This window comes from Platalea leucorodia (genome assembly GCF_965183815.1).
Source record: "Platalea leucorodia genome assembly, chromosome: 4".
NCBI classification, from domain to species: Eukaryota; Metazoa; Chordata; class Aves; order Pelecaniformes; family Threskiornithidae; genus Platalea; species Platalea leucorodia.
This window is the reverse complement of record NC_138826.1, coordinates 127,002,051-127,458,265: the sequence shown is the minus strand read 5'-3', so window position 1 is coordinate 127,458,265 and position 456,215 is coordinate 127,002,051. Positions and strand designations below refer to the sequence as shown.

At 59.3% G+C, this 456,215-nt stretch overlaps 9 protein-coding genes across 28 annotated transcripts; 5 read left to right on the top strand and 4 right to left on the bottom strand.

The window, feature by feature from the left end:
- The first annotated feature begins 987 nt into the window (after positions 1–987).
- Positions 988–107,367, top strand: SBF1 (SET binding factor 1). Of its 11 annotated transcripts, none has more exons than XR_014227826.1 (43): positions 988–1,087; positions 48,568–48,653; positions 56,480–56,617; positions 56,821–56,955; positions 60,234–60,344; positions 63,503–63,608; positions 64,167–64,299; positions 65,589–65,697; positions 66,549–66,662; positions 67,403–67,480; positions 68,038–68,151; positions 71,417–71,545; positions 71,759–71,857; positions 72,491–72,695; positions 73,070–73,182; positions 73,682–73,831; positions 73,969–74,037; positions 74,583–74,741; positions 74,927–75,186; positions 75,465–75,637; positions 75,859–75,932; positions 76,045–76,240; positions 76,687–76,814; positions 78,046–78,221; positions 80,400–80,539; positions 82,541–82,748; positions 82,880–83,076; positions 83,188–83,325; positions 84,342–84,434; positions 84,743–84,820; positions 85,438–85,622; positions 85,734–85,910; positions 86,568–86,669; positions 86,752–86,937; positions 87,090–87,216; positions 87,303–87,433; positions 88,159–88,392; positions 88,606–88,716; positions 88,921–89,132; positions 89,335–89,422; positions 89,553–89,684; positions 89,855–97,281; positions 97,804–107,367. XR_014227826.1 is itself a non-coding variant. In XM_082308172.1 (42 exons), exons 1-42 carry the CDS (start codon positions 1,033–1,035, stop codon positions 89,951–89,953), a joined length of 5,748 nt encoding a protein of 1,915 aa, XP_082164298.1. In that variant the 5' UTR covers positions 988–1,032; the 3' UTR covers positions 89,954–107,367. The 11 variants fall into 11 exon arrangements, 6 of the variants coding, with proteins under 6 accessions (XP_082164298.1, XP_082164303.1, XP_082164302.1 ...); XR_014227827.1 differs by having other exon boundaries at positions 89,855–101,241; positions 101,710–107,367; XR_014227828.1 differs by having other exon boundaries at positions 89,855–101,936; positions 106,136–107,367.
- A 136-nt stretch (positions 107,368–107,503) lies between these two features.
- Positions 107,504–219,166, bottom strand: PPP6R2 (protein phosphatase 6 regulatory subunit 2). 7 transcript variants are annotated; one of them, XM_082308178.1, is made up of 24 exons: positions 219,014–219,165; positions 188,791–188,923; positions 169,167–169,412; positions 160,611–160,797; positions 159,741–159,878; positions 149,365–149,430; positions 147,139–147,251; positions 142,570–142,683; positions 141,227–141,353; positions 140,504–140,656; positions 139,561–139,764; positions 138,844–138,908; positions 135,138–135,253; positions 133,411–133,496; positions 132,993–133,073; positions 130,989–131,086; positions 127,705–127,762; positions 126,093–126,220; positions 124,992–125,167; positions 123,368–123,530; positions 122,836–122,924; positions 121,476–121,683; positions 110,695–110,850; positions 107,504–109,186 (listed from the first exon to the last, which is right to left on the bottom strand). In XM_082308178.1, the coding sequence occupies exons 3-24, from the start codon at positions 169,391–169,393 to the stop codon at positions 109,135–109,137; spliced, it is 2,805 nt and encodes a 934-aa protein (XP_082164304.1). In that variant the 5' UTR covers positions 169,394–169,412; positions 188,791–188,923; positions 219,014–219,165; the 3' UTR covers positions 107,504–109,134. The 7 variants fall into 7 exon arrangements, with proteins under 7 accessions (XP_082164304.1, XP_082164308.1, XP_082164305.1 ...); XM_082308182.1 differs by having other exon boundaries at positions 135,153–135,253; XM_082308179.1 differs by lacking the exon at positions 219,014–219,165 and adding an exon at positions 217,407–217,426.
- Positions 219,167–226,180: 7,014 nt separating this feature from the next.
- DENND6B (DENN domain containing 6B) lies at positions 226,181–251,549 on the top strand (the record flags this gene model as incomplete). 3 transcript variants are annotated; one of them, XM_082308069.1, is made up of 20 exons in its annotated part: positions 226,181–226,318; positions 232,898–232,936; positions 233,032–233,074; positions 234,432–234,544; positions 236,553–236,633; positions 239,442–239,547; positions 240,098–240,177; positions 240,438–240,500; positions 241,306–241,361; positions 241,984–242,106; positions 242,517–242,612; positions 242,710–242,804; positions 243,357–243,422; positions 244,116–244,180; positions 244,604–244,693; positions 245,654–245,707; positions 246,081–246,190; positions 248,269–248,371; positions 249,234–249,308; positions 249,660–251,549. In XM_082308069.1, 20 exons carry the CDS (start codon positions 226,181–226,183, stop codon positions 249,780–249,782), a joined length of 1,719 nt encoding a protein of 572 aa, XP_082164195.1. In that variant the 3' UTR covers positions 249,783–251,549. The 3 variants fall into 3 exon arrangements, with proteins under 3 accessions (XP_082164195.1, XP_082164194.1, XP_082164196.1); XM_082308068.1 differs by lacking the exon at positions 226,181–226,318 and adding an exon at positions 229,719–230,108; XM_082308070.1 differs by lacking the exons at positions 226,181–226,318; positions 249,660–251,549 and adding exons at positions 229,719–230,108; positions 248,662–248,738 and having other exon boundaries at positions 249,234–249,270.
- A 2,399-nt stretch (positions 251,550–253,948) lies between these two features.
- On the bottom strand, positions 253,949–259,905 carry LOC309589759 (uncharacterized protein). The gene is made up of 13 exons (XM_082310239.1): positions 259,839–259,905; positions 258,993–259,036; positions 258,600–258,663; positions 258,200–258,340; positions 257,229–257,327; positions 256,963–257,018; positions 256,700–256,840; positions 256,450–256,492; positions 256,114–256,194; positions 255,781–256,030; positions 255,505–255,560; positions 255,233–255,430; positions 253,949–254,670 (listed from the first exon to the last, which is right to left on the bottom strand). Exons 1-13 carry the CDS (start codon positions 259,881–259,883, stop codon positions 254,515–254,517), a joined length of 1,374 nt encoding a protein of 457 aa, XP_082166365.1. The 5' UTR covers positions 259,884–259,905; the 3' UTR covers positions 253,949–254,514.
- Positions 259,325–270,607, bottom strand: GCC1 (GRIP and coiled-coil domain containing 1). Of its 2 annotated transcripts, none has more exons than XM_082310832.1 (3): positions 270,550–270,607; positions 268,234–269,292; positions 259,325–266,936 (listed from the first exon to the last, which is right to left on the bottom strand). In XM_082310832.1, exons 2-3 carry the CDS (start codon positions 269,278–269,280, stop codon positions 265,632–265,634), a joined length of 2,352 nt encoding a protein of 783 aa, XP_082166958.1. In that variant the 5' UTR covers positions 269,281–269,292; positions 270,550–270,607; the 3' UTR covers positions 259,325–265,631. The 2 variants fall into 2 exon arrangements, with proteins under 2 accessions (XP_082166958.1, XP_082166959.1); XM_082310833.1 differs by lacking the exon at positions 270,550–270,607 and adding an exon at positions 269,674–269,687.
- Positions 270,608–270,898: 291 nt separating this feature from the next.
- ARF5 (ARF GTPase 5) lies at positions 270,899–274,630 on the top strand. Its single transcript, XM_082310611.1, has 6 exons — positions 270,899–270,971; positions 271,077–271,157; positions 272,608–272,717; positions 273,045–273,116; positions 273,925–274,050; positions 274,188–274,630. The coding sequence occupies exons 1-6, from the start codon at positions 270,905–270,907 to the stop codon at positions 274,272–274,274; spliced, it is 543 nt and encodes a 180-aa protein (XP_082166737.1). The 5' UTR covers positions 270,899–270,904; the 3' UTR covers positions 274,275–274,630.
- Positions 274,631–300,295: 25,665 nt separating this feature from the next.
- SND1 (staphylococcal nuclease and tudor domain containing 1) lies at positions 300,296–434,660 on the top strand. The gene is made up of 24 exons (XM_082310600.1): positions 300,296–300,420; positions 304,487–304,636; positions 305,960–306,080; positions 308,896–308,974; positions 311,774–311,934; positions 312,166–312,257; positions 313,202–313,360; positions 313,792–313,898; positions 314,168–314,258; positions 320,185–320,298; positions 347,302–347,391; positions 364,234–364,334; positions 375,813–375,923; positions 380,411–380,483; positions 387,700–387,841; positions 403,361–403,470; positions 429,227–429,415; positions 430,952–431,093; positions 431,451–431,574; positions 431,667–431,736; positions 432,990–433,103; positions 433,184–433,387; positions 433,691–433,735; positions 434,314–434,660. Exons 1-24 carry the CDS (start codon positions 300,346–300,348, stop codon positions 434,377–434,379), a joined length of 2,730 nt encoding a protein of 909 aa, XP_082166726.1. The 5' UTR covers positions 300,296–300,345; the 3' UTR covers positions 434,380–434,660.
- On the bottom strand, positions 420,574–422,538 carry LRRC4 (leucine rich repeat containing 4; the record flags this gene model as incomplete). The annotated part of the gene is made up of 1 exon (XM_082311085.1): positions 420,574–422,538. The coding sequence occupies one exon, from the start codon at positions 422,536–422,538 to the stop codon at positions 420,574–420,576; it is 1,965 nt and encodes a 654-aa protein (XP_082167211.1).
- A 19,299-nt stretch (positions 434,661–453,959) lies between the features above and the next one.
- Positions 453,960–455,258, top strand: LEP (leptin; the record flags this gene model as incomplete). Its single annotated transcript, XM_082308430.1, is given in 6 exon segments — positions 453,960–454,016; positions 454,018–454,092; positions 454,094–454,110; positions 454,895–455,025; positions 455,028–455,056; positions 455,058–455,258. Coding segments are annotated over 6 exon segments (510 nt in total).
- Positions 455,259–456,215: the final 957 nt, after the last annotated feature.

Sequence of the window (456,215 nt, the reverse complement as noted above, 5' to 3'; positions counted from 1 at the left end):
CGGGGGTCCGTGAACAGCCGGGGGGCCCCTGCACACGTGTGTCCGTGCACACCTGGGAGCTGTGCACACCAGGGGTCCCCGCACACGTGTTTGCGTGTACTGGGGGTCCCTGTACACGCCTGGCTGTGCAGACACGGGGGGTCCGTCAACAGCCACGGGGTCCCCGCACACCCGTGCCCATGCACACCAGGGCTCCCTGCACAGCTGGGGGGTCCCCGCACACGCGTGTCCATGCACATGCGGGAGGGTCCGTGCACACCAGGGGTCCTTGCACACGCGTGGCTGTGCACACCCAAGACCTCTGTGCACACCGGGGGTCCCCACACACCCGTGTCCGTGCACACGTGGGGGGTCCCCACACACCGGGGGTCCCCGCACCCCCGGGGGAGGCCCACACACTCGTGTCCGTGCACACCCGAAGCCTCTGTGCATACCAGGGGTCCCTGCACACCCGTGTCTGCGCACACGCGGGGGATCCCCGCACCCCCGGGGGGGTCCCCGCACACGCGTGTCCGTGCACACCCGGGTGGGTCTGTGCACACCGCGGGTCCCCGCACACTCGGGTGTGTGCAGACGCAGGGGGTCCCCGCACACGCGTGTCCGTGCACACCCGGGTGGGTCCGTGCACACCGCGGGTCCCCGCACACTCGGGTGTGTGCAGACACAGGGGGTCCCCGCACCCCCGGGGGGGTCCCCGCACCCCCGTGTCCGTGCACACCCGCGGGCTCTCTGCGCACCGGGGGTCCCCGCCCCCCGGGTCCCCCCTCCGCCCGGGGAAGCCCCGTGCCGCGGCCCCGCCCCCCCGCGCCCCGCCCCGCCCCTCCGGTGGCGCCCAATGGGGAGCGGCGCCCCGCCCCTGGCGGCGGCGGCGGCGGCGGCGCAGGCGCGGTGGGGGCGGGCCGGGGCCGGCCGCGCGCGCGGGGGCCAAGATGGCGGCGGTCGGCGGGGAGCGCGGGCGGGCGGGGAGCGCGGCGGCGGCGGCGGCGGCGGCGGGGGGGCTCTGAGCGCGGCGCAGCGGCCGCCGCCCCCGCCATGGCCCGCCTGGCCGACTACTTCGTCCTCGTGGGCTACGACCCCGGCAAGCGCGGTGAGCGGCAGCGGCGGCGGGGGGGCGCGACCGCTGTCACCCGCGGCGGGGGAGGGCCGCGGCGGGGCGGGGGGGGGGCACACGCGGGCCGCGGGCCGGCGGCGGCCCGGGGTGCGGGGCCGGGCCGGGGGTGCGGGCCGCGCCCCGCGACGTGGCGGGCGCCCGGCCGGGCCCGCGGGCGGGACCGCGGCCGGTACCGGGGGCGGCACCGGGGGCGGCCGCTGCGGCCCGGCGGGGCGGGGGGGAGCCGGGGCCGGGGCCCGGGCAGCACCGGGAGGGCGCAGGCCGCTTCCCCCGGGCTGGTTCCCCGCCGCCGTGCAGCCCCTCGCAGCAAGGCCGGGGGAGAAGCAGCGGCGCCGGGCCTGTGCGGCTCCTCCTGCCCCGTCGCCGGGGCTCGCCTCCGTTTGCCCGTTCCCCTCCGTCCCCGCTTTGCTTAATTACCGTTTCTGTAAGCGTCGGGGCTGCCGAGTGTCCCCGCTCCGGGCGCTGGGGGTTCTGCCCTCCGCTCCCCGGGGTGCTCCCAGCCCGGCCCCCCAGCAGCCCGAACCCCCCGGGACCGGGCCGCCCTGCCCGGGTGGGTGCCGGGCTGGCCGGTGTCCGGCAGCGCTGCCTCGGGGGCTCCCGACCCCCAGCTCTGCCGAAAGGCCTCGTCCCTCCGCCCTCGTCCCTCTGTCCTCATCTCCCGGTGCTGGGGTTGGTTGTCGTGGTCGTGGGGTTTTGCATGTGGGGGGGCTCTTTCCGTGATGCTTTCGTCTGCCCTCTTCCACTCAACTGGTTGTGGTAAAAATGAGCTTTGTCGGCGTATAAAGGAGGTTAAATTTACCTAAAACAAGGACTTTCTTGCAGAACGCCCATCAAGAGCGTCTGTTCCCCACATTGCACATCCGCAGAAGAAGACGCTGCTGGTTGGGATTGTTTTAAGCGTGTGCTCAGAGCTGATGAGGGGGAATCCTCTTCCACGCAGCGCCCGTTAAACCGTGGGTTTGGTTATTGCGGGAAGCTGTCGAGGCTGAGAGCTTAGTTCACAGAGCGGCTGCACGGTCGTATGGGTACGAGTGTTTGCAGTGCTCGGTGTGGATCCCGACGCCCATCACCGATCCTCTGTCTCCGTTGTTCCCAGAGCTCTGGGCAGCGTGGTGTCCAGCTCCGCTAAGGTCCAGTTTCGGGAAGGCGTTCGGGATGGAGAGCAGGCAGCCTGGATAAGCGTTTTGGTATTTTCTGAGTAGTGTCTGATCACCCGGCGGAGTGTTTCATTCTTATTATTACTGCAGGCGTCTCCCCCTGGTGCCCCAGTGTCCCGTAGCATCGGAAGGGGTTGCTCGCTCCTCTCGCTGCCCTCAGGCCGGGCTCTGCCTGGGAGCGCTGTGGGAGCCGGGCTGCCCAGGGCCGCGCCATCTGTGAGCAGATGCCGCAGCCTCTCCAGGAGCGAACGGAGGGCTGGGGCGATGCTTTGCAGTTGTACCGTCGTCACCTCATGCCCGAGCGCCGTCTCTGCGGCCTCTGAGCGTTTCCTTCTGCACCTTCTTGCTTGTCTCGGCCTCCCTCGTGCAGCCGCGACTGGGATTTGCAGCGCAACGCTGGCGGGGGTTTGTAGCGGTTAGTGACTGGTCAGGTGCGGCGGGGCTCGGGCAGCAGGCGAGCGCTTCAGTCTTGCGTTCCTTGTCTTGAGACCTGGAAACCTGGGTTTCAGAAGGGAGCAGGACATGCCACGCGTCTTCCCGGTGTCATCCGAGACTTGTTCGGGGAAGATGGACAGCGCTCCGAGGTGAAGTGGTTAACTGCAGTGGGACATTAGAAAGGAAAGAGCTCACAATTAATGAACTGTGTTCCTCTGACTTAAATGTTCACTTTTTCATTTTAAATCTCATCTGTAGCATACAGGCCACAGAACTGAGCTGAACTCGCTGGTGTTTGGGCCAGTACAGACCTTGGCAAAGCATCCAGCCTTGACCTAGAGACCACTAGCAGCTTTTGGCAGTATAAAAAGCCGCCACCAGCTGTGGCACTTGTCCGGCGGTGGCTGTGTCTGCCCTGAACCTCCCTGACCTCAGCCGCTGGCCTCGGGTTTGAGAGGCCCTCGAACCAGGAGGCGTAGGTATGGTGTTATTAGCTCTGCTCCCAGCAAAGCACTTTCAGACCAGACTCCTCTTTTAATTAGGAACGTGGCTGAAAGTTGCAGCCTTTCCGAGGTTGTGTTTTGGCTGAGCAGAGCTGCTTGAGGTCTGCGAGGCCGTCGCACCCCCGTGATCGTGGATGGAGACCCTGGGGCCTGTGGGGGTCACTCCGCAGCCGCGGGGGTTTGTCCATGGTAGGAAGCGACTGTGATCCGCTCCGCTTTGTACAACTCGGGTGGACTTCTTGCCCCCGGCTGCTGGCACGGCAGAGGATCGGGCACCTCTGTCAGGGGCGGCGGACAGAAGACATGCAGCTGTCTTCCCCGAGCACGGGGAAGCGATGGGCTGGTGAGGAGAAGCGTCCAGGACCCCGCGGGAGCTTCCGCTGCAGAGCCCCAGCCTCCTCGCTGCTGAGACAGTGCAGTCACGGGTGGCCTTGCCGGGGTGAGGTGCCCGGGAGTCGGGGCATCCTTGGCCGGAGAGCGATGCTGGCCGACACCCTGTCAGCATCTGCTCTGGCTGGAGCAAAACCCTTTCCCGTCCCGCTTTGCAGGTGCCCGAGTGCCCTCCCGAGCTGTGTGACGGGTGGTTTGAACCGAGTGGTGTGCCAAGCGCTCGTGAGCACCCGAGGATCCGTCCGCTAAGGATGCGAAGATTGACTGATGCCAGTTATTTGATTTTTGGGATCAATATGGCAACACTTATTCCCTGCGTGCTTTCCTGTTTTCACGTTCCCCCTCCCTACAGGGCGCTTAGATAACGTTTGGAGGAAGGGCACGCCGCTCTCATCTGCGGGTGACTAATTGCTTTACAGGTTGGGTTAGTCTGGGCAGAGCCGTAGCCTGGGTGGCAGGCTGCTCTGCCGCGGCTGTGCCGTGCCGGCACCTCCCTGCCAGCTGCAAACAACCCGGGGCTCGGCTGCGCGAGGGCTGGACGGGACCCTTCGCGTGGGCAGGGAGGGGGCTCTGCTCTGCTCGCGGCCGGACGCGTGCACGCAGCAGAGACGCGTTTGCAGCTGGGGACGGTGAAGGGGGAAGGTCTGCTGGGGTGGTGGGACCCGAGGTGGCTCTGCATCGTCTCCAGAGGTAGGATCACAGAATAATTTGGGTTGGAAGGGACCTTTCAAGGCCACCCAGTCCAACCCCCCTGCAGCGAGCAGGGACATTTTCACCCAGACCAGGTTGCTTAGAGCCCCGTCCAGCCTGGCCTTGACTGTTTCCAGGGGTGGGGCATCCACAGCTTCTCTGGGCAACCCCTTCCAGTGTCTCACCGCCCTCACAGTAAAGAATTTTTTCCTTATATCTAGTCTAAATCTACGCTCGTTTAGTTTAAAACCATTACCCCTTGTCATATCACTACAGGCCCTATTAAAAAGTTTGTCCCCATCTTATAAGCCGCCTTTAAGCACTGCAAGGCCGCAGTAAGGTCTCCCCGGAGCCTCCTCTTCTCCAGCCTGAACAGCCCCAGCTCTCAGCCTGTCCTCATAAGGTGTCAACGTAGCTCAGCGCAGCTTTGTGGGAACAAAACCGAAAGTGAGAGAGACGGCTCGAGGGCTGGAGCAGGGCAGCAAGCGGGGTTTGGCAGAGCCGGCGTGGGGCTGGCTGGGTGCTGCGGCGGTGGAGTCCGGTGCGCCCGCAGCATTTGCTGGGGTTTACAGTCGGTGTCCGCTCCTGGTGCAGAGCGTTGTCTTCCTGAAGGGGCCCGGTCCTCCCCGTCAGACGCGGGCTTGTGTTGCAGAGTTGCGGTGACCGCTGGAAGCAGCATCTCTGCTGGTGTTCTGCTTATTGGGAAGGATGGGAAAAAGGACCCTTAACTCTTTCAAGAAACACGTTGTCTGGCTGTGAAACTGGTGCCTTTGCGGGACAGCTGGACGGTGTGACCCTGGGCTGGGCCGGCAGGCGGGCAGGCATCCAGCCGCTTTTCCTGCAGTTTTGCAAGCCACGCTCTGGCGTGCCGGGCTGCTGGGTTGCAGCGGTGGCTTCCAGGGAAGCAGAGCACCGACACACCACGGCGAGCCGAGCTGTCTCACCAGGAGCTGCAGCTGCCTGACGCTGATGTCCCTGTGCCCCAGTCGGTTGCGACTGCAGCCACGGCCGCTGTGCACCAAGCCAGCTCCCGCGTCCCTGCGCTTGTGTCGGGAGAGGGGCTGCACCCTTCCGGGGCTCCGGTGGACGTACGGAGCTAAACGTGCCCTGACGGCAGGCAATGGGCCTCGTCATATGTGAGCATTTGTCATATTGTGTCACGGTTGCTCACGTTATTCTCTGTAAATGGATGTTTTTAAATCTCTTGGCTCTTATCGTTGGTGCAGATAAATGACTGCATTGCAAAGCCAGGACTTCTGGCTGCTTTTTGCCTCAGGATCCAAGAGGTTTTTCTCTGTGTATCCCCCGCGGCCTGAGAGTCCAGAACAGCTCAGTTTCAAGACACGTTTAGCATGGATGAAGGGCTTATCTTAGTTTTCTGTACGGGGCACTGAATGAGGCATGGCCCCTTCCCTGTGGGGATTTAGAAAACAAACAAAAAAAATAGGGGGACTTAGACTACATGCATTTCTGAATAAGCCATTGACAATCTGCTGCTGTTTCTAGCTGTTTCTGAATTTGCAGCTGTCCAGCCCTCCCCAACCCTGGCATTTTTGACCCAAAAATCAGATTGCTGCTGCTTCCCAAGGCCCGGGCAGCCCGGGAGGGGTGCAGCTTTTCCCTGGGGGGCTGGTGTTGGGGCTAGCGAGGCTGCGCGGGGGTCGGAGGCCCCGGCTGAGCTGGGGAGGTTGCAGCGTTTTCCATGTTTCTTTGCAGTTGTGCAGTCGTGTTTAGCTCCTTCAGACTGCCTCGCTGCTTCCGCGGTCGGGGCCGGGGTTTGGGCACATTGGTTCTGGTTTTGAGCTTCTGTGGGAGGTAAGGGTGGATGTTGAGAGGAAACTGCCTCCGTGCTTGGTGCTGTCTCTTCCCGTGAAGCCTTTGACGCAGCTTCTGGCGGCGCAGGCCCTGTGCCGACGGTCGGAGGAACGAGGACGCAGGTGTGATGGTCCTGCGCTCCTCCGAGGTGCTTGCAGCTCCTCTGCCTCTCAGGATTTCACTGTGCAGCTGGAGCCGACGCCTGGAGAGAGGGGCTAGCGCCGAGAGCCAGAGAAGCTGCAGCAAACCCGCTGGGCAGAGGAGAGCTCTCGCGGCTCGTCCCGCTACTGTCCCACCTGTGTTTTGAGTCGATTTTCAGCCTGAGAGTGCCAGGCTCTCTGCTGCTGCAAGGTGTCCGTGCAGCTCTCGCTGGTGGGAGGCATTTCTGACTGGCAGTGAAAATACGCTTCGCTCTGTCGTGCGTGGACCTGGCCAAGTGACTCATCGCTTTGACTCAGACTGGGTTCTTGTAATGCGTGCATCTAGCAAAAAAAACCCATGCGTTGAAATGCCTCCAGTGGTTGCTAACAGCGAGCTCTTTGCTATATAAATATTTGCAGAGGGGACCTCCAAAAGAGAGGATGTAATCCCTGCACGCGCCATGTGCAAAGCCGCCTGTCTTCTGTCCGGTTACCTGGCTGCCGGAGACGGGAGGGTATTGCAGCCATCGGTGTGGATGCCTGTCGAAGGGGGTCACCCTACTCCTGGCAGCCGCCAGCCCCCACGCCACAGCATCCCAGCCGCACTGGTTGGTCTGGGAACTGCAGCTCCTCTCATCCCAGATGCTCTATTAATACTTGTCTCGTTCTCTTTGAACTTTTGCCCAGGAAGGGAAGCTCTGTGTGCTGCGGATCAAAAACCAGGGAGTCAGATGCCTGACACTGACACGGGATCAGACCTTCCCTCAGCCGGCGCCAGCTCTGATGGATAGGGTGGTGGGTTCGGTCCTGCAGTGCACTGTCGTCCGTAGGTCTCAGCATTTACAGTTTCTTTGAGGTACTTTTGTAGATCAGAAGAGATTAATCCTGCGGTCGCTGTAAGATTCATGAGACAGCAGGCCCTGAAAGCCATCATTTGTGTCATGTGGACTCTGCTGCCGTTTGTTCACGGCTGCGTAAGTCCATCCTGCTTGTCGGGCCAGCAGCGTGGTGCTGGTAGTGCATAGGTATGAACACTCCAGCCGTCCTAGCAGCAGAGCTGCAGCCTGTCTTCTGCTGCTATCACGGGCACATTGGTGCCTGCGTGGGCACTGTCAGGCGATCGTCTCGTGGCTTCTGAAACCTTCTTGCGCTGGCGGGGTCTGGTGAGCCCGTCACCGGCCTGTGCACGAGCTGCAGCTGCGCCCGTGGCATGCTGGCTGGCATCGGGCCGTGCTCGGGTGCCTGTTTGCTGCCGCTGCGGTCTGCACAGGAACGGCGAGGTCTCTCTTCTCCCCCCGCCACCACTTCTCCCTACCCTGTACCTGTTTCTGCGGCTGTTTCCTGTGGCTGCTGGAGCTTGGTTTGCTCGCCGCGCGCCGGCAGCCTCTCCTGGGGGTGCCGGGGCACCTGGAGCCCCTGCGGCTGCCTCCTGCGGTCGGCAGCTCTGTTTCCCAAAGGTCATCGAGTGGGATGATGCTTTGAAATGGTCTAAATACGGCACATGAAGCATCTCGGTGTAAAGCTTTCCACGGGCTCACCTCCGCACGTTGTAAACCTGTGATGTCACTTAAGATGGAAAATTCACTCTGCCCCATCTTGGGTGCTCTTCCTTTTTCATGGGGGAATAAATGTGCTTTATATCAGCGTGGGATGAGTCGTTTTGGCCCCGGAGCGATACCTGTGCAGGATGAATCAGCACGAAGGCTTTAATGCTCTGGTCTAGTTGTTTCTCCCCCTTCGTGAGGAGACTCTCCCATGGCCGCTGGATTTCATTGCCAGAAACTCCTGTTGTTGTGACCGTCGCCGAGAGCGGAGCTGGTGTTCGCAGGGCTGCGTAACACCTGTGTCACGGTTTTGGGAAGGTGGGTGAATGTGAGGAGGAAGCATCAGTCTCAAACATATGTTGTAACCAGATTCTTTAACTGTTAGTAATATTTTGTTTACTGCCGGTGAGAATTTTGCAAATTGCTTTTTCGTTTCTTTCACTTGAGCTCAGATTTGTCTCAGTTGGAGCAGGAATCTGAAGACTTTGCAGCACATTTCATTTTCCCATTTCTAGTGCTGGGATGCTAGGCTTGAAAAGCAGCTGCGGTTTTATGGATGCTAAAAACACAAACAAAAACGGCTCGGCCTGGGGCAGAAACATGCCCTGGAGTTCCCCGGGCTGCCCAGCTGTGCGTCCCGTGGCAGCTCCCGCTGCGGCACCAGGGCAGTTCCCTGCGAAAGCTCCTTCGATTCAGTTACCCCGAGACGCCCGGGGGGATCAGGGGAGCGGCGGGGCGGTACAGCTGAGCCGGAGGAGCTTTCTCTTCCCCTCTTGCTGTGATTGTGGCATGAAGCCTCCCGGGGCCGGGCTGCTTCTCTTTTCCTCTATGTGGCTATAATGCCTTTGACCACTAAATACTCTCGTTGGGTCAAACCAGACATTTGAGAGCCCGCGAGCACCTTGGGGCAGGGATCATCCTGCTTCATCCAGCTTCTAGGAATGTCTCTCTCCGATATCCAAAGCCTGTTCGTCCCTTCCAGTTTGGCAACTGGTAAAAGGGGAGGCAGAGGGGGTTTGGTAAAGGTGGCAGCAGGTACTGGTGAGAAGGTGGAGGTCAGGGTGCGTGGGAGAGCGGCGGTGAGGGCCCTTCGTCTCTCTGGAGCAAAGGCCTTTCTCTCACACTGATTCAAATCAGTTTTTGTTTATGGTGTGGCTCAAAAGTGCCACGTGTCAGTTTGCAGGGAACAGCCTGCATATTTGGCAGCTGCTGCTGCCTTGTAACTGAGACTTGGATAGTCTTGCATGTTATTTTTATGTTTCTGAATGCTTTTTGATCAAGATGATGCAGCAGGAAGTTTTTTGGGGAGGAAAAACTGCGTCTCTCTCTCTCTCTCTCTCTTCATTAGACGTGTTTTTGTGTTGTGGGTAGCTGTAGGAAGTGGAGCAGAACGCTAGTCAGGCTGCTTACCTCTTCTCTGCATGGCATCTTCCTCCCTGAACCAGAGGTCTCCAAAATGTGCCGATGGCCCAGATAACCGCGCATTTCACTCTGGCGGGGTCGCACCCTTTCCAAAGATAAACCGCTCTGGCATTGAAGCCGAGAGAGGACCAGTGTCCCGGAGGTGCCGTTCACCCTGCCCTGGACTTGGGCAGCTTCTGGTCTGGGGGATCACGACTGTGGTGCACTGCTGGGTCTCAGCCCTCCGGCCGGAGGGGAGCACCTCCTGCAGACCCCAGGGCGAGTCGGGGTCCCTCTGCCTGCGCACGCTGCCGCTGCGGGCAGCGCTGGCCGGCCTCGTGCACACCGGTCCTCTCGGCAGCCTCCAAGTCAACTCCGCTCCAAACCTGCGGTAACGTCGCTCTTTTAGAGTGGGAAGAAGCTTCTGACCTCGTTTTAGGGACCCTACCCTAATATTTCTTGCTTCCCTTTTGGTTTAGATACCTGCAGTCATGGATCTCATGTTTTGAGAACCGAGATGTGCGTCTGTTAATTGTGACCTGGCAAAGCCTTCGGTGAATTACGCGCGAGACTGCCCGGTCAGGCTGTTGGGGTGTGCCGGGTGTGCGGAGAACCGGCAGCGTTTTCAGGACACGGTGCTAGGACCAGGTACCCCTTTGGCTGTAACACCCCGGCAGTTGTTGCAGCATAAACACGTCAACACCCGCGGCCTGTACTGCTCCAGGACGGTTGTGTGTCCCAGTGTGGTGCGCGAGCACGATTGCAGTAGTTGGTGCTGGTTTTCTCCGTCACCTGTCAAGTTTTCAGCTGTATCATTCTAATGGTGATCTTGGAAATGCACCTCCCCAAGGCGAGCGAGAGGAGCTTGAACCCCGGGCAGATAACACGGCGCAGAGTGTTAGCTCCTCCTGCCTGCCCGTGCCGGCTGCCCCTGTGGTGCCGGCTGCCCCTCCGGCGCGGCTGGGGCTCACCCCGGCGGGCTGTGGGAGCACAGGGGTGGGAGAGTCGGTCAGCGCAGCTGCTGCCGCGTCCGCTGCCCGGCGGAGAGTGGGGATACTGTCCCGCGCTCGCCTTCGAACACAACATCTCTGTTCAGCGCTGGACGGGGCGAAGCCGGAGGACAATTGTTTGCTTCAGCTTCTTCTGGAGGAGCGGCTACGGTGGCAGCAGGGGTACCAGCGAGGGGATGCGTCATGAGTTGTATTTAGAAATGAGTGAAACCGCGGTTCTCGTGGACTCGCACATCATCTGAGAGGCGCGGGGTGAACGTTGTCAGTGAGAAAGCCGTACGTTGGCTGGCACTTTGGACTTGGTCAGCAGCTGGGCTGGCACAGCAGGGGTTCCCTTGGAAAGGCAGGTGATTAGAAAGAGGGAGAGATAAGCTGCTGGATGAGATAAATGTGAACTAAGCAGACCTAGTTAGGAAGGAGGTCAGACAATACGTGTGGTGAAGCGTGGTGTACCAAAGATAGACTGCTCCAGTTTACCTTCCTAATGAGAAGAATGAGACCCGTGCTGATTTATGCAGTAATTATCTGCAGGAGCGACTCCTGTGGGTTATCAACGAGGCAAGGAGCTTAAACGCTACGTCTAGTGATGTGTTAGACATTAACGTGGGTGAGAATACCTGCGGTGACGTTAGGAAAGCTTGGGAAAGGAGGCGCTGCCTCGCTGCACAGGCCAGCTCTCATCGACCGACGCGCCGGAGGAGGCTTCTGTGCAGGCTGTGGCAGTTACGTCCGCGCTGCGTGTGCGTCTGCTTGGCCCCTGTTGGAGATCAAACTTGGGCACCTGGTCTTGGTGTGATGGTTCCTGTTCGTTAGATCTGGTACTGAGGGTACTGAGGGAGCTGGCGGAGGTGCTCACCAAGCCACTCTCCATCATCTGTCAGCACTCCTGGCTCACCGGGGAGGTCCCAGGCGACTGGAGGTTGGCAAATGCGATGTCCATCTACAAGAAGGGTTGGAAGGAGGATCCGGGGAACTCCAGGCCTCTCAGCCTGACCTTGGTGCTGGAGAAGGTCATCATCCTGAATGCCATCACGCGGCACGTACGGGACTACCAGGGGATCGGGCCCAGTCAGCCTGGGTTTATGAAAGGCAGGTCCTGCTTGACTGACCTGATCTGCTTCTGTGACGATGTGACCTGCGTGGTGGATGAGGGAAAGGCTGGGGGTGTTGTCTGCCTGGACTTCAGTAAAGCCTTTGACAGGGTTTCCCACAGCATTCCCCTGGAGAAACTGGCTGCTGAGGGCTTGGACGGGCGAACTCTTCGCTGGGTGAAAAACCGGCTGGATGTCTGGGCCCAAAGAGTGGTGGTGAATGGAGTTAAATCCAGTTGGTGGCCAGTCACCACTGGTGCTCCCCAGGGCTCAGTACTGGGGCCAGTTCTGTTTAACATCTTTATCAACGGTCTGGATGGGGGGATGGAGGGCACCCTCAGCCAGTTTGCAGGGGACACCCAGTCGGGTGGGAGCGTTGGTCTGCTGGGGGGCAGGAGGCTCTGCAGAGGGCCCTGGCCAGGCCGGGGCGATGGGCCCAGGCCCCGGGGTGAGGGTCAGCAAGGCTCAGGGCCGGGTCCTGCCCTGGGGGCACAGCAACCCCAGGCACCGCTGCAGGCGTGGGGAGGAGCGGCTGGGAGCTGCCTGGCGGGAAAGGGCCTGGGGGTGCTGGTCGACAGCCGCTGAACACGAGCCAGCAGGGTGCCCAGGTGGCCAAGAGGGCCAGTGGCATCCTGGCTTGTGTCAGGACTGGTGTGGCCAGCAGGAGCAGGGAGGTGATGGTGCCCCTGCGCTGGGCACTGGTGAGGCCGCCCCTCGAATGCTGTGCTCAGCGCTGGGCCCCGCACCCCAAGGCGGCCATGGAGGGGCTGGAGCGTGGCCAGAGCAGGGCAGCGAGGCTGGGGCAGGGGCTGGAGCACAAGGCTGGGGAGGGGCGGCTGGGGGAGCTGGGGGGGCTCAGCCTGGAGAAGAGGAGGCTGAGGGGAGCCCTCATCGCTCTCTGCAACGGCCTGAAAGGAGGCTGGAGCCGGGGGGGTCGGTCTCTGCTCCCCAGGAACAAGCGCTGGGACGAGAGGGAACGGCCTCAAGCTGCGCCAGGGCAGGGTTGGGTTGGGTATTAGGGAAAACTTCTTCCCCCAAAGGGCTGTCAGGGCCTGGCCCAGGCTGCCCAGGGCAGGGGCTGAGTCCCCATCCCTGGGGGGATTTAAAGGACGGATAGACGTGGTGCTCGAGGACATGGTTTAGTGATGGACTTGGCAGTGATAGGTTAACGGTTGGACTCGGTGATCTTAAGGGTCTTTTCCAACCTAAACGATTCTATGATTCTATTTGAGATGTTAAATTGGATAAGGAAAATGCAGCCTCTTTCCTTGGGACAACTGCAGCGTGGATGACGATGTGGTTAAATCAAGATTAGTGGGCTGTACGGGCTGTGATAACGGGGAGTCCGTGGAGTTTGCTGCTGACTGTGGGCACAGGCAGCGCTTTTTTCCCCTAAAAGGCGAGGAGTGAGCTTGCCCTCCTCCGTTTGAGGGGTGCTTGAATTCTGAAGTGGAACCGCCGCCGTCGCCCCGGCAGACGGGTGCTGAGCACGGGCAGTGTGCTCGAGCAGCGGGTGCTTGCAGACCGAGGAGGGCTCGAGGACCGCGCCTCCCCAGGCGCACGCCGTCGCTTCGGCGAGGGATGCTGCTGTCGCTGCGCGGGAGAAGGCGGCGGCAATGGGAGCGCTGCCGCTTTCGTGAGCTGGAAGTTGAAGGATGTAAACAACCAGTTATGCAAAACTGCGCAGGGGAGAGTTGGGTAGCACGGCACTGCTGTAGCAGGTTTTGGGAGAGATGTTAATTATAGCCTCCCGTAATGAGCCAGGAGGAACCATATGTTGTTAACATTTGCAGCTGATGTGAAATTGAGAGAAAGTAGTTGCCGGTATCTTAAAGCACAAAAATAATTTGGAGAGCTGCTCGGCTCTTGCTGTGGTTTGCTCTAGAATGAAATTAAGTTTTCTGCGATAATAATCGGAGACTTTTCTGGGGGAGCAGGGCAGAGCCCCGCTCTCCGGCAGGTGAGAGCTGCCTGGAGCGCCCGTGTTCGGAGAGGGGGAGCAGGCGCAGCACACGGCTGAGGTTCGGGCTTCCCGAATCCCTGGAGCCGGCACTGCCGCACTCCCTGTGCCGGGACTGCGCCTCCGCCGGTGTGCTCAGCTCGGGGCCCTCGCTTCCAGAAGGGTGCTCGGTTCAGGTGGGCTCGTATGCCTGGCACGATGAGGAGATTAAAATCTGTTTAAGCTGGCTGAGCAGTGACTAAGACGACATACACCTGCAAGCACCTCAGCGTGCGCGTGCCGCGCGGCCTGATGTAGCCCGGTGTGTTTAACAAGGTGTTGGGCTGAAATTCCAAGGTTCTGTGTCTGTTCTGTGTCATGCCTGGAGGAAGGTCTCCATGCTTGTGCCGCTGGCATCTGAGTCCTCCTTCCCAGCCATGGAGCTGCCTCTTCGACCGGAGGAGCTTAGCTAGAGGAGGACTGCTTCAGCAGGCTTCTTCCATCTCCAACACCTGGAATGCTGTTATATCAACTCTGCATTTGTTTTATTACCAAGCAAAACGTCAGTGTATTTGGAGCTGTGAGCCTGGGGGCGAAGGGGAAATGCTGAGCCCGGCTGCAGAGCTGTGCAGCTTGCATCTGGACACGAGGGGTGTTGGCGGGACGTGGCCTTCGGCTTTCGGGGCTATAGCAGTCCGGCCTGCGTGCCGAGCCATTGGCGTTGCGTCTGCTGTGCCCGTTTCTGGTCAGGGTCAGCAGACATCAAGTGATGGGTCTAGTCCTGTCCCAGAGCTTGTGCTGCTCCCAGCACCCATCTCGGGAGCTTCCCAGGCGCGCTCCCAGCCTGGCTGCTTTACCTGTGTCCTCTCTCCCTGGCCGCCTCCTCCAGGCCCGTGTCTGCGCCGTTCCTGCCTGCCGCCCGCCGGGGCAGGGGATCGATTCAGAGAGCCTCTCCCGCGGTGCTGGTGTTGGGGTGGGTCAGGCGATGCTGGACCGGCTGCGGCAGCTCTGGGTCGCTGCTCTTCCCATGAGTGCAGAGCTGGAGGCAGAGGGGTTCAGCGCCGTGGGACTGGCTGGACCGGGAGAGTTAAGGTGGCCAGGCGTTGTCTCAGCTGAGAGCCCCGGCGGGGCTGCAAGCCCATGTTGTGCACTGTGGGTGTCTTAAAGTTGACTTGAGTACAGGCAAGCCAAGAAGATTTATTTTCCTGAAGTTTCTTGGGAGCGTATCAGAGAATTGACGTGCGTATTCTGCAGCCAGGGCTTGTCTGTCGGTGACTTCTGGATTGTCCTGTGGTTTTGAGGCAGAGGAACACCTGTATTTGCAATATTACTTATTTAAAAATGAGCTGGGAACAAAAAGCGATTCTGAGGCATCGGGCAGATCTTTCATGGCTTTTTTTACTTCAGTTCTAGGATAAACCCTGGCTGGTTTTGGTCACTGCATGCGTTTTTAATTTTCCAGTTCATTTTAGTGCCACTTTCCGTGACAGCTCAGCACGGCGAGCGTCTCTCTCTGGATGGGAAAGCGTAAAGGCCCGACCAAGGATTTCCTTGAAAATGTTCCGTAAAGCAGAGGCCGTGCTGGACTGGCCTGGCCGTCCGCGCTGCGAAGCGCGGCCGGCAAACGAAAGCACTGCCCTGGTGTCCTGCCGGAGGTGCCGTGCCGCCGGAGGTGCCGTGCCGCCGCGGCTCTGGGCGGCCGGAGGAGAGGGGACAGCGGCACTGCAGACAGACCTCGCGTGTCCTGACGCCGTGACCTGTCTCTCCCAACCCGCCGCCTCTCTCTCTGGTGGCCCAACAGCGTGTGACTCTGTGCGGGGATTTCTGCTGCTGGTTCAGTAAATTAAACTCCTTGTTCTTCTCTCTGGCTTCAGGCTCTCCGAGCTCCTCTCAGCTGTCTTGACTCTGGTCCATGTTTTCACTTCACTTTTTATTTTCCTCTCTGTTTGGACTGGTTTTTGGCTGTGTTTGAAGGCTGCTTTGCTCGTTTCACATCATGATCCACATCTTTACTGTTTTAACCTTACCATCTTTCTTTTACATCCTTGTTATGTTTTTTCCTCTAAGTCCTGGCAGTGGAGGTCACTTTAACGTCGTATTCATGGAGAGAATGGCAGTGTTGATTCTCTTCTTTTGACCTTAAGTTTTCTTGACAGCTCCCGTTTTATGGAAGTACCTTTTAAAAATGTTGCATCTCTTGGAAATCCCTCTCGATCAAGGATGTCAGGATTTTGTGTGTTTTTTTTAAAACGCTGATGCACGAACTTGAGGTTTGCCATATGTTTTGGACCTGTCTCATCAGAACGCAGTGTTGAAGGAGCAGCTCCAGCTGCTTGAGCTGCTTTGTTTGGAGGACTTCACCCGGGACCGACCCCGACGCCGCGCTGTTCAAATGTGCGGGAACTTGGTCTCCACCTGCAGTCTCCCAGTTTGCCGTGATGTTTGAGGGATAGCAGAGGGCACGACGAGTAGGTACGATGTGGACGCTGAGAGCCCCTCAGTTCAGGAGCGCAGCCATGGGGGGTTTATGGCGCTGCCATCCCCAGGGCAGCTCGGCGGCGGCGGCGGGTGCTTCCAAGGCACCGTGGTTTGACGGTGGGGTCCTTCGGCAGCAGCTGTGCCAGTTTGCAGTGGCAGGACTGTCTGCAATCTGCAGGTAGGGAACTCTTGTTTTCATCAGGGGAACTTTCTTCCTTCCGTCACCTCTGCGCGTTGCATGGCAGCGGCCATCTCCAGCCTCTGCCGCACGGGGTCTTTGCTCCGGCGTGGCGGTAGCTGAAACGGCAAGCCTGCGGGTGCTGGTGGCAGGGAAGATTCCTTACTACTTCTGGCCAGCTGTCCCCACGACAGGGCGTTATTTACGGGACTTTCTCAACTAATACCTCTGAGGGAGGAACGTGAGGCCAGAATTCAAGGCCATGGAGCAGCTAGGCATTTGGAATAGCAGGATTATGGAGATGGATGCTCAAAAGGGCATTTAATGTAGTTCTTATTAATGACATTAATGCTGCTTTCTCCCATTCTCAGCAGAGCACAGAATAACACTGCTGGGTTTTGGGTATTTTCGCTTGGCTGCTCGGAGTGCAGCCCTGGAAGTGGCTGCAGAAGAGGGCTGGCTGGCGCTGGCTCCTCCAGGGCTTGAAGGAGAGGAAGGCTGCACCAGGCCTGTTAGAAAACAAATAAAAATAAGCCCTAGAGAACTGATTTTTTAGCAAGAACGGACTGAGTGTTGTAAAACACCACTTCAGAGGTGTGCAGCTATCATCTGGCTCGCTCAGAGGTGCAGTAAAGGGTCTAACAGTAAGGTTATCCCGATTGTCTATAATCATTACAGAAGTTAGGCAGACCTCGTCGAGATAAGTGTCCTAACCCCTACTTCATTATGGTCTCGACCTTTTCAGAGAAGGTTTTGCCCGTGGAAAAAGTGGCTGCTTTCTCATAAAGGCCCTTCGTAAGCATCCGTGTATCTGTGGGCATATCTTGGCACTTTCTTCTGGACATGAAAAATCCCAGGTGGCATCAGGCCAAGGAGAATAAATATGGTCTGTCATCTGACACGCGAGAGTGAATAGAGGGCCCTGCAAGTACCGTTTCTCTAGAAATTCAGAGGCTGCAGGCTTGTTGTTGGGTAAAGTCATGAGACAAGTGTTTCGTGAAAGTACAGGGGCTTTGCTCCTCTGAATCATTTGCTTGGAGCAATCTGTTCCCAGCAAAGGATGCCGTAGGAAGTGCCGGGGAAAGCTGAGGCTGTTCAGTCATGGAGCAGCTGAGAGCGGTGAAACCCTGCCAAGCAGCCAGAGGAGTCACGAGGGAACGTCAGGCTGCCGCGGGGCGAGGGATGGCTGCGGGGCGGCGAGGCTCGCGGGTATCGGTGCTGCCGCGGGGCGAGGGATGGCTGCGGGGCGGCGAGGCTCGCAGGTATCGGCGCTGCCGCGGGGCGAGGGATGGCTGCAGGGTGGCGAGGCTCGCGGGTATTGGCGCTGCCCGGGCTCCTTCGGCCAGCGTCTTCTGGCTTTCACCGTAAAAAGTGCCATTCTCCCTCACAGCTCGTGGGTGTAGAAAGTGTTTGTGAGTCCACATGAAGTGGAAGGTGAGAAATAAACATCCTGGGAACGAAGGTCTAGGAGGTGCATGTGACTAAAAGTAAACGCGCCGCTGTTCTCTCGGTGGTGCGGCTGCCCGGAGCGATGCGGGGCTGCGAGTTTTGACCATGGAGGTAATTTCAGTCTGGGAGATGAGGGGCTGTCTGTGACCCTGATGCAATGAGAGCACGGGGGGTAGCTCAAGGTGGATACATGCCCTTGTGGAGTTCTTAAAACAAAAAAAAACCCAAACCCCCAAAAATCCAAAACCCCCAAACAACCACACCTCCCCTAAAAACAGTCACAGCTTTCCTCCTAGTTTTGCCAGCCCATGGAAAGCAGACGCGTCCTTGGCGTTAAAGGGTAATTACAGAATTCAATACCATCTGACTTCCAGTTTCGGAGTGCTGCGGGCCTGAAGCACTCCCAGTTCAAATGGAGGATTTTCCTGAAAGCATTTCCATTGTTTTCCTCCTTGGACAACTTGTACGGGTTGGAGGGGGATAACAGTACTCTCAGTATTATCTCCCTTCAGTGCCCCGCTCACCATTTGGTCGATCCCTGAATCCCGCTTCCCTTTCCCAGGCTCTTTGGATGTCCCTGCAGTGCTGAGGCAGCGGCCCGGAGTAACTGGGGTTTAGGAAACGCACTCCGGGGACTAGGAAAATTTGCTGTGGTCTGAAGGCCAACGCTGCCTGCTCAGAGCTCTGCTGCAGAAGACGAGCATGGTTATAACGAGCAATGAGTAATGCTGTGGCCGTGCGTGTCGTGCCTGGGGAGCTGAGCTGCTGCACCGGCGCAAGCGGTGAGCTGCTGCGTCTGTGCAGCGTGCGTGAATTCGTCTTGGGTGTTCTGTCCGCAACCATTATTTTCAGCTGTTGGCCCTGTTCTAGGTCCAATTTTATATATTTCTACTTGTACAACTGGAGAAGATGGGTAATCAGGCTCCTCCGAGGAACTAGTCCTGATAGTTTAGGGAATATATACTAGAGGGAGGGTGGTATCTGCCGGCTGTATCCTAATAAACTTTCGCTTTGGTCAACTTGATGAAGTCGAGCGCAGCTGCTCCTGCGGGTGATGGATTTGTTCTGGTGGTGCTCTCCAGGCCACCCCGTGGAGATCATCTGCGCGTGGGCACAGCAGAGCACTCGCTGCCCGCCAAGGGCGAATGGAGACCCCAGGAAGGCGGCACGTAAAATTAGGAATTACTCCTAGAATCTCGTCAGCTTTCCTCTTCAGCCAGGACTACGGCCATCACCCTTCATCTTGCAAGGGGGACCAGCGCCCTTCTCCCTCCTCTCCCCTCGCTGTTCCCCGTAACAGTGCGAAAGATAAAAGCATCGGTGGGGCTCTCGAGTAGCTCTTTGCCCATCAGAAACGCAAACGTGTCAATGAACATCGTATTTGTTCTTCAGTCTGCTTTTTCCTGGGCACAGTTTCTTTGCGCGACAGCAGCTTTCCATCTGAAACCATCACGTTGAAACGAAGCGCTTGGGCAAATGCCGCTTCTTGCGTGGACCCCAAAATATTCTCAAGAGATCACAGTTCAATAATCATCTCAAAGTTAGTGACACCAATCCTGCAGGGCTTGAGGAAGGCTTCATTTATATACATATATATCTGTGCGTGTGTGTGTATAGTGGTTGAATACCACTGTTCATAGGTAGCTGGGCAGAAATCCTGAATAAAAAAGCCTTTGAATATACATTAGAAAATGGTAAATGGCACATCCAGCGTTTTGTTATATGTGATAAGCTGCAGAATTGCTTTAGTACGTGTAGGTGTAATTCACCCCCCCGGACAGAGACGTTAGCTGCCAGGGCGGCTCGCTCGTGTTGCCGAGAGCACCGTGCTCTGCACCACGCTCGGCACAGCCTTTTCCCTGCAGGAGAGTAATGAGGGACAAACGTAAAATAACTTCAACGCTTTTAGTCTTCTTTACAGGTTTAAATTGATGTTAAAATAGGGTATTTAAATGATTTTCATTTAATTCAGTGTACCCTAGTGCAGCAGCTCATCTCCAGCACTGCAGACCCTTGCCGGGCTGGGAGGTGGGGAGCCCGCTGCAGAGCCCGGGCGAGGAGCTGAAGGCCGGTGGGTGCGAGCAGTGCCTGAGGCCGCGGGTAGGAAATACTCCAGGTCTCCTCCCAGAGTGCTCATTGCTGGCGTTTCCCCCAGCTGTGTGCAAGGGTGGGAGCAGCCCAGGGCTGCGACTGCGGGAAGTTCTCCTCCAGCGTTCACATTTACACAGTCCCAGGGTGCTCCGAGGGCGAGCGGTTTCTCCTCCTGCTTTGCAGTGCTCAGCAGCGCTGGGCTTTCGCTTTGGGTGGACGTTGACTGTTGGGCTTCCTTTATCGTCGCTCCGTGAAGCGTGACCTGAGGGATGTGGGCAGCGCCGATGACGACCTCGTGCACCAAGATGGGGGTTGGGGAGCGTGGGCAGCAGGTACCGGCAGGACGGGCAGCGCCTTGGCGCGTGGCTGCCACCGTTGCCCTGTCTTCTCTGCAGGAGCCTTGCTGTTGTATGAGTTGTATGAGAAACACAGCACCGTGGTGAGAATGAGGACAGGGAACCCAAAAACGGTGGGGAAGGACCGAGAAAAGGATAAAGCTGAGGGGGGGGAAGGGAAGAAAGCGTGTCCTGCCCCGCAGGACAGCACCGAGCCAAAGGGGCGGAGGAGGGATGTGCGGCAGCAGCATCGGGTGACCTTGCTCGTCCCCAGCTGCAGTGGCAGGCCAGGGGACCTGTCCCGTGCGGCCCCGCCGGCAGCGCAGCGTGCACTCGTAGGCTTAGATGGGGCAGCCAAGGCTGCTGTGGGATTTGCAAATCCGCCAGATGGAGAGACTACCAGGCGTTAAAGTAAATCCTGGGATTTACCAGTGTTTTCCAGCAGCGAAGCGTGGCACGGTGCTCGGCGCTTCCACCGGCTGAGACAAATGCGCGGCGTGACGGTGCTGGCGTGGAGGACGCGTGGGAGGGAGCGTTGGCGTCCTCCACGCCGCAGCCACTCTGCGCTGCATGTGGTCAGCCCAGCAACGTCCCTGGTCAGGAACCTGACCCCGGAGAGGGGGAGCGGGGCTCTGGTTAGCCCCAGCCACGGTCGCAGCCCCCTTCAGCCCCAGCAGAGCACCGTCATTGAGAACCTCAGAAACCGGTCCTTCAGGAACCCAGCTCCTGCTGCTGAGCAGCTGTGAGCTGACGGAGCCCGTGGCAGGGCTGGGGCAGTTAAAGTGCAGTTATCAGTGTGGGTTCCTGCGTGGAAACGCAGACCCGGTTTGGGGTGAAAGGAGAGGGAGAGTGGACAGAAACTGAACGTCCTGGCTCCCAGGGTTCCCCGTCTGGGAATAGCACGCCCAGGTCAGAACGGTTTCTAGGGAGAATGGACTCTCAATCTTCCCCTAATCTCCAAAGGGCTTTTGAGTTGGTGCTGTGGAAATAGCAGCCTAGGCAAATCGGTAACAGAAAAGGATGTCGGTGCCCGTGTCAGCAAGGCTTGGAGCCCAGCAGGAGCAGATCCGTGGGTGAACCCGCTGGTGCCGAGGATCCCCTTCCACACCCTGCCAGCTCCAGCCACGGACCTTTCGGCTGAGCACCACGTAACGGCTGGGCCGCGCTTTCCAGGTTAGGGGGATCCAGCGCGGGCGCAGGTCGTGCTCCCTTGAGCCAGCCTGCAGGCGGTGGTGACAGGAGCTCGGCTTCAGGAGCCTCTCCTCATCCAAGCCGGTGTAGACCTCCCCAGGACAGGGCACTGCATCAGGTTGGAGATCACATTTCCAGAAGGGTTCTGTGATGAAGCTGTCATGAGTTTGGTTGCTCTTTGCTTCTGTGGGTAGAAAGCAGTTGGGACCTCTCATTCCTGGAGCTCCCCCATCCATAGCTTCGCCCTTTCCTCGGGAGCCTGGCAGGCTTCCATCTCGTCTCGGGATTTCAGCCTGCTGTGGTTTCCTCTTGGTTGTGCCGGTGTGTCCTACACGGCCTCTGCTCCAGCATGGAGCTTTCTTGAGCAAAAAAGATACTTCCAAACAGGGTAAAGTTAGCATCTCTCCTGACAAGAGAGAACCAGTGAGCTGCATTGTTGCTCTTCAAAAAAATTAAAATAAAGGGGGGGGGGGTGATGAGACTTTATTCCTCCTTTATTTCCTACTTTACAGGATGATGAACATCCATCATAGCAGCTCGTTCCCTCGTGCTAACACCTGGCAGCTTTTGAGCAGCAATGCCACCGTGCAGCGGTAGCCTATAAATCAGCTGCCAGGACTTTTGGGTTAGGGATTTATCGCCCTCGCCTATCCTGGGACTCAAGCTGAAGCATGAAGGAGCGGGGAGGTATCTGGGGGGACTGCAGGAGCGTGGTCCCTGCGCGCGGGTCTCGGGCTGCTGGTGGGGAGGAGCCCGTACCCTCCTGCCGTGCCGCCCGAGCCCCGGGGCGCGCTGAGCTTGCACGCTGCTCCCGCCTCGCCCTGGTCTGTCTTGTTGCGCTGCTGACTAAAGTCGTGTTCCTGGTATTGTTTGCTGTTATCACTCTCAAAAAAAAAAATGCTTTTGTGGGTTGAAGGGGACTGAACGGGAAGCTGGGGTTTTCTGAGTAGCATGTAGTCCTTCAGCTGTCTTCCCTTATATAGACACAGCCTCTGTGCTCACCTGATGGGCGTGAAGATCGCTGCGGCTGGTGTGAGAAGGGGATATGAAAGAGCAGAGGCTGGAGGCACCAAGAGGAACCACCCTGTCTGCCCGCTCTTCGCGTACCCCCACCCCTGTGGCCCTCCAGGAGCCGCTCGTAGGCACACGGCGGTCCTGGCTCTCCCCAGCTGCCTCCTGCGCTCGGACACACGCGCGTGCAAATGGGCCTCACGCGACCCCACGCCTTACGGTCTCAGCAGCTGGCCTGGACCCGGCGTACCTGCTTCCCCAACCGCTCACCCCTTGGTCCGGCCTGATCTTTGCTCGTGACCATGCCGACGTGGCGTGCAGGCTGGCCCTCGCGGCCAAGGCTCGGCCCCTCACCCACAGCCTGACCCCAGCTGCCCGCACTTCAACCTCCACGTGCCCACAACAGAGCCCCCCACGCGGGAAGGGGGTAGAAATGGGGTGTAGCAGAGGGCAGAAGGGCCGTGCTGGTCGGGCGCGGGGCGTCCGGCACTCGCTCACCCACAGCCGGCCCCTTTCATCTCCTCATCCCCATTTCCCCATGCTCCCTGCTCCCCAGACCTCCCAGCCGCTCCCTTTCCCTTCCTTTGGTCCCTCCCCAAGCTGCCCCCCTGTGTCTTGTCCAGCCCCAAATGCTCTGCCCCTGCACCCCACAGCCCCGTGCGTCCCTGGCTGCGTTACGGGGCTGCCGCCTGCCCTCGTGGCCCTGTGCGGTGAGCCGGCCCTGTGCGGTGAGCCGGCCCTGTGCCAGCCCTGGAGCAGCCACGTGCTGGTGTTTGAATGGTGAGCTCTTTGAATCCACAGGAGCGGTGATTTGGGGATTTAGTCCCTTGTGTTTCTCAAGACCTTTTATTCGTGGATCTCAAAATGTCATTGCAAATGCCAAGCCTCCCCCGCAGCGTCCAGGGGGATCTGCCGCCTCTTCCGTGTTGCCCCGGGTTCAGGAAGGGTCCAGGGCCTTGAAGGTGCCAAATGCGACGCAGGGAAAAGCTTCTGCAGAGCCCAGTGCGAAGGCTGGGAGCAGAGCCATGACGTTGTTGTACGGGGCATTCCCGTGATAACCCGAAATAAGTTCTCCTGAACCATTTAAAGCTTGGCTGAAAAATGGCTGCAGTAAAGGGCGTCTGTGTCGCCTCTGTCTAAAGCCGCAGGAGAATACAGCCATCTGATTTCTCTGTTGTTTTTCCCTTCAGTTGCACGGGCAGAGGGAACTGCGCACTGGTTTCCTTTACTGGAATGAGCGGAGGATCCCAGCATCCCTGTGTACAAGTCTCCCGTCCCCTGACTTCTGGCAGCGTCTCAGAAGCGAGGGTTCAGCAGCGTAGGAGTCAGCGCTGCTTCTGCAGCGTCAGCCAGCGACGGCTTTGCCTGGGTGGCTGTGGGTAACTCCGAATCCTCAGCCTAAGGCTGAGCGGTGGCAGAGGGACGAGCGGAGCGCCGGGGGGACGAGCAGGCCTGCACCGCCGTGTGCGGCGCAGGGGGCCCGGCCGGTCCCCGCCGTGCAGAAGACTGTCCTGTTGCGTGGCGGGATGGACGCTCCCAGCAGAAAGCGCCCAGAGCGGCTGGATGGAAAGCTGTTGTGCTTGAGTGAACGTATTGTGGAGAAGGGGCTCCGACGGAGCGTGCCGTGCCCCCGCCGGGGCTGCTCCTCGCTCTGGCAGGCGGCACTTTCCTTTCTCTTTGGAGAGGAGAGCTGTCTTTGCGGTGGCTTCGCGCGGCAGGGTTTTCATTTCACTCACCAACACCGATGTGTGCGCCGTGACGCTGCTCGCTCTTAATGCCCTGCTTTTAGCCCGCTTCCCTCTTCGGCTGTGGGCGCTTCCCCGGCGGTGCTGTAAGCGCCGGGCTCGCCTGGCCGGCATCGGCCTCCCGCGGCAGCGGTGGCTTGTGCCTCCCGGGCAGCCCCGGCCAGGGCTCCCCGCCTGCTCACAGCTGCTGCCCCCCTCCTCGCCTTCAGCCCCGCTCTGCTGCGGATTTCGTCAGGGCAAAGCAGTCCAACCCCTACATCCAATTAAAATCAATTCCCTCAGCAGGAGAGGTTGGGGAACGTACATTTTTCAGCAACCTGCAGCTTTTAAAGGGTGATGTGACTTGAGCTCCGGCTTCTCCGACTCTGGGAGGAGCCGTCCCGCGCAGGAGTTGCGGATGCTGTGGGCAGGAGCCGGGTGCGGGAAGCAGGAGGGCAGCGGGGCTGGGGCTGGCCTCGGCCGCGGCGCCCGTGCTGCCTCGGGCTCCCTGCCTCCAGCGTCGTCCTCGGCGCCGGTGCCTGCCCAGGAGCAGTGGGCTGGCAGTTGCCGTCCGGGGCAAGCGGAGGTGGTTTTCAGTCTCTCGGAACGGCTGTTGCCTTGTGGCGCTTGGCCTGTGCGGTGCGCGTCGGTGTGCGGCTCTTCCATCGGTTAAGCGGTGCTGTCTGGATGAAGGGTTAATGTGGGACTACAGAGTGGTTGGTTTGTTGTTTTATTTTTGTCTGTTGTTTTCTGTTTGGTTGGTTGTTTTGTTTTCTTGCGGCATAAATGTTTCTCTCTTGTTTTCTTTATCCCTTGTTGTATTAAGGACAAAAGTTATTTTTCCACCCACTGTTCTTCTTGCTTCGTCCCCCGGAGCCAGCCTAGCTGCGTTTGCCTCGGTTTCCTCTGCACCCCCATCAGTGCTGCTGATGGTGAGATGCTCCGGGCTGTGACCGTTCGGCTGCAGCCGAAGCGGGGCGGAAGGCTGGCTGCTCCGGGACGGCGTCTAGCAGGGGTCTGTGCTGTGCACGCCGTCTTCGTTTTCTGTGCAGCCTTGAGGAAGGCACGTCATGCACTCATCCAGCTCAGCACGAGCTTGGGGCTACTAGCTGAGGGTGAGGGAAGGCCAAAACGTGCGTGAGTGCCTGTAGGCAGCCCTCGCTCGAGGACAGGACTGCACCGGTCCGGTCAGAGCTGCTCGGTCAGACCCAAACTGTGACGGAGCAATTCAGATGCCGAAAAGGGAGTTCCCAGGGTCCGGGAGAGATCTGCTTGTTATGTTACGGGGGTTACTGCACGCTGCTGCATCTCACATCGCTGTGCAAACGTGGATGCTGTCGATTCCCTGGTCTGGCAGCCTTGCCTGTCGCCTTAGGTTTGGGGAGCGCCAGGAGCCGTGCCGGCACGCCGACACTGACGCAGCTGCTGGTGGCCTCATCCCCGGGGGAGCACGCTGTCCTTCCCGTTGGCTGGCCTGAGAGCGTTTCCTATTGCAGCTTTCCCTTTCTCTTTCACTGAAATCATTTGCAACGTGATTATTTTGCTTGGCTCCACGGCTTTGTCTCAGCCCATGAGGGCTTTGGGGTTCGTGGAATTTTCCAAGCACTGGGGTGGCTGGAAGGAAGCCCCCCCGGCCCCGCGGCATCCGCGAAACAGGGGCAAGCCCCCCCCCCCGAGCTTCGCATTGGGAGCGTCATCGCACGCCACCCCGAAAGCAAAAACTGGTCTCCTTGCCCTGGCGTTGTGCCTGGCCTCGGGCAAGAGGAGGATGAGGAAGGGGCTCTGGAGGAGGGGGGAGAGTAGGAAGATTGCTCGCTGGTCTTGGATCGCTTCCCAGAAACGCTTACTGGAAAATGTGGACTCCCCTCCCTGGGTCTGGAGGGAGGGATGGGGAGCCAGTGGAGCTGGTGGCCTCGTCCCAGCTCCCGCTCCAGCCTGGGCTGACCGCGGCCGTGGTTCGGCGCGCAGGGTCCGAGTAGCCTCAGCGCGCAGGCAGCAGGTTCTGAAGGCTCTTGGGTGGACAAGGCGAGCAGCCTCCAGCTCACGGCGCTCGCTTTACTGGTGGTACTAAAAGCTGATGGATTAACACCGGTTCCCAGACTGACTGAGCTTTTCTCTTAAATCTCCCATCTCCTTATCTAGCCCGCGCTGTTCCTCAGGGTTGGGTGCTGGGGAGGAGGCGTGGAGAGCGTCCTCGCCGGCGGAGCCAGGGCCCGGGGCAGGCAGCATGCGGGGCAAAGCGGGGCGCTAGGGCGGCCCTGGCACCCCGGCACGGTGCTCTGGGCAGTGGGGAGCCCCGAGGACAGTGCCGGAGGGACGGGACAGTGCTGACGGAGCTCGGGGCGAGAGCCCGGGGCAGGGAGCGCTCTCAGGAGGAGGAGGAGGAGGCTGGGTGCGCTCCTCCTGAAGCAACCGCGTAACCTGGGGACGGCCAGCGAGATCTCCGCCTTGCGGAGGCAGTTTCCCCGCAGCACCGCTCCTGCTGCGGCCGCTGCTTCTAAACCCGGCTGTGTGGAAATTCCTTTTTGCACAGAAACCTGTCAGAGGAAAAGGCTGAAACCTGCCTGCAAATGCGGTCTGTTCCTACGTGACGGGAGGTGTTTCTGTGCTGATGGCGACAAAATAAAGCCCAAAGCTGAGCTGGGCAGAGGAAACGAGGCGGTGATGGGGCAGAGGATCTGTTTCAAGGAGTTGCTGTAGGAGGTTTTCCTCCCCAGGCAGTTACTCTACTGCATCTCTTATTTTAGACAGATTCAGTTTTGATTTTGGGTATTTTCCCCACTGGTGACTTTCCAGTTGATGAAAATATTCCCTGTAATGGGACTCTGGGCCCCTCCAGGGTAAACAGCCAAAATGCTTGAATGTGGGGATTTTGATTCTGTCGTGAGCTAAATCCCTCTGCGGCCTGTCTTTACTGGAATCGTCTTAGGTACAATTTCTTTTCCTCGAATCTCTTGAGATGCCTTGTGAAATCTGATTTCGGGGAGCGAATGTGGTAAGAGAGTTTGTCAGTGGTGGGGCGGGGTGCAGCCGCTCTCCAAGTCAGCCGAGCGCATTTCCATTCCCTGTGGTTTTTGCCCCGAGTTTCCTCCTTGTTTCGAGCAACGCTGAGCGTTACAAAGCCCAGCCCTGTGCAGGCGTGCCAGCTCCCTGCTCCGGCCCTGCCGCGGGTGCCCGGAGCAGTGCTGCCTGCCTCCGTGCCTGACGGGTCTGCCGCGGTCCAGGCGGGCGGGCGGGCTGCCTGCACATCGGACAGGCTGCCTGTGCGGCGGGCGGGCTGCCTGCACATTGGACAGGCTGCCTGCACATCGGACAGGCTGCCTGTGCGGCGGGCGGGCTGCCTGCACATTGGACAGGCTGCCTGCACATCGGGCAGGCTGCCTGTGCGGCGGGCAGGCTGCCTGCACGTTGGACAGGCTGCCTGCACATCGGACAGGCTGCCTGCGGGATTGGTCCCCCAGCCCCATGTGCCCGCTCACGTCTCGGATATGTGGGTCCGATTCAAGCTTCTGTCTGTCACTGTAAGCTTACCTTGGTGCTGAAAGTTTGTTTTCTGCGCTGTGATGAAGCTTAGGAAAGCGTTCGAGGGCCTTTCTCCCTTTCCGGGAGAAAAGGGTCTTAGCGGCCTCTCCCTGCGGTCGAAGCGCAGGCTGTTCGGAGGGCAGATGTGCAACCGTGACTTGAGCTCTCTGCTGGGAGAAAAGGACACTAACCTGCCGCAGGAGCACGGTGCTTCCTTTCCGGCGTTGTGTATTTGCTGTGCAGGCTCACGGCTGCCCAAAGACTTTAAATGAAGGGCTGGGGAGGCTGAGCGGTGCTGCCGTGCCCAAGGCCGGGGTTAGGACGGCACTGTGCGCCGATGGCTTTCCACGGCCTCTCAGGCAGGGAGCTGGAGCAGCCCTGTGCTGAGCGGGGTTCGTAGCTCTGCCTCGGGGCTTGGGTCAGGGGCCAGGGGTTGGCACGGGCTGCAGGCAACGCGTCCTGGCTGCCGCTCCTGCGCACCGAGGTGCTCCGTGCAAACAGGGTACCGGTGCGGGCTCGGGCGTCCGGGCACCGAGGGGCCCTTGGCTCAGCCCCCGTGCCGCAGCAGCTGCAGCAGCTGGGCCGGCGTGGACCGATGGTGTCGGCGTTTGTGGGCTGCAGAGGAGGCAGGGCTTCCTTTGGACTCCTTGGAAGCTGCCAGCATGGATCTTGAGCACAGTTGGGCAGCCCGGATCGTGGACTAAGTGTAGTCATTTTTCATTGACAGGACATTACTAAAAATGGGTCGAAACAGTACCGCACTCGGTGCCCATAGCTCCCCTCACCCATCTCCACTGCAAGAGTTATAACAGTGACCTAAAGCCACCGATGGCTCAGATAACCGGCATTACAGCGCGTGTAGGAGGGACGCTGCCAAGCAGTTCGGGCTTGCACGTAAATTAATGGCAAAACCGCCTAAATGTTAAAATTTAGGATTAACTATTTCTGTGAACTTAGGCATTGCACTGTTGAGTTAAGAGGCTGTGATGACTTTTTTCCTTTTTAAAAGTAATTTCAATTTGGGTAGACTAGAACCTAGATAGCCCTTTACAAAACAAAAAGTCCGTAACTAACAGCTGATAACGTGCCTGATGCTACTGGAGACAGGTGAGTAACTCCGTGTCCTCAAGTGGTCACAGTGCTTTATAAAGCCTGGGTGAAAGGGGAGTTCAGAAGATATTACTTGCTTTGTTTTGCATTTAGTTAGCCTCGTGGAAATCTTTGTCTTGAGGGGTGAAACGGGCTTAGCGAAGGGAAATGGATGAAAAACTTGGGAGGTGGGAAAGCCCAGGGGGATGCACGGGAGCAGAGCGACAGAGGTGACAAGTCCTGGAGCTGCGAGGGAGGTCTGTGGCCTTGAATGAGGTGGGAGATCTGCACGCAGGGACCGAGGTCTTGCCTGGCCTGCGTGGTCCCGGCGTCTTCGGGTGCTGAGGGCACCCTGAGAGTCTTCAAGACTTTCCAATGCTGGCATTAGCCCTACTTTTTTATCATTAAGAAATGGGTTGCCAGGCATGCCATGGCTTAGTCTCAGCTGTAGGACCAAAGAGAGTTCAGTTAGGTCTGGATGAAGCACACTGCAGACTTCCATCCATTGCAGTGCACGCGTGCGCGGTCTGGGGAGCAGCCCCTGCTCACCGCAGGCATTGCCGTGCACCGTGGGATGCTGTGGGAAAGAGGACAGGGATAGCGATGAGTTGGATCTTGGAGATGTTCAGTCTCCTGGCTGTGTAACAGTTTCTCGCTTAATTTTTCTAGCAAAACGGCAGCAAAGATGGACGACTGCTGTTTGGGTCTGAGCAGTTCTCGCAAGGCTGGCAACTCCACCTTTGTGGCTGTGGAGAGCAGGCTGTAGGGCAGGCATCTTAGTGAAGTGCTGCTTCGGCTGAATTTCTCCTCTGCTCTTTACAGGATGGGGAGCTCACCTCTGCCAGAACTGTCACCGCCCGGAGCAGTGTTTTATTTCCCTGTTCTTCAGGGTTAAGCTCCGTCATAGGTAGAAAATGCAGCCCTTGGCTTGGAGTCCAGGGGTTCGTGCCCATCCTCACGCACTGTGCTGAGGCTGGGCCAGGTCCTCCTGCCTAAAGAAATGAAAAAGCGACATTACTGCTGTTCCCTGAGCTTTGGGATTTTGTGTCTGGCAGCACAGTACGGGCCGTCAGCTCATGCCGTCGCAGAGGTACGACCGGGTCAGACACCAGCCCTGCCCGCCGTCGCGCCTGGGTGCAGGGCTGCGTGGCAGGAGCTCTCGATGCTGAGCTGGCCGCGGGGATTTCTTGGGAGGAAGCCCAGCTTTCCTCCTGGGCTCAGCACGGCGGTTCAGTGAAAGACCCAGGAGATGCCCCCACCCCGAGGGCAGCTGGGACTGGTCTGTAGAGCCCGGCATCGTCCCCGAGCATCCGCTAGAGCCGCGTTCGCACTGAGCCGCTTCGCTCTCCCCTCTCTTGACGATGTATTGGCTTAGTGGTCGTTCCTCCAAACTTCCAGGTGTGATTTCAGCCGCTCAGTGGGCAGGTCTTCATCTGTTAAGACCTTTCTTACTCCTGTTAGGCTTTCCTGTCTTCCCTTGCCCTCAAAATCCATTCTGAATTATCTTATGATTTCATTGAAGTTCTTTCAGGAGATGGGGAATTTTAGGCTCTTGGAGATGGGGGAGCTCCTCAAGCCACGTGGAAACTCTTCTAGCCTTGTCCTCTGGTCTCCAGGATCCACTTTTAGGGAGGCACCCCGTTCTGCAGGTGTGGGCAGAGACAGGCAGCCGGACCGGGAATGAATGACGGGCTCCGCTGCCTGCCCTGTGCCTCAGGTCTGTTGATTTTGGGTGGAGGAGGAGAATTTTGCTTCCTGCTTGTAAGAATTAGATTGAACAGTGTTTCCTTGCCTTACCTGTCAAATAGTGCGTCTCCTGCACTGACAGAGGCGATGGATGTGCTTCGGGTTGCCTAGAAGCTTCTCCCTTGGGGCTGAAATCAGTCATTCTGCTAGTCTGGAGTCTGCGAAGGGAGGAGGCTGTTCCTGCTGGGGTTACTGGGATCCAGCGTGCCGGTCGAGCACGGGGCATGCCTTTTGATTTCCCCAAGCAGAGAGCAGTCAGCATCCGCAGGATTGCTGGCCTGCGCCTGGGATAAAGCTGAGAAGAGCTGCATGCCCTGCTGATCTCAAGGAGCTGGCCCAGAAATGCTGGTCCCTGCTTCTGGCACAGCCGGAGCCGAGGGGCATCGGCGGCTCTGACCTGGCAGCGGGATCAGGCTGGGACCAGCTCCGGGGAAAGGCGCCCGCGGGAGGCACTCGGTGTGGTGCCGCTGTCCTTCCCGCTCAGCGCGGGTGACCTCGGGAGGCACCCCTGCCTCTTAAAGGCTTTCTAGATAATCTCTTGTGTGCGGAGGGTGAGGTCGTTTGTGTAACACTGGGTGGGTTTGGGAGGACCCAGGACGAGCCCCACCTGCGTGTTGGTGGTGTCTGTAGGTAGCCAGTAGCCAAAGCTGCCAGGGACACGTTAATCCCGGTAATCTCCCTCGCGGGGCTCAGTGCCGGCTGGCACAGCACGGCGCTCGGATCCGCTCGCTGCAGTGACCGTCTCCCTGCTTGTCTGCTAATTACAAAGCAATTAAAGGTGGCGAGCTGCCTGCTGCCCCCGAGCTGCGAGGGGCAGAGACCCGAGACCACCGCTCAGGGTGCGTGCCTCTCGCTGCTGCGTCCCGTCCCTGCACGGCGGGGTGTCTGTGGGGTGGATGGGAACAGCCATCCTGACCCCGGGCGAGAGCAGGGCTCCTCTCCCGGAGAGGCACTGCGCCCAGGCCGCAAAGTCAGCCTGGCTCGGCCAGCTCTGGGGGCAGGGGCGGCCCGTCGCTCTGTGGGACGGGAGCCGCTGCCCTGGGAGGGCTCTCCCTGCTTCAGAAAGCGTGCCCGGTTCACTGAGGAACTGTCGATGCAGAAGCTGAAGGCCGGAGGGGGAATGTTAGTTCTCCATCCTAGAGCAGTCTGTAGTTGATGGTGTTTTCAGTTCTCCTTAGCATCAGCCCCTTCCTCCTCGGGGCTGGGCTGCCGGGCTCATGCTGAGAGGTTCCTGCAGGAACCGTGCTGCTTCGCTTCTCTTTAACCCTCCGCTCTGCCCAGCTCCCTCCTTCCCGCTGCCCGGCCGGCTCCGGGCGGCCTCTGGGCACTTCAGCCCCCCGAGGCGGGTGCTCCTCCACGGAGGTGCTCCTTCTGCCCGCAGGCAGAGCTGGAAGCCCGGAGATAAGGCTGACTGCCCGGGCACCTCGGGCAAGCTGCCGAGCTGCCGCCTGCTTTCCTGCCCGTGTTGGTGAGCTGTCGTTCTGCGCCTTGCACCCTGCCCCAGCACGGGGCCTCTCGGGAGGGGTTTGCATCGCACAGAAAGTCTGGTTTGGAGACTGAGAAGAGGAGCTGTGAAGCAGGGGGCCGTGTTGCTGCTTCAGCGCAGCCCCTAGTGATTCCGTAGCTTTCCTCCCCCGCGGACAGTAAGAGTCGTGTCCGCTTTCGTCGTGCCTCTCTGGTGATGGTCAGCTTGCGCAGCATCCCGGCGTTTCCCAGCCGGTGCAGTTCTTGGCGTGGGGAGCGGAGGGAAGGGATGGGGAGGAATGGAGCATGATCATCATTACCAGGCTGCGGGGACAGGGGAAGAACTGGATCAATCAAACAAATTCCAGTTTAGGGAAGACCGCAGTCCTCGGTTGCTCTCCTCTGGGCTGGCTGGTGGCAGGCGGGTTGCACCTCCTGCAGCGGATGCCAGGGGATAGCGCTTCCCCTCCCTCCGTCAGCACGGCAGGCGGGTGCCTGTGGCATCCCAGCCTCCTGTTAGCACTGGGCCCGAGCACTGGCTTTGCAGAGTTCCCGGCCTTTGCTGATTGTAAGTCCTGTAACTTGAGACACCAGTCCTGCGAGCAATCCTGGCTGATCCGCTGGTCTGCCCGCGTTGCAGCCGGAGGCCGTGCCGGCTGACGGCAGGATGGTTTGCCACCGCTGCCGCCGCTTTCCTACCCGCAGCAGCCTCGGCCAGCACAGCCCTGCACGGTCCATGGGCACCCGTGGCCTTAGCCACGCACCGGACCTCCTCACCCCGAAATAAGGTGCCGCTCCCCACCAGGCACATGTGGAGGAGTCTGGTGGGAGGCTGCATCTGACTTGTGCGGATTATGGCTGCCTGGGAGCTCATCTTACAGCACCTGACTGAGTTATTTTCTCACTTGGGTCCTTCTGGAGTTGGAGAGCCGACGGAGTGATCTCTGCGAGGCCGCTGTGCACGATCGCTTCAGGGCAGCCGAAATGGCGCTGGGTGGACTGGGCGCGGAGGTCTCTGGAAGAGCCTTTCCGACTGCCCCGCGGAGCTCTGGCTTTCCGATGGCCATTTGTGCGGTGGACGGCGGCCGTTCAGTAGGGTCGATGCACTCGCCCGTGCGCTGTACCAGAACAGCCGGTGTGCTAACGGCAGTGCTTTCTAGCAGGGTTAGTAGTGTACTTATAACATTTCCTCACATTTCAGCACTTTATGCGAGTCGCTTCATAATACCAGCACCGCCGACGCTGGCTGAGGCACCTCTGGAGGCTGACCTTGATTCTGGTTTCTATATATCATATTCTGGCAGTTCTGGGTGTTGTCACTCGCAGCACAGTGGTTTTCCCTCTGACGGTGCCGTGCTCCCCGGTCTGACGGCAGCTCCAGCCCCGTCGTTCCTCCCTGCAGCCGCCTCCTGCGCGGGGCACCAGGAACAAAAGCTCCTTCTGCAGCTGTGGGAGATGTTGATCCTGGCACTCTGTGGATGTAAATGATCTCTGTGGGGTCGAGACAAACTCAGCTAGTGCTTAGATCAGTCTTTTTTTCCTGGCATGCTTGAAAAGGGAGGGACTTGGGGTATTCACATGTGAGCTCGTGAAAAACAGTCCAGTCTGTGCGGGTTTTGGTTTTTCCCCTCTGTCCTTGTCTGCTCTACAGCGTACTGCCCAGCGAGATGGACAGTGTGCCCTTAGGATGGGAGAGGTGCTGCCATTCAGTCATTTTGTCCTGAAACTTGAAGCTGGTTTCGCTCTGCGGTGCACCCACCGCTGTATCTTGCTCCCACTATCCCTTTGCATCCATTTGCCAGTTGGGATTTCCATGTGTTTGTCACTGCAGTTTCCCAACAAACTGGCTTTCGGGAGCGGGGAATACCGAAGCAGTGCCTGGAGCACAGAGAAGGGGGATTTGCGGTTTACTGTGTTTGCGAGGGGTAACCGAGCCCAGCTGCTGTGCAGGAGCTGAAGGTGGCTGGTGGCGGGCACCTCCTGGGAGAGGGGAGCCGAGCGGGCGCAGGCTGGCGTCTCCTTGCACGGCCCTGGCCCCGATGGGTGCCCCGGCCCCGATGGGTGCGCCGGCCCCACGTCCTCGCCTCGCTTCTCCATCGCCTGGTCAGCTGCGGCTTCCCCGGCCTCGCTGCTCCCATCAGAGTGGCTTTCAAATACGCCGTGCTCTCTCCCAGCTTGGTCGGTCTTCCTCTTGGCCTTCTGTGTGCCTTTTCACTCTGCTCTGCTCTTGTGCCCGGGGAAATGTGTTGGAAATGAGATTAAAAGGAGGTTACACCTAACGAAAAAATGCTCTGAACTGATTAGAGAAGGGACTGAAAGGCGCTGATTGAAGAAGAGGCGGTAATGAGCAGCTTTGGTGGACGGCGATGCTTGCCTGGAGGTGACCATGAGCTGTAGAGGTGCAGCAGAAGGACACCTGCAATCCAGAGGCTGCTGGTGAGGGGCCGGTCCTGCTGGTCCGTAGGTACGGGGCCAGTTTGGCTCCTTTCTCAGTCCTCAGTGTCAAACAGAAACCCTCACCTTTGGGTTTGACGATAGAAAGATGTAGAAGTGTCTTGATCAGTGCTGCAAGTCTGATCTGCATGGCCATGCTTCGCCACTGTGTGCTTCTGGAGGGCGTCAGGGAGCGGGATGAAGCAGATTGGTCTCAAAATACAAATAATGTCAGGAATTATCTAATGCAATGGGAGAAGCCTGTGCTTAGGTCAGAGGTCAGAACAGTGAAAATTCGTCACCGTACTAGGCGCTGAGCGAAGCCAACCTGCCTTTGGAAAGTGCGGTGCCGACGGGCGTTTTGGTGGGGAAAGCCCAGCTGTGCCGTAAACCCCGCTCCGCAGCCGTGGGCTTCCCGTAAGCTCCCGCTCTGGGCGAGGAGAGCGAGCAGTGCCTGCTGGGCCGGGGAGGCGAGGAGCTGCTGCTCCCCTCCGCTCACGGGCTTCGTGTGCGGGAGCTCGCAGCCTCCGTTGGGAAGGGCTGGGGACAGCGTGGGCAGCGCCGCGGGCGGGCGAGACGTCGAGGGGCGTGTGTCCGTCCCCTCTTGCTCTCAGCAGCATGCATGGCAGGCTGCCCCTCGCCAGGCAGGGGTAGCTGACGGGGTCAGGGCAGCTCCTGCCCTGCCTGCCCTCGCCCCACCGATGGTTGCCTGCAGCGTGCCTCGAAAGGGGTCCATTGCAATGCGAGGGCTGTTAGCACTCGCTGGTTCTGTTGCCGTTCCTGCTTGCCCATTGCCTGTAAGGGGAGTTTTCCTTCCAGCGGCTTCCCAGCAGCGTTATTTGTCCGGCCCACAGCACTCAGCTGCCCTGTTCCCTCCTGACGCTGGATGCCGTGAGCCGAGCACCGCCGGCAGTGGCTGCAGCAGCAGGATGGCTTCGGTGGTCGTTTCCACCGTGGTGCTGGGAGGAGGTGCGGGGCCCCGGGGCAGGTCACTGGCTGCGTGTGCCGGTGCTGTGCCCGAGGTTCCCGGGCAGGACGCGGGGATTCGTGGAGGATTTTGGGAGGCGAGGGCTGTTCCAGGTGTAGGATGGCACTAAAGCAGTGTGGATGGGCTCACGCCAGAGCCATCCCGCAGGTGCTCGGGCACCGCTGCCCGTCAGGTTCTGGCTCCAGGGTGGTGTGGGTTTGCCAAGGCGCAGGGTGCAGCTCCGTGCCCTCCCTCCTCTCTTGACAGCCACCCACCGGAGGTTGGTGTCCCCTCCCTGCTGACCATTTGGGAAGCTCAGAGGCCGCTTTCAGCTCTTGCTCTGCAGGCCGAGAGCGATGCTGGAAGCGCGACCCTGCAGGAAACCAGTGCTGGTGTCCTGGGAGAGGGAGGACTGGGAGGTGACGGTGCGGAGCCTCTCCCGGAGCCTGTGCCATGCGGCCAGCCTCGGGTGTGACGGGGGACATGCAGCCCGCACAGACGGGACCCGCTGGCAGTCAGAGCATTACGGCACTGCGCCGTCCGGTGCTGAGCTGAACGGGACGTGCTCCTCCTGCCCAGAGCTGCGTTGTGGGGCCAAAGCCCTGTGCTGGGGTGACTGTTGTACCGGTGGTGGCTTTTGTGCCCCAACAACGCGTGCTGCCTGCCCTGGCGCAGGCACGGGGAGCTGCGGCAGGATCCTCAGGGCCCAGCTGGCCGGGGCAGCGTCGTGGCAGAGGCGGCGGTGGAGCTGTGCTCGCTCCTGCTGGGGAGGGCACGGCCGGGGATGCAGCCCTGTGCGAGGGACCTCGGCAGCGAGGGTGGGAAGCGAACGGAGCTCAGCCCAACGCACGAGCTGGGATCCTCGTGATGAGTGGGAAGGCTGTAATGTCCATGCTGTAGTGTTCATCACGAACATGTGAGTAGGGGGTGTTTAACACTGAGTTTTGAATCACGCTGAAGCACTTGGACGCTCCTTCGTTAAAACTTCAGATTTGCTGTCGGCGCTGCCGGAGATGTGCTTCGATGCCCTGGAGCTGTGATCCCAGGCCGAGGACCTGGCAAGTCGGCACGTCCGTCCATGCCCCGCACGGCTCGGCTGGAAGGGATCGGCGTGCTGCATTTTGGGATGTGCACAGTTCCCGTGTGGTTTCTGAGCTGAATACGCTGCTTTCTGTCATTCTCCCCCAGGCCTCTGTGCACAGTGGGCTGGAGCGCTCAGAAAGCCCGTGCGCCGGCGGGGCTGTAAGGTCCCAAAGCTTAAGACCGAAAATAACGGTGGGTCGCAGAGGAGCGGCGTATCCCTATGGCTGCTCTGTGAGCTGGGGTGTGCCCAGCCGCCGTGTCCTGTCTGCGCGGCCAGAGCGGGTTTCTGGAGGGACCGGCGGGTCCCCGCCAGCGCTGCCGGGCTGTGGCGGGGCAGGAGGAGCCATCGGCACAGCACGTGCTGTTTTTAGGCCTTGGGTAAATGTTGGTGGCGTGGCCCTGTAATTATCGGGACAGGGTGCCAGTGGAGCTGGCTAATAGCTCCCCTGGGAGGTAACTGGAATTTGGCATCAGGTAAAAATAGAACAGGTTCCTCCCCAAAACACTTTTAGCAGCTCTCCCCGTGCCCCGCCACGGGCCTGCGGAGCCGTGCGTGGGCTGCGCTGTTTGCTCTGCGCCCGCGTGTGATGGCTGGGGATTACCACGGTGCTGCTCGGCGGGACGGCTCCGCTGGCTGCGGTCGGGCTGGCCGGGCGGGAGCGAGGAAGGGATGCTAAAATTGGGGCAGGGAAAACCAGCTCTATCCCTGCATCCAGACGCAGTCGCTCCTGATGGGTGCTAGGTCCCCTCCTCCCAGGAGGATTTGAGCAGCAGCGTCCACCCTGGGTACTGCACCAGCCACGGCTCTTGGTGCTGCCCCATCCAGCTCAGCAAGGCGTTATTTTTTTTGCAGGAAGAAATCCTGGGCTGTGGGGCTGATGACGGGCACGTCCCATGCCGTGAGCCTGCTCTCTGGCTGAGCCGGGGAGGTGGTCGCAGCCGGCGGTGCTGCCTGGCGGCTGGGATCAGCCTGAGCCCTGGGCTGCATCCAAACACCGCATCGGTTCCTCAGAAAAACCTTTGGTTAATTGTGGGATCCGATACCGTTTCAGAGACGGGGCTTTATAACGTGTGTGCTGCCGTAAACGTGGAAGGACTGAGTTAGGTTATACACAGCGAGACCTCCTCTCGCGTTACGACCTTAAACACCAGTGTGCTCAGGAGCCGTGCGTGCTGGCACCACGTCAGTCTAAAAATCTTTTTGTCGCTTAGTACTGGAAAGGAGACACTCGCATTTTGGGCCTATTTTGTATAAGTAACCCTGCATCTACCGGGCTGCACAGCCCCTTCACCTCCAGACAGCAGCAATCTGCCAAACACAGCCATTTATGGCCTGTTTTGCCTCTCGTGCTGCTCCTGCATTGCGACTTAATGCCACGGCTTCCACGACGAGGCGCCTGGGCAGGAGTCCTGACGTGCCCCGCGCAGCCCCTGCTCCAGCATCGATGGGCGGGCGCCGGGGAGGGCAGCGAAGGGGATGGATGGAGCATCCCAGCATCCCGCGCCGCTGGGCAGCCTGGCAGCTCCGCTGAGCTCGGCTGGCTGCTGCGCCCGCTCTTCAGCACCGAGCACCGCAGCCTCTCCGAGCATCGCACCGCAGCCTCTGGGGGCGAGGAGGAAGTGGGGTATAAAAAGATAATTAAGGCAACGCTGGCACGTACGGTCGCTTCCTCTTTCGGAGTTAGTGCTGCTCTGCGCTGGGGAAGGGCGAGGGTCAAACTTAATGCTGCGCTAGCAAGGCTTCTTAGTGGATTTCTTGGTGATTGCCGCTTGGAGCGGGTGTAGTTTTTGGGCAGGCGGGGTCCCCCCGCTGCCCCAGCTCCGGCGCGGGGGTGCTGCCCGGGCAGTTCTCCTTCCAGTTTGGGCATGCCCGGAGGGGCAACAGGGAGGGCAGCTCTGCTCTGAGGTGGATTGTGGAGTGCTTGATCAGGGGCATGGGGAAATCATGAGATTTGTATCCCCCAAATATCAGCTGTTCTGCACTGAAAATACCTACTGTGGTAAATAATTGGAGAAGAGAAATTTCTCCCTTCCAGAGCCCCCACGTCCCTGTACCCCCCGGCTGAAGCTGTAACTGACTCCCAGCAGCCGTGCTTTGCTCTCCTCTCCGTGCTGCTCTGAAACCTTTCTCCACCTTTAACGTCAGCGAGGCAGCGCTGGGGGGGCACCCGAAGCAGTGAGGCTCACCCAGCGCAAGGAATTTGTTGGAGGCCCACAAACGTGCTCATTGCCAAGGAAATGGGGCTTTCCGAAGCCGTCCCTGCTGTCCTGCGTTGTCCCTCCAGCTGCTCAGTGGTGCCCAGTATCTCACAGCCACAAAGGTGGAGGAGCACTGGCGTGCTCAGCGTTCGGTCTGCGTACAGCAAACAGCTCGAGCCTGCTCCAGCAGCGGTCTAGGTCGGGCAGAGCTGCTTCCCGCAACTGCAGACGGTTGAGCCGTGCTTGACCTGGCACAGCACGTGTTCAGCCCAGCCGGGCGAGCAGCAGCAGTGCATGAAGGAGATGGAAGTCTTCCTGGTGTATCTCGGTCCGGGGAGCGTGTCACCATGAGAGCTGCCTGCAGTGCCCCTGCCCGTGCTTGCTGCCCAGCTGCCAAGGCGTGCCTGCTGCGGTCTGCCGCTCTGCAGAGCTGTCCTCCTCCTCCTGGGATGCTCCGCTGAGGAAGCGGTCCTTGAGACAATCTTCAAATGCCCGATGACAGTTGTGGGACACTGAGAACCGTGATCTTTTTTTTTTCTGTTTTTTTTGGACGAGTGAATCTGAATTTGTAAGATGCCCTATGTCGGGCGGTCTCATCATGTGGAGTGCTTTGCTTGCACTAGGGACCGCTATTTCTACCTCAGCAAGGCCATGGTGAATGGAGAGCGCCGGAGTGGGGCAGTCAGGGTCGGGGAGCGTTTCCCCTGGTTGAGGACCGTGAGTCCTCTGCGGGCCCCTGGGTAAGGTCTGACGCTTCGCTGCTGCTCTCGGCCCTTCCAGAGAGGCATTTGCAGACACTCGGGGTTGGAGAGTTGATGCTGGGTGGGGGATTCCCTCTGCGGCACAAGTGCAGGGCTGGGATACGACTTTGTCTTGCTTTTCGGCAAACTGGATTCTCCAGTAACTTTCACTAAAACGGTGGCTTTCAAGTTGTGGTTTGTAGAGATCTGGGAGTTCAGTTGCAAATCTAACCCGCCTGCAAAGTACAAGCTGGGCAAAGCTATTTTCAGCGAGGTTAGATGGAGGGAGAGCCTCGCAGCGTTTCCAGGAGCGGGATGGGGAGTCTGTGTCCGGTCACCCCGCGCCTCCCCTGCCTCAGGGGGTGAGGCCGTCACCTCCGTGCTTCAGGTGGAGCATCCAGCTGGAGCAGCGAGGACCTGCTGTTCGGAGCCAGTTCCTCCCTCAAGAGAGAATAACAGCCAAAGTTCACGCGAGCGTTTTGAGTTGGTGGCACTGGGTGGAGGATGCTGCTCCCAGCAGCTTCCATAGCTCCGCATCACTCCTGGTCCCTCCCGGTTTGGAGGAACCCCCCTGACACCCATCTCACCTTCTCCACCCAAGCGGCTGGCACTGTCACATCGCAGCTCTTCATTTTGCGGCGTGTTTACGCCTTAAAGCAGTTCCTGGGCTGTGGTGGCTTGGGACCGTTTTCGTGGAGGGCTCCTCCGAAGGGACCTCTGGGTCCGGACGCGGGCTGGGAGGAGCGGGCGCTCTCTCCAGCAGCCGGTGGTGACCGAGCCACGGCGTGCGTGGTGGTTTGGGTGGGCTGGGGGCCCTGTGTTTGCATGGAGGCTCTGCAGGTCATGTCAAGCCCGAGGTATTTACGAAGGGCTTCCTGTTACGCACTGGCAGGGAGCATTTCCAGAAATGGCTATGGGTGAACAAGTGGTAGGCAGCTGTAAAATGCTTATCTCTGTCTCCCTGCCAGTAACCCTCCGGGCCCCGAACAGCACTTTCCTGGGACGAGCTCTCGGAAACAGACGGATTTTTTTTTTTTTTTAATTGCTTCCTCTTATGCCTTAATGTTTCTAAAGATAAATACAGCTCCCCTCTTGGCATCTGCTCAAGGAACAGTAAAGCTTTACAGAGGAGTGACGCTGCATATCAGCATATACCGTGCCTAGTCTCCAAATCTGTGGTCTGTTTCATAGATGGTAGTAAATCTTTCCCTCCAGCTCCCTGCCCAGGACGATTTATTTCGTGCTGAATGGAAAGTCCTGCCGAGCTGGTCCCTCCTTCACCGGACCGGTCCCGGATCCCAGGATCTTTCCTGACCCATTCAGCTGTTTACTCTGGGGCGTTATGTTGAGGCAGCTGAGCGTCATCCTGAAAGCATCGTGCTTGGGCAAGAGCGGCTTCCACCTTGTTGGGGGATCCGAGCGGACCTTTCTACAGGGAGCTGGGGTGGTGAGAGAGTGCCCGGCTCCACGTCCCCGCAGGCCCACGGGGGCTCCCGGGGTTTCCCAGCCGTGACTCCTTGCCCCGCAGGGGTTTGCCAGCGTGCTCAACCCCGTCGAGTTTGCACCTCGCAGGTCCAGGTGCTGCCCCGGGAGGGGTCTGGTCCCCAGCTGCCCCCAGGCTGCCCGCTCTGCCTGCTCGCCAGGCTGCCCGCTCTGCCTGCTCGCCGGGCTGCCCGCTCTGCCTGCTCACGGGGCTGCCCGCTCTGCCTGCTCGCCGGGCTGCCCGCTCGCCGGGCTGCCCGCTCTGCCTGCTCGCCGGGCTGCCCGCTCTGCCTGCTCACGGGGCTGCCCGCTCTGCCTGCTCGCCGGGCTGCCCGCTCGCCGGGCTGCCCACTCTGCCTGCTCGCCGGGCTGCCTGCTCTGCCTGCTCACGGGGCTGCCCGCTCTGCCTGCTCGCCAGGCTGCCCGCTCTGCCTGCTCGCCGGGCTGCCCGCTCTGCCTGCTCGCCGAGCTGCCCGCTCTGCCTGCTCGCCGGGCTGCCCGCTCTGCCTGCTCACGGGGCTGCCCGCTCTGCCTGCTCGCCAGGCTGCCTGCTCTGCCTGCTCACGGGGCTGCCCGCTCTGCCTGCTCGCCAGGCTGCCCGCTCTGCCTGCTCGCCGGGCTGCCCGCTCTGCCTGCTCACGGGGCTGCCCGCTCTGCCTGCTCGCGGGGCTGCCCGCTCTGCCTGCTCGCGGGGCTGCCCGCTCTGCCTGCTCGCCGGGCTGCCCGCTCTGCCTGCTCGCCGGGCTGCCCGCTCTGCCTGCTTGCCAGGCCAGTGCCTCACACCCGCCGGCCGGGGGGAGATGGGGTGTCTCGCCGACACTTCTCAGCCTTAATTTGAGAGTGAGTAAGAACAGGTTTGAGGAAGGTAATGACAGCCTGGGGACGGGAGCAGGGGCCCGGGGAAGGAATGGTGTGAAAATAGAATGGTGAAGAGCTCTGTAAGGGAGAACAATGCCGTCCAGTTCTTCAGAGGCTTTAATTTTAGCTCTTCTATAAACATCTCATTACTAAGCAGCTCATCCAGAAGAACCTCCGAGAGCTGTGACTTTCGGTGGAAGTGCTGTGCTGGGAAAACGGGAGCGGGTCCTCACCACCCCGCACCGGCCGGGCAGTGTCGTTCCCACTGACTCTTCTCGAGGATGTTTTATCTGGGAGGGAGTGACCCCGGAATGGAGTGACCCAAGAATGGAGCGCGTTGCCTGCCTTTGGGAGGTTTTCCGTTGTTGTAAGGAACTTTCACAACAACAAGCAGAGCGTGTTTTGGTCAGAGTTGCATGTAGACAGTTTGCTTCGCCACCCAGTTCTGCATTTGGCCCCATCCCGAACTGTTTGTCCTTCTTATCATTATCATCTTGTGTTTACAGAGAGTCAAACATGTCCTCAGACATCACCAAGGCGATCATTAAACACAATGAGTTCATTTTTTCCCCTAATTTTTTTTTTTTTTTAAATATAGTCAGGACAGCAATTGGTGTTCTGGGTGCAACTTTGTCTCTGTAGAGACTTTTGCCTTAAATACCATCAAAACTACCCGAAAGGAGGCTGTAGTGAGGTGGGGGTAGGTCTCTTCTCCCCAGTAACAAGTGAGAGGATGAGAGAAAACAGCCTCAAGCTGCGCCAGGGCAGGTTTAGGTTGGGTATTAGGAAAAATTCCTTCCCCGAAAGGGCTGTCAGGCCCTGGCCCAGGCTGCCCAGGGAAGTGATGGAGTCCCCGTCCCTGGAGGTATTTAAAAGCCGGGTAGATGTGGTGCTCGGGGACATGGTTTAGTGGTGGGCTTGGCAGTGCTGGGTTAACGGTTGGACCCGATGATCTTAAAGGTCTTTGCCGACCTAAACGATTCCATGATTCTATGAAAATCTGCCTCCAGTCCGTGGCCATGTGCAAGGTGCCTGTGACTTGGCGGCTGCGCAGGCATCTGGTGTTCCTGCAGCCTGCGAAAGGGTCGAGCTTTGTCTCTTCCCAAGTTTCTTCTCCTGTGAAGTTGCCCTAAAACATGAAGCGAAGGAGAACGTGTGGATTATTTATTTGTCTGGCTTATTTACTGCTGGCTTGCTGGCCCCCTTGGGCAGACAGAAAAGGCGGCCGTGCCTGCAGCAGGGTCTCGGTCTTTGGGGGAGAGCTGGAGGGGACAGTGGGAGTCCAGCAAGTGCCCCTTTGTACGTACGTGGCAGCAAACGCCTCCTCTCCTCCGCCGGCTGCGGAGGCGAGCTGTGCCCCTGGGGTGTCCGCACGGGTGGACGGCAGCCCGCGGTGCTGCCGGCCGCGGTCGCGCTGCCGGGGCGGCACGGCACGGCATGGTGGGGACGGGGTGTCTCCTCCCGTGCCAGGGGGACGTTGCCCATGGCCGGTGTGCGGGGACGAGGGCAGTCTGCTTGGTCGGTTTGGGGCGGGTGGGCTTTCCCCAGGGGAGGGCTCGGGGTCCCGGGACGGTGGCAGACGTAGGGCTGCGGTGGCCGACGTAGGGCTGCCGCGGTGGCCGGGAGGAGCGGGCCAGCCCCGGCCCCGCCAGCCCCGCACACAGCCCTTTTGTTTTCCTCCATAGAAAAGCCATTCTTCCTGCTCCTTTCATAAATATGTAATGAGGGAACAGTGCAGTCATTGTCCTCCCAGCAGACACTCGTCCTGTTGTTCGGGGCTGCCGTGCCCGCTGGTGCGGTGGGCTTGGTGGGACGGGGGGAGGACTTCGGTCTCTAGGATGGGGAAGGCTCGCTGGGCTCGGTTCTGACTCCCTATTGCTGCCTTGTTCTCTCTGTTGTTTTATAAATCCCCCAGAGCTTCTCCCTGCTCTCCTGGAAAGAGGAGCTGATGTCCGTGTGTCCAGGGACTGGAATATCCCAGCTTCTCCACTCCTGCAGGTGTTAACTCCCGGTTGGCAGGAGCGCTAAGCGGTGGGCATGCCTTGCTCATCAGGTCAGCACGATAAGTCTTCTCGTAGGGAACTTTGAGGCCGGTGGGATGAACGCAGAAGCCTGGACGTGAAGATCACACAACCAGGGAAGATCTCAAAGGTGCTTTTCTCGTACTGAGAATGAAAGAAATGAGAAGGAGAAGGGGTTTTGGCTGGAGCCTGCCTCTGGAACTGCTCTTGTGGGGTGAGGCGTGACAGAGCAGGGGAAATAAGAGCCAGCGATGCCTTGGCCGGTAATGGTTGTAACTGAAAGTGAAACAGCAGGTGTGGATGTTAGAGTGAAAAATAAAATTGCGTTTCCTGGTTGGCATGCTTGAGAGGGGAACCGTGCAGCTCTGAGAGCTCGGCGGGAGCCGCTGGGCTGTCGGCACGTGTCCGTCCCCGTGAGGATGGGTCTCCTCTGGCCAGCGCGGGATCCTGCTGAGATGGCCTCCAGCGGCCGTTGTGGCTGCGCTCGTCTCCTGTTCGTCTCCGCTTGGGAGAGCTGGAAGCTATTGACTGAAATCGTCTGGGCTTTTTCCCTTTTTCTTTTTAAGCTGTTGAATTATTTTTCCCTAAAAAGTGAATTTCATCATAGAGAGGAAGAGAAGCGGAGGCACGGGGAAGGGGGACGTAGCTCTTGGCGATGACCGAAGAGCTACAGTAGCTTGTCACCTGCGGTTTGACAGTTCTGTGGGTTGGGGTGTGGGAGATGAGGGTTGCCTGCAGAGCAGCCTGCAGCTCCCCTGCGAGCAGCGCGCGCTGCTGTGCGTTTGCAGCTCAGCCCGCAGCGTTTGCAGTGCTCCGGCCCGCAGCAAGCTGCCTGCCTGCCAGTCTGATGCGCAGCCCGCAGCGGAGCAGCCAGGCACGTCCCGGGGAGCCGTCGATGCCTGTCGAAGCTGCGTGGAGGTTGCAGCCTTGGACGGCTCGCGCTCTCGCCCCTGGCAGACCTTTCCTGTTTGCTGGGCAGACGTGAACCGGGGGAGCTTCCTGCCTTTGCTTTCTTGTCGCAGGCGTCACGCAGCCAGGTGCTGCAGCGCGATCTGGCTCGGATTCAGCTGTGATGGATGGCAGCGAGGGTGTGCTGCTCCCCGTCCCCCCGGGAAGCTGCAGAGGGGGAGTGTGGAGCCTGCCAGAGCCTCCCGGACCGTGCTCTGCACACCACGTCGTTCCCGACCCGGTCTCATCACAGTTTGTCACAGCACCTGAATGTAGTGGTTTTGCTTTTTAATTCCACCAGCGTAGTCAGGTGCTGGTTTGTAATAAATACAGCCTGCACATTTTGGGTGAGAACCTCTTGTGTGGGACTTCTCTAGAGAGAGTGCTTGTTTTCTTGCAGGCTCGGTGCGATGCCCCATTTCTCGCTGGCCAGCGCTCGGCAGCTGCGCTCCTGCACGATCGTGCCAGGAGCCACCGCCTCGCTTCGCAGGTAGAACGGAGCGTTGCTGAGGGCTGTGCTGGCAGGTTAGTCAGACCGTAACGTTGGTTGATGCAATAGCTCGTGCTTCTTGCGGGGTGGTTTGCCCAGCCACGGTTTGATACCGCTCACAGCCCTGCGAGGGTTACGTGGGTCGTCGCTCGTTCCAAGAGCACCATTAGCGACCTGCTCCGTAGTCCAGGGCTGGTGCCTGATTTGCATCTGATGGAGCGGGCTTGCAGGCATGGTTTGGGGACGTTGCACCGCTTACTGCAGATCTTAGCAGTAAGTGCTCTTGGCAGAAGCTTCAGGTCCCCTTGCAGGTTGTGTTTCATGGCTTCGTGCCTTGTGGGTTAATACTGTTTCACAGGAAACCTCCTCAGTAACTACGGTCAGTGCTTTGTAGCATAAAGTACTTGATGATACTTGAAAACAACTAAACTTTTAAAATAATTTCCGCTTTGAGATACTGAGCAGCTCTCGGAAGCCTCAGCTAGTGACGTTTCAAAGCAATGCTGAAGTTGAGGTCCATCTCCCTGCGCTTGGTGAGCTGCCAAAACATTTCCATGCTTGAAATGATCCCCCCGCTCTCTCCCGGCAGAGCTGGGATTGCTGACAACCCGCCAGCCTCCGTGCTGGAAGCCAGGGCTGAAGGAAAGCTGAAGCGCCTCTTGCTCCTGTGCTGAGGACTTGCGAGCTTCGTGTTCCCCTGTATTACTGTATCGTACCGAATTTTTGAGGTTTGGGGGTGTGGGAGTCGTGTCTGAGCCTGCAGGAGGACTGATTTCTTGAGACTGACTGTTCAGGTTGTGCCGTGTGGCTTGGTGAAACACCCTCCCGTGCTTTCGGTAACCTTCACTGTTGAGAGCAGAGGCCTTCAACTGTGAGTGCTGGAAAAGGACTTGTTCCAAACAAGATCCTTTGCCTAAAAAACACATGAAAATTCATTTCTCCGGTGACTCCTCACTCCATCATCGCAGCAGGCTCCACAGAGAAGGCCCAGCTCCTGAAGTGGCTGGAGAAGCTGCTGCACGGTTGGGTTCCCCGTTGGCTGGACCCTGCGGCTCCCCTGGCGTGGGAGCAGCGGCTGCCGTCAACAGCCTGCGCAGGGCAGTGGGGCAATCACCGTCCCTGGAGGCGCTCAAAAACGCGTGGACGTGGCGCTCGGGGACATGGGTTGGAGGTGGACCTGGCGGTTCGGTTAATGGTTGGACTCGATGGTCTCAGAGGTCCTTTCCAACCTTAACGATGCTGTGATTCTGTGCCCCTCGCCGAACGGCAGCGCCAGCCCGCAGCTGGTTTCCCGCAAGCTGGTAGGCAGTAGCTGGGTGAATTTTCCAGGGAAGGTGGACACCTCTCTGCGGGGGACTGGCAACACTCTGGAAACGTGGCTTGGGGTCCTGGGAAATGGAGTCCTGGCTTCGTCTTTCTCCAGGACGTTCGCTCCAAGCTCCTCGTGTCATGTCACTTCAGAGGCACTGAGCGCGGAGCGATGGGGAGCCTCTCGCTTGGCCATGACCCCGCCGGACTGAGAACCAGCCGTTCCCGGAGAGCGGCCCTGGCGTGCCAGCGCTCACCGCCGCTGGCCTGCCCCGGAGTTAAGGTCATCTGGTTGTGTTGTGTCAGCTGAGTGTTTAACTTTTTGCTTATTTAGAATTTCCTGTATTATGATAACATCTCATAAACTTCCAAATATAGCTTAACGCTAATTCGGACCGTAACAGGCTGCCCCAGGAGCAGTGACCAGGTGTCACCTTAAGTCGTGCCGGCCTTTTGGCAGCGCAGCGGCAGGAGGAGGCAGGAAGGAAGACGCGAAGCGAAGCAGCTGTGCGAAGGCCGAGGTTCGCAGGCACACGTGCTTTCCCAGGCATCTCGGCCGGGGACAGCAGAAGAATCGGCGGGGCTGGTCCGGCTCCCCTCCGCAGGAAGGGGCACGCTGATGGGACAGCCTGATACGGCCGGTGAGCAGCTTGGACGCTGCGTGGGTTGAATGATGGGAAGTAAGAAGGCAGGGAGCAGGCTGCCTAAAGAGTAGCTGAGAAAAGCGCCTGGCTGGCCAGAATTTGTAAGTCAGGCTGCTTATTAATGACAGTCGCTAAAATCGGGATGTACCTTGCCCACAGATTGCTAAATAGTGTGGCAGCACTCATGTTTGAGAAAACCCAGGGGGTCAAGTTTCCCCTTGCTCTAAACAACTCCTGGAGTGATTTTTACGTTTGTGTTGAGGATGAACTTGTGTCTGTTTCCCTTGCGACCAGGAGAGTGTGAGCGAAGAGACTCGCGCTCGCGGCAGGGCTCCTGGAGCAAGCCGTCGTGGAGGGCACGGGCCCGAGAGAGCTCACCGGGGCCAGGCTGTCGGAGAGCTGTAATGCTGCCACGTCTGTCTAAAAGGGTTTTTCCTGTCTGTGAAGCTTGAGTCGGGTCGTTTGTGCTCGGAGGAGGCAGGCCTTACTCAAGGCGTTGGGCCGTGAGCACCTCGCAGCGAGTGGTGCTGTCAGCGGCGCGTGGGACCTGTCCCGGGGGAGGTGGTGTCTGGCCAGCGGCGGGGAGATTTGATTGACTCGACGCTATTTTCTTCACAGCTTGGCACCGACCTTTCCATTTTGGTCCTTGCACTATAAGTGGCATCTTTTCTGATGCCTTGTTCTGCTAAATTCAGCTGTGGCTGGCTGGTGTGGTAAATGGAGTGGTGGAAACAGGGCTAGGTGCCAAAAATAGTCCTTTGGTGGTGCACGCCTTCTGGTGAGGCTCCTCCTGTTACCTGGCCCCACCAGCAGCCCCGTGGCCAAAATCCGGCTGTGCCGGAGGGAGGCCAGAGGCGCTCGCGCTCCCAAAGGCAGCGGGCGCTGCTGTAAGGACAAGAGAGGCGGTCGTCCCCCGGGACGATGCAGTGGGTGCGGTAATCCCTTGGCAGCTCTGCAAGGGGCTGAGATGGTCCCGCTTTGCAGGGGCTGCTTGCCTTCATGGCTGTGCCGAGCCTGTGGTGGAAGGAAAGTCCCTCTCAGGATTTCCAATTCCCAGACTCCGGCTTGATCCGCTGGAGCAGGGTTTTACTGTGAGCAGCTTTGTCGCTGAAAGGACGTGGCCAGCGTAGAAGCGCTTCTCCAGCCTTGCAAGCTCTGTGAACGTAGCAGGGGCCACGTTCAGGAGCCGCCTGAGTTTCAGGGGTGGTTTGGCTGCTGCTTCAGGCTGTCCCAAGAGCTGGCAGCTCCCAGAAGAGCTGGCCCGCTCCCCGGTGTGCCAGTTTCCATGCTTGCATGGCCAGCCAGATCAGGGCACGATCTGGGTGAAGAGCAGGTTTTTTTATTTGGGTTGGTGTGGGCTGGCGGGCAGGCGTGGGTGGGAGCGCTCCCCCCAGCCGTGCTGCGGGCTCCGGGTGCCGTAAAGCCACGGGGAAGGGGCAGCTCCGGGGGAACGCGAAAGTAAAACTGAGCAGCACGATGCCATTGTTCGGGGAAAATGTCAAGTGCCAAGCTGTAGATAACGAGCGGTGAATTACAGTTCAAAATCTGCGTCTGTGATCTTGTGTTAGCAAGACAAGGAAGGAAACTTAAACTTGACCAGAGATCTGCCGCACTTCTGCTTTGCCCATTACGCACCTTGAGATAACGAGTTTGGGAGCTGTTTGCTCATGACTCTGTTACAATTGCTGCTTTTCCCTCTGGTAGGGGCGGCGCTGCCGTACAGCTGTGTTTGTGGAAGGGGCCGGGGTCTCTCCTGTGCTGCCTGTGTCCGTGGAGGGCTGACGCAGTGCCAGAGCGTCCCGGTCTTGCTTCCAGCCTGGCATCACTGGAGGCTGAAATGCCGGCTGGGTGCCTGCTGCCTGCCCTCTAATCCCTCTCTTGTGTCCGCAGGGAGCGGGGATGGACAGGGACAGATACTCCAGCGTTTCCCGGAGAAGGACTGGGAGGACAACCCTTTTCCCCAAGGCATCGAGCTGGTGAGTGTGCCATCCCTCGGGACAGAGGCATCGAGCTGGTGAGCGTGCTGTCCCTTGGGACCGGGACCCCGGGGAAGCGTGACCGGCGTGCGGGGCGGGTGACACCATGGCACTGCGTGCACACGTCTGGCTGGGCGCTGCAGGGTCTGACGGGGGGAGCCCACCAGAGAGGGGTTCCCACCTGCCCCCCAACGCAGCTCCAGCTCTGGAAAAACGCAGGATCCAGCACGCTGCCTCCCAGCCAGGCCACGGCGGAGCCGTCCAGAGCCAGTCGCTGCTGCCTGCCCTGCCTGGGGCTGGCTCCTCTCCTGGCTGCTTTGCTCCCGCTCCTTGTCTGGGATCAGCTGCTCGGGATGCTGGAACGCTTCCTAGAGGAGCCGCATGGATGCAGCGTCAGTATAAATAGCCCCGTCACGAATAGCATGGCTCTGCCATTGTCAGGCCTCCCGCAAGTGCTCCACCGAGCAAACCGCTCCCCTCCTCGGGCCGGTATCGGCGGCGGTGGCTCGCCTTCCGGCAGGCCTGGGTGTGCTCTGTTTGCATCCGCCCAGCGAGGAGGGTTGCTGGGCCCTGGATCCCTTCCCCAGCCCTCCGGACACATTCGCCTGCTGTTGTGAGTCCTTTGAGGTTGCGATCATTGCTGGGTCATAGCCATAAAGGGACACACCCAGTCTAATTTGGCACTGCGTGGGTTCTTCACAAACCAGCTTTTAACTAATCAAGGATAATAGGATTGTTCTCCTCGGTTGCTAAATTTGAGTAGAAGTTCTCCTCAAACCCTTCCCTGCTGCATTGGTGCTGCTGCTGAGGAGCTTTGAAGGAGAGGAGCTGGTGCTCTGCCGGCAGCGAAAGGAGAGGGTTGGGCTACCGGCTGTCCAGACCCCTTTCCACCGCTAAACCGAGCCCCTGCTAAGCTGCTCTCCCCCCCACGCCGTTCTTCCCAGTGCCAGCTGAAGTACAGTGGAGTACAAAACCTGAAGACAGGCGAGGCTTTAGAAGTCCTTTCGCTGCCTTACAAGCCCCGCGGTGCTGGGACTATCCTCGCCCCGCTCCTCGAGGCCTTGCAAGTACCTTTGCTGTGCTGGGAGGTGCCGGTGACTATGAGGCTGGTGCGTGGTGGTTGGTGCGGGGATCCCGGCCAGCCGAGAGCACCCGTCCTCTCCTGGAGCAGAGGAGCTGGGAGCAGCCGACCCTTTCTGCCTCCGTTGGTGTGCGCAGAGGGTTTGCAGCTCCCTGTTGGGACGGGGCTGGCCCGAGTCTCCTGCCAGCAGGACTCGCCGAAGGGCCTTCGTGTGTCTCTGACGAGGGATGTTTTGCCCGAGGGAGTCCTGGGTACCTGGTGTAGTTCCAGGTCCCCGTGCTTCCCCAGGGCTTCGATGAATCGTTGAATAGAATCACAGAATATCTCCAGTTGGAAGGGACCCATAAGGATCATCGAGTCCAGCTGAGACGATGGCCTTGGGAGCTCGTTTCCTTAGAGCAGATGTGTCACAGGCATTCAGGGCACCTCACGTTGGCATCTCTGCCTTGCGCTGTCCACGTGCAGGGCTCTGGGTAGCCGAGAGGGGTGGTGGCCCAGCCGGCGTCTCGTTTCATGGCCTGCGCAAGTTCCCTGTGCTATTTAATGCTCATTTCCTCAGCGGTGGATCTGCAGCCACCCCTGCTCACCCGTCCGGACCCAGTTCTGCTCTCGGCTACCTCCCACGTTTCGTGGCCTCGTTCAGAGCCAGCGGTCATCTCCGTCTTTCTGTGTGCTGGTGCTGGAGAACTTCCATGTGAGCCGTGGCTGTTGGAGGCTGATCAGGACACCCCGTGCCGTGTGCCCTCCAAAGCTCCCGTGCCATGCTTAACCGAAAACTGTGGGGCTGTGCTGGCATTGCAAAGGAGAGCTGCCGGCGTGCTCCTCTTACCCGGCCAGGAGCAACCAGCTCGTGGAGTGGAGGGCGTCAGAGCTGGACACGTCTCTCATCCCCGTCCTCGTCCCTCTGCCCCGTCCCGGGGCCTTGGCTTTGGCAGTTACCGCTGCAGCCGCCAAGTCGTGCCGCGGGCCCGCCAGCGAGTGTGGCCAGTCACCGGCATCAGCGGCGGTGGCCGGCTCGTCTTCCTATTGTGTGCTCGCCCTAACTGCAGCGCAATTTTGGACTTTTATGTACTATTTTGTCTCAGGCAGAAATATATATTATTTTTCTGGTTAGTGTTTCCTGGTTGTCTGCAGGGGACTTGGCAACTGTCCCAAGAAAGAGGAAAGCTGCTTTTTTCCCAGGGGTCGAACTGTCCAGCCAAAAAATCCCTGGAATTTAAACAATTGGAGCCCCGTCCTGTTGGGAGCCGGGAGCGGCTCCGAGGCTTCCCACAAGCTGTCAGGAGGCATCCTGGGTGACCAGCACGTAGGGCTGAAACTAAGGTGGCTTCCGAAAATCAGACAGAGCCCAGCCGGGGGGTTTTGGGTTGTACATGACATTGCGGCCACTGCTGTGTTTCTTTTGAACAGCTTTTTTGGGGAGAAGGTTTTCTGGGGTGTGTAGGGAGCAGGAACTTGTAGCTTCTGCCCTTGCGCACTGCCTGACAGCATTTCCAAACAAAAATATCTCGTTTTAATGGATGGAAGTTCCTCTGGAGAGAGACACAGGATGTGAACATGCCTCCTCTGTTGCAGCATCCCTCCCCGAGGCCAGGGCCGTCTCCTCGGGCAGCCCTCGAGCCCGCGGTGGGTTGCGCTGGCTGCCCTTGCCAGCCTGGTGCGGGCAGACTGGGGGAGCGGGATCTCCAGGCCCTGGGGCAACCGGGAGAGCCGGGGTATTACTGCAGGTGAAACCGTGGCAGGGAGCCCTGCTTCGGGCTGTGACTAACAGCTCTCCCTTCCAAGGGTTCCTGGTTGCAGTGCCTGCGGTGGTACCCAGCAAGGCATGCGTTACGGGAACGGAGATTCCTGCTCAAACCGGTGGCTGTAAGTGCGTGCTGTGGTGTGCTGCACCCGCTGGTTCATCTGCTCTGGCGAGGGTTAGTGCCATTCCTCCTCTCCCCTTCCGATCCCACCCGCAGCACTGGTCCTTACGTCCTGTACCACAACCCCGCAGCTCTGCTTAACGCGGCGCGGTGTTTCCCCGGTCTTAAGACCGCTCGTGGACGGTTGTTGCGTACTGCAGGCCGTGTCGTCGTGCCTGCTGAGTACATCCAAGCCTCCGGACACATTTCACCTCTGCCAGCATGCACTGGCACCCGAGCCAGCCCATGCCAGCGTTCCCTCCTGGCGCCTGGGCACCGGAGAGTGTCAGGGTTTCTGCTGCTTTCAGATAAAACAGTGCGATTCTTTTGTTTTCCAACCAGCGGGTAATTGCCTGTGTGTACACGCCTTCACTCTCCCTGTTTGCTGGAGGTGGGCACAGGTTTGTAAGAGGTTTGCTCCCTGGCTGCTGGGAGCGCTTGGGCAGAGGTGCCCGTAGGAGAATGCTGCGTCCTGGCCCTGGCTGGGGGGGCTTGGTGGGGCAGGGTCCGCAGGCCTGGGCCGGGGGTCTCTGCTTCCAGGGGACGGTAAGGCCCTCTGCCAGCAGTGTGCCCAGGTGGCCAAGAGGGCCAGTGGCACCCTGGCTTGTATCAGGACTGGTGTGGCCAGCAGGAGCAGGGAGGTGATGGTGCCCCTGCGCTGGGCACTGGTGAGGCCGCCCCTCGAATGCTGTGCTCAGCGCTGGGCCCCGCACCCCAAGGCGGCCATGGAGGGGCTGGAGCGTGGCCAGAGCAGGGCAGCGAGGCTGGGGCAGGGGCTGGAGCACAAGGCTGGGGAGGAGCGGCTGGGGGAGCTGGGGGGGGCTCAGCCTGGGGAAGAGGAGGCTGAGGGGAGCCCTCATCGCTCTCTGCAACGGCCTGAAAGGAGGCTGGAGCCGGGGGGGTCGGTCTCTGCTCCCCAGGAACAAGCGATGGGACGAGAGGGAACGGCCTCAAGCTGCGCCAGGGCAGGTTTGGGTTGGGTATTAGGCAAAATTCCTTCATGGAAAGGGCTGTCAGGCCCTGGCCCAGGCTGCCCAGGGCAGGGACTGAGTCCCCATCCCTGGAGGGATTTAAAGGACGGATAGACGTGGTGCTCGAGGACATGGTTTAGTGATGGACTTGGCAGTGCTGGGTTAACGGTTGGACTCGGTGATCTTAAGGGTCTTTTCCAACCTTAACGATTCCATGATTCTATGATTCTGCTGCTTGCAGAAAAGCTTCCTTTATTGCTTTGCTTCTGTGAGGTGATGGTAGCTGAGCAGACCCTCCTCTGCTGCGTCCATCTTGTCCCACAGATCTTTCCTTCACCTCTGACGCGGAGGAACCGGAGGCTGGCAGCCGACAGCTGAGCCCATGCAGCCAGCGGCTGTTTCGGCAACGCTCAGGAGAGAGGAGAGCTGCCGCCACGCTTCGGCGTGGGTTTGATCGGGAGCGGAGCAGGCAGCTCCTTAATCCAGTGGGACGCTGGTGACCGGTGGCTGCTCGTGTCGTCCCTCCTGCCTGGCAGCCAGCTCTGCCGCAGGGTTGGGTTGCCTTCCCGTGGCTTTCCAGGGTGGTAATAAATGATCACGGGGACGTCTTGGGACATCGTAGGCTAGATCCTTGCAAAACCGATCCTTGCAAACTTGGGCAAGGCCTGTGATGTAACTGGTGGAAGAAGAAAAGGTGGTAAAGCAGCGCTGATCCATGCAATGCTGTGGAAAACAAGGCTTGCCAGACACACACACGTGTTGTCATGAGAGGTTGGTTTTGTTGCTAAAACTGCTCTAGGCAGTGTCTGCAGAGCCCGGCACGCAGCTCTGCCTTCCTGTGGGATTTTTCTAAACAAACGAAGGCTGTTGCTCCAGAGAGGCTTATGTGCAGCCCGGCTGGGGCATCCACCAGCGCCGGTCTGCAGGGGAGCTGCAGCTCATCCTTCAGCTCAGTCGCTTCCATCAACACCCCCCGCAAGTAAGAATCGAGACTTTCTTCTCTTCTGGCCGTCTGCAGCTCGCTCTTGTTCTCCGTGGGCACCCAGCGGCACTGAGATGTGCTGTAAGGAGGGACCGACGCCGCTGCGGTGCTCGCTGTGCGGAGCGGCTCCTGCACGGGTCGGGCGCACGGGCGGCGGGTCGTACCGCACCCGAGGGCAGGCCGCCGGGAGCGCTGGGGGAACGAGGGGAGGGTCAGCATCCTCCCAGCGCGGAGCTGGGTCCGGGCAAGGCACGGGTGAAGAGCTCGCCTCTTGCACAGGCAGATCCACGGAGATCTTTAGTTCCGCGTGGGGGCCCGTAGTTTTGCCCTCCTGTAACTGTGGCACCTTCAGTGTTGCGGTGCACCACGGTACCACCATCGGTCACGGTCAGGGTGCTCCTGGAGGACATTTGTTCTAATCACCAGCCAACCTACGCCTGTCTTTCATGGAGGGTGTGCGTCCTTTCTAGAGGATCTAGCTTGACATGAGGCAATGGTTGTGGAGGTCAGATGTCTGCGTGCCTGGTGCTTTACGAACACGTGGCTGCTTTATGTTGACTTCTGCAGGATAAATCGGCTGAGGAACTTGAGTGCAATCCATCTGGGCACGCTGAGCGCAATCAAACTGGGCTGCAAGCGGCTCTGGGGCATAGCCAGGGCATAGCCACATACCCCAGTGACATGGCCCGATCCACAGCATCACCTGCTGCGGTTTGAAGGGACGCATGCTCTCAGCAGGTGCTGTTTTTTAAGAAGCTGACTTCTCATCCCGTGGCTCGGGAAGAGTCCCAGAACAGCTTGGTGCTTGGAGGCCAGGTGGGCGTCAGGAGCCTCCTGCACCTCCCACGGGGGGACCGAGGGCTCTGGTGGTCCGCGCTGAGCTCGCGCGTCGGGGGCAGAAGACGGCGGAGCCGTGCCTTGGCCTGAGCAGGTCTAACCCCAAGTGAGGAGGCTCAGGTGTGTTCACATTTGTGTCGTGCCATCGTTTCCCTGCGCCCATTTCTCAGCAGTGTAATTGCCTCTGGAATGGGCTGCGGCTCCTTGGCACAGAAGACGGTGTGACCGGGGAGTGGAGCAGAGCCTGCGCCCGCCGGTGGTGGTGATGTCGATGTCTCCCTGGGGTTCCCTTCTAGAGAGCAGTCCGGGGGACCTGGACTTCCATTTCTCAGGCCTCTGGATGAACACACTTGACCCCCGACATCGGGCTTGTATGTACCCGTCTCCGCAGGGAAGGTTTGATACCATGGTTGTGGAGTGCATCCCTTTGCACCGGCATGTGGCAGCTGGGAAGTACTGGGTGGGACCCAGCAGCAAACTCCTCGAGGGCAGCGGCTCTGTGTGCTTTGCTCTCGTCATTTCTGCGATGTCTGGGAAATGTTTGCACAGAGCGGTGAGCTACGGGTTGACAGCAGAGCGGAACCCTCTTGTTGGGAGAGTGACGCTGTATGCTTGCCCTGACGGCTGCTGAGCCATACCTTCCTCCTGCCTGCTGACGGGGGAGCCGGGCAGGAGGCAGCCCGGCTTGAAAGTGGCACCAGAAAGGAGAGGCCCTGGGACGCAGGCTTGCAGGGACGCACGCGGCAGAGTCTGGGAAGCAGCTGCCCGTACCTGGGCTGATGCCCAGCCCTTACAGCTGCACCGGGCTGCCCAGGGGAGGAGAGGAGGGTCTGTGCAGCGGAGCGTGTGCCTGCACGTGGAGCGTGAGGGTGGGCACGGAGAGCGGTGCGCAGCTGGAGGACTTCACCGGGTTGAAACCAGCTTCGATTCGCAAGGGTTTGGGCTGGAGCAATGATTTCTGCAGCTTTGTGGCCTGCCAGCCCTTTCTGCCAGCCTGGCCCTTTTGCCGCTTTATTCTCATCCTCAGTTTTGCTCATCACCTTCTCTTCAGAGCGCATCAGGCCCCGGCCCCGGCAGGAGCCGAGCGCTCCCGCTCTGGGGAGCTGTCTCAGGGAGGGCCCCAAAGTGTCGGGAATTTTCCACAGCTCCTCACCAGCCAAATGCAGATGCTGAGGAAATAAAGAAAAATCCCTTGAGACTTTGAAACCCCGGGGCAGTCCTGGGGCCGCTGGCTGGAATTACCCAAATACCCTGGGAGGGTGTTTGGAAAGTCCCCAGAAATGGGTAAAACTGTGTTTGGCGTTGCCTGACGGGCGGTGTTGGTGCAGCCTGGGCCGGTGTTTTCCAGCTGCCTGTCCCGAGGGAGGAGTGCCACCTCCCGGAGCCGACGCCGGTGCCTGGCGGCAGCCCTGCCCTGCGGGGACGCATCGCCTTTCCTTCCCGGAGTTTGTGCGGTGCCTGCCTGCGGCCGCCCGCCCCCTTGGTGGGCTGCAGGGACTTGGCAAGCCTGGCAGGCTCGATGCTGGCTGCAGGTAGCCTCCTCGCACGGCACAGCCCAGCTCCTCGCAGCCCCTGTGCTGGGCGAGCGCCTGCGGCTCCAAAATGGGTGCAGGGTGGTGGAGGGTGCCCAGCTTGGCCAGGGTGTCCCGTCACCCTTCTTCCCAGCTTGGGTTTCTCCAAACGGCTCTTGCTGTCCCTGCGGAGAGGAGAGGAAGGCTCCTGCCCAGTTCTCCCCCACAGAGGGGACGGGAGGCTCTGGCCAGTGCTCCCCACTCCCTGGACCGTGGTGGCTATGGGTGCTGCAGCATGTGCAGCCAGGGAAGGTGGCCCAGCCCTCTTTCCCTATATACTCTATAGGCGGTGTGCTGCCACACCAAGCTCCCTGTCCCTGGGAGCCGGTACCCGGCAGCGTCGGTACCCGGTGGTTTGCTTTTGCATCGTCCAGCCCACCAACGCTCCCAGCTCCCACCGCCGAAGCGATGCGGGGGAGCGAGGGCAGCGGTGCGGGCAGGTCAGGCCCTCTGACCGCTGTCTCTTGCCCTCTCTTGCAGTTCTGCCAGCCCAGCGGCTGGCAGCTCTTCACGGAGAGGAACCCCCCCACCTTCTTCGTGGCTGTGCTGACCGACATCAACTCAGAGCGACATTACTGCGCCTGCTTCACCTTCTGGGAGGCCGTCGAGAGCGCGCAGGTACTGCGGGCTGCCGGGGTCCTGCCTGCGGAGGCAGGTTGGGAAGGGTGGTGGGCAGCACTGGCTGGGAGGCATCCGGCTGCCTTCGCCTTTGGCCAGTGGTTCCCCATGTTGGAGGAATCTGAGCCCTGGCGTCAGAGGTTTGGAAGAGGGAAGAGCATCTTTTTCTAACCCTGGGACTTGGCTGATGTGTGTCTCCCTAGCCTCAGAGCCACCCCAGGAATGGGGAGGGGGAGGAGGAGGAAGAGGAGCCATCGTCTCCCGTTCAACCCGCGCAGCTCTTTGCTCCCAAAAGCTTGGTGCTGGTGTCGCGACTGGACCACGCAGAGGTGTTCAGGGTAAGTCCAAACGCACCGCGGCTCGGGCGGGGGGAGCAGGTCCCCTATGCAGGAGGGGGAGGAGAGCAGCGTTAGTAAAGCTCTTCAGGCTCCGGGAGCAGCCAGGAGCCACGCAGTTGCTGCCAGGAACAGGAGCTGTAGGAGCACCCTGGCACAGCACCCGTGGGAGAGCGGCCTGTCCCCAGCCCGTTCGTTGCATCCTGGTCCAGCTCCGCAAGCCGGGTCAGCAGCTGCACGCTGAACCTGAACGGCTGGCTGCAGAACAGCGAACCAGGGGCTCGGCCGCGCCGGGCAGCTGGCGGCCTTGACCCAGCTTTGTTAACAGAAAAACTGTGAAGAACAGCCCGTTCCTGTGGGAGCCCTTATCTTTGCCATCTTTATTTTCTTTAAACGTGCTGCATTATGTGGCTGTATAAGGTTTGGGAGGGCACGGGCTGCAAGCTGGCATGTTTACAAACTGCCTCCATGCGTATCGTGTCCACAGCTCTGCGGCGGGGGCCGGCGGGGCGCGGGCAGCCCCCTCCGGGCCGAGCAGGCTGCCTGCCTGGCTGCTCCTCTCGGTCCAAGGTCGGAATCCACCTGGCATTTACGGTGGGCTCTCCGCTAGCTTGCTCAGGTGCTGAGCTTGCAGGAGGGCAGTGCTCTCCATCAGGCCAGGCTGTGCCCTTCCTTCCCCCCCCGCCGCTGCGAGGAGATCACTTCTGGGTAGCTGCCCTGTTCTGGAACCTCTTGTTCACAGGCTCTGTGAATGGGAGCACTTGGTGTTCCCGCGGGGCGTTCAGCCACAGTGTGCTCAAGGCATTAATAACTGACGGGGGGGGAGAAAATCATTCCGTTCTCTGGCCTGGAGCCGCTGGAGCAGCGGAAACTTGGGGCTTCGCAGTGTCACAGCCCCAAACCACGTAACTGAGGTTGGAGGCACCTCTGGAGGTCTCTGGTCCAACCCCTGCTCAAGCAGGGTCAGCTGGAGCAGGTCGTCCAGGGTATCCTCCAGTTGGGTTTTGAATTATCTCCAAGGATGGAGACTGTACAACTTCCCTGGGAAACCTGTGCCAGTGTTCAACCGCCCTCACAGGAGAAAAGCTGTGTACTTGCGTGTTTTATTGGGAAAGTTGTCTGATCCCAAGCCAAGCCTGCCGTGGCTGATAGCTGGTGTTAAAGCAGCGACTCCTTCCCAGCGAGCGGGAGCAGTAAGCCCGAGACAGAAGGGAGCATATGAACAGGGATGAGCCTGGATCGTCAGTCCATTTCCCTTGTTGCACGTGGTTGCGTTGTATGGTCGTCCTCGCATCCAGGTTGGGGTTTGCCACGCCTTGCCTTCAGTGGAGCTGGAATTCTCTAAAACGCAGGAGCTGTTCATTTTCTCCCAGCCTGGGAGAGCAGAGCGAGGTCGGCCGGGCTGCGGCGTCTGCTGCTCTCCTGCTGGGCCGAGCCGGTCCTGCTCGGGGCCGACTGGAGGAAAGCGGGTCAGCCAGCCGGCTCCAGCGGACGGACGTTTGCTGCCAGCGCTTCTCCCCTGGGGCCCGCGCTGAAATGGTGCCCGGCTCATTTCGGTCTTCGCGTACCTGACTGCGCGTCTTCCCTGGCTGGTTTTGTTAGGAGGCCCAGTAACGTTTGCATTGCGTCTTTGGCTGCCTCATTTCATTGCTCGGTTGCTTGAATTGTCCCCCTTGGTGATTTCGGAGGAACAGAGAGCGACAAGAGCACTACAGCCCTGTTGTCCCGGGCCTTGGGTCATTTCCCCCTTAGCCGTGACACAAACCCAGATGTCGCTGGGTGTCCCCAGAAGGGCTCTGAGCGTGGCAGCTCTGGGAGTGGGATCTCTGCTCCGCAGCAGCGAGTGCCACGCACCTCTGACCTGCCTGGGGGAAGCCAGAGCAGGCTCAGATCGTGGCAGAACAACTGTGCGTTCGCCTGTCGAGCCGTCTTTGCCTTTCCTGTCGCTGCTCCGGGTCCCTGCCAGGAGCCGGGCGATGGGTGGGCGCTCTGCCTTTGCCCTTCGGGCGGATGGCTGACTGGCTAAATATGAAGTGCAGCCTCTTACTTCCCCAGCACAAGACTCAGGTTGTTGTGGCTCCTTCTCTTCTCTGATTAGGTCTGCGTAGCCCAGGACCTGTTGGTCCTCTTGGTCAGCGTGATGCTGGCCTGAGGGTCTGCTTCTTGCTCAGGGCAAGGCCAAGCCGTAGACACATTACGCCGGGAGCCTTCACCGCTGGCCAGCAGCCGTGGGGCCGTAGCTGCCGTGGCCCCTGAAGCTGGGCGGGCTCCAGCCCTTGGGAAGAGGGGCAGGGTACCCAGGGCTCCCTTCTGGCTCCTGGGGAGGCTGCGCCTTCTCTCGGATCTCCTCTGCTCCCTCCGTGCAGCGTCCGGCAGAGCAGCGTGTTCGTGGACGTGCAGGAGCGTGCGCTTGCTCTCCGCTCGGTTATCCCAGCGTGCAGTAGCCTGCCTGGCCCCTGCTCTCCGAAGCCCCAGTATTTCTGTTTTCTCGCTGACATGGGGAGATGGTTTGAGTTAAAAAAAAAAAAAAAAAAACACACCACCCAGAGGGTGCCCTGAAAACAAATTCCTCAAATTCCTTATTCATCTTGTGTTGAACGCTGCCCTGCGCCTGTGGCCCTTAGTCCCTCTGTGCTGGAGTTGGTGTTGCTTCCCAGACAGAATAGAGTGTTTCAGTTGGTAGGGATGTCCAGTGGCCAGCTAGTCCAACTGCCTGACCGCTTCAGGGCTGACCATAAATTAAAATGTCTTGTTAAGGGCCTTGTCCAAATGCCAGGCAGATGGCGAGCAGAGCGGGGCCCGGCCAGGTGTCTCGGCCAGCCCTCGGTGGAGAAGGGGGTCTCCTTCCCGTCCCCGACTTGGGGTTTTTGTGAGACTTGATGCAAATCTGCAGGGACTGGGAGTGCTTGGGGGTGCTGGAGAAGTCCAGCTGTTTTCAGTCACCCCCTCTCTGAGGTTTTGAACCCCTTTTGCGCTGCTCCTGCTGAGCTCTAGCCCAGGGGCACGGGTGGGTGCTGGGATGGGGAGGTGCTGCTGGCTGGAAGCAAACTGAGCACGTGCTAAATACCCTGTCCTGCGATGAGGACTCGCTGTGAGAGGCCCGAGGGGGAAGACCTCGAGCACTGCACCCACAAGTTGACTGTCACAGGGTGCATCTGTCTGGTGACAAGCACTGGGAGCCCCTCTGTGCGACGGTGCTCCGAACTGGAGCCTCCCCAGCGGCACCTGTACGCGTCTGCTTCCCACCCTGATGCTCAGCTGTGCTGTGCTTTCCTCTCCAGAACAGCCTGGGTTTGATCTATACCATCTACGTGGATGGACTGAGTGTGTCCCTGGAGAACGTCATTGGGAACCTCCTGACGTGCACCATCCCCATCACCGGGGGAGCTCAGGTGGGTAATCTGCCCCTTCCCTCTTCCCTCGCCGTGCTTCTGCCTCCTGAGCAGCTCTGATAGAAGCAGGGGTGTTTCGCTCAGCTGTATTCTGGTTTTGCTGTGCTGGGGTGAGCTGAGCAAGGCTGATTTGACTCGGGGGCAGAGTCTGGCTCAGCGCGCTGGCTATTGAGGAGCCGCCGCAGTGCACTGCTGCTGGCAAGCGCTTGGCTAGTGCAGGCAGTGCCTTCCCAAGCGCTTAAGAGTAGAAACAAACGTCTGTGATTTGGAGTCTCTCACCTCCTCGATCAGAAGATCTTGCTGCTTTGCTTAGCTACAGCTTCCCATGACGAGGCAGCTTGGTCTTGGCTCCTTGCTCCCTCCAGGGTGGAGCACTGGATGACATGGCCACCAGCTGGCTTACGTAGTCACCGATCGATCCGTGCAAACAACTGCCATGGTCTCTGGTCATTCCTGCATCAGGGAGGTCTCGCTCCTCCACTCAGGCCTGTCTGATTGCCTGGAGAGCTGCTCCAGAGCCAAGTGGTCACGGGCCATCTGTGAGAGCGGGGACGAGTCAGCTCGAGGGAGACGGGCCAAGCAAGGCTAACGTTTGCCAGATGAGCAGCTTGGAGCTCTCTCCTCAAACCACTGGCTTGTGCCTGTGCGTGGCTGGCATTTCTGATGGACAGGGCTTGAGGAGCAACAGCCTTGCTTGTGCCCAGAACAGAGGCCGTCAAAGATAACCCTCCTGTTTTCCCCTCTGAGCCATGTGTTCCTCTAGCCCTCCTCCTCCTGCTCCAGGAAGGCCAGCTGGGCTCAGTCTTGCTCATGTGAGCAGCAGATGGGTAAGGAAGGGCTAATTGAAGCTGACTTGGAGATGACAGAAGTGGAGAGAGCCCAGCTGGACCCACTGGCAGGAGGCATTTGGAGGCAGCAGCGCAACCCCCCGGAGCTCTTCCGCCACGCTAACACCTGGAACATAACCGTGGATGTGCACTTGTCTCCTGCAGTGGCTTCACTTTCAGCTGAGCTCCGCTTCCCCCAGCAAAAAATACCGTCCAATTCTCTCGCACGCAGGCTGCACCCAAGTGGAGGAGCCTTTGCAAGGCTGGGGCAGCGCTCCAGGGCCCTGCTGCCTAGAGACGGAGGTTTCTTCCACTGCTGCGGCCCATGACCCCGAGGGGAGGCTGCCGTCTTGAGCCTGTGTGTCTGTGCAGGCTTCTTGGGCGGGTGCTGGGCAGAAGTGGCGCCCCTTGGGCTGCCGTCATGGCCCGCCGTAGGTTTGGTGCTTCCTCTGGCAATCCAGAGCGAGGCGGGTCCCGGGAGGGCCCAGCAGTGGTCCCGGTGTTTGCAGGAGAGCGCTGCATGGCACTCGTATCCGAGTCCTCCGGAGAAGAAAGCAAGGTGCTGCCGGCACCCGGGGGCTGTGCCTGTGTGCCGAGCGTCCCGGGTTTGCTCTGGCTGAGGGCGAGAGCCATAGCGTTCCTGCAGGATCTGCCCAGGACTGTCCGGCTCCATCTGGTTCCTCCCCGGTGGGACGTGTAAGCGGCAGTATGGAGAGGAGAGGCTGCTCCGACCAGGGCGGCTCCTCAAGCCGCTGTGGCTCGCTGAACAGCGCTTTTTGGCACAATTATTTGTCACCTCCCAGTTCTTGCAGGATTGCTCTGTGCTGTGGGAACAAGTAGCGTGCTACAGGGAGGACAGTTTGTTGGTGGCACTCCCCCCTGTGCTTTACCCGTTCTGCTGTGTCCAAGCGCTCTGTTCCAGCGTAGCAGCTATCGCTTTTGCTTTGTGTGTGTGTGTGCATCTCTCCTCTCCGAGAGCGCTGGTCCCTGCTTGTTGTTGGCCTCTGCCTGTGTTCGTCTTCCCTGTTGTCTTGCTGTCTCTGTGTGTTTCTAACTGACTGTGCTATCTCTGTCTGTCTCTATCTCAGCTTGACGCGGACGACGAAGCAGCGGTACGCACACCTTTTCTTTCATTGGGTCTGTCTCCTCGTTAGCAACCTCTCTCTTATCGTTTTTGTGGGTGCCGCGCGCAGCGGCGGATGCCCAGGCACCGTTCGTCTCGGTCAGAGCACCCTCGGGTGTGCGTGCGTCTGCGTGCGTTGCACCGGCGGGCAGCAGGGAACGTGTGCGTGGGCTCCGGGGAAGGGGGTTGCCTTCCTGCACCGCGGCAGACTGGCTGTGCGCCGCTTGCCTCTCCGTGAGCGCGCTCTCCTGGGGGTTGTGAAAACATGGTGGCCTGGTGTGGAAGACCAGGTCAGGGGTGCTTGTTCTGCTCTGCCAGGACGGCGGCCTTCAGAAGCAGATTTCTGGGCTGTTGCGGTGGCGTGAGCTCTTGCAGCTGCAGGGCCTGAGCGAGGAGGTGGGTCGCATGGCGAAACCTGCTATTGCAGAGGAGCGATTTCCCTAGAGAGCTGTAGAAAGAGGAGAAGAGGGGCAGGGATCTGGTCCTGCTTCAGCCCCTGCAGCCTGGAGAGAGGGTGGGGGCGTGTAGGCTTCCCCGTGCCACTGGGAATGAGCTTAGGTCTGGGGAAAAAATTGTATCGGAGGAGAAGCAATGAGAGTGTGCCCAGTCTGTCCGTCCCCAGCCCTTCTACCAGGAGCCATCAGGGCCTGGGTGCGCTGCCTGGACGAGGCACCCTGTCCGATGGACGAGGCACCCTGTCCGACGGGAGAGGCTGCGGTGCTGGTGCTGCTCCTTTGCCTGGCGGCGCTGGCTGGGCACGGCACAGGCGAGCTGTTCCCCTCTGGCTGCGAGGTCCTGGAGAGCCCTCGTGTGCTACGTCGCAGTGCGGGTCTCGGGGCTTGCTGCCTCCTTCTGCCAGCTGTCGAGGAGTTGCTTGTGCTGGCGAGGGCTGCCGGCTGTTTCGGCAGGTCTTGTTCCTCCCCTTAGCCCGTGGCCCCAGCCAAGCACGCGACGTGTGTTGTTGCAGGGTCCTCTTCCCTCTCCCTGCAGCAGCCGTGCTGCTGTGAGGCGGCGTGCCGTGGTAGGACACGCTGCCCCGTTGGGCACGAGTGTTGTGCCGAGGGCACGGTCGCCCTGGCCCTGTGCACTGGGGGGATTCGGGCTGCTGCTGGCTTGGAGAGGCAGCGGGCAGCTGGCTTGCCCTCGATGCCTGTGCTCGCCCCTTGCTTGGGTGGACGCCTGGTGACTGGGTCTGTTTTCTCTTGCAGAGGACGATCTCCCTGGGAGCGGGGGACAGGCAGGTGATCCAGACACCCATCAATGACTCGCTTCCCGTCAGCAGCTGCAGCGTGGCCCTGCTCTTCCGCCAGCTTGGTGAGACTTCTCCCCGCGCCTCCTTCTCATCGGGGCCGGTGCCAAAGCCAGCTGGCCGGGTCCTGGGCTGGAGTTCCCTGCATGTCGCTTCCCACCGTGCTCCTGAGCCCGGCTTGTCAGCTCAGGGCGCTCTTCCAGCTGCAGCCACCTCAGACTGAGCCATCCCCGGCCCCGCTTTGCCCTCCCTTTCCCAGGAGGGCAGGAGACTGGCAGCTGTCCCCAGCTCGGGCGCAGACGCATGGCCGGATCTCATGAGAAAGAGCCGGGGTGGCAGGAACGAGTGCCCGGATTTGTGCTGCCGTTGGCCTTGTGCCTCTGATTAAAGGGCACTGGCAGCTCAGCAGAGCTGCTGAGCGTCTCTCCGAAGAGCGGCTTCCTTGGGGGAGCAGGCACCTGGGTGACCCAGAAGTGGCTTTTTGGGAGGGTGTTGAACTCCTCTGTTGTGCAGAACGCGGAGATGGGGAGTGGGATCCAGCTGGGGTGGGGTTCGGTGGTCTCTGGTGGGGTGCCAGAGGAGAACCCTCGTTTCTGAGCACTCTTCTCTCCTCCTCTCCCCAGGCATCACCAATGTGCTGTATCTCTTCTGTGCAGCGCTTACTGAACACAAGATCCTGTTTCTCTCCAGCAGTTACCAGAGGCTGACCGATGCCTGCCGGGCTCTCCTTGCACTTATGTTCCCCCTCAAGTACAGGTGAGGGAACCCCGCGGCTCCTCGAGCCCCGCAGCCCTGAGCCAGCTGGGCGCAGCCGCCTGCCGAGCCCGTGCTGCTGCCCTGCCTCCCCCTTGCTGCACGCCCTCGCTGCCTCCCGGCCTCATAGCTGGTGTTACTGGTAACTGGCTGTGTTTTGGGTGCTGCCGGCGAAGGGGCAGGTGAATGCCCACAGGTCTGGGCTGTGCTGAAAGCCCCTTTCCTGAAGGCTTTGGCGTGCACAGCAACGTGATTCCAGAGTGTGTCCACAGCAGCGAAGGGGTGCTTCCACCCCTGCCTCCCTCCTCTCTAGGGCAAGACCGGGGCTCTAGCACTGGAAGCAGGGAGCGAGGCATTACCAGCAGTGTCTGTAGCTCCAGGAGCTGCTGGCATGCGCTATTCCTAGCCGTGGCAACTCTTGACAGAGGGAAGCAAGCCTGTCAGGCTGTGGGACATGGTCCGGCAGTGCGTGATCACGCCATGGTGTGTGCGGGAGAGGCCAGAGGTGCTTATCTCTCCAGAATCCATCCCCTTTCCCTTCTCTCATCTGGATTGCACAGAGCATCAGTGCACCGCTTCCGCTGGCAGCCCTCCGTCCCAGCCCCGGGCGCAAAGTCTCGCTGAACGGTGGGGCTGGACACTGGGAGGCTTCCAGAAAGCCGTGGTGCAAATTCTGCCCTCCCTAGAAAGGGGCACGCACATACAGAGCTTTTGTTAAGGTGCCGGTGGTGGTGGCCAAGCCGCCGCGGTGACTCCTGCGGGGCGGCTGGCACCCTGCTCGCCCCAGCCCCGGGGAGCTGGTGATGCTGTTGACCTGCGGGGCCCGGCCGGGGCCGCCGGCTCGCAGACTGGCCGCCACTGGGGCTGTTTGCACATCTCCCAAGTAGGACAGTTGAGATAGACAGGCCATTGTTGCTGCCAGCTCCTGGTGCACTGTTTCCATGCTGGCCTGCCATACCCCCAGGCTGCAGAAAGGCTATTTGTATTCCAAAGAAAGCCTTCTTTTGGACTTAAATTGCTCTGCTGGAAACCTTTCCCTTGGTCAGACTTAGATTGTAACTCCAGGGCCAGAGAATGATCATGGTCAGTGTCCATGAGCCTTCAGAAACCTTGCGCAGCTGCCGGGCACGTACTGTCCGAAGGGCTGAGAGTGCCAGGAGAAAGCCTGTTTTTCTGGGGACGTAGTCACCCCGCAGCCTCCGGAGGTGGGGGTTGTCGGCTGGTGTCGAGGACGGTGCTTGGGTAGAGAGCAGGGCTCGACTGGCTGCAGTGATGCTCTTTTTTGGTTGCAGTTTCACGTATGTGCCCATCTTGCCTGCACAGCTCCTTGAGGTACTGAGCACGCCAACACCCTTCATTATCGGAGTCCATTCCATCTTCCAGTCGGAGACGCAGGAGCTGGTGAGAGGCCGTGTACCCCGTCCCTTGTGCCGGGAGCAGAAGTGGTCCAAGGAAGAAGCGGGGGTCATGTGTCAGCAGTCTCAGATAGCGGCAAACGTTGTCCTGAGGGTGCCTGGGCAGCAGGCTGACCACGCCGGCTCGCACAGGCTCTGCTTGTTCAGGCTGGCCAGCCCGGGCTGCGATCCAGACGTGCCGCACAAGCCAAGCGGGGCTGGCTGGGCCACGCGTCGTCGGGGCTCTGGGCTGCAGAGCCTGCACACGAACGGCTGGGGTTAGCCGAGGATTTGATCTGAGACTTGGCTGGCAGCGCTGGTCCAAGAGGCTGTGTTGGCACTTCAGGCTTCAGTTCAGAAGCTGAATTAAATCAAAGCGTAACGAGTCTGACCTAAACTGAAACAAGCTTTCGCGCAGCCTTCTGAACAAACTGCAGCGTGCCCCTGTGGTTAAGCGGGATGGGCTCTGTGTCGGGTCGGTGTTGGACGCCTCACCCGGGCTGATAAGGTGCCGAGGAGTTTGATGCCACAAAGTCACGGCAGGTGCCTGCCGGGCAGAGCTGCGTCCCTCTCCTGCCAGGTCGTCCTCCCCCTGCCACCCTCGCTGCAGGGAGCGATGGGATCCCTTTGTAGCTTGTGTATTGGCAAATGCTTGGGTCCGGTGACGGTGGATAAGAGAAAATAACTAGTGAGGGCTAGAGTGCTCGCAGAAGATGGAGAGGAGTCAGACACCGGTCCCAAGCCCTCCTCTCCTGAGCTGGGCTTGCCCCCTCGCTCGCTCTCCGTCGCCCAGCGGGAGGTGGTGGGGAGGGTGTCGGAAAGCCTGGCCTTGTCTCATGCCTCTCCTGCCACTTCCAGCTGGATGTTGTTATCGCAGACCTGGACGGCGGGACAGTGAACGTCCCCGAGTGTGTCCACATCTCCCTGCTCCCTGAACCTCTGCTCCAGCAGACCCGGGAAGCCCTCTCCATGGTGAGTGCTGCAGCCGTTCCCCATCTGCAGGCTGCAAACACCTCAGGAATGGTGCACGTTTCCAAGGGGGGCTGGGGACGGAGCAGCAGGGACTCCTCTGAGAGCAGAGGTCCTTCTCTCGGGGTCCTGCTGACCATGGCACAGGGGACCTCTCCTGATCCTGATGGCCTCTGGCACATGGCAGTGCTGGAGGGGGGTGGTTCTGCCAAAGGTTTCTGGGAATCAGGCGGCTGGCTCCCAGCCTGTGGGCAGGAAGCAGCTGCGGCCCTGAAGCTTTTCTGGCTGCTCGCGTGTTCCCGGAGAGCGCCGGCCATGCGAGAGCCTACCCAGGACAGCCGCGCCAAACAAATGCTGCACGCCTCAGCTTCTGCTCCTCGCCCGTGGCTGGGGGCAGCGGGGGGGCTGGTTCTGTCGCAGCCCCGCTGTGCTGAGCCCCTGGCCCTCCCGCGGCATGCATCTCCCCCTTCCCCTTGCCCTCAGCCCGCCGAGCTGTCCCCGGGGTCCGCACTCCGGGCAGCGGGGCTTCACGAGGAAGGGTCAGGCCTAGAGGCTTCCCTTGCACGGCAGAGTGTTCTCTGATACCTGGTGGTTCCAGCCCTGTAGGTTTGTTTCCAAGCCCCTCGGACCTTTTCTGTGGGTGCTGTTGGGTTTCTGGGGAATGCCGCTCGCTTTTTCCAGCTGTGAAGGCAGAGATCCCCCCCGGGCCAGGGCTGAACGTGCTTTGTGCCTTGTCTGTGCAGGTCTTGGACCCAGAGCTGGAGGTGGCAGATCTCGCATTCCCCCCTTCAACGATTTCCGCCTCTTCTCTCAAAATGCAGGTGAGTGGAGCGGGGAGGAAGGGGGACCCCTCCTCGGAGGCTGCCGTCCCTGTTGGACACCCCGTTTCTTGGGCATGGAGTGGACAGGCACGATTTCAGGCCCGTCTCCGTCTTGGTGTTGCTGAGGTTAAGAGGCAAAGCTCAATACTGCCAGGACACCGAGGCCGCGGCTCCAAGCCACGGCCTGGGAGCCAGCAGTGCCGTTTCAGTAGCTGGCCCGTGGACAGGGGCTGCCGGGTTTGCTGCCGCGCTGGAGCAGGGGCTGGAGGCAGACACCGAACGTTTGGGTGCTTGAGCAAACCCCAGGGCTGTGGGAGCTCCCTTTTCCTCTGCGTGCAGCGTCGGGGATGCTGTGAAGGGGAGGCAGAGCGGTGAATCCAGCCTGCCGTGTCCCTTTTTCCCTGGAATCTCTGCCGAGTTTCCTGCCCTGCTCAGCAGATGCTGACCCTGACGTGTGGTTTGATCCCCTCGCCTCTGTGCTGGGTGTCAACTCCTGCCCCCGTGAGCTGGCTCATCCGCAGCCTCTGCCTGACCACGCTGTCCTTCCCTCTTCGCAGGATAAGGAGATCCGTGCCGTCTTCCTCCGCTTGTTTGCACAGCTGCTTCAGGGCTATCGCTGGTGTCTGCACATCATCCGCATCCATCCCGAGCCGGTCATCCGATTCCATAAGGTGAGGTGCTGGCCCGGGCACACGCGCTGGGGGTCTGCCAGCCTGGCTCTGCTCTGAGAGGGGAGGCAGCTCCGGAGGGGAAGGAGCCGCTGCTGGGAGCGGTGCAATGGGGAAGGAGGGAGCCTCCGGGGCCTGGCCAGCGAGGGAGGGCAGGGGACGTGTTTCTGCAGTGACTCGGCTCCTTCTGCTCGACGGCCGCCTGTCCACGCGGCAGAATTGTGCCCTATGGAATAGGTCTTTTCCAGGTGGGTTGGGCGGAGGTTGGGACAAGTTGATCTGTGAAGAGGTTTGCACAAATACAGCTGTATCTAGAAGACGGTTCTGTGTTTCCAGCAAGTGACCTCTCCTACATCGCTCCCGGGTCCACCTGCATCCCTTGTTTGTCCTTGACCATCCCAAGGTCTTGGGGGTCAGATAGCGCTTCCCTGTTTACGCCTGTGTGTGGTCAGATGCACTGCAGCTGGCGTCCCGTGTGCCTGGCGTCAAGCGGCCTTTGAGGCTCATGGAAGGCGTCCCTCCCCTCCTGGCCTGGAGCTGGGGATTTTCTTAAGATCTGGGGAGAGGAAGGAGGCAGGGCCTGCCTTCCCCAGCGCGTCTGGAGCACTAGCTGTACCAGAAAGGCTGGCAGGGCAGGGAGAGCAGGGAAAAGCTTGAAGAGTTTGGGCATCCATGGAGGAGACCAACAGACGGGGAGCGAGAGTAGAGGGACTCGAGCATTGCAGCTTGGCGCAGCCACGTCGCGCAGCCCTGCCGCAGCCGTGCCCTGCCCGCTGCGTGCTCCAGGTCGCTGAGGACAAGCAGGCAGGAGCCTTCCTGCTGCCTGCGCCTTCCCGCTCTGCCCAGCCTGCCGCAAGGTCGAGGGGGCAACACCTTGTGCCCACAAAAGGGTGCCAGGAGAGTGCATGTGGGCGTGCAGGGCCTGGGCTCGTGCATCACCAGTGCTGCTCTGCGCTGGAACATGTTGGTGGAAGTTGGGCGGGAGCGTTGGTCTGCTGGAGGGCAGGGATCTGCAGAGGGCCCTGGCCAGGCCGGGTCGATGGGCCAAGGCCACGGGGTGAGGGTCAGCAAGGCTCAGGGCCGGGTCCTGCCCTGGGGGCACAGCAACCCCAGGCACCGCTGCAGGCGTGGGGAGGAGCGGCTGGGAGCTGCCCGGCGGGAAAGGGCCTGGGGGTGCTGGTCGACAGCCGCTGAACATGAGCCAGCAGTGTGCCCAGGTGGCCAAGAGGGCCCAGGGCATCCTGGCTTGTGTCAGGACTGGTGTGGCCAGCAGGAGCAGGGCAGGGATCGTCCCCCTGTGCTGTGTCTGCTCTGCAAAGAGCTGCAGGATCCTGCTGTCCTGGACTCCTGACAGACGCAGGAGGCTCTTAGCCCAGAGAGCTCTGGCCATGCCACGTTGCTCCAACTCTGTGGCTGCTCCAGATCTGATTTATTGAGGATTCCCTTGCTGGTTCTGCTCAGACCAGGTTTTTAGCAACTATTGGGCTCCATGAAATATCTCCATGAATTGGCCAAGAGGGCCAGTGGCATCCTGGCTTGTATCAGGACTGGTGTGGCCAGCAGGAGCAGGGCAGGGATGGTCCCCTTGCGCTGGGCACCGGTGAGGCCGCCCCTCGAATGCTGTGCTCAGCGCTGGGCCCCGCACCCCAAGGCGGCCATGGAGGGGCTGGAGCATGGCCAGAGCAGGGCAGCGAGGCTGGGGCAGGGGCTGGAGCACAAGGCTGGGGAGGAGCGGCTGGGGGAGCTGGGGGGGCTCAGCCTGGAGAAGAGGAGGCTGAGGGGAGCCCTCATCGCTCTCTGCAACGGCCTGAAAGGAGGCTGGAGCCGGGGGGGTCGGTCTCTGCTCCCCAGGAACAAGCGATGGGACGAAAGGGAACGGCCTCAAGCTGCGCCAGGGCAGGGTTGGGTTGGATGTGAGGAAAAACTTCTTCACTGAGAGGGTGGTCAAGCATTGGAACAGGCTGCCCAGGGCAGGGGTGCAATCACAGTCCCTGGAAGTGCTCAAAAAACGCGTGGATGTGGTGCTCAGGGACAGGGTTTAGAGGTGGACCTGGCAGTTCGGTGAACGGTTGGGCTCGATGATCTCAGAGTCCTTTCCAACCTTAACGATTCTGATCCTGTGTGCTCTGGTCTCTGACATTTAAAGTCAGCAGCATGTTCATAAGGGTTTTGAGCTATATTTTTATGCTCAATAAAGATTCCTGACAGGTGCCTGACAAAGATTCAGTAGTTCCATAAAATCATAAACATGCAGTAAGCATGAGAAAATGGCCTTTCATAAAACTGCTACAAAATGAATAAAGTATAAGGAACTTTCATTTCGTAAAATCATTCTGTGCAGCACCAGCATGCAGTACAAAATAGCCTGAATTTCACTTATTTAGCTGCTTTGGTCACGGCAACATCTGCGCTTCTCTCGCAGCGGGTTTAGGGCCACGGGACTCAGCAATCCGTGTTCGGGTGCGGTGCCCGTGGCTCCGGCACCGAGCCCTGCGCCTCTCGGCTCCTTCCCCTGGGAAGGGGCTGGTCCGGCGGCTCCGCAGAGCGGTGAGGAGGGCGAGCATGGGTGGCACAGTGGTCCGGAGGTCCGTAGCATCGTCGGGGCTGTGGGTGAGCGGTCCCTGCCGTAGCACCCTCGTCCTGTCCCACCCAGCGAGTCAGTGTGCAGCGAGGGTGTTTGGAGGAGCAAAAGCTGTTCCCCAGCGGCTGCTCCTGGAGGCACGTGGTGTGCCGCAGCCGGCGGTTCATGGGTGGGACGAGCTCCCACGCTCATCTGCCGAGGGCAGGGTCCTAAGGGCTTTCTGCAGACGCAGGAAACCTGGTGCTTCGGGCTGCCTTTGTGGCGCTGGTGAGAGGCTCCTTCAAAGCCACGGCTGGGGAAGAGGTGGGGTGAACAAGCCTTGTTCAGGATGAGGTCCTCATCTCAGCTGCCAGATGGACAGCTGTGTACCACACAGTGCCACAGACAGTGCCACGCAGCTGTGGCCACTGCGTCCCCACCTCCCCCGGGGTGCACGCCGGGGCTGATGCCGGTGCTCTTCGCTTGCCACCGAGCGTGTCCTGCGCCTCTCGCTGCCACGGGCCAGAGGTTTCTGTGCAAACCCTGTCCCTGCGCCTGCGTGGGACGGGGAAGGAGATGGCGTGGTCCCACTGCTGCATGGGCGCCTGTCCTTTGCTGCGGTAACGGTGTCATCCGCGCTGCCATGTCAGCCAGGATGACTGATGCCTGGACGGCGCTGCTGACGGTGCGCACTCTCCCCTCTTCCAGGCAGCCTTCCTTGGGCAGAGGGGACTGATGGAGGATGACTTCCTCACCAAGGTACTGGAGGGCATGGCGTTCGCTGGCTTCGTGACCGAGCGGGGGGCCCCGTACCGCTCGATCGACCTGTTTGATGAGGTAAGCGGCGGTTTGGGAGCAGCACCCCCCTGCCCCGCCATCCTGTGCATCCTTGTTCCACTCAGCTCTCCCTGCCCCTCGCGGGACTCAGCCGGGGGTGCCGTGATGCACGGCTGCAGCGTTGCACTGGGGGACGGAGCCGGGGTATGGGAAGGGTGGCCGGGTCCTGCCTAGCAGGCAGCTGCTCTTCTCACCCGTCCCTTCTTCTCCCAGCTTGTGGCTTATGAAGTGAAGCGCATGCGCGCAGAAGAGGGGAACAAGCAGAAAATACTGCGGCACATCAAGGAGCTGGCGGAGAAACTTTACAAAAACGTGAGTCCTGGAGGCCCGAGCGCAGGAGGGGGAACCTGGCTGGAGGTGGGTACAGGGCAGGGAGGGCCTGGGTCGGAGCCCCGATCGGTCTGTCCTCCCTCCATAAGCTCTTGCTGGAGCTGATGCTTGCAGTGCACAATCCTGTCCCACCCTGCGCTGTCCCGTGCGGCAGGGCACCTGCTGGTGGGCCCAGAAGTGTCTGGCCTGGCGTGAGCTGCTCCCAGCAGTGGGATTCCTCGCTTTCAGGTGGCCTGGGCATCAGGCACTCCATGCCTTTGCTCTGGAGCAGCCGCTGCGCTTGTTGTCTGATCCAGGCCGGGCCAGCAAAGGTCTTCTGAAAGCAGAGCAGCGCCTGCGGGCTCTCGGCTGTCTCCGGACGGAGCTCCTGAATGGTGCTTTGCTCGCTGCTATGTTCAGGGCCAAAGTGAGCTGTCCCCGTGGCTCCTGGGAGCAGAGCATGCCGGCACTGCTGCCCCGACCGCCTGCCCTCAGGGCTGCAGGTTTCTGGGGGCTGTGGAGTGTTTGGCCTCAGAGCAGCAGCGGTTGCTGAACGATGCCTCGCAGGGGCTCCTGCCCTGGGAAAGGACGCGTGATGGCCGCACGCCTGAAAAGAAACTGTCTTTGCTGTGCCAGGAGAACCCGTACCCCGCGGTGACCATGCACAAGGTGCAGAAGCCCACGGAAGGCTGTCACCTGCGCCTCCACCAGAAGCCTTTTCCCCGTTTGGATGAGGGGACGGTGCAGTGGATCATCGACCAGGCCACTGCCAAGCTGCAGACGGCTCCTCCTGCCGTGAAGGCAGAGAAGAAATGCATGGTGCCATCAGGACCCCCCATTGGTACGTATGCGCGGAGGGCCTTTCCCTGCCATGAGAAACCCTGCTCAGGAGGAGCTTTACCGTGGTGTAGCTGGCTGCCTTTCACACTACGGCACGTCTGAGGGTCCCACGTGAGCAAAACATGGGTAGGGCTGCTGTCTTGGGGAAGCAGCAGCGCTGTCCCCGTTAGCTTCTGCCCCTCGGGCTGCTTAGAGCCCCCTGGAGTCTCTCAGCCAGCACGAGGGGACGGCTGAAGACCCCGTAGTGTTCTTCCATCGTGAGCTCTTGGAGCCTAGAGCCCTGTCCACGCGGAGCAGGGGAGGGGGCACCCATCTCTCCCCACCCAGGGGCGAAAGCCCTGCCCTGACTGAACTAACGGGTGATTCTCTCCCCAGCTGCCATCATGGAGCGCAACGGCAATGCCCTGGCCAACAGCGCCCGTCGCCTGGAGGTGGTCAGGAACTGCATCACCTACGTCTTTGAGAACAAGATGTTAGAAGCCAAAAAGGTGAGAGAGGCTCTTGAGGAGCCGGTGGTTGAGGGGAGGAGAGGGGAGGTTGCTCTGCCTCTCCTCCGTGGCAGGCTGGAGAGGACGTTCCTTGCCCGTGTCCAGATCTCTGCTGACCAGCTCTGTTCCCATATGTTCATGTGGTCTCTCAGCGCTGTTCCTCCTTGTTGCGTCCCTGGGCTTTTGGCTGATCACTCCACTGCGTCAGCTTAGCACTATTTCTGCATCTCCCCGTGCCCCCTGGGGTCTGTCCCGTGGAGATAACCAGGCTGGGGACCCCCCCGGGCTGTGCTCCAGCTGGCCAGACCTGGGATTTTGCTTTGCCTCCACGTCCGAGTGCGGATGAGCTGTCTGTAAACACCCTGGTGTCAGCCAAGACAGTCAGAACGTGAAGCCCCTCCTGCACCTCCTTGTTGCGGGCTGCCCTTGAACTCACCGTCTGACCAGAGCTCTGCTGGGCCCCGTCTTTGTACTCCGTGACTTCTTCTTTCCTCTGCAGTTATTCCCTGCTGTGCTGCGCGCCATGAAGGGCCGAGCAGCCAGGCACTGCCTGACCCAGGAGCTGAACCTGCACGTGCAGCAGAACCGGGCAGTGCTGGATCACCAGCAGTTTGATTTCATAATCCGCATGATGAACTGCTGTTTGCAGGTAGGAGAGGGCTGGGGAGAGCGTGTCTCTCGGGAAGGAGCTTGTCTCCCCTTGTGGGAGACAGCATGGTGCCAGGATCGGAGTAGGTCTGGGGGTCTTGCAGTGAATCTTCTTGTAACCTCCGCTCTCTTCCCCAGGACTGCACTGCCATGGACGAGCACGGGATTGCAGCCGCTCTCTTGCCGCTGGTCACCGCTTTCTGCCGAGTGAGTATCTGCAGTGGCCTGACCCCCTGTACAGCCCTCGCGGACTCAGAGCTCCTCGGGGGCCGCAGAGGCCAGCAGGCAGAAGGACCGGGAGCCAGTGAGGGCAGGTCGTCCCCTCGGTGCTTCTCAGGGTAGAGGGTCCTGTTCAGTACCTTCCAACCACTCGCAAGGTGGTCAGGCTGGCTGTGCCGGTCTCTGGGCCCAAGGCTCCCAAGATGGCTGGAACACCTGCAGGAAGGGTGCTCAGAAACTGGGGCTGCTCTGAAGTGCCAGCTTGATCTGTCGGTCAAGCTGGGCTGACATAAAATTCTGCCTCCCATAAAGCATCTGTAGCATGAGGCCCTGCGGGGCTCTGGGTGGGTGCTGGGCAAATCAGAAGAGTTTGCCAGGAATGCTTGGAGCAGCTCTGACGCAGGTGTCCCTCCCGCCAGCCCAAGGGTGCGTTGCCTTTCCCAGCAACAGGCTAGAGCAAGGATTACCTGGAGAGGAGAGCTTGGCACAAAGGCAATGTTGGTATGAAACTCTCTTCCACCTCTCTTCCTCAGAAACTGAGCCCGGGCATCACGCAGTTTGCCTACAGCTGCGTGCAGGAGCACGTGGTGTGGACCAACATCCAGTTCTGGGAGGCCATGTTCTACTGCGACGTGCAGAACCACATCCGAGCCTTGTACCTGGACAACAACGAGGAGAACCACACGGATGAGGTGAGGAGGTGACAACGGTGCCCTGGAGAACTGCTGCACGGAAGCAGCTCTCCCTGAAGGTCCACAGGCTGGTAAGGTTGCTGAACCAGCCTGAGGTTCTGGGAGATCCTGTGGGAACAGTGGGGTGAGGGCTGGCAGGTCTCCTGCCCATGCAGACGACTGATGTCTCCTTCCAACTCCGTCAGGAGAGCATGGAGGGGCCACAGGAAGCCAAGTCTGCCCTGGAGATAGCATCAGAGCAGCTGAGGCTCTGGCCCACCATGAGCCGAGAGAAACAGCAGGAGCTGATCCAGAAGGAGGAGAGCACTGTTTTCAGCCAGGCCATCCACTACGCCAACCGCATGAGCTACCTGCTGCTGCCTCTCGACACCAGCAAGAACCGCCTGCTACGCAGCTCTGGGCTGGGGGATGTGGAGAGCGTCAGCAACAGCTTCGTCACCAACAGGTAAGCGGGGCTGGAAAGCTTGGCATGGCCATGCTGCAGGGACGCCAGAGCAGCCTGAGATGGGGACAGGAGCTCCTTGGTGCCGTACCTGGGGCATCTGGGTCCTTCAGCTGCCGTCAGGATTGATGCAGGTTGCAGTGCCCAAGGGTGTTTGATATCAAGAGTGGAAGCTCTCCTGGGTTCATATCAAGAGTAGAAACTCCCTTGGGCTCTGCCTGGCGTGGGTTACAGCAGAGCAGAGAGATGTTCTGGGTTAACTCTTCCCTACTGTACGGCAGCATCGCTGGCAGCGTGGCTGAGAGCTATGACACAGAAAGTGGATTTGAGGATGCAGAGAGTTCTGACGTGGCCAACTACGTGGTGCGATTCATCAACCGCTTTGTGGACAAAGTCTGCACGGAGAGCGGGGTGACCAACGAGCACCTCAAGGGGCTGCATGTCATGATCCCTGGTAAGACGCGTTGCAGTGGTGCTGGGGAGGGGGTGGCCGTGTGATCTCCCTGGGGATCCTTCCGGATGAGCTCGGGGGTCTGCTCAAGAGGAAGTTCTGCGAGAAGCAGTGGGAAGGCCAAGCGAAGGCACACAGAGCGCTACAGGGCGGGTTGGCAGTGCGACGGGTGGTGTGTGGGGCAGGACTTTGCTTGCAGTCTCTAACTTCGTGTTTGTCCACAGATATTGTGCAGATGCACATAGAGACACTGGATGCCGTGCACAGGGAGAGCAAGAGGCTTCCTCCCATCCAGAAGGTAGGGACCTGGCCCGCTGCAGTGGGGGGGAAGGTTCTGGTGCTGTGTGGGGCTATCAAGTCCCCTTCCACGGTCTGCGTGGGCCTGAGCTTCCTGTTGTACATCCCCGTAGCCAAAGCTGCTGCGCCCCAACCTGTTGGTGGGTGAGGAGTGCGTGATGGAGGGGCTCCGTGTGTACCTCATGCCTGATGGACGGGAGGAAGCTGCTGGAGGGAATATTGGTGGTCCACCTCTCCTCCCTGCGGAAGGAGCCATCTTCCTCACCACTTACCGCATCATCTTCAAAGGCACTCCCACGGACCCTCTGGGTAAGGGTTTGTGCGCACCACAGCCTCTGCCTTCAGGGGTTTGTAATGCTGGGGAGGAGGTGGCTGGTAGCTCTCCCGGGGCAGTGGCTGCAGCTCATCTTGCTGCAGGGGCTGATGATAAGGGCCTCCGGTGGTTGCCTTGGGTGAGTGACCAGCCAGCACTGGGCCTCGCTGGGGGTTGCCGCAACCGCCACAAGCTTGGTGATTGCCCCCGGTACTACAAAAGGGGTGGTTGCTCTTGCTCTCCACCTTTGGTAGATGATAAATTACTCGTGCCCATCCTAGGCATCATCTACAAGTCGCCGTGGGCTGGCTGTAGGATGTCTAACCTGTTTCTGGCTGCCTTATCCTATGGGGGTGTCTGTGGTGATGGCCACCGAGAGTGGCCCAGCGTGGCCTGGCCTTGTGCTGGGCTGTGGCTAACCTCTTCCCATGCTTGTGCCCAGTGGGGGAGCAGGTGGTGATCCGATCCTTCCCCATCGCCTCACTGACCAAAGAGAAGAAGATCAATATCCAGGCCCAGGCGGATCAGTTCATCCAGGAGGGCTTGCAGCTGCGCTCGTGCACGTTCCAGGTGAGACCGCGCGGGGCTGCGGGCTGCTCCTTTGCGTTGCGCTGTCTCAGCTGGGGAGCACGTTGCTGGTGAGACCCAGCAGGTACGTGGCCACGGCGGGCACCGTCCCTTGGGACGAGGCACTCGCTGCCCGGACTGACGTGGTTTGGGGGTAGTTTTCCTGAAGGGACCAAAGACAACCCCTGTAGCAGATGACAGTGCACCCGAGGGGACGGAGGCGGAGGCCCCCTTGTAGAGGAAGGAGTAGGCTGTGGTCTGTAGAATCACAGAGGGGTTTGGGTTGGAAGGGACCTTAAAGATCATCCAGTCCAAACCCCCTGCCATGGGCAGGGACACCTTCCACCAGCCCAGGTTGCTCAAAGCCCTGTCCAACCTGGCCTTGAACACTGCCAGGGATGGGGCATCCCTGCGCAGCCTGTGCCAGTGCCTCACAGTAAAGAATTTCTTCCTAATATCTAACCGAGTCTACCCTTTTTCAGTTTAAAACCATTACACCTCATAGAATCACAGAATGCTTCGGGATGGAAGGGATCTTTAAGGGTCATCTGGTCCAACGCCCCTGCCATGGGCAGGGACATCTTCACCTAGATCAGGGTGCTCAGAGCCCCATCCAGCCTGGCCTTGAATGTTTCCAAGGATGGGGCATCTCCCACCTCTCTGGGCAACCCCTTCCAGGGCTTCACCACCCTCGTCGTGAAAAATTTTTTCCTTGTGTTTAGTCTAAATCTGCCCTCGTCCTATCACTCCGCTCCTTGATAAAGGGTGTCCCCACACGGCACCCTGGGAGCTGGTTCTGCAAAACCTTGTAGCAGGTTCTGGGGGGAGAAATACAGCAGGGAGAGATGTCACGATGCGAGTAGTTATTCAGCATTTTACATCTTTGAGAGACTTGTGGAGGTAGAGCAATGCTGGGAGGAGAGCACCTAAAACGCCGTCTGCTCCTTCCTGCCCGTCTTGCATGCTCGGAGCCGCGGTGAGCGGGCGCTGGGGACATCGCAGGAGCAGCAGTGCCGGGTACGGAGCGGTCTCCAGGAGGAAGGAGCATGGGACAGAGTAACTGGCACGGAGGGACAGACAGGGCAGCCTGGCCTGTGCCCATTGTGGTCCCTGCTCCCGACTGGGATCCGAGCTCTGCCCTGTGTGGTGGGAAGAGCCCTTCCCAGTCCCCTGCCCCGGCCGTGCTGAGCACGCCGTGACCGACCCTTCAGCCTGCTCTCTGCTGTTCCTGCAGTTGCTGAAGATTGCCTTCGATGAGGAGGTGGCTTCAGACAGCGCTGAGGTCTTCAGGAAGCACCTGCACAAGCTGCGCTACCCTCAGCACGTGCGCGGCACCTTCGCCTTCACCGTGGGCCAGTCACCCAAGCAAGCCATGCAGCCCAAGGCCAAGGAGAAGAACCCCTCGCTCAGGTACCCGTGCCGTGGGGAGAACAGCACGTGGGATGCGCTTGATCCTTCCAGGCACTGCAGGGCTTCTCCTCTCCCTCCTCCAGCCCGCCCAGCAGAGAGCCACGAGCAGGGGTCACTCGAGAAAAGCTGGACTCCTGAGCTGGAGGTCAGGGTCCCTGAGCCGACCTTGCTCGGACCTCTCCTTGCACAGGATCTCCGCTTGTCTCTGGGAGGGGCCGTGCTGCACGTCCGGCAGCAGCCTCCTAACCCCGCGCAGAGCACCGGTCAAACTTGGGAAGCAGGGCGTTTGCTTCAGTGGCATTCCCTGCCCCGTTGCCCAGGCCAAAACCACGCAAGCCCCGAGGAGGCGTCTTGCGGGAGAGGTTCCAGTGGGCACGAGAGAGCAGCCTCTGCTGTGCCGGAGGACGGGGAGCGCTGCGGGGCAGCGGCAAAGCTCTGCGCGTGGTGCTGACCTGCGGCCAGACCCTGCTCCTGCGCTCGGTGGCTAGGTTAAGCAACGCTGTAGCGCTGGGGTCTGGTTGCTGCTGTGTTCGCGCTTGGTGTGCCCTGGAGTCTAAGCGTCTCTCCCGTGTGTTTGTGACTCAGCTCCCAGCAGGTGACCGATATGTTCCAGGGCCTGACAGTGGGGGTCATGTCCCTTGGGCACCTTGGCCATTCAACCACGTAAGATGCCTTCACCCTGGGCGGGAGCTTGCGAGGTGGCATTGGCTCAGGCTGCAGCCTTCACTGCTCCCAGGGTTTCTTCTCACCTGCTCTGCATGCGACCGGGGCTGTGGGCTTGTCACTCGGGGAATGCCCTTTTCCAGGCTGCCGGCCAGGTTTGGGGTGCGCACTCTCACCATCACAGCATCGTGGCCTCCGGAGGCCGTCGGCCGGTCGGTCATCCCAGTGCTCCATGGCACTCTGGTGGATCCCAGGACGTGCTGAGGGAGCTGTGCCTGTACCACTAACCTCCAGAGACCTCTAGAGCTGCCGAGCCCAGCTCTGGGCCTGGGCACAGCCTCAGAAGTCTGTCTGAACTTGCAAGATGTGCTTTGTCACCCCTCTCCAAGTCTGCTTCCAGTGCCCCACACTATCTGCAAATCTTGTTCCTGCGATTAGAGAGCCCTCCCATTCCTACCCTCCGTACCTGAGCGTTTGTTCTCAGGACAGCCTTCTTCCTCCGTCCTAAGGCTTTCCCTCCCTTGGTAAATGTAGGGAGCAGTTAGATTCCCTCACCGTCTGCTTTGCAGAGCAAACCGAGGCTCCTCCTAGGCTCACTCTGGCCCCTGTCTTGATAAGGTGAATTTCTAGAAACCTTGGCATCAGCGTAGCTGTTACCCTGGGTTGGGCATGGCCCCTTCCCTGGCTGATGTATAGCCCACATCTCCTTTATTTGTTCCGCTTTGAGCCCAGGGGCTTATCGAGGCGGTGATGAGCGTGAGGTCCAGCATGTGGGCAGGCCATTCCTGCCTTCAGGAATTCCTGCCTTCTGGAGCTCCGTCGTGCGGAGCCTGTTCTGACCACGCAGCCCAGTCACCTGTGGGTTTTGGAAGGTCTCCCTTCCCTGCTTTCCCCGGGAGTGGCCGAGCCCAGCTGTGCTCTCCCTGTCCCTTATGTGGCACTGAGCAGGTCACCTCCGCAAGCTGCCTCCCTTCTGCCCAGGGAGGAGCAGCCCTGAGTCCCCGCTGGGCTGGCAGCGTCCCTGCGGTGGATCCCCTGGCTCCTGCCATGAGCTGGAGCCCAGCTCCTCTGGGGACGAGCCAGGTCTCTGCCTGTGGGAGCTCCAACGCAGAGGTGATGGTGGTAGAGCCTGGAACAAGGCTGGTGTCCCCTCGGGCGGGAGGCTGGGGCGCCTGCTCGGCCTGGCTGCCCCGTCCAGCCTCCCCGGGCACCCGGGTCCCCCCAGGGGAAGGCAAACGCTGCGGGCTCTGGCTCGGTGCCCTCTCGCAGCTGAGGAATCAGCTCCTCCCTGCCGGGGAGCTCGCAGGTGACGTCTTCCCTCCTGTGGTGACAGCGACTTTGACCCTGTGCCTGTAGCCGGTGGTGAGGGATGCTCCTGTCTCTGCTTTGCTCTCGGTGTGACTGAGTGTTGGTGTCTCTAACCCTTCAGGGGCTGCTCTTCTGGCCGCGCTGGGCTGTGGTCACGCACGTGCGGGAGGTGGTGTCAGCTGGCCTCAACCTCTTCTCTGGTTCCAGGACACTCTCCAAAAACCTGGTGAAAAATGCCAAGAAAACAATCGGCCGCCAGTACGTGACGCGAAAGAAATACACGCCGCCCGCGTGGGAGCAGCGGAGCAGCCAGCACTTCCCAGAGGACAACGAGGATGAGATCTCAGGTCGGGAGCACCCTGAGCAGGGAAGGGAGGCTGTGGGGAGCGGGGCGTTTGCTGGAGCAGGAGCATCTGCCAGCTGGGAGAGGTCTCGGCCATCACTCTGCAGGGGAGCAGGCGTGAGAGCTTCCTTGGTGCAGAGGATTGCCGCCACGGTCGCCTCTCCCAGTTCTCGATGGTCCACCAGCTCTTGTCTGCTGGTGGTGGCCAGTCGGCAACTCAATGTACTCCCAATACCTAGCGAGCCTGCGGAGAGGACGGAGTTCTTTGGTCTGTGGCCTCAGCTCCTCAGATGAAAAGTCACAGATTTAAGCTGCAGCAAGGCAGGTTAGGTTAGACATGAGAAGAGCTTGACTGGTTTGAGAGTAACAAAGGACTGGAAGGGACAGGAGTCCTCTCGTTGCAACGCTGCAGGCGTGGGGAGGAGCGGCTGGGAGCTGCCCGGCAGAAAAGGACCTGGGGGTGTTGGTCGACAGCCGCTGGACATGAGCCAGCAGTGTGCCCAGGTGGCCAAGAGGGCCAGTGGCTTCCTGGCTTGTGTCAGGACTGGTGTGGCCAGCAGGAGCAGGGAGGTGATGGTGCCCCTGTGCTGGGCACTGGTGAGGCCGCCCCTCGAATGCTGTGCTCAGCGCTGGGCCCCGCACCCCAAGGCGGCCATGGAGGGGCTGGAGCGTGGCCAGAGCAGGGCAGCGAGGCTGGGGCAGGGGCTGGAGCACAAGGCTGGGGAGGAGCGGCTGGGGGAGCTGGGGGGGCTCAGCCTGGAGAAGAGGAGGCTGAGGGGAGCCCTCATCGCTCTCTGCAACGGCCTGAAAGGAGGCTGGAGCCGGGGGGGTCGGTCTCTGCTCCCCAGGAACAAGCGATGGGACGAGAGGGAACGGCCTCAAGCTGCGCCAGGGCAGGGTTGGGTTGGGTATTAGGCAAAATTCCTTCATGGAAAGGGCTGTCAGGCCCTGGCCCAGGCTGCCCAGGGCAGGGGCTGAGTCCCCATCCCTGGAGGGATTTAAAAGCCGGGGAGATGTGGTGCTTGGGGACATGGTTTAGTGGTGGGCTTGGCAGTGCTGGGTTAACGGTTGGACTCGATGATCTTAAGGGTCTTTTCCAACCTTAACGATTCTATGATTCTAAGATCCCAGCCTTCCCAGGTGGGAGGGCCTGTCAGAGCTAAGACGTGGTGGATGGGATTTAGGGCTTCAGTGGGGAGCGGTGTCTGCAGGGACCAGTCCCTCCTGCCGCGTGTGGGGCTGCTCCGGCAGACTGGACATGGCTGTTTTTGGATCTTTCCTTCTGCTCACCGAGATACTTTGGATCCTGCTCCTTTTGTTCGCTCCCCAGTGCGTTTGCAGTGCTTTTCAGCTCGAGGTCTGCTGCAACGTTACAAGCCCCCGCTGTGCCCATCATTTAAGTTATTAGCAAAAACACCAGCTGCGTTCAGGCCCAGAAGAGATGCCTTTGAGATCCGTTGTTGTCCTCCTGGTATTAGGAAATGCTTTAGGAGCGTTAGGAGAGCCGCCTGTGGAGGGCAGCCACCAAGGTTGTGTCCAGCAGACAGTGATTTTGCCTGGATGGGAGTGTCCCGGGCTGAAGGCCTCACTGGGGCCGAGGTCTCGCTCGCGTTGCCCCCCTCTCCCAGGAGGTTGCTCTCCTCTGATGGAGGAGATGAGCGCAGTGCGAGGGAACAGCTCTGGACAGATCTGTGTTGGGCTGTTCCTCATTTCTCAGTGGTATCAAGCAATGCGAAAGCACCAAAAAAATCTGTTCTAACATGAGTACCCAGGCAGCTGACTTTTTTTTGTGCTTTTAACCTCACAAGTAAAGGCTCTCGCCCCAAAGCCCGGTGCCCAGCAGCTGAGCTCTCCCGTTACAGGTGAAGGTGGTGGGAGGGAGCTCCTGCCCTGCCGTGTCTCTGCCGGCTTGGGAGATGCCTCCGGCCCGGCCATCTCCCCCAGCTGCACCTGGGACACCACGTCTGTGCTGAGGGCAGACCCAGGCTCCCCTTTGTCTCCGCAGTGTCTGAAGAGATGGACAGAAGCACTTTGACCCCCACCACCACCATCAAACCTTCGGACAAGATGACCATCAACCACCTGGTGGAGCGAGCCTGCTGCCGTGACTACCAGCGGATGGGGCTGGGCACCCTCAGCAGCAGCCTCACCCGCTCCAAGAACGAGCCCTTCCGCATCTCCACCGTGAACCGCATGTACGCCATTTGCCGGAGGTGAGCCTCAGCTGAGGAGGGGGGTCTGCAGGGTCGGGAGAGGACAGCGGGGGTCTTCCCTACTTTGTGGGAGCTGGGGGGGCCGTGCTGCACCCCACTGGGCTCTGCAGAGTCTCTGCTCTCTCCTGCAGCTACCCCGGGCTGCTCATCGTGCCACAGAGCATCCAGGACAACACGATCCAGCGGATCTCCCGCTGCTACCGCCAGAACCGCTTCCCCGTGGTGTGCTGGCGAAACTCCCGCACCAAGGCCGTGCTGCTGCGCTCAGGGGGGCTGCACGGCAAGGGCGTCGTGGGCCTCTTCAAGTCCCAGAATGCCCCCACCGCAGGTGCCCGTCCCCTCCACCCCTGGGCAGCGCCCGTGCCAGGAGCGGGCTGCAGACCCCTCCTCGGGTCTCGTGCCGGTGGCAGAGCAGTGATGCTCGTGGCTCTCCTCCTAGGCCCCTCGCAGACGGACTCCACCAGTTTGGAGCAGGAGAAGTACCTGCAGGCCGTGATCAACTCCATGCCGCACTACGCCGATGCCAGCGGGCGCAACACGCTCAGTGGCTTCACCTCCGCGCACATGAGCAGCTCAGGTGAGGAGCTCGGTCACGGGCTGCAGCGCAGCGGGGACGCAGGAGGGCTCATGCTCGTGTGCGCGGGGCACTAGCCGTGGGTCGTGCTGTCCGTCCCAGAGCCCGGGCAGCCAGGTGAGCCGCTGTCCCCGGCCTCCCACATCGAAGGAGGCAGCAGAGCCTTCCCAGCGCGCTCTCCAGAGCTCCCAGCGCTGGCTGGGCCTCCGTGGCTGGTGGTGGGGATGGGTTTTGGGAAACCCAGTGGCCCTGGACCTGTGAGCACTGGGAGCCCCAGACTGCGCTCGGATCCAGGCGCTCACTGAGGACTGGTGGGGACAGACCCCGCTAGCTGAGATCTCGGCACCGACTGCACCCCAGCGCAGCGGGCAGTGGTGCTCGGGGTCTGTTGCGAGGAGCCTCGGTAAGTCTCTGCCTCCATTGCTCTCCGAGCAGCCTGCCCTTCGCTGCTGCGCCACGCTCGGTGTCGTTCATCCTCTGTCCCAGCCATTCCACCCCATCATTGCTGCAGAAGCGACCGGGGGCCAGAGGGGGAACCCAGCCAGGGGCTTCCTGCAGCCTGGGGAGCAGAGGACTTGCCGAAAGCCCCTCCGAGGCCTCTCCCCTGGCGTGGGGGGACATGCCCGGAGCCGCGGCCGAAGGAGGGAGGCTCAGACCAGCGGTGGGGGGCAGAGGAGTGACCTGGTGTGGTGGCGAGAGCGCCGCAGGGCAGGGGGCTGCCGGGCTGCGGCAGCGCCTGGGTGATCCCCCCACGGTGCGAAGCGCCCGGGGCAGAGCTGCGGGAGGGTCGAGCCCCCGCTCGCGCTGCTGCGCCAGCTGCCTCTCTGCTGCGGCTCCAGCTGGAAGGTGTTTCCCGCATGCTGGCCTCCAGGTCCCGGCCCTGGGTGCTCCCGCTTGCTGCCGCTTTCTCTCTCTGGCATCTTCCCCTCCCTCCCGAGCAGTTGTGGGGAGGCAAGGTGGGAGGGCCCCTCTGGAGCAGCACAGCAAGGCCGAGAGCTGACGTTTTGTTGGTGCTACAGATTTCTCCGACAAGAGACAGCCTAAGCTGGGATCGCTCATGAAGCAGGTGATGGGAGGGAAGGACGATGGGCCCGGTACTATTAGCCGCGGAGGTGAGGACGTGCGAGTGAACGCTGCCTCGTGGGGGCCTCGCGAAGGCCCCCGCCTCGGGGCAGCTGTTGTAGTGTAGATGCTTCCCCTTTGCTCCCCCCGAGCTCTCTGCCGTGGGGCAGCTGCAGGGAGGGAGGGAGGGAGCTGCTGCAGCACCCGGAGCCATCTCATTCATCCCACTCATTGCTCCAACCGCTCCGTCCGGGTCCCCGGGCGCCTCTCCCCACCCGGCCCGTGTTCACCCGGTGAAAGCGTGGGCCCGCCTCGCCCCGGTGCCCTCGCTGAGGTTGCTTTCGTCCTGTGCTCTCAGGGCTCGGCCACAGAGCTAGGGTCATCACTCTCTCCACCCCCAAGTCTGTGTCGGCGAAGGGCCGCGAGATGCCCCGAGGTACGGTACTGCCGGCCGGCTAACCACCACCCGGGTGCTAACCTGACCGACTGACCCCCCACAGACACACTCCCACCCTTCACACGACTAATGCCCCAGTAACACCCCACCTCAGCCCGCTAACGCCTCCACTGAGCATGTCGCTGGCTTGGTCCAGCTCGCGGTGCCAGCGGTAAGTACCGGGCCTGTCCCCAGCTGATCCCGCAGCGTCCTCTCAGGTTTGCTTTAGGCTCCTTGCACATCTGCTGGTGCTTGGGTGGTGGTGGCCAGGGACGGGGGCTGGCAGGGAAGGGGTCCTGGCGGCGCAGGTGCTGGGGCAGGAGCAGGGTGCGGCTGCGCAGGTGACGGGACGCGGAGCCACCGGGGTTGGTGTCCGTATCTGCTGGGCAGGAAATCCTACAGCACCGAGCAAGGAGAAGGAGCAAAAGCAAACCTGGTTCCCAGCATCTTCCCAGCATGTGCTCCCAGGGCGCTGGGCTGCGCAGTGGCGGCAGCTCAGCCGCCGCTTTCATGGCGAGCTGCTCGCCCCCGTGCCAGCCCGGCTGGGGGGACGCAGGCGCCAGCGCAGCCCACGAGCCAGCCGGGGACCCCCAGCCTGACTGCTGCCTGTCTTGCAGGCAAGTGGGGCAGCATCCGAGCCAGCGGGCGCATGAGCAGCTACGCCCTGAACATGGAGATCGGGTCGCGCCTGGCAGGGAAAGACCTGCTGGGTGCCCAGCACAACGGGGCGCCCTCGGAGGCCAGCTTCCTGCGCCAGCACCGCGCCTCGCTCTACATCATCGGGGACAAGTCGCAGCTGAAGGTAACCCCGACGCCTGGCAGCAGCCGCCTCGGCGGGGGGACGGGATGGACAGGGGTGGCGGTGGGTCTGCTCAGGGTATCTCTAGACAGCGCTGATGCTCTCCTCCCTCAGGGGGTGAAACCAGACCCGCTGCAGCACTGGGAGGTGGTTCCCATCGAGGTGTTCGACGTGCGGCAGGTGAAGGCCAGCTTCAAGAAGCTGATGAAGGCCTGCGTGCCCGGCTGCCCCTCCACTGACCCCAGCGTCACCTACCTGCGGTCCCTGGAGGAGTCCGAGTGGCTGTCCCAGGTCAGTTCTCGCCCAAAGCCTGGAGGGGCCCTGCTCCGTCCCCACGGCACGAGTCTTTGCTGTTGGCTGTTGCTCAAGGGCACATGCTCTTACCTCCTGGCAAAGTGAGGATGGGGGTCCAGGTGCCCTCTCCAGAGCATCACTCTGGCATGGAGTGGGGGACACTAAGGGAGCAAGGTTGGTATAAGAGGAACAAGGATAAAATAGCCCAGAGCATTGCTCGGCGGCTCTGGATGTGAGAGCTGCAAGTGTCCGGGGCAGCTGCCGGCTGGGGAGGCAGGGCAGGACCTGCAGGACGGCAGAACGCTATAAAGGGGTTGGTACAAGGCAGTGCCTGCAGTAGCCAGGGTGACCCCGGCGGCTGCGGCTCTGCAGGACCGGTCCCACTGGCTGCTGGAGGGAGCGAGGGACCCGTGGCTCTGCGAGGGACCCATGGCTCTGCTCGTGGCGTGGTGGTTCTGCCCCACTGGCTTTGCTGTTGCAGTCGAAGGGTGCTGCGCGGTGTCTGAACACGGGGTCGTGTGTTGTGGCCCTGCATAATCCCCCCCGTGCTCTGCTTCGTTTGGCTCTCCCGCTTCCAGGAGAAAGGGTCGCTTTGCACAATGTCCAGCAAATGAGTTTCCTGCACCCTAGTAACTCTTGGCCTTACGTTGCCAGATCCATAAGATCCTGCAGATTTCGGTGTTGGTGGTGGAGCTCCTGGACACGGGCTCCTCTGTGCTGGTCAGCCTGGAGGACGGCTGGGACATCACCACGCAGGTAGGAGCCCTGCAGCCGCCGAACGCGACGGCGGCCCGTGGCCGTCTCCCCACGAGCATCTCGAGCCCCCCTGTCCCTGCAGGTGGTCTCCTTGGTGCAGCTGCTGTCGGACCCCTACTACCGGACGCTGGAGGGCTTCCGCCTGCTCGTGGAGAAGGAGTGGCTGTCCTTCGGGCACCGCTTCAGCCACCGCGGGGCCCAGACCCTGGCTGGCCAGAGCAGCGGTTTTGCCCCCATCTTCCTGCAGTTCCTGGACTGCGTACATCAGGTGAGCCCTGAGCGCGCTGGCTGCCGGCTCTGCGCCGGCCGGCGCTCCCCCAGCAGCGGGGCTGGCAGGCTCCTTGTGCTGCGGGGAACAAGTCCAGAGCCAGCCTGAAGTTTGTGGGTCCCGGGAGGTCTCACCCATGCTGCTCCTTGCAGATCCACCTGCAGTTCCCCATGGAGTTCGAGTTCAGCCAATACTACCTGAAGTTCCTCAGCTACCACTACGTTTCCAACCGTTTCCGCACGTTCCTGCTGGACTCTGACTACGAGCGCATCGAGCTGGGTGAGGGCAGCGTGCGGGGCCCGCAGCGGATGGCAGCCCAGCGCCTTGCCCCAAATAATGCCCCTTCCCCGCTCTCTTCTCCACAGGCCTCCTTTACGAGGAGAAGGGCGAGCGGAAGAGCCAGCAGGTCTACAAGTCCATCTGGGATTACATCGACCGGCTGAACAAGAAAGCCCCCATCTTCTTCAACTACATGTATGCCCCCGAGGATGGGGAGGTGAGAGCTCTGCTCCTGCCCTGGGTCAGCCCAGCCCGAGCCCCCGCATGCCGCAGAGGGCTCAGACGGAGCTTTCCAGGGGCACCCCGGGGTCTCCTCGCCCACATGGAGCCGAGCGAGCAGCCCCGTGTCGGCTGGACAGTGGTGTTTTTTGCCCGGCTGCCGCACCGGGGCCCTGGGGAGGGTGCCTGCCGCCTCGGGGGTCACGAGCAGAGTCAGGCCCCTGAGAGCTGTGTCCCTGCGGAGGAGTCGGGGGGACGCAGGCGAGGCTGCCGAGGGCTGGGGCCGGGGGGATGTCCTGAGCTGGAGCTGTCGGGGTCTCGTTTTGGGCTCTTCACCACAAGCTGGGAACGTCCTTCCTCGGGGAGAGAAAGCGGCAGCTTCTGGCGCGTGGCCTCAGCAGGGCGGCAGCGCGGGGGGCTGCTCTCTGCCGTGCGGCCAGGCTGCAGCCGCGCTGCTCCGTGCTCTCGTTTGGTCTGGGCTCTGTCTTGGCCAAAGCTGGGAGCAGCTCTGCCTTTCTCCGGCCCAGCATTGCCTTTTCCTGGCCAGCCCGCAGCCTTCCTCAGCTGCCTCCTGTTACTGGGCAGAAAGCATCGCCCTTGGGGAAAGCGTGTTGTGAAGGGACTGATTTCCCCTCTGGACAGATTGTCCCTGCAGCACGGCCAGGGACGTGTCCCGCGTGGATGCTGCTGCCCTTCCTGAGCATAACCCCGCTGCTTCCGCAGGTGCTGAGGCCGTACAGCAACATTTCCAACCTGAAGGTGTGGGACTACTATACGGAGGAGACGCTTTCCGAGGGCCCCTCCTATGACTGGGAGCTGACGCAGGGGCAGCCGGAGCACGTGGAGGAGGCGGATCGGCAGGACACCAGTGCCCCCCAGACGAAGCGCAAGATCATCTGGCCGTGCTACGACAACCGCAGCCGCGTGGAGCCCGACGCCATCTCCAAACTGCTGGAGGTGAGCGCGGCTGGCAGCGGCATCATCTACGCGTTGCTTCTTGGTTTGGCCCTGGCCTGGACTTGCCATGGTGTCCCCATGGCTGGGACACTGCCCCATGCAGACAGCGGGACAGGGCTGTGGCAGCGTTGGAGTCGGTTGAGCGCCCGGGCCAGGGACAGCGGTCCCAGGGGTCTTGTCCCCTCCTGGGCTGATGCCTGAATCCCCCTGCAGGAGCTGCACAACCTGGAGATGGAGCTGGGGCAGGTCCCAGAACGCTGGAAGGAGACGTGGGACAAGGTCAAAGCTTCCCAGCGCACCGAGGCGCGGCAGGAGGGCAGCCGGGTAGGCTGGGGGCTGTGTGACGGGTGCCAGCGTCCGGGGGGCTGAAGGGGGTTGGCTTTGCCCAAGGGTGCCCCGAGCAAAGCGGGTGCTTGCTCCTGCAGCCGGGGGCCGAGGAGGGGTGCTGGTGCTCGGCCCCCAGGCTGGGTGTGCCCGAGGGGCGCGGGGCCGCCCTCGCCCTCACGCTGTGCCCTCTGCTCCCCGCAGACCCCCAGCTCCCTGCTGATGTCCTCCGGCCTCTCCCACCACCGGCGCTCGCTGGGCGTCTACCTGCAGGAGAGCGGGGTGGGCTCTACCCTCAACCTCAGCCTCGACAGCGACACCAGCAGCACCTCCACCCCCTCCAGCGGGAAGCAGGGCGGCCGCAAGAGCACCAGCACGCTCTACAGCCAGTTCCAGATGTCGGAGAGCGAGAACAGGCAAGCGGGGGGCTCGGGGCGCCGGGGGCTGCCGGCGGTGCTGGGAGGGGGATCCCTCTCTGGGGAGGGGTGAAGGCGTGTGGGTTCTGCAGAGCGCGGACCCCGATCGCGTCTCGTCCCGCTGACGCTGGGGTGCCACAGATGGAACTGCCCTTCAGCCCCTCTCTCCTTTCCGCCCTAACGCACTGCCTGGCTCCGGCAGGTCCTACGAGGGGTCGCTGTACAAGAAAGGAGCCTTCATGAAACCGTGGAAGCCTCGCTGGTTCGTGCTGGATAAAACCAAACATCAGGTACTGAGGGGCTGGGCACGGCGAGGGGCTGGGCACGGCGAGGGGCGGGTGGGCCCCGGCGTCTGTCCCTCCATCCCTTCCTCCCTCCCTCCCTCCGTGAGCCCTGACCGCGCGGGACCTCTCCCTGCAGCTGCGGTACTACGACAGCCGGATGGACACGGAGTGCAAAGGGGTCATCGACCTGGCCGAGGTGGAGTCCATCACCCCAGGAACCCCCACCATGGGGGCCCCCAAGACGGTGGACGAGAAAGCCTTCTTCGATGTGAGTGTGGCACAGACCTGCGCTTTAGGGAAAGGAGCTCGGCAGCCCGTGGCCCCGCCGCGGAGCCCAGCCGTTTGCTCCGGCAGCACCAGGCTGCAGGGGCTGCGGTGCTGCTGGCTCACCGGGTGCAGCCGCCCGGCCCCGCTCACCTCCTCTCTCCTCCCCTGCAGCTGAAGACGACAAAACGAGTTTACAATTTCTGTGCCCAGGATGTGCAGCTAGCCCAGCAGTGGATCGACCGCATCCAGAGCTGCTTGTCGGACGCGTGAGACTGGCTCAGAGGAGCCTCTATTCCAGGCACAGAGTCTCCCGGGCCCCAGCACGTGGAGCAGAGGCCGTGCCCAGGCTCACGTCCGAGCCGGGGCTGTGACTGACTGGAGCGGAGGAGATGGCCTTCCTTCCCATCTGCCACGGGTGTGCGGTGCTGGGGAGCCCGCGGCACGCACCCCCAGGCGGCAGTGGGGGCAGGATCAGTATTTACACTATGGTAGGACTGTGTAGTGGAGGAATTCTTCGCGTTGAAGCAGGCTGGGGGTGCGGGCGGGAGCCTGTCCTGCTCTGACCTCCCAGGCCTGTCTGAGCCCTGTAATTACTGTGTGTCCTCTGTGCACCTCCCGCGCCGGCGGCCCCGCTCCAGCTCTCTGCGGCAGCAGCGGTGTCGTCACCCGGCTGGAGAGGGTGCACCTCGCTCCCCCCCACCCTGTGCTGCTGGAGAAAGCGGGAGCTGCCTGCCTGCCTCGTCCTCCCCGCGGCTTGCATGTCTGCCAGAGCATCCACGGGGGAGAACCGGTCCTGCTCCCTAAGCACGTCCAGGGCTTCGCTCCCACCTTGCTGGATCCGGGGAGCTGCAGCTCAGGGTGCCGGTGCTCGCAGAAGTGACTCGCCTGAGCACGGGGACCATCCCGCCCAGCCGGCGTCCCCCTGGCAGCAGCGGGCAGGGCGTCCCAGCATTTGAGCCTTGGCCATCCCAGACTTGCACAGGAACAGATGAGCACGGCCGCCATCTGCCCGGGGACGGGGGCGGTTGTGGCTGCAGGCGCTGGGCTCCGTGCCTCAGGAGGGGACGTGGACGTGGCCACTGCTCCCAGCAGGCAGCTGCCTGCGTAGGCCGTGACAGGGGCTCCCTGTCCTGGCTGGGGCACAGGCTCTGCCTCCACCGTCAGGCTTGCTGTGATGGGGGGCACGGTCCCCGCGGGCGGTGCCAAATGCTGCAGCCTCCTCGGTGCCCTCTGTCCCCTTGCATGGGGGGAGGACCAGACCGGCCCCCGGGACAAGGGGTCCTGGTCAGCTGCAGCCGGGGGCCTCGTCCCTGGTGATGCCAGGGCTGGGACACGGCTGGGCACCGTGGCGCTGGCGGGGGCCACCCGGTCTCTTTGCACAGGTCCCTGCGGGAAGGAGGGGGCAGCACCTCGGAGGGCACCGCGCTGCCCTCTCCTCCCCACCGCCTCGGGGCTCGGCCGTTCCCCCCGCTTGCGCTCTGCCCGCGCTGTCAGGCCGAGCCTGCTGGCAGAGGGGTCTGGGCAGGAGCCCCCAGCCCTGCAGCAGCGCAGGTTTGCCCACCGCCTGCTGCCACCTCCCTGGTTGTTGCTGTCACAGTGTCAGTGCAAAGGGGGAATCTCGGTACAGAAACAGATCCTGCAGCACCTCATCCACCCCCACGCTGGTGTGACCGCGGCGGGTTCGGCCCCGCTCCACCTGCGGGTCGCTCGCCGGGAAGCCCCAGGAGGCATCGCGAGGGCGCTGGACGGGAACCGGCCTCCGCAGCCCTCCCTGCCCCGCAGAGCCACTGCACCGGCTGGGGCCGACCCACCGCCTCCCCACAAGCTCGGCCAGCTCTTCTGTCTTGTTTTTAAAGGAGTACAATGTTTTATTTCAGTGCAGAGATCTTTGTACAGTCTTAACCCCCCCCCCCCCAGTTCCCCTCTTTGTTTTATTGTATAATAATGGCTGTGGCAGGTAGCTGGTGTAACATGGAGGTTTTTGTAACTTACCTGAGCAGTTGTAGATTATTGAAGTTTCTGTACATTGTGTCAAACATACAGAGTCCTTGTATTGTATTGTGCCTAGAGGAAAAAGGTTATTATATAAAGAGAAAACTAACTGAATTTAATAAAAAAAATTAATATGACAGATGCCCTTTTGCCTCGCTGCCACCGCCATCAGCTGCCCCCGGTGCCCTGGGCCAGCGCTGCGGGACCGCAGGGTCTGAGCTCAGCTCCTGGCCTGAGGGGACGCGGCGTCCCCCGCTTCGTAGGGCCGCAGCCTCGGGGAGCGCTGCTGGCGCAACGGCGTCTGCCCCGGTCCCTGCGTTCCCCGTGGCAAACAGGGGCCTCTGTCCTGTGCCGCGGGTCTGCGCTCTCCTGCCTGCTCCTGCCTGCGCTCCCAAGCTTTACTCTTCCCCACGGGACTCGGGTTGGATGAGCCCAGCGGCACCGAGGCTCAGCCGTGCTGGTTTCTGTTGGTCAGCCCTGCGCGGCTCCGGGCTTGCAGCAGAGCCTCTTCCCGGGAAAGGGGGCTGCACCGTGGAGCGCGGCCCCTTGGCCCCGCACCACGCGTCCCTGCTGAGCAAAGCGCTGTTCCCAGCAGCAGCGACGCAGGGATGGGAGCTGCAGGGCAGCTGCATGGAGCTGCTGATGTGACACGCGCTGAAAACTGCCTTGCTCTGCAGCAGGGGATGGGAACGGTGTTAAAGGAAAGCTGGCAAGAAACCCAAACCCAACGGTGCCGGTTTGCAGCTCTCCCCCCTCACTGGCCGGTGCTGGGGAGCACTGGGCACCCTGAGGGACCGCGAGAGGAGGCGTCTCGTTCCCCTTGACCAGCCAACCTAACCGCTTCAGTCAACGCAGGAACAGGGACTTCATCCAGCGCTCTCAACCCTGCTCCTGGCTGCAGCCACCACGACAGGGCCCCTTGGAAAACACGAGGGGCACGAGAGGAGGCTCCATCCTTCAACCGCCTCACCACGTCCTGCAAGGCCACCACGGGCCAAGCCGAGAGGATGCCAACAGCGCGGTGCCTTCGGGCCTGCCCACAGCCGGCGAAGCGCTGGAGGCCAGCCCTGCTCCGCCTTGGTGGCTTCACCACCAGCAGCTTTCTTCAGGGTGAAGACTTGAGGATTTTGGCACAAGAAGCCACGGGACTGAGATTTTTCTTACACTGCAGCTAACACGATTCAGCAAAAGGGGACCAGCCCCGTACAGAGGCAAACATCTGGCAAAGCGGCCACTGGCCAAGGCCCTCTGGTCAAGACTGAACCGGGGGCAAGCGAAAGCACGGCCCGGGGCGGCAGGGAGAACCCCCGCCGTCACTTCACTGCCTCTCGCCGTCACAGCCCCAGGGGTTTCACCCAGACTCAGCCGCCCTGGCCCCGCTCCCCACGGGGATCACGGCCGCGTGCTCCGGCCGTGAGCGGTGCGCTCGCAAGAGCAAAGCCACGCTCGTCTCACAGCCGTGGTGCTGCGGCACCGGGCCTCCCACGAGACAGCGCAGGCCAGAAACCCGCCTTTACCTCCGACAGCAGCAGATGACTTAAAACCCAGCGGCCCCGGCCTCTGCTCTCCGCCCTCCCGCCGTGGGTCCGGCAGCCCTCCCGGCTGCGCGGGCAGAAGAAACCTGCAGGTTTCCGTAGGCACCGTGGCGAATGCTGCCTGCGCTCGCTGCCTGCGCTCTCCGCCTGCCTGCGCGGGGTGGTGGGGCCGAAGCTGGGGAGCGAAGCCGAGGGTGGGATGCGGCACGGCGGGGGCTGAGCGTGTCCTGCAGGAATCCACCACTGGCACGTGAATTTTGAGCTTTTATTGATAGTTGGAACTTACAGCCTAAAACTGACAACATAGAGAGATGCAGACTTTTTTTCTTTTTCTTTTTTCTTTTTTTCTTTTTTTTTTTCTTTTTTACAAAAACAAAAACCAAATAACCAAAAGCCACCAGCATCAGATTTACAATATAAAAGTTTTGACAGTAGAGAGACTAAAGTACATCTGGAATTACTCAGAAAAATAAACAGGGAAAAAAGGCAGTAATTTAAAATTTGTCCCTCATATATACACATAGATACACAGACATTGCTTACAAAGACCCGGTTTCAACATTTAAGGGCAGTAGGCATCATGAGAAAAAAGGCTCCCCTATGTCATTGCACTAAATTCCTTAACTCAGCTGGGCACCCCTTCGCCCCCCTTCCCGGGCCGGAGGAAAGGCCACGAGCCGCCAGAACCGGCCTTCCGCCGTCCCCGGCGTCGCGCCCCGGGCTCAGCGAGGACCCTCCCCACGCCAGCCCCGGTCTCGTCCATCAGCCGTCACCGGTGCGGCCGCTGCGACGGCCCCAGGCCACCGTCTACGCGGGCAAGTGTTTCTTATTGCTATACAGAGTGCGTCTTACCTATCAGCCACCGTTTCATGGGTTGGTTGGTTTTGTTAAAAGGCGTGGATTCAGCCCCTAGCGCTTGCTTTGCCGGCCAGGCCACCTTGGAGCCCGCACGTAAGACCTGCCCTCGAGGAGCAGCTGGACTTCCCGACCGGTCAGCGGCAGATTTTCAGGGAAACTCGGCTCTGGGGACACCGAAACAAAACGACTGGATTTTCAGAAGAGCGGGCAAAAAGCAGGTGCGGAGCTATGCTGAAAATCTGGGCTCACGGCTGTGCACCGAGCACTGCGAAATCCAGCTCTCAACTACGTTAATGCCCCGGCCCCGCTGCGCCCGCGGCCGCAGCGCCTTCCCCAGCGCGGAGCTGAAAGGCTCTCCTGCTCTCAGGGGCCCGGCCGTCGGCTCTGCCCCGGTCGTGACGCAGCGACTGCGGCGGTGGCCGTCTCCACGCTCTCCTCCTGAACCCGGCGGCTGCAGCAAAGAGCGAACCCAGGAGCGGGGCAGCGCCCGCGACGGCCACGCACCCGCCCCGGCCGGAGCTCTGCTCCCTCTGGGAGACGCCTGGATGAACCCGCCAGCTCCCCGGCCAAACCTGCACCGCTGCAGCCGCTACAGCCTCCCACTTCTCCTGGCGATAAGAAATTATTTAAAAAAAAACCCAAAAAAACCCCAAACTGTTTTGGTTTATTTTTAGTTTAAACAAGCATTGCGGGTACTTCAGCCTAAGGTGGCAACTGATGGATTTTCTAGGGGGGGACAGGCCTTAAACAAGTGGCTTGTGCTAACAGTCAAAAAGCCAAACGTTTCCAGTCGCCTCACCTCTGAACTGCAGCCTAATGCCAAACAGAAAAGAAACCGATGGAGGTTACGGAAAAGCCCCGGAGAAGCAACTCCAGAAGCTCCGATTCAACAGACCGTGGACCAAGATAAGGTGGCAAAGAATATTTAATATTGATTGCTTTAAATATGCTAAGTGCAAATGAACTCGTTAAACGATGGCGTCCTGTCGGGTTAGGAAAATCAGAGCCTAAAAAGAAGTTTCTGTTTGTCTGAGCAGATACACCCCATAGTAAAAAATGTCATTAGAGCCACGGCTATTTTAATGTGCAAGAGTACGTATTACCCACTCCATGTCTATACACGTGTGTATGCACGTATGCACGTACACACACCCACACATATGAGATGACTGTCTTAAGCACTGCCAAACTGATCTCGCGCCAGTACTTGGGTTGTGGTAAAGAAAAGGTTTACAAAATATTAGATCAAGAAAAAAGGTTTCTATAAAACTTTTTACATTTCAACTGAAGCTGGTCATCTAAATTTTAAACACTGTCAAAACCCGGTTTGGATACAAAAGGCAAAGACAGAAACGGACAAGGAACAAAAGTTAAAAATCAACGCCCTTCTTTTCCAGGAGCCTCACTGAGAAAACGCCGAAATGAAAACCGCCCTTGAGCACTTTCTTTTTTTCAGTCCGAAAACACAGCTTTACCTACCTCGAGAAAATGGCAACAAGTACAAACCAGCATTTTATCTGGAACTGAAAAACCCTAACAGCCTCAGCCCGGGGAAGCGGGTGCCCAGCGAACCCTGCCCTTCCACAAACCTTCCGCCCCGTGCCCAGTACCTTTGATTCGCTTTTTATTTGTACCAATGATTAAGCCGTTTCAGAAGGTGCACGCTTACTGATCAAGAAGTTATATGCAAACCCAAAAGCTCTGCGAAAAATAGGTTTAAGGTGAATTTAGAAATATATATATATATAAATATATATATATATATATAAATAGTCCCTATATACATTAACAACTGAAGATGAGGAGCGGAGGAAGGGAATAAAGAGCCACGGACATCCAGACCCCACGCTCCCCGGCTCCTTCCACCAAACCCGCAGCCTGCCCGGCGCCTGCTCCTGCCCTCGGCCCGGCAGCTTCCACCTCGCAAACAAAACCGCCTTGCCTTTCGCTGGGCACAACCTTCTGCAAGCCGAGAAGAGAGCCGACGCTTCGAATTTATAAAAAAATACATGAAAAATATTTCAGGCACAGCAAGCAAATGGAAGTATATTTCTCGCTTCTAAATCTGCGCTTTAAATTGCCAACAAGGCTGGTAGAAGAAATAGTTTTCTTCCTTGAAATCCCAATAATTCTTTTAATCACAAGGTCTCTTCTGTCCTCTTCTGTCTCACGGCCCAAGCCCACAAGTCTTGGGTTGCTTCTGTCCTCGGCCAAATAGGAAACCAAGAGGGGAAAGTCAGCGCTCCCGTGGGTGCTGTGAAATACCCACGCGGCGGGGTGGCCGGGCGTGATGTGCACACGGGCCGTACGCCTGTCCGCGCCGAGGTCTCCGGGCTGCTCCCACACCGCTGCAGCGCCCGCCCCGACGCCAACGCCGTGCCGCCTTCCCCGCGCGCCCTCCTGGACCCAGACCAGCCAGCGAGCGCAGCCCGGCCCAGGCAAAGCCTAACCCCAGCCGCCGCCTTTGCTGCAGGTCCGGTTTCGAGGGCGGGTGACAGACCGAGGCACCGCGGCTTCCGAAGCCTCGGCAGCCAAAACCCCGCAGGAGAGGCGGGTGCTGCCTTGCCCTGCAGCCAGGAGTTGATCCATCACCAGGGCTCCTCGACTGCTCCGACTCCACCAGCACACGGCCGGCTCCGGGAACGCCGGCCCGGCCAAGCACGCGGCGTTCCCGACCCGCGGAGCCCTCGGCTCCCTCCGGCTGCAGCCGCCAGCGGGGCGGCGGTGCGGGCACCTCATCTGCTACCGAGGGGAGAGGCAGGGCGAAGGCAGCAGGTTTTACTGCTCCGTGACTCCCACCCCAAGCCGCGCACAAGCCATCCATAACCACAGGCCAGCAACGTTTCTGCTGCTGGGCTTGGCGCGGGTCGGGCCAGCGAGCGCCCAAGGATGAGCCGGGTCACACCAGTGACACCAGTAACGGCACAGCTCCTGCCAGTGCCACCCGGTTAACAACCTGCAAACAAGCGACGCGACAGAACGGCTTAGATAAATGTATATTCTTGTCTCTCCTAGCACACCGCTAAGTTACCCTGTGAGTACACTTCAGAAATGCAGAAGAGGGCGAAGCCAGCCCAGGACGGGACCCGTGTCCCCTTTCGTGTGAAAGGCCGTGGGTTTGCAGGATCCCACCGAGGGACAAGGACCCAGAGACAGCCCCGCACCGCACAGCTGGCACAGCTGGCTCGCGACGGAGTCAGTGGCCAGAGCAAGGTGCAACCTCCGCGCGTATCGCACATTTAACACAGAATGCTTTAATGTTTCCGTTGTTCTCGGTTGTACGGATACCGTGTGCTACTGAAGGCAGGAATAATCATAAAAGGGAAAAGCTTGTCAGCAGCTTTTCAAGTATTTCTCAGTGACTGTTTTGCAGAAAAATTGCTTTTCATTCAAAAAACAGAATTCAGATGAGGAATATTTATATTTCGTAAGGGGAAAATATTTACATGCCCATATTGACAAATGAGGTTTTAATTTAAATTACACATTAAATAGTAAAATATTTAATATTAAATATTATATTGCAACACAAAATTATGTATAATCAATTTCTGAGGCGCTTTTAAGCACAGCGTCTCTAACACTTGGAGGACAAACTCAATGTACATTTTTTAGTTGGATATCAATAAAACATTCTGAATAGACAGTAGGATGTGCATCAAATTTACCTTTACTACTCCACGTTGAACGCTCTGCTGCACTAGCCGCCATCGCATAATTTCTATTATCCCTTAGAAAAAGGAGCCCGTTCTCCTCGCACAGCGCCGTCCTTAAAGGCGACCCACGGACCTTTCGCACGGAGACGATGATTCCCCAGTGACATCTTTCCTTCTCTTTTGTGAACTACGGACAGGCAAGCTGGCCAGGAGGCACGGCAACGCCGGCAGCGCCTCCGCGCCTCCCGGTTCCCCACGCGCACACGCTCCTTTAGTAACGGCCCTCAAATCACCTTCACACCCTGACTCCAAAGAAGCCCACGGAAGGAGGGAAGGGGTCCTCGTCGCAGCCCCCGGCGAAGACGACCTCACCCGGGAGCTCGCCGCGCAGGACGCGCAGCCGGGAAGCTCGGCGGTGCGTGCCGGGGACGGACAGAGTGGCCTAAGCAGCCATGAGGTTAGGGAGGCATAAGATGAAGAAGAGCACAAGGAACAGAAATACCTTCTGTCGGGATCTGGATGGATATAAGGCACTCAGAACAACAGCGGGGAATTTGAAAGTTATTATTATTATTACAGCGTGGGATCCTTCTGCTCGTCACGTTCTCTTTCCCTGTTTCCTGGCTATCTGGAGATGAAACACGACTCGGTTCCAAAGCTGGAATGAGAAGAAATGACTCCTTCCGAACTAAACCAAAGGCACTGGTGTTTTTATATCTGGAATTTTTATTGCTGATCATTGTTTTGCCCTAGTTCACTCCTTAAGGGCACTCGGTCATCAGCTGGAATGCAAAGAGGGCGAGCTCTCCGCTGGAGCGAGGACGGGGCCCAGGGTGGGACCGGGGCGGTGCCGTGAACCGGGGAGGTGAACCCGACCCAGCCACGGCGGAGCGGGCGATCCCGACCCCGAGCCCAACGGCAGGTTTCCGCGTCTCGGTGCAAGAAGGACGACACACGGACTCGCAAGATGCTGCGATTCTGCCCCTGATGCCCGTGACGGATGATTTCAGGGGAAGGCAGGCCAGGGAAGGATGGTCTCGTGGATTTGTACCATAAAAGGTAAAGTATGAAAGCATGAGAAAATATGACAAACTGAAGTTACAAAAAGGCTCTATCCCAGCTCGGAGCTGGCGAGTATCGAAGTGAGCACGAATGCCTTTTCTTGGTCAAGTTTCAGCAGAGACACTGGCAGAGGGAGCGGGATGCTCAGGGGTCTACAGGGACACAGCAGGAGCTCATTACGCACGGAGAGGATACAGATGGAGACAAGTTTCTGAAAGGAAACAAAGGAGTCCCAGTGCTTTGAACTCTCCCGCCCTGTGCTTTGGCCGATTTATTTTAAGAAAGAAAGAAAGAAAAAGTCTGTTCAAAGTCTCAGGCAAAAAGAAAATGGTGCTTTGAAAATGACTGCGAAGGTATTCTGTACAAAGATAACGTTTCTATTTCAAATCACGCATAGGAACTGAACACTGAGTTAACTATTACAACTTACCGCGTTATTTACTAAATGCTCTACTTCCTTTAACTTCTAATGTTTTCATGTAACATGCATATTTTCACGTGATCCATATGTTACAGTCAAAATTTACATAAATTTATAGCATGAGGTAATCAATGGTTTTCTTTACGTTATTTGATTCTGAAAGAGTAAGAATGCAGAACTTTAAGTTACATGTGATCAATGCGCTTTAAGGCAAGTTTAGTGCCCTGCGGTATCCTAACCGATGCCGGCATGTTTCAGAGAACCGACAAACCCCCTACAAAGGGCCTGTCCCTGCCCCATAAGGTGCCACGGAGAACAAAAGCCGTCTTGCCTGTTCGCCCTTTGAACGGTCCGAGCAGCCACACCTGGAGAGGCGGTGACACGCAGGGAGCCCGGGCAGAGAGCGCACTGCTGCGCAAGAGACGGGTCGTCTGCCCGCGGGTGGGAAGAGAAGAGGTGATTTTCTGCATCAAGCCATTTTTCCAGATTGTCCTGGCAAGTCGGTCGCGGTTTCGTGTTTAAGCCTTAGTCTGAAGGTGAGATGAGCGGGAAGAGTTAAAGTTTCAGTGCAAAGTCACCGCCACGCCGCGAGGACCACGGAACGTGAGGACCACTGACCATGAGGAGGACCACTGACCATGAGGAGGACCACTGACCATGAGGAGGACCATGGAACGTGAGGACCACTGACCATGAGGACCACTGACCACGCCACCACGGTGCCAGCTCAGGGCTCCCGGGCACGGAGAAGCACAACCCTCCTCTCCCACAGCCCCCAGAGCAAACGAGTACCACGGGTGAGTCTTCAATACCTCTTCTGTAGATCAAAGCCCCACGACGCAGCCTCCCGGAGACCCGGCCACAGGCGCTCTAGTACGCGCTCTAGACGAGGACAGAGCAAGACCAGGACCTCGCCGCCGGCGACTCGGCTCTGGCTGGCTCTGACCCAACGCTCGGCATTTTGGCAAAGGATTGCCATGGGCTTACCAATGAGTGAGAAACAGTTCCACGCCGCACACGACGAGAAGTGTTCAATTACCGTTTGCTGTGCCTGAAGTCCATTACGTTTCAAGTTTAGTTCCGTGAACGCTCTAGCCTGGGAGACCCTTTGGCAGCGTCTGCAGTGGCACGCCTTACTGCCGAAGACAAGCTTACTCAAAATTCACCAACAGTGGGAAATTCTCTACAGCATTTCTAGAATTCCTATAAAGTTCTGAAAAAACTAGCTATGAGCATCAAAATTACACGATAAAAGATTTTTAATAGTTTACATCTCTCCAAACAATTTGAGAAAATAAAAAATAGATGGGGAAGGATCTGTCCTTTATAAAAGCCCCCCCGACTTCAGGGAGAGACAAAGGATTCTTCTCTCCCGAACAGCATCAAATATAAAAATACATTTTACATACAGGCATATTTCACCAACATTTTTATACTTACGCCGTGAAAGGTGACAGATAACAGTCACGAGGAAATACAATTAATTTTTGTACAAAGATGGATAGGGAGGTCGGACTGGTCACCACAATGCCCTTCTAGTAATGAGGTAAGTGAGTTTTAGACGAGATAAGCTAACATATAGGAGCCAAATTGTTTATTTTCTGCATTCAAATCTGTCAGAAAGTTTGCATGCGGATGTACGCAGAAAATGCCTGCTCAGGTTTACGAGAAGCTTCCTATCAGCGGGCGTTTCGTCAGCAGCTACCACTGGGGGAAACCATGATCAAAAATCTCTTTCTCGCCCCAACGCAACGGCATTCCCTGCGAAGCTGGGAACTTGAGCCAGTATGAAATCAACAGGAATTGTATCAAACCCATTTTCCAAAGAATCTTAAACTTCCACTGAACTGAATTTTTAAAATGGTCTAACGCGCGAAGTACCTCCAAGGTGTCTGTTTCTGCTGCCTAAGACCTATAAAAATAATTAGCGACGCATAATTCTGGGAACAAGCTAAGGCACTCTCCGTAATGAAACTAAAACCACGCGGTTCCCCTGACCAGAAGGATTTCTTTTTTGCAAGCTGCCATGCAAAGGTAAAATTATTACTTCAAACTTTATCCCAAGTTATTTTAAAGTTTAGTAATAATGGAAATCATAGTAGCAATCCTTTAGTAATAATGGAAATCATAGCAATCCTTTAGTAATAATGGTAAATCATAGTAGTAATCCTTTAGTAATAATGGGAAATCATAGTAGTAATCCTTTAGTAATAATGGTAAATCATAGTAGTAATCCTTTAGTAATAGTGGTAAATCATAGTAGTAATCCTTTAGTAATAGTGGAAATCACGTGCTTATGAGCTTCCAATGCCCGAGCCTGAGACACGGCACTCTCTTCTGGCTCAGGGAACACACTGGTGCAACCTCACCAAGAAATATTTAATACTCGGTGTCTCTTTCTAAGATTCAATGAGCCACAAGCGGGTCTGGGTTGTTCTCGAGTTTGGGAGTCTTTTTTGCTTTGATGGAGAAACTTTCAATGTCGTTATCTTCTGTCCACAGAACTAGAACTGCCAGGACGACACGTTTATTAGGGGAAAAAACCACGTGCGTGAAGTCAGTGTTAGCCCACCTTAGGACGGCTGTACACCCACCGCCGGAACCCAGAGCGCTCCCCTCGCGTGCCACGTGCCAGCCGCAAGGCGCTCAGCTCCGCCGGAGCCGTGCTCGCCTCCAGCTCCCCTTGCTGAGCGCGCAGACCCTGAGCGGGTCGATCCGAAAAAGAGGAGGTACGTATCGCCATTGCAAAGCGCCACAAACCCCAATTTCATCTCAGCAAAGGAAAAAGTCCTGTTGCAACCTGACTAGTCAGCTATTGATCAAATAGAGAAGTTACAAATAAATACCTAGGCCTTAGATTCTTTAAAGATACATACTGCTGCACTCAGTGTCCTTACACTCGATAGCCTCCAAAGCCAAGGTTTGAGTTTAATTAGCTTCAGAGAGCCTTCAGCTCTTCCCTGCCCATGTTGCCCTTGAAAATAAACCTAAACCCTTCCAAGCCTAGCGTTAACCATATGATACACCACCACACTCTGGACTACATGGTGGTTTGAGTAACAAACCTGTTCCTGATTAGGGAAACCATGCCAGTTAGGACAAGATGAGAAAAGAAAGAAGCAGTAGCGCAATATGTGTTGAGGAGCCAGAAGCTAACAGCAATGTGAGACGTGCTCCGCACTGGAAGTAACGGCTTTTGTAAAACCCCTCTGAAGCGTGCAGTGGCTTCAACTTACAGTTACGAGGCTACTGTGAGTTTTCTGTCTACAGTACTGAACGCAATGTGGCCTAGTTTAAGCCAATTAATGGTAAGCCCCCAAACGACACGACGTCGTGAAGATGGACACACCCGAGTACAGCTCTCCATTTCCCTTCACCTCTTTCCTATGCATCAAGCTTTTCTTCTTTTTAAAGTAAAGCCCCCATCCCGTGCAATCTGAACAGAAAGCTGTAAGACCTTCTCATAACAAGGGGGTATCTTTCACCTGGGTGGTTGGTTGGTTTTTAATGGCCTGTGATGTCCAAACCAGAGAAAAACTCTACTGCACCGCGGGCCAACAGCCGTGCTCCTGCGTCGTGAACCCGCGTCGTGCTCCTGCACCGTACTGCACGAGGCCTTCAGTGGTCTCCCCTCCTGAGTGCTCTCCCCTAGCATCAAGGGACCGGGATGAGATTAAGAAATTGAGTTTCCCTTCAGGGAGAAGCATCTAAAAGTGTTGTACTTTAAAGGCGGGGCTGGCAAAAGAGCACGTAAGTGCATTACGCTTGCCTTGTGAGAGCTCGCAGCCGCAGGTAGAGATGCTTTCAGAACAAGTACGTGGCAGAACAGGATTTCAGAGAGAACTGATGCCGGGGGGAACAACAAACAAAACAAAGAAAATTAGCACACCATGGTAAACAGCAGGTTTCATTTTGTCTCTTTTTTTCTAATGACAACAAACCCTTTTGTAACAACAAAACCAATTGTTTATAATTTCTGAACACGACTCAGGGTAAGATCGCTGCTTTGGGAAGAGCAAGAGGAGAAGAGAACCTTTCTTTAAATGACTGAAAAATGCAAGATAAGCTGCTGTATAGCATCAAAAAAGTCAAGTATTATGCTGCAGAAACATCAAATGATCTTATTTAGCAAGTATAATTAACCTGGCAGCCAGGACGCAGGACCTTCCTCTCTCCTGAAGTCTCGGGGACATCACGGCGCGCGGGCAGTATCAGAGTACGCGCAAGAATTTGTTGCGCCTCTTTTGCCCCAGCTGGCAAACCACTCTGGTCTGTAGCACCTGCACAACTCGGGGGGCTCTGCCATACAGCAGCCGCTTCCCCGCCAGATAAACCCAACAACTGAAGAAAACGAGGCTCTTCCAGCTTTACTGCGATATTCATTGCACTAAGACAGGGCTTAGCACAACAGAAGGAGAAGGCTGGAAAAAACCAAACAACTTACTAGTAACCGCGGTGTAAACCTTTAGTGACTGGCAGTAAGACTTGCTCTACGCTATGCCACCGATAAATAAGGATTTCAATTACGGCTTGCTGGCTGGTTTTTGGAAAAATGATTTTGGGATGCCAGCGGACAACAATAAAGCCATTTAAAATTTTTGCCTTTAGGTATGTTATTTAGGAATGGCCCTTAACTTTCATCCACCTTGCGCGCTGCATCGTGTACCCAAACCCTTCCTGCTGGCAAACTGGGATGCCCGAGTCTTTGTGAATAGATGCTGAGGGGCACGCTGTGGTTTGTTACCATTATTTTTTTTAAGATCTGTGCACCCACTGGTTTTCCATTCTGCTTGCCAGCCGCAGCTCTCTAAACAGCAATAAGGGCAGCAGAGCCTCGGGACGCTCACAAAATTTATATCAGGCTTTGCTGAGGACATATTATCCAGATGAATAACCGGGATTTTGTCTGCCATAACTGTTACGACTCACGAGAAGAAGCAATAAATTGTATTTCTGTGTGGGAAAATTTCGGTAGAAGACTGGTGAAACTGTTGAATAAACTACAGTCATGTTCCCTGCTCCCCTCCCTTCACAGGACTGTCTCAGCTAAGCTTTAACTTGAAGCTGGTGGATACGACTTTAGAGAGGACCTCACCTCTTTGGGACAGCAAGGGAATTCAAACCCACGAACCCAGCTCCAGATCTCCCCGGGCTGAAGAGGGTACGTAACCCCCCGCCCGCTCACAGTGCTGTCGTTAAAAGCCCGTTCAAAGCCTGCAGTGAGCAACAGAAATAATGACTCCAAACCACGTGAGTTTTTATCTGCTATCGGATCACATCTCCATGGCCCCAAACCAGTTACGCCTGATCCACAGCGCAGGGTTTTTCTGACTGCGAGCCCTACAGCTGTGCTCCCCCTCCCAGTCTGACACCCGGGTACCGAACGCAGGAGCCTGGGCACCTGAAAACAGTCATCCGATGTGATGATGGCAGGGCTCCTGGACGGCCCTATCATCCCGAGGAGCGTATTTTTCCCACAATCCAGAGACAAATGTGCTATGGTTCAAGGATTACTTAGCGTCAGCTGAACCGATCACTTTTTAGCTGCTAATTGTGCAGACAAGGCCCCTCCTCTCCCCGTGCGAGAGCACGCGGGCGAGGCTCTGCGGCAGCAGGGACGCCAGGACAGCAGTGGGATCGCTGGACGAGCCGCTGCTCTCTTGCAATCCACCCTATCAAAGCCCAGCTGGGCAAAGCCGCTGAACCGTTCTAGCAGAACCAGTTCCCCCCAGTAAGGTACGCCTTGCTGGTTTTGGTCTTGTACAACGAACGTTTGTCGATGACTTGCTACTGATCACGGAGCTGTACACAGATATAAAAGTTAGGCTCTTTGTGCTCCGACTCTCTGCTTCACCAGGTTTCTCACAATATCCAGCTGTGTGTGTATAAATATACATGGAATAATACATATTGCAAATATATATCTATATACACACACTCATCAGTATACATATTCAAACCTAAAATTATATATACCATATCGATATGGACAGATTCAAAATACTGCACATAGAGGAGGAAGGACGGTGCTGAATATAACTTCTGTTTAGTCTTCACTGCTTTCTGACCAAGCATCTAAGCAAGCCGAGGGGTTTTGGAAAGGGAACAGCTGGGTTAAGTAAATCCATTTTCAGCAGGCAACACATCCCGCTCCACCCCAGGGTAAGGGTCCTTCCCTCGAGCACACGGCTTACTCGGCGAGGAGGGAACCCAGCTCTGCAGCAGTCGGCGTGCCCCGACCGCCACGGAGACACAGTGCTGGCACCACGCACGGCACGGCACGGCCCGACCCGCGGAAAGGGCTCCATCGAGTCACGGCACGCAATGCCTTACGGCCACCTGGAACCAGAAAGCAGTGGCAGAGCCCGGTGCCTGCAGATCGGCGGGCAGCGGTCTGGGACGGCGAGGAAGAAAGCTCAGACAGCAACGGGGACCGAGAGAGGCCACGGACTACTGGCAGCGGGACCCTCCAACCCCTACGTACCCGCTGCGACTCCGGAGAGATGGGATGCTCAAACTTACAACGAGAGAGAGATTTACGCACGGTTTGCCTATAAAATTATTTGAGCCAGGCAAGGAAACCATCATCTGACTCTGGATCTGTTCTGAACTGCGAACCCCAACATACCAGGGATGAGGAACTTCTTCTAGACCAGCTTCTTGGCTGGTGTGGGAGCGATGAGGTATAATTCAGAGCTTAAATCCCAAATGTGGAGGAATCATTCACTGTCACAAAAGCAAGAGAGCTTGTGCATTTCTACAAATCTATTTAACTACTGGTAAAATGTCTTATCACAGAAGTAACTGGACACAAGTAAACAAATTAATAAACTTAGATAACGAGCCCCTCAGTAACTAAACTGTGTTTTTAGATCTGTTTACTGGATATGTTTAAATATATTATTAAAGCTTTCATTTAAATTTATAGACTCAAAGCCAAAAGCCAACGAATGACAAGTTCAGAATCTGCAACGAAGGGCCCAGGCAGACACGTCCTCGCGTATCTCTCCGAAAGGCTGCAGGATGTTCTTGCTGCCAGCTGTCCCGTGCCACCGCTCGGGGGGAGGTCGCTGCTCCCCCAGCCAGGCGTCGTGAGCAGCGGATGCTTGCAGCATCGGCCAGCACGGCTCGAGGTTACGCAAGGCGACCCCTCTCTACGACATAACCTAACGCAAAGATCATTTACCTGTTTAACAAGGTGGCTGAAAACGTATCGAGCCAGAAGGATGATCAAATTGTGCCTGCGATGGACAACTCCCCTTAATCTCTCGATCCTACAGGGACTTGGTCATAATTGTAGCACGGTGGAACCTGCGAGCACCACGGTCAAGAACCGTGAAGGAACACAGACTGGAAGAGAACTATTGCCGTCACCTGGTACTCAACGGGCCTGAAGCCCAACCATGGTCTTCAACCAGCTGCTGGAATAAGCTGCACTGTTGTTGTATCAGACGAATGATTTTTCAGTTTTTATAGTATGGTTTTTAGGTGTTTGAAGAATGCCCGAAGAGAACCTGATTTTCAGAAAACCTCTAGCACCAATCCTCTGAAAGTTAAGACTTTAATGTGTCTCCAATTAGGAACTCAAAACCGCTCATCGTTTCTGATAATCCTGGCTAAGAGTGGGATTGATCTCCAAAGAGCAAGCAGGGTAACCAAAGCAGAAAGTGAGATTTTTTTTTTCCTCCCAGTGCAATGTAACTTTAAATTATTTATTTTAAATTACAAGGAGTGAGAAGACTTCCAGAACAACAGTACTGTGCCATGAAAGCACCTGCCTACCGAGTCATTGCAGCTGAGAGAAATCACAGCTATGTCAGCAGCATACAAGTGGCCCACAACCCTAGCACACGACGTCAAGGTGCACGCAGTAATCCCGTCCTGCCTTCTGCACCGCGACCTCCGCATCTGGTGCTCCGGCAAAGCAAATCCTCAATTTTCCCTAAGAGCATGAATGAAAATACGTCATCTTTGGGCACACGAGGATAGCCTCGTGCTGCGGGTACGTCACCGTCGGATACTGATCCAGCAGAACAGACTGACTCTAACAGCGAGAACATTTTGTTCATCTCACTCCCCCCCCCCCCACCTCTCAATACAGTTAAGAAAATTTCATATGCACTACATACATATCACAGTTAAAAATAAAGTACTTTTTAAAAAGACTGAAGTCTGGCTAGGATGCCTTTGCTCATAACAACAGATCTGTGTGAGGTACTTTTTCATACTCACAGGGTAAAGTCCCTCGTTACGCACAAGTGAGAATATATCTGAAAATAAGCTATTTGGCTACCTATGTGTCAAGCTTCATGCTTTTATTCCAAAGTGAATGATTTTCCAGCTTAGTCTTGGACTAATAAAATAAGCGGCATTTAACATTTGACAGGTGGGTTTCAGCATACAGCTCACACACAAAAGCAGGCCCAGCTCTGTGTCTAGACTACAGGGGGAGAGGATAAGCACGGGAGCGCTGGTCCTGGCGACCTGCTGTTACCAGCCCGAGCCTGCTTCTGCAAGTGGCCCAACATCTACACCCGTATGATCTATGTGCACAAGTCCGGTCTGGGAGCAAGCTCAAAGCAGAGGCCAGCACCGCTCAGTGCAGACCTGCGTCTGAAACCGGTACAGTCTTTACAGGAGTAGGTCCTTCAGCCTACGCAGAAGATCCTGGGTTCCAGAGTCAAGTACACACCTTCAACTGACCTTGCTCCCGGGCAGTTTGAAGCGCAGTCCATTCCTCCATACTGTTTTACTCTACTATCCCGAGGCAGCGGTACCTGTCCCCCCCCCGACTCCTCCGTGACCGACTACCTGGGGAGGAACAGCAGGAGTCCTGTGCTGGGGCCATTTCACTCTCCAATGTTGTCGCTAGGTACAAAGTGCAAAAGTGTTGCTGTTCCTGCATCCATTAAAAACTTTAAAAACAGAACAAAACAAAACAGAAAAGGATTTCTATAATAATTTCAAAATACATTAGTCTCCAAAAAGCCAGCAAACACCTGATAACCTGTTTGTGCCATATCTGCTCTCGTTCCTGCACGGCAGCAGTCCAGTGGATCATTATCCTCTTAGCTGGCAGACAACACGCTACCTTCTTTGCATACTCTCCAGCCAACGGAGGACGACAGCCGGGAAGTTGAGTTTTGATGGCTCGGCCAGAAGAGACCAATTGCTAACCGACCCAAGATCCTGCAGCGAACGGTCGCGTCGCCGGGGGAGAGAGCACTGAGCAACTCACGGGAATGCAGAGACTTCCCACTTCTCAAGACAGTTCAGCACGACAGCAAGTTAGCTGCTTGGCCTCTGGCCTGGGACGATGCCAATGACTTCCCTCCCACCCCTCAAAAATGTAAAATAAAATCCCTCCCTGCTTCATCCCATTTAAAGTGTTTGCATCTTTTCCTCCTATGAAATGTTTCTGATAAGGCTTTATTGCTATACAAAAGCGGTGCAAATGCTGCCCAAAGACAGCTCCATCGGGAACTTTGGTCACACGACTGCGGGACTCTTGTGCACTGTCCGAGTCCCAGCGTTAGACCTGCTACCTTTCTGAAGAGAAGCTGAATACTGTGTGCAATAACACTAAGAAAATAGGACTGAACCCCAAATACAAAACCAAAACGAGGGAGAGAGGGAAGGGGACAAGGAACTAAAATTAGGCAGAAGGCTTGCTTGGGAAGAACCCCATCATTCCTGTGATGACTAACTGATCAATGCTACATTTAGACAATGCAAGTGTCTTTCAGAACAGATTGTTGGTGTTGAAACTGCGTGTCTGGTCCTGAATGCCAGCTCTCTCATCAATGCAGCATTTATTAAAAAATAAAATTAAAATGAAAAAAAAAAAAAAAAAAAAAAAATTTGACAAATTGCATCACCAGGTAGCAGCCTGGCCTGGATCACACACGTCCCATTGCATCTGTTTCATCAAGCAGGGCCATTTAATGTGGCTTCAGCACAGGGCAAGACTTCTTCTTTCCTAAAGAGAAACCCAAAGAGTAATATTAGAGAAATACAGCTGCTGGAAGATACTCGCTCCTAAAGCTTACTTTCCTCCTGGTTGGACACTTTCCTCTTCAGTAGTATCTGAGTCATCCTTTCTCTATTTTTGTTTCTTCTGCCTGCTAAAACATTATTGGCTTCCTAACGAGAACCTCCTCCAAGTCCTTTACAAAACACTACATTTAAAAATCAGAATAGAAACCGAGAAGTCAGCTTTGACCGCCGATTACACAACGTTAATTAATTTATTGAACCAGACGTTTGGAACGTGACCGCCAGGGTCCCGAGCCCACCGGAAGGCTCTGGCCTGACCAGCCTCGCCCGGGGCCTCCCCGCCTGGCACCTTCCACCATTGGCCTGGGAGCTGGATTTGGGTCTTTGCCGGAGCTACGCCGTACGCCTGGCCTTGCACCTTCCTGCCGCAGACCGGCTGACTCGACTGCATGGCTTGTCCCTCGTCCCAGGACGAGGACGTGACTGGCGACGGCTGGATGGGGCACCTTGTCAGCAGGGTTTTTGCCCCCCACTTTGCTGTCACCCTCGGGTCCCGGCTGAGCTCCCGCTGGTGCACTCGGGGCCCTGACAGGACCTGGGGTGCGGTGGCGAGAACAACGATCCGATGGGATACTCGGCTTCCTCCCCAGTACGAGTTACGCTAGCGCTAGAATTTGTGTGAGACCGGTTGTAAATTGTGGGCTCAAATGCTAGGCAGTCGCTGTACCGGGGGGACAGCGCCGACAACCAGGACAGATTTTAACGGAGTGGAGTGGGTCGGTTGCATGAAGCTCAAAGCGCTGGGTGGAACTTCTTCGTCTCACCAAAAGTACCTAACAGACGAAATTCCTGTAGGATGGCCCAGATGTCTGGCTTCAGCTAAGCACCATCGTCTGAGATTCAGTCTAACAGCAAGCTCGCTCCAGGAGGACCGAGGCACCCAAGGAGGTTTCTTAGCTCAAGAAGAGCAGAAGCACCTCATCATTGATACGCATCTCTCTGGCCAAAACCAGGAGCTGTGGAGGTGAGAGCACTAGATATGCAGAAGGATTCGTTTCCATATTTAAAAAGACCTAAACTGTCACATTCACAAAAAATGAATATAATTTCTCCTTGAGGCTACTTCCAGTTTCAGTTATCAAAACACATCCCCACATTTCCTCATAATATTGTAACTGTAAACGTCTATACGTTCACCCGAACGTACAAACCCATACTATCTGAGTGCTTGTCATGCATGAGTAAGAAATGAGAAGTCCGTTACGTTAATAAAACAAACGATTCGACAGCACTTCTGGGAAACGGAAAGATATGTGCAGTATATCGCAGGAAGAGCTCCACGCTACCTGCAGTATAACGCACTCCAGGACCCTCCAGATGCAACCCTCGCGTAACTTGGAGCCTACGCTAACGGCAGAACAACCGCGTTCAGCGACACGGTAAAAACCGATTCTGTCGGAGGCTGGAAAAGGAGAGTTTTGAGCATCTCACCTGTCTTTTGTGGCTGTTTCCGTGACAGCTGTGACAACGGCGGCGGTGTTCTGGTGCTCCTCCGAGTGCTGGGCCACGTTGTTCAGGGGTTTGGATGCTTTTGTCGTTCCGATGTCAGTGATGGCCAGCTTATCAATAACCATGCAGTCTGCATCACTGTGTGGGGAGAATTCAAGTTCACGTTAAAATGCCGATTAATGGGGCTTAAATTCCAACGGAGAAAAAAAACATTCCTCCTCCTCTCCTAGCACAGGCCACAAAAATCCCACAAAGAACTGGAAATAAACTGGAATTAAAAAGCAGCGTACACATCCTGGAGGCTACGTTTCCTAAAAATCAACAAGACACCAAATAGGCACGAGAACGACAGCTCCTCAAGAAAGGCATTCCCGTTTCCCGCAGCAAAACCCGGCCTGAGAGCTCCCCAGGTATCCCCAGCAAACCAGGCACCGTACCGCCCTCGGCAGCCGCCCCCGCCGGCGCGCTCTCCTACGGACAAACACAGAAGACAGCGGTGGAAGGATGCAAACGGGAACGACATTCGGCCACGACTTTGCAAGCTTAGAAGGTCCAGAAAGCCAAGATTACCACTGGGAGCAACACACCAGAAGCAGACTGCTCGCCCTGGCAGTACCGGGGACTCAGCACCCGTACGCAGGACCGCAGAAGATCCTCCGGTCCAGCCTTTCGTGGGAAAGGCAGCCTAGAGGAGTTCACCTCTCCTGAACGGCCCTCCCTTACCCAGCACCGCCACGCAGGTTTCCAAGCCACCGCTCCTTAAACTGCCGGGTTTGGCAACGCCTGTTTCTGATCTCGGACAGGCACCTACGCCGCTCTGCTCTACGGGTTTTTCCCAGGTGGCACCTGATACTTCTGCGTCCACCTAGAAAGACTTAAATTAAGTACAGAACCTAAAATCCTGAGGAAGAAAAAAAAGTTGATCGGATGTTCACGAGTGGTATCTTCAGAAGCCAAACACGGTTAAGTTAACTTGCTTTCAGTAACACATCAGACAGATTCCCACGCCTGAGGGATAACATTTCCAATGACGTCTCCCTACAACAAAACAGAAGCTCAAATCCTGAAAAAGGAGAAAAACTGCTAGCATGAAACCTCCAAATCTTCTACGTTCGTATTAAAAAGACCCATATTTCTAACCGGAGGAGTTATTTCTGTGAACATCTTTATTCCTTGCCTTCTAAGGCAGAGGAGAAGCTTGCGTGTGAATGATCTTCCTCACAGTTTTAACCCAGTCCCAGTTTCAAGAGTGATTTCTTCTCCTCCTTTCCGAGAGCACGCCTACAAAAAGGGAAGGAAAGCTCAGCAGATGACTGCGCTGGAATCCTGTCACCAGCTGCCGGGGAAGTTTGTACTGCACACACGTAATCACAGTCTGGTAATTAAGACATGTGATAAGAGATTTTGAGATCAAGGTTCTATTTCTGTAGCTACTTTTCTGTGTGCTCTGGAAAAAAAAAAAAATACATAAAAAATGAGGAATAACGAGATCAAAACATTTATCTTCCTAAAGGGCTAACATGCTCTTAAAAAGAAATACCGCAAGTACAAAAATATACCTTAGAGAAACTGCAGGGGATAGATGAGACAGCAGAGAATTGAACTAAATTGCCAGAAACGTCATTAGAAAATGACTTCCCACACAAGAAACTGGAGCTCAGGAGATTTAAATTGCTCAAAGATAAACTGCTTAAATTCAATCACTAAAATTTCCATGACACAAGGATTCCGATGTTACGAAGTCCTGAGGCTACCTGACCACGAAGGGGGCATGGAAATTTCTCTCTCCGACAGGCTCAGGGAGAAGCAAAGCCGGGCACGCAAACCGCTGCGGGAGGACACGCGGAGGCCAAGCTAACGGGGTGGAACAAAACGAGGAGCCGGTGCGGAACACAGAATACCATCACCCACGCAGGAGGGTTAATAACAATATCTAATTCTGGCCCAGAATAAACTCTAGTACCTATAAATATTTTGCATTAGTATTCCTCTGGTCAGCTTATTTTTTGCAGCTAGCCGCGTCCCTTAAACGCCAGCCTGGTACGGCCCTGCTGCCCGCGCAGTCGATGCGCGGTGCAGCTCATGTCCCCAAACAGCCCGGCTACGTCCTCCGAACCCCGGCGGGGCCGCGGGCAGGGCAGAGCACATCACCGGCACGCAACACAGCCGCGCTCTCCTGGGCGGGTTAAGGCAGGCTAAGGAAGAAGAGTTATCGGCAACAGTGTCTGTCTCTGCTGTAGGCTCTTCTTAGTTAAGCTCTGCAAACAGACCTCTCATACTTCCCACTCCAGAAAGAACGGGGAATTTTAAAGCTTTAATTCAAAGCCACTTGTACAAATATTCCAACAGCAAGCGTGACTCTGTCCAGAATTGTGTCTTCTTTCACAATGGACAAGCACTGAGCACAAACAACTCGCGGATGCCACCTACGGCCATGCCCACGGGGCTTTCCAACACAAGAGCCGGGACAATTTTCCTTTATGTTCCCCAAGTTCAACATCCTCGCCAAATCCTGCAACTTAACCACCACGTTTGTAAATACTGCTCTGGAGGTCACTTGTAACAGAGACTCCTCTCTTTCGACAAGCACCGCAGTGCTTTCTGAGATACCCACCCACCCCCAGCGCGCAGGCTGAATGTCCCAGCTCTTCCGTCTAATCAGAAAATAAGACTAGGAAATATGACCTGCTTTACTAGGCCCAGTCATCTTGCTCTCTAGAAGGTTAGAGCAGAGTTTGCATACAATAAGTTGGAGACGTCTCCTCCTAACCACCGGCCGGTTGCTTCGGGACAGCCCTGGCAGCGCCTGGTGGTGTTCTCCTCACCTGTGCCCGGTGAACATGGGGCTTAGCGGAGCTGATCAAGTCTGCTTCACCGCAGGCACAACACAGCTGAGCTGAAAGCGTCCTGAACAGGGCAGTCTCTACTTGACCTTCATGCAACAGGGCTTCTGCAGAACTTTAAGAACATAATCTCGGGGTCTAGAGACAGCAGAAAGTTTGTGGCGGCAGTGGACCATTACTGCCTGGTGTCCGGCAGAGCGAAGAGAGCAGGCAATTAATCAGCTGGGAATGTCCAGGGCGGGTCAACACCTGGGTGCCATCACAGGCACTGGCACGGCATGCCTCCTGCCGGAGCCAACGTCAGAGCGCTCTGGCCACGGTCCCCCGAGGGTGACGAAGCGAGGGACACCCTCCAGCGACACGTCCCACAGACTGCTTCGAGGCACGGCAGGGGACGGCAAAGCGAGCGAAAGGGACACACGTCAGCCATTCTCCCTTACCCTGCCTGATGTGTTTGTTACCCGATGTAGTTCATACCCTAAACGTCACCTACGGTTTGTCTACTAAGGCAGCAAGTTCCTTGAGGCAGGTACCATCACGTCTCCTCTGGGTGATGTGCGCTGCCAAGCACTCGGATTTCACTTAGAATAATGACGTGATAAATTACAATAATAATTTTAAGCTAAGAAGTATTCAAACTACTACTTCTTCAAAAGCTCTTATTTCCTGTTAACTGATGCGTACGTTAAACAAGGGAGGCTACCGACACACTTCTGCTCAAAGCCGCCGGTGTCTGTGCAAGATGCACGCACACACGTACACACGTACTGCCTCCCACTGGCAAACGGGAACGGGTTTTCCCTTCGCACCAACAACGGGAAGAGAAGGTAGTCATGGAAAGCCGTGACGGTATTCCACCTGGTTTCAAGGCGGCTTCCCGTCACCTTTCCCAAACGCGTTGTTTTTAGACAAGGGACTTGAGAAAACGAACTCCGGCTCCCAGCTGCCGCTGGGGAAGGTCCCACCGCTGCTGGGAGCCCAGCGGGGACGAGCCCGCACAGGGTGTAGGCCTCGCTCCTCCTGCGCTCGCGGGAGTGCTTTGCAGAGATTTGCTTTTCACACGCTACCGAAAACTTGCAGCGCTTGCAAGGAATGAGTTTCAACTACGTCAGCTTCTTAGAGAAAAATCTGCCATGAAGATAGCATGGAGCTCTCAGCTATTACTACCTGTAATATAATACACGTAAATAAGAAATATTATATCTCCTCCTTCCCGACCGTAGGTGCTACAAACCGGTTGTTCATTCTTTTTTGCTCTAATGCTCAAAACCTGCAAATGCGAAGCTTCCTCAAACCGACAATGCAACTGCTTCCCTTGAAGTGCCATTTCTTCTTAGAAACACAGGATTCAGCAAAGTTCACACTTCGTAATCACCAAAGTTGTCATAAAACCATTCTATATCAAACCTGATACCCAGTTAAAATAAAGTGCTATGTTGTTCTATTTATGAAGATGAAAACGTCAGGAGCTCACTTAACTTTTGATAATAATTCAGTTCTTCCTGTAGATTTCCACCAGCTTTATAAAGAAAATACTTCAGCATTGCAATTTTTTTTTTAGCACCTCTCTCTTGCCCAGTTTCATTACGCAAACTTCTTTTTAACACCCATTTCAACAGCACTACTGCAAAACACATCATGCTCTCACCCTGCTTTTCCACCGGTCGGTTTACGGAGGGCCTTTCGGATTTAGCAAGACAAAGTAAGCTGTCGCAGCTTTGCTGGTGGTTCAAATAAGCCCAACTGACCCCGAATTGTAGCGCCAGATGGAAATCCACGTGCGGCAGCACCTAAGGTAGCTCTGCCCGACGCTAAGCGCAATGCTGATCTACATCTCATTGCCAAAGGGTCTGTAAGAATCCAGGCTGTAGTCCCAAACGAGCGAAGAGCTTGACGTATTTCAGGGAAGGAGGATTTGATACTTCAGCAGCCTTGGAGTTCAAGTCTACCCACCTCTGAAGCTCACTACTGTGGCTCCTGGGATACACTTTAGATATCCTCTAGTCTCTTTGGTAAACAACGAGTATCATAGACAACAAAACACCGTGAAGACAGACTAGGAAAAACAGTGGCACCATAAACAGAGAAGCAAGACACGTATAAAAAGCGTACCTAAACGGCAGGCTCGTGCTGAGCCCACAAGCGAGCCCTTAAACCCCAGGCTCTGCAATGAGCAGCCACAAGACACGGCGGGAGATGCGAGGGCAGCCATGCTACACATGTACTTCTCAACACGCTGGAAAATGATTTGTTGGCTGTTGATTAGACAAAGTCAGGCAAGACGGGAGGTCTGGCTTCCAAATTTACATGCAATCTTCCATTAACAAGGCCAACGCTTAGGTCAGCTTAGAAGATCCCATCGACGCCAATTATTGCACTAAGCGTTCATCTTCGACCGGAAAAGTTTTCCGGTGAAATGGGATCTCCGGTTAGTCACTTTTACGTTTCCTTCTGAATAAATGCGCACTGACATGCAGCCAAATTTTACAAAAATGGTGGTGTCATGCGCCGTGCCCCACGCCCGCAGCATGCTCGTTCCCCCTCATCGGCTGTCCAAAGCATGCCAGCGACTCTTCGCAGTCAGGCGGCAAAACGAGAGACAAGCGAGGCAACCGCTTCTCGTGCTGATGTTTCATGCTCGTCACGTGCGATGGCGAACCCGACCGCCGTGCAAGACCAACAGTCGGCAGGCACAGGAAAGAAAAACGTATCCCAAGATGGGAGAGCTCAAAACATCCACTGTGACAACGTCACTCCACTCAGCTTGGGAAACTGGAGGATTGTTTTCTCTACTGTGTGTAAGCGGACGCTGCACCGAAACTCCTTGCTCAGTAACAGCCAACGCCACCAGCCGCCCTGCGCAAGCGCCTGGCCCGGGCCCGGGGACCCCCGCGCCCCCACGCCCAGAGCGACCGCTGCCAGCTGCTATTTCTGAGCTGTTTCAGCAATTTAGGGGTGTCACTGCTGTCAGAACGCAAGTGAAGTACTTTCATCCCAGAACCATGTGTGATCAGAAACAAGAGGAGACTTTTACAGTGGTTTTACAGAAACTGCAATGCAGAAATCGCAGAAATGTCTGCGCAACGCAGAAATTGCTCGTGTTGCCTCATTTTCGCCTCAGTTCTAAGGAAACGGCTGCGGCACCTACAGCGTCTGCCTACAGAGCTGAGGAACGTACTAAATGAATGTACGACACAGAAGAAATATATCTGGTTTTAAGACAGCAACCACTATCGTTCAGATGGATTCCAGCCTCCCCTCTACACTTTCTGGTTCAGCTGCTTATCTGAGCTGGGCGGGTGAGGAGGCACTAGGGAGAAGGGACAGTAAATGTATTCAACCATTGGGGGAAAAAAAAGAAAAGAAAAGATTAAAGGGGAAAAAAGCATTTCAGGTAAAGTTAATAAACTGAAAGAGAAATTAAAAGTTACGAACATCCCAAGCCCACGATCACCATGCACAGTAAAAGCTGGATTTTTTTATTATTATTTTTTCAGTGCAGCTCATCTTTTAAGAAGCTGCTTAGGCGGCTTATTTGAACAATTCAGCAGCAAAATACTTCAGATAGCTTTTGAAGGTCATAAAGAAGAAATGCAAAAGCCCAGGTTAATATCAAACAATTAAAAATTAAGCGCACAGACACGGAAATGCAAGCCATTTCCCACAAAAAGCACTGCTCGCGGTGCACACACGTCTGCATCCGTCACGCCGCTTTCCCCGTTCGATGCAAGTCTCGTGGCTGTTTGCTCTGCTACGCGCAGGCGGGTGAACCCGAGCGGGGGGAGCTGCCCGGGCTAACGCCGCCGCGGAGCCCCCACGCTTCCCCCCTCTCGTTCATCCGTTGCTTCTGCAACTTCAGCAAAGCCTTGCAGAAATTTCCGAGGCCTTCGCAGCTTGCTCTGAACAGCTTCGGGAGCGCTCATCCAGCCAAACCCTGGCAGGGACGCCGCCTCTCGCATCGCTCGTTAACGGCTTGAAAATGAGTACATTTTTCTGGCAAAAAGTACAGCTCCTGCGAGATAAAGGCAATACGTCCTCGCCCACTTATGAAAGAGGCAGGAAACTTTCAGAAGTTTGTTAAAATGGCATCGTTGATTATGAAAACGGTAAGTTAAATAAGTACGTGTTGTAATTACGACTATTTTAAATTACCACACAGCTTACAAATCTGAAAGCCGTCAGTCTCTGGATGAGCTACCTTTCCTGAACCTCTGCTCAGAGAAGTCAGGCCGGCATTGCCGTTCGTCGGGGGGCTCTGCTTTCTGGCTATGACCGTTTACGTGCTTGCCCTAACAGACTCCCCTTCAAATGAAACAGTCATGAGACATGCTTAGGACAGCGAGTTTCTCTTTTTGTCTCTGATCTCATCCAGAAATTACAGCAAAGTCTTGCTAGCTTGCACAGTGACTGGGAGAAATCATTTAAATGGACAAATTCTAGAAAATAATTAGTAAAACCCCACAATTTAAAACAGAAAGAAAACTTGGGGGGGGGAAGTATTTTGTAAAAAAAGAAAAAAAAAAAAAGCCTTTGGAAAACACACCAACCATTATTTTATGGCGTATTACGGCATACAAGTAAAATATTTGTTAGTGCTGTTGTGAGAAAGCCTCAAGAGACTTGACCACCCCCCCATCTAGGGCAGGCAGCGATTCCAGAGCGCGTGCGTCAGCAAACTGCAGTCAGCGAGGCTCTCCTACAGCCATCCTGAACCAGAGCAGGAACCTCCCTTTTACAGACTAAAAAAAAAATAATCCTATTTGCAGAAAGAGCTCACAAACAGGTGGAACGGCAGAAGCTCAAGGCCATGATGCGTGAAACTACTAAACAGCGTATTTGCTTTTTAATGGTTCGTCAGCGGCTATGTTGACTCTGCACGTACTTTCACAAAGGACTATACGCAACCTCGAATTCAGGTTTTCGAAATAGAATTTAATTGATTGTGAAAAGATGAGCTTTCCCAGTCCAGCGGTCCAACAGCTCATTTCCCAGCCCAGTATGAAGGAACTAATGGGAGAAACTACTTGTCAGGTGGATGTTTGGAACCCTGAGAAGGTCACCGTCATACATACCCTCTGACTGCAGGTCTAAATACTCTGAGCAATACCCACAGCGAGAGAGAAGGGCAGCAAGAGAGGCAGGAATAGAAAGAAAGCAAAGAAAGGAAGAAAAAGAAAACAGTAAAGATTGCTGAAAAAACAGACAAAAGAGTTAACTTTGCAACCGTATCCTGAGGCGGTGCTCCTGCCAGGAGAATACGCAGGAACATTTTAAAAGCTATTTCAAAGAGATTGTACCGAACACGGCGTTTCCCACATACAATTCAGATCAATATACAAAAAAGCAGAAGATTCAATACTCCGTAAAAAGCGTCCTTCTCAAGCCTAACGCCCACGTTCTGAAGGTATCGAAGAGCGAGATTTGGCAATACTGGAAGCTCTTTAGTCAGAGAACTTCTGCAAAACTACTTATTTTTTCACAAGAAACTACCAGATAGAATTCGATATGGGAAAGGAAGTTAGCTAAATACATTTAAAGTAGAGAAGTTACCTAAATCCATCTGAAACACCTTTGTGTATGGTTTTTAAACTACTAACACGGCTACTTTAAGCAGAACGGCCATGAGGGATGTTCTACTAAGCCAGACGAGGACAAATAATTAACTTTCCAGAGTTCAAATTCTGGGGCGGCGCGGGCAGGCAGAGAAGCATCAGCAGTGCCGAAGACGACCACGGAGGCTATCGAAGGCGCGTACTGGAGCGCCTCGATCTGTCACGGCCCTAGTGATGGCAGATCCACAGAGCCCTTGTGTAGCTCCCAGGAGCATTAAAGATCTCCAGCGGAGATTTCGGTATTGCAGGGGGGGGCAAAAAGGAGAGGGAAGACCCATTTCTACAGAAACAGGGCTGCGGCGTGGTAGGAGTTTGGCACTGCTGGGGAGGCGCTTGTGGAAAGTCATCAAGAACCACATATTCAATCTGAAAAATTCTTAAACTTTTAGCATAGGTCATTTCCTTGGAATCATTAAGGAACGTGGTAAGAAATTAATACAGGCCATTTGAGTTTAACTGCATCTGTTCCAACAGAAGGGAGACTGGCCTGGGAGAGCCGAGGAGACCAGCAAGTTTCCATTATCGTCACTGGTCAACACGGCAACTCATACCCTGGGAGAAAGCTGGCTGCTAACAGATCTGGAGCAGCTGAAATCGCCATCTATGTAACAGGTTTCTGTCTTCCCACAGCTGCTATTTTGATTTTTGGCTACAGTTATAGCTGTGGAAAGCTACAGACACCTTTAAAGTGGAGACTGTGGTTATTCAAGTATTTACTTTCTTTGCCAAAATGGAATTAGTTTTGTAGAATTGCAGTCATGCAAAACCAAGCAGGTTCTGGAAGCCTTGTTCTTATTGAAAGTGCTCGGGATATATACACTTATTTAGGCAGAAAAACACATTCAAAATTACATCGCCTGAAACAGCAGCATAGCCCACAACATCTAACCAGCCAAATCAGGAAAAAAAAAAAAAAAAAACAAAACCCTTCCCTACCTGCTAGGAAATAAATGGAAGACGTGACAACATGCCAAATAAATTCACACTGCTGCTGTGAATCGAGACAGTCACATGTGTAATACTCACAAACACCATGCATTCAGAGAGGAAAAACATCTGGAGCACAGAGTTTGGTTTAGATACACATGCGACTGGATTTAATTAGATGTAATTCAACTGCAATGAAAACTGGAAAAGGAGATGCTGCTTTTAGCACAGCGGGCAGTATTCTTATTGTCCTCATCTTCCATTTTTCGTGAAGCCAGTCTGCTTGGCCACGCCATCCCTGCGCACACAAACTAACTCAATTTATCAGAACAGTTCTTCAGAAGCTGCAAGCCAAGGAATCTCAGGCATCTCACTCATTTCAGGTATGAAGAGTAAAGGCCATTTGAGGTGGACGTCCAAAATAAAACACAGTCATGTTATTAAAACTCAATGCAGAGTTGCCTAACCAAATGTACCTTTGGTTAACCTCCTCCCATAATTTTACCCAGCTCTGTAACCCCACTTGTTTTCTGAGCCACTGCTTTGAAACCCCTAGTAGCTATTTGCTGGAGCGCGTACACATGCCAAGCAGCTCACGTTGACTATCCAAAAAAGTCACATAAGCACAACATTATAAAAAGTAAATACCTGTTCCTGAGTCAGATGTGTAAAACACAAGGACTCCAACTAGTTAAATCATACCCTACATACTTGTAAGGAATATGAGGAAAAAACCCAAATATCTTAAAATTGGGTAATATTTCTGGATGCACCAAAGTGAACTAGATGCTTACTGTTTTGAAAAGCAACTTCCCCTCTTAAATGATTAGAGTAGGCTAGATTGGGGCACGTGCAATTCCAACCAAACTGCTGCCCAAAAGCTAACAATCACGGGACCTGCTGTATCTTTTTCTGGCATTTTTCATTTTATATCATTTATTGTCTATAATGCACCACTTTGATAACGAGGGGAAAATGATAGCTTGAGACATTTAAATCTTCCCCCTGCAAGACAGCAGGCTGATTCCGCGTCAGACCGTGCACTTGCCGTCACGCGAGGCTTTGCTCGACTCTCCTGCGTGACCAGACCCGGCATCCCTGCCCCGAGCCCAGGCCCGGGGCTCTCGCGCAGCCAGCCAGGCGATGCCTCTGCGACGCGGCTCAGCGGCTAAAACGAGCCACACGCGTTTCTTAAAATATACAGTTTATAAAGTTTTTCTTAAAACAAAACCCCTGCGGCAAGAAAGCCGTAAGACTTCCTTACACGGGACATTTGGAACCATGGTGTCTGAAAGGGAAAAGTAATACATTAGCCCCTAGCCACGAAGGGGCTAAGCCCGGGGCAGAGCCGGACCCCAGCCCAAGGAGATTCCTTTCGCACCTGGTGAAAACAGCCTTCTCGTTTTTAGCATCCATAGTCAGCTTGATGGTTTCCTGGCCCGAGCCCGTGCTGATGGTTTCTGTGACGATATCGGCTTTATCCTCCTCCTCGTCGCTGTCGGAGCCTCCGGAGGAGCTGCTGTCTGAGGCCACCAGCGGCGCTTTCCTCGTGACACAGACGTTCCAAACGCAGGGAGAGGCAGTGCTGACTGAGGAAAGCAAATAATTCGCGTTGCAAAATGAACAAAACCAGAGGAACAACTCCCCAGGTACAACCCCAAGTAGGGTGGTGTAAAACAGAGTAACTATTGCAAATTTTGAGATGATAGCTTCTGTGCACATCCCGCAGCGTGCAATATTATTTTTGCAAGTAAGGAAAAAAACCCAACCCCGCAAATCAGCGTTCCCCCCCCGCCACCTCACGTCTGTGTTTAATACAAAGAGCGGAGGAGGCTGTTTTCTTCTCCTCTTGCACAGTGGTAACTCTGAACGGAGGAGCAAGGCAGGCCCCGGGTCCCCGCTGACTGCGACCTGGCTCTGAGAACTCGTGCTGGCACCGCTGAAGCAGCTATGCTTCTGCAGCGTTCACTGGCTTTGATCCCACCTGCAAGGAAAGCCTCTCGCAGAAGTGGCAAAGAAGCGTTGCAGTCTCAAAGCGTTTTTTCTTCCCAAAGCCGGTACCTGCTCACACCACTTGGTGTAACGCGCAGCGCCCGACCGAAGGTCACCACCTGGGCAGACTTACACGCCGCGCATACATGAAGCAGCCGTCACGGGCGGGCTGAGCGCTACCCAAGTGAATCTCCAGCTCCGCTGGGGCAGGACACCAGAAAATGCACGGGGCAGCAAAAGGTACCGTCCTACCCCTTCCAGCATCACCCACCTTTCAGTGGTCACTACAGACAAAAGTTTAATTCAATTCCATCAAAGTCCTTTGTTAAATTTTATTTGTCCTTGCTCAGAAAGGAGGAGGGAAAGGAGTCAGACGGAAGCTAACCAGCTGGCCCGGCACAGTTACCAACAGCATAACTTACCCTAACCCGGTACTTTTTGGCAAATAATTTTATAATCAAGCATACAGCTAAAACAGGACTTTCGAACAGTTTATAAATGAATCGTCTCTGTGACATCAACTCTTACTAACTTAAATTTCATCCTTTTCTTGCTGAATAATATTATCCCAACAAAGATGCAGGATTTCTGATTTTAATAGATGGATCCCTCTACGAAAGAGAGCCTTCAAGTAAGACACGGCAGACGGCACTGGGGGGAAGCTTTCCCTACTAGACTTGGTACGCTATGCAGAATTTCAAACAGCTTAAATAAATACATCTGTTTTGTCTTGTCAGGTTCTCACTTACGGTTCTTGTCTTGACTCTGCTTCGGGTTTCCATCCGAATCGTTGCTTTCTGTGTCGACAGGAGAACTGCATCGCGGACCTGATTCTGAGCTAAAGTAGGGGAGGAAAGCCTTGAGAATGAAGTACAGATGTCTTGGTTGTGCTTCTAAATATCATTAGGGCTTACTCTTTCTTTACATAAATATTTGTAACTTCTAAAAAACTTACTTATTTACTTATTTATTTATTACTTATTTACTTATTTATTTATTTAAAAATTTACTTATTTTATACCCTCAGTGTAGCAGCAGTGGTGATACCTACAGTATTCCTGTATCCTAAGACATGAATGCTAACACCAGTTAGAAGCACTGGAAGGCAAAGGGAAGCATGAAGCCCCGATCCAGAATACTCAGACAATATCAAAAAATAAAAAGTGTGGCAAGGGGAAGGGAGGAAGAAAAGATGACAGTCAGTGTACTCCATCAAACCATATTTCAAATATTCTTTCATTCCAAAGTTATAAAGAAATTGAAAGAACGCGTGCCTCTTACCAACAGAAAGGCTGGAAGTCTGTAAACTTTGCCCATCCTTTCTCCTCCGGCGCGGTGTTCTCTGGGGCTGCCGAATCCCAAACGCTCGAGCCAACGTCCATGGCAACACAGGGTGCGGGGGGCTTCGAGTTGACGGGCTCGAACACGGCCGTCCATCCAGACCCTGGGGACACAGAACAGCGGACTGGAATCCCTGCGAGTTCTCGGAAGCTTTGGCCATCCCCAAAATATTCCAAAGCGATCCCAGAGACCGAAAGAGAAAGCCCATCCAATGGCACTCCTTCAAAATCTACAGGAAGCTGCCTGTCTCGCACGTTATAGACAATCAGCCTGAAAATCCCTGTTCGGATAAATATTAACGTTATCCACAGGAGAGGAGCATCAATTAAGAAAAGTGACACTACGAATGTCTTCAGTCTTTGAGCCAGTGCTTTTCAGCTGAACTCTAAGCACCCCAGTTCCCTGTCAGAAGCTACGTGGCACCGCTTTCAACCGTCTCAATCACCGTTTAATTCTGGCCATTACAGGTAAGGAATTGATACACGGATTAAAATGTTTAAGATCACAGAAGCGATCTTGAGCAAAACTAAGAACATAACTTGTTTTTTACAGTCCCAGCCTACTCCTTATTCATTAGAACGTACTTCTACTCCTACAGATCACAAGTTTTTAAAAAGCGTTTTCCATTGCCTTTTCTCAAGAAAGGGAAAGGATTGCAGAGGTCTGTTGTGCAAACTGGTCTGCACGCAACAAAACCGAGAGCAGGAGAGATCCACCAAGTCCACACGCGCTCAAAAACTGAACCAAAATGTGAACCGAAGGCTCCGGAAGGGTAACTAAGCCGACGCACACTATCCACAGGTTGCCACGTGCGTCGTTTGTACTGGTTCTTCTTCATAAGAACTGAAAACACCTGACCCTACCTAACGGGTGTAGAGCACTGATTACTGAATAAATATGCATTATGCTCGCAGTTACAGTACAAAGACATCACCTAGAAAAAGAAACATTTTTAAACTCAAAATGCTTGCAGCAAACAAGAACGAACGTTAACGTTTTTGGCCCTTTATTTCACTTGACTGAATTTGTTCTGCTGACCACACTGTGTGTCTCGTGAACTTAGAGAGCGTTATTTGCATTGTGATCCGGGAAATCCTTGTCCCTCTACAGTCTTTAGGCATTGTAAGAATGGGTTTGCAACATGCGAACTAAAACTAGAAAGGCAATTCGGCAGAAAAGGCAGATACATGGAGTGTGGAGATACTCGGCAAAGGTCTGCATAAAGCTCCTATAATATAATGTAAGGAGATAATGTCATAATCCTCCACTAATATTTTGTTCATGAGTATTTGTACTAAAAGAGCTAGTAGTATTATCGCACTTGTACCTGCGTGGTTGTCTTAGCATAACGGAAGCACCACGCTGCTATTCTGAAGAAGCTGGGCAGGGCTCAATCTCACCAATATTTCAGAGGCAAAAACCGAAGGCTGAAGCTCACGCCTCTCGTCTGCACGGGTGCAATTACAGAATAGCCACGGAAACCCGGCAGTTTGCAAACCGCTGTTCTGCAGAGATGATTACAGATCTCCTTTCAAATGGGATGATGCCGTTTTAAACTCTTTACCTTCAGAGGAGTCAGAGTCCTTCTGCTCAGAAATATTATTCTTGTTGTTGTTTGCTGAGGAAGGAGGCGGCTGCTGTTCTGTTTCCTCCTCCTCTTCGGAGTCCACGCTACCGTCATGATCTCCATTCTCAAGATCGCTTTTTGACGAACTCTCTGAGGTCTGAGACGCTCCAAATCTAAATCGCAGAACTCAGAATCAGAAAAGCCCTTTCAGCAGCCCTTTCAGCTCATCCCTCGCCCGCCTCCTCCTGCCCCAGGCAGAAAGCACAAACTGAACCCACCAAGTGATGCGAATGCTTCCCCAGGGCCTCTTGCCCCCAGAGACCCAAAGCTCAGACAGGCACCAGCAGGCACTCCTCTAGGTATTTCCACTGAAGTCCCCAAGTGCTTTACTTGTCAAAATGCATCTGCAGAGGTGTAATGGGAAATATGTCGCAGCGACATATTCGGGGCTGGAGGCTGATAGGAGCGGACAAAACAGGAGCAAACAAGGGGAACGCTACTGTGGCAGCAATTCTGCGGGTGAACGAGACAATCAGTTTATTGATGCCAGGCAAATGAACGCTAAGGTCGTGGCCGTTTTTCCCGTCTCATTTTATCATATTTTCAGACTTAGAATTACAGAAGTAACTTTATTTAATAACTGACTATATCAAAGGGATGAAAAATTGTGATTTGTGATGCCAGAGATGCACCATGGGAGGTCACTCATTCTCATGCAAAACATTCCTTTTCTTCTTTTAACATTCTGAAAAGGAATATTCTGTCTACTACCCTCAGTCTTACAATTCTTTCAACCTCCTCCTCTCCAAACAGGAGGAAAGGAGTAAGTTCTGAGTATTTCAAACTAAGGGTGGGGGGTTTTTAATATCTTCGATAACAGACTCATTACTGCATTCCCTCAAATTGGATCTTTGTTTCACGTTCACGACAAACCACCACCTCTTTTTGCAGAAGTGTGACATGTAAAGCACTGTTTTATGCCAGAAAAAGGCCTCACAGCACATAAATAACAAACAATTATGCATGCACTTAACTGAAATGTACAGTTTCACAGCATTTGGGGGGAAAAAGAAATTCGATCTTTTGTTTTCACCTTACCGTGTTCTTGATTTGACTTGGGTTGCATAGGTTATCTCCTTCTCTTCCCAGATATCTTCTTCCTCCTCATTATCATCGAATTGTTGGATCCGTTCATTGCAGCAGGCTTCAAAGAGGGAAGCATTGGGCTAAAACAATATTAAAAAGAAATCAAATTCCATTCATTCTTCGGAGACAGAAACAAGAACTTCAACGATGAGGAAGTTCATAGAACAGCATTTGTACACAACTAATACCACGAAGGTGTTTGCATTTATTTCTTTTTAAACCCCAAGTTGGGCAACAAGCAATGTTCAGCTGTGGAAGAGTAATAATAGCACCGTATGCTCAGGAGCACCAAGCCCGTGACAGATCAAGAAAGAAACACAACGGTATCTCAGCCTACGCCGCTTCCAAAATAGCAGGAGCTCCTGCACGCTGCTCCGCAGCTGTTCTGTTACACGGCGCGCTCCGCATCCCGCATCAGCGGCAGGGATATAAAGTCACCGTAGAAGAGGGCTGGAAACAAGTCCCTGAAGAAGACGTTTGCGAACTGACCAGCTTGGAACTTGGAGAATAAAGGGATGGATGCCACATACGCAAACTGCCCCGCTTGGACTAAAAATCCACAGCGGAATTTCTTCCAGCGGCGGCATTCTTCCTAACAGAACTGCAGGGAGCTTCTACGCAAGAATGAGAATACTTCTGTGCACACACCCCCCTTCAAAACATACAACCTCCCATTCTGGAAATGAGTTTTCTGGCACCGGTAGAGCGAGGTATCCCTGTAACTATACAAATGATCTGCCTATTGCAGCGTTTTGGGGTCTCTCAATTAAAAGACTGGCTCAGTGCTGTCTTCCAGACGGCGTGCGGTCCAAACCAACAGCGGCATCAGAATTCCATCACACCCAAAAACTGTCTACTCAGGAAAAAAACAAGTTAAGATAAGCATATAAACAGCTCTCGGTGGCTGCAGACTTAGCTGGCAGACTCAAAAAGAAAACAAATTTTCTGTATCTATAGAGCACTGTCTAGAGCAGCCAGAAGAGAGGGGAAAAAAAAAAAATACTCTTCATAGTACTGTTTATGTGAAAAAAAGTATTTTAAGACTAAGGAAACCTAAGTCTTAGTATTGACTAAAATAAGCTTTGGTCAGGAGATGAGCTTGGAATCACCTCTTGAGCCCCTGTTCAGCTTCCTCAATGGGTACTGATTTAGGTCAATGAAACAGAAAAGGCAAGACGCAGCATGGCAATATTTAGACCCATAAGAAACCCAGTCCTCTCTGTTTGCATTTTTTCCTTGACTGTGTATGGAAAGATTATCAAAGCGAAGATAAGGACCATAGATTCACACTGCAGAGAGGGAGAGAGAAAGATTCCTCCAGTGTCCAGAGTACTACCTCTGAAGATCCTCAGCAACACAATAAAATGTAGGGAGATTCTCCAAGGGCAGACGCAATGCCCCGAGTTCCTTCACCGGACTCAGCTACGAGTCCAGTTACCAGTTTTTATTTACCAAAATAACATACCAAACCTTTTTTCTTTCAAAATGACAACAGCTAATTCAAGCACGAACTCGCTTGCCGGGATCTGTCCTATTAAATAAATACCCCCAAATACCCACTTACACTGTCATCGTCAGCGTCTATGTTGAAGTTTATCTCTGCGATCCTGTCAAAGGGAGCACTGCAAAAAGAAGGGAAAGAAGCGTCAGTGGTGGCAGGGAGTGCCGAAGCGCTTCTGCAGCCCCAGCGCGGCACCAGGGGACAGCCGCCGACAGAGACGCTCCTGCGACCCCTCAACGCCGCCTGCGTTTGTCCCCTCAATATTCACTTCTGTATTAAGTGCAATGGCTTCCTCTCTTTGAGAGGAAAGACTATGTCGTATATTTTTGAATATTTGAAAAAATCCGTAGGATTTTCATTCTTAGGTCTGATTCAACACCCGAGTGCACAACCTTTATCGGTATCTTGTTGACCTGGTATTTTGAGGCTTCATGGCGACCGCGGCAATCTCTGGCTGTTATTCTGCAGCTCTCGTGGTACCTATGCAGCACAAAGGCTACCTTGATTTTTTTTCACCGGGTCTCTCCAGCTGAACCAAATCTTATTGAAAAAACACAAACTCATCATTAATTAAAAAGAGAATGCACCCAGCCGCTCTGGGATGCCAGTCCTACGTCCACCCAAGAATTCCACTGGGTCCCTCAGCCTGAGACGAGACCCTGGGACGGGACTGAATCCTGCACGGTGGCGTACAACCAGAAACACGCCGGCAGGCCCGCACCTGCCTGCTTTAACATAATTACAGTAGCTTCGGGGAACCTTAGCGTACCAGCGGCTCAACGACCCCCATGGATTACTGAGATACGTCCGCTGCAAAAATCATTAAATATCCCAGTTTCTGACTTGGACCTGAGAGTGTCTGTTGGAAGAACGGCAGAGGGTGCTGCAGGCCAAAAAACTCCAACCCACGAGCACAGTCCGGGTCAATGCCGTATTTTTTCACTGTATCTGTATAAGTTTCACTGTATCTGTATAAGTTTGGACAGTGTTATTTTCTTTTAAAGAACACTGTTCAGTTAGTAAAAAATACCGTGCAAACCACCAGGACATCGAAACATGATTAATACTCCCTAAAATATTCAAATTGGTATCTGCAACAGTTTTCAACAGCTGGAAAGCAGATGTCAGGGAGCACCGCTCTCGGAACACTCAATGCCAGAACGGATTTGCAGTATATTCCTCCTTTTGTAATCGCAAATGCACATCCCAGCTACAGATTTTGTTCAGTTTCACGGTCATTTTAAAATGGACTTCAGCTACCTTCAGCAGCTCCTCCTCTAAGTTAACTCTCCCCATCCACCTACACACGCACAAGTTCAATATTTGCTGCTATCTGATAAGAAGTTAAAAGTGTATTTTATTTTTAAGAAATGTGTAGAACTAAGCAATCCACGTTCAATTCAACTCTCATTCTAGCCTGGAACTTTTTGGCCTTATTAAAGTTCCGGACATCTACAACGCTCAGAAAAAGACGGCAGGAAAGCTGGACTCCACAATCTTTCTCCGTGTGAACATACAGCTCCCAGCCATTTGGCAAACACCTTAACAGAGTTCCTATGACCCTAGGGATCTCAGGACCCTACTTTGATTCATGCTTGAAAGCAGCTCTGAAGCAGCCAAACTATTTTCACATTGTCATTTCATTTAAGATAGAATCATAGAATCGTTAAGGTTGGAAAAGACCCTTAAGATCATCAAGTCCAACCGTTAACCCAGCGCTGCCAAGCCCACCACTAAACCACGTCCCCAAGCACCACGTCTATCCGTTCTTTAAATCCCCCCAGGGGTGGGGACTCAGCCCCTGCCCTGGGCAGCCTGGGCCAGGGCCTGACAGCCCTTTGGGGGAAGAAGTTTTTCCCAATACCCAACCCAACCCTGCCCTGGCGCAGCTTGAGGCCGTTCCCTCTCGTCCCAGCGCTTGTTCCTGGGGAGCAGAGACCGACCCCCCCGGCTCCAGCCTCCTTTCAGGCCCTTGCAGAGAGCGATGAGGGCTCCCCTCAGCCTCCTCTTCTCCAGGCTGAGCCCCCCCAGCTCCCCCAGCCGCTCCTCCCCAGCCTTGTGCTCCAGCCCCTGCCCCAGCCTCGCTGCCCTGCTCTGGCCACGCTCCAGCCCCTCCATGGCCGCCTTGGGGTGCGGGGCCCAGCGCTGAGCACAGCATTCGAGGGGCGGCCTCACCAGTGCCCAGCGCAAGGGGACCATCCCTGCCCTGCTCCTGCTGGCCACACCAGTCCTGATACAAGCCAGGATGCCACTGGCCCTCTTGGCCAATTCATGGAGATATTTCATGGAGCCCAATAGTTGCTAAAAACCTGGTCTGAGCAGAACCAGCAAGGGAATCCTCAATAAATCAGATCTGGAGCAGCCACAGAGTTGGAGCAACGTGGCATGGCCAGAGCTCTCTGGGCTAAGAGCCTCCTGCGTCTGTCAGGAGTCCAGGACAGCAGGATCCTGCAGCTCTTTGCAGAGCAGACCCAACCTCTCTGGACCCCGAGCACCCGCCCTGGGGTGGCAGGTACAGCGGGCACTGCCACGCACGCTCCCTGGCACCTCGGGCGACCAGTAATTCCTTTGATTGAGACGAACGCTGCCACAAGATGAAGGCGAACGGGCAAAATCGACGAGCAGCAAACACAACTGGCTGTCCTCCTGGAGCACTCTTCTCACAATAAATGTACACTAAATGGCTACAATTTCTGAAGCATTATGGATAAGCGGGATAATTACAGTCCCAGTCATTTCCTTAGCTACAATTTTTAAGGTGAGATGAGCTGCAGTTTTAATTAGATTACAGTAGGTCTTCCATAAAAGCAGCACCACTTCTGAACACTGACTTCAGAGAGTCGCGTAACATTAAATCCACCTATATCTGCCGCCTTTGAACTGTTATTTGCTCCTGCCTTATCTGCGTTTCCTTATTCCTAAGAGAGAAAATGGCTAAATTTTTGCGTGGACTTCATCAGAACGCTATTCTTTCTACTCCTAATTTCAATAAGGACTTAATGCCACTGGAGAATATCTGTGTAATTGCCTAGAGTTAGCTCTAATGCTTTGCTTTCTGTGCAATTAAATTTATTCTAGAATATGGCTGGACAATAGTTGCGTGTTTTATTTAAAATGTTTCTCTTCAAAATGGAGAAATACTTTTCCTTGGTTCTAGAACTGTCTTTGGAGATCAGGGGTGGACTCCTATCAAAAGGACAAAAGGTGAGCTGTTTTCCCGGCCACTGAGCAGTCTTCTGTTTCTTTCAAACCGACGGAGGTATACAGTGAGGTTCATTTTAAAACCCTCACCAGAAGAAGAAAGATTAGATGCTAAATATAAGCCTCTTGAAGTTTTATAAACTTACTTGATATTATCATCCTGGTCTGCAAACTCCTCATCGTTAAAGCCAAACTGATCCACAAAGTTAGCTGTCATCTGCTGGATCTGGTACTCGGAGAAGGCCTGAGCAACAGAACCCCAAAAGAGCGATCATTAAGGTGTCCAAAGATACTCAATTAGGCTGGCTGAACACATATATTCTAAAAAGCATTAAAATCATAGAAAACTGATGAACTCTGAGAAATCATCTACTCCAACCCCCTTTCTCAAAGCAGGATCTCAGACAGACTGCTCTCGAGCAGACTTCTGCACTGCTGCTCTGATCTGCTCTTAACTTCTTCCAAAGGGAGTTACGACTTTTCCTAGGAAACCCTTTGCTGGCTTCATTATTCCATTCGAATGCTGTAGGGGCTTCTTGCATTTGTCTGTTTCCCCCGATGCAATATGAAATTCACTTTGCTGCAACTTAACCCACCACGGACATCAAGAAGGTCCTTTTCCTCTAAATCCCTCTTCCTTGGAGGAGGAGGCATATGTCTCCACATAATCTTGTCTTCTCTTGACCAAGTAGACCAAATTCTTTCAACTTTTCTTCCTACATCATGCTCTACACCTCTTATCATTCTCATTACTATCCCCTAGCTTACCTCGTGCTAATACCGATCACTTTGGAAGTTCACTGCCTCCAGCTGGACATTCACCAAGGAGAATGGGAAAATTACTCCGTGTCTTTGAGACAACGCTCCCACCTATCGTACGTTTGGTTTCCCACAGCAGCTTGGGTCTTCTCTTTTTCAGCTTGCACCTCAGGATAATTGCCCAGATACGCTTTGGGTCACATTCTTGCCTACTCATCCATGCCTCATCCTCTATGAAAAGGATTGCTTCTGCCTCCAAACAGAATCTCACACTTGCTCTTACGCATCGCATTTTGTTTTTCCCCAGATCGTTTCTCCTGTTTGGAGGATAATTCAGAGTACTGCTAGGCAGCCCACTCCAGCCCCAGCTAAGTAATTCAAACATGCATCACTGCAGCTCCACTGCAGGCGACATGAAGGCCCCGTGTTCCTGTCTGAGGAGCTCTGCAGGCTCCTCTCACTATTTCTATGGATACTTGTCACAATAAAAGACAAAACTTTTTTTTTTTTTTAACAAAGGCAATACATTTTTTCTTTTCTTAAAGTGCTTTCTAAGTATCAGCTGAGGAAAGAAAGCTATTTCTAATGTCAGAGTAGCCAGTTAGAGTATCTGGACAAAAGAAGAACTATAAACTATTTTCAGCTCATTTCTACCCTTAACTAGATTTCAGGTTAAGATTGTCTTTTTACTCCCCATAGGTAGCTTTCTGATAAATATGTTGAAACTTGTATGTTCTGCTAATGCTCTTTATGTTCTCAGCATCAAAAAAGGTTGGAAGAACTTGTCTGAATATCTCATCCTGAAAAGCAGCTTCCATATATTTGATGGAGCCTTAGCAGAGCACCTCAGATTTTGAGGATCCTGAGATCTTCGCTAAATGCAATCGAACCCTTAACTATCTCTGTTTCTTGCTAAGTCAAGGCTTTTTACTGCTCTTACTGCTACTGTTTACTGCTAACGTTTAGTTTGGCGCTCCCCCTTTTTAACAGAAGTCTGCATAGCCCAAGAGGAAGCAGAACCCCTCCCTCAGCCCCGATTCCACCGCAGGCAGGTGATGCACTGGGAGGTACAGCAGCTCCCTGCAGCTGGTCTGCGCCATCAGGACCACCCGGCCCCCTCGCCGGGGAGGAGCAGGGAAAGAGCGAGAAACACGCAGCGCCTGCCAGAAATGCGAGACACATCGTGCATCTGGGGCTTGTGCACAGTCTGAGCCAAATTTATTCTCAACTGGAGTCTCGACCATGTAACTACCTACACTGGAAAAGCACAAAAGAGCTGAACACACTGCCTAAAAGTAAAATTTAGGAAGCTGGTCCATATTAGGATGGATTAAGGGTAAATCAGAGAAGCAAGCTTCCCAGGAACAGTGAAGAGCACGCTGTCAACTCACCTGTTGGAGAGAGAGTTCATTGGGAAAAGCACTCTCGATGTCTTCATCCTCACTGGAAGAGTGCAGATGGTGAGTGCTCACCTGAAAAAAAGTACAAAAAAAATAAGCACAACTGAAAGCTAAGAAAGTTCAAACACTTTTGTTCCACACGTGCGATCAAAAACCCAACTCCTCAGAAGGCAGAAACTGTCCCAATGAGTAACAGAGAAACACGGACTAGAGTTTACCCAACACATATCAGAGCTGCTGCTGCTTGAAGAACTATTCGGAATATGTTTTCTACACTCTGCCCTTGGAAGCCTATTTCATAACAACAGGCAAAAGAAGGACAAAACCCAGCAATATCACTTTTTTTAGTTAAAGAAAGTCCAGAAGATAGCAGGCCTATCTGAAATATGCACAGTATCACTGTTCTCACCAAATCCACTGTATTCCTCCTGTTGGTTTCCGTCAGCGTCTCTTCTACAAAACTCTCCCATCTCCCTCTACAATCTTCAGGTAGCTCTGTAACAGAGAGGTCGCCGTCAAGATTACCGCAACTCAATGAGAAGGGATCGCAGCCAGTTATTTAGCCCCCCTGGCTACCTGGCAGGTTTTGAGCAGACAGATACACCTGCCCATGAGCTACGTAATGCGTGCCTTATCTAAGTGCTCTGCACAGTCAATTACATTTTACTCCTGATTTTCTAAAAATGGTAAATTCTGCAGAGAAAGGAACATCTTTCATTAGGCCAACCAGTAAGATATTACTGGTCTTAACAATCTTAACTTGCTTGTGGAATTACAGTGGGCTAAAGATACAAAACATCTACCACAACTTTCTGAAAACCAGTATGCATGTGACTTAAGTTTTACTTTTTTCTTCCTCTTCTCTCCTGGTGATTGTGGTGGGTTGACCCCAGCCAGCAACTAAGCACCCACCCAGCTGCTCGCTCACTCCACCCCAGCAGGATGGGGGAGAGAACTGGAAGACCAAAAGCGAGAAAAACTCATGGGTTGAGATGAAGAAAGTCTAATAAGTGGAGAAAAGAGGGGAAAAAAAAAAAAACCAAACCAAGTGGTGCAAAGGCACTCACTCACCACCTCCCACCAGCAGCCTGATGCTCAGCCGGCCTCTGAGCAGCAGCCACCTTGGCAAGACTGTCCCCCCAGCTCCCACTGCCGAGTCCGCGGCACAGAGCAGCCGTCAGCCAGCCCAGGCCAGCTGTCCGGCCCTGTCCCCTCCCAGCCTCTTGTCCGCCCCCGTCCGCCCCCGGGTGGGGACGGAGTGGGTGAAAGAGAAAGGAGAAAGCCCTGGCGCTGTGCAAGCGCTGCTCAGCGCCAGCTAAAGCAGTGGTGCGTTATCAACACCGGTTTAGTCACAAATCCGAAGCACAGCACCGCACGGCTGCTATGAATAAAGCTCTCTTCATCCCAGCCAGACCCAGTACAGCACCACAACGGAGAGACATAACCGCGACTTGTGAAACTTTCAGTCTTTACTAAACCACCTATGACTTCTCAATTTTCATGTAGATATGAGAACACAGCAAGCTACTGCGTTACCATTTGATATGTTCGTTAGATGCCAAAAATGGAAACTCAAGTCATATTTGTGCTCATTGTTTCCCTTAATAGATGCAGATGGAAAATCTTATTTCCTCTCACACAAAAACATCAGACAGAACTAGTTCTTAAAATAAAAGTCCGATGAAGACATGATGGACAGAGCCTGGCAACATGAGTATCTCCCACAAAGCGTAGGGCCTCTGCCATCGCTTACCCTGGTGTCTCCCTTCCTCTCGGACACGTATAAGAATAAGGAAGCATAGAAACACCGTTCATAAACACCACCCTAGAGTATTGTAAATAAGCACTACAAACGTACACACGAATCTGGATTAAATGAAGCATTCTTTAGCACAAAAAAGATACCTTCAGCCTCCAGCTGCAAAAACAAAGTTCCAACAATTTCAATGTAATTGTATGAAAACAAAGAGCAACCAAATTTGGTCTAGACATTTTTTTAAGTTATGGGAAATTGTGATATTTAACTGGAAATTCTTCCATTATAAAAGGGATCCTCACAAAATACATGCAGTAAAGTCTTTCCAAGGGTTATTTAATCAAGGGCAGGGGGGGAGGAACGGAGAAAGGAGCGTGTACCTTTAATGAACTCACTGATTTGAGTCTGCATGGGGCCCTTCTCCATGTTCTGCACCACAGCGTTGGCTATCCGGGTGAGGTGGCCCATGTTGCCTCGCCTCATTCCACCTTCTGCCCTGAAAGGAGAAAAGAGCCAGTAGCACTCTAAGCAGGCACCAAGAACCAGGGGGTCACAGCCATGACCCCTTTCATAGCCTAGGCGCCCGCCGCCGCAGCAGCCTGACGTACGTACAGGTTACGCCAAGCAGGGCTAGCACAGGAGATGCGGCGAGAATCGGCAGGAACGCTCCCTGCTCGCGCACACAGGGCGAGTTTACCCACAGCAAATGAACCTTTCTGCATTTTCTCATGTATTGAGAGGGAAGAGATCACTCATCCGGTTTGAATGCACCAGATAAAATTTAAGCCAGTTACAAAGAGTAAGCTAATCGGGTGTGTTGCAGAACTAAATAATCTGGTTATAATTTCCACTAAAGAAAACTCAGAGCAGTAAGAATTTATATCACTGCTACTGAAAAAGCTTTAGCGCTTTACTTGCAATTGAAATATTTAGCAGATGAATTCAAGAGAACAAAAGACACTAATTGACAACCATTAGATTTCCCCCTTACAAAAAAATATAAGACGCCAACACTACGTCTCTAAGTCACTTTTGTTTGAGCCTTCAGTGGTTCTCCTTCACTGGATAGCAAAGAAGCCATCTAAAAATCAGGGGATGAAGAACCTGAAATAATTCTGCCTTCCACAGTATCCAAAGGAGGCCTGACGAGATTTGGGAAGGAAAACGTAAACCCGAGTGGCAGATCCCTGGTAAGAAATTTCACAGCACCCCGTTTAGAAACGGCATTTCTGCCTCTAAACTGGCAGGTGCCGAAAACGAGCCCGAAGAAAACTCTTACATACAATGCTATTATTCATTGTAACATTACACACGTTAAAGTATCCCAAATCCTGAAGTCAAATTCAGGAATCATTATTTCTTGATGCGGCACAAGGAGCATGCAGGGCTGACCCGAGCCACCACAAACAGAAGTGGGGGGCCAGAACCACTGTAAAAGAACATAAACCCCTTACAAACAGGATGACGAGAAGTTTCCACCTCGCTTTACTACGTCTCCAGCTGTAAAACAAAGGTTTCTTTCCGAGATGCTAACAGAGCCAACGCGTAACGAAGGCTTTCATTTTTCCTTGGGGGAGAGGAAGACACTGAGTACATCAGGGTTCATTCCCAGCTGGTGCGCAGCGCTCGCCCCGATTCCCCTCTGCCCCTGCCGGGGGACCCGCGAGCAGCGGGCCGAGCCGAGCCGACAGGCCGAACGCGGCAAAGCCAGCAGACGGGATCAGCTCCCCTGATCGCATCCAGTTACGGCTACGTTTTTAAGCTTTTTTTTTTTTTTTATGACCCCCACACCCCTTCAAAAGTGTAATCATCAGCTCCTGAATCTCTAAAAAGGATAAGTTTATACCGAAATTATCTCAGGCTTTTCCCTAACGTTGGAGCTGAACACATGCAGGTGAGGAGACTAGATGGTTTGGGTAAAAAAAATCCTTACCCCTCCACGTGTTCCCGTACCAAAAAACAGCGTACACAGCCAATACAAACTGTATCTGTACACATGTCCTACGCTAACAGCACTCTAACTCCAACCCCAAATTCAGGGTTTAGAACTATGGAACAGTTCTAAATAAATGAATAAAAGGGACGCCTGGAAACGAGCTCCCAGGGCTAAGCTCCAGCCTTTCGCACGCAGGCTCGTGGCGGCTTCTTTCGCAGCCCGAGCCAACACGAGGGCCAAGAGCCCCGGCCCGGGTGCACGGCACTGCTCAGCGCCTCGGCGGCACCAGTCCTGCTGCGAGCCCGGAGCCACCGCCGGCACCGCCGTCCGTGGCTCGGCGCCTGTCTGCACCGGGGCACCCGCGGGGCCGTGCCGGCACAGCCAGAGACGGGTTCCAGCGGCGCTTCCTCTGGGCCCTGCAGAAAAGCTGCACAAGAGCTCGAGGACAAATCCCACGGGTAGAGGAGGCGAAGGGACGCAGCCGACGCGGCCAGCAGCCCTGTCCTATGGCTCTCTCTCAAAATGCATGTTTTTCAGCAAACTTGCAAAGCTCAGCTTTCTCAAAAATTTTAAGTGTATGGTGGTCAAAGCAGTGTTCAGCAATGTTGCATCTGCCTTCTGTGGCTGTATACTCCGGGAGGAGCGATATAACATTTTTTCTGAGTTGAGCAGTCCTTAACACGCTGCTGGGATGCAGGCAGCAAACATGCAAAATCAACTTTTATGTCAATACTTCCAAATACTTTTTATCAACCATGCCACAAGTAGTGGCTGACATGGTGTGCATTCACGTGAACGGAAGGCAAATAAAGCTGCGCTACAGTAAACTGATGCTTCCTATAAACTCACATTGCTGACCAGACTGACTTTATTCTAAATTCTAATTACCGAGGCAGATCAAATGGACTGCAGTAAAATAATTATGCGGGTTACCTAGAAGTTAAATTCTAGCAGTCACAAAGTCCTTTATCAAGAACATATGGAATAACTAAAACTAAGAGGACCCAAGGAGAAATTCCATGTTCCAACAGGAAAATGCATTACCACCCTTCTTGCTGATGGTTTTTAAGACATAATTCCCAAGCTCTCATTTGGCATCTCTGGCCCTGGGGCTCCCAGTGCTTGACTCCATCTCCTCACCGAGTGCACGCAATAACCTTTGTATAAACCCAAGCTTTAAAGCACACCAGCTGAGATACCTCTCTGTTAACTCGGGATTTTTTTCTTGCCATTAAAATTCTTTCCAGTGTGGTGACTGGAACTGTTTGGCATGAAATACGTATGAGCTCTAGTTCCTATCTAATTTAATTAGGAAAACTCTTAAGCAGCAACCACAGATGTTTGTTACCTACAAAGCTGTACACAGTGATAGCTGTGCAATGAAACTACCGGCAAAATTTGTTACCAACAGCCCAAGGGGTTGCAAGAGGGAAAAAACAAAAACCCCAACAAAACCAAACCAAAACAAACAAACAAAAAAATCAAACCAAAACCCAACCACCAATTATGGCCTGCCAGTAAGCCCAAAATAATGACAGTGGGGCTACAAAGCACTTTGAAGCCATAAAGAGCTCAAAATAGCAAGGCAGGACCAAAACATTTAGAGGGACACAGAAACAGAAGCCTAGCTAATATTTTCACTTTAAGATGTTTTAGGGGTTTTTTAATTATTTACTTCTTATAATCATTGCAATCAGCATGAAATCCAAGTGTTTTATAAAGTTAGAATATTAAATGCGGGGCAAATCTGGGGCAAAAATGCTTCCCCACCTCAGTTTCCATACAGTGGCCCACTCTAGGGAGAATATAATTGTGCATTTAAAAAAAAAAAGAAAAAGAAAAAAGTTAATATTCTATGTAGTTAATATGCTATGCAATTTCCTGAGAAAGCAAGAACAAGCCATATTGTGTATTTGGGTTGAGATGTTACAAGCGTTTAAAAAAAAAAATCATGCTTTCAAATTATATGCCTATTTGGTGAATTTGCTTTTTAACATGCAAATAATGCTAATTCCAAATCACAATCGAAATCCAAATCATTTTGGACACCATCAAATTGTAAACTATCCCCAAAATTGAAAGATTATTTCAAGGCAATATTCTACATCCGCAGCCCTAGAACAGGGCCTGCTGACCCCGAAATCCCTTACTGTATTTTGTCATTGGCTTCCCAGGCGTCCAATATCCTTTGCACTAGGCAGCATTTCTGGAACAGCTAGAGGGGAAAGGAAAAAAAAAGAGTTAGGAAGAACATGTCAGAAGTTTGCCGAAGCAAGACTCATGCCTTAGGAAGTCTGCACTGAACCACAGTTACTTCTGTTCGTTCCTTCGCTCCTCCTGAACAAGGACTTGAAGTTCAGCACTTATCTTTCCCAAGAGCTCAAGTTCCTTCTGTCTTAATTTTTTTCTCAGAGGATCCAGGGAAAACAGCAATACCCGTGAACACCTTCAGCCTGCTCTGGGGCTTCCCACGAGCGGCAATGAAGAACGTTGTTGTCGTTTTACAAACGCAACGACAAATTTTCATCATTAGGGCCACAATGCAGAAGCTACAATGTAGTTAGCTACTTGTAGGTTGGGTTTTTTTGTCCAAAGTTTATATGCACCTTTACTAAAAAAATTAAATAAAAATGGATTCACAAGCCCCTTAAATGAGATGGGTGGTATGTTTATTTCGTAATTGGGTGCTAAAACCCAATGTACAAAAGCAAATACACTTCCATCCAGAACTGACAGAACCAAGTTATATCTAGACACTTTTAAATAAACTCCATGCTCTTGCACAGTCTGTCGTACCATTTCCTTGTTCACGCACATTCAGGCTGAATCAATCAGTCTAAAACTCCAGGTGACGCGACCGGACTTACGTGAGTAACCATGATATTCTCGGTGGTGTTTTCTGGAGGCTCTAAGCTCTCTGTGGCCACGTTTCCATTCAGCACCTCTTCTTTGCTTTCTAGGTCATTAGCAGTAGTTTTCCCCTCTTGCACAGAGTGCGAGAGAATAGCTGCTATGGACAATTCCACTTGGAAATGCAAAAAGTTATTCCATGTGTACTTAAAAAACAAGTCCTGGAAAAAATGAGAAACAGAAGAATTCACTCTAGATACATCTTCCCATTCTTAATCGAATGACATTAGAACACTGCCCAACTAGTTGTTTAATCAGCAGTTCCACTAAAACAACGGGTTTTAGTTCCACTAAAAGAACTTATATGCCTCAGCATCCACTTGTGGCTGACTCTCCACTTGCTCTGCTGTAATGCGTGCTCTCCCATAAACGGAGCGCGTTGGAAATACTCTGGTACACAGCTAGGGCTCACAGCATGGGCACGCTGAAAAAAAACGTTATCTAGTCCGTGGCTGAATTAATCGTAAGAAAAATATTAACCAAGTCATTTCTAAGTATAAAAATAATTTTCTGAAAGACTGTCCCGGTGATTTTGGCAGTTTTGAGAACATGCCCCTGTTCACAGCTAGACAAAGAGAGCAGCGCTCAGTATTATAAGAGCCGATATACGCAGCGCACCCAAGCTTTCCCAATAACCAGACTGTTCTGCATACACGCTACTAAACTGCTGTAACAATAAACTTGAAGCGTGAGGTTCAGTTCAAAACAGTAAGCATCCATATTTCTATTACAGATGCTATTCTGAGGATGGATGTTCCTACTTTCAGCAGATTAGAAAAACAATTACACACTGGCACGCTCAAAACAAACTACCTTGCACCGACAGGTGAAAGGGAAGGCAAAAATGTTCCCAGTTTAAAGCTGCTCCCCCTCGCCCCGGTGTCACACTATGTTACTCACAAGTAATAAGTTCATGGTACTGAGTCTGCATAGTTCCTGATTAATACTGGGAGTGTTTGTGTGAAGCAGAGCAGCTATTAGACGAGATCCATGAAGACGAGCATTCCCCAGTGGCTCCTCCAAGACACCAATTGTAGTTAGGATTGCTGTTTTCTATCAGAGAAACAGATAATGAGTACCCGCATCAAAGATCAGCATTTCCTTGGGTGTATAAGCACAATGATTTGACTAAACTAGTTCGTTTCCCTGCCGATTGCGGCGGGATGGACCAGATGACCTTTAAAGGTCACCTCCATCCCAAAGCATTCTGTGATTTCATAAATATTCTCTGCAGGTAAACCCAAATCATCTTCCCACACAGAGGACGGTGTTGTGTGACCACTGCGAGACCTGTACTTCCAAACCTGAAGATTAAAATCAGAATATCCACTAACTAAAAGTTCCTTTCTCTTCACCCCCTCACCATCTTTACACAAGCCACCAGTCCCAACATCCCTGTACTTCTTGGTTTTCCTCGAATACAGCGGCTTTCGAACTCCCTACTGCCTAGTCCCTAAGCACCCGAACTATAAACTTTAAGCATGAATTTTTGTTCAAAAGACTTTTGCCTGTTCCAGCACGTGGCGCTTTCAGAAAATATCCAGGAAGGCTGTGTATAAGGAAAGGGCAACCTGAAATGCAGGTCAGGAGCCATCTGCCCTGAGAAAGGCCGAGACGCTTTACCTTGGGAGGGCTGAGCAGCAGCTGGTGGAAATCCTTTAGCCTTGGTTCAATACCATGTAAGATGCTGCTATTGACAGTGTAAGACCTTTCAAATCCCTGAGTGTATGAGTCCATCAGTCCTTCCACTCTGCAAAGGACAACAGCGCAGCGGTTAAGATTTGACAAAATCTTACAATGGTCTCCAGTCACACTGTCCACGTTGGTCATTTTCTCTTGAAGAATAACGATGAATATGAAGAATAATAATTTCCTGCTACTGAATATATTTACATAACTACGCTATATTAATATCTCATTTACAAGACGACGTTCGCATAATCAAAGCTGTGAATGAGGTGAGTGGGAAGACAGACAATAACCCGTCTGCAGAGCTGACAAATTACTGAAGTGCTCCCTGTTTTTTAAAACTTCCCAAACATTTGAAAAGTAAATTACATCCGCAAGAGTTAACTATAAACAGTTGTTAAAAACCGTAAACCTTCCACAAGCGTTCAAAAAGCAGTACGCACATATACTAACGGATGAAAGCCTTGAGCAGGCGCGTAGCTGTGCTCACAACCCTACCTCCTTCTCAGCAAGCAGGCAATTCCGACTGTTTCTTACTGGCCCCTGCCAACAGCAGGCTCTCACGTAGGAATAAAAGAAACGCTTCCATTCCAGCAATGAAACGCAATCCCAGCACGGCAGGAATGGGCTAGATAGGAACCCCTACGCCCCCAAGCCCTAACTCTTCAGGGATCCTGGGCACCAGACACAGCAGCATTAGCATCTCCGCTTTTCAGGTTTAACTCTGCACATGACTCTGACTAGCAACTCCTTTGCCCAGTGCCATCTTCTGTCCTCGCCAGTGCCTCTTCCTAATCTTCCATTACCTCCTTCACTCTTCCTTATTTTCTCCTTTTTTAGAAACTGAGATTTGCAATGTCTCGCTTCCTCCCCAGAACTCTCGTTTGCCTTCTCTCTCCCCTAGCTCCATCAAAAGAAATAAAAGGGGGATATAGTTTTAAAAAACAAACTATAGAGCCGTGTACAGATATATACGTCATGGGTGATGTGCCTCCCCCCCGACTCTGCACGCGTTCTGCCGCAAGAGCTCTGCTCTCACAGGCGAGGCCTCGCTGCGCGCGCGCAAGGCAACTGGGAGAGCCCGCCGAAGGGCCCAGCTGCCAACTGGTCCAACCGCCGTGAGCCACAGCTGCCGCATCAAAAGAACCAAACGGCTTTTCTTGTACTCGTTTCTAGACAGCACCTCACACTAGGCCAAAAAAATTCCTTTTCTGCTTCATAAAACTAGACTGGAGTTCCTAAAATTGCTCTGGCTAGGGAGGAAGGTGCTAACTCACCCAGAGCGCCTTGTTTCCAGCAGCGTTAGAAGAACTTGTGTTCCATTCACTATGCAATTTTCAGTCTGCTCTCCATCAAACATATTCTTCAGGAGTTGCTCCACACATTCCTGCCTGTTGATCAACACACACACATTAGCCATATAAGAATTAAAAATATTTGGCAGTTGCTTTAATCACAAAAAAAGCCACTTCTGGGGTTTCTGGGGAAAAAAAAAGCTGCAATTTTTTCTTTTTTTATTTTTTTTTTTTAAAGAAAGAATAAAGACATTCCTTTCTAAAGCCTCATATGGCAAGAATGGTTCTACGCCAGGTTTCTGAACATGCTTGCCCACCGCTAAGGCAAGGCCTGGTTATAAACACCTAGACTCCAAACCAAATTGTCGTTCTCCTTTATCAGCAGGATATACCTCTTAGTTATAAACTGGAAGACAACCGAAGTATTAACTCAGTAAATTTAATTTATTAAAGACAATATGCAGCTGATAATCTAAAATTATCCATCAGCATCGCAGAAGACGGACAACAAAGAGTGGAAGTTGACCCTTTGCATTTGCCACTGGCAGAAGATGATCCAGGACCTGGAAACAGAGGCCAATGAATGCAAACTGTAAATAATACGCAGGCTTTTAGTAGTCTTGGCTGTCATCCCCTTGAAATATTTTAATCAATTCACCATCTCTTTGAGCCCTTAAACCAAGATGTCTCCCAAATACTGACAGATTTGGGGCCAGGTGGAGGGATCACCCAGCAAAGTGCTGAAGACTGCTGGAGTCAGATAAATAATGACACTGGTCCTTTCCAGCGTTAAGAATTATTCCGACACTCAAGCACGGCCTTAGAATTGAAGAACAATTAGCACAAAGGTAACAGCCCACTCCTCTCCCTAGTATTCGCCGTGCTAAAGGAGTAAGCGACAGGAGGAACACGAGGTTCGGGCTGGTACCGTTACTCATCCGCAGCCACCGGACTGCAGCAGGGCCCAAGCGCTTCCACCTCTGTGTTCAGACTCCTTCCCGTGCCAATCCTGCGGCTCTTCGTGACGTGCTCCAAAATCCAGCACTCAGCAAGTGCCTTTCTGGACTTGCAAAGTCACATGCCCAGCTAAAAACAGTATTACTCAAGTTCACAGTCTAATTTTTACTATTTTCTAACGTTTGAAAAAATCTCATTTACATTTGTATAAATAAAATATGAGATAAAAATGTAAAACACATGAATAATGCATGAGAGAGAATTATTAAAATAAGTAGCATCTAAATACACTCCATCAGCACAAGCACAAGAGGCAGAGTCAGGAGAAAGAAGTAACAGTTTACCGTGATTAACTGAATTCACTTTTATTGCATACAGCCAGCAGTTATTGAAAATCTAGATTTGATATTTATTCCGTAACCCTGATCACGGCTCCTTCTTGCTGCACTAGCTGATCATTAATTCATGATTCAGAGATTAAAAAAGAGATCAAAAAGGTTACCAGTAATGCTCGGAAAAATTGGCCAAGGAAAGTGATGAGAGATGTGACCTTCAGCAGGAAGGCAAGTCCTGCAAAAAATCACTTTTGTTCAAAATATTTTTTCTGCTAAACAGGGAAGTGGTATAGTGACTTTTAGAAATGCTTTTTGAAAGTGCAAAAACGTTTTTATTTTTCTCATGGAAGTTACAGGTAGTGCTTGAAAACATGCCAAGCGTATACACAGAGACCGCCAGGGAAGCGAGGGCGATGGAGAAGACGCTGAAGACCATTGGAGTAAAGCATGAGCCAAACTTCAAATTGCAGCTTTGTGTAATTCTTTGTAACCAAGGAAACTTGCTTAAATTCTACCACTGGTGTCACAGAGGCTCTCGCGAAAGACCACGGGCAGCCATCTTCTGCCCCCCACACAGGAGGGTTCCACATCCCTCCCTGAAACTGCTCAGAAAGTCTAAAACTGCTGAGAAAGTCTAAAACTGCTGAGAAAGTCTAAAACTGCTGAGAAAGTCTAAAACTGCTGAGAAAGTCTGAAAGCACCCCGTTCTCCATGGCCCACCACAGCTCCCACCACCGCGAACCACGGCCCTCCGTAGAGGGCCTGGACATCCCGGGTGAAACGCCCAAGCTGGAGGCTCATCTCCAAACCTGAAAGGGCTGAGAACCGATACAGGCTTGACGAGATGCTGAAGGCTCCACCATCAGGGATGCCATCGACACTGAAAATCCAACGTTTTGCTATTCAATAAGAAAATGTTACGGTAGGGCGTGGGACAAAAGGCGAGGTCTGACGTATTTCTGCGGGCGCAGGAAAGGCAACGAAGCATTTAGGAGCGAGCATTTCCTTGCCGGGGCAGTTACAGGTCGAGCCTGCGGAGATCCTGTCCGCATCTGCGGAGACCACGGCTTTTCGGTGCCCGTGAGCAGCACGGTTCCCGTCCCGTTGTCACCTACGCACATCAGCTCCTGTCCCAACAGATGCCCCCGACACTCATGTGTGAACCCCCGGTTCACAACCAGGAGAAAACAGCAGCAGTGCCACATAAATTAAGAAAGCTCTGGGTCAACAAAAACATGTAAAAGAGGAATTTTAAGCCCTAATTATAGATGCTATATTATTCACCTCAAGTCTCTTGTTTCATCCCTTTTCTGTCAAAATGGCGTCTTTAGGCCTAAAAGAGCCGGTTTTGGCTTTAATCTCATGTTGAATCTCCAGTAAATGTTTTTAGGTTTGAAGCAAATATAGGAAGCGGTAAACATGCTAACACAAGTAATTTAAAACTACATTATAAAGAGCAAAGAAACAATGCCAAGGGAATAGACTACACTTGAAAAATCAACGTTTTCTGGTACACAACTCATACTTAGCATTATTTGGTAAATAACTCCTAATAAAAATACTCTTTGAAAGTGCAAGTTTCTCATCAATATATTCCCTCAGTAATATTAGAGAAGTTAGCTCTGGATTTAAGACAAACAAAAAACCAAAAAACCCAAACTAACAAACTTCAAATGAAAAAAATTCTTCCAAGTGTCACCACAAGCTGTCCGGACATACAACCGCCGGCTCTGAAAGGAAGCGCTCAGCACCGCTAGCTGGGATCGCAAGCATCCTTACATCCTTTTTTCAGGAGAACACCTACCAAATGTAACTTAAAAAAGCCCGAAATACTACAAATGCTGCTTTTGCCAACCATACCCCAGTGCCATTTTATCACTAGATGACATCTTTAGAACAACCCACCACAGCCCAACAGCTTCCAAATGATGAAATTCACTGTTTTAGTGACAGGCTACCTTCAAGTAAGTTCTACAAGATCATCTGCAAACATGACAAAACGCTTAGGAACCAAACAGCTTTTCTTCTTTTCCAGCCAAAGTACCAGGGCTAAGAAAAGACACTGTCACCTCTATTTACAAATCTTGTCTGCAACATTTATCAACCAGAAGGTAGAAAATGATTAAGCCAATTCTGTCTCTGCGTTGTGACATGTCATCTCGAATTAGAGCATTGCACAATGTGTCTGAGACATGATGAGAGCTCATGATGGTCGCAGGGGACAGGACTTGGAGGAAAAAGAAGTAGCTGATGCTAACTAATGTATTAAGGGATCCACAGGGAATGTAGAGAGAGAGAGGAGATCCGAATTGTCACCATCTAGCCCCAACGCCACAAATAAATGGAAGGACTTTTTGAATGATGAGGGAGGGCGAGGAAGGCATTTAAAGTGTGCAGGCTTGCTTCTTTCAGGGCTCAACCAAATTTGGAGAATAAAAACAGGGAGATTAATGATTCAGTCTAAGTGACAGGCAGACAACTGTCGGTGAGATGTATCGGGCAGTACCTCAGCATCACCTTATCTCTATGGAAGAGCATGCAACCCAAGGCTCACGTTAAGTTAAGAAATCTACAACTGATATTTGACTCAGGAGCCAAAACCAGCATGCCAGAGGACACTCAGAGTGCAGAAGGAGACCTCAGCAAAGGCTGGAAGGCAAGCTAGTAACGCCCCATACAAAGTGCATGGGGACACGCGAGCTACTACGGTGACAGAACTCCTTCTCTTGTCACAGCATTTTCTTCCCAATTTTGAAGAACAGCAACCTGATGGTCTGAAATCCGTCTATACGGTGCGACACGTTTACCAGCGCGGAATAAGAGCCACTGATTGGCCAAGCATGACCAAAGCCTCGCACCTAAAGTCACACTTGGCACCAAGGAACACCGTCAACATGGGAATTTTAAGATTTGTCTTTGTGGGATCTCCCTCAACTTTTGCCACTCCAGTTCACCTTTCTCTGAACTCACTATGAGCGTTTTAACACACTCACGAGCATCGTCTTGTCTTGAATTAGATTGTGAGCTTTGGGGATCGTTAACCCCAATCTCCTGCCTTCAGACAGAGCTACAAAACCCAGAAATCTCAACAGCAGCAGCTAAGTGAGGCTACAATTTAAAAGCAGCATTAAACGGTTGGCACAAATGTCAAGAGTTAAGCAAAGGTTTGACACGCATACTTTGTGTCTCTAGGGAGCCATCAGTAAATGACAATATTAATAGCAATTAGTTTAGCAACAGTCCTCTGAGAAGTACTTACGATTCCAGTGCTGTGAGAAGTGGATCAGGCTCAGGTATATCCTGGAGTTGATTGCTCTGGTCTCTGCTCAATCTTATGATATCACACAGGGTCTGGGAAGCATTTGATTGCCTCTGTAAACAATGACATAGAGCACATTTCAGCGCTAATGTCTCAACGTGGCTCATTCTGGCTGTCGGAGAAAATTTAACACAGCTGGGAATGCAAGAAACTGGATAAATCAATTTTTCAGAACAAGTGCTACCATGCTCTAGAGTATTCATCTGTTAAATACAACACTGATGTGAATTACTAGAAGCATTAACAGACTTTAAAATCAAAGAGGAGGTCTTCCTGAACTTAACAATTAAATGCAGTTGAAGATTTCAGAAAGCGAGGATTCTTCCTGACCAAGTGGTGAGCAGAGTCAAATCCAGTTGGCGGCCAGTCACGAGTGGTGTTCCCCAGGGCTCAGTACTGGGCCAGGGCAGGTTTAGGTTGGATATTAGGAAAAACTTCTTCCCCCAAAGGGCTGTCAGGCCCTGGCCCAGGCTGCCCAGGGCAGGGGATGAGTCTCCATCCCTGGGGGGATTTAAAAGACGGGTAGACGAAGTACTTGAGGACATGGTTTAGTGGTGGGCTTGGTAGTGCTGGGTTAACGGTTGGACTCGATGATCTTAAGGGTCTTTTCCAACCTTAACGATTCTATGATTCTATGATTAACTGGCAAATTTCAAATATAAGTATTTCACTCTTACATCTCACTACTGAAGAGGTTTCCTGCATGAAGAAAAATAAATGGCTTGATAAAACCCTTTACAATTTAATTACTATGTATTAGAAGGCTTTAAAGTAGTATTTTGATAAATTAATCATCTCATTCTGACTATCAATCAATGACTCTCTGTAGCTACTGCATATATAAGATCTTACGCTGTAATTTAGCATTCACCCGTAAGAGAGCACTGCTGAAGGCACACATATCAGCACGTTACTTCCCATTTTTTCTCTCAGAAGGGGCAATTTTTGCTGCGATGAGATGAGGGAATCCTATCGTCAGCATTAATACTACACCAAAAGAATCCTGTGCCATCCCGTTCGCTTCGCTGCTGGCGCTCGTGGGAATCTGCTAACAAGTGCCCCCATCCCCACCTAAGCCAAAGCAGCCAGCGAGAGATCAGCACGCTGCTTGTGTTTCTCCTGCTCAGCGTCAGGGACGGCAGTCAGCACCCAAACGTGAAATGACAGAGTAGGAAACTGAGATCCAGACCTAGAGCTCCTGGCTCGGACGTTTTGTGAAAATTATTGAAAGGACAAAAAAAAGGGGGGGGAAACTCTGTGTGGCCAGAGCAGGGCAGCGAGGCTGGGGCAGGGGCTGGAGCACAAGGCTGGGGAGGAGCGGCTGGGGGAGCTGGGGGGGCTCAGCCTGGAGAAGAGGAGGCTGAGGGGAGCCCTCATCGCTCTCTGCAACGGCCTGAAAGGAGGCTGGAGCCGGGGGGGTCGGTCTCTGCTCCCCAGGAACAAGCGATGGGACGAGAGGGAACGGCCTCAAGCTGCGCCAGGGCAGGGTTGGGGTGGGCATTGGGAAAAACTCCTTCCCCCAAAGGGCTGTCAGGCCCTGGCCCAGGCTGCCCAGGGCAGGGGCTGAGTCCCCATCCCTGGGGGGATTGAAAAGCCGGGTGGATGTGGTGTTGGGGGACATGGTTTAGTGGTGGACTTGGCAGTGCTGGGTTAACGGTTGGACTTGATGATCTTAAAGCTCATTGCCATGATTCTAAAAAGAGAGCACTCATATAATTTAATACTCAGCATGTTCATGGGCTCACAGAATTGCATCTTCTAGGTTTTATATCTGAATACCTACTTACTTATGGCCTAAAAAGAATTGAAAATGACAGTGAACTCATTAATTTAAAAAGTTTTTCAACAGCTTGTTTCAAATCGCAGATTCCTACTTAAAATCAAGTTAAGTTACCGCTGACTGTAGATACTGAGACAAACTGACGCAGCAGCAGAATGAACTAAGAAATTGGTAGTAAAGTAAGTCAAAACCAGATTAAAAATACAACAAAACATTTTGTTATTGAGCTCGGCAACCAGAGGACAGGACGTCCACCCATACAGATCATCCCTCGTTATCTCCTCCCATACGTCACCCGGGCATTATCGAAGAGACAGAGCGAGATTCTTCTGGACCTTACAGGACCCACTACCCACGAAGAGAAAACTTAGTCTCGTCATACTCACGTCCTCATCCTGGCTTGAATGGATCAGTTCCACAAGTCTCTGAATAATTTTTGCTTCATTAAGCCACTGGAGGGAAAGGAAGGGGAAAAGAAAATCCTTGTTTGATATCACAGAATTCAAAAGAAGAGGATCTTCAAGAAGCTTTGCATAACACAGGCTTTTCAAGAAGGGAGAGCCCTTTCCTTCTACTTTGTAATCAAAGCCACAGGCAACACACAAACTCCCCTAGGCACAGATAGAGATGCATCTCAATTTGCATCCGTATGTGCGCCCTGCCCGTGGAACCAAAAACCCAAATACCTTTGGAAAGCATGGACTAGATCAGCCGTAAGCATCATCTCATCTGAAGCAGCATTAGCATAACTTTCAACACGCTCCTCTCCGACCATTTCCTGCTCTTACAGTCACACCGCTGTTTACGCTAAACAATTTCTCCGTCGTTGGGATGACAGAACAACGCTGCTGTTGTACCTCGCCTCCTTCCTCTATGCCAACTTCAGACTGCTTCCCTTCCCTAGCGCCAGCCGCCACCGTATCTCCCTTTCCTGACCGCATGCAAACCAAGTGCGGCATCTGCAAATGATACGTTCCAGCCTCTCCCTTCCCAGCTTCGCCTGCAAGCTCAACCTCTCATTTCCACCCATCCATTTTCGCTCAAGTTTCTGTGGTCTTCATCCCCGGCAAACTGCTGGATGTCTAACATTATCAAACCAATCAGTCAAATCAGTCAAACTACTGCATTCTCCGTTGCTTTTGAAATGACTGACCAAACATTAATTAAAAGGAAAAAGACTTTGGAGGTTTCTGCAATGATATAATCTCCCATCGCTCTTCAGATGAGTCATGGAGAAAATGAACAGTCTCCTGCCTTCCACTTCTTTATAAGAAGGCTCTACGCATGTCTTCTCCCCTTGAACGCTCGTTTTTGTGTTATCTATTCACAGGACTTCAACTGCAATCCTTAGGTTAACTCTTTACCAGCTTTGCTCTAATAACGCTCCCACAGATCTCATCCTCTCCTCTCCAATGCCATGTTGAGTACGACGTAGATCTGACTTAAAACAAAAATTCCAGATTACCATTTTTAGTGACTTTTCCCATGAATAATACTGCTGTTTTCCTACTAAGTCTGAAATATCCAACTTTGTCTCTTTTCTGGTATCCCTTATTATTGCAAAAATACTGAGCTTGTCCAAAAATCTTCCCGGCATACAGCTGGGAAACCAAGTATTTCATTCAAGACCGTATTTTCAGATCTTCTTTCTGTAATTTCTTCTTCCCAACATCCATTTTACCCAAAAGTTCAAAAACCTGGGTTCCCAAGACATTTTTCCTCACCAGCCTCTCTACCAACCTAACTCTTGAGATTCTTCCACTGGTTTCTAGTCTCCCAGCATCAAAATTATCAAGACCATCACAGTACAGTTGATCCCTGCTGCGTCTTAATACATCAGCCTTGCCACCTCCATTCCACTAACAAAGCAACTGCCCGTTCCTTCTGTGCGCGCTGGGTCTACGAGCACCTTTTCTCATCTCCCTGTGCTTGGATATGACTACTGAAATCCTTCTTTCAAATCCTAAGACTCAGTCTTCTGACGACGGCTCAGGTAGCTGTCAATTGGCAATCTACCAAACAGCTGCGTCAAGATTAATGAAATTCTCCTCGTTTATAGCTTCTAGAAAACAGCTACTCAAGCCTATCCATTATGCCCACTGGCAGTCTCTAACAGTAAAATTACCCGCCCCTCCTCTCCCTTTCTCTGTGCTGTATTTGCATGTTGCGTTTTGCATCATCAGTTACACACCCCGCCTTTGCACAGCACCCTGATTACGAGCCCACACTGCAATCTCCAGGTGTTCCCACAGTATTAACACATTGCACAACTTCAGTAAAAAAACCACTTCTATCAATTTTTACCTGCAAGTTTCCTTTCTTCAAATAATAAGCTCCACAGATAGGGTACAGTGGGTATTTCAGCCTGCTTGTTGCTTCGGGCAGAACCTACCTGCCAGTCTGTCAGCAGAGGAACTTTTACCTGTCGAAGCTCCATCCCCCCTTACGAGTTCCACAGCCCAGAAGAAAACTACTTATTAACACTCCCGCATTAAATGTCTTTTCTTTCCCTCGCAGAGCACAGCAAGTTAAATCCCGGCCCTCCGCTGTAGTTTCCACTTGATTCTGTATCCCCGTCCTCCCGCGAGCCCCGCATCGGCTGAGCCTGTCGGCCTTGTTAAGTGAAACTGGGAGTGACGCAATGAGCCCGGATAAGGAGGTTTGCTCCTTTTGCCTGCACTGCCACAATAACGGGCTCTGGGGGAGGTGGGTGGCCACAGAGAGCAGCGCTGAAGGGAGAGAAGCACGACCGTTCATCTGAACAAAGGAATGACTGTTCCTGGGAAGCGAGGGACACAGAAACGAAATTCAAAAGAAAAAAAAAAAACCACAACTGAAACGATCTGTTAAGATCAGAAGAGCAGTACCAAAATCTGGCGAATTAAGAAGCACCTAGTAAGCCTGGAAGAGATCAGTTCCTCCGTCCCGAGGCTGGTGGTGAAGAGATGGCCTCGGACGTTCACAAGAAAAGGAATACTCTCTGACCGACTCCTCAAACGAAAGCTGTGACACTTGCAGGGCGTGCGTACCTGGCCTGCGGTACAAGAGCATTACCCTCAGCATCTCCCTTGAAAGAGTCACACCTGAAACGCAAACTCTGCTGAGCACAGGCACCTCAGCAGCGTGTTTACTCTCCCTGCTAAATGACACGCTCGTGAGGAATTCACGGACAGAAAACTTGCACGTATGTGCAACTTGAATTATTCCACAGGAAAGACGCGAGACGCAGGGCCACGAGCAGGAGGCGGCTGATGTAGCAGTTGTTCGGAGCCTGGTTTGTTTGCAGGCAACGGTTTGCTGCCTCCCGAGGAGGGAGGCTGGGGCTCGGGCCCAGCGGCTGCTGCGGAGCACCCGTGCCACGTATGCTCAGGCACCACAGAACCAGCGGGACATGGCAAACTGGTCTGGGCAAACTGGGACTGGCAGTTAACGAGGCAGCGGGGCATGGAAGGGGGTGTGGAGGTGCTGCTCGAGGCTGCGTGGGACTGCAAGAACAGTGCAACCTCAGCGGTGACGTGCAAGAGGGCACGGTTCCCACCACCGGCTGGGGCAACTGAATCTGGCACACAGGAGGCCTCAACCCACGTGGAGCTCCTGAGAGAGGGCATGGGCAACCAGGTCCCGGGCTGCGGGGAGCGCTTGCTGCTTCTCCTCGGTGGACAGAACGGTCCTCACTCACCCCCAGCAGATGCACTCTCACAACGGCGCTGTGCTGCCAGGCGAGGGGCGTTACGGGCAGAGGTGAGAAGACAATGTAGTATTATATTCTGGATGAACAGAACTGCAACACTTTTTTTTTTTTTTTTTTTTTTTTATGCAGAGACCGTGGAAACGGTCAGGGTTTTCTGGACCCTAATTTTGCATGGAAGAAGGAACAGCCAGAGACTACACAGGAATTAGAGGATGGAGACTCCCAAGATGGGAGCGGCTGGAAGCTGGCAACAGGAGAAGCGCTCTTTCATCACCGGGAGATGTGCACCTACGGAACGGGCGCAGTGGCTTGGCGGTAACAGGCGAGGATGAACAGGTTTCCTCAAGGGAGTCATCAGAGCCGCCTGAGCCTGAGCCTCGCGCCAACCAAAGAGCGTGGCTGGAGCCTCCCTCCTGCAGGGAAGCAAGAACCCACTGCCCAGCCAGACCTGCTGTCGGGGCAAGCATGCTGCTTGCCAGCAGCTCCGACTCCCCCGATGTGTGGGGAGACTGCCCAGGCCCATCCTTCCTCCTGACGCCACGTGGGCACCGATGCCGCTGCAAGGGACATCTCAGGTGCATCACGAGTAACTACAGGGCCCTGGCAGGGTGAAGCCCTGGAGAAGTCCCTGTGCTGCCCATCACATCCTTTGCCAGGTTCAACTCTGGCTTTCCTGCCACCACCCCCGCCTGCCCGGGCAGCCTCTCGCTGCCGCTCCCGAGCGCTCCGTCCCCACTCCGCCATCTCGGCGCCGTCTGTGCGTGCGTGAGCTCAGGCAGGAGCGCCCTGCTCACCCACGCGGACCTTATCCCACGCCTGCTCGACTTTCTGCACATTGGGATGGACCGTTTTGCTTAAGCACTAACTCTTATCTTTCTCCGCGATGACTTCCCTCCCACATAACCTGCTACTAGGCTCAAGGACCAGGCTAGCCTAACAGCAGACATTACCAGTAATGAGTCAATACTGGTGACCAGTACTGCTAAGTGTTTTCATTAAAGACTTGGAAAATGGGAAAAAACACACTTGTAGCAAGTTCGTGAACTCCACCACACTGGGGGGCAGCAGCTGATATGCAGGAGGGGAGGAACCTAGACACGCCGGAGAAATGGCCTGGGAAGAACCTCAGAAGTTCAAAAAGAGGCAAAATGCAAAGTCCTGCACAGGGGATGGAAAAACCCCATGCAGCAGGACGGGGCGGGAGTCATCAGCCAGGAACGGCTTGTGGAAAGGGCCAAGAGGGCCCTTAGTGGTCCTGTTCCGTCGGGAGTCAGCGCTGTACCCCTGCAGCAAAGGCCCAACCGCATCCCAGGCCGTGATGGCCCGAGGGCAGCCAGCAGCACGAGAGCAGGGATCGCTCCCCTCCATTCAGCACCAGTGAGACCCATCGAGATACTGGGGCCAGGCTGGGGCTCACCAGCGCAGGACAGACATTGCAATAGCGCAGCAGGTCCCATGGGGGCCACGGAGACGGCTGGGGCTGGAGCGCGAGGTCGGAGGAGAGGCTGAGAGGGGTTTGCTCAGCCTGGAGAAGGCAAAGGGGAGACCCTATTGCGGTCTGCAAGTGCTTAGCGGGGGGGGGAGAGACAACGGAGCCAGGATGCTCTCGGAGGTGCCGTGATGGGATGAGAGGCATGAGACGCAACAAGGGAAATGCCAACCGGATATTAGGAAAGAAAATCTCCGCTTGAGGGTGATCGAGCACTGGAAGAGGGCCCAGGCAGATCTCCACTCCCGGAGACATTGAACACTCAGCTGGATAAGGCCTTGGACAAGCTACTTCAAGGCGACCTGCTCTGCGGAGGCAACTGGACCTTCTTGGGGGCCTTCCAACCTGCATTATGCTATGAATGAACCTTTGAGGTCTTGCAGGGTCAATGCTTAAGAAAGTCTGTTACATTAGGACTTGAACAAAATTTTGTTTTCTAAAACCTGCTGAAAATATACCTACTAACAGTGTGACTTTGGCTTGGATATGCCCTATCAGCCACAGTAAAAGAAAGTTCATGCCTTATTACTGAAGATGGTAGTCAAGGGACTCTGCAACAACCAGCAGACCAAGGTGTCTGGTCTTTCAAGGACCACAACATCAACAGTCACTTCACTGAAGTATTCACATCAAACTTTCCTCAGCTGAGGACGGATCTTGCAGCAGGACAATTTGTGTTACAAGGGACAGATAATCCGCGTTAGTCTAATCTAGCTCCGGGAGCTACCGTTTAGGGTGAAGACGTCAGGAAGAATACAGCCTTTACATTCTTGCAGTTTGTTACCCATGAAAGCAACAGGAAAAAGTGGGACAACATGCAGGCGTGTTCTTTTCTGTGCTGTGATCACTATCCACGTTAGACTGGCAAAACGAGTGCACGATACCCTGGCTACAAGCGGTGAAAACTGGAAGATCAGTTCAACCCCAGAGTTACTGAGCTTGCGAGGGGTTTCTGCAGAAGCCGTGGCCCACAGCTGGGTGCTCTTCACCAGCACCCAGGGAGAAGACACGGATCCAGCCAGGACAAGCAGATTTCTCTTGGGAATAGCAGGGATCACATTCTCCTCATTACCAAGGAGACCAGGTCAGGTATGTCGAGTGGTGCAGCCCACTCTCCAGCCCGAAGGTGGGGATTTGTGGTGATCGCTGTGCTCCAGCTGAGCCACAGTGGGTTTTCTCCTCCAGACCTGGATCAGGAGGACAGGCTAACTCTCCTCGGTGAAGATTATACAACAGAAGCTGTACTTTTTGTCACTAAGGCAAGCATGAGAAGATAAAGTGCAGAAGAGAGAGCCACAATCACTGGATCTGCTTCACATGAATTCCCAGTACTTGCCAGCAAAATCAGACGCAGAGTCTTCTCACAGCAATTACGCCTCTTCACATTTTTCTAGGTAAGATTTTATACTAATAACACGCAGACGGAGGACAGACTTCTTTGATGCCATTTATCATGCTTCAAGAAGCAACCCATATCTGAGCTTTCCTGCTGCACAAGAAGTAAATTATTTAAAGTCAATATTATTTCTTTCACAAATCCACGGAGACATTCTGGGATCAAGTGACACTGATCAAAGAGAACATGCTGTCATCCATCTGTCCGATGTCAGATTTGTCCAAGGATATCAGAATGTAGGTGCCTGAAAGACAAGCCTGCTGGAGGGACCTCCTCAGAGGTTTCTGATGAAGACTCTTCTAGTATTTTCAATTGTGAGAGTCCAGAAAGAGGGAGGAGGCAGGGCTGTAAAGATGCAACACAGAGAACAGATAATTTCCCTTACATTGCACCTACCCATGGGCTGCCGAATCTGGAGGCTTCCTCGTACAGCGGTGCTTCTGTCAAACTCAGGGCAGAAGTACGGAGGAACAGCACGTGCTCGCCAGGTTTCTTCCTGATGGCACAGCTCTCCAAAACAACAAAATCCGAGCTACGCAAACAAAGCTTTCCTCTGTCACACATGAACAGAAGGAAACTGATAAAGAACTATTATATTTTCGTGTTAACTGTAGGCCCTCAACGACCGATCAAGGAAGAGAAAGGGAAAAAACGCCACAGACCGTAGTTCTGCAAACAGTTTAAGAACATATAAAATGGTACTGCCACCTTCTCTCTGATCTCACTCATCCACTTATCTTCTGCTCCCTTCTCCTCCTTTATCACTGCACAAGTCCTTGCAAGAAAAAAAACCAAAACCACAACCCAAAGCAAGGAATTGAGCTGGCTGAAAACAATCCTGGCAAAAAACAGAAATAAAAGAGAGATGTTTTCAGTTGGATCAGTTCCCTCGTCCACGTCACCGTACAACCACGTGAACACTTCAGCTGGCAAAGATTCAAGAGGAACTGGATGGGCAGAACAAGCAGTAAAAAGGTGAAAGCAGGAGTGCCTCTTTCTCTGGCAACGCCAACTTACAGCGCTCGTGGAATTGCTGGCCCAGCTTCGCTCGGCACTGGAAGTCAAACGCTCGCACCGGGACGGTGAGAACCACCACCCTGGCTAACATCACCTGAGCGACGGGTAGACAAGGCAACTTCAAGCACACACTTTAGAAGGTCCATTCAGCAGAAAACAGAGCAGAGAATGGAGCCACCAGCACGGTCCGGCTGTCACAGGCTAAGGATCTCTAAAATAGAAGGCCAGAGAATTAGCCTCTTGTGCAATTATCAGGGAGTCTCTGACTTACCGAGTCAAAGCGACAACGGGGACATCAGATCCCTACGGAGAGGTGCTGTGGGACTTGTTATGCAGAATATAATTCTGTTTAACTTAAAACTTAAGATATCATCTTCATAAATGTGACACTGTCAAACACTACCTTTCCAGACAGCAAGAAACATACAATGAACCAACTGCAGTTCAGAGGAGGATTTTGCCGGCATAGCAATGTCAAGGGGAAACATGGTCTTCTCACACCCCTACGTGGTGTGCCCTCGACAGCAGCACCTTCTGGTGAAAAACGCTGCTTCTCCAACTTTACTTGGACGGCAAAGTTTTTGGCTTTTGCTAAGTCACACAAACATCACATAGAAGGCATTTTGTTGTTAAAATGATGTTAAAATGTTAAAGACGGCATTCATATTCTACTTGGGAAGCAGCTGGAGTGTAACCTGGAGCCCCTGATGGGCTGTTAGACCTCCTCAGACACCATCCAGCAGCAGAGCACATCGATACTAGGGAAACCTTAAAATATTACATTTAATTGCTGTTACTGTGCTACAAAAGCAATCGATAAACAGCTAGCCAAAAATCCGTGGCACAGGATGTCTATCCAAACCACTAGCTACTGCATGGGGGAAGATGTGCAGATAGGGGAAAAACCCTGAATGTGGCATTTAAAGACATACCATAAACATACAGTGCTGTTAGCGAATGAGGTTTGCGGGCAGGCTGGACATACGGATAGAGCAATCAACTGGAAACTGTTTAATGGAAGACAGGAGTTTCTAAGGCACAATATATAAGAAGTTAATTAAATGCACACAAATGAAAAAGTGCAGCTCAGATCCCGATCACAAGACAGATGGACTCCGCCGCGCTGTTTGACAACGGGTGCACGGCTCTGTGGTCACCATCAAATACGCTGCGCGACGGACCACGTTCTCCCGAATTTCAGCAGTTAGGAGGGGGAGAAGAGTGGCTCAGCAAGAGCGAGGACCTGGGAAGATCAGCCACCTGCAGCTGTATGAGTTCCTGGAAAATTAATAATACTACTTTCCCTCTCGCTAAAACTCACAAGAGCCCGATACCTCTCTGAGGTGTCCGGCATCCCAAAGAAGCACGAAGACCGCTTTGAGACAGCAAACCATTCGCATCCATTCTAGCTACTAGCTGACAAGCAGTATTTTTTTTCCTGATGTGATGAAAAGCTAAAGCAGTCCATGAAGTATAACTTTCATTTCCAATACCTACCAAAAACCAAGATTGCAATTTAACTTTTCTGGAGACTTAAGTTTCTGAGTATATTGCCAAAATTGCTGATAAGTGGCTTCTCTGAACATTCAATCCCAAAGTTCAACATTGCTACTACTTTCTGTTTTTCTGAGGAGTCCTTAAGCCATCAGATTTTTAAATGCTCGAGGATAACACTTACATCAAGACTATTTGGAAAAAAAGCCTTCAGGAGCACCTCCAGTGCCACCTGGTATCCTCACGTGGTTTTCATTTTTTTTGACCGTGTGAAATCTTTAGCAGGTAGCATTAACCTGACAGAATGGGGCTAAAATATATCCCATCCAGATCTGCCTCTTTATGTATGGTTAATATTTGGAAGCCTGGATATTTGGAATTTTCTTGGATGGAAGCCATTCATCCAGGAGAAACACTACTCAGTTAAAATGCCATTTTAACATTAGAAGAAAAAATCATTGCATTTATCCTGGTACTGATACTACGCCGCACTGCTGCAACGTCTGTCCCGCACTGGTGAGCCCCAGCCTGGCCCCAGTACCTTGACGGATCTCACCAGCGCTGAGCAGAGGGGAGCAATCCCTGCCCTTGGGCCATCATGGCCTGGGATGTGGCTGGGCCTTTTCTGCAAAGCCGCTTTCTCTTCCAGGGACTCCTCCATCTTTATTACCCTCCGTCAGTCCATCTCTTGAAGGCTTTTTCCTCCCATCTCCTTTCTTGGTATTGCTATTTGATGTCTAACCAATTGAGCTGCTCACTTTTCTCTCAAAAAACGAAGACGTGTTTCACAGGTGAGTCGGTAAGGACGGATTTGTGCCTGTATTCTTTTCCTTCTCTGTAACAGCAAGTGTACTGCACAATGCACCGGGAGGCCGAGAGGAGGAATCGAGCGGTGATAACCATCCATCGTGAGTCTCTGCAAAGACCATTTACCTGCTCAGCTACGGCGTGGTCAATGCTCTGGACACGGAAGACTTAGGCAGCAAAGCTTGCCAGGCTTACAAATCCTGGTGTGGGCTTCAGCGACTCGAGTACCGTCCTCCATACGGCACGCTGCTCTTCTGCTTTACCGAGAGGGAGCTAAAATAGTTTTTTTTCCTCCGATCCTGCACATCTGCCCACTAAAGGGTGGCTGATGCAGCCTCACCCAGACTGGGCTATGAAGGGAGAAAAACTTGTCCTACCTGTAAGGCAAACTAAGCATCTCAATAAGATATTTTATAAGGCTGCCTATCAAAGAGGAAGGGGAAAGAGGAGGTGCGCGATACCATCTCCAAAAATCACGTACACCCTTGAACACCGTAAGGAATTAAACAAATTACCGTCCCAAACGCTCAGTCTAGAATTCTGCACACTGGGAAAGATCACAAATTTCCTTTGTCAAAGCTCTACAGCAAAAACAGCTGGAGTAAACAGTGGTTGCTATATGGAAAAATGAGTTGAAAATCCCTTACTGCCAGTGACTGAAGCAGGCTTGCTCGGCAGAGCAAGCCACAAACAGGCTGAAGTACCCAAAGTAACCGACGTGCAGACTCCAGCACCAAGAAAAACAGTTTTCAGAAGAGTGGATCCGCTCTCATAATAAATGACAAAAAGAATTCTATTTCTTTAGGACACAAACAAACCAACCCCTTTGTTCCCAATCTTGTAAAGACAAAAAGCGGTAGGTTCTCACATTCAGTACGTCCTGCCGTAGAGTGGCGGGCTCCACGCAGCTGATCAGACGGAGCAGGAGGTCCATCATTGCTGATGTATCTATATGCTTTAGCACCAAGCTAATAAATTTGTCTTTTTTCCTTAGAAATGCAATCACCTAAAAATAAAAGCGTCATCATCAGTGGCTAGTACAGCATACAGACATGGCACACAGAACTTCCTATACTTCACCTTCTTGTCTCAACCAACCAACCTTGACACAAAATGGCTACGAGGTTGAGGAATTCTCCAGAGAACGAGAGAAGAGAATAACCTCGCTTCAAGGCAATACTAAATCAAATCTTTTTAGCTCTCTTTTCTTTCCTCTATGCCACAAAGAAACCCAAGCCCACAGAAATAAGAGCGTCAAGAAGCTGGTGAAGCTGGAGAATTTTTCATTCCGCTTCATTTAAAAAAATCGATTTTGAATTGGAACACACGTATTCCTAAAACTGTTCAGCGCATGTTTCCAGCACCCTTTTTACAGGCATGAGACTGAGGCATTGCTTAGGTAACGAGATGATTCTGGGCAACGATCAAAGGAGGCATCGATAGGCCTTTGTACAAAAAATAAAGCTTGAGCTGTGGCACAGGAACATCCCAGCTACTGCAGATCTGAACCCAAAACTATGCAAAGGTGTCTAGATGAGCCAGCAGCTCCCTCAACTGAGGAATCGGAAGAACTTTCCGAAGCCTACGTTTCAGCTCCAGTCTTAAAGAGTAGAGCGAGCTATTTTTCAGCTCTAAGAATACCATGAGATCGCGAGGGTAGCAACGATACTGCCGTACAACACCAACAACGTTAGAGAATTAATTTGTGCTTACGTATCAGGACAAATCTAATCACTACCTGTTCCGTTTTTCTTGCAATGAGATTCCCAATAGTCTTACTGAAGAAACTGGCAAGCAAAGGGTTCAAAGGAGGCTCGTGATCCAAGAAGTCATAGAGGATATTCAGCAGCGTTTCATCCCCTCCCAGCTTGTCATTGATCTGCGGCACATCCGAGGTCAGCAGTTCACAGGCTGTGTTTGGATACCTGCGAGAACAGAACCAGAGCAACTAAAGGTGAAATGAAAACTCTCAAGAAAATCGTCCCTTATTAAAATTATAAAGTAAAGAGTGGGAGGATCGTCCATCCTGGAGACAGGGGGGGAAAAACCAACCCAAAAGCACACAGGAGAAATGAGGGTCTCCTACGTTAGTGGCACATTTCATAGAATCATAAAATCGTTAAGGTTGGAAAAGACCCTTAAGATCATCGAGTCCAACCGTTAACCCAGCACTGCCAAGCCCACCACTAAACCACGTTCCCAAGCACCACGTCTATCCGTCCTTTAAATATCTCCAGGGATGGGGACTCAACCACTGCCCTGGGCAGCCTGTTCCAATGCTTGACCACCCTCTCAGTGAAGAAGTTTTTCCTCACATCCAACCCAACCCTGCCCTGGCGCAGCTTGAGGCCGTTCCCTCTCGTCCCATCGCTTGTTCCTGGGGAGCAGAGACCGACCCCCCCGGCTCCAGCCTCCTTTCAGGCCCTTGCAGAGAGCGATGAGGGCTCCCCTCAGCCTCCTCTTCTCCAGGCTGAGCCCCCCCAGCTCCCCCAGCCGCTCCTCCCCAGCCTTGTGCTCCAGCCCCTGCCCCAGCCTCGCTGCCCTGCTCTGGCCACGCTCCAGCCCCTCCATGGCCGCCTTGGGGTGCGGGGCCCAGCGCTGAGCACAGCATTCGAGGGGCGGCCTCACCAGTGCCCAGCGCAGGGGCACCATCACCTCCCTGCTCCTGCTGGCCACACCAGTCCTGATACAAGCCAGGATGCCACTGGCCCTCTTGGCCACCTGGGCACCCTGCTGGCTCATGTCCAGCGGCTGTCGACCAGCACCCCCAGGCCCTTTCCCGCCGGGCAGCTCCCAGCCGCTCCTCCCCACGCCTGCAGCGGTGCCTGGGGTTGTTGTGCCCCCAGGGCAGGACCCGGCCCTGAGCCTTGCTGACCCTCACCCCGGGGCCTGGGCCCATCGCCCCGGCCTGGCCAGGGCCCTCTGCAGAGCCTCCTGCCCTCCAGCAGATCAACGCTCCCGCCCGACTGGGTGTCCCCTGCAAACTGGCTGAGGGTGCCCTCCATCCCCTCGCCCAGATCATCAGTGAAGATGCTGAACAGGAAGCCCTATTTCCTGCAGCACATCACGAGGGGGTTTTAACCACTGAATTATGCATCTCAGCTGCCTTCAAACTGCACTTAGTTCTGATTTTTAAAAGTGATGCTTAATCACTTTCAATACACTTAAAATCTCTTAAAATCTTTTAACATGAATCCATTTGCGCAACTAAAATTAACCCAAAAATTGCAGGTTGACTTGAAGGATGCATATTTTAGCAGGTTTCTGCAACATTTCTGTAAATTATTCTTTCCACTACTGCAGCTGAATTGAACATGAACATTTTTTTAAAAATCGAGGATTAGAATTTAGAGGCAGAACATTAGATCTAACACAAAACTCCTAGCAAATGAGCCTACACTATGTACAAGCAAACAATTCACGGCCCACCTTTTGAGTTTCAATTTTTCAGCAATGTCTACAGCCTTCTGTAAAATTAACTTGTTTTTCAGAAAATACTGCTGTGCCTGGTTTAGATTATTTTGCTCACTTAAATCTGAATATGAAATTATATTTGACAGCTACTGAAATCCTTTCTTTTCCTGACCTTGTTTCTTGCTCCTCCAGGTGGTGCTTTTAGAAACAGGTCACGTTTAAGATCAGAAAAGGTAATAACATGTTTATAATTAATAGTATAATTAGACAAAGTCTCCCATATCAAAGCGCATACGTACAAAACATAATCTGAAGTCAACACAAAAAACCCGCTTTCTGGGGACTGTTAGTTTGGCTAAAAGACTAGGTTTCTTCGGGTTGAGGTTCCACCTGAGAAGCCAACTGTACCGTAGAGCAGCACGGCGCTGGTCCGCAAACGTTTCACTGATTCAGTCTCTCCGCCACTCACGCGATGAAGGAATTAATCCGGGGATGGGAGGATGGCTTGCAGGCACGCTACAACGCTGAAATTCATCTAGCTTTTTTTTTTTTTAAAAAAACCCTCATTTCAGCGTTTCATTGTTAGGTTAGTGTCGTGATTTCATATTCTATCTACTGTCCATCCATAAAAAGGGCTCCAGAGAACTCCTTCGAAAAAGACCTATTCACCATCACACTGAGGTTATTGTAGCCAGAAACAGCCGCTCATTACTGCTGCGAAATTCAACCTCGCTCTGAACTTTAACGTTATTTTCACAGTTTCAGTGATCATAGAATCATAGAATCGTCAAGGTTGGAAAAGACCCTTAAGATCATCGAGTCCAACCGTCAACGTATCACTGCCAAAATGTGTATGATGTATATGATGTATAGAGTCAAAAGGCAGCTGGACTTTATTTTTCAGCCATGATTTACTCTTACCCACTAACTGTTGAAGCCTCGGACAGGGCCTGCTGGGGTGGGTCAGCAGCTCTCAGCACAAAGCAGCGATTCTGACCACCGAACCTCCCGCTGAGTGCCAGTTCTCATCCACGCTTCCTAAAGCAGCTTTGCTTTGTTATCAAGTGATGCAGATTAAAAATAAAACCCGTCCCTGACAGTTTGAGCATTTTCCGTCTGTAAGCAGAGCTGGTTATCTTTTTTTTTTCCCCCAAAAAAAGCAAAAAGAAAATTTCCTATGTATTTTAATAATGGCCAACTAAATTAACAGGGTTAAAAACCCTACAGAATGTTCTTGCTGCAAATGCACGTTCATTCTCTAAGTCGCGCATTCACCTTTCAGCCAAAAATTGTGCCATTCCATACGAGCCAAACCCCACAGATTTCCCACTTCCAGTAATTATGCAAGGTCTATCGCTTTTTGTAACTTTAGACGCAAGCCAACTCAACGATCAATATAAAACACTCCTGCAAGAATGTGACTGTTCCTACAACACAAAGGGAATACCTTCCCTTTTGTAGAACAGTGAGGCTGCCTCCAATACACAGCACGGTATTTTTTTCCTAGCGTCATTCTCAAAGGAAAAAACCCACGCAGAACAGAGCTGCGGCAACGGCCGGTAACGCTCACGTCCCTACCACCTTTGCAGTAAGAGCTGTGAGCGTGTAACAGAATCTGGGTTGCAGCATTCATCTGCTGTGGTTTTCTCTCTGTTGGAATGAGTTAGATTTCTGCTCTAAACCTCATTAACAGAAAATCAAGAAGAAATCTTAACAGAACCTCCCGAACTTGCAACGGGACCCTCTGCTCTGAGCTTTGATCTCCCACCGTCCCAGACACAGCACGTGTCCCACACCTGGCAACGGTGCCTAAGCTGAAGGCCACCTACCAGGGAAGGAAGAGCGGAGTTACTGTAGGTCCTTGGAAATGTCAGCTCAGGTCTTGGACTGACAAGACTGACACGTGGATTGATGGAAGTCATACAAAAGGAAGAGAAAGGACAAATATTGTGTCGTTCTGTGAATTCACGGTATGCCCACATCCCAAGCACAGCACGTTTGAGCATGCCATCGTGTAAAGACACTGCTAGGACCACTGTCAGGGACGGACACCAGGAAAGGAAGACCTCCTCGTTTGATCCCACGTGGCTGTTCTTGGCATTCGCACCTTTCTGTGAAGAGACCTCAGCTCTGTCTCCGGCTGACTGTCCGCCTGTCTGTCCTTCCCAGGGTACCCAGAGCTACGTACAGCCGCCTTAACCGGCAGGACGCTCTGCCGGCCCTTGGCTCTGTTCAGCTCACAGCTCAAGCTGGAGCCTCCTCACAGTTATTATGCTTTCAGGCGCATCACTCTACGCCCACCTTTACCCTAATAATTGTTACTGGTTTGGTTTTGTTATATTCATTGAATAGAATTTTTATTTTGGAAGAAATTCCACAGCTCAACCTTCCCAATTTAAACCTTACTTTAACTCATGACAGTTCCATTTGGTTCTCAACAAGGAAACTACTTCTTGCCGTGGTAGTATATGAAGGGTGAAGACAAGTGTTACAGGACGGCAATAAATACCTTTTCCAGTACCTCCACTGAATTGCTTTGTGTAGAGCCTTGTGCTTTCCATCGCGAGCGCACGCTTGCATTCACATCGTGTATTTCCAGCACGCTGCCCACGAGGACTCCAAAGCCTGCCCCAAGACGTAAAAGCCCACTTGGAGCCCGTCAATGTGCCCACGTACCTTAGGCCACCAGTCATTACACAGTCGGCACTGACTGTACTTGCTTTGGCCACATACCATCATGAAATCCTTCCACCTTTTAACTAACCTAAGTGATTTTACTTTCTACGTTTATAATCCATCTCCCCTCTTATTTCACGTGTGAATACATCAAACAGCACAGGACTCAGTAGTGCAAAACCAGAAAGCTGGAACCGGCCATTTTTTCCTCACCTATATTTCTTCTCTTTAAACAGTTATTAACTGATGACAGAACCCTTCTCTGCTATCCCGTGACAGCTTGTTTTCAACAGTCTTTGATAAGGGACCTTATCTTTTCCGGACTGCACTTGTGCCACATTAGGCACATCCCCATTATCCAGGCGTTTTGCCGACTCCACCAAACTCGGCTCCTGACCTGAAGCCCGCCTCCCCTCTACAGAAGCAGCACTGGGCGATGGCCGAGCGCCTGCATGTCGAGAGGTGGCGATGAATCATAACGCTATACCATAAACGTTTCCATGTGCACAATGCAGAAGCCAGATTTACTGGCTCACAGACCCTTCTTAAGAACTGGTGTCCTATTTGCCGCTTCCATTCCACTGGTTTTAAGGTTGACCAGGTGAGCAATTTCATATCTGAATTCCTTTAAACCACTCGGGTGAATGCCAGCCAGTCCTAAAAATTATTCTCCTGATTTTGTCCCACAGATGCTCCAGTTTGAGACAGTTTCTCAGACTCCTCCCCCGTGAAGGAGGACACCTCTTGGGAGCCTCCCGAGAAGCCTCTGAAGTGAGCACCAACACAGACAGTTTCATCAGATTTTCTGCTATGGTCCTATCTTCCTTTTCACACTTGGAGCACCCACCCGCCCTCTCGGAGAGGCTGCCTTATTTTGATGCGTTTAGAGTATTAGTGGGTTTGCCTTTAGACCTTCATCCAGTCTCACAGACTAAGTAGCCACAATATCTTTTTTCCCTATCCGGACCCAACTTCCCTTCTGTGAGGATGTACCCGTACCTGTAACGGGTTATTTGTTTTTAACCAAGCCAGTTTTCTACATTAGGATTTTTTTTAAATCTTTGTAATACAAGCTCTGCATTTACCACGAGCCACTACAATGTTTCCAGGCCAGCTGTGAGCTTTTACCCTTTCGCAGCACCACTTACTTCCTAACTAGCCTCCTCACATTTATGGAGCTCCATTCCTAAAAGTTAGAAAAACAAAGCCCAAGCCCTTGATAATGCTGTTTATGTCTTTTTTGCTCCTACGAGGATGTTAAATCCGAGTACATTATGGTTACTATTACAAAGTGATTTTACAAGTTACATTTCCTAGAGCCCCCAAGGGTATACGAAGAGTTATTTCTCCTTTTTCTGGCTCATTGCTCCATGCAAAAGGCATTCGCGATTCCTAAAAACTCGCGCACCGTGCCTGCCTGTGATATATATCCTGTCAACGGGGGGACAAATGAAACCTCTCATTGTTATAGCACGTTCTGCTCTTGCAGCCTTTACAGGCTCCGCGTTTCAGGCAGTCCGATCTAATACTTCACCCTTTCTCTTCAGGCACGGCATCCCAGCCCCTAAGGTTTCCATGCTGCAGCCAACGTCTCTCACTCGACACTCAGCGCCCTATCCCCCGCGGCCCGCTCTTACCCTACCAGGGTCTACTCTGCCTTTCCTAGAAGCTGCGTGGTCTCAACAGGTTTATGAGACACCCCAGTATGTCAGCAAGTTCATTGTAAGTAGCCATTCCCGTTCAAATAGTTTATACGCTGCTTTGATTGCTACAGGTCTTCATCGGGTTGCTTCGTTTTGCATGCCATGCTTAGATGGGGATTTACGGTCGAGCCTTCCTCTGCAGTTTCCGTTCGGCACTTCCATCCCACCGACGTTTCAAGACTAAAGCATGCTGGTGATTCCACCTCCGCAGCGTGCATCATTCCGAGCTGCGTGTCCTTCCAAACCTATCGAGTTTCTCCCTTGTTCCAGTTTAAAAACTTTCATAACCTTTTCTTACGAGCCAAAAATTGGATTCCATTTGGATTCAGAGTCCGTTCTTCCTGCTTAGCCTTTATTTATTCCAAAAGCTTCCCCAGTTTCTCATAAGCTTAAACCCTTTCCCCTCTCCAGTGCCTCGCCATGCTTTGAAAATGCTTCTCTGCCTGGTCTACTTCTGGTACTGGAAGCATTTCCAAAAAAAGTACTCCATAAAGATCGGCTCTATTTGCCCTGGCAAGCAGGTCACCGCGCAGTCCGCGTTGCCATCAAAGACTCGCTTATCTCTCTACGGCACATAACCAGGCTTCCCATCGCTATAGCTGCTTGTGAGCAGGCACCTTACGGACCGCTCTTCGAAGAGGAAGGGGATATAATGCCATCACTGGATGAAGAGATCGGCGAAGGAGACTGCTAACTTAAGGCCTTCCCAACACAGGACTTTCTTCTGCCTCGCCAGGACCGGGGACCGCAGCCCTGAGGCTGACCTCCTCCCACCGCTGTCCGCCTTCGTGCCTCCTCATCAGCCAGCCTGGCCTTCAGCTGCCTAAACCACACACCACCTTCGAAAGCCGATGAAAAGGCGTGTAATCCCGCACGTGAAATTCAAGGACGCCTGGGAGTAAAGGCTCTCATACTGAGCTTCCCTCTTCATTTTGGTTTGCGTTAAGGATAGGTTAACGATTGGACTCAATGATCTTAAGGGTCTTTTCCAACCTTAACGATTCTATGATTTTGCTTCTTGAGAAATATTTGTTTGTCCCCACCTTTCCTTATTCCTAGTCTCTTCGGTTACAATACGAAAAGGTTTCCACTTCCACCCTTCAGCACACAGGATCAGACATAAACCATCTCACAGCAGCCACAAAAATCTCAAAAAGAACAGGACTTAAAAATACGGCCTGGTTAACTGAGGCAGTATTCTGCAGCGATAGGGACAACGTATGCGTTAGTACTGGCACGGTACTGGCACCCTCATCCTCTCCTCCAGCAAAATACACCCAGATGCCAGCAAAGGACCGCAAGTCTTGCACTGTTCAACGTTTCCTCTGATCGTTAACTTTTAGCACTAAGGAAAGTATTGCCCATCTTCTTCAACCCGACGTTTTGGGGTTGAGTTTGTCTCAGGTCGGCTGTGCAAACGGCACGGAGGAAGAGCTGCAGTAAGCACAGAGCCAGTCACCCACGAAAAGCCAGTTGTTCGGATAGGATACAGGAAACGCAAAAAGTCAAAAGACTGTTGCGTGCCACGTCCCTGGTTCAAAGCTGTCCAAAATTTGCATTTCTAGGACATCAGCATACAACTAATACTCCTGGTTCCTTCTGGGAGTTCACCTTTTAGAGCAGAAGCCTTGCAAAAGCAGCCATATAACGTTCGAAGTTACTACACAACGTACCTCCCGCCATTCGCTCACCGGGAAGCAGTCACCCAAACCCAGCCGATCAACTGTCTCGCCCAGTAACGAGCCTGGACAACGCTACCCTTTCCTCTGCGGATTTCACGCAACAGCAGCAATAACCAACGCTGATCCACTCCCACAGCGACAAACTTCCCGGGTTTATTTATTTATAAACAGAGCAGCCTTTTATTTTTACATAAACTTAACATAGAAAAACAAACTTCCCAAATCCAAAATGTAAATATTTTCAAGTATGCATTTAATTAAAAATGTATAAACACAACTTGATATGGGAACCAAAGACATCTAGAGTTTGCCGTCATAAGAAAGAGGCTCTTTACGGAGTTAGGCCCTCTCCCCACCTGCACGGACCCTGAAATCAGCAGGTTTTGCATACGCAGCACACTGAAAATATGACACCTTTTATTCACTGTACAGCCCACGTTCTTTTGTGGGCTTGACTACTGAAAACAAATTAAGTTCAGAAATTTATAACTCGGAGCAGAACGCTCTTTGTTTGCAATTTTGATAAAAACCTACTAAAGGCGCTTTTGAGATAGTGATTATTTTGCTTGCAAAGCTTTGAACAAAGAGTAAGAGATGATTTTTTTTTTTTTTTTAGACAAACTCAATGTTAAACCATTAAAAACAAAGAAATAAGCTTCTGAAAATTCACTACAAATAACAAAATGCCGTGAAATACTTCACAGTACTTGAAAGCCTTTTTCCCCAAGACTGACAAGGTTCCGTCCATCTGGCACCAGAGCATTTCCAGCATCAAGATCTCTCAGTTTTCTCCGTACAGGACAGAAAACAAATACCTACTTGAAGCGGACCTTCTCATCCATATCCACCGGGGGCTCATGGGTGATGAGGTTGACCAGCTCCTCCATGCAGTGCTGCTGGCAAAGGAAGTCCAGCAGCTTGCGGTTCTGAGCCTTGCACTCCTGTAAGATGTCATCTTCGTCCATCAGCTCGTGAAGTGTCACATCTTCTTTATCCAGCAGCTTGTCCACATGCGATGTTGTGTTCAAATCAAACTTCCAGAACATGTTGATGGGACACAACTAGCTGTAACGCAAAAGAAGATGAATTAATCACCCACCTTTGCTATTTATTCCTCCTTTACAGTTCTGAGCGGAATACCTTCATACAGCTGCCAGCCAGCTTGTAACGATCAGCTCAATTCTGTCAACAAAATCAACAAACTTTTCGCACAGGAAAACTAACGCGACTTAGATTATAGCTGTATAATATCAACAACGGACACGATATATGCATGAATTAACTTTAAGTGCAAGTAGCTTGAACTAAAGAAAATCAAAGATGATGTTCATACACAGAAGTGCTTTGCTGGATTAGAGCCACGGCTGGTCACAGACAGGGAAGCCACGCTACTGCACTATAACTGCATTAAAGGGTGTGGGGATTTTTGTATGATTTGTCTTTCAGAGTCATACTCATCAGCCAAAACTGCCACAATCTGTGATTTATGTGAGTGGAAGAAAGGCCTCCAACGTATACATAACAGCAAGAGAGAAAAAGAGTAGACCATAAGTGGAAAGTATTAAAAAAACAAAAACTACTGGACGCTGCGAGCAATAACAACATCAGCAAACCTAGAGCTGAACTGCTAATAAATATAACCTTGTGGAACACCAGAATATGCTATTAATCTCATAGGCATCAAGTGTAAAACTGTGAGTGGTCTTTTGTGGGGCAGAAGAGCGTACTTTGGTTTTATACACGTAAAAGCGTGCGTGTGCGCAGTCTGCACCGGCAAGGCCGCAGGTCCCTGCAGGGCCGGGGGCCGGCGGGACCGCTGACCTCCCCGGAGCCCACCGAGCAGGTCACTGCACTGCACCAGCTGCAGGCAGTTCCAAAACTCTGAACCCTGACCTTACTGGGGGAAAAAATACAGCTTCGAGACTAGTGGTTTATATTACCTAAAGGGCGTACAGATGGGCAGCTAAAATCTGGTCTGTAAAATAACGCCCAAATTCTATTCTTGGCCATTCTAAAACACTTAACAACCTCCGCACACTCACCTCTTAACCAGGGTCCGCGCGTTTTGCTACGGCCTGGGATTGGGACGTACGGGTGTTTACCAATAAGAGGAATGGCAGAAGGATACTGTAAGTCAAAGCTCGAAATAGAATCTGAAGGAATGGCCTCCTTTTCCCGCACGTTCTGGACCTCAAGCCCTCGTAAGTCCCTGCTGAAAGGAGACCCTCCTCACCATCACCTTCCTTCACAGGAAGTTTCACACGGACATTTTATATCATCCCAACTAAATAAAAAAAAAAAGAATTCATACAGTTCTCTGCCAAAGCAGTCAAGTGAGATAGTGCACGTAACAAAGAATGACAAACCATTAGAGACCGGCCTGAGCTGGAGCCTAGTCCCACAAAACCAGTGGGTTACCTTTCATTACAGCGACCAAACCCTGCCCCGGCCGCGGTTTTGGCCCCCTCCAAGTCTCCCCGGCAGCGCTGGGGGACCCCCTGCCCGGGCAGGGCCCCCTCGAACCGCTCGCCATGGCTCAGACCGTCCCCTCGCTGCATCTGCCGCGCTCCGCGGGAGGCGTCGGCGCGTGACCGGAGTCAGACGCTGCATTTCAGATGAGGTTTCGCTATTGCCATGTATATTAGTAAGAATATTCCCCTTCAAACAATTCTTGCTAAATATAGAGCACTGCACTTTGTATTACTCATTTTCATCCTACTCTCACCCCTAACGCTTTCTTTCCTTTTTTGTTATCCTGCTTTTTCTCTATGTGAGCTCTATTAATTATCTTTTTCCAGTTAGCCTCCCCAATACACTTCAACTTTTAGAATAGTCATTAATTACACCAAAATAAGACAGTGTTCAGACTACTCCTAAGAATCTCTTCCAGTGGTCTTCCTCTTGCTTAATATTTTCTCTTATAATTCTGCCCTTTACCATCTCACCTCAAGATCTGGCCAACTCACCACGATTCCTCAACGAGCCATAACCCTTCACAGTCCTGCTCTGGCTATCATACCAAATAGCTTAATGATCTCCACAAAGAAACAAGATTTACTGCATTTCTTTTATGTAGAGTATCAGCTGCAAAGAAAGAGCTCAGATTAGTTTGGCACGATTTAAATTACTGATTTGCATTTCATTTTTCATTGCCGTATCTTTTACTGTTCCCTACAGGGAGCACAGAAGGAGTAATCTCAATTCTTCCCCGGTAACACTGTCCGTATCTTCAGAGAGTACAAGATAACTCCAAATCCTCATCGGTAGACGTTTGTACTTCAAAAAGCAGCTAAGTCATTTAAGTGGGACTCTGAGCACGGCCTTTCGTTCCTGGCTGCCGTTCCGCGCTTCAGACTGTTCTTCCCCCGACACCGGCTCAGCCTCGCTCGAACCCCCCGGCTCTGCTGCGTCTACAGCAGCCCAAGGGAAGGGCAAAAGGAGCCGCGGAGGGCAGGAGCCCCGGGCAGGGAGAGCCCTCCCACTCCTGGGTCCGCGCGCTCCGCAGGAGGTCGGGCGCAACGAGAGACCGCGACGAGACGGCATCGCGTGGTAGGCTGCGGGGATCAAAGAGCCTTTCAAGAAATAATCGTTAACATGAAAGAAAATAAGAGAATAACTGTCATTCCCCATTGACCAAGGTGGTAAACACTGCTTAAACAAGATAAACGTTCCGGTAATGATATCATTAAGCTAAACACATTTTATAAAATGAAGTAAATTGGACGAGAGATGTCAGTGTGCTGCATTCCCAGATTATTTGTACATAAGCATGTGATTTCATACAACAGGAGCTCGAGGCTTTTTTTAACCTAACCCACATTACTATTTCCGCAGCAGCAGGAACACTTGCTCCAACCATTCATTTTGCTTTCCCCAGCATCCAAAAATGTTACCACGCCTGATCTTTTGCCAGTTCCACTGCTTGCATAAGTACATCTAAGACAGAATTCTGAAATTATCCTTTTTAAAAAACAAACAGAAAACAACACTTTTTCCCCCTCCAGGAAGGCTTCCTGAAGAAGGGGGCACTGCTTTCCAGGTACCACAGCTGGGCAATTTAAATGGCTACGTAAAGACCCACATCTTTTAATGACACGTTTAAATATCTGGGTCCCTTGCAGTATCTTTCACACTGAATCTCCAGCTGAAGGGCTTATACAAACTACTAAATGAAACACATTAAAAGAAACACTATTTTTTAATTTATTTTTACCAATTAAGTTATTGACGTGCATTTTCTGCCCTACCTCAGTTCAAGGATTCTTCACGTGTGCGTGTATGTGTCTAAGGACCTCTAAAAGAAAAAGGATTACCTTAGGAAATTAAGGCTATTTTTCCCTTGGAATAGCTCTGTTACCCAGGATATTTGATAACAAACTCTCTGCAGCTCCACTCAGTGCTTCAAAATGTGTCACAGCTAACTTTCCTATTTCAGAGAGCTTTTTTCCATGTCAACGTAATTCTTTCTTTTAATGTCTTTGTCTCAGAGACTTAGAAGAACTCAAGAAAATCTTTGCAGGTTTGTCTTTTGTGACACAGCATTGCCGGCACGTTGAAGCCCTATTTGAATGGACTGGTGTTGCAAGACTTGATTAGAAAGGGAACACTGAAGCTATGAGCTATCAAGCCAGAGTGCAGCCTCCTTTCAGCTTTGTCTTCCCGCAGTCCTCCTGTACGCCACATTTACTCGCTGGCTTTCGACTTTTTGAGGTTAAAAAAAAGCACTTTTTGAGCATGTTGAGGTAGAGCTCACATACACATCATGGGGAAGTATATGGCCTCGAGCCCAGCAGAAACAGAACTGAGATCCTGATGAAGCATCACATCTAGAAGACCACTTTATACTTACAAAGTTCCTTTTAAACATCAGATGTCAACCACTTCTAGCCAAACCTACAGCATCACGTTTCTTGCAAAGCCACCTTTACGAGAATATCAAGGCCACAGGCTTTACTCATGGTGGGCCCAAGCTCAGTTAGGGGAGGAACGTGGCGGGAAGCTGTCCAAAACAAAGGCTTACCCAGACCTCCATGGCCCGTCCACCGCCATTTCCTAACGATCTTCCAGACCGCCAGGTTTGTTAGCTTAGGTTGATCCTCGTCTTTTGGGAACCAGTCCCCTCCATAAATAGCACAAAATACGTCAGAGAGAGAAAGTTTCTAATTTGAGCTGTTTAAATCAACAGTATATTGAAATTTTAAAAAAGTTAACTTTTAGCATTGCAGCAGCAAGCAGGAGCTCCTGCATCTGTCCATTCAGCTACCGAAAACGCACTCAAGTAACTGAATTTCTGAGTTAGGAACAGACATCTGAATTTTCAACCTACGTGACATTTCTGTGACAGTAATGCTGTTTGGCTGTATAGCGTGTTCGTTACAAACTGTTCTTCAGACATTTTTAACTAACTGTGCTTAGTTATAAATTCACCGAGGGAAAAGCTGACATAAAAGGCCTTAAATTAAGAATGTTTGGGTGCACAGTTAACCCAAATGCATATATATTCCACACATATACGTGGAATACACACGTAAATCTCCCTTTTCAAATTCAAACCCATTACAAATCTGTCAATTCTACAGTTTTTCAAAGCTTTTTATATATATCTATAGGAAAAGCTGTCTAACCTATAGGAGACGCGCTGATAAGCTGTCCTTAGGAACGGAGCCAGCTCTTTCCTCAGCACGGAGCAGGCAGATCCCCCTTCCCCACCTCCTCCTTACAGCAAAGGTTGAGGAGAATTGCTGAGGAGTTTGGCCTCTCCCGGTCCTCGCCGGTGGAACTGGGCCTCTGGAAGACACCGACGCAATTCCCAGTGTCCTGGGACTGGGATGGGTGCAGCTGCAGCCAGCTGGGGAGGGAGGCCGCCCTGCAGCAGTTACTCTCCCACCACGTTGCCCCAAGCACATGCAACAACATGAGCCTTCTTCGCCCTCGCTCCAGCCAAAAAAAGCTCTTTCAGCTACAGTGACCTTACAGGCGACACAGCAAGTGAGATTTTTTAAATGACTGTTTGTGGCATATTGAAACCAACAGCTAGGCCAAAGCAGGTGTCCAGGCAATGCAGTGAGGTTTTGCAATCCCCATAACATCCCTGCCAGCTTGAAAGTGGAACGGTAGCACACACAAAAAACCCCAAAGAGACGTACGGGCCACTTAAGGACCAGCAGAATGAGCCACGACCTACAGGAGCCAGATGAACTGTCCCAGAAGGCCACAAGCCAGGCAGAAGAGGGACAGTACGCTGCGGTAACACTGTCCACGGGGTCTGGACTACGGTGCCTCTGGAAGCAGAGACGTACAGCAAAGGCTGAACAAGGAGCTCCGAGTGCCAGTGAATTCATAGAGTCACAGAAGGGTTTGGGTTGGAAGGGACCTTCAAAGATCGTCCAGTTCAAGCCCCTGCCACGGGCAGGGACACCTTCCACCAGCCCAGGGTGCTCAAAGCCCCGTCCAACCTGGCCTTGAACACTGCCAGGGATGGGGCATCCACAGCTTCTCTGCGCAGCCTGTGCCAGGGCCTCACTATCCTCATCATAAAAAAATCTCTTCCTTCTGTCCAATCTAAACCTGCCCTCTTTCAGTTTAAAACCATTGCCCCTTCTCCTGTCACTACAGCACTTGGTGAAAACTCTCTGTTCTTCTTACCAGCCCCCTTTATATATTGCAAGGCCGCAGTGAGGTCTCCCCGCAGCCTCCTCCTCCCCAGGCTGAACCCCCCCAGCTCTCAGCCTGCCCTCACAGCAGAGCTGGGCCACCCTCGGAGCATTTCGGTGGCCTCCCCTGGCCCCGCTCCCACAGCTCCATGTCCTTCCCGTGCTGAGGACCCCCGAGCTGGACGCAGGGCTCCAGGGGGGTCTCCCCAGAGCGGGGCAGAGGGGCAGAATCCCCTCCCTCGCCCCGCTGCCCACGCTGTGGGGGATGCAGCCCAGGAGACGCTTGGCTTGCTGGGCTGTGAGTGCACATTACCAGCTCTTGTCCAATTTTGCATCCACCAGTATCCCCCAGTCCTTCTCCACAGGGCTGCTCTCGACCCATTCATCCCCCAGTCTGTACTGATACTGGGGATTGCCCCGACCCAGGTGCAGGACCCCGCACTTGGCCTTGTTGAACCCCATGAGGTTGCCATACGGACTCCTCAAGCCCGTGAAGGTCCCTCTCAGTGGCTTCCCTTCCCTTTAGCGAATCAACTGCAACACTCAGTGCCCTCTGCCACGGTGGTGAGGGTGCACTCACCCCACTGTCGCTGATGAAGACATTAAGTAGTATTGGTCCCAGTATCGACCCTTGAGGGACACCACTCGTTACAGGTTTCCACTTGGACACTGAGCCATTCACTGTAACTCTTTGGATGCAACCATCCAGACAATCTCTTACTCATCTAATAGTCCATCCATCAAACCCGTATCTCTGCAATTTAGTGGCCAGAATCTTGTGTGGGACCATATCAAAGGCCTTACAAAAGTCTAGGTAATGACATTTGTAGCTCTTCCCTTGCCCACTGACGCAGTCACTCCACTGTGGAAGGCCACTAGATTAGTCAGGCACGACTTGCCCTTGGTGAAGCTATGTTGGCTGTCTCTAATCACTTCCCTGTCTTCCATATGTTTCTATGTCTTCCAGGAGGATCTGCTCCATGAGCTTACCAGGCATGGAGGTGAGGCTCACTGGTCTGTAGTTCCCAGAGTCCTCCTTTTTACCTTTTTTTAAAATGGGCATGTTTCCCTTTTTCCAGTCACTGGGGACTTCACCTGACTGCCGCAACTTTTCAAATATGAGAGAGAGTGGCTTGGCAACTACATCAGCCAATTCCCTCAGGATCCTGGGACGGAGCTTGTCAGGCCCCATGGAGTTATGCATGTTCCTCAGGTCGTCTCAGACCTGATCTTCCCTGACAATGGGAAGGACTGCCTTGAGATTCAGGGGCTTGAGAGATGTGGGAAGAGTGATTACCATTGAAAACTGAGGCAGAAAAATTGTTGAGAACCCCAGCCTTCTCCACGTCAGTTGTCACCAGTTCTCCTGTCTTATTTATTGCAGGAGGGGCACCTGTGGATTTTATTTAATCTTCCCTGTCTGGCTAATGTACCTGTAGAAGCTGCTCTTCTTATTCTTCACATCCCTTGCCAATTCATTGAAACTTTGCAGACTGGAATGGTCCAGCAGAACTTTCCACACAAACATCAACGTATCCAGCGGCAGGCTGCTTGCAGCCGACGGCGGTGGCACACCATCACCCACACCCAGGCAGCACCGACAGGACAGAAGAGGGGACTCTTGATGAACCCCCGCTATCCCGTTTGTGGAAGCAGCAGGATACGTACACATACGTACGTGCATGCGTACAACACGTGCTGATTTCAGTACGCGTATTTTTGCTTGAAGCACACGCAGTCTTCTACAATGCACAACGTAACTGCTGAAGCACGTGAAAATATATTGAAAAATATATTGAAAAATATATTGAAAAAACAGAGGCCAGAAAAAAGTTCTACATGATGAAAGCTACACCCCTATGAATGCTCCATTTTGAGTTGTATGAAGAAACAAACTGGTATGTCTATAACATAATAAAAAACATTCATGATTACTTTAAAAAAAACCACTTGATAATCTAGAAAAGTAGCTGCCCCACTCTGCAATGCTTAGCTAATTAATTTTCTTTAATCTGCTTCACTGTAGGTAAGCCCTCATAACTAACAAGGCACTTGTTCTCTACGAGCTACGGAGAGCCTGAAGAGAAGCACTCACAAGAAACGGGATCTCCCCATAACGAACCGGAGCTACCGGGAGAAACTTCAGCAGCGTTCACCACCCAACCGCAGGCCACCGAACGGGGCCTGCCACAGAAAGCGGGGTCACCCCCCTACCGAAATGCTGGCATCGCCTCGTAGAGCCAGGGGCACAGAACGAGCGAGCCCTTTCTTCTGGCATGAGGAGATAAAGCCACCTCCTTTCTCTAACTCAAAAAGTGCACTTTGCCTCCTTCCAAAATGCTGATGAGAAAAAACGCCCACTGAGTAACAGGAAACGGGCTAAGAGAAACTGAAAACAGCCAGAGAGCTGCTGAGTATTAAGAACCCAATAAATGGTAAATGCAATTTCTTCTCGTGATACGGGACTTACAAAGACTCAACACCGTTTCCTGTTTATGCTGTCTTTAGGACACCTACTTAAACTTGAGGAACTTCTAAATAATGAAATATTAAACACTAGAAATCACTAATAAAGTTAAGGAATACAAGGTAACTGTACAGCAGAAGAGGTAGATGAAAAAACAGGACTATGAAAGAGTATCCTACTTTCCCTAGCAATTTGTGGCATTGCACATCCCAATAAAGAAAAAAAAAACAAAAACGAAAAAACAGGAAATGAAATCAAATCAGGGGCATCTTAGGGCAAAAAATAAAAAAATAAAACCCCTGCAGATTTCCAGGACAAAAGACCACAAAGACATGGATGCTGTCAACTTTAAACACTTCCAATTATTAAGCATTAAACAGAGTTCTGATCTCTAGCGTTGGCAGGCGCGGTTAACGCAATTTCCCCGCGATCTAACAGAGCGGGGCTCTCTTGGGCCTCTGCACCCAGCGTGAACGGGAGGGCGCTCTGCAGAGGAAAGGCACGTTTTACTCCCTGCTACAAAAGCTGGTTTGGGAAACGGCAGCGCTCAACAGACCCGTGTAGGGAAGTCAGTAATAAGAGGTTAGGAAATGAAGTACGCTCCGTTCACCGCAAGCAACTCGGTCGCTATCAAAGCCGGCGGCGGGCAGCTGTAACTGAACGAGGACGAAAGCAGAAGAGGCCCCGTCCAGAGCCTGGGCCTCTTCCCCAGCGGCCAAGGCACTACTTGCTGGTCAGCACAGGAGAAGGGACATCCTATCCACGCTGAATCACGGCGTGGTCTGCATTGTCTCCTCTTGCAGAGTTGCTGAATCTTCTTAGAGAGCTCAGCTTGGTATTTATGTCCTTTAAGTGTGAACTGCTTTCTGCATTCATTCCTTCACTCTTGTCGAGGAGGTCCCAGTCCTCAAAATAACAGGGCCGCAATGGCCCCTTGCTATTCCCAAAAACCTACCAACAAGAACATCATGACCGTGTTCAACATCCAACAAGCTACCACATCCAGGCCGCCTCTGCCTGCACAGCAGCAAAGAGGAGGGCACCCTACAAAGGAGGTGAGCACGACCAGCTGTGCCTCCACCAGCAGGCATCGCAGCTCTTCCCCCACGCTTCTGCAGCACCTTTTAGTGCGTTGTGGTGCTCAGAGACTTGAAAGACCAATTCAGCCAGGCGCACTTCGTTTAATATGTACTTCTGCAGAAAAGCTGATGAATGTCTCTCTCCTCCAAAGAAAACACACTTTTCCCACAACTGTGACTCTTGGCCTCACGCCTTATTGATGCGGTCTCATCTCATGGATAGTTTCACTTATCCAGATACAAAACAACTAAGAAGCATTAAAGTCTGCTAAGAGGACTCAAAGTTTATTAACCTTCGATTAGGTCCCCACTCAAGGGAAGGCTTGCTGCACAGCTCGAGCAGACGCTAACACGGTCTGTTACTGACATTTCTGATCAGAAAAGCAAAATAGCGTATCCATACAGTCGCGTGACTTCTCCTGCCTTCTTACCCTGATAGTCACTAACCTCCCATACACCTTCCTGGCACAAATAATAGTTAACAAAACAGACAGAAACAGAATAACTGCTTTGTCAACGACAGATACTGAATCTCTGTCACCACCAGATCACCCTACTCCTCTCGCTCTTTGACTATAACTGCTGAACCATTTGACCTTCACCTCTAAGTGACGAAGACTTGGGCTTCAGGTCTCGAGCAATCTCCGAGCGATCCGTTCCACAAAAGCCAGAAAACTCAGGAGATACAGACGGAACACGAAGACACGGCAGAAAGCAGTACAGAGAAACATTTCTCTAAGGTTTATAAAAGTCTGCTATACAAACACATACCAACTCATTTATGGTCAGGTAACAGATACTACTGCCCCTCATTAACCCTTCTCAGTATTTAAAGTTATTTATTCTGTGTCCAGAAAAGCATTAGCGTACAAGACAAGGAGACTCCCACGTGCTGGGAGTTTCAGGGATACAGCAGTAAGTAACAAGGCCAAACGCAGGAGCGCCAGAAGCAGCTCCTAACCTAGAGTGCTACAGGGATGAGAACACACTCGGGAGTTGGTTTTTGTAAGTATCTTTAATAGGAACAAAATCCTTCCCATTGTTACATTTCAACAAACTGCTTTTCCTTAGGTCTGGGTGATGGAACAGCCTATTCTGACATGAATAGCAGTATGGTAGTTTTCATTTTGAAAGAGCTTTCCATTTGAAGCTGAGTAAGAGGGAGAAGTTTGCCAAATGAAGAATGCCCATCCCCGCCCCAAGTTGTCATTTACATAAAAGTTCAGGGTGGACTTTTGATTCAACCTTTGATACCGCTTCCAGAATGCGTCTTCAGTGCTGAAAGCATCTTCCAGAACCGTCCGAGTCCCCCAGCTATCCTTTTGCAAAGTGTTTGCTTACCCTACTTTGAAACTACTGCTACTTTGCATCAACTTACTCCAGAAATGGAGGTTTCCAGGCACACTGGACACATTTTGGGTTTTTCCTACCCTCGATATCATAGAATCATAGAATCGTCAAGGTTGGAAAAGACCCTTAAGAGCATCAAGTCCAACCGTCAACCTAGCACTGCCAAGTCCATCTATACGATGTCCTCGAGCACCGTATCTATCCATTCTTTAAACACCTCCAGGGATGGAGACTCAGCCCCTGCCCTGGGCAGCCTGGGCCAGGCCCTGACAGCCCTTTGGGGGAAGGAGTTTTTCCCAATACCCAACCCAACCCTGCCCTGGCGCAGCTTGAGGCCGTTCCCTCTCGTCCCAGCGCTTGTTCCTGGGGAGCAGAGACCGACCCCCCCGGCTCCAGCCTCCTTTCAGGCCGTTGCAGAGCGCGATGAGGGCTCCCCTCAGCCTCCTCTTCTCCAGGCTGAGCCCCCCCAGCTCCCCCAGCCGCTCCTCCCCAGCCTTGTGCTCCAGCCCCTGCCCCAGCCTCGCTGCCCTGCTCTGGCCACGCTCCAGCCCCTCCATGGCCGCCTTGGGGTGCGGGGCCCAGCGCTGAGCACAGCACTCGAGGGGCGGCCTCACCGGTGCCCAGCACAGAGGCACACAAATACAGGGCTGAGAAGGAGGCCTCAGCTTCCAACATCGCTCCTGGCTGACGACAATCTCCCCTTCTGTAAATGAAGAGGCTTTTATGATTTTCTTGAAATACGGTAACTTCTTTGGTCGGGATTTCTTTCTTTCTTGGACCTTCTCGGAAAAAGCAAAGCAGTGCCCCGAAGGCGGCCTGCACGAGCGCCGAGACGCCTCGCCACCGCGGGAAGCGGGACGCTGGCACGCGAGGTACCACCCATCGCCGGGGAAACTGCCGCAGCCCTCTGCTATAAATTTCTTCACAAATCATCTGGAGTCACACCTGACATCTCACGGCTGATCATTATCAGTGAATACATTCTATGGCTAGGCCTGATCTTTTTAAACCCATTTGGGCTGGCAATCCAAAGTGTTCTCTGACCTTAAACCATACCAAAGTTTCAAATTGCTTGGAAAAGCACTTTTTAAACCGGTTGCTTTGAATTCACTGCATATCATTCCTCCTCCCACCCATGCTGAGCTATAAAATACAGTTGCCTCGTGTTCCCTTTCCCCATACCATCTCCGCGGACGTGGAAGGGGATACAAACTGCTCGAGCAACACCAGCCAGTTCTGAAAAACCAATCGCCTATGAAAAGCAGAAGAAGGGAGTACAGCAGAAGCAGCAAGACAACGTTGATCACAAGGCTAGAGTGCAGTAAACAACGAGTTTTAGCTGTCTACAGTGACTACATCATATGCATTAAAATCATTGCTTTAAGTTAAACTGAAAGAGGGCAGATTTAGATTAGATCTAAGGAAGAAATTCTTCACCGGGAGGGCGGTGAGGCCCTGGCACAGGCTGCCCAGAGGAGCTGTGGATGCCCCGTCCCTGGCAGCGTCCAAGGCCAGGTTGGACGGGGCTCCGAGCACCCTGGGCTGGTGGAAGGCGTCCCTGCCCGTGGCAGGGGGCTGGAACCAGGAGAGCTTTAAGGTCCCTCCCAACCCAAACCATCCTGTAATTCTAACTTAAAATTGTTAAAGAAGTACATGAGGATCATGCAAGTTAAGGAGCAGGATAAGTTAAAAACTTGGTGTTGTATACAGCAGATGAATTAAGAGAAAGCTGCACTGTAAGGTGATTTTTAGAAAATATGGAATTGGAAAGCTATATTATGTTTTTTCTGTACATAAGAAGTTAGAGTTAAGTCTCCGTCTTTGTTTTAATCTGTTCTCTACACTACAATAGTCAGTATCTTTATAAAAACTATTTAGAAACAAAAGGGTGCAAACAAAAAGGAGCATCTGGTAAAAGCAGTAACTTCTTAAAGATAATGGATAAGTTCCTTGGATAAACTCAAGGAAGAGAATAGAGACGTGAGTGCTTTTTGGACCATAACTAAATAATTACCACTCAAAATTAATCTGAATTTTCTAATTTTACTAACAATATTCCTTCCTAACTATTCAGTTATCTTTCCTTTACCTAACCTCCTACTACCAAAAGCTCGTTCCTGCCATCTACCACGGTTCACTTATTCTCCCCATCTTTAAGTTTCCAGTTTTGTAAAACTGGGGAAGTCCTGAGCTGCGCAAGGATGTTACAGAGATTAACAGCTGTGAACAGCTTAAAATAAGCTTTCCATAACTGGGTATTTCTTCACCAAGCTGTTATCCCCCACCACCGGCCCGGCTTTATTTGTAGCTGTGGCAAAGTTTGTTTGAGATACCAAGGGGCTGCTTACAGCCGTGCCGATATCCACGCAATCCCTCCTACCCCGCTTCTCAGGTTTCACTTTCCTTCCTTAAACAACGAGTAAAAAAGAGCTAAATCAGAATATGAGAACATGAGGATAAACATGTTAGGGTCAAGGTTCACGTTCTTGCTGCTGAAGATAACCCCCGCTATTGTTCTTTTAAAGCCGTTTCTAGCTCTTATATTGGGGGAAAAAATTGAAATGTACTCATTACAACTGCCACAGCGACACTTGTCCAGGCCGTAAGTTTTCATCGGCCGTGGCAAGGGCAGCAGGGAACAAGAGGCAGTGCTTGCGCCCGGCACGGGCAGACGCCGAAGGCCTCCCGGCTGCGGCGGGAGCCCGGGCGGCTCGGCAGGCTGGGAAGCCCGGCTGCGTTTGCACGGGCTGCTCAAGCCGAGGCAATTAGGCAGCTTTATGGAAGGGCAGCTCGGAGTAATGAATTATTAATTATCCTGCTCCTTAACTTGCATGATCCTCATGTACTTCTTAAACAATTCTAAGTTAGAATCACAGAATGGGTTGGGTTGGAAGGGACTGGTACTGACCTTAACACTTCCCAACTGTGTCCAAATTACATCAAAGAATCACTGTTGTTCACGCTTAACTTTTGAGTCAGGCTTTTTATAGATGTAAAACAAAAGATCCAAGCTGCTTATTTTCCAGCAGTTACCTCAACCACAGCGGCACAGCTGATACCCAGTTGCAGGTAATTTCATCTGGGCAACCCGTTTACCCAACAGCTTCCTCAAGATCGTAATTTGATTTACACCCAAAATGATCTAGGTATATTTTCAAGCTTTATGCAAAAGTAGCACCTTCCCTGTCCTCTGCACCTTTAACACTGTAATACCACAAAGTACGAAAAAGCTTTTATTGAAAGACAGCTACGGAGCAAGAGAGAGGGTCTGACAGCCTGGGCTGGGCCGGAGCAAGCTACAGACCGCAAAACAAGCGGCACAGAGAAACGGTCTTACAACTTATCACGTGCTCTGCCGTCCTATGACAACCATCTTTGGTGTCGAAATAAAATAAAATCCACAGTTCAGTCCCCTGATTTGTTAGCTTGCTTCTGTTCTTGCTTGGAGCTGCAAGAACCAGCCTTTTTGAAGGCTAGGTGTGCTCTATCCCGTTGACGGAACAAGCCATTGCGCTGAAGGCTGACACCAGCAGGCAGCTCCGACAAATCATCCCATTAAATACGAAATAAATAAAAGGACAAATTTCATATTACAATTCACAGCAAGAAACATGGCAGGTTCAAAACGTTTTGTATAGAAGATAGATTTGATTCATTTATGATAACGAGCAGCTTTTGAGGAAGGCGGGTGCTTTCCGCACACGGGGAGGAGGGACCATCAGTAGCCTACTAAGCAGATGGAGAACAAGCGAAAAAAGTGAACAGAACAGAGGTGGCAAAAAGTGTTCCTTGTTTAATGTTTTTAAACGGTACGTGGGTTAATTGTTGCAACTTTTTGTAAACTCCTCTTTAAACCTGGGTGAGCCAGGGAGGCCGGTCTTCCCAGCAACGTTTGCTCTCTGCAGCGCCTTCCTATCAGTAACACATCCCTTCCTCCTCCTCGGATTTTGTGGGCAAGAAATAATATACACAACTCTGAGGAGGCATGGCTTGTTTGCTTTGTAATTCTGTATCGGAACAGGACAACAGTGTTTCCTACATTTTTCTAAACAAGTTAAATATCACCACCTTTCCATTTTATTGTTAAAATTAACTGCATGTATCCAAAACGTACTACTGCCTAAAGCACTGGCGCATTCAGGTTTTAACCCAGATGAGGCCCAAACACAGAGCTACAAAAAGGAGAAATCCTGATGTCTCAGGTCTTAGTACTTTAGTTCGGGTCATCCATGTCAACAGTAAACTAGGATATCTGTTGCTTTTTCAGGCGGACTTCTCAAAGCCCTTCAAAATTGCTCGTGTTATTCCTGGAGTACCCCAGTAAAGGAGAAAAAGAGAATGATTTAAAGAAACAAGTTTTCTATAACTATATGCTGCCATTTTTGAGGATTAACTGCTTTGTGGAGAACATTTCTAAATTTGATACGTGTAGAATTAAACTGTCATTCAAACACCTGCTATTTGCCAACAATACACTGCAGGAATTTTTTAATATTTAGAAGGTATGCAGAGGCTTCAGTCAAGAAGCAGAAGAACACACAAAGCAATCCTTGGCTGCACACAGATTCTGGGGGAGAGGTTTAAAAACATAAAATTAAAAAAAAAAAAAAGTCCTCTTAGTATGTGCGTTTCAAAGCAACCACTACTTTTTGTCTTATTCCTTACACGCGCAGAATGCCAAGAGTCTCCTTCCCCTCTGCGAGGCCTGTGAGGACTGCCTCACCCCTTCTGTCTCGCTTCATCTCAGCCTTCCACTTATCACGGATTTCCACTCTGGGGCCCGGATTTTATTTTAATTAACAATTGTGTGGGGACAGGGGGTGGTGGTGTCTTTTTAAAGCCTTCACCCAAGTGCCATTAAGTTTGGCAGAAAGGCCTCTACCTTTTCTAGAAAACGTCCGGAGGAGCCTGCAAAAAGAATAGGTGATTAAAATTCACCGACTGAAGGACTAGTAGTTCTGTATCACAAAACTTACAGCATCTTGCAACTCTTCTTTGGCTAACCATTAAATAGAAAAATAAGACACTGCATCTCCTACTTTCCCTAAAACTTTGGGTGGATTTTTGTCTTGCTCTCTATCACCTGAATTCTATTTTTGCGCTATTTTGCCCCAGATTATTACTGCGGTCGGTTCTGTAGCCACCAAAGGCCACCCCGAGCCTTACTGACGTGGGCACGCACACAAAAACCCTCCGCGTTTTCCAGCCTTTCCGAATGCTCTCAGCACTCCAAGCCCAGTAAAAGCGAGCGCGGAGGGCCAGCAACCACCACAGGCAACTCCTTCTGGAAACTGGGAGGAAATTACCAAGACCTACTGATTTTTTTTTTTTTTTATTTAAGGCTATTTAAACCCATTCCTGATAAAACAAAACATTTAAGATTTTCCACTTAGTTACTAAGTGGAAACACATGGAAATGCTGAGAGAAGTACATTATCCTGCTTGTTTCCAGAAAGAAAGGATTTCTGACTACTCCTGACTTTCCTCTAACATCCCTTCTGTTACAAAAGTACAAACGTAACTCCAGCAGCTATGTCACAGCTGAAGAGTCTTCCTAGGTCCTATTTAATTCAGTCTCTTTAGTCTCGACAGGCATGGATTCCTGATGTGAATTTTAAGGGTTTTGGGTTTGGTTTGGTTTTTTTGCTAAGTTTTAATACAAAAATCTCCTTTATTTCCTCTATAAGCATAAATATTTTTAAGCTTTGCTACACAGAGCAAAAGAAAAAAAAAAATCTAGCTAATTCCCTCAAATTGCAGTCTCCGAGAAAGCTTTAGAAGACCCCTGCAAGCCAGACGGTAACGGGTCAGCGGGACTAGGTGGCATTCACCCAAGAGCTCTGCACCTTTAAAACACAGCTACCGAACACCTAATTGCAGGGAATAAAGTATCACTTTATTTAACCTGCTGAACTCGAAGCCTAAAACTAGCCTTTTAAGCAAACAGTTACACAATTTAAAAAACCCACAACGAAAACACACAGAGGGACAAGGACAGCGCGATCGATAGTTCAGCTGAATTCCCACACGGGCTTCTCCAAACAGCTTCAAAGAAAAGCTCGCTTTCTTTTGCGAATCGGCAGCTGGTTAAAACATAAGAAGCGAATCAAAAGCAATTTAAAAACTAGAAAAAGGCAGCAAGTAGGGTCCCAAAAGAAACAGTGCTGCTCAATGTATTTATACGTGATCTCAGAAGAAAGACGAATAGCCAGGTAGCAACATTTACTAGTGATAAAACAACTATTTAGCTTAAACCTACCAAAGCTGTCACAAACAGCTGCAGGATGATTTCAGGTTAATAAGTAGCCAGACAATGAAACTGCAGATTTAACCCAGTGCTGACAAAAGCAAAGTACTAATCCCGGGAGAACCGCCCAGCGAACAACGACCGCTGAGTTAGTTACTGCTCTGACCGGGGACCTGCAGCCAGCCGGTACGCTCACGGAGCTGCCCGCATCCTTATTATGGGCACGCTAGGAAAATAAATACCTCCAGGGTTTATAAACGTCACCAGCAGGTATCTGAGCAGCGACTGCATCGCTTCATGTGAATCTGTCTTTTTGAGAAGAGGACAAGCAGGGGATAAGCAATTTGCCCCTGTCCGCTATGTCCTGGCTGGCAAATCCTCTCCTCTGGGCTTGCTTCAGTCCAACCCAGGAGCCTTCTGGGACCAGCCGATGTCTGCAGCGGCCTCTGGTCCTCAGGAAGTCTCCCATTCTCCACCAGTTCTGAAGCCAGGCTGTCCACCTGCCCCGTGCTCATCTGAGACGTATCTCCCGCTCTCCTGGCCGTGAGTTTCTTTCCTGCTGAACTTCAGCACGCTCACGCTCTTCTGCCCGCCCCATCCCACGTTCCGGGACTTCTTCCCCCAAGAACGCCCCGATGATCCCAGGAAGGAGCCATCTCCCCTCCTTCCAGAGGGCTTCGCCTGACCTCCGTGCCACCGCCAGGACAAAGCAAACAAGCAGCCCTCCTCTGCGACGCACGGCAATCCTTTTGAAGAAACGTGACATTTTAACGTACAACTAGAACAGATCCTGTTTGTTACAGCCATTCGGAAATGATCTTGGGGCCACTGTTGAAGGATCTCAGTACAGAGCAGCAGCCAAAGAGGTAAAAGTAATGTCAAAAGTTATTACAAGAAGGAATGAGCGAGTAAACAGAAGGCATGACATCATTGGACTATCGCGCGTTCGCATCTCGAGTGCTGGTCTGGTTAGCTTCTCTCAGAAGAGACAGTAGAGCTCAACAAGTACAGCTGGTCTGATCAGCTTCTCCTAAGAGAGATTCAGCGGAACGAGAAACAGCACAGCTTCTAATGGAAGATGCATTAAACTCGACTTGATACGCGACTACAGCTCAGAAAAACAGCAGATACAGAGAAAGGCACGAACGGTATGAAGGAGGTGAACAGACAGTTCTTTACAGCTCCCTGGAAACCCAAGAATGGGGACACCTCACAAAGTCATCAGGCAGCCAACGCAAAAACAGGCAGAATGAAACACTAGCTGTGTTCCGCACGGGAAGAAGAAACCCTGTGGAACTTAGTGCCATGGACCTAAGTTACGGAGTCCAGAAGCTCAGCTGAGCTCAAAACCTCCGCTGGTTAAGCAGTTCATAGAAAACAGATTTATAAAGGACCCGCCAATGTTTTACAGCCACCGCTGTTTCAGAAAAGTCGCTTTCCTAGGTGCCTGTCGGAAAGTGGGAGTGCCTGCCCCGCATTTCTACCATTTGAACTTCCCCCAAGTGCATCGTGAGCAGGAGCAGGTATCGGTGGGTCCTGAGCAGGTATCGGCGGGTCCTGAGCCAGCAGGACCTCAAGGATGACTGTCATTTGCCAGACTGGGCTACGCTGTTATTTCCAACTACTGGTTTTTATTTCTCTACATCTCACTGGCACAGATGACTACAAACGTCCGGGTACCATCCACGCGCTGTAGTTCCTAGACGGCGCCCAGCACAATTTTCACCAATTTCAAGCCCTCAGGTCTGACATGCAACGTAACTAGAATCAGCTCCATCAGCAGTAGCATCTCTACTCACAGCTCACCTAAAGCCTGCCGCAACAAAACTTGGGGTCTCCTCCTTCTTTTAGGAGCTTTAAAGCGCCTTTAATTCATAACCTATTCTCCTGGGAAACCTTGCTTTACGTAAAACGTCTTGCCTTGGTAGCATTAAGAAAGCTTTTCCTAACTGAATTACCAACAGGAAAACGACCGAGTCAGCCAGCTCCGCTGCCGGCACCGGGAAGGGTCGCAGTGCTCCCGCAGGCAGCCCGTCCATCTCCCAGTAATCCTACGGCAGTGAATCCCCAATGTAATGACAGGCTGCACGAGAGGGCAGTTCCTCGTGCTTGCTTTAAACTGCCTGCCTGCTAACTTTGTTGGATGCTTCCAGTTTCTCACCTTACGTAAACCAGTGAGTAACCGCGGCCTATTCACTTCACTACCCCAATGAGAAAACGTACTGCCTGTCATTTCCATAGTGCTACTTCTTGGAACGGCCACAAGCAGTTCCCAGAAGTACAGATAGCCACCAGAAAGAAAAAAAGAAGTTTCATCATCTTCCCACCAATTATGTACATTAAATTAGAGCTCCAGTTTTGAGAAGCACTAACCAGTTAAACCTGGTTTTAGGGAGTAACCTGACCAACGTACCACGACTAGGCTGCAGACTCGACAACGGCGGAGGAACCGAGCTTCTTGGCTGTACGGAACCAGCTCTGAATCTCATCAGCAGGACCATCCCAGTGACACTACCCTTCCCTCCCAAATGACTCCAGGTATTAACTATCAAGAACAATCTCGCTAGCAGCCACCAGAACACATAATACAGCATTATAAAGCACGTTGTCATTACTGAGCTTAAAAAGGAAAGGTAGATGCGCATACCTTCAGTAGAAGTTATTTCAAACGTGAAATCTTCTCCGCGGACAGAGAAACATTTGGGTTACAGTTCCTGGAATATACCCAGCTTCAGAAAATTCTTTTCATCCAGTGTGAATTCTTTCTCAAGCTTCCTATCCTGGAAAATATTTTAAAAAGTTACTATTAACCAAAGGTAACCGAGGGCCAAAGATTTTTCTCCCTAAACAAACTTCCACATAACCTCTCAGCCCGAAGAAAAATTTCAGCAGGACCGTAGGTGACGAACACTCTTTGCAAGGCCATCACCACGTCAGACACGCTCCTGTCGGTTACCACCCCTGCGGAGCACCACGAACCCTCACACCACGCCGTGACAACAGAGGGGTTAACAGCCCCTTCCCCTTCGTAGCCCTCGACTCAGCTGGGAGACTTGTACCTCCTTCAAGAACACATTTGTTTTCTTGACATCACTTCAAAAGAAAGTTGGAGGTTGCCAAGGAAACCTAACGGTCATTTTCGCTTGTTCCAGGACTAACTACAGCAACAATACACGTATTTCACATTCGGTCTGGGGCCCCCTCACCTTCAGGAGGCAGCGAGGCACTCGCCTCCAGAAGAGGGTTCACAGCGGTTTCAGAAGGTGAATCACAGACGGGAGGCGGGCAAGAGAACTAAGCTTGGCTTAGCCTGCCGAGCTCCCCCACAACTGACAGAGCTGGGCTTAACCAAGCCTCTCTCCGGATCCAGGTATTCCTTTTGTACGGGGGGGTTACGGCCAAAGAGAAGATAACAGCAATCGGCCCCTGCGTGGAATGGGGACGTTCCCACGCTACCCCAACCAAAAGCTTTCTTGGGGCAAACACTCCACCTATCTCAACAGCCTTACAAACCCCAGTGTCAGACCTGAGAAGGCACGACAGCCTAACAGAGAGCCCTCGCAGAAAACACTTTATCTCCTCATCCCCTTATCAGTAATTGCTTAACTGGAGGTGCAATATTCACCCAAAACCGAAGTCATCACTTCGAAGGGACAGCGTACACGATTTCATCGTGCATGCTGAAGGTCTGTACACGTGATGCCTTCTTTTTCCCCGGCATTTGTCCTACAAAGTCTTTTAAACATTATAAATGATAAACTGAACATAAAATGGTGCAGCACAGATTTAAAATCATAACCCGAGGCCCAACAATGAAAGTGCTGCTCTGAAAACAGACTGAACTGTTTTCCGGAGCAATCACCGTACACACCTCGGATGGGGCCAGAACGCAGCAAGAACGCTTCGAGACAGAGCCTGAGAAAGAGCTACACTTTTTGACTCTACATACCCCCTTACAAGCCAAGCTCTGTTTTGGAAATTAATTTGTAGTTGTGGATCTTTGCTGTATTTCCACTTAAAAGCAAAGGGTGAGAAGAAAACCTCTGAAAAATGACTAAGTTTGGCAGAGCGTAATTATTACTTAGAAGCTACTTTATTATGGAAATGCAAAACATCTGTGCCATTCTGACACTTTTGTTTGGTGTGCCTGTGGTCAACACAAACCGTGCTTGGCTCCACAAGACAGGCAGCGTCACTTCAGCCCCGATCCTGTTAAGCTCGTGCTTAAGCCACGGCACAACAAGCCGTCCTCTTGGACGTAGTGAGCCCGAAACCCAGGCACGTGCCTACAAGTTTACATGATCTCCATGAAGGCGGTCGGCAGAAGAGCAAGCCGACTCCAGGAGCGGGCTCTCCTCGACACCAAGCCACGCAGCGAGCCCCGGGAAGCAGCAGCAGCACCCGTCCTGTTCGCGCTGGACGTGCGTTCGCAGCAGCGTGTCCTCAGGACACCACCAAGTCGCACCTTGCTGAAACGGCCTTCCCGGATTACGGAAAGAAGGAAACAAGCCGACGTGACATTGTCTTGCACACTGGAAAAGGAGTAAGAATTTCATCTCTAACATTTCAAGTGACTGACGTCAGCCTCAGTTAGATCTGTCATCTTTAGTCTTTATGCTGTATTCATCTCAATTTCCTCAATAGTTTTTTAATTTAAACAGTCGCTGAATGAATTTCCAAGAGTGGTAGGACAACTGGATCTGCTGTACTTCCACACAGCTGAAACACAGATTTGGATGATGTGGTTCATTACTTTCTCCCATTCTCAATAGATACTGCTGAGGTTTCAGCCTTATTCTCTTCCGAGACATGTACTTTATTTTATCTGACAACCGACTTGAAACAAAGCGCAATAAAGTAGTTAAAGTAAATAAGAGTTTATATTTTCTACCCTCTCTCCTAGTAATTTTAATTTTTTTGCGAAACTCACTGCATGTTAACCAGCTACATACACAGACGTGTTCAAAAACTCAGCACAGTATACCCATAGAGAAGTTCAGTTTTGAAGTCAAACCATGCACGGGTTTCTACGTTGTCAAAAACAAAGTGTCTCATTTCTAACAGGAGAAACCATCCACCTCAAAGTAACAGCTACTGTCTCCAGTGATCTCCTGAAATAGGGCAGAGAGAATAAACCCCGCAGATCAAACACACTCCCCGTACTCGCAGATGTCAGAGGAAACGTAATCTGACTCAGGCTATGAATTTTACAACGTACTGCAGACAGAGCTCGCCACGGTTCCCTACAGTACAGGCACGGCAGTAGCAAGGTGAACGGACAGCTCGTAGCAAATTCTTTTTAAAAGCATCCGTACGGAGACGGAAGCACTCCTAGGTTCCACAATGAACTGATTAAGCACGTGCGGCTTCAGAAAAGCAGAACCACCCCAAGTCTTACTGGTGTCCCAGGAGCTCTCACCTTTGGGAAAACCACATCACTTCACAGAAACACCTAAATATGGGTCAGTGCCACTGGACTCCTACAGTAAGGTACAGCTTTTCGGCGTGGGGAGACACAAATTTGAATTAGGTTAAATTGGAGCTGACTGCCTTCCTTACTCCAACAGCGCATTTTTGATTCTTTGGAAATCAAATGTTTGTGGATGCTACCGTGCTAGACCTGCTCCTGTTCTTCAGGCCTCCAGCATGCACATCCCAGGTGAAGTTCGCAGTGAAAGTACTCGCTGGTAAGGCAATTTGCCTGAAAACAATCAATAGGAAACGGATTATCTTGAATGACAATCACCAGAATTCACTGCCATGCCATAAAAGCCAAGAGTTTTGTAAAATCCTACAGCTCTCTGGTTTAAATGGGTAACGAAGCCTTGGACAGCTCAAAGATGCAGATGGAAACACTTTGAAAGAACAAACATAAATCCTCACGACATAGGGAACAAGCCAGCTGCTCAGCGGCTGTCGCTAAGTAGCTGACGGGGGGGAGAGGGGCTCGTGGTGGGGTTTGGGGGTGGGAGAAGTGGCCTCGTTCGTTTAAGTCCGCTTTGCGTTCCACAAAGAAAAGCTTTTCACGTGTGCTCCACGTCAGTGCCCGAGACGGGACATGAACGGAGCCAGCCTGGTGAGCCCCAGCACCCCGTGCTCCTCGGCACCCCCGTCTGCAGGCACGGCACAGAGCCTGCTTTCACGATCCGGCACGGGGAAGCCCCGGCACCGCGCCGAAGGGCCTCCGAGGGCCGGGCACCACTGACCAACGCTACCTGCACGTTACCACCGCCCTGACCAACGCCTACCTGCACGTTACCACCGCCCTGACCAACGCACCGTTTCGTGCCACCGCGTGGTGCCGTTACTTTGTCATCATTACCTGTCTTGTAGTCACGTATCGCTGGAAAAAGGGAATGCTCTCAGTTATGCAAGCAACTGGTGACGTTGTTGCGCAAAGAATGAGAGGCCGACAAATCTGCTGTTCAGCATTACTTAATGATTTCCAGCTTCAAAGTAGTCACACGCCAGCCAAACCTTTCAGATAGTCCTAAGAACCAACAAGGCAGAAAAAAATTGAACCACTTTCGCTTCATGAAGGAACGTTGGCAAAACGCCCAAGCAACTTGCCCAAAGTTTAGCGTGAGCAAAATCTAAAGGAATTCAAGAGACTGCTGATTTACAGCTCCTTTCATTAGGCTGCATTTGTTTCCAAATATCCAAAGTAACTAAAAATAGCCGTGTGTCTTTCATATAGCAAGACATGCTTCCAAACATATTAACTCAAAGATGCAAATTAAAATATCAATCAAGAGTGAAAGTCCAGTTTGCGTATAGTTTGGTTCTAAGTCACTATGAAACTAAAGCGTTGCAGCTTTTCCATACGTTTCTCTTCAACCATCCTGCGGGTAGAGCCTGCTTCCCTACCACTGCTCCTCCTTGCAGTCCTTGAGACAGCAGGGTTTGGAGAGATATTCCGCAGCCTTTTTATGGAATCCACTCAGATTATTAAAGCTCATTAACAAACAGTCTAAAATCCACTGTATAAACCTCTATAAAGCCTTTGAAAGAGCATCTACACTTTAGCAAGTCAGGGGAAAAAACGTTACAAACATCCCAGCTTCTCAACTCCCTCCTGAGCCCTCTTCAGGAAATCTCCACCTGAAGAAAGACCTGCTGAAGGATCTGCGCAACCTATTATACGTACCCCTCTATTACTTTGGGTAGCATATGCCAAGACGACGTATATAATAATGGAAAAGCAGAGCGCAGGCACTATGCAGGAAGGACCAGCACTATACACCCACAGCTCAGCCCCTCTGCTAGGAGCCGACCTGGGTCCGGCAGAGCTGGGCAGCTCTAGCCCGGCGTCCCCCCGGCTGTGCCCGGCTCCCCAGGCTGCCGCGGGCCGCACGAGCGCACGGAAGGAGCTCAGGCCTGGGGCAGGAGGGTCCCCAATGTCTCTGCTGGAGAAGGGCGACTCGGACCCAACCTCGAGAGCCTGCAGAAGTCAGCCCGAGCCCAACCAAGACAGCAGCACGCCTGCAGCATGGGCACCAGGAGAGCCTGGATGCTTCCCGCAGCGCTCCTCTGCTTCGAAAAGGAAGACATTAAAGGAAGACATACAGGCATGGGGAGGAGCGGCTGGGAGCTGCCCGGCGGGAAAGGGCCTGGGGGTGGTGGTTGACAGCTGCCTGAACATGAGCCAGCAGGGTGCCCAGGTGGCCAAGAGGGCCAGTGGCATCCTGGCTTGTGTCAGGAATGGTGTGGCCAGCAGGAGCAGGGAGGTGATGGTGCCCCTGCGCTGGGCACTGGTGAGGCCGCCCCTCGAATGCTGTGCTCAGCGCTGGGCCCCGCACCCCAAGGCGGCCATGGAGGGGCTGGAGCGTGGCCAGAGCAGGGCAGCGAGGCTGGGGCAGGGGCTGGAGCACAAGGCTGGGGAGGAGCGGCTGGGGGAGCTGGGGGGGCTCAGCCTGGAGAAGAGGAGGCTGAGGGGAGCCCTCATCGCTCTCTGCAACGGCCTGAAAGGAGGCTGGAGCCGGGGGGGTCGGTCTCTGCTCCCCAGGAACAAGCGATGGGACGAGAGGGAACGGCCTCAAGCTGCGCCAGGGCAGGTTCGGGTTGGATATTAGGAAGAACTTCTTCCCAGAGAGAGTGGTCAGGCCCTGGCCCAGGCTGCCCAGGGCAGGGGTGCAATCACAGCCCCTGGAAGCGCTCAAAAACGCGTGTGGATGTGGTGCTCAGGGACAGGGTTTGGAGGTGGACCAGGCAGTTCGGTGAACGGTTGGACTCGATGATCTCAGGGGTCCTTTCCAACCTTAATGATTCTATGATTGAAAAGAGAGCACGTGTAAGGAAGTCGTTAGTAAGCAGAGAACTCTCCTTGGGCTCCTCCTGCTTTGGTATCTGCTACTACGGGGAAGGAGGGAGAAGCGATCAAACTGCACCCAGGCCCCCAGAGGCTGGAACGCTGCTCCCCTGCAGCGAATCCACAGGCACAATCCCCATTAACTGCCAGTACAGGAGGACTGTTTATCTGGAAAAGGCATCTGCAGAGGAAAATATTGAGGAGACTGAGAATTCCTAGACAGAAATAATCAAAAGGTACATTTAATGCTTGATAAAGAGCATCTCTGGCTAGCTATTCTAACGGCCTGGGCCAGCAAGAGGGAACCTCTGGCCTGCCGCAGGTGCGCCGGCGGCACCTCCCAGGAGTCAGGAGCAGGACACAGTGTATGAAAAAAAGGACGTGCGTGTTTTGAGAATACTGTATAAAAGCAGCTATTTTTAAAGAACTTAAAGTCTTCCCACTGCCTTAGTTACTTTCATATGGTTGATCAGAAATATCAAGCAAGATTATAGCTTATATAAAAGGTTGAATTTAGTTAATGCCCCACAAGAGTTTAAAGTTAGAATTTTAGCTATCCAAACTAAGGGAAAAAAGCATTTCTGCAGGGTGTCTGCATTGCAATTAAAGAGCTAAACAAAGGAACAGGTAGCTGCCATAAAAACAATAACAGCCAAACAATTCTCTAGGCAATTGTATCTCCACTTGCATGTATTTTGGAATTCATTCAGCCACTTCCCACCTACTTTAAGAGCGGTCACAAAAAAAAGTTATCATAATCCAAAGAAAAAAAAAAAAGCCCAGTATAAGGCAGTCATCCTTTCCATCTTTTCCTCTCCGGTGCAGCAAGTGAGAAGTGCAAGTCCTGTTTCAGACAGTCCGGAGACTTGCCCATTCCTGGGATTTTATACCAGCACCCCTTGCATCAAACTTCTGAAGTTGGGGTTTTTTGAGGTCATCCACTCTTTCCTAACCCTACTTCTCGCAAGATAACGCCACCAGGAATTCAGGGATAGAAGGGTGTAATAGCCGTAAAATTGTCAAGGAGAGTAACAAAAAACCCCTTATTTATTACTTCCAAAAGATGGGTGGGAAGTCAGGATACCTTTTATGTCTTCTAGAAACCTGCCAAGAGTTCAGCCTCCACAGAAGACAATGATTTGTCCCGCGGTCCTCAACACGCCGCTGTCAGCTCTAGTACCCGCGCTGGACTAATTTTAGTCCACGAAATCCTGCATCCTGCTACTAACCTACATGCAGCCCCGAGATCACTTAGTCGACGTTTGGTCTTTTCCGCTTCCTCATTTCCCAACAGAAATTAAAAATTAAAAAAAAAAAAAAAAATCATCCACCAACTCTTCAGAGACTCAGCTGTAATATGGGAACTTAAATATTCCCATAGTCACTGGTTATAACAGTAAATAAATACAACAGCTCACACAAACGAACCACTGCACAGCTAATGGATACTCCTGGCGGTTGTTAGTGTACGCTGAGCAGTATGCACGGTGCTGTTTTTTCAGAAACCAGGCTGCAAACAAAGCTATAGGGAATCCTCCTCCAACTTCCACTTCACGTCAGAAGAGAATTTGGCTCCCTGAACATTTCCAGAGCATTTGACATTTTACAGAAATTGCTGAAATTAAAAACAAACAAAAAAAAACCCAAAAACAAAAAACCCCCAACCAAACAAACAAAAAAACCAACAAAAAAACCCAAGAAACAAAATTTTATTTGCGGACAAAACCAAACCCATCTACCATCCTTTTCAATGATGTATGCTTTGAAATAAAGGTTCCTGTCTCACTACAGACTAAGCGTTGTCCTTGCTGAGTTTGAAGTCATTGATGGCATTTTGGAAAGAGCTGAAACCAGCTGCATCTCCCTGCGTTTTCCCAGGCCGCAGATGCACAGCGCCGGATCCGAGGGGCCTGTATCGCCACGCTTCTCCCCAACAACCACGGCGTCTCGTGCAAAGATCTGCTTTCGTTTTAATACTTCCCACAGAGAGCAAAATAGTAATCTTTGGGTTTATCAACCCCTTAGGAAAATTTTCAGTATCGACAGTGTTTCTGCAGCAACAGTACTGCCTGGAGTCCAATCTCGGCTGTTTTACCGTAGTCCTTCAGTCACATCCAGGGTATGAAACACCATTTACAGTCAGCAACTCGTTTAATCTTAGATCAACATTTTAATATTATTGTACTTTTCCGGTAACAGAAGGATTGCTTTAAATAATGAGTGTAGGTATAGACCCTCCCCTTTCAAGAGACTATAAAATATTTGCCTTTTCCCACTCTCCCTGGAGTTCATTTTCTATCCTAACCGTAACAGCGGACAGCCTGCTCCTCTCTACCCGAATGCCGATTGCTGTTCCCAGCCTCTGCAATTCATTTCTCAGACTTCACACGCACACACACGCTCTTAACAGAAAATATCAGTTTAAAACACATCCTTTATAAATTCAGGTTCAGAGCGACTGCAAATTTATTTTCCTCTCCATCTGGACATTTGCAAAATGATATGCAAATCATGAGATACATGAAATGATACCGGTAATTATAGAAGTAACCGAGACCAGTTACTATTTTAAACTTTTGGCCAAGCGCTGTGAATGTCTTTCACAGAAGCTGACCCATCCACAAAACCAGCATGTTACGGCGACAGAGCTCGCACGAAATCTTCTCCAAACTGGTCGGTACAACGCAGGACGAACGCGAAGCCCCGTGGGTTTTGAGTCAGACGAGACGAGCGGAGAAGGCCCCATCGGCAAGGTCAGGCGCAGCCAGGTAACGACGAGCAAGCCGCAGGTTATCCAGCGCGGTTATTTATGGCAACGAACTGCCAAACTGCCAAAAGGCACCCGAGCTGCAGCAGGGAAGGAAATCAAGGACGGTGTTTTACTGTCAAATGTGCCGGCCAATGGAGCGTACTGCTCTTTCACACTCCCAAGCCGATACTTTAAGTCAGCTATAATCCATTTTAAGAATCTGTCAAGCCACTCAGTAACTAAACAAGCCGAGGAAAGTTGCCAGTTTAATACATAACACCACGCTGTTACCTCACAAGAATTTACATTTTCAGTATTTTTATCACCAAGATCTTCTCAAGAAATTCGATAATTTGGGTTATCAAGATTTTTTGACTGCACAACTTAGGTTGCCTAAAAAGGGCCCAATTTTCCAGAAGAGTTAAGTAAACACCCTCCAAAATTCAGAGCACACTGTAATGTCTCAAGTCATCCGTGCCAAAGCCTGCAGACACATCTGGAAGTCTTTCTCCTGTGAGTCCTGGAGAAAGGAGACAGAAAGCCATCATCCTGGACCCAGCTCATATCAAAAAGAGCACAAGACACTCTTGAGAATCACCCTTGTTTATCCAAGCTCTTGTTCTAGAAAACTGTCTGTATACCACTCTATCCTGAACAAAAACCGATTTAAACTCAAGCAAGAAGTAAAAGAACGGATGAGCTATAGCTGCACTTCAGCCACATCATCCGAGACCAACGTCTGTTCAAACAGCGCAAAGCCCCGCGTCGCTGCTGCTCAGAGACCGAAGAAAGTTCAGGCAAAACTACCGCAGACCTCGATCCCCGGCTAAGTACAGTCCCTAGCGCCGCGCCGGGTAGGCACACCGCGTCACAGCTGGTGAGGATAAAAGCAAGCCGATTAAACTCATTCTACTTAAAAAGAATTTAAAGTTTTAGTTTTACTATGCAAAATCCACAATGAATTAATAACGCTTGTTCATATTCCGCAGTGCTAAAACCCGAGCCTGCTAAACTCCTCAGGCAGGCTGCGACGAGCACACCTAGGCGCAGGCCACGGGGACAGGACGAAATCTGTCAGCACACCAGACAAAATTCCTTGCTAGAAAAATAAAATAAAAATCACACAGAGCCCAAGGCTGACAACATCTACTTCTAGAAGACGCACAAACGTATAAAAATACTACCTAAAACTTACCATGCTCCTGACTGAAGGCACAAGAAGAATTTAGTTCAACGCAAACATGCAGTTATAAGAACGTGGCACGCTAGGCAGTCTAGAAGTAATTCCGATAAAACCTGGAAGTATCGAAGCTTCTCTACATTTCACCATAATCTCTCACGCATCCTCCGCGCTTCAGGCCTTGCTGCCGGGGTCTCTTCACCTCGATTTTCTCCTCTCCCGTCGTTTGCAAAAAACCCAGGGCTGTCAGTGGTTTCCATCTATTTGTTCAATAGCACAGGCAATGCCTTACATTTGTCACAGCGAGAAGAAAAAGGCACATGGGAAATAATTTAATCCTGCGTCAGTTATTTGCCCCAACTGAAACGGGTGCTTCTGAACTACGGCTCTCCAACGGCTCAAGCCAATCTCTGAATTCACTCTGCCACGTCTCCTCCCTTGGACGAGCACCACTGCTCGCCTAAGCCCTTCCCGTGCCAGCCTCGGGCGCCGAGCGGGCAGGAAAATCCCAGCGAGGCGGTAAACGGCTGTTTTGCCCAATTTAGTGCCCAGGACCTCACCAAGCGTTCACAAAAAAAACCTGTGCCCGAAAGGCACTAACTGCTATGAAACCACACTAAGTCTAAGCAAACGCATGGACACCAAACTCTGGTCACGCTGTTCTTCTATATTCACCCACAGACAGCGCAATCTGAACAGCATAATTCAGCATCGAATTGATAGACCGCAACCAAACAACTAGGAAGACTGCTCAGCTTAACTTCCCCAGTCTTGAAAGACTCGTGGCTGGACTTACAAAGACACACGGCCTCTGCCTCCTTAAGCCAGGTCGTACAACAGCTCAGCGCGCCCGGGCACTCGGCACGTGTTGTCAAGCTTCAGGACTCCCTGCTCTCCCCAGAAGTGCGTTCACAGGGTACAGCACATACGCACTTCGTGACCGAACCTGCAGCTGAAAGGGAAGAAGCCCCGCCGGACACAGAACCGCCGAGCGCTGCCGGGAAAGGTGCTTCCAGCTACCGCTGCAACCAACGGCTGCGAATGGCACTCCTGCAAAAGCCAGTCAGAAACGCCTCCGAGTAAAAAACCACGCCACACTGGGTACACCTCTAGAGTATCACCCCTGTTCTTGCTTGGTTTTGCTTCTAAGAATTGAACAGAAAGAGGCAAGAATGTCTTATTTACTTCTAGATAAGCATTTTAGGATGCCGTCTGAACTGATGATCCCAGGTGAGATACATGCATAGTACCAAAATTACAAAAAAACCATAAAGAATACACAGAGAAATTATGTTGCAAACAGGAAAAAGAAAAAAAAAAGAAACACGCTCTTTCCAGAAGCCTTACTTTTAAGGTCTGTCAGCTGTGCATATGGCAAGAGCAACGCTCTTTCTGAAATGAGTGAAACTGCAAGCAAGGCTCCTGATGTGCACTAGCACTTAACATCAACTTAATGATTTTTTTTAAAAAAGGAGCTTCCCTATTATACTGACAACTATTTGCATGCCATTTTCTCTGAAATTCAACTTGCATAACAAGAGCTCTGAGAACATTTCTTTTTGTACTACCAGAGAAACAACTTTGCAGAGTAAATGGAAAAAGTGTCTGGTTCCAAATCCTCCAAGGCGGCTTTGGCAGCACGCTGCTGACAAGTAGCGCACTCCTAGGCCTCGGGTCCCTGGGAAGCTAGGAGGAGGGCGAAAAAAGGGGGGGAAAAAAAAAAAAAAAAAAAAAAGGAGCACTGCTAAGTTGTTTGGTACCTATTAAGAGAGTTACTGGCTAAGCAGCCAGAAGAAATGTGTCTGGCGAGCTCTGACAGTAACATGTTTTGCACCAACAAAAAGGCTACAGATCTCCCGGGCAGCCTTCCACAGAAGCCTAACTTGCCAGAAGGCATCAGAAATAAATAAATTTACCAACTAAAAAGATGCTTGGTCTCATTTTTGCTTCATCCCATTCTTTTTACTATCACTTCTTTTTAAAAAGCCTTTCCCAATTTAAGAAGACCACTGTACAAACATCACCCACGGAACAGCTCTGAAGCGGAAAAAGTGGCCGGTGACCAGAAAGTCTCCCTTCCTAAAGAAAGTCCTGGTATGACTCCAAGGGGTATTTCGGGCTAAGGGGGAGAGGACGGGGGGACAGGGATAGTGGGAGAGTTTCCATTTTGCCTGCAGCTGAAACCGAGCCAGAACCAGGGCTGGCAGGCAGAAGGGAAAGGTTCCTTACGTTCCCCCGGGGTCTCCTGAACACACCGACTTCGAACAGAAATCTGACATTTTCCCCTGAGCACTGACAGCCTTCTTTAAGGCTCTTTTCCCCTTGCTTCCAGCAGCATTTTAAACCACGTTCTCCTGCTGGAAGCAAATCTATTTAGAAATTTTTGTAACATCTCAGAGAATACTTTCAAAGCATCTCGGCCAGCCTGCGGCAGCCCCGGCGCACACTTCCACACCAGCGGCCCCTGGAGAGCCAGAACCACCCCACCGCCGCGCCGGGCACAGCCGGGGGGAGACTGGGAAAGGCGCCGAGCCCAGGCCGAGCCCGGCGCCGCAGGACACCCCCCACCACCTCGCACCGGGCTGGCACAGAGAGGCCCACCACCACGGTGGCTATTTGCAGACGCAAAAGCGTCCACTGCCAACCCAGACAACCGGCACGCCGATTAGATGCTTCTGGGTGAAGGGACTGTCCTGCTTATTCCCATTTTCAACATTCTGGTTTTCTTCACTTTCCCTCTGATGGTCAGGGCAGGGCGCGTTCAGATAGAAAACTCAATTCCCCCATTTCTGGGAAGAGTATTTCCCACTTGAAGTAGATTAAAAGAAAACCAGCAAGCATGTGGACTGTCATAGAACCAGTCCATTAAATGTCGTTCAAAACTGAAACTGATACAAAGTTAATTGGCAAACAACAGTACAGCTAACGCTAACTCTGCAAAAGCCAGGAAATATAAAGCAAAAATACCACCAACCACACTCTGCTGTACTGACTACGATCTCTGCAACTGGCACGCACCCACCGGGGACGCACCGCAAGAATGATTCAGACCGTTTTGCACGAGCTGATAGAAGGAGAGAGCAACGCCGTCGTCGCGTGGGCTGCGGCGTGGCCCGCGGAACTGGATGCTTCACCCTGACGCCTGTGCAACCCTGGGCTCGGGACAGCCGCGCTGCCCCGTTCGCAGGCCACCCCCGGCGGGCGCCGGGGCTCGCGCTGCCGCAGGAGACACGACACGCTGCGCACTCCTGTGCCAAAATACAACAGCGCAAATAAAGTCAACGGGCTGTTCCTGTGGAGGACTACAGCCCGACGGCGGTCTGGGGGCACGCAACAGTCCTCAAGTGCTTGCTGCCCTGTACGGTACGGTTTGAGAGGCTCCTTAAGACACAGTAAAGACACGGCAGCTTCATGCAAATTAAGGACGGTTAATTAAGCACCATTTACAGTTTAGCAGCTTTCACCTTAACGAGGATATGAGCCAGCAGTTTCCTGCGACAGCAACAGCCACAGGACGGAGCAGACAGAAGGGTATCTCTGGAGAGCGCCCAGCCCAACCCGCTGCCTTTCAAAGCAGGGTCCTGGCTGCCCAGGACCGTGGCCAGGCAGGTTCTGAACGCCTCCACCACCTCTCTGGGCAGCCTCTGCCTGCGTTCAACCACCCTCACGGTAAAAACATGTTTTCTTTCATTCAGTTTACCGGATTCCAATTTGTGCCCACTGCCTTAGAATCATAGAATCGTTAAGGTTGGAAAAGACCCTTAAAATCGTTGAGTCCAACCGTTAACCTATCACTGCCAAGGCCACCACTAAACCATGTCCCCAAGCATCACGTCTATCCGTCCTTTAAACACCTCCAGGGATGGGGACTCAGCCCCTGCCCTGGGCAGCCTGGGCCAGGCCCTGACAGCCCTTTCGGGGAAGGAATTTTTCCCAATACCCAACCCAACCCTGCCCTGGCGCAGCTTGAGGCCGTTCCCTCTCGTCCCATCGCTTGTTCCTGGGGAGCAGAGACCGACCCCCCCGGCTCCAGCCTCCTTTCAGGCCGTTGCAGAGAGCGATGAGGGCTCCCCTCAGCCTCCTCTTCTCCAGGCTGAGCCCCCCCAGCTCCCCCAGCCGCTCCTCCCCAGCCTTGTGCTCCAGCCCCTGCCCCAGCCTCGCTGCCCTGCTCTGGCCACGCTCCAGCCCCTCCATGGCCGCCTTGGGGTGCGGGGCCCAGCGCTGAGCACAGCATTCGAGGGGCGGCCTCACCAGTGCCCAGCACAGGGGCACCATCACCTCCCTGCTCCTGCTGGCCACACTGTTCCTGATACAGGCCAGGATGCCATTGGCCCTCTTGGCCACCTGGGCACCCTGCTGGCTCATGTCCAGCGGCTGTCGACCAGCACCCCCAGGCCCTTTCCCGCCGGGCAGCTCCCAGCCGCTCCTCCCCACGCCTGCAGCGGTGCCTGGGGTTGCTGTGCCCCCAGGGCAGGACCCGGCCCTGAGCCTTGCTGCCCCTCACCCCGTGGCCTGGGCCCATCGCCCCAGCCTGGCCAGGGCCCTCTGCAGAGCCTCCTGCCCCCCAGCAGATCAACGCTCCCGCCCAACTTGGTGTCATCTGCAAACTGGCGGAGGGTGCCCTCCATCCCCTCGCCCAGCTCATCAGTGAAGATGTTGAACAGGACCGGACCTTGTCACTGGGCACAACCGAGGAGAGCCCAGCTTCATCTTCTTTACTCCCCCACGAGGGATTTATACACATTGACGCGGTCCCCCCCAGGCCATCTCCTCTCTAGGATGAACAGCCCCAGCTCTCCCAGCTCCCCTCGCGTGGCAAACGCTCCAATTACTTAATCAACTTTGTGGCTCTTTGCTGGACTCTCTCCGCTACGTCCATGTCCCTCCTGCCCTGCGGAGCCCAGCACTGGACTCTGCACTCCAGACGTGGCCCCACCAGTGCTGGGCAGATGGGACGGATCACCTCCCTGACCGGCTGGCAACGCTCCGCACATTTCACCCTTTCAGAAAATATACTGGTATTTGTCAAGGGACAGGTGAGTGTGCATCATTCAAACGGGGAAGAATCAAGCTTTTGAAGATGCAAGTACTTCACAGCTGAGCTCTGCACCGGAGGTGACCAGAACAGTATTATGTGTTTAGGAGCAGAAACAAGGAAAGAGTTGTTAATCAATCTGTTCAAAACAACTGAGAAATATACTCCAGGCACACTAACAATATCTTTGAAATAATTGTTTCTCCAGCCCCTACCAACCACCAGCTGCTGTGTTTGAAGGGATTTTACCCTGGTCAGACCTTGATGGTGTTTTAACCTACACTGCACAGAGCATGAATTAGATGTTACCATCTTCAGAGTGTATTTTAATGCCTCAGGTTCTCTCCTGCTGCTGCTAAGGCCTAACAGCATTCAACTATTTCTTTTCTTCTGCTGTTGCACACACCACTTTGGTTTCTTGAGGATTTAAGCGCTGTGTCCTGTCAAAGACAACGGCTTGCCATACACAGACTACCTGCGTTACAGTATTCTGCATTACACTACTTCCAACCTCTTGGTACTGAAGCATCAACGCAGCGCTGCGGTTTGCACCTCCGCACCCCAGGCTGCCATCCCTTCAAACCCCGCTGCGATCGCCTCTCCCCAGGACGAGGGTACCGGCTGTTGCTTGTTGCCTCTGCCTCCGCAGTTCACCGTGACCAGTACCCCCAGTCCCACCACCATCCTGCCCTCACCTTCCAGCTCCGCGACCCCACCGCTGCCAGCTGAACGCCTCCCACCCCTCAGGACAGCCCCAGGCCTGTTACAGGTGGAGGTGGCACAGCACAGTACGAGCCGCGTTCTGGCAGAGCCTGGATCCGGCACCGTGCCCTGCTGCTGAAGCACGCCCACAACACAGGTAATCGAGGACTTCCAGCAATCTGCTCCGCTTTGGGTTCAAACCGCTCAGAGCCCACGTTTCAGTCTGTCAGGGGAAGAGAAGCATGAGCTACTCAATTATTTCTAGAGCTGGCTCTCCATCTCTTTAGGATCCGACTTCAGACTCCTTAGGAATGCACTCAGTGCTTGTTTCCAAGATGAAACAACGCTGATAAAAAATTTCCTCATTCATCTTATAGCCAAGATTAAATCAAAGATCTGTATCGATTCCTCTTATACTCACACAAGGCATGAAGAACGGTGAAAAACCCCAACAGAGAAGAGAAAAGGCTTGCTACCTAAATAAATACTACAGCTCGAGAAGAGAGATTTTTTTCAGATTATTATGAAATTATACCCGAGAGGTGTGGGGTTCTCCTGACAAAGGAAAGCAGTACTGGGGATTGCCTCCCGTATCTAATAAGCGCTGTTGAAGGCCACCACTATACGGAGAACTGCCTTTCAGGCAGTCACCCACCTCCTTCCTACCAGCTACACTTGTCCTGGGAAGCAGCTGTCCAGGGAGCCACAAGAAGGCAAAATAAAAAGTTAAAAGGCAGAAAGTACAGAACGCCTCCTCACCAACCTTCTGCTTCTTTCTAGCCCACCTAATCTGTAATTTGGAAGGACTTAACTTCATTAATAGGCACTGCTCCAAATTCAAATTGGTATCATGTCCGCCCTTGGTAGTCATGCTACCTTTGACTGCTATCGAAAATTCAACCTTATTACAGAGGAGCCTCTCTTACCTGGAAGAACGTTTTCCTCTTTCGAAGCCTGCTTGCAGACACTTCTGAAAGCCAAGCCTTGGCAGGCTTTACATCAGTCCCTCCCCAAGCATAAGAGTGTCACATCAACCCAACAACAACAAAAATAGACGTTATGGAGTGTTATCTGACATGCCCCACATGCTTTCACAACTAATGCTAACATGGGTAGGCATTATTTTAAGTACAGTCTGTTGCGAGCAATAAAGCCCAAAGCATAGGAGTCAAATAGCAAGATACAAATCTGTCTTCTAGTGGTACACAGGCCTTAATCTCCCAAGATCAAACATTCAGGCAAATCTGCTCCAACTTTGGTGCCACACTGAAACTGCAGCTTAATACTACAGTGAAAGACTAAGCACAAAGCCACGAGAAAAACAGAAACCGAGGTTTGGGTTACAGCCTGTGAAATAAATAACAGTTCACATAGCAAACCAAAGCAGGCCCTAGATGTAAGAATGCAATTCTACAAGCAATAGCTGCAGTAAGTTAAGGAACTAAGCTGAAATGAGCAGCTGTCCTTAATACAGGAGCCTGAGCCCAAACCAGCCTTCTCTGTTCCCAAAGTAAGGTCCTGCAAGGAGCCCACCCTCACTCGGCACAGCTAGCTAGGCGCTTAGTGGCAATAAAGCCAAGGGACGCTGCCTATGACGGGTGCTCTACAAAGTTCTGCAGGAGGCACCGCTGCAGTTTCAGGACACCTTTAGAAGTCGCAGGACAGGAATAAAACAACTATTTTAACATATTTTACATATTCTCATCCGTCACTATTCTCTTTGTTCCCTTCCCTCACTCATTTGCCCGATTCTTTTGTATGAACTCTGAATAAGAGGCAAAGCAGGACAGACTGGAGCCCTCAGAGGCAATGGTGGCTCCAGCAACCGTCCACACCCCGCCCAGTTAGCACGTGCATCCCACTGGACATAAAACTCTTACAATCTCGGCGATTTCTGCCAGGCTCCGACTGCACATGTACACATCAAAGTCTCAAGAACATAAAACACAGAAATGAATTACAGCCTTTATTCCCTCCTACAACCCAGCATACAAAATTATAAATTGTCTCTATTGAACTCAGCTAGCTTTGTAGTTAGCTATTATCATAGCATTGGGATAACTTAAATACGTAAACCTGTGAAAATGAATATCTTACACCATGTTTCAGTCTTAGTAAAAAAAAAAATTGATTTAGTTTACCATTATTTTATTATTTCATCTTCCTTCCACCCCCTCAGTGTCTCATAACTTTCGGAGGCGAAGAGTCAAAAAGTCAGAAGCCTCTGTTTTGTACAGGCGAAGGACGCATCTCGGGGCGGGGGAAGAGTATTTGCCTGTAGGCCACTTGCAGAGCAGGCGGCCGGCAAAGCCCTGCCTCAACGGCAGAGGGGCTTGCCCAGGTCGCGCGGAGTGGAAGCAGCTTCCTCTAGCGCGTGCACCCCTCCGCTCCGGCGCAGGCGCCCGCTTCTGCCTTCCAGGCTTCGGCTGCTTGGGAGAGGGAAGGACAGGTTATCATCCCGCCAGACGCGGGCAAACACCTCCCGGATAACGAGGAGAAGAGTCAAATCTCCCAACTGAAATTTTTCACACTACATCAACCTGGCGTCCCAACCCCACGGTACCAGTTAAGCAGCGGTCACAATACACTTTAACAGCATTTTCAGCAAAGATTCAGTATCTGAATTTTAATATCTCAGTACTACCGAATCCTGCACCGTATACCCCGCCACGGTTACACTTCCCAACACGGAGAGACCTGTGCCCTACGCAGCAGTGCCGAAACCCACCCGGCAGCACCAGCCGGCTCTTAACTCGCGCTCCTCCTCCTGCCGTGGCACCCGCTCTGCAGCTCCTTCTCCCCAGCCTCTTCCTCGCAGCGTTCGGCACGGCGTCCTCCTGCCGCAGCGTTCAGGGTTCGCCTTTTGCCTCTCTCCACCCCCAGCATCAGAGAACAGGAGAGGGAAATGCCCGTCCCAAATCCCAACCTGCTCAGAAACCACGTGCGACCTCGGAGGGCGCCTGTACCGCGAGAGGCACTCGCGTCGCTCCGCGGCCACAGCAAGCGCGCGAGGAAGAAGATGGAAACTCTGAACCGAGGATTCTCTTCATCTTCAAACGTTACCATATAACGAAAGATGTGTTGCAGCTTCCTGACAGATTGCTTAGCCCGAGCTGTTGATTTGGAAACACTTAGATACACTTATAATTCTCAGATAAAATTTATTCTTAACCAAAATAGTGTTTCACCAGTTAACCAAGAGCCTCCTTTTGTTTTCCTCTTTGAGCTAGCGATACGAATTTCTTCATTTTTTTCTTCAGGCCTAACTGACAAACGAAGGAGCCGTCTATGCTTACATTGCTTGGACACAAACAGCAAATCCCGAGTCCTGCAGGAGAGAGTCTGCTATACCAGCACGGTAAGGCGCTGCGTTGGGGTTTTCTTCTTTTAATAAAAAACTGCTGCAGGCAAAAAATGATGAAGGCCTGCCTGTTGTACAAATACGCACACAAAATTAAGAGCTACTTCTAATTATTCTGTGCTTCTGAAGTTCCCTAATAGAGATGATATCAAGAAGTACTTTGTTTTGATGATCGACTTTATCCTCATCTAGTATCTAGTTAAACAGCCTTCTAATTGACGCCCTACCCCATGCTAAGGACAAAATTTGCACAGCTTCTTTATTTAAATGTTACCTTTTTAATTAAATTCAACACACCCAGACACTGAAGAAACTGCAGTGCTTCAAAAAAATGCAGGACAAAGCTAGCCAGAAAAATATACCAAACGCACCGTGAACATAATTGCACAAAAAAAAGTCTTTTTTTTGCCTAGGTCAGTCAAAAACATATGGAGCTAAACACACGCCAAAGAATTAACCTGAAGCTGGTAGGCTGCGAAGTTTATCTCTAAGGGCATAGTTATCTCAACATTTTTAACCTGTACTTCACTCCATGGCTAATAATTTAAGAAGATTAATAGCCAAACATTCCCAGCTCCTGCTCTCTGCGTGTGCAGCTCTGGAGCCCCCTCCCCGCGGGAGCAGGCACCAGCAGCAAGGTCTGCGAGGGACCCGGGGGCTTTCTGTGCTCCGCTTTAAAGAGTAACCTTTACGGGTAAGATTTGCATCTTGATTTGCATATTAAACAGCTAACACACAATCCTTGTTAAAACAGGCAAAACAAACTCAGGGGGTTTTTTTAAGTGGCGATTTACATCTCTCGCAGGACTCCTCGGCCGCCACTCCTCATTCACTCGCGCTGCTTACATTAATAAACAAGACTTTGATGCCACTTAGACTGTTTACTATGTGTTGTTTAAGCAACAAATTAAATTTTTTCCTGGATCACCACAGTTAAACCCTTCAGAAATAACTATTATTCATTAGACTATTATCTCAAAATTGAGATGCTGGTATTTACTGGGGCACACAAGCAGTGTCTTACAGAAAAGCCAGTTTGTCAAAGGCATTTACCACACTGATCCCGGGACCCCGGATATTTTATTTTTGCTGCGCACATGGAATAAGGCAATATTACAAAAGAGACATCACACCGCTCACACCGTTAGACAGCGAAGCAGCAGCGTTTGCAAACGGCGATCTCCTGTCGCGCTTTACAAGCGGATCGAGAGCTGCACGCTTCAGATACACCTATTTTATCAGGACCCCGATGTCCTCAAAACAGCGAAAAAAACAACTGCTCGCATTCCCTTAATGGTCCTTTACACAAGTTGAAAGCTTCAAAACTGCATTTGTGCCTCTCTCTACGGTTTTTGCATGCTGCAGTTTTTACCAGAATACCCTGATGTTGTGCCATTTTACCAACCAAACGACGTGGAAACAAGGCACAACGTTGCTTTGCCAAAACCGTAACAAACCAGCACCTTAAAAGAGGATATTAAACAACATACGCTTTTTAATTTCCTTAATCTTTCAGGACATCATACAGACACAGTCCACACAAAGTGTGCGTAGTTCTACAGTTAAAATAGATGTTAAGATGCTTCAGAAGAAAAATCTTACCTATGACAACGCACCACCAGCCTGTTTTCCCTGCATGGCACCACTTAAACTGTATTTATGGGCTAAGCTTCGTTCGTCACAAACCATCCTGAAAGGAAAACCACCATTTGGAAACCTCAGACCCACCCCTCGGAGTTCAAGGGGCTTCACCTGGACAAATCAACAGCAAAGCTCAGGTTGCTCTTGAAATCACAAAGCAGAATTACATGCTGCTGATGTTAGGCCATAGTTTGCCATGTATTTAAACCTGCACTGCTGAAAAGAAAAAAAAACTGTTTTCCTTTTCCATGCAGTATTAGCAGAAAAATATTCCAGGTGGGTGACTCCCCCGACGCGGCTGACAAGGCCGTGCACAAATGCCGGGGCCAACAAGGCGGGCGGCGGCGAAGCGACGGGGCAGGGGTACGAGCAGCAAGGAGGGGACAGCTTTTCGGCAGCAGTGCCCGCTTAAACGCGCGTCAAACGACGGCTTTAAGCACCGATTCTAAGAAGTCGTTCGCATTGTAACTAAATAGCCTTAATGATAACCAAAAACACTAATAAAAAGCACAGAATCTGTAACAGAAAAGGTGAAGATTTCAAATGACTGAAAAGGATGACGTTTATTTTTCCAAGTTTAATAAAGAATTCTAGGGATTGTATAAACTTTGGGAAAATAAATTAACATCACCCTTGCACAAAAGATGATCAGTAAGTACTCTTGGTCTCTATAAACACCTCAGAATGCAAATTATGATAGCTGCAGGAGCAGAGTATCATCTCAGCGATCGTCTCTGACTACCATAAAACCCTGTATTCAAGCTTGCATGCTCTTGCAACTAAATATTCAGTTACAAGGAGCCATCGTAAGATATTAATTTGCATATAATGCTCAAAGCCTATTTGAATAGCAATTCCCAAGCCAGAAACTCAGTTTCAAGCAGAGCGCGCCACGAGCAACAGGAACGTCTGCCCCATCGCTGCAGACCAGCGTCCGCCCCAGCGCCGGGAGCGCTCGCCGCCGTACCTTCCCGAAGAGCGCCCAGCGCCTCGACGGGCCTCGCCAGCAGCGCGGCTGGAGGGAGATCTCCTCCCGTTAATTTAAAACCCGACTTCTCAAACTATGAAGAATACAGGAGACTATCAATCCCTTCTGAAGATGGGAGAGTTCCTTTTGCTTTCTACAACTTCTGGAGGTAAGATGTGGGGGTTTTTCTCAGCTGGAAAATACTACAGTGACATTTAAAATAATGTTCTTGTTGCTTCTGTATCTGAATAGCACGATAAAGCACCACATTAAGAGATGCCCCTCCCAGCTGAGCGAGCTGGTACATTTACATGTGCAGGACAATGCTGTACGGCGACGCCGGCTCAAGTTTCGAAAACGGAGAGGGCACACCGGCCCCGCACCGAGCTGGCGCGAGGTAACGGGACTCCTTCCAGCCCCACGGCTCGTCCGCAGATCTCCGTGCATCGCATTCAGCCGCGCGGATCAGGCATAACCTCAGGAGCCCAAGCTAAATTTCCCCCCCCCGCTGCTGCATCTAACAGTCCAAGTAAGAACAAAGAAGTGGCAAAGGAAAGGGAAGCATCCTAGGTTTCAAGTAAGAAATATCGTTCTAGAGAAACAGCTTGTGGCATTCAGCCCCTGAAAGCAGGCAGCGTCGGCCGTCTCAGAATTAGGCACAGAAAAACCGGTATGGGGCCACAGGAGCATCATGTGCTGAAGGATGAGGGAAAATGCAGAAGGGTCTTCTCTCCATTCCACCACCGTACTTCCCAGCGGATCAAGGTGAGTTCAGCACTACACAAAGAAATGTTTTCCCTTCTTATTTAACAGGTAAAACACCCACACTAACTCTTGGCCTAATCAATAGCCCTTACATCAAGCTTGACAAGTTATACACACGCCAAAAATCGCGAACCAGAAATACATTTACAATTCCACGTGTCTCAGCGGACTTCCCCTTGCTTTTTTTAAATACAGCAGATGACCCAGTATGGTTTTCATCTTCTCTGCCCTGCTATTTTCTTTAATCACATGCCTCAAAATCGTCTCTAACACTAACACGCATAATATTTTGCCATTTTCAGGCATAACATCCATTCCAATAATTATCCTTTGGATGTTATTTTGGCTTACTACTTCACAGAGAGATGAATTTTCACAGGCCTTCCATCAACACTGCCTGGTCTTCCCCCACCTCTTCCCCATTAGGTGGCCAGAGCCTAAACCAGCCAATATACATAAATTGTAGGCATTTCCTTCCAGCAAGGATTGCCTGTCACGTATTAAACCTTAAACACGCAGGTCAGCAGAAGACTGCTGCTTTTTATCAAGGGCCTTTGAGATCCTCCCGCTTCTCCAGACACCAGGTCTGCCGCTTCCTTGTTAGTGATTTGGTGAAGTTTCTGCTTTTGCCAAAATAATGTATTTATGACGGGGGCCCAGTCCACCGCCTCTAACAACACGCCGTGATTACGCAACGGCATTTTCCTCACGTGGCCAATGTCTACTATGACTACCAGGAGATTCCGTTTCGCTTCACAGCTCCCTGTAAAAACTCAAGCATATATCCAAACCCCAAGTACACACTAAATACTTTTACTTGCTGTTCTCTTCTAAGACTGAAAACGATTAAATAGTTTTGTTCTTGGGAACTGCACCGCTTCATTCCAACATTTTCTTCCAGGTACTTAAAAAAAACAGCACTTATAAGCTCATTTCAATTGAGTAAAAAATTTCACTCATGAAAAATGAAGTCGAAGCGTTTTTTTTTCTGCAAAACAACATTCTTCAGCAGTGCTGCTATTTAAAAGGGAGGGGAAGAAGAGGACTGGGGAGGCCACGGACACGCTGGATGAAACCTTTCACACCGAAAGCACTACAGATATTAACACCAATTACTTGTAACAGTTATCTTACAGGCACTACTAGTTAGCTAAGAACAAAGATGACAAAAGTAACAGGAAAAACAGAAGTAATGAAATTAGCTGCCTATTTTGTAAGAGGAAACAGCGGGTACAGTGTAACATCAATGAAATCGAATATGCATTTATTCCTGGCACCGCATCCCTAAAACATTACGCGCCTTTCTGCAAAATTTGGCATCCTCAAGCCCCTTCGTATTTTTGTAAACTACTCTGCTACTTCATCCTTGAGTCTTCCCAAAACTCAGACACGTAGCATTCTCTAGGACTGGTCATCATTAAACAGCCTTTAGAAAAAGTACAAGGAAAAACTCAATATTTACATTTACTGAAACAGTGACAAACGCCTTTTCAGCTCAGGGTCCTCTTCACGCTAAGCACTGAAGAAACATGGAGAAATCTTGTCTTCTGCACCGTGGAGCTTACGGCTTATTTATGACCCAAACTAGGTAGACGATCACAACATATAGCTACTCCTCTGGCTAGCATCTGTCCGTCTCAAACAGAACCGGGGAAAACCAACTGTGCTGGTCATGTATATGACAAAAACTTAAGTTTGTTTGATTGTATTGGTCTTAAATAGGTAACTATATGACTCTGAATCATTTATAGACGCTGCTTTCAACCTCAAACTTACCAGTCAGCTATGAAAGAGGAAGAAGATTGACCAAGCCAAGCTAGGGGCATAGCACATTGCAAAACATATCCAGCGTCTCATTCACCTCATAATCCATCAAGGGCGAGAAGGCAACGAGGAGGTCCCCTCCGAATCCTTGCCTAGCAAGCTGAGCCTTCTGCAATAGGATCTGTCTCACCTAACGTGTAGATATTTATACTATGGATGACTAATCTGAATTAGTCACCCAGACTCCCTTTGCAGTAGGAGAGAAATGAGCACTTCTACAGCAAAACGCATCTCTATTTTAGACTTCTGCATCAAAAGAAAATAAGCATCTGTTTCTCTCCATTGACTAAAAAAGGAATCCTAAATTATTACCTCAGATGTAGGCATTTACATCATAGATATGTGAACTTTGGTGAGAGGTCTCCAGCCCCTTGAAAGTGAAGCCAGAGTCTGAAACACAACGTTAAGGGGAAAAAAAAAGGCTTAGAAAGTCACCGAATAAAAAAGAAAATTTAGGATACACCATGGACAACGTGATGTTAAAAAGTCATACTGTAAAGGACTGGGAGAATGCAGAAGTAGTAAAAACCAACTGAGCATGAAGAAAAACAATCTTCCATATTAAAAAAAAAAAAAAAAAAAAGGATAACATGCAATAGCACTAAGTTGAAATCCATCATTTAGTATTTTCCAATTTGTTAAATAGAGTGCCGATGGAGCATCTGCTGACCATTAATCGGGTACTCTGGCTCAGGAGCCGAGACCCTGGGCCTCTGAGGATGACCTGGATATTCTGTTCACTAGGCTTAGTTTGATTTAATCTAACACGGAATCACGGCTTTTGTTAACACTGCTGCAGCCCCACTATTCCCAGCCCCTTCCCATTTAAACTGTCCGGCAAACGTTCCAGCAGCAGTGCTCACCTGTTCCTACCATGCCTGTTAAATAAAATAAACCAGCAGAAAACGGACAGGGGAAGGGGGGGGGTTCGTCTTCTGACAGACCGGCTCCCTGTCAGCCTGGGGCCAGCACCAACGCAGAGGGACTAACCAGGAAGGTGTTGCTCGGCAAACTTGGATCAGTGAAACTGAGCCACACCCTATTTAAATCCAGACGGCGAGAGACCTGCTCTTTTTACGCTTCTCCTTCCTGGGTCAGACGTTCCTGCATCCTCCCTTCTGTCAGCGCCGTTTATGCAACTACAGATCCAGCTGGTTGAGGGAGCTGATCCAGCCGAAAACCGCTCCCTGCGAGCGGGGCGAGCGCTCAGCCCGCTCAGCTCTCCGAGGCAGCGTACCGCACGGTTGCACAAATCCCAATGCCAACACATGGCAACCTGGACTCGGGCCCAGGGATGTCGCTGTGGAACTGCGCCCTTAGTCCTCTGGCTCGGGGAGACGGGATACACTTTTCAACCTGTTAGCTTATAGTCTCAGTTATCCTTCTAAAAAAAGAAGAAATCCGTCCCAACAGAAAAGACTTATATTAAATGGCATACGAGAGAATCTTCTGAAGGAAGAAAATGAAAAGTAAACAGCTAAAGAAACACAACCGTTCTCATCCCACCCCCCTGCACGTGAAAGAAAGAGGCTGAAACAATCCGTAGGGTTTGCGAGACTATGAGAAACGAAAAGAAAGGAAGAAATTGCTACGCAGAAGAGAATCTAAGTCGCTTATCGCAAAATGTCAAGGCATACCCATCATGCCTTTTCTCAGCTAACATCATTAAGTCTACCATAGAAAAATCAAAGACAAAACTGAAACTGAAATATCTTGTGCTCTATTTCCTTCTTCCTTCCCGTAGGTTGCAGCAAGAAGGACCATCTCCACGCTGCAGCCTCCGCCTTTTTTTGTCTTTCTCCCAGTAAGCAGTGCCAGTCTCTGCTTTGCTGCTATTGCTCCTAATTCTGCCAAACAAAATCAGAATCAAAGTGACTTAATAGTTACCGGTGTCACTGCAGGCCACAATGCTCTGGATAGCAGCTAACTGCAGAACCGACATAAAGTAAAAAAAAAAAAAAAAGACAACTAGCATAGGCATACTGGAAAGAACAGCAGAGACATTTGCCAACTCAACACGAGCCTTGAATTCAAGTAATCAATACGTTTGGAAAGTTTTCTTTGCAAACCAGGTAGATTGCCTACCAAAACAAGAGCTGGCGAAAGTTTCTTATTTTGCCTAGGTAAGGAAATAGTTCCCAGCTCTGCCTGGTTGACTTAACTAACTTCTTGAACTTTGCCATTTAACCTTCACGTTATTTGCTCGCGCCTTCCGGTTTCCCCTTCTGTCCAGATAAGATTGGGTCCTTAAGCAGACGACATTGACACAACGGCAAGAAACTCCGTATTTGCGATGCCGTGACATCCAGGGGCACCACTTCAGGGCCAGGCTGCCCCTGCACCGGGCACCACGCACGCCGAAGGCACGGCCGCTGCCCCGGTCGTGCACAGTCCGTGCACGGAATGAGAAAGCAGGTAGACCCAAAGAAGGAGAAATTGAGAGGGAAAATTAGTAGCAGTCAGCAGCCACAGCTGCAGAGCTTCCATGCGCAGGCTAATGATGTTAACTTCCTTTTTTGACGTTACGCTCTCCTAAGCTAGCTCACCCTAATTTCGCTGACAAGCCCCTTTCCAAAGCTCAGTGCCACACAGTGTTTAGTCTGAAGCCACCCCTGCCAAAGACGACAATTTTAGTTAGGCTTTAGGCATTGCGATGTAGCCATTTATTACTGTAACTACTTGCACCGTCTCAGCTTTATCTAGGACTAAATGGCATTAATAAACAAAAAGAGAGAACGTCACTGTTAATTCAGCCAGTGATGTCAGACTTCCCACGTGCGGACCTGATCCGAGCGCCATGTACGCGATGTCTGTGGCATTCAAACTCCACGGAAAGCTGAGCATTTTTAGTCGGAGATTTTTAACCTTGGCTATGAAAGCTTCATTTCCCAAGATAACTGATATTTATTTGCCCGAGTTTCCCCCCGTACCAGAGTTAACAGGCAGGTAAAAATAGCCAAGGCATGTAATAATAATGTCAATATTGGTTATTGCCCTGCTGACTGTTCTAGCAGATCAAAACAAGGAGCAGAGCAGTCCATCGCAGGGGGAGGGGAGGGCGGTGGGAGGAATACAGACACGGAGAGGGCAAGAGAAAAGCGCAGTTAAAGAAACTAGTGCCCTAGAAACATAGCAGTGGACAGAAAAGACAACATACTTCTGCTTCTAATAATACTGAATCAAAGGAGACACTTAAGTTCCTTTGTTGCTACTATTGGTCACACAGAGCCCACATTCTTTCCCTGATCCTTATATAAACCCACTGACATCTGTAGGTTTTCCGTGAAAAGGAGGTAACAAACAGTCAAACCGATTCCCCAGCCCATAAAACATAATTAAGAACAGAACCGTGTTACCCTATAAATAGGGCTAAAAGACTGCTGCTCTGAACCGTGGCTCCATATTTGACCGCTGAGATGGAGAGCTGACATCATTCATTAATACAGTCTGCTAACTCTGCTCTCCTCCATTAGGTTTTCAATAATTTTACATCTAGCAAAACAAGACCTCCCACAACCATTCCTCCCTGTAAAGTTCTCAAAAGTTCTGTCAGCCACTCAGCTCCTGCTTTGCTCTCAACTCACTGACCTCATCCGTTTTTCCTATGTCATTTACGCCCGAGTTCCCCAGTTATTCTCGTCATTCTGCTATTGTTTCAGAAACATTTACTCTAACGAGATTCTCTTCTATTTCTTGGCATTCCAGTTCGCCCATTTTTATGGCTGAGCTGATTATTACACTGCTCTAGCTATCGCCCTTCAGGCACTAACACTTCAGACTCCAAGCCGCTGTGTTAGGAAAACACACTACTTGATTATGTATGTGAAGTCATTTTCCCTAACCTATAATCTACAGCTTTTGCACTTACACTTCGACACACCTTGTTATCAGAAACGCAGAGTAAGGCAGCTCATCCTGTTCCCCCCGCCCCGAGCTCTCCTCAAACATAACATCTTTCTTTGCTGAAATTCTTCCGTACCACTAATGCCCTACTGCATCTCGGGGAAGAAAAGTGTTTTGGTTTCCCTTTGACACCTCAGCTGGTAGGCAACAAAACTCAGGGGAGAACACGAATGAAGCGTTCCTTCCACAGAGCACGGAAAAACACGATCAGCTACGCCTGGGATATCTCCCTACCAAAGAGGAGGGGAAGCGTAACTAAACGATTCCTCCTTCTAGCTCAGGATCGCACTATCTGGGGACAGCGAGAATTTAATTCACTCCAGCTGGCTCCCAGTCCAACCAGCAAACCGTTACGGGCCGGCAGTGCTCCTGACTCGCAGCGCTCCACCGGCACCCCTCTGCAGAAGGGGGGCTGCCAGGGCTTCAGCCTTCCCCCGCGGGGAAGCGCTGCCAAACAGGCTGTGCCACTCGTGACAGCGGCCTGGAGCTTTCTAAAAATAATTTAAGCCCACAGACCGAGGACGCTTGCTTACTAGGAAAAAAAAACACAAACCCAAAACATAAGCTCTTAAAGATCGGTTTCTCTTTGTTACTCATTTTTGACAGTCTCCAATCTCTGAACTATGAACTTCAACCTGTCCCTCCTACAACACAACCAAGACTTCATCAAATGCCAGGTTCAGAAGGAGGACGCTTCCGTGCCCCCTGCCATCCCCCGAACAAACGCTCGACATCGGTCGCTCTCCCACGGTCTGAGGTTTGCAGGAACCTCCCAAACCCCCAGCGCCCTTTTCCACACCACCTGCCCCATACCAGTCCGCTACAGACCGAGCTCTTCCCAGAAAGCTGCCGCAGCGCCACAGGTTTTCCACGATTTCTAGACAGGACGTTGTCCTAGGTCCCTGGATTTGCAACGTAACACAAAGACAGCACAAAAGTCACCAGAAGCGTCTGCATATCGAATACACGAAAAACAAAGCAAGCCTTCAATTTCAAACCGTTCTGTTCTTATCCAGTCCTCAGTCATCTCCCAGGCAAACGCTCACTGGTATCACGCAAACCAGGGCAGATCATTATGTGTTCCTATCGCACGTTCCAAAATTTAACTTTGCTTACCATGATATCACCATTAGTTGCTATGGAAATTGCTATACTACCATCCACCAGATTTTTTTACCACTGAAGTATTTTGGCAGACTGTTTGCTTTTAAGCGTCAGAGTAATAAGAGAAATCATAAATGTTTACTCTCCCATCATTCTTAAAATGGTGCTTTGTAACAAAAATCTGCTAGGAAGTGATTACATGCTCAGCTTCAAACGTGTGTAGCTCTGGACAGCACTGGAATCACAACTTTCTCCTTTGTTTTTTTTTTGAGAGAGAAAATAAAAGTACAGTATGAAAACAAGCTTCAGTTTTTAAAATATCGATTTTTAAATGGGAGATCAAGATATGAAAAATACCTCAGGTCCCTCCAAGTTCTCTCAGTTTCTCTTTTTCACTTCCTAGTTTTTTTTTTTTTTTTTTAACTAGTGCAAAACAAGGCCTTCAAATTAGGAAGGCAGCCCTCGTTAGACTCGTCAAGAACTCATCTCCCTGCGAGATTCCGTGCTGTAGCGATTCCATCAGCGGCTACAACTCCCACCCCAGGTCCTGCGCGTCCACGACACCAGCACGGTGACACTTCTGGCCGCACACGGCCCAGGCGAAGGCGGCGGGGTCCCTCGCCCAGGCCGCCGGCCCCTGACCCCCGCCCCTGACCTTGCCACCACCGCCGCTCCCGACAGCTTCTGGGCTGGGCAGCAGTCGCGACAGCCCGGACCCCGGGGCTCCCATCGCCCAGCCCCACCAGGTCGACATCCACCCCCCCGAAAAAAAATATGAAAAAGCAAAGTCTGACAGGCGCATGAAGTCCGATTTAACCCAGATATCGCACGAAACGAGACGGTGGGACTCCAGCACGGCCGAAGCAAGGACTCAAAGATGGAGCTCTGCGAGCAGAGCTGCCGGAGGGGCGGCGCGGCCAGCGCCAGCGGGGCCACGGGCTATTAAAAAGCCAAAAAACCAGGGAAAAACAAGCCAGGGGCAGCCGGACGCGGCCCTGCCGCCCAGGCAGCGCCAGGGGACGGGGGACCGGCTCCTCCCGGGGGCCTGGGGCGCGGGCAGGGGGTGTCGCCGCGGAGGCCGAAGCGGAGGCGGGGGACGGGGGCGGCGGGGCCGGCGGGGCGGCAGGCCGCACACCGCCTCCGCGGCCCGGGCCCAGCGCCCCGGCCCCGGCGCAGGAAGGCGGAAGCGGCCCGCGGTGGGGCGCAGCCCGCGGCCCGGCCGGCCCCGGCCCCGGCCCCGGCCCCGGCGGCAGCGGGAGGGCGGGCGGGAGAGCGGGCGGCGGTGACAGCTCGGCGGCGACGGGGGCGGCGGGCCCGGCCGCGGGTCTCACCTGCTGGGGGTCCGGGCCTGCCCTCCGCCCCGCGGCGAGGCCGCTGGCGCGCTGCCTGGCTGCGAGGGCCGGCGGCCCGGCGGGCATGGGCCGCGTCCGAGGCGGGGCGCGGCGGCCGGGGCTGCGCTGACAGCGGGCGGCGAGCGGCGGGCGCTCCGGCTGCCTCCAAAATGGCGGCGGCCCCGCTGCTGCCCAGCGCTCCGCGCGGGGGGGGCGGGAGGGCGGGGCCGAGAGGGGCGGGGCGGGCGGGGCTGTGTGCGGGGTGGGCGGGGCCGGGCGGGGTGGGCGGGGCCGGGCGGGGCGGCCGCAGCCTCGGGGCGGAGGGCGAGGGGCCCGGCGGCGGCCCCGGGCCCCGGGGGGGGGCTGACGGCCTCCGGGGACGCGGGCCCAGGCCGGGAGGGGGGCGGGACCCCGGCGCCGGGAGGGGGGAAGGCCATTCCGTGGCCGCTGCCTTCAAGTAACGGGAGGCAGAAGCGGCGGGAGGGGGGAAGGCCCCTTGTTTCCCACCCAGCACCGGTGAGGTGGGGGGGACTGGGAGGAACTGGGAGACGCCGGCGGCGGGCACTGTGATGGGGTTGGGGGGGATTAACGTCGGGGTGACACGGTCCAGCGGAGGCAGGGATCGGCGAGAAGGGAGAGCGCTTCGGGAGAAGGGAGGGAGCGTGATGGGGAAAGAGGAGGAGGAGGGACGAGGGGCGACCCAAGGGGGAGAAGAAAAGAGTCCCGGGGAGAAGGCGACCCCCCAGTCCTGCCGGCTGGCCGGGGGAAGCCGATTTCACTGCTACCTTGCCCACATTCGTCTTGGTACGTGAACAAACCGCTCGCTCCGTGCCGACACGGTACAGGAACCCAACAGGAACCCATCCAACTCTTCCCTTAACTCCGAAGTGAATTCCTGCCGTTCGATTTGCCGCGACGTCTCCTCTTCTTCGCTCCTCTTGTTTAGGCCTTGACCCTGCAAATATGAATACACGTGGTTAAAATTTACCGCGTACGCGTCTGCTTCAGAGCCGCCGGACAGATCTGCCGTGGAAGCGCCGGCGGGAACGGCCGTGGTGGCAAACGTGCCCGGTGGACGGAGAGGATAACAAGGGAAAATGGGGGGGTTCCAGCAAGGCGTGTGAAAAAATCCACAGTTTTTTACTGCCCTGTTGAGGGTTCGGGGCGTTTTGCCACAGAAATGCCACCGGAACTTTCACCCATAACTAAAGGACAAAATTTCTAGTTGATGCTCGTTTTTTCACCGTAAGGGCGTGAAGGCAAGGGCTCCGAGCCTTACTGGCACATGGTATGGTAATTAACGCTTTGCTGGCCACGAACAAGGAACAGAAATAGTACAACCTCAGAAGTTTCATTTCTCTCTTTTCTCTGTTGGAGGGTAATGAGCCTATAAAGCATTTTTTGTGGCTTATTGTGGCTTCCGGGGCCACGACGACGGCTATCCAGGCAAATTCCCAAGCCTTCCAGCCATCCCCGGAGTGCATTCGCTTCTCCATGTGGCACGGGAGGGCCGGGGCTGTAGACCCTGTCTTCTCCAGCTGATTTCTAGAGTACCAGTCTTGGAACAGCTTCCTTCTTTTTCTCCTCCAGATCTACGAAATGCATTAAAATACAGCTGAACTCTCTGGGCTTGGCAGCGAGCACGGGCTCGGGCTGCCAGCTCACCTCTCCCGGCCAGCACGCAGGCAGGTACACGAACAGGGAGAGCGACTTAAGTACGGAAAATCACCCGCGGGGCCGAGACCCTGCTTGTTTTACAAGGGCAGCTACGTTCTGCTGCGAACAAACGGGCGGTCTCTCCCGCGGCTCCTCGTGCTGACACGCAGATGCTGAATACAGGTATGACCTCTTGCCTGTTCAAACAGATACAAAAATCAGTGTTTGCCTCCCTGTGCACATACGAAAATGCAGTAATTTTAGGTTTCACGTCCTTTGCTGCTGTTAAAATCCACACCGGGATGTAAGTAATGAAAAATATTATCATGTTATTGTCCTCTCACCAATGTTTCAGCTTTCCTAAACAGGAAGAAGCTGATCATTTCGTGTCCTTCCTCCAACCGTTTTAGCATTTCCAGGGCAATTGTTTATCGAAATTCACGCTGCCCATATTCGGTCCGATGTGTACTTAAAAACATGCATCTTGAATGACCTTGCGATTATTTACTTTCCAATACAGCAAAAATATATACAGAAAAGGACTGCCTCTTTCACAGTTTTATAGTAAAATGCCTAAGGATTTTTACCATTTTGTACCAAACTACTAGGGTGATCTCACAACAATGTGAATTTACTTTTAAATCCTAATGGCTGTGAATAAGAAACAGCTTTGCTGTTTACACGGCGTTTTCTACCAGCCTGGTTTCCCCACCGACCGTTTCAAAAGCCACACGGAACGAACAGAAAGAAGGAGCGAGGTACCACAGTGCCAGCTCTGCTTAAATTAACAGTCCCGCAGGCGCTGGGACGGAGCGGCTCTTCTGGGCGGTGACCCCCGTTCTCCCTGTCTTGGAGAGAGGCTGAGCAGCTGAGCCCGCCGGCCGCTGTGCTGGGGCGAAGGCTCCTGCGGAACAGCGGCTCGGCCGCAAGCTCTCTGAGATAGCCAAGTTGTCATCCTGCCAATTTGTATGTCATTTGGCATATTGTGGACGCTAACAATAATGGATACGGACAATTTAGAAACAATCCAAATTGTGTAAGCGCGTAACGCGTAAAACTCATTCTCGCAGGTGGCCAAACCGGCGCTCGAAGGGCGCAATAAGAATTCTCCCCGACGAGGACAGCCCGGCGCTGTGGTTTCATTACCGGCGCTGTTGCAGAGCTGTACCTAAAGCCACGGCTTCAGACCGACGCCACGTCCAGTCCCGGGGCGGTTAGCCCCGCTTTCATCGGCCTCGCGCCCCAGGCACTAGCGTGCGTAATTGCATCCTCGTCCTGCAGGCAAACCTTCAGTCTTTGGACTGCAAGGCTGGTGAACACCGTCTGACTTCTTTTCTACGCATTGAGCTTATATTTCACGACCGAAACTGTGTCGTTAACATGCGCCTCTCAACTTGAAAAGCTGCCACTCTTTAACTCAAAGAACTTGATTTGCACATCAAGCAGTCAGGACGTATTAAGCCGTGTTTTGTTGGGTGACCTGCTGTGCTACTCGCTAGCGAGGGTTCGTTTGTTCCTTTGAAGCGCCGAACCCTGTTCTAAGGAGGTTTTGATTCGGAATTTGAAGTTCAGTGACAAAGCACAAACCCCAGAATTTTTGTCAGAAATCCGAAGATCGCTGCAGTGAAGACTCGGGCGGAGGACGGGTCCTTGTGCCTTCAGACCCGCGGCGCAATGGGCGTTTCGGGTTTCAGACCCTGCGCGCAGCTCCCCAGTTCTGGGAGCGGAGGAATGAGCCCGAGCCTTGCTGGAGATTCACACCTAGAGCGGGATTAGGCACACGTTTCGCCAGGAGGCTGCGCGACCAGAAATAGGATGTCGATGATCAAGAATGCTGGGCTCTATTCTTGGCTTGGAAACGAAGTGTGATCTAGCGCCGAGAACAGACATTCTATCAGGATCGCCAAGCTACAGTTTTGACATTAATTCTGAGAAACACGGGAGGGAGGAGGGGAAGAGTCTTGGTTCGTTCCACTGGAGTCCTAGGCTCTTTTCCTAAATATAATTTGTGTGTTAGGTTTTCCAAACACCAAGAATTATATTTGGCTGCCTTTTGGGGCAAGTTATAAGGCCTCGTTCAAATAACAAAGCTCTGAAGTGCGCAGAATATAAACAGCAATCAGAAGCGAGGCTGGCGAGCTGACATTTCTTGGCTTACAGCGTATTGCACGTTCCTCTAGTCTGCAGGGTATTTATGTTTCTCCTCTTGTCTGGGGAATATTATCCTGACCGGCAATGCAAGAGAAAAGGCAGGCAAACTGAAGCTGAATGCAAAATATCCTGCAAAATCTGGTAGGCCGGTTGCTCTTGAGAGCTCTGATGCAAAAGATAATTATAGATGAAAGTGTAGCAACCGCTGCGGTTAAGGTTGCGAAATGTTCTATTTACTCAGGTTGCTTAGGAGCCGTGCAAAAACGACATGCTGGCCCTGTGCAGCGCAGTATCTCCGGCGAGGCCGGGGCTTTGGAGAGGATCAGATCTGCAGCGTTCTCGAGTTCTGCAGAACCTTTATTGCCCAAATATGGTCCAGGAGCATATAGGCGCTTAAAAGGCTAGAAATCATGGGCCTGTGATTAGCTGTTTTGGAGAGACGAAAGCTCAGAAGCCCCAGCCCTCCACGCTGAGCAGATTAAATTCTTCTCTTGGAGAAAACACCACGTTGCAGCCTGCTCTGCAGAAGTCGGGAGGAGCACGGGACCAGCAGCCTCCCCACCCCTCGCGAAAGGGCTGCAGAGCCCGATACCCATCAGGGCTTAAAGTCTTCCCTGGTTGTCTTTCAAGAGAAGCTGAGGAAATTAATTATAAAAGCTCTTGTGTTTAGGCAACATCAAACCAAAAATACTCTGGGGCACGTCCTCAGCTTGTGTGAATCGTCAGGAGATATCAAAGCAAAGATCAAACGCCAGGCCTTCCCTCAGGTATCCTGTGTGTGTCACGGCACGGCAGCCACCCCGGTCAGAAATCGGTTCCCAAACAGCCGTGCAGCAATACCCCGGGTAGGCTGATGATGTGGTAGCACCATCACTACTGTGCCGACCAGCATCATCCTCTTCTCTCTTTTGTTTTTTTGCACTTTGGTTACCTTGACCTGCTGTTACTTCATGCTTAAGCCATGCAAACACCTTGTCTGGATTGCATTGCACCTTGCTAAATGTAGCTGTGGCCCATTATTAGGGTGCAGGGGTCCTACACTAACACAAATAATGAATTGTAATATTAACTGATAAGTAATATTGATTATTATTTATTATTTGCTCTCGGCATACCATAGCTAAAGAATTTTTGTTATGATACGCTACATTACTTGTTTGATATTAATGTTAGGTCTGGTCATATCGCTGTCACAATGCATCCACGTAAGGAGAAGAAGCTCTTTAGTCTTCCAGTTTCGCCACCACGATCGTGTGAAATGTTGGTGAGGTCTCTACAGAAGTCCAGCACGAGACGCATCTGCTTCGGTCCTACTTACAATCTCCGAAAATCCTAATACATTTTTCTTTCTTACGACGTGTGTAGGCCAAGTTATCAAAGAAAACAAGTGAAAACCCCACCAAGCTTATAACTGCTTCTTGCCAGAAAAGAGGTGTGATGAAAATATAAAAATAACCTGGATAAAAAATACCTGACATTCTTTGCCTGACATCCTTTGTCCCATAACAAAAATCACCTTTAATCGTATTGCCAAGGGGTCTCATGTAGCCGATTTCCCTGCAGCCACACATACGTTACTGGCTCGCCAAGCAGAAGAAAATTTACTGCGAATAAAAACGGTAATGAAAGCACTTATAACATCTGAGAAGTATCAGCACAATAGCTGAAAGACGTAAAGTAGTACTGCAACGCACACCTTTACTCTGAACGGGAATCTGCCATAGGCACAAAGTCAGCACAGATCCCACATCTCCAGTTCTCCCTTCTCAGAGGCAATTTCCGAGTCATATTGCAGGACAGGCAGGTATTGGGATCCTAAAATGAGTTTTAAATTTATCAGTACGTTGGACATAGAGCCAAAGGAAAGGACACAAATTCATCTGGCCATTCATTATGGCCTCAAGCTGCGCCAGGGGAGATTTAGGTCGGGTATTAGGAAAAATTCCTTCACGGAGAGAGTGGTCAGGCCCTGGCCCAGGCTGCCCAGGGCAGTGGGGCAATCGCAGCCCCTGGATGTGCTCAAAAAAACACGTGGATGTGGTGCTCAGGGACAGGGTTTGGAGGCAGTTAGGTGAACGGTTGGACTCGATGATCTCAGGGGTCCTTTCCAACCTTAACGATTCTGTGATTCTATGATCTATTGTGGTGAAAGGCTCTCTCTCTCTGTATCTAATAGTTAGTAAGGCAGATTCTCCTCTAAAATCACGTAAACCTGAAATAATTCTGTTGTTTCAGAATTACCCCCAAGTTGTAGCTTTGGGTCGTGATGCAGTTTATCAAGGAAGCACACAGAAATGTGCACATCTCTTCCCATAAAATGAGACAAACCCCCTTTGTTTTAGCCCGATAAAGAGGCTTGACGGCCGAGCTCACAGGGCTAACGTTGGGACTGAGGTTCCTGCTCGCGTGAGCAAAAACCAGCTTCTCCATCACGCAACTCAGCAGACGAACTTCTGCAGGAGGCACGGGGCGCAGGCGGGACGCCCAGAGGTACGTCAGCATAAGCCTAAGTCGGTGCTGCCGCAGACTCCTTCTCCTCCTCAGGCTTTCTCTTTACAGTGGCCCTAGTGCTTATCTGCTCCACGACTGAAACCGGCTGAGCAGTAGCCTAGCAATAGGTAAGAAAGAAAAGAAAAAAAAAAAGTGAACGGGTTTTAGCCAGCGCCTCAGGAAATCTGCCATGAAACTGTTATTTATCACCAATATTTGAGCAGTTCCCAGATGTCACTGTCCTCCCACCCCAAGCGCTGAATAAACGTGAGAAGGAAGCAGCTCCTGCCACAGTTCGCGTGCCTTAAACCTAACAAAACCGAGCGCGTTACAGCCCCAATTTACCCGTAGCCATTTACTTTGGACAGCGTCCCCCCCGTGCCAAGCACGGCTCTGCTGGACACCCCGCCGGCCTCCCCGCCACCGGCACCGCTCCCGGCCTGCCGGGAGCCCAGGGGCCGGGCCCCGCCGCGGGCCCGGGGCCCGGGCAGCCGCCCCGGCGGTGCAGGCCGGGGAGGCCCAGGCAGGCCCCGGGGCTGCAGCTGCGGCGCGGGGCGAGCAGGGGGCGGAGGGGTGAAGCTCTGGGGAGCAGCAGCCCCCGGCGGGGCGCAGCAGCGGGGCAGGGTGAGGTGGGTTTAGCGGCGGCCACGTCCCCCCGTGCTTCGGCCGCCGCCGGGCCCCGCGGGGCTCAGCGCGCCCGTCCCCCCGGCCGCGGCCGCCATGACACCCGGCCCGGGGCCGCTCTGCGCGGCCGGAGCCGTCTCGATGGTGGGGGCGGCGGGCGCGGGACCTCCGGGCCGCCGGGGGGCGCGGCGCGGCGGGGCGGGGCCGGGGGGCGGCGGGGCCGGGCCGGGCGGAGCGGGCGCTGCCATGGACGCGCTGTGCCGGGCCGAGCCCCGGCCCCGCCGGCCCGCCGCCGCCTCCCCGCTGCCCTGGGCCCGCTTCTCCGCCTGGCTCGACTGTGTCTGCGTGGTCACCTTCGACCTGGAGCTGGGCCAGGCCATGGAGGTGCGGGCAGGGCCGGGCCGGGGCCCGGGCAGGGCCGGGGGGCGTGGGGGGGATGTGGGCCCGGGCAGGGCCGGGGGGCGTGGGGGGCCTGGGCCCGGGCAGGGCCGGGGGGCGTGGGGGGGATCTGGACGCGGGCAGGGCTGGGGGGCGTGGGGGGGGATCTGGACCCGGGCAGGGCCGGGGGGCGTGGGGGGGGATCTGGGCCCGGGCAGGGCCGGGGGGCGTGGGGGGGATCTGGGCCCGGGCAGGGCCGGGGGGCGTGGGGGGCCTGGGCCCGGGCAGGGCCGGGAGCTGTGGAGAAGGGGGGACAGGCAGGGTGTGGGGCAGCGAACAGGCAGGGGAGGGCGGGGGCAAGGCGGAGCTTGGGAGCGAGGGGGACGGGGCAGAGCTGGGGTGAATGGAGGCTGGGAGCAGGCAGGGTGGGATGGGGGGGCAGAGCAGGCAAAGGCGGGGTGTGGGGAAGGGGCAGGGCCGGAGAAGGGCCCTGTGTGTGGGAAGAGAGGGCAGACTTAGTGCGGGGGACAGGCAGGGGTGGGTGAGGCGGGGGGCAGCTGGGCTCCCCCGCCCTCGGGGGTAAGGCTGGGGTGGGGGGAGGCAGTGTATGTGCAGGGCAGGAGTGGGCAGGGAGGCTGGGGGACGGGGCAGGACAGGGCCTGGGCGCGCAGGGCAGCCCGGGGTGCCCGTGTGCGTGTGTAGGGGCTGGGAAAGGGGGCGGCTGAGGGGGGCAGGGGGCTGCAGAACAGCCGAGGAGGGGGAGCAGGCTGTGAAGGGAGGAGGGTGGTGGAGAGAAGGCTGTGGAGGAAGGGTTGTGGGGTTGGGGAGCGGGGGTAGGGGTGAATCTTCCTCGGAAATACAGATCTGGTGTGTGGGGGTCAGCAGGCACCGAGGAGGCGCTGAGGTGGATGCCGCAGGGCAGCGACAGGGAAGGAGTCGGGAGCTGGGTGGGAAGTGGGGAGCGATGGGGAGATAACGGGGCGCAGTGGGGGGGCTGAGGCGGCTCTGTCAGCCCGAGGATCCGCAGTGCCGGGGGCTTCCCAGGAGGTCTGATAGCTGTGGGGGTGGTTGGGGGCCAGAGAGAATGAACTGGGAGTGAAGGGGTTGGAACAGTTTTTCCCTGTTCCCTGGAAGATTGTGCTGTTTGCCTCTGAAAGAGGATTTGAAGGGAGTCAGATACCGAAGGCCTGTAACGTGACTGAAAGCAAGAGCTGGTCGGTGTTCTAAGGAAAGGCAACGTAAGGGGAGCAGGTAGCTCTGGATTATGCTGAACCTAAGGCGTTATCTCAAATTCCTTGATATTTATTAGTTGTGGGAAGTACTCCTCACTTTGCCTTTGTGTAAGGAGGTTAACGCTTTTTCAGAGGATTGAGACTTTCCATTTTTAAACTCACGCTGAAGCTTCTGAAAGGAACGGAGAGTGGTAGAGATGAAGTTAGCCTATTGCTGCTCTGTTTTCTTAAATACTTGACTATGTTTCTTTCCATGAAGCCTGAAAATAAATAAAAAAATCTGCTGTAGACCTGAGTTTCACATGCTCTATACTCTTTCCTGCAAAACCAGATCTGATATACCCCGGAAGGGATATGAGTACTGGGATAATAACTAGCATTTACAATTTAATGCGTCATAGGAGTGTTTTAATATGTAGCTGCAAAGGTGCTTTCTTAGTGCTTTTATTACCTGTCTAGCGTTATAAGGAGGGGACTTTGCGATCAGGGTATGCAGTAATATGGTTAATCCCTGGAAAGGTATTTTTTTCTTCTTTTTCTTCCTTTCCTCCTTTTTCCTCCTTTGCCTATATAAGTACTGACGGGAAAAGTGTTTCTCCTGTGGCGTTAATGACCAAGAAGACTGGGAACATCTCAGCATCTGGACTGAGTGATGACAGAACCCCACCGTCGCTTTTCCTTTGGCTTGTCCATTGTGGATTTCTGTCTCTGAGCGAAGGGTTTGGGCAAGGAACAGGGGTCTGTGTTGGGTAAGACGCCCAGAAAGGAAGCCAGGCGGAGGAGATCTGCGTGATAAAGATCCCATGTTCCATTCTTGATGGGGCTGGGAAAATAAAAAAGCTCAAGCTGTTACTGTCTTACAGGGGAATTCCAAGTAAAATTATTTCAAAATTTTGAAAAAGTGTAAATGTCACTATTGCCGGTAGTCAAGTGGTGTCATTATCTTCCTGCTTATTCCCTATTTCCATCTGTTGCCTTGGTTGTTTTAGATTGGGTCCAGATCCTGTGGCTTGTCTCCAAGCAGGCTGAGTTCTGCAGCTGAGAAGAGGGAGTTTTATGATTTGGGTTCACGACTGCAAGTTTCTGGGTTAAAAAAATGCGTCTGTGGCACCCAGCCCTGTGGGACTTCAGTCCTGGCTGAGTTTGCACGGGAAGTTTGCCATAGACATTACCAGATCCGTGTAGCTGACTGAGATTAGATCTTGACAGAGCTCTCTGTGGTTTTGTGGATGTACGTACATCCCTCTAAAGAGTGATTTATGCACAGAGGCTGTTCGCGCACCCAAGGATTACACAGAGCGACAGGCTACAAATACTTGGAGTAACTTGTGCTACCTCACACGCTCACAGCAAAGTGAGTCAGAAGGAGGGGAAACCTCCTGCTCTGGAGGTTGCACCATACTTTTGCATCATCTCTGTAACTCGGTGTGTGAAGCTGCAGGCATCCCTCGTCCAACCTTAGGATGTCCCCTGCAGTTCTGCTTTGGGAGCAGGCCTGTCTCAGTCAGGGTTTCTGGGCCGAAACCTCGTCGTCGTTCTTTCCTGAAGACTACTTTTTCCTGAGTACAGGATTCTTTCCGGATAAAACATCTCTTTTCTTCCCTTGCTGCCCAAATCTACGCGGAAGCCGCGTCGTTGAAGCCCGCTTGGTGTATGTTGTCTGCCCTTCAGCGACGCTGAGTAGAAAGGCAGAATTACGCCTGGAATGGGGTGGGCTCTGTGGATACAACTCTGCAGCCAAAAGCTTGTTCAGGGTCTGCTCAGGTTTCTGAATATTGCGTGACTTGTGTTCTGTGCAGTCCCGCAGCACAGATATACCATCGGCCTGAAATTCAGCGAGTCCCACTCTGCTGCTATTTAAATATACAGTAGAAAAGGTGTTACAAAGGAAAACATAGGTTAATGCAGAAATTAGGTATAATTACTGTTTCTGACTCATCCACCCATTTACATTTCTGCAAATAGTCAACTACAGCCGGCAAAAATACCAGGGAGAGAGAAGACGCGTCTCAGAAGACGATCCTCTCCGGCTCGCAGTCCGCGTCCTGCAGGAGCAGCCCTCCCCAGCAGCCGTTTGCCGTCCAACTCCGCAAGGGCTCCGACTTCTCTGGTGCCGCTGTCATAGAAACGCTGAAAATTCATCCCCGTCGTTCTGAAATATCCCTTTTCACAGCGGCGCTGGCTCCTCCCTCCTCGAGCTTTTCCAAACACAGGCACTTTGTGAAGCTGGGTTACTTCAGAGTCACCAGAAGTCATTTTCTGGGATGTTCTCCGTGTTGCTATGACAGCGGCAGAGTACTTGGCACCCGTGCCGAGATCAACAGCAAAGCTTTACTGCAAGGATCTGTTTTCAACAACATGTCACCTCCACGCTTGCTAAGTCAGTATTGATGGGAGGGAGTGCTACACCGCAAGTTATGGCATCATTTAAGCCCTTTGGGGCTACTTCTGAGACATCCAGAGACTTTGACAAATACAAAGTTCCTTTTTGTTTACTGTCGTCTTGCTTTGGAAAAGTTCCAGTGACTAGGATTCGTACTATTTCAGATTGGGGTTTTCATCTTGTAAGTATTTGGCGATTTCCTCCCCACCTCAAGCGCAGAAGTACATGTCAGACTGTTAAACTGAAGGGGAAGCAAAGATGCAGCAGATAAGGCCTATTTTTCAAAAGCATGTTATCTGAATTTTTGGGCCCGTCTGTGCTTCTGTGTTCAGTCAGAAGCATTTGAGCCTGATCTTTTTTTTCTTTTTTTTTTTCTTTTTTTCTTTTTTTCCCCCCAAAATGCTGAGCACGCATCTCCAAGTGAAACATGCGCTTAGCATATCTTAAACTCAGACCCACAAAGCAGCTAGGAGCCATCACTATCCACTTCTGGTCTGATTTGCTCGCAGGAAGACCCCCTCGAAAAGGCAGCAGGAGAATCAGAAGTCTGTCTTGACTCTTGAACTTAAGTTTAGGTCATCGGCAAGCGCTGCAGAAAGCGCGATGCTGCGACGTTCCTGAGCTTCTTGATGAATCAGCGTCAGATGTCCAGGTCTCCGTTCCTGGTCTCTCCATTATTACATGGGAATCAACAAAACGAATGTTTGTATGGTCATTACCTTAGTCACAACCACAAGAATTTATTCAGTCGCCTAATGCAAGAGCATAGCAAGCAGGGAAGCGTGTCTCCTCCTGCGGCGTAGTCGTAACGCATCCCTTCGTGCTGCGGTGTCTACAAAGCCGTCATTCTCTGGTGGTGCCGCGATGTGCTGCCTCATCGCTGTAGCTTGCACGCGATAATTTTGCTCCTGTATTTTTGTAGCTTTCGTCTTTCAGAGAAGCTTTAACCGAAGGCTAATCAGTGTAATTTTTAATTGTTGATTTGGCTCACTCGCTGAAGCTGATTAGATGACCTTGCCAAGGAATCAGTGGGGAATTGTTAGAGCGAAGCGAGCTAGCTCAGTGAGCTGCCAGCGCTCTGGCGTGCTGCCACCCTCGCTATTTATAGACTTGTAAGAAGAGTCAAGCGCTGAAGAGGGCTCCTGATTTGAGTACCAGATGACTCGCACGCTGACCCGAAGCAGAGTTACTGCCTGCGAGCTGCAGAGGTCTGATGAGCAGATCTCCGTTTTTCAAGTCCCTCAGTGCTCGTTTCTTTCTCATCCGCTTATTTAAAGCCACCTGCAATTTCTGCATTTCCCGATCAGTAAGTGCTATAAAGGCCGTGTACTTTGCTTCTACAGATTTGTAAGTACTTTGGTTTCTATCCTCTGCCCAGTGACATGTGAAGCTCACGATCGCTGTCGCTGTGTCATTTCTCACTTCTCGGTGTGATTGCTTCTGCAGGGGAGCAGCCTGGGGATCTTGCTTGCAGCTCTGCCCTCAGCCCTGACCGGAGAAGTCTTGCATTGAGTCTTGCATTCTCTTTTGCTGGGTTACAGTAAATGCAGAAAGAGCGTTATCAGCATTTACGTAGTTCAGCTGCAAAGCTAGAGTCTTTAACTAGATGCTTTAAAATTCTTGACGATCTCTCTTATCTGAAGTGCTCGATGATAAACTGGGTGTAACACAGTTCAGCTGTCACTGGTATGCTGACAAAGCATGAATCCTCAAGCCTGTGCCAGACCCACCTCTTTCTGTACAAAATAAACCTTGGCTTGTCTTTCTAACAACGGATCAAATCAGGGAGGCTAAACCAGAGCTCCAAATCTTCTCAGGCTTCTCCTGCTGCCCATTTTCTGCTTTTTGGTCACTGTCAACAGCGTCTTCAGCTGACCAGTCACTCAGGACTGTTAAATAAGCGTTTTCACCCTGGAGGCAAGGACATGTACCCAAGCCTGTGTCTAACGCCAGGCTTCGTATTGTTTGGTGTACGTAGGATATATTGTTTTCTAATCTCTTCATACAGTAGGACCTCCGTCCAGGCTATCGTTGTCTCCCTCCTGGGTACTGCTGCATCCTTTCCTCTGCCCTTGAGGAGGTATCTTGCCCTGCCCGTATCTTTGCAGAATGCTGCTGCGAAGGTTGCTTCCCCAGCCGCGGCTGTGGGTGCTCTCTGCGCCCTCCTCCAGTGGCTCTTCTTTCCATACCTCATCGCATCTATGCATAGCTTCGTTTTTAAAGCCATTCTTGGTCTGTCATAGAGTCACAGAATCGTTTCGCTTGGAAAAGACCTTTAAGATCATCAAGTCCCTACTGTCTGTCTGCTCATTTCGCTGCTGTGAAATCTCTTTTTACCTCTCAGCAGCTCATGATGCCAGCCTCCCTCACTCCTTCAGAATATTTGGTGGGTTTAGTGAATCGTAGGTGACTTTTTAGCAAGATTTAAAAAAAATCAAAATAAAAAGTGACCCTCCTCCAAACAACAATTAGTAATACACAAAGTCCAAAACCTCCTACGTAGGACATTATTTTGGGCAATTTTTAAACTTGTATTTAGGCGCAAAATTGAACATTAATGCTTTCCAGGCTCGGAGAGTAAGTATACGTTAACATAATTTCAAGCATGGGAATAGTCCTCTCCTGCCATGCTGTAGAGACGAGAGATGTTTGCCCATCAGTAGTCTTACAGAGGAGTTACCAGCTGGGTGGTGGGGCTGTCTGCCCACCGAGCTATCCACTCTCAAGTTAAAATCCAGGTAAAATATAAGCTATTTGGTCTGTCTCCACATCTGCTAGAATAAACACAGATTCTGTGGCAAGTTCAGTGCAGTGGGCTGTTGACAGTCAGATTGTAAATGGGCAGATGTACCTTTTTGTAGGATGTCACTTTGGGTGAAATAAGGCACGTATTGTACGGGAGCAATGGTTACAGATCTATGTAGAAGTCCCGGGGGAAGAGTGACTTACTGACTCTTGTCTCTTTTGCAGTTGGTGTATCCTTATGACTTTAGACTAACAGAGAAAGAGGTAATAACTGTGTTTTTTTCTTTTTTTCCCTGGTTTTAAAGACACTGAGCAGCGGTGATGGAGGTTTTCTTACTGTGTGTTTTTGTTTCTTGCAGAAAACTAGTATCTGCTACTTGTCCTTCCCAGACTCCTACTCAGGTAGGTGGCATCTGCTGGCTTTGCCTGCAGCCCGCGGAGTGGTTCGCGGCCGTTAGGAAAGAAATGGGTTCATGATGGAAAGAGTGAGTCATTGCCTCTAATGCAGCAGAGACCGATGGGCTGTGTCTTCTCGAACTGTGACACCAAGGAGCACCCAGCCCTGCGGTCTGAGCAAAGAGGCTTCTTGTCATTTTCATCGCTCTCTGGATGTAGAATCTGTGATCTCGTGGGTGACAGGACAATTTCTTGATAAGCTTGCACACTCATGCTTCACCCGTGCCATTAAAATATAAAAAAAGTCAGGAAGGGTAGGTTCCCTGAGGTTCGCAGCTCTCGACTGTCAGCATTTCTGTGTTTGTGAGTGAAGTGCTCAGTGAAGGGAAATAGATGGGGAGAGGATGCTTTCACAGCAGAAGTATTCCCAGAGCTTGTATTTACACATCAGAAAGGTGGCAATAAGAAATAAGCACGTTAATTCATCCCAGTACCTGTTTCTTTAAGACTGGGTCCTGGCTGTTAGTTTTCTACAGCTTTGCCCAGTTTAGTTTTAAATGTTTTTAAGGATGTACTTTCACTAGTTTCTCAGAGCTTAGTGAACACTCGGGCTAAATATCCCTTTTAGTAAAGTAAATTATTTACTAATAGTAATATCTTCATAACACACACACACCGGTCTTTACTCTTCTTCGGAGCATAGCACCTGCAAACGGTGGGAAGGAAGTATGTCCTCTTACCCCGTTGTAGCGCCTTAGTCTGTTCAGCTGTGGTTTTTCTTCGGTGAGCTTGGTCTGTCTAACTCTTTCCTCATAACGGACCTCTCTGTACGTGCTCGGCCCGAGTCCTTCGGCCCATCCAACCGATGCAGCCTCCTGGGGACTTCTTGCTGCTATTTTTCCTGCTGTACGAAGTACGCCCGGGGGGTCAGCAGTATCCTACCACCTGGGAGGTGCCCAGCCGCCGTGCTTGTCTAGGCCATTTGCTAGAACTGTTGTGCAGGGGATTTTCGTTCGAACTGGTGTTTGTGTGCTCTCGATTGAGGCCGCTTGTAGGTCTTGCAGTAGGGTGGGTAAGAAGTGGTGGCTGCAGCTACTCAGGATAGATGATACCGGCCAACGTCGGCGAGTTTCCCAGCAACGGCCTGGCGAGGTTTAGCTTGATGATACCAGTTCTTGGGTTCAGCTGTGTGCTCTTCCTGTCCTGCACTGGGTTTTCTTTACGCTGTTACTCTCCATTTTCAATTTTGGAGTTCCTTGTAAATCCGCATCCCTGTTTTTGTCAGCATTTCTGATTTAAGCCATTTCCAGCTTTCTCTTTACTGTTACTTCTTCCTGAGCGTTTGTGATCTTCTGTGTCTCAGGTGGCCTGGGGGATACTCAGTTTAGCTTCCGCCTTCGTCAGTCTGGGGGACAGAGGACCGCTCATTACGAGGACGATGGCGAGTACAATAGAGAAGCCCCCCTGACGCTGCAGGTCAGTTGCGTTTCAGCGCGCTACGTATACCTGCTAAGCAGACAGTAGTGGTGTTGGGTTAAAAGCCAAATATGCTTTGGGTTTGTTTTCTGTACATAAAATACTCATTTTCTATGGCCACGGGAATAGTCAGAAAAGGAGGAGGCTTTCAGCACAGGGACTTACTTCCACGTTAAGACTCATAGAGGGCTGTGTTGGGAATCCCAGCTACGCTGAGAGATGGAACTGAATCGGGGGACCCCAGGTTAGAGCAATGGTCATGCCGAGCTACAGCGAAAAGATGGAACGGTGGCACGCAGGTGACATCCAACAGAGTGCATGGTTACCTGAGCACGTTTCCACGAGGCAAGACAAGAATATCCTTGTCTGTGGTAAATTAGATGTTTACCTCTTTTTGTTGAGGGATGATGGTTCTTTTCATTTATTGCAGGATCTGTGTATATAAAAACATCTGGAATAATTGGCATGCCGCAAATCCACGCTTTGGCTTGCTGTACGCGGGCTGGTTTAGCCATGCCCCAGCACTAATGTCAGGGGTGTCTGTTAGCTGTGGTGTTTCCGTCAGCGAGCTGTCTGTCCCTTTCATGCAGAGAAGGGATGTGCTGGGTGCTGTCGCTTCTTTTAATTGAGCAGATGGCCATCAGATCGACTTGTCCTCTTCTGCTTTCTCCTTTGAGATGATGCTTCCTGTGCATGTGCCTTTTTAACACTTCTGCAATCTTTTTGTGGTATGCAATCCAGAAATGGATTGCTGGTTTGAGAGGGAGTAGGAGGATTTCTTCTCCTAAATTCTGGTCTAGAGATTTTTCAGCTTGCATACATCTTTACTGCTTTGCAGCAACTGGACACTGCCTCACAGATTCACCTAGCTTTAAAGAAGTAAGGGAAGTAAAACTGCCAAAGTAGTGGATTCTGTTGTGGAAAAATAATATTTGGAAAGAGAAAGGTGCCTTAAACTGTGGGGCTTCAAAAAATTATATTAAGGATGGTCTTTGTGTTCGGCACTGATAACTATCCTTCCTCCTTCTTGTCTGTGGGAAGGCATAGTGTGTTTGAAATGATCACTGGGGATTTGTATTAAATCTGTTAGTTTTCATGGGTGCTATGAAGGAAGCATCATTCAGCTTTGTGCTTCGTCCTGAGCATCTCAGGGGAGCCCTCATCGCTCTCTGCAACGGCCTGAAAGGAGGCTGGAGCCGGGGGGGTCGGTCTCTGCTCCCCAGGAACAAGCGATGGGACGAGAGGGAACGGCCTCAAGCTGCGCCAGGGCAGGGTTGGGTTGGGTATTGGGAAAAACTTCTTCCCCCAAAGGGCTGTCAGGGCCTGGCCCAGGCTGCCCAGGGCAGGGGCTGAGTCCCCATCCCTGGGGGGATTTAAAAGGCACAGAGATGTGGTGCTTAGGGACATGGTTTCGTGGTGGGCTTGGCAGCGCTGGGTTAACGGTTGGACTCGATGATCTTAAGGGTCTTTTCCAACCTAAATGATTCTGTGATTCTGTGAAAATTTGACTGGTACTGCCTTAAATGCCTGACTAAAGGGGCGCGCAGTGGGTACGGTAGAGGACATCTCCTCCTCTCGGAAGATGATGTATTCCTTCCTCGACAATGCATTATCTGCTAGCTGGCACAGAGAACTGACAGTCAGAGCCGTCAGCGGCAGCACCGGGTGCCAGGATGAGCTCAGTGGGTTGCCGCAGCGGCTCCTATTAGTGGACGCCTCAATTAACCCTTTAGACGATGGCCCTGAAAGTGCTGCGGAAAGGGGCTAGCGAAAGGTGCTACCTGGAGGCTGCCGTTTTCTGTGAATTTAGTTGTTTTTGTCTCCTCTCAATTTTCCCATTTGGCAAACTCTCCCAGATAGCTGAGCCTGGATAACTTTGGTAAATAGGAGGGAGTGCAGTAATCGCATCATAGCAGGAGCGAGGTGTGTTGTTTGGGCAGTGGCTGGGGGAGTTTGGTGATAGCAGCCATCGGTTTCCCAGTAACAGCGTTGTTGGTCTCTCTTGCAGCGGGAGTCAGCTCATTATTTCGGTTATGTATACTTCAGGCAAGTCAAGGACAGCTCGATGAAGAGAGGTTATTTTCAGAAGGTGAGTACTGAAACCAGATAGCTTGCTACTCTCAACTGGTACGTAGCTGTAAAAAGGCACCTATCCATAGCTGTAAAATAGCACCACTTCCTACGTGACGCCCACGGTGTTTCTGCAGGAAACAGCAAAGGTCACGGAGAACAGGAATATGTGGAAAGTGTAATTCCAAACAAACCTGGATGCGTTGCCATGGTGCGTTAATCACATGAGCAGTGACCTGCTGTCTGAATCATGAGATCCTGAAGTACTCGAACATTTGCTTCAGTATGTACTCTAGTGTCAGAGACAGTGATATCCTTCGTTATTGCGCTCTGTGCTGGTTATACCTTAACCCTACTCTTATTATGGCTTTAATCTTTCTTCTTCCTAGCAGCCATCTGGGAATGGATTTCCTGCTGGGCTGATTGCTTCGAACTAGCAGCGGTGACACCGCTGTACCTCACCAGCCTTGTCTCTTATCATAAATTCCTTTGACACAGACACTGGAAACAATAATATAAACTGCATGTTTATTTCAGCATAAATATGCAAAGGGCTTTGTATTATTCAGACAGATAGTTATGGTCACTGCGTGAAGGAGAGTGAAATTTCAGACTTCTAGAGAAGGAAAATATTTTACTTTGATCCTAAGATCCATTTTTCCTCATGGATCCATGGAATTACTCTTTCAGTAGTGTTTTTTCACATCAAAAGACAAAATGCAATCCTCTCAGCCAAATGAGCTTTGAATACCTGCTCTTCGAAGAGCAATGTTTCATAGTGGTGGTGAATGGAGTCACATCCAGTTGGCGGCTGGTCACGAGTGGTGTTCCCCAGGGCTCAGTGTTGGGGCCGGTCCTGTTCAGCATCTTCACTGATGATCTGGGCGAGGGGATGGAGGGCACCCTCAGCCAGTTTGCAGGGGACACCCAGTCGGGTGGGAGCGTTGGTCTGCTGGGGGGCAGGAGGCTCTGCAGAGGGCCCTGGCCAGGCCGGGTCGATGGGCCCAGGCCCCGGGGTGAGGGTCAGCAAGGCTCAGGGCCGGGTCCTGCCCTGGGGGCACAACAACCCCAGGCACCGCTGCAGGCGTGGGGAGGAGCGGCTGGGAGCTGCCCGGCGGGAAAGGGCCTGGGGGTGGTGGTCGACAGCCGCTGAACACGAGCCAGCAGGGTGCCCAGGTGGCCAAGAGGGCCAGTGGCACCCTGGCTTGTATCAGGACTGGTGTGGCCAGCAGGAGCAGGGAGGTGATGGTGCCCCTGTGCTGGGCACCGGTGAGGCCGCCCCTCGAATGCTGTGCTCAGCGCTGGGCCCCGCACCCCAAGGCGGCCATGGAGGGGCTGGAGCGTGGCCAGAGCAGGGCAGCGAGGCTGGGGCAGGGGCTGGAGCACAAGGCTGGGGAGGAGCGGCTGGGGGAGCTGGGGGGGCTCAGCCTGGAGAAGAGGAGGCTGAGGGGGGCCCTCATCGCTCTCTGCAACGGCCTGAAAGGAGGCTGGAGCCGGGGGGGTCGGTCTCTGCTCCCCAGGAACAGGCGATGGGACGAGAGGGAACGGCCTCAAGCTGCGCCAGGGCAGGGTTGGGTTGGGTATTGGGAAAAACTTCTTCACTGAGAGGGTGGTCAAGCATTGGAACAGGCTGCCCAGGGCAGGGGCTGAGTCCCCATCCCTGGAGGGATTTAAAGGACGGATAGACGTGGTGCTTAGGGACATGGTTTAGTGATGGCCTTGGCAGTGCTGGGTTAACGGTTGGACTCGATGATCTTAAGGGTCTTTTCCAACCTTAACGATTCTATGATTCTATGATAGTAGATCAGCCTGGTGACTTGCTGGAAGGTGGGGACGCCATTCTGTCCCAGCAGTTACTTGGCCTGCTGTGCTTTCTCTCCCCCACCTCTAGGCAGTGACGTGGAGTTTCTTTCAAAGAGACGTGCTAATACAGAAATGAGTTTCTTCATCTCCGCTAAAGCAGGGGATTGATCACTCAAAAAGTTGGAGGATTAGAGAAGCTGGATAACATGGGGACCTGATGAACAGATATTTATACCAGGCTAATCTGCTTGCTCTTTGGTAGACTTACAGAAGTAGTGGGCACATCGGATTCCTCAGTGAAGTATACTGTCATGTTTGCCATTTGAAATAAAAAACCCATCCGAAGTTCTGGGTTGGAAAGGAGGTCTTTAAATGATGCAGAAATTTTCACTGGATCCTAATTAATGTATTCATTAGTGATTAGAGGAAGAGAATAATCAGCATAGTAATGAAAACCCCCAGTGGAACTGAGTTGGAAAAGTTGTAAAAAATAGTGATACATTTCATAAAGAAGCGTTAGAAAGAAGCCAAAACACCAACAAAAAAAGGCATTGCTGGAAACAAATCAGCGCTATTTCAAGTCGCTTTGTTTCTTCTTCCCCAGAATTCCTTTATTTTGTTTATCGACCTAATTTCAGTTTCAGTTCTCCCTCTGAAATGGTTGGTTTGGTAGCTTTGAACCTATCGGCAATTTATTTTTGGTTTTCCTCCAGATGATCTTTTGCTAGGTCACGAGCTCAGCCCCCTCAGGTGTGGTGGCTCCCTGGTAGAAGCTGCCAGCTGTGCTTATTCATCAGACAAAAAACTCCTTGCCTGTGTGGATACCCAGGATCTCCCAAAGCCTGAGGGCTCAACAACTGGGTAGCTAGCCAGAATTCCACCAGGGAAAGTGCTGCTTTTGAGCTCTTTCACATTTTTGATGTTGGTTTTTAAGTGTAGCTGTCTAGTAAGCAGTGTAAGTATGTGCAGTGCTAGGAATGATGATGTCAGGGGGTCTCTGACTCCTAAATGTACCTTTTTTCAGTCTTTGGTGCTGGTGTCACGCCTTCCATATGTGAACTTGTTCCAGTCGTTGCTGCAGCTGATTGCTCCGGAATACTTTGACAAGCTGGAGCCGTGCCTGGAGGCAGGTGAGCAGTCAGATCGAGGAGGGAGGGTTTGCACATTGAAATCTTTTAGAGGTTTTATCAGGAGGTTCCTGAAAGACAGCTGAAATGTTCCAAATTAGTTCATTCTGGAACCAATTCCAACAGGGAAAAACTTCCATCCAAGCGGTTGGCTTGTCAAAATTATAAACAGCTGTAAAGGATGCATTAATGGGAAATGTCTGACAACCTTAATAGATGATGCTGTCAGTATTGCATGCAACGTACTCCCAGAGAGAGGAAAAAACTGCTAATGCTACATCTCTGTCTAGGTCTTTATTGCACTATTCAACTTAATCGTGATTTATCAACGGTATAGTACTGCTGGGCCCGCACTGGGAACAGTGGTGCAGGCGAAGTCTGGTGTCTGACCTAAACTTGCACAATTGTTTGATACGGTGTTTGTTTGCAACTAGCCAGGGGGACGCGTGAGCTAGGAACGAGCGATAATTACATTGGCAGATCTCACAGGACCAGCTGAATTAGCTGTATTGACCTTCAGATTAAACTTTTTTCTTTACCTGTGTCCCTGCAGTGTGCAATGAGATTGATCAGTGGCCGCCTCCTGCGCCAGGACAGACGCTGAACCTTCCGGTGATGGGAGTTGTCATTCAGGTACTCGTTGCTGATGATCTGTACTCAGCAGCAGACTGAGGCAAACTGGGAAGTGGAACAAGTATTCCCTTTTCTTCTGGATGTTAAAATTGCTGTTTGCCCTCGATTCTTTCCCTTTATTTCTAACCTCTGTACGATTAGAACTGATAATTGAGGAAGCTTTCTCGCGTGGATGGTTGTTAGGGAAGAAAGCAACGCGTGCGTGCATGCTGACTGGTTCCATCTCCCTGGATAATCTGTCTCCTCTGTTTGTAATCTAGGTGAGAATCCCATCAAGGGTGGATAAGCCAGGATCAAGCCCAGTGAAGCAGTTCAATCAAGAGGTGAGATGAAGTGTGGCATGACACAAGCAATGATGAGCAGAATCTAGACTACTAAGGAAGGCGGGTGGAGAGGAACTGGAACTCTTTCAGCCTTGTCCCATTTGAAACCACTTTGGCCAGGGATTAATGTGCTTTCAGCTGCCCATCTGGTTCAAACTGCACGCTGTCGTGCCTGTGTCTTTCAAAACAGGACTCTCTGCGCAGAATTTGTGTGCTCCAAGTTATGTATGTGCATTGTTCTCGCAGTTTTTGTTCACCTTGCCTTTCCGGGGAATTCATGCGTAGGTGGGTCTCCACGAGACCCTGCCTTAGTCTTCTGTGTTGTTTTGCAGCGTTTGCCGTCTGAGCATCTTTACTGCTTTTATTCAGCTTTGATTTTGATTCTTGTTCGTTTGATTTTTTCCCCCTTTTTCTCTCCCTTGAATAATGTTGTCATAGTTCACAACTTTTGGTGCCCGTATTACCAACCCTTATTGTCTCTATCTGTATCTTAAGCTCTGTGTTGCACCAGAGGGAACTCTAGAAAATAAAGGAGCAGACACAAGAAGTCTTTCCCATCTTGAAAAGAAGGGATTCTTGGCTATCTTCTAGCAAAGGAAATGCATTTGGACCTTGAATGCTCAATCCAGATCTGTTCCTGGCTCGTATCTCTTAAGTGTTAACCTTGTTCTCTTCTTTTTATTCTTATTGTAGAGGGAGCTGGTTTATGATTGATGTGGTCAGTTTAGATGGCGTTTCAGTCAGGATGCTTCCATTTACTGACAGTTTGGGGTTTGTGTTGTTTTTTTTTTTCTTCCTCATTTAGAATCTGTTACCAGCCCCACTGGTTCTCCCCAGTATTCATGAACTGGATCTTTTCAGGTGAGAGCAACCCTCTCCTCTCCATCTGCTTTCCCCTCTCCCTGTACCCTATATATTGTACCCTATATTTCCCCCCTCCCGAGTACCCTATATATTGTAGGCATAGTGAAGATGTCAAACGAGGAATCAAAAATTACTGCTTGGCAGAGCGTCCTTTAGAACACTGGGCTTGCAGAGCTTGTGCAGCGTTTAAACCGGTGTGCACTGCCCTTAGCACAACCCCCTGCATCCAGGTTAGAGGAGGGTTTCTTGTCCTGACCTCAGCTGGTGAGCTGAGCTCTGAAGCGTAGGTGTTGTGTGTCTGAACCAAACTTTTCAGCATTATAGGTGCTATTCTAATAGACCTACGTCTGCTGTAATCCACATGCATTTTACTTTGCTTAGATAAGAAGGCATACTGAGAGCAATATGATCAGCAAGTTGCTTTACATTGCTTAAAGCGTTTCCTTTAAACGTGTGTAAAATGGTTGAGCAGCAGCGTGTGTAAAGACACATGGCATTCTGTTGTGGGATGCTAAAAGTCAGTCCTAGATACCAAGTTCCTGGGTAGGCTTACGTGCAATAACTGTGTCTGGTCTTTTCTGAACTGCATTTCTAACCTCATTCTTCCTTTCACCGACAGGTGTTTCCAGCCAGTGCTAATTCACATCCAGATGTTATGGGAGCTGATGTTACTAGGAGAGCCAATTGTGGTAATGGCACCATCCCCTACAGTTTCTTCAGAAATGGTTCTGGCACTGACCAGGTAAGGCCTTCAGATTCCGAGGTACAGGTAACTATAATAATAAATTCTGGCAGTTTTTTCTCTTTCAGATCCACTTTTCTGCCGAGTCAAGTGTTTTAGGTTTAGTTTGCCTATGAAAGCACGTAAGACAAATAGCATAGCAAGAGTCTTGTTCATATGCCGCCAATGGTAGAGGAGAGTAAAAGTGAATCTCCCGTGTTGGGAGACCTGATGGTTAGCAGCCCTGCGGAGCTTTGTCTCCTCAGCTTTGAACTCTGCTTTAGCAAAAAAAAAAGCCTGGAACTCCTCCAAAGTGTGAAGTGTTTTGTCCTCTGGCAGGACAAAACACCGCTGTAGGATAGAAACCTGATGTAAACACACGTTCCTGCTCTGTGAAGTTTATGTGGCAACTATTCTGTCTATCGTTACAGCTGCCTTGCTCCTCTGAGGTACTGTTGTGACTACCGCCCCTATTTTACCATCCACGACAGTGAATTTAAAGAGTATACCACCAGGACACAAGCTCCGTAAGTAGCCCGTAGACCCTTGCTACCCACTTGCCACTGTCTGTGTGAAGGAAACCCTGAGGTTAGCATTGTTCTGCTTGTTTTCCCCTCTTTCTAGGCCAAACATCGTTGTGGGAGTCACAAACCCTTTCTTTATCAAAACTCTCCAGCACTGGCCACACATTCTTCGGGTTGGGGAGCTGAGAATGTCAGGTAAGGGTGGAACCAAAGTCCTGTTGTGCTGGTAGACCTTGTTAGAGGCTCGTAGTGAGCTGACGGTTGCAGTGCTAGCCATCATCTTCATTCCTGTGAGAGCTGAGAAACCAAAGGGAAGCCTAGGCTCTGACTCAGTTGATGTGCAGGATGAGTGCAAGTAATGGTGAAGACAAATCGTTGAGAGGATAACTTGCTGTGGTTTTTTTCTGAAAAGGAGAAGTCCTTCCTGGGCAGGAAAGAGAAAATTGAGTAGAGAAGAACAGGGAGGTGGAGAGAGAGACTCTGATTATTGTCTATGAAGCCAAGAAAACCTCTAGGTTGAGGAGTGGGGTTTTTTGCAAGGCCTCCTTAACATGTTCCTGTTCCAAAATTTTAGCAGGAAAGTTAGCAGACGAGAAGACTTATGTGAGGGTGGAGTTGAGGGAGGATACGATTTAAGATGTACAAGTGTAGGACTGGATGTTCTCAAGTGGAAAGTCTCTCACGTGTGTGCTGGGGCTGCGAGGGCAGATTCAGAGCCTGAACCAGTCATTTGGTGTCTTTCCACAGGAGACCTGCCCAAGCAAGTTAAGGTGAAGAAGCTAGCTAAACTAAAAACTCTAGACACAAAACCGGGTAAGTCCTGTTGTCAGACATCATTTCATTTATTTACCCTTCCACGTGGGGGATTTAGCAGGCTTTGCAGGCATGTGAACGTTACCTACGTTATTCCTTGTAGTTCAACAAACGGACATTTTGGTGTTACCATCTTCTCGTACTCGATGAGCTACGCAGCGCTCTGTAGTGGCATCCCCCATCTAATACAGAAAAACTGTACATCTTTGTTCTGAGATTGAAAAAGCCAATTGAACAAACTATCTTAGTGTCGGGAGAGCTTCTAATTTTCTTGCTTTTGTTTTATATATCATATCTGCTTTTTAGATGCGATGGAAGTTAAAGGAACTTGCTTACCTAGGTACAGCTGTCACTTAACTAACTGTTCAGCTCAGGCCTAGCCATAAGCTGACTCCCATAAGTTATCTCACCATAAGCTTAGCATAAGAAGGTCCTTGAGGTAGTTCAGTGTCCTTTAATCCTGCTGTGAGATCTGGCGGCATTAGCAATTTCATAATTTTTGTAATTATTTTTTTATCATTTTTGTAATTATACGGACACGCACAGAGCTGCCAGGGCTTGTGCTAGGAATTTCAGTTCTGTTATCCCTGCGCTATACAATGATATCTAATCTAGAGCCTCCTCTAGATACGGGGGCAAAGTTGTGTTTTTAACTTCTGGTTTTTCTGTGTTGGTTTTTTTTTGTCAATCTAGGAATCTATACTTCTTATAAAACATTTCTTCACAAAGACAAAACCCTGATAAAAAGATTACTAAAGGTAAGCCGTTTCCACTCTGTCCTACATCCTGTATGTCATTGTGGGAAAACCGTGCTAACAGCTTGCTTTAAACCGGTAAAATTCTCCAAAAGAAACAGACTTTTTACAGTGCGTAATGACTTAGTCCAGTGTCCTTGGACATGTTTATCATGCCAGTTTTAAAGTTTTTCACTTAATATCATGTGTTAAATGCTGGCGCTAATGATAACCTAAGTGGGACCGATTGTTACCAAAAAAGGAGTCTGAAAGAACAGATTCTGCGTAGTGAAATGTGAGTGATACGTTTAACTAGAGAGTGGAATATGTATTTTGGGCGGTACCGTTTTCTGGACTGGTGGCTCATAGCTGCGGCGCTTGCAAATTCTGCGTCCGTCTGCCTAATGGGGAGCAGCACCTTTGTGAACGCGCTGCTTGTGCTTGCAGGGGATTCAGCGGAAACGCCCGTCTGAAGTCCAAAGTGCCCTTCTGAGGCGTCACCTCCTGGAGCTCACCCAGAGTTTCATTATTCCCCTGGTGAGTTGAGCCGAGGCTTGTCAGGGTGGTGTAAAGGTGAGGGGAGGCGAGGAGGAGATGCTTGAGGGACAAGTTTGCACTTGCCCTCTTTTATTCACCCGTAGCTGAGCATCTGTAATAGATTGAGGATTTGGCACTCTGTAGAGATGTTTTACTGCGTGGAAAGGAACTAAATGTCTCTTGAACGCAAATTTCAGTAATTAGCATGAAAGTCTGCAGGCTGGCTATTGAGCACGCTGTGTGTAAAGACAGAACGCTTTGTTTCCTGCACTGTAGGAATAGGTGCTCCACGTTGTTTGCTTCTAATGCCAACTCTTTGCTCTTTTCAACAGGTAGTCAAAGCGGATATATAGGGAAGGGATGGGAGCCCTAAAAACATTCCAAAACATTCCTCTTGCCCTCTAACGCTGGAATCAACCCCACTGCCAGTCTGGAACCCTCCCTTCTGGCTTTGGGAAGCTTTGCTGCAGAGCTTAAGAGGCCTGTCCACGTGGTGATCACCACCCGAAGGCAGATTTTTGCAGAAAGCAAACGCTTTCTTTCAAGGCCTTCCCTGTCTAGTCCTGCTAGAAAGCTGCTGGTGCTTTTTTGGTGACCGTCCAGTTGGCCAAGTTTGGCTCCTCCGCTTTCTTTTCCACATCGTCTTAGGAGGCAGTGTATGGGAGGGCAGAGCATCTTCTCAGATTCTAGTCCCTCCTGCCAACTTCTTCCCACCCGACCTCTTCTCACGTGGCATGCTTAGGATTCTGGCAGCATAGTCGTGTGACCTAGCCCCTGGTGGGAAACAAGCTGCAACACTTAGGCTCGTGTAAAATGCAACTATGAAGAAAAAAACCAGAGAGTAGGAGGCTGTTGATTGGGCCTGTGATGCATCGGAGAGGACCGCCACACTCGGTGACCAGGCAAGAGGCTCCTTAGTTGTTTTAACTTCTTTAATTTTTCGTTTTAATTTCTTCTTAGGAGCATTATATTGCAAGTCTGATGCCTCTGCAGAGGGCCATTACTCCGTGGAAGGTATGTTCAATTTTCCAATTGCTTCTGCTTTCCTTTGACTGCGGGGATGGGGAATAGTTATGCCATATGCTGATCACACACTCTGATACGCTGGGTCAACTTCCCTCGTTGAAGGAAGAGGGTTATTACTCCTTTGAACAAAAAAAAAAAAGTTGAAACAAACATTGGGACAGATGCTTCCTGTTTTGCAGCCAGCTCAGCTATTGTGAACCTAATTTGAATTTTACTAGCAAGGCTGGTTAAGATGTTCATGCATTTTTTGTTCTCATAGTTGTTGAGTCTGCCTTGTGCAGCCTCTTCCACTGTAAATATTGACCTCATTTTCCCCCGGTTTCTTTTGGGTGCCATGTAATATGGTCTTTCTGTTGTGCAGAATCCTCCACAGATTCGTCCTTTCCGTCAGGAAGATTTCATGAAGACCCTTGAGCATGCTGGTCCCCAACTTACCTGTGTACTTAAGGGTGACTGGTTAGGCCTCTACAGGTAAGGTTTTGGTCATTCCTTGCCTTATCCCCTTAACAGCTGGTGCAAGTTACCATCAACATCAAATCCTGAACCAGAGTTGGGAGCAAAAAGGGGGTGTCAGGACAGAGGCTGGTCACCTGCAAGACTCATGCCTGTGAAGAACTGAGTAATAATGGTCAGGAAAAGCAGATGCAGGGCAGAATCAGCCCTGTGTTTTATGCAGTCTGTTAAATGAGTAGATACCTTCGGGTTTAGAAGCTGTCAACTCTCCACCTTCAGGAACTTAAACTACGTCCTCGCTGCTGGAGAAGAAGGGGACTCATCTCTGACATCAGCTGTGTCATTTATTGTCCTCCAGGGAATCTTTCTTTTTGATGTGTCTGGTCCTGGGCAGATGGGGTATAAAGACTTGTAGGTCTTTGGCCAGTAGTGGTTGTGGTACAGCGCTCAGGACAACGGCTATTTCATTTTTACTGCATGATGGCAGTGCTGTTAGAACATCGAAGGGCGTGGTTTCTCCAGGGTAGAATTTAAGAGAGCATGCAGGAGAGTTCATCCATAGTTTTCATAAAGGATAATTAGTTATAAATGGGATGGAGAAGGCACTTATCACAATATGTGTAGGAAAAAATCCAGAAATCGGATACCCAGTGGGAAGGAAAGTGCGAGATGTACGGATATGGAGAAGGGAAAAAATTCCAGAAAGTGAGCAGAGACACTAATCATGGATTAGTATGTTTTGTTGCTGTGATAAAGTTTGTACCATTTTGTGCTTTAATCTATTTAGCAGAAAACAAGCAGTTTCGCTCCTTATGGTGTGGGTGTGGTAGACAGATTTAATTTTGGAGATCTAATATTTTGGAAAATAGTAACAACCGATGAGCCGTTTCAATGCATTGGTTGAGGTTTGCAGGCAACTGATGTACGTGCAGAAGTTTACACGTTCCAGGGTTCTTAACTGTGTGAGGTTTTGTGCATGTACTATTTCTTGTGTTCCTAAGTCAAACCCTTAATTAAAAAATAAGTCTGTCTGGATCACAGTGGCATCTTGAGATGTTGGCTGGGTTTAGGACTCCACTGTGCTGGGGAGAGCGCACAAGAGGAAGACTCCTTCAGGTGTCAAAAAGCAGCGCTGCAAACATCAGCTGCGTTCTGCTGGTGAAGTGCTCTCTGCAGGTAGCCTGAGGAAGCAGCTTGAAGAGTGGGCCACTCTTAATAGAGGAAAATGCCGAAATACAGCGCCTGAGATACCCCCGCTGTTAATCAGGGAGTTGCAAAGAATGTGCTGCTAAAGTGGCTGCTACTCAGCTCTGTATGGCATCTTAAACCTTCTCATCTTTTTCCTTCTCTGCTGCCACAACCCTCGTCTTTCAGGTAGTGGCTTTTCAATCCCATTTTGAACTTGATCTGAAGTTTATAACGCTCCGAGACAAAAACAGGTGTTGTGCTGCCCCCTGTTCATTTTCCTGCGTAGCTCAGTCAAACGGAGGTTTGTTACTGTACCGCACTGGAGAGGTGTAATTTCGCATCCTTTGACATAGCCTAGATGATACCTTGTTTACGTAGGAGAGATGTAAATCACCAGTTATGTGGGACTTAAGTCCATGCTGGCAAATGGTTGAAAGCTTTATGGATCAGGAAAGGAGAGGCATTAAGCAAGATACTGCAGAGGAATGTGAATTTCTTCCCGTGTTGAACCATCCCGGCTATCATAACTCCAAAGGAAAAGTGGGCCAAGACGAGGCTACAGAAGGGCAAGGAGCACTGCTGCTTGCATTGCCTGAGGCTCGAGCTGGCGCAAAGGAAGGTGGGAGCCTGGGGGATTGCCCCTCTCGTCGGTGGCGAGCTGCTGAAGCTGCTCAGCTGTGTCCCGGTAATGCCTGGCAGAAGAGAAGCCTCTGGAGTAGACAGGACACGAAAAGAGCGTGTTAGCTCATAATCAGTTACCATCCCTAACGACACCGTGAATCGGAATGTCTTTTCCTCTCACGTCTGCGGCTGCTGCAGTAGGAAGGGGAACCGCTGTGCAAAGCGGCCAGCGTGCTTCTCTGGATTCCCCCTCTGTCCCCTTCTCAGCGTCACCTCTCTTTCTGCAGGCGTTTCTTCAAGTCTCCCAACTTCGATGGCTGGTACCGGCAGAGGCACAAGGAAATGACCCAGAAGCTGGAGGCCCTTCATCTGGAGGCGATCTGTGAAGCGGTATGTTCCAGCTGCAGGTATTAAAACAACCCCAGACTTCTCAGGCCTGAAACCTGGTTGACGAGGGCACCGCTGCCTTGGACGCTTATTGACGCGTCTCGATTCTGCACGGATGGGTGGGGGACAGTGCCTCGCGCCCTTGGGAATCACAGCTCTGCCTCGCGCCTGTCGGTGCCCAGGAACGGCAGCGCACGCGGGGGACGAGAACGCGAGCAGCTCAGCTCCCCTGCTTTGTTAGCCACTGCAGGTCCTGCCCTGGCTGCTTCTATCAACTATTTTTCATTCGTCAGGCCCTTCCCAAGCCAACAGAGTGCCAGACTGGGAGCGTCGTCTGTTGCTGGCTTCCTTAATGCCTAAGTGAAAATAGGTAGGATTTGTAGCAGTGACTGCTGGTACAATTTCTTAAACTGAGCAGCTGCTGGGGTAGTCCCAGAGCTCTGGCATCCTACCCCGGTGCATCTTCAGCTGCAGCGCTTGCTTCACTGTTCAGCAGTGCAGGTCCTCGAGCACGGTGTGGGGAATGCCAGAGCTGTCTCCTTTTTTAACTGGCCTGACTCTGGCAAATAGATTTAAATTCTGAGCACAACACAAGATTCACGGTGCTGACTGGAGGATTACCTGCGTGTTACTGCATCTTTCCTTGATTCTTCTCTTGCAGGCAAGAGCTTGATGCTGTCGTGGTCAGAAAAGTGAGGAGAGCTCTGTCTTGCTCATTTAGGCTTAAGCGCTGCAAGCAGAGTTGTGAAAGGGGATGAGAAGCCTCCTCCTCGCTTTTATTTCAGGCTTTGCTTAGGGGTATCTCTTTGAGAAAAGCTTCTCTAAAGAAGAAATGTCCCTGAAGAAAGCTGTTCTTTCTCTTTAGAACATTGTGGCCTGGATGAAGGACAAGTCTGAGGTGGAGATTGTAGACCTGGTGCTAAAACTTCGTGAGAAGCTGGTAAGTTTTCCTCCCTTCTTCCTGCACTCGATCCTTTCTGCCTGTGTCTCTGGGGCAGGGAGAGACCAGGGACATGGCTCACACTTGTTGCTTAGAAAACTTTGTTCTCACTCCCTGATTTGGAGACCTGGCAAATGGGACAGTCATGAAACGTTAGTGTTTGTGCAGGAAAGGATTCAAAGTTCTGACTCTCTTCATCTCCCTGAGGCTCAGGTGACAGTTTTCTGTCTGCTGTCTCCTACCCCGAACTAACGAGACAACGTGAAGTTTGCTCAGTCAATGGCGAAGCGGGAGGAGGACCTTTGAAGCTATTACACGATTCCTCTGTTTCTCTCCTCTCTCTCGCTGTAGGTAAGAGCCAGGTGCCAGCACCTCCCTGTGAAGGAGGAGACTCTGCAGCGGGTGGGCCTGTATATTGAGACCATCATCGGCTCCTTGCCGGAGGATCTGCAGACTGTGCTGCACCACCACTGAGCACGGCGAAGGGACTCTGTTGGAGAAGGAAGGGCCCTCCCACCCTGCTCCGAGCTGTGGGCAGCTGCGGTTGCGTTTGGAAAGGAAACCTCTTCCCTGATCCAGCCAGCATGACCTGATCTGGGCCTTGCTCCATGATCCTCAGCACGTGAGCATGTGGGTCAGAACTGCAGCAGAAATGGGGAACCGCGTGCGCTGTTCTCTGTCTACTCCTGCTCTGAGGAGCTGGATTAGGGGACTGTAAATGAGAAACTGTTCCCTGTGTGGCTGTTAGTCGGTCAGAAGGTGACGGCCAGGCTTCCAGCAGCATGTCATAGGCTGTGCAAAACGTGTGTCGCCCATATATACACATCCATCCTTGTCTAGTGCTTGGGCTCTCCAAATTTCAATGCCGTCATCCTGCCTGGAGGAAGCAGGACCAGGCCTGTAGAGGGGAGTTGTTTTCAGGACAGCTCCTGATGATAACGAGAGAGAGGCGAGTCCCCCACGTACAAATGATGTCAAGAAATTGTCACTGCCCGTTCGGCAGCCTGACTCATGCTGGCAAGAGCCTCAGCTGTGATGGGAGTGGGAGGATGAATTGCCGAACGTGGAATGCTGTTGTTTTTCCCCCAAGACAGAGACAGAGAAGAAGGGCTGGTGCGTCTGCAAGGAACAGAGCTCTCCAGAGATCACGGCTGGGTGCTGTGTGAATGGGAATAGCTACCGGAGCTCCACCGAGAGGAGCTGGCCTCCAAATGTAATTTATTCTGCTTGAAAAATCAAGTTTGTGTGCTTTAATAATGTATGAGACAGCTGGAGCTCTGCCTTGGGCAATGAGATATCTAATAAGGTCAGCCCACTTGCCGATAAAACATGGTGGAGAGCCTGATTTTTACAGCCTGTGTCAGCCTTGCCAAGCGGGAGCTCACAGCGTGGCCCGTGCGTGGGTGCGCCGGCCCCGCTGTGAGAGGTGCGCGCCCGCCCCGTGCTGAGGCCATGGGGAGCAACCTCCAGCTCTCACCACAGCTCGTTCTTACCACAGCCCACCTTCCAGCTCGGTCACGCTGCTCCCGTTCACCTCTTGGGAAAGAGGGAGACGTGTGTGTGTGCTTCTGGGCTGAACGGAGGAGAGACTCGAGGCTCTGCTGCCGGCGTTGGAGGCAGTTGCCCTCTGCCTGAGAGCGCGGTCTTTCTGCCCGCTGCCTTGGAAGTGGATTTACTGTAACCCCAGGGTTGATTGCTGCTACCATAACTGCATTTCACCATCTGCCAGTCCGGCCAGGGCCTGAATGTTTGCCTTAAGAATGGGTTTTAAGATGGGTCTGGCAGCCTGACGCACTCCTGTTCCCTACCAAGCCCCGGAGCGTACCTTTGCACGTGGCAGGAGGGTTTGGCATTTCGGCCAAGACCTGCGCGAAGCCGTCGGCAGTGCCCAGCGCTCGTGGGGTGGAAGTTTTGCCGTCTCTGCCGGTTGCTGCACTGCCTCGGGGCTGGGGAGGTGCCCGCGAGTCTCAGAGATGGCTGAACCCTTCCTGCATTTTCCCCCTCCAGAGCCAGGCACGGACAGCGCAGGAACAGCGGGAGGCTGCTCGGTTTCCCACCGCCTCCAGCCTGGAAGCGGCCGAGCGAGGAGACACGGCCATACCTCCCTGTAGGAAGGAATTCTGTACAATACTCCTTAGCAGCAGCCCTGCCTGTACAGTGTACATTCTGTATATAGCGTTGGTGTGTGCGTCCGTGCAATAGCTCTGCAGTGACCGTGGTGGACCGAAGCGCTAATGTATAGTAGAAAATAATAGTTTAAAAAAAACCAACTAAGCCAAGTTGTCTCCTGGTTTGGGTCTCTCTCAGTAGATTTATGTGTTTAGGAATGGGGTTTCTCTGCAGAGGTGCTGCTGAGCTCGGTCGCCGATGGCCCTCAGCGCAGCGGTTTCTCAGGCTCCGTGAGACGCCTGTCCGGGCTCTGGGTCAGCGCGGAGGCTCCCGGCCCTTTGGCAGACCCTAGGGTTCGCTAAGCCCGGCCCCGCAAAGGGCACCTGGCAGAGCCGCCTGCTGCCGCGCGTCCCTCCGCCCTGCCCACGGCAGGAGCGGTGCCCCTGCAGAGCCAGCACCGCCTGGGGGGGAGCGGCCCGCCGTCAGAAGCCTTGGGAGCAGCCGCTTGGGGAGGCGCATCCCCTTGCCACCGATCTCGGAGCTCAGGCTCGCTTCGGGCTGCCGTCTTTTCCCCCCTTTGCACCCAGTTGAGTCCTTTTGGCTCTTGCGTGCTGGTTGCCGCTGTTGTGCACGCTGTTTTCTCTCCCCCCCAGCTCTGTCACCGCTCCTTCCAGGATGGGTTTGTCCCTGGCTGGTTTTGGTGCTGCAGAGACGCTGGCACTCCGGGATCCAGCTCTTCACCTCCTTCTGGTTATTGGTTTTGGGCTTTTTGTCATCCTCACCAGCTGCTCTTCTTTTAACACCCTCTGTAGGTGCTGGTTCGTCTCCCTCCCTTTCGCTGGGTTGGAATCGTTGCGGCCCTGCCGGTGCCCAGCCTGCAGCCTTGGCTGCGGGCCCGCCCCACGCTTGTCCAACGGTGTTTTCACAGAAACACGGCACTACCAAAAGCTGGGGAGGGTCGCCGTTGCTTTCATAGTCCTGTGGTTTGCCTCTCTTCTGCTCCCCAGCCTCCTTACTCTTTTCCAGCCCTTCCTTTCCTCTGGGAATCTCCTGGGGCGGGATCCGAGGTCGACCCAACTTGTCCTCCCATCCCTGTGCACCCCCACCCCTTTGCTCCCATTTCTCCTTGCAGAGCCTTGGCCGCCCCGCGAGCCCTAGCAGCGCGGTTGTTCCTGGTTCTCCTAGCAAGCCTCAGCCTAATCATTTTCTCTCCCGAGCACCAGGTGGGAGAGGGTCATACCACGAACGCTGCTGCCGCTCACCTGGTACCCACAGGAGGAGGCCCTGGGTGCTCGTGGCCTTAGGACTTGCGTTACGCCAAGCTCGGGGCTGTACTGTCTGGCAGCGATTCATCCCTCGCGTCCTACACGGGTGCGCTGGCCCGCCCTGACGCCAGACACATCCTTTGTCTTCCTCGCTGCGTCGTCTTCGGTACCGACAGACGTCGTACGGCCGCGGGGGCCAGGGGCGTGCCCGGAGCTGGGTCGGGGCACGAGCACGCACTCTTATCTTCTGCAGTGCTCAGCCGCCGCTGGCTCATCTGCCCGGCGTCCTGTAGCTGTTCCTCGACAGCCCAAACCTCCCCCTTCAGGTATTATTCCTCTTGACTATGGATTTTTAGCTTTGCATTCCTCCCAAGGAGGTCAGATCCTGTTTCCTGCAAATCACACCCGTTATTAGCCTTTTCGCTTTCCTACCTCAGCTTCTACGCGCTGTCCATTTCCCCCTCGTCGTCTAACAGGCTTTTCTGCTCTGCCCTGTTCGGAAGCCCTGGTTCACGTGCCCGTATTAAGAGCCTGGGACCTTGTCCCTGTCCCCCCCAGCAATGGCTGCGTTGTGCTGCTGGCCATAACCAACTTTTAAATGACTGGGAGCCCTCGCCCCCTCCTCACCTCCGTTTCTGCTGGCGCAGGGGTCCCAGCGGTCACCAAAGGGCGCGCTGCTGGGTGGCAGATGGATTACTTGGGGAAGGAGCCACTGCCAAGGCAGCGCCTGGTCGGCCCGTGCTCCCGCCTCCCCGGTGCGGTCGCTCCCCCGGGGGCCCCCGTCACCCCGTGGCTGTCGTACCCCTCTGCTAATCGGTACTTGAGCCCATCTCGGCCCCCAGCCTCGGCAGCTTCCGATGGCGCTCCTGGCTCTTGCCCTGAGCCGCTCTCCCTGGGCTGGAGGTCCCCAAATGCTCTTTATGTGTCCATTTGTGCCAGCTGATGGCACGATGGGGGCGAGCGTGGCCCCGCCAACACCCCGAGGGTTTGCCTTTGCACAGGTGATGGCGCTTGAGCGCTCGCAGCCCCAGAAGCAGACGCAGGAGCAAGCATTTGGGCTGATTTTAACTCGGTGGTGCAGAAGCTGGGGCCTGGCAGGCGGCTGTAGGGGCAGACCCATCCCCAGCCATGGCTCCATCTCCGTTGGCGTGGCCTTGGCCGGGCACCGAGGCAGGACGGAGGCACGAGCCGCCCGGCACACTGCCTATTTCTGTTCCTTACCCACAGCAGCAAAGCCCAGGAGCACCTCAGCCATCGTACCTTTATTTGTAAGCACCCTCTCCCGAGCCCCGCGGAGGAGCTCGGCTTGCTCTCTGGCAGAAAGCGTGACTGAAACAAGACCAAACAAAATCACAGAAAGAACCGCCACCTTCCCTGGGATCCTCGCAGTCGCTGTGCAGTTGCTGGAAGCTCTGGGGGTTGCCAAATTGTCTGCGTGGCACCAGCCTCCTCCCACGGCACCTGAATGCCCCGAGCCTGCAGAGCCCTGCTGCCGCCGACAGCCCAGGCCTTGGTGGGCAGAACGGGGCAGCCTCCTTCCAGAGAGCCCCCGTCCCATCGCCCGTGCTCCAGCTCCTGTGCGGCGCGTGGGCTTGGGCAGTCGGGCTGCCTCCAGCAGCGAGGGGCTACGGGTGGGCTTCCCACCGGGGCAGAGCCGCCGCAGCCCCCCGCCGCTGTCAGAAATCCGCCCGGCGCTGCCTGCGCCTCGCCGGAACCTTTCCGAGTCCAGGGAGATCCTGCCCGGCTACGGACGGGCCGCGGGGAACTGCCGGGAATGCGCAAATCCCGCCGAGGCTTTGGGCAGCCCAGAGGCACTGGGACGAGGCGGCAGCCTAGGGAACGGCCCCCAGGGACTCGTCGTAGAAAGCCTTGAGGCCGCGGCGGTGCTGCAGGCAGGGTCTCTCGCCCACCGCCTGCTGACGGAAGTTTTGCCTCAGCCAGCCGTAGACCAAACTGTGCAGAAAGCCCTGGAGGGAGACGGTCAAGGCCTGCGAGAGAGGGAGCAGCGGCGAGCGCTGCCCTTACCTGCCCCCGGGCCGCCCTGCGCCGCAGCAGCGCTGCAAACCCCATCGCCCTCTCCACGCCGGAGAGGAGCCGCGCGGGATCGGCCCGCGTGAGTGCACGGGCAGGGTGACACAGGGAGCCGGGAGCCGGCTTTCCTCTTGGCGTGCTCAGCTCAAACAAGGGAAACACCTGGGCAGAGCGGCGGAGCGCAACGCCAAACCGGGGGTGAGAGCCCCGGCAGAGCCGGGCTGGGACCGGGGCTGCCGCCAGCGAGCCGGGGCCTTTGCCCTGCGCCCATCCCGGGGGGCACCTGGCTGGGTGTCACCGGCGCGGGCTGGCAGCACCCGCAGAGCTCGCCCTGCCCGCGGAGGCATCGCTCTGGTCGGCAGGGACCGGTGTGCTCCCGCTCCTCTCGCCCGGCTCCCGCAGCCCTGCCGCTGCGGCACGGCGGCAGCACCACAGCTCTCACAGCCCCCCCGTCCACCACGCACACGTCCGATGGGGACAAACGTCCCAGCTGCGGAGTGAAAACAGGTCTTTACTTACCGCAGCAACGTAGAGGACAAAGACCGAGGCAGGTCTGATGCTGGTGAAGGAGAGGAGGGTGAGGAGGAAGGCTGCGGATGGAAGACAAAAGGACACTCCTCGGTCTCCCTCTCTCTGACAGTGCTTCATCCAGTTTTTCCCTCTCCGAGTGGCAAATGCCCTTCCCCTGTCACAGCCCATTTCCCATGGCACAGGGCTCTACGTAGGACAAGGACGCGTGTGTACAACCAGGGCCTTCCCGGCGCTGCCCAGGGCCTCGGGGAACTCATTGCCACAGGTTTCTGTAAGGCTGAAAGCATAAACGGGCCCCCCAAGGGATGCGATATTGCTAAAAAGCAGGCCCGTCAAACACGAGCCACCCTCCAGCTCGGGAAACGCGGCTGGAAAATCCTGTCATTGTAAGAGCAGGCGGGCGAACCCAGCCGCCGGTCGGACTCAGCGGCGGTGACGGGGGCCGGCTGTCCTCTCCTTCGGGTCTGCCCAGCCACGGGGTCCTACAGACACCCGGAGGCTTTGCAGTTATTCAGCCTAAGCCGTTTGTCCTGGACCTGGGCGCTGTCTCAGCCCGGGAAGAAAGGGGCTGGAGCAGGAGTTGCGGTGGCTCTTCCCTGCCGGGGCCGCAGGGCATCCCCGCTCCGACTTGCCTGGTGCCCAGCAGAGCAGGAAAACCAGCTGGAAGTAGTGAGAGACTTTGCTGACGCTGCGGATGCTCCTGCCTGCAAAGCCGTCTTTCTCCAGGGTCAGCAAGGGTGTCGCGGCATTCCTCCGGCACCAGAGCTTCACCCTGCGGTACAGGAGCTGGGCGGCGGGAGCGGCGTCAGCCGGGGTGCGCTGGCTGCGGCGGCCGGACCCTGTGCTCGCCCCGCCGTGCCGTGGCTTACCGTGCAGCAGCTGAGCACCAGCAGCAGGTAGAAGAAGAAGAAGATTTTCCCCTCCAGGCCCACGTCCTTCCTACCTACGTACTTGAGAGGCAGTGGGAAATCAGCGGGGCCAGGGGCCAGCCCTGCCCCGAGCGGCTCCTTCCACAGGGGCCGGGCCCCTCTGCTCGAGCAGGAGCACCCCTGCCCCGTCCCTCTGCCAGCACCTGCCCACGCCCCGCGGCCCCGCTGCCTTCCCAGCGTCCTCCTGAGCCCACCCGCCCTTGGCGGCCCGGGCAGTGGTGTCTGCTGGGTGGGGAAAGGGAAGAGCGGGATGGACGGGCGCCCGGCAGCGCTCACCTCGTAGCAGACATCCTGGGCACGGTGGATGAGGAGCAGGCAGCTGAAAGGACAGAGGACGCTGGTGGCCGTCCCCTAACACCCCAGCATTGTCCCTGGGGCAGTTTTTGATTTCGTCCCCTGCCCCAAAGCCTTCACCGCACAGCGGTGGCCCCTGCAGGAGCTGCGGCGTGCCCGAGCCCGTTGAGAAGGGAGCGGGGCGCCCACCCCCGGCTCCCCCGGGGGTCGGGGTGGTGGGACGGGGCTGTACCTGGAGCAGTAAAGGCTGTAGGTCTCGTGGGAGCGGTTTCCTTTCCACAGCACGCCGGGCTCGATGGGTTTCGGCACGATGTCGGTGAGGGAGGTGCCGCGGGCAATCAGCTGTCCCAGGAGCGTGAGCGAGGGCACCAGCCTTGCAGGGAGAGGCGGAGGTGAGCGCATCCATCCCGTCCTGGGCAGAGCCGGGAGGGCAGGCGCTGTGCCGCAGCCCTGCTCGGGGTGGAGAGGGGGCCGGGGCCGGTGGCTGGCACCTACCAGGCCAGGATGTAGGGCAGCCCCTGCCACGCGCTCTCCAGGCACCGGCTCCTCTCCTGCAGGGAGGAAACCGCCGGTGACCGGGGCTGCAGGTCTCGCAGCAGCCCAAGGCTCCAGCCCCGCTCTGCCGGGACGCAGGGAAGCCACTGCCCAGGGAAAGGGGCTGCCCTCGGATCCCCCCGCTGCTTCTCGGGTCCTCCCAGGGCCGGGGCGGCCGTGTGTGGGAAGGGTGATGCTCGGCTGCACCGTGGCTGGGGGTCACCAACCTGCAGAGCTGCCACGTGCCAGGCTCTCCAGCCGTGGACGGTGCGGTAGGCTTCGTACGCGTAGACAACAACCATCAGGAACGAGACCGCGTAGAAAGTCTGGGAGAGGAGAGGGAGAGCGGGCTCCTGCTGCGCCCAGCGCCCCAAGGGCACCGTCCCCCTTCCCTCCTCGCGCCCTGCACCCCGACGTCCTCCCGTGCCCCGGCAGAGCTGCGCCAGCAGCGGCCACGCAGCCCGTCCCTGCGCCACCCCGGGGAGGGGGACGGGCGGCCGCTCTGGCCGGCGGCTTTATCAGGACAGGCAGCTGCAGGCAGCACTGACCACCCAGGTCCATCTGTCCGTGCTGGGCTCTAGGTGGCTCTGTCCCTGTGTCCTGACAGCAGGCCTGCAACCGCGGTGATGGTCACCCTGTGCGCTATGCAACCAGGCAGGCCGATACGTGCAAAGCGGAGCAGAGCTGGCCCCGCGCTGCTGAGCCCCTCCTGGTCCCTGTCCCTGTGCGTGGCTGAGGCAAAGGCCCCGGCGCCAGCAGAATGAGCCTGGGGGCAGAGGGAAGCGGCACGGCCGCTGCGGGTCCGTGCGCCAGGCAGGGCAGAGAGGAGCTGGTGGAGCCGCAGGCGCTGGGCGAGTTTGGGGACGCAGGGGCGAGCACGCCCGCAGCGGGAAGAGCCGTGCTCTGCTTTGCTCTGGCGCACGCGAGCGGCTGCGTTCGGGTTCGCCATCGCGGAGCTGCTGGCAGGGCACGGCGTGGGCGAGTGGGACGCGGCAGGGGGGACGCAGCGCTTGCCTGACTGGCTGGGCACGTTCCCCCAAGGAACCAGCCTTGGTGGCTGAGGACAGTGACAGGGGGAACAGGAGCCATTTCTCAGTAGGAGAAATAGTTCATCGCCCCGGGACTTCCCTGGGGACGCTCCAGCCCGCAGACGGGTCTCAGCTCTGGCGTGAGCCACGCTGCGCGCTGACCCCCTTACCGTGGCCAGCATCAGCCCGTAGGGGCAGGCAGCGTACGCCGGGATGAAGAGCGGGGCCGGCAGCAGCTGGATGGTGGCCGTGCTCAGCAGCGCAGCGGCGGCCAGGAAATCTGCCAGGGCGAGGAGGAAAAGGGGGCGAAGCTGGGGGACGAGACACGGCATTAGCCCTGGCTGGCAGCATCACCCCGGCTCTGCAGGGCTGCCGCGGCCACGTCCCTCCCCAGGCTGGCCGGGAGCGGAGCTGGGACCGGCTGCTCTCAGGGGGGGCTGGTGCGAGTGTCTTGCATCTCCTGCCCCACTGTGTCTTAAGCCCTGCTGCAGTGGTGCTGGCCTGGCTCTGCCTCGGGTTTAGCGGGGGCCAAAACCTGTCCCTGCACCCCCGGGAGCCGGCGGCGCTCACCTGGATGTGGCAGCATCGCCTCCGCCGGGCGGTGACGGCGAGGACCGATCCACTGCCCAGGAGGCTGGAAGAGACGGGGCCGGCGGTTAACGTCCCGGCGGAGCAGAGCTGAAGCCTCAGCACGGTGGCTTCCCGCTGAACCCTTCCCGGTGGGGATCCTGTGCTCAGCCTCCCCCGAGACGGGCAGAGGCCGGCACGGGGATGGGGTAGGGTGGGGGGTTCCCCTCCCCACAAAGGCAACGGGACGGGGCAGAGACCCGCGCTGGGGCGAGGCCGGGTTCCCACGCCCCAGGTTCGGGGACGGAGCGAGCTGCGGGGTGCGGGTAAGACAAGCGGCCTCCCCCCAGCACCGCAGGGCTCGGCCATGGCCGAAGGGCCGGGAGCAGAACCCACCTCAGCAGCGAGGCCGGCAGGTAGATGCACGTCAGCACGAAGACCTGAGGGAGAGAGATCGAGGAGCACGGGCGCCCTGCGGCGGGGCCACAGCGGGAGCCTCGGCTGCCCCACGGCGCGGGAGCCCAGGCACGGCCGGACTCGCTCCCTCGGGCATCCCTGGCCGAAGCAGCGGCGGGCGGCCGGTGCCGTGTGTCACCGCGGAGCGAACAGCGCCAAGGCAAAAAAGGCGTCTTCCCCAGGAGGCTGTGCCCCGGGGCTGGAGCTTTGCTGGTGGCCGGCAAAGTGGTGGGGCCAGCGGCCGGTTCCTCGCCAGCCCCGTGGTGCTGCTGCACGGGACGGGCCCCTCGGTGGCGGCTGCACGAGGGGGCTTCCCTGCTGCGCCCTCCTGAGCTCGCCTCACCCCAGCACCTGGGTTTCCCTCACCCGGGGCTGGGGAGCGCCAAGAAGCCGCGTCCCGCTCCGGGCCGTGCTGCTGAGAGCGGCTCCCAGACAGTGCGGCGTGGGGCTGCCACAGAGGAACCGGCACGACCGCCGGAGCCGGACGGCTCCCAGGGCCCGGTGAGTCAGGCGGAGACAGCGGAGCAGGAGCAGCCGCCCCGGGAAGCGTGGCTCAGGCCCCAGCCAGCTTTGCCCCCCTGCAGAGCCCTGGGCCGGGCGGCTGGGACCCCTTTGCCGGAGCCGTGGCCGCCGTTTGCAGCACCCCCGCAGCGCTGGCCCCCGTCTCCGGCGTGGGGAAGCCCCCTCAGCCAGGGCCCGCAGGGGAGGCCCGAACAGGGTCTGCAGCGTTTGGCAGCGGCTTTCCCAGGTCTCTGCAGAGGGTTTCCTGCACGCACACGCCTTTACCTGGTTATCCGAGAGAGCCGACGGGTGTTCCTCTTCATCCGCCATGGCCGGGCAGCTCGGAGCTGGGAGCCTTCCCGTCCCCTCTCTGCACCGGGCGCAGCCTGGGGTCCGGACGGCTGCACCGGAGCAGCTCCACAGCAGCTCTGTTGGGACACGGCCGGAGGAACCTGCCCGGCCGGGGCGGCAGGAGCTTCCCCAGGGGCGTGCAGGCTGCTACGCGCAAGCCCTGCGAGCAGGGAGGGGATCAGCCCGTCGTGCTGGCGGAGCCCGGGCCGACGCACGGCAGCCTCCTTCGCAGCTCCGTCTTGCACGCCGGGGAGCGAGAACGCAGCACGAGACGCAGCTTCCCGGGGGTGCAGCCGCGAGCTGCACCCTTCTCCATCCCCTGTGCCCCCGAGCTGCTGCAAGCCAGCGCCTGCAGGCAGCGACAGGCATCCCCACATCTGCCGCTACAGGTGCAGGCAGACTTCTCCTTGCTAAAAGGGGAAACTGAGGCACAGGAAAAGGGTCAGCAGGGCAGAGGAAGCCCTAGAGCCCCGGCCAGTGCCGAGATGCAGACTGTGCCAGCGTGCTGCGGGACGGCTGCTCCGCCAACACCAGGAGGCCGGGGCTGGGGCGAGCGGAGGGCTCAGTGCAGGTGCCTCTGCAGGACGCGGACATGACGCAGCCCCTCCGGTTGCTTGCAGCAGGAAGGGAACGAAGGAAAGCACACACCAGCAGCAGAACGGCTGCTGGAGCGGGGAGAGGTGCAGCCGGGACAGCCACCCCGCAGGCTGCTGCCACGTCGGGGAGGGCAACCGCGGCCCCCGACGACACAGGGTTCAGCCGCGGTGCAAAGGAAGGGGCTGCACCTTTATCGAGAGGGCGGCCTTCGGCAGGAGCTGGCACACGGCCACGGAGACAGGCACGAAACGCCGGTAAAAACGTACCCAGCGCGGGGAGGGGGTGCTCGCGCGACACCGGGCCAGGCTCCCCAGGGAGCGGGGCCGAGCCGGGCACTTCGCAGCGCCAAACCCCTCCGCAGCCACGCACCGGCACAGGCACAGGCCCGAAGGCTCAGGGACAAAGAGCATTTGCGTTCCCGTATGCACAGGGACCTCAGGAAATCAAGGGGTTTGGTAATTTTTTGATAATTTCAAAATGAAGGGATTTCTGACAAGCCAGCAAACACCCCCCCGGGCCAAGCAATGCCCGGTACCGTCCAGGCCCAGCCTAGACCCACCGGGTCCTAGCAATAACCACTCTGCCGTACACGTTCACTCGTGTGCGGACAAGGATCACCGAAACCCAGCAAACCCAACCTTCCCTCTACGTTTTCTTCATGCTTGAACGCAGCACCTCTGCCCATCGCAGGTGGCACCTGGCACCGTCCCCGAGGCAGAGCGGGGCCGCGCGCACCCCGCCGTGGTGCCGCACCCGCAGCTCCAGGGACGCTCACGTTCCCCCATGACCTAACGGCAAGAACAGGTCAAATTCACAAGCCAAAAAAAATGGAGTTTTTTTACATCTGGTCAAGCACAGTTTTTGCAAGAGCAGAGAACACCGCAGCCGGGCTGTGCAGCCAGGGCTGGTGGCTCCGGCAGACGCCAGCGCCGTGGGCAAGAGGCTCTGCAGTCCGGCAAAGCGCGGCAGCGCCCAGCCCTGCCGGCTGCGGCAGCGGGGCCGGGGCAAAGCGCTGCACAAGTGCACGCCGGCAGCCAGCCCACGCACGGCTCACCACTCAAACCACAGGTCAAACAGCAGAGTTACGCTTCAAACAGGGGGTTTTTGGTTTATTTCGGAGGGTGTTGGCTGAATGAAGAGATGAAAGAGGGAGGGACGTGGGGGAAGGTCTGAGGGAAGAAGGGGTAGGGATAAGAGCTGCGGGGGAGCCGCGGCTCCGCAGCTGGAACCCGCTTTGTTCCCCTCCTCACCATCACTGCGGCTGCTGCGACCTCCCCGCCGTCCTCCTCTCCAGCTTGGCTGGCAATTTTTCCTGCCCAGGAGCACAGGAGGAATCCAGAGCTGCGGGCGGGGAAGCGCCACGGTGCTCCTGGGCGAGCAGAGTCGGTCCTGCTGCGGCTGCCCACCCTCACGAACCCCCCTGGGATCCCTTCTGGGTTACTTCATTCTCCAGAGGCCCCTCCAGAAGCGCACGGGGCAAAGGGAGGCCAGGGATCCCCTCAGCCTGCGCAGCGAAGCCCAAGCAGGAGGAGGCATCACCGCCCTCAGCCGTGGTGGGAACGGCTCCCGCAGGGTAAGATTTTGAGCAACGCCTGTGGTTTCAGAGGCACCGCTTGATTCAAGCTTTCCAAATCGGGACCAGAGACCAGGCTCTTCTCAGCAGATCTCTTGGCTGAGCCAACACTCGCATCGTCGACAACTGCATCAAAGCCGAGGAGCCCAAGACCAAACGCTCCCTGGAACCAACTCTCCAATCTCCATCCCGTTCTCTCCACCAGAGCAGCACATGGATCCCGCGTGGGACCGACTGCCGATGCTCTCGGCCTGGCCCCCGCGCAGAGGCAACGTCCACGCCAGCACAGGGAACCGCCGACGGCTTGGCTTTGTCATCCCCTCCCGCGACCTCCAGCAGGCGCAGGTCCCGCCCGGGGCACGTTTTCCCTGAGGATTTTTTTGAGGAGAAATTGGCACCAAGGGTTGCGTTAGCCGGAGCACTGCCCTTGCCTTCAGCAAGGTGGGATTTGTGGAGCGGGCTCCTGGGAACTGGGCCGCTGACAGGACAAGGACCGCTGGCACGGCGCTGAGGGGACCGGACGCCATCCTGCTCGGCTGCTGCAGCTCTCCGCACGGCCCAGGCACCTGAATTGCAGAGGCGCTCGCAGCCTCTGGCTCCCCGCGCCGAGACGCTGGGAGGCGGGGAGGGTGCGGTGGCTGGGGAGCCCCGCTCAGCTCCTGCCGCCTCTCGGCGCCCGCTTCCTCTGCGAGGAAAACAGCGCGCGCTGCGCCGGCCTCGCCACGTGTGCCGGGGCACGTGCGGGTACGAGAGCAGCTGCAAAGCTGCAGCCGTGCAAGGACCGTGCATTCAAGAGCGAGCAGCACGTACCTGTGCTGAGCCGCGGGGCTCGTCCGGCCGGAGCAGCAACGGCTCATCAACCCGGCCGAGCCGGCGTGAGCTGCCGAAGGCACCGGCACTGCCCAGCGGCGCAGCAGCTCCCTCCCGAAGAGCTGCCCAACCAACCCGCTTGTTAACTCGGCTCCAGGACTCGGGAGAAGCCTGGGGACTGTTAAAACAAGACTTAATGCCCATGTTTACAGACACCTTCCCTGTACTCTGGGACTGGGAAGTTGTGCTTCAGTAGCCAAGCTTTAATTAAAAACAAAGCAGGTGCACGAAAACAAAACTCAAGCGCGATTTTGCCTACGTGGATGAGAAAGCTCTAGAGGCTTCAGCAAAAGCAGAGCCAGGAGTAGCCGGTTCCCAGGGCTGCAGGCAACCACCCAACATCTCTGGAAGCAAAACGTCCCTCCCTGGTTTTAAGAGAGTAGTGACCATTGAAACAGCAGCACAAACACTTCCCGACGGGCGCTTTTCCAGGAGATCCAGCCAGCACCGCTCTTCCGGCCTCGCAGAGACGCTCCTTCCCATTTCGGATAACGCCAACGGGCAGCGCTGCGCACACAATAGCTGGCGCCCTCGGTTTTTTCTCCTGACCTTGCATAACCTCCGTTACGGAAAGCATCAGCCCCCTGCCCCAGAGCTCAGGAGCAGTGCACTGCAGCAGACAGCGTTTTGGACAGAGAAATCCGCCCTGCTGACCCCGCAGAACCTCTCCCACCTGCGGAGCCCGAAGCCCCCGAGGTGCAGCGTTTCCCCCGGCCACGCGGGCCAGCCAGGACCGCGGCCGAGCCCGCTCGTGCCACTTGCTGCTTTCCTTGTGCGTCACTTTTCAGAGCCAGGTCCCGTCCCAGGGGAGCAGGCCCTGGCAGTGCCGGGGGCGGCTGCAGCGGGAGGGATGCTGCACCCTAAGACCGCCGTCCCTGGGGACTGGGCAACTGGTGGGTGCCCTCTAGTGGCCCCAGCACCCAGGGGACCGGCTGGGGAGATCCCCAGGGACCCAGTCCGTCCCTCCAGACGGGCAGCTGCTTCCCTTGTCTCAACCACCAACCTGGCAGGGGGGGAGACGGAAGGCGAGGGGAAGGCAACAGGGTGAAGCCAGCCGCTGCCCCAGCCCTTCGACCGCTGAAAACACGGGCTTTGAGGCTGAAACAGCGCCTTCCCCGTCTCCAGCCGGTCAGCTCCCCAGGCACCCGAGCGCAGAGCTCAAACAACCAACGGAAAGGTCAGGTTCCTACCACAGCAGAGGAGAGAGGAGCTTGCTCGTGCCAGCGCTGGCCTCGCACCGAGCCTGCCAGCTGCCCTCCCCGGCCCGGGGCAGGAGCGGGCAGCTCCCCCAGCGCGCTCACAGCTGCACGCCGCAGCTCCCCGGGGCCCCGACCCTTCTCACACAGCCCACTAATATTCAAAACACACGCTCTGGTTTTAGTCTCGCAACCGTTCATAAAACGCCTGTCACAGCCGTCTCCCACCGAGCCAGGGCTTTCAGCTCGGTCGTTCTGGGTCCAAGCAGGAGCCGGCAGATCCGGAGCACAACTGCAAAGCGCAGGCGTGCCAGCGGTCCACCAAAGCCAGAGGTGTTTCAAAATGCTTTGGCTTCCTTCCTGCCACGCTCACCAATTCGCAGGGAAGTTAGGCAAGAACCTCAGGGCCTGTGCAGCAGCAGGCCAGCTCCTCACCCTCGCCCAGGGCTTACTGCGAGCCCAGGGCTCCCGCAGCCCCCGGCGCTGCGATCCTCTGCCCCTCGCTGCTGCTCGCTGCTTCGATCCCAGCAGGAGCAACGCCTTGTTCCCAAAACCAACATTGCGGAACACCCAAGCTTCACCAAAACTCCCAAATGCTGAGAAAATGACTGCTGAAGGGTCGATGTGCCCAGTTCAGCCTTTCCCCCCTTGGCTTTCTGCACCACCCTGGTCCCCATCTCAAACAGGGTCAGAAAGCTCAGATATCTGCTCTGAAAGACCTGCTGCGTAGCAGCTGCTGGTGCGACACCGGTGGGGAATCGCTGCTTGCACCACTGCAGTTACAAGGATTCAAACTGTGAAATCCTTAGGATCTCTCCGCCTTCCCGGGATAACGGCAGAGAGAATCCCTGGCCAGTAACGAGAGCACGCCGTAACACGCTGTGCCGTCGGACGGCCCCTGGTGCTACGAGGAGCTGCTGTATCCACCGGTATAAATTTGGCTCTAGGTAAAAAAAAAAAACCTTTTGAGAAATTGCTCAAGGTTTTTTGCATTTGGATGATGCTGGTAGTTAAGACACATCCTTCTTGCAGGCTTTCAGCTCTTTGTCTTATGTTATTTTAGCACCCTGCTAAGTGCTTCCCCCCGGCCTTTAAATCTTTTGAGGCACAAGCCTGTCTGGCGTTTGAAGACACACGCAAGCTCCACTCTAATGGAGCTCCTCACCCTACGCCTGACAGGTAGGGATTATTTTAAATTGTGTTTAAAAAAGCATCAGTATCTTCAATTTTTTTTTTTTTTTTAAATCAAGTTCCAACTCAGAGCAACTTCTCACACCAGAGAGCAAGAGAGCACTGCGATCCTAGTGGAACAGTTGGCACAATTCTGCTTCAAGTTAGTGCTAAGAGCACTGGTTTAAGCCCAATTCTTTGCTGAAAGCTCCCTGCTCCATCGCACGGCTGGAAAGAGGTTACGCCACAAGCGAAGTGGTCTTAGTTAATCATCAGAAACGTGTTGCTACGCAAAAGCAGTCAGGAATAAAAGCTACCACCTCATCTCTTCCCAGAAAGCCACCAGCTGCTGTAAGCCGACTGTTTCGTAATAGTTTGCTTTTCTTCTGGGCTGAAATGCAGAATAGTCAATATGGCCGTTAGAGTCTGCTGGCGGCCAAGGGAATCCGGCAGTGTCAAAAATCTATAGACAATGTTCTTGAGGTATTCCAGGTTGGCTCCCTCCCTGCTCTTATCTCTGAAATTCTTCTCGATTTCGCTTTGCAGTGCGGATACCTCTTCCTGGTGCTTCTCCTGCTCAACCAAGATTTTCTCCTGGAGCTGGTGAACTTGCATTTCCAGCTTGTGCTTCTGCTTCCTCAGCGCTACAATTTCCACTTCTTTGCGAGCCAGCTGCTCTGCGTACAAGAAGAAGGTGGGCTCACTGCTGGCGGAGAGATGAAGAGCCTGGGGGAGAATCTCTGAGGAATCATTACCTGGTGAGTCACTGCTAGCAGCGTCGCTCCCTGGCGCTAGGTAGTTTTTGGACCCTTGAAGCCCGTAAGGCAACGTGACAGATCTCAGCTGCTCCAGCTCTTGGTCCTTTTCTGCCAGCACCGCCAGCGCTCGGTCCCGCTGTTTGTGCATCTCCTCCTCCAGCTTCAGCGCCCGTTCCCTGTAGTCCAGCTGGCATCGCTCTAATTCCTGCCTATGAATTTGCTGCAGCTGGGACAACTCTTGCTTCTTGGCTTCCATGTCTTGCTGGTGCTGCTTCTCCATTTCATCAGAGGACAGCTGAAGCACAATGTATTTCTCTTTCAGGTCAGCCAGTTGCTCTTGAGCTTCCTCCAGTTCCTTAGCCAGATTGCCGTCTTTGGCCGACTTGTTCTTGAGAACCACTTGCGCCCTCATCTTGTACCTTTCAAACTCTTCCTTCAGCTGCTTCAGCTCCTGCTGATAGTACAAAGCAGTGGCCTTCTCGCCATCCCCAGCCTCGCTGCCCTTTGGCAGCTCCAGCTCACACAGCTTCTCGATGTCCAGAGCGGGCTGACTCTTCTTAGCTGCTGCCTGCAAGAGCTTCTTCAGCTTCTCCATTTTATCCTTTAGAACATTAACATCAAGATTGGCTTCTTCTACGTGAATATCAACGGGGGACCGGCTGGAGGCAGCGATGGCCAGGGTTTTGTTCTCCAGGTCCAACTGTACGATGCGGTCCTTTAGCTTCTGAATGACCACTTGGTCTTTCTGCTTGGCTTTTTCGTAGGTGCCAAGTAGTTCTGACGCTTCGGAGACTTGGTGCTCCAAGTCGGCCACTCGCCGCTCCTCCATCTGGGCGTGCTGGCGGAGCTGCTCCTCTGCCTGCGCAGTCTGAGAGCAGAGAGACACGGCAGGGTTAGATTAGCTCAACACTGGGCAGGAGGTCTGCGGCGGACACGGGGGCTTAATTCTGCTCTGCTGAACTCCGAACAAGCGCAGGGCCATCCTTTCCCCTAGAATCCTAAACAAGCCACCACACGGAATTGCCTTTTTGGATATGTGTTTGGTTTGGGACAAAGTAAACTCAAGGCATTTTTGCTTTTGTTCCCTGCTCTGCAGAGCTCCTGTTAGCAGCATTATCTGCATTGCTGTAGGTGTGCGGGGGGGTGGGAAGCAGCAAACTCACGTCACAATCTGCTACAGGATTTTTTTAAAACGTGCGCGTGCCTTCATACATCTAACTGCAATTTACTTAAATGCTATGCTTGGTCGCACTGATATTAATATAATTCACCGGTTTCTGAGCAGCTACAGCAACCACCCGGTGTTCCCAGTTGTTACAGCCAGGGAGGTCTGACTGACTGATAAATACCCTGGACAACGGCAGCAATCACCTTCGGGAACTACAGCACAGCCAGGGTCAGGCCACCTTCGCCTTGGTCAGAGAGAAGCTGTTACAGACTACTTCCAAAAAAGGGGCAAATTGCACGAAATCAGCCTGATGCTTCAGATTAGAAAGGAGAAAACTTGTTCCAGACTGCAAGGAGATGAGGAGGATCCCATTCCAGTGAGTTTCCAGGTGCAAATTCGGTTACTGGTGCCAAAGCCCCGATGCCAACCCCCGAGCGCGTTGCCCCACAACCCGCAGAGCCACACGGGTTCCTCTTCTCCACCACATCCCTCTTTCTCGCTCTTCGCCCTCCCCCTGCCTGTGCACGGGCTAGAGCCCTTCTCCTGTATTTACCTTGCTTCTCTCCCTAGAGCACTCCAGCTTCACTGAAGAAGGTCCGGCAGGAGGTATTTCCTTTTACCAGCTCCTGTAACTGTGCCTTGCGTCGCACTGACGTGCTTTATGAGACAAGACCACGCTCACGGCCATCGTGGGTCAGAGCAAAGGCCTCTCCTCCCAAGCCCAGCCACTGCCACACCAGGCGGTAACACGTTCAGAACCAAATGACACCGTGGAGGACAGTCACCGTGTAACCGCCTCCCAAATCCCACGGTCACCACCCTCTGATTAACGACTTAGACGCTGTATCGCAAACAGCTTCTATTTTCCTCAGGGACTACCATCCCACCCATCAAAGCCACGATGTTCTCATTGATTTCAAACTTCTCAGACTCTGCGGGACTGGGAAGGGGAATTTGTGCTCCTCCAGCCTCAAACCCTGCCCAGACAGGGAATTACCTTCCTCATCTCCTGCAGCAGCTGCACTTGGAAGTGGTTCTTAAGGCTGGCCATCTCCTCCTGCAGATCCTGCAGGCGGGGGTCTGGCTTGTTGTTCTCCTCCTGAACAGCTCGCAGCTCTCTCTTCAGGTCTTCCACCTCCTGGCTCAGCTGCTTGATCTGCAGCTCGTACCCCTCCGCGCGCTCAGCCATGCACGCCCTCCCGGCCAACGCCTCCCTCGTCTCCTCCAGCTTCAGCTCTGCATCCTGGCGCAGAGTCCTCTCGTTCTGCAGCAGCTTCTGTAGCTCTCGCAGCATAACAGCGTGGTCGCTCTCTTCCTGGGCTCGGTCGTGCTGCTGCGTGATCAGGCGGGCTTTGGTCTCGGCGAGCTGTTCCTGGACAGACTTCAGCTCCGTCTCCAACTTCTCGGTGTCGTCCTCTGCTTTCTTAATGGCGTCATCCAGGTCCTGCTTCATCTTCCTCTTGTCTGCTTGGTAAGAGGCTTCCATGCGGGACTTCTCCTGCGTCACTGTCGACAGAGCGCTGGTCAAGGTGGCCAGCTGGGTCTTCAGCTGGAGCACTCTTTTATCAGCCTCGCCAGCAGCAGACGACGCATCCCCGCTGCTCGTGCTGATGCCGCTCTCCGAACCGCTCGTCTCTTCTGATTTAAGAGAGGAAGTGGTGGCCGCGAGCTTATCGTCCTCAGGCCCTGGTTCACCCTTGGTACTGGCCAGACTGGCAGCCGTGTCTGCACTGGTAGCTGTCCCCACGCTATCTTCGCTGTGAACCGAGCTCCTGTCATCAGCAGAGTCGGCAAAGGAAGAGCTGGAGCTAGCCACGGACGCAGGCTGAGCGCCGCCCAAGCCAATATCTGCCTCGTGAGACACGGACAATACTTTCAAGCTGGCTTCCAAGGCCTCCTTCTCTTTGAGCAGGCTCTTGTACGCTCTGACGACATCCTTCAGCCGAACCTGGTACTGAAGAAGCTGCTTCTTCTGCGACTCAATAGTCTCTAGAAGATCTTTTTTACTCGGGCCACCTCCAAAGTTCATGCCAAACTTCTCCATGATTCATGCAATCTGAAAGGAGAAGAACAGCACAAAGGCTAAACGAGCAGCAAAGACACATCTGCGATCGGCAGGAGCCCGCGGCCAAGCAGGACCACCACCCCGCGCCCCCCCAGGACCCCGCGCGGTTAACGACTCCGCAACGCGTCTGTCACCATGCGCTGAACCCCGCAAAGCGCCCGCACACCCCAGGGGCCGCAGGACTCAGTGCACAGGTAGTGAGGGCTCTGAGGGGAAACACGGTCCTGCTACGACTCGGATGCCTCAAGCTTCTCAGCCAGAGCCAGAGAAAATACTTTAAGGCCTCGTACGGCAATATCCGCTCCCCCTCCGGTCAGCCAGGGGGGTTTACATCCATAAACTTTTACTGTTCAAGAGAAACAATCTCTTAACTTGTCCCTTGGCAGCACGGCTGCCTGCCGTGAGGGTAATCGCCCACCGCCAGCTCTGGGTGCGGGGCTCCGGCTGTCAGGGGTCCCCAGGGCAGGTCATGGCGGGGGGTGGGGGGTGTTCCACTGCACAGGACCTGTCACAGCGGGCTGGGGTGCCAGCACCCGGGGCCGGAGGAGTCACAGGAGGGGAGCACGACAGGGTGGGGTGGGGACACAGTGGGACCAGGGGGGGATTGGGAGCAGCCGCTGAGGCAAAGGGGCTGTGGTGCAGTGGCAGGGGGGCTGCAGGGCTGGAGCGGAGGGGCCCGGAGGGCAGCGGGGGGCTGTGGGGCCACGATGGAGGGGCCCAGAGGAGCAGTGGGGGCCCGGGGGGCAATGGGGGGCTGTGGGGCCCAGGGGAGGGGGCAGGGAGACAGTGGGGGGGCAGGGGAGGCCCGTGGGGGGCTGTGGAGGCCGGGGGGGCGGGCTCGGGGAGGCAGTGGAGGCCCGTGGGGGGCTGTGGGGCCGCGGTGGAAGCCCGTGGGGGGCCAGGGAGGGGACTGGGGGGCAGTGGGGGGCTGTGCGGTCCGGGGAGGGGCCCGGGGGGCAGTGGTGGGGGACTGGGGGGGCAGTAGGGGGCAGAGGAGGCCTGTGGGGGCCTGTGGGGACGCGGTGGACGGGCCCAGGGGGCGGGGGACTAGGGGGTCAGGGGAGGCCTGTGGTGGGCCGGGAGTCAGTGGGGGGCTGTGAGGCGAGGGCGGGCCCGGGGGGTCCCAGAAGGCTTTTGGGCCGTGACGGAGAGGCCGGTGGGGCAGGGGAGGCCGCGGCGGAGGGGCCGGGGGAACCGGGGGGTCCCGGGGGGTCTCCAGGGCAACGCCGGCGCCGCCTCAGGCCTTACCTCCGGCCAGCGGCCGCCGCGCAGGCGCAGAGCGTCACTTCCGCCGGACGCCCCCCCGCCGCCGCGGCGCACTGCGCAGGCGCCTCCGGAAGGGGCGGGGAGCAGTGGGCGGGGCCAGAGGGTGGGGTGTGTTCTGGTGGGCGGGGCTGTGCCAGCGAGGGGCGTGGCCTGAGGGTGCGGGAGCTGGGGCGGTGGCCGCGGGGGCGGAGAGTGGGCGTGGCCCGGTGCGCGGGGGCGGGGCCCGGTGCGCGGGGGCGGGGCCTGCGGAGCGCGGAGGCAGCGCGGAGGCAGCGCGGCCGCCCCCGTCCCGTCCCTCCCGTCCCGTCCCGTCCCTCCCGTCCCTCCCGCCGCCGCCATGGGCCTCACGGTCTCCGCCATCTTCTCCCGCATCTTCGGCAAGAAGCAGATGCGGATCCTGATGGGTGAGCGCGGGGGCGGCGGCGCGGGGCCGGGCGGGGGATGGGGATGGGGATGGGGCCGGGGCTCCTACCGGTACCGGCGCCGGTGACACCGCCTCTCGGTTGCAGTGGGGCTGGACGCCGCCGGCAAGACCACCATCCTGTACAAGCTGAAGCTGGGTGAGATCGTCACCACCATCCCCACCATCGGTGAGTGCCCCGGCACCGGGCAGGGCCCCCGTCGAGCAGCGGGTACCGGGCAGGGCCCCCACCCTGCCTCCGACAGCCGGCACCGGGCAGGGCCGCATCCCGCGGGCCGTGCCGCCCACCCGGGTACCGCTTCCCGAGCCCCGGTGCCCCGTGTGCCCAGCCGTTACCCTCCCGCTGTCCCCCGTCCGTCGGGGTGCTGGGGCACGGCCGCGGGGGGTGCCCGGCGGGGAGCCTGGCTCGCGCCCCAAAATGCCCCTTGCGGTCCCCGGCACGGGCGCCGGCACAGATTCACCGGTGCGAAGCCGAATTTCCCGCCCTGGTTGGCTGCCCTCCGCCCGCCCCGCGGTGGCGAACGCGGAGCCGGAGCCGTTACGCCGGTGCGGTCTGGCTCCGGTCCGGGGGTGGAAAGGTGCTTTCGTGGGCAGGAGGTCGCTCCGCCCGTGCGGGCAGGCTGCTGTCCTGCCAGATCCTGGGTGCAAAGCCTTCAGCGGGTGCTCAGCACCATCGCCCGTAGCGTTATCAAGGCCTGGCCCAGGCTGCCCAGGGCAGGGGGTCCCCATCCCTGGGGGGATTGAAAAGCCGGGGAGATGTGGTGCTTGGGGACGTGGTTTGGTGGTGGCCTTGGCAGCGCTGGGTTAACGGTTGAACTCGATGGTCTTAAAGCTCTTTTCCAACCTAAACAATTCCGTGATTCTATGATTCTGTCTCCCACAAGCCGATGGAGGACGGGCTGAGGGCTCAGGGAGGCTGGTCGCCCGTGGTGTAACCATGCCGGCCAGTGCTGCTGAACATCTTCACTGGTGACCTGGGTGATGGGAGGGAGCACCCTCAGCAAGCTGGCGGCCGGGCCCGAGCCAGGGGTGGTTGTGCACCGCAGGGTGGTGCTGCCGTCCGGGGGGATCCGGGCAGGCTGGAGAAATGAGGAGAGCAACCTCCTGGAGTTCAGCTGGGGGAAGGCCAAGTCCCGCCCTTGGAGAGGAACAACCCCAGGCACTGGTGCCTGTTGGAGAGCAGCTCTGGGCAGAAGGTCCCGGCAGTCCTGCTGGGAAGCAACCGGAGCAAGCACTGGGCACGTGCCCCTGTGGCTCGGGGCCACCAGCCCCTGGGCTGCGCTGGAGCTGAGAGCGGGTTGGGAGAGGAGCTCCTGCCCCTCTGCTGAGACACCTCGGGGTGCTGGGTCCGGCGCTGGGCTCCCCGGCGCAGGAGAGACAGGGACCTAATGGAGTAAGTCCAGTGCAGGGCCACGGTGATGATGAAGGGAGCGTCTCTCATCGGAGGAGAGGCTGGGAGAGCTGAGGCTGCTCAGCCTGGAGAAGAGATGGCTCGGGGGGATCTCATCCATGGGCGCGAATCCCTCATGGCGGAGTAAGGAAGATGGAGCCAGGCTCTCCTCAACGGTACCCAGAGGCAGTGGGCACCCTCTCCCCACGCCCCTCCTTTTCCCCCGCAGGGTTCAACGTGGAGACGGTGGAGTACAAGAACATTTGCTTCACCGTCTGGGACGTGGGCGGCCAGGACAAAATCCGACCCCTCTGGCGGCACTACTTCCAGAACACCCAGGTAGCTGGAGGGTGGACGTGGGCATCATCAGCTGCGGCGGGGCTGGCCCGGGGCTCCCCGGGGCTTGCGGCCCGATCCTGCCTGAGCGGGGCGTGTGAGGGGCGGCAGGGAATGCGTCCCGGTCCCCGGGGCGGTGGCCCAGCACCGGGACCTGGCGTGGGTGTTTGCCCCATCGCCCCATCAGAGGGGAGTGAGGCAGAGGGGTCCGGCGGAGGAGCAGGCAAGGGGGCAGTGCTCTGGCCCTCGGTCTGGGGGTGCTGCAGCCCGCCTGGGATACCCCCCTCTGCTCCGCGCAAGCTGCCCGCTGCAGCCTGGTTTCTGCCACAGGGTCTCATCTTCGTGGTGGACAGCAACGACCGAGAGCGAGTGCAGGAGTCTGCCGACGAGCTGCAGAAGATGGTGAGTGATGGGGGGGATTCGGTCTGGCAGGGAGGCGGGTGTCCCCCAGCCCTCCTCCCACTCGCCTGGCTCTGCAGCAGCGCCTGGGTGGGTGCGAGGTGAGACCCGGGTCTGCTCTGCCCTGACGCGGAGCCAGGGGCGTCCGTCCAGGGACGGGCTTGGGGACCCGACAGTGACTCGTCTGCCAGGCCGAGCGGGACCTGCAGGGATCAGGAGCAATTGCAAGGGGGAAAAATGGCCAAGAAAAAAAAATGGCCAAGAAAACTGGCTTTACTTAGTCAGGGCTTTGCTAACCGAGCACCATGGGCGCACGGGGAGGGGAGGCAGCGTCCAGAGACAACATCCCAAAGCGAGCCGAGAGGTGGGGGTCATTTACTCCCCGGCACGGCTGCCTGGGGGGGCAGAGCGTCCTTGGGGAGGGAAGCTGGTGCAGAGCAGAGCGTGTCACGGCCTGAGAGCGGGGAGGAGGGACGGGCAGGTGCCTGCTGCCTGCTTGCTGTCGTTCGGAGAGCGTCGTGCCCGCCCTCTTGCGCTGCCCCCATGGCGGTCGCGTGCCCCCCTGCGAAGGGCACGGGGGCTCGTGGGAGAGCGTCCCGGTGCCACCGAGACCTCCAGGCAACGATGGGGGCAGGAGGGCAGCCAAGATGCTGGAGGTGAGCGGAGGAGCTGGAGAGCCATCCTGGCTCTTTGGGTCTGCCCAAGCCGGGTCTCGCTTGCCGGGGTGCCGGCGCTGCCGAGGCTCACCGAGGGCTCACCGAGAGCCGCCCTCCGGCAGCGCCCGGCTCAGCCGTCCCCGCTCTCTCCGCAGCTGCAGGAGGACGAGCTGCGGGATGCCGTCTTGCTGGTGTTTGCCAACAAGCAGGACATGCCCAACGCCATGGCGGTGAGCGAGCTGACCGACAAGCTGGGGCTGCAGACGCTGCGCAGCAGGACCGTGAGTGGCCGGGGAGCCGTCCCCGTCCCCGTCCCTGCGGGAGGGACCCGTGGGGCCGCGGGGCTGCTCCTGGGGAGCAGCGGGCTGGTGATCTGCAGAGCCCGAAGCCCTTTTCTCCATCTCCTTCTGTTTTGCAGTGGTACGTGCAGGCAACGTGTGCGACCCAGGGCACGGGGCTCTACGACGGGCTGGACTGGCTATCGCACGAGCTCTCCAAGCGCTAGCTGGGCTGGCAGCACGGGACTGGATGAGCCGGGGACGGCTCTTCCAACTGCTGTTTTGTTTGGTTTTCTTTGTTTTATTTGGGGGGGGGCGGTCCTTTCTCCCCCGAGTGGCCTCGTCTCTGTGTTTATCTGGTAGGACTTGAACCTCAAGGACTCTTCGTGCAGCTCCACTTCGCGGTGTCCTGCCTTCGCCCCGGCAGCACTGCGTGCTGGCCGTCATCCTCACCTGCATGTGCCGTCTGCGAGAGCTTGCCCGGACCTGCTGGGGTGGCATGTCCCCAAGCGTCCCCGCTCCTCGCCCGGAGCCGGCGGTGGGGGCTGAGCTTGGCTGGGAGGCAGCCCTGCCGCGGCGGGACAGGAAGGATCCTCCTTTTTATCCTTCGATAAACTTTATAGTTCTCTTTCTCTTGGGGAGGGGACATATGGCTGCGTAACGTGCTGTTGTATATCGAGTAATTAAACACCACGACTTTGTACCCTGCACATTTCTGGCTGGCTGCGGGTGCCGCCTTAGAGCCCCGCTCCCCGACGTGCATCTTCCACGAGCATCTCTGGGCACGGGGATTTGGGCCTTAATAAAACCCGGCGTGCGCTGTGCTGGGACGCAGAGGAGGTGGGCAGAGGCTCCCAGATGCGTTTGCAAGCTCGTTTCCTCGTCCCCTGGTGCCAGGAGGGGGACTGACCTGTTTTGTAGCCGCCCCGGGGTGCTGTCGGGGTCGGTGCTGCCTCCCTACCGTGCTGGCTGCCGGCCCTGGGGTGCTGGGGCCGCGCCGGGGGAAGCGCTGTGGGGTTGGCTCAGGCCACGTGCTGCAGGAGCGCTAATTGGGTTGTAATTAGTGGGACTGGGCAAAGCCAAAGCCAACGGCGGCCACGCGCTGGCAGCGAGGGGCCGAGCCACGGGCGCTGGGAGAAGGGGGAGCAGACCGGTCCTGGGCGCTGCCTCCAAAAAGCCCAAGGCTGGCGGGAGGCGGCAGGCACGGAGCGTCGGGGCGCCCGGCAGCAGCAGGGCCACGCGTGGCGGGGCTGAGGGCCCCTCTCCCAGCAAGGCGCACCCGCGTGCCCCGCAGAAACGCGCTCCCTGCACGGAGCTGAGCCCTGCGCTGGCTGTCCCCAGGCTGTCCCTGCGGGGATGCGCTGGCTGTCCCCCTGCAATGGCTCAGCTGGGTGCTCAGTGCATCAGCACCCACCCTGCTGGGGGGCTCCCACCCAGCGCAGGGGTGCCTGGCCAGGGAGCGAGGGGCAGCGGGGGCCGGGGCAGGGCAATGGGAGCTGGGTCCTTCTGCAGCCTGGGGAGTCAAGGGGCGGGGGGACCCCGAGCCACCCCCCCATCGGTGGCAGACTTGGGGCTGGCCCTCCACATGCCCCGTCCCTCGGGGCAGCTGGGGGTGGCTGGAGCCCGGGGGCAGAGCTCCCGGCTTCCCAGGGCTCAGCACTGCTGCCCCAGGGCCCCGACTCTGCCACGGGAGCCAGGGTGTTGCCTTTGGTGGAGAGAAGTGGGGGGGACAGGATGGACGGGGGGGTTTGCCGGTGCTTCGGTGCAAGGTTTCCCCAGAGCACTTGGCTCTGGGGTGCAGCACCGTGGTCTGGATGGGTGCTGGCTTCGAGCCAGGGGTGCTCCCGGTGCAGAGGCGTGGGAGCGGGGCCACGGGCAGAGCACGGGGAGCCCAGGCTGGACAAGAGGCGGCTGCACCCGAGGTGGCCCCGTGATGGAAGGTGGGGGTTAAGCCATGGCCTTTCCATCCCACCCGATGTGGGGCACCAGGCCTGATTTACGGCACAGCTAGAGAATCCTCGGGGACTGAGAAAGGGCCGGGAGAAGCCGTATCCCAGCTGGTGGTGCACCAGCCGCTGGGCTGCTCGGCTGAAAAACAGCCTCCCCACGATCGGGGCAGCCTCGAGCCTCAAAAGCCCCTTTGCAGCAGAGGACAGGGTGATGCCGGTGCCTTCGCTGGCCGCCACGGCTCCTGGGCGACAGTTAATCCCTGCAAGGTGGGTGACATTTCACGGCGATGTTGGATCACCCATGCCCATCGGCTCCCGGTGCCAGGCTCCCTGCCCTGGGTCACGGATGGTCCTGCCGGCGCTGGGGAGAGCTGTGCCCCCGTCTCCCTGGGGACAGCCCAGAGCAGCAGCCCGGGGGGGCTCAGCTCTCCGTCCACCATGCAGAACCCCCTGCGCCTGGCAGCGTGGCGCGCTGCGGGCTGGAGCCCTGCTCCCCCCGCTCTCGGAGAGCCGGGGAGCAAAAGGACATCCACTCGCTGTGAATAATTTAATGCCCCATTTAGCACCAGTTCCTCCAGCCTGGCCTGGCCATCACCCTCAGGCTGAGATGAAGTGCCCTGAAAATGCCCGCTGTGAGGCCGCGGGGCGTCCCTTTGGCACCGACCGCTGCCACCTCCAAGCCAGCAGCTGGGGAGCACACGTGCTGCGATGCATTTTGCAGCCCCGCTGGTTTGCTGCCTGCTCTGCCCTGGCTGCTTGCAGCCCTGGCCACTGGCGGGTGCCCGGCTGTGCCGGAGTCCCCTCTCCTCCGGTGGTGCGGCCAGGACACGTCCCCGTGGCCATGCTGAGGTCCCCGGTTCGCTCAGCGCCGTTGGTGCTGCCGGAGCCCGGAGGCAGGAGAGCAGGCAGGAGAGCAGGCAGGAGAGCCTGCTGCCTGCCTGCTCCTGCAGGAGGGGTTTGCAAAACTTGCCTGTGCCCAGGGCATGGCACAGTCACAGCAAAGGGCAGGGGGGAGCGAACGCCCCGGCTGCACCCCGAGCCGGGGAAGGAGCCCCCCACCACGCCACGGCTGCCGGTGCGGGCTCTCCATGGGGACGGCACCTTTGTACGAGCTGCCGAAGGGCTGGGGGGGGGGTCCTGCCCTGCACCCCCTCCCCGCGGCCAGGCACCCTGAGGGTTGGCTCCCCGCAGGCTCCCAGCGCCATGCAGCATTTCGGGTGCCCAGCGGGCCCCTGCGGACAAGGTCCTGCACCACGCGAATGGGCACATCGGTGGCAGCGTCCCATGCCGGCCACCGGCCCCTGCTGAGGTCTCTTCTAGTGGGTCCAGCAATTTGTTTTAAATGTTTTTGAAGGGCTGGGTATGAATCGCGGCTCTGCTGCTGAGCGGTGCCGCAGGGCCTGGGTGCCGGTGACCGCAGCAGCCAGCCTCCTGCAGCCCCTGAAAAATACACCCGAATCTGGCTGAGTCGCTCCACGTTTCTGGAAGGAAAAGGCTCCTTCGGAGCCGCCGTGGAGCGTTTGGGGGTCCCAGACTCGAGCGAGAGTTTCGCAGCCTCACACCGCCCAGCTGCGGCAGGGAGCGGCTGCAGCTTAGGGTATTGCCGGGGCACGGCAGCGGCTGCTGTGCGCGGTCCCGCTCTGCCGCCCTGCAGCAGTGCCGCCCGTCCTGTCCCCATCCCTGTCTCTGGGGCTGAACATGGTTGAAATCCCACTGCCGTGGGCTCCGTGCGTGTCGTGGCGCTGCCTGGGGCCGTGCCGGCTGTTTGCAGCCCGCGGCATGGCACAGGCTGCGGCGCACGGGCAGAGGGAGCCGCTCGGCGGAGCTGCAGCCGGAGGGTGCCGGGGCTCGAGGTGGCCCAGGGCATCCTTGCTCACCTCCATCGTATGAGTCTGCCCAGACGTCGGAGATGTCCCCATTCCCAAAGGCTTTCCCCATAAGCTGGGTAGTTGTGCATGCCATGAGTTTGGCAGGTCTCAGCCCACCTCTCCGTGGATGCTGCCGCAGCTCAGCTGGGTGGCCGGGACAGACAGACGGCCAAGACGGGGCTGGGGCTGGTGCAGCCGCTGCGTCGCAGGTGCAGGCGAGTTAAAGCCTTTGGTGGCATCCTCAGAGACACCGTCAGCGTCCCCGGGACTGAACGATTGGGTAACACGGCTGCGTTTTTCACTTAGAAAAACCCATAGAACGCTTTTCTCTTATAGAAATGATTTTTTCTTGCTTAAAAAGACACAAATTAAGCTGGAGCCCGACGTTGCCCAGGGGGACTGAGGGCCCCCCCAGGCTGCCCTCAGAGCGGTCTGCTGAGGCTGGGCTCCCGGCCAGGGGCCGTGGGGACGGTGACTGCCGCAGTGTCCCTGCCCAGGCCCCGCAAACGGGGAAAGCCCCCACCTCGGGCTGAGCCCCCCAGCTGGTTTCCTTTGGCTGAAGGAAATAATAATTTTCCTTCAAATAAAACCGTTTCTTCAGCCTGCAGCGGTGCTCCGCGCCAGCGAGGGGCACCTTTGCCCTGGCTCCGCCGTTGAATTCCCTTGCTAAACAAACAGAAACCCAAAACTTTTTATTTAGTTCAAGGATCTGCCACGCAGCTGGGGCCTGGCGGCTCCGCAGGGTCACGGTGGAGGGACCAGCGTGGGATCGGGGATGGCTGGAGCCGGTCCCGGCTGTGCCGCACAGTCCTGCCCACCGACCTCCCGTCTCTGCACCGGGATGTGCTGAAGCGATACCACGGCTCCGGGGCTCGCCAGCAGCTACGGGCAATCGCCAAGGGGGCACAGCAGCCACAGCGGGGTTTTTTCCCTGCTTGCCCATCCTGCATAGCCCCCGTTCCCCGGCTCCAGAGACTCCCTGGCTTTCCGGCTAGGAGAACTCCCTCTGGGCTAGAGGTTTCTCCAGAGGTGCTGGGAAAAGTCCCCATTTAACAGCGGGGTGTCCCCTGTTTCCAACAGCCCCCACCCGGGCACCGGTGATCCACGGTGCCGCAGCAGGGATGCGGCGTGAGCCTGGCAGGCAGGAGAAGGGGTCCCCGGCCGGGCTGCGGCCCCGGCACCCGGAGCGGAGGTGCTCGCAGCAGTGACGCACCGCATATCGGCAGCGGGGAGCGGGGGGCTCTGCAGGGAAGAGGGGCTTGGGCTGGCTGCCTCGGCGGGCCAGGCAGTGTCTGCTTGCGGCCGAGCCCCGGCTCTGCTCGCCAGCGCTGCCCCGACGCCTGGGCAGGGATGGGCAGGAGCGCCCAGCGCCTGCACCGCTGCCCGTTGCGATGGTGTCGTGCGTCGGCGCTCGCGCAGGGTGGATGGGAGCGCGGGCACTGACTACCGCTCCTCGCACGCAGCTAATGAACGTTTCCCAGGGTAATGTGCCGGTGTTGTGAAGAGGAGCGGGGAATCCTGACGTGGACGGAGGGATGCTAACTGGGGGACGCAGCAGCGGAGCGGGGCAGTGACGCTGCCCACCCTTCTGCTGCGTCCCAGGGGCTGGGACAGGGCCACAGCACTGGGGATGGTGACAAACGCTCCAGCGTGACGAGGGGCTCCCCGAGGATGTGGTTGCAGTCCTGGTCCCCACAAGCCACCCAAGGCAGCTGAGGAAAAGGCTGGTGGCCCGGCAAAGCCCACATGAAGCTTTCCTGCCTTGGGGTGGCAAAACTCCGCTGGGATGGGTGCAGGTGGGCGTCACCCCACTGTGGGGGGCGGTTTGGGGTGCTGCCAGGGGCTGTCCCGGCCATGCTGTGCCCCCACCAGGCTGGAAATGCCGTCTGGGATCAGAGGGGTCTGGGGTGGAGGAGAGGGGAGGGGGCTGCAGGGGCTGCGGGACGGGGTGGGGGGTGCCAGGGGAGATGGGGGTGGCCCAGGGGAAGCAGCCGGTGGGATGAGGAGTGCACGGGGTGGCTGTGGGGACCCTGCAGTGCAGACGGCAGGACGCCAGCTGTCCGGCAGCTCCTGGGTGAGCTGCAGGGCATCATCCCACGCAAAGCCTTGCAGGAGAAGTTACGGCTCTGCGGGCTGGCAGGGCTGTGCCGCAGCCGGTAGCACCAGCGTAAACCCCTCGCCCAGCCGGGAAGGGGCACACTCGTCCCCCCGTGTGCCAGCGAGGGTTTGAGCCCCAAGCACCCACCCCCTCTGCCCCGCTGGACCCCACCGGGCTGAGCTCCCAGGAGGGCGACGGGGACCCCCGGTTTGGAGGGGGCAGGCAGTGAGGTGACGGTGGTCCGGCTGTCACCGGCACGCACCCGTGCACGGACATCCTCGGCTCACTGCACCGGAGGGTGTGTCGGAGCCCCCCGCCTTGCCGGGGACCCTCAGAGCCAGGGGCACCCCGGTGCGTGGAGGCGAGCGAGGGGCTCCGGTGAGCTGGTGTGGAGCGGCAGCACTGGGGGGCTCAGCGGGGGTCCGGGCAGCAGGCTGGTGGCGGGGTGCAGGTGAGGCCGGGGGGGCAGCAGGGCGAAGGGGGGGCCCTCCAGGGGCTGCCAGGGAGCGGGAGGGGGGCTGCTGCCAGGGGCCAGGCCTGCGGGATGGAAACGGGGCTCAGGCAGCGCATGGGGCTGGGGAGCATCGCCCTCGCCCCAGCCCCGCTCTGCCGTGGGACAGGGACACCAACCCCGCAGCAACCGCCCCCCATTGCTGCGGGGCCGGGGCCAGGCGGGGAGGGGGACCGGCTCCCCGCACCCTCCAGCACCCCGTGGGGTCCCGCACCCTGCCGCCAGCTCCCACCCTGGCTGCGCCCGGGGGTCCCAGCCCCTCTCCCGGCCCTTTTACCGCAGCAAGCGTCATCCCAGGCGCAGGGGCTGGAGGTGCAGAGGTGCAGCGGGGCCGGGGGGCCGGGGTAGGCAGTGAGGCTGTGGCTGTGACCGTGACCGTGGAGGGGCTGCGGCGAGCCGGCGGGGGCAGATGGGAGGTGCTGTGTGGGGAACAGAGCACAGGGTGTCACGGGACATCCGTGGGGTTGCATCGGGACCAGACCACCCCAAAGGGGACCTGCAAAGTGTCACCCTCTGGGGAGGCTGCAGAAGCAGCTCCCTGGGGAGGGCAGCACCCAGAGGGCTCAGAGCAGCCAGGCAGTGGGAGCGCAGGCTCCAGAGGGTGCCCCGAGCCTGTTGGGGTGCCGGCGAGGCCTCCCCATCACCCCCGGCCATCTCCTACCTGTGCGGAGCCGGCGGCTGTCGCGGAGTGGGGGAGGAAAGCAGCCACGGCTGCCCCGCGGGGCAGCATCCAGTCGCACCAGGAGCCTGTGCAGGGAGAGGTGGGGAGGGCAGCGCGCCGGCTCGGGACCACGCTGGTCCCCAGCCTCGATTTTGGGGAATTGAACCCAGGCGTCCCAGTGCTCAGTGGCAAACGTCAGCCGCGCTTCCTCCCAGGGTGGCCCCTGGACCCCATCCTGCCCCCTCCACCCCCGGGCTGTCACCTGCACCGCCAGCCTCCAGCTTCTGCTTGGCCTCGCGTCTCCATTTCGCCCGTCGGTTTGAGAACCAGACCTGGGGAGGAGGGAAGGGGCTGAGGCTGCCAGCCCCTGCATCACGGCACCCTCGCCCTGGGCAGCGCTCCGGCTCCTTGGCACCGCTCTTTCCCCGGGACACGGGCTCTTCACACGCCCAGGGCATGGGCATGGGCAGAGGAAGGGTTTGATCCTGCGTCTTCTCCACCTTGTCAGGCTGCAAGCACATGCTGGGCTCTGGGGTGCTTCTCCGGCACAGGGCATGGGAGACGTGTGTGCACGTGGGTGCATTGCCACGGCGTGGCGTGACCGCGAGCACAGGCAGCCCTGCCCCGGCAGAGTGCGGGCCTTGCTGCTGTCACTACCTGGGGCACCGAGGCGGCCGGCGATGGTCTGTGGCCGGGAGGGCGAGGTGCTACCACAAGCCTGTGAAGGTTGGCCAGCAGCACTGGGATGTGTGCCCAGAGCTACCGAGTGTGCCCTGGACACATGTTTGGGGGGTACGTGCCATGGAGCGTGCCACAGTGTGCCATGGAGCGTGCCACTGAGCATGCCATGGAGCATGCCACGGAGCGTGCCATGGAGCGTGCCACAGTGTGCCATGGAGCGTGCCACTGAGCATGCCATGGAGCATGCTACAGAGCGTGCCACGGAGCGTGCCATGGAGCGTGCCACAGTGTGCCATGGAGCATGCCACTGAGCATGCCATGGAGCATGCCACGGAGCGTGCCATGGAGCGTGCCACAGTGTGCCATGGAGCGTGCCACTGAGCATGCCATGGAGCATGCTACAGAGCGTGCCACGGAGCGTGCCATGGAGCGTGCCACAGTGTGCCATGGAGCATGCCACTGAGCATGCCATGGAGCATGCCACGGAGTGTGCCACGGAGTGTGCCACAGTGTGCCATGGAGCGTGCCACTGAGCATGCCATGGAGCATGCTACAGAGCGTGCCACGGAGCGTGCCATGGAGCGTGCCACAGTGTGCCATGGAGCGTGCCACTGAGCGTGCCACTGAGCATGCCATGGAGCATGCCACGGAGTGTGCCACGGAGTGTGCCACGGAGCGTGCCATGGAGCATGCCATGGAGTCTGCCACAAAGCGTGCCATAGACTCTGCCATGGTGTGTGCCATGAAGTGTGCCAGGGAGCGTGCCGTGCAGCATGCCACGCAGTATGCCATGGAGCATGCCACGGAGCATGCCACAGTGTGCCACGGAGCATGCCATGGCTCTGCAGCACTGTGCTGTCCCCCCCTGCACCCCTGCCCGGTGGCCCCATCCTGGGGTCTGGCAGCGTCCCCACAACCTCCCGGGCCCCGCGCTGGCCCCACGGCGGGGCAGAGCCGGGGAGGGCAGAGGCCAGGAGCAGGGCCGGAGCGGTGGCTGCACTGGGACGGGCAGGCAGCTGCTCGTGGCCTTGCAGCGCAGGCGTGCGTTGTCTCCAACAGAGGTGCCGGGCACAGGGGCCGCTGCCGAGGAGCAGCCTGAGGGTCCCGCTCCCCCAGCCCCGGCCTTGCCCCGGCAGGCAGGAGGGAGCATGAGAGACTGGCACGTCCTGGCGGAGCCAGCCCTGCCCCGCTCCTGCCTGTGCCCAGCCATCAGAGGGCAGAGACCCCTGAGCTGGGGACGAAACCTGCTCTCAGGTCACCCCCCCTTGTCCGCCGCATGCACGCTGCCCGCCTGAGCCCCGTCCCACCTCTGCCACCACCGCCAGCAGCGGTGTCATGGCTTGGAGATGTCCCTGCGTGCCAGGAGGGAGCCCCATCCCGCCGGCGCTGGCAGGCTGGGCAGCCCCGAGCCCAGCGCCCCGGCTGGGATGCTTTGGCTGGCAGGATGAGGCCAGGCATGCTCCCCGCAGCGTGGCGGGTCTCCTCTTACCCTGATGGTTGCGTCGGGCAGCTGGGTGGCCGCAGCCAGTCTCTCCCGGGTGACAGTGTCCGGGTACTGTCCCCTCTGAAACTCTGCAAGGGGGATTGGGGTGAGATCAGCCTGTCCGGCGCAGCCGCCCCCCCGGCGCCTTGGTGGGCGATGCCAGGATGTGCGGCCGGTCCGTCGCCGGGCCGGTGCCCGCAATTCGGAGCGGTGGGGAGGACCGCCGCGATGGCTGTGCCATTCAAAGGGGCAGGAGCCCATCCAGAAAGCGGCAATGCCCTCCCCTGGGAACGGCCCTTCTCCATCCCAGCATCTCCATCCTGAATGCCATGGCCTCGGCCAGCGTCCTGTGCGAACCGCACCTTTCTCCAGGGCCTCCGACTGCTCGCTGGAGAAGACCGTCCTGTTCCTGTGCTGGGTGCTCAGCGGGAGCCGCCGGCCAGCCGCGGAGCCCCGTGGAGGGTGCTGGGTCCCCGGGGAGGTGGCGGCACCGGCTTCGGTGGGTGAGCTGCAGCCCGGGGGATGCGGGGCGGAGGGGGCGGCGAGAGGGGACACTGCGGTGACAAAAAGGCAGAAGGTGGGGGGGGCCCAGCCCTGGGGGCTCCCCGGGAGGGGCTGGGAAGGGTCAGGGAGGGTCGACGAGCCCCTTTGCTTTGGGGGCACAGGGTCAGTGCAGGAGCGTGCGGAGGAGCTGCGTGCATGCACACGTGTGTGTGTGCATGCGCATGTGTGTGCACGCGCGTGTGCAGCCGGGAGGCCGGTGGTGGCAGGAGCTCTCTGCCTGCCCGGAGCAGGTCTCTCCCATGGGGTGCACCCACCCCCAGCCCCTGCTCCCCGCGGCGTCGCCCCCGGCAAGGCTCACCCCGTGGCAGCGGGTCCCTGGCTGGCTCAGCCACCAGCCGCAGGTCGCTGGGCAGGTTCCTCAGCACCCGGTTGATGGAGGAGACCTGGGCAGGGAGAGACGGGGCTGCGCCACGGGCAGGGGGTCCGGGGACCCGCAGGGGTGGGAGCAGCAGGGGCCGGGCAAAGCCCCCGCCGGCGGTGGGCATCCCTCCGCTCCCTGTAGGAGCTGGAGACGTGCTCAGGCAGTGCGGAGGTGGGGAGGAATCGAGGCTGATGTCCCAAAGCTCGTCCCCAAGGTGCTCTCCTGCAGCCGCGCCTGAGCACGTGCCAGGGATTCTCCGCACCGGGGCCATGCCCATCTGCTCCGCTCTTTGTTGATACAGGCAACCCTTTAATTTCGGTGGATTAACAATATGTGATGTGAGGCAATCTGCACCTCGGGGCTGGAGACCGGGAGATTTATAGGGGTGGGTCTGTCATTAGGAAGTGCAGCTCTCCACGCTGACACTGCCGATTGCATTTTATTGTCTCTGCCGACCGGTGGCACTTGTGACAGACCCACCACGAGTGTCTCAGTGCCCAAGACGACGGCCAGGCTTGCTGGGGCCGGCCGGTGGAGCTGTGCTTTAGCTGGGAGGGAGCGATTCGCCTTCCCCTCCCTGCCTGCTTCTCCCTCCGCCGTCTGGCCAAGCCCCGAGCCCTTCCCTGCGCGTCCTTCCCAGTGCCCCCCGCCCACCCCGGCGCGGGACCCCACCCCGCAGCACCCCGGCCGCGGGGTCGGACCCCCGCGCAGTGCCCGGCCCCGGCGTCCCCGCAGCCCCCCGCGGCTCTCCCCGGCAGGGACTCACGCTGGGGGTCCTGTTGCTGGCGCAGATGCCCTCGGCGTGCAGCTGCCGGCGGATCTCCCAGGCGAAGAGGGAGGGCTGCTCCAGCTTCAGCTGGGCGATCCTGGCCACCACCTCGGGGGTGGCCATGCGGGGCTTGCTGCCCCCGATGGCCTTGGGCTCCACGGCCCCCGTCTGGTAGTAGTGGCCCAGGATCTTGCTGACGCAGCCGTTGGACACCTGCGGACGGGGCGGCTGGGGCAGAGGTTCGGGGGAAAAGGATTTGGAGGAGAATCCCCGACCCAGGCGCACCTTGAGGCTGCGGGAGATGTCCGAGGTCCGGACGCCGCATGCCGCCAGCTCGATGATCCTCTTCCTCTTGCAGGCGGGGAGGGGGCGGCCGTTCACGAAGAGACCCCCCAGCTGGTTCACGCCGCTGGGCCCTGGGGGGAGGCCAGGCAGCTGGTGATGGGGGACAGGGCTTGCCGTGACGGGGGACGCTGCCTGCCCTTCCCTCCCCGCCTCTCCGGGAGAGCACCGCGGCCTGAGGCTTTGCAGGGTGAAGGACCGGTGGCGTTGGGGACCCCTGTGCTTTGAGTGGGGGTTTGGAGGGGGCTGGGCAGGAGGACTTGGAGCTTGGAGCAACGTGGGGCTGTTTGCTGGGGTGCGGGTGCAGGCAGCGTGCGGCAGAAGCAGGCAGGGGATGGGGGGACCAGCCCAGGTGATGCTTGCAGAAGAAATATCCCATGGAGGAGCACGGGGAGAAGGAGGTTCCTGCAGGCAGAGGCAGCAGGGGAAGGCAGCTGCAAAGGGGGGTGACAGGCTGGGGCGGGCAGGGAAGCACTGGGCTCCATCGGGGGGCCGGGAGGACACTGCAGAGCCACGGGTGTATCAGCCACCAGCACCCAAGGCAGGCTTTGTGGGGGAAAAGCAGCCTCATTTGTGATAGAGCAGGGGCCGACACGGCACCTCCCCGATTCCCCCAGGACCGTGGATGCCGGGCCCGCGCTCCCTGGGCCGCCCCGGTGCAGCAGCATCGCTCACCTCGGTGTTGCATGGTGAGGCTTCACGGGGCTTTCGGTGCCTGGGAATTGCCAAGAGGAGGCGGTTGCTGTCGTGAGGCCGGATAAATCCGTGACGGTGTCCAGGGCTCAGCCACGTTCCCTGCCCACCCTCCTGCGAGAAGAAGGGGGAGCAAGGGCAGAAATACCCAGCAGAGGATGGGAACGCTGGAGGGCATCTGACTTCTTGGGAAATCCTTGCGCTCCAGGCACAGCGGATCAGAGGGACCTGAGCTTTGAAGCGCTGACACGGCTGCAGGAGGCACGCGGGCTCTGAAGCGGCTGGGGAGACGCCGGGAACGCTGCCTGCGCTGCCTGTACCTAGCAGCCGCCGGTGTGCAACGGAGCTGGCTTGGCTGCGCCGTGTCCCAGCGCCTGCACGCACTCCCTTGCACAACCCACGGGGGACAGAGGGTTCCCCCGTGCCCACCCCGCCGCGGCTGGGTGCCGGGGTCCTGCAGGGTGTCGGGGGGACGGGGGGCAGGAGCAGAGGAGACGGCAGGATCGGGAGCTCTGGGTTTGTGTGCAAACAGCTTGCTGCTGCTTGGTGGGCTGTTTATCACCCCCTTTAACCCTTCCCCGCTGCCTCGCCAGCGGCTCCAGGCACAAGCGCTGTGCATGGGATCACCGCTTCCCCCTCCTGTCCTCGCCGGCAGCGTTGCTGTCTCTCGCCGTATTTATTTATTCCGGAGGGAGGGTCTGGCCCCACGCTCCCGTTGCCCCGTTGTAAATCCAGAGCGGCTCGGCTGCAGCCGATGGCGTGGGGCTGGGTTTGCAGCTCTGAGAGCCTAACCCGGCCACGGAGGGACTGGGAAGCGGTAACTGGGTTGACAGGAGCCTCCCCTCCTTTGGCTGGAGAGGCTCCACCACTCTGCCACCTCCTCTGCCGGCTCAGAAGAGCAAGGCTGGGTTTCCCACATGCGTGCACGCACGCTCCCAGAGCCCCTGCGTTTCTCCCCACCCCCAGCACTTCTGTCTGCCCCCCACGCACCTCCCCTCGCTCCCGATCCCGACCCAAGGCAGCCCCCCGGATCTGGACACCGACGCCTCAGCTGGGGGACACCACCACCGCCCCCAGCGCCCCTGGAGCAAGCGCTGCCCCGCATTCCTGCTGCCCTCTCCCGCGGCTCCCCCGGGCTCTGCGGGGTGAATGCCACCTCCTCCCACCCCGGGGACCTCCCGGCAGCCAGGACGGCAACAGGTCCCGCAGGACACCTGCAGAGACACTTTGCCAAGTCCCGGTGGTGCCTCTGGGGTCACCTGGGACCACGACGGGGTGAGGGCAGCCGTTGCCCCTGGAGGAGATGGCCCCGGTGGGAACCAGGACAGGAGGGGCCGGTCACCGCCGCCTTGACCCTGGGGTCTCCAGAGACGCAGGAGGTTTCAGCCCCATGGAAGCGGGAGGAAAGGCAGCGCGGCTCCCAGTGCTGGGCATCAGCATCCCAGCGCCCTGCCCCGTGAAACGGGGGAGAGGGGACATTTCCACGGGGACGCTGGCGCCAGCCCTTCTCCCAAGGAAAACCCTGCTCCCCTCGCTGTCTGCTCAGGCAGAAACGCCCGCGGTAATTAATGAGCGGCATGCTGAGCTGCGGAGGTGCCACACAGGCTGCCGCTGCCACCGCTCCGTGCCAAAGCCCGGGCAGCCTCCTGGCACCCCTGGTTCAGCCAGGCTTTCACCTGCAACACCCTGAAAACTCCTGGGCATCCCCAGCCTGGGGCTTTCCCTGCTACAGTCCCCAAATCCCGCTGCAGCCTTGGCGCTGCTTCCCGGCAGCTCGCGAACGTTGTTTGGAGACACCGACCCTGACTGTGAAAGCCAAGAAAAGTGAAATAAATCCAACAATGGGGACGACTCAGCAGATGTCCCGCAGGCGAAAAGCAAACGTGCGGTGCACCCAGTCTCCCTCTCCTTAGGAAAGGGACGGATCACCCTGGAGCAAAGCACCCGAGGCTGCTCCGGGAAGGAGGGAGCAAGCGGTACCGGCAGGACGCGTGTCCCCTCGGGGGCCAGCACAGCCCCCGCCGGCGTTCCCCGGCTTTGCCCCAGCCGAGGGCTTGGCCCGTGCTCTGCCAGGAGGCAACACGGGGATCTCTTTCCCCGTGGAGAAACGGCTGCACTGGGAAAGCCAAGTGCATTGGGAGCCCTCTCGGGTCCTGCCGAGGGATCTGGGAGGGGTGGTGAGCTCGGTCGTTGTGCAGCACGCAGGGGCGAGGAGAGGAGTAAAGGAGTCGAGACTCGACTAGGCTAGACCGGAGCAGACCATTCCTGGAGGGAGCCCAAAGCCATCTCTGTGTTAAGGCACCTTCACCACCCAATTCCTCCTGGGAATTGCTTCCCGCAGCTGCACGGGACAAGAAATCACAACCCCCTGCCCGGAGCAGCCCTCCCATGCCCAAGCTTGCCCCGTGCTGTACCCCACGCGCGTGCAAGCGCGAGCCGACCTCCGTGCACGCGTGGCCATGCTATAGATGTGCGTGCACACGCTCCTTTCTCCATGTGCCCAGCTGCACACGCGTGTGCACGCCTCCGCGCCGCCGCGTGCGCGTCTCCGGGTATATCCGCGTACGACTGAGAGCAGGGACGCCGGAGGGGTGCGAGGGGTTACCTGCGGAGCCTGGAATGAGCTGGAACCGGATCGTCCTCGGAGCCAACGCGGTGCTGCCGTACCGGTGTCGTGCGGGGAGGCTGATGAGGGAGCGGGGCCGTGATGTCACGGGGCAGGAGGAAGAGGAGGATGGGGAGGAAGGGGTGGCCAGATGGGGAACGAACGGCCGCGCCCAGCACAAGCCCGGCCCGGGGGGCTCCGTCGGGGCTCGGGGACCTGGCCACTGGCCCTGATCCGGCCCCAAGCCCCGACGGAGCCCCCCGCACCGGGGAGTGAGTGGGTGCCAGTGCTACCGGCGGTGTTTCAGCACTGGGGCCTGGTGGAAAGCACAGGCCCCGCCGCCCCGAGCATCCCCGGTACCCCCCGACAGAGCCTCCCCGGGGGGCTTCGCTCCCCAGCATCCCCCGTAAAGCAAACAGGGACCGAGACAGCTGCCATATGGTAAAGCGCTTGGGATTCAACCATAAATCCAGATTCGGTTTTATTACATTTATTTAATTTTTTTTTTTCCTGGGTGTTGAACAAATAGAAGGCGGCCCCGGGGTGGATGGGCACCGTGGGGACTGCCCCGGTTTGCAACCCGAGGGCTCGGCACAGATGGCCCCCCTCTTCGGAGATAAAAAAAAAAACAACAAACCCCCACGCTGTAAACCTTTCAAGTAAAATATTTGAAGAGCAAATATTGGCCAGCGAGGAGCCCTGCACCGCGGCCCTCCGCGCCCGGCCCCGCGAGTAATTGAGCGTTATTAGCACCCCGCTGCCGGCCCCCGCGCTCCGCGCACAGCCGCCCGCCTTTGCAAAATACCATATGCTCCGAATTACACATTAACCACGGCCCCGCGGGGCCCGGCCCCGGCCCCGGCCCCGGGGGAGCCGCCGCGCCGCCCCCCGCCACCCCCGGGGCTCCCCGGCCGCCCCCTCCCCGTGCCCGCCCGCGGGAGCCGGGGCCGGGCTCCCGGAGGCGCGGGGAGCGCTGGCAGCCGGGCCCGGGCCCCCCCGCTCCGCCCCGGCCGCCGGGGAGCCCCGACGGAGCCCCCGGGCCGGGGCAGCCCCGTGCGTAACGCGGCACCGGGGAGCGGGGCGCGGGGCTCGGCCCGCGGCGGGGGCCCGGCGGCGGCTGCCCGGCCCCGCCGCTCCCCCCCCCGGGCCGGGCCGAGCCGGGCGGCGGGCGGGGCGGCGGCGGGGGCCGGGCGGGCCCGGGAGCGGCGAGCGCGGCCCCCCGGGGCTGGGCGCACCGGGGCCGGGCGCGCCGGCGGCGGGCGCGGGGGCGGCGCGGCGCGGGGGCCGGAGCGGCGGGGGAGAGCGGTGCCCAGCGCGGCCCCGGCGGCGGGCCGAGCCCGCGGGGGCGGGGGGAGCCCCGGGAGGGCGGCGGGGCCCCGCGGGCCCCGGGGGAGCCGGAGCGGCGGGCGGCGGGCGGCGCGTCCGCGGCGCGGCCCGGGCGCAGCGGGCGGAGAGCGACGGGCGGCGGGGAAGGGCCGAGGCCGGCACGGGGGGGAGAGCCGGGGGGCGAGGGGAGGGGAGGGGGCGAGGGGAGAGGTGGGGAGGTGGGAGATGGAGAGGTGGAGAGATGGGAGATGGGGAGAGAGGGAGAGATGTGGGAGATGGAGCTGTGGAGAGGTGGGGAGATGGAGAGGTGGGAAGATGGGGAGATGGGGAGTTTGGGAGTTGGAGAGGTGGGAAGATAGGGAGATGGGGAGGTGGAGAGGTGGGGAGGTGGAGAGGTGGGGAGGTGGAGATGTGGAGAGGTGGGGAGGTGGGGAGGTGGAGATGTGGGAGATGGAGATGTGGAGAGGTGGGGAGATGGAGAGGTGGAGAAGTGGAAAGATGGAGACATGGAGAGGTGGAGTGATGGAGAGATGGAGACATGGAGAGGTGGAGAGGTGTGGTCATGGAGACATGGAGAGGTGGAGATGTGGAGAGGTGGAGATGTGGAGAGATGGAGAAGTGGAGAGATGGAGAGGTGGAGATGTGGAGAGGTGGAGAGATGGAGAGGTGGAGAGATGGAGAAGTGGAGAGATGGAGAGGTGGAGAAGTGGAGAGATGGAGAAGTGGAGAGATGGAGAGGTGGAGAGATGGAGAGGTGGAGAGATGGAGAGGTGGAGAGATGGAGAGGTGGAGAGATGGAGAAGTGGAGAGATGGAGAGGTGGAGATGTGGAGAGGTGGAGATGTGGAGAGATGCAGAGATGGAGATGAGATATAGAGAGGTGGAGAGATGCTCCAGGTCCCGCTGTGTTGCCTGCATTTCATGCTTGCTTGCACGTCTCCTCCCACCCACCTTCCTCCCCACCTCGGGGCAGAGCTCTGTGCCGGTATTTCTTTGGTGGTGGGAGGTGCAGCCAGCGCTGGGGTGCAGCACAACGGGGCAGCGGGGGGCAGGGACGGGATGGGGCAGGAGCTGGGGGGGTGCCAGTCCCTCCTTCCCGGGCCTGGGCAGGCACCTCCTGTGCCGGGCCCTGGCGGTGCGCAGGGGCTCTCCACGTCCCCTGCTCCGGGACACTGACGCTGATCCCAAGGGCCTCGGCTTTGGTTTGGATCCGACTTCATGAATTCGCCTCTACGTGGCGGGCAGGGAGCCCCCGGAGAGGGAGAGGGTTTAAGGGTGCTGCCCGTGGGTGCTCAGCGGACGCATCTCTGCTGGCACGGGCGAGGGAGGTATGGCAGCACGGAGGGCAGTGCCTCCCCAGTGAAGAGCAAGTGGACGATGCCCTGGCAGCCCCACCGGTGGCCACCAAGCCGGGCTCCTGCTTGCCCAGACGTGCGCTGCCGTGACCGTGGCTCCAGCCGGGGCTCTGCCGCTGGCAGCCGGGACGCGGGCAGTGCCCCCGCTGCAGCCAGCGCCAGCAGCACCTTCCTACCACGGGGAGCGTGAATGCGAATGCCTGGGGGGCTGGAGGATGAGGGCTACCTGGGGAAAGGGGGGGATGCGGGGGTGTCCTGGGGAAGGATGGGGGTGCTGTGCTGCCCTCGGGCAGGAGAGGGACTGAGTGCTGCTCTGGGACCGGACCGGGATGCTGTGCTTCCCAGGGGCAGGATGGGAATGCTGAGCATCCCAGGGGAAGGATGGGGATACTGAGCAACCCAGGGGCAGGACAGGGGTGCTGAGCATCCAGAGGTAGGATGGGGATGCTTTGCTTCCCAGGGGCAGGATGGGGATGCTGAGCATCCCAGGGGAAGGATGGGGATGCTGTGCTTCCTGAGACAGGACGGGGATGCTGAGCATCCCAGGGGAAGGATGGGGATGTTGTGCTTCCCGGGACAGGACGGGGATGCTGAGCATCCCAGGGGCAGAACAGGGGTGCTGTGCTTCCCAGGACAGGACGGGGATGCTGAGCATCCCAGGGGCAGAACAGGGGTGCTGTGCTTCCCAGGACAGGATGGGGATGCTGAGCATCCCGGGGGCAGGATGGGGATGCTGGGCTGCCTGGGTTTCCAGCAGCTGGCACATGGTGGTACTGGCCCAGTGGCCTGGGGACGTTGCTGGCCGATCGCCTCCTGCCTGTACGTGCCATCACATCCCGTGGTGGCCAGTGGGCAGCGAAGCATCCCCTCTCACCGGCTCCTGAGCATCCCAGCTGCCAGGAGAGACCCGGGAGTCCCGGGGCAGAGCTGCAGCAGCCAGGCCAGCCCCGGCCCGGAGCACAGCACCACCTTCCCCGCCTCGGCTTTGGGCCCCGCTGCGGGGAGGAGGGCGGTGGGTGCAGGACGGGACCGGGCGCAGCAGCGAGGGCGTGCAGGGGCCGGCCAGCAGCGGCGGGAGAGGGGGTCGGGGGGATTTGCTGCCGCTTCTCACCGCGTGCGAGCATGGCGCGAGCGTGGCACGAGCGTGGCATGAGCGTGGCGAGCTCTCTGTGCCCAGGGAGCACCCTGTCCCTTGCGGGCAAATGCTGCAGGTATTTAGGGTGAGCTGTGCCCAGGTGCTGCTTCGGGCAGAGGGAGGAGGAAGAGGGAAGGGAAGGGAAGGGAAGGGAAGGGAAGGGAAGGGAAGGGAAGGGAAGGGAAGGGAAAAGGTGAGAAGGCAGGCAGGCAGGCAGGAAGGAAAGCAGGAGGGAAGGCAGGCAGATGTAGGAAACCCAGGAGAGAGGATATTGTTGGGTATTTTCACACCGCGTAAGCAGCGGCACAACATTCTTCTGAGCTTTCCTCCGCCGCAGGCTCTGTCCCAACGGGCGCTCAGACACCCGGGCAGGGGTGCGTGGAAGGGCAGCAGCCGCTCAGGCCTCCAAAATCCCCTGTGGAGCCCCTGGAGCCTCGGTCCTTCCCTGCGGCCGGCCCCGGGGACGGGACGGGCGGCCGGGGGCACAGTGGCGCTGAGGAAGGTCTCTGCTCTGGGGTGGAGGAATAAATCCAAACACTTGAAAAATTAGAAAATTAAGTGCCTGGCCCCAGGAGAAGCATTCCTTTGCCAGGGATAGATTGTTTCCCACCTCCCGGATAACAGGCAATTTTCTGCCCGGAGCGGGGGTTTTGGCGCGGGAGCTCCTGGTGCGGTTTCTGAAGCTGCTGGAGCAGCGCCCGTCCCTCCGGGCTGGGGCGCGGGAAGGGGCACGGGGCTGTGCTGGGGTGCAGCCGGGGGCATCGCCGCCCTGCCACGGGGCTCTCCAGAAGTTGCCTCCTTTCTCCTGCGTCCTGGTGCCTTACAGGGACCAACGTCCTCAGCTCTGGCGTTAGCCGAGGCAGCCCCAGCACCCGTAGTCTGGGGCAGAGGAGGGCTCGTTTCTGCTCTCTGGCAGCCTTGCCCCAGCCCTGCAAGCTGCTGCAGCCCGGAGCAGACCTCGGGTCTGCTCCCCGCTTCTCCCCAGGGCCCTGAGGTGGGAGAGCAGCTCTGGGTCTGTGCTGGGATGCTGCTGGACACGGGGCAATGCTGAGAGGCTTCGCAGGCAGGAGACCTGCCCGGGCTGTGGGGGAGCTGCTGGGGAGCTCTCGGCTGCCCGCGGCCCCGCCGGAGACCCTGGGAGCTCACCGGGCTGCGGGCCTCTCCCCGAAGCTGCCGTCTCTCCAGCAGCCCCCTCCAGCCTCCCGGGGCTGTCAGAGCCTCGGGGCTGCCGTGTCCCAAGGGATCCCCTCTCGGAGGTGGCACCGGGCAGAGTCCGGCTCTCAGGACGGCTCCGCTGCCTGCAGCTCTCCTGCCCCAGGGGAGCGCCCACCGGCGCCCAGGCCCCCGCTGCCGCCGCCGGCAGCAGCAGGGGTGTGCCGGGGGCACTGGGGGCTGCGGAGGTGAGCGCCATATTTCGGATGTCCCAAAGGGAGGGCACGTCCCAGGCAAGGTGCTGAGGCGCTGGTTTGGCACCAGCTCGGCAGCGAGGTGGTGTCTACCACGGCTGCTGGTGTGCCGGGGTGTTCGCACGGGACGGGGCTCCAGCCAAGCGGATCTGTTGTCTTCATCATCTTCATCATCTCCTTTCTGAAGCAGATTTCAGGTCTGGCTGATAAAGACACCCATGTTGATAGAGGGTGATTGGATTTCTGCAAGACGTTTGACTTAGTACGGCACAACGGTTTGATTAAAACCCTCTCGTTACATGAAATGAAGCGAGCGCACGTTGGGCAGATGAGAAGCCTGTCCTGGCTAACGGGGAACGCTGTTCGTGGGGAGCCAGCCCACAGCGGAGCGGTGCAGCGGGACCCGGGGCCCCGGCCGCAGCCGCCGGCATCGCATTTTTTGAGCGGCCCGTAATTGCAGTCAAACATAATTTCAGGTGGCTGGGTGTTGCCGAGCTCTCCCTGCCCAGGAAAGGGGTTCCTCTGTGCCCCTGCCAGCGGATTTGGGGAGTTGGAGCGGAGGACGCTCGGTGGCTGGGGCACGGGGCCGGCGCCAGGGTCCTGCCCTGTCCTGGGACCTGCCTGGGGCCCGGGGAGATGCAGCCCGAGGGCAAGGTGGGTGACAGTGGGGCCTTGAGGACGTGCTTTTGGGGCCCTCCTCCCCCCGTGTCTCCCATGCTGTGCCGTGGGAGGAACAGGGGCTGACAACCCTGCCCGGCACGGCTGCGGCTCGGGGCAGAGCAGCTCTGCACGGCCGGTCCGAGCCGCTGCCAGTGGGTCCGGGGCTGAAGAGAGGCTTAGGGACCAGTTCCCCTCCCAGAGTCCCATCCTTGATCCCACCGGAGATCTCCGGAAGGTTTTTCCTCCTGCGGGCGCTGGCGGCGGGCTGGGTACAGCCTGGGTCCGGGGAGGGGGGATGAGATGAGCAGCTCCCTGCCTGGGAGCACCCGTGATGCTCGTCAGCGCTAACGAGCCCAAGCAGGGCGCAGTGGCCCCTTGGCCCCGCGCTGGGAGGTCTGCGCTGGTGTCGGGTGCCCGGGCTCGCAGCGAGGACAGGGGAAGGCGCTGGGGTTCGGGGTCTCGGGGCGTGCGGCTGGGAAGGGACACGGGAAGGTAAACGCGACCCCGCAGGGACAAGGGACGAGGAGCCGGGAGGACGGAGGGGACCAGCTCTCTGCAAGCGGAGCTCGCAGTCATTAATAGTGGCGTCGGCGCTGCACGGGAGCAGGGGCACAGAGGGAGCGGAGCAGGGAATGCAATTATTACGTGAGATTCCTAGCAGCGAGATGTTCGCTCGCTACCGAACGGCCGTTCTTTGTGCCTGGGGTTTTGTCCGGCATTCAGCAAGCGGCTTCGTGCCCGGGTCCCCCCGTCAGGAGGGGGAGCAGGAGGGGCAGAGCCCCCGTCCCGCGCAGACCATCTGCTGCCTGTTCAGACGGACGAAGCACCAGGAGATCATTAGTGCTGTGGCGAGGCTGCGCACGGGTATCGATGCTTGAGATAACAGGCTTTGGAGTGTGCTTGAGAATTGCTTACCATCCCCGTCAAGAGGAGACCAGGTTGTTAAGGTGCTCCAACACCCAGTTACTGGTTTTCCCCCTCCTCACCCCGGCTGAGAGCCACCTCCATGCTGGTCCGGGGGGACACGATGGGTGCTCTCCGGCCAACGAGGGTGGTGGCACCAGCGGGGTCCTGTGCAAAGCACCGGGATGCTCCGAGGCGTGGCAGCGGGGTGAAGTGCAGCTCCCCCGGGGTGGCTGGGCCGTGGGGGACCTTGCAGGGGGATGGCGGGGCCATGGGGGGCCTTGAGCCACCGGGCACCTCCAAGAGGAGATGAGGGTGGACTGGAAAGCTCTAACGGGAGAAGTGGCCCCGGGAGAGGAGGGAGGAGAGGACAAGCCTCGCGTCCAGCCCTGCTGATGGCTGGCTGCATTGTCGGGTTGGCCGGGGAATTGGGGCACGGCAGGGTTGTCCCAGGGGTCAGCACAGGGCCCCGGGCACTGCTGGGGGCAGGGGGAGACCCCATTTAACCAGCAGCAGAGCAGCCTTTGCCCGCACCGTTCCTACTAGAGCCGGGGACATGCTGGCACACCTCATCCTGCATGGCAGGGGACGCATTTCAGAGCAGCGACGTGCTCTGCCCAGGGGCCGAAACCCCCGGGGCTCCTGGGGGAGCTCACGCCCCGTGCCCACCCCTGCGCCCACGGTCCCCAGCAGGTCCCTCCTGGCACCCGGTCTCGCAGCGATGCGCCCAGCCCATGCGCTGCTCGGGGTCCCCGGCGGGGCTCAGCCAGGGTTTGCACGCAGGAGCCCGGGGGCATCGACTGGCCCCTTCCCACAGCCTCGTGCCCCCGCACACCGGCCAGCCCTGCTCCGGCACCCACGGTGCCGACCTCCGCCGCCCCGGGGCTCGGTGCCTCTCAGCCACGCCGCCTCCACCCCAATTACTTGCAAAACGCATCACTCCGCGTTGTATTAAAACGTCAGCGCTTGACACGAAACATTTATGGGTTCTGCATTGAAATACAGCCTGGGCGCTCCCCCGGCCCGTGAAGGACACGGTGCCAGCACTGGGAAGCCCCGGGGCATGGCACAGGGCTGGGGCATCGGTGCGGTGCCGCAGCAGCGTTGGGATGGCCGGGCAGGAGCGAGGAGGGCAGGTCCCTCCCTGGGGACCCGAATTTCCAGCCGGGTTGAGTGCTGGCCAGAGCGGGTCCCAGCCCGCATCCGACCGCGGTGGCAGCTCGGCGAGGCAGGACAGGGACCCCGCAGGGACGGATGGGGCCTCACGTCCCACGGCGTGCCGAAGCTGGGAGCTGTGGCAGGTCAGGGTTGGTTCGGTTACCCCAGAGCGATCCCCCGGCACGGAGAGGGGCTTTCCCCTCCTTGTCAGAGCTCCTTTCCGCATGTCCGAGGCTGTTTTGCATCTTGCTGGGCTTTCTCTCCGCAGCGGGTGACCCTGTGCCCCACGAGCACTGGGGACGGATGGAAAAATTCCTTTCTTTTCTCCTCCAGAAAGCACACATGAAAGTTAAAAGCCCAGATGAGTCAGCCAACCAAGAAAACCTACTTTATCTAAGCGTTTCCACCTACATTTTAACTTTTCTTTCGATCAAAATGATGATTATTAAAATATTCTGGCTAAAAGAGGCAACCTCGGGGCTTGAAGACGCCTTCGCCAGAGCTGGAGCCGGTGCTGGAGCACACGCTGTGCTCCTTCGCCTCCCCGGCATAGCCCGGGGGGACGCAGCCGCGAGCCGGGGCAGCGGCCCGGCGAGGAGCGGGCCCAGAAATGCTGTAAATCAGGGCAACGGGGCGGCTTCGCCAGGTTTTTGGGCAGAGGAAACGATCTCCTGCCCTTCGCAGGCGCGCTCTCGTCCCGGTGCTCATGAATCACGGTGCAAAGCATCGGAAAGGAAAAGGGGGAGAAAACTAACAAAGACATAAGTTATCATAAAAGGAGCTGGAGCAAGAAAATTAAAAGCGGTGGAGGGCTGCGGCAGGTGGGGAGCGAGCCAGGAGGATCCCTCCCGGCCCAGCCGGGGGTGGGAGACTTCGGCAAGGGCAGTGCGATGTCGGGGTGAAACCCCGGGAGCAGGACCCCGGGGACGCCCCGGCAGAGGGGCCGAGGGCCACGCGTGTAGGAAACCACCCCTGCGTTAAAGGAACGGCATTAACGAGGGCTGCAAGATGGGCCCCGAGCAGGTAGAAGACGCCAGCAGGGCGGCACAGCCCTGATCCCTGCCGGGACGGCCCCGACACGCAGGCAGGAGCCAGCCTGCCCCGCAGAGCCCCGGTGCGTTGGGTGCACCCGCTTCTCCGTGGGGAGCGACGCCGGGACCGGCAGACCCAGCTGCCTCTCCCCCCGCGGCAGCCGTGCCTGGACAGGGCACCAACAGCGATGTCCGTGCCGTCTGGCATCGCCTGCCCGGCACGTCCCTGCTCCCGAGGCAGGAGTGCCGGGGTGCCGCAGCACTGCCGAAGCCGGGAGCTCGCAGCCGGAGGCAGGGCCTGGATGGAGGGAAGAGCTCACCCCTCTGCTGGGGGGCTTCCCCGTGGCACCGGCGTGGCCCTGCGGCACCGACGTGGCCCCTGTGGTACCCAGGGGCCGGTGCCCGCTCGCCGGGGCTGGGGTGAGATGCTTCCAAAGAGCAGCTCGGACATCCCGGCCAGCAGTGCGGCTGGGCTCCCTCCCTGGGCTCCCTCCCGCCCTTGGGGGCTTCAGCACCCAGTGCCACCGAGGTCCAGCTGCCCGGTGGGACACGGGGCCACCGTCACAGCAGCAGCGACGCTCCCGCCAGCCCAATGAGGGGAGCCGGTGCCGCTGCGTTCCTGTTCCCCGGAGCGGGGATTGCAGAGAGATGCAATTGCCTGGGTTCCCGACGTGACCACTCCGAAAGAGGATAATCATTTTCTGCCACCCACAAGTGTCACGACTCAGTACCGGGCTGGCAGTTTCTGAGCTGGCAGAGGCGAGCGCCGAGCTGAGCGACGGCTGCGGCAGGGTGCGAGGAGCCGGCCGTGCCCCGCACCGTGCCCCACGTGCCCCGGCACCGCGGTGAGGGGCACACCGAAGGGCCGCCACGGGCGTGCGGGGGCAGAGCTGCCGCTGGGGAATGGCCACGGACCGGGTAAGCACCGGGGGCATCTCCGAATCGCCTCCCAAGCGGGGCTGAGCGCTTGTCCGTGCATGAACCACCGGCTGGCCGGTCGCTTGCCGCAGCCGCCGGCTTGGGTGCGGTGCCCGCAGCAGCATGGCACGCGGGGCAGGGCAGGACCGAGCCCAGGGCCCAGCCCTGCGCTGGCTCCCCGGGCCCCTCCGCTCCGCACGGGGGGTTTGGGGTCACCCGAAGGTGGGAGGTCTGTACCCACAGCCCCGTCTGAGAGAAGGGCGGCCGCACCGTGCCGGCGTTCCCGGTGGGAGGACATCCCGGAGCCGCAGCCGGACTGCAAGTCCCCACTGGCGGGACGCGATGACGATGGGTGGCCTCGGGTGGCCGATGCCACGGGGGAGCCAGACCTCGCCTCGCGGTGCCGGTGCCCCCGGTTGCCTCGCAGGACGCGGACGCCGCTGGCCGCAGGCGCTGCAGCCTCCTGGTAGGGCAGGGGTGTCCGTGGGGCCGCGGAGCGGGAGGGGTGGAGGGGGGTGCAGGTGGGGGACCCCGTTCTCCTCCCCTTTTACCCCAAAACTGCTGCTCGGGAGACATCAGGAGCTGCCGGGGCCCGTGGCTGGGCCGTGTGCGGTGCCGGGAGCCTTCAGCAGCCCCGTGGCTCTGCCGCGGCACGGGGGGTTGGCACCGGGGCCCCGTGACCCTGCACCCCCGAGCGTGGCTGGCGGGGCCGGGGGGCAGGGGGAGTTGGGGTGGGGAACCCCCGTGGGGCCGTGCTGGGGGGATCCCCCTCTCTCTGTGGGGCCGTGCCGGGGGATCCCCCCTCCCCTGATCCCCGCCGTGGGGCTGTGCTGGGGGGGATCCCCCTCTCCCTGTGGGGCCGTGCCGGGGGATCCCCCCTCCCCTGATCCCCGCCGTGGGGCTGTGCTGGGGGGGATCCCCCTCTCCCTGTGGGGCCGTGCCGGGGGATCCCCCCTCCCCTGATCCCCGCCGTGGGGCTGTGCTGGGGGGGATCCCCTGTCCTCTGATCCCCCCCGTGGGGCTGTGCTGGGGGGGATCCCCTTCCCCCCGTGGGGCCGTGCTGGAGGGGATTCCCCCCCCGATCCTCCCCGTGGGGCTGTGCTCGGGTGGTCCCCGTTCCCCCGTGGGTCCGTGCTGGGGGATCCTTGATCCCCCCCGTGGGGCTGTGCTGGGGGGGATCCCCTTCCCCCCGTGGGGCCATGCTGGGAGGGGATCCCCGTTCCCCCGTGGGGCTGTGCTGGGGGGGATCCCCTGACCCCCCGTGGGGCCATGCTGGGGGGGGATCCCCGTTCCCCCGTGGGGCTGTGCTCAGGTGGTCCCCGTTCCCCCGTGGGTCCGTGCTGGGGGATCCCCCCCTCCCCGGCGCCCCCGGTGCTCGGCGCCGCACGCGGGCGGGGCGGGGGATGACGCAGAGGGGGCGTGTCCCCGCCCGGCCCCGCCCCCGGCGCGGCGGGAGGCCACGTGGGAGCCCGGGCGGCCCTTTGCCGACGTGTCCCTGGCGCCGCGTGCCCCGGAAGTCCCGCCCCCCCCTCCGCGGGGCGGGGCCGCCCGTGACGTCACCCCCGCAGCAGCCTCTCGGGCCGGTGCCGCGGCGCCCAGCGCCGCCATTGGCCGGGGCGCGGCGGGGCGGGGCGGGGCGAGCGGCGGGGCCGCCCTCCCGTTGGCCGGCGGCCGGGCGGAGGGGCGGGGCGGCGCCCGGGCCCCGCCTCCCCGCCGCCGAGGCCCCGCCCCCCGCCGCCCCGCCCCGCGGCTCCCTTCCGCGCCGCCGCCGGGCCCCGTCCGCTCCCGCCGCGCTCGCCCCGTCCGCCGCCCCCGCCCCGCCATGGCCTCCGCGGCCGCCCCCGGGCAGGGCGGCTCCGCGCCGCCCCTCGCCGTCCAGCGCGGCATCGTCAAGATGGTAAGGGGCTCTGCCCGCCCGCCCGCCGGCCTCCCGTGCCCGGGGCCCCCCTCCTCCCGCCGCCCCCGCCGGGGCCCGCCGCCTCCCTCCCTTCCCTGCCCCCCGTCCCGGTAACCGGGACCCCTCCCCGCCGCGCCGTGCGGCCCCCTCCGGTGCCCGGGACCCCCCGCCGCCCCTCCCCGAGCCTCCAGCTCTGCCCCCGGGCCCCGGCCTCCCCCGCGCCTTCCGGGGCTCCCTGCGCTGCCCGCGGCCCCGGCGCTGCTTCGCGGCAGCTGCCGTCCCCTCCCCGGGGCCCCCCCGGGACCCCCCCGGGCGGGGGGGCCGTGCCCAGGGCTCCTCACCCCGCCCCGGGGGTCGAACGGCCCCGGCTGCCGGGAAGGGGCAGGAGGAGTTTTCCGGGGGCCGGTGGTCCCGCTCTGCTGCTGGCCCCGAAGCCCCCGGGAAGCTCGGGCGCCCTGAGCGGGGGCATCCCGTGGGAACGGGCCGTCCCCCGGGGTGCCCCCCCCGCCCCTCTCCCCCCCGTGCCGGCGGGGGGACGGGGTCCCCGGGCCCCTCCGCCTCGGCTCCCCACGGGGAGCTGCAGGGCAAAGGTCGGGGTCCGGGCCCGGGATCGCGTCCAGGGCCCCCCCGGTGCCTTCTCTGCCCCTCGCCGTTACCGGCCGTGTCCCCCACCCCGGCTGCTCTCGCCGGCCGCGCCGCTTGCGGGGAATCCGCTTGGTGGGATCCGACCCCCCTTTCCGCGTGCCCGCGTCGAGCCGGGCTCATGCACCAGCACAGTCCCGGCTCCGAGCCCGCTGGCCGCTAAAACGCCCAGCGCCTCCCTTGTTCCCCCGTTGCCCAAACACCACTTTTTCTTGTGCCCGAATACAGGTTTTTCTCCAGGTTGCGGGTGACCCCCTGCCCCGGGCAGGCGTCAGCGCTGGCTGCGAACCCCACCGCTGCCTCCAGAACGAGACCTTCGCTCGGGGCGTCGCTTCGCCCCGGAGCCCGCTGCGGCGGCGGGGACGGGGCTGGTGCTGCTGGAGGTTTGGGGACGCTGCCTTCCCCCTGCTTTAGCTCACCGGCAGCGTGGGGAACCGCTCCCGCCCTCCCGTGCCCGACAAGCAGGCCTTGGGATGCTCGGGGGAAAAAAACCCTCACCTGGCCGCTGGTGCCGGCCTGGCTCCATCCAGGGGGATGCGGATCCGTAGCGTGATTTTTGGGCAGGGTGGTTGACGTCTGCTGGCTGAGAGGCAGCCGTGCACGGCGGGCACCGGCTCCCGGGGGGCCGCACGCTGCCCCGGTGCCCTGTGCCTGGGGGTGGGTGCTGCGGGATCGGTGGCCGGGCACCCCAGCCGCTGCCCGGGCTGTGCCCCATGTTCCCCCTTCCCTTTCCAGGGCAGCCAGCCCAAAATCCCTGCCTGGGGGCACCCTGGAGCGATGGGGGTCCCTGGCTCTCCGTGGTCGCTGCTCTGCTTCATGGTGGTGCCGGGGCCAGCCGGAGCGGTGCCGGCTGCGTGCTCCACTGTGGTTCCCATCACAACTTTTTAAATTTGAAAGTTTTGGGGGTTTTTTAGCACCTTCCCGATGTACGATTTCCCCTGAAATTGTGCAGCGGGGCTGGAAAGTTTGGGAGCGGGGAGGGGGCTCATCCTGGTGCAGCGGAGCAGGACGGGGGGGAAGAGCGGGAGCAGGGAGGCGATGGGAGTCGGGGTCCTGCAGCCGCCGGGCTGGGGCTCTGCCCCGCAGGGCGCGATGGGGCGGCAGCAGGCTCCTTGCTTTTGGGGGGCTTGAGGAGCTGGGGGAGCCCGCAGGGGAGGTATGGCGTGTCGGGGTCCGGCTCCTCTCTGGGGTGTCGGTGGCTGGGCTGGAAGGAGCGCAGCACAGCGCGGTGCAGCGCGGCACAGCCCCGGCCAGCGGCGTGGGGACCCCTGGCTCTGAGCCGAGCTGGGGCCCCGCGTTGGTGAGGCTCCAGGTCGACAGCGAGCTGGGTCACTGGCTGCCCTTCTTGCCGGCACCTTGCCACCCTGCCTTGGCTTTTCCTCACCTTCCTTTCCATTCCTGCCACGGCTGTTAACCCTTTGTGCCCTGCATTTGCAGCTCTGGACGTGGCGGTCTGGTCGAGGGCTGTGCCCTCAGGACCCCGGTGCCGTCCCCCCCGCGCTCGGGGGACGCCTCTGCCGCGGGAGCTGGGTCCGTCCGACCCGCGTCCCTGTGCCCTGGCCTTGGCGCATCCGTCGTGCGCTCAGCTCTGAGCCTGCGCTAACTCCTTGTGTCGGCGATACAGCTTTCGCAGCCCGGTCTAAGCCCGGGTTCCGGAGCACAAGGCAGGGCTGAGGGTGCCTGCGCTGACCTTTGCCGTGCGGGGCAGGAGAGCGCGGCTTGGGCTGGCAGGCGGGAGCCGGGGCTGCCTTTGGGAGGGTGAAGCCCGGATGCCGGGGCGGTCTCCCGGTCCCATCGCTGCCCGAGCCTGGCCAGAAGCTGCTGCCCGTAACGGGGCACGTGGCTCCCCGACCGGGGAGCGGTGGGCAGGCGGTGTGGCCGCTCTGCGGGCAGGGCCAGGGGCGCAGGGGCCGGCTGCGTGCCCACCCCGAAGCACTGCACGCACCTGCGGGGCACAGAGCTGCTCCGCTAACGAACCCGTCCCCTTCCCAGGATCCAGGGTTTGCATTGGTAATTGGATAAAACAGTTACAGCATCTGACTTGTTTCCTCATGCCCTATAAATTAAAGATTAAGGTTAATTACAGCGATGAAACCTCTAAATCCTTAAGTATCGAGCACTGAGCCTTTGCCAGGGGATCGCTCCGTGTGCGGCTCAGGCTTGATTTGAAGCTCGATTCCCAGTAGCTGGCACAGCGTGCCTGTCTCTGCCATGGGCCGCGTGGGGCAGCAAGCATGATGCTGTGGTGCGACCAGACCCTTGGTGCGGCAGGGCTTGTTTCGGTGAGGCTCGGTGCGAGCCGGTGTCCCTGGCACTGGGCTGGGCCGGCTCCTGTGACAGGGTTCGAGTCCTCTGGCGTTGGGACGTGCCGCCAGCATCCGTGGGGATTTCGGGTAGGCAGCAAGCCAGGGCACGTGCTGAAATCCAACCCGGAGGTTTTTTTGCGAGCGCTTCAGCGGCATCGATCCCACGTGCAGGGAGCCAACAGCGATTAAAACGGGAACGGGGTGATCCCCGGCACGCTTGCTCTGCCTGGCTGGGGGCCCAGCTTGGTGGCTGGAGCTGGCCCTGCCAATGCCGTGGGTGGCTTGGGGTCTTGTACAGCGACGGAGCCCTTGCGAAACTTGGGATTTTGGCAGGGCAGGATGATGCTGGTGACTGTAATCCCCCTCTGCATGCCCTGTCCCGGGAGGCTTCCCCACGGCAGCACCGGTGCTGGCTTTTCCCTGCCTGCATCCTCCTGTGCCGTACCAGCAGCCACACGGAGCCCCTCGGGGTGCTGTGGGCACGGTGCCCTCCCGAACACGGGGGTCCGCCTGCGGCAGCGGGGAGCCATGGGGCTGCTGGAGCCCTGGGAGATGGGTGGGATGGGATGGGACAGGATGGGACTGCCCGGGATGCGATGGGATGGGACGGGACTGCCCAGCATAGCCGCGCTCCTGGCTCGGAGCACTCAGCAGCCAAAGCAGCAGGGGCGACGGCGCGGCTGGGCTCGTCTGACGGGTCAGCGCCGGGAGCAGAATCCCGATCTGCCCAGTCCTTTGCGTTACCCGCCACGCTGAGATCTCCTTGCAGGCAGGTGTGCTGCGCTCTGCAGGAGGGGACGGGATGCTTGACGGGTACCGCTGCGAAGGCACAGGGTGCGGAGCTTGGCTCCATCCTGCATCTCTGAGCAGGGAACCTGGGGCAGCTCCTGACTCTGCCAGGCCCATGAGAAGTTGTGCCCTGTGCTGCCGAGTTTCCCATGCCCTGCCTGGGGCAGGATCCATCCCTGGGAGTCTGTCCGTCGGTACAGTGTCACCTGCCTGCGTGCTCGGCTCCGTCACCTCTTGCGTCCCCAGCCTCCTGGCTGCTCTCCTTTGCCGCCGGCTCTGAGCGGCTGCCGGGGCCGGGGGACCCCCGTAACCCCTCTGTCTCCCCGCAGGTGCTGTCGGGCTGCGCCATCATCGTCCGCGGGCAGCCCCGAGGCGGGCCGCCCCCCGAACGCCAGATCAACCTCAGCAACATCCGTGCCGGGAACCTCGCCCGCCGCGCCGCCGCGGGCCAGCCGGATGCCAAGGACACCCCGGACGAGGTGGGTGCCTCCCGTGAGCGGTGCCGTGTGGCCCCGCTGCCCCGAGGGTTGCGGGCTGAGCTGGACGGGGTGCCTCCAGGCTGCTGGCCCAGCCCTGCAGGCCGCAGCACCCTCGGCTCGGCCGTCGCAAGAGGCATTGCCCGTTCCCAGACCTGCTGCCATCCCGTGGGGCGCAGGCTGCTCCCTCCTCGCCGGCGCTGCCCCCCTGTCCGACTCAGGGCTGCAGCTGCACGATGAAACAGTCCCTTCAATCGTGCTTTAAAAGATCCTTTCCCTGCTCCAGCCCTGCAATGTGGATTTTGGGGCGGATTTCTCCTTCCCCACCCTGTTACGGTCGCACACGTGCCCAGGGCGGGGCAGGAATCCTCCGCTAGCGAGGACCAGGCGTGGCTGGGCAGGGTCTGCAGGGCCAGGGAAGCTGCTGGTGCCTCCAGGCTTCCCCTGCGGGGCTTTACCTGCCCCGGGGCTGGGGGCACGGGAGGCGACAGGGGTGTTGCTTTGGCAGATTGGGTGCAGGCAGGGCTGCCTGTACCGGCAGCGGGGCGCAGCGGTTGGGAGCGGCGGGCTTGTGTCGGAGGGAGCCCAGCCCCGGCCACCCATCCTCCCAGCCCCGGGGGTGGTGCAGAGCGCTGGCAGCTAATTGCTCTCCCTGGGGAGTTTGTCTTCTAAACACTGCTTCAGCCTTTAAATGTCACTCTCTTAAAAAATTATGCCTGTCAGGTTTGCTAATTGTTTATGAGCACGTCATGTTCTCTCCTCCGGACCGTGTTCCCCACCCACCCGCTGCGGTGGAGCGGGGCTGAGCTCGCCGGGGCTCCGGTGCGTTCGTGCCGCGGTGCGGGGAGGCGCTGGGGGGACGCGAGAGCCCGCTTCTCCCAGCCGGGCACGGCTGCTGCGCGGGTCCCGCTCTGCTCCTTCGCCACGGGCACCTGCGCAGCCCTGGGTGGAGCCGGAGGAGCCCCCGCCGCGTCCCTGGGAGCTGGGGCTGGTCCAGCCCCTCGCGATGCTGTGGCTCCAGCCGTGCTCCCTCTGCCCCAGGAGCCTTCCCGGGCTCGGCCGGCTGGGTCTGGCTGTGCTCGGGGAGCACGAGGCCGGCTGGAAAACCAACCGTGACCCCTTTTTGGGGGACGGAGGGGGAGAGAGGGGGTGTTCCTCCTGCGGAGTAACAGGTTCGGCTCCTCTGCAAGCCGCAGACAGGCTCCATTGCGGTCCTGGGCTAACGGAGCGCACGTGGAGGAGAGCGCGAGTCCCCCGGGTGGGGAGGCTCTGGGCTTCCCTGGCTGCGTCTGACCCATCGGCTCACGTCGGCTTCTTTCCCTCCAGCCCTGGGGCTTCCCGGCTCGCGAGTTCCTGCGGAAGAAGCTGATTGGGAAGGAGGTCTGCTTTACCGTGGAGTACAAGACCCCGCAAGGCCGGGAGTACGGGATGGTGTACCTGGGGAAAGGTGAGCGCAAAGGGGTCCGTCGGGCACCAAAAGGGCTGGTGGGGAGCGCGCGGTGGGGAGCGGGCGGTGCTCTTAGCCGGGACATGCAGCAGGAGCTTGCGGTGCTCGCAGCCAGAGCTACTGTCCGAGAGGGTGGGTTGGGATGCGGTGTCGGCAGCAGAAGGATGCATGCCCGTTTTTTGGTGGAGCGCTGGCTTTTGGAGGGGAGCGATGCCCGGCGACGGTCCCGGCTGACTGCGGGGTGCGCAGAGCCGGAGCGCGGCCACGCTCCCTGGAGCCGCAGCCGCTGGTTGATGCACCGCAGCACACGGACGCAGGCTGTGGCGTTAGGTGAATTCCCACAGGTTTCCCCTTGCCGTCCTTTATATTGTTATGAATCTCTTGCTCATCTCTGGCTGATTGAAACCTCCTGAAAGGAACTGGCTTACCAGGACCCAGCTTGTCCTCTAGTGCCACCCGGCTCGGGGTTACTGGGACAGATGGATGTACTGGATGCACCTCCGTGCTCACCAGAGAGTCGGTGCGGAGCCAGGACAGCCCTGCGACTGGGATATTTGGGATACAACCAGGGTGTAGGTCGGGCTCAGCCATGGCTCCCTGGAGCCTCCTCTCCCATGGGAAGCTCGGTGGGGTAACTCGTTGCGATCGGGGGAAGGAGGAAAGGACCAGGCATGTGCAAGGGGCTGTAAAGGAGCTCAGGGGCTGCGGAGTTTTGGGTGTGCGTTCCCTGGGATAGCTCCAGTACAGACTGGGGAGCCGTGTGCCCTCGGCCCCGTGTCCCTGCAGACTCTGCTGCCTGTGGCTTGGCCGGACTGGAGAGGGTGAGCGGGTGCCACGAGGCATCCTTGTCTCCGGATGCGCATCCCGGCATCGCTGTGGTGCTCGGGGCCTTTCCTGTGGTGGAAGTGGGAGGCTGGCTCGGGCCGCAAATGGCTGGGACTTGCTCGCCGCCGCAGACGGGGTTTGTCCCACGGCAGTGCAGCACGAACGGAGCGAGCGGGGTTTGCACAGAGGCCCAGGGAGAAAGGAGGTGGCCCGTGATTTGGGGGAGAGGCTCCCTCTGGGTCTGCGGCAGGAGTTGCCGGTGTCTCTGGCTGGGCAGGACGAGGATTGCCCGGGCAAGACAAGGATTGCCGGTGCCGGCCATCAGCTCCGCTGCACGGCCAGAAAGCCCAGCATCGCTGCTGGCTCCTGGTTCCCCGCTGCAGGGCATCAGCGGGTGAGTTTGCAGCCACGCAGCTCCCCGGGGAGGCTGGAGCGCTCTCCTCGGAGGTTTTCAGGCTCAGCTGGATGTGGCCCAGGCCAGCATGGCCCGGGGTGGGCAATAGCCCTGCCCGGAGCCCCTTTCCACCAGCACCTCGTCGCTGCTGCGAGGGCAACCCACGGCTGGCTTCCCATCACCGCCGCGTCCTGGCACGCCGCAGCCAGCATCTCCCGCACCCCTACGGGGGCCCCCCGCCAGCGTGGGAATGCGGGACCCCCGCAGTCCCCAGGCTGCGAGAAAGGGGAGCGGGGCCCTGCGTGCTGCCAGGATGAGCCTGTACCCCAAGACCACGAATAACTGGATATCGAAGTTACCTCCATGCTCATTCCTGAGTTTGCTCGTGGGCTGGGGGCCTGGGAAGCCCTTTGGGCTGGGGATCCCCTCCTGCCGAGTGGGGGATCACAGTTTTGGAGAGCTGCTGCTCTCCGCTTTCCCAGCCCGCGGGCTGTCCTTCAGCAGCGATCCTGGCAGGTCCCGCCGGCGCGTTCTGTGACAAATAAACCTTGAAAGGGGTTTTGTTCGGTGCCACCGCGATCAGTGAAGTGCTCCCTTTCAGTCATCTGCAGCCTTGTTGTCTGCCACGTTAAGGACTTTTATGCCATGCCTCCCGCGTAGGTGTCGTCCTTATTGTTCAATCCCAGCCTGTCACACCGCGGAGGTGAGAAATGAAGCATAAAACGTTTCCTGATGAAGTTTGTCAAGGTTTAAATACTATTAATATGGAAACGCTGCGACAGCTTCCCTGGCAGCGGTGCAGCAGCTGTCTGCGGCTCTGGGCTTCGGAGGGGCGGGGGTTTGCCATCGCTCGCCGGTGGTGGCCGAGCCAGAGCGGAGGTGCTGGGGAGGGGTGGGGGTCCGGGCAGCGCCCTACACCCCCTCCCCAGCCACCGCTCGCTGCTGCCCGGGGCCGTGCAACCCTGTGCCATCCCTTCTGCATGAGCACCTGGGGGTTCCTCCTGGGGTTCCTGCCCAAATCCTCCTGTTTATCGGCTCTCCCTGGCCCGGGATTCCCCCCCGGACAGAGCTGTTTGTCCCCCGCCTCCCCAGGGGCTCTGGCTCCCCGTAGCCATGAACCCCCCGTGTTTCTGCGGAGGAAGGATGACTTGTGCAGAGATGGCCGTTGCAGGTCGTGCTGGTACTGCAGCCTTCGCTGGAAATCCAGAGAGCTCCTTGGGTGCTGGGAGGGTGTTGCCTGTCTCCCCCGGGTGCTGAGGACGTCCCCTTCCTGCAGAGACGGTCCTGGGTGACAGCAGGCCTTGCAGCCCGGCAGCGCGTCGGAGCAACGTGCCACCTTCCCACTTGCTGAGCCCTGGTCTGGGGGAAACGCTGTCCCCAGGAGAGCCCTGGGCTGCTCCGCTCGACGCAGCGTGGAGGCTGTGTCCTGCTGGGACACCGGGCTGGTGACCGGAGCCTTTTGCTCCCGGGTTGCTCCGGCACTTGTTAGCTGGAGTCGTCTTGGGAATGCTGTCCAGGACCGAGGTCTGTGTGCCTCGGGGCCGTCCCCCGCGCTGCTGGCTCCTTTCACTGACGCCTCTCCTCCTCTCTCCGCAGACACGAGCGGCGAGAACATTGCTGAATCCCTCGTGGCCGAAGGGCTGGCCTCCCGCCGGGAAGGGATCCGAGCCAACAAGTACGTATGCGGCTGCGTTCCTGCGCTGCCTGGCCGCGCCGATTCTCTGTGGTTACCTACCTGGGTGCGGAGCCGATTGCGTTCCTCGACTTTTGGCTGGGCACCAGCCCCTGCTCCTGGGCTCCCTGCAGTGCCTGGATTTCACAGGCACCGGTGTCCCAGCATGGTGACCCCTTGTCTTTAGGGTTGGGGTGGCGAGGGGTTGCGGAGGGGGAGCTGGGCGTCCCCTTGCCCTGGACGCTGATGCACCGGAGCTGTGGCCCTGGGCTGCAGAGCAGAAAATCATCTGAAGCTCTTGGTCGCTGGAAAATAACGCCTGGTGTGGAGTCAAGGTGCTTTAATTCATGCTGGATAGGTGATGTTGTGATGTTCCTGCCCCTCATCCTATGTCCGGGCGATGCCTGTGCCAGTGCCATTGGAGCCGATGCTTTGCCATGGCCCCGTTGTGTCCCGGAGCAAGGGAGAAGCCTGGCCTCGGCCGCAGCGTGCCGGCATCCCTGTGCACAGCCCCGGGCCCCGGCTGTCCTGTTCCAGGGGTGCGAGTTGTTTCTGTGGCACTGCTATAAATACCGGTCAGACACTATTTCCATCCCCGCGCCTGCTGGGCTGGAAGCTTGCCCGTGTCGCTTCCTAAAACTGTTCCTGGCACACTTGGATGCTTTCCACCCAGTGTTTTCGGTAGCGCAGCCTGTAAACAGGTATGTTGAGTAAACAGAGCGCGCACTGCCAAGGGTGTGGATGGGTTATTTTATGCCCAGGCTTGCCAGTGTTGAAGCCTCAAGTGCTGGTGGGTCCTACCCCTGCCTGGGGCCGCAGTCCCTGTCCGAGCCCTTGGGGAGCTCCCTGCCCGGTGCTGGTGGGCTCCGGGTGCCCTTGGCAGAGTTCAGTGGCTCTGCTTTGGCACGGTCGGGGACCGCCGCAGGGCAGTGATGTCTGGGAGAGGCGCGAAAGCTGCTGTGCCCATGCTGGAGGGGCTGCAGAAGCCACCGGCCTGTGGGGCTGCTGGGGCCGGGGGCGAGGAGCTGCCAGGAGAGCAGGCGCAGCGCCGGTGGTGGAGCCTGGCGAGGACCGGCGGCGTTCGTAGGATGACCGGGGTTCAGCCGGAGTTGGCTCTTGCCGCCCTGTCCTGGTTCTGCACCTCCTGCGTCGCTCTTGGGCTGCGGAGGTGGAGTGAAGGAGGAAAGCCTCCGCCTGCCAGGCCACCGGGGCTTTTGCACTGACTTTCTCCCGCTTCCCATTGGAAATGTCCCCTGGGGGCCCTTGCTGGGGCTTGTGCCGAAGGGGGACCGCGAGCCCACGCAGGGCTGGTCACGAGCGGCTGGGCCACGGCCCGTGGCCGTTGGCACCCACGGGAAGCTGTGCTCGCAGGGTGGAGGGACAGCCCTTGGAGCCCGCCGGGGCTGGCGCTCCCCGGGCACCTGGAAGTCGGGGTGATGGGCCAGGCAGGACCTCGGCTCTGGCTTGGTTCCTCTGCGCTCGTCCCTGCTTTCCAGCCAGCCTTCCCCGCCGGAGCCCCCTCGCCCGGCTGTGCAGCCCCCTCCCCTGGCTCCGCTGCAGGAGCGTCTCGGCTGCGGCCGTGCCGCTGATCCCATCGGAGGACGGTTGCGTGGTGGCTCAGCGAAGGAGAGCAGGGGAGCCTCTCGCTCCGGCCAGGGAGGTGACCGAGGTCCCCCGTGCGTTTGCTCCCCGGGACTTCTCAGGTGCTTTTGGACTGGCCTGTTGTGCCGGAGGGGAGGAAATCGGGGTGCAGGTTGGGTGGTGTTGTCCACTGCTTGTGCTGGGGGCCCCACGGGGACCTTCTGGTGGCTTCAGGCTCGCGGGGGTCTACTGCTCTGGTTCTTCAACCTCCTCCCACCAGCGCACCCAGCGGGCAGCATGCCCGGTGAAGCCGGTCACCCCGGCCCCCGCGGTGACAGTGCGGGAGCAGGATGCGCAGCCCCCCAGGCTGGGCGATGCCGCTGCCACGAGCTCAGTCACCAGCACGACGGGGCTGGTGCAGCGTGGTTAGCACAGGACTGAGCTTCCTGCAATTAAATATCGCCTGGAGCACGTCATTGCTCCGCGTTTGCTCTCCTAATACTCCAAAGGGTGCGTTAATTAATGGGTGCACGAGGTGACTCTCAGCCACTCGTCAGCTGCTCAGGTCGGGCGCTTCTGCGGTGAACTTGGGATTCATCAGGCTGCAGCTTTGCCCCGAGTTGAAGAGTGCTAAAACACAGCGATGACCGGATTTGTTTAACGGGTTGGGGCAGCGCGCGGCGGGGCTGGCCGTCAGCGTTGGGAGGGGGCCGCTGCTGGGCTCTGCCTTAGGCAGCCGCCTGCGTGTGCAGGACGGGGACGGTCCGTGGGTTGGTGCGGCACGTCAGCCGCGTACCTGGGCGCGCCGTCCCTCCTCTGCCAAAGCGTCCTCTGCCACGCCGGGGGCTGGGGCTGCCGCGGCCCCGTCTCCCCGGGGCTGCCTTTCCACCGCGGTGCGCAAAGCAGCCTCTGAAACGGCTGCGTGGCGTAAACCTCCCCAGTCTGTCAGCGGGGCTTCCCGCGGCGGGCATTCGGACGTCGGCGGTGCAGTCTCCCTGCCGTGGTGCTGGAGAAACTTACTCTGATTTACTGTGTGTTGCTGTCCGCAGCACGAAGCATCGCTCGCCGGCTCACCCAGGCGGTGCCTTTTCTAGACGCGAGTGGTCAAATTGTTAAAGCATCCAGAAAAGTGCCTGAAAGATGGCCCTTCCCAGTGATAAAACGTGCAGTGTCCTGCCCGCCCCAGGCCTGGCCTCACCCCGTCTCGTCCTGTCCTTGCAGCCCGGAGCAGAGCAGGCTGGCGGAGCTGGAGGAGCAGGCCAAGAGTGCCAAGAAGGGGATGTGGAGCGAGGGGACGGGCTCCCACACCATCCGGGATCTCAAGTACACCATCGAAAACCCCCGGCACTTCGTGGACTCCATGCACCAGAAGCCAGTTAATGGTAAGCTGGCACCAACTCTGGCCCTCGCTGCCGGGCGCCGGGGTCGCCCCTGTCCTCCATCCTCTGCTGGCTGCCTGCCTGCCTGCCCGTGGCCTCGGGGGCTGGCTGCCTGCGCCGCGCTGCTTGGGTGCTGTTCCCGGCACGCTCTTGCCGTGGGGAGCTGGCTCCGGCTCCGTGGCTCCTGCCAAGCCCCTCCAGAGCAGGACCAACCTCTCTGCTTTTGCTCTGCAGCCATCATAGAGCACGTCCGGGACGGCAGCGTGGTGAGAGCCCTCCTCCTCCCCGATTACTACCTGGTCACCGTCATGCTCTCGGGGATCAAGGTGAGGCTCAGCTGCTGGCCCGGCCCCTGGCAGCATGCTCAGCGGTCGTCTTTGCAGCAGATTCCCTCTTGAATTTGCACCGTCGTTCATCGTGCATCCTCCTCGGTGCCTTTTGGCACCAGTGCAAGTGTGCAGGGCTTGCACCGGTACCTGCCCGCTGCCGGGCCCGCGGGACCAGGGCAGGGAGGGATGGAGGCAAGGGTGCAGCTGCCTCGCTGCCTGCTGTGCCGTGCTGCACGCACCTTCCAGTAACAGGCTGGTTGCAGCCTGTGGTTGCGTGCGTGCCGGTGCAGGCTGTCCCTGCGGGGATGGGAACAAGTTTGGGTTTGGTGGGTGCCGCTCCGTGCTGCCAGGCCCGGCAGCAGCCCGAGCTCTGGGCTGTCAGACACCCTGCAAGGATCCCCCGTGTGCTGGGTGAGCGGTGGTCCCTGCGCCGCTGGCACGGGCTGGCATCGGCGGGGCTCCTGGTGCGTGGGCCGGAGAGCTTGGCCACCCAGCGTGGCAGGAGGCTGCCGTGGAGGTGGCTCTGGGGCTGGGGGCTCCTGGGGCGGCTGGGGCAGAGCAGCCCTGCCTGCCTGCCCGCCCCAGCGGTGCTGGGGAGCCTCCTGCCTCCGCTCCCTCTCACGGTGCCATCCTGGAGCACCAGAGCTTTATCTTTCCTTGCCCATCTGAGCCAGGGTGGCTCCCCCCTAGGCAGGACTACGCTGGGGGTTGGTCCCCGTACCCGGTTTGCTCCCGGCAGTGTTTGCTGGGGCGGGTAAGGGCTGCATTGGTGCCAAAGGCACGAAAGCATCGGTACGCGCAGCCCCCCAGCCTGTCTCTTCCAGAAGCTACAGCCGGAGCACGGGGGCTGTGTGCAGCCTTCCTCCCCGAGGAGGTTTCCCACCCCCTTGCCGAGGTTTTGGGGGCCAGCCCGTGCCCTGACCGTCCCCCCTCTGCCGCAGTGCCCTACGTTCAAGCGGGAGGCGGACGCCCCCGAAGTCCCTGAGCCGTTTGCGGCCGAAGCCAAGTTCTTCACGGAGTCGCGGCTGCTGCAGAGGGATGTGCAGATCGTCCTGGAGAGCTGCCACAACCAGAACATCCTGGGCACCATCCTGCACCCGGCAAGTGGGGCTGGCGGTGGCAGGGGGTGGGAGAGGGTCCCGGCGGGCTGTTGGACCGTTGGCCATCCCTTGCTGGAGATGCTAAAGGTGGTTGCAAGGTCCAGGTGCCTCTGGTGGGGGCTCAGGGCAGCCGGGGGTTGTGGGCTCTTTACTGGTGGATTTGGGAGACCGTGGTCCATCTGAGCAGCCCACGAGGAGAGCAGAGTCCCGTGGGTGTCGCTGGGGTGGTCTCCAGTGGCCCTGGGGGCACTGGGAGCTGTGGCCAGGCCTCGCAGGGCTCTTTGGGGACCTGTGACATCCAAGGGACTGAGCAGGGCGAGTGAGCTCCCCCCTCGCAGCGGGGCAGGGACGGGGAGGCCAGCTCTCCTCGGGGGGCAGGGGCAGATGTCGATGCCGCGTCCCCCGCGGCTGAGCGCACGCCTCCTCCGCAGAACGGGAACATCACCGAGCTCTTGCTGAAGGAGGGCTTTGCCCGCTGCGTGGACTGGTCCATCGCCGTCTACACCCGCGGCGCTGACAAGCTGCGCGCGGCCGAAAGGTGAGTCCGATGCCGGGAGCCGCAGGGCTGGGTGCTGGGGTGGGCACGCTCCGAGCCGCACCCGTGGGGTGCCCGGGGTGACCCCAGCTCCCCATCCACGTGTGGGGGACCCCCAGCGCGCTCCTGGGTGGGAGGCAGATGCGATCTCTCCTTGCGAGTCCGCGCCAGCCCCGCTGCCTCTGCCAGGCCTTTGCTGGACGATGTAACGTACGGCAGGTCCGTCCCTGCTGGGAACGCCTGCCCGGGCGTCACGCCTGTCCCCTCGCCAGGTTCGCCAAGGAGCGCAAGCTGAGGATCTGGAGGGACTACGTGGCCCCCACGGCAAACCTGGATCAGAAGGACAAGCAGTTTGTGGCCAAGGTGAGCGGCTGGCAGAGCAGGGGAAGGGGCAGGCAGGGTCTGCCTGTGCGGGGGCGGAGGGCAGGGTGCCCGGCTGCCCTTGCTGGCCTCTGCATGTGCTTGGCCAGGCCCCAGAGGGTTTTGCCACTGCTACGTCCCCACCGCGGTGCACGACCGCCCGGGCGCACGCTGGGGTCTCGGGCAGGCCTGGGGTGGGAAGAGGTGAAACGAAGCGGAGGGGAAGGGCCCACGGTGCGTGGGGAAGGGCTGGTGGGTGCCCTGGGGCCGGGCTCCAGCTGGCCGGGTGCCGCAGGGATGCTCTCGCCCTGCCTGCCGCTCTCCTGCCTGCAGAGGGCTGTTTGGGCTCGGCAGAGTTGTCCTTCCCTCTCCTGCCTGCGTTTCCAGCGCGGTGTCAGGCGCAGCCCCTGCCCCGGTCCTGGGGGCTGCTGGTGCGGAGCCGTGGGGCTCTGTGGGGCAGAGCCCCCGGCCAGCACCTCCCTGCAGCGGCTGGCCCAGCTCTGGGGCCTCGTTAGCCCCACGCATGTGAGAGCAGCTCCGGGGGTGCCCCACCGCAGCGGTGCCCGCGTTCCTGCCGCACGGAAACCCTGCCTACCCCTGCCCTGGCGCGGTTCGGAGAGCGCAAACGGTGCCAAAGGGAGAAGGCGAGCGGGGCTGTGCCACCGGGCGAGTGCCCCTGCCCTGGGTGGGCGGTGGGCGTCCCTGCGGAGGAGCACCTCGCCCGGGAGCGCGGCGGTGGGCTGCGGGGGGGTGTGGGGGTCCGGGCACTGCTCGGGGGGGGGGGGGGGGGGGGGGGAGCAGCCCGCTAGATGGTGCTGCCGGCTCACCCGGGGCCTCGGTTCTGCTGGAAACCCTGGGAAATGTGCAGCAGCTGGATTTCTTGGAAAGTCAGCTTAACCCCTGCGCTCCCCGCTGCCCCGGCACCCGGGTTGGATCATGCCCCGGAGCATCCTTCCGGCTGCTCCATCCCTGCCAGGGCTGGGCCCGGACACCCGTGCCTTGCAGGCGTGGGAGCGAGCCTGGCTGCTCCCGGGGAGCTGCTCCTTCCCTGCCTGCCTCGGGGGCCGCCGGCTGCCCCGGCGCTGCCGGCTGTGGGGTAGACTGGGGCGGCAGGGCTTGGGGCAGAGCGTGCCTGGTGGGGGGGTCGGGCAGGGCAAAGCCAGGAGCTCTTGCAGCCGGTGCAGTCTCAGCTGCGCGGTGCAACCGGCTCAATTAGCTCATCCGTGCGGCGCTGTCACCGGGATCCGTGCGGCAGCTCCTGTCCCGTGGGACGAGGCTGGGGAGGCGCTGGCTCGTGCGTTAACTCTGAGATTACGCCCGTCTCTGCAGCTGCCCGTTTGTCAGCTGGGATACGGCTGGTGGTCGCGGTAGCGCAGGTCCCCAAAAACTTCCCACCAGCTTCCCCAGGCGGTGAAGGGTTGGCTGGGCTTTTCCTCTTGGAGTGGCGTCCGAAGGTGGCCCGGATGCCAAGCCCAGAGGGTCTCTGAGAAGGCCAGAGGTGAGAGCCCGTCCCCGGGGCGAAGGACCACGTTTGGTCCTTGCCCAAAGTGCCGCTGTCGCGGTGAGAAACAACCCCCAGGCCAATGCCCCTGCGGGCGCGGGGATGGCCGTGCGAAGGCGCTGGCGCGCTCGGAAGCGCCATCCTGCCGCTGGCAGAGGCTGCTGCCGGAGCCCGCGCCAGGAGCCGGCACGGGGGCCGTTAGTCATGCTTTGCTCAGCAGCTTGCGGAGGGCTGGTGGAGGGGGCGGCTGGACGCTCCTGGCATTTCGAAGATGCCCGTTGTTTTGCTGAATAGCTCGTGTGCGGGCTGGGAGGCTGGCGGAGAGCTGCGGCAGGCAGGTCTCTTGTCCCGAGCCCCCCGGCAAGGCAGCAAAGGTGTCTGCGGTGGGTTTGAGGCTCAGTGGCACTTCCAGCCCTCGTGCCAGCCGTTGCTGTGGGGCAGCCGTGCCCCCCGGCAGCGGTAGGAATCCACCCCCGGTGCCGTGGAGCGGAGGGGACCCCGATGTGCGGGCTGCATCCCGCTTAGGGTCGCGGGGCAGCGCGTGCAGGATGGCCCCCGGTGCTGGGCACAGCCCCTCGCTCTGCCGGGGTCCCCCCCCAGCCTGGCGGCACCTGGCCCCCGGCTCGCTGCAGCCCGGGGGCCGCTCCCTGGCTGCCCTGGCTCTGCAGTAAGAGCCCCCGCACGCGGTGAGCGCCACGATGCCGTCCCGCTTCCCGGGGAGGAGGCGCAGAATTTCTCCGCCTTCGGTTAAAATCTGCTCTTTCTGCAGGCCCGTGCAAAGCAGCGTTTAGGGAGCTGTCAGCCGAGGCCCCCCCGGGCGCTGTCGGTTTTGCAGTGTCAATTTTTGGTCTTTTTCCCTTCCCGGGAATTGTAAGTGACAGGGAAAATCAGGACAAATGCCCGCACGCCTCCGAGTGCCGGAGCTGATCCCAGAGCTGGGCACGTGCCCGGCCTCCCCGCGGGGCCCCGTGAGCCCCCATCCATCCTCCCAGCGCCCTGCGGAGGGGTCCGAGCACCCGCAGGCAGCGGGCAGGCAGGCAGCGGGCAGGCAGGCAGCGATTGCTCCGGCGCTGAAGCCGCCTCCGTGCTCGGCAGAACGCCGAGGTGCTCGTTTGCAGCGGCAGAGCTGACGCAGGAGCTGCCAGGGGGTGGCGGGGGGAGGAGGAGGAAGATCCCAACCTGTCTTTGCACCGTTGAGCAACCGCGGCAAATCGGCTCCGGCTAATTTTGGATCCCCCTGCCGTCGCGGTCAGCTGCCGGTGCTTTGAGCAGAGGGGTTGGTTTGGGGAGAAATTAAGGCTTGGCCTCGATTGTGGATTTGATGCCTGTGAGCGGCAAGAAGAAAAGCAGTGGAATAAAAATGTGAAGAGGCTGGAGGCTTTCTCCTGAATTCCCTACGTCAGCTTGTCTTGGAGCACCCAGGAATTGGGGACAGCGCTGCTTAGAGCTGAATACATTACGCTGAAAGCTATGCTCTGCCAAAAGCTGTTTATAAAGCAGCTCTGCGCGGGGGCTCGCAGGCCGCGTCGTCCCATCGCCCGGCTGCGGGGCAGGACCGGCCCCCTCGGGCTGGGGCGAGCGGCTGGGAGCGGCAGCTCGCCTGGGGCGCGCGGGGCTCCGTGGGCAGCCCCTCGGCCGCACCCGGGCTCGCTGGGCTGCGCGTCGCCTCCCGCCCCGCACCGGCGCTGTGCAGGCTGGAGGAGGCGGTTGTGGATGAGCTGTGCCTGTGTCTTGTTTTTTGGTGGTTTTTTTTTTTTTTTTTTCCTTTTTCCCCCCTTTGCAAAATGCTCGGAGCCTTCGTCGTGGCCAAATCTCAGTGGGATCTGCCAGAGCCAGCCCGGGAGCCGCTCTCCTGCTGAGCTGAGCACCAGACCGTGCCAAAACCCTTCAAAAAGCAGTTTTCTCTTTGGGCAGCAGTACCGGCCGCTCTCTCGGCGCTGGCCGCCAGCTCCCAAAGTGCCACCCTCCCTGTCGTGCAAGGTCAGGGCGCTCCTGGCTTCGGGGATGCTCCCTGTGCAGCAGCCCGTCCCTGAGCCCTCTCCCAGGAGCTCTAACGAGCCGCCCTCGTTAGCGCCGGGCAGGGACCGCCAGCCGGTGGCAGGGCAGGAGCACAGGGTGAGCAAAGCCCTGGGGTGGAAAATTGGGAACCCTGTTGGGATCAGGGAGAAAAACTTCTCGTGCGAAAAATATCGGCAAGGCACCGCTCTGATCTTCTCGCCCTGGGGGAGCAGCAAGGGGGGCGAGGGTGGCAAGCCTGGCCAGGGCGAGGGTGGCCAGCCGGGGCGAGGGTGGCAAGCGTGGCTGGGGATCGGCCGTGGGTCGCTGGAGCATCACCCAGGCCTCCCCTCCGTGCACCCGGCTGGAGGAGCCTGGGCGTGGGGTGAAGGCTGTGTCCCGGGGGGTTTGGGGAGGCGGCACCAGACCACGCAGCCTCTGCAAGAAGCAGCAGAGATTTTTAAAAAAACCAAACAATCCTTTCCATCCATTTATCAAAGTGCTTTTCTGAGGCAGGTGAAGCCACAATAAATATTGGATAAAGGAAGCTGGCCACAGCAAGCTGCGAAATTGTTAGGAAGAAAAATGGCCCAGCCTCTGAGGCTGCGCTGTCTCCGGCTTTGCTGCCGCTGTCACCTCCGTCACCGTGCCCCGCTCCTGCCCGTCGGGTCCCCTCTTCCGCTTCCCTGCCTGGGGCGATGCTGCTGAGGGGAGTGGGTGTCCGAGGAGGGGAGGAGAGAAGTGGGCACCCAGGGATCACCCTGGGCTCCTGCTGCCGCCCTGCAGCCCCTGGGTGCCCTGGCCCCGGGTACCACATCCTCCAGCATCCCGTGCCCCTGCAGGGTCCCCTTGCAGCCGGATCGGCCTGGCGAAGGGCCCTGCAAGTTAATTCCTGCCAGGAAGGGGCTGCTTGGGGCCCGAGGGGCTCGGCGAGGCCCCGGTGCCAGTCGATGGGTCCCGCACGCAAGCCGGGCTGTGCCCGAGGCTGGGGGGCCGGGAGCCGGCCGCTGCCTGCCGGCAGGAGCCTGCCCTGCTGCCGCCTCTTGCCAGAGAACAAATGAGATCTGACCGCTGCTCCTGCGGCTCCGACATGGAAGCGCGGAGTGCACGTGATGGATGCGTAATGTAGCGCGGGATTTGCCCCCGGATCTGACCTGCGGCTCCCCTGGCCGCAGTATCTTATCTTCACGTCTTGCTTTTTCTAAGCCTTCTGCGAGAGGGAAGGGATAGCTGCCCAAAGCGCTGCCGGGGTCCCGTCCTGACCCCTCCAGCGGTGAGGATGCCCTGAAGCATGAGATTTGATTACTCCATTTAGCATGCAAACTGCTTTGGGCTCGCTTCTGCCTATGAAAAACAAAGGATCTGGGTCCCAGGAGAGGCTGCGTCTGTGGGTAGGGATGTTCCCTGGGGGGTTTGCTGTGCCGAGAGGAGCCCTGGCAACCCTCTGTGTCTGCTTTAATTTTAATTCCTATAATCCTGTTATCCATTTGGCTAAGCACGTTTTGAGGGACTGATGTGCTTGCTGGGGCAAAAAGTGCTGCGAGGGGGGCAAGGCTGGGCCCTCCTCCCTCCGCTTCCCCCCGAGCTCTGGCTCGGCTGCGTGGGGCTGCGCTCCCCGGGCTCGTCATCGATGAGCAGCAACGGGAACCTTTTGCCCTGGTGTGACTGGGGGGGGACTGGGTTTGTACTGGGAGCGGGCAGGGGCAGGTCCGTGCCCTGCCAGTGGGAATAACCGGGTGCCTTGTCCTGCTCTGCCTGCTGCCCCTCGGTCTGGGCTGGAGCGTGGTGTTTAATGAAAGCTGAAAAGATCAGAAGAGCGTGCCCCGAGCCCCCCGCCCTGCGCCTGCCTGCGCAGCCCTGCCCGCCTTTGCCACCGGTTTTTCTAATTAATTTGCTCCCCGGGTGCGTGAGGAGCCACCAGCCAGGACGCGCTGTTCCACGGTCGTGGGGTGGAAGAGGCTCCGCCGCGGGCTGTGCTCGCTCCCTCCTCTACGTGCGCTCGTCTGTCATCCAGTATCGATGCCTGTGGTCCAGTCCCCTCTCTGGTTTTGTTTCTGGAGTGAAGCCCTGGGGGGCTGAGCCCCGGAACAGGATGGCACACGGCTGGCGATGTGCTGGTGTGCCGCGGCGTCACCGTCCGGGGACCTTGCAGGGCTCTGGCCAGCGCTGAGCTCCTCGGGCTTGGAGAGCAGGACTGCGGACACGCTGGCGAGCCGCATTCGCTCCAGAGACCCACTGGGCACCCGGCATGGGCTTGGAGCCGCTCACTCCATGCCATTTGCCGGGGGCCGGAGCCAGGGTGGGTCAGGGTGCGCGCCAGCTCGGTGTCGCGGCAGTGCCCGGTGCCAGGGCTCGTGCTGTCTGCGGGGCGCTGCCCTGGGTGCCACGCTGCCCGCGAGCGTGGTGTTCACCCTGACCTCTCTCCTTCCGCAGGTGATGCAGGTGCTGAACGCGGACGCCATCGTGGTGAAGCTGAACTCTGGGGACCACAAAACCATTCACCTGTCCAGCATCCGACCCCCCCGGCTGGAGGGGGACAGCACGCAGGTGACCGTGGGGACGCCTGGTGGGGAGGTGACCGCGGGGTGGGGTGGGGAGGGTGCTCTGCGATTGCTGGTGTCCGTGAGCGTCCCTGGATGGAGTCCCCTCCCCGTGAGGCTCCTCTTCTCTCTGGCCTGACCCCCCCACCAAGCACCCCCTCTTTCTTCCCGGGGAGCCCTGTCTCATGGGATGCAGGAGGCCTTGGGGAGGGTTTGAGCGTGACTCTGCTGGCTGCAGGGAGACCGATGCCTCCCTCATCTCCTGCCTCAGTTTCCCCCTCGGTATCGTGGGTGCCGTTGCAGCTCTCCGCTCCAGGGCAGCGGGAGAGCCCCGTGTCCCGGGCACGGGGCTGTGGGCGACGTGCGGTGGGCTGCTGCTCGGGGGCGCGCGGGCGGATGGGCGACTCGTCCCCGCGCACTCGTGCCCTTCGGCGGATGGGCACACGGGCAGCGGGGGAGCTGCTGCTCAGCATCCTCGGGTCCTTTGCCAGCCGCGGGCTTTGGGCTGGGGCTGTTCCTTTGCTGGCGCGGCGCAGCACAGCAGCGGCTCTGCCCTCCGCTTCCCCTGCGGCCTGATGTTTGCCCGTCGCTGCGGGGAGAAGCAGGAGGCTGCAGGGCTGCTGGAGACGATGCAAAGTGTGCGAAACCCTTTGGTTTTCCTTTTCCTCCCCGCTGTGCCGGTCAGCGAGGGACTCGGCCGTGCCGCTCTGAGCATCTCTCCCCTCCACCGCGGGGCTGGCTGGGGCCGGGGAGCTCTTCCCTCCTTCCTCCCCGCCTCTGGGAAGCGGGCTCCTCTGTCCCCCGGCTCGAAGGGGTGCTGGGGTCTGACTCGCTGAGACCTGCGGCCTCAGGATCCGATAGAGAAATCCCAGGGACCGAAGCCTTCAGAAAACACCGCGTTGTTCGCGCGCAGTTTGGTCTCCGCTGTGCTTGGTTTGAGCATCGTGCAAGCCGGCGTGCGCCGGACCGCGAGCCCCGCGCTCAGCAGTGACGTGAAAGCGCCCAAATAAGCTCTGCCGTGCGGCTGCGGGTCGCACGCTGAGTCCCCTTCACCTCCCCTCCAAGCGCCTCGGCTGGGCCGGGAGCCGGGACGCCGGTTTGGTCCCCGTGCCCCTCTCTCGGCGTGGGGTGCGTGCCTGCCGGCAGGGCTGTGACCTGCGGTATGGGCACAGGAGCCGGGCAGCAACTGGTGTGAAGCCACCCAAAAGCTCCTTAGGGCAGGGATTTATCTGCTTGCTGCTTTTCTCTTTCTTTTATTCCCCCCCCCAATGGCTGATGCGCTGGAGAGCTGCTGAGACGCCCGCCGAGCACCCACGTTGTTCCCAGTGGAAACCTCCGCCTCTCGAGATGGCGAGGAGCCCTCCCGCCGGCGAGCGAGAGGAGGGCTTTCCAGCCGGGAGCAGAGAGCCAGCCTTCCCTCAGGATTACGCGAAAGCCGCCTTTTCCAGGGCTGTTTTTTTCCCTGAACGGCACTGATGTGCCGAGTGCCAGCTCGGGCTGGCCTCGCCGTGCTGGCAGGCGACGGCACCGCGTGCCGCGGCTCCCCGAGCTGTTGGTGTGCGCAGGGGCAGAGCCCGGGTTGCTGTGGGAACAGTAATTTGGAAATTCCTCCCTCCTAGGATGCCGCCTTGTTTTGTACACACTGAATTATGAATAACTTCCCAGATTAGCCTCTTTCTCCCGCTGTTTCTCTGGCGTCAGCGCTGGGTGGACGGGAGCCACCGCGAAGCCGAGCGGCACGCTTGCACGGCAGGGAGGGTGTGGAGTGGCTACAAAGTGGCCACCGGTGCTGGCGGGGGGGATCCGCTCCCTCGTGCCCCGCCGGCACCGTGCGGTGCTGCCGGTGGTTTCTTTGCGGAGCGGTCGTAGTCTCCAAGGAGACTGCAGAAAGGCAGCTGCCCCGCACCGTGCTGCCGGCTCCGCTGGCCAAATCCTTCGTTTGCTTTGGCGCTGAGGCCCCGGCACACGGGCAGTTGCCTTCTCCCTGGGAGCTGCCGGGCTCGCTGCCGGCCCTGCCGCCGTGCACGGCGCTGCCCGGGGGATGTCCTGGATGCGGGGTCTTCCCCCCACTGGGGCCTGGCTGCGGCCCCTCGCGGTGTTTACCCTCCTCTTTCACCGTGTTTGAGTGCATTTAATGCAGCGGCGCAGGGAGGCGCGTTGGGGGCACGCTCGCCAGCGCGCTGCAGGTGCCCCAGCACCCCGAAGTTGCCGGATCGCAGCCAAGTCGCTGATCTGCGTCTGGCTTCTTGCGTGAGGAGCTCGCTGTACGGAGTGGGCTCGGTATTTGGAAATGTCTGCACCTTTACGTTGCATCCAGCGTTCGCAGGTGCCGGGTCCCGCTGCCAGACCCTCCGGTGGCGTGAAGTTACCCGTCCTCGCGAGCGTGGCCTGGCCAGCGCAAGCCCAGGTCGTGCAGCACCGCTGCGGAGCAGGAGCTGCTTCCATCTTCCTCCTCTCCTTCCTTCTCCTCCAGGAGCTGGGGCAGCCGGCGCTCCGGAGCCCGTCCTGCCCCGGTTTCGGGGGGAGCCTGCGTGGCCGCGATGGCTGTAGTGATGAGATTCAGAAAATAGCCGTTTGGGTACTCGGCTTGGTGCTGCCATGCCAGCCTCCTGCTTGGGCGTCCCCGAACCAGGAGGGTTTCAGGCGCCGGTGCGAGCTCTCTTGCCCTTCGTGGTCTCCCCAACGCTGCTTGTGGGTGCCCTTGCCCCGTGCGGGAGCGAGTTCGGCCACCCTGGCTTGTGGGTGCCCCAGTTAAACCTCATTTCTTTCTTTCTGGGTTTTATCCTTCTTTAGGTCCTTCTGCATTTTCATCTCTGGCTCTGCTTATGCGGTTGCTTAATTACCTGTGAATGCAATTAATGAAATGCTTACCCCCCACCTCTTCCAGATCATTAGTTTAAAAAAGAGAAAAAACCATCAAAACCCCCCAACAATTGACCAAAAAAAAGCCCCACCCAGACAAACTGAGCCCCTTGCTCCGCTCTGTGCCCCTCTCCCCCACCCCTGGCTCGGTGCTTTGCTGCTTGCAGGGGGAAGCTTTCTGCCCCCGAGCTCCCCCAGCCCCACAGCGGACCCTTGGGTGCTGCTGCTGCTCCCCGTTAATCCCTGCTCCCCGTTAATCCCTGCTCCAGCTCCTCTGCTCTGGAGCGTTCTGCACCGGGGGGCTCAGTGTGGGAGACCCTTACAAAGGTGCACATATATATGTGCATGCCTTGAGCTCAGACTATATATATATATATATATATATATAGGGTTGATTTGGGGCTGTTCTGGAAAGCTTTCCCCATGGGGTGCTGCGTGTGGGTCCGGCAGCTCCGTAGCAGAGCGCTGGGGCTCGGCAGCGTTGGCTGCGAGCTGCTCTGCCTGCGGTTGGGGCTCGGCGCGTACCCACCGTAGTAGGTAGCGTGTAGTTAGCGTGGCTCCGCCGGGGAGATCCATCTCCATCCCGCCGAGCGCAAATTGGTCCCAAGGCACCTGATCGAGTAGATGGGAAATGACAAACTGAAAATTCAGCGTAATAAAATCCTACAGCCTTTCATCTCCCACCTTCATCACCCAATGCGAAATGAATCCTGAGAGCAGGAGCTGATAACATTTTATATCTCTATCGCTTGTCTCTGTCGAGGAGCATAACGTATTCAGATGAAGATGCATCTCCCGCCGCGGCCCAGGTGCTGGGTCTGCAGGTGCGGTGCCGGTGCCGCGGTGCGCCGGGATGGCTGGAGCCCCTTCGCCGGGCCGGTCCCCTTGGTTCGGGGCAGCGTCTCCGGAGCAGGAGCGTTCGTGGCGATCCTTCCCCAGGCCATGTCCTGCCACTACCATGGGCTTAGCGGCTCACCGGGATGGAGGCCGAGCCGTACCGCCACCCTCGCCGTGGCTGGTGCTGCGCTCGCCTCCGGTGAAATTGCCCAATCCTTGCCTGGCTGGGCCAGAGCCAGGGCCGGTTTCTGCCGTGTTTAAGCCCTCAGCCTTAAGGCAGGAGCTCGTTTTGCAGCAGGATCTCATTTCACAGCCGTGCTCCACATCTGGGGCTCAAAACACGGGGTGCTCCAGTCTTTGGGGTGAGCGAGGCGTCTCCGGGCGCGGGGAAGCCCTTCCCCATCGCGGCAGCTGATGCCCATCGCGCCGGCATCCCGCCCTGCTCAGCCCTCGTACCCCGTGGTGGGGTTTGTGGTCCGTCCGTCTCTCGGTGACGGACCTGGCCCTGCCGAAGCAGGTTGCCGGCGGGTCAGATCCGACCGAAGGCGGGCAGGATGAGCGTGGGAGCAGCGCCCTGTCCGGCAGCGCCGCTGTTTTGCGTGGGATGGGAGGAAGAGTGAGGGTCTCGGGCGTGCGGGCTCTGCTGGCGTGGGCGCTGCCTGCTGCGGGCAGCAAGCCGTCGTTCTGGCCCCGGGGGCTGGGGCTTTCCCGGGTCTCGGTGTCACCACCGCTCCTGGCGTTTGGGAGGTTTCAGCTTCACTTTTTCAATCAGAAATTCACTCCCTCGGACAGCTAAATTACAGAATCTCGTTAGCGGCTCCGTGCTCTAGCAAGCTATATTTGCCCAATTGATGCAACGGCAGTACAAATCTGCTCCGATCCTGCAATTTATCTAAATTGATATCTTAATTGGTGATACTCTTGGAGTGGGGGAGTCAAACACATGGACCCTGATTCAAAGAGAAAAAAACAGGGAGAAAAAATCCGTCCTGCTGGTGGTGGGTTGGGTTTTTTTGAAGTCTGAAAGTGGGGTAGTGTCTCCCCTGGCCGGGGCGGGATGCGGCTGAGGGGCTTGGGGTTTTGGCAGCGCTGGGGCCCCTCCTCGGCCCTGGGAGCCGGAGGGAGGAGGTGGAAAGGGAATCGGGAGCGGAGGTGTCCCGGCTCCTTTCCTGGTTGTGCCGCTGCGCCGGGACTCGATGGTCCCGGCTCCTGCGTGTGCGGCGTTGATAAGGTTGACGCTGGCGGTGGGGGATTTCTTCAAGGATTGTCCGGACGGCCCTGGGGCGCCTTCCAGCCCCATTTTCTGAGGACGCTAAGCCAAGGCTGTCTGGTTTTTCTTGATTATCCTGGACGCTGGCTCACGCCTGTCCACCCGCCCTGCACCGGCGGCAGCGGTTGGGTGCTGGGGAGGGCTCTTGGGCACCTTTGGGTGCCTCCAGCCCCCTCCGGCCGGCGTGCAGGGTAGCGGGTCTCCGGAGGAGCAGGACCGCGGTGCTGTGCCCGCTCCGGCTGCCAGGGCTCGCCGGCTGCCAGCATGCTGCCGGAGCGATGGCAAGCCTCGCGTCTGCTGGGAGCGCGTTTGGCACGGCGGCAGCTAATTGCAAAGCTGACACGAGTGTCAGGGCTGTCACCGCACCGGGCAGAGTTAGAGGAGCAGGCGCTGCTGCAAACAGAAAGCAGTGAAAAGCTGGGAAGGCAGGGAAGCTGGAAACGGCTTCAGAAAAAGAAAAAAACAGACGGATTTGGGCTTGGGTGGTTTTTTCCCCCTCTCAAATGGGCTTGCGCGCGGGTTCCTTGGCTTTCTGATACGTTTCCAAAGGCAGGGAACTGCTGGCTCTCGTTGGGCTGTGAGCAGATGAGGGATTAGCCAGCCCCCGCGCCTGCCAGCCGCCGGAGTGCGGGAGCCAGCACCCACGAGGGTCCTCATTCCCGGCCGGTGGGGACCCTCGCAGCCAGGGATGAGCCCTGCGCTGGGGCCAGCTGGGAGGGCGAGCCCGTAGCCATCAGGCGTGACCCGCAGCCATCAGGCGCGACTTGGTCTCAGCATCTCCGCTCGGCTGGGACGCCGGGTGCCACGGGGCAGGGTGCTCGCGGTACCGCTTCCCCGCTGGTCTCGCGGCGGGGCGATGCTGGGCAAAACGCACGCGGCCCCGTCCATCTGTCCGCCCAGCCGGGCACACCGTGTCCTGCCGCAGAGAGCAATGACGGCGGAAGGTCGGTGCCGGGGCAGCCGCGTGAAGATGCCGTGCGGCTCTGCTGGGCTTCGGCTCCTCACGTGGTGTTTGACTGCAAACCTCCAGCTCCCAGGGTGCCGGTATTTAAGTCCTGACAAGGATTTTTCTCTGCCTTGAATCTTGCGTCCGATCTGTCTTCCAGCGGCGTACCCCGGTGACATTCATCACCCCCTCGCCGCTGGGCAGTGACGAGCAATGCCCGGCTGAAGGCAGAGCATCGGCCGTGCGGCACGAGGGCGGGTGATGGACGGCGGCCCCCGGCAGCACGGCTGCTCCGGCTCCTCATCATTCTGCCCCGCGCACTCTCCGCTCCAGCAGATTTTAGAAAGAGCCATATTTTACCCAAACCCCATCAAACGGCGGTACTTTCTCTCTGCTCCTTTCCCTGACGCTCGCTGATTGCCAGGATATTTATGTGGAACTGGAAGCCCTTTGTAAGAACGACCTGCCCAGCTTGCTGCCGGCCCCGGCCGGCGCTGCCGGAGCAGGAGCTGCCGGGGGCTGCCCGGCTCAGGAAGGGCAGGGGATGGATCTCAGGGTCAAGGGCAGCCCAGCCCCGTGAGCTGCTGGTTTTGATGCTGTTTGAGATGGATTTATAACCCTGTGGGAGATTTGGGGAACAAGCTGTCGGGGGAGGATCCCCTGACACCTGCTTTTAGCAATCGCAGCCGCTTTATCCCTGGAAATGAGCTTTTTGTTCCAGCGTTGTGAGGCTTTGGGGTACCCGATGGCAGGCAGGTCTCGCTGGCAGAGCCTCGGGCACCTGTGGGTGCCTCGTCCTGCTCGGCCCCTCTCGGTGGGAGCCGCCTGCGGCCGGTGCCGCGCTCGGCGAGGCGAGGGCTGCTCGACAGATGGTTTGCAGGTGTCTGCCTGGTGCTTTTCTGCAGCAAGCCGGATTTTGGAGAGAGGGCGGCTGCGCTCGGCTTGGCAGAAGTTTGAACGTTAGCTGTGAACGTGGATCGGTTCCTCCCGTCCCTGCAGAGGCTCTTCTGGCATCCTCGGCTCGGCAGGCTCCGGGGAGCGCGGGCTGGGGACCGTGGCCCCTGCCAGGAGAGGCAGCACGGCGCGGCTGGCTGCGTCCCCGCTGCGCTGCCGGGGCGGGTGGGAGTTCGGCAGAGGCTGCTTGGAGGCGGCGCGTTGGCCGGCGAGCGAAGGGCTCGGTTTGCTTTGCAAAGCCCCCCCGGCGCTGTTTGGGTGACGGCACAAGTAACGGTGGTTACGATGCCGATGGCACTGCAGCCCGGGCTCATTCGGTGCTGAAAACGGGGCAGCCGCTCGCTCCCCCGGCTTGTCGCCTCCGGCCCCTCTCCACTTCGGTACTGGCAGCAGCTCCGCCGCCAAGCTCCGGCTTTCCCGGGGCAGCACCGGAGCCAGGGCACAGGGCTGGTTTTCCTTTGGTACCAAACTCATCTGTTGTCCATCCCAGGGAGGCATCCAGGCGGCTCCCAAGCTCGGCTGGGGTTTCCACCCCTTCCCAAGGAGCATCCCTCATTTCCTTGGCTTAACGCCCATCTGCTGGCTTCCCCCATTGCTTTGGGCCGTTCTTGGTACCGTCACCCTTCTCGCAATGGGTGGCTCAAGGCAACCAGCCGTGGAGGAACCTGGGGATGCCCCGGCTCAGGCAGGCTCCCCCGGGACGTCCAGCCTGTCCTTGTCATCCCCCGTGGGCGCAATGAGGATGGTCCCTGTCTGCAGCAGCTCAGAGCCTCTGGGTCATGCCCGGCAGGCCGGGATCTCTGTGCCGGAGTTGAATTCAAGGCTATCGCAGCCAAAACGAGCCCTGCCTGGTGAGGGATGCCGTACGGCTCCGCGGCGGCAGACGGATCGCCTGCGAGGGCGGCGGGGTCCGCGTGGAGAGAAGATCTGGTTTCCCTATTTGTTGAGCAGGGTTTGTACTAAAAAAAGCGCGCCGCGCTCAACGAGCATAAAAGATTAATGAGAAACAAACCCATGAACTCATCAGTGTCGCGTCTCCGCTAAATTACAGTTACAAGGATCATCGTAGCTCATCCGTGTGTTGTGTAACAGAACCGATTGCCGGCGCGGATGGGGCGCGCGGTGAGGCCTGCCGTGCCGGCGGAGCGGCGCGGCGTGAAACGCTAAGTGCTCGGGCGTGTGGCCTTAATGGAGTCTGAATGTTGGCAGAGGAGAGGTGCGGCTGAGGAGAGGCGGGAGCAGCAAGCGGGGGCACTGGAGTTCCCCCATCAATATTTCATAGGGGCTGCAGTAGCTTCCAGGGAGAAGACACACGAAGTCAGCATGTTCCCGCAACCTGTTTTCTGCCCTCTGGGTAGTGTGCTTTTTCTGGTGTAAAAGTGATTAGCTTGCATCTCTCCCCACCGTTCCTCTCTCCCTTCTCCCTAAGTTTTTCCACGGTGGGAAAGCAATTGTTTGGGATTTGATCCGGGACTCTGGATGGCTGAGATACAGCTCCCGGCAGCGCAGGGTGCTGAATTCTGGGGTGGGGGCTTCTGGGGGGCTTCGGGCTGATCCAGACCCCTGGTAAAATGCCGCTGCTTCATCGCAGGAGGGTTTTCCTCCCCCGGCTGAAAGCAACCGTGCAGACCCGCGACGGCACAGCCAGAGCCTGGCTCCCGGGGGATCCGTCAGGGCCAGGTACGAGGCCTGATCCGGGCTGGATTAATTTGTGAGCTGGCCCAGCTGGGTTCCTGTGTGGATTACAGCCTCCGGCATCCCGGGAAATTGCTCACGGCTTAGAGAGCAAAAGCTTAACAGCAAAAAAGAAAAGAAAAATCCCCGAAGCAGTAAAGCAGGCAGCAGCAGCGTGGAGGAGCGGGGGCCGGGCTGGAGACGGGCGGCGGGCGGCCGGCCAGCCCCGCAGCCGTGGCTGATGCCCGTTTGGGGAGACAGGCAGGAGCTTGCCGGCAATTACGGAGCAGCCTCTCTACGAGGCGATGGCTCCGTGACCGCAGGCAATAGCGAACTCGCACCGCGTGGCTCTGGGGCCCATGTCGCCTGGAGGAAGATGCAGCCCGGAGGAAGACACAGCTCCAGACCATATGCTCTGCGAATAGCAGCAGCGCTTAAGTGCTCGGGCTTATTGATGCCGTGTAAGTAATAAGTCCCAAAGATCAGGCTGTGCTAAAAGGCTTCCCAAACAACTTACATTTAAGTGTTGTAATTCCTCTGACCCAGCAGAAGCGCTTGGTGTTTTGACACTGATGCTTTGAGGAGGATCCAGGCACCTGCCAGCTCGCGTTTAGGAGGACAATGCTCCAGCCGGGCTTTGCCTCGTGCTCGCTGGGAGCTGCTCCGCTCCGAGAGGCTTAATCACCTCCAGCGCCTGCCGTCCAGAAGCGTTAAAGCAGAAACGGGCAGACCTGGCGTCCTCCGCGCGCGGCCGCCCGGCTCCTCGGGGTGCCTGGGTCTGACGCCGTGCTGCGGCTGTGGCAAACGTTTCTCGGTCTGCCGGGCGAGCGTGAAAACGCTGATGGGAGAATGAAGCTTTGACCTTTTGATCTCATCAGGAAGCTACCGTGAATCCTCTATTGATGGTTAAATTGCACTAAATTAGAGAGGAGCTGTGCAATTCTGCCACGTTGCTGAACTGTGCAATTAGCGTCCTGCCTAGCAACAGCACCCTTGTGCCTCGGGAAACTGAAGCCCGTGATTTTAGGTATGTGAGGAACCTGCCTCTGCGAAGGCTTAATGGTTTTTTTCCCAGCGGCGTGCGGCTCCTAAAGCCTCTCTGCTCTGCGGGGAGCCGCGGCGTCCTGCAAGGAGGTTGAGTTCGGTGCCCGACACGGCTGCGGCGGGGCTCTGCCTCCGCACCCAGCATCACCCCGGCGTCACCTCGGATCCCGCCCTGTGACCGGCGGCATCACCTCTTGGTGCCTCAGCGTGACCGAGGGGACGCTGGAGGGCACGGCTGGGGCACACGTTGGCTCAGGGGCACTGCCGTGGAGCTGCCATCCCCTTTGCTGGCTTGCTCCGGCCGGCTGATGGGGTACCCCCACCCCAGCTCCCCGGGGCGGTGAAGGGGTACCGGCAGCTCCGTAACCGTGTGGACCCACTGCGGCGTTGGGCTGGAGCAGGAGGGGGAATCTCCCCCGCCGAGAACCGACCCGGGCTCGCATCCTCGCCTCGCTCCTCCTCCTGCGCTCGGCTCGGTTTAGAGCTGGTTACAGCGAAGCGCGCTGCTGCCTGCTTTCTGCCTGCGGGTCGGGGCTCGGCTTTTGTGCCTCCAGCCGGGAGCGTGACAAAGGCATCCCTCGCTGCAGAGCGGGGGGATTGCTGGAGCGGAGAGCTCGGTGCCTCCCCCAGCCCCCCTTGCACCACTCGGGCGTTTCAGCTGTGCTAACACCTCCCTCCACGCGCCTCTCCCAGCGCTGCGCGACGCTCTCCTGGCTCAGCGGAATCATGAATATTCCCCCTGCCATTAGCACCGGCTGCTGGAGATCTCTATTTAGTCGCTAGACATTTGAAGACGTGCTGCAAGGGATGGCGCGCGTCCCTCGCTGGCACCCGCAGCCCACCCAACTCCTTCGCCTGCGGGTGGGCTGCAGGGAGGGGATGCTCCAGCACGCGGTCGTGGACCTTTGCTGGCACCGCTCATCCGTGGGGACTGCAAGGGACGCTGCGCTTCTGTTCCCATGCCCCAGAGCGGAGGGGACAAAGCTTTGCCCCTGTGCTGAGCTCCTTCTGGTGCAGCCCCAAGCCCGCTTTCACCTCTGGGCACCGGCGTGCGGGCAGGCTTTGCCGGCACCCGGCTGTGGCAGGAGCGCTCGGGTGGTTGTCACCGCCCCGACGCGTTGTACGTGAACAGCTCCTGCCTCGGCACCTCCTGAAATCCCTGCTGCAAGGGGCAAAGCCGTTGGGCCCCTTGGAAACAAGCTTCCCATGGAGGAGCAGCCCTGGGTCTGCAGGGCCTGGTGCCGGGGAAGGGCTCGTCCCCTCCCGGTGCAGGGCTGCCTTGGCATGGCGTAGCCCGGGTGTCACCCTTGGGTGTGCTGGCAGTGACACGGGACGTGGGCTGCGTGTGGTTTGCACGCTGCGTGCACGCCCCTGGTTCACTGCAAACAGCCGTCTCTCGGGGTCTGCGGCAGGATATACGGCTAAATTTTACGGAGGCTCTGACTGCCGGGCTGAGGGCTGCCAGGTCGCACTCGGTGTGCCGGTGGGGCTGGACAGACGTCTCTGCTGGCGCAGCCCTGGCGCCTCGCCTCCGCAGCCTCCCCCTCTGCTAAAGGCGCTGGGCAAGGGACAAAGAGCGAGGACGGGGGACAGTGCAGGACAGCCCCCCTTTGGCATTTCCTACCCTGACCCCTGCTGCAGGGTCTGAGGATGGACCCTGCCTGCGCCGTGCCCCCTGCCTGCGCCGTGCCCCCTGCCTGCGCCGTGCCCCCTGCCTGCGCCGTGCACCCTGCCTGTGCTTTGCACCCTGCCTGCGCCGTGCACCCTGCCTGCGCCGCTGCCAGCCTTATGGCAGCCGCTGGCACGAAGCGGCATCCCCAGGGCTGGCGAGGGGGTCATGGACGGCCTGCGAGCAGGACGGGGCGATGATGGCGATGGGGACAGTGACAGCTCAAGATGTCCCCTCGCCCGGGCCCCGCGGAGGGGACGGCAGCTCCATCCTTAAAAGCTTTTTGCCTCCCTCCCGGTCCGGCCGCTGCTGTCCTAGTTTTCGCTGGCTGCTATTCTTCCCCTCCGTCACGTGCGGGTTCGGCACGGTGCGCTCGAATACAGCTTCATCTTCTGCTGCCTTCTGCGGGCGGCTCCGAGCTGGGCTCTGAGCTGCTCCCCCGACTTAAAACACCTCCCTCGACCTGAGAGCCGGGGCTGCCGGTGCGTCGGGGGCTGTGCTTCAGAGGCCGGAGGACTGGCAGAAATTAAATTCCCCAGGAGCAGGGATGCGGTCAGAAGGGGATGCCTGTGTGTCCCCTCCCGTGCTGCGAAAGGGCCTGCGACCCCGCAGCCGGGGCAGTGAGGTCCATCGAGCGACGGCCCTGTTCCGCATCCCTCGGGGTTTGCAGTTATCCTCTGAAATTCGGGTTAACGGTGTCGAAAGGGTGGAGGTTTTTCCCTTAAGTCCTGAAATGGCTGCCGCTGCCCGAGACGGGGAGCCTGCCAGAAGCTGCTGACTCTTTCGCTCTGAGCAGAGCCCATCCCCATCCCCTCGGGGACGGTTTTAGGGCCGGGCTGAGAGGAGGCAGAAGCATCTCCCGGCTTTGCAGAGTGCCGCAGCCAGGCTTTGGGTCTGAATCGGCCCAGTTCTGAGAGGGGTGACTCTGTTTTCACGCTCCGTGTGAGCAGATCAGCCAAAACCCTGCCTGAGACCTAAAAGCCACGCGACCCCTTGCTCAGTGCCCCACGGCGTCGGTGCCTGCAGTGGTTCCCCATCCCAAGGCATGTGCGGCTGGATTTCAAGCTGCTGAGCCTCCCGTACCCGCTTGCCGGCTGTTCTGTCCCCGGCTGCTGGCACGGCATCGCACCCGCTGCACCCAAAATGCCAGGGAAGGTGTGAAATGCCAGCGCTGAGCCTCGGGGAGCTGCTGCGACAGCAGGGCTGGAGGCGAGGTGGGTCTGGCTGGGAGCACCGGGGAGCTCGGGGACGCGTGGGCATCGCAGGGGACCCCGGATGCCCCGTGGGGCTGCCCGGCTTCGGTCAGGGGTAGCCCAAAACCTGGTTTTTGCCTGTTATCTGTCAAACTCCGCTCGGTCCCCAGCCCTGCCCGGGGGAGGCTCGATGCTCTGGGGTGGCCCCAGGCTTCGGCTGGGGTGTCGGGGGAAATGCAGCAAGGGGATGGCCTGGCGTGGGGTCTGCAGCACCAGCAGCTGCGGGGTGCAAGCGTTATCCAGGCTGGGGTGTCCGTCCTTCCCTCCCCTTCCCGCGGGGGCTGCAGGGAAGAATCCCTCCTCCGGCAGAGCTAGCCGTGCCAGCCACCGGCGCTCGTACCGGTTGGGACAATTAGCATATTGAATCACTTTCTTGTGAGATTTTGGACGATAAATTACTTTTCAGTCGAAAATAATATAAAAGCCCCGTTGCGCGTGGATGGAGGTGTTTGTGGAGCCGGGGCTGCTGCTCTGCCAGGGCTCTGGGCTTGTTAATGCATTTGGGATCGGCTGGGTGGGATGGGTGCTGGGGCTTTGCGCCCATGCCAGTGCTCCAGTGCTTTGGGGACAGAGGGGTGGCAGAATGGACCCCCGGGGTCCCCCACCGTGACCAGGGATGGCTGCTGCAGCGAGGAGGGAGGCGGCTTGGTCCTGTGGAGCCCACCGGCACCGGGCAGCTTTGCAAGAGGCTGCTCCGGCTCCGCTGCCCGGCACGGTGTCGGGGGGTGCCCAGGGCAAGTGGGGTGCTCTACAGCACACCGAGACGTGGGTCTCTTTCCACAAAAGCGCCATGTTTGGGTGATTTTTGCAGCCGCTCTTCTCTCGTGCTTTGTTCTGTGGACGGGGCCCCGCGGCTGGCTCAGACCCCCGCCGCCGGGGCCAGCAATGTGGCGCAGGGTGCCGCTGCCGTCGTCCTCCCCTGCAAATCCCCAGGGCTTGCTGACGTGAGTCAGGCTGGCGAGAGTCCTCCTCCAGCACCACAAGCTCCCTTCCTTCGTCTCCCTCTGGCTCGGAGAGCGACGTGGGAAGGACCGGAGTCGGCGTGGTCTGGCAGGGGGCTCTATCCCAAAGATGTCCTCCAGCAGGCAGCGGGGACGGGGACGTTGCCTCATCTGCCCTGACCGAGCCTTGCTGCCAGTTTGCAGGCAGGCAGGGGCAGGGCTGGCCTCCTTCGCCAGGGCAGAAGCCGTGCCGTGCCGCTGTGCCTGCACTGTCTCCTCCGGTGTCGGCTCCCTCCTGCAGCCCGCTGCTCCGAGCATCACTCTCTGCTTGGGGCCGGGTTGTGGCAGGGCTTGACATTGGCATTGCTGCGAGTGGGGACCCCCCTGGGGTCTGCCCCTGGGGGTCCGCCTCCTGGGGCAGCCCCGACAGCCCCCCCGGCTGGTGCCGGCACGCTGCTGGGTGGGGGGCTGGTCCTCGGCTGGCAGAGCGGAGCCCCCGGGGATGCGGGGCGATGCTCGGACCAGCCCGGTTATCTGCTGCGATCCTGGCCGGAGCGGGCCGGGGTCTCTGCTGCCGCGTCCCGCCGTGGGAGCCGAGGAGGGCAGGGCCCCGGGGCCGGATCGGCCCCCCCGTGCCGCGGGAGGGGATGGCTCAGGGGTCGTGCGGGATTTGCCCTGCCTCGGATGAGGCGCACGGTCCCTGCGGCGGCAGCTCGGCAGAGGACGGATTTGGTCCCCTCCGGTGGTGGCTGCGGCGTGGTGGAGTGTGCGTGGGCAGCGGGAACCCCCGCGGGGCTGCATCTCCTCTCCGCCTGTTCCTGGGGCTGCCGAGCTTTAAAGCAAAGATGAGGGGTTGAAACCACGGAGGAAAATATTTTTTAAAATGTTCCGTAAGCCCTACGAGGGTCTGCGTTACAGCAAGCAGATGGGTATTCAGCATAAACCCGAATTAAATAGCATGATTTCTCCGTTTTTTTTTGGACAAAAGCGTACCTGGGGAAGGCACACGAGCTGTGGGTGGGCTAAATCCGGTGCTGGGAGGGAGAATGCTGTGAAAGCAAACGCCTTGTCTCCCGGTTAACCGTCCCTTCAGGGAAAACCTGGGCTGGTGCGGTGCGCTCTGGGAGGGATGCTCCTGGCCGCCCGTGACCGTGCTCGGGGCTGTCAGCTCCCCGTGGGCCACTGGTGCCGCTGGTGCATCTCCAGCACGTAACGGCGCGACCCGGTGATGGGCTGGGTCGGCTTTTCCAGGGGTCTCGGCTGTGAGACATTCAGAGCATCTCGCACTGGGCTGCTTTCCTGCTGCTCCCTCGGCTCGGCGAGGCGGTCGGGGGAAAGTCACGTTCATTTAAAATAGAATTCAAACATTGCGGTGTTGTAAAATTAAAAAAAAACCAAACCCCCAAACCCTTCTGAAATGACCGAGTATTTCTATACATCTCAATTTCCTCATTAGCGGCGACATTATCTCCTCGTCCGCGGAGAGGTGGCTCACTGCGCGCGTTGCCAAAGCGCCGCTGGTTAATGAATTCTCCGTTGACGGCGAACGTCGTGCTCGGGCGATTTCCCCGGTTCGTCCCTAGGAAAGGCCACTGCCTTCCCTGCCGCTACCTAAGGATGCTTGTAGCGGTTAGAGGTTACGGCGGAGCCGTGAAACCCCCCTCCGGGTGCTCTCACTCCGGCACCAAAGCTGGAATTAAGGGGTTATTCCCCAAACATTCCTCAGCCAGAAATATTCTCCTCTAATGCCGGCGAAACAAAAACTTCAATGGCTTAGAAATTACTTTTCGCAAGAATCGCGACGGCTTTAAGCAGAGGCTTTCCTTGCAAAGGGTAATCCCGTTTTTAACGAGGTAATTTATAGTTGCTGATTACAGCCCCGAACGGTCCTGTGTGAGCAAACACGCTGGAGCAGCGAACGCGCTATCTGCTGGTGCCAGGCTCCCGCGGGTCGCCGGTTGAGAGGGAGATATCCAAAGGATGCCTGTAATTAGCCCGAGCGTTTAATTTAATAAAACAAGTGACTAAAAACATAAGCGTGCTGTATTCTAAAAGCGTTGCACGTAATTACAAATTATCTTAATTCAGCGCCAGCACAGCCAACTTGGTAATCGCCTCATAAATAACTTTTAGCTGACTTCAGCCTCCGCGATCAGCGCTGCCTCCAAGGGTACCGGTGGTTTGGGGGGATTCGGGGAAGGAGGGGGCTCCGTGGGGCGCGCGGTCCGGTGCGGGGAGCGGGGCTGCGCGGCGTCCGTCTGCGGGGCCGGCACCGCTGCGCTTCGGCCACGGCGCCCGCCGGTGGGGCCCCTCCAGGCTCACATCTGGGGGATTGCAAGGGGACGCTGCCCCGGGTGCTGCAGGGCGCCCGGGGCATCGCTGGGCGCGTGTCCCCAGCCCGCGGGCACCACCTCTGCCAGTGCCCTGCCCAAAAATGCCTGTTTCACCCCCGAGCCCTGGGAGCTGGTGCTCATCTGCTGATATTTTGTGCCAAAACGGCGCCTGGAGCTTCGCCTTTTATTTTCACGCTGGGAGAGAGATGACGATCGTATCGATCGCGTGGTTTCCATTGGCTCTGTGGCTTTTCTGCTGGGGCTGCTTTATTTCCCCGCGGACCGGAGCAGCGGAGGCTTCACCGTGGCTGCGTGCCGCAAGCTTTCTGGGGGAGCGTGCCCCCACGTCGGGGTCTCCCAGCTGGGGGCTATGGGTGTGTGGTGCTGAGGCCCTCAAGCTCCCTCCCCGGGGACGAGGAGGGTCGTCAGGAGACCGGGGCCGCTTACGGCACCGGGGATGCTGTAATGGGGCAGCGTCGGCGGCAGAGCCGGCTCCTCCTGGGCAGGATCCGGCCCGGCCCTGCGCCGCGGGAGCGCAGCTCCCGGGAGGGTGCTTGTTCAACGTGTAGCACATGCTGACAAGACAAACAACTTTATTAATTTAAGCCCGCTGCTAACGCGATTGCCAGCAGCCGTGCAAAGGAGGGTCGCGGGGGCACGGAGCGTCCTCCGCCCGGAGCGGCTGCGGCCGGCGTGGCCGTCCTGGCAGGAGAGCTGCTGGCCACGGCGGGTTTTGTTCCTCTTTGTAAAACCACGTTCTTGCAGGTGAGGAGCAAAGCCCCAGTGTGGAGCCTTCAGAGAATTACGGGCCGCAAATAAAATGTGCTTTTGTACCTGCTTTTGAGGAGTTAGAGGCGCTGAGCGCAGCGGCGAGCGGAGATACGGGCTCTGTTCTCGTGGAGCAATTAGAATTACGGCAGCTTTGGTCTTGGCTGCGCCCGGGCTTGGTTTTGAGCCCAAAGAGGGAGTGGGGACGGTTTCCCGGTGCAGGCAGGAGTTACCGGCATTGCACGCACCGTTCGTCGCAGGGATGCTGCAGCGCTGGCTGCTGAGCACGCGGTGGGAGCTGCGCTGCTCGTGTCGGCACACGCCCCGCTTGCATCCCTCTGGGATGCGGAAAGGCGGAGGAACGAGGCCGGGGACCGCCGGGGACCCGCTGCGGGTCCGGAGCAGCACGTGCCGGGTGGAAGGCGCTAACCGCAGCAATGGAAATTCCTGTGGAAAATGCTGTGTCCTGCTTCATCTGTTGCTCCAGCAGGAGAGAGGAGCCCCAAGGTGACCGGTTACGGCACCGTGCTTGTCCTGTGGGTTCCTGGAGGGAGACCTGGAGGGTTTCGGGTGAGATCCAGCTTGCTGCCGACTTCTTCTCCGTGCCAGGGGCTCCCAGCACAAACGGCTGCTGGTGCATCCAGAGGGGAGGAAAACCTTTCCTTTCCTCCTTTGGGATCCCATTAACCTGGGGACAGGGTCCCTCCGGGGATGCCCGTGGCTCGGCGGGACCCCGCTTTGGAGAAGACCTCTTCTCGCCACCACCTTCCTGGTGCTGCCGCTCCTCCGTGCCGTTCCTCATCGCCGGGAGCGGCACGAACACCCCGGGCCCGTTGCAGGATGCTCCCCATCACCACGGGCTGCGGGTCCTCCTGCTCTTCGCCGTTGAAACGGGCTGGCAGAGGGAGATGAGCAGGCAGCGTGTGGCAGCAGGCGGAAGGTTTAAATTAGGGCCTCTCTCTAACGTGATTAATCAGTGCCTTCAGGCTTGATGGAGATGGATGGTTGCTGGCGAGGCTGCAGGAGTGAGCCCAGGCGCGCGGCGAGCGCGGCCCCGGCGCCCTGGGGAGGGGAGCGGAGCGGCGTGCGCCAGCGGCACCATCAATACCGGGGCTGGGCTCTGACGGGTTTTATGGGGGAGGATGGATACGGGATAAGACAAGAGAAGACAGCGGCCGGGATGGAGCAGCCTTTCCCCCGCCCGGCAGCACTCTCGGGGTTGCTCTCGTGCCCTGGGCTGGTTTTGGGAAGGGGACCGGAGGATGCGGAAGACTTGCTGCGTGCTGTACGTGGTTCAGCCCGGCCCCGCATCCGGCTGCAGACCCAGCTGCGTGGTGAGGATGATGGCGGAGAAAAGCCTTCGGTGCCCCTTCGGCGTGCCGGTGACTGGGGCTGGGCTGCTTGTGCTTGGGGCCACCGAAAACCTGGCTGTCCCCTGCCTTCCCGAGCTGGCTTCGGGGTGCCGAGCCCCTCGTCTGCCCGGGAAGCTGCGGCAGGAGAAGCAGGAGAGCTTTGCAGAAAGGGGAGGACTCGGAGCGGCTGCCACGGCGAGTTGTATTTGGAAGTGAGGAAGGTCGGCACCGAGCTCAGCCCGTCTGCACGTGCCACGAAGGGCGACTGCCGGCAAGCTCGGCCCAGCCGGCACTGCCGCAGTGCCGAGACGCCGCGGCCGGGGTCTCCGTCACGGTGCAAGGTCCCCGCTCCCAAGGGGACAGCGTGGTGCCAGCAGTGCCGAGCAGGGGCTGGGGTGCGGGGGCACCTCCGGCTCCCCCCGCCCTGGGCCGCCGCGGTGCCGGTGCCGTGCAGGGCTGGGGGCCCGAGGGGGGAGCGCTCCTGTGAGCCTCTCAATACGCTTTGATAAAATGCAAATCGCGTTAAAATGGTCGACTTCCAATTACAAGGCTCCAGCGGGGAGCCTGTTTTGATAATGAAAGTGATTAAAGTGGGGGCCTCTCTTTCTCGCGTGGTATGGAAGCTCAGCTCGGAAGTTTGTTTTTCTCTCTTTAATTGGAATCTGCTAACGATATTTGGGTGATTCCTGGGCCTGAGATGCTCTGATGCCACCCTGGGGGCTGAGCAGGGGCTTGGGGAAAACCCTCTGCCCCCGGGGTGCCGGGGCAGGGTCAGTTCGGCCGCGGTGCCCGCTCCCTGAGGCATCTTCCCCCAGCTCCAGCACGGTTGGTGCCGGGAGCACCGCACCGGCGCTGCTGCCCTCCTGCTTCACCGGCGGTGTGCGTTAACACCCCCGGGGGTGCCCGTCGCGGGAGAGGAGAGCGGCTCCCTGGCAGCGGCTGGGGAAGCTGCACTCCCCGGCAGGGCCTGTGCCGCGGTGCCACCCCACCGCCGGCGACTCCCCCGCTGCCCTGCCTGTCCCGGTGCCGTGGCACCCCCGGGCAGCACGGCTTTGGGCCGAGCCAGCCCAAAAGGACGGCTTGGATGGGTGCGAGGTGACCCGGCATCGGGATGAGCACCCAGCGCTGCTGGCTGGAGCACCCGTACGCTGAGCTCGGATGATGGGAGCGACCCGCCAGGGCTTTTGAAGCTGCCGGCTCTCTCACCGCAGGCAGGTGATGTAGAAGGTGGGAGCCGTCCCGTAGCAGCAGCCGCAGGGTAAGGGGCTTCCAGGGGAAGCTTCCCCCTGACCCCCAGAGGTCAGGGCCGTCCCTTTGTGCGAGTATCAGAGAGCTCCCAGAGCGGCCGCTGGCGTTAATCCTCTTAGGGCTGTAACTGGCCCTGGTCTCGCTGGCTGAAGGAGATGCTCTCCTCTTCCCTGTGCCCTCTCGGAGAGCAGCTGGGAAAGAGCGGCTCTCCCAGGCTGGCAGGGGGCTGCCGGGGGGCTGCCGGATCTGCCTGCGCCCCTCAGACTCCTTCGGCCGCTGCCACAAACGACTCCGCTCCTGCACGGCCCCTGCCCGCGACCTGGCTGCGGCCAGGCTGCGACTGGTCCCTGTGCCGGTCCGGCCCACCCCACCGAGCGCGGCAGTGGTGGCGTCACCGCGGTCATCGCTGCGGCCGAGGATGCAACCAGGTGGGGCCGGCGACCCGTGCCACCCCCTGGGGCTGCCCGTGGGCTCGCTGGCGGCAGGGCAAGGCAAGGCAAGGCAGGGCAGGCAGGGCAGGCAGGGCAGGGCTGCCCTCCCCTCTCTCGGCCAGCACTCGGCCGCTCCCGCGGGGTCTCTGGGCAGGCACGCTCTCCTTTATTGCCATTTAAAAATCCTCTCCAGCTCTGCCGTGACCACCCGGCGTTTATCACTCGAGTGGTTCAGGGGCGCGTGGTGCCTCGGTATCAAGTGCCGGCTGCCGGGGAGGTGCTGCGCAGGCAATTAGGGAGCGGAGAACACTTCTGCAGGAGAGCAGGCAGAGCCGGAGAAGCTGAATGCACACTTCATGCTTTGCATTCGGGATTTGGCACCTGCTCGTGCGAGCTGGGGCCGCCCAAGCAGAGATGCTGCTTATTCCTCTGCTGCAGTGGGAGCCCCTCATCCTTGTCTCCTCGCTGCAGCACGTGCCTGCGATCCTCAGGGCTGTTGCTTTCCTGTTGCTGTTTCTGCTCCTGGTGTCATCCCCTGCCTTGCAGAAGCGCTGCCCGGCTCCTGGGACCGACCCGGGAACGAGCCGATGCCGTCTGTAGGAGCATCGCCCACGTGCGTGCCGTTAAACCAGATGCGTGCCTTGCCATCTTTGCAGAGCAGAGCTTCCAGGCGCTACAGAGGCTTTGATATGGAAAAGCCTGTCCCCAAACGCTCGGCAGCGGCACGCTTCTGCTCGCCAGCTGCCGGCTCCTCTTGGAGCCCTGCGCCGGGCGTGCTTGTTACACCAGCACGGAGCACGCCGCCGCGTTCGCTGTCACCGCCTCACCGGCCTCTCTGATGGATTTCCCACTCGGCGCATCCCCTGGCGAGCCGAGCCTGCCGGGTTCAGCCGAGGATGCGGCGGGGCGGGCGGGCTGGGAACCGCAGCGGCACTGCTAACGAACCGTCTCCCCTTCCCTCCTTCGCCTTCGCGCTCCCCGTGCGGGAGCTGACCCCAGGGGTTCACCGCGCAGCCCGGCTCGCCCCCGCTGCCGCTCCGAGGATTCCTCTGCCTGCGGGAGCAGGCCCTGCTTGCTCTGGATCGGATCCTTCCCCCGGTGCCCGGCTCTGCCCCAGCACAAGCCGGGCAGCCGCTGAACGTTTCCCCCACCCTGGGGTCCCTCCGGGGCTGCTGCGTCCCGGAGCAGCCCCGCAGCCGCCGGGTCCCGGGGACGCTGGGCACACTGCCGACGCCGCTCCCAGCCGCTTTCGGTGGCAGCTGGTAATCTACACCCCGGCATATTCTCACGTGTCGCTTCGAGTTGATTTGCTATGCTAATTGCTTTACAAATAATAAGCTTCCCTAATTGCGCTGGCGGGGAAGGGGAGAGCTCTCCCCACCTGCGGTCCCGCGGCACCACCCGGCTGCGGGTCCCGGCCCCTCGGCCCTTCTGGGGTCCCCCCGTGAGCGCTGGCACCCACAGCGTCCCACACTGGAATTCTTGGGAGAAACCCCAAAATCCTGCGCACGGGGAGCTGGGAGTCCTGGCTCGTCCCCGGGGGGTCGGGCCGTCCTCCCCTGCTCTGTGAGCCGGTGAGTGCGCCGGGACCGGTGGGGTGTCAGGAGGTGCCGCCGGCACGCCGGGCCGTGTTTCGCCGGCCAGGGTCTCGGAGCATTTCCAGCTGCTCCGAATGTGCCCACATCCATTGTTGTCCCCATCTTCTGCCCCTGGGGCTGGGAGCGGGACCCCCAGGCAGCGGGGGTCCCAGGGCACCCAGTGTTTAACCCCCCGTGGCAGGGTGCGATCCTTCGCGGCAGATACGGGCTGCCGCTTTCCTGAAAATAGGCTTTAATTGGCTACTGTATGCCATAATGATGTTAATTTGACAGGAAAGCCGGAATTCACTCGGCCTGTTAGGTATTTAAAGCCGTACGGGGGTTATTTAAGGGGGAGGGAGGTTGGGGGGGCTGCCGGCACGCGGCGCTCACCACCCCTCACCGGGGAGCGCAGCCAGTGCCGGCCCCGCGGGCAGCACCCGCTTTCGAGGTGCTCCCTGTTTCATTTTAAACAAAAAGCTGGCGCCTTTCCCCGGGCTCCCCGGCACGTATCTGCGGGCAGCCTGCGAGGACGCGGCGCCTTCCCCTCGATTCCTGGATCGCAATCCCTGTCTCCGCGTTCAGCCCCCCCTCCTCCAGCAACTCTCCGGAGACGAAGCTCCACGCGTTGACTTTCTCGTTAATAAAACGACTTCCTCATCACGCACCTTTAATTAAATGAGGCTAATATGCAGCTTTTTTTTTTTTTTTTTAATTATTTTTTGAATGACTGATGACTCTCCCTGGCAGCCGGGGAAAGCCGGGGCCGGCGTTTCGGCATCCAGCTCCCCGCGGAGCTGCGCCGTCCCTCTCGCCCATCCCGCTCCCGCAGCTGGATGTGGCCGAGGACGTCGCTTCCCCGGGCACCGTGAAATCCCGCGTCGGGGAAGGCGACCTGGAGGGATGCTGCTGCGGTTCGAGCTCTTGGCTTGAAAAGCAGTTTAAAAAAAGCAATATCTTTCTCCGTGTCTATAATTGCTGGCTGTTTTACGGTCGTAGAATTTAGTTAACATCCTTGCCGTTATATTGATTTTTAATGTTTATTTGCAAAACCTCAAACGTGTGTCCAAGTTCTTGAACGGCTTCCCAGACTGATCTGCTGTGCCGCTTCCCCTCCGATATGAAATATCATTTTTACAGGCCAGCAAAACGGTATTTAATGGTGGCTGACAGGGTGGCGGTTAAGGGCGATATGTATTGGACACTTAAACGTTTCTATTTTCCGACTCCTGGCTCAGCCCATTGCGTTTTACTTGTGCTGGGAATTGCAGATGGGTTTGCATTTTTCATCAGCATCACGATAACGCGGCCTTGGTGAGGACTCAGCCCCCGCCTCTCCGGCTCCTCCGGGGCCAGCGTGGTGCGGCCGCGGGTCCCGGCACGGCACGGGGAGGGCGGCTGCTCCGGCAGCGGGGACGGTGCCCGCACCAGTGGTCCCCTGTTTGGGGTGCTCCCACGTGGCTGCAGATCTGTGAGGTGCTCTGAGGTTGCCGGTTTTATTTTTTTAAGGCAAACATTAGCTTTTGTGTGATGCCGGGGAGAGCCGCCGCCACTGCCGCGCTCGGAGAAGAGGCTTTTAAGCACTTGAGCACTGCTTCCAGGGCAGACATTTCCCCTCTGCTCATTAATGCAGCTGCAGGGTTTTACACAAGCCGGGTAATTCCCCGGCTACGCGGCGGCAGAGGAGCCCATCCAGAGCACCAGCCCCACGCCAGCGCCGCGCCAGGACCCTCAGCCACGCCGCGCCATCCCCGTGCCGGGTGGGACGGAGGGTGCGTCCCGTGGGAGCTTTGCAAGCGAAGCCGGGGCATCTTTGTGAGCAGCTCCTGTGCCCTCCCTGCGCCGAGGCTGCCGAGCCGCTCTCGGGTCCCTTCTCCGCCGATGTGATCGCTGCCGGCACCCGACCCCCCCAGCGCTACACCGTGGGCCGGTGACGCCGGGGCCGCCCAGGGCTTTGCCGCTGGCTCCCGCCATCCCCCTTCCCGTGCTCCAGCGCTGTGCAGGACGGGATTTGGGACTTAACAGGCTGTGCCAGATAGACACTTAAATAAGCAATAAATTTGGAGTTCGTTAGCGAGGATTAATTAGTGTTTGCGCAGGGCTTTGCCCGTGCGAAGCAGCCGACGGGAGCCCGGGCAGCGTTATTTATCTTGAAGCTTTGCCGTGACCTTGTGGAGGTTGGGAGGGACGCGTTGCCCGGGTCCCGTCAGGTCCCACCGTGGCTGCGCTGCGAAGGCGAGCAGAGGAAAGCCCAGCGAGCTCCCGGCTGCGGGCCCCGGGGCCGGGAGCCACCCCGAGGACTCGGGGACAGGGGATGCTCCGGGAGCCTGGCAGGCAGAGCAGGCAGCCGAGTGCAGGCAGCAGCCTGCTGTGTGACCTCGAAGCGGGCGTCCTTGCATCGCAGAGCTGCTCGGACGGGGCTGGGGAGCAGCGATCCCGGGTTTGGCTGCAGGGGAAAGGCAGTGTTTGAGTGCAAGCGTTTCTTTTGGGGGCTCTCCTGGGCTTTCGGGGGCTCTCCTGGCCCCGCGGGGAGCAGGGCTGGCAGTCAGGCCAGGGAGGCTGGCAGAACCTGGGCTCTGTTTCGGGGTGCAGGCAGAGGGGCAGGAGGCGGCAAGGTGGGGAGCATCCGCACGCCCGGTGTGGGAGGGCTGCGCCCGCCCTGCGCCTCAGCCCCTTGGCTTATTTCTCCATCCCCGCGCGGTGATTTTTCAGCGAAGCAACGGCCGTGGCTGTATGGCACCGCTTCGCAGCGCTGGGCTGTGAAATGAGGAGTTGGTCATCCCTGCTCCTCCGGCTCCGCGCGGCCGGGGCTCTGCCGCGAGGGGACGGGGACGGGTTCGTGCGTGCGCCTGCGGGGCCCGGGGGGGCCGCCCTGGGGGGATACCCCAGGAGGAGCGGGCAGCCCCGCTCGGACCCCGCTCCCGGCACCGCAGGATTTATCACACGGCTCGACTCCAGCTCTGGCGTGGGGCCAGGAATTTTTTTGGCACCAGCTAAATAATGGAGATGCCTCCGTCCCCGCACGCCTCGCCGGGAAGGGGAGTGGCGTGAATAATGCATCGTCCTGCGGTGCGCCTCGGCGCAGCCGGGGAGCCGGCCTGATCGCGGGGCTGAGACGGCGCTGGCAGCAGCGCCGGCATTTCCTACGGCAGCGGCACGCTCCCCGAGCCCCCGTGCCGGGGCTTCCCTCGGGCCCCCCGCCAGCTGCGCAGTCCCTGTGCACTCAGCCGCGGCTTTATTTTATATGGGGCGAGGAGAAAGGTCTCTCCCTGCCGGAAAACCGGCTTCGGGGCCGGCTAGCTGGCACCGTGTGCCGTGCTGCCCGCCACAGCTCCATGCCAGCCTCGTCAAGCCCATCTCATTAGGTGCCAGGAAGCTTTTCCGTGCCACGAGTGATATCGGGCTGATCCCTGGTGAGCATAAAAGCTCCTTTCCAGAAGAAATCCCATCTCTGTCGATCCCACGCCCTGCCAGGCTCGGGACCTGCCCTCGCCCTGCCTGCAAAGGGGATTTCAGCCGCTGCGGGAGCAGGCACCTCCTCCGGGGACGGGTTTGGCGCTGGGTGCAGCACCGGCTCGCTGCCATGGGTGGGGATGCCCTCACGGGACCCGACCCGTTCCCATCGCCGGCGCTGGCAGGGGCTGCGGCGCTGGGTGACAGCGATGCGGGTGGAGGAGGGAACGGGTCCAAGGATCAGCCTGGGAACAGCGTCGAGGACATAATCAACTCTATCAAAGCCTCATTCATTACGGAAGAACGCGGAGTGCGAGTGCCGGCGTGTCTTTGTCCGCTCGCTCCCTCTCCCATCTGATTCCACTCCTTCATTTCCTGCTGCTTTCACCTTATCTCCCTCTTTTCAGTGTATTCCTCCCCTCCCTGGCTCGGCGGGGCATGCGGGGGGCCGTTCCCCGCAGCACCACGCGGGCGAGCAGAGCGGTGTGCCAAGGGCCGTCCTCCACCGGCGTGGGCTGGGGAGCTCCCAGGGCTGGGTTGCCTTGGGTTGGGTTACATTGGGTTGGGTTGGGTTACGTTGGGTTGGGTTACATTGGGTTGGGTTGGGTTACGTTGGGTTGGGTTGGGTTACGTTGGGTTGGGTTGGATTGGGTTGGGTTGGGTTGGGTTGGGTTGGGTTGGGTTGGGTTGGGTTGAGGTGGCTTCTCCTCCCTCCCTCCCCTCCCGTGCTGGCAGGGCCTGAAGGCGCCGTAACCATAACAGTGCCGGTGTAGCCAACTGCAAAGTGTGCCCAAAGTCCAGCACACCACCAGCGAGGGAGCGGGATCTGCCGGGGAAAGCTGCGTCGCTCCCTCCGGGAATGGTGCCGAGCAGCGGCCGCCCCTCGGCGTTGCTTCCAAAGCCAGGTTCATTGTGCCGTCACACCGCGTGCTGCGTCCAGGTGTGGTGGCGTGGTTCCCCCCAGTGGAACCAGCACGGTTCGTGGGGGACGAGCCCCTTGGGGGTGGTGGCTCCGAAGACACCATCTCTGGCCCGGGGATTGCTCAGTCCCCAAAGCCGCGTCGCAGGGAGGGCGACCAAGGACGCTGCTGCGCGCCCGCCCCGTGCTCCTGCAAGGCGCCTGCTTTGGCCGCTCTCGGGGACGGTGCCCGGTGCCCGGAGCCCCTGAGCAAAGCCGGGGGTTGGGGACGCTGTTCCTGGCGCTGGCACTCCTCGGGGGGCATTGCCAGCTTCGGTGGCAGCTCCGTCCCCACCCCGGCTCTCTTCTGGCTGGGATGCGAGCCCCTGCCCGCGCCATCAGGCGATGCAGTGCCGTGCCGTGCCACGGAGCTCGTCGGGATGCTGCAGGGTGCTGGGGGCTCCCGGGGGCAGAGGGTGGCCCGGGGAGGGTGAGCAGTGCCCCGTGTCCTAATATGGATGATCTTGTACATCTTATATATTATCTTACATAGCTCCCGGGGCTGGCTGCTGCCAATCCTGCTCCACAAGACCAGCCACAAAGCCCACGCGGGTGCAGCCGTGCCGTGCGGTGCAGCTTGAGCCCTTCCCCGGTCCCTTCCCATCCCCGCGTCATTCCCAAATCCCCGCTGCCGTTTCTGCTGGAAAACTCCCCTCTTTGCTCAGCCTTTGAAGGGATTTCATCCTGGTGAGAGGCCCCGCGCAGCTGATGGGCAGCGAGCAGCCAGGTGCCCTCTGGTTCCCTTTCCTGGGCATCTCATCCCGCAAGTGCTGTTAATCGCCGGCTGATAACGAGCTTGTCTAACGAGCAACTTTTGTGCAGGAGCCCGCGTGAGCAGAGGCCGTGTACCCAACTCGCACAGTTGTCTTAATTACCGAGCTCTTTGAGCTTCGTTTTCCCCTCCCGCGGGTGGTGGGCGCGGGGAGGGGGTGCTGTGCGCGGCGTTTTGGGGAGACGAGACCTTTGATGCTTCCCTCTGTGAGCAGCGCTGAGCTGCCTGGCACGGGCTGAGCGGGGCCGGGGGGCTGGCGAGAGGGGCCAGGGTGCTCGGTGGGGGTGGTCGGCTCGTTGGAGGGACCCTGGCCATCTCCCCCCACCCCGAATTCCCCTCCCTCCTGTCCCCTTCTAGAGCTGCCACGTAAACTCGGAGGAGATGCTCGGCCTGGCGCTGCTGGCGCATCCTCGTGGGAGGATGCTGGTGTCGGCCGGGGGCTCCCCTCGGGGTTTCGGCAGAGCCGGGGCTGCGGCGATGCTCGGGGAGCCCACCCCGGGGTGCAGGAGCGGGAGGGCACCCATGGGAGCGGGCGGGGGGTGCTGGGCGCACCAGCTTTGGGGTGTCCGCTCGGGAGCGGGGAGCGGGCTGCCTCCCCACGGGGATGCTCATCACAGGGTGGTTTTGGGGGGCTCTCCTGACCTGTGCCCTCTCTGCCCCCGCTGCAGGACAAGAACAGGAAGCTGAGGCCCCTCTACGACATTCCCTACATGTTCGAGGCCCGGGAGTTCCTGCGCAAGAAGCTCATCGGGAAGAAGGTACGGAGGGGACGGGGATGGTGGCGAGGTCCTCGCTCGTCCCCGGCGCGGGCGGGTGCTAACGAGGGGCCGGGAGCCGTCGCTGCCCGTGCCGGTGGTGCCGCGTGAGTCCTTACGGGTGACCCGGGGGCTCTCCGCGGGGAATTGCGGGGTGCACCCAAAGCTGGAGCACCCATTGAGCTGGCCTCTCCCAGGGGTTGCGGTCTCGCTTTCAGCTGCACCCATTTCCCAGGAATGCCGTGTACCTGCGTCGCTTTATATGTCCCTTTGTTTCCCTGGCGTATTTTTCTAGGCTGGTTTAGAGCAATTCAGGGGAATGAAGAATATAATGTGCACTTAACTACTGAAGCACATGCTCAGGATGCAATTTTCAAATGCTCATAAAGTGGTCAAATAAAATCAATTTCCTTCATAGCGAGGCTGCTCGCTGCTGCTCATCGAGGACTATTTCCATGCCTAATTGCATCTTTCCATTTCAAAGCCCTGTTTATATATTAAAAAAAAAAAGGGAGGGGGAAATAGCAGCTTGTGAGACTTTTCTAATGGGAAGTCTGTCACTTGTCGTAGCGAAAAGCGGCTGCGAGGATGTTGCTGGCACTTGTGAAGAGAGCTCCGGTCTCTGCAATGGAAACCCAGTTGTTTCTGGGAGGGTCCTGGTCCCGTGCTGGGCTGCGCCTCGGCGGGGTCCCGGTCTGAGCGCTGCCGGCCACCCCAGGGGGTCCCGGCCCCGTTTTCCTCCAGCCACCACCGCTCGGTGGTGCAGCGGAGCGGGGTTTGCTCTCTCCCACCCTGCCGTGCTTGGCTGTTGCTTAAAACCACCCTTTTTCTCCCCAAAGCTGTTTGCATTCACCCTTGCACGCTCGCAGGCAGGAGCCGAGGTGGCCGAAGCCCCCGGCTTTGGTCACCGGGTCCCCACCGCGGCTGGGGATGGGGCCGGCTCTGCCAGAGCCCTTGGTGCTCGCGGTGCTGCCTGCACCGGTCCCGCGTCCCCCGTGCCCAGCCCCGGGGTGCTGGGGGAGCCGTCCCCGTGTGGGGCAGCCCCCGTCCCCGGCCGTCCCCGAGGCTGCCCGCTGCTCTCTGCGGCCCCGCGGCCCCAGGACCGCGTCCGGGCGGCACGGACTGCCGTGCCAGGGAGGAGGATGAGGGTCCCTCCTTCCTCCCGGGCCCCCCAGCGCGGTGCTGTGGCACGAGGCATCACGCTCAGTGCACCCAGAGGGGTGGGCAGCAGGATCGGTCCCTCCGGAGGTACCGGCAGGAGCAGGCAGCGGCGCAGGCTCGCTGCTCGGCCGCCGTTGGATCGCTGTCAGCAGCAGGAGGAGGGAAGCGGGACAGCAGCCAGCTGCCGCCGTCCCCGTGCCCAAAGTGTCTGGTCAGGAGCCAGTGACCCCCAGAAATAGAAGCAAGAAGCCATTTGGCTGCACGTGCCGCCAGCCTCCATGTTTAAAGCTCCCCGTAACCTTGCGGCGCGCTGCTGGGGCTGCGCGGCACGCGCCGGGCTCCTGCCTTCGCCGTTTCGGTAACCTTGGGAGCCGGGCGCTTGCTCGCCTTTGATGTTGCCTCGTTTGCTTTATAAATATTTCCTTTGTCAGCTCCACGTTTTTCACTTCGGATTAATTTGATTGAGGAAAGCGATGAAAAAATCCTTTCCGTTAATGATCAAAACAGTCCCTCGAGGTTGGCGGCGCGGCCTGATTTGAAATGACAGCCTTGCACGGGGTGGCTCGCCCTTGCCTTCTCACGGCTCGCTGTCAGCATCAATCTTTGCGGCAAAATCCCTCTTTTCCCACCCCCTTTTTTAATACACTTTTAAAGCCCACCCCGGCAGGGAGCTAGCGACTTCTGAGAGCTGTCTGCTCGCGGGGAGATCAAACGGGGTGGGCTCGCACCGATGCGCAGCGCTGCCCGCGGCGTCGGCACAGCTCCAGCTCCTTGCGTGTCTGCAGGGGTGCCCCGGGGGAGCCCTGCCTGCTCCGGGGACCCCTGCCTGCTTCGGGGAGCCCTGCCTGCCCTGGGGGACCCCTACCTGCTCCAGGGACCCCTGCCTGCTTCGGGGAGCCCTGCCTGCCCTGGGGGACCCCTACCTGCCCTGGGAGCCCTGCCTGCTACAGGGACCCCTGCCTGTTTCGGGGAGCCCTGCCTGCCCTGGGGGACCCCTACCTGCTCCAGGGACCCCTGCCTGCTTCGGGGAGCCCTGCCTGCCCTGGGGAACCCCTGCCTGCCCTGGGAGCCCTGCCTGCTCCAGGGACCCCTGCCTGTTTCGGGGAGCCCTGCCTGCCCTGGGGGACCCCTACCTGCCCTGGGAGCCCTGCCTGCTCCAGGGACCCCTGCCTGTTTCGGGGAGCCCTGCCTGCCCTGGGGGACCCCTACCTGCCCCAGGAAGCCCTGCCTGCCCCGGGGAGCCCTGCCACCCTCCGAAGGGTGTCCCTTCCCGCAGAGCCCTGGGTTGGCCGATCCCTGGATCCTTGGGAGATCTGGATCTCCCGGATCCTCGGGCAGGCCCGGCAGTCAGACCAGTGCCGACTGCTCCAGCCTCGCTCTTGGCATCCCCGGCTGCGAGTCCCCGTGGGCTGCGGTGGCCCCTTGAGCCGCCGCCCCTCCGCCGAGCACCTTCTGGCCCCCTTCTCCTCCCCTCTCCTGCGTGGGCGTGATGGGTGACGGGTGCTGAGCGGCTGTGGCCGTGCTGGCATGTCCCCGAGGAGTGGTGGCTGTGGGGACCCTCCCCATCGCAGGGGACTTGAGGTTTGGGGTCTGCCCTGCGCACCCCCAGTGCCCGCCCCAGGCTGCCCCCGGGGCCGGGGCTCCCCTGCCCGGCTCGGAGCTGCCTCCTGCCTCCCCGCTGCCTTTCCCTTGCCTGGGAAGAGCTGGCACAGCTTGACGGCGTGACAAGCCCCGGGAGGGATCGCCGCTGGCAGCCGCTCCGGCGGAGCGCGATCATCCCCTTCAAGATTGATGAATTGAATATTAGGAATAATTAGGCCAGGATGAGGTTTTGGTCTCGCTGCCGGTGTTTCATCAGCCGCCTCCTCGGCCGTGAGCACCGTGTGTCTGTCGGGCTTGGCCGTGCCGTGAAGTGGCTTAGGGCTTGTCTCATGGGTGCTGTCCCTGCGCCCTGGGGACCCTCCTCATGGGTGCTGTCCCTGTGCCGTGGGGACCCTTCTTGTGGGTGCTGTCCCTGCGCCGTGGGGACCCTTCTTGTGGGTGCTGTCCCTGCGCCGTGGGGACCCTTCTTGTGGGTGCTGTCCCTCCGCCGTGGGGACCCTCCTCGTGGGTGCTGTCTTTGCACAGCGGTGACCTTGCCTTGTGGGGGCTGTCCCTGCACCCTGGGGACCCTCCTTGTGGGTGCTGTCCCTGCACCCTGGGGACCCTCCTCGTGGATGATGTCCCTGCATGGTAGGGACCCTCCTCGTGGGTGCTGTCCCCGCGCCCTGGGGACCCTCTTTGTGGGTGATGTCCTTGCATGGCAGTGACCTTGCCTTGTGGGTGCTGTCCCTGCGCCATGGGGACCCTCCTCATGGGTGCCGTCCCTGCGCTGTGGGCACCCTCCTCGTGGGTGCTGTCCCTGCACCCTGGGGATGCTCCTCATGGGTGCTGTCCTTGCACGGCGGTGACCTTGCCTCCTGGGTGCACGGTGGCAGCTCCGGAGGGCCGGTGTGACACTAGAGGGAGCTGCACTGTAGGAATTGTGGAGCTGGATGTGCCCCCATCCCACCCCATCCCACCCCAAGGGAAGCGGCACCCACGCCAGGGAGCGGGACCCGCTCCCGGCACCCCCGCCGCTGCCCCCTTTGCCGTCCCGGAGCAGCTTTGCTTTGGTACATGGACACGGAGCGGGGCCAGAACAAGCCACCCCTCGCCCCGGGCGGTGGGCGCTGGGGCAGGGACCCGCCGGGCTTTGCACGCGCGTGTGTAAGACGCTAAGTGTGAGCTGGGAGCTGCTGGGGGGGGCTCCCGAGGTATCGGCAGCCCCGACTCCCCTGGGGCTGGGGCTCCCCTGCAGCCGTTGCCCGCCCGTGCCCGGCGTTGCAGGAGGGCAGCCCCTGCCCAGCCCCTGCCCAGCCCCTGCCCAGCCCCTGCCCAGCCCCGGCTGCTCCGATCCTGGCACGGGGAGGACGCGTTTCACCGGCAAGGACAAAAGTCCTCCGGCTGCGGCGAGCCGTCTGTCCTCAGCTGCCCTCCTGTCCTCATCCTGACACCTCCCGGTGCTCCGGCTGTGCCGCAGGCAGCGTGCCGTCCGGTGCGGGCAGCCTGCCATCCGGTGCGGGCAGGAGTGCTGCGAAGGCAGCAGGGACCGTGTTTGGGGTCAGACACCTCAAAAGCACCATCTTGGCACGATGGGATCCCATGAGATCCCATGGTCCCCTCTCCTCTTCGGTTTGGGGGTCACCGCTACCCCCACCACCTCCAGGCAGACAAAATTAATTGGAAATTAATAAATCTTTCTGCTGTGCGCTGCTCTCCCAGTATATCCCGCTCCCGGCTGCACGGCGGCTCCGTGGGACGTCCCTCTCACTGCCGGGCCCGGCAGGGAAGCGCTCCCCGGCGCGCGGCACCGTGCCCAGCCCTGGCTCTGGGTGGGCAGCGGGACGGGCTTTGCCACGGCCCCGTTTGTGGGTGTCTGTGGGCATTTGAGGGGAGCAGGGGCTCGGGGACCCAGAGGCGGCTTGGCCGGCGGGTGGCCGCGGTGCCGGACGGCGAGCGCGGCCGTGGCCGGGGGGAGGGCTGCGGTGAGCGGGCAGGCGGGCAGGCAGCAGCCCGGGTCTCCTGCCCTGCGGTCGTGCCGCACTCTGGCCGATGCCGGTGTGTGCTGGCCCTGGGCAGCAGCCTCGAGGGACGCGGGTTTGCTGGCGCTCCCAGGCACCCTGCTGCCTGTCCCATCGCCCGTCCGTCTGTCCTGCCGTCCTTAAGGGCTCTCCAGCTCTGGCTGCTTCCAGCACGAGCCCCGGTTCGTGGCTGGGAGAGCCTGAAACCCAGCCCGTGCGCAGGGGCAGCCGTGCTCGCCCGGGCTGCCTGCGCTGGGCTGCCGGACGCTGCCAGCCTGGCACAGCGGGCTTTGCTCTCGCCGCCCGTTTTCCACCGCCTTTTCTGCCTCCATCCCCGGCCGCTCACCCGCCGCTCCCCGTGCTCCAGCCCTGCGGCGGGAACGCCGCGTCCCCCCGATGCGCAGCCTCGCCACGGCCCGGAGCTGCCCGCGCTGCCCGCCGGCTGCCCGGCCTGCAGAAACGCAGGGGCAGCGCCGTAGCTTCCCCCGGGCCCCCGCAGTAAAAATAAACCCCTGCGATCGCTTCCAGAGATAATTCCCTCTGTCCCCCCTCCCTCTGCAGAAAGCACCGAAGGGAGAAGAGGAAAAAATATCCCCCCGGCCGCGGCAGCCCCTTCGCTTTCGGTTCGTGCAGCACTTATCACGTTAGGAGAGGAGCCCGGCTGCGGGGAACGGCATCTGAATTCCCAGGGCCCCGGAGATGGAGTACAATACATTTTCTCTCTTGCCCTTTCATCAAAGCAGCGTGAAGTTTCTAAAGCTGGGATTTTTATGGCGCGTTGCTTCTCCCTTTAACAGCCCTGATGTGTTTTTCCTGACTCTTCTGCCGGCTTTCGCTGTGCCGATGCCGGCTCCCTGCGCTGCCGCGGCACGCGCCCGGTGCAAGCGCTGCCGTGGCTCCTGCAAGGGAGCTGCACCCTCCGGGCAGCCACCGGAGTGACCCGGCGCGGTGGAATTTGCCCGGTGGCGCGGGATGAACCGGCTGCCGCGGCCCTGGCCCCGCCGCAGCGCCCGCCGGCGTTCGGCTGCCGTGCCCCGGTATGGATTTGTCTCCCGCGATGGAATAAATCTCTGGTGCGTGTCGGGGCGGGGACGGCTCGCTCCGCACAGACGCTGCCCATCGATTTCAGCGCTGGGCATGCACCGCCGTTAAGCAGCTTTTTTTAATTACGCCACCGTGCAGGCAATTGAATCGAGTCTAAATGGGTGCTCTTGGCCCTCTGCTCTAATTAGCTGGGGGGGATTAATCACTCGGATGGAGGGAGATGGCACGAGATAACTCAGGGAAAAATATCCCCTGTGCGCGGAAGCGATTCAGCCCCTCGCCTGGGGGCTGCTCTGCAGCCGGCGGGGGGGCGGCTCGCCCCGGGGTGCCCGAGCACCCATGGGTGCCCGACGGGCTGCAGCCGTAAGGGCGTGGGGCTCTGCGGTGCTCCTGAGACTTTATTTTATGCCTCTGGCCCCGGGGATCATTTCACCGGTCAGCCAGCCCCGGTGAGAGGCGCGTACGCGGCAGCGCTGCCCAATCCCCCTGCCCCAGCCCCGAAGCTCAGCACCGCTGGTGCGAGCATCCTGCTCCTGCTCTGGGAGCTCTGGGGTCCAGGCAGGCGCGGCGGGCCCTGGCGCTCCCGTGGCACAGGCACCGGCGGTGCGTGGCTTCACCGGTGTGTGCCGTAGCCAGTCGCTGGATTGGCAGGGGGTACAGTCCTGCCGTGGTGCCGTGCACGGTCGTCCCCGGATCGATGGGGAGGTTGATAATTGGCGACCGGCGGGCTGCACGTGGCTGATGCCGAGGGACGGGAGGAGGAGCGTGTCCGAACCGCGGCCGTGCCTCGTCTTCCCCGCTCCCGGGCCGCGCGGCGCGCGGGTGGCCTGCCCTCGCCCTCCGTCCCGCCGCCCGCGTCCCTTTATCTGCCGAGCTTCAGCTTATTTTTAATGCCTGGGGATTTGTTGGCGCTGCAGCTCAGGGCCGGCGGCTCATCAAAGGGAAGGCTGACAGCGAACTGATAACACCTCTGCTCCGCGAGAGCCTGCGAGCGCCAACCCGGGCCCCCCGCGCGCCGGGAAAGCGGCAGCTGGGGCTTTCCCTGCGGTTTTCCAGTGCATCCGCCTGCCTCTGGTCGGATAGTGCGGCTCAGAGGGCTGGGATGCCCCCCGGGATGCTCCTTCTGGGGTTACCCAACGCGGCATTCCCAGTGCCGGCACCGCCGGCAGACCTGGGAAAAACAGGGGATGGGGTTTGACTGCGGAAAACGTTTCCCCCCGGAACAGCATCCCTCTTCCCGGAGGAGGGAAGGCTTTTGCAGACTTTTGCAGATTTTTGCACTGATGGGCGATTTTTGCTGCGTGTTACTGGCAGCCTGCAAACTCGGGGAGGGCTGGCAGCGCGGCACGGCACGGCACGGCACGGCAGCAGCCGCCTGACGCGGCGATGGTTGGGGCGCAGCCGGGGGTTTTTCGGAAGGTCCCACTTTCTGCAGAGCGGCACGGCTGGGAGGGATGGGGACGGTGCGCGGCGAGGGGTGGCCGCTGCTCCCCAACAACCGCCAGTGCCGGCGGCGGGATGCAGGCGCTGCCACCCGCGCCGCAAACAACCGCACCCGGCCCCGGGGAAGCTGCGACTGCAGGCACCCGGCCTTGCTGGCCCTGTGCCGGAGCCGGGGTCCTGTACCGAGGAGCGTGCCGTGCCGGCGAGGCTTTGCAGGGTGCCGGCTCCTGAGCTTCACGGGAACGCGCTGCGGCATCGCCGCTGCTTTCCGGCGTGTGAAGTTGGGGAGGATTTTGCTGTTCAAAGCCTTCTGGAGAGCTGGCTGCTCCCCAGTGCCGAACTGGGGAGAGATCTTCTCCCGGCTGTGTTCTGCTTGGAATAAACAGCGCGTGCAGATGCAGATGAGCAGGAGGGGAGAAGTCTGCTGGCGCGCTCAGCTCCGGGCGCTGCAGCGGCCTGAAATGGCTCCCTGACAGCAGGGGAGGGTGAAGGGAGCAAATGTGGTTGTTCCTGGCCTAATGACCAGAAATTCAGGGCCGTTTCCTCTCCCTGCATCGATTTTCCTCCTTCCGACGCTTCCTCAAATGGCTCTGCCGGGCGCTTCCACTGCCAGGCTGCAGGCCTGAGTTATTCGTGGCTCTGGCAGAGCCTGGCCCAGCAAGGTCAGTCCTACCCCGGGGCTGCTCGTTCAGCTCGGCTGGGCTCAGCTTGGCTGGGCTGGGCTCAGCCGCCCCGGGGCTGCAATCCGGAGGATTCGGTAGCCCAGAGCCGGTGGGGAGGAGGGAGCACAGAGCCCCACGGCCACTGCGGCTCTGCTTTTGGCAACAGTTGAGGCTCTGCAGGCTCCGCGGGGGCTGGTTTGCAGCGTGGTGGCTTGGAGCATCCCCCGTGCCGCATCCCGGGCTCTTTACACGCCTTCCGAGGAGGGACCGTGACGGGGGGATCCGGTGAGGAGAGGCGGAGGGGCTTTGGTGAAGCCGAAGGCAAACCGAGCTGGCTCCCGCTTGCCGTTCCCAGCAAAGCACCCTTCCTGCAGCGGGACGGGTGGGGAGGCCGGGCTGAGCTGGCAGACGCGGCCCTTGGGAAGGGAACTGCCTGTCCGGAGGGACAGCAGGACGCTGGAGCTTTCCCCCGGGGGTCCCGCTGCCCGCACTGTGCCCCCTGCACCCCCTCGCCCCGCCGGGATTCACAGCCCCGCTGGGCACGGCGGCAGCTCGTGCTTACAGAGGCCACAACGTGGCATCCATTTAGTGTCCTGCCACGGCACGGAGGAAGCCTTGGTCCCGCTGGGCTCTGTTAGGGATGGGCTGAGCCTCGGGCCGAGCCTTGGGCCGACCGGCTGCTCCGGTGTCGTTCGGGACCTGCAAAGCGGTGTCGGTGAGGAAGGGTCGGGCTGGAAGTGAGCAATGGGCCCCGGCTCGTGCCTGGCGGGGCAGAAGAGCCAGCAGAAGGTTGCAGAGCACCCAGGCCCGCAGGACCTGCTGTCCAGCCCCGTCCTGCCCCGTCCTGCCCCGTCCTGCCCCACTGCTTTGTTTTCTCTCTTCCTTCCCTCGCAGCGGATGCTGTCACTGCTCTGCTCCGGGACCCTGCGTGCCGGAGCCGTGGCACATCCAGACCCCACCGGTGCCTCTCCGCGGTGTCCTGCACCATGGTGCAGAGCGTTCCCCTTACGGCATCGTCCCTGGGGCAGCACCCCGCGGCTGCTCTCGGTGCCAGGCTGGGGCGAGCAGGGCACGGGTGTCCCCGGCGCATCCCCTCCCGTGGAGTGGGGGGCTGCAGCGTTGCTCGAGCCTCGGGACCCCGCGTCGGCATCCGCCGGGCAGGGGAGCGCGAGCTGCGGGACCGGCCGTGGGTCAGCGCTGGGGGTGCTTTCCCACCCCGCAGGGGTGAGAGCAGCCGGTTCTGGGCTGTCTGAGGTGCAAATGGGTTCAGTTCATGGGTGGCACCAGCCACGTCCCCGCTGTCCCCGGTCTTGTCCCCAGGGAGGGCAGAGGAGAAATAAAATAGGCAGAAATCGGGGCTGTGGGACTGCCCCGGCTCCCTCAAGCAACCCTTGCTGGTGCTGGGAGCAGCGGTGCTGGGCACCGGCCACGGCAGAGCATCCCCCGGCGCGGTGCCTGCCTGCACCCATGGGTGCCCTCCCCACGCCGGAGCTGCAGCGGGGACGTGTGCCCCCCGCCCGGGGTCTGCAGGGCCCCTCCTTCCCCGGGGGTGCTACCCAGAGGTGGGGGCCAGGCCGGGCGCGGGGCTGCGTGGGCAGCACCCATGTTTTGGTGCCTGCAGGTTGGAGCGGGGCAGGGGCAGGCTCCGGGCCGTGCCGGTGCCGTCCCTCCCTGCTCCCCTCATTCCAGCCTGGCCCGGGGGGCTCAGAGGGGACCGTCCCCTGCCGCGGGGACACGGGGCGCAGCAGGGAGGAGGGGGCTGCGGCGGGCGGGCGCAGGGTGGGTGCATATGGCAGGGGTGGGTGGCAGACCAGACTTGCTCTGCTATAATTACTGTCTGAAACGCCTGCGGATCTCCCAGCCCTTCTTCGTCACAAACTCGCAGGGACTATTTTTACCTCCCCTGCGAGCTCGTGCCGCGTGTCAGGGCTGGGAAGGGGAGCTGGCCGCCCCCTCCTGCCTCTGAGGCCGGGAGGATGCTCCCAAAGACCCGCCTGCGAGCGCCAGCCTGGCCAGCGGGCAGGGGACCATGTGCTGGGGACCGCATCACTGGGACCATGATGCTGGGGACAGTGTGCCAGGGACCATGTGCTGGGGACCGCATCACTGGGACTGTGATACTGGGGACAATGTGCCAGGGGACAAATCCTGGGGACAGCATGGCAGTGACCATGTGCTGGGGACCGCATCATTGGGACCATGATGCTGGGGACAATGTACTGGGGGCCCCATCCTGGGGACCATGTGTTGGGGACCGCATCGTTGGGACCATGATGCTGGGGACGATGTGCCAGGGGCCACGTACTGGGGACAGCATGGCAGTGACCGTGTGCTGGGGACTCCATCGTTGGGCCCATGATGCTGGGGACAATGTGCCAGGGGCCATGTGCTGGGGACAGAATGGCAGTGACCATGTGCTGGGGACTCCATCGCTGGGACCCAGATGCTGGGGCCAGTGTGCCAGGGGCCATGTGCTGAGGACCCAGATGCTGGGGACAGTGTGGCAGCGATCGTGTGCTGGGGACCGCATCATTGGGACCATGACGCTGGGGACAGTGTGCCAGGGGCCATGTGCTGGGGACAGTGTGGCAGCAATCGTGTGCTGGGGACCGCATCATTGGGACCATGATGCTGGGGACGATGTGCCAGGGGACAAATCCTGGGGACTCCATCATTGGGACTGTGATGCTGGGGACCACATCATTGGGCCCATGATGCTGGGGACGATGTGCCAGGGGCCATGTGCTGGGGACAGAATGGCAGCGACCATGTGCTGGGGACCACATCATTGGGACCATGATGCTGGGGATGACGTGCCAGGGGCCACATGCTGGGGACCACGTGTTGGGGACCACGTGTTGGGGACAGCATCGTTGGGCCCATGATGCTGGGGACAGTGTGCCAGGGGCCATGTGCTGGGGACTGAGATGCTGGGGACAGTGTGGCAGCGATCGTGGGCTGGGGACCGCATCATCGGGCCCATGATGCTGGGGACGATGTGCCAGGGGCCATGTGCTGGGGACCCCATCCTGGGGACCACGTGTTGGGGACAGCATGCCAGGCACCACACACTGAGGGCCACATCACGGGGACCACGTGCCGGTGACCACACGCTGGGAACCGTGTACCCGTCACCGTGTGCCGGGGCCCCGGTGCTCGGCACCCCAGGTACCGTTCCTCCTCCTCCTGCCGTGAGCGTGAGCGCGGGTTTTTGGCACCAACGGCCAGGGGCCATGTCCTCCCTGCACGCCCTCGCACGAGAGCCGGTGGCGAGGCATAGGGCGCGTGGGGACGGGGACAGGGACACGGCTCGCCAGCCCTGGCTTGGCCACCCTTTCCCCTCGCCCCGTGCCAGGGTGCCAGGCACCTCGGTGATGGGCGAGCGCGGGCAGGGGCTGGCAGGTCCGGCGCAGCCCTGGCTGGTGGCGGGGGAGCCGGGGCGGGTGACATTGAACGCGTTGGCTGCGCAAAGGCATGTGAATCTCTGTAGTGCCATTCTTCTTGGGGCTGGATCTCCTCCAGGGAGGAGAGCTGGCGGAGTGATTTAATTCACACTGACTGCAGCTGACCTTGGAAACCCGCCGATAGACGGCCGCCATCGATGCTGGCTGGTGTCGGGAGGGAGCGAGAGCCCGCTGCGGGTCCCATGGGTGCAGGAGGGATGGGGGGAGCCAGGCAGGGACCCCACGATCGGCCGGGCACCCCGCATCCCACCCCGGTGCCCGGCTCTGCGGGGCGGCTGCGGGAGCCCGGAGCAGAGCCCCAGAGGTGGGTGCTGCTGCTGGGTGTCCCCTGGTGCTGCTGGGCTGGGCCCTGGGTCTGTCACAGCTCAAGGCGGTCGGGTGGGGCTGGGCCGGGACGAGCGGCTCCCCGAGCGTGGGTGCATGGCTGCGGGAGGTGCCCGAGCCGGGGCTGGGGGTGCAGGGGGTGCCCAAGTGGGGCTGGGGGTGCAGGGGGTGCAGGAGGTGTCCAAGCTGGGTCTGGGGGTGCAAGAGGTGCAGGAGATGCTGAAGCCAGGGCTGGGGGTGCAGGGGGTGCAGGAGGTGCCTGAGCCAGCACTGGGGGTGCAGGGGGTGCCTGAACCAGGGCTGAGGGTGCAGGGGGTGCCTGAGCCGGGACTTGGGGTGCAGGGGGTGCCTAAGCCGGGGCAGGGGGTGCAGGGGGTGCCTGAGCCGGGGCAGGGGGTGCAGGAGGTGCCTGAGCCAGCACTGGGGGTGCAGGGGGTGCCTGAGCCAGGGCTGAGGGTGCAGGGGGTGCCTGAGCCGGGGCTGGGGGTGCAGGGGGTGCCTAAGCCGGGGCAGGGGGTGCAGGGGGTGCCTGAGCCGGGGCTGGGGGTGCAGGGGGTGCCTGAGCCAGTGCTGGGGGTGCAGGGGGTGTCCAAGCTGGGGCAGGGGGTGCAGGGGGTGCCTGAGCCAGGGCTGAGGGTGCAGGGGGTGCCTGAGCCGGGACTTGGGGTGCAGGGGGTGCCTAAGCCGGGGCAGGGGGTGCAGGGGGTGCCTGAGCCGGGGCTGGGTGTGCAGGGGGTGCCTGAGCCCGGGCAGGGGGTGCAGGGGGTGCCTGAGCCAGGGCTGAGGGTGCAGGGGGTGCCTGAGCCGGGACTTGGGGTGCAGGGGGTGCCTAAGCCGGGGCAGGGGGTGCAGGGGGTGTCCAAGCTGGGGCAGGGGGTGCAGGGGGTGCCTGAGCCGGGGCTGGGGGTGCAGGGGGTGCCTGAGCCGGGGCAGGGGGTGCAGGGGGTGCCTGAGCCGGGGCTGGGGGTGCAGGGGGTGCCTGAGCCAGGGCTGTGGATACTCCCAGGAGTTGGATTTTCCCCTGGTAAAACACGCCCACGGTGAGCGTTATCCCTCCGAGAGCAAGCGCGGGGGAACGGGAGCACCCCTGCATGCACCAAGCCCCTTCCCAGGTCAGCCGCGCCGGTAGCTCCGTCAACGTGCTGCAAAACGCACCCGGGACCTGAGCCGGGGGGAGAAACCTGCCCGCGGCTGCAGGCGGCGAGCCGGCATCGCGCCGTGCTCCCTGCGCACGAAGCTGCTGCCAGCGGGCGCCGGGGACGGCGCGGCGGGGATGTCCCTTTTCTTGCTGGGACACGAGGAGCAGCGAAGCGAGGAGCAAAAGGCGCGCTTCGGGCGCGCTTTCCTGCCTGTTCGCTGCCTTTGCTCGCTCCGAGCCGGTGGCCGTGGAGGGGACGCGTCGGGGCAGCTCTGCCCGCGGCGGCGGCGTTGGCGGCAGAGGGCCCGAGGTGTTCATTATGGGAAGGTTTCGATTGCCGGTTCGCAGCCGGCTGTCGCGCCACCGCCGGCGGGTGCCGGAGCCCTGGTTGGGTCAGTCGATACCCAGGGGCGCGGTCGTGGTGCCATGGGTGCTTTCACAGCACCTTCCATCTCGGGAGCACCCTGGGAGGTGGGCGAATGCCGCGGCCGGAGCTCAGCACCCGGCGGAGACGGGAGTATCGGAGGCTGAGCCCGAGTCTCGGCACGACCGGGTGCCCGTGCCTCCGCTGGCGGGTCCTCGGAGGTGCCAAGAACGAGAGCCCGCTGCACCCTGCACCCCTGCTACCAGGGCACGTGGCCGGCGCCGTGCCACGCCGTGCCACGCCGTGCCACGCCGTGCTGGCCGTCTGGTTGGGTGGCTCTGGGGTCCCAGCTCCTGCCAGCCCTCCCCTGGGGCACCAGCCCTGCGGGCCCTCGCGTTTGCTGGCGCTGCTGGGGCAGGTGGGGACGGGGCTGTCACATCCCGGCCTCCCGCAGTCCGCGGCCGTTTTGAGTCCTTTCCTGCTGACGCCGTGGGATGCTGCGAGTGCGCTTGGTCCTGCCCCGGGGGAGGGAGTTTTGCTTTTACGACTTGGCAGCTGCAGCAGTGCTGTCATCACGTAAGGGGGGACGTGCCAGCTTTGTCACTGCAATGAGCTTCAGCTGCGTCTGGCCAAGGGACACAGCGCTTTGCAACGCGATGCGATGCAATGCAATGCAGCGCAACGCTTTGCAGCGCGATACGACGCAAAGCAACACTTTGCAGTGCAATGCAACACGAAGCAACATTTTGCCGCACAACACAGCACTTTGCAGTGCAATGCAGCACAAAGCAACGCTTTGCAGTGCAATGCAACACGATGCAATGCGATGCAACACTTAGCAGTGCAATGCAGCACAAAGCAACACTTTGCAGTGCAATGCAATGCAACCCAATGCAATGCAACGCAACGCAATGTGATGCAATGCAATGCAACACAACACAATGTGATGCAATGCAACACAACACCTTGCAGTGCAATGCAACACAACACAATGCAGTGCAATGCAACACGATGCAATGCGATGCAGTGCAACACTTTGCAGTGCAACACAACACTTTGCAGTGCGATGCAGCACAAAGCAACACTTTGCAGTGCAACGCAATGCAACCCGACGCAACGTGATGCAATGCAATGCAACACTTTGCAATGCGATGCAACACAACGCATCGCTTCCCCGCTGCAGGCTGAGGCGTGCCAGCCAGCCCGACCCCTCCGCGCTCTTCCCCTGCCCGTGATGGTGCAGATCCGACGCCGGCCGCCCGCCGGCCTTTGGCCAGCCACTTCGCCTAATTCCAAGCCAGGTGTTTCCCAAACGGAGCTGAGCCAGATGACATTTAAAAAGCCCTGTAGTAGCTTGAATATCCTAACCTGCCTTTCGGAGTAATCCTTGTCTTCTTTTCCCCTACAGTTGTTATGACAATAGTTTCGCTGGGAGGAATTGCTTTAACCTCTCCTCTTAATTGGCTCTTTCCTGCCAGGGCCCCCTCTTTTGCTGCTGCAAACCTTGATTAGCTCGGCGGTGCAGCTCGGCTGCGCGCCGGAGCGAGCTGACGGCGGGGGTTTGCCAGGCAATCGTACCTTTTTTGCATTTTTATGCTCATTTAGAAAGCGAGGCTTGGGAAGAGCAGTTTGAAAGGGGTTAGGGATGCTCCCTCGCACCGCCGAGCTGGAAGCTTGGCTGGCTCCCTTTGGCTCCAGCCGCCGGCGCTGAGAGCCGGCGGCGTGGGTCGGGCACGGTGCCGTGCGGCGGCACACCTGGGAGGCCCGTAGTGCCGAAATACAGCCCCGCGGCTGGGCCGGGACTTCCCCGTGGAGCCCTGTGTCCTCCCCGTGTCCCCCCGTGTCCCCCCGCCTCCCCCAGCCCAGAGCAGCCTCAGCCTCCTCCGGCCAAAGTGCCGGTAAACCGGTGAGGAAGGCGGTGGGATTGGGTTGGATTTGCATAGAAATGGCGCCTACAGATGTGGGATTGCGTTAAGCATTCGAGCGCTTGGGCTTTAACTCGGGTTTCCTTTTCCCGGCTCTGTATTGCATGGCGGTGGCCGGGAGTTGCAGCTCCGTGTTGCTGTGCAGGCCAGTGCCGGTGCTGCCGGTGCTGCCGGTGCTGCCAGCCCCGGTGCTCCCTGCTGCCGTGCGGCTGTGTGTATCCCGAGCCGGGGCGAAGCTGCGGGAGCGGCCGGTGGTTCAGGCAGCGTTGCAGGACCTGCGCCGGAGCCGGGATCCCCGAATCCTGGGAGTGGGGAGGAGGGGGGCAGCGCGGCCGGGAGGGGAGCGGTGCTGAGGACCGGGATGCGCGGATGCGGCATCGCTGCCTTTCCAACCCGGCGGGGAATTGCTGCTCTCCGGCGGGGACACCGATGGCTTTCCCAGCGCTCCTGCCCCACGCCGGCTGGGACAAAGCCCTTGCGGCTGCAGTGGGCTGGCGCGAGCCCCCCGTGACCTTCGCTGGCCTGGTCACCGAGCCCTGCTCCGGGGGGCGAGGGAGCTGGGGTCTGCGCCGGGGTCTGGTGCAGGATGGAAATGCTGATTGCTTGTAACGGGCGCTGGGATGTGATGCCTGGGAGCTGCTGGGGGGGTGACGCCTGGGGGCTGCGGTGCCGGGAACCTGAGCCACGATCTCACCCGTGAGCATCTCTGCAGCGGCCAGCTTGTCCCCAGCCCTGCTGCAGCGGGAGATGCAGTGATCCAGGCAATGTTGCCCCCCCAAGGTGGACCCCCGCTAGCTGGTGTGCAGGAATGCTGCTGATGTGCAGCAATGCCGCCGGTGTGCAGCAATGCCGCCGGTGTGCAGCAATGTTGCCGATGTGCAGCAATGCCGCTGATTGCAGCAATGTTGCTGATGTGCAGGAGTGCCGCTGATGTGCAGCAATGGTGCCAATGTGCAGCAATGCTGCTGATTGCAGCAATGCCGCCGATGTGCAGCAATGCTATGGCCGCCCCTGCCTGTGGGAGGACGGGAGCGATGGCGGTGCTTGTCCCCGGCACGGCCGAGTGCCAGCCGGGCGGGTGGCAGTGGCACGGGGACGGCGCACCCGGGGACAGCGCAGCTCCGCGCTGGGTGCACGGCCGGGTTACTGGGGCGCCCGGGGCTGCTCCCTGCCTCACCAAAGTGTTTTGCAAACTGGCCTCTGTGTCCTGCTCGGCGCGGTGCCGGCGACGCTGATGCCAGCTGACAGCTACGGCTTAGCAGGGAGCTGTGCTTTCATCTACCTGCAGGTACAGGCGAGCTCTCCTGCCAGAGGCCAAAACGCGATTACCCGTAAACCAGGAGGCATCGGGGCTGGCTGCACGCTCGGGATCCCTGCCGCGGCTCTCCGGCACACGGGGACTCACCGGCGTGCCTGGCAGGAGCCGGGGTACCCCCGGTAGCGCGAGTGCCTGTACCGGGAGCCCAGGGCAGCAGCTTGTCTGCCACGGGAGGCTCCTGGTTTAACATGCCCAGCCCTGGCTCTCACGCTGCTCTGTCAGATGTTGCTTTGCTGGCAGTACCATCAGTGCCAGCAGCCGGCTGGCGAACGGCTCCTTCGCCGGGGCACGGGGAGGCGCGGGGCCTGGCCGGGCGACGGCGGGGGCTCGGGCAGGGGGAGGCCGGGGTGTGCAGGGAGCCCCCGCGCTGGACTGACCCCGTCCCATCTCTCTTGCCCAGGTGAACGTGACGGTGGACTACATCCGACCGGCCAGCAGCGCCACCGAGACCGTGCCCGCCTTCTCCGAGCGCACGTGTGCCACCGTCTCCATCGGAGGAATGTAAGTGCAGCCCTGGGGAACCGGGCACGGGGCTCCGGCCCGGCGCTCGCCGGGGCTTCGCGGGGCTCTGCCGTGCACCGTGGGGGCACCGTGGGCGGAGGGTGGCTCATCCTCGCCGCGGGGCTGCGGGGTGCCGGCGGCTGGACGCCACAGATCTGCACCCAGCTCCGGCACTTTGGAGGACCCCGCCGCGAGCCGGCCACCTTGGGGAACCGCGTGGCCGGTGGGTTGTGTTGGAGGAACCGTCTCTCTCTGCTGCGTGTCCCTGGGATGTCTGTCCTTTCCCAAGGGACATCGCCCTCCCCGTGACGCGGTGCGGCGGTGCTGGAGCAGCCCCCCCTCGCCAGCCCTGCCCCCAGTTTCCATGGCGTGGGCAGGTTCGGTGGCTTTCCCCCGGGATACGGGGGTGCCGGGCTGCTCCGGCACGGCCCTATGGAGAGGTTGTGCTGGCGAGGCGCGCGTCCGGATGGCAGCAGCTCCGGGAGCTGCGTAGGGATGATTTGTCATAGACCATTTGCTTGCTTTTTCTTTTTTTTTCCTCCTCGTAGCAGCTATTTTGGAAAGCAACCAAAGTGCTGCAGCGCTGCGCTTTTCTTCCCCTTAATCCAAGGTCTGGGAAAGCTGCGGAGCGTTGTGCTGCATGGGGAGACGCGGCCCCGTGCCGCCTGGGAAGCTGGAAAGCTCCCTGTCACCCCGCTCCGGTCTAATTAAGGCACTCGTGGAGTGACTTTCGGTGGTGCTTATCTCATGAGGGGCTTTAATTTCCACTCCGGTGGCAAAGGAGATCCAGCCCTGCCCGTGCCGGGGCTGGGGCTGCTCCGCGCTCGCTGCCGGGCCACGCCGGGCTGCTGCTCCCGGCATGAAACCGTGGCAGCGGGAGCCTAAAGGGCTTTCCTGGACGGAGATGCCAGGTGCGCGGAGCCCGGCGGAGCAGCCCTGCTCCCCTGCGCTGCCTGCACCAGCTCCGAACGCAGCCGGTGCATTCCGCGGGTCCCTGGGAGCTAATTCCCAGCTGCGGGTGTCTCGCCGGCTTTTCGGGAGGGACAGCCCGGCCGTTGTGGTTTTGGGGCTGTTTGTAGGAAGATGAGGTCGGTGGCAGCACAGAAGGAGGCGAGCGCGCGGTGCAAAACCCACTGGCCTCTCTGCGTGCCTGGTGGCTGCGGTGCTGCCGGCCGCGGGAAGCTCCCGGCAGCGCTTGTGCCGCAGCCGGTGCGGTGGAGGGGCAGGATTTCCCACCTCGGGAGCATCTTGCCGAGCGCTGCCGCCTGCCCTTAGCGTCTCCAGCTGCAAATTGCTTTCAAATAGCTCCCGAGTCGCATCCCTTTTTGGGAGGAAACCTGATGTGAATTTGCAGGGCCGCTGCTCGCGTTGACTTCATTGCCGTAATCAGGCGTCAGCGGAGCGAGCGCGGAGCGAGCGTCTCGTGGCGTGCGAGCCTCCGGGGCGCGGCGTGGGGCAGCCCCCTTGCTCCCGGTGCAGGTCGGTGCTGGGCGCGGGGTCCTTCGGCTGCCGCGGCCCCGGCGAAGGTGTGGGAGTAACAGAGCGGGGTCTGTGCCGTCCGGCCTGCGCCGCGCTGGGGACGGAGCGGGGAAGAAAGCTTGACTTGTCCGCCCGGCATCTGGGCTGGGCCGAGCCTGCTTGGCAGGCCGAGCATGCCCGCCCTCGCTGGCTCCAGCACGTTTCTCCTTCCCGCTCCCCAGCGTTTTCAGCTTGATCCCTGGCTGGGGAATGCCGGTGCCGCTGCCCGGCAAGGCTCTGCCCGGCACCTGCGTGCCACAGCCCTCCCCATCCCGCTCTGCCGGCGCCTGGTGCGCTGTGTGCCTTGTCAGCGTTTACCGCCGCTGCCGGCACTGCTCTTCCCGGCTCACGTTTTCCTGAGCGCAGGAAAGGGCAGAGGTTTGTGCTCGGCTGTCACAACAAAGCCGTGCTGACACGGAAAGCAGGGTGCAGGGTCCGCGGCCGGCGGAGCAGGCAGCTGCCGGGACGTGGGGAGCCCCGCGGGCGCCTCCCGCGCCGGGCTGGGCTCACAGGGACGGCTCGTCCCAGCACGGGTGCTGTTGGGAGGGTGCAGGCACGATTGAAGTGGGGGCACCCGCAGGGTGGTGGCAGCGGGACCCGGGGACGATGGGGCAGGTCTGCGGTGACCAGCGGGAGAGGGTGCACGGAGGGCTCTGGCCTCACAGCAGCCTTTGCTCTTTGGGAAGCCTGTGGCATCCCGCAGCATCCCGCAGCATCCCAGAATATCCCACGGCATCCCACAGCCTTCCGTGACATCCCACAGCACTCCATGGCATCCTGCAACATCTCACAGTATCCCACAGTGGCTGGCGGCAAGCCACGGCATCCTGCAGCATCCCGCAGTATCCCACAGCATCCCCTGACATCCAGCAGCATCCCACAGTATCCCATCACATCCCACAGCATCCCACAGTATCCCGCAGCATCCCCTGACATCCAGCAGCATCCTACAGTGCCCCACAGCATCCCACAGCACCAAGCAGCATCCCACAGCATCCCCTGACATCCAGCAGCATCCCACAGTATCCCATCACATCCCATCACATCCCACAGCATCCCACAGCATCCCATCACATCCCGCAGCATCCCATCACATCCCACAGTATCCCCTGACATCCAGTAGCATCCTATCACATCCAGCAGCATCCCACAGTATCCCACAGCATCCCATCACATCCCACCCCACAGCATTCCAGGGCATCCAGCAGCATCCAGTGACATCCAGCAGCATCCCACAGTATCCCGCGGCATCCCATCACATCCCGCAGCATCCCATCACATCCCACAGTATCCCGCGGCATCCCATCACATCCCACAGCATCCCCGGGCACCCGGCAGCCCATGGGCAGTGGGCACGGCGGGTGCTGGCCATGGGGTGGGGTGGGAGCCCCGGGGTGCCCGGCTGTGGGGCTCGGTGCTCCCCAGGAGGCCGCCAGGAGCCCGGCTCCCTCCTGGGGAACGCGTTGGGATGCAGGAAGGGGATGCTGTTCCCAGCCCGCCGCCGTCGCCCGTCCTCGGGTCGGCCGATATGGGTGGCCCCGGACCCCCTTTGCCTCCAGGCAGAGCCTGGCAGCCACCGCGCGGCAAGCGGCGTGGGGTCCCGTACCGGCAGCCCTGCCGTTAGGGGTTCGGGAGGCTCGATCCATCCGACACCCCGGACGCGTCTCGCTGCGGGGGTCCCGTCCCCACAGCCCTTCCCCGGGGGCTCGGAGGCCGCCGCGGTGCAAATTGCACAAATGCTTGGGAGAAAAGGCTGCTAAAAAGCATTAAAAACCAATTTCAGGAAAGCCCTGAGCTGTCAATCCATGGCGGGGGCGGGGGATGCTTCCCCTGCGGGCAGCGGGGCCGGGATGCCGCATTTTGGGCTAATTTGGCACAAATAGCGAGTTTTGGTGACGCCACCTCTGGGCACGGGGCGGGGGGGCTCACGCGGGGCTGGTTTCGGCAGCGCCGATCTGTGCCAGGCAGCGAGAGCCGGAGGGGTTTCGGTGGGTGAAAACAGCACTGAAAAACTTCGCTTTGGGGTTTTTGGGGGGGAAAGCTGTGAGATGAGTTTCGGTGTTGCCGGGGGAGCGAGGCGGGGAGGAGCTTGCAAATAGCCATTTTTTACTGCGCCGTTCTTTAAGTGGCAAAAAACTGTATTTCACGGCCTAATAAGATTTTTTTTCCCACAGCAAAGAGCTTTTCATCTGCGTTTCCATATTCCCGCTCTTTAATCTGGGCTTAACTGGGGGATGCATCTTCCCTCTGCGCCGCAGCTCCAGCTCCTCTCCCCGGATGCTTTTATTTGAAGCTGGGGGGAGGCTGCGGTTGCCCCCCGCTCCCCGTGCAGGCGAGAGGAGCAGGGAGCGGGGCTGGAGCGCAATATTTAATTCACGGTCAGGAAATGTCGTCTTTAAGCTGGTATCCCGGCTCCCCTCTTCCTTGGAGCAGCGGGAACGGGAACGTCGCAGCTGCAGCGCAGCCGTTGCAGGGCACCCGCTGCAGCGCATGCGCTGCAGCGGGTGCCCTGCAACGGCTGCGCTGCCAACGGCTGCGTTGCAGCTGAACCCTCCTTAACGCACCCGCTGCAATGCACCCGCTGCAGCAAACCCATCACGGTGCACCCGGTGCGTTTCCCTGGGTGCCCAGCACCCAGCCGAGTACCAGGATGGGCCCCTGCGAGCAGCGCTGGGATTTCTGAGCTTTAAAAGCTCTGAACGTGGAAAGAATTTGGGCTTTTCCCAGGATTTGCAGCCCTGGGGGTAGTTTTTTGCACTCAAGCAGCAGGATTTTGTGGCTGGGGTGATGCTGGGATGCCGGCACGGCTCAGGATTTCATGGCTGGGGGTGTTGGTGACACTGGGATGCCGGCACGGCTCGGGATTTCATGGCTGGGGGTGTTGGTGACGCTGGGATGCCGGCACAGCTCAGGATTTCATGGCTGGAGTTTTTGGTGATGCTGGGATGCCGGCACGGCTCAGGATTTCATGGCTGGAGTTTTTGGTGATGCTGGGATGCCGGCACGGCTCAGGATTTCATGGCTGGAGTTTTTGGTGATGCTGGGATGCCGGCACGGCTCTGCAAGCCCCAGCCGCTGCTCTCAGAGCATCCAGCCTCTCCAGCGGCCCAGGGAGGGTGACAAGGGGACACTTTCTCTCTCCCGTTTCCAGGAATGAAGTCGGAGCATCCAAGGAAGCTGGGATCAAAGCACAGGAGGGCGGATTTGGGGTGTTTTCAAGGCGGTCTGTGGCACTGCATCCCCTGGCTGCGTGTTGGGGTTCAGGGGCTGCTGGGGGCAGCCTGCCCAAGGTGGGGAGCGGCGTGGGCCGGTCCTGCTCCGCGCCGCCGCTGGGAACGGGGCGCTGGGCGAGGTGCTCGCTGCGGGAGCCGGGCGTGGAGGCGATGCTCCGAGCTGGCAGGCACCAAGCCGGCGGGCACCGAGCCGGCGGGCACCGGAGGCTGTAGATGTTTCCCTGCCTGGTGCAGCCCCAGGGCTTTTTGCCGTGCGGTGGGTGGTGCTCAGCTCACCGAAGCCCCAGGTGCTCTGGTTTTTGTGTCCGAACCTTTCCAAGCCGTGCATTTCCGCACGCACGCTCCCGTCTCTCCGAGCCCCCTAACAGCACTCGGACTCGTCTCCGCAGGGCCGGACTCTGCCCTTCTCCTGGCCGGAGCCGTGCGGAGCAAGGCTGCGTGCTGGAGGGCTGCGGCATTCCTTGCCCACGCCAAGTCGGGATCACGGGAGCACCGGGAAGAAGAGGCAGGACGGAGGGATGGCTGCAGCCGTGGGGGTGGGCACGGGGCTGCTGTTCCTGCCCGTGTCCCTCTCCTCACCCAAAAAGCCGGGTGATGATCCTGACCTTTGCACAGTGCTCCCGTGCGCCGGCGCAGAGCTCCGGCAGGGACCGGGCGAGCGGCAGGGGCTGTTGTGCGGGTGACGGGGGGATAAATGCCCTTTGCAAAGCAGAGGGGTCAGCGGGAGGCCGGGGCACCGCCGGTGGTGGCCACGCTGCCAGCTCCCCGCTGTCCCTGGGGTGGGCGGCAGCCAAAAGCCGCGGGACGGATGCTTTCCCCTCCACACCCAGCCCGGCTTTCCGGGGCGAGGGGCAGCTGCGAGCCCGGGGCGGCTTCACCGCCAGCCGTGCCGGGGGCACCGGCGGCACGGCGCAGGGTATTTACCCCTCCGGGGTCCCGCGGGGCTGGAGCAGGGAGCGGCTGCCAGCGCTTTGCTGTTCGCAGCGGAGCCATGTGCGCAGCGAGCTACCTGCGTGGGCCGCGGTGCCAGGGTAAAGCTGGGCTCGCGCCCAGGAGCTGTGTAGGTTTTTGCAGCCCGAGCCTCTGGAAAGGGACCAGATTTCGCTGCTGCTTTGCAAGCTGCTCCCTCCTACGGGGAGGAGGTGGCTGCCGCCAGCCTCGGCCCCGGGAGCTCAGCCGTGAGGATGAGCTTTGCGAGGCTGCGCTTTGCGAGGCTGCCGGTGGCTGGCTGGGGGCTGGCAGAGCTCGGCGCCTGGCCTGGCGCTGGCAGGGGCTGGCAGGGACCCAGCTGGGCAGGGAGCGGGGCGGCTGCAGGCTCAGGGACTTGGAGTAAAGCCACTCGCACCCTTAAACGGTGCAACCACATGCTGCCGTCCCCGAGCCCCCCGGCTTCGGTGCAATACGGTCAGTCCTGGGGAGGAGATTTCTCTCCAGTGCCGTCGTTCCTGCGGGCAGGATGGTGCAGGAGGCGGCTGGATGTGGTGCATGGTGGGGGTTTGCTCCCGGTCACGCTGGGGGTCCCTCAGGACTGAAGTGCCTTCTGCAGGCACCGGTGCTGAGACGGCATGGACCAGCGCCGGAGCTGGGTCTCCTGGCGCCCTGGTTGCACCGAGGGGTTGAAGAGCGTCGTGCTCAGCGCTGGCAAAGCACCGTCCCGCGGCGCTGTTGCTGCAGGAGCTGCCGAGGGCGGCACGGCCTCCGTGGACCGTGGAAGGGCCGTGGGGAGCTCGCCGTCCTCCTGGGGGCTCCCCCCTCTCCCCAGAGCCCCGGTGGCTGTTGCAGGCTGCAGCCGGGTCCGGGCTGAGCCGTTCCCCGCTTCTGAGAGCGGCCCTTTCCCCCTGCCCGCGGCGGCCAGGCAGACCTAGCACCTTCCCAGCCGCCGGTTGTTGCACGTTTGCTCCTTGGCCGGATCAGAGCAAGCCACCGGACCGTTCTGCTGCCGCCGGGCGCAGAGCGGGGCGGAGGGAAGATCACCACGCCGGTGCTGTGCAGCTGCCAGGGAACTGCAGGCACCGATCCTGTGTCAAAGCCAGGGGAGGAGGAGAAGCTCCCTCTCTTATCTCGCCGGCGCGTGCGGGAGCCGAGCTGCTCGTGCGTGCACCGAGAAGGAGCTGGCATCCTTCGAGGAGCGGGGCTCGGCGTGTCGGGGGGACACGAGCGCCGTGCCAGCCTGCTCCTGTGCCGGGAGAGGCTCACGGAGCAGCCCGCGAGGTTTTGGAGAGACGCGGGGCCACCGGTTCGACCCGCCGCCGCTCCCTTGCCATGGCTGGCCCGTGCTGGGAAGGGCTGCTGCGGTGCCGGGGAGCGGCCGCAGTGGATGCCGGAGAGCTCTGCAGCGGGCGAGCGCCGGGGTGGCAGCGGGCATCGGTGCCTGCCGCAGCCCGGCCGTCCCAGCCCGTTTGCTTCGGGGTGGCGGGTTTGATTAGAAACTGCACCGGTTTACATAACGCTGCTTAAAAACCTCATCTTTGCCTAATTTAGCCAAACTTCCCAAATGAAGCCCCATCGCCATCATCCCGATAGGCTCCCAGCCGCCCCGGCGAGGAGGATGGGGGGGCCGAAGGGGCCCGGTGCCTCCGCCGGCCTCCCCACGGCGTGCGCGGCTCTCCCCGCTCGGAGCCTCGGCTAACCTGCGCCGAAACTGGGATTTGTTTCCTCCAAACCAGGCTGTGATCTATGACAGGCTCGCCCGGCGCTCGGGCTGCAGAGGTGGCTTAATGTTAGATTTTTAATGATCCCTCCATTAATCCCGGTATTCTGGGATTTAATGCTTGCTGCCCTTTGACCGGTGGAAATGATGAAAACTTTGATTTCATGCATATTGGATACTTCTGGAGTCTAGTGCCAGGAATAGCTGCTTATCCGCGCGGAGCGGAGCGGATTAAAGCGCTGGGGGATGGGGCAGGGGTGGGCATGGGATGGGGAGCGGGATGCGGCTGGGATGGGGAGCGGGATGCGGCTGGGATGGGGAGCAGGATGCGGCCAGGATGAGGACTGGGATGTGGCTGGGATGGGGAGCAGGATGTGTCTGGGATGGGAGTGGGATGCAGCCAGGATGAGGACTGGGATGTGGCTGGGATGGGGAGCGGGATGCGGCTGGGATGAGGACTGGGATGTGGCTGGGATGGGGAGCAGGATGCGACTGGGATGGGGAGCGGGATGCGGCTGGGATGGGGAGTGGGATGCGGCTGGGATGGGGAGCGGGATGCAACTGGGATGGGGAGCGGGATGCGGCTGGGATGGGGAGCGGGATGCGGCTGGGATGGGGAGCGGGACGCAGGGCCCCGGGCTGGGTGGGTGCGTCGGGCAGGGCGCTGGTGGCCCCTGGGGGCCAGGTCCCCCGGGGTCTGTCCTCCCCCTCCTCTCCGAGAGCCTGGGCGCCGCTGCGCAGCGCGGCGGGGCGCAGCAGGGCGCAGCAGGGGTGCCCTCGCCCCACGGGCGCCTCCTCTCCATCACCCCACAGGGCAGCGCTCCCGCGTACCTCCGACCCTGCCGGAGCCTTTGGGCTCTCGGTTAGCGAGGACGGAGGCAGGGTCTGGGGTCTCCCTGGCCCCCCCCGTGCCCTGACGGGGCTCCAGCCCGGCCGGCTGCGGCTGTGCCCGCCCGGGACCCGCCAGCGAGCCGGTGTGCTCGCTCCAGGTTCGGCGTTCCTGGGGTGGAGGTGGCTTTTCCTTCTGCTGGAGGAGCGCGAATGCGGGCGAGAGCTGGTCCTGGGCTGCGGGACCCGGTGCCGGGGGAAGGAGGGGGCCTGGGCAGCCGGGGCCGGCGGTGCCTGGCGGGGGTTAGCTCCGCACGGGGTTGTGACCCCTCGGTAGGCTAATTCGCCGTTGCAGATGGTGCAGGGCGCTGCGGTGGAGCAGAAACCTTTGCTGGGGGAAAGGCTGGTGCCTGCGCTGGAGCCATGCAGGGTCCCAGAGCAGCCGAGAGGCCGCGCGGGGAAGGGAAACTGAGGCAGCCGGGCGCTGCACCGCCTGGCACCTCCTGTTTGCTCTCAGTCCCCACCAGCCACAGGAGCGTCGTCTCTGAAACCTTAATTGGAGCCGGGCTGCGGCACCTTTGATGCTCTGGGGTGGCAGCAGCTGGGACCGGCACCTTTTGGGTCCGAATCCGTGGTTGCACCGGGCGTCTCCATCCCCTCTTGCTGGGGACCGAAAAGCCGGGGGGAGCGCGGCCGCCCTCCCCCTGCGCAGCCCCCACCCATCCCGGCTCCTTTAGGACCCGGCGGCGCCGTGGGAGCAAACGCTGGCAATTTTGCTTGTCTTATAAAAAGCCGTAACCATGATATTGCGGAATAAATGAAGCCATCAAACAGAGGTGGCAACAAGATTACAACACTTCACGAGCGCTGGGGGCAGAATGAAATTGTCCGTTTAGCGAGCAGGCGGGAGCGCTTGCTGGCACGGTTGTTTCCCGATGCTTTCCACGGTGGGTTTTATTCCCCTCCGCTCTTCCCAGCTCCTGGCCCCGCGCCCGCTCTCTTCCCCAGGACGGGGCTGGGGCGATGGGTGGGGATGGAGCGGCCCGGCCGGTGCAGGGTGCAGGGTGCAGGGTGCAGGGTGGGCGTCTCCTCTGGATAGGACCCCCCAGCCCAGATCCGGCCGGGCTTTGCACGAGCATGGAAATGCCGTCAGGGCCGGCAAGCCGCCGGCTCCTGAGCCCCGGGGTGGGGACGTGGGACACGAAGGGGTGCCCCAGGCTGCCTGCCCGCGCTGGGGTGGGATGTGACCGTGCGGGGAGCCGTCCTGCCCGGGGCTGGTGGTGGTTGCCGTTCAGGGCTCGTCCCCGTGGTGGGTCGGGCTGGGGAGGTGCTGCCGATCTACTGCTCCGGGGGTGCAGCTCTCCCCCGCGTGCCCATCACCAGAGTCTCTGGCCTCAGGCTCGCTCGGGCGTCTCCCCCGCTGTGTGTTGGGCAAGGGTCTGCTGGTGACGCACGTCCCCGCTCGTGCACCGAGCGATGCTCGGGAGCCTGGGGCGGCGCAGAGGCACGACGGCGAGCGGGAAGCACGGTGGCACGGAGCCGCGGGCAGCTTGGCCCTCCCGTCCCTCCCTGGCGCCGGGGCCACCCTGCGCTCACCGGCGAGGACGTGCATGTGGCTGGAAGTGCCCATCTGGGAGCACATCTGGCTCTCATCGGAGGCAGCCGCCGCCGGCTCGTCCCTCCTGCGCCCTCCCTGTGCCGTGCCCAAAGCTGGGTCCTCCCGTGGCGGGGGGCACAGGGTGTTCCTGGGGGACACATCCGACGTGCCGTCCCCGGTCCCGGCACTGCCGCGGGGCCACCTGCTCCTGTCCTCGCCCCGGCGCGGGCGCACGCTGCCAGCCCGGGCGGTTCGGCGCTGAGACGGGCTGCGGCTGCCCGCCACGTCCTGCAGCTCCTCGCCGCTTCGGCTTGGCTGCAGGCAGCTGCGTCCCGACCGGAGCTCGCCTGGAGGGCTGCCGCCGGCAGCGACCTCGGCTGCTCATCCCGGGGCACGCAGTCCTCACCGGCCGGGCCGGCTGGCACCGAGCTGCTGGGGAGGTCTGGATCTACCAGCACCCATCGGTGGGCAGGAGCCCACCAGGCACCTCTGGCAGATTTGTGGGGGTTTGGGGTGCTGCTGCCTCTCACCTCCAAATCGCCCCATGGCTCTGCAGCCCTGCCGGGGGACTCATGGATGGGGACGAGGGCGGGCGTCCCCGCAGCTCGTCCCTGACGGGGTCACCCCCCGCCCGTTGCCATCGGGCCGTGCCCCGTCCTCCCGAGGTGCTGAGGACCCTGGGGACGGAGCCGGGCACCCAGCTCTGCCCAGCCCCAAACCTCGACATCCCCCGGCGGGACAGAGCGCGGCGCCGGGGGGCCGCTGGGACGCCGCGGGTGCCACCAGCCCTGCGCTCGCCTCCCCCCGGCACAGCCTCCTGTTCGTGCCCAAAATAGCTGGAGGTGCTTATTCCTGGTTGCTTGGCATTTCGAGCGCTACCTCTGCAGCTGCCTCCTGCTGCAGCTTATTTCCTCGTTTACGAATCCTTATTTTTTTTTTTTTTTCCCCCTGCTCCGAGCTGAGACCTATTTTCAGCTCCCGGTGCTGGCTCTGCCCTTCCCCCTCTCCAGGGCAGGGGGTGCTCCTGGGGCTTGCGGATGGATCAGGCCCCCCTATACATATACTATATATAAATATATGTTGGTTGTTTTTTTTTTTAAGTAGTGAATTAGCGGTCCATGCCCTGCCTGTGTAATTGGAGGAGAATTACAGATGCGCTCAGCGAAGGAGAATTTATGAATTTGTTTAAAGCAGCAGAGTGTAATGGCAGCCAATTTACCGCGCCGCCTCGGCACGCGGCGCCCGTTAGCAGCCGGCGCCCGTGCCCGGCCAGTGCCGACCTCCCCTCTCCCATGAGGGGGTGGCAAGGACAAAATAGCGATAGGAAGGCAAAATCCCACGGCCCGGGGGCGCCGGCCCCTCTGGTTTTGGGGAGTCGCGCGGGGGTTTTGGGGTGCCGCCGGGAGATCGCCCACCGCAGAGGTCCGGCACTAACGTGCCCCGAAGTCCCCGTTAATTGTGAAATGTTGCTCCAAGCACCTTTCCTTGGTGGGAAACAGGGTGGGGGTCTCCTCTTTGCCCCCCCCGGCTGGTTTGAACCCCTCCGGTGTCAGGGACCAGCGCGGTGCACGGGGTCCGGCTATGGTGGCAGGGGGAGATGGGCCCCTCCGCCCCGCCACCGGTGCTGAGCCCCCCGCTCTTCTCTCCCGCAGCAACATCGCCGAAGCGCTGGTGAGCAAGGGCCTGGCCACCGTCATCCGCTACCGGCAAGACGACGACCAAAGATCCTCGCACTACGACGAGCTCCTGGCCGCGGAGGCTCGGTGAGTGCCGTGCCGGGGCGGCGGTGCTCCCCCAGCCGCGGGGTGCCCGTCCTGCCTCTCGGGGTGGCTCGCAGGAGGTTCAGAGCTGCACCGCATCCATCCCATCCCTGCCACGTCCTGTCTGTCCGTCTGTCCCCACTGCTCGGGGTGGCCTCCCTGCCCCGCATCCCTCCTAGCCGGGGCAAGCATCCTCTCCCCTCCGCAGGCTCTGCGAGGTCTCCGCTCGCCCTGGCTCCCGCCCCGCCGACTCCCCGGCAGCCAAATCCCTCCCCGGCTGCGTGTGCCCCCCTACCCCGACCCCCTCCACGCTGCCGGCGCGGCGCTGGTGCCGCAGACGGGCTCGGCGCTGGCGGAGGGCCAGGCGCGCCGTGAGTCAGTGGGAAACATCGCGCTGCGTGGCGGGTTCTCCGTGTTAACGCCGGAGCTGCCTGTAGGCAGCTGAAGGCAGATAACATTTGCAAAACGCCTGGGAGGGGGTTTGGAGTCTCACGGCCCATTGCGTGCATCACGCCGGGGTTCAAAGGGCCCCGCTCCGCTCCTCGGGGCGGCGAGCCCGGCGGAGCGCTGCCGCAGCCTTCCCGCCCCGGCCTGTCTGCCGGAGAAGTAATTGCATTTAAACCCTGTGACGTCCGAGCCGATCCGAAGGACTTGAGACACATTCTGGCCTCCTGTAATTAGGTTGAGGTTATCGTGGTGAGAAAAATGCGTGTGGATGCCTCCCCGCCCCGTGTCCGCGGCGGAGGCGGCAGAAACGCTGATGCAGGCAGGGGCGCGCTGCCTGCCTTCTCCTCTGCCAGCTGGGAGGAGCGGGAAGGGCTGCGTTTTCTGCCTGACCGGGCAGCCCTGCCGGCTCTGCTGCCTGCCTGCACCTCGCCTGCGGGCAGGGATGCACCGGGCAGGTTGTGTCGGCGCCCCGCAGCCGGACGGCGCTTGTACGTCGCTCGGGTGGGAGGGAAGCGCAGAGCGTTGCCTTCCTCGGGCAGCGCCCGTCTTCCCGAGTCGCTCTCCTGGGGTCCGTGGCCCAGGTGTGCGTGGCCCAGATGTGCACGGTTGAGGTTGCACGGTCCAGATGTGCACGGTTGAGGTTGCACGGCCCAGGCGTGCACGGTCCCGGCATGCGTGATCCAGCTTTTCACAGTCCAGCGGTGCACGGTCCAGCTGCACACAGCCCAGGGTGCACAGCCCAGGCACATGTGATCCAGCTGTGCACGGTCCAGGCATGCACAGTCCAGCTGTTCATAGTCCAGGAGTGCACAGTCCAGGCGTGCACGGTCCAGATGTGCATGGTCCAGGTGTGTGTGATCCAGCTGTGCACGGGCCAGGGTGCATGGCCCAGGCACACATGAACCAGCTGTGCACAGTCCAGGCGTGCACGGTCCAGGCATGCACAGTCCAGCTGTGCGCAGTGCAGGCGTGTACGGCCCGAGCACGTGTGATCCAGATGTGCACGGTCCAGCTCCCTGCAGGAGGCGACCGCGCTGCTCAGCCCCCCCTTGCAGCCCGGTGCCCCCTGCCCCAGGGCCGCATCCCTGCACGGAGAGCTCTGCCCCTGCTCCGCAGGGAGAGGCCCGGCGCGGGCTGCGCCCCATCCATCCTCCCGCATCCCAAGGGTCACCCGGGGATGAGCAACGGGCACCCCTTCCCTCTCCCGGCTCTGCTCCCCTCCGGCCGAGCTGCCACCCACCCCCCGGTCCCCCCCCCGCCGCCGCTCCCATGTCCCCATGGGCACTGGCCCGACGCCGCCTGCACCGGAGGCAGCGGCACGGTGGGATTTCAGCTCCTCCTCGGCAGCAACTTTGGCAGCAGCCGACGGCGCTGTGCCGACAGCAGGGGAGAGCAGCTTTGAGGGGGTTGCGGCGTGGTTTCTGCCAGCTCGCCGTGCAAGACTGTGCTCAGTTTTACTGCGAGCCTCTCGCCGTTGAGGGGGAAGGCTGATAAATGGGCTCTCGCGCTCCCTTTCCCCCCCGCCCCGTGCGGCGTGGGATCGGCGGCCGGCAGATTGCTCGGGGCCTCATTGCCGAGCGACGGGGATGTGCCTTTTAGAAAGCGGATGCGCCTGGCATTAAATCAGCATCTCGGAGCGCTCCGGCGTGGGCGATCCTCCAGCCGGGCACCGGGATACCCGGGCTTGGATGTGGCGGATGGAGCCCGGCAGCCAGGCTCTGGGTGTGGGGGAGGTTCGAGCTCGGATGTGCCAAATATCGGGATGCTCGGATGTCCTGAATATCGGGATGCTCGGATGTCCCCGCTCGCTCCCCGGCTGCCGTCCCGAGCGCTGCCGCCCGTGCCCGCAGTGGAGGGGGTCGTGCCGGCGGCGGAGGCGGCTCAGCCATGCCGTTAGCCACGGCACACCCCGGTTCGGTGGTTGTGCCGGCACGGGGCTGGCTGCCTCCAGAGGAGCTGGCGGCTGCGGGGCGATGCCGGGGACAGAACCACGCTCCCGAGGGGAAGGGGAGGTTTGGGGCGAGATCGGGGTGCGCTCCCCTGCGGCAAACCCCGCGGCTGGGAAGAGAAGCTCCGGAGCTGGCGGGGGCGACTGCGGGGACGCGGGGCTCCCGTCCGGGGGGCACTGCCGCACCGCCCGCACCCCTGCCCCGCCGCGGCACAAGGGCGAGCGTCCCCGGCTGCCCTCGCTCTGGTTTCCAGCCGGCTGCGTGTTATGGTACTTGTTTAACTTGGTCGCTCTTCTTAACCCGGGGAAAGAGCCGGTTCCCTGAAAAAAAAAAGCTATTTCTTGCCAAGCCACTTATCCCTGCGTGCAGCGTTGAGCGGGGAGGAGCATCTCAAAGGAGGGTGAGGGAGAAAGAAGAAATCCTTTTGCTGATTTAACAGGTTGGCTTCTTCCAGACAGCTCCTCGAATGCTCCAGCTCAGCAAATTGATTGCTGTACAAAGCCTCGGTAGGGGCTTTGAATTTTTCCCCTTGTATTTTTATTATCATCACAAGTCCACTCTGAACAAATTTGTGCCTCTTCCCTGGGAGCAGCTATTAGGTAGGCTTGAAAAACGAGGAGCTTTCATTTCCAGGCTGCTGCAGGAGCCCGAGGAGCGGCCGTGCCCGGGGGAAGGGGCGAATCTGGGGGACGGCGGGGCGCAGGGCTCGTTGCTTGAATCACGGGAGCCTCTTGCAGCCTGGGGCCGAAGGGTGATGAAGGGAGGACGAGGGACCAGCGCTGATAAAGCAGGGCTGGCTTTGCCGGGGCAGCCCCCGGCTCCGGGCATCCTTTGGGATGAGCCGAAGTCTCGGCCTGGCCCGGCCACGGGCGCTGGCAAGCCCGAGGCGGGGGCACAGCATCCTCTGGGAGACGTGGGGCAGGGCCCTGGTTCCCAGCCCCGCTTGCGCTGCTGGATTCGCCACCCCGCTGCCGCTGGGCTTCAAAAAAACCCCAACGCCCAAACCGCCGAGCAGCGGGCTCGCGACCGCCTCGGGAGCTCGCCACGGCTGTGCCAAGCGCGCTCACCCGCGGCGCGGCACCGGCAGGGCGGCAGCGGGCAGCAGCTCCCCGCTCGCTTCTGCTTTGCGCCGGTAACACCTGGACAAGAAGCTTGGCCTTTGGGAGCTGGAAAAGGACAAACCTGTCAGGGGAAGGAGCTCTAATGAACATGTGCTGGCCTTTCACCGCCGTGGCCGGCCCTTCTGCTCCCTCCCGCGCCCGGCAATAAGCCAGCCCGGCTGTGAACTGCAGGAAAACCAAATAAATCTGCTGCCGGCTTGCCGGCGCGGCTGCCCTCGCCGTCCACCCGCCGGGGCGGCACGCACCCCGATTCTGCCCGTGCCGCTGGGTGCACCCCAGGTGCCGGGGCGGTGAGGATCGGCGGTGCCGCGGTCCCGGGCTCTGCTTTGGGGCCGTGGTGCTCAGTCCCACGCCGATGGCCGCGGTGCTGCTGGAGAGCCGTGTCCCTAATCCCCTCCGCGGCCAGGTCTGGAGGTTGATCCCGTCCCGGTGCTGCACCCTCCTCCCCAGGCAGAGCCGGCACGGCGGCCAGCATCCGCGGCGGCTCGGCACCGTGCTGCAGAACCGGGGCCGGCATCGGTTCCGGGGCAGCCGCTCGTTTCTCAGCCATGAAATGCCTTCCATGTCTGGGGTTGCTTCGTTCAGGCTCCTCATCGTCTGTATATTATTTTAACCTGGAAGGAACTTATTTCCATTAGAATCGGAGCGTTCGCCACGTATTTTGCATTTAAAATGCTTCATGTGATTAAGCGCTGAAAGAAACAGGTATTAATTTTGCGCCTTGCCGGGGCCCTCGCCTTCCTTTTGATCCCTCCCTTTGTGTGGGGAACAAAGCAATTTAATTTGGTAACGGGGACGAGTGGTCCCTCTGATCAGGTACGCGCGCAGCTCGGGTCAGCCGCCCAGGGCCGGGAATTGGGATTAGCAGGCTAACGAGCCGGCCGGTCTCTCGCCGGGCGGGCGCGGGGGCCAACGCCGGCCCTTCCAGCCGCCGCGGCGGGTGCTGACGGCTCGTGCCACCTCTCTTTTGCAGGGCTATCAAGAACGGCAAAGGGCTGCACAGCAAGAAGGAGGTGCCGATTCACCGGGTGGCCGACATCTCCGGGGTAAGGACCTTCCGGCACGCGGCGCGGGGAGCGGCCGCACCGGCTGCGCCACGTGTGCGGTTGTTTGCCGGGATGGGGCGCGTGGAGCAGAGCCGGATCGGTGCCGGGTGCCGGCGCTCCCGCATGGCCCGCGATCCCGCTCGCTGCATGCGGGACGTGCGGGAATTCTGCAGGCACGGCGCCTGCCCGCTGGCTCTGCCGGAGCAGCCGGGACGCCCGGCTGGGGCTGGCACGCGGGAGCACGGCAGCCCATCGTCCTCCTCCGCCGGGGCTGGTGGCCCCCCAGGTGCCACTGCAGGAGCCGTTTGTCACCCCCGGCGCACCCCGAAAGGGCGAAATGAGATTTCTCCTGGGGTTTCTCTTCGCCGGGGGGCCGTGGGGCGGTCTCACCGCCAGCCTCGTGCCGGCATCGCCCCGAACATCGGCGACGAAGGTGACCCCGCGGTGCCGCAGGGTTTTGCAACGCCCGCGGCGGTGCCAGATTCATTCATAAGCCAGCAGATAGGAGCTGCGTCCGTGCGTCCGTCCTGGGTTTGGTGCCCCGGCTCTCGAGAAGTTCCTTCGTGTCCGTGGGGGGACGGAGCTCCGTCCTGGGCGCCCCGATTCCTGCCTGCCCCAGCCTCCCGCCCTGCTTTCAGTCGCTGGGGTCTGCGGCGGTGTCTGCTGCTCTCAGGAGATGGAGACGGCTCATCCTCCCCAGGCCGGCCCCTCGCGGGGTCCCGGCCGGACAGGGCTCGGTGAAGGGTGCTGGGACACCCCCGGCAGAGCTGCCGGCTCCCCGGGGCTCGGCTGCCTTTTAGGCTTCTAAAAAACCACACGTTGGCGCGGTCGCCCGCAAAGAGCGAGGCAAACCGGCGGCGGTGGCAGGACGCGGGGCCGTCCCTGCTCCGAGCCCCCCGGCCCCTGTCCCGGCAGGGTCCCCGCGCCGGGGCCGCGCTGCCGCCGGCATCGTTAGGAGCCCCCGTAACTCAATCAGGGCAGCGAGCGAAAGGGTTGGAGCCGGATGGGAGGGGGAGGGCCCCCGCAAACAAAATTAGGCTAATACATCACGGCTTTTATGAAGATTTGTTAATCTTTTTAAATCTTTAATAGTTTTCTGTAAATTGATCCCGGCCTTCGTTAGCCGCGTGTCAGCAGTTGTGCGGCGTGATGAATGCGGGCGCGCGCCGCGCTGACAGCGGGTGCTTTACCACTGCCAAAATAATTCAATGTGAATTAGCGTCGGGCTCGGCGAGCGCCCGTGCCCGGGGTCCCGCGGGGCTCGGGGCGGCGGGAGGGCGAGCATCGCGGTTCCCCGGGCTCTGCTGTTGGTCTGGCTGTCGGTCCCGGCTTCCCAGCACCAAACTGGAGCCTCTCCGGCGCTGCGCTGGGATGGGAGGCAGGAGCCACGCGGGGCTGGGGGGGAAGGCGATCTATTGGGGTGCCAGGGACCCCAACAGCAGGGCTTGCCGGTGATGCAGAGGCAGGGAGCCGCCGGGCAGAGGTGGCTGTGCGTGGCGTGGCACGGTGTCTGTCCATCCCCTCCCAGCCACGGCCCCGCAGCCCCCATGCTGCTGCCAAACCCGCTCAGTGCAACGCCCAGCCCCGGCCCCCCCGGGACGTGGGTGCCTGTCGAGGCACGGTTGGCCCCGGGTGCCGCGGTGGGGTGTCCGGGACCGGCGCTGTGCCATCAACAGAGTGGCTCGTGTGGCATTGCTCTGGGTCCCTCGTCCGCTGGAGACATCCCTGTCCCCGGGCTCCTCCGTACCCGATGCTCCTGCGGTTTTGCCCGCTGCCCTTTCCCGGTGCGGCATCTCCCCTTGCCGCAGCACTCTGTGGGGAACCGGTGTCGGGAAAACACGGGCTCTGGGGCTGTGCCGCCTTTCAGGTGGCGGTGACAGGGCGGGCACAGGACCCTCAGGGCCACCCCGACCCTGACCCGTGCCGGTGCATCCCGGGGGGTGGCTTTGGCGCATCCCTCGCCCATGGATGTCAACCTGTGCCGTCCACCAGCACGGCACCGGCACCATGTCCTTGTCCCTGGGTCGTCATCTCTGTCCCCACCCTGTCAAGCTGCTGGTCCCCAGCTCTGCCTTACCCTGCCTCCCCAGTCCTGAGCATCCCGGCTGGCTTGGCGACCGGGATGCAAAACTCAGGGAATTAGCTCAAACACAGGATTCAGCCTGGTTTTGCCGGCTCTGGCGCAGCCTCCTGCCCTCCCGCCCCGGCTCATGCTGCGAAATGTCCCTTCCCTGGGGTTCAAGCCACCCGACGGTGGCTGCCCTGGTGTCCCCGGGGCATCCTGCTCCTCTCCAACACCCCAAGACCTCCCGGTCCCGTCCCCCATTCCCATTCCCTGCCGGCCGGGAGCTGCAAAGGGAAGCAGCGTCCCTCCTCAGGGACCCGCGATGCTGCAGGCAAGAAAAATCCCCCCCAAAAACCAGAGAAAAAGCAGAGAGGGAAGCGCAGCAGCGATACGAATCCACGCTAGCTCGCTTCTCCCGTTAGCGTGCGGCCCGGCACGAGAGCGCAGGCAAGCGCGTGGCAGCCCGGCCGCCGGAAAGCGTCCTGTCCTTGTGAAAAGTCCTTGAATAATTTTGCATAATTGGCAGAGCTTCACATAAAAGTGGAGTCGGGATGACATTTTTTTTTTTCTCCTCGCTGTATTTATGCAGAGTTTCCCTTCAATTCACAGCTAATTAAATGCTCGAGGCGTTAAAATCATAGTAACAGGGGTGGTATCACCTGGGTGGAAGGAGCGGGCCGGGAGCGGGGCGGCAGAGCCGGCAGCGCCCGGTGGGATGCCCCGGGCTGTCCTTACCCGGGGAGCCCTGAAGAGGTGCGGGATGGGGGTGCCGGGGGTTCGCACCCCCGAGGTGGACGCAGGTGGGTCGTGCCCTGGAAGTGCCTCTTTCTCCCCAGGAGAGGAGCCTGAGCTGCCAGCTCGTGGCAGGGGACGAATCCTGCCCGGCCCTGGGCAGCGCTGAAGGTGGGAGCCGAGGCTCGGCGCGGCCGGGATGGGGAGGGGGAGATGCCAGTGCGGTGGAGGTCCCCCGCTTCCCTTCCCCGTCTGAATTTATCCGGTGATGCCTCCCAGCCGCCGGCGCGCGCTCCCCGGCGGGTCCGAGAGCCTCTGTCCCCGTGCGCCCGTGCAGGCGCGTCCGACGGCGTCCCCCCGACCCTCGGTGGGATAAGGCGGGCGGGCTGCGAGCATCCCGACCCGGCACCCGCTCCTGCACCCACCCACCACGGTGCTGGTGCTCCGCCGCGCTCCCGGTGCCGTGGCCCCTCCGGAGGCTGCCAGGCCGGCTCCTGCCGCGGGATCGGTGCGGGCTGGGCGCTGTTTGCCCGTCGCAGGCTGCTCCCGGGGCGGCTGGGACTTCACTGTCCCGTGCCGAGCAGGAGGAGCGTGGGGTCACCGGCCCTGGAGAGCAGATCCAGGGGAAGCCGGGCCGGGAGCTCGTTGTGTCCGTCCCCTCCAAACCGCAGCGCCCGTGTCTGGCTGTCCCCGAGGCACCCGCTGGGTCCCTGCCGGAGCTGGGGACGATGGCGCGGGGTGCTCGGCTCCTTCCTCCCACCGCAGAGCCCTGGAGCAGGAGCCGGCCCCGGCGGTGCGGGACGTCTGTGCGTGTCCTTCAGCACGCAGCCAAAGGCCGGACACGGCGGCAGCGCCGGCTTAGCTGGGCGGCTGCGAGCTCTCTGCACCGGCTGCCGCCCATCCCTGAGGCCACCCACGTGTGTGCCGGGCTGGCACGACGGCTCAGACCTGTGCCGCGGAGCCAGAGCCACCCCGAGTGCTCCCAAAATTCACTCCCAGAAATTGGCACAGCCATCCCCTCCGCCGGCATCTGCACCCCCTGCTCCTTCCCTGTCCCGCCGGCTGCTCGGCACCGCAGCCCCCGGCCCCTCGGCGGGCGATGCCGGGCACGTGCCATCCCGGGGGAGCCCAACCAGCCGGGCTCGGGGTGGGGCTGCAGCGCGGCGCTCGCCGCTGCTGGGAAGAGCTGCCGGAGTTTCCACCGCCACGGAGCAGCTGCGAGGTCTGCGTGGGGACGGGAGCGGCTCCGTGGCGGCAGGCGTGGGATGCACACGGTGAGCGTTGGTGCTGCCGCGCGTCCTGCTGCTCCGGTCGGCGCCGACGGCAGGAGGGGAAACGCCTCGGTGGGGGCGAGGGATGCGCTTGGGCATCCCGTAGCCCCAGCGTTAAACGCTGCAGCCCAGCGTCCGAGCCCGCCCTCTCCCTGCTCCCGCCGTCTCTGTTTCGGCGGGCACCGTCCCCTCGCCGCGCACCGCGCGGCGGCCGCCCAGCACCCTCGGTGGGGTCAGGGTCAGCCCCGCTGGTGGCGGCGAGGCCGTGCCCGGGGAAGCCGCCGCGTAGAGGCCAGCACAGCCCCATTTGGGGAGGGTCCGAGGGGACCGTGCGCGCCGGCTCAAAGCCCCGGCCCCTGCCTCACGTCCAGCTTTTCCCGGCACCCGCGGCGAGCAGACCTGTGCCTGCGTGGTGGAGGTGGCATCACCCGCACCCAGGAGCAAGGGCACTTCGGCAGGCCAGGCGGCAAGAAAGGCACGAAGCGTCCCGCAGCATCCTCCCAGCAGCGCGGCTCCCCTCTGCCTTCACGCCCAAAGCCCCAAATAAACCTGCCCTAATGGATTTTGGGGACCAAGCGGACACCCATCCCCGCCGTGCCGGGCCGCCGCGGCTGCCGGCGCGCCTCGCCGCGCAGGAATCGCCGCTCTCCACTTATTATTCCACGGTACCGCCGGGCGCTGGCACGTCTCCGCGCCTCTTGCGGAAGAGCTGCTTTGTTTGTGCAGATCCCGGCGGATTTTTAAGGTCATTCTCCAGCACGTTCGAACGCCGCCGCCTCCTTTCGATGCTGACGGCAGCCGGCTCGCGGGGCTGATCTTCGCCGCCGACCTCTTCCTCGCTGCCTCCACCACCCGCTCGGGGCAGCCGGGGCGTCGGGGTCCCCGATCCCGCACTTTTGGGCCGGAGCAGGGATGCCCACCCCACGGTGGGCTCCTTCTTGCAGCTCTTTTTTTTCCTTAAGCTAATCGAATTGTGACTGCCTAGTGATTACCGCTAATTAGTGGCCTTCATTAGCGGCTCCCATTTTAGATTTGCATATGTTAGACCTAAGTGGTTAACGCCGGGTAATGCGGTTTTTCTTTGCATGCAGATTGCACTTACATGTGTTGTATTAACTTCTTGACTGCACATCTGCTAAAAAAACCTCCCCGGGCGTGTTTTGTGCGCGGAGCGCACGTGGCGGCGAGCGATCCGGCATCCGGCGCGGCGGGGAGCGATGCAGCGGGATTTCGGGGGGTCTTTGTCTGCCAGCCCTGCCCCGGCCGGGCTGCTGGGGGGGTCGGGTTTGCCGGGGACCCCTTCGCGGCTGGAGGGGGTGGGTGCCTGCAGCCAGGGGAGCTGGGACGTCGGCACAAAGGTGCTGCTCGAGCGTCGGTGCGCGGCCGGGGAGCCGCTGGGCCGTGCCGCCGGGTCTGCACGCTGCCGCCCCGAGCCTTTTGGCTCTGGGAGAAAGATGGCGAAGCACCGGCGTGGCAGGTGACGGTGTCCTTTCCCGTGCCGGAGCTGGAAGATGGCAGCTCTGGCGCTTGGGGACTGCCGAGATCTGCGTGCGCTCGATGCATGGAGCAGCTCCAGGTTGCAGAGCAGCAACACCTGGGGCCGCGGCGGCAGCACGGGCCGGCTCCACGCAGCCAGTGGCTTGGGGTCGCACGGGTGGGCAAGCGAGCAGCCGCCCGCTGCACCGGAGCGGATTAAAACAGGGACGCACGCAAACACCGGCCCCTTTGCTCTTGCCGTTCTGCGAGCTGCTCGTGCTGCCGGCACCGACACCCGCCGGGGCCGCGGGCAGAGCTGCAGGCAGAGCTGCAGGCAGAGCCGTGCGGCTCCTGCTCCTTCAGCTCCCGGTGCTCGTGCCGCCGCTCCCCCATCCCCGGAGGGGCACGGAGATTTGCCTCTTCGCCGCTGCCATCTTACAGCCCGCTCTGGAAGCAGCTCCGGCTCCTCTGCCAGCTCCTGTGCCAGCAGATGCCGGCGCCGGCCCCCTCCCGCCCTGGCTCCCAGCCGCTGCTCCAGAGATTTGCAGCCGCCTCCGCTCGCCTGCCTTCCCCAGCCCAGCCCCTGCCCTCCCCACGCCTTTCCAACGCCAGCAGCTTGCATTTAACTTAATAAAAGTTATTAAGCCCGGCTCCGGCCCCGCCGCCCCGGCCGTGGACCAGCTCCTGCCTCCATCCCTGCCTGCCAGAGCCGGCTCCGGGCCCTCCCGAGAGGCGCCTGGCTTTGGCCGCGGCACGCTCCCCTCCCTCCTCTGCGGCTCGTTTTTCTAAATGAAGGCCGGAGCGAGATGAAAAGCCACCTGGCTGCCGTTTTGGGGGGAGCTGCTGCTTTTTTTTTCTCTTTCTTCCTTGGGTAAATAAATTAGGAGCTTGTGACACAGAGCGGCTTGCCCGCGGGACAGGCGGCACACAGAGATGCCGGCCGAAGCTGCCGCGCCGAAGCCGAGATGGCCGCTGGGGTCTGCGGTTCCCCGGCTGCGGCTGCACCGTGCGGAGAGGTTCCAGCCGGCACCGGGCCGGCACTCGGCGTCGGGTCTGCCGGCACGTGGGTGCTGCACCAGCCCCTCGCAGAGACGGCGACGCTGGCGGTGGTGCCGCTGGGAGGACCCCAGGGATGCACCCGCTGCTCTGTGCCGGGGCACCCCGCCGCCCCCCCGGCCTCCTGAGCCCCTTGGCGGCTCGTTAAGTTTTTATTAACGAAGGTGCCTGGGTTGGTACAGAGGGGTTCGCTGCTGGGAAGGGAGCAGGCTGCGCGCGGAGCCGGGGTTTCCCAGGGGTCATGGGCTGCTCCGTTATGGAAGGGAGGGATGGGGCCTGCTCCTGCCTGCTCCTGCCTGCTCCTGCCTGCACCCAGGCTGCCATCCCCGTGCTGGAGCAGTCGGAGCCGGCCCCCCCGGGACGTGGGTGCAGGCGTGGGGTGCACGGTCCATCCTGAGCCGGGAGAAGCCGGATCCCTGCCCGCATCCTGCGTCCCTCCCCAGCCGGCACGGGGCAGGCGAGGCCGATCCGGGCACCGAGCCCACGGCAAGGAGCGGCCGCTGTCCCCACCGTGAGGGACATCGGGGTGCCGGCGGGTCCCCGCGCACCGAGGGGGGCGGTCGGCGCCCCCGGCGTGCCGTGCCCCCCGCCCTGACCCCCCGTTTTCTCCCCGCAGGACACCCAGAAGGCGAAGCAGTTCCTGCCCTTCCTGCAGCGCGCCGGCCGCTCCGAGGCCGTGGTGGAGTACGTCTTCAGCGGCTCCCGGCTGAAGCTCTTCATGCCAAAGGAAACCTGCCTCATCACCTTCCTGCTGGCAGGTGAGCGCCGCCGGGCGCGGGGCCTGGCCCCCCGGGGCCGCGGGCGAGGTTAATGCCGGTGCTGCCGCCGCGTCGGCCTGGGGAGGGGGTTCACGGAGCTGGGGAGCGCTGGCTGGAGGTGAGCAGAGGGTTCGGCTGCTGCCGGCGGCTCCCGCCCTCTCCCCGCGCCGCAGTCGTGTCCGCGCCTGCCAGCCTCCCCGGCGGGGTTCGCTCTGCGGGGACGCCGGAGCGCTGTCCCCCCGCTGAGCCCCCCGAGGCTTGGGGCGCGTTTGGATGCCCTGTGGGGTGGCTGCTCGCCCCCTCTTCCCTCCTCGGCCCCGCTGCCTGCGGGCAGGGCAGGCAGGGCAGGCAGGGCGCTCGCCTGCAGCGATGGGGGGCCCGGGAAGGTCGCTCTCCTCCACCAAAGCCGGGGAGCATGCGGCGAACCCCAGGAGCGTGGCGCGGTCGCGGGAGGAGGTGGCGGGGCTGCGGGACCCCCGGGGACACGTGGGGACAGGGACGAGCGCGAGCGGCTCTTGGGCCGGGCTGGCGGAGGTGCCAGCGGACGCTCCGGGTGCATCGCCCCAGGGGCTTGCCCGTGCACCGGGATGAGGGTGCGCATCCCCGCGTGGACGGGGCGGTTGTTTTGGTAGGTCCTACAAAAACCGAAGAATCCCCCCACTAAAGCAGGCCGGCTCGCGGTGCGTATTGCAGCCAAGGCTTCGCCGCGGAGCGGAGCGTGGCAGGACCATCGCGAACCCCGGCCCTTTGGAGGTGCCACCCTCTAGGCTGGCAGCGGGACGGGCGGACGGTGCCGAGGCGTCAGCCGGCAGCGTGCCGGGACGGGGAAGCCCGTCACCGGTGAGAGCGGCGGCTCACTGAGTCTCCGCCGGCACTGCCGGATCCCTCGGTGGGAGAGGATGTGGGGCGGCTCATCTCCTGCTCCCGTTTCTATGGCAATAACCGTGTATAAAGGATGACCCTGAACGCCGATCGTTCACAACTTGGTTATGAAAAATTCAATAAGCATATAAATAGATCTTATATGGGGATAAAAACACCGACTTTTCCGTAAGCAGCAGCTCTTGCCGCTCCCACCGAAGGAATATTTATCCTGGGGGGGAGCGTGGGGGCCGGGATGGAGCCGGGAAGCCTTCGTCTGCCCCTTTGTTCCCGGAGCCGGGGAACGGTGCCGTGCGCTGGCAAAGCCAGCCTGCGGCACGGGAGCAGCCACCCGCCTGCGCTGCCTGCGCCTCCGCCCGCTCGCTGCCCCCCAGGGCTTCGTGGCCACTGGCGCCGAGGGCTTCGGGGAGCGGGAAGGACCGCGCCTGGTCCCGGCGATGCTCCTGGAGCGCGGCTCAAGGCGCTGACCCAGGGTGACCGGGAAGGATGCCCCGGTCCCCCGCTTCGCCCGCTCGCTCTGACGAGCAAACCCCAGCCCCTCGCGCCCCACAGCCCTTCCCCGTTGCACCCAAAGGCGCAGATCCCGCCTGTCCCCGTCCGCCTGAGCTCCGGCTGCCGGCGCACCCCTCGCTCCGGCCGCCTGCTCCTCGTGGTCTGTAGGACACGGCCAGCCTGGCCAGGGCCCCCCAGTCCCACCGGTGCCCGTCACCGTCACCCCCCAGCGCCCAAACCTCCCCCGAGCGGTGCTCTCGCCTGGGGACAGCCCGGCCCCGTGGCCGGCCGGAGCACGAGCGTCCCCAGCCCCGCTCCGGGCTGACTCCTGCGCGTGGGAAGCGTGTCCTAAACCTGTCCTTCTCCGCGTGCTTGCGCGTATAAATAGGCACGCAGTCTTATTTATAATTAACCATTCTTAAAGTCAGCTGCAAAAGACGGGGAAACGAGACTCCCCCTTGCCTGTGACTGAGACATTAAAATTTTAAGAAGCGATAAAACTCCCACGTGCTCGGGAGGAGGAATTCAGATATATTTAAATATTTCTGGTTTAAAAGGCTGCCGCTGGGTTCAGCCGTGTTTCATACGCAAGAATCCTGCCGGCTTCTCCGAGTGCTCCCGGCGAGGGGAGCTGGTGGCAGAGCACCGTCCCGGCGGATCCGGCATCGTCCCGCCGCCACGCTCGGGGATGCTCTCCCCGATTTCAGGCCCTGCCGCCGGCTGTGGCTGGGGTGGGATTTGCTTCGCTCCTGCTGCTCGAGTGCCCGTTTCAGGGGAGTGGAAGGAGCCGTCGCGGTTCCCGGCGCTGGCGGCGGCAGCCCGCCGTGCCCCATCCTCGTCCTCGCCGGCGCAACGCCCGCGGCCGATGCTCGGGACCGGGGACGCGCACCCCGTGTCCCACGGGACCTCCACGGGGTCGGCAGCGATGGATCCCCTTCCCACGGCGGGGTGAACGGGCTCCCGCCATCCCTCCCCGGGGCCCGGCAGTTAAATACACCCGGCCCTGCCGGTGACGGCGGTTCCCGGCCGCTCGCGGCGAGGCTCCGGCTCGGCCTTTCCGCTTAGGCGGGTAATTTTTAAATTAAAGGGGAGGGCGGCCTGGAAATGGATGGCTCCGGGGGGAGCGCGCTCGCCGCAAAGTCATATTTAATCCCCGTTGCTGTGGCGACTGACCGGCTGGCGCCCGCGCCCGCGGCCCCTTTTGCTCCAAAAAGTTCCCAAAGTGGTGAATAACCCCCAGCCCCCGCTGCCTCGGGGGCCCCGGGGCCGCCAGGGGTCCCTGGAGCGATGGGGGTCCCTGGAGCGATGGGGCCGGGGTGCCCGTGGGGCGCGGCGGGCGCCGATGCTCTGGGTCACCCCGGCCACCTCCTCGGCTGCGTCGGTGCTGCCCTGCGCCGGGCAGCTCACTGGGAAGTTGAGGAGGGCTGGGAACGCCGAGCGGGCGGCTCGTCGCCTCCCGTGCAGCCGCGCCGGGGCCGGGCTCGGGAGCAAAGATTTCAGGGTGTCTGGGGCCACGGGGCTGCGGTGACCGTGGGCGGCTGCAGCCCTCCGGGAAATGCAGCTGCAGCCCTTTGCAGCAGCCCCTGCATCTCCTGGGGTGTCCTGCACTGCACGGGAGCATCCTGCATTGCACAGGAGCATCCTGCATTGCACGGGATCATCCTGCATTGCACAGGAGCATCCTGCGCTGCATGGGAGCATCCTGCATTGCACGGGATCATCCTGCATTGCACGGGAGCATCCTGCATTGCACAGGAGCGTCCTGCATTGCACGGGATCATCCTGCATTGCACAGGATCATCCTGCGCTGCATGGGAGCATCTTGCATTGCACGGGATCATCCTGCATTGCACGGGAGCATCCTGCATTGCACAGGAGCGTCCTGCATTGCACGGGATCATCCTGCATTGCACGGGATCATCCTGCACTGCATGGGAGCATCCTGCATTGCACAGGAGCATCCCATGTTGCACATGAGCATCCTGCATTGCACCAAATCATCCTGCATTGCACAGGAGCATCCTGCACTGCACAGGAGCATCCCATGTTGCACAGGATCATTATGCATTGCACAGGAGCATCCTGCGTTGTAGAGGACCATCCTGAGTTGCACAGGACCGTCCCACATTGCTCAGGACCGTCCCCTGTTCGTAGGATCATCCTGCATTGCATGGGAGCATCCTGCATTGCACAGGAGCATCCTGCGTTGCACAGGACCGTCCCACATTGCTCAGGACCGTCCCCTGCTCCTAGGACCATCCTGCATTGCACAGGAGCATCCTGCATTGCACCGGACCGTCCCACGCTGCGCGTCCCAGAGCGGCGGCGCGCTGAGCGGGGCTAACAGCGCTGCTGGAGCCGCTTCTCGGGGGCTGGGGCAAACCGTCCCGCTCCCTGCCCGCTCCCCTTGGCGCCGGGGGGGTGCGCAGCTCCCCTCTCCTCCCCGGGAGGCCTCCCCCAGCCCAGGCTCCCTAATCAGGCTGTAGGCATTAATTACAGGCTAAAAAGGCAGGTAACGCGCCGATTAGCACGGAAGATGACGGGCCCCTTCTGTCTTCCCCCGCCGCAGACCCTGCACATCTGCCAGCGTGGGGATTCCTTGGCTTTGCCTGGATTCCTCCCTTCTTCCTGATGGCAGTGCCGGGAGCTGGCGCGGCCGATGCCGGCCAGCCCGGTGCATCAGCCCCTTCCCGGCCTCGGCCTGGCACTGGGGGGGATTTGTCCCCGGTTGCTCCGGCCGGTGGCAAACCCTGAAGCAAGAGGGTTGCTCGCGCTGGTGATGTGAATAACTTCCCGGCCTCCCAGCCCCTGCCGCCACCTTTCCCGGCAGCCCCGGCACACCGTGCCAGGGTGGCGCGGGCGGCCGGCCGTGCCCAGCGCTGCAGGGACGGCGGGCGCCCAGCCGGGCGAAGCCCTTTGGCGGCAGGGCCGGCATGCCGTGCATCCCCGCGGCACGCCAGCCCGGCGGATGGCAGAGACGGGTGGGTTTGGGGATCCCACCCGCGTCCCCAGCCGCCCCCGCGGCTCTCCGGAAAGCTGCCGGCACGCACTGCTGTGCCGTGCCCGCCACCGTGCCCGCGGGAGCTGCCGGGCGGGGGGGCTGGCACCTCTCCCAGCTCGCAGCACTGGAAAATTAAACTTTTACCCTGAGTAAGGCAAACTGGGTTATTGAAGCAGCTCTACCTCTAATGAGCCCGCGCAGCCCTGATCAATTATTCAGTGACACAGCTAATGAACGGTCAGCGGCGGGGGGCCGTGGCTTCCCGGGCCTCGGTTTTCGGTAGCGGGGGGGTCGCTGCGGCGGCTGCACCGGGAGGGTGAAGCGGGGACGAGAGGAGAGGGGGGTCCTGGGGGGACCCCGCGTGCCCCGAGCTGAGCTTATGGGCAGAGCGGCCGGGTTGTCCCCCACCTCCAAGCATCGGCACCCGGGGGGGTCCCCAGCCCCACGATGGCGCAGCCTGCATCCAGCTGGGTCCTGCTCGCTGGTCCTGCTCCCTGGTCCTGCTCTGTGCGGGTCCCTGCTCCCTGGTCCTGCTCCGTGGGGGTCCCTGCTCCCTGGTCCTGCTCCATGGTCCTGCTCCCTGGTCCTGCTCCATGGTCCTGCTCCATGGTCCTGCTTCGTGGGGGTCTCTGCTCCGTGGTCCTGCTCTGTGTGGGTCCCTGACCTGTGGGGGTCCCTGCTCCCTGGTCCTGCTCCATGGGGGTCCTGCTCCATGGTCTTGCTCCCTGGTCCTGCTCCATGCAGGTCCCTGCTCCATGGGGGTCCTGCTCCATGGTCCTGCTCCGTGGTCCTGCTCTGTGTGGGTCCCTGACCCATGGGGGTCCCTGCTCCCTGGTCCTGCTCCATGGGGGTCCTGCTCCATGGTCTTGCTCCGTGGTCCTGCTCCGTGCAGGTCCCTGCTCCATGGGGGTCCTGCTCCATGGTCCTGCTCCGTGGTCCTGCTCCGTGCAGGTCCCTGCTCCCTGGTCCGGTTCCATGGTCCTGCTCCGTGGTCCTGCTCTGTGCGGGTCCCTGCTCCATGGGGATCCCTGCTCCGTGGTCCTGCTCCAAGGGGGTCCCTGCTCCGTGGTCCTGCTCTGTGCGGGTCCCTGCTCCATGGGGATCCCTGCTCCGTGGTCCTGCTCCAAGGGGGTCCCTGCTCCGTGGTCCTGCTCCGAGGGGTCCCTGCTCCGAGGGGGTCCTGCTCCACGGGGGTCGCTGCTCCGTGGTCCTGCTCCCTGGCCCCGCTCCATGGCACCCCAGGGCCATCATCCCCCACGGGGCTTTCGGAGCTTCCCCCAAGCCTCCAGCCATTTTGGGGTGGCCTCTTGGCTCCCCCCTGCTCCCCATCCAGCGTTGGCTCTGCCGCTAAGTGATGAATTGCCAAAGTAATTGCATCATATGAAATAAAGCGGGCGGATGCTCGTGGTGGGGCCACGGCACGGCAAGCTGCGGGGTGGCCGGTGGCAGCGAGCCCGGCGTGGGCTTCAGGGCTGGGAGAGGTTTTACCCTCTGCGCTCACGCACGCTCTCTTATTTTTCCTGCTTTTTTTTTGGTTTTCCAGCCGGTGCCGTTCCCAGGAGCCACCTCGGTGCTCCCAAGCGGAGCGGCACCGCGGCGGCCAGCGCGGTGCTTGGCCGGTGCTCCCCGGCTCCTCGTCTGCCCGCTCCACACGGTGCCATCACCCATCGCTTAGAGCCAGAAATATGACAAATATCTGCGTTTTATCGATGCCTTCGCTTTTTTTATATATCAAATGCAAATGAGCATCATGAAGAGAAGACAGGTCCCTTGTAAATGCGACTTCAGGGATGCTCTCAAGGGAGCCTCATCCCGTCTTCCCAGCTAAAATATATACGTTTGAGTGCTATAAATATGTGCAAATAGAGAGGCGCTAATTTAATCCCGGGTTTCGCTTTCCCGGCGAGACTCTGCAGCCTGACGCCTTCTCGGCGCGGGGGCCGGCAGCAGCGTTAGCAGGATCTGGCCCCGGGGGAGAGCTGTTGGGGCGTGGGTGCTGCGTGGCCCCAGGGGTTGGGTGCCCCTAAATCTGGCAGAGGAGACAGCGGAGCTGCGTATTTATGCGGTGGGGCTGGAGATACGGCGTTTACCCGCGTGTGCCGGCGAGGGGGCTGATGTGTATCGGCGTAGACGGGCTGCGAGCATCTCCCCGGGGAGCGGCCGTAACTCACCACCGCCTCGGCAGCCGGGGGCGAGGAGGCGAGACCGGCCGCCGCCGCCGCCGCCGCGGGAAGGGGCTGCCCGTGTCCGCGGGGAGGGGACGCCACGAGGAGCCGCGCAGCCCCTGGGTGCCACGGCGGGGCATAATCTGCTTTTGGGGGAAAAGGAGGTGAAACTGAGGTTTCTGCCTGAGTTGCAGGGCGCAGCTGCAGCCCCCCGAGGTTGTGCCCGCTCCAGCCCGTGCCCCTGCCCCACACCGAGCCCTTTCCACCCTGAGTTATCCCATGATGCCGCGGCTTTTGGGAACTGATGTATTTTTAAGGTGATTTGGTTTTTGTTTTGCCTCGTTTTTGCACCCCGGCTCGTGGCAGGGGCATTGCAGCCTCGCCGGCTGCCCGGGCTGCCGCTGGAGCCAGGGTCTGTCCCCGCGGGAGCGGCCGGCTGTGCCGGGGGGTGCTGCTCCCTGCCCGCCGCTGATGGCAGAGAGGGTGCTGCGCAGGCAGTGATGCCTCTGGCTCCCCAGCCCGGGTGCCCTCCGTCATGGCTGAGCTCGGCGGGGACGGTGTCACGGCAGCTTGGCTTCTCCCGCTGCAGGGGACAGCGGGGTGGCACCAGCGGGGAGCCCCTTGTCCCCGTGGGGGCACGTCCCGGGGATGGGGGGGCTCTGCTCGGGTCTGCGGGTGCCGCTGCTTGGCCGTGGGGCAGAGCATCCCCGCCGGCGGGGGCTGCGGCTGCGCCGCCTCGGGGTGCAGGGACCCCAAAGGCTGCGGATGCGCGGTGTTGGGATGCGGGGACCCCGAAGGCTGCGGATGCGCAGTGTTGGGATGCAGGGACCCCAAAGGCTGCGGATGCGCGGTGTTGGGATGCAGGGACCCCAAAGGCTGCGGATGCGCGGTGTTGGGATGCGGGGACCCCGAAGGCTGCGGATGCGCGGTGTTGGGATGCAGGGACCCCAAAGGCTGCGGATGCGCGGTGTTGGGATGCGGGGACCCCAAAGGCTGCAGCATTTGGGATGTGGGGGCCCCCAACGCTGCAGATGCAGTGTCGGGACATGTTGACCCTAAATACCGCAGATATGGTGTCAGGATGCGGTGACTCCAAAGGCTGAAATGTGGTGACACCAGATGCTGCAGACACACGGTGCTGGGACACGGTGACCCCAAAAGCTGTGGCCCTGCCGTGTCGGGGTGCAGTGGAGCCGCAGCTCCCCGCGGGCTGAGCCAGGCTGGTGCGTCCCTAAGTCTGTCCGTCCCAGGCCCTGGGTGTGCGATGAGCTGAGCATCACCGCCGGCTGCTGCGCCCGTCAGCCGGCGTCCCGGGCAGGGTGCGTCCCGGCAGCGCGGTGCCGGGCTGGGGGTCCCTGGGCAGCCCCCGGCTCCGGGCTGCGTTCGCAGGAGCCGGCGTGGTTCGGCAACGCCCGGCCACCTCCCGCCTCCCCGCTGCCGTCTGTTTCCCTGTTCCCGACAGCCTCTATTTTGGTAGGGACCAGCGTTAAAAATACGCCGCGCTCCCACACGGGCTCTGCGGCAGCAGCCAAGTTGCCATCACGACTCGGAGGCCGGCCGCACGCCTGCCAGCGCCGGGGAAGCTGCCTGCGGGAAGAGGCAGCGGCAGCCCCCCGGCAGCACCGCCAGCCCCAGCTCGGCTCCCCCGGGCCCTGCCCAGCGCTGCTGGTTGCCGGATCCGGCCCGAAGCCTTTGGGCCGCCGGCCCGGGGTCCAGTGCCGCGGCAGTGAGTCGCATCCTGCCCGCTGCCGGCCGCGGCGCAGCCGGGGGCCTCGGCATTCAGGTCTCGCTCCAGCGTGCTGCCCGCAATTACGGGGTGGCTTCGTTCCGGTGACTGATGCTACGGCGCGGCTCCTCTCCTCCCCTCTGCTCGCCTCCGCTATTTCTCCCGAAGTCCATAAATCCTCCTGGAGTCAAATCTCCGGCGTTCAGCGCCGGCACAAGCGTGCCCGGACAGGCAAACCTTGCGCGGTGCCATCCCTGCTCCCCTGCTCGCCGTGCCGGTCACGGTTATGGCACAGCAAGGGGGGGAAAAAGCTGTTTAGAGCCCAGAAATGAGGGCTGGAAAAGCCCCTGCTCCAGCGGTGCCGGGAATTCGATGGAAAATCAGGGAAATTTTCCCTGGAGAAATGTGAGAGTTTTTTTATGAGCTCCTGGAGGGAGGGGAGAGGCGGCGATGCCGGCGCTGCACTGTGCCGTGTGCGGTGATTGCCCCCGGCTCCCGGGGGTACGCGGCGAGGCCACGAAGCCGGCGAGATCAGATGTTTATTCACGGCTTCGTGGCTGCGCCAGGGCGGCCTGGCCCCGCTCCCGCGTCCCCTCGGCCCGTCCGGGACCAGCCAGCTCCCGCCGCGGCGCTCCGGGGGCCGGATCCAGCATCCTGCCCTGCCAGCGGGATGGGAGCGTGCGGCCGTGTGCCAGAGTCCATGGGCACAGCCCGGCTGCTCCCAGCAGCGCCGGAGGATGCCGGCTCCTCTCCAATGAGGTGCTGCTGAGCTGAGCAGGATCTGTCCCGTGTGAGCCGTCCCCGGGGCCCTTTCCCAGCTCCCATCCCTGCTCCGCTCCCCGGCGGTGCCGTATCAGCCCCTCCGCCGGACCCTGCGCGGCGTGGGAGCACCAAACCCCTTTATTACCCGCTATAAAAGCCTCGGCACGGTTCCCCGCTCCCGCCACGGTGCCTGAGCGCTGGCATTACCGGGGCAGAGCCGTATAAATGCATCCCATAAATAAAAAGGTGCCGGGATGGCTTGGGACGGCGCAAGGCTGAACCGAACCCTGGATTGCCGGCGACCTGCCTTATGGGGGGTTCCAGCTGCGGGATACCCCGGGATGCCGCGGGATGCCCTGGGATGCTGCGGGATGCTGCGGGATGCCCCGGGATGCTGTGGGGTACCCTGGGATGCTGCGGGGTGCCCTGGGATGCTGTGCTATGGGGTGCCTGGGATGCTGCAGGATACCTTGGGATGCCCTGGGATGCTGTGGGGTACCCCGAGATGCTGCAGGATACCCTGGGATGGTGCAGGATGCCCTGGGACGCTGCGGGATGCCCTGGGACGCTGCAGGATGCCCCGGGATGCCCTGGTACGCTCTGGGATGCCCTGGGATGCCATGGGACACTGCGGGATGCCCCAGGATGCCCTGGTACGCTCTGGGATGCCCTGGGATGCTGCGGGATGCCCCAGGATGCCCTGGGATGCTGCAGGATGCCCTGGGATGCCCTGGGACGCTGCGGGATGCTCCAGGATGCCCTGGGATGCAGCAGGATGCCCCGGGATGCCCTGGTACGCTCTGGGATGCCCTGGGATGCTGCAGGATGCCCTGGGATGCCCTGGGACGCTGCGGGATGCTCCAGGATGCCCTGGGACGCTGCGGGATGCCCTGGGATGCCCTGGGACGCTGCGGGATGCTCCAGGATGCCCTGGGATGCTGCAGGATGCCCTGGGATGCCCTGGGACGCTGCGGGATGCTCCAGGATGCCCTGGGACGCAGCAGGATGCCCCGGGATGCCCTGGTACGCTCTGGGATGCCCTGGGACGCTGCGGGATGCTCCAGGATGCCCTGGGACGCTGCGGGATGCCCCAGGATGCCCTGGGATGCTGCAGGATGCCCTGGGATGCCCTGGGACGCTGCGGGATGCTCCAGGATGCCCTGGGACGCAGCAGGATGCCCCGGGATGCCCTGGTACGCTCTGGGATGCCCTGGGATGCTGCGGGATGCCCCAGGATGCCCTGGGATGCTGCAGGATGCTCCAGGATGCCCTGGGACGCTGCGGGATGCCCTGGGATGCCCTGGGATGCTGCGGGATGCCCTGGGATGCCCTGGGACGCTGCGGGATGCTTGTCTCCAGCCCTCGCCCTCCATCCGTAGCCGCATGCTGGAGCCTGGGGCTCACTGCCCGGCAAAAACATTTAGGGCCAGGGTCGGAGCATCCTCCGCAGCCCCAGCAGCCGCCTGCTCCGTCCCCGCCACGCTGCCGGCACCGGGGCTCGCTGCCCGGCAAAAACGTTTAGGAAAAGTGATTTGTGGCGGAGTTCTTTTGAGACCCCGGGGGAGAGCGGCGGCAGCCGCGCGCTGCAGCATTTTAAACCGCATCCCTCATCTGCGCAGATTAATACGTTACGGCTTCCCGGGAAGAGCGGCAGAGCCGCAGCTTTGGGTTTAGTTATTTTATTTTAAGTGCTGGGTAACTTTGCCGGGCTTGCTTAGCTCCCGGTGAGCGCCGAGCGGCCCCGTCCCCGCGCCGCACGGCCGCCGGCGCGTTCCTGGGGCCGAGCGCGCTCATCCCATCCTTTTTAGGTTTTCCTTTTCCAAAAGCAGCTTCGCCCGTGCGGGTTCAGGAGGCGTCGCAGGCAGCTCCGCGGTGGCATCCTGAGCTGCCGCTGCCTGTCCGGGGCCGGAGCGGGTCCGTGTGCCGCGATCTCCCGGCGCCGCGGGGCCGGCAGCCCTTCGCCGCGCTGTAAAAACGCTGCGCTTTGCTTTTTTTTTTTATTTTATTTAAGGACTCGGACACTTCCTCAGCTATTTCTTCAAATTATTTTCTTTAGAAAGATGTTGCCGTCGTGGTGCATAAGGCCTCGCGGCGGCTCCCTTCCCCCAGCCCCTGCTGGCTCCGGCGGAGGAGGAGGAGGAGGAGGAAGGGAAGACACGCTCTTGGCAGCTCGGGCTCCTCGTTTCCCCCTCCCAGCGCGGTGCTGGAGGCTGCTCCTTGCCGGAGACGCTGGCAGCGCGTTTGCACGGGATGCGTGCCGTGACCGGGCCGCGTGCCATGGCCTCGCTGCAGCGCTGGCGGTGCCGTGCCGGAGCCGTGCCGGAGCCGTGCCCGCCGCTGCCGCCCGGTGCCAGCGTGCTGGGAGGAGGAGGAGATGCGTCTCCGCTCCTTCCTCCCACTCACAACCGGGGTCCGTCTCGGCTCCGCGCACGGTGCAGCCGGTGCCGGGCCGGTTCGGGGTCCGGGAGTCGGGGGGCTGCCGCCGAAAGCCCGGCCCCGCGCTGGAGGGGTCCCCTCTCCCCGGCTGCACCGCGGGAGGGTGCGGGTGCTCCCGGGGTGCTCCCGGGGTGGGGGAGCCTCCCAGCCCTCCGGCCGCCGGCGCGCTTCGTTACCGGGCTGCCCCCATCCCGCTCGGGACCGAAGAGCGCGGGATCGTCCCCTCTCCCCACCCTGCGTTCCCAAAATCTTCCTTTCTCCCCCCGTTTTTTCGGGGCGGGGGATGTCGGTGCCCCCGAGGCCGGGGGGCGCGGGCAGGGCTGGGGGCTGGCAGCTGCCCGCCCTGTCGTGGCAGCGAAGCTCCTGCCAGATTCCCTGGTTTGCTTCCCGTGGAGGCAGCGCGGAGGAGCGGGGGTGGGGAAGAGGGGGAAAAGGGGCTCTGATGTCGCGGTTCGTGTCCCCTCTGCCCCCCCGGGGTGACAGCGGCATCGCTACAGCAAACCTGGCACCCTGGGGACGCGGCACCTTGTTGCCGCAGGGCTGGCCGGGCCGGCGCGGTGCACCGCGGTGCTCTGGGGACGTGACAAGCGAGGGGGGCCAGCGTTAATCAGCAGGCCCGCTTTCCCTTTCCTCGTCCTCGTCGGCCGGCGGGGAGCAGGGCTGCGGTGTCCCCGGCCGGTAGCAGGGCCGGCGAGGCCCCCGTTCCCTTTGCCACCAGCTGTGCCGCGAACGCCGGGCTGAGCCTCGCGGTGCGTTTTGCCTCCCGCTTCCCTCGCCGAGACGTGGGAATTGCTGCTCCGTCACAGACCGAGCGCTCCGGCAGCCGCTAAGTGTAATTCCCGGCACTTCATTAATAACAAATTATGTAAAATAAAATTAATAATGCAGGACTTCCCAGTTTAATAATGTGTGCCGCCGCCAGCGCTGGCAGCGCTTTGCCGAAGGGGAGCCTGGGGTGGGTACCTGGGTTTGCAGGTGGGGAAACTGAGTCAGAGGGGGGGTCAGGACGTGGGGGTGCGGACGGGGTCCGGCGCGACCGCCGCGGCGCTCGGCCTCCTCCCTCCCGGCTTTGTTGAGGTATTTTCATTTGTAATGAGGGCTTGCAGGGCTGGGGCTGGGCCTGCCTCCCTGCCGGTGATGCTCCGGTAGAATTACCGCCCGCGTATCGGGGCGCTCGGCCGCAGCTGTCGGCACAGGCGGCCGGTGCGGTTCATAACCAGCCCCGCCAGAACCGCGCACGGCTCCCCCACGGCGGCTCCTCACGCTGCGGGGGGGGCTGCTCTGCAGGGGACCTTGCACGGGGGAACCTCGCACAGGACCTTGCACAGGACCTTGCATGGGGGGACCTTTGCACAGGACCTTACATAGGGGACCTTGCACAGGACCTTGCACAGGACCTTGCACAGGGGACCTTGCACAGGGGGACTTTGCACAGGACCTTACACAGGGGACCTTGCACAGGACCTTGCACGGGGGGACCTTGCACAGGACCTTGCACAGGACCTTGCACAGGGGGACCTTGCACAGGGGACCTTGCACAGGACTTTGCACGGGGGACCTTGCACAGGGGACCTTGCACAGGACTTTGCACGGGGGAACCTTGCACGGAGGGACCTTGCACAGCGGGTGCCCCCGGTGCCGCAGGCCTGTGCCACAGAGGGGGTTGATGGTCTCTGCGTGGTCGGGGAGCCTGGGCTCCCCGTGGCACGGCGTGGGTGGGGCGTTGCAACCCAGCTGCACCCTGAGGTCCCCAAAACCCCCTGGCGAGGCCGGCTGCAGCAGGGCGGTGTGGGGACAGGGACGGGGGCTCCTCGCTGCCCCCAGCCTGGGACAGAGCAGGGAGGCCTCCCCGGGAGCTCGTCCCCGTGTCCCCATCCCTGCTGGCTCGTCCCCTCCTCGTCCCCGTGTCCCCATCCCTGCTGGCTTGTCCCCTCCTCGTCCCCGTGTCCCCATCCCTGCTGGCTCGTCCCCTCCTTGTCCCGATGTCCCCATCCCTGCTGGCTCGTCCCCTCCTCGTCCCCATGTCCTCATCCCTCCCAGCTCTTACCCGGCTCGTCCCCGTGTCCCCATCCCTGCTGGGTCGTCCCCTCCTCGTCCCCGTGTCCCCATCCCTGCCGGCTCTTCCCCTCCTTGTCCCCATGTCCCCATCCCTGCTGGCTCGTCCCCTCCTCGTCCCCGTGTCCCCATCCCTGCTGGCTCGTCCCCTCCTTGTCCCCATGTCCCCATCCCTGCTGGCTCTTCCCCTCCTCGTCCCCGTGTCCCCATCCCTGCCGGCTCTTCCCCTCCTTGTCCCCATGTCCCCATCCCTGCTGGCTCTTCCCCTCCTTGTCCCCGTGTCCCCATCCCTGCCGGCTCTTCCCCTCCTTGTCCCCATGTCCCCATCCCTGCCGGCTCTTCCCCTCCTCGTCCCCATGTCCCCATCCCTGCTGGCTCTTCCCCTCCTCGTCCCCGTGTCCCCATCCCTGCTGGCTCTTCCCCTCCTTGTCCCCGTGTCCCCATCCCTGCCGGCTCTTCCCCTCCTTGTCCCCATGTCCCCATCCCTGCTGGCTCTTCCCCTCCTTGTCCCCATGTCCCCATCCCTGCTGGCTCTTCCCCTCCTCGTCCCCGTGTCCCCATCCCTGCCGGCTCTTCCCCTCCTTGTCCCCGTGTCCCCATCCCTGCTGGCTCGTCCCCTCCTTGTCCCCATGTCCCCATCCCTGCCGGCTCTTCCCCTCCTTGCCCCCATGTCCCCATCCCTGCTGGCTCTTCCCCTCCTCGTCCCCGTGTCCCCATCCCTGCCGGCTCTTCCCCTCCTTGTCCCCATGTCCCCATCCCTGCTGGCTCGTCCCCTCCTCGTCCCCGTGTCCCCATCCCTGCTGGCTCTTCCCCTCCTCGTCCCCGTGTCCCCATCCCTGCCGGCTCTTCCCCTCCTTGTCCCCGTGTCCCCATCCCTGCTGGCTCTTCCCCTCCTTGTCCCCGTGTCCCCATCCCTGCTGGCTCGTCCCCTCCTCGTCCCCGTGTCCCCATCCCTGCTGGCTCGTCCCCTCCTTGTCCCCATGTCCCCATCCCTGCTGGCTCTTCCCCTCCTCGTCCCCGTGTCCCCATCCCTGCCGGCTCTTCCCCTCCTTGTCCCCGTGTCCCCATCCCTGCTGGCTCGTCCCCTCCTTGTCCCCGTGTCCCCATCCCTGCCGGCTCTTCCCCTCCTTGTCCCCATGTCCCCATCCCTGCTGGCTCGTCCCCTCCTCGTCCCCGTGTCCCCATCCCTGCTGGCTCGTCCCCTCCTTGTCCCCGTGTCCCCATCCCTGCTGGCTCTTCCCCTCCTCGTCCCCGTGTCCCCATCCCTGCCGGCTCTTCCCCTCCTTGTCCCCATGTCCCCATCCCTGCTGGCTCTTCCCCTCCTTGTCCCCGTGTCCCCATCCCTGCCGGCTCTTCCCCTCCTTGTCCCCGTGTCCCCATCCCTGCCGGCTCTTCCCCTCCTTGTCCCCATGTCCCCATCCCTGCTGGCTCTTCCCCTCCTCGTCCCCGTGTCCCCATCCCTGCCGGCTCTTCCCCTCCTTGTCCCCGTGTCCCCATCCCTGCTGGCTCGTCCCCTCCTTGTCCCCATGTCCCCATCCCTGCCGGCTCTTCCCCTCCTTGTCCCCGTGTCCCCATCCCTGCTGGCTCGTCCCCTCCTTGTCCCCATGTCCCCATCCCTGCTGGCTCGTCCCCTCCTCGTCCCCGTGTCCCCATCCCTGCTGGCTCGTCCCCTCCTTGTCCCCATGTCCCCATCCCTGCTGGCTCTTCCCCTCCTTGTCCCCATGTCCCCATCCCTGCTGGGTCGTCCCCTCCTCGTCCCCGTGTCCCCATCCCTGCCGGCCCCAGGGCTGTCCCAGGCTCTCGCTGCCCCGGTGCCAGGGAGGTGCCGGCGCTGGGGACCCTCCTGTGCCCTAGCAGTTGGTCGCATCCCGCCTGGCCTCCGGCGGCCCCTTTCCTCCCCGAAACATTTCTTGCGGGTGACGTCCCCAGCAATGGCGCGCAGGCGAGCGCTGCCTTCCTCCGAGTGCCTCAACCTCCTCTTCCTCCCCTTCCTCCCGCAGGCATCGAATGTCCGCGGGGAGCCAGGAACCTGCCCGGGCTGGTGCAGGAGGGTGAGCCCTTCAGCGAGGAGGCCACGCACTTCACCAAGGAGCTGGTGCTGCAGCGAGAGGTAGGGGATGCTCGGCGGCGCGGCGGCGGGGGGCTGCGGCACGCCGGCTGGGCGCCGGCGCGCGAGGGGCTGGCGGCACCCCTGGGGCGCGGAGCTCGCCGAAGGGCTGCGAGAAAGGCAAGGGGCAGGCGGGACGGCGTGCTGTGGCTGCACCGCGCTGCTGAGCCGCAGCTGCCCCGGCCCCGCTCTCCCCAAGTGGTTTGGTGTGCCGGGAAACCGCGCGCGGGCCCAGCTCACAGCGCCGGTGAAGCCTCCCGCGGTGCCGGGGCCGGCTCTGGCCCCGCTCTCCTCTCCGAGGCTCTCGTGTTGGCGCGTCGTGGTTTCGCCGCGGCGCCGGGACCGGACCCTGGCAATGCCTCTGAGCCAGGGGGGTGCCGGGGGGCTGCCAGGGCAGAGCGGGGCCCGTGGGACCCCTGCCCCCGCAGATCCGGCGTCGCGCGGTGGCTGCACCGTTCCTGCCGTGGGCGGGAGCCGCGTGCCGCCCGCCGTTCCACGCCGGCTGATGCCGAGAGCACCCCGGGTGTTGGCAGCCCGTCCCTAAATCGCCGCGGCGTTGTGTTCGCTCTGCCCCTAAGTCTCCCCTTGCTGAAGGCAACGATGGCAAAGGCGATCGGCGGCTTCTGCCGGCCGCAGCACCGGGTGGGGAGAGTGCTCCCCTTTTATTTTATTTTATTTTATTTTATTTTATTTTATTTTATTTTATTTTATTTTATTTTATTTTATTTTATTTTATTTTATTTTTTATTATTTTGTTGTTGTTGTTGTTGTTTTATTATTTTAGTTTAGTTTAGTTTAGTTTTTATTTTATTTTTTTATTTTATTTTTTATTTCATTTTATTATTTTATTTTGTTCTATTTTATTATTTTTGGTGGGAATCACCACTGCATCATGGCCTCTGCTCTGGGCGTGATGGCGGCTGTGGCTCTGGCGCTCTGCATTTGGCTGGTGTGGCCCTGCCTTCGCGCTCCGCCGTGCCACCAGTCCCACACCAAGGAGGACTGGGGAGGACTGGGAAGAACTGGGGACCTGGCTCCGGCCCCCAAACCCCCCCCTCCGCGGTGGGAGCCAGGCCGCGCTCCTGCGGCCGCATGTGCCGGCTCGGCGATGGGGCGGCGCAGGGCGGGGGGGCTGCGGCTTGGCGGAGGGAGCCGCATCCTGCTGGGTGCTGGGCAAGGCTGCCGCACGCGTCCCGGCCAGGCTGCCGAAGCGGTGACCCCGAAAAGCACCTGGCGAACGCCGCCTGCAAAAAGCAGGCGAGCAGAGAGATGACGCTTGCAGAAACGGAAAGTGCCGAGGAAGCAGGCCGCCGCGCGCGGCCGCGCCGGGGGGGCTCGGCGAGGTTTGCCGCTGCCTCGAGGATGAGGGGGGACCCATCCTGCGGCGGCTTGGGGTGCAAAGGGGGCAACCCCCCAGCAGGCGCCGCCTTGGCGAGGGTTTATTCCGTCTCCGGGACCGCCGGCAGCGGGGAATAGCCGTGGGGGAAGGGGCGCCGGGGATCCCCGCTGCGGGGCCGAGGGGCACGGGTGCATCCGTCCCGCCCGTTCCAGTTAAACTGGCCGAGGGACTCGGAGCAGAGTTCGGCCCCGGTGCCTGCCGGCGGAGCAGGAGCGTGCCGGGCAGGGGCTGCGGTGGCCGCAGGGCTCCCGGGAGCAGCGGGCGAGTCTGTGCCCCCCACGCGAAGGGGTGCGCCAGGGCAGAGCTGCGTCGGGGCCCCTGCAAGCAGGTGGGGGTGCCGAGGCCGGGATTTGGAGCAGATCCGCGTCCTCTGCAGCGCTGTGCTGCTCTCTGCAGAGCTGCGATGCGCGATGGGTGCACGGCGGGTGCAGGGTGGGTGTGTGGCAGATGCACGGCAGGTGCAGGGTGGTTGCATGGTAGATGCGCAGAGGATGCAGGGAGGATGCATGGCGGATACGCAGAGGATGCAGGGAGGATGTATGGCGGATGCAGGGTGGATGCACAGGGGATGCAGGGTGGCTGCACAGGGGATGCATGGCGGATGCATGGCAGATGCACAGAGGATGCAGGGGGGGATGCAGGGTGGATGCACAGAGGATGCAGGGTGGATGCACGGTGGCTGCACAGGGGATGCACGGGGGATGCACAGGGGATACATGGCGGGTGCACAGTGGATGCATGGTGGATGCACACGGGATGCAGGGTGGCTGCACAGGGGATGCAGGGTGGCTGCACAGGGGCTGCATGGCGGATGCAGGGTGGATGCACAGAGGATGCAGGGTGGATGTGTGGGGTTGCACAGCAGCAGCACAGCAGCAGCACGGCGGATGCATGGTGGATGCAGAGACGATGCATGGCGGATGCATGGTGGGTGCACAGCGGATGCGTGGGGTTGCACCGCAGCAGCAGCGCGGCGGCTGCGTGGTGGATGAGAGGTGGATACGCAGCAGCTGCCCGGCAGATGCCTGCTGGATGTGGCAGATGCAGAGGGGACGCACAGCGGCTGCACGGCAGATGCATGGCGGATGCACGGCGGATGCGTGGTGGCTGCACGGCCGACGCACGGCGAACGCCGCAGCTGCGGTGGGCAGCGGAGCCGGTGCAGCCCCTTCGCGCACCGGGACGAGGCCCGTCCGCAGGCAGGGCCCGCGGAGGGAGCGCGACGACCTTGCGCGGCCTCGGCTGCTGCTAATTACATAAATCGCCCTGCAGGGGAGCGGCTTTATCTTCTCAGCTGAAAAACTGTAAATTACTTTTTCTTTTGATCTGCTGAAGGAGAAAGCATCCAGGCGGCCGGCGAGCTGGGTGCCCGGGCGAGCTGGGTGCCCGGGCGAGCTGGGTGCTGGGTGCCGGGCACCGGCGTTCCCGGCAGGAGCCGGGCAGCTCCCGGCTGCTCGCCAGGGCGGCAGGTTTGGGTGCTGCTTTGTGCTTTTCCCACCATTTCTGCCGGGGGACCGCGAGGGCCGCGGCCGCATCCCGCGGCGAGGCTGGGTCCGGGGGACGCCGCCGGATCCGCGCTGCCAAGCGAACCTGCCGCTGCGCCCCCCCCCCGCCTTTAATGGGCTCTCATTAAGGTCTCTTGATATTAAAATTCCCGAACTGGTGCGACTGCTGTGATTGAAACTTCTGTGTCACCAGAGCGCGAGAGCCATTTTGTGTAATTACGCCGTGATTCATAATTTCAATATAGGAGAAGAAATGCCCTCCGCGGCCGTAGCCACCTCCCCGAGCGACTGTCGAGATAAAACTCTGCAATTTATGCGCCGATGAATTTGCTCTTCCCCGCTCTCGCCCCTTCCCTTCCCCGGCTGTATTTACACCCTCGCGTCGGTGCTGTCAGTAATTCCTGGCTCCGGTTAAATTAGCCGGCGTTACTGGGGCCGTGGCCGGCGGGTGCGGCAGCTCGGCCCCCCTCGACCGCACAGACCCTTGCCCGGTCGAGGTGCAGCCGTTTGCGGTGGCGGATGGTGGGATCCATCCCGGCGTTGGCTGCCGGCACGGCGCGGTGAGCGAGTGCTGCTGCGCCGGTGGCTGGTCGGCACAGGGGTTCCTCCACCGGCTCGTGGGGAAACGCGGCTGCCGCCCGGGTGCGGGGGGTGCCCTTCGCTTTTGGGGGGCCGTGCTGCGTCGCAGTCACGGCGCAGGATTGCACCCGGCCCCGGCAGCGCCCGGCTGCGTCCCGGTGCCTGGCAGGCTGCGGCTGCCCCGTGGCACCGGGCAGGGGACGGGGCGGCGGTGGGACGGGAACCGAGGCCGCTTTGGGAGAGGACCTGGCTGTGGATGCAGCTGTGGGCACAGATGCAGCTGTGGGCATGGATGCAGCTGTGGGTATGGATGCAGCTGTGGCTGTGGATGCAGTTTTGTGGGCATGGATGCAGCTGTGGGCATGGATGCAGCTGTGGCCATGGATGCAGCTGTGGGTATGGATGCAGCTGTGGCCATGGATGCAGCTGTGGCCATGGATGCAGCTGTGCGTATGGATGCAGGTGTGGCCGTGGATGCAGCTGTGGCTGCGGATGCAGTTTTGTGGGCACAGATGCAGCTGTGGCCGGGGCTGCAGATGTGGGCAGGGATGCAGCTGCGGCTGTGGATGCAGCTGTGGGCACAGATGCAGATGTGGGCAGGGATGCAGCTGCGGCTGTGGATGCAGCTGTGGGCACAGATGCAGGTGTGGGCAGGGATGCAGCTGTGGCTGCAGCTGTGGGGGTCAGGAGCAGCGACCCAAAATGCCACAGGTTGGTGGGCGCGGGGACTCAGGGACGCAGGGACGCAGGGATGCAGGGACACGGGGATGCAGGGACGCGGGGACGCAGGGACGCGGCAGGCGTCTCCGTCCCTCGGCGTCTTGCAGCGTGTGCTCGGCTGCTGTAAACTGCTGACCCGCGTCCCAGGGGCATCGCTCTGCTTCCTTAGCAGATCCTGGAGGCTCCGGCTCAGCCGGCGCTCGCCGCCCCGCACCAGCCAGGGCCTGTCACATCCCATTACGCTCGCTCGCCCGCCTGCCCACCTCTGCCCGGCGGCGGGGGGAAACCGCCGGCGCGGCTTTCGCGGCCCCCCAGGACCTCCCGGCCCCGCGGGGAAGGCTCTGGGGTCCTGAGCCGGCCGTGCGGGACACGACGGGTGCCTGGGGGGCACGACAGGTGCCGGGACGGCACAGCGCGGCCGGCTGCTCCCCGCCCTCGGCATCGCTGCCTCCCCGGCTGCGTTTCTCCTTCCTGCGTCGACCCCTTCAGTCTTTCGCCCCATCTGGCTTCGATGCACGTGGAATTTCGATCGGGGCTCTAACAAAGCCGCAGCTGCCGGCTCGCCGCTGCCTGGGCTGAGCCGAGCGGGGTCTCGGTGCTGGCAGGCGCCGGGGGGGGGGCCATGCCCCGCCGGGATCCTGTGTCCCCCCAAACGGGCAGCCCCCAGCCCCGGGTGGGGTGGCGGCGGTGGGACGATGGGACGGACCCCGCCGTGGTGCCGTGAGAAGGGCGCCGGCTTTGACCCCCTGCCCGCGATGGATGTGGCACATCGCGGTGGCTGCTGCGGGTCTCATCCCGCTCCGGGCACAGCCGGTGGCACCGTGCTGGCCATCACCAGTGTGGGAGGAGGGCGACGCCGGCAGCACCGGGGCGGTGGAGCCTGCCCGGTGCGGTGGGCACGGCTGCGGGTCGCCCGCTGCCCCGTTGCCACGCTGCTGCCTTTCACGGGGGCTGGGCAGGCGCTGCCGGGGCCCCCGGGGGACACAGGGCTCTGGTTTGGCTCACGCCTTCAGCAGCGGCTCACAAAGCCAGCGCGGCACGGCCGGGAGGCACCGGGCACTGGCGCTGCCCGCTGGCAGCTGGGCCAAGCGCTGCCGGCTCCGCGTTTCGGGGTGCAGCCGGGGTGGGACCCGGGGCGTTTCGGGACCCAAGCGGCCCTCGGGGACGTTCCCCGGACCCTTGTCTCTGAGCCGGGGCGAGGTATGCGCGGTGCCCCGCTGGCAGCGCGGCAGGGGTCTGCCGTACCCCCCGCCCCGGGGCCGCTGGCTGGAGGGACCCCCAGATTCCACGGTCCCCGCAGGGCGCAGCAGCCGAGCGCCCCGAGACTGCCGCGGCTTAATCCCTCCTCTGAGGACGGCGCTAAACGGGATGGCTTCGGTAAATAAATCCCGCGATCCCAGGGAGCTGCCGGGGAGGGGAGAGGGTGAGGGGCGCCTTCACCTCGGAGCCGCTCTGGGTGGCCCTGGGTGGCTCTGGGTGGCTCCTGCCACCGCGTCCCCTCGTCCCGCTCCGTGCTGCCACCCCGCCTTTGGGCTTGGGTGCCCACCCGCGCTCCCGGCTGTCCCCAGGCACGACGGGGGTCTTAAACCATGGCAGCCCCCCCCGGGGTGCAGGGGGGTGGCACAGGGGCGCAGGGGGACGGGGTGGCAGCCCCCCCCCGGGGCGCAGGGGTGGGTGCCGTCCTTGGCTGCATCCCTGCTGCCTCCCTGGAGCGGGGGGGGTCCCAGGGTTTTGCGTGGAGGCTCTTCTGGAGGGTGATTCCCTTCGGTTTCCACGGCAACCGGATGATGGGGACATCCCCCATCGTCCCTCAGTCCATCCATCCATCGCTGGCTGCCTCGGCGCCGTGGGGCCGAACAGCGTGGCCGGCGGACGGGGCTGCCCGGAGGGGAGCTGGGGGGTGACGGCTCCAGCCCCCCATCACCCTCCCCGCAACCCCCCGCTGCCCTCATGGTGGGAACTGGCCCCGAAACGGCCCCTGTGCCCCAGGGCGCTGGGTGCGCTCCGCTGCCTGCACCAGCCCCTGCCAACTTCTGCCAGCCCCTGCCAGCCTCCCCAGCCCCTGCCAGCCCCTGCCAGCCCCTGCCAGTCCCTGCCAGACCCCCCAGACCCTGCTGGACCCCCCAGGCCCCCCAGCCCCTGCCAGCCCCTGCCAGCCCCTGCCAGCCCCCCCAGCCCCGCAGCCCCCGGCTCCCGTTGCAACGCAGCGGTTCCCAGCCGGGCAGCGCTGACGGATCCGCAGCTCGGGGCCCATTTCCCTGCCAGCGGCGGGTGCCGAGCGGTAATTTTAGAACAGGGTCAGGCCTGTATTTTTAGAGCGGGGCTGGCGTTTGGCTCAGCCTGGCGCGGGCAGCGCGGGCAGCGCCCGGCCAGGCCGGCAGCACCTCGTTTTCCAGCAGCTGCCGGCGCTGCCCGCTCGCCCTCCTCCCCTGCCCGCGGCCCCCAGCCCCTCGCGCCCTTTGAAGGGTTTCTCCCCGCAATCCCGGCTGCCGGCGCGGGCCGGGTCCGCGGGCTTTTAACCTCCTCGGCGAACTGCCCGAGCCCTCCGGGACCTGCGCAGAAAGGAGCCTTTTAGTTTTTATTCCCTTTTCTTCTTTTCCCCCTCCCCTCTTTCACTTGTGCGCTTCGAACGTGAGGTTTTAATGCAAGAAGCGGGGGACGGGGACAGGGGCTGACAGCCCGCAGCCAACGTGGCACGTTGCCGTGGCCTCCCCAAGCCGGGACGGCGCGGTACCGGCCGCCTCCATCCCCCTCACCCGAGCGAGCTGGAAAGCCGTGGCGGCACAGAGCCGCGCCGTGCCGTGCCATCCGTGGTGCCAGTGCTTTGCAGGGACGCTGGGGATGCCCCAAGCCGATGCCTGTGAAAACCCCGGGGTGCAAAGCTCGGCTCTGCCTTCACGGCAGCCCGGCACGGTGCTGCCGGATGAGCCGGCGCTGCTCCGGCACGGCCGAGGCTTCCTCGGGCCGGCTCGGCGGGCCTGGCTGCGAAGAGGAGGGGAATTATTCAGCGCTGTTAATGACACCGCTCCCTTCACGACCTCTCCCAGTCGTTACATGCAAGCCATTATGCGGAATAGCAGATTTATTCCATTACAGCCCCCGGGGGCACGTTGGGCACGCGGCCACCAGCGCCGCAGTGGCCCGCTCCGTTATTGGCTGGCGATGATGGGGCTCAACGGGTGCTGGGGGGTCGGGCCCTCCCCATCACCGGGACCCGGCACCCACCGGGGCAGGACACCCGTCCCGCAGCCGCCCCAACAGCCACGCGGGGCGTTTGCCCCACGGGGAATCGCGAATCCGGCTGGGAGCCCCTCGATAGCGGCTTTGTAAATCCCCCCGGCGCGGGGGTCCCGGCAGCGCGGCCCCGCGGCGGGTTGTTCCCTTCTCGATCACCTTGGAGCCCGCGTTTTTCCTTTTAATGGTTTTCATGCGAGGCTCCGGCTGCTGTGTCAGCAGTTTGCGGCAGCCCCGGAGGCCGCGGCTCTGCGCCGGGCTGGGAAGGGGCAGGCAGAGACCCTGCCTGCCTGCCTGCCTGCCCACCCCTCGGCGCTGCCCGCCGCGTGCCACGGAGCCAGCGACGGTCCCTGCCCGCCTTGGGGGTGCGGGGAGCCGGAGTCCTCCGGGAGCAGCAGCTCTGGCCCGGGCGCTGGCAGGGCTGGTTGCAAATTAAACGAGCCCTCGCCAGCGGGTTTCAGCCCCCCGCGCCCTGCTGGAGCCTTCGAGAAAACCGAGCTGGAGACTACGGACCAAAGAGCAGGAGAGCATCCCCGGGAGCATCCCCCCGAGCATCGCCCCGAGCATCCCCGGGAGCATCCCTGGGAGCATCGCCCCGAGCATCCCTGGGAGCATCCCCCGAGCACCCCTGGGAGCATCCCCGGGAGCATCCCTGGGAGCATCCCCCCCACATCCCCAGCAGCATCCCCCCGAGCACCCCCAGCATCCCCGGGAGCACCCCCCACCGCCACGCTCCCTGGGGTCGGCATCCCGCGGACGGGACCGGTTACGGGATGGTGGGCGAAACCCGCCTCTTGCCAAGGCCTGACTCTCCCCCCCGAAGGCATCCCTCCTGCCGTAATGGCAAGGCGTCGTTCTGGGCGGCAGGAACACCCCCTTGGTGATGCCGGAGCCGCTGCGACGGCTCTTGCCTTTGAATGCCATGTGCCGGCACAGCCCGGCCAGGCGCCGGCGCGTTGCCGTGGCCGTGCCAGCTCTGTCACCTCCCGGGGATGGGGACAGAGGGTGTGCGGAGCGTGGCACGGGACAGGACCGGGACGCTCCGGGGCACCGGGCGTCGGAGGGGAGAGCCGAGCGGCTGCCGGCGCCAAGGCAGCGCCGGGAAGGTTGCCGGAGCCCCGGCCCACCCCTTCCCCGTCGCGCTCGCGTTGTGCAAATGAGCAGCCTCGTTTTGACAAGGTGCCTGATTTAATTACGTCGGCCGGGCTGCCGGCTCTCCCCAAGGTCCGGACTATTTTGCGTCTTACCCGGCACCAGCCGTCCGCGGGGTCCCGCCGGGCTTTACCGGCGTGACGCGGGGGCCGCTCGCCCGGCGCTGATGCGCTCCACCTCCGGGAGCCGGGCCGCGGCAGCCGGCACGTGGCCGCGGCGAGGAGGCCACGCGGAAGCCGGGATGCTGCCCGGGGACGTTGTGGCGGAGCTTTGGAGAGCCACGCTCGCGCTGCGCTGGCACTCCGGACCCGCTTCGGCGTTAGTTTAGGAGGTTCCGACCCGTAAGGCCGATTAGGCGGGGACGGCGCGGCACGGCGCGGCGGCGTTATGCAAAGCAGCCCCGGCAGTTGCTAACCTGATTATGCCGATGGGCCCGGCAGCCGCCCGTGCTGCAATCCTAATTACCTGGGGGGGACTGGCAAATAAAAGCCTCTCCCCCTTAATAAAAGCGCGTGCCACAGTCTGCGGCTCAGGCTTCGGGAAAAAAAACCAACCAGAAAGCGGCCTGGCACGTGGCGGCAGCTGGGCCGGCGCCGGCACAGCCCCGCGGTGCTGCCGGGGAGGAGAGGCAGGATGGTGCTCAGCCGCCCCTTGCTGCCGATGCTGCTGCCATGGGAGCTGTACAGCCCGGCGGCTGCGGCGGGGCTCGCCGTGCCTCGGTTTCCCCACCTGCTCCAGTGGAGTCCGGAGCGGGGACGGTGCCGTGGGTGCCCGGCGCGCGGCGTGCAGCCGGAGGGGAGCGGCAGCGTGGCAGGGAGCTGGCGGCTGCCGCTCGGACATGGCTCAGCTTCGCCCTTCTGGGTATTTGCGATCTCGACGAGGACGTCCATCCATCCGTCCGCCCATCCGTCCGCCCAGCCGGGGCTGCCGGTGCGGCCCTTGGCCAACTCGCCCACCCCCTTTCCTCCGCCGCCGTTGCTCATCCTCCTCTTCCTCCCGGCTGAGCTCCCCGTGCCACGTGTGGGCCGCGCCGGCCGTGGGGAGCCCGTGCACCCCCGGAGCCGGGATCTTGCGGGGGCTTTGCCGTGCAGGGAGCTGCTGCAGCGACGTCCCGGGGTCGCGCCGGGCGAGGACAGGGACGGGGACGGGGACAAGCTGCCGGGCACCGCCGTGCCGAATTCGGCTTCCTGCTGCTGAGGACGGAGCAGGGTGGGGGATGGAGGTCCCCGGGGAGCCACCGCCGCCTCCTGCCCCGCGGGGAGGGTGGGTGCCCCCGGGGACCCCGCGGGGCTGGGGGCTGCGGGCTCCTCTTCCTCACAAGCCGGGCGAGGGACCGGCTGCGATAGCACAGAAATAAAAGCAATAACCAGGAATTTGGCGGCGGGCCCCGACGCCGCGTGCCGGCGGGACCCCTCGTGCCGAGCCCCGGGGACGGCAGCCCGGGCAGGGCAGGGGTCCCCAAACCCCGGTCTGGGGACAGGGACCCTCTCCCAGCCCCAGGCACTCGGGTGGCACCGGTGGGCACGCCGCGGCCGCCACGTGCAGCCGGGGTGGGGGTCCCGGCGGTGGCCCCCGAGGCTCCCACGGTGGCCCGGGGACACGTGCGCTGCCCAGGGAGGGGGTGACCCACAGCGGGGCGGGGGAGCAGCCAAATTCCTCCCCGTCCCTTTGCCTGCCGGGAGGCTGAGGGGATATTTTTACCCGGCGGCTCCGGCTGCTGCTGACTCACCGGCCAGGTGAAGCCCGTGGGCCGGTGACTAACCCGCCCCGGCTCATTTTGGGCAGGGGGAGGCTGGGGCTGGCGGCGGCCGCAGTGCTGCCGGCGATGCTCCGGGAGGATCAACGGCTCGCGGCCCTGCGCTCGGCTAATCCGGTCGCGTGCAGGCGGCGTGCTGGCACCGGTGCCGCGGCCACCCGCGCGGGGACCCCGGCTGCCATCGCGGTGCCCCCCCAGCTCCGGGGGCCGTGGCGGGTTCTCACCCCCCGGTGCGCCCTCTCGGCACCCCGGCAAGGCTCTGCCGTGGTGGCCATTGTGCCGATCCCGGCAGGAGCTGCCCGCTCCTCCGGTTCTACCGGAAAATCGCCCCGTCTGCGGAATATCTCGGGCCCAAAAAACGCACTTTTTGTCGTGCGCTGATGAATCGAGCCTTAAATTCCCGGTCATTGAATCTCCTGCGGATCGTCCCGCTTCCCTCCTCTGCGAGCATCCACACCCCGCCGGGCCCAACCGGCAGCGCCGGGCCCCGGCTGCGTTCCGGCACGCTGCCGCCGCAAACCCGCCGAGCTGCAAAACACACACACACACAAAAAAAAAAAACCACCCATCTGCAGCACCGGAGCCAAAAATATCCGCAGCAATAAGAATAATTAACAGGAGCCCCACGTCAGGTTGTGCGCCGAGCGGCTGGGAGCCCACGCCGCCGGAACGGCGGGCATGGCCCCGGGATGGCTGCCCGGTGACACCGCGGTAAGGGGACCCCCGGGGGGTGCCGCCATGGAGCCCGGTGCGACGGCAAGGGGCTGGGTGCTGGCGGGGGCCTCGGCCGTGTCCCGCCGCGTCCCGCCGCGTCCCGCCACCCCTCCAGCCGCCGGGGCGGGCGCGGGGAGCACCCCCCAGCCCTGCCGACGCGGGGGTTTCTCAGCGGCTGCCGTGACATTTGCTTTTTTCCTGAAAGTGCATATTCTTATTTAGTAAATATTTGCCTTTTCCCAAGCACGGCGGCTAATTACCGAGCTGCTCTTGCCGAAACCCGCCGCCGTGCGCAGGCGGGGAAAGAAAAGGCCCCGGCACCGGGGCCCCGTGCCCCCGCGCCGCCCGAGCGCCCCAACCTGCGCCCACGCTGGCCGCGGCGGTGCCAGGGATGCGCCCTGGGGTGCCCGGTCCGGCTCTCGGGGCGCCGGCAGCGCCACCGGTGCCCGCTGGCACGTGCCGGCGTAGAGGCCGGTTGCCGCCGGGGAGGTTGCCATAGAAATTATCCTTAACAAGCCTATAGGTTTTAATCACGGGATGCTGCAGCTGCCGCGCGGCCCCCGCTCCCCTCCGGGCTCTTTTCCTCGTTAAACCCGCCGGGATGGGGGACCCGCCGTGGGGCGGCCGTGGGGCGGCCGCGGTTGGCAGGTACCCGGCACCGGTGGGGTTCGGCGTGGGGCCCCCCCCAGCCCTGCCCGCCGCTGCCTGTGCCGGAGGCCGGCGTGCCCTTGGTGGCCGGGCTGGCTGTCGGCAGCGAGCGGCAAAGCATCTCTGGCAGCTGAAATCTCGCGTCCCCCCCCAAAAAAAGCCCGGGGGTGGGCGGCGGGCGGATGGCGTGCGTGCGAGGGGGGGCCGGGCCTGGCATCGCCGCCGGAGCCGCCAATGAAAGGCTTTTATATTCCTGGCGCTCCGTTTTTCGCATGGCTCTGCGAAGCCGGTGACGAAGGCATTGGCACGGGGCTGCCTGCAAATACCCACCCGCCCTCGTCCCTACGGCTGGACGTCCGTCTGTCCCTCGCCTGGCAGTGCCGGCTTTTCCCCCGTGCCGCTCCATCCCTGCAGCCCTGGCCTCCTGCTCCCGGCCCCCTGCCCGCACTGCCAGCCCCCTGCCTGCACTGCCAGCCCCCTGCCCTCACTGCCAGCCCCCTGCCTGCACTGCCAGCCCCCTGCCCGCACTGCCAGCCCCCTGCCTGCACTGCCAGCCCCCTGCCCGCACTGCCAGCCCCCTGCCCTCACTGCCAGCCCCCTGCCCTCACTGCCAGGCCCCTGCCTGCACTGCCAGCCCCCTGCCCGCACTGCCAGGCCCCTGCCTGCACTGCCAGCCCCCTGCCCGCACTGCCAGGCCCCTGCCTGCACTGCCAGCCCCCTGCCCGCACTGCCAGCCCCCTGCCCGCAGATGTGGTGGGAGATCCAGGCAGGAAAGTTTTACCCCGGCCTCATCTGAGCACGCTGCAGCCCCCCGAGTACGCTGCAGCCCCCCGAGCACGCTGCAACCCCTCTACCCCATCACGCTGCAGCCCCCTGAGCATGCTGCAGCCCCCTACCCCATCACGCTGCAGCCCCCGGAGTGCACTGCAGGCCCCCAAGCATGCTGCAGCCCCCCGAGCATGCTGCAGCCCCCCACCCCATCACGCTGCAGCCCCCTGAGCATGCTGCAGCCCCTCGCTACCCCTGCAGCCCCCCCCGACTGCATTGCAACCCCTTGCGCTGGTCACACTGCAGCCCCCCTGCTCACGCTGCAGCCCCTGATGCTGATCGCGCTGCAAGCCTCCATCCCACCGCATCGCAACCCCTTGCGCTGATTGCACTGCAGCCCCCAAGCACGCTGCAACCCTGCATCACCTCACACTGCAGCCCCTTGCACTGATCAGGCTGCAACCCCCCTGATGGCGCTGCAGCCCCTCATTGCTCTCCAGTCCCCCAACTGCTCTGCAACCCCCCTGATCGCTCTGCAGCCCCCAATCGCCCTGCAGGCCCTCCACCGCATCACACTGCAACCTCTTGCACTGATCACACCGCAGCCCCTCTGATCGCGCTGCAACCCCTTGCACCCCTGCATCGCTTTGCAACCCCTTGCACCCCTGCATCGCTTTGCAACCTCTTGCACTGATCACGCCACAACCCTTTGCACCCCTGCATCTCATTGCAACCCCTTGCACCCCTTCATCACATTGCAACCTCTTGCACTGATCACGCCACAACCCTTTGCACCCCTGCATCGCATTGCAACCCCTTGCACTGATCTGATCACACCTCAACCCCTTGCACCCCTGCATTGCGTTGAAACCCCTTGCACCCCTGCATCACATTGCAACCTCTTGCACTGATCATGCAACAACCCTTTGCACCCCTGCATCACATTGCAACCCCTTGCACTGATCACACCGCAACCCCTTGCACCCCTGCATCGCATTGCAACCCCTTGCACCGGTCACGCCGCACGCCCTCCATCGCCTCGCACTGCAGCCCCCCGCACCGGTGCCACCGCAGCCCCCCGTCCCCCCTGCATCGCCCCTTGCCCCCACGGCACCACAGCCCCCCCCGATGCGCGCCCTGGCTGCCCGCAGCCCCTCCGTGCCCGCCGCAGAGCCCCCCACGCTCCCCCCCCCCCCCATTTTTTGCAGCGGCGGGGGGATGATTTCCTCGGGGGCTCTACTGGAAGGCCAAAATGAAAGCTAAGCGCTTAAATAAGACGGATCTGCGGCTTCGGCCCCGTCCCTCCTGCCTCGCGCCCAACGGGAGGGTGGGCCGCGCGCCCCGGCGCAGGTGCCGCGGGGAGGAGGAGTGCGGAGGTGCCGCGGGGAGGAAGGCCGCAGCACGGCCCGGGCTGGGGAGCGCTGCTTGCGTTCGCAGATCAGCCGGAGCGACAAAGAGAAAAGCAGACGCGTTCTGATAGAAACCTGCCCGGATTTCCCCAAAACCCCCCCAAAAAAGACACCCACCCCGAAACCCCGACGTTAAACTCCCGACGTGAGGACCGCGGCAGCTCCACGGCGGCTGGGCGCTGCGCGACGGCTGGGTCCCGGCACGGGAGCCGGTGAGGCCGGGTGCCGGGGGGTCTCCTCCCCTCGGCATCCCCGGGCTGGGCGATGGGGTCCCCGGGGGTCCCCGTTCCATCCCCGGTGCCGGCGGGGACGGCGCAAGGGTGGCCCCAGGGCTGCCGGCGGGCACCGTCACTGCCGCGAGGGCTGGGATGGGGGTGGCACCTCGGGGACCCCCGCGTCCCCACCACCAGCACCCAGGGCACCCTGTGTCCCTGCCGCTGGCACCCGGGGCTCCCCGCGTCCCCGCGCAGCCGGGGGTCCCGGTGTCCCCGCACACTTGGGGTCCCCATGGCCCCGCGCAGCCGGGGGGCCCGGTGTCCCCGCAGAGCCGGGGGTCCCCATGGCCCCGTGTGGCCGGGGGTCCCGGTGTCCCCGCAGAGCCGGGGGTCCCCATGGCCCCGCGCAGCTGGGGGTCCTGGTGTCCCCGCAGAGCCGGGGGTCCCCATGGCCTTGCACAGCCGGGGGGCCCGGTGTCCCCGCAGAGCCGGGGGTCCCCATGGCCCCGTGTGGCCGGGGGTCCCGGTGTCCCCGCGCAGCCGGGGGTCCCCATGGCCTTGCACAGCCGGGGGTCCCGGTGTCCCCGCGCAGCCGGGGGTCCCCATGGCCCCATGCAGCCGGGGGTCCCGGTGTCCCCGCAGAGCCGGGGGTCCCCATGGCCCCGCGCAGCCGGGGGGCCCGGTGTCCCCATGCAGCCGGGGGTCCCCATGGCCCCGCGCAGCCGGGGGGCCCGGTGTCCCCGCGCAGCCGGGGGTCCCCATGGCCCCATGCAGCCGGGGGTCCCGGTGTCCCCGCGCAGCCGGGGGTCCCCATGGCCCCATGCAGCCGGGGGTCCCGCTGCCCTGCGGCGGTGCCGGGGGTGGCCTCGGCCCCCTTCCCCTGCCCGAGCACCTTGGGGCGCGGGCAGCCGCTGCCGGGTGATTCACTCCCGCCTTTATCCCCCCGCTCCCTCCTTCAATGGCGAATTCAGATTTTTCCAGCCGGGGAACCCAGAAATCGGCGGGGGATCGGCCCCGGCCCCCCCAGGCAGCCCCGCCGAGGCCGGGGGGTCCCAGGCTGGGGTGCCCGCCGCGGCGGTGCCCGAAAGCCGGCGATGCCGGGGGTCCCGGCGTTCCCACGTGCGGCTGGGTGCCGGAGCTGGGGGGGGGGCCCAAAGCCGGCGATGCCCCCGCTGCCGGCACCTTTGGGCCCCGATCCGGGGCAGCCCCCCACCTCCCCCCCCCATTTCCCCCCCGTCCCCGCCGCAATTTGGGTTTGGAAGCTTTTTGCTGCCGGGAAGGCCGACCCGCGGCCGCGGCAGCGCTGGGGGGGGGCCAGGGCAGCCCCCCGCCCCCCCGCCTTCACCCCTCAGCGACACGGCATTACAAATTTTGAACAATATTTATTAAAATACAAAAATACACTTGTTTTTTTAGGTTTGGTTTTTTTTTTTTCTTTTTTTTCTTTTTGTTGGTTTTTTGTTCCGCTTGTTTCGCAGAGTACAGTCAGGTCGCTCTGGCGTTTATATAGAGATAGATATAGATATAACTTCTGCGGCGCCGCCCGCCTTCGCCCCCCCGCGCCCCCCCCCTCTCGTCCACATTTGCCACCCTCCGGTAAATTTTTCTTTTTTTTTTTTTTTTAAAGCTAAAATAAGAAATTAAAGTAGTTCCAGTGCCCGAGCGGCCGGGGGGAACCCCCCCACTGCCCGCCCCCCCCCCCCACCCGGACCCCCCCAGCCCCTCGGGACCCCCCCCGAGGCACTTGCCGTCCCCGCCGGGACCCCTGGTAGCCACCGCGGCTACCGGTGGCCCCCCCGGCCCCCTCCCATCGCCGGGCTGAGCCCCCCGAGCCCTTAATTTCCATGAGCAGCCCTCGGGGTGGGCTTGGGGCGGGGGGGGGGGGTCCCCACCCTCGCCCCCCACCTGGGGAAGGGGGGGTGGGGTGGAAAAATACCCCCCCCCCAACAAAAAAAAAAAAAAAAAACAACCCAAAAAAAGGACTAAAAATCGCAGCGCGTTGCTGAAGGTGGGCTACAATCATACGTCAGGTCCCGGGGGGGCCCCGGCCCCCCAGGAGCCTTAGCCCTGTGCCGGCGGCGCAGCCCGGTGCCCGGTGCCCGGTGCCGGTGCGGTTGCGCGCGCCGGGGCCCTGCGGATGCGGTGCAGCGGGGAGGGGGCTGGGAGCGGAGCGGGGGGCACCCCGCCGCCACCCCCCACCCCCCCACCCGGGGGCCTTTTTTTTCCCCTTTTCTTGGGGGTTTTTTGCGAATTTTTTGCGGTAATGCGGTGCCGGCGGCCACAGGCTGCCCCCCCCCCCCCCAAAAAAAGCCCCAAAAATGAATTTCTTTATTGCATTTGGAAGATTTTGGCACAGCGCGGCGGCTCGGCCCGCCGTCCCGCTCCCTGCTCCGGTCGGACGCCGGCGCGGCCGGTGAAGGCGGCCGGTGGCCAGGGCAAGCGCCGGGGGACGGGGGTCCGGCCGCAAACCCCCCCCATCCTCCAACCCCCCCCCCCCCGCCGCTCCCCGCTCCGGCGTCACCCCCGCGCTGCGCCGCGCTGCGCCGCGCTGCACCGCGCACGGGGCCCCGCCGCCGCCGCTTTCTGCAAATTTGAATTTTTTTTGTCGTTTTTTTTTTTTTTTTCCTCCCCCCTCTCCCTCGTTTTAGCTGGAACCTGCGAGTTAGAAAATAGTTTCTTTGTGGCTGGGGTTTTTTTTGTTATTTTTTTTTTTTTTTAAATTTTAATATAATCTGCTTCTCTTCTCAGCCCATAGATTGAATATATAAGCATGTACAAGAAAAAAAAGTCTCTCCCCCGCTCTGTACAAAAGTTGCTATTTTTTTTTTTCCCCCTTTTTTTTTTTTTAGTTTTTGTTGGTTTTTTTGTGTTGGTTTTTTTTTTTTTTTTTTTTCCGTTCGGGGTTTTGTGCATTCTATTGCATTAATTTCGGGAGGGAAGAAAAAAAGCCCCCCCCCCCCCCCCCAAAAAAACAACAAAAAACCCCAAAATAACCCAACCGAAAAAGTCAGATCTGGGTTTCCTGGACTTTCTCCTTGGGGTGGGTGTGGATGACGTAGGGGTCGGAGAGCGGGGTGCCGGGGGGGTGCAGCGAGTTCCCCAGGCTGTTCTCTGTCCAGTGGGCCCCGGCGGCCGCCTTGTAGGCGGCGTAGTTAACGTGGTCGTGAACGGCGGGCAGCACGACCGCCCCCTCACCTGCTACGCCGGCGGGCGCCGTCGGCGCCGTCGCGGTCGCCGGCGCCGTCGGGATGTCCTCGTCCACCTGGATGATCTCGACCGTCCGGGCGGCCGTCACGGTGCTGCGTTGCTGGTGTCGCTTGCGGAGTTTGTAGAAGACGATGAGCATGGCCGCGGCCAGGAGCGTCACCGCCACGAAGCAACCGATGATGATCTTGGTGGTCTTCATCACCTCGTCCAGGCTGGTCTGCATCTTGTCGCCGGAGTCGGCGGTGGGGACCGCCACCTGCTTGGGCGTCCGCGTGGTCTGGACCAGGACGGTGGTGGTGGTAGTGTACGCCGGCTGGTAGCCCGTCGAGGTGGTGGGGACGGGCTTGGTGAACTTGGGGGAGATGTCCTCCGGGGAGATCTCGGTGGTCTCCACCGTGACGGTGGTGAAGAAGCTGTAGTTGGAGGTGTTGAGCTCGGCCGTGCTCACGTTGAGGTAGGCCGAGGCGTTGGAGTTCCCCGCCACGTTGGTCACCATGCAGGTGTAAACCCCGGTGTCCGTCAACAGGACGTGGGAGAAGTTCAAGGTGCCGTCGTTGAGGACGGAGATGCGCGGGTGGCTGGACGCGTGGCTCAGGACCGTCCCGTTAGGCAGCAACCACCTAACGGAGGACATGGAAGGAGTTCGACACTTGAGCTCGGCCACCCGCCCCTCGGAGATGTTGAGGTCCATGGGGGCGTCCATGATGAAGGGCGCCGAGCACTGGAAGGAGGTCTGGTCCACCTCCACCAGGAACCTGCCCCGCATGTGCAGGGGGGCATGGCAGCGCCCGCAGCAGGTGGAGTTGGTGGGGATGTACTCCCGCAGCCACCACGACAGCCAGAGGATGTCGCAGTCGCAGTCCCAGGGGTTGTGGTGCAGGTGGAGCTCCACCAGGTACCGCAGCGGGGCGAAGAGGTCGTGGGGCAGGGAGGAGAGGTTGTTGTGGGCCAGGTTGAGCTCCACCAGCGCCGTCAGGTCGTCGAAGGCGTTCCGCTCGATCAGGTTGATCTGCGAGTTCATAATCCAGAGCTTTTTGAGGGACTTGAGCCCGTGGAAGGAGCCCGGTTTGATCTCGGGGAAGTTATTGCCCGACATCTCCAGCTCCTCCAGCCCCACCAGGGGCGTCAGGTTGGGCATGTCCTTGATGTTGCACATCCCCAGGTTCAGGTACTTGAGGTTGTACAACCCCTCGAAAGCCCCCTCGGAGATGTACTCCAGCTTCTTCAGCTCGCCCAGGTCCAGGCGCATGAGGGAGGGCACCCGGTTGAAGGCGTACGAGGGGATGCTCTCGATGGGGTTGTTCCTCAGCCACAGCTCCCGCAGCTTGGAGAGGTACTCGAAGGCCCCGCTGGGGATGACGGTCAGCCAGTTGTCGAAGAGCTCCAGGGTGTTGAGGCTGGCCAGCCCGTTGAAAGCCCCCACCTCGATCTGCCGGATGGCGTTCCTGCCCAGCTGCAGGACCTCCAGGTGGTGCAGGTGGCGGAAGGTGTCCGCCTGGATCAGCTGGATGTTGTTCTCCATCAGGTTGAGATAGCGGGTGTTGGAGGGGATGCCGGGGGGCACCTCGGCGAGGCCGCGCCGGGTGCAGACCACCTTGCTGAACTGGTTACTGCAGGAGCAAACGGAGGGGCAGCTCTGGGGTCCGGGGGAGGCGGCGGCAACGTATAGGATCCACGCGTGTACCGTCAGGTAGGAGACCAGGGCAGCTCTCCAGGCGCGGCGGCGGCGGTGGTGGTGCACAGTTACCTGCCACAAGAGCTTCATGATGTGGCACGTTCATCATTCACCATCGTCTGGGGATGTCGGCGTGAAAAGGAGAACTGGCTCAGGGCCCCCCCCTCTCCCGGCTCCGACAAGCTGGGCCCGGCTGGCCGGAGGGGGGGGGTCGGGGGGCCGGGGGGGGGGGCGAGGAGGAGGAGGAGGGGGGGGAGGAAGATTTCACCCCCAAAAAAGCGATGGGGGGGGGGGGGGGGGGGAGAGGTGCCCTCCCTCCCGCCGAGCCCCGCTCTCCGGCCGTACCTACCTGGGGCGGGGGCGGGGGCCGCTCCGGGGGGCTCGGCGCCCGGCGGGGGCAGCGGGGGCGGCTGCGGGGGGGGGGGGGGGGGGAAGGCAAAAAAAGACCAAAAAAAAAGACAAAATGGCTCCTGGAGGCTGCGGGGGGGGGGGGGGGGGGGGCGGCTAAGCGGGGGCCCGGCTGCCCCCCACCGCGGCGAGCCCCGCCGCCCCGCCGGCCCCGGCCTGGCAGCTCCGGCCGCGGGGCAGCCCCGGGCCGGCCGGCATGGCGGCCCCGCCCGCGGCGGGCAGCGGCGGGGGACCGGGCCGGGCCGGGCCGGGCCGGGCCGGGGCCGGGGATGGGGACGGGGATGGGGACGGGGATGGGGATGGGGACGGGGACGGGGAGGCAGGGACGGGGAGGCAGGGACGGGGGGACGGGGAAGGGGAAAAGGAGAGGGAGAGGAGGGAAGGGGAAGGGGAAAGGGAAGGGAAAAAGGGAAAGGAAAAAGGGAAGGGAAAAAAGGGAAGGGAAAAGGGAAGGGAAAAAAGGGAAGGGAAAAGGGAAAAAAGGGAAGGGGAAAAAGGGAAACGGAAAAGAAAAAAATAAAAATGGAAAAATAAAAAAAAAAAAAAAAAGAAAAATTAAGATAAAACGGAAAACCAAAATGAGAGAGAAAAATGGAAAATTAAGACAAAAAATAGAAATGACCGGGAAGGCTCAAGCCCGAGCAGCCGGCCCCCGGGGAATCAATGCCCGGGCGGGAGCCCCGGAGGAGAGGGGGGAGCGGGGGGGGGCAGAGCCCGGCGCGGCGGGGCCCGGTTGCGGGGGGGTCCCGTCCCCGTCCCCCCCCTCCCGCCTCTGCGTCCCGCGCTCCCGCCTGGCTCCGGGCGGCGTCGCCTTCAGGTGCGGGACCCCCGGCGCGGTGCGGCGGTGGCGGCGGCGGCCCCGGGGCCGGCGGGCATCCTCCTCCTCCTCCTCCTCCTCCTCCTCCTCCTCCTCCTCCTCCTCCTCCTCCTCCTCCTCCGCCTCCTCCTCCGCCCTCCCCGCCTCCCCCTCCGCGGCCGGTGCTAGCGGGCGTGCGGGCCCGGCGGCGGCGCGGGGCGGCGGCGGGGGCCGCGGGGGCCGCGGGGGGCGCGGGGGGCGCGGGGGGCGCGGGCGGTGCGGGCGGTGCGGGCGGTGCGGGCGGTGCGGGCGGCAGCCGCGCAGGCGGCTCTCGCATCCTTTTGTCCTTCAGCGGCAGCGCGCAGCGATCGCTGACGCATCCCGGCGGCGGCGGCGGGGGGCGGCGGGGGGCGGCGGGGGGCGACGCTCGGTCCCGCCGGCCCCGGCGCCCCCCGCCCCTTCCCCGCCTTCCCCGCTGCGGCGGCCGCTTGCGATTTTCGGGCTTTGCTGCTGCGGGAGGAAGATGCGGGATGGGTCTGCTTCCTCCTCCTCCTCCCTGCGGGGGACCGCGCTGGGGATATGGCGGGGGGGGGGGTGATGACTGACGGACAGACGGACGGATGGACGGACGGAGCAGCTCGGCAGCTTTAAGGTGATGGGGGGGACGCGGCTCCGTCCGTGGCTGGCGGCCCCCACCCCCAGCGCGGGGACCCGGCACCCAACCCAGCGGGGGCCGCGGACCCCCCCCCCCGGGCGGGCTGAGACCTGACACACGCTGGGACACTGATGGAGAGGACGAGCCCGGCTCTGCGGCAGCGGGGGGCTCCGCCGTGGGCTGGGGAGCGGGCGCGCTGCCGGGCGCGTGGGTGCTGCCCGCTTTTTGGGGTACGGGCTGGGGGGGGTGCGCCTGGGTGCCCTGCCTCCCCCCCCCCCCCGGCAGCTGGGTAATGAGCACCGGCCGGGTAACGAACCCGGGGGGCAAACGCCAGCACCCGCAGGGTCCTGTGGGTGCCAGCGCCGGGGCGGCCCCTGCCGCGACGCCGCGGGGTGAGTGGCACCCCGGTGGGCGCCGTCGCAGGGCTGCGGGGACACGGAGCGGGACCCTCTCACCGGGGAGCCTGGCCCCCCACCGCGCTCTTCGACGCCCCGTCGAGCCGCCGGCGGCCGAGGGGCTCGCCGGCAGCACCGAAACGTCCCGCGCGGCGGCAGGGCCCCGGGTGGCAGCTCCGGAGGAGCCTCGGCCGAGCTTTAATTAAGACAAGAGAAGGAGGGCGCGGGCGGGGGGCCGGGGGCTCCCTCGGCGCGGCGCCCGCCTCGGCTCTGGATGCGTCCCCGCGGGATGCGAGGCCGCCGGCAGCACCGGGGTGACTCGGGTGCCTCCAGAGATGGGGGTCCCCGGGGTCCTGGGTGCCCCCGGGGTCCTGGGTGCCCCCGGCTGGCAGCGAGGAGGGGCCGGGGGTGCGGCGGTGGGGGGACCCGGGAGCTTCTCTCCATGGCGGGGGGGATAAAACCCACCGCCATCTTCTGTGGATTCTCTGGTGTCTGATCGAAGCCCCGCGCCTGCGCCCCGGGGACCCCGCGCCGGATTTCGGTGTCTGCGGGGCCCCCGCCCCCGAGTCGGGATGGAGCGGGGTGGGACGGGGGGCTGGCGGGACGGGGCCGTGCCGACAGCACCCGCTGCGCAAGGGAGCGGGGCCGGGACCCCCCCGGGACTCCCCGCAGGGTGCCGGGCCCCAGCTGGGGGTCACTGTCCCCACGTCGGTGGCAGCGATGTCCCCCGGGTGCCGCAGGCCCCGATGGCCTCGCGTACCCCACGGGTGGGTCCCCCCATAGCCGCGGTTGCGTCCCGTCCCTGCCGAAGCAAAGATCTTACCGCCAGCCCGCGTCCGGCTCGTCCCCTCGCCGGCGGGTGGCACGGGGGACAGGGACGCCGTTACCACCCGAGCGTCACCCCCGCGGCAGCGTGGGGGTCCCACCTTGCGCGCGTGGGGTGCCGTCAGCCCGGCCGGAGGCGGCACGAGCATCCCTGGGGCCGGCGGGCAAACCGGGGCCTCCTCCTGCCCCGCGGCGTGCCAGCGGCCCCGGGCCGTGCCGCGCACGTGCCGTGGCAGGCGCCGTGCTGGCGGCCTGCGCGGTGGAAGGGCAGAGGGATGCCGCGAGGCTTTTTTAAGCAACGCGGAAAGGTTAGGCCAGGATTGATGAGCTTCGGGATGGGAAAACAGCTCCGTGTCCGGCAGCGCCGGCAGAGCCAAACACAATTAACCGCACAGAAGGCTACAGCGGGGTAATTAAATTATGGCACCGTGGCACCCGTAAAGCGGCGCGAGGGCCCATCCGTCTCCCACTCGGCCCAAACCGCGCCTCTCCCTCCTCCATCCCCGGCGGGAGCGGCGTGGCCGCTGCCTCTGCCACACACCCCGCGCCGGCGTGCGCCGGCCCGGTGGCCGCAGCGGCCGCGAGCCAAACCCCGTCCTGGGCTGCAGCTCCGGCGGCTGGAAGGGGCTGCGGGAAGACGACGACCCTCTGCCCATCCCCGGCAGCGCCGCGGTGCCGAGCCACGCACCCACCGCCGCGCACCAGCTGGCCGCCAGCCCCGCTGCAGCTCCGGGCGTGCGGCCGGCAGCCAGGCGGATGCAGTTAGCCACCGGCCCCTGACGAGGGACTGATGGTGGAGGGATGCGGCCGGCGAAGTGCCGGTGCTCCCGGTGATGGAGCGGAGGTCGGTGCAGTGCCGGGAGGCCTCGCGGTGCCGCGGGTCAGCACTCGCCGGAGCGGGCAGGGGTGCGGGCAGCGGGGAGCACCCCGGCTGCTCTGCCAGCACCCGCTGCGCCGCGGGCGGCTGCGGTTACGGCCACACTGGCCTGGCGGAGAGGAGGTTTGGGAAGGGGCTGCCCGGGGGTCACGTTCGGCCGGGGCCGAGGCGTGCGGTGCCGCACTGGCTGCGCCGCGTCCCGCTGCCGTTCAGTCCGGCTGCCGCTAGATGGAAATGCAGCCTCGTGCCGGAGGCCGCGACAGAGCCTTGCTCCGGGCGTTACGGACCGGGCGCTACGGCCGCCGCGGGCACACCGCAGCCGGGGGGCACGGCCCTTGCCCTGCCCAGGCCGTGACCCATCGCCTGCCCGTGGCAAACGACTTTCTGCGCTGCCGGCCCCGCTCGCCCGCTCGCCGCCGTGGTCGGGGGGATCGGGCTCGGCGCCCCGGGCACGGTGTGGCGCACCCCGAGGGCTCCGGCCCTCCCGGCGGGAGGATGCTGGGGGCCTCCGCGCTCCCTCCTCTTCCTCGGCGGCGGCAGCGGAGGCGATCAGCATGCCGGGCGCGTGCCGGCGGCCTTGGCTCGCTGCCGCCCCACGGGCGCTCTCAAAGGGGCTTTATGTGCGCGGGAGCGCCGGGGCTGGGCCGGCCCCCGGCCCCCCACGCTGGTGCCCCCCGGGGCGGCCCTTTCGGGGGGCTCCTCGTCCCGGGGCCCCGCTCTTCGCGGCGGGGTGGGCCTGGGGTGGGGGCGGGTGGGTGCCCACCCTGGGCAGGGCTCGGGTGCTGCCCTGGGGCGCTGGGCACGGCTGGGCCCGTGGGTCCATCTGCAACATCTCCTGCCTGTGCGGTGTCTCCTGCCTGCGCAGCATCTCCTGCCTGTGCAGCGTCTCCTGCCTGCGCGGCGTCTCTTGCCTGCATGGCATCTCCTGCCTGCTCAGCATCTCCTGCCCGCATGGCATCTCTTCCCTGCACGGCGTCTCCTGCCTGCGCGGCGTCTCCTGCCTGCCCTGCATCTCCTGCCTGCTCAGCATCTACTGCCTGCACAGCATCTCCTGCCTGCTCAGCATTTCCTGCCTACATGGCATCTCCTGCCTGCGCGGCGTCTCCTGCCTGCATGGTGTCTCCTGCCTGCTCAGCATCTCCTGCCTGTGCAGCACCTCCTGCCTGCGTGGCATCTCCTGCCTGCTCAGCATCTCCTGCCTGCCCGGCACCTCCTGCCTGCCCCCCCAAAGCGCCGTGGGGCTGCAAGCCCCTGGCCTGGGGACCGCGCCGGGGGGCTCGGCGGTGCCCGCGCCCCGCTGCCCGCGCAGCCCCCCGTTACCCGCGCAGCCCCCCGTTACCCGCGCCCCCTGCGCCCCGGGAGGCGCCGGCCGATGCCACGCGCCCTGCAAGGAGCGGCACTTTGCAAATCCACTCGTTTGGGGGCTTCAACCCCCAGTAGGGGATTAACGGGGGTTACTGGGGTGCCCGGGGGTGGGCGGGGGGCCCGGGGGCTGCTCCCTGCCCGCGCAGCATCGCAATAAACCTCCGCGCGGCTGGGACGGGCAGTGACACACACGCCCCGGCCTCGGAGATCCCGGCGGCAGCGCTGCTCTGCGCCGGGGCAGGGCTGCCAGCGGTGGCCGGCTTGCACGCTCCAGTGTGCTCTCGGGTTTGCACGCTCCGGTTTGCTCTCACTGGGTTGCACACCCCAACTTGCTGTCGCTGGTTTGCACACCCCAGTTTGCTCTCTGGTGTGCACACCCCGTTTTGCACACTCCAGTTTGCTCTCTGCTGTGCACACTCTTGGTTGCACACTCCAGTTTGCTCTCGGCTTTGTTCTCTGGTTTGCACACCCTGGTTTGCACACTCCGGTTTGCTCTCGGGTTTGCACAATACAGTTTGCACACTCCAGTTTGCTCTCAGGTTTGCACGCTGGTTTACACACTCTGGTTTGCTCTCTGGTTTGCACACTCTGGGTTGCACACTCAAGTTTGCTCTTGGCTTTGTTCTCTGGTTTGCACACTCCGGTTTGCACACCCTGGTTTGCACACTCCGGTTTGCACACTCCGGTTTGCTCTGGGTGCCGTGTGAGCACCGGGCCCTTCCCTTGGCAGGCAGATGCGGCAGGACGGGGCGCAGGCAGAGCCATGGAGCAGGCAGAGCTGCCTCCCTGCCGGGCTCTGCCTGTGGTCCCCGCTGCTCCCGGGTGCAGGCAGGGAGCGGGCAGGGAGCTGGAGACGCAGAGGATGGTGGGAACCCTTGCTGGTTCCCTTCTGGGCATTGCTGGGAGCAGAGCTGGGTGCCGTGGTGCAGACCTGGGTGCCCAGGAGCAGAGCTGGGTGCCCATGGGTCAGAGCTGGGTGCCATGGCACAGAGCTGGGTGCCCGTGGGTCAGAGTTGGGTGCCAGGGAGCAGAGCCGGGTGCCCAGGAGCAGAGCTGGGTGCCCATGGGTCAGAGCTGGGTGCCCGGGAGCAGAGCTGGGTGCCCATGGGTCAGAGCTGGGTGCCCATGGATCAGGTCTGGGTGCCGTGGCACAGATCTGGGTGCCATGGAGCAGAGCTGGGTGCCCATGGATCAGGTCTGGGTGCCATGGAGCAGACCTGGGTGCCATGGAGCAGAGCTGGGTGCCCATGGAGCAGAACAGGGTGCCACGGCACAGATCTGGGTGCCCAGGAGCAGAGCTGGGTGCCCATGGAGCAGATCTGGGTGCCCAGGAGCAGAGCTGGGTGCCATGGCACAGAGCTGGGTGCCAGAGCAGATCAGAGCTTGGGGTGGGGACAGGTGCGTGGCCGGCTCCTGCCCGCCGCCGAGGGTGCGGGGGCTGACATGGCTGCCCGCAGGTGGAGGTGGAGGTGGAGAGCATGGACAAGGCGGGGAACTTCATCGGCTGGCTGCACATCGAGGGCCTCAACCTGTCGGTGGCCCTGGTGGAGCACGCCCTCTCCAAGGTCCACTTCACCGCCGAGCGCAGCCCCTACTACAAGGCGCTGCTGGCCGCCGAGGAGGCCGCCAAGCAGAAGAAGGAGAAGGTGAGTGTGGGGCTGGACCGTCCCGAGGGATGTCCCCACCCCGAGGGATGTCCCTGTGCCAAGAGGTGTCCCCACCCTGAGGGATGTCCTCACCTCAAGGGATGTCCCTGTTCCAAGAGGTGTCCCCACCCTGAGGGATGTCCTCACCTCAAGGGATGTCCCTGTTCCAAGAGATGTCCCCTTCCCAAGGGATGTCCCCTACCCAAGAGATGTCTCCTCCCCAAGGGATGTCCCCACCCCAAGGGATGTCCCCTACCCAAGAGATGTCCCCTACCCAAGAGATGTCTCCTCCCCAAGGGATGTCCCCACCCCAAGGGATGTCCCCGTGCCAAGAGATGTCCCCATGCCAAGGGATGTCCCCACCCCAAGGGATGTCCTCGTGCCAAGAGATGGATGTCCCCACCCCAAGGGATGTCCCTGTTCCAAGAGATGTCCCCTCCCCAAGGGATGTCCTCACCCCAAGGGATGTCCCCAACCCAAGGGGTGTCCCTGTTCCAAGAGATATCCCCTTCCCAAGAGATGTCCCCTTCCCAAGGGATGTCCCCACCCCAAGGGATGTCCCCTACCCAAGAGATGTCCCCTACCCAAGAGATGTCTCCTCCCCAAGGGATGTCCCCACCCCAAGGGATGTCCCCTACCCAAGAGATGTCCCCTACCCAAGAGATGTCTCCTCCCCAAGGGATGTCCCCACCCCAAGGGATGTCCCCGTGCCAAGAGATGTCCCCATGCCAAGGGATGTCCCCACCCCAAGGGATGTCCTCATGCCAAGAGATGGATGTCCCCACCCCAAGGGATGTCCCTCTTCCAAGAGATGTCCCCTCCCCAAGGGATGTCCTCACCCCAAGGGATGTCCCCAACCCAAGGGGTGTCCCTGTTCCAAGAGATATCCCCTTCCCAAGAGATGTCCCCTTCCCAAGGGATGTCCCCAACCCAAGGGATGTCCCTGTGCCAAGAGATGTCCCCACCCCAAGGGATGTCCCCAACCCAAGGGATGTCCCCTTCCCAAGAGATGTCCCCTTCCCAAGGGATGTCCCCAACCCAAGGAATGTCCCCGTGCCAAGAGATGTCCCCACCCCAAGGGATGTCCCTGTTCCAAGAGATGTCCCCACCCCAAGGGATGTCCCCAACCCAAGGGATGTCCCCTTCCCAAGAGATGTCCCCTTCCCAAGGGATGTCCCCAACCCAAGGGATGTCCCTGTGCCAAGAGATGTCCCCACCCCAAGGGATGTCCCTGTTCCAAGAGATATCCCCTTCCCAAGAGATGTCCCCTTCCCAAGGGATGTCCCCAACCCAAGGGATGTCCCTGTGCCAAGAGATGTCCCCACCCCAAGGGATGTCCCCAACCCAAGGGATGTCCCCGTGCCAAGAGATGTCCCCACCCCAAGGGATGTCCCCACCCCGAGGCACATGAGATCCATGGTGCTGGGGACCAGGGATGCTCCAGCTGCTGGGTGCCAGCGCTGCCATCGTCCCCTTGCCGGTGGCATCGAGCGTGGCCGTGGGGTCCCCCAACCAGTGTCCCCCTCCCCACCCCAGGTGTGGTCCCACTACGAGGAGACCCCGGCTGAGGAGGTGGTGCCGGTGCTGGAGGAGAAGGAGCGCACGGCCAACTACAAGCCCGTCTTCGTGACGGAGATCACGGACGATCTCCACTTCTACGTGCAGGACGTGGAGACGGGTGAGGGGACGTGGCGGGGGTCCCCCTTCTCCGCCCCCACCCTGCGGGTCCCCCGCTTTAAGGGACACGGATGGGGACGGGGGGGCCCCCAGCCTGGCACGGCGCCGGCTCCGAATCCCCCCCACCTCCTGTGCCAGCGCGGTCCCCGCTGGCAGGGCGTGCCCCCCCCAGCACCCATGGGTGTTCTACCACCGGGAGGTGGGGGGGGCTTTATTTTTGGTGGGATGAAGCTTCTCGGGTTTGATGGGCAGCCCCCCCAAAATCCGCCTGTCCTGGGTTAAACGAGCGCGGCCCCCCGCCCCGGGGCGAGCGACAGGGGTGGCCGGGGGGCGGGTGCAGGATGCGGCCCCTCCGCAGGCGCCCAGCTGGAGAAGCTGATGGAGAACATGCGCGCCGAGGTGGGCAGCCACCCGCCCGTGGAGGGCTCCTACGCCCCGCGCCGCGGAGACTTCTGCATCGCCAAGTTCGTCGACGGAGAATGGTGAGGCGGGGGCCGCCCCCCCCGGCGCGGGGCCCTGGGGGGTGCTGCCCCACGCTGAGGCACCCTGTGGGGGTGACCCCCCCCCGTTCCAGGTACCGGGCCCGGGTGGAGAAGGTGGAGTCGGCCGCCAAAGTCCATATCTTCTACATCGACTACGGCAACGTGAGTGCTGCCGGGCTGGCGCTGCCCCCCGGCGTCGGGCGGGGGCAGGGTGGTGGGGGCTTGGGGTGCAGAGCCATCCGTCTGTCCGTCCATCCGCCCGTATGTCTGTCAGTCTGTCGGTACGTCTGTCAGCCCGTCCATCCACCCACCCATCCATCCATCCATCCGTCTGTCCGTCCATCCGCCCGTATGTCTGTCAGTCTGTCGGTACGTCTGTCAGCCCGTCCATCCACCCATCCATCCGTCTGTCCGTCCATCCGCCCGTATGTCTGTCAGTCTGTCTGTACGTCTGTCAGCCCGTCCATCCACCCACCCATCCATCCATCCATCCGTCTGTCCGTCCATCCATCCACCCACCTACCCATCCATCCACCCACCCATCCATCCGTCCACCCATCCGTCCGTCTGTCAGTCCATCCATCCACCCATCCGCGCATCCATATGCCCATACGTCCGTCCCTCCATACGTCTTGTTAGTCCACCCACCCATTCATCCATCCATCTGTCTGTCAGTCCATCCATACGTCCATCAGTCCATCCACCCATCCATATGCCCATACATCTGTCTGTCCATCCATCCATACGTCTTGTTAGTCCATCCATATGTCTGTCCATCCATATTTCCATCAGTCCATCCATCCGTCCATGCGTCTTGTCAGTCCATCCATCCGTCCACCCGTCTATCCATCTGTCCATCTGTCCAGCCATCCATGTGCCCATCCGTCCGTCAGTCCAGCCATCCCTCTGTCCGTCAGTCCGCCCATCCAGCCATCCCTGGGGCTGCGTGCTGACATTTTCCTCCCTCCAGCCTGCACCAGGGAGCCCCTCACGGGGTGCCCAGTGCCCTCACGAGGTGCCCAGCGCCCTCACGGGGTGCCCAGCACCCTCGGGTGCCCTCCCAGCCCCAGTGCCCCTCACGGGGTGCCCAGTGCCCTCACGAGGTGCCCAGCGCCCTCACGGGGTGCCCAGCACCCTCGAGTGCCCTCCCAGCCCCGGTGCCCGTCACGGGGTGCCCAGCACCCTCGAGTGCCCTCCCAGCCCCGGTGCCCGTCACAGGGTGCCCAGCGCCCTCGGGTGCCCTCCCAGCCCCAGCACCCTCACGGGGTGCCCAGCACCCTCGGGTGCCCTCCCAGCCCCGGTGCCCCTCACGGGGTGCCCAGCACCCTCGGGTGCCCTCCCAGCCCCAGCACCCTCACGGGGTGCCCAGCACCCTCGGGTGCCCTCCCAGCCCCAGCGCCCTCTCTGCCCCGCAGAAGGAGACGCTGCCCGCCACGCGCCTGGCGGCTCTGCCCCCCGCCTTCAGCACCCGCGTCCTGCCGGCGCAGGCCACCGAGTACAAGTTCGCCTTCATCCAGGTGCCCCAGGACGTGAGTACGGGGGGTGCGGGGAACTGGGGGGGCTCCGGGTCCCCGGCGGGGGTCCCATGCCGCGCCGTGCCGTGCCGCAGGACGACGCGCGGGCGGACGCGGTGGACAGCGTGGTGCGGGACATCCAGAACACCCAGTGCCTGCTGAACGTGGAGCACCTGGGACCGGGTTGTCCCCACGTCACCCTCCAGTTCGCCGACTCCAAGAGCGACGTGGGACTGGGGCTGGTGAAGGAGGGACTGGTCATGGTGGAGGTGCGCAAGGAGAAGCAGTTCCAGAAAGTGGTAGGTGCTGCGGGGCGACGGGGGAGACGGGTGGGCTCTGCCCCGCCGGCGGCCGTCGATCCCCGGCTCATCTGATGCCGCATCGATCCCGGCTCGGCGGCGGCGCTCCAGGAGCGGGGGGGTGACCCCCAAACGCTGGCCACCCCCAGCCAGACGCCCGTGTTCTCTCCCGGGGGCCGGGCTGGGTGGGGGTCTCGCCTCCCCCCCCCGCCACCACCCCGGGGCGCCGCGGAGGGGCAGGGTGGGGGGTCCCCGGGGTGCACGGGGAGGGGGCGCGGGCTCACCCCGCCTCTGTCCCCGCAGATCACCGAGTACCTGAACGCCCAGGAGACGGCCAAGAGCGCCCGGGTGAGTGGGGCGGGGGGCGGCGGGGCGGGAGCGCGGCCCCGGCCCCTGCCGGGGACCTCGGGGTGATGCTGGCCGTGGTACCCCCATCGCCGGGGTGATGCCGGCTGTGGTACCCCCCATTGCCGGGGTGATGCTGGCCGTGGTACCCTCATCGCCGGGGTGATGCCGGCTGTGGTACCCCCATCGCCGGGGTGATGCCGGCTGTGGTACCCCCCATTGCCGGGGTGATGCCGGCTGTGGTACCCCCATCGCCGGGGTGATGCTGGCTGTGGTACCCCCATCGCCGGGGTGATGCCGGCTGTGGTACCCCCATTGCCGGGGTGATGCTGGCCGTGGTACCCTCATCGCCGGGGTGATGCCGGCTGTGGTACCCCCATCGCCGGGGTGATGCTGGCCGTGGTACCCCCCATTGCCGGGTGATGCTGGCTGTGGTACCCCCATCTCTGGGCTGACGCTGGCTGTGGTACCCCCATCTCCGGGGTGATGCTGGCCGTGGTACCCCCGTCTCCGGGGTGATGCCGGCTGCAGCCCCCCGTCTCGGCGGAGGCCGCGGCCCCATCCCCTGCGCTCCCTTGCAGCTGAACCTCTGGCGCTACGGGGATTTCCGCGCGGACGACGCAGACGAGTTCGGCTACAGCCGCTGAGGGATGCTTGGGGGCCCGCGTCCCCCCCGCCGCCGCCACCACCACCACCACCACCAGCCTCCTTCCCCGCCTCGTCCCGTCCCATCCCGGCCCCCGGGGCAGCCGAGCCGGGGGGGCCGCAGCTCCGTACCCCGGGGATGCCGGGGTGGGGGGCGGCCCTGGCCCCCCGGCCCCCCGCCTTGGTCCGACTGACAGCTGAACTTGCCCCCCTCCGTCCCGCCCGCAGCCAGCGCCGCCCCCCCGGCCTGTATTTAAAGCTTCGGAGGCCCAATAAAAGTAGTCAAGCGTCGTGCGGTGGCCGCTCCCGGTCGGGGGGTCCCCTCCGTGCTGGTGTCACCCCCCCGCCCCCGGTTCACCTCGTCCCCAGGGAGCGAAACTGCGCCCCCAGGCTGGGGCCGGCTGGGGAGGGGGGGAGATGGGGGGCAGATGGGGGGAGATGGGGGGCTGAGCCCCTCCTGCAGCCCCGGGTCCCACGGCGGGACCCCGACCGCGGGTCCCACCCATGGACCTCAACCCTGGGACCCAAAGCTGGGTGCCCCCCAAGCCTGGGTTGTGATCGTGGGACCCCCACCCTGGGTCCCAACGGTGGTCATTAACCCCAGACCCCCACCCTGGGTCCCAACCCCGGACCCCCACCCTGGACCCCCACCCTGGGTCCCAAAGGTGGCCATTAACCCCAGACCCCCACCCTGAGTCCCAACCCTGGGTCCCAAAGGCGGTTGTTAACCCCGGACCCCCACCCTGGACCCCAGCGGCGGTCGTTAACCCCGGACCCCCACCCTGGGTCCCGAAGGCAGTCGTTAACCCCAGACCCCCACCCTGGACCCCCACCCTGGGTCCCGAAGGCGGTCATTAACCCCAGACCCCCACCCCGGACCCCCACCCTGGGTCCCGAAGGCGGTCGTTAACCCCGGACCCCCACCCTGGACCCCCACCCTGGACCCCAGCAGTGGTCGTTAACCCCGGACCCCCACCCTGGACCCCAGCAGTGGTCCCCGGTCCCCTCACCGCCAGTGTCCGTGGGGCCACCGGTGAATGGCACCCATGGGTGTCGGCGTGGCGGGGCCACCGTCCCCGCTGTCCCCGCCGTCCCCGCCGTCCCCGCTGTCCCCGCTGTCCCCGGCGATGGGGGCCGGTGCCGGCGAGGCCCCGCTGGCCGCCCAGCTCCCGGCAGCTGATGGCAGGGCCGCGTTCATTTCATTTGCAGGCGATGGGGGCTGCGCCCATGACCGCCGGCGAGCGCAATTACAGGAAGAGCTGGGGGGGGGTCCTCCCCCCGAAGTCCTTGGGGGTCCCTGGAGGTCTTGGAGGGGTCCTTGGGGGTCCCTGGAGCTCTCGAGGGGGACCTGGGGGGTCTTTAGGGGTCCCTGGAGGTCTCGGGGGTCCCTGGAGGTCTCGGGAGGGTCCTGGGGTCTTTGGGGGTCTCAGGGGGTCCTTGAGGGTCCCAGGAGGTGTCGGGGGGTCCTGGGGGTCCTCGGGGGCCCCTGGAGGTCTCCGGGGGGCCCGGGGGTCTTTGAGGGTCCCTGGATGTGTCGGGGGGGTCCTGGGGGTCCCTGGAGGTCTCGGGGAGGGGGCTGGGGGGTCTTTGGGGGTCCCTGGAGGTCTCGGGGGGTCCTTGAGGGTCCCAGGAGGTGTCAGAGGGGGTCCTGGGCGTCCTCGGGGGTCTCTGGAGGTCTTTGAGGGTCCCTGGAGGTCTCGGGGGTCCTGGGGGTCCTTGGGGGCCCCTGGAGGTCTCGGGGGGGGGGGGGCTGGGGGTCCCCGGAGGTGTCGGGGGTGTAACTGGAGGTGCTAAGGGCCTCTGGGGGTCCCTGAGGGCCACCCCGCGGGGTCCCTGGAAGGGGTCTCTGGGGGGGACCCCCACCGCGGGGTCCCTGGGGTGGCCCTGAGCCCCCCCCCCAGCCTGGGTGGCCACGGGACCACGAAGGGACCCGCCCGGAGGCCTCGTCCCCATGCGGGCGTCCCTCGCCCGGTGCCGGGGGCAGGCAGGGCTCGGCGGGGAGCGGGGGGGCGGGCAGGAGGGCAGGCAGGAGGGCAGGAGGGCAGGCAGGAGGGGCAGGAGGGCAGGAGGGCAGGCAGTTGGGCAGGCAGGAGGGCAGGCAGGAGGGCAGGCAGGCACAAGGGCAGGCAGGCAGGCAGGCAGTTGGGCAGGCAGGCGGGCAGGCAGGCGGGCAGGCAGGCGGGCAGGCAGGTGGGCAGGCAGTTGGGCAGGCAGGCGGGCAGGCAGGCGGGCAGGCAGGCGGGCAGGCAGGCAGTTGGGCAGGCAGGCGGGCAGGCAGGTGGGCAGGCAGGTGGGCAGGCAGGAGGGCAGGCAGGAGGGCAGGCAGTTGGGCAGGCAGTTGGGCAGGCAGGCGGGCAGACAGGAGGGCAGGCAGGTGGGCAGGCAGGTGGGCAGGCAGGAGGGCAGGCAGGCGGGCAGGCAGGAGGGCAGGCAGGCAGCAGCCCCCGAGCCCGGCACGGCCGCGTGGCCGGTGGCTTCTCCAGCGCTTGACCTTGAAGCCATCGCTGGGGCCGGGGACGAGGCCGCGCTCGCCACCGCTGCTGCTGAGCCCCGGTCACCAGCGGTGACACTGGGGTGGCACGGGGGTGGCAGGGACCCTTCCCGTCACCGGGGCTGGGGGCTGCTCAAGCGGGGGGTGCTGGGCCCCTCAGCGTGGCGTGGCCGGGGGACCAGGACCTGTCCCTGTCCCTGCCCCTGTCCCTGTCCCTGTCCCTGTCCCCAGGCTCCCGGAGAGGAGGGAGCACCCCTGGGCCGGTGACAGTGTGCCGTGCCACCGGCCGGGGGACACCGGAGCCCTCCACAGCGGGGGACCCAGTGTCCCCAGTGTCCCCAGTGCCACCAGCCACAGGGACTGTGTGTCCTCAGTGCCACCAGCCAGGGGACACCAGTGTCCTCCACGGCACGGGACCCAGTGTCCCCAGTGTCACCAGCCAGGGGACACCAGTGCCCTCCATGGCACGGGACCCAGTGTCCCCAGTGTCATCAGCCAGGGGACACCAGTGCCCTCCACAGCACGGGACCCAGTGTCCCCAGTGTCCCCAGTGCCACCAGCCAGGGGTCACCAGTGCCCTCCATGGCACGGGACCCAATGTCCCCAGTGTTCCCAGCCAGGGGACACCAGTGCCCTCCACAGTGGGGGACCCTGTGTCCCCAGTGTCCCCAGTGCCACCAGTCAGGGGACACCAGTGCCCTGCACAGCAGGGGACCCAGTGTCCCCAGTGTCCCCAGTGTCATCAGCCAGAGGGACTGTGTGTCCCCAACATCCCCAGTGCCACCAGCCAGGGGACACCAGTGCCCTCCACGGCACGGGACCCAGTGTCCCCAGTGTCCCCAACATCCCCAGTGCCACCAGCCAGGGGACACCAGTGCCCTCCATGGCACAGGACCCAGTGTCCCCAGTGTCCCCAACATCCCCAGTGCCACCAGCCAGGGGACACCAGTGCCCTCCACGGCACGGGACCCAGTGTCCCCAGTGTCCCCAACATCCCCAGTGCCATCAGCCAGGGGACACCAGTGCCCTCCATGGCACGGGACCCAGTGTCCCCAGTGTCCCCAGTGTCACCAGCCAGGGGACACCAGTGCCCTCCACGGCAGGGGACCCAGTGTCCCCAGTGTCCCCAACATCCCCAGTGCCACCAGCCAGGGGACACCAGTGCCCTCCATGGCACGGGACCCAGTGCCACCAGCCAGGGGACACCAGTGCCCTCCACGGCAGGGGACCCAGTGTCCCCAGTGTCCCCAACATCCCCAGTGCCACCAGCCAGGGGACACCAGTGCCCTCCACGGCAGGGGACCCAGTGTCCCCAGTGTCCCCAGTGCCACCAGCCAGGGGACGCCATGTCCCCCTCCCGTCCCCTGGGCGCTGGTGGGGTTTCTCGCGTCCCCCCGGCCCCAGCCCCGCGTCCTCGCTGCCAGCGGGGCCCGGGTGGCCCGGCCCCGGCCCCAGGCCCCGGCAGGGCGCGGGGGGGACAGACGGACGCGGCCCGGCCCCGGCAGGGACCCGGCCCAGGGCTCTGGCAGGGGCGGGAGGAGCCCCCAGTTGCAGCCCAGTGGGCAACTGGGAGCTCAGAGGAGGGGCGCTGGCTCTGGGGACCAGGCGCTGGCTTGGGGCTGTGCTGGGCTGTGCTGGGTGGGACTGGGATGCACTGGGCAGTGCTGGGCTGTACTGGGAGGTGCTGGGTGGTGCTGGGCTGTACAATGCAACCCAGTACAGACCCATCCCAGCACAACCCCATCCCAGCACAGTTCCATCCTGATACAGCCCCACCCCAGTATAGCCCCATCTCCATACAGCCCCATCCCAGTATAGCCCCATCCCAGTACAGTTCCATCCCAGCACAGCCCCATCCCAGTACAGTTCCACCCCAGCACGGCCCCATCCCAGTACAGTTCCATCCCAGTATGGCCCCATCCCAGTACAGTTCCATCCCAGTATGGCCCCATCCCAGCATGGCCCATTCCCAGCACAGCCCCATCCCAGCACAGCCCCATCCCAGTACAGTTCCATCCCAGTACAGTTCCATCCCAGTATGGCCCCATCCCAGCATGGCCCATTCCCAGTACAGCCCCATCCCAGTACACCCCGCCATCCCCACGTCACCCCACCGGCCCCGGGTCGGGGGGCAGGGGGGGCCACGCTCAGGGCCCGCGGCCGTGGCAAGTGGTGGCCGGCCCCATTTGGTGCCACCACACGGGCACGCGGCAGCCTGGCTGGGCACGCGGCAGCCTGGCTAGCCCCAGGGCCTCCCCGGTAGCCAGGCTGCCGCGCCCCGACGTCACTGGCCACAGGGGCTGCGGGGACACGGCTGCGTGGCGGAGCCCCGTGGCACGGGGCGGGGGCGGGGGGCACGCGGGTGTGTACACACGTGTGTGTGCGCGCGTGCAGTGTGGGTGCTGTGCGCTCTGCGTGCGTGCACAGTGCGTGTGTGTGCAGGGGGTGTGCACACGCGTGCGTGTGTGCAGCGTGCGTGCAATGTGTGTGCTGTGCGCTCTGCGTGCGTGCACAGTGCGTGTGTGTGCAGGGGGTGTGCACACGCGTGTGTGTGTGCAGCGTGTGTGCAATGTGTGCACACACACCGGGGTGCTGTGCGCTCTGCGTGCGTGCACAGTGCGTGTGTGTGCAGGGGGCGTGCACACGTGCGTGTGTGTGTGCAGCGTGCGTGCAATGTGTGCACACACTGGGGTGCTGTGCGCTCTGCGTGCGTGCACAGTGTGTGTGTGTGCGGGGGTGTGCACACGTGCGTGTGTGCAGCGTGCGTGCAATGTGTGCGCACACTGGGGTGCTGTGCGCTCTGCGTGCGTGCACAGTGCGTGTGTGTGCAGGGGGTGTGCACACGTGTGCGTGTGTGCAGCGTGCGTGCAATGTGTGCACACACACCGGGGTGCTGTGCGCTCTGCGTGCGTGCACAGTGCGTGTGTGTGCAGGGGTGTGCACACGCGTGCGTGTGTGCAGCGTGCGTGCAATGTGTGCACACACAACGGGGTGCTGTGCGCTCTGCGTGCGTGCACAGTGCGTGTGTGTGCAGGGGGTGTGCACACGTGTGTGTGTGCAGCGTGCGTGCAATGTGTGCGCACACACCGGGGTGCTGTGCGCTCTGCGTGCGTGCACAGTGCGTGTGTGTGCGGGGGGTGTGCACACGCGTGTGTGCAGCGTGCGTGCAATGTGTGCGCACACACCGGGGTGCTGTGCGCTCTGCGTGCGTGCACAGTGCGTGTGTGTGCAGGGGGTGTGCACACGCGTGTGTGCAGCGTGCGTGCAATGTGTGCACACACACCGGGGTGCTGTGCGCTCTGCGTGCGTGCACAGTGCGTGTGTGTGCAGGGGGTGTGCACACGCGTGTGTGTGTGCAGCGTGCGTGCAATGTGTGCACACACCGGGGTGCTGTGCGCTCTGCGTGCGTGCACAGTGCGTGTGTGTGCAGGGGGTGTGCACACGCGTGTGTGTGTGCAGCGTGCGTGCAATGTGTGCACACACACCGGGGTGCTGTGCGCTCTGCGTGCGTGCACAGTGCGTGTGTGTGCGGGGGGTGTGCACACGCGTGCGTGTGTGCAGCGTGCGTGCAATGTGTGCGCACACACCGGGGTGCTGTGCGCTCTGCGTGCGTGCACAGTGCGTGTGTGTGCAGGGGTGTGCACACGCGTGTGTGTGTGCAGCGTGCGTGCAATGTGTGCACACACAACGGGGTGCTGTGCGCTCTGCGTGCGTGCACAGTGCGTGTGTGTGCAGGGGGTGTGCACACGTGTGTGTGCAGCGTGCGTGCAATGTGTGCGCACACACCGGGGTGCTGTGTGCTCTGCGTGCGTGCACAGTGCGTGTGTGTGCAGGGGGTGTGCACACGCGTGTGTGCAGCGTGCGTGCAATGTGTGCACACACACCGGGGTGCTGTGCGCTCTGCGTGCGTGCACAGTGCGTGTGTGTGCAGGGGGTGTGCACACGCGTGTGTGCAGCGTGCGTGCAATGTGTGCACACACACCGGGGTGCTGTGCGCTCTGCGTGCGTGCACAGTGCGTGTGTGTGCAGGGGGTGTGCACACGCGTGTGTGTGTGCAGCGTGCGTGCAATGTGTGCACACACACCGGGGTGCTGTGCGCTCTGCGTGCGTGCACAGTGCGTGTGTGTGCAGGGGTGTGCACACGCGTGCGTGTGTGCAGCGTGCGTGCAATGTGTGCACACACAACGGGGTGCTGTGCGCTCTGTGTGCGTGCACAGTGCGTGTGTGTGCAGGGGGTGTGCACACGTGCGTGTGTGCAGCGTGCGTGCAATGTGTGCACACACACCGGGGTGCTGTGCGCTCTGCGTGCGTGCACAGTGCGTGTGTGTGCGGGGGGTGTGCACACGCGTGTGTGCAGCGTGCGTGCAATGTGTGCGCACACACCGGGGTGCTGTGTGCTCTGCGTGCGTGCACAGTGCGTGTGTGTGCAGGGGGTGTGCACACGCGTGTGTGCAGCGTGCGTGCAATGTGTGCACACACACCGGGGTGCTGTGCGCTCTGCGTGCGTGCACAGTGCGTGTGTGTGCAGGGGGTGTGCACACGCGTGTGTGCAGCGTGCGTGCAATGTGTGCACACACAACGGGGTGCTGTGCGCTCTGCGTGCGTGCACAGTGCGTGTGTGTGCAGGGGGTGTGCACACGCGTGCGTGTGTGCAGCGTGCGTGCAATGTGTGCACACACCGGGGTGCTGTGCGCTCTGCGTGCGTGCACAGTGCGTGTGTGTGCGGGGGGGCTCCCGGGTGGGCGGGGCTCGGGGGGGGCGGGGCGCTCCCGCGCCCCAGGGCCCGGTGTCCCTGAGTCCCAGTGTCCCCATGTCCTGGTGTCCCCAAGTCCTGGTGTCCCCAGTGTCCCCACGTCCCAGTGTCCCCATGTCCCGGTGTCCCCAGTGTCCCCAGTATCCCCACATCCCAGTGTCCCCATGTCCCAGTGTCCCCAGTATCCCCATGTCCCAGTGTCCCCAGTGTCCCCATGTCCCTGTGTCCTGGTGTCCCCAATGACCCCGTGTCCCCACGTCCCAGTGTCCCCATGTCCCAGTGTCCCCATGTCCCCATGTCCCCATGTCCCGGTGTCCCCATGTCCCAGTGTCCCCAGTGTCCCCAGTATCCCCATGTCCCAGTGTCCCCATGTCCCAGTGTCCCCAGTATCCCCATGTCCCTATGTCCTGGCGTCCCCAATGTCCCCATGTCCCCATGTCCCAGTGTCCCCATGTCCTGGTGTCCCCAATGTCCCCATGTCCCCATGTCCCAGTGTCCCCACATCCCAGTGTCCCCAGTGTCCCCTGTGTCCTGGTGTCCAGCATCCCGGTGTCCCCACGTCTCGGTGTCCCCATGTCCCGCTGTCCCCAGTGTCCCCATGTCCCGCTGTCCCCCTGTCCCCAGGCCTCCCCCCGCCCACGGTGCCCCCCCGGGGGGGACGCGGGTGCCCAGACGGGGGCGTCGGGGGCGGTGTCCCCGGGGGGGTGGCGGTGTCCCCGGGGGTACCGGTGTCTCGGGGGGGTGGCGGTGTCCCCGGGGGGGTGGCGGTGTCCCCGGGGGGGGTGGCGGTGTCCCCGGGGGTACCGGTGTCCCCGGGGGGGTACCGGTGTCCCCGGGGGTACCGGTGTCTCGGGGGGGTGGCGGTGTCCCCGGGGGGGTGTTGGTGTCCCCGTGCCTATTTCTGTCCCTTCCATCCCCAGAATAGCGGCAGACGGCGGGGGCGGGGGGGGCCGCTCCCCCTCCCCCCCCCCCCCCCGTGGCTATTTTTAGCTCGCGCGTGTTTCCAGGGGAACCCTGATGACGCAGTGACGTCAATGCGGGTCAATCGCCGCCGCCAGGGCTCGCGCCGCCGCGCGCCGCCCCCCCCCCCCGCCCCCCCCCGCCCCCCCGCACCCGGCGCAGCGCGGTGGCAGCCGCAGGTAGGAACGGGGGGGGGGGGGGGGGGGGCTCCGGGGTCCCCCCGCCCCCCCAAACCCCGCTCCCCCCCCGGGGCTCCCCCCCCCCCGCCCCGCAGGACCCCCCCCCCGCAGCGCCCGGGGGTGCCCGCTCCCCCCCCCGCCCGGCCCGGGACCCCCGGGACCCCCCCACGCACATGGGGGGGGGGAAACCCCGCCACGGCGCCCCAGGGATCCGCTGCACCCCGGGACCCCCCCCCCCAGCGCCCCGGGACCCCCCCCGCACCCCGAGCCCCCCCCCCCGGTGCCCCGCATCCCGGGGCCACCCAGGACCCCCCCCCGTCCCCCCCCCCGCCCCGCGGCCGCCCCCTCCCCCCTGCGCCCCCCTGCGCCCCCCCCCAACCTGGGGACCCCCCCCCGCAAAGCCCCGGGTGCCCCCCCCCCCGCCTCCCTGCCCCCCCCCCCCGCGGTGCCCCCCCCCCCCCGGCCCCCGCCACCCCGGGGGGTCCCAGCGAGCGGCGGGGGGGACGCGGGGGGTGCGGGGGGGGGCAGCCCCCTCCCCACGCCGCTGAGGTGCCGGAGGAGCCACCAGGCCCCCAAAGCGGCCCGCGAGCCCGGCGGCCATCTAGAAAGGTCTGTGCCGCGCACGCCACCGGCACGGGCACGCTCGCCCGCCGGCTCGCCCGCGCCCACCCCTGGGTGCCCAGCGGGGGGGGGCTGGGTGCTGGCGGGCCCGGGGTCCCCACCGCGCCGCCGGCTGGGGCGGGCGGCGGGGCAGGATCGGGCCCCGCTCCCCAGGGGAGGGTGCGGGGATGCCGGGTGCGCCGGCGGCACCCAGCGAGGGCACCCATGGGTCCCGGCGAGCGTCAGCCATCCCCTCGCCCTCCCGGCACGGCTCTGGAGCAGGCGCGGTGCCGGGCACGGCTTGCCACCGCCACAGAGGGGGACGTCCCCCCCGTCCCCCCAAACCGAGTTTTGGGGAGTCCCCAAACCGGGAGCGGGGGTGACCGGGGAGCGGTGGCTTCGCCACCTCCCGCCGCGGGCCGGGGACCTCCGGCAGAGCCGGCAGAGCCCGGCAGCGTCCCCCCGGCCTCCGCCGGCCTGGAACCGGGCGGCTGGCAAATCAATCGGGAACGGGGCGACGCCACGGCTTCAGCGGCATCGCCCGCCCCGGCCCCGCCGCGCGGGGGGACGCAGGGACGGTGTCACCTGCCCTGCAACGTGTCACCTTCCCCGTCACCCTGCGTGGCGGGGCTGCCGGAGGGCGACAGGGCCAGGGGACGGCGGGACGGAGGCGATGGTGGGATGGGGATGGTGGGGGGATGGAGACAACGGTGCGATGAGGGCGACGGTGGGATGGAGGCGACGGGGGGATGGAGACAACAGTGGGATGGAGGTGACGGGGGGATGGAGACGGTGGGATGGAGGTGACGGGGGGATGGAGGTGACGGGGGGATGGAGGTGACGGTGGGATGGAGGTGACGGGGGGATGGAGGCGACGGTGGGATGGAGGCGACGGGGGGATGGAGCCGACGGTGGGATGGAGGTGACAGGGGGATGGAGGTGACAGGGGGATGGAGGCGACGGGGGGATGGAGCCGACGGTGGGATGGAGGTGATGGGACAGAGCCGACGGTGGGACGGAGAAGCGGTGCGCGCGTTGCCGGCAGGGACGGTGACGCCCTAGCGCGGGGGGGGACACGCGGTGAGGAGCCGGGCTGCCTCGCCGTGGCTCCGGGAGCCGCTTTCCCCGCTCGTCCCCTGCAGCAGCCCCGTGCCGTGGGCGGCAGCGGCGGTGCTGCCGCGGGGTCTCTCCTGCCCTGCCGCCGCCGGTGCTCCCCGCCGCCGGGACCAGCAGAAGCCACCGGTACCCTCAAAACCTCCGACATCTCTCCCGAGAGCCAAATCGAGCCCGGAGGCACCGACACCGCCCGGCCACGGAGCCACGGCCTCGTCCAGCCGCGGGACACAGCTCGGAGAGGCGGGAATTTGGGCTGCGCTCACCGGCCTTCGCTCCACCGCCGCCGCGGCCGGGCTCGTTGGTCAGCAGCGGCCTCACGGAGCCGGAGGATGGTGAAACCCGGTGGCCTGCGGTGACGCCAAGCACCGGCTGTTCCTGCTGGCTGCTGCCGCTCTCCCCGGGCCCGGCTGGGTTTTCCAGGAGCCGAGGAAAAGGAGCCGGCGTCGGTGTCGGCGATGCCCGGTGCGGGACAACGGCGGGGATTTGGGAGCACCCTGCTCGCCGCCGATGGGAAGCGGCGGCGTGGGTCGCCGCGGATCGCGGCTTGTCCTGGGCTTGCAGCAGCCGGCGAGCGTCTTCCACCAGCAAAACCCTGTCCAAGACAGGATCCCGCGCTTCCCTGCCCGCGGCCGACGGGATCCCGCGCTTCCCTGCCCGCGGCCGGTGGGATCCCGCGCTTCCCTGCCCGTGGCCGACGGGATCCCGCGCTTCCCTGCCCGCGGCCGGTGGGATCCTGCGGCTGATGGGATCCTGCGCTTCCCTGCCTGCAGGCAGGGACCCTGTGCAGGCAGGGGCTGCTCCTGCCTGGGCTTTGGCCGGGCTGTGCCACGTCCCCGTCGCTCTGTGCCACGTCCCCCCCCGGTCAGGGCTGCGTCCCCTGGTCTGCGCAGCTCCGGCGGTACCAGCGTCACCCGAGGGCCCAGGCGCCCCAGCTCCCGGCACGAGGGACTGGGGAGCACGGGGACCCCCAGCCCGGGCAGGGTGCTGGGGGCCGGGGTGCTCCGGGGACCCGCGGCGAGGGTCCCCCCATCTCCCACGGGCGCCTGCGCCGCACGCGTGGGGCTGACGCGTCCCCGTGCCGGCGGGGGGGGGGTGGTGGCAGCGTGCGCTGGGCAGACGGGTGACACCGGCCACCGTCACCCCCCCGGTGCAGGGGACAGCCTGGGGCCGGCGGGGGGTCCCACCGCAGGACCCATCCCCGGCGTCCCCGCGTCCCCGGCGTCCGTCCCTCCTCCTCGCCTCCCGCCGCCGCGCGTGCCGCCGCGCCGGCCCTGTCTCTCTCGGGTCTTTTTGCGGTCTGGGCTTGCTGTTCCTCCCGCCAGCAGTCAGGAAGCCCTTACCCCAAAAAGTATCCGCGAGGGATCGAAGCAGCGGGGAGGCCCGGGGGCAGCCGCAGCCCAGGTAAGCGGGGGGGGGGGGCCGAGGGGCTGGGGGGACGCCAACATCCCCCCTCGCCCCAGGCTGGGGCCAGAAATGGGGGGGCACAAAGCCACCCCGCTCCCCGGCACGGCCGGGCCCCCCCGGTTGTTGCCGGGGTGGGGGGTGATGGCACCGGGGCTGCGGTGGGGACGCCGAGCCGGTGCCACGCGGGCGAGGAGCCGTTTCCCTCCCAGGGTGGGGAAGGGGGTCCTGGGGCAGCGGGGGGACTTGGGGGTGCCAGCACCCTTCGGGCACCCCGCTCGCCTGGCAGAGCGGCTGCACGTCACCACGGGGCGACAGCTCCCGTCCGGATGGGGCCCGCCAGCTCGGAGCCACCGATGGGAGGGACCGCGGCCACCGTGTGCTCAGCCGTGGCCAGGCCGGGCACGGCCACCTCCCGGGGCGCTTTGGCCTCCCAGGGCTTCCCGTGTGAGCGTCGTGGCCCGCTCTCCCCAGTACGGCCTCGTTACCCACCCCCCTTCCCGGCCTTGGCGGACCGGTCCTGTGAAATGGGCATAAAACATCCCGAAACGTCCACTGAGTTCGTTTCGTCCCTGACTTCGGGCCCCGGCTGCGACGGAGGCCGCTCAGGACAGGCGCGGTGCTGCCTCGCGGGGCGTTACTGGGCTCCGAAGCCGGCGCAGGCCGGGTCACGGCTGCGCTTGCCCTGCGGCTTGTGAGGCTTCGCCGCCGCCGCCTCGGGTCGGTCCTGCTATGGGAATTCCCATAGGATGCAACTCAGATCCTGGATTACAACGATTTAAAGGCGTTGCCACTCCAGTCGCCGCCCCTGCGCCCTTTGTGCCAGACCACGGGGTTTAACGCCGCAGCGAGCTCCTCCCCGGCCCCCGCGCCGGCTCGGACTTGCCCCCAGGCTGCAGGCCCTCCGGGGCGTACCCGCTCCATGGGGGAGCCGTGGCCATCAGCCACGGTCTCTCTCCAGGCCTGTACCTGCTGCGGCATGGACATGGCCACAGCCCCGGTTGCTTGGAGGTGCTCCTGCTCCGGCGTGGCCTCAGCCATGGCTGCAGGCCCTCCGGGGCGTACCCGCTCTGGCGTGGGCTTACCCACGGCCGCACGCTTCGAGCAGCTCCAGCAGGAACTTATCCGCCGCCACGGATGCTTCCAGGTGTCCCTCCTCCAGCGTGGCCGTCGCCTTGGGCCACAGCCCCATCAGAGCCAGACCTGCCGCGGCACGGCCATAACCACAGCCACAGACGCTGCCGGACAGACCTGCTCCGGCGTGGGCTCATCCACGGCCGCAGCCGCTTCGGGGTGTCCTGCTCTGGCGTGGGCTCACCCCCGGGTCACAGGCGCGTCCACTCGGGGTCACCCCCGGGTTCCAGCCTGCCCAGTACAGCAGCGATGCCCGGGCGCTGGTATCAGAATGGTCCCAGTTGCTAACGAGCACTGGTGGGGTGGGGTGGGAGCAGAAGAGGCCCCGCCGCTGCGCGGGCGCTGCTGGGCAGGAACCAAACACCCCCGGGGATCAGCGGCTCCAGCGCAAATGCAGAACAGCAGGGAGAAAATGAACTCTGTCCCAGCCCTGGCCAGCACGGCGAGCGTGCACAGGGCTGTGCAACCCCGGAGCGTGCAACCCCGGAGCGTGCAACCCCAGAGCATGCATAGAGCTGTGCAACCCCAGAGCGTGCACACAGGGCTGTGCAACCCTGGAGCGTTCAACCCCAGAGCGTGCACAGGGCTGTACAACCCCACTGCATGTACACAGGGCTGTGCAATCCCAGAGCGTGCAACCCCGGAGCGTGCACAAGGGTGCAGCCCCAGAGCATGCACACAGGTGCACAATCCCAGAGCGTGCACACAGGGCTGTTCAGCCCTAGAGTGTGCACACAGTTGTGCAACCCCAGAGCGTGCACAGGGCTGGGCAACCCCACTGCACGCACACAGGGCTGTGCAACCCCAGAGTGTGCACACAGGTGTGCAACCCCAGAGCGTGCACACAGGGCTGTGCAACCCCAGAGCGTGCAACCCTGGAGCGTGCACAGGGCTGTGCAACCCCACTGCATGCACACAGGGCTGTGCAACCCCAGAGTGTGCACACAGGTGTGCAACCCCACTGCATGTACACAGGGCTGTGCAACCCCAGAGTGTGCACACAGGGCTGTGCAACTCCAGAGCGTGCAATCCCACTGCATGTACACAGGGCTGTGCAACCCCAGAGTGTGCACACAGGGCTGTGCAACTCCAGAGTGTGCACACAGGTGTGCAACCCCACTGCATGTACACAGGGCTGTGCAACCCCGGAGCGCGCACACAGGGCTGTGCAACCCTGGAGCGCGCACACAGGGCTGTGCAACCCCACTGCACGCACACAGGCGCACACCCCCCCCCCCCCCCCCAGAGGCCCCGCGCTGGGAGCAGCCCCTCAGTGCCACCAGGTCCCTGTCCCCGCGTCCCCAGGCCCTGGGCCCCTCCTGCCACCCCATCCCCGGCGTTGCTGCGGGCTGGCGGCAGCTCAATGAGCAAATTATGGGATGGCGGCGCGGCTCCGAGATCGCTGCTCCGCGGTTCGTGCAGCGACGGCACCAGGATCGATCGCGCTGCGTCCCCCCCGGATGGCACCCGCCCCAGTGACACCCTCTGATTGCCATGTTCGGTGCCCGCGTCTTCCCAGTGCTCCCAGTCCGGGTGCTCATCATGTCCCCAGCTCCCAGCACAGAGAGTTCCCAGTGCTCCCAGTCTGGGTGCCCTTAGTGTCCCCGGCTCCCAGCACAGCAAGTTCCCAGTGGTCCCAGTCCAGGTGCCCAGCGCGTCCCCGGTTGCCAGCACAGCAAGCTCCCAGTGCTCCCAGTCCAGGTGCCCTTAGCGTCCCTGGTTCCCAGCACAGCGAGTTCCCAGCGCTCCCAGTCCGGGTGGGGGTGGGGGCCGTGCCCCCCCTCCCTGCAGCCCCGTCCCCCCGTGGCTCCCAGTGGCCCGGGCAGGTGGCCCAGTGGGGACACGATGGGGACTGGGGACGTGAGCGGGGGCGGTGCCGGCTGGGGGGGGACAGGGACAGGGATGGGGACAGGGATGGGGACAGGAATGGGGACAGGAGCAATGGCGGCTGCGGGGGGACAGGGCTTGGGGACCCGAGCGTCGCTGGCGGCAGGGAGGGCCAGGGCACGGTGACAGCCACCAGGCAGCCACTCGCCATCGGCGTCCCCGCGGTGGCCGCGCGGGGCCCTGCCGGCAGCTGCCCGCTCCTGGCGGGGCTGGGGCAACGTTTGCCCGGCTCGGGCCACCCACGCCCCGGCCACTGGCCACCCACGCCCCGGCCACCGGCACCCTCCCGGCCGGCGCGGTGACGGCCCCGCGGCCCAGGGAGCCGCTGCTGGGCACCCTGACCCCCACCCCGGCCACCCCGGGGGGGCTGGGGGCACCCACGGGGCCACACGCTGGGTTTGGGGGTGCCACGGCGCATCGGGGTGCCACAGGGCATTGGGGTGCCACAGGGCATCGGGGTGCCGCGGCACGTACGGCGCTCCTCGGCCGCCCACCCTCGGCCAGGAAGGGTGACAGGGACGCGGTGGGGACATCAGCCACCCTCTGCCCGCGGGGACGTCCCCCCCCGGCGCCCCGCTCCCCCGGTGCCACCCCGGCTCTGTCCCCACCCTGCGCGGTGCCGGCGGTGGCACCCGGCGGGACAGCGGGGGACAGCGGGGGACAGCGGGGCGTGGGGACCCACTCGCTGCGGGGGCCTGGGGTGCCCGGACCCCGCGCCGGGCCTTGCCGCCGCGGCGGCGCGCAGCCATGGCGGCCCCTCCCTGGGCCTCAGTTTCCCCGGGTGAAGGCCGGGTGCGGCGGCACCGCGGGGAGGCCGCGGGCAAGCCTGGGCGCCGGCCGGGTGGCCCACGGTGGCACCTGGCCGGGAGCGATGGCGCGGGGACGCTGGCGCCCAGCTGCGGGCAGGATGGCGGCGGGGGGTGCTGAGCGCCCGGGTGCCCGCGGTTTGGGGCGCGGGGGTGGGGGGGGTCCTGGCACCCCCGGTCCTGCGCCGGCCCGGGGACGCGGGTGGGGGCGGGGGCCCGGTCAGCGCTTGCACCGGCGCGTGTGGACACGGGTGCGTGCGCCCAGATGTGCGCGTGCCCAGATGTGCGTGTATCCAGGTGTGCACGCATCCAGGGGTGCGCGTATCCAGGGGTGCACGTGGCCACACCTGTGCGTGCCCAGCTGTGCGTGCACCCGGGGGTGCCTGTATCCAGATGTGCGTGTGCGCCCAGATGTGCCCATGCCCGGGGGTGCCTGTATCCAGATGTTTGTGTGCCCAGGTGTCCACGTGCCCAGGTGTGCGTGTGCCCACGTGCGCGTTGCATCCAGATGTGCACATGCGCAGTGGTGCGTGCATCCAGATGTGCGTGCGCCCAGGTGTGCGCACACCCAGCTGTGCCCATGCCCGGGTGTGCACGTATCCAGATGTGCGTGCCCAGATGTGCGCGTGCCGACGTGCGTGTGCCCAGGTGTGCGTGTATCCAGATGTTTGTGTGCCCGGGTGTGCACGTATCCAGGTGCGCGTGCGCCCAGATGTGCGTGCGCCCGGGTGCGCGTGCCCCGCCGTGCACGTATCCAGCTGTGCGTGTGCCCAGCTGCGCGTGCCCCGCCGTGCGCGTGCCCAGCTGTGCCCACGGCCACAGCTGCACCCAGGCGCCCGCCCGGGCGCGGAGCCACATCTGCCCAGATGTGCCTCTGCCTGGGGGGGGGGCGGGGGGGGGGGTGGTCCCCCAGAGGCCTGCGGGCACCCAGCTGTGCGCGCACCCTGCTGCCTGTGCACGGCCGCACGCGCCCCTGCCCGCGCCCCTGCCCGCACCCGCAGCGGGGGGGCCCAGCCCGGGGTGCGGGGGCGCAGGGGGGCGCGCAGGGGTCCCCCCCCCCCCCAGGGCTCGGGGTGCTGCGGGTGCCCCCGGCCCGGGTGGGGTCCCCACCCCACGCCCCCCCCCGTGAGGCCCCCGGCGCCGGGCGCGTGTGCGGGCGTGCACGCGCTGGCGTGGCGGATGTGTCACCCCGCACACGGGCGGCGGCCGCGCGCCGCCGGGGCACGTATGCGCGGGGGGAGCGCGGCTGGGCCGTGGGGCGGGATGGGGGGCAGGCCGTGGGTCACGCCGTGGGGCAGGCCGTGGGTCACACTGTGGAGCAGGCCGTGGGGCAGGCTGTGGGTCACGCCGTGGGGCAGGCCATGGGGCAGCTGTGGGTCAGGCTATGGGACAGGCTGTGGGTCAAGCCATGGTGTGGGCTGTGGGGCAGCCGTGGGTCGGGCTGTGGGGTGGGCTGTGGGTCACGCTGTGGGTCACGCTGTGGGTCAGGCCGTGGGGTGGGCTGTGGGTCACGCTGTGGGTCAGGCTGTGGGGCAGCCGTGGGTGGGGGTGCCCCCCCAGACCCGTCCGTGTGCGGGGGCCCCAGGCTCTCGGGGCCCCCCGGGCTCTGCCCCCCGGGCAGCGCATCCCCTGCGCCCCCTCCGACCCCCCGGGCCCGGGACCCAACCGCCGGCCGGACAGACCGACGGACAGCCTGACCCACAGCCCGACAGACTGATGGACAGCCTGACCCACAGCCGGACAGACCGACGGACAGCCTGACCCACAGCCGGACAGACTGATGGACAGCCGGCCAGACTGACCCACGGCTGGACAGACGGGCAGACGGAAGGACAGCTGGACAGCCTGACCCATGGCCAGACAGCCGGACAGCCAGACGGATGGACGGACGGACAGACAGCCTGACCCACAGCTGGACAGCCAGACAGCTGGCTGGACGGATGGACAGCCTGACCCACGGCCGGACAGACGGATGGCTGGACGGCCGGACAGCCTGACCCACAGCCGGCCGGCCGGCCGGTCAGACAGGCAGCCTGACCCACAGCTGGACAGACGGCCGGCCGGACAGCCTGACCCACAGCCAGCCGGACGGCCGGACGGACGGACAGCCTGACCCACAGCCAGCCAGCCGGACGGACGGACAGCCGGCCGGACAGCCTGACCCACAGCCAGCCGGACGGCCGGCCGGCCGGACAGCCTGACCCACAGCCAGCCGGACGGACGGACAGCCGGCCGGACCGGGCGCCGCGGGCCGGGGGCGGGCGGGGGCGGGCAGCGGCGTTGCGCCAGGGCCCCGCTCCGCTATAAAGGGGGGCAGCGGCCATGGGGCCACCGCCGCGACCGGACGGGAGCCACGGGGCGGCCCAGGTAAGCGGGGCCCCGGAGCCCCGGGACCCCCGGACCCCCCCGCCGCGGGACCCCCCGGCCCCCCCGGGACCCCCACCCCAGGGACCCCCTGCCCCGGGACCCCCCTTCTCCTGGGGACCCCCCCACCCCAGGGACCCCCCCACGCCGGGGACCCCCCCCCCCACGGGACCCCCCTTCCCTGGGACCCCCCCCCAGGGACCCCCCTGCCTCGGGACCCCCCCTTCCCCAGCGCCCCCCCATGGGACCCCCCCACCCCGGCCCCCCCCCCTCGCCCCCTACCCCGGGCCAGCGGCTCCCCAAGGTCACTTGCCACCCGCCCCGGGTGGCCAGCGGTGGCCAGGCCATAGTTGCCACCGGCCGCGGCCCCCAGCGCCGGGGGTGCCCGAGCGGGGGGGTGACACGGGGGTGACACGGGGGGGTGACACGGGGGGGTGACACGGGGGTGCCACGGGGGGTCCCGGCCGATGTCCCCGCGTCCCCCCGCCACCGACCCTCTCCCCCCAGGCTCAGCGAGCGGCTGCGAGTCCCCGGTGAGTGGTGGGAGCCCCCGTGTCCCCCCGTGTCCCCATGTCCCCTCCCGTGTCCCCATGTCCCCCCGTGTCCCCCTGTCCCCGTGACCCCGTCCCCACGTCCCCATGTCCCCGTGTCCCCATGTCCCCCCATGTCCCCCCATGTCCCCCTGTGACGCCCTGTCCCCTCCCGTGTCCCCGTGTCCCCCCGTGTCCCCATGTCCCCCTGTGTCCCCGTGTCCCCCCATGTCCCCCCGTGTCCCTGTGTCCCCCGTGTGTCCCCGTGTCCCCCCATCCTCATGTCCCCGTCATGTCCCCGTGTCCCCCCATCCCCCCGTGTCCCCCCATGTCCCCTTGTCCCCCCATGTCCCCCCGTCTCCCCCGTGTCCCCCATGTCCCTCTGTGTCCCTCCTTTGTCACCCTGTGTCACCCCGTGTCCCTGTGTCCCCCCATCCCCATGTCCCCCTCATGTCCCCCCATGTTGCCTGTGTCCCCGTGTCCCCCCATCCCCATATCCCCCTGTGTCCCCCCATGTCCCTGTGTCCCCCCCTGTCCCCCCCCATGTCCCCCTGTGTCCCTCCTGTGTCACCCCATGTCCCCGTGTCCCCCCATCCCCATGTCCCCCTCGTCCCCCCATGTTCCCTGTGTCCCCGTGTCCCCCCATCCCCCTGTGTCCCCCCATGTCCCTGTGTCCCCCCGTCCCCCTGACCCCCCCATGTCCCTCCTGTGTCCCCCCATGTCCCTGTGTCCCCCCCTGTCCCCCCCCATGTCCCCCTGTGTCCCTCCTGTGTCACCCCGTGTCCCTGTGTCCCCCCATCCCCATGTCCCCCCATGTTCCCATGTCCCCCCATCCCCATATCCCCCTGTGTCCCCCCGTGTCCCCCCTGTGTCCCCCCGTGTCCCCCTGTCCCCCCCTGTCCCCCCGGTGACACGTGCCGTCCCCCGCTGCCCACGCTCCCCTCTCTCATGGGGGACGGGGGGGATGGGGGTCCCCGGGGAGCGGGGCCACCCGGGCCCGCCGATGTCCCCTCCTCGGCCACCTTGTCCCCAGGGCTCGGTGGCCACGGCCACGGCCACGGTCACGGCCGGGGCGAGGGTTGCGACAGGGCGGCTCCGGGAAGGCGACGGGGCACGGCCGCGGGGCCATGTGCCGGCGGGGCCACGGGCCATGTGCCGGCGGGGCCACGGGCCAGCGGGGCCATGTGCCGGCGAGGCCGCGGCGGCGCGGTGGCACGGCGACGAGGACCCGGGGCCCGTGGCCCTGGGCCCGTCCCGGCGGGAAGCGGGACCCCCGCCCCGGGGTGGCCTCGGGGGGGGGGACATTTTGGGGGCTCGTCGCGTCCCCGCTGCCACCTGCGCCCCGCGCAGAGCCCGGCGGGATGCGGGGGCCCGGCGTGGCCCTGTGGGGGGCTCTGTGGCTGTGGCTACCGCTGGCCGGGGGGCCACCCGGTCCGGCTGGAGAAGGTGCAGGCCGACGGCGTGGCGCTGGCCCGGACCCTGGGCGCCCGCATCCCAGCAGCTGCAGGCGAGGCCCCTGGGGGGGGGCGGGGGGGCACTGGGACCCTGGGGGGGCCTGGGGGGGGGGGGGGGCCACTGGGACCCTGGGGGGTGCGGGGGGGGGGCACTGGGACCCTGGGGGGCCCGGGGGGGGGGGGGCACTGGGACCCTGGGGGTTGCGGGGGGGGGCACTGGGACCCTGGGGGGCCCGGGGGGGGGGGGGGGCATTGGGACCCTGGGGCACCCCGGGATGGCGGCCGTGTCCCCTGTCACCCACGGGGGGGGGGGGCACTGGGACCCTGGGGGTCCCCGGGGTGGCGGGGGGGGCTGTGCCCTAAATGGGGGGGTCCCCAGGGATGGGTGCCCATGGGGGGGGGGGGACCCTGTGCCCCAAGGGATGCGGGGGGGTCCCGGGGGGGGTCCCCACAGCTGGGTGGGGTTGGGGGGGGTCTCTGTGCCCCAACTGGGGGGTCCCCATGTCCAAATGGGGGGGGGGGGGTCCCGGGGGGGGGTCCCCACGGCTGGGGGGTCCCTAGGGGGTCCCGGGGGGGGGTCCCCACGCTGGGTGGGGTTGGGGGGTCCCGGGGGGGGTCCCCACGGCTGGGGGGTCCCCTAGGGGGTCCCGGGGGGGGTCCCCACGGCTGGGTGGGGTTGGGGGGTCCCGGGGGGGGGGTCCCCACGGCTGGGGGGTCCCTAGGGGGTCCCGGGGGGTCCCGGGGGGGGTCCCCACGCTGGGGTGGGGTTGGGGGGGTCCCGGGGGGGGGTCCCCACGGCTGGGGGGTCCCCAGTCCTGTCCTGACCCCCCCTCGCCCCCCAGCCGCCCCCCCCCGAGCCTGCGGATCAGCGGGCTGGAGGCGCTGCCGGGGGAGGGGGCCCCCGAGGGGCTGGGGGCCATGGGCCACCGCCTCCAGCTCTTCCAGCGCCTGCTGGGCGAGCTGGCCGCGGGCAACTGCCGCTGGCCCAGATCGCCAACGACGTGGGAGAACCTGCGCAGCCTGCTGGCCACCCTGGCCGCCCGCCTGGGCTGCCCGCCGCCCCGCGCCCCCCCGCCGCGCCCCCCCCCGCCCCCCCGAGCCGCTGGCCCACTCGCCGCACACACGGTGGCCGGGCTGGCCCTGGCGCGGCTCCGCGGGTGCCTGGACGCCATCGCCGCGCGCCTGGGCGGCCGCCCCGCCTGCTAGGGCCAGCGGGAGCCGGGGGGGCCACCGGGAGCCGGGGGGGCCAGCGGGAGCCGGGGGGGCCACCGGGAGCCGGGGGGGGCCACCGGGACTTGGGGGGGCCAGCGGGAGCCGGGGGGGGCCAGTGGGACTCGGGGGGGGGCACCGGGACCGGGGGGACCACCGGGAGCCGGGGGGGGGCCAGTGGGACCCGGGGGGGGCCAGCGGGGACTCGGGGGGGGGGGGGGCACTGGGACCCGGGGGACCCCCGGGCTCCCACCCCCCTCTTTTTCTACTACTGTTATTGTTGGTATTATTTATTATGATTAATTATTGGTATTATTCTTGGTATTGCTATTTATTGTTATTAATTATTGGTATTGTTGATATTATTGATATTATTATTGCTATTCTTGATATTATTATTTATTGTTATTAATTATTGGTATTTATAGTACCGCTATTATTATTGATATTATTATTGGTATTACTGATATTTGTTATTAATTATTGGTATTCTTGATATTGCTATTACTATTGATGATATTATTGTTAGTGGTATTATTGATATTAATATTTATTGATATTAATTACGGATATTGATACTATCGATGTTATTATTGATTTATTATTATTGAATTATTGAATTATTGAATAACAATAATAATAATAATAATAATAATAATAATAATAATTTTATTTTTAAATAAAATTTAAAAAATTGGGGGGTGGCAGCACCCCCAGGGCCGGGGGGGCCCCAAGGGGTCCCGGGGGGGGGACACCGACCCCGAAACGTCACCGGTGGGGGGGGGGGGGGGGGCGGCTCCCCAGCCCTCGGCCCGGGCCGGGGGGCCCCCAAAGGGCCCCCAAAGGAGGGACCCCCAAAGGAGGGGTCCCCCAAAGGAGGCCCCCCCCAAAGCCCCCCAAGGAGGGTCCCCCCCCAAGGAGGGTCCCCAAAGGTGGGATCCCCCCCAAAGCCCC

Bases quoted from the DNA above. Each gene is read 5' to 3' on its own strand.
- SBF1 (XM_082308172.1), top strand. From the start codon at position 1,033: ATGGCCCGCCTGGCCGACTACTTCGTCCTCGTGGGCTACGACCCCGGC. The intron at 75,638-75,858 runs GTAAGACGCGTT...GTTTGTCCACAG, and splicing joins GCTGCATGTCATGATCCCTG to ATATTGTGCAGATGCACATA. The intron at 78,222-80,399 runs GTACCCGTGCCG...CTCTGGTTCCAG, and splicing joins GAGAAGAACCCCTCGCTCAG to GACACTCTCCAAAAACCTGG.
- GCC1 (XM_082310832.1), bottom strand. From the start codon at position 269,280: ATGGAGAAGTTTGGCATGAACTTTGGAGGTGGCCCGAGTAAAAAAGAT. The intron at 266,937-268,233 runs GTAATTCCCTGT...CTCTGCTCTCAG, and splicing joins TGCTGCAGGAGATGAGGAAG to ACTGCGCAGGCAGAGGAGCA.
- SND1 (XM_082310600.1), top strand. From the start codon at position 300,346: ATGGCCTCCGCGGCCGCCCCCGGGCAGGGCGGCTCCGCGCCGCCCCTC. The intron at 320,299-347,301 runs GTGACCGTGGGG...CCCCCGCTGCAG, and splicing joins TGGAGGGGGACAGCACGCAG to GACAAGAACAGGAAGCTGAG. The intron at 433,388-433,690 runs GTAGGTGCTGCG...CTGTCCCCGCAG, and splicing joins AGAAGCAGTTCCAGAAAGTG to ATCACCGAGTACCTGAACGC.
- LOC309589759 (XM_082310239.1), bottom strand. From the start codon at position 259,883: ATGGCGGATGAAGAGGAACACCCGTCGGCTCTCTCGGATAACCAG. The intron at 258,664-258,992 runs GTGGGTTCTGCT...CGTCTCTTCCAG, and splicing joins CTGCCGGCCTCGCTGCTGAG to CCTCCTGGGCAGTGGATCGG. The intron at 255,561-255,780 runs GTCCAGGACAAA...CCTGCTTTTTAG, and splicing joins CGGGCTGAGACAGCGCCCAG to CAATATCGCATCCCTTGGGG.
- ARF5 (XM_082310611.1), top strand. From the start codon at position 270,905: ATGGGCCTCACGGTCTCCGCCATCTTCTCCCGCATCTTCGGCAAGAAG. The intron at 272,718-273,044 runs GTAGCTGGAGGG...TTTCTGCCACAG, and splicing joins ACTACTTCCAGAACACCCAG to GGTCTCATCTTCGTGGTGGA. The intron at 273,117-273,924 runs GTGAGTGATGGG...CTCTCTCCGCAG, and splicing joins CCGACGAGCTGCAGAAGATG to CTGCAGGAGGACGAGCTGCG.
- PPP6R2 (XM_082308178.1), bottom strand. From the start codon at position 169,393: ATGTTCTGGAAGTTTGATTTGAACACAACATCGCATGTGGACAAGCTG. The intron at 147,252-149,364 runs GTGAGTATGACG...CATTGTTTACAG, and splicing joins ATTCAAGCCAGGATGAGGAC to AGGCAATCAAATGCTTCCCA. The intron at 122,925-123,367 runs GTAAGAGGCACG...CCCCTACTTTAG, and splicing joins GACTTCCAGCCTTTCTGTTG to CTCAGAATCAGGTCCGCGAT.